Source organism: Canis aureus, chromosome 11 (assembly GCF_053574225.1).
Source record: "Canis aureus isolate CA01 chromosome 11, VMU_Caureus_v.1.0, whole genome shotgun sequence".
Lineage (NCBI taxonomy): Eukaryota > Metazoa > Chordata > Mammalia > Carnivora > Canidae > Canis > Canis aureus.
Genome location: NC_135621.1, coordinates 58511605 through 59013846, shown reverse-complemented (window position 1 = coordinate 59013846; position 502242 = coordinate 58511605). Strand labels below are relative to the sequence as shown.

Here is a 502242-nt window from a genome sequence, read left to right as displayed (position 1 = left end):
GGTATCCTGAGCTCTCTTGGCCCAGTAGCCTGCATGCTAGACCAGCGCTGCCACAGTCTGGCTTTGTGTCCTTTTCTTGAATTATTTTGATTAGATAATTCCTCTTGTCATGTTTAACTCAAAAATTCTGTAATTCTGCAAAGATACAAATGATTCCCCAGTACCTCCTGACCTGCCTCCATTTGAAATGCCAAGATTCAGCATCAGAATCAACAACACATACTGAGTACTTCTTTTTGTGGATGATCTCTGCTATCACGATTACAGCTTTAGTGGAAAGATACAGCGTGTTATTTATGTATTTTATTTTTTAAAAGATTTTATTTATTAGTGTGTGTGAGCACACACGAACAGGGGCAAGAGGCAGAGGGAGAAGCAGATTCCCTGCTGAGCAGGGAGCTGTCAGGGCTCCACGGCTCCATCCCAGGACTCTGAGACCATAACCTGAGCCAAGGGCAGATGCTTAATTGTTTGAGCCACTGAGGCACTCCAAGACACAGCATACTTTGAAAAATAATTAACAATAATTTCTTAGTACCATCTAATATCCAGTCCATATTCAAATTTCACCGGTTGCTTAAAAATGTCTTTTCATAGTTGAATTGTTCTAATAAGAATCTAAACAAGTTTCATGTGTTCTGTTTAGTTGTGTCTCCACAAATAGAGTTATGCCTCCTCCTCTCCCCCCACCTTTTTTTCCCCCTTTGCCATTGACTGGTTGGACTGGCCGGTTGTTACTAGGAATATTCCACATTCTAGATTTGTCTGATTGGTATTTGTCTTTATGGTATTACTTAATTTGTTCTTCTATTTCCCATATTTCCTATAAACGGAAGTTATTTCTAAAGACTTGACTAGATTAGGTTCAGCTATTTGGGTAAGGATACTTATAGGTATGTTGAGTACTTCACATTTTACTATATTGATATACTCAGTGGTTGTCTCACTGCTTTTTGAGATAAAGTTCAAAATCCCTAACATGGCCTGCATGATCAGATTCCTGCTGCCTCTCCAGCCTCTCTCCTACTGTACTCCTCACTTTCTTCCAACCCAATGTGTGCTTCTTTTTTGTTCCTCTTGTAAGGTGCGGTGACTAAATGTGGTATCTCCTGATTAGATGGGGACCCTCAAATATGGGGTGATTGTTGGGAAGAAGCTGGTGCTGCTGTCAGCGGTGAAAGGATTCAGCAGGAAATAGCAGTTTACTGAATACACTGCAAGGGAGCCACTGGCAGGACGATGGACTGTGCATGGTGGAGAGACTGTCTGCAACAAGGCAGTGGGTGGTGGCCTGTATTTAAAGCAGGAGGGTGAGGCGGTGTGGTGACCTATGGAATCTTCTCTTTTTTGGTAACTCTGCATGGTTGTAAATGGTCCATTGGTCAGTTATGGCCTATGGATATTTTGATGTGGGTCGCCGATGGGCCTTTCTGTGTTCAGCCAGGGGGTTGCTGTGGGCTCTTTCTACATTCCTCTGCTCAAGCCTGTTGTCTAAAAGTGGTAGGTGTGTGTGAGCAGGGAGAGGGGCAGAGGGAGAAGGAGAGATTGTCAAGCAGATTCCCCGCTGAGCACAGGGAGCCCTACCTGGGCTTGATCCCACGACCCTGAGATCATGATCTAAACTGAAAGCAAGAATCAGACGCTTAACCTACTAGCCACTCAGTAGCTATTCCTTTTACCCAGAGGCTAATCCCTTTGTTTTTACCTCTTCAATAATTTCTTTTACTTCAATTCTTAGCTTAGTTCAAACTTTCTCAGGGAAGGCTTTCACGACTTCCTTAATTGTGCTAAATTTCCCTTTTACAACCTGTCCTTTATTGCTATCATGGCTGTGGTTAGGGACAATATTTTTAATTGAGGGCAAGGACTTTATCTTTTGAGGGTGTGGGAAATGGGGGAGTTACTATATTAGTTTTCTGGGCTGCTAAAACAAAGTACACTGAGTGGTTTAACAGCTGGAAATGTATTGTCTCACAGTTCTGAAGGCTGTGAGTCTGAGAGCAAGATGTCCGTAGGGCTGGTTCCTTAGAAAGATTGTAAGGGAGGGATCTGTTGCAGGCCTCTGCCTCTCTCCTTGACTTATAGGTGGCCATCTTCTGTCCCTTGTATCATCTTTCCTTTATGCATGTCTGTGTCCAAATTTCCTCTTCTTATAAGGATACCAGTCATATGGGAGGAGGGCCCACCCTCATGACCGCTTTTTACTTGATGACTTCTGTAAAGACCCTATTTCTAAATAGGGGCACATAATGAGGACTGGGGGTTAGGGCTGCAACATGGGAATTTGGGGAGGACACGTTTCAACCTATAGCATTTACCATTGCATCACTAAAATCAAACACAGTACCAGGTACAAAGTGAATTTCAATAAATAATTGCAGGAATAAATGCCAAGTTAGGTATCTCCCATATTTTTTTTTTTGGCATCTCCCATATTTAATGTTCATGTTGTAAATTTACTGTTGCTTTATTGTTTTTGATAAATGTTATTGATATATAAACATACATGCACCCAATAAGAAATTCTGAAAAATGCCCAAATTATAACTGTAGACAGAGCTCAATAATTTTTCACAAAGTGAACATGTTTGTGTAACTAACTCCAAAGTGAAGAAACAATACCCCTAATCACAGAAGACCTGGTCCAGCCACTGTTATCCCATTCCCAAAGAGAGCTACTATTCGGACTTCTCACACCATAGATAAGTTTTGCCTGATTGGTGTTTGATTTGCCAACATATAGCATAACACCCAGTGTTCATCCTGTCAAGTGGCCCCCTCAGTGCCCGTCACTCAGTCACCCCAACCCCCCGCCCACCTCCCTTTCCACTACTCCTTGTTTCCCAGAGTTAGGAGTCTCTCATTTTCTGTCACCCTTTCTGATATTTCCCACTCATTTTCTCTTCTTTCCCCTTTATTCCCTTTCACTATTTTTTATATTCCCCAAATGAATGAGACCATATAATGTTTGTCCCTCTCCGATTGACTTCACTCAACATGATACCTCTAGTTCCATCCACGTCGAAGCAAATGGTGGGTATCTGTCATTTCTAAAGGCTGAGTAATATTCCATTGTATACAGAGACCACATCTTCTTTAACCATTCATCTTTCGATGGACACTGAGGCTCCTTCCACACTGTGGCTATTGTGGACATTGCTGCTATAAACATTGGGATACATGTGTCATGGTGTTTCACTGCATCTGTATCTTTGAGGTAAACCCCCAGCAGTGCAATTGCTGGGTCGTAGGGCAGATCTATTTTTAACTCCTTGAAGAACCTCCACACAGTTTTCCAGAGTAGCTGCACCAGTTCACATTCCCATCAACAGTGCAAGAGGGTTCCCCTTTCTCCACATCCTCTCCAACATTTGTTTCCTGTCTTGTTCATTTTCACCATTCTCATTAGTGTGAGGTGGTATCTCAATTGTGGTTTTGATTTGTACTTCCCTGATGGCAAGTGATGCGGAGCATTTTCTCATGTGCTTCTTGGCCATGTGTATGTCTTCTTTGCTGAAATTTCTGTTCATGTCTTTTGCCCATTTCATGATTGGATTGTTTCTTTGCTGTTGAGTTTAATAAGTTCTTTATAAATCTTGGATACTAGCCCTTTATCTGGTATGTAATTTGTAAATATCTGCTCCCATTCTGCAGGTTGTCTTAGTTTTGTTGAATGTTTCTTTTGCTGTGCAGAAGCTTCTTATCTTGATGAAGTCCCAATAATTCATTTTTAAAAATATTTTATTTATTTATCCATGAGAGACACAGAGATGCAGAGAGAGAGGCAGAGACACAAGCAGAGGGAGAAGCAGGCTCCATGCAGGGAGCCCAACGTGGGACTCAATCCCAGGTCTCCAGGATCCATCCTGGGCTGAAGGTAGAGCTAAACCACTGAGCCACCTGGGATACCCCCAATAATTCATTTTTGCTTTTGTTTCCCTTGCCTTCGTAGATGTATCTTACAAGAAGTTGCTATGGCCAAGTTCAAAAAGGGTGTTGCCTGTGTTCTTCTCCAGGATTTTGATGGATTATTGTCTCACATTTAGATCTTTCATCCATTTTGAGTTTATCTTTGTGTATGGTGTAAGAGAATGGTCCAGTTTCATATTCTGCATGTGGCTGTCCAATTTTCCCAAGCACCATTTATTGAAGAGACTGTCCTTTTTCCAGTGGATAGTCTTTCCTGCTTTGTCAAATATTAGTGGACCATAGAATTGAGGCCCTATTTCTGGGTTCTCTGTTCTGTTCTATTGATCTATGTGTCTGTTTTTGTGCCAGGACCACACTGTCTTGATGATCACAGCTTTGTAGTACAATTTGAGATCCGGCATTGTGATGCCCCCAGCTCTGGTTTTCTTTTTCAATATTCTGCTGGCTATTCAGGGTCTTTTCTGATTCCACACACATCTTAAGATGATTTGTTCCAACTCTCTGAAGAAAGTCCATGGTATTTTGATAGGGATTGCATTAAATGTGTACATTGCCCTGGGTAGCATTGACATTTTCACAGTATTAATTCTTCCAATCCATGAGCATGGAATATTTTTCCGTCTCTTTGTGTCTTCCTCAATTTCTTTCAGAAGTGTTCTGTAGTTTTTAGGGTATAGATCCTCTAACCTCTTTGGTTAGGTTTATTCCTAGGCATCTGATGTTTTTGGGTGCAATTGTAACTGGGATTGACTCCTTAATTTCTCTTTCTTCAGTCTCATTGTTAGTGTATAGAAATGCCACTGATTTCTGGGCATTGATTTTGTATCCTGCCACACGCCGAATTGCTGTATGAGTTCTAGCAATCTTGGGGTAGAGTCTTTTGGGTTTTCTATGTACAGTAGTATGTCATCTGCGAAGAGGGAGAGTTTGACTTCTTTTTTGCCAATTTGAATGCCTTTTATTTCTTTTTTGTTGCCTGATTGCTGAGGCTAGGACTTCTAGTACTATGTTGAATAGCAGTGGTGAGAGTGGACATCCCTGTCTTGTTTCTGATCTTAGGGGAAAGGCTTCCAGTGTTTCCCCATTGAGAATGATATTTGCTGTGGGCTTTTTGCAGATGGCTTTTAAGATACTGAGAAATGTTCCCTCTGTCTCTACACTCTGAAGACTTTTGATCAGGAATGGATGCTGTATTTTGTCAAATGCTTTCTCTGCATTTATTGAGAGGATCACATGGTTCTTGTTTTTCTTCTTGTTGATGTGATATCACATTGGTTGTTTCATGAATGTTGAACCAACCTTGCATCCCAGGGATAAATCCCACTTGCTCATGGTGAATAATCTTAATGTACTGTTGGATCCTATTGGCGAGTATCTTGTTGAGAATTTTTGCATCTGTGTTCATCAGGGATATTGGTCTATAATTCTCCTTTTTGGTGGGGTCTTTGTCTGGTTTTGGAATTAAGGTGATGCTGGCCTTATAGAACGAGTTTGGAAGTATTCCATCACTTTCTATCTTTCGGAAAAGCTTTAGTAGAATAGGTATTATTTCTTCTTTAAACGTTTGATAGAATTCCCCTGGGAAGTCATCTGGCCCTGGACTTTTGTGTCTTGGGAGGTTTTTGATGACTGCTTCAATTTCCTGCCTGGTCATTGACCTGTTCAGGTTTTCTATTTCTTCCTGTTTCACTTTTGGTAGTTTGTGATTTTCCAGAAATGTGTCCATTTCTTCTAGATTGCCTAATTTATTGGTGTATAGCTTCTCATAATACGTTTTTTAAATCGTTTGTATTTCTTTGGTATTGGTTGTGATCTTTCCTTTTTCATTCGTGATTTTATTAATTAGAGTCTTTTCTCTTTTGTTTTTAATAAGGCTGGCTAATGGTTTATCTATCTTATTAATTCTTTCAAAGAACCAACTCCTGGGATCCCTGGGTGGCTCACCAGTTTGGCGCCTGCCTTTGGTCCAGGGCACAGTCCTGGAGTCCTGGGATCGAGTCCCACGTCCGGCCCCGGCATGGAGCCTGCTTCTCCCTCCTCCTCTGTCTCTGCCTCTCTCTCTCTCTCTCTCTCTCTCTGTCTGTCTATGTCTATCATGAATAAATAAATAAATAAATCTTTAAAAAAAAAAAAGAACCAACTCCTGGTTTTGTTGATCTGTTCTACAGTTCTTCTGGTCTCTATTTCATTGAGTTCTGCATGAATCTTTATTAACTAACTCTCTTCTGATTGGTGTAGGTTTTATTTGCTGTTCTTTCTCCAGTTCCTTTAGGTGCAAGGTTAGCTTGTGTATTTGAGTTTTTTCCAATTTTTTGAGAGATGTTTGTATTGCGATGTATTTCCCTCTTAGGACTGCTTTTGCTGTATCCTAAAGATTTTGAACGGTTGTATCTTCATTCTCATTAGTTTCCATGAATCTTTTTAATTATTCTCTAATTTCCTGGTTGACCCTTTCATCTTTTAGCAAAATGCTCTTTAACCTCCATATGTTTGAGTTTTTTCCAAATTTCTTCTTATGATTGAGTTCAAGTTTCAAAGTATTATGGTCTAAAAATATGCAGAGGACAATCCCAATCTTTTGGTATCAGTTAAGACCTGATTTGTGACCCAGTATGTGGTCTATTCTGGAGAAAGTTCCATGTGCACTTGAGACGAATGTGTATTCAGTTGCATTTGGATGTAAAGTTCTGTAAATATCTGTGAAATCCATCTGGTCCAGTGTATCATTTAAAGCTCTTGTTTCTTTGGAGATATTGTGCTTAGAATATTTGTCATTTGCAGAAAGTGCCATGTTGAAATCTCCCAGTATTATTGTATTATTATCTAAGTATGTCTTTACTTTGGTTATTAATTGATTGATATACTTGGCAGCTCCCACATTAGGGGCATAAATATTCATGATTGTTAGGTCCTCTTGTTGGATAGATAGATTTAAGTATGATATAGTGTCCCTCTTCACCTCTTACTACAGTCTTTGGGATAAACTTTAATTTATCTGATATAAGGATGGCTACCCCTGCTTTCTTTTGAGGGCCATTTGAATGGTAAATGGTTCTTCAACCTTTCATTTTCAGGCTGTAGGTGTCCTTAGGTCTAAAATAAGTCTCTTATAGACAGCAAATAGATGGGTCTTGCTTTTTTATCCAGTCTGAAACCCTGCGCCTTTTGATGGGATCATTAAGCCCATTCACATTCAGAGTTACTATTGAAAGATATGAATTTAGTGTCATCATAATACCTATTCAGTCCCTGTTTTTGTGGATTATTTCTTTGGACTTCCTCTTTCTTTTACAGAGTCCCCCTTAATATTTCTTGCAGAGCTGGTTTGGTGGTCACATATTCTTTCAGTTTCTGCCTATCTTGGAAGCTCTTTATCTCTCCTTCTATTTTGAATGAGAGCCTTGCTGGATAAAGTATTCTTGGCTGCATGTTCTTCTCATTTAGGACCCTGACTATACTCTGCCAGCCCTTTCTGGCCTGCCAGGTCTCTGTGGAGAGGTCTGCTGTTAACCTAATACTTCTCCCCATATAGGTTAGGAATCTCTTGTCTCTTACTGCTTTAAGGATTTTCTATTTATCTTTGGAATTTGCAAGTTTCACTATTAAATGTTGAGGTGTTGAACAGTTTTTATTGATTTTAGGGGGGGGGGGGCGGGAATCTCTCTGTCTCCTGGATCTGAATGCCTGTTTCCCTCCCCAAGTTAGGGAAGTTCTCAGCTATGATTTGTTCAAATATGCTTTCTGGTCCTCTGTCTCTCTCGGCGCCCTCTGGAACCCCAATTAAATGTAGATTTTTATTTCTGAGGCTGTCATTTATTTCCCTTAACCTTTCCTCGTGGTCTTTTAATTGTTTTTCTCTTTTTTCCTCAGCTTCCTTCCTACCATCAACTTGTCTTCTATGTCGCTCACTCGTTCTTCTACCTCATTAGCCCTCGTTGTTAGGACCTCCAGTTTGGATTGCATCTCATTTAATTGATTTTTAATTTTGGCCTGATTGGATCTAAATTCTGCAGTCATGAAGTCTCTTGGATCCTTTATGCTTTTTTCCAGAGCCACCGGTAGCTTTATAATTGTGCTTCTGAATTGGCTTTCTGACATCGAATTATAATCCAAATTCTGTAACTCTGTGGCAGAGAGTACTGTTTCTGATTCTTTAGTGGTGAGTTCTTCTTTCTAGTCATTTTGCTCAGTGCAGAGTGGCTAAAAATGAGTTGTACCGGAAAAAGGAAGAAAAAAAAAAGAAGAAAAAAAACGAGGTGTATCCTCTGGTTCTATATACTGTAAATCCCTCGACTTCCTCTGGAGCTTTCCAGCCGCTGCTTGGTCAAGAACTTGCTCTTCCCCTGTCCTTCCAGCTGGTCTTCTGGGGGAGGGGCCTGCTGTGCTCTCTGAGGTGTCCACCTGGGGGAGCTGCGCCGCCCCCTGCCAGGTGCACGGCTCAGTGGAAGCTGTTTATCCCTTGAGGCCCCTGTTCCCTGGCGGCCCTGCTCCGTCCCAGGCACAGGGTGACACAAGGAATTACAGTAACAGTGGCGGCGGCCAGCTCTCCAGCCCTGGCGTCAGCTCCCGCAGTGACTACCGGAGCTCTCAGTCTGCAGGGGCCTGGATGCTCCGGGGGCGGGGGGTGCCCGGGGGCAGGAGTGTCCTCGCTGTCCTGTGTCCTCCCAGCCTCCGCCTGTCCCGGGGGCAGCGCAGGATCCTGGGCTGTGTCCCCGGCGCCTTGGGATCCGGGGGGCTGGAATCGCTCCGGGGCTGCGCAGCCCCCTCCGCCTGAGCGGCTCCCGAGGCCCTGCCGGGTTTGCTCCAGCTCTCCAGGGCACTCGGCCGGGGGTGGGCGCTCTCCCCCAGGGGACACCTCCCCTGTTAGTGACCCGGGGGCCTGGGGGCTCCACCGCCCCTCCTGGGGTCCTGCCCAAGGTCCCTGCTAAGCGCCTTTCCCTCCGGGAAGGATCCGGTGTGGATTTTTAAAGTTCCTGCTTCTCCGGGACTGGGGTTCCCTGTCCGGGGCTCTCGCCACCCCCTTAGCTCAGCTCCTCCTGGGGGTCCTCCCATCCTTGATTGTTTTTTTCCCCCGCCTTTCTACCTTGTTAGAAGCACAAACTCTTCTCTCTGTAGCGTTCAGGCTGTTCTCTCTTTAAATCTCAGGTCGAATTCGTAGGTTTTCAGGATGATTTGAAAGTTATCTAAGTAAGTTGGTGGGGACAGGTGACGTGGGGACCCTACCCCTCAGCCGTCTTGCCCCACCCCCAAAGTCAGTTTTGCCTGATTTTGAATTATATATAAATGAAATCATAATGAATTTTTGTGTTTGCTTCTTTGCTCCTTATTTTTGTGAGATTTTTCCATGCCGTATGTATTTGCCATTGTTCATGCTCTTTGCTATTTATTATTCCATTAGATAAGCACAGCAGTTATTGGAGGGATGGACATTTAAATTGTTTCCAGGGACCCCTGGGTGGCTCAGCGGTTGAGCACCTGCCTTCAGTCCAGGGCGTGACCCTGGAGGCCCGGGATCGAGTCCCACGTCGGGCTCCCTCCATGGAGCCTGCTTTTCCCTCTGCCTGTGTCTCTGCTTCTCTGTGTCTGTCATGAATAAATAAATAAAATCTTTAAAAATAATTAACAAATAAAAAAAATAGTTTCCAGTGCGGGGCTAATACACATAGTGCTTCTGTGAACATTCTTGTACTTACATGTGAATGTAACGGGTGCATTTCTGTTGGATTCCTGCTTTGTATTTTAGGTTATAAATTGATGGGTGTATATTAGGTCATACTAATAGCTATTATTTTCAGGGTCAGCACTGTATTAATGTTTGATTTGTAATATTATCCTCTGACAGCTATAATGAAATGGCTGTAATAGAAACTTTGCATTGGGTTAGAAACAGTCAAAATCAGTCATATTTTTCTACACCTGTGGCTCTAAAAAATAGATTTTATTTTTTTGAGCAGCTTAGGTTCACAGCAATATTGGGCAGAATGTACAGAGATTTCCCATAGATCTCCTGCCCCTACATATGCACAAACTCCCCATTATCAACATCCCCCACCAGAGTGATACATTTGGTACATTTGGTGAGCCTACAGCAACACATCAGTATTATCCAAAGTCATAGTTTACATTGGGGTGCACTCTTGGTGTACATTCTATGGGTTTGGACAAATTTATAATGACAAATATCCACTATTACAGTATCCAAATAGTTTCATTGCCCTAAGAATCCTCAGTGCTCTATACCTATTCATTTCCCATGGCTTTTTTCATTTTTCTGTGGGGAACCTCTGCCTCCCATGTACGAAAAGAACAGAAATATTTTTAAGTGTTTTCTGTGTGCCAGACACTGTGCTATTTTGATAAATACTCTTGTGAAAATCTTCACAATAATTTTGTGAAATAGGTATTAAGATCCCCGTTTTTATAGGTGAATGCAAGGGACCAGAAGGCAAAGCAATATGCTGAAGATCATAGTAAGGGTCATGATACACTAAATTTCTGACTTCAGATTAGCTGTTTTTTTCCTACCATACCAGTAAAAGAGAGGAAAATATTTTTTCTAGAGTCAGAAAGATTTAATTGTACTTACATGTATTTACATATCTATTTAATTAATGTAGTTAATCATTTATCAAAGTGAATTTCTATTAATTTCATTTGGAAAAGTTTAGAGATTTTCTGGAACAAAAATTTAATGAAAAGTTTTCTTAACACGTAGGGCTTTTTCTAAATCCTAGATTAGTTAAGAAATAACCATTATATCCAATCACTTTTTTAACCTTAACAGATGAAAATGTTACTTTTTAGTTGCCTTCAATTCTGTTACACTACTAAAGCATAGGTTAAAAATCAAAGTATAGGCTTCATGGATTATTTTTCTAACTTTCTCCATTTCATGGAAATTTCTTCCATTCTCATAAAAAAACAGCATTTTTTTTCCTTCACGTTTTTATATAAATTCCAATCAACATAGAGTGTAATATTAGTTTCAGGTGGAAAAAAAAAACAACAACATTTTAACACAGTTGTACCAGGCAGTACTACTGAACATATAAAGTTGTCAACTTGGTAGTAGCTGTAATTTGTTGTATTTTTGAGACACCTAATAAAGGTACTATTATTAATGTAGCAATTTCTTTTTGTTTCTTTTTTATTGTCAGTTATCTACAGGTACCCTATGTGTCTTGGAATCTGTGTCGATCTCTCCTTGATGTTCTTAAACTCCAAACTGAAGGTCACTCAAGTACCTATAGAAGCTGATACTACTATAAATTACTGAGGTATTTGACAATCAGGCATAGGGGGGTCTGGGGACTTTCCAAAGGGACAACTATAGTAAGTTCCAGCCAATTTCTGTCATGCAGGATTATGGATTCAGAATTACCCTATCAGAAGCTGGAGATGTTGATTTGGTGTGAATAGTTCTTTTTTTTTTTTTTTTTTTTTTTAAATTTTTTTTTTATTATTTATTTATGATAGTCACACACAGAGAGAGAGAGAGAGAGGCAGAGACACAGGCAGAGGGAGAAGCAGGCTCCATGTACCGGGAGCCCGATGTGGGATTCGATCCCGGGTCTCCAGGATCGCGCCCTGGGGCAAAGGCAGGCGCTAAACCGCTGCGCCACCCAGGGATCCCCGAATAGTTCTGATTGTCAGAGTATATATAGGCTGAACAAGACACATATATAGATCAAACTTGATTGATCTGTAGGTTTCCGATTTGAAACATTTCCTAAACTCAGGAGGCCAAATTGAATTTCTGGTCTCCATTAATTTTATTATTTTAAAATTTTATTTTATTTACAAAAAAAATTTTTTTAAAGATTTTATTTATGCATGAGAGAGACAGAGAGAGGCAGAGACATAGGCAGAAGGAGAAGCAGATTCCCTATGAGGAGCCTGATATGGGACTCGATCCCAGGACCCCTGGATCACTCCCCGAGCCAAAGGCAGACACTCAGCCACTGAGCCAGGCATCCCCACACATTTTTTTAAAAAATATTGTTTATTTGAGGAAGAGAGCGAGGGCTGGATGGAGGGAGAGGGAGAGAATCTCAAGCAGACTCCCTGTAGAACCCCACACAGGGCTCCATCTCATAATCCTGAAAACATGACCTGAGCCAAAATCCAGAATCAGCTGCTTAACCAACTGAGCCACCTAGGTACCCAATTGTTTCCATTAATTTTAAATGGTTTTTGCATGGATAAAGTAAATAGCCACTGTGTTTTCTTATTCAAGAAAAGCTGCTGCAGAATGCCCAATTTTTTTATGCCCTGGTAATAGAAGGCAGGGTTCTTTAAAACTTAGAGATATTATATCTATTACTGATCTAGAATGGAGGCCATTTCAATTTCTAATGTCGTGGAAATTAGAATGTAGAAATTGGAAAGTAGCACAGGTGCAATTTGCTTGTAAAAGGAGGGAAAGATAAATGCTCTTTAAGTAATTTTGAATCCCTTTTCTCTCATGCTAATTAATCTGTCAATATCCTTCCTCAATTGTATTGCCAGAGACTGGTAAAAAAAAAAAAAAAAAAGCAGCATTACAGTTTCTAAGAAGAAGTTATTAAGATACATTTTGAAGATTTTCCTAAATTGATCCTTGTTTCTATTTAGCGAGCTCTTTAGTAGAAATTCCATTATGGCTGTGGGGGGACACCATTATCATGTATTTTCGAACTGCCTACAGGAATAATTACCACTAAATGTTTTCAGTCCTCCATTGTGTTCATACTCTACTGTCAAGCTCCCACGTGTATTGATGTGTTAAAGCCACTGAGGAGGATCTACTTTTTTCATCTAAGGAACAAACAGTTGCATGAGTTAGATCCTGTTATCTTGTTTTCTTGCATCAGATCATGCAGGGCTGGCTTTAGCTGGATTTGTGCTTAACCTGAAGCACATGTTAACCTTGAACTCTTTGGTTACACACAGATCAACACGTCTAATAACAAACTCCCATCCATTTCCTCACCCCACACACATGCTCACACAGTTTGAAAGCACAAAGTTTTAGGGTTTTAGGGTACATTTGGGTACATTTCAAGCTCTCACCAATGGGACTGAATTATCAAAGATCTCTGCCAAGTTACTTGAAGATCTAGTCATTTATGGGTTAACAATCATGGGTTTTGAATTGCAAGCCTTTACCAGAGAGCAAACAATCTGCTTGTAAAGTCTGCGTGCTATTTCATTTTTTTCCCCAGCTTCTCTGGGTGGGGTGAGGACTTATACTGATTAGTTCTTGAACACATCACAGTCAGAAAGACAAGTATTATATGATTCCGTTTATATGAGGTACTTAGTCCAAAAACATAAAAACAGGGAGTGCCTGGCTGGCTCAGTCAGTGGAGCATGTGACTCTTGATCTCAGGGTTGTGAGTTCAAGCCCCATGTTCAGTGTAGAGATTACTTAAGAGAATAAATCATAAAAACAGGAAGTATGATGGCAGTTTCCAGAGGTTAAAGGGAGGAGGCTTTTCTTTTTTAAAGACTTTATTTATGAGAGAGAGAGAGAGAGAGAGAGAGAGAGAATGAGTTGGGGGAGAGGCAGAGGAAGAGGGAGAAGGAGACTCCATGCTGAGCTGAGAGCCCAATGTGGGGCTCAATCCGAGGACCCTTAGATCATGACCTGAGGCAAAGGCAGCTGCTTAACTGACCGAGCCCCACTGTCCCCCCAGGAATCATTGTTTAATGAGTACAGAATTTCAGTTTTATAAGATGAAAGAGTTATGGGGATGGATGGTGGTAATGGCAGCACATTATGCATGTATTTATTAGCACTGAATCAGACACTTAAAGACAGTTAAGATGGTAAATTTTGTTATGTGTATTTTACTAAATTAAAAAAAAAAGGCAGCTCTGTTCCTTTAACAGCTCTGTTCCCAACCCATGTAGTTGATGTCACAAAATTACATCTCTGAACACTGTGTGCCCAAAACCATAAATGAATTCTTGTAAGTGGATTAGTCTCTTAAATAAGGTAGAAAACAAAATTAGAGTTATAACTAAAGTTACAGAAATATTAGCTTTTAGACTAATACTTTTTTAAAAATATGTTTTTCTCTAAGTCACACAGATAACAAAAGGTGGAGTTACAAACGATCATTACAGTGATATTAGGTCTTCTAATTGGCTATGTGTTTAGCTTTATTGAGATCCTTCTTTTGTCATTGGGCTTCAAGTTACTGCCTTGTGTTCCTTTGTTTTACCCTGCAGTAGTCCCTGGAGCATTTCTTTCAGGGTAGGCTTTGTGGTAATGAACTCCCTCAGCTTTTGTTTATCTGGGAAAATCCTCATTTCTCCCTCAGTCTGGAAGGACAGCTCTGCTGGATCTAGGATTCTTGGTTGACAGTTTTCTTTTAGCACTTTCTTTTTTTTTTTTTTAAGATTTTTTTTTTTAATTTTTATTTATTTATGATACTCACTGAGAGAGAGAGAGAGGCAGAGACATAGGCAGAGGGAGAAGCAGGCTCCATGCACCGGGAGCCCGACATGGGATTCGATCCCGGGTTTCCAGGATCGCGCCCTGGGCCAAAGGCAGGCGCCAAACCGCTGCGCCACCCAGGGATCCCTCTTTTAGCACTTCCAATAGCACTGCCTTCTGCCCTCCAAAAATTTTTTTTAAAGATTTTATTTATTTATTCATGAGAGACACAGAGAGAGGCAGACACACAGACAGAGGGAGAAGCAGGCTCCCTGCAGGGAACCCCATGTGAGACTTGATCCAAGATCACGACCTGAGCCAAAGGCAGATGCTCAACCACTGAGCCACCCAGGCATTCTTTTCTTTTCTTTTTTTTTAAAATTGTTTTTGGGGTTTTGACTGTTGTAAGCTGTCTCCATGCCAAGGATCTGCCTGAGGTGTAAACGTCTTTTCAAGTCTTTTCTGAGCCTTCACCTTTAGACTTTCTAATCTTCCCTGCATATGGAGTTTCTTTTGTATGTCCTACTCTTTCATATCTGGTTCCCAAAAAGGGAAAACAAGAAAAATGGAGGTTGGAAACAAGAGAATACTGGCCCTTTAAATCCCCTGGAAGTCACTTCAGCTGGAAGGAGGAGAAGCTTGCAACAATGGAGGGAGGTGCAACAACAACAACCAACTTCCTCTTTGTTGGCATCTGTGCAACCAGAAGCCACCGACAGTGATCAGAGCACACATACCCTATATTTGGAAGATAGGCCCTTTATTATCCACCTGGCTCCTACAGTCCATGCCCAGTGCTCCAGGAGCAGGTGCACAGCTGCCTGCTATGGGGCTGGGGATGTGAGAGGTGGAGCTGCTACTGTACGGACAGCTGAAATTGACCTAAGTGAGCCACAGTTCACTGTCCAAGCCTTCCCCTGGAGATTACAAGCCTTCAAATAATTCATTAGAAAATAAAAATGTTGTTTAAAATAATTAATTTAACTGAATTATTGTTTTGGGGGTGTTGAGTTTGAGAAGTTCTTTATAGATCTTGGATACTAGACTCTAGAGTCTCCAAATAGTTAGACTGGCAAACATTCTGCCAAAGCAAGTGTTGTCTAGATGGAAAGACAGATTCCTGGTGCTTCTGATCCTTCCCAGAATCCTCGTTGAGAACTATTCTTGGGGGGGTTTGCATTCTTAGGAAGATGGTCCTTAAAAAAATTTTTTTTTTAAAGATTTTATTTATTTATTCATGAGACACACACACACACACAGGCAGAGACACAGCAGAGGGAGAAGCAAGTTCCATGCAGGGAGCCTGATGTGGGACTCAATCCCAGGTCTCCAGGGTCATGCCCTGGGCCGAAGGTTGGCACTCAACCCTTGGAGCCACCCGGGCATCCCAGAAGATGGTCCTTTAAAGAAAAACTCTACGTTAAAATGTTTTAGGGAAATCCCTGGGTGGCTCAGCATTTTAGCGCCTGCCTTCAGCCCAGAGCGTGATCCTGGAGTCCTGGGATTGAGTCCCACATCAGGCTCCCTGCAAGGAGCCTGCTTCTCCCTCTGCCTATGTCTCTGCCTCTCTCTGTGTGTGTCTTTCATGAATAAATAAATAAAATCTTTTAAAAAATGTTTTAAACTTCTAGCACCTTTTCTTTTTTCTTCAAGCTTTTCATTCAGTTGAAGCAGGGATAAGTGTGGGATGAGTGGGGTGAGTTGGGGCCTGGAAATGAGGGCTTTGTTTTCTAGACATAAGATTTCTTTTCAAGACATTTCAAAGGCCATATTGTTGGATCCTGTCAGTTATGCAGTGATCCCACACTGTTATATGCTTGACTGGGCCCTTGTGACTTGGCTGACTCTTCTGCTTATGCTACTCTAGGTTAAAGCATAGGCTGGCTGCAAAGCTCTTGCTTATATCATAATTTTAGCTTCAAAAAATTTTGACCAGTCTATTCTTCAGAAAAGAAATGTCTACACAAAAATAGCCCAGGCTGATCAATTTACTTCCAGATTGTGGGAAGTCTGTTTTCTTAAAATCATTGGGATGGTTTCAAAACCAGTTGAAGAGGGTACCTGGTTATTTTGCTTATATAGTGTTCAATCCTTGATTCAAAGTGGGGAAGATGAGATTAATATACAGTTGAGAGCAAGAAGCATCTCTTTGTCCCAGATTAAAACCTGACCTAGGAAGTAATTCTGAGAATTCTTGTTTTGTTCTCTATAGTAAAGAGTCTGTTTCCTCGTTTACCTCTTTTTCTCCCCCATGTTGATTTGTTTCTCAAATTCCATATGAGTGAAATCATATGGTATTTGTCTTGCTCTGACTTATTTTGCGTAGCATTATATTCTCTAGCTCCATTCACGTCACCGCAAATGTCAAGATTTCATTCTTTTTTATGGCTGAGTAATATTCCATTGTATGTATACAATGCATCTTCTTTATCCGTTCATCAGTAGATGGATATTTGGACTTTTTCCATAATGTGGCTATTGTTGATAATGCTACTATTAACATCAGGTGGGAGTGCATGAATCCCTTTGAATTAGTATTTTTGTATCTTTTGGGTAAATACCTAGTAGTGCAGTTGCTGGATTTTAGAGTAGTTCTATTCTTAACTTTTTGAGGAGCCTTGATACTGTCTTTCACAGTGGCTGAACCAGTTCTTCTTCCCACCAGCGGTGCAAGGAAGGTTCCCCTTTTTTCCATATTCTTGCCAGCACATGTTGTTTCTTGTGCTTTTGGTTTTAGCCATTCTGACAGGTGTGAGGTGATTAACTCACAGTTTTGATTGATATTTCTCTGATGATAAGTAATTTTGAGTATCTTTTAATGTGTCTGTTGGCCATCTGGATGTCTTCTTTGGAAAAGATTCAATTCATGTCTTCTCATTTAACTGAATTATTGTTTTGGGGGTGTTGAGTTTGAGAAGTTCTTTGTAGATCTTGGATACTAACCCCTTATCAGATATGTCATTTGCAAAAATCTTCTCCCATTCTGTAGATTGCCTTATAGTTTTGTTGATTGTTTCCTTTGTTGTGCAAAGCTTTTTATTTTGATGAAGTCCCAATAGTTGATTTTTGCTTTTGTTTCTCTTGCCTCAGGAGACATATTTAGTAAGAAGTTGCTATGGCCGATGTTGCTGCCTATGTTCTCCTCTAGGATTTTGATGGATTCCTTCCTGTCTTGTGTTTAGATCTTTCATCCATTTTGAATTTATTTGTGTGTATGTTGTAAGAAAGTGGTCCAGTTTCATTGTTCTGTGTGTTGCTGTCCAGTTTTCCCAACACCATTTGTCGAAGAGACTGTCGTTTTTTTTGTTGGACATTCTTTCCTGCTTTGTTGAAGATTAGTTGACTATATAGTTGGGGGTTCATTTTTGGGTTTTCTATCCTATTCTACTGATCTATGTGTCTATTTTTGTGCCAGGACCATACTGTTTTGATCATAATTCTGAAGGCCTGAATTGTAATGCCTCCAATGTTCCCTTTCTTTTTTCAGGGTTGCTTTGGCTATTTGGGATTTTTTGAGGTTCCATATAAATTTTAGGATTGTTTGTTCCAGCTCTGTGAAGAATGTTGGTGGTATTTTGATAGGGATTGCATTAAATGTGTAGATTGCTTTGGGTAATATAGACTTTTAAACAACATTTTTCTTTCAATCCATAAGCATAGAATATTTTTCCATTTCTTTGTGTCATTTTCAATTTCTTTCATCAGTGTTTTACAGTTTTCAGAATACAGATCTTTTACCTTTTTGGCTAGGTTTATTCCTAGGTATCTTATGGTTTTTAGTGAGAATTCCTTGTTATTTTCTGAGTTGGCCTGCCTGTTCACAGATACCCACATAACGTATACCTTTTGAAGGGAGTCCATGGGCCAGGATCAAGCTTGTTTTCACTTTGCAGTTGGGGTTTTACTTGTCTTTGTTCCACAGCTCTGACTCCATCACACACACACACACACACACACACAAAAAAAAAAAAAAAAAAAAAAAAGGAAAAGCTGTGAGCTTGTTGGTCAACAGCTTGTAACTTCCCCAAGGCCAGAAGAGGGGAAAGAGCAATGCCTGAAGCTTTCTGAATAAGTGAATACATTTTGGAGGTCTTATTTGGAATTATTTGTAAGCCAGGGTTTCTCAATCTCAGTACTAACATTTTGGACCAAATAATTCTTTGTTGTGGGAGGCGGTCCTGTGTGCTCTAGGATGGTTGGCGGCATTCTGGCCTGTATCCACTAGATGTCAGTGGCGTTCCCCGCTCCCCCTAAAACCCGTCATGACTAGCAGAAATGTCTGCAGGCCTTGACAAACGGTTGAAAATCATTGCTGTGGGTTTTCCTAATGAGCATAGAAACCCTATCAATCCACGGTTAAAACATAATAATTACTGGGTGGTTTTCCTGCAAAGAGGATAAAAAATATAGCAAAATAAGTAAATGTAGTCCTTTGTAAATTGTTATTCACCATGCAGATCCGGAAAGCATCCTGAGGTAAGCACAGGGAAACAAATAAAAAAGGGCTTGTCTCACTTTCAATTCACAACTCAGCAATCTAAATTATCTCAAGGATTCTCAGTAAGAAAGAAGTAACTAATGTGTTGAGAGGTCTCACATAGGCAGAAGCTCATTTCTCCCAAACATGAACGGCCTGCCCCTGGCCAAGCACTGCAGAGTCCCTCTTCCCTGCGGTTCTCTGGGACACAGTGGCTTCTCTGTTCCCAGGAACCGTGTGGTCTCAGGTTTAACCTTCTTCCCACTTCTTGATGCCTTCCTACTTCTTCAGCGAGGAGCCCTGTTAGGACCGCCAGGCTGTGGGAATGCCCGCGTTGGTGAGTGGTAACCGAGGAGAAGTGCCCTTGCTGGCTCGCAAGCAAGGTGCCTTGTGTACTGGGGTGCCATAGTTCACACAGGATGATCAAGTTGACCCTAACAGGTGAGAAATTGGCATGGCCCTTAAAATGACCAACATTCAAACCAAGATCTGAAAGAGAGTGTTTTGTGGCCTTCACAGAAAGCCACAGAGGTGATAATAAGACTGAAAGCAGGACCTTTTGTGGATAAACTAATGGAAATGGAATCATTTACCTTGATGAAAAGACTGGTGAGGAATCATAAAGGGTCACTAAGCGGAGAAGCTTCTAAATGTTTTCTACCTCTGCCTAAGGTCACAAAAAGAAATGGATACAGAGTGTGAAGAATTTAAATGTATTTCAGAATACTTCTGATAGTTAAGGGCTATCCGCTTTACAAGGGGTGCCAGCATCCGGGGTGGTTTGGGAGTCTTCTTTAAAGGGCTTTAAGAATTGCCTGGACTTGTTTCTGGCTGACTGGCTCAGGGTGTGGCCCTACCAGGAAAGGAATGGCCTCTTCAGTCTCACTGCTCTGGCACCTGAACCCATGTTGTAGTTGGCAGTGAGGTAACCTAGACAGAGCCTTGACTTTGCTCTCTAAATTAGGATGTGGGCCACGCTCTTCTATAGGGACGGGTTACTTGACCAGATTCAACGGATGGAGGTTTTCCCTCTGCCTTCCGTGGAGCTCTGTATATTTACTTCATGAGCTGTGTTGCCCTCTGGGTACCGCCCCCCACCCCCAATGCCAAGGCTGACTGAGCTGGGGATCCCTGTGCAGGCTGTTCCCTGGGGACTGTGCTCTTGCTACCCACACTGTGAAGGGAGGGGAGAAAGTAGGATGGGCCGGGGGTGGAGTTAAGCCCTGAAGCAAGCCCAACAAAGAAGTCAGCTGACCGGGAAAGCTCTGAAGCTGGGAAGCCATCTCCAGGTGGGGCTAGAGGGCCAGGTCTCTCACATGGAAGGGTCACTGGCTGGGGCTGCCACTGGAGGAGGGCATGACCTTGGGCGGGCTAGCTCCCTTTGGCCCAGGCACTCCCAAAGACGGCTGACAGCCTGGAGTCGTCTTCCAGCAGCCTTCCACACGCAGGGGGGTGGGAAATAAATCATTCAGGAAAGCGAATCTGGGCCCATATCCCTGCATTCACCACGGGCAGCTTTCCCTGTCTTCTACTCACACCTGAGACTTGCCTCAACCTTTATCTACGCAAGGAGCGTTTTCCCTTTTGCAGGGATGTACAGCCCTTACCCCATTCCCGGCCAACGCTTGCTACCCTAGAGCGCGGACTAAGTGCAGTCATAGATTCTGTTTGTTCTGAAATGTATTTTCCTCCCTCCCGCCCTCTCCCTCACTTCCCTCCTTCACTCCTCTTCGGGCAGGTTCACCTGCTTCCAATTTGAGCCTCATGACAGCCAGCCTCCATGGGTGGCAAACTAAGTATCAGCTGATTTCTTCCTCTTGGGAGTTTCTCCATTGCCTGCCCATCCTTCCGAGTGACCACTCACGCCCCTGGTGCCCTCGGCCCAAGCCTGGTGCAGGAATTCCCAGGGCAGCAGTGCTCGGGCAGGTGGCTGGCCAGGAACCCCAGGCAGCTCAGCCCCTGGCTCTGGGGACTCTGATTAGGCCTCTGTCCTCTGTTAGCTCTCCGACCCGAGGAGGGGCCATTGGCCTGAGCCATTTCCTGCTCCCTGCCTCTCCTCACTCCAACATTTGGTGACTTTGGGATTTGGAGGGTTTTCCCAAAAGGAAATGGGAACAGAAAGGGATGGCAGATTTTTGATTTAGTCTTCGCTTCCTGTCTCACGCACACTCCTGGAACCTCCTGTCCCAGAGGGATGCAAGATGTAGGGTGCCTCCCGGCCTAGTTGGAAGTGTTGGGGGGGTGAAGGCTTAGGATCCCCAGAACATTTTGGAAATCAGACGGAACTGAAATCCCCAAGTGCCCAGCAGCAGTGTCTCTGGCTGTGAGTTACGTGAAGGTGAATCCAGACTGGCCAGGGCTGCGCTGCAGAGAGCCGCCTCCCTCCTTTTCCTAATCTAAATGGATTGAGCTATGGCTGCTGGTACTTTCTGCAGGTTGGATTTTTGTTTTGTTTTTTGTTTTTTTGCAGGAGATTGGGCCAGGGTAAACACTGGCCTTTGAAAGGAACCCAGGCTGAGGGAGGCCAGATAAAGACCCTTCAAATTGTCCTTTCTTTTTCAGGCGTGTTGTCTCCTTAAGTCATGACAGATCATGATAAATGAGGGCCGCAGAGTCAAGACAGCACAGAGGGTGGAAACTGGACGGAAAAGGCTCATGGAAAAGTGAACCTGGCTGTTCCAAGAGCAGAGCTGAGCTTATTTGCATAGTAACTCAGGTGTGGTTACTTATTTATGAAGCACATGCTCTCAGGTGTGGAAAATAGGCTAGCTGTGGCCCTGATCCCGCCCTGGAACGCTCACGGTCTGAGGCAGAGCCAGGGGGAGCCCCCGTCCCCATTTGCTCCCTCTTCCCTGGGGGCTGTTAATTCCTTGAGCTTTTTCTTGCCTTCCCTTCTTGCTAGAGACTGTGAGGTCCTCCAGGACAGGACCTCCCGGGTTTGGTCACTAACGTTACCCGGGCCCTGAGTCTCACCTGGCACTTGGCAGGGCTTTAATAAATGAATGTGTAACGAATGAGCAGCACTTGGCAGTGAGGCTCACAGCTACTTGGAAGCTGGAGACCCGAGGGACAGAAGGAGCACCATTTGAAGAAGGGGTCAGCTGTGGACCTACTGCAGGAGAAGATCCCTGACAAATCTGACCTCCTTCCAAGTGCAAGGGAAAAAAACAATCTTTTCCCCCCCAAAACACCTACCTCAAACAGCAATTCCTCCCGACTCCTAGTGGTGCCCCAGTTACACAGCAGAAAGAACAAAGAAGTGATTTAAGCATCTTGACATCGAAATAGCTATTGCCAAACACCAGAGGATCAGCAGAATCATTAGATTCCAGAAAATGCAGAACCTCTGAGGCCTCTGTGTTCTTCCATCCTGATGTCAGACTGCTGGCCGCCCACGCCGAGCTGCTCTGTAAGAATGTGCAGCCAGAAAGACGGGAGGGGGGAGGAAGGGCAAGGTCGCTTTGCGTGGAATCTGGAAGCTCAGTGTTGAAGATAAGTTAAAAACCATCAGTGGACACCGGGGTTTCTCTGCTCCCAGTGATGTGGGAACACATTGGGGTGGCCCTGTCAGCCGATCGGACGCAGCTGTGGGGTGTCACTGAGTTTATCAGTCGGAGGCCCGACAGGAAAACAGAATTAATCCCAGGTGGCTCGAATGAAAGACTCTAAGAGATCAACCGAGAGGCAGGTTGGGTTAAGGGAACAAGGGAGATGCCCAGAGAGTTCCGTCAGCCTGGAGCCAGGACTTCCCTGAGGCTAAAGGGGAAGGAGGGAATTTTGGGGCGGGAACCCCTTTCCTGCCGGATGCCTCCCACTGGCCAACCTGGCAGTCCCGGCCCGGGTGCCCAGGAGGATGCCTTTCTCGGGGGTCAGCGTCCGGGGCTCAGAACACACGGAGGTGAGTGAACGGAGAACAACACGGACGGCTAACTTTGTTATCATATAGTGTACATATTTTATTTTATTTTATTTTTAAGTTTTTTATTTATTTATTTATGATAGTCACAGAGAGAGAGAGAGAGAGAGAGAGAGAGAGGCAGAGACATAGGCAGAGGGAGAAGCAGGCTCCATGCACCGGGAGCCTGACGTGGGATTCGATCCCGGGTCTCCAGGATCGCACCCTGGGCCAAAGACAGGCGCCAAACCGCTGCGCCACCCAGGGATCCCAGTGTACATATTTTAAAACACTATGTAGAGCTTCTTATGTGTAATCTCATTTAAACCTTGACACCAAAGCACGTCTGAGCCAGGGGCTCTTGAGAATATGGGGGGGTGGCCCGTGGGTACGGGTAGGCCCACACTCTTGCCACAGGCGCGCCCTGGCCCAGCCGAGGCCAGGGAAGGGCGGCCTGCGCCATCCTAGGGCCTGCGGCCGCGGGGCTCGGAGACCCCACCTAGCAGGGAAGTCACAGGGACAGTGACTGGGGGCAATCCCTGCGTTCTCTGCAGCCTTCATAGTTTCCTCCACGTCTGTGCATGGCTCCCAAGAGCAGGACGGTGGTCCTCCCTCCGCAGGCAGCCCCAGGGGACAGGGCCCTGTGGGCAAGAGGAGGCGGCCGCTCCCTGGTCAGGTCACTGAGGGAGGACAGGGAGGCAGCGAGGCCAGGAGGCCTGTGGATGGGCCCGGGGAAGGGGCCGGGGCTGGCGCTAGGCTTTCCCCCTGGCCCTTCTGCGTCCCTGCCCGAGGGGTTGGGGAGCCCTTCAGCCCTGGGGCAGCAGCACCGAGTTAGGGCCACGCTCTTGTAAGGCAATCGGGGCAGCAGCTGCGATCCGATCCCAAGGGCAAGGTCTTATCACCAAATAAATATTTCATCATTCGGGGAGCTGAGGCCCCGACAGGCCCCCTTGGGCCCCTGCGCCTCTCAGACGTCCGGTGCCAGGGAAGGGCAGGACAGCCTGTGGGCGGCAGGCCGGGGTGGGGGGTCGGAAGCCAGGGCCCAGGCCCCCTCCCACGGCCGCCACCGGGTCAGGCCGTCTCTGTGCAAGGTCTTGGTTTCCTCAGCTGCAAAGTGGAGACGATGGCGTAGCCCAGCTCCAGGGCCCTTTCTTGTTGCAAAGATCAGAAACGATAGCGCAGAGGGCGGCGAGCGACACCCCCAAGGTACCCACTGTGAGCGCGGGCCGTGCCTTTCCAGGAGCTGTTCCTCCAGAGGCCTAGATCACAGCTGAGTTGCTTTATTCACTTCTTCCTTTAACAGTTTAACAGCTATTTATTGAGCCCCTGCCCTGTGCCAGGGCCTTGTTTTCTGCCCTATGGATCAGCAGGGTTCTTTTTTTTTTTTTTTAAGATTCATTTATTCATGAGAGACAGAGAGGCAGAGACACAGGCAGAGGGAGAAGCAGGCTCCCTGCGGGGAGCCCCGTGTGGGACTCGATCCTGGGACTCTGGGATCAGGCCCTGAGCCAAAGGCAGACGCCCCACCTCTGAACCACCCAGGCGTCCCAGCAGGGTTGTCTATAGCCTGCAGTCACCAGTCCCGTCCTTGAAAGTTTTATTTTAGCCTCTGCTCTCTAGGGTTGACAGTAGGAAAGGAAGTCGAAGGCTCGATGAGGAACGTACGGGCCGGAGTGAGGTTTCGGTGCCCCTGCTCATTGACGGGGCCTGTGGAGCTGCTGCTGGGGAGCCGAGTGGCCCTGCAGGGCTCCATGGCAACCCCACAGGACTCCCACTGGGGAGTTGAGGGCAGGTGGCACCTTGCAGCTCATCAGCTGTGGGCTCCACAGAAAAGAAACCTTTTCCCGCTCTGGGAGGTGGAGGAAAGGGGAAGAGAGGCAGGTGTGGCGGATGCACCTCGCGGGTCACTCAGCAAGGCCCCATTCCTCACACTGGGCTTTTCGCTTGCAGCAGGACCTCTGCGCGGGAGGCCGGGCTCCAGCCTCCACCCTGGAGAGAGGCACAAATGCTCGGCTTGGGTTATCAAATACTGGGATGTCCTCGGGACATTAGTCTCAGGGCCAGAAGCATAGGCGTAGAGGGGCTCCCACGTGGTTGCACAGTTTAGGATTCCTCGCCTGTCCTGTAGGCCATCTCTCCCGAGTGGGTCCTAGATGAACCACACACTGCCCCCCATGACCCAGATCCATCGTCTGTGGGTAATTTTTGCTGCTGTTGTTCCTTTCTTTAGTTAATAAATCAACCCTCCTACAGGATTCATATATTTTTTTTAAAAAAAAGATTTAGAAAAAGAGCATGGTAGGGAGGGACAGAGGGAGAGAGTGAGAGTCTTAAGTAGACCCTGTGCTGAGCAGGGATCCCAAAGAGGGGCTGCATCTCACAACCCTGAGAAAATGCGCGATCTGAGCCAAAAACCAAGAGTCGGATGCTTAACTGACTGTGCCACCTAAGCACTTCCAGCATTCTTTTTTTTTTTTTTTTTTTTTTATGATAGTCACACACAGAGAGAGGCAGAGACATAGGCAGAGGGAGAAGCAGGCTCCATGCACCAGGAGCCCGATGTGGGATTCGATCCTGGGTGTCCAGGATCGCGCCCTCGGCCAAAGGCAGGCGCCAAACCGTTGCGCCACCCAGGGATCCCCCAGCGTTCATTTTTTAATAGGACATGTTGGTGGACACTGAGTAGATGCCTGGATTATCTGATAAAACCAGCCCTGGTCCAGAAGAAAATTATCTGTGAGGTGTCACTAAAGAAGCAAAAAAAAGGGCTGCCCTTGCTGAAATAGAACAGGAAAAGATGTGCGACAGGGTTTGGGGAACTTGGTGTCCCAAGGTAGTTTACAAATGTGCTCCAAGGATCTCAGGGAAGGGGGGTGCTAGTAGGGGAGCAGAGAGCAGCAAACACCTTGCATGGCTGCCGCCCCCCCCCCCCCCCAGCCACCTCCTGTCTCCTCGTGGAATCACTGGGGTCTCAAATGCTCGGTAGGAGGCCTTGTCTGCTAGGACTCTGTGCTTCTGCATCTCTTCTATCTTGCTTTCTTATCCCTGAACAAATCTAGCCTCCTTATTTACCTCATCAACCAGCAGGTAGGCCCAGAGCAGGAGGTGTGTCCCATGGGGAAGGGGAGCCATTGTTCTGTGAGGAGAGTGATGATGAGGTACCGCCACCTCCTTACTGCCACCTCCTGGCCCCTGTCATTAGGTAACAGGGGCCATTAGGATGATGACGGTTGACAGCCCTTCGGGGGATTTGTCTCATTTTAGCTTCTCTTTGTTTAGGTGCTTTAAGGCTTTATTAAAACCCCTCCCTGAGCTCTGGTGAGTTGTCTTTTATCATTTCTCAGACCCAGGATACTGGTTTGACTTAGAAAGATGGCTTGTTTGTGCTGTAGCTGGTTGTGGCCACCAGATCCTGAGGGGAGAGGACCCAATGGTTGTCTGTTTTCATAGGTGCTGGGCTGGCTGCCAGTTCAATATTGATTTTTAGGTTGCTTCCTGTAATCACACTGCATTATGCTGCACTGGCCCAGGGCCTGTGCAGAGATTTGAACCTGAAATGTCTTGCTTCATTCTCTGGAAGCTGCTGACACTGTCTCCTTTGGCTGTCCCCACCAGCTCTGCTGGGGCCCCCGGCTTGCCACTGATACCCTTCTTACTGTTGAGTTTGAAAAGGTCTAAGAGAGGATGTCCACACTCCCAATTTGCTAGGCACAGAAGTTTGGCTTCAGCTCTTGAGGTTGCTTGAGTCTCAGAACGTAGGGCGGCAGGGGCCACGCTGAGGAAAGTTCTCAAAGAAAGACCTTGCATTAACATCAGAAATCTGTGGATAAGAGGTCAAAAACCTCCTATAAGAAGGAAGACTGTATTTGGAAATTGAAGTAAGGGTTAGTATCCTACAGATTTGTACCTCATACATGCTGTTGAGACCTATGAGGGGCCAAGGCCCCAGGACCATCAGAACTGCTCCTGGGAGGAAGGGGCACATGACATTGGTTTGAGTGTCCACCATGTATTGGGTGCTTCACACACATTCCCTTATTTCTTTTTTATTATTTTTTAAAGATTTTTATTTATTTGAGAGAGAGCAAGAGAGAGTGAGCACGAGTGTGTGTGTGTGGTGGGGGGGGGGGGGCGGCAGTCAGAGGGAGGAGCAGACTCCTCACTGAGCAGGGAGCCCAATGAGGGGCTCCATCCCAGGACCCTGAGATCATGACCTGAGCCAAAGGCAGTTTGACTGACTGAGCCACCCAGGTGCCCCCACATTTTCTCATTTAATCACCATTGTATTCCATGAAGAAGGTGCTGCTGTGATTTTTGTACAGAAGAGGAAATCCCCAGGGGCACGGAGCTGCTGTAGGGGCCGCTTCTTCCTCTCTGAGGAGAAGATAGGAGTAGAAGGCTGGTTTGGGCCTGTTCTGTGGACACTTGGTAGGGGGCAGGAGGTGGGCCCAGCCGTGGGAAGGACGACCCTGCAGAGGTAGACTGGGCCAGGCCACCGCGGACGGGCTCTAGCAGGAGCCCAGAAGGCTGATCCCCCCACCCACACCCCCCTCCTGCCCACACACTGAGCCCTTGAGCCTTGGTGGGGACACGAGTTCGCAACAGCTGCCCTGACTCCTCACTCTTCCTCTCCCCAGGGCCTTGTTGGCCAAAGGCCCAGGCTCTGCTGATAGAGAACTGACAAATTTCCTAAAATAGGAAGCCGTGTCACCCACCCATTATCTCTCTTTGGCTGAGCTGGGTGGGGTCTCCTTGGTAGAAATCTCTCTGTATAGATTTGTTTTACCAGAGAAAGCTTTGGCCTGAAAGAGTGTGGCTGACCGGATGCCTTTGGTTCAAAGGCCAGGTTGTAGCCACTGAAAGTCTATTGAGCCCTGGAGGTTAACGGAAGTAATAGGGCAGGTTGGGGGTTGCACAGGAGTTGGAGCTCTCACTTCCTGTTTAGAAGGGATGAAAGAAGCCCAAGGGACCTCACAGACTACCCAGCTGAGTTCCTTCCTTTCCTGCAGAGGCCCGGGGCCTGGGGGATGGTGCAGGGAGCTCTAAGCTTGGCATGAGAGCGGCCAGGTTCAAGTTCTGGTGACCTGGAGCAAATCTTTCTGGAACTCAGTTTTCCCACCTGTATAATGGACGGATCAGTCCCCGGCCCACCTAGCCACGGGTTGCAGGTCAGCTCCAGGGGGAGCCTCCGTGTGGGTCAAGGCCTGGATCAGCACTGTCTGTGTGCTCCACCTGATAAGAGACAGGCTTTTGTTTGCTCCCAGATAACCCACCAGGCCTGGAACAGGAAAGGTGAGCCGAGGCCCGCCTGTCTGCCTGGCCAGAGAGATTGCTTCTCTGCAGTTCTGACTGGGTCAGCTCCTCTCCCATAGCCTCTCTCTGCCATTGATTGTAAAAATAAGCATACACCTCCTCCTCCCTTGTGCTCTCTGGATTTTGCATGGCCACTTTAATTCACTCTTGGGTCATGTGGGCTTTCCCCCCCTCCATCTACACTCATTGATCTGAAATCAGATTTCACCTAATGGAGCAGAATTTCTCATTCTTTTGTTGATAGGCACATGGGTTTTGTTTTTTAATCTTGTTTTGTTTTTACTGCTCAGAATTCCCCTGATGCACTTAGTTTTCCAATTTTGCATGTGATTAGAGGGAGAGGCCAGTGTAATAACAACAGTATGAGAGTAACTTTCCCTTTTCCTGGTGTGATTCTATCTGGAAAAATGGTAGAGAGGGAGACAGGGCGGGCCCATGGCGAGTCCAGGCGGTGCTCCTGCTGAGTCCATTCTTGGTGCACTTGGCCAGGACCCAGGCAGACCTGTGGTCATGGGAAGGGTCACGGGGGCACAGGGCACAGCCACCTGCATCCTCTGAATAGGCAGAGGCGGAGGGAAGACATTGGAGCAGGGAACTCTGGTTGGGAGTCAGGCAAGCGATAACTGCCGGAAACTATACAACGACAGAGCAGTGGAACCCACAGGGGTGTCCCAAGCACCCTCGCTTAACTGGAAGCAGACTCTTGCTCCAAGCTGCTTATGAGCTGTTTGTTGAGACCCTCCATGCCCATCTTGGAGCCCAGAACCAGTGACTGTTCCTCAGTGGTAGATACAGAAAAAGAGCAGATAAAGTCCTTGTGCTTGAGGAACTCAAGACCTACCAGAACGGTTAAAGCAGTCTCCAAATCGGAGCACGTAGCTAGCTCAGTCAGTAGAGCATGAGCCTCGTGATCTTCGGGTTGTGAGTTTGAGCCCCATGTCAGGCATAGAGATGTTAAAAAAGAAATGCATTAAAAAAAAAAAAAAAAAAGCAATGCCCAAATCATGAAAGATGTGGCAATTATTACAAAACACCTGAGTGTGTGGGGGAGCACAAGTGGGCGGGTGTGGGGATCACAGTTTACCTGGGCTCGCTTTGGCCTTCTGAACTAGCAGAGAGGAGTAGGCCAACAATCCACTTGTCTCCCTTCTTCCCTCTTTACTTCCCTTCCTTCCAATGGAAAACCTTGTTTTTTGTATAACCCTGTGCTAGGTTCTGCGGGTGGAGGGGAGGTGTTACAGTCAGGGATTCAACAGCTCCTAGGCAAGAGTGTCAGTGCCAGAGTTGGGGAGTGCTACTTCTCCTGCCTAAGGGGGCTGGGTCTGGACTTGAGCGTCAGGCCAAGTGAGCCTTGTCCAGGGGCGTCCTTCTGGACTGAGCACATCCTCCCCTCAGCTTCTGCACCTGTTCTGTTCCTTTGCTCCTGCCTCTGAGTCTAAATCATTCACACTGATTCTGGCACCACATGGGTGTCTTTCACTTGTTATCCCAGGGTCTGATTGGGAAAGCTCCCTGACCTCCTCCCGGAGATGAAGTTGTGGACTAGGTTCTCACCTTGAGCAGCCCACTGGCTGGGTTCCGGCAGCTGCTTCAGCCCAGATGGAGCCTCAGGTTAATTGAGGAGCTGGGACTAGAAACTAATGATAATAATAATAAAAAACAGTATGTTAATTGCCAAGAGAAGGGGGTTCCAGAAGATCTCAGAGGGCTCAGGGCTCGGTTTTGGTCGTGAGGGAGAGTGAAGATTTGCATAAATGGAAGGGAGCAAAGAACACATCTTGGGCAGGAGGCAGAGCTGCGGCCTGGGCCCGAGATGGGCTGTGCTTGGTGAGTCCAGGGAGCAGGGAGTAGACTGGTTTGCTACGAACATTGGTCGAGTGCCTCCCACTCGTGAGACCCAGAAGAGAGGAAGGAAGGGTAAGGAGGGATCTCAGTCCTGCAGGATTCCGTAGGGCTCTGAAGCCGAGTGGCCCCATCAGCACAGCAAGGCCTGGGCGAGTCTAAGGAGTAAAGCAGAGTCCAGGATGGAGGGTGTGCTCAGGACATTTGCAGGGAGGATTGGCGGGAGGAAGGTGCGGGGAGAGGGAGCGGTTCTGTGTTGCAGAGCTTCTGAATGGTGCAGTAGAATCAGCCAGCAAAAGAGGAAAGAAGAGAAGGGGGGGCCGGGGGGGGGTGGGGTCAGGCACAAATGTGTTCTGAAGCAGCCTCTCCAGCAGGGGCTGGTGCTAGTGATGTTTGTTATGTTGCTGTTGTCTTGGCGACCCGGCAGCAGAGTCTTGCAGGCCCCGGGGAGGCCTTTCTAGGTGGCTAGATTCTTTGGCTTTTTGAACTTGTCACAAGAAGTTGCTTTGGTTTCCTCTCGCTGTGCACAGAGGAATGCCTGTGGTCCCTGAAATAGATGACACTTAACAGATCTCTGCGTCACTTCAGCCGGAAGAATGACTGACGAGATCCATGATTTTTGGTTCTTGCAATTGTTCACCTGAGGGTGTCCTGAACATAGCTAAATCCTGATGGTTTGTCTAAAGGCATTTAAGCAGAATTTGCATTCACAAAAGCTGGGTATTATGACTTAAGATACAATGGAAAAGGGGATCCCTGGGTGGCTCAGCAGTTGGGTGCTTGCCTTTGGCCCAGGGCACGATCTTGGAGTCCCGGGATCGAGTCCCGTGTTGGGCTCCCTGCATGGAGCCCGCTTCTCCCTCTGCCTGTGTCTCTGCCTCTCTCTGTGTGTCTATCATGAATAAATAAATAAAATCTTTAAAATAAAAAAGGTGCAATAGAAAAGTAGCAAGACATGAAATAAGCATGCGTGAGTGCCGAGAAAATGAACATTCATTCAACGGATATTTTTGTTCCTATTACGTTCAAATCACTCTGCTAGGTGCAAACCCAAGTGCCTATTTATGAAAGTCTCACTTGTGCTCTTCTCCTAAATACACAATCAGAACAGTATCCAGCTAAAGGAGCAAGGAATTCCAGCCTCTGCTTCTTCCAGTGGAAGCATGAGCTGTCCACCTGATAGGAAGGACGTGGAGAGAAAGGATTTCTTCCATGGTCTCTGGCAGCCATCTGGCCACAGGCTTCAGCTTCATCCCTGGGGTGAGCGTACCAAGTTTTAGAAGAAAAGGTCTTGGTCCAGACGTGTGTATGCAGCAGGCATGGTTCTGAGAGAGGTGAGAAAATAATCTAACAAAGGGGGAAACAAAACCCAATGTGGAGTCCTGCAAAGCAGGCGCTCGCTTCTGAAGCAGCCAGGTCGCAGGGCCCCTCTGCGTGTTCCCACTCCAGGCTCGGTGAACCTAATTAGCCTACTGGGTGCAGAGGCAGATTCCCAAGAACTGGCAGGTGGGGTGTGAGTGCCAAGATTTGAGCTGGTTGATGCCCGGAGTCGACACCATCCCCTGTGAGGCAGCATGGCCACTGCTGGTTGAGCCCAGAAGGCCCAAGCGAGGAAGTGCGCTGTGGGGTTCAGTCTACTTGTGTTTCCTCCTGCCCCCTCTCTGGAGGAGCAGACACAACCAAGAGAGGGGCGATGGCCACAGGATGGTGCTGTGGAAGACCAGCTTCTGAAGGTTAGCTTCCTGGTTGCCAAAAACCTAGTGGCCTCTACTGTAGGACTGTTTTTTTTTTTTTTTTTCTCTCTTTTTTTAAATTGAGATATCTTTCAATATGAATCATTTGTTAGAACAGCTTGGATCCAGAAAGAGTGGAGACTGATTTCCCTGGGTTTACTTATGGGAGGTGCCTTTGACTCAGAATTTGATCTTTTGTACCTCAGTTTCTCCTACCCACAGAAACAAGACAAAACTTGCCCACTGCAGATCGCAGGGCTGTGGGAAACTGAAAGAGAATAAGGAATATTTATATACTCTTAATACCTTTGTGGGAAGCAGGATTTTGCCCTGGTAAACATTTTTTTTTTTTTTTAAGATTTTATTTATTGGGCAGCCCCGGTGGCGCAGCGGTTTGGCGCCGCCTGCAGCCTGGGGTATGATCCTGGAGACCCGGGATCGAGTCCCACATCGGGCTCCCTGCATGGAGCCTGCTTCTCTCTCTGTCTGTGTCTCTGCCTCTCTTTCTCTGTGTCTATGAATAATTAAAATCTTAAAAAAAATAAAGATTTTATTTATTTATTCATGAGAGACACCGAGAGAGGCAGAGACACAGCAGAGGGAGAAGCAGGCTCCATGCAGGGAGCCCGATGTGGGACTCGATCCCAGGTCTCCAAGGTCACACCCTGGGCTGCAGGCGGTGCTAAACTGCTGAGCCACCTGGGCTGCCCTCTTTTTTTTTTAAGATTATTTATTTGAGAGAGAGAGAGAGAGAGAGCGAGCGCACAAGTAGGTGGAGTGGCAGGCAGAGGGAGAGGGAGAAGCATACTCCCCACTGAGCAGAGAGCCCTCTGTGGGACTCCATCCCAGGACCCTGCTATCATGACCCCAGCTGAAGGCAGATGATTAACTAACTGAGCCACCCAGGCGCCCCTGGTGAACATTTTCTATAGGAGAGCTACAGGGTGGTCTGAAAAATCTTTCTTAATAAGTGAAGCCCATCTGCTTGTTTGTACCAAAACCTCTTCCTACTTTCCTTGTAATCATTCCCATGTAGTAATGAACCCCATATGATAATATTAGTAACTAATAATAAAAGCTATTATTTACCAGGCAACTTCTATGTGTCCGTCCTCTGCAGGATATTACATGATCCTTACTTCTTAAAACCGATATGAAAGAGAGGTATTATTAGTCTCCCTTTCTACTTGGGGAGACTGAGCCTCAGAGTGGCTAGTGGAAAAGGTAGAGGTGACCCACTATTAAGTAGGAGAGCCAGGATTGTAACTAAGGCCCACCTGGTGTCAAAGCCACATCCCTTCCACTACACACCACAGGCTCCTGGGCCACTCTTCTCAGATTTCTGAGGGCAAATCAGTGGAATCTGTCCAGAGAAAGCAGCTCCTGGCAAAAAAGGTGACTGCAGAGTGCTTGGTACTAAACACAATGCTGGCAGTGCCCACACTCAACCCAATGATGTGTGTGTAGGCTGGCTGTGCTGGGCACAACATAGTACCCTCCTTCCTTTTCTTGGCCTTTGGCTGAAATGCCATTTGAGACCAAACACAGCCTTTTTCGTATAAAAGCCTGCACATTCATAGTTTCCAGCTGTGGGGGATGACAGACCTCAGAAAAGGAAAGCATTTGTCTGGGGCAGACTGCTGTCCCGCCCAGGTCCCTCTCCCCTCTTGAGCTTTAGGGGAGTCCCCTCAATCCTACCTGACCACCTGTCCAGGTGTAAAGGCAGGTGGTTCCACTGGGCACTGACGACTGGGCCTCTGTCCCACTGCTTCCAGAAGGCCCGGTTTTCTGACGGCATAGCTTACCTGGAAGCTGTTAACTTTGCCCTAGTTCATTTGATTGCTTTCATGCTTATCCTTTCTGTGATGCTTTCAGACAATGGGTGTGGTGGCTGATGAGTTGAAACCTGTCTTAACTATGCACTGAAGCGGCTGTAGGAGTGTCATTAGTTGCTTAATGACAGCAGCTTGCAACACAGTTTCCATGGCTCTCAGCACAGCCAGGCTGCGTCCTCCTTGTCGTACATCTGCTCCTGAGCCAGGTTTGCCATTCAGAAATACAAGCGTTTGGCTTTGGCACATGGCGCCCTGACACAATCATTCTAGTGTTCAATGTCCTCTAAATGTCATTGTCGAGTAATCAATATTGATTTTTGGTGGTTCTTTCAGAGGCCAGGCTGTCGCTAACCCCTTTAGAGGGATCCTAGCCTTTCATACCTGGAGGGTAGCTGCTTGTTTTATTGATGGATTGCTAGGACCAGAATTGCCCAGGGGCCATCATTAGCTCCTTAGAAGAGCTTGTTTTTTGTTTTTTGTTTTTTGTTTTTTTTTGTTTTTTGTTTTTTAATCTACAACATACTTGTGAAATTTCCATATTATGTAACCCCCATCAATACTCTATATGTAGGACATTTTTTCCTTCCTCCCATTGGTGGTAATCACCACCTTGATGCCTAGTTGTTTAGGTGAGGATGCACAGTGAGGCAGCAATTTAGAGCCAGTTCTTATACATGGTAACGTTCTATTTTTCCACCTTTCTATAGATAGCCTTCTCAGAAAATGATGTATTCCAAACAGTATATTCCTTCTAGCATCTAAAGTTTACCTCTTGAAGTAAAAAATTTCAAGATTTTTTAACATGTGGAATATAGTCCTGGTTTCTTAACTATTACACATTTAAGGTAATGTCATTTTTGTTTCAGTGACATCGGGCCATCAATATCTGGGATCATATGACACAGCTGTAGCTCAGTGATCCTCCCTCAAGGCAGCTGAGATTCAGGGGTTGGCCCTCTGTCCCCCAGATAGCCAGACTGCTGCGTGCTTTTATTTCCCTGGATCTTTAGCACGTTCCACTTTTGTTCAGCACTCTCCCCGCTGCCCCATGTTCTGCTGCTTCTAATCCAAAGCCTAATTTCTCTCAGAGTAGGCTCTGGACTTGGAAGTGGCTTCTTCCTGGAGACGTTCAGCACATGGGTTTTGTGACTGCAGGCCCAAGGCTCAGAGGCCCTCTTGATTTACTCCAGAACTCACGGCTCTGCTGTAGGTGGTGAGGGTGCAGGAAGTCAGAGCCTCCAGCTCTCTAGGGTGTTACTGGCATTGAGGTTGAGTAGAGCCGCCCTATGGGAAAACGCATGTCAGCCTGAAGGAGGACATTAAGGGCTATGGATTCATCATCAGTGTGGTAAAGCCAGTGTCCTTTATTTCCCGTCCTCCCTTTAACAGAAGCCACCACTCTGATTTCTACTTGACTGGGGAGCAGATGGTTAGTGGAGCAACCTAAGCTTTCCTTCTTTAGTCTGTGGCGGGAAGTTGACCTGTTTTGCCCTCCATACCACCCCTTGGAGGGGCAGGAGATGCCAACACGATACCAAAGCAGGGGACTGGCCGCTCAATGTCTGAGCACTTCTGAGGATCCTCTGGTAACCCTCATCACACATGTGATTTCTTCTTTAGTGCCCATCTTCACCATGAGACTGGGAGCTCTGGGCTCCGACAAGTAGGGTCCCCGTGGCCCCAGCCCCTGCAGAGTGTCTGACACATAGTGGACACTCAGAGCCTAGTCTCCCGGTTAAGTTTGTGAGGCTCCTCAGGGGCTCTCCCATCTGTACAGCCCTATAAGGATTTTCAGGGGACAGAAATATTTCAGATATGGTGTTTACGGGTTTTTAGGTTGGCAAACTGTTCTCCCTGCAGGGCTGATGGGAAGTCTGTGCCATCTTCCTGGTTTTTGGTCTGGGATCGCAGTCCCATCACTCCGTGGCTACCCTGTGCTCAGTGCCCTTCTAGAGGCTGTGACACCAGCGGGCTCACTGTGTCACTTCACACCACACACACCAAAAACAGGTTTATATTCCAGATGGGGAGGCAGTGGCAACCCTGTGGGTGGAGTACGGTAAAAGCTCATAAGGCTTCTGGGATTCGGAGAGGACAGAGGTGGATGCAGACAGAGGACTCCCACAGTTGAGTCTTAGATATTTGGGTGACTCAGCATCTTACCTCTGTCTTTGTGGGACCATTATTTCTACAGCATTCCGTGTTGGTTTCTTGTTTATACTGACACTTCTCCATCCCGGTGTTCTCTGGAGAGATAGCTGCAGCTGGACCAAATAGGTATCTGGCATCTGCCTTGATTGCTTCTTTCCTGGTCTCATTTTGCCATGTCTTTGTAAGCCTCTTCCAGCCCCAATTTTCCAGCTTTCTCCACATGCCCTTTCCTGCCATCCCACTTCTCAGACCTCTAGCCTCCTTTTCCCTACACTCCTCCTGCCCATGGGGACCTGTACTACCTAGGTGGAAGTCTGGCCACCTCTTTTTCTATGTACTTTGTCCTACAAACTACCTTCATGACCCAAAACTTCTGGGCCAGACTGCATTTTCCAAGATGAGACTGAATTTTCTAGTATGTTTATCTGCTTGTCAAACATTTACCTTCCATAACCAACTGTAATAGGCTTCCTAGAGAACACAAATGAAGATTCACCTTCCTAGGAACTTAGAACATTCTGTTGCAAAATCTTAAAAAAAAAAAAAGGGGGTGGGTGGGAGTGTAGTGCCACCTATCTGGCTCAGTCAATAGAGCATGTGAGTCTTGATCTAGGCATTGTGAGTTCAAGCCCCATGTTGGGTGTAGAGATTACTTAAAAATAGAATCTTAAATGCCAACAGAATGTCATTTTTTCCCCCTGAGAATCTCTTAAGACTTTCTAATAAAAAAGATAAAAGAATTTGAGACTTCACTTGAGCCCTAGTACTGCTAAAAAATTATTTATATTCACAATTATAAAGAGGGGAGATAGTAGGTGATCCTACTGCATCATGTGGAGAAGGACCATATGGGGTAGGAAAAAATTTACATTCTTATCTATCCTGACCTTGGACACCTGCTCATGGTGAGTGGGAATAAGACATTGGGAGGATAGTCAGTGTCCTCTTGTGTAGCTCTGGGAATGCTTTGCTCACTTCAGACAGAGTTGTACATAGAGAATATCAGATTTCCAAGGGAGGTGGGAGGAGTCTCACTGTTAACACTGGTGGAGGAAGACCTTTCCCCTTCTGTCATTAGAGACAAGAGCAAAAACTGAGAGAGGACAGACACATGGAGAGCAATGGGTCCAACAGGGCAGAGCTCTGGTCTCCTGCTGCCAGTGGCAGTGAGCTCTGTGGAGCTTCTTCCACCAGGCGTAGCTGCCGAGAACTATCAACACTTCAGGCAGTGGAGTCAAGGGATATGTTTGGGAACGGTGGGAACTCCGTGGAGAGTTTGGACTTCCAGGAATGACTATGGTGGAGAATCAGGACTCAGAGGCATTATAGTTGTGCCCTAATTGTTTCCCCAGACTCGTTGGGTACAGAACACAAAGATCAGGTAAAGAAGAACAAACTGTGGCCCTTGTCCTCAGAGAGGATCACATTGTGATGGGGTGATTGGAGAAACAGATACATAAACACATGATAGAGCGGAATGAATAGAGTTGGGGTGATGGGTAGGGAGAGAAAGTGTTGAGTGTGAGCTAAGCATGGGAATGGCCAACCTTATTGATTCCAAAGGGGAAGAGTCCTGTTGAGACCTCCTTGGAAGTCAATTAAAATGACCAATGATATTTGTTTCTCTGGGTGGCATAAACGCTCTTAATAATGCTGATGAGAAAAAAAAATAATGCTGTTGAGGAGATGAACACTGAACTTTCTTCATTCATTCTGACCAGATAAGATCATTAATTTCCTAGATCATTTTCTTCCTGTTTATATGGAAACTCCTCCATTCTGGTCTTCTCTGGCCATCAGAGAGAAACCAGGGAATTAAACTTTGCTGAGTTCAAGTAAAATAAACTGTCCAAGAGGGATTGGTACCATGACCACTGCTCAGGACACTCTGATTCCATGAAGCTGGATTCGGCATATGAGGTACAGAATCCCTTAGGATCGGTGATGGCAGGATCATACAGATAAGCAGACACAACTTTGCTACTCCCCCACATGAGAAATCTGAGGTCTGGAGAAGATAAGATCTTACTCAAACGCAGAGTTGCAGAACCAGAAAAAGAATCCAGGTCCTCCAAATGCCAGGTCAGGGTGTTACCTCTTCCGCAATGTGGCCTCAAAATACAATGTTCTCCAGCTAGACTGGACTAAAGCACTTGACTCTAGAATAAAATAGAAAATAAAGTATGCATTAAGCTTGAATCACTAATAATTCTTTGGTGTGGATGGTCATAGCTTTTCCTATAATCAACGAGGCCAGTAGGAGAGGATTTAAAACTAACTTGTTCCCATCCCTACTCCCAGGGGAAAAAAAACCCACAAAAATCCTTCCCCTTCTTTCCTCCTCCCACTCTGCCCTAAAGCACATGTCCATCTTGGTCAGGGCAGCATCTTTGATGATTAGCCTAGAAGAATTCCATATTGACTTTACTATCTGAGCTGTGTCAGGACTTCCTATAGACAGGGCCAGTCCTTGGGCCCTTCCAGTGTTTTCCTAGTTGCTGTTTCTGTGCTGGCAGTGAAACTGAAGATGTTTCAGAATAAATCTCACAATCCTTCATTCCCTCTTCACATCTAGGAGATCAGGACTGGAGGAAGAAAAGCTATGAAAGACTCCTTCAGCAGGCTAATGGGGTCACTGACAACCAACGTGATAAATACTTTAGAAAAACTGACACTAAGAAAATATGTGTTCTGTATTTGAAAACTCCATTCTAGAGTTTTATGAGTGGCATGCTTTATCTGGTAATTTAAAAAACTTGTGAGGTTCTGTTGTTCTCCTTCTTTTACTTCTTCTTCCTCTTTTTCATTTATTTGAGAGAGAAGGGGAGAGAGAACGCATGAGGGCGGGGGGTCAGGGAGGAACAGAGGGAGAGGAAGAAGCCGACTCCCAGCTGAGCAAGGAGCCCGATTGTGGGCTCGATCTCAGGACCCATTATTTGAGCCAAAGGCAGACACTTGACCAACTGAGCCACCCAGGCACCCCTCCATTGTTCCTCTGTGAGGAACAGGAGTCCTGTGCCTTACTGCCAGCTGGGTGAGAAGTGAGAAGTTTTGGTCAGATCTCCCCACTGAACACAGACCCAGTGCCTGGGCTGAGTCTTTCTCTTTCTTTTCCTTCTATTATCTTATCATAGAATTATGGGCTCTTCAAACTGGTCAATTAAAGAGAGTAAACCTAAAGCTCTGATAGCCTTTCTTCCCTACTCAAAACAGTGCTGAGTGACTACAGAGGTGGTTGCCAAAACTGGTCTCTGGACCAGCAGCTTCGGCATCACCTTGGGGCTTGCTAGAAACCTAATTCTTGGACCCTACCCAGACCCACTGAATCAGACTCTGCAGGAGGGGCACCGCAAGCCCTATAGGTGATTTACCATCCCTGGACTATGGCATTAAGCATTCTCTAGAGCTTGCCATTGAGGGACTCGACAGTAGCCCCAAGCCACCTGTTCAGCCTCCCGGTGCTTCCCTGAGCACACTCTGTGCTCTGGTTACGCAACAGAGGCCCTTCATTTTCATGCCTTTCTGCCTTTGTTTAAATGCCTCCTCTGCCTGGAATGCTCTCCCCTACCTTCCTCCGTGTGTTGGTCTTCACTAAAAGTTTGCCTGTTGTAAATGCTGGCAGGCATGTTCCCAATGATGAATGTTTTGTTTTTGTTTTTTTAAGATTTTATGTATTAATTCATGAGAGACACACAGAGAGAGGCAGAGACACAGAGGAGAAGCAGGCTCCATGCAGGGAGCCCCATGCGGAACTCGATCACGGGATTCCAGAATCACGCCCCAGGCCGAAGGCAGGCGCCAAACCCCTGAGCCACCCAGGGATCCCCCCGATGATGAATGTTTTAATTTTAGAAGCATAGATGGCAGCCTCCAGTTACTCCAAGGTCTTTCTGATCATTCTAACAACCCCAGCAACACTGAAAGGCTTCTCCAGGTGACCGTTTGCAAGCATCCTCTAATCGGCCCATAGGTTAACTAACATTTGCACACTGTTTGCCTTCTGGGAGCCTCCAAAGGCAAGTGCTGTGACAGAAGAGGGGATGATTCAGTCCAGACCTGATGGGAAAACAGGCTATAAAATCCAGTAGCACTGATGGGAGCGATGAACAATAACCTATACTTACAGGGCATGAGCCTCGATAATTAGCACTTGCAGTATCTAGCCTCCCAGGCTGAATGCATCCTCAGGATGTGAAACTCATTCTAATAATTTAAGCGCTGGAAGATGCTGGTAGGTTTGTAGAAAGTGTATAGTGTAAGCGCGTGCTGTCCTGACAGTATATTCCCCTCTGCCACATTCCGTGTGCCTACATGACCACCTTCATTATGAAAACCACAAATTGTAACTAATAGTCCCCAACTCTCAGCTGGTGTCCATAGGGCATTGGTCAAAATGGTGTCTTCCAACGTGGCCCCTACCTCCTTTGAGGTGTCGCTCAGGTTTATGGCCGTGTGCATTTGCAGGGCAACTAGGCAACCTCTTAATACAAATGGATGACAAGGACTAACATGTCTTATTTCCTCTGCAGGCTGTTGGGAAGGCTAATTGGATCACAGATCCCCCCTGTAAGTAGCAAAGTTTAGTGTAAATATCAGTTAATATTATTTTGATCATCCCCTCTCTGGCTACCTACTCCAAAGCCAGCGACCTTCAGTTTGGCTTGACAAATGGAGAAATCCTTCTTCTTATAGTTAAGCCATGAATATTGGCTAGTCCTGGATTGGGAACGTAGGTGAGTGGGGCTTGGTCCAGCTTTTAGTGAGATGCTGGAATTAGGATGTGGGAGGAATTGGATAGAGCACCTTTGGTTCAAAGCACTCCTTTTCCCAGTGTGGTCCTTGGGCTGGTCTCTCTGTTCGCAGACTTGCCGGCTCTTTGAATTGGAGGGGCCTGTAGAGATGAGCTAGTCTAACCTTCCACACTTTTCAAAAGCCCATGCCACAGTATTCCTGACAGACGTCACCTAGCTCTTGCTTGGACATCTCCAGAGCTGGGCAGGCTCATCATCTCAACAGCTCGTTGCAGTGTTAGATATTTGCAGTTGTTGGAACATTCTTTCAGCTTTTGAGCCAAAATCTGCTTCCATTTTACTTCCAACTATTTATTGATCTTCATTCTCAACTCTGGCATAATGCGCAGAAGGCTGCTCTTCTCAATATGGCAGAGCTTCCTGAAGAAATCATGCACAGCCAGCATGCTTCCATCAGGGCTTCTCATATCTGAACTAAACAGCCCCTGGTCTTATAACTGTCCTTTGTTGAGGTAGTTTCCAGAACCACCTCGCAATCTTGGTTTTCTCCTTTGGATGAGGAGCATGAATGTTTATAATGTGATTGTTGGAGTGATAATAAGTTGGAGGCAACAGCTAGGTCTTCCAGAGTCTTCTCGTAAGGCAAACTTTGCTCTGAATAGTGGCCCTTCTTCCTTGCACCCCTACCGCAGCACATAACTATAAAAATTCAAAAAGGAACCCAGTGATAACCGGCTCTGCAAGGACCCAACTCGGTAGCATCAGGCTACGGGGGCAGGCTGATCCCATCTACCATATGGACTGAATTCACTTAGCATAGTTCCTACTGGTCATTTCTTTATCCAAAGCGATAGAACTTTCTTCCTGGTACTTGTATAGACCTGTTTAAACAGCAGACAGTATGGAAATTGTATGCAGTGATAAGATGTGCAGAGAAGCAGATCGAGGTTCACATAGGGCTTTGCCGGTTCCGCAATGTGCTTTCACATCTCTGAGACTTTGTCTTCTCATGTGTAAGAATGGGATCATTCCTGTCTTGCAACATTGGTGTGAGAGCTAAATGCCATATTTTCAAAACAGAGGCAGGCTCATGCTAGGTGCTTATGAGTGCCCTCTGATGTTCCTCATACAGGGACTTTGTTGGGTTTTGGCACCCCCCCCTCCTCTAAAGCAGCCCAGGTAAAGGGGTGGGAGACATTCCGGGGTGCTGATGAGAGCACTGGTGAACCTAAATCAAGGGGTGCAAGATTCTTTTGTAAAGGGCCACATGTAACTTCTTTACATTTAAATAGTCACATGCCTGGTGATGACCCTATTGAACATAATAACCTTGGAGCGTGTGAATTAGAATTGTGGCTAATAGGGGCACCTGGGTGGCTCAGTGGTTGAGCATCTGCCTTTGGCTCAGGTTGTGATCCCAGGGTTCTGGGATCAAGTCCCATATCGGGCTCCCCTCAGGGAGCCTGCTTCTCCCTCTGCCTGCCTCTCTGCCTCTCTCTGTGTCTCTCATGAATAAATAAAATCTTTATTAACCACAATTCTTTTTTTTTTTTTTTTAAGTTATTCCCAGTCCAGATGAGTGAAAGACTACTGGCAATAGGACACGTTTCAAGTTTTGTTTTTGTTTTTAAGATTTCATTTATTTGAGAGAGAGCACAAGTGGGGATAGCAGGAGAGGCAGAGGGAGAGAGAAAAGTAGACTCCCCTGCTGAGCAGGAAGCCTGATGCGGGGGCTCCATCCCAGGACCCCGGGATCATGACCCGAGCCAACTGAGCCACTCAGGAGCCCTACATTTCAAGTTTTGTAGTAGCAGAATATCAAGAATACCAAGAGGACCAACAGCTGACACTCTTGTGTAGGGTAGAAATTTGAGCTTTGTGGGTCATATTGTCTCCATCACAAGTACTCAGCTCTGCCCTTGTAGTGTGAAAGTAGCCATAAAATGTGTAAATGAATGCATGTGGCTGTGTTGTAATAAAGTTTTATGTATTTGCAAAAACAAGCAGCAGGCTGGATTTGACCTGTTGGCCCTAGTCAACCCCTGGTCTAAAGTCATCTTTTCCTTCCTTTCCTTGCCTTTCCTTGTCTTGTCTATTTCTTTCTTCTTGTGATAAGAACACTTAACATGAGATCTACCCTTTAACACATTTTGAAGGGTATTATATGCAGAATTGTTAACTATTGTCACACTGTTGTACAGTAGATCTCTAGAACATACTCAAATAACATAACTGAAATTTTATACCCATTGCACAGCGACTACCTGTTTCACCTCCTCTCAGCCCTTGGCAACTACCATTCTACTCTCTGCTTCAATGAGGCTATCTTAGGTATCTCTTTAGGTAAAACCGCGCAATATTTGCCTTTCCGTGGCTGGTTTATTTCACTTAGCATCATGTCCTCAAGACTAACCCATGTTGTTGCATATGGCAGGATTTCCTTCTTTAAAAAAAAAATTGAAAAATTCTCCATTGTATGTATATAAAACATTTTCTTTATCCTGTCATCCACTGATGAACATTTGAACATTTGGATTGTTTCCACAACTTGGCTATTGTGAATAATGCTGCAGTGAACATGGGAGTGCAAATACCTCTTTGAGATCTTGATTTCAATGTTTTTGCATAAATAGAAGTGGGATTGCTGGATCATATAGTAGTTTAGCTTTCAATTTTTGAAGAAACTTCCATACTTTTTTCTATAGCAGCTGTAGCATTTTATGTTCAATGTATAAGATTTTCAATTTCTCCACATCCTTGCAAAATATTCTTTCTTTTTTTGATATTAGCATTCTAACAACTGTGAGGTGGTTAGAGCCTTATTTTCTGATCTCAGCCTTGGGGACCCGCTTTTGTTGCTTTAACCTTCCAGAAGGATCTCTCCTACCCTGAGGGGCTCTAGGATCCTCTCATGGCTCAATGGGCATACGGCCCCAAGATGTGAATGAAGGTTTGCTTCAAATTGTTGTAGCTCCTGGAGGGGCAGGAAGCTCCATCCACTATACTGTAGAGAGAATATGTATAAAATCTTTAGAACAGACCCACTGGAGAGTTCATTATCATTAGGGACAAAATACTTATGTCCTGTGTTTTCATTTAAACCCTCTGTTAGGTGTGCAGAATGTCCCAATGTATGCCTCCATGACACCCCCATTACACCCATGACACCCCATAATGCTTTGTCGCATTATTTATGTGATGGTTAAGATCTCCCTTCTTCCCTCTCTGTGAAGGCAGGGCCGTGTTAGAATTGCTGTCCATGGCTATATCTCTAGCATCTAGCAGAGTGACCAACACAAGGTATATACGCAACAGACACCAAGTTCAGCTTCTCATCTATAGAATTTTTTCAGACAACATTTGCTAGACTTTGTCATCCTAACACAGTGGGCAAAAGTTCATGGACTCCAGGCCTGAAAAATAAGACCATATTATGGGCATGGTCTTGACCAAAGGCCTGCAATCTCAGGCCTCAGGACTTTTCTTCACTGACACAACTTCTGTTTACCCAATTGGCAGGCACTTCTTGGAGGGCGGTCACATTATTAATGTGACTTAAGGAAAGGTTCCTTTGAAACTTGGGATTCATTCAATATTTTCTTTCTTTCCTTTCTTGGAGAAAGGAGCTTTTAGAATTTTTGTATCCGGTGCCTTTTTCTGATCCTTAAATTGAATTTTGTTAACTAAGTTTTAGAAGGCTTTTCCTTTTGTAAATATTAACCGCAGCACAAGAAAGATAAGTGTTGAATCCTGTGTTCACAGATCAGTTGTGGAAGCGCAGGCTTTTGAGCAGTCCCAGTGTGGACAGAGCTGGCTGACCTCCATGAGACGGGCAGCTAATTGCCGGGCAGGCAGGCTGCTTCCTTGCTTACCCCCAGGAGGATACAAAGCTCTGGGTTATCCATAGGTCACCCAGCAGGGATGAGCTGGGAGGAAGGGTGTGGGGGAGTGGGGGGAGAAATTGATGAACTGACTTTCTTCTCTGACTTTGTCATTCCAGCCACCTAGTGACCTCAGTGGGTCTCAGTGGAGGGCAGATCTTAGGCTACTTCCCCTTCTTCCCTACTACAATCATCCTGGAGGCCCATTCAGTTACCATGGCCTTTGCTATCATAATTTGGCTGAGTAACTCCAGTACTCATCTTGCCCCATGAGGTCTTAGAGGTTTAAATAGGAGCTCAGTGTGGTTTCCTCCTCTTCTCCCTTCCCCTTTGGGTACTGTAGTGGTTGAATAGTGTTCCCTCAAAAAGATACGTTCAAGTCCTCACCCTTGGAATCTGCGAAGGTGACCTTATTTAGAAGAAAGATCTTTGCAGATGTTATGTAAGGACTTTGATATGGGATTGTCCTGGACATGGAGTAGGCCCTGGGTCCAATGATAAGTGTCCTTAAAAGAAGAGGAGAGGACACACAGACAGAAAAGAAAAAGTTATGAAGTTGGGGGCAGGAATTCTAGTAATACAACCATAAGCCACAGTGAAGGCATGGAATAGATTCTATGTCAGAGCCTCTAAAAGAAACCAACCCTGCCAACACCTTGATTTTGGACTTCTGGATTCCTCAAGTGTGCAAGAACAAATATGTCTTCCTGTTGTTTTGTTTTGTTTTGTTTTGTTTTGAAAGCGAAGTAGAGAGAGAATCCCAAGCAGGTTCCATGCCCAGCATGTGAACCCAACGTCAGACTCAGTTTCATAATCCTGAAATCATGATCCAAGCTGAAATCAAGAGTTAGAGGCTTAACTAACTGAGCCACCCAGATACCCCCAAATGCCTCTTGTTTTAAGCCACCCAGTTGTGGGATGCCAGTGGTGATGTGAGTGTGGTTTGGAAAAGACTTAAGACCCGAGCATTCCAACCCTCTATTGTTCTGTTTCCAACAGCATTGTTTAGGCTGACGCAGCCAGAGTTTGGAAGTGTCAAGGAAAACAGTGCTGGCTCATGTGCTATTAACCACCAGCGCTGGGGTTCTCCTCCCCTAAAGCTAGGGGCTGCCTGTGGCAGATAACGCCTCTTTTCTCCTTATCAGCTGGGAAGATAAGAGAATAACCATACAGCTTAGTGACCACTTAGCTCCTTGGGGAGGGATGGAAAGGGCAGTCTGCTCATAGGACTTTCATATCTCTTCCTTGTCTCTGTTCCTTATTTGCTTCTTGGTATATAAGCTGAAAAAGAACAGGACCACAATCCATCTTTGAAATAATGGCATCTTCCCTATATGGACAAAGTAAAGCAATAGTCAAAATTAGAGAAAAGCAACCTTCCCAACCTTACTACTCTCTTTGATCCTTCTTTCTGCTAGGCACCAGCCTTTGCACCTGATGCCAGCAGTGTGGCCGGAAGCATGAACTGGGGGAAGCAGAGTGTGAGGCATGCACTGGCAAGATGCTCCTGGAGAACCGCTAAGAAGCCAAGGCAAGAGATGGTTCATTTTGTTTTGGTTTCTATCATTTAAAAATACTGTAAGTTCATTTTAGTGTTAATGTGCAAGAATATTCATTTTTTCCTATTGCCTGGAACCCAGCCCCCCTCCCCACAACCAATTGCCTCATTTAACAATCGAGAGGTTTTTGGCAGGCACTAAAGGGTCCAGTGCTATAGCCTCAATGAAGACATTTCTGTTAATTATACGTATGCCACTTACAGTTGTTTTCACCTCCTCCATTTCATATTAGCTTTCCAATAGCCCATGAGATGCGTAGAGCAAGGATTATTACCCTATTTTATTTTTTTAAGATTTATTTATTTTATTTATCTTATCTATTTTAGAGAGAGAGGGAGAGAGAGCATGAGCAAGAGGGGCAGAGGGAGAGAGAATCTCAAGCAGACTCCACACAGAGCGTGGAGCACAACATGGGGCTCAATCTCATGACCTTGATTGAGATCATGACCTGAGCCAAAACCAAGAGTTGGCCACTTAACTGACTGCCACTCAGACACACCTACTCTAGTTTAAAATTATAAAACATTGGGCAGCCTGGGTGGCGCAGCGGTTTAGCGCCTGCCTTCAGCCCAGGGCATGATCCTGGAGACACGGGATCGCATCCCACATCGGGCTCCTGCATGGAGCCTGCTTCTCCCTCTGCCTGTGTCTCTGCCTCTCTCTCTCTCTCTCTCTCTCTCTCTCTCTCTCTCCCCCCTCTCTCTGTCTCTCTCTGTGTCTCTCATGAATAAAAAATCTTAAAAAAATAAAAATAAAAAAATGATAAAACACGAGGCTTGTTTGGCTGAGAGGGTTTTCACCGATAGCAGGGAAATAGTAGGGAATTCCAAGTTTGGAGAGGAGTGCAGGATGGACGATGAGTGTGAAGAAATCTGGAACAGTGAGGAGATCTTCATGGCTGGAGAGGAGGGCATGTGGGGTGAGGAGACAGCTGGAGGGCTGGGTCATTTGAAGAGGTTCCTGGAGTGGAGTAGGTGATTGGAAATGCTAGCCAAATGGGAAGACAATGAGGAGAAACCTGTGGAGGTTCCCTCCCGAAGCCTGAACGTTCAGAAGAAGATGGACATTGGTCAAACTGTCTCCTCACCCCAATGACTGCCCGCCACAACGATGCTTCATGGTAATACAATGAATGAACTCTGTCCCCTACAGTAAAGAGTAGAGGTCGCCATGGTAGTGAGTTGTTGCTTCGTGGGTCTGATCATTGAACAAGGTCCCCCTACACAGGGCAGCACTTTGGGAAGTTGACTCTATCGGGCACCGGGAGGCCTGGGCTGGTGGATGTGACCGTTGGGTTGTTACCATGCTGTGGTGAGCTTTGAGAAGAGGAACTTGGCACCTCCAGACTCCCCAGCAGGAGGCCTGTCCTCAGCTGGTCTGACACATCACATTTGCTTTTTGATTTGCACACACAAAACGAATCTCCCCAACGACCCTCTCCGCAGAGCCTCATCAATTAGAACTGCTTTTGTCCTTCGCCTCCTTTTGTTGACCAGCTTGGAAACTAGTTAGAAGGGAGAAGAAAGGGAAGTTGTCTTTGTGGGCAGTGGCACTGGAGCGCTGGCTGCTAATGAAGGAGCCCTGAATGGTGCGATTGTGCTGCTGTTTATATAGTTTTTATTTTAATTTGCATCCGTACCAGGCTCGGATCCCAAGAGTCATTCGGCTGTGTTTGGAGCTTTTATCTCCTCCATAGAGCCAGACCTGCCAGCTTATCATTTGCCTCTAGGAAATTAATGTGGGGCCCCCCTCCCCTCACTTTTATCATGTGCTGTCGAATTGTTTATACATTCGTGGAGAGGAAGAAAGACTCCACGGAACTGCAGAAGAAGGGTTCTTTCTCCTATAGCTAGATCATCTGGGACTTAGCTTTCTCCTGCTGCAAGGCTTCCAGAGCCCAGGACTCAGGGAGCGAGGCCTGGATTGCGGTGAGGGGCTGGAGGGTGAGGGGTGGGGGCATGGCGTCAGGGAGCCGAATGGAACCTCTTCAAGTACAAAGTGAGAGAAACCATACTCCAGTTCTCCTCCTCTTCTGCACGGGGACCTATTTCCCACTCTTCTGCTTGTCCTGAATGGATCAGCAAAATTGGACTCAAGAATCACCCCCAGCTCACTATTCCCATTTTTAATACATTGCGACTCCTCAGTGTGGCATTTAAGATGGCACATAACTTAGTCCCTTTTAGTTGTCACCACTGGCTGATGAGAACACGGTGGGGGCCCCGGCACACCCACTTCCTGTGTCTGCGTTTCTCACCACCTGCAAAGCTTCACTCTGCTCCGGGTCACTGCTTAGGCTGGCCCCACCTGAAAAGCTCCTCTTGCCTCATCCAGGCCCCCCTGCCCTCAGTCTCAGATTTCCTTGTGTATGGAGCTTTCCAGCTCACAAGGTTCTCTCCATTCACTAGGGTCCTTGCTACTCAAAATGGGTCCTGGACCAAAAGCCTTGGCCTTCTCTCAGAACATGTGAGAAATGCAGAAGATGCTCAAGAGCTCGAGAAATGCTCAGGAGCTCCACTCCAGAACCGCTGAACCAGAATCTGCATTTGACTAAGACCCTTTGGGTACATGATGTGCACAGTAAAGTTTGGAATCCCTTTTCTAGATCTCTATGACATTTACCAACATGTCCTCCCCACCTAGTAATACATTTATCCCCAGGTGTCTTCACGTCTATGCCTCTTGCTGCCACAGCAGGAGAGGTAGTGCCTGAAGACAAGAACAGTTGACTTAGGTTCACCTGTAGTATCTTCACTAGCTCGAGGACGATGCTGAGTACATTGAAGAACTCGGTAAATACTTGGTTAATCCCATGCAGATTTGCCCTGTAGATCACATTTATTTGTTGCTCCTTTAAAAAGATTGGCCAAAGCATTGTACATGCAATGTCTATTCTGTCTTCTTTATCTTAATTATTAAGATACCAAGGGCATAAAGCTCTGGCTATTTTTTTCTTATTTTCATATAGCTCTTTCTCCCTCTTGATAAAATAAACCTTCCCAGGACTTGTCAGTGTAGAGAATGGAGTAAGTACTCTGTCTGGAGAGATCACCTCTGGCCCTCTTTCCACACTGCATTGGGTCAGACATCCTGGTGCATGGCCAGACCATGGCCCTTGGGGCCCTGCCCTCATCCCTCTGCGCGCCCTCCTGACCCCAGCATTCCTAAGGCAGTTCCTGCCTATGTCAGTTCACCGTCCAATCTGTCTCCAGCACTCCAGTTCCAAACATGAAAGACGAAGACGTGAAGTTTAGTAGGAGTGAAGCAGGTTACAGAGGGCAATCCATGGGCAATCCACAATCCTGTGCCCCAGTATACAGGGGGCAAGCTCCTGGGTCTGAAGTCCTCAGGGGACGCTTCTGGAGAAGGAGCTTCAAGCCCTACCTGGAAGGAAAGGAGGGTATTTTGTGTTTGATCTGGGCCAAGTCCTGTGACAAGGCACAAAGAGCAAGGGAACATGGAGATGGAGAATCAGTGCATTATTGTACTGTGTGTGTGTGTGTGTGTGTGTGTGTGTGTGTGTGTGTGTGGTGGGCAGGGCGTACAGGGAGGGAGAGAAAGGAAGAACTGCCAAGTGCTCGGGTGGTAGAGCGAGGTGGCACAGGCCGGTGGGTAGGCTCAGCTCGCCAATCTCAGGGAAGTGACATTCCATTCTGTAGGTGGTGGAAAGTCACAGGGGAACCTGAGTTGGCAGGAGCCTGGGAGTTTAAGTCTCTCTGTGCCAACAGTGGGCTGGGTGGTCTGGGCAGAGTGAGACTGACACCTGCTGGGGAGGGGGTCACTGGAACTGAGGAAGGGAAGATGGAGACCACACAGGAGCACCAGCCAAAAGGGACACTGGAGTTGGCTCTTCTGTGTGCCTTGTATAGCATTGGTGATCCCTGTGCAATCCGCTATGGAACTCTCCAGAGCGTAGTCCCTGTTGTCCGTTCCCAGTGGCATCCTCCAAGTACTCCTCACTCCTGTTTTCTTACCCTGGGTGTTCTTCCAAAGTACCATCTGGCCTGGCTCTTATCCCTGGCTCTGTGCCTGCAGGACAAGGACCAACCCCTCACCAGGGTGTGGCAGGCCCTTCCTCTGGCCTGTCCTCCCCCTGCCCCCATCCCATGCTGTCCTCTCTGCTCACACTTCCCAGTTCCTAGAATCTGCCTTGCCCTGGGGAATTCCTGAGCTTTCCCCTGCACTTAGAAAGCCCTCCCCCAAACCTGCTTGGTAAATTCTACTCTTCCTCCAAGACCAGGTTCAAATATCATCCCCTGGGTAACCTCCCTGAGTTCCCCAGATGGATGTAAGTGCTTCCTCCTTTGTCACCAGAGCTTTTACGCATGTCTCTCTGGCTTCTCGTGTTGAATTTGAGGTGACTGTTTGTTCATCTGCCTCCTTCCCCTCCAGATGGCCGGTGCCTTGAGGCAGTTGCTGGAAAGGGCTGGTTTGGGGGGCACAGTGGGAATGTGTACCCAGTGTCTCTCTCTTCTTGGGCCCTTCACCTCTGTAACAACAGTGCCCCACTCTGCACCTGGCCTGGTTTCTTGAGTTAAACCCAGTTAAGCGGCAGCCAGGTTGAACAGGGAAGGTGGAGGGCCTAGCAGAGAATCTAGAGGTTACCGTTCTATAGAAATCCAATGTGAGCACATTTCAATATACCTGGCTGCCACAATAAAAAAGTAAGGGGCACCTGGGTGGCTCAGCGGTTGAGCATCTGCCTTCGGCCCAGGGCATGATCCCAGGGTCCCGGGATCGAGTCCCACATCAGGCTCCCTGCAAGGAGCCTGCTTCTCCCTCTGCCTGTGTCTCTGCCTCTCTCTTTTTGTGTCTCTCATGAATAAATAAATAAAATCTTAAAGTAAAATTAGATGGATGCTCATGGCTGCTTGATCCGTGATAGCCCCCAAATGGAAACAACCCCAATGTTTGTTAACAAGGGAATGGATACACAAACTGGACTATGTTCCTAACCTGGAATACTACCCCGCAATAAAAAGGAATGAGCTTCTGAGGCGTGGAACAGCATGGGTGATTCTCGCAATAGTTATGCTGAGCACAAGCAGTAAAGAGCCATATAATGGCCACATTAGAGGAAGAGTCGAAATAAGCTAACACCAAGGACAAGTTTAAATAACGTGTTACTGCTTAGCTGTTATGAGTTTTCTTATTGAAGTGTTTTTCTTTTTGACAAAGTTATAAGCTGTTTTGAAATAGAAAGGGTATTGTGTTGTTTTTTCTACCATTTGTAGAGACAATAGTACAATGAATATTGTTATCCTCATCGCCCATCTTAAGAATTCGTATAATATAAATATAAATTGAAGCCTCTTAAAAGGTTCCTCATCCACCTCTCTCCCCACAGGTGTTTATGTCTCTCCTGCATGACTTTTTTTTTTTTTTTTTTTTTTAGATTTTATTTAAGAGAGAGCAAGCATGAACAGGGGAGGGAGGCCTATAGCAGAAGGAGAAGCAGACTTCCTGCTGAGCAGGGAACCCTGAGATCAAGACCTGAGCTGAAGGTAGGAGCTTCACCAGCTGAACCACTCAGGAGCCCCTCTTCCGCATGTTTTTATGCTTATGCTAATTTGTTTCTATTAAAAAAAAATAATACAGGGGCAACTGGGTGACTCAGTGGTTGAGCATCTGCCTTTGGCCCGGGGCGTGATCCTGGAGTCCTGGGATCGAGTCCCACATTGGGGTCTCTGCATGGAGCCTGCTTCTCCCTCTGCCTGTCTGTGTCTCTCATGAATAAATAAATTAAAAAAATATTAATATTAAATAATAGGTAAGTACTTATAATAAATAGTAAATATATATTTGAAACATACTAAAAAGAGCATTATGTAATCTGTAGGGAATTAAATGCTTGATTTTCTTTGTACAGTGAGATAAATAGGAGGCCCAGGAATTTTGCATGGCTCTTGGATATCCCTGTTTCAACCTGCTATTCAGAAAAATCATAGTAATTATCTTCTTAATGCGTCTCCATTGTTGCTCTTATTTTTCCATGTCGTGTCTGACCTTGAGTCTAAGCCACCTCCCTCGTATCAGCCAGACCTGGCTGAAAGCCAGACTGAAAGCTTCCTATGTTACTTGTACCTCTGTGATCTCAGGCAGCTTACCTCTCTGAGCTTCAATTTCCTCACCTGTAAAACAAAAATATCAGTACTTGTAAAATAGCTAATATTATTAGCATGTGCCTCAGGGTGGTGAGGTTTCAAGAAGACCATGCTTGTCAGGGGCTTGGTCTGGACCTGCCAGGTAGCAAGAGTTTGACAAGTCAAAGATTTTCAGGGTGCAATGTCCTGAATTCTTCCTCCATTTTTTTGCAACCTGAGGTCTTTGAAGGCATCAGAGCCTTTTAATCTCCCCTCCCCCTCCCCCCAGTGATCTAGAACTGCCAAATACAAGCATAAGGTCCAAATCGGGCCATACAGGTTTCTTCAGAGTTTGTGGGGGAAAGAGCGACTATTTCCTTTGTGAATAGGAGTGACATAAGAATAAATGTCTCTGTGTTGGACCTGGGTCCTTACTGGGCTCAGCTTTTGAGCCTGATGGAAGCCCTTGACTCTACAGGAGGGTTTTCATGCATAAGACCACCAATGGGACAAGAAGGGGAGAGAGCCCCTGGACTTGATTCCAGACAGCCGGGATGTTAGCAGCACCCCATATGTGGTGTTCCTCTTCTCCTCTCTTTACTTTTCAAGCAACAGACTTGATTTGCTGTGAGTGAAGTTCTTTCTAGATATGGAAACTGAAGTGAAATCATTTCCAGGGCATTTAAACTCAAAGCATTATTCCCTATTTCTGCTCAGACCATTCCCCCGAGCCCCCTGCTGCAATCATGTAGATGTTTCCTCCCCCTTCGAACTGCACTTCGTGAATCCTAGAGAAGCATCTGATGCAGGTAAACCTTATAAGCAGTGGCTCGGCCTGGGCACCCAGTTCCACGCTTGCATTGTTGCCTGACTTCGAAGACAGAGCAGAAAACATACCAGGTGTTTCTCCCCCTGTAAAATGGAGATAAAAATGTGTGCCATTGGGGTGCCTGGTGGCTTCACCTCGAGTTATGATCCTAGGGTCATGGGATCAAGCCCCATGTGGGGCTCCCTGCTCAGTGGGGAGTCTGCTTCTCCCTCTCCTCCCCCTGTTTGTGCTCTCTCTCTCTCTATCTCAAATAAAATCTTAAAAACGTGTCCCCTTGCCTCATATCCTTCACCCTCACAGACGAATGGTTGCTCAGCTCCAAATTCCTCTGGGCATGGTGAACTTCCCAGCCTCCCCTTCAAGGCTGCGGTGCTCATTCCCCCAGCTGCTGCCCATGGCCGAGGTTGTCCCGGGACTCACCCTCAGCTGAGACAAGTGGTTTTGGCCAAGTGACATTCCTTTCCCAGGTCAGCCCACATCCAATGACTGATCCAGGTGGAGGTGGACAGGTCCAGCCCCTGTTCCTCATTTTGGAATAACTCCAAGTGTCCTGTCAGCTCCAGAGTTCCTTCTGGGTTCTGCCAAGGCCCTCGTTGTGCCTGCAGCACACCCCCCTTTTCCCTCTACTCAGTCCTGTCTTTGCTCCCCCAGAGCTGGTATTCCCAGGAGCATGTGTTGCCAGTAAGAGCTTCTCTTTGCTCTTCTCTTGCATGCAGATCTCAGAGGCTAGTTTCCAGGGAGCCTGACCTATGGCATTAGTGGAAAGTAGAATAACATCTGTCAATTCCTGGAATTTATGAAGAATTGTGGTAGGCTATGAAACTGGTGCATTGCTTTCCAAGTGTTATAAAAATCATAATATGAGGGAACACAAAACAGAAGAGAGAATGGCCTTACACCAGTAAACACAGTGGAATCAAATCAGGAAAGGGAGGGAAGAGACACCGAGGGGTTTCTAGGAAAGATCCTGGCTAGGGAGAGGGTCCGGGAGGAGAGGTACGGGCCTGTGGGTGGGTCTGGCACCGGGCAGGCGGTGGTTCCCTTTCTCTACCCTGGCCCCTTACCTCATGCCCCGGTCAGGCTGTGTTTCCCCAAGGAAAGGAAGACCTCACGGATTTTATAGATCTACTGTGAATAGCCCTGAGGCCATGGTAGTTCCTTTTTTCTTCTCGTTTTAAAATTGCACATGTAATGTATGAATACAGTCTTCTTTTTTTTTTAATTTTTAAAAATTTATGATAGTCACACAGAGAGAGAGAGGCAGAGACATAGGCAGAGGGAGAAGCAGGCTCCATGCACCGGGAGCCCGACCTGGGATTCGATCCCGGGTCTCCAGGATTGCGCCCTGGGCCAAAGGCAGGCGCTAAACCGCTGCGCCACCCAGGGATCCCTGAATATAGTCTTCTTGTAATAATGTCAATTCACAGAACAGTCATTGCAAAAGTTTCTCCACTGCTGCATCCACCCAGTCCACTTTGCTATCCAGAGAGAACAATTTTTTTCATGTTAGTATGTATTTTTTCAGATGTATTTCTATCCATTTACCTATATAGGTACATATAGAAATGTGTGGTTTTGTGGGTGTACATGTCTTAAAAAAATAAATGCTTTCTACAATGCATATTGAACAGTTCACCTTTTAAAATTTATGTCTTAGGAATATTTCCATTTGTGTGCTCAGCATAATTGCTTACTAACTGCTACATAGTGATCCCTGCTATGACTGTCCCATGTGTTATTAAGCCATGCTTTTACTAGAGGACTTTTTTTTTTTTTTTAAAGATTTTTATTTATGAGAGACAGAGAGAGAGGCAGAGACAAAGGAGGAAGCAGGCTCAATCCCTGGACCCTGGGATCATGAGCCGAGCCAAAGGCAGATGATTAACCAACTGAACCACCCAGGTGCCCTACTAGAGGGCATTTAAGTTTGTCCCCAGTGTTGAGCTTATATAAACAGTATTGTAATTAACATTGTTTTTTTTACATGATCCTTCATTTACAAGTTCAGGTGCTTCTCTAGGTTAGCTGTTGGGAGTAGAATGCTGTGTCACAGAGCATAGATGTTTTATTTTTATTTTTTTAAATATTGTATTTATTCATTTATGAGAGACACACAGAGAGAGGCAGAGACACAGAGGGAGAAGCAGGCTCCCTGTGGGGAGCCTGATGCAGAACTTGATCCCAGGACCCCGGGATTGTGACCTGAGCCGAAGGCAGATGCTCAATCACTGAGCCACCCAGGTGGCCCAGCATAGACATTTTAAAATTTGATGCAACCTACCTGCTGTCCTAACTCCCAACACTAGATACTTTTTTCTCTTCCAGCTTTATTGAGATATCATCATATCATATTAACATATAACATTCTTAACTTTCAAGAGCACGATGTAATGATGTGATACACACATATATTGTGAAATGATTGGCACCGTGAGGTTACCACATCCATCACCTTACATAATTACCATTTTTTGTTGCTGTTGTTAAGGTGAGAACACTTAAGAGATCTACTCTTTTAGGGGCTCTCAAATACACAATATCATAATAACTGTAGTTGCCTTGCTGAAGGTCAGATCCCCAGAACTTATCTCTCTTATAACTGGAAGTTTGTATTTTTTGACCAACATCACCTCATTTTCCCCATCCCCTAGGCCCTGGCAACCGCCAGTCTACTCTGTTTGTGTTTCTGTGAGTGTGGCTTTTTAGGTTCTGCATATAAATGAGACCATACAGTATTTGTTTAATCCCTGTCTTTTTGATAACAGCCATTCTAATAGGTGTCAGGTGATATCTCATTGTGGTTTTGATTTGCATTTCCCTGATGATGAGTGATGTTGAGTACATTTTCGTGTACTTGTTGGCCATTTGTATACCTTCTTTGGAAATCTATTCAGGTCAATTGTTTGGAAGAGTTTGAGAAGGATTGGCATTAATTCTTCTTTAAATGTTTGGTAGCATTCACCAGTGGAGTTAGCTAGCCCTGGGCTTTTCTTTGTTGGGAGTTTTTGCTTATTGACTTAATCTCCCTACTTGTTATTGGTCTGTTTATGTTTCCTAATTTTTCATGATTCAGTCTTGGTAGGTTATGTATTTCTAGGAATTTATGCATTTCTTTTAGGCTGTCCAATCTGTTGGCTTATAATTGTTCATAGTAGTCTCTTGCATTTCTGTGGCATCATCTGTAATGTCTCCTTTCATATATAATCTTATTTATTCGAGTCTTTGCTCTTTTTTTTTTCCTGGTAAGTCTAGCTAAAGGTCCAATACTGATTATTATTCGTCTCTTTAATGTTGGCTAATTTCATGAAAAAACAATTATATTTTAGTATTTTAATTGCATTTCTGTTTATAGCGAGATTTGGCATATTTTCCTTTGCTGTTTGCCATTTATATTTCTTTTACATTTTGTGCACCTTTTTAATTAAATTGTTCACCTTTTTTCTTATTGTAAGATTGTTGATACTTGTTGAAAACCAACCTCTGTGCTCCCGAGCCAAAAATATGTAATCCGAGGGCAGAGGTATAGCAGAGGAAGAAGCTGGTTTATTCCTTTGCCGGGCAAAGGAGGCTACAACAGGCTAAGGCCTTCAAAAACTGCAAGACCCCAGAGGAAGGGGCTGGGGGTTTATAGGGAAATATAGGATCTAGCCGGTTTCGACAGAAATTGTGCTGCCAGCCTCCTTCGTCGTGTCTTGAGGGCGGTACTGGGCTCCACTCGAGGGCGGCATGGCCTGGAAGAAGCATTAGTGCAGCCATTTTGTTTTTTGTTCACCTTTATGCTCTTAAGTGGTTTCATCTTGACTGTTAATCCTTTGTTCTAACTGCTGCAGATATTTTAATATACCACTTTCTCTTAACGTTGTGATATTGTTTATTGAATTATTACTCTGCCCAGGCTTTTAGTCATTTTCTTCTTCATGGCTTCTGTGTTTTTGTACCTTATGTAGGTCTTCCTTATTCCATGGTTATAAATATGTGAAAACCATTTATTAAAGTTGCAGTGAGTTGGGACTGTCCTGTTGGCCAGAATCTGCTGGGCCTTAGTCACTCAGAGAAGCCCTTGTGTGTGGGGGTAGGCGGGGGGATGGGGGGGGTGGGGGAAGCTGTGTTTTGGAGTCCTACACCTCTATGTTTCCCTAACCTATCAGGGCAAGAAACAGAACCAGAACCTATGGCTTGTGGATAGTCACTGCTGCCATGAAGCAAGTCTAGGCAGGGTGCCTTTAGCAAGCACTGTTGCTGCCCACTGTACCTCAGAAGAGTGCAGGAAGTGGGAGGCCACCTCGAAGACTCACATTTGGGAGAGGTCTATCCCCTCGAGCCCAAAGTCCTTGACATGCTCAGCAGTCCCAGAACCATGCAGGTGGGTGTAACAGGAGAGGTAGTCTCAGGATGCGCTGCCATGTAGTAGAAAACACAGTCACTGGGTTATGGTTCTGATGCTAAACGTGCAAACATCTGTCATCACAGGGTCTCATGAAATACCTGGCGTTGTAATATGCACTGTGCTCGGGGTGTGCCAAGAGAGTGATGCGTGCCCTTTTAAAGACACCTGCTCCACAAAGGTTTGGTCAGACGGAATGATCTCCTCTGTAAAAGGAGCATTACCTTGGCTTGGAGAGGTGTGCTGTGAGGGCTGACAAGTTAACGAATGGGAAGTGGGCTGTAAGTGTTCTAAGAACTATAGTATTGTCATCATGCTTGGAGTCTGGGTAACCCATGAAGAAGAAGATGTGGTCTCTGTCCTCCAGGAGCTTGTGATGTACGCACATGGAGACAGAAAACAGGACAAGGCAGGAAATGGTCAAGTCATCAAGTTGTACGGTAGTGGGAACTGGAGAAGGGTCTAGAGCTCAGGTGGCTCAAGGATAATCCCACTTGTGGTTGCGTTTTTTGTTTTTTTAAAGATTATTTATTTATTTATTTATTTATTTATTTATTTATTTATTTACAGAGAGGCAGAGACACAGGCAGAGGGAGAAGCAGGCTCCCTGCAGGGAGTCTGATATAGGACTAGATCCCAGTGACCCCAGGATCACACCCTGAGCCGAAGGCAGATGCTCAACCACTGAGCCACCCAGGTGTCTTTTGTGGTTGTGTTTTTATGAAAGTTGCCAAATGTGTTTTGTATGAAAGGAAATAAAAAGGAGATCACCTTGCCAGCAGAGTCTGTGCTCTGCCTTGTTCAGCAGAGGACAGCGGAGCATCAGCTTCTATCCCAACAGCTCCTCCCTGGAAGGTTGACTTTCTTTTTCTTCAATTGAGCCTGCAGTCCTACAGGGCTTTCATCCATTGCCAAGACTCTAGCTTTGGGGAATTGGCCCTGTGAGAGCTGCTTCTGGGTATCTGAACAGGAATCACCAAATAGTATTCAGAGGCAAAGGCTGAAAAACTGGCCATGGGCATCTGGATAACAAAAATGTAACCTATCATGCTGACGTCCGTCAATAGGAATACAGTTTTCTCTGTGCCATGTCCCCAAAGGAGTGCAGATGTTCATCAGAGAAGGAAAAGACACCGACAAAAGAGGGAGATTGGGATGATGCTCTCAGCCATAACTCACTGCAGAGTCCATGTGGCTGGGGGTGGGGTGTGTGTGTGTGTGTATGTGTGTGTGTGTGTGTGCTGGGAGTTCCACTGCAGTTGACAGAGGAGAGGCCTATGATTGGCCTGCACATTATTTTGCTTTTGCTCAGCTGTGGGCCAGTATGTAAGGACGCAAGATCCCCGGTCCTTCTCTGAATGGACCAGTTTACTTCCGAAGGCCAGCTGTCTAACAGATAGATGCCCAGCCTTCTTTACAGAGGGCGATGGTCACAGCTCTATCACCTCTGGAAAACAGTCCAGGTGGGGCTGACTGTGTCATTTGCAGGGCCCAGTGCAAAATAAAAATTTAGGGCCCTTGTTCAAAAAGCAGGAATGAAGTGCCATTAAAAGTTCTAAAAGAGGGGATCCCTGGGTGGCTCAGCAGTTTGGCGCCTGCCTTTGGCCCAGGGCATGATCCTGGAGCCCCGGGATCAAGTCCCACGTCAGTCTCCTGGCATGGAGCCTGCTTTTCCCTCCCTCTGCCCCTCTCTCTATGTCTATCATAAATAAATAAATAAATCTTTAAAAAAAAAAAAGTTCTAAAGGAGAAAACTTTTTCTTTTAAGAAGCTCTTATTATTTATAAACATAATAGGCATAATGGTATTACATGAATAATAGGATAAACTTACAAATGCAAATAGAGTAATACTTTTGGCATTGTATAATATTATGTGATCCAGTACTGATAGTATTTTATTAACACAGTATCTTGATCATAAGATTTTGCTGGTTTGCCTTTTTGCAAATTCATTTATTAGGTCATCAAAAGTTATACTTTCAGCAACTTTATTTTCAATTGATATAATTGGAAGTGAAATTAGTCATTCTTGGCAAATGCAAGATCTCAAATGATTTTTGATAATTGTTATTTTTGAGAAGGATCTCTCTGTTGGTGCAATGGTTCCTGGAAATGTTAGGTATATTTTAGGGGCTGAAACAACATTGGGGTAAATTTCTGGTAAAGTATTTCAAAATAAAAATGTTAGTACGTCTAGAGCTGATGATGAGCTTCATGTAAGTCTGAATTTAATTTTAAAAATAAATTTATCCAATGGCAGTTTAATGTTTCCTCTGGCATTTCCTGTAACTTGTAGAGATTGTACAAGAAATTGAAAGCAGTTTCATAATTAGTGTATAATTAAACATGCTTATGTATGCCTTTTGTTGCTTTATCTTCCATTATAAGAAAAATTAGTTTTAAATCATCTCTTATTAATAATTGATTTATCTCAAGCTTCAAAGGAAAATAATGTCCTTTCTGTTGAAAGTAATGGTCTTTAAAATTTATTTTCTATTTCTCAGCTTGTGGATATTTGCTTTGTGGCACTGTGAAAGTTTTTAAAACTAGAGCTTCTAAACTCTTTAAAGGATTCAAATAGCTCTCTGACAGGTTTTATTACAACGTCCATGCGCACCATTTCATTTTGTAGTAATTTACTGACAGTTTGCTGCCTGAGGCCTGGCAGCCCTGGTTCTCCAACTGGAGAGTCAGAATGTGTGCAGGTGCTGCAGGGATGGGCTCTGGGGATGGCTGGGCACACCGGCCCCCCACTGCTGCCCTGGCTCTGCTTCTGGCGGGGGGGCTCTCTGTCCTTGGGGGCTGCAGCTGCTACTGCTGCCGTGGGTGCTTCTTCCACGAGCACAGCTGGTTTCAGAGCTGGGCCTGGCTGTGCCTTCAGCACACGCCTGAAGCTCTGCTCACCGGCCTGAAGGCAATGTGTGTGCGCGCGGGGGCCAGCGTACCTCCTTTGCTCACGCGTGCTTTGTCGTCTCATCAGACTTTGCTTGCAAAACAGAAATTCAAAAAAAAAAAAATGTCATCTGAAATTTCAGGGTAGTGGCTACGGAGCATTAAACCAAATCTAGGGGATCCCTGGGTGGCTCAGTGGTTTAGTGCCGGCCTTCAGCCCAGGGCATGATCCTAGAGACCCGGGATCGACTCCCTGCATGGAGCCTGCTTCTCCCTCTGCCTGTGTCTCTGCCTCTCTCTCTGACTCTCATGAATAAATAAAGAAATAAAATCTTAAAAAAAAAAAAAAAAAAAAAAAGAATTTCTTATGAAAAGAAAAAAAAAAAAAAACAAATCTGGGAGTTGGACTCTGGGCCTGCACAGAGTGTACGCCTGTGGGGTCAGCCCCGATTTGGGGTGTGTGTGCAAACTTTGGCGGGGAGCAGTGGCATCTTTGCGCCGTGAGCCAGAAGCACTCTGAGCCAAGGGTCCCATAACAATCAGGACCGTGCTCTACGAAGGAAAACCCCGTGTGTCCCCAGTTGTAAAGTAGGTACATTACACTGATAAACAGCTTGAAGGGCTTATTTTTCCCAGGGTAGAGAGGAAGCCATTACTCAGTGCCTCGTGCTACTTACTTCCCCCACCTCGGCCACCAGTCTGGTGACCTGGGCCAGCGAGAGGTCAGCTGAGCACCGGGGGTGACCACTAGTGCTTCAAGGTCATCACAGCCCCTCATCCTCTCGTGGTGCTGGAGTGCGGGGAGATGGCCTCAGCTATGCCAGCCAAGAAGGAGAATGTTCCCTGGATGGAGAAACAGGAGACAGGGAAGCAGACCTGGTCTTTTGTCCAGGCCAGATGATTGGCCTTGTTACAGCCCTACCACAAGTGTTTTCTTCAGGGTGACACACGAATTCTCCGAGGATGATTTTTGGCTGGAGGCATGGTCTCCGGGTCATGGGATCTAGCTCCACATCAGGCTCGGTGCTGGGCATAGAGGCTGTTTGGGATCTCTCTTTCCCTCCCCCCAGCACTCTTCCACCCCCAACTCCCATGCACAGGGGCTCATGCTCTATCTCTAAAAAAAAAAAAAGTTTTAAGGTTTCACTTTTCATTTCTAGATGTTTAATCCATCTAGAATTTGCTTCGGTGTGTAGTAAAGTAGGAATTGAATTTATTTTCTATTTGGAACACCAAAAATCCTGACACCATATTTTTTTTTAAAAGATTGTATTTATTTATTCATGAGAGACACAGAAGGTGGGGGCAGAGACACAGGCAGAGGGAGAAGTAGGCTCTCTGCAGGGAGCCTGATATGGGACTCCATCCTAGGACCCAGGATCACACCCTGACCCAAAGGCAGGTGCTCAACTACTGAGCCACCCAGGTGCCCCTCAACACCATTTTTTGATGTTCTTCTTTTCCCAGCTAATTTATCATTCTATCATTTATTTACTGAATATTTATTGAGGTTATCCTATGTTCCAGGCACTGTTTTGGACATTGGAAAACAGAAAAAACAGGAAAAACAAAACAAAACACCTTTGTCCTCAAGAAGCAATGGATGGCAAAGAAAGTAGCCTGTGTGTCAGGTAGTGATAGCAATTATGAAGAAAAATAAAGCAGGTAAGGAGGACAAGGATTGTGGAGGGTGGCCAGGGAAGGTGTCGCTTACAAACAGGCAAGGTGACATTGGAGCAGAAACTCAAAGGAAGTGGGAGAGTGAGGATGTAGATATATGGGGAAGAAAGTTCTAGGAAGAGAGAATGCTCAATACAAAGGCCCTGAGGAGGGAGTGTGCTTGGCGTGTTCAAGAAAACCAGCGAGGAGACAAACGACTGAAGCAGAATGAGCCAGAAGAAGAAGAAGTCTGACAAATAATGAGGAGCTGGATCTTGTGGGCCATTGCTAGAATTTTGGCTTTTAGTCTTAGGGAGCTGGGGAAAGGGCAGGGTTTTGAAGAGAAGACATCATCTGACTTACGTTTTAAAAGCTTCACCCTGGCTGCTGTGCTCGGGAAGCCCATGAAACTTCTCATCTCTTCACTTTTTCTATCTTTGGGGTTGAAGGTGTCTACTTCATTCTCTTAGTTGATACGAGGCTGCTTATCTGATGCCATAAGGGGCTGGGCCTTCTTGGGGGAGAGGCCTGGGGTGATTATTGCTGTCAGGAGGAAGAGTAAGAATAATGGCAGATGATGATAGCATGCTGATTATAATGACTTCAGTGGATAAAGGGATCTGTCATGCTTCCCAGAGAAATCTGGGTTCTTTGGTTGGTGTTTCTATGATTATTATTATTTATTCCCAAAGCTTTATGTTCAAGAGGCTGATAATGAAATAGAACACACACCAGATGGGTAGATATTAGCTAAAAGTTTAATTAGCTGAAGAAAGAGAAAAAGTAGGGATGGCCATTGGGCTGACCTCCCTTGAGACCCCAATAGTTTGTCTCTTAGTAGTTTCCCTATTAAGGCGATTCCTGTGTTGAGTCCCCTACTATTATGCTCTGATTCCTTCAGCTATGTTACAACATTCATCACATAACAACCAGTTTAATAGCAGGTGATTTCTTCCAGACAGTCAACCCCATGGCGGCAGGGATTGGGACTGTCTCCTTCACTGCTCTATTCCCAGGTCCGTGCATCTGCCAGAGTAGGTGCTCAAGTAAGTATCTGGTGCTGAATAAAGAACATTCTCACATGGAGCTATCGTGTGGGATTCGCAGCCAGTTCTGGGTTCTTGGGTTCAGTCTGGTGGACAAGGCATTGGGTGCTGCAGTTTGCTATTGGGAGTCTCTGGTTGGTTAGGATTTTCCCAGCTGTCCTGGGGGAGGGGGGCTCCTGGGTTTCCTTGTGGGTTGAGTCCTCGCCGAGTGGAGACCCCGCGGACCTCCGCAGTTGGACGCAGGGTCTGGAGCCGCCGTTGCCTGCAGCTACGTGGGTGTGATGTGGGGCCCGAGTCTGTCTGCATCTCTGCGCCAGGCTGCTGACAATAAACAAGCTTCCTCCCGGCAGCTGTTGACAGTCGCCTCCCACACGGCCCAGTGCGCCCTGCCCGGAGGTGGCATGACTCCCTCCCAATTGCTCTAATAATAACACTATATTCTTAGCCAGAGCTCCAGGGCTTCACTCAGACGTTTTTCACTGGTTTTAGAACAGGAGTCAGAGGAGCATAGAAACACCGAAAAACTCATCTGGACATTTATTTAACCACCTCCAAGTTAGTCTGTTCAGGTCCCAGTTTTCAGATTTGCCCTGCTGCTGGTGGTCTGGCAGCTGGGGGGCGGAGGGGGGAGGGGGAGTGGAGGGGGCGTGGAAGGAATGGGGGAGGGGGAGTGGAGGGGGGTGGAAGGGATGGGGAGGGGTGGGGGGAGGGGGAGGGGGTGTGGAAGGAATGGGGGAGGGGGTGGAAGGGGATGGAAGGGATGGGGTGGGGGAGAGGAGGGGGTGGAAGGGATGGGGTGGGGGGAGAGGGAGTGGAGGAGAGTGGAAGGGATGGGGAGGGGGTAGAAGGGATGGGGAGGGGTGTAGGGGGAGGGGGAATGGGAGTGGAGGGGGTGTGGAAGGAATGGGGGAGGGGGTGGAAGGGGATGGAAGGGATGGGGTGGGGGAGAGGAGGGGGTGGAAGGGATGGGGTGGGGGGAGAGGGAGTGGAGGAGAGTGGAAGGGATGGGGAGGGGGTGGAAGGGATGGGGAGGGGTGTAGGGGGAGGGGGAATGGGAGTGGAGGGGGTGTGGAAGGAATGGGGGAGGGGGTGGAAGGGATGGGGTGGGGGAGGGGGAGTAGAGGGGAATGGAAGGGATGGGGTGGAGGGGTAGGGGAGAGGAAGGGGTAGAAGGGATGGGGTGGAAGGGATGGGGTGGGGGAGGGGGAGTAGAGGGGGTGGAAGGGATGGGGGTGGAGGGGTAGGGGAGAGGAGGGGGTAGAAGGGATGGGGTGGAAGGGATGGGGTGGGGGAGTAGAGGGGGGTGGAAGGGATGGGGTGGAGGGGTAGGGGAGAGGAAGGGGTAGAAGGGATGGGGTGGAAGGGATGGGGTGGGGGGTGGAGGGGGAGTGGAAGGGATAGGGTTGGGGGAGGTGGAGTGGAAGGAATGGGAGTGGGGGAGGGGGTGGAGAGGGGTGGAAGGGATGGGGGTGGGGTGGAGGGAGGTGGAAGGGATGGGAGCATGGGGTGGTGGGGGGTGGGCCGGCAGAGCGGCTGGATGGGGGGGCCCTCCGTCCCCTGGGTTTGCTACCCCCCAGCCTCGGGGCCTGTGCGGCTCCGCCCTCCGCAGGTGCAGTGGGAGCCCCTCCCACTGTGAGGACTGTGTGTGCCCCGGGGGCCCAGAGCCGGGGAGATGAGATGGGGCCATCCAGAGCCTGACCCCGCGCCCCTGCATCCTTAGGGGGCGTCCACCGGTCGGTCTCTGCTCAGCAGCGCAGTGAGGCGGGAGGCCCCGTGCTCGTGGCCTGCACCTCCTGGGAGGCCCCGGGGGACCTACCGACACTGACCCTCGTTGGTTGGGGTTTTCTGCTCCCCTAATACTCGCACAATCTTGACTCCCACTCGGCGGGGTTGTCGCTGCCCCGAGGACACGGCCTTATGCTGGAGCCAGGACTGCCCGAGGTGCCGGGCGAAGTGCCCCCTAAACCCGGGCGTTATAGGATGTCCTCGCGCCTTGAGGCCTGTGCCCCCGGCCCGCAGGCCTGTGTTCCTCTGTTCCCCAGCTCGGGGTGAGCCAGGCGGCGCGCGGGCATCCGCCCTCTGTTCTTAAATACACTCCAGGCTGTGCACGAAGCTATTCAGGTGGATTCATTGAAGCCTGCAGCTCTGGCCCACCCATGTGTGGAGTGTAAGAAATAGTGAAAAGGGCCATAAGGGAAGGAGGGGAAACTGAGAGGGGGGAAAATTAGAGACGAAGACAAACCACGAGAGACTCCTCACTCTGGGAAACAAAGGGTTGCAGAAGGGGAGGTGGGTGTGGGGATAGGGTGACTGGGTGACAGTTACTAAGGAGGGCGCTGGATGGGACGAGCACTGGGTGGTGTACTAGATGTTGGCACATTGAATTTGAATTTAAATTTAAATAAGAAACCTGCGGCTTCCCTGCCCTTAAGAAGTTTGTTGTGTCCACCATCAGCCTGGACCTGCTGGCTGTGTTACTGCTCTGCGGGGAGACACGGACGGTAGCCCCCAGCGTGGAAACTGAATCTTGTTATTGGAAAACTGCAGAAAACTTGACCATGACTCACCAAGAATGCATTTTGATAAATAAGTGAACAGCATTGCAAAAAATAGGTCACGGCTCTCTTAGGGAACCCAAAAAACCCACAAGGATTCTCTGCAGGTATTGTAAGTGGGGTGTCCGTCAGCCTCCTGCCTGCCCTCCCCTTCCTTTGTGTTTCTTTCCCCTGCTGCTGTGACAGCTCGGGAAGGAGCCCGGGGCAGCTCTCCCCTGAATCCTTCCCTGTGACATCTCCTCTCTGCCTCCTCCCTACACAGATCAGCCTCACTAGCACCTCAGCTTCTAATTTTAGCTTCTATTTTGCATTTTGTGTAGCATAAGGAAATATAATGCAGAATTTAGGCACGGAGCAGTCAGGCTGTTTTCTTGCTCATAAATTGGCAGCGATCCATATTTGATGGCTGAAGGCTGACAGCAGTCAGGAAAACAGGGAATAACAAAATGGTTGTGCCTCTATCTGCTTTGGAGAACATTGTCTTAAGGATCCCATGAGCTAGAACCTTTTCATCCTTTTACCTCTGCATGGATGGCTGGTTGCATGACTTCAGAAACCACAACACTAGCTCCTGGTTTTGTAAAAGATCAAAATGACACAGATAATTGATTATGTTCAAAGTGTGTGTGTGTGTGTGTGTGTGTGTGTGTATTTGGGGGGCAAGGAGGATTATTTCACATAAAAATACTTAAAGGGGTGTCTAGATGGTTCACTCGGTTAAGCTTTCAATTTTTGATTTCGGTTCAGGTCATCATCTCAGGGTTGTGAGATCGAGCTCCAAGTTGGGCTCCATGCTCAGCAGGGAGTCTGCTTGAGATTCTTACCCTCTGTCCTTCCCCCACTCATGCTTTCTCTCTTTTTCTCAAATATTTTTTAAGAATGCTTAAATTCAGTGATCTGTCAAGACTAAAAGGTAGATAGGTCTGAATTAGCCAACAGCTAGAGGACTGTTTCCTTGGCGTCTTTTAAAGGACAGGGCAAACTTTCAGGAACAGACAAGATCGGTGCTATTCTGAGAGCCCCTTAGGGATTCAGGATCTTGGGGCTCAGACTCTGTACCTACTGAATCCTAATCTCTGGAGGGTGGGGTCCAGGAATCTGTTTTGTCAGATTCTCTAGATGGCTATTATACATGTAAAACTTTAAAAATCACTGAGCTTGATGATACCTCAAAGTCTTGTTTATCCAATGAAGACTTATTTAGTTCCTAAAGCTTTTTAAATGTCTTCTCAAGTAGGGTTCCTGCAAATTCTTTTAGTGAAGCCAAACAAAACCCAAGCTTTGTTATTGTGAAGTATAGCACACAGAAAAGTGTGGAGATGAATTATATGAAGGGAACCCTAGAAAACGAAATGAATTATAATAAAAGTAAGCCTGTGTGATTTCCACCCAGGTCAAGAAATAGAACCTGCCAGAACCCTAGGAGCCCATTTCCCAAAGGAATTCCAACCCCTTTTTCTACCCAAAGGTAACCACTCTCGTGACTTTTGTGGTAATCACTACCTTTCTTTCCTTTACATTTTTACAATCTAAAAATACATCCCTAAATAGCACAAGGTAGTCTTGCCTGTTTTTGACCTTTATCTAAATGGAATCACAAAGTACACATTCCTGGTGTCTGGTTTCTTTTGCTCAACATTTTGTCTGCAAGATTTCATTAAGCTTTCAATACAACAATTCTTGTCCTTTGTACAGCCGCAATGCCCTTTCATTGTTTTGGATCCATAGTGACACTTCAGGGAAGCACAGATTTTCCTTCAAAAGTGCAGCAAATTAAAATTAATTTAGCTAATAAGAATTTCATGGTGCTCTTGAGCCAACCATTGATTCCCAGGACATGCTGAATGAAGACTCGGAATTGTCGCCACAGGGCTCCAACTGTGTTCTCTGTGGCAGGGAGGGGACTGAGGAGATGGTCGGGAGGTGGCATCTCACTAAAGGAAATGCTCAGATTCTGAGCTCCCAGGGGGCCTCAACACCCACTATTCAACCAGTGTGCGGTATTGGATCGGGTATGGGATGACCCAGGGCTGTTTCAAAGCAACACACATTTGTCCTCGTGGTAGTTCACTCAGGTTTTCTGATCTAGCACACAAATAGCAACTGTGCATAAAGCACATGCTAGAAAGTGTGGAAGAGACCTGACCTCTAAGGCACTGCTACTGTTCCCAGACTCTTGTCCCCCACAGAGGTTAGGAGCACAGCCTTCTGAGTCGCACCAAACTGGGTTCTGGCCTTGGCTCTGCTGTTTACCAACTATATGACCTGAAGCTTATTTCCTATCTTAAAAGTGAAGATTATAATAATAGTACATACCTCATGGTGTTTTTTCTCTTCTATCTTGATGATTAATTAAGAAATGCTTGAAAAATGCTTAACGTAGCATCTGGCTAATAATAATTTCAGCTAACAGCAAATGCTTTCAACGCGCCAAGTTCTGTAAGCCTGTATGATTGGTTCTGTTGTTACCCTCACTTTCGAATGAGGGAACAGAGGTGCAGAGAGGTTAAGGAACCTGCCCAGGATCCCATGGCTGGTATGTGGTGGAATTAGTCTGACACCAAAGTCTGTGTTCTAAACCACTCTGTGTATGGCTCTGTGTGTGTGTACATATTTTTTACCTTCGTTTTATGTCTCGGTTTTGGTATTATTGGTGTGTTTCTCTCATGATCTGTTTCACACCTCTCACGTGCCTTCTAGCACAGCCAGGGTCCTACCAGCTGCCCATCCCAGATCAGTCTGGGACAACAAGTGGGACTGGCTTTGGAATTTGAGGATGGTTCTGTCTGCTTGTTACATGATGCTCTTTTTCGTTCATCCTTTGCAACAGAAGCTGGTGACAACAATGGTAGTCATGTTAGATGCATACCAGAGGGTCTTAGCTGTCACTTTATGGAACACTGGCTTGCTCCAAAGTGTCATGCCTCACTGAATTAGGATTCTATAGCAGTGAGCAGTCAAAATGGTTCAAAGGTTGGAAAATGATCTAGAAAAGGCGGCTTAAAGGAATTGGCAGTCATTTGGCAGTGACGTATTAGGGACTGTAACTGAAGAGTTTCCTCAGCCCACATGTGGTAAAAGCAGCAGCATCACATAGAAAGGGAAGAGCTTGATGGGCTGTTTTCCTTCTATTGGTGACAAAGACTAAGCCCCCTGGAGTGAAATGTTGAGGGGCTATTGGGAAGAGACTCTGCTTTCTGGGCAGTAACCTCGGCAACTTTAGACTGGGGGGGGGGCACCTCCCTTCTTTTTTCTGCAGTTTTGTGATAAGGACATCTCCTTTTTATTCTCACGTTGTTAAAGACCTTCTGTAGGATGGTAAGCAGAATCACAGCCCCCCAAAGATGCCCACATCCCAACCCCTGGAACCTGCTGATGTAGGTGGGCCCGCAAGGGCTCTTCTAAGACAAGAGGGAGGTGGGAGGGTCCATTTCAGAGAGATGCCATGTGAGAAACACTGCCAGCCAGTGCTGGCTTTGAAGACGAAGGAAGAGGACCACGAATCAAGGAATGTGGGCGCCTCTGGAAGTTGGAAAAGACAAGTAAATTGGTTGTCCTCTAGAGCTCCAGAAAGAAAAGCAGGCCTGCTGACACCTCAAGATCTGTGCCAGACTTCTGACCTATAGAGCTATAAGGATAATTTATGTTGTTTTAAGCTACTTAGGATTGTTGTAATTTGTTACAGAAGCTGTAGAAAACTAATACACACGACTAACCTGTGTGGCGAGAATATAATGTGGTAGATTGAGCTGGGGAGGAGGGGAAATTTTAAATATCCCCCCGCCCCCCTGCCGGGCTTCTGTATCCCAAGTTCACGAGACTGGCAAGCCCAGATGTACGTGTTAGTGTGGCATGAACAGGAGTGACAGTGGACAAGTACCTCAGGTTGTGAAGCTGTCTTCAAAGCTGCTTGTCAGATACTGCACCCTAATGTCCCCTGGGATCGAGAGGAGGAGGTACACAGGGACTGTCAGCCCTCACACTGTCACCCCCTCACCCCCAGAGCCCCTGCAGCCAGAGAGGCTTCAGAGGAGAATGCAGCAGGACCACTTTTCAAAGGCAGCATGGGTGGGTAGGCCAACTTTCTATGCCTCTCTGGAGTCCCCTTAAGCAATTGTGACCTGGACTTTGGAGCCTCCTTGTCCCCTTCTAGCGCCAGCCCCTGCTTGGAGAAGTGTTTTTTTCCTTGTGCTGACTCATGTCTCAGACTGCAAAGCGGAGCTGCAGACTAATTCACAGAAGCAGGGGGAAGAACCAACCAGCATCATCACAAAAGAAGCACCAAGTCCCAGACGACCAAGTGACATCACAAAATGTTCTAACTGTGCCTGTCTTACTATAGATTGATGTAAAGACAGGTCATTCTAAACTGCAGGCTGGAAAAGTCTACATTTTTCTATAAACTTGTATATTTAACGTTTTAAACAACAACAACAACAACAAAAAGAAACTTTCAACCAGAACAGAGAAAATACGATTTCCCTGAGCAAGTTTGTGAGGCCATTTCAGGGGCCATGGGCTGAGCATAGACATGTGTCTTTTCCAACCTGGCTTAGCTCCTTAGGGCCTAGAATCAAAAGTACTTGATTTTCTAGTTTTGGCCGGAGAGCAATGGCCAAGAGCATTCCTAGGGGTTCGTCCATTTGGCTCCAGACTTAGGCCGGAGGCTCCTTGGCCATCTGATCCACCCACGTTCCCCAACCACTGTGGACTGGGGGTCCCCTCTCCTTCCCCTTCCAATGAAGGTAGTAGGTACTCCTACAACTCTCAGCTGGGGTAGGGGGCAGTATGGGTGATGAAGCAAGGCTGATGAGCCAGTTTACCTATGCTGGTTCCCGGGTCCTACAAGTTGGGGTGCAAAGTCACCTGCTGAAAGGAAACCCAAAATGCTGTCCAAGTGCAATAAGGGCCACAGAGCAGCTGCCACTGCCACCCTGTCTCCTCCCCCCTTTGTAGGCTGACGGGAGCTTCCCAAGGGAGGGCTGAATAGTCAGGGATGCTAAGGCGGGGGAAGGTCACCCTAGCCTCACCTGAGGTCTGAGTCTGTAGTCAGCACTGATGGGGCTTGAGTTCGGTTCCATAGTGTCCCCAGACTATAGGAACCATGTTACTGGAGCTCTGAGGGATCTTTTTCTGTAGCTAAGCAATACTCCCCTGCCAGAGAAGAGAATGTACTTTCCCCCCATTCCCGGTTGGGTCCAGGCTGCTTCCCCAACTTCTAGAAGAAGCAGGGGGTTCTTTTGCTCACGAGGCTTTTTATTGTTCTAGTGACAGCACAGGACAAAGCCTTTCTCTCCCTGTCAGGTCACTGTCTTCCCCCTCCTCATGCCAGCCTTCGGGTTGCATCCGGGTCCTGGAATCCTGGTGTGGCCGGGCCTACTGTCTACCACCTTCCCCTGAGTTCCTGGATGCCTGTGTTGTTCTGACCACGGTTTTTCATTCTACGGTTTGTTCTCCAGAAACCAATTTCCCCATCTTCGTAGGTGCCAGACTTCCCACTTTCCCTTTTTTTGCTTTTAGCTGTTTCATTGCTCCACAAGCTCCAGTGAGTGTTGGCAGAGTCATGAGCAGCTCTGCTGACTTCTCTGGCAGAGGAGAGCTTTGATTCATGGTTAAATGAGAGTTGGGGATTATCCTTGCTCCTTCAACCCATATTTACCCAGTTATAGAAATGCAGGCCCATCCCTGAAACTCCAGGGTTTATCCATTTGGAAATCTGTTTCCATGAGACAGCGCAAGCTGCAAGGCTGGGCCTGGAGCCAGTGGCAGTGTGGATGCAGTGAGCCACGGGGTCATGTTCCGGAAGAGCGTCCGAGGGCTGCTGCAGACACAGCCGAGGCAGCCTGGCTCCATGTTCACTGGGGCGGGGTGGGGGTGTGTGTGGGGGGTGGGCAGTGCCTGGGGAGAGGCTACTCTATGAAAAGCTCAGAGGTCAGTTGGGGGGCTTCCTATCCCTTCCCCCGCATGCTTAGATTTAGGACCACACGGGTGTGGATAGTGCAGCTTCTCCAAAGCCAGTGGTGTTGAAGTGGTTAGGAGTCTGGACTCCTGGCTCCCTGGGTCTGGGCTCAAATCCTGCTTCATCACCAGCTGGCTTTAGTGAGTCTGAGTTGCTTCATCTGTTGAGTGAGGATTTCACTCTCTACCTTGCGGGAGGGCTATGTCAAGCATTTAGCAAATAATAAATTGCTTTGATTAGCAACAGTGTTTGTTGTCCTCACTGTCAAACATCATCAATACAGCCCAGTAGAGGCTGGTAAGGGGGGCTGGGACAGTGCTAAGCAAGCTCACCTGGGGAGCCTCTCAGGCCCAGCCTCTGAGCTCTTTGCAAGGCCAGGTGCGCTGTTCCTTGATTTCAGTAGCACTCACTTGGAAGGTACTGCTCCAGTGTTCACTTTCTTTTGATTGTCATCACTGGAGCAGGGGCCCCAGAGGCCCATTGCAATCAGCTGCCTCGGGTGGTTAAAGCAGTTTTTAGAGCTGAGCCTGCCCACAAAGCCGGCCTTCACGCTGAGTCATACTGCAGAGTCTAAGCCAGTCACCAAGACAAAAGGCAGGCAGCGGTCGGCTAGATGAATGGCCACGGTGTACAGAATATTTTTCAAGGGGATTTTAGTGCATGTTTCTGTTTAATGTGTCTGGAAGAAAGAAGGGTGGGGATGGCTGTTAACATTTATTAAACACTTACCACCCACCTGGCCTGACAGTTGGGCTTTAATTTTTTTTGAGCCCCACCCAAACTACCCAGTGGGGACTCCCACCCCTCCAACAGCCCCAGACACCCTCCAGAATGGGCCCTTGCAGGGAGCCTCGGACACCCAGCAGAGGGTGGGAGGTGGCCATGAGGGGAAAGCTACTAGCGTGGTCCTGGATGGGGGGACAGTCCCCCGCTCCCTTCTCTCTACCCGCACACACACTCGAAGCAAAATGACGGGAACAAGAGGGAAAGCATTTATTTCTGCCTGAGATTGAGTGAGGTGTCACAAAAGGAAGTGACCCTGCAAAAGGACAATGCCAGGAGAACTGTTTTCCGTAGTTGCTATGGATATTGGTACCTGACTTCCACCATCCATTTGAGTCTAGGGTATGAGGATGCTGCTAAAAATGTCCTTCCCATTATCTCCCCCACTTACTTTTCTGTTTTAAAATCCTGGAAGGGTAAATTTAAGGTATAGTGACTTCCTGTGCACAAGTATTTCAATATTCTCTCAGAAATTATTGGAAAATAAAAAGCAACTTTGCAACTAGCAGATTTCCCATGGTTTGTAGGCAAGCCGGTAAAAAGAAAGGAAATGTACATATTAAAAATAATCTGTATTTTTTCTGATTTGAGGTTGACTCTCGATTTTATTGTGAACACATTTGGCATTTGTTTAAAGAATGAGGCAAATAAAGATCGAAATGGATATATATGTTTCTTAAGATGGATTAACATCGGTCTGCATTATTGATAAGCAATCAGGAAATGCTGTTTGGGGACACTTGCTTTCTTTATCAGCAAGAATTTTTTCGAGTCTTTATTGGCTCTGATATGTCATAAGGTGTCCGTGATGTTCTGCTTCTTTTGGTATTATTGTAACCTTGGGTAGATATCTATCATAAGAAAATGGGAGGTGGGAAGGGATTCTGAGGAGTCATCTGGACTATCCTACTTCATTTATAGCAGCAATTGTACTTTCTTTTGAAAAAGATTTTGTTTTTTTTTAAGTAATCTCTACCCCCAGCATGGGGCTTGAACTCACAGCCCTGAGATCAAGAGTCATGTGCTCAACCGACTGAGCCAGCCAGGTGCCCCCACAATTGTACTTTCTACTGATGAGAGAGACCCTCTGAAATTGAGATTCCAGATTTTTTTTTAAGATTTCATTTATTTATTCATGATAGACACACACAGAGAGAGAGAGGCAGAGACACAGGCAGAGGAAGAAGCAGACTCCATGCAGGGAGCCCGGCGTGGGATTCGATCCCGGGTCTCCAGGATCGCACCCTGGGCCGAAGGCAGGCGCTAAACTGCTGCGTCACCCAGGGATCCCCCCAGATTATTTTTTTTTTGATAATTTCCACAATTTAACATCCCTTCTTCACCCAAAGTTTTCTCCCACTGCTTATGAGCGTTAAGCCAAATGTCTTACTCTTCAGTCAAGAGGCAGATGGTCACCCCCTCAGGGAATAAAGACTACCCTTCCCCAGGTCTACAGTTTTATTTGGGTGCTCCTTCAGTCTCCTCTTTCCTTGACTGAATAATTTTCATTTTCAAATACTTAGGGGGATATCAACACACATGGTCTGAGTCACTAGCTGTGTGCTGCTTCTCCTCTGACAGGCCCCTAACATGAGGCCTACACTGTAACACCCTTTGCACTAGCAGAGTAGCCATCCTGCTCAAGCTCTCCCTTTTCTAGAAGGTGTTTTATTAGAACAGTTGGTGAATATCTGTAATAAAACATGTCAGAGGGCAGAAATTCCAGGGATGGACCTTCTTATGGAAGCTGATGCATACATTTTCTCTTTGGGGCCCACCTAGCTACGTGATGCCACACCTGTTGGTTCTTCTATAGCACGGGAGAAATGTGAGGAATGTGCAGTACCAGAAGCCATCAGAGGAGTAGAAGCTGTGTGTGTGTGAGTCACCCCGAGCAGCTTGTTATCAGCGATGACACTTCCCTACCGTTGTTATCTGTTATTGAAGGGCCCAGGCTGTTTAGCGACTTTCTCCCATGCAGGCATCCACTTGCTGGACTTCACATTATGACTTATGATTTTAGACATTTATCGCCTTTTGAAAGGAAGTCACCACTCTTTTGTAGATAGCTGGGCTTTTTTTTTTTTAATTTTTAATTTCAAGATTTTTAGGAGTTTATAGCTTATCGATCTTTTAAGAATCGTGGCTGAAACATTTCATAAGTGGGCAAATTTAAAAATAATAGTTCAATCTGTAGATGGGAAGCAACTTCATTTCTCATAATTAAGGAATGATACTTGGAGCAGAGCCTATTGTCACTAGAAAATACTATGGGCTTGAAAAAGCGTCTGGCCTTGGCCTTGTCTTTGCCATTTTCTTAGGAGCATTTTGAGCACAGAGCTCCTGGAGCTATTCTCTGAGGAATATAATTGTTCTTGTAGATCCTCTGTCCTTAGTATTTTCTGCAATTTTCATCATAGAAGTTGGCCCATTATTTACTTCTTTTGCAGGTCAGAGTAATAAGAGAGGAGAGATTGGTAAGGATAGAGACAAGGCCAAATGGTCGACTTTTATGAGCATTTCTTCCCCAATCCCTCCCCTGGAGATGCTCTCTCGGACTCTTCTACTCAAAGTACAACAAAAACAAAAAAGTAACAACAAGAACAAAAAAAAACAAAAACAAAAAAAACCACACACCCATGGCTAGCAAAGGACTTTCTGCCCCTAATAAATTTTTGTTCTCTCTCTATAATTCTCACACACACACACACACACACACACACACATACACACACACGTAGAATTCCAGGCTCATCCTTCACCCTGCTCCCTCTCCACAGTGGCAGGAAATAGGCATTCACGTTACTAAGTGCTCAACAGCTTAGAATTTGGAGAAAATAGGCCAATATTGTTAAATGCTTACACTTCCCTAAAACTGTGTGTGTGTGTGTGTGTGTGTGTGTGTGTATGCATACACGCATATGTAAGAAAGGGGCACCTGGGTGGCTCAGTGGTTGAGTGTCTGCCTTCAGCTCAGGGTGTGATCCCAGGGTGCTGGGATTGAATCCTGCATCGGGCTCCCCACAAGGAGCCTGCTTCTCCCTCTGCCTGTGTCTCTGCCTCTCTCTGTGTGTCTCTCATGAATAAATAAATAACTTTAAAAAATTGTAACATGATAAGAAAAGTGTGATTTATAGCTAAAACCTTGGCTCTCATAGTGGAAGTTGTCCAGAATCTGGTTCACTCCACTGTAGCCTTTTCTGACTCCAAAGTATCTCACAGTCTCTGGTTTTGTGATTATAATTGGTCAAGGGGGAGGAATCCTGCCTTGGGATCCGTGTTTGTCCAGGGAGTGGCCTCACCCTTCCTGCTGCTCACGGGTGCACGGGCTCTGCATGCCCAGAGTACCCTTTATCTACCCAGAGCCTGACTGACAGCTCTCTTCACTTCAGTATCTGTTCAGCCTGGAGTACATGACCTCGTTCTATAAATACCAGCCGTGTTTAAATAAGAGCTGCCTTGGACTTGTGGCTACTGCAAATCCCCCAGCTGCATGGGGCAGGCAGTCCCTTCCTCGCCTTGAGGTTTGATCTGCCCTCCCTCTGGGAGAGAGAGCGGAGGCATGGGGGTAGGGCCTGCCATCACTCACTCTTTCTTTCCACAAATGTATGAGGCCCTGGATAAGGGCTTTGGGGGATACAAAGATGAATAAAACTCAATGCCAGCTTTCAAGGAGCTTACAGTGTGGTACAATAGAGGAGATTGCACAGATAATTATGCTTTGAGAAAGAAAGAAGAGCCATGGGAGACCAAGGGCAGGAGGAACAGTTAGGAATTAAGAGGAGCGTGAGCCCGCTCCCAAGCTGGGCATCCCGAGAGCTTTTGTGGGGGACGTGCATGTGAGCTGAGAGCAAAGATTAGACAGGATTGGAACACAGGAAAATAGGTGAGCTATTTGAGAAAATATTACTGGGTCCTTAGTTTGTACACCAAACCGAATTCCAAATCCCAGCAGCTTAATATAAAAAAATGCAGTTCCCCAAATAGTAGAAAACATAATTGAATGTGTGATCTTGAAATGGGGAAGTTCATTTTAAGCATAAAGGAAAGAAAATGTAAAAGACAAGACTGTTTTGACAATAATAAGATGAACTATCATGAACCTCTTATACAAAATAAAAGAGCAGAGGAGATTAGGGAAATACCTGTTACATGTAGTAGGTAAAAGGTTAATAGCAATATAAAGAACTCACGATAAATTAGAAAAAATATCTTACTAGAAAAATGGGAAAAAGGCAATGAGCAATTAGCAAGAAATATAAATGGCTTATAAGCAGGAAAAAATTCCATATGAATAGTGATTAAATAAATGTACATGAAAGCAACAAGGAGGTGGTATTTCTCACCAATTAATTAAGGTAAAATTTCATTTTTGTTTTTATTTTTTATCGACTATTCCCCAAAGTCCAGCAAGAAAAAAATGGAGAGGAATGAACAGCTCTTTCATTCAGGACTGCCTTTTAAAACTCATTGTTTCTTTAAATGTTTTCAAAACTTGGTTTAAAAATGTCTGTTATGACAGTGACTTCTTAGGTTATTGAGGCTGCTTAAATTTGTCTTTGGAAAAGTAACACTATGATGTTTTGTTTCACAAATCTCTTGGATTCCTCCCTCTCCTCCCTGCCCCTCAATTCCAGGATTCAAGAGAAGCAACAGTTTCTGAGTACCAAGCGTTGGCCTAGAGCAGAGGCCCCCCCAACGTATGGCCATGGTCATCTGTCTACCGCCTGATTTGTGTAAGGCCTGCCAGCAAAGAATGAATTTTACATTTTTAAATGATTGGGGAGAAAAATCAAAAGAATGAGAATATTTCATGACATGTGAAAATTAAATAACATTCACATTTTAGTGTCCGTAAATCATGTTTTATTGAAAAATAGGCACGGCCATTTGTTTATGTATAGACTATGGCTGTGTGACAAGAGCAGAGTTATGTCATTTCAATGGTAGGGCAGGAAAAAGGTCTCTTTGACCCTCGTAGGGTGCCTGACTAGGTCTGAAAATTAAACTGACCTTTGTCAGGATTAACAGATTAACAGGAGAAGAGCCTACGAGGTTCATTGAATTTTTACATGGGAAATTTCATAAGAGAATGAAGACCAGAAGTGACCAGAGTGGGAAGCCTTTATAACTTTGAGGCAAATGGTAAATTTGTGAAGAATTGACAAGATAAAGATATTTGGGATGGAAGATGGTAGATAGGAAAGAAGTAATTCGGAAGATAAGAGTTAGTTTAACAAAGTTTGTTCATGCAGACCTCTTGGCCTTAAGTTCCCTGCCCTCTGGTGATAAGAATGTCTTGGTTGGGGCATCTGGGTGCCTCAGTCAGTGGAGGCTGGACTCTTGATTTGGGCTCGGATCATGACCTTGGGGTCATGAAATTAAGCCCAACTCTACTCTGCACTCGGATAGAAGTCTGCTTGAGATTCTCTCTCCCTCTGCCCCTGCCCCTGCTCCCTCTCTCTCTCTCTCCAATAAATACATATTAAGGAAAAAAAAAAAAAAAGAATGTCTTCTTTCCCCCTCTCACACGGGAATTTTATGATTGTTTCAGGGAAGAAATATAACTGAAGGGAACTCTGAGGGACCTTCTGCTTTTGCCATTTTTAAAAAAGGCCTTTAGCTTAAGATATCTAATATGCCAAGGTGCTGTATTTGGGGACACTGTGTCCTGAACCCCATCGTGACAGAGACTGCATGGCTCACAAGCTCAAAACATTACTGTCTGAGTCATTTACAGCAAAAATCTGCTGAGCCTTGGCTTGGAGTAATAGCAGATTATTTGTATTCAAGGAAGTCCAATTCTGCAACTATCAGTTCAGTTCTATTTTACTTGACATATTGATGTTGCCTTCTCTTGTCCCCTAAATCATCATCTGTTCGAAAGAAAGGCCTAATGAATGTGGGCATGGCAAATTGAACTCCAATAAACAAAATATACAAAAAAGAAAAAATAAAGAATGTGGGCATTATTGGAACTGTAGGATATGAAATAAAAGCTTTTTTTTTTTTTCCTTTTTTTTTAGAGGGAGGGACAGAGGGAGAGGGGGAATGTCAAGAGGACTCACCATTGAGCATGGAGCCAGTCTCATGACCCTGAGATCCTGACCTGAGCAGAAATCCAGAGTCTAGAAAAAAAAAAAAAAAAAGAATCTGGTGGTTAATCAACTGAGCTACTCAGGCTCTCCAAGCACATCTCATTTTTAAGAAAATTGGTGTTAATAATTTTTTAAAAGATTGACTCATTAATTTTGTAATTCAAAATAAGACCAGAGACTTTTAAAATATGTCCTTAGGGGAAAAAAAATGTCCTTTAGAATCCAGGAGTTAGATCTAGAACTGAAATACTAACAGGAAAGAAAAGAAGATAAGCTTTCTCATCTATTTATGTTCTTTTTTTTTTTTTTTTTTTAGAAGATTTTATTTATTTATTCATGAGAGACATAGAGGGAGGGAGAAGCAGGCTCCATGCAGGGAGCCTGACATGGGACTCGACCTCGGGTCTCCAAGATCCCACCCTGGGCTGAAGGCGGCGCTAAACCGCTGAGCCACTGGGATTGCCCCTATTTATGCTTTTTTTTAAAATTTGATTTACAAGTGTCAAAATATACACCCGTGATTGATGATTTTGTGAAATTTGAATATGCTGATGAAATACGCATTTTAGTTACTGAGCCCTTATTCAAAGGAAAAATTCACTTTAGCCATAAGAATCTGAGCAGAGGAACAGTTATTTGCTTATTGTTTATTCACATGCTGGAATTCTAGTTAATTTCTCATATGCTCCAAGATATGCATAGGGTTGGTTCATGCCATAACATGGCATGAAACATTATTTTTCTGTTTTTTGGAAGTATAGTTGACAGACAATATTACAGTAGTTTCAGGTGCACAGCACAGTGACTTGACATGTATATACATCATGAGATGCTCACCATGATCAGTGTAGTGACAGTCTGTCACCATAAAACATTACTACAACATTATTAGCTATATTCTGTATGTTGTACTTTACATTCCATGGTAATGCCGCAATAAGCTTAAGGGTGCGTATATATTTTTTCAAATTAGTGTTTCTGTTTTCTTCTGGTAAATACCCAAAAGTAGAATTGATGGATCATATGGTACTTCTATTTTTAATTTTTTGAGGAAGTGCTACTTCCATAAATGGCTGTACCAATTTATATTCATGATGTACAACAGTACTTGAAGTTTTCGTTTTCTCCACATACTCATCGCCACTTGTTATTCTTATCTTTTTGACACTAGCCATTCTGATTGGTATGAGGTAATATCTTATTATGGTTTTGATTTCCCTGATGCATTTCCCTGATGACTAGTGGCGTTGACCATCTTTCGGCCATCTGTATGTCTCTTTTGGAAAAATGTCTATCCAGATTCTCCACCTCTTTTTTTTTTTTTTTAAGATTCTATTTATTCATGAGAGACACAGGGAGAGAGAGACAGAGACACAGGCAGAGGGAGAAGGAGGCTCCATGCAGGGAGCCTAATGTGGGATTTGATCCTGGGACTCCAGGATCACGCTCTGGGCCAAAGGCAGGTGCTAAACCGCTGAGCCACCCACAGATCACCTCTCCACCTCTTTTAAATCAGATTGTTTGTTTTTTTGGGATGTTGACTTGTAGGAGTCCCTTATATAGTTTGGATATTAACCTTTTATTAGATATGTCATTTGCAAATATTTTCTTCCATTCAGTAGGCTGCCTTTTTACTTTGTGGATAGTTTCCTTTTCTTGCAAAAGCTTTTTAGTTTGAGCTAGACCCAATAGTTTATTTTTGCTTTTGTTGCCCTTGCATGAGGGGAGAGATCCAAAAAATAGTGGTAAAATCAATGTTCAAGAATTTATTGCCTATCTTTTCTTTTAGGAGTTCTATGGTTTCAGGTCTTATAGTTAGGTCTTTAATCCATTTTTAGTTTATTTGTGTATGTTGTGTTAGAAAGTGGTCGAGTTTCATTCTCTTGCATGTAGCTGTCCAGTTTGCCCAACACCAGTTATTGAAGAGACTACCTTATCCCCATTGTATATTAATACCTTAATTGTCATAGTGTGAGTTTATTTCTAGGTTCCCCATTCTGTTCCATTGATCTATTTTTAGTAGTACTATACTGTTTTGATTTGCTTTGTAGTACAGAAATATGTGATTGATACCTCTGGTTTTGTTCTTTGTCAAGATACGTCTTTGTGTGTGTATGTGTGGTTCCATACAAATTTTAGGAATTTTTGTTTTAGTTCTGTGCAAAATGTGAACAGTATTTTGATAGGGGTTACATTCAGTCTATAGATTGCTTTGGCTAGTATGGACATTTTAACAATATTAACTCTTCTAATCCATGAGCATGGTATATCTTTCCATTTGTGTTGTCTTCAATTTCTTTCATTAATGTCTTATAGTTTTTGTGGTACAGGTTTTTCATCTCTTTGGTTAAATTTATTCCTAGGTATTTTATTCTTTTTGATGCAATTGTAAGTGGGATTGCTTTCTTAATTTGTCTTTTTGATAGTTGATTATTAGTGTATAGAAACACAATGGCTTTCTGTATATTGATTTTGTATCCTGTGACTTTACTGAGTTTATTAGTTCTAATAGTTTTTTGGTAGAGTCATTAGGGTTTTCTGTATACAGTATCATGTCATTTGCAAATAGTGACAGTTTTATTTCTTCTTTACTTATTTGTATGACTTTTATTCCTTTTTCTTTTCTGATTGCTGTGGCTAGGACTTCCAAAACTATGTTGAATAAAAATGGTGGGAGTGGACATCCTTGTCTTGTTCCTGATCTTAAAGGATAACTTTTTGTTTTTCACTATTGAGTATAATGTTAGCTGTGGGTTTATCATATATGATCTTTATTATATTAAGATAAGTTCCCTCTATATCCACTTTGTTGAGAGTTTTTATCATGAATGGTTGAATTTTGTCAAATGCTTATTCTGCATCTATTGAGATAATCGTGATTTTTATCCTTTACTTTCTTATAATGGTGTATCATTTTGATCAACTGGTAGTTAGTGGACTATCCTTACATCCTGGAATAAATCCCACATGATTGTGGTGAATTATTCTTTTAATATCGGTTGAATTCAGTTTGCTAATATTTTGTTAAGTATTTTTGCATCTGTGTTCATCAGGGATATTTATACTGGCCTGCAATTTTCTCTTGCTCTTTCTCTCTTTTTTGTAGTGTCTGTCTGGTTTTGGTATCATTGTTGGCCACATAAAATGAATTTTGAAGTGTTTCTTCCTTTCCGTTTTTTGGGATAGTTTGAAAAGGATAGGTATTAACTCTAAGTGTTTGGTAGAATTCATCTGTGAAACCATATGGTCCTGGAATTTTGTTTGTTGGGAGTTTTTTGATTACTGATTCAACTTCATTACTAGCAATCAGTCTGTTCAGATTTTCTACTTCTTTTTTGTTAAGTCTTGAAAGATTTTGTTTATAGAAGGGGAGGAGGGCGGGGGGTGGGAGTGAATGGGTGACGGGCACTGGGTGTTATTCTGTATGTTAGTAAATTGAACACCAATAAAAAAAATAAATAAATAAAAAACAAAAACAAAAACAAAAACAAACAAACAAAAAGACTGCTAACTCTGGGAAACGAACTAGGGGTGGTGGAAGGGGAGAAGGGCGGGGGTGGGAGTGAATGGGTGACGGGCACTGGGGGCTATTCTGTATGTTAGTAAATTGAACACCAATAAAAAATAAATTAAAAAAAAAAGAAAGAAAAAAAATAAAATAAATTCCCGGTTTAAAAAAAAAAAAAAAAGAATTTGTCCATTTCCACTTTGTTACAAATTTTTATAGTAGTTTCTTATAATCTTTTTTTAATTTCTGTGGCATTGGTTTTATTTCTTTTTTATTTACGATTTTATTTTGTCCTCTCTTTTCCTTGGTGAGTCTTGCTAGGGGTTTATCAATTTTGTTGATCTTTTCAAAGAGCAAAGAAAGAGTTTTTTTCCTAGTTCTTTTAAGTATAAAATTATGTTGTTTATTTGAGGTAGATCTATATCACTGTAAACCTCTCTTAGAACTGCTTCTAATGTGTCCCAAAGATTTTGGAATGTTGTATTTCCATTTTCATTTGTCTCAAGGTATTTTGTTATTTACTGTCATTTCTTTATTGACCTACTGGTTGTTTAGTAGCATGTTGTTTAGCTTCCCCATGTTTGTTTTTTCCAGTCTTTTTGTCTTATATTTGATTTTTAATTTCATACTGTTGTGCTTGGAAAACTTGCTCTATATGATTTCAGTCTTCTTAAATTTATTGAGACTTGTTTTTTAGCATAACATGTGACCTAATCCTGGAGAATGTTCCACACACTTGAAAAGAATGTGTATTTTTCTCTTTTGGATATTTGAAATTTGCTTTATATATTTAGGTCCCCCTATATTGGGTACATAGATATTTACAATTGTTACATCCTCTTATCATTATGTAATGCCTTTCTTTATCTGTTGTTACAGTCGTCTTTATTTTAAATTCTGTTTTTATCTGATATAAGTATTGCTACCTCACTTAAAAAAAAAAAGTAGGCTTAGAATGCCTGGGTGGCTCAGTGGTTGAGCATCTATCTGCCTTTGGCTCAGGTCATGATCCCGGGATCCTGGGATTGATTCCCGCATCAGGCTTCCTGCAGGGAGTCTGCTTCTCCCTCTGCCTATGTCTCTGACTCTGTGTGTCTCTCATGAATAAATAAATAAAATCTTTAAAACAAAAAAAGTAGGCTCCATGCCCAGTTAGGAACCCAACGCAGGGATTGAACTGACAGCAATGCAATTAAGAACTGAAATGAGATCAAGAATTGGATGCTTAACCCGAACAACCAGGGGCCCCTGCCTTTAGGTCTTTAGTGTGTTTCTTATAGGCAGCATTTAGATGGGTCTTTTTTTTTTTTTTTTTTTTTAATCCTTTCAGTCACCCTATGTCTTTTGATTAGAGCATTTAGTCCATTTGTATGTAATTATCAATAGGTATGTACTGATTGTCATTTTGTTCATTATTTGCTGGTTTTTGTAGTCCTGTGTTCCTTTCTTCTCTTGCTACCTTCCCTGGTGATTTGATGACTTTCTTTAGCATTATGCTTGGATTCCTTCTTTACTTTTTATGCATATATTATAGGTTTTTGCTTTGCAGTTACCATGAGGATCACATTATAACATCCTATTATATAGCAGTCTATTTTAAGTTGGTGGTCATGTGATTTAAAGGCATTTTAAAGGAGCTACACACTTCCCACCACAACATTTTATGTATATGACATCATATTTTATATCTTTTTATTTTGAATATACCTTAATTAATTAATGTAGATACAGTTGATTTTACTACTTTTGATTTTTTAACCTTCATATTAGCTTTCTAAGTGATTGATCTACTGCCTTTACTGTATGTTTGCTCCTACCAGTGGACTTTTTTCTTTCATAATTTTCTTCCAGTTATAGTCTTTTCTTTTCTATTTAAAGAAATCCCTTTAGCACTTTTTATAAGGCTAGTTGAATGGTGGTAAACTTCCTTAACTTTTATTTGTCTGGAAAACTCTTTATCTCTCCTTCAATTCTGAATGAGAAACTTGCTCTGGGTATTCTTGGTTGTGGGTTTTTCCCTTTTAGCACTTTGAATATACCATGCCACTCTTTTCTGGCCTGCAAAATTTTTGCTGAAAAACCAGCTGATAGTTTTATGGGTGGTTTTTTCTGTATGTTACATTTTTCTTGCTGCTTTTAAGAATCTTTATTTTTTATTTTTGATATTTTAATTATTATGTGTCTTGGTGTGGACCTCTTTGGGTTCATCTTGTGTGGGGTTCTCTGTGCTTCCAGGACCCAGATACCTGTTTCCTTCCCCAAGTTAGGGAAGTTTTCAGCTATGATTTCTTCAAGTTTTCTGCCCCATTCTCTCTTCTCATTCTGGGACCCTGCAATGTGAATGGTAGTACACTTGATGTTATCCCAGAGATCCCTTAACTTATCCTCATTTCTAAAAATTCTTTTCTCTTTGTGATGGTCAACTTGAATGATTTCTACTACTCTCTTTTAGATCACTGATCTTTCTTCTGCATCCTCTAATCTGCTGTTGATTCCCTCTAGTATATTCTTCATTTCAGTTATTGTATCTTTCAGCTCTGGATGGTTCTTTTTTATATTTTCTCTCTGTTTAATATCTCACTGAATTCACGTACTCTTCTTCCAGGTTTAGTGAATATCTTTATGACCATTGCTTTGAACTCTCTATTGGGTAGATTGCTTATCTTGGTTTCATTTAGCTTTTTTTTTTTTTTTCCTCCTGAAGTTTGGTCCTGTTTTTTCATTTGGAACATTTTCTTCTGTTTCTTCATTTTGTCTGACTTGTATGTTTATTTCTATGAATCAGGTAGGTCAGCTATGTTTCCTGGTCTTGAAGGGAGTGGCCTTATATAGGAGTCTGATGGAGCCAGAAGCCCAATGCCCCCCAGTCACCAGAATGAAGCACTCCAGAGGTATCTCTTATGTGGGCTGCATGAGCCCTCCTGTTGTGGTGGGGCCATCATTGCTGCAGGCACACAGGTGGGCAGAGTTGGCCTTGGCCTAGATGGCTTAGAGGCCCAGCTGTGGCTGCTGCAGGCATAATGGTGGGTGGGGTTAGCCCTTGGTGTGGTCTGGCTACAAGGCCAGGTAATTAATGGTGCTCTTCCTCCCTGGAGAAGGTGTCACTTTTGAGGGGCACTGGTCCTTGCTGGGGCTTCCTGTTAGGTGTGACAGGATGGGAGCCTCCTTAGAGGGGTACCTGTGAGGTGGACATGTTGGGCAGGATGGGTCCATAGGGCAATGCCAGTGCAGGGTGAACAGCACTAGCAAGGTAGATGGAGAATGCTAGAACTGATGCCCACCAGTGTCTGGCAAGCAAGGCTGAATGAGTGTAAAAAAAAAAAGGTACCCGGGCAGCCCAGGTGGCTCGGCGGTTTAGCACCTGCCTTCTGCCCGGGGCATGATCCTGGAGACCCGGGATCGAGTCCCACATTGGGCTCCCTGCATGGAGCCTGCTTCTCCCTCTGCCTGTATCTCTGCCTCTCATTCTCTCTTGAATAAATAAATAATTTTTTTAAAAAAAGAAAGAAAAATGGTACCCATCAGTGCTTCCATTCCTACAGAAAGTTCCTACTCATCTCTGCCCTTCCGATGCATGTCCTATAGTTGGTCAATCTTCATATATGGGCCAGGCACTTTTAAAACTGCTGCCTCTGTGCTGGATCTTGGAGCAAGTGAGATTGTGTGTGGGCCTTTTAAGAGTGGCATCTTGGTTTGTGTAGCTCTCCAGCTACCCCAGAATTAAGCCCCACTGATGTTCAGAGCCAGATGTTATGGCAGCTAGTCTTCCCAGTACAAACTGCAGGGCAGGTGTGCCTGATGATCCTCCGGGAGGACCTCCATCTCTGTGATAGCCCTCAGGCTTGTGGGTTGTCATGCTAGGATGTTGTGTCTCTGCCCCTCCTACTTTTCTCAGTGTGGCTTTGTTTTTTTATCTTCAGCTGTGAAAAAGCTGTTCTTCAGGTTTCTTCTCAGAGCAAGTTGTTCTATATGAAGTTGTAGCCTTGGTATGTGCAAAGGAGGAGGTGGCGGCTCATGATCTTCCTCCTCTGCCATCTTCCCAACTGCCTTTACCTGATTGGAGCCTCTCTGCCATCCTGACTCTGGGAAACGCCCATAGAAGAATGGATCTACTGCAGAGGACACTATCTGGTACCCTATTGTCCAGACACCATCACCTGTGGACTCATGGCCAGGGTCACCATCACAGCCACCATCACCCCCCTCTCAGCCAGCGAGGCCTCCCTGGTGTACAGAGACCACCTCTATTCCCACTCCAACTTCAACCGCTTCAGCCACTATGTGGCTGCCGTGGACAAGGTGATGGGGAAGTTCCTGTTGGGGCTGCAGTGAGTCAGTCGCTGACAGACCTGGGCCAAGTACACGATGGCCAGTCTGTGGTCCAACTTCCTGGAGGTGTGTGACCCCCACTGGAGCCCCGGCAACTGCGCGAACTCTGTGCAGTTGGAGAAGGTGTGCAGGGGAAGCCTGGCTAGCTGACTGCCTTTCCACTGGGACACTCCCCCTTTGGGATGTACAGCATGCTGCTCCGGGAGCTCTGTGTGCAGGCCCAGCTCCGCTGGAAGTGGGCACGACTTCTGTGGCCCACAGAGCACTTCTTCCCGTTGGCCTTTGCACTCCATTGGCTTCCCCAGCACATCTGACCACAAGCACGGCTGGAGTGATGACCTCGCTGGCCCCCTGCAGGGGGCACTGGTGGCCGGCCTCACCATTTGCTTTCAAGTCCCAGCCATCGCAGGAGGAGGAGCTGGGAAGGGAAGCCTAAGCTGTCACTGGCGCTGACCCTGCTCGAGGCTGACTGCAACCACTATACTACCTGGCCTCCTCCTCCTGAGACAGGACCTGGTGGGACGACAGGACGTCCTGGTGGGACGACAGCTGAGTAGTAGTATAGTCAGAGTAGCTGGTTGCAATACTGTGATTTGGAGATATGGGGAGAGCGATGCACTCTTTTCCCTGGCCTCGCTCTGTGTCTCTTCATCTTGCTGTTGATTCATATTTATTACATCTTAAATAAATTGGTAAATTAAAAAAAAACAAAACCAAACACCCCTAAATAACAACAAAACCCTATACTAAATTGTTTTGGATTCAGTGAGGGCTAGTTATACTGTTTTATTACTATATCAGTTATTATAGTAATAATAGCTATTTTCACAGAAGCTTACTAATATGCTTCTTAACTGAGAAGCTACCATGAGAAATCTCACTAATATTATTATAATTAATAATAGATTCTTTTGATGTTTTGAACACATTATAATAACATTGATTTTCAAAAACATAATTTTTTTCCTAATTGAAAAAGCAGTACTCGGGGCATCTGAGTGGCTCAGTTGGCGGAGGGCCTGCTTTTGGTTCAGGTCATGATACTGGAATCCGTGGATTGAGCCCCATGTGGCTTCATAGAGTCTGCTTCTCCCTCTGCCCCTCACCCTGATTGTGCTCACTCTCTCTCTCAAATTCATAAAATCTTTTAAAAAGAAAAGAAAAAACAATACTTATTCATAAGAAATTCCAAGGAGTATAGAAATATATAGGAAAAATCAATTAATTTCATCCCTAAAAATAGCCCTATTTTTTTAAAAAATGATTTATTTATTTATTTAAGAGTGTGTGCGTGGGGGGAGGGGCAGAGGGAAAGAATCTCAAGCTGACTCCTCCCTGAGATTATGACCTGAGGGGAAATTAAGAGTGAGTGGCTTAACTTCTTAACTGAAGGAGCTAAAAATAGCCCCTATTAACAGTTTGGACTATCTTTCTTCAGATCTTTTTCTATGCATTTACCAACATATACAATAATTATTATTTTACTTAAACGTGATTCTACTATACATCCTGCTTTGAAATTTGCTTTTGTTCTTTTGATATCTAAAGATAACTGTCAATACTTAAACATCCACTTTATTTAGTGACAGGATAGTTTCTATTATATGAATCTACCATTATTTGTCTACACCCACCCACTTCCATTTGACAAATATATATGTTATATATATATATATTTTTTTTAGTTATAATTTTCAAGGTTCCTTAAATGTCATCTTAATGACAAACAGCTACTTTAAAAAGTGCAATAAGACACAAAAAGAGAAAAAAATTAAAACAAGTGAGTCAATGTTTGTTTAAGCAATGATAAATCTTGGTGTATCCTGGGAATTTCTGGCCAGAGCTCTATAGACAATTGGCCCAGCTGATGCAATTATAATGCAACCATATGTCAATGATGCAAGTGTGTAAAATTGCAAACAAATGTCTTTGTTTTAAGGAACTCATGGCATAACCACTTTAGAGACTGTTCATATTAGGGCTCTATCGGGTTTTCAAGTCTAGAGAGCTACCTAGAGGCCTTGTTGTGATCTCATGAACCAGCAAGGAAACAGCCCCCTGGGCTTCTGCTTCCCTTTCATTGTCTTTATTTTGACCAGTCAGTGGCAGCAGCCCTAGAATCTTTAATCTCTCAAACCTAAAGAAAGAGTTGTATTGCAAATCGCTAAATGGATCAAGATTTAATATAGATGAGGTTCCAGACAGAACAAGTGTTAAGATTTATGTGATCTGCAACATGTCTTGAAGCTCTACAAGTCTGATTAAAAAGGGAGCTAGAGGGCTTTGGGGGGAAGGCCACCTCTAATAGCTCCCTGTGCTCAACTAGGAAAGACCAAGCAAACATGGCTTGGCAATGCCCCCCGTGCAAAACTAGAACGTAAATCCATGGCTGGGCTGCTCCCAGCCAGGCTTTTACCAATTTACCCCTTTCCAAATGAGTATAAAAAGCAGGAAGTACGCTGGTACTTGGGAATTTCATGAATGCCATTAGCTTTGTTGAATTTGGATTCCTTTATAGGAAATGTTCTAATATGTTCTAACCATTGCCTCATTTAGAGCTACACATTAATGGGACGAATGCTACAGATGGGACTTTAGAATAATTTTTAAAAATCAGTATGTCACTAGATATGAATAAAATGTAAGTCCGTATTACATCCCAGATGACCCACAGTATGCGCAGGCAGTAATGACAAGGTTGCAAAGAAATTAGCAAGAAGAATATTAATAGCCAACTTTTACACAGCCTTCTGTGCCAGACTCTATTCTAGGCATTTTACATGAATTTCCTCATTTAAATCTCACAAGGATCTTATGAATTTAGGTGTGGTTCTTATTCATCTTTCATAGTTGAAGAAGCTAAAGCATGGAGAAGTTGATAAACTGGCCCAGAGTCACATACCCAATAAGGGTAGAGTGGTGATTCAAACCCAGGCAGTCTACCTCTGGAGTCTGCACAGTTAGCCACTAGTATGTCTGAGAAATTTAAAACTTCAAAGTCAAGATCAGATCAGCTGTGGTGCAGTGAGCACCCCCAGAGCCCTGATAAGGTCTTGCAATTCCATCTCCCATGAAAAGGAGCCAGGTCTGGGGCAGGAAATGAACAAGTGAAACTGGAAACATCTTGTTATATAGACAGTTGAGGAAGCTATCAAAGACTACTAGGATTGTTCCAAAAGAGCACAGAAGCCAACCTAACGAGGTTCCCACTGGCCAAAGATGGGACTTTTTGAAGGCAGTAAGTTGAAACATCAAATATGTTTAAGTCTATGAGTTCATAATAATGCTCAAAAAATTGGTCACATTTAGAAGATAACTGGTAGGTAATTATTGATTTGAAAACCGGTAAATGAATTCTATTGTTTTTCTAACCTTTTGATGTGAATCACATCCCTGAGTAACTGAGTAAAGCACGAGGTGAAGCTTCCCTTATAGAAGTATTCCAGCTGCTAAATGTCAAAGGAATGATGAAATTAGAGTATCACCTTTCTGTAACCCCTAAAGAACTAATGTGTCTAGACCTTGAATATCCCTGTTTATAAAACAAGAAAAAGACAACCAAACAATATTTACCCCTTCTTGGAAAAAGGAAGAACACACCAACACCCATAAAAAGTCCTACCCAAAAGTCCAAATTTCATAAAGATTCTCATTCTCTTAATTTAAGAGAAAGTATAGAGGACAGAGGAACATGTTACACTCTACCATGGGAATGCAAACAGCAAAAAAACAGACTGTGGGAAACTCTACAGGACAAAGGACCTGATTTCTTCAATAAATTATTTATGAGAAACAAGGAGGGAAGGGGAAACCTATAGATTAAAAGAGACTCAAAAGGCATATCAACCAATGGCAATGTGTGGGCCTTATTTAAATCTTAATATTTTTCCAGACTGTAAAGAAACTATATTTATGAAATTACATTTATGAGAGTTGGTAATTTGCCCAATGACTGAATATTTGATAATGTTCAAGAACTATCGGTAATATCTCCAGGTATAATGGTATGTGTGTGTGTGTGTGTGTATATATATATATATATTAATTTATTTTAAAGTCTTCTCTTTTACTGATGACATAGTAAGCTCTCTCTGGGATTTGCCTCCAGATAATATGCAATGAAGTTGGGGGTAGAGGTGAAACAGGATTGGCCATGAGTTGATAATTATTGAAGTAGGTTGGGTCATATAGGTTTATTAATGTTCTTTCTACCGTTGTATATGTTTGGAAAATTTAAATAAAATGTTGTCTTTAAATGTAGTAAGTAATTTTGGGGCTACTACACAAGGTACACACTATTTCTGATCAAAGAATACATGAACGATTCAGCCCCAAATACATTACGTATGAAGATGAAACAAACCTTACGCTCATGACTTTAATGTATACCTTTCCTGGGCTATGTAATGGAAAAAGATTAATTTTAGTAGCTATTGTTAAATTAAAGTGTGAAAACCCTCAGCTAGAAATAGAAAGATAAAAACCAGATGGTACTGTTTCATGAAATATCATCAGCAATAATTTATAATAGTTTGGTAGCTATTGTTTGAAGAGATTCATTTACCAATGAAATGCTTGAATTTTAAATCCAAGTTGATGAATTACCCTTAAGTCTTCACCACAATGTCACAAACCCTTGTTAGGGATCTACTCTGTGCTAGGTGCTGGGAATCCAGAACTGTTTCTGCCTCTCACAGGAGAAAGAGGAAAACAACACACCACTAATGAGAAATGGCTGGAGATATGACAGCGGGTGAAACGAGATATTGTAGCTCAGTGTTGAGGTTGGTGCCACCTGGAGTGGTGAGAGTTGTTGGAGACATAGCTCTTGAGGTTGTGTTAGGCAGAGAAAGGGACTGGGTGAAGGTCTCTCTTATGGAGGCAAGTCCTGAGATGGAAGGGATGATTCCCTGGGAATCTTATTTTTCATGCTCTAACTGATATGCTAATGACTAAAATTCTCATCACCCCTGACCCCTCTCCTGAGTTGCAAATGCCTATGCTTCATTATGGATTTCACTGCAAATTCACTGTGTGCAAAAACCCTACTCATTACGTTCCCCCCAAACCTACTCTTTTTCTCCTGTGGTCACTATCTATGCAGGCATCCAAGATACAGACCTTCAAGACCTAGGCACCTGTGTGCCCCTTCACGATCTGAGAGCCCACTTTCCAAAAATCTGCAGCCCCACCTCCTTCTCTGTCCACAGCTGTGGCCCAGGGACAAGCCTTGCTATCTCTCAGACAATAGCAGTGGCTTTTCCACCTCCAGTTCCTTCTCACTCCAATCTCTTTTCTACTCTGCCGTCAGAATAGCACTGTTTCCACGTTTCACTCATAAGAAACACATGGAGTGTTTATTAAAATGCAGATATCCAGGCTTCTGCTGGACTTCTGATGCTGTGAGTCTAGGTTGGGAATCTGGGAATCTGTGTTTTCAACAAGGGCCCTGAGTTACTATTACCCTCAGGGAAGTTTGAAAAATGCTGTTGGACACACATCCCTGCTATATGTCCTTGTGAGACCTCCATACAGCACTGCTTTTTAAAAAACTTACTTCTTAAAGCTCTACACCCAACATGGGGCTTGAACTCATGGCCCTTAGGTCAAGAGTCACATGCTCTACCAACGGAACCAGCCAACCACCCCCACATAACAGTGTTTTAAAACACTTACTTAAATGTGATTTCTAGTAAGAAATATAGTTTATGTGGCAAAGCAGGACATACAAATATTTATATGTGCAGTAACAAATACAATGTCCACAAACCAACTTTTCCTCCTGTTTTATTTCACTTTAAAGTAATGATAGTCAGAGACTCACTAAGTTGACTTCAGACCCACAGTTTAAAAACACTGTCCTGTGGGTTAAAATCCAAGTTCCTTAGCTTGTTTTGTCATATTTTAGTTCATAGTCATGTTTTGCAAATATTTCCATATTAAATTGCTTAATGGCCATGATTTATCCTGTGCATGATGTACACTCTGTTTAGACCTTCTCTCAGCTTCTCGTTCACTTGGTGAACTATTTTCTTTCTTCAAATCTTTGGTCAGATATCATGTCCCTTGTGTAATCTCCCCCTAAGTACCAGAGCCACCATGAAGGGATTTGGCCCAGATGCTCCCTTTGCAATTTACACATGGCCAAATTGGTATCTAGCACCTGCTTCCATACCCTGAAGTTACCTGTCTGTAATGCTTGTCACTTGAACGTCACCACACTCCTTGACTATAAGGAGCCTTTTGTTAGCAGTTTCTAGAAAAAAGGGCCAAGAAAGATTCAGGACCTAGAAAGATGACTGTTACATAATGGAAGTGTGGTAAACTGTAACCTGGTGGCCTGTGTGAAGGAACAAGCATCACGAAGTGCTAGTGTAGAGGTCAGACAGGAGACAAAACAGGAAAGTCACTTGTGATCAGGTTGAGAAAAAGGCCTAAATGTAATGCTGGAAGACTCGGACTTTATCTTCCAGTGAAAGCAACATTTTGTTCCTAAGTGGGGTTATTTGTCCAGAGCAAGAATATGAATGACGAGAGTTTTATTTTAGGAAGACAGCTTTGATAGTGTGGTGCTGGATGCTAAGAGGGAACTGAGAGCTTAGACTAGAGGCTGTTGAGATGATGCCCATGAGTAGGGTCTGGGGGAGACCCTGGAACCTGTATTAAGTGAGGCCCAGTGACTGGCAGGGTTCTAGGCATGAGAGGGTGAAGAATCAAAAATAACTTGGAAGTCAGCCGAGGGATCAAGGTCCACATCAATAGTGATAAGTCATGTTAATACTATGTACCCTTGATATGGTGTGCTGAAAATGGTGCTTGGCCTCTCTGGTCCTTTTTCCAATAACCCATGGCTGCAGTCTCATCATGAGAAAAACATCAGATAAATCCCATTTGAGAGACATTCTACAAAATATCTGGCTACTAGTCCTCAAAACTGCCAAGGTTGTCAAAACCAAGGAATTCCTAAGAAATTACAACCAAGAAGAGCCTGAGAAGACATCTTTAAGTGCAATGTGGTACTCTGGGTGGGATTGCAGAACAGAAAAAAAAAAAAAAAAAGACACTAGAAATTTGAATAAAGTGTTGACTTTAGTTAACATGTCAACATTGGTCTATTAATTGCAGCAAATGCACCCCACTGTCTAATAAACCTGACCTGGAAGCTATGTTATATGATGTCGTATAGATGTTTCATGTTATATGGATGATGGTGATGTGGAAAATGCAGAGACGGCCTTGTGCGGAGTATAAGGTCATTTTGAGACCACCATCATTTCATTGGTTTTCAAAATCTAAAGCTTCTTATTTGAATTTTCTTGCAATGTATCTCTTTCACTTCTGGATATTAATAACCAAGTCAATGTAAAGTCTATTCTTTCCCTGCCTGCCCTAACTCGGAGGTAACTGGCAGGTCTCACTGAGGCACAAATTAACACTATGACTACCCAGTGCCTGGAATGTTACTTCCCTACGTTATCTCTTAGTTGGCTCTTCTTGATCATTCGGCTCAAATGTTCCCTCCCCAGAAAGCCTTCTTGGATTACCAGATCTAAAGCAGCCCCTCCCATCACTCCCTGTTGCATCCCTTGTTGTGTTTTCTTCAAGGGATTTTATTATGATCTATAATTCACATGTTTGTTTACTTGCCTATTGTCTGTGGCTGACCTTCCCATCAGAATCAAAGTCCCACCATGAAGGTAAAACCTCATCTGCTTTATCGGTGCTTTAGTCTACAGCCCTGGGACAGTACCTGGTCAGGCTCAGGAAATCTCTGCTGAATGGATTCAGGTAAAACACTGTCTTTGCTAGCTCAGGTTGTTCTAACAAAATACCGTAAACTGGATGGTTTACACAGCAGACATTTACTTCTTACCATTCTGAAGGCTGGAAGGTCCAAGTGATGTAGATTTGGTTCTGAGTGAAAGCATTCTTCCTGGCTTGCAGATGGCTTTCTTCTTGCTATGTCCTTACACAGCAAGAGGAAGAGAGAGATAAAGAGACTACAACTCCATTCCTTGTGGCTCTGTCTCCTTTGCTACTCAGATGTAGTAGTGTAGGATTGCAGTCATTGCAGGAGAATGGACTTTTTTTTTAAAAGATTTTATTTATTCATGAGAGACAGAGAGAGAGAGAGAGGCAGAGACACAGGCAGATGGAGAAGCAGGCTCCATACAGGGAGCCCGACATGGGACTCGATCCCGGGAATCCGGGATCATGCCCTGAGCTGAAGACAGATGCTCAACCCCTGAGCCATCCAGGCGTCCTGAGAATGGACTCTTTTATAGTATTTATCTCTCATATTCCTTTAAAAAGATGAAAAGGAAGAATTTTTTTCCCCTTTATAACTGCTTTCTCCATTGCTTTCCCAATTCTCCTTAGATAAAGCAAACCATGCTGACCATAGACACCCATCTAAATGAAATTCATTTTTTCCTGGCAGATCTTAAAGAGGAGTTAGTTGAAGGACCCCCAGACTGTCTTCCTCTATCTGGAATCAGGGGAGGGAAGAATTGGCCACATTTACTCTTTTATCCTTTTCCTCTGACCAATTTTTCTTTCCCTGCTTCCCTTCTTTGCCTTTGACTCTCTCCTAATTCCCCTGGTCTCATGCAGGGAGAGCCATGAGTGTCCTGGCATACTCCAGATCTCAGGGGAGATGCAGGAAATGACGTGGGGCTTGCTCTAGGAGAAATATCACCCCTAAGCCATGCTGGAGGATCGCTTTGAGGTTACGAGAGCCAGGACCTCCCTCAACCACAATAAACACTTTTATGGCAAAGCAGGAGGATGAAGAACACTCTCTTGGGGGTCCAGGGAGGTTATTGCTTAATTTATTCAAGATGTGTGTGTGTGTGTGTATAAGTGTACGCATGTGTATAAGTACACACACATAAATAAAACAAGCAGGGACACGTATTTTTTACCGTTTTGAGTTCAATGGCATTTCAATTGTATTTTTGAGCACTTCAACTGGAGAATCTATTGAACCAATTTTTTTTTTTTTTTGAAAGATTTTTATTTATTTATTTGAGAGACAGCACAAGCTGGGGCTGGGGGGAGGCAGAGGGTGAGGTTGAGAAGCCCAAGCAGACTCCCTGCTGAGGGCAGAGCTGGCCCCAGGGCTCCCCATCCGAGAACCCTGAGACCACGACCTGAGCCGAAGTCAGACACTTAACTGACGAGCCACCCAGGCGCCCCTGAACTAAGCATTTACAGGTATTTACTAAGAACAAACACAAATTCTGTGTATATAAAAAACATGTGCAACATTCCTTTACTACAAGAGCTGTTACAGCAACTTGCAGACACACGAAATGCATCTCAGGCTGTCTGAGCGTGGTTTCAACCAACTGGAATAAGGTAAGGCCCTCCTTGGCTGCTGTTTATCCTGCCGTGCACGCACGCACACAGACACACACACACGCACACAGACACACACACACGCACACAGACACACACACACACACACGGTGTGTTAGCAGATGCAGTAAGCAACACTGAATTGATAACTGAAAAAGTACATTTTGTAGTCACTAATTGCGGTTAGTGACTAAAGGTCAACCAGAAAGGTTTTACCCTTTGGGAAAGAGTCTGAAGAGAAAAATGGCAAGAGCAGAAAATTTCAGGTTTGAAAAGGGACAGAATGGAATCCTTCAAAAGAAGGAAACTTCTTTAAAAAAAAAAAAAAAAAGAGGAAACTTCTGTCTCGTGTGAGTGTTCCCAGGGCCTCAGCCAGCCCTGGCGGGTCTGGCCTCTCCCAGGGGAGCCTGCAGGGCCCATCCGCACGTGTGCGTGCTCCATTTTACCTGATTTAGGGGCCACTGTCAAATGACCAAACTCTGATGCCTGAGGCTTGACCCGGATGCTGCAGTTCGGGGAGGCCTTTGGGAGGCAGAGAGCAGGAAACAAGCGAAGGTCAGGTGCGTTCATCCCACGGGTTTTATTGAGCAGTGTTCTGCACCGGGTACCGTCCCAGGTGCTCTCCCTTCCTGGAGCGCACATGCAGCGGGGCCTACCGTCTTGAAGGCTGTCCCCAACGTCCTGAAGGTACTTCCAGGTTGATATAAGGAAAATGTGGGATGAAGGTGAGTGGGTGCAGGGGGGTGGACAGTAAAGGTCAGGTCTGTCATTGTCTTGGAATCAGTCTTGGGTGGGGTCTTGCTGGCTCAGGGCCATTCTTATTTCTTGAGAAGATGCTTTGCCCACAGGGTTTTTTGCTGGAGTTGAGATAAACTGGAAAGAAGAACTCAATCAATTAGAAAGTTTCAGGTCAAAACAGAGGAAGTGGGAGTCCTTTTTCAAAATGTCCAGACTTGGGATACGTCTTGGTGGTGGGGCTGGTGAGGCCTGCTGCTGGGGGGTGGGGGGAAGAGAAAGAGGACACCAGGACGCCTTGTAGTTTGGGGCTTGAGCAACTACGTGGATGGGGGGCTGGTAATTGAGATGAGGAAGATGAAGGGAAGAGCGTGTTTGGAGATGGAGTCAGGTTTGGTTTGGGGTCATTTTAGACTCGAGTTATCTGTTAGGGATCTAAGAGGAGAAACTGGGGAGGCGATTGGCTCCAAGTTCAGGGCTGGAGAAGGGTCTTTGGGAATCATCAGCTGCAATCTCCTTGCCCCTTAGAATGGGTTCGGAGCCTTCCCCACTTTCGGGGAACTCAAAAGCCCTCAAGATGATTTGGGGGAATGATCTTGGTAGACAGGGAGGAGGAGGAGGCTTCATTTCTTGTCACGTCCAGCTCCAGCCTCTGCTTCTTTTGAATCCGTGCAGCTTATGGACTCTCTCTTCTTCCCCTGCAACACCCTTCCCTCACAGAAGGAATTCAGTCACTTCCTTGATTTCCATATTCAGTCAAGCTGTTGAGTGTGTCCGAAACGGCATTCAAGATTTGCTGGAGACAGAGGGGAGCGTGCATGTTTGGGGAGCCGGGGGTAATACTAGAATAACACAAATATCTTTTTAATAACTTGAATGATATTAAATGGAATACTGGTCTTCCTTGTTTTCAAAATGTCTTGGATTGCTGTACACAAGGCATATCTTAGGATATTTCTTTTTTAAAAAGATATTTCTATGCCCCGATAACATCTCATATTCCTGGACTTCTCCAGGCAGCGGAACCAAACTCTCCACCCGTGCCCCACCCTCCCCCCAAGGCAGCTCCAGATCTGTTTTTATATATTCAAATCAAAATACACTTAGAAAAAAACCGAGAGAACTCAGAAAAAAAAAAAAAAAACTTTCATTAAGCAAATCTCTCTTTAGGAAACATTTACTGTTTGCAAAAAGTAAGCCTGCCTCAACTTTAACAATCCCTGAAGCATCCTTGACCCTTTGTGCCTATTCTGACATCCAGACAGCTTCTCAGGGGTAGGGAGGAAGGGAGAGGGTTCATCTAGGTGCCCCTTCCCAGTCACTGATCACAGTAATGGGGAAAATAGTCCATGCCCCAGGGGTCCCAGGACACATCTTTTTGTTGTTTTTTTCTTTTTTAAAAGAATGTATTTATTTGAGAGAGAGCGAGCATGCAGGGGGAGGAACAGAGGGAAACTGCTGAGCACAGAGCCAGACATGGGGCTCAATCCCAGGACCCTGAGATCATGAACCTGAACCCAAATCAAGAGTCAGATGCTTAAGCAACTGAGCCCCCCAGACACCCTCCAGGAGGCATCTTTTTACCACATACCTGGACTAAGTCCCTTTGGCATCAGGACTACAGTGCTTTGCAGATGAGCGAGGGCCAGGAGAAGGCATTATGCTCCAGGAAATACTTGTACCTCTGCATTTACGGATTTAGGAAATGATAACTAAAAACAAATGACTGAAGCTCTAGACATGCCATTGATACTGTCTGCTTAGTTGGAGTAGAACGTCTCTGTTGTTTGAACCCTGAATTTTAAGCACATCCAGACAAGGAGACAGATACGCAATTGATGCAGGAAAGTGGCTGGGTTTATCAAAATGGGATGTGACCAGAAAGAACTGGAGAAGCAGAAAAGTCCCATTCCAGGTTCTGTGACTTCAGTGCCAAAGCAGAGACCCTCCTCTCACCCTGGAGTGTAGGGTTTAACAGCGTCGTCCTGGAAGGGGTCAGTATTTTAATACCATACTATTTTAGTGCTGGGTTTTAGTATTCATGCTGATACTTGAGTTACTGATAGATAACGTGCTATCGGTTGTTTTTTTTAAACCCTTTTGCTTTCTTTGTAGCATCCTGAGATAAAAGACCCTAAAGATAATCTTATTCTGGTGCTATCTCTGGCCAGAGGATGGGAACCAGATAAGGTTTTAAGGCTTCCCCTTAAAACCAAGTTGCCTAAGGAGGCTGCATCCCTGATGGGTGTTGTAGAACTCTGCCTTTTTAGCTCCCTCTCTCCTTTGCCCTGTTCCTCCTTCTGTCTCAGTTCCTCTGCTTTCAGATTGTCTTCTTTCTTACTTTCACCAAATCCAGCAGTGATTTTTAACCTACTTTGCTTCCCGGGTGTTTTGAGGAAAGGTATGGGCCCTCACCCAAGAAAAATGTATATACAGGAACATGCATCATGGGGCTGCTAAAATCTATCCATGGACCCCAGGTCAAGGACCCTGCCCGGAAGGACTACACCATGGTTGCAGGAAGTGAGGAGGGGGTTAGCAGCTCTGGATTGTAGCCACTAATGTGTGCTCCTTTGATGGAGCAAAGATGCTGCTGTGAGAAGATGAGATCTGGCTTCGCTGTGGGGCTGGGGCAACTCCCTGCTTCATCATCTGCAAACATGGCAAGTCTTCCTATTCCTTTTCTGTGAAATGAAGTGTTTGGATGAGATGATTTCTAAAGTACCCTCTAGCTGTGATTCCTTGTTTGTCCTTCCTGCTCAGCCCCACATATTGGTTATTAGATCCAGGGAGTGCCTTGCTCTGAACGTATTCCATATATAGTCCTCCTGAGAGAACATGTGAGAAAATAATATAAAACAAAAGGTTTTGATGGGACATTAGTGTAGTCTAAGCCAAAAAGAATTTAAAGAATATTGTCAGGGGCCCCTGGGTGGCTCAGTGGTTAAGCATCTGCCTTTGGCTTGGGTCATGATCCCAAGATCCTAGGATCGAGCCACTCCTCAGGCTCCCTGCTCAGCGGGGGAATCTGCTTTTCTCTCTCTCTCTCTCCCCCCTCCACTGCCCCTCTCTCCTATTCATTCATATTCTCTCTCTCTCTCCCTCCCCACTGCCCCTCCCCCTACTTATTCTCTCTCTCTCAAATAAGTTTTAAAAAAAATTACACCTTTAAAAAAATATTGCCAAATCACCTAAAAGCTAATCCAAAACAATGCATGTGTGGTTTGCATTTTCCAAAAGATAATCCTTATGCAGGCCAAGTAGGGAAAAGTCATCATTCCCACCCTTTGTTCCTTCCCTATGCCCTGGAATACTCACGGAGTCCCCTCTGTGGGCTGTGCCTAGTTTGTCTTGACCTGCCAGCTGCACGTGTCCTGGCTGGGAGAAGGCAGCTTAAAGCACTACACTCGAGAGAACCGCTCTAGCTGTATGTGCAAGGCATTGGGCAACACTGCCCAGTACACGATCTTCAAACATCACACACAGTCAAGCAGCTTCCTGAGCCACTTATGTGGAAAGCTCTGACGTTCTAGAGCAATGACTCTGTAGGAAGAGAGAAGGGCAATGAAGCTGTTTCCCTCCTTGCAAATAAATGCAAGTGTATGTATTTATAAATTATTTGGAAAAGCTAAGAGAGATAAGAATATTACACATTCAGCTGCTTGACAAACATTTAAAAAATCCTGACAATACAAATTATTGGCAAGAATCTGGAGCAGAGAGGGGCGTCTGGGTGCCTCAGTCTGTTAAGTGTCTGCCTTTGGCTCAGGTCATGATCCCAGGGTCCTGGGATCGAGCCCTGAGTCAAGCTCCCTGCTCAGTGGAGAGCCTGAATCTCTCTCTCCCTGTTTCTCTTCCTGCTCATGTGTGCATTCTCTCTCTTTCTCTCTCTCTCTCTCTCTCAAATAAATAAATAAAATCTTAAAAAAAAAATTCTGGAGCAGAGGATACCCTTGGAGGCTGCTTATAGCAGAAGTTGGCGTAACCATTTTGGAAAGCAAAATTGGCATTATCTAGTATAACTGAAGATATGCATTTACTGTCATTCAGCCATTGCCTTCTATAGAAATCCTCACATGTGAGTCTTTGCATCGTCATTGCTAATTGTACAAAAATGGCAACAACCTAAACGGGCATCAACAGTCTTCAGATTTGAAAAGTGGGATGTTGTAGTGCAGTAAAAGAGACTAAATTGGACTCGATGCATAAATATAAATAAATATCAAAAACAAATTGTAACTATTTTCAGCAGGATATCATTTATATGAAGTTTTTAAAAATGCAAACATATGTATATGCTCTTCTGGATAGATCCATATGCTATAAAATATATCCATAATATTGTAAATATAACAATTGCTAATGGTGCGTGGAACAGCTGGAAATCTCATCAACAGCTAGTGGTGTGTAAATTAGTACAACCACTTGGGAAGCTGTTGGCACTTTTCAGTAAAATTGAATTTAGGCATATATGCGACCAAGAGACTTCGCTTCTATGTGTATACCAAACCGAAATACGTACGTGGATGGACCATGACTCCTATACAAGCATGTTCATAGCAGCACTGTTCACAGTATCCCTAAGCTGGAAACAACCCAAAATGTTACCTGGATGACTGGAGAAACAAATGGTATCACTTTTTATACATAGGATGCTACACAAGAGTGACACACCTAAAAAAATAGTGGATTAATCTCACAGATCTCTTGTAAAACAAAGGAGGCCAGACACAAAAAAGCACATACAATAGAATTACATTTATGTAGCATGGAAATCCAGGCAAAACTGGTTGGTGGTGATAGACTTCTGGATGGTGGCAATCTTTATGGGAAAGGTGTTGGCTGAGGAGGGGGTCTTAAGGGGCTTCAGAGATGCGAGTCATGTTCCATTTCTGGCTCTCGTTAGCAGTTATGTAGTATTCATTTTGTGAAAATTCTTTGAGTTGTAAATGTATGATCTGAGTAGGATCCTGTACTTTAATCAAAGTTAAAAAACCAAACCAAACGCCTCCTGAACTTGTTACACAGATTTATATTCCTGGGCAATAAGCCAGAAATCTCCATCTTATGTGTTTTCAATGTAGATTAATTGGGAAATTGAATTAAATTAAAATAGCTGTTATCCTTGAGGACCTGTGGCGCTTCTGTCCATGGTATGTATATGTTTAATACAAGGGGTTTGATTTCAGAAGACCTGACTTTTCTTGGCTCTGATGCCTATTAACTCTACAGTCTTGGACATGTCCCAAGAATTCCCTGGCCTTGGAGCACCTCAGTCAGTTAGGTGTCTGACTCTTGATTTTGGCTCAGGTCGTGATCTCAGAGTTGTGAGATCAAGCCCCATGTCCAGCTCTGGGTCTCGCCAGGAGTCTACTTCAGTTTCTCTCTCCCTCTCCCTCGCCCCTTCCCCTGCTTGCACTCTCACTCTCAAGTAAACAAAATCTTAAAAGAAAAAGTGAATTCTCTGGCTTTAATTCTGGCCATATGAGGACGACAATAGTGAATTATTGTGAAGATCACACAGGATATATCCATGAACATATTTTGCCAACCTGAAGGAGCTACAAATTCAATTTATTATGACCCAACAAATGTATAGCAAGAGGATACTCGTGTCTTATAATATCTATTGCTAGAGGCTGGGGCCTTTACTAATGTGCATCAAAGGATGGCGTGAGCTTAGAAAGGCTCTGAAATACAAATTCCCTTTTTTTTTTTTTTTTTTCTGTGTAGATCAGAGAAGAATCTTGCGACAGTTTTATATGTCAACTTGCTTGACTCTGGTGCCTAGTTGTACAATCAAATATGTTTAGAAGTTGCTGTCAGGTGTTTTTTAGATGTGATTAACATTTAAATCAGTAGACTTTGAGTAAAGCAGATTACCCCTGGTAATGTGAGTGGACATGATCCAACCTAATCTTAAATTGAAAGTCTTAAGAAGAAATACTGGGATCCCACACAAGAGAGAAATTCTGCATCCAGACTGCCTTTGACTCAAGACAGCAGCATCCACTCGTCCCTGGGTCTCAAGCCTGCCACTCACCCTGCAGATTTCAGACTCGCCAGCTCCCACAACTGCATGAGGCATTTCCTTCCCATCAATCTATATATCTCTCTGTACCACCTATTGATTCTATTTCTACAAAGAACCCCAACTACCAGGTTAGGTCAAGGAAAGAGGAAAGGAGGGGGGAGATTTTGTATGGCTGTTACAAAAGAGAGAGGATCAAGTACCCTTCTTAAAAGTGAATTCTGCAGGCTTGGGTGAGCCGCTTTATCTGGATGACATATGGAAGCACAACTTTTCCTCTTACAATTTCCCTTAATTTTGTACTATTTACGTGAAAATATAGGTTTGCCTATTAAAAAAATGGTATTTTTCCTTCCTCTGTGTGTCTATTTTAAACATACTTTAGATCATTCTGCATGCAGAAATGCACATCCTGCTTTTGTTATTATGTTCACATGCAAGCATTTTTCTGTGTTTTGACAAACCGTCATAGACATCACTTTTAATGTCTACATATCCAACCTATCTATATTAATTTAAATACTCATCTCTTGATTGTTTACCTTTGGCAGTTGTCAATATGTTGATTGTTGTTACTGTTCTTTTAAATTGTAACGTAGCAAGTTTTAGTGGGTAAAGCACAAAATTTGGAGATCTGGGTTTGAATTTCAGAAATGCTACTTAGCTCTATGATTTAGGGAAGTTACTCAGCCACATCAGTGTGAGATGTGGGTGGCACTACTTTATAGGTTATAATGATTGATAAAACATAAAAATGCCTAGTAGAATGACTGGCACATATAGACGTTCTGTAAGCGGTAAAAATGCATTTCCAGTCAACTGCAAAGTCCCAAGGGCAAGCCATGATTTTATTAATTCCAACATCTAACCTGGTTTATGATGTGTAGTACTCAGTACAGTATGTATTTGCTGAACTGTTGACTGCTTTAGTGAGCTTTGCCAAAATTTAGGATTATTTTCTTAAGTGAAATTACTGGGTCAAAGGATAGAGACAGGCAAGACTCTTGGAACACGTTGTAAATTGGTCTCCTAAAAGGATTGTATCAATGTAAGTGGCTGTTACACCAACAGGGTGTGCACTTATGCATGAAAGAAGACCTCATCTGTCATAAATCATGATTGTCATAGCTAGTGGGTTTGGCTTTGAGTCCTGCTGGCACCAAAGCAGTCCTGTCTGATAGGGAAGGGAACAAACACCTGGCCACGAGTGTGTGAAATGGGGCTAGTCACCAAGATTGGGCTTGCTAAGGCAGCCCATCAGGGGACTGCCTATTTTAGGACCTTATTTGGGAGCGTGGTGGTTTAGTTTTTGGTGGTTGCTCCTAATATGGCTCTTCTTTTTCCTTGACTTTCAGGGAATAAATGTATCTCTAATAACCAATTTTAGTTGTGATGTAACTTTTGAGCATATGAAAACAGTTACAGAGACTATTTACTAGTGCTTTTATAGAAAGCCAGTGGAGACTGAGGCACTGGGCAAATAATACATCTTAGTTCCTGTATTAGCAATATATACAGCTCTGTCAGCCTGTACTCTGAACCAGAAAATGGTAGAGCCGATGAGAAATAATCTTCATAGTTTCAGAGATTACAGATACAATCATAATAGATACACATTTTTGCACATTTATGCTTAGTCATTATGTCAAGAATGAAATTCAATTTAGGCCTTGTGCCAAGTAAACTATCCATCTACTGAAGAGAATAACATGGCTGTTGTATTTAAAATCAGCATGAGGAAAAAAGGCAGAATTTAAGTGTGTTGAGGTCTCCTTTCCCCCATACTTGATGCATTGAAATAGCTCAAAGGCAAGGGGGCGTCCATCCATTTTTTTCTATCACTGGGATGAAACGAATAAACCCTCTGGATTCACAATTAGTACAATAATCAGAAATGTTAATATTCAAAATGTTTGTGCATTTACACACATACAATGCTATGTTGTATGGATGCCATTTAAATCCAACGAAGAATGAATTTGGGGTTCATTTTCTTGTGTGTAGTAGCTGAAAAAAAGAATAAAGCCAGTGCACCCTTTTGAAAGATCTGAATATAGAAAAAAGAAGTATAATGTCATTGCCTTCCAAAAGAAATTGTTTTCCTTTCTTTTTCCTTTTTTAAGACCAAGAGATTTCATTGAAAGATCAGAAAATCTGGCAGCACTGCCACAGTTCCCACTGGACAACTAACTGTTTTTATAATGCTCTTTACCCATCTAGGTTACCTGACAGACGCAGTAGATCAGGCTTGAGAAAGCAAAGGTCACCTATCCCTCCTCTGGGGCAAGGAAGGCTAGCTAGCCCTCCAGGACCCAAAGCCCTGCCTGTCCTCCCAAGAGATGGAAAGAGACTTGTTCCTTCATGATGAGTCAAGCACCCAGATGCAATCAATTTCTTGCTAGCACTGGTCTAACTTTCTGCTTCCATAGATTGGTTTGGGTTTCCCCATCACCTCCGCAGGCACTGAGATTTGAAGCCTTGGCGACCTTGTTTGGCTCTTCTCTTGTCTTTGCCTAATAGATCAATCAGCTTAATGTGGGTGGTGCCCCACACCTCATGTCAGGGACTGAGGCTCAGGCCCTGGTACTGCCACTTACCAGTTAGTAAGCTGGACACATTTATCAGTCTCTTTGCTTGTAGGTGAAGACAGTTGTTCCTTATTTCTAATGTTTTTTTTAGGTTCTCAGCACCTGTGAGTCAGCCTGTTAGATGAGAATTTTCAGTACATCGAAACAGCAAATGACCCCAGAAAGCCATTAATATGAGCAGTCTGAAGACAAAGGGGAATTCCGGAGGTTGTATTTTCAAGTGGCTCCTAAGAGATCCCTGGTATTTTTGCACATTGATATAATAAAGTAGCTTCAGAGTGAAATAAGTCAATTGGAGAAGGACAAACATTATATGGTCTCATTCATTTGGGGAATATAAATAATAGTGAAAGGATATAAAGGTTTCCCCTTTAAAAAAAATGAGTGGGAAATATCAGAAAGGGAGGCAGAACATGAGAGACTCCTAACTCTGGGAAACGAACAAGGGGTGGTAGAAAGGGAGGTGAGTGGGGGTTGGGGGTGACTGGGTGACAGGCACTGAGGGCGTACTTGATGGGATGAACACTGGGTGTTATTCTATATGTTGGCAATTTGAACACAAATAAAAAATAAGTTAAAAAAAATAATGTAGCTTCATACAAATGTCACATGTTAGAGTTCTGTTGTCGTTCTCAGAATTCTTCCTGGAAGATTCTGGGGCAGTTTTCAGCCATTTCCTTAAGTGGATCAACCAGCTTGCTGCCAAAGTCCCCTTTATCCTCCTGCTCTCAGCCTATGGACAACACAAGAAAACTGCTACCATTTCTTGTAATAGTCACAACCAAATGTTATGCTGTTGCATATTTATGTTTTCTATGAAGTTATTTGTAGACACTACTGCAAATAGTCTTATGATAAGATGCACATTGGAATATGGAATTAATGCTCTTGGCTGCTTGATATTTATGGAAAGAAGTAAATAATGAGATATAAAGTTTTTCCCTGGCAGGAAAGAGAAAGCTCATCTAAGTTTACAGGCGACAATAAACTCTATTTAAAAAATGGTTTCTGTAGAAAAGCTGGCTAGTTAGAATAGTCTTGTTTTTGTTGCTTAGTACATACAGCAAACCTTTGGTATAGAATTTATTTTAAAATATGTAAAATCCAGCCTAGCCTCTTGCTAGAATTGCATAATAAAATTGCAGAAATAAATAATTGAATGGGGGATGGGGTGGACATTAGAAGAGGCAATTCAAGAAAATGACAGAACAAGGAAGACCAACAACTGGCCAAGCTTGTTTGTGGGGGTAGAGCTACAGAAAGAACACTTGAATGCTTTCTCTTTTGATTTTCTGGAATAAATATGGCACGTTTAAAGAAGTACAAAGCGCAAATGGTAATCCTGAAAAAGAATGATTGTAGTTGTGATCTTTATATTTAGGGATTTTCCAAATTTGAAGATCATGTAAACATTCCTCTGGATAATTTCAAAATTAGAAGGTGTATCAAGTATCATTAGACATGTGCTCAAGTGCTAAGTGGTACAGCTATATCTAGGACAGCAAGATGGCACCATGATAATTAAAGAGAAGGAGCCTTCAAAAAAATTTATCAAAAATGAAATATTTTTTAAATGAAATCTTTAAAAATATGCCTCTTACCCAGAAACTCTGCAGCATCTAAGGAAACATATAAATACAGATAACAATTTTTTGATGGTGCTTACTCAGTTTTACTTACAACTAGAAAGAAAAGAAAGAAAGAAGAAAGAAAGAGAAAAAAGAAGAAAAGGAAGAAAATGGAAAGAAAGAAAAGCTAGAAACAATACATTTCCAATAAGGAATTGTTTACATAAGCTGTGCATGCCCATATAAAGGAAGAATATTTTAATCATATGGGGTAGTAATGGGAACCATTTAGTGCAGGAAGCAGGCGGAGGAAGATGGTGAACATTTCTACTTGTATTCTGGAAAGTTCTCAAGTAAATGCAGTTTATCTTAGCAATCTTCCAACTTTCTACTCTTCTCTCTTCTCTCGGATTCCTAAAATCCTCAAGCTGACTCAGTCACCACAGCACCTCTGTGTCACAAAGCTATTGAGAGTCATCTCTCCTAAACTATTTATGGCTTTTACAATTTTTTACCCCACCTTCACTAATAAATCCACAGAATCTCTCAAAAAATGCTGGGGTACATTGGAGGTTTTTTTTTCCTGTCACAACTGCAGCCTGGCTATGGTGAAGGGTCCGGTCTACTGTCTAGATTAGGAAGACCTAATCTATAAAGTGCCTGAAGTCAGTGACTGCCTGCAAAAATTGTCCTAGGATTGGATCACACTTGTCCTCTTCACTAGCAGTAGCAAGTAAGCGACTGGTATTTTCATGGCAAATGGTCCCACTTCTATACTGGCAAGCAAATCATGTAGAGTTAAAAGAAGGGAGCATCAAACACTTTCAAGTCATTTGTTAATGGGTTTCCGTTTTGAGGTTAATTATGTCTGATTACATTTTCTCCTAACTCTTCAAAGCACTTTCACAGCTCCTTTTATTGTATCCTTATAATTACCTGTCAGAAGGTCGGTGAGGTGCTATTGTACCCATTTAAGAAATGATGAAACTGAGGCCTAAGGAGTTAATAATTATAGAGCAGGAATAGAACCCTACATGACTGACTCTCAACTAGACATTTTGTCTTGTAGATCCCACGGGGGAGCCTCCTGGTAGCCCATCAATGATTACTGTAGGACCTGGCAGAATTTGAAAGTATTCCCCAAAACTCAACCTGAGCTTAGAGATTTAAAGTTACATTAAAGAAAAAAAAAAATCAGAGCAGCTGTTTGTACTTGAAAGGAATGGAGAGTTTTATATGCTGAGATAATAATACATCAAGACCAGTGGTTTTTAAGTAGGGGCATTTTTGCTCCCTCGCCTCACCGCTCTCGGCAAGGGCATCTGGCAATGTCTGGAGACCTTTTTGGCTGTCCCAACTGGGAGGGAGTATTACTGGCACCTTGTAGTTAGCAGCTAGGGATCCTGCTAAATATTGTACAATGCACAATATGGGGGCATAGCCCCCATAACAAAGAATTACCCGGCCCGTAATGTCACTAGTGCCAAAGCTCTAGTGTCTCTGCATGTCTCTCTGCCTTGGTGCATGGTGGTTGCCAGGCTCTCTATTTGTCACAGGTTCAGTCTCTGCCAGCATAATTACATAAACTAAATGGCAAAACTGTTAAATTAAGGAGAGTTTGCTCATGTGTTCCTTCTCCCCCGTATTTGGTGCTTTGTCTTCATTCGTCATTGCTTCTCTTTGTCCTTGCTCCTGAGTCATCATCCTCTCTATCTCCTTGGCTTCATTCATATTCCTATATCTTTCTCCAACCTCAGCCTTTTTGACGCACACTGATGTGGTTCCACTCCACTCTGGGCCCCTTTTTCTTGTTCATTAAGTAAGCATGAGTCTGGGCAGAGACTGGCTGGTGGGTGGAGCTGCGGGCCCTGAAGGCGCCACCAGGAATGTTGGTTGGCCCTCTCTTGGGGATTGCCTATCTCAAAACTTCAACTATTATTTTTGGAAGAATGGTTGGATAGAGGAAGCAGAAGTCTGCCCTGAGTGCCTTAAAACCCACAGGCTAGTTTTTCTAGAGGTAAATTTCTACTCTTCTCCCGAAAGGAGGGTAAATAATAATAGTCTACACTCTCCTATACATTGTAACTCTATCTGCTTAATGTTAATAAACTATGCATGGGTAGTCTTTGGCCATGCAGATATTTTCAGCTTGCTCTTAGACAATGGCAGAATTGAATGTACTTATTAAGAGGAGCACTTATTTTTTAAAATTTTTTTAAAGATTTTTTTTTTATTCCTCTGACAGAGACAACACAAATAGGGGGAGCAGGGGGAGTGGCAGGCAGAGGGAGAGGGAGAAGCAGGCTGAGTGGGGAGCCCGATGTGGGGCTCGATCCTAGGATCCTGGTTTCATGACCTGAGCTGAAGGCAGATGTTTACTGACTGAGCCACCCAGGCGCCCCTAAGAGGAGCACTTAAAGTATTATAGGGAGTTGCTGATTTTTTGTGAGGAGGGAGGTGCAGAGGGCCAAGTAATGTTAATTTTAATTTTTCAGAAGAATGCTGACAGGGATGAGAAATAGTGTTTGCATCTCAGTAATAAAGATTAGAACTACATATCCTAAATAATTGATTTCTTGAACATGATTGGAGTGGTCATAACTATTTTAATCAGCCTCATTAGGATCGGCTCTGAGCTAGGTAAAAGGCATCCATCATCTTCAGCTGGACTACCATCTTAGCTCAGCGGGTCTCAACATGTGACTCTCCCCGCCCTCCCCCACCCCAGTCCTTGGATGCTCCTGAGATTATATATATATTATTTAAGTTCAAATTAGTTAACATATAATGTGTAATTAGTTTCAGAGGTAGAGATCAGTGATTCACGAGTCTTATATAATACCCAGTGCTCATTACATCACATTCCCTCCTTAATGTCCATCACCCAGTTACCCCATCCCAACCCCCTATGCTTCTGAGATTCTTTCAGGGGGTCTTAAAGGTCCAAAATTTTTTTTCCTACTGCTCTTAAGATGTTATTTGCCTTTCTTTTGCCTGTGCCATTCTCCTCGGTGGTCATGCCCTGGTGACACACGTAATGAGCACTGCAGGTTCCCAGGCGAAATCTTACGTGATGGCTCTAAAGTGTCCTAGTTGTCGTTGAATTCTTCCCCTCTGCACTCTCACAGTAAAACAAAAAGGAAAAAAAAAAGATCAGTTTCACTTAAGAAGGCCCTTGTTGAACCATAAAAATTATTATATGTTGTTAAGTCTTGACCCTTGAAAATTTGTAGTTTTGATAATCTGGGTGACAGAGTGGCACGTACACGTAAGGTGCTGTGGCTGCAAACCAAAGTTGTGAAAGTGCAACGATTGTCTTGAAGAAAAGCAACTAGGCAGTTGTTGGAGTGCAAACTGAACCAGCCATTTTGTTTCCATGGAACAGCATGTTTACTTGAAAGAATCATTGAAATACAAACTATGGTTGTTTAAACTTGGGTGTTTGGCAGAAGTATTCAGAAAAACAAATGAAGTGAGCCTGTTATTTTTTAAAAAATATTTATTTATTTATTTGAGAGAGAGCACGTGCTCACTTGAGAAGGGGGAGGCAGAGGGAGAGAGAGAGGTGGAATCTCAAGCAGACACCTGCTGAGCCTGGAGCCATGGGCTCCATCTCACCACGCTGAGATCTTGACCCCAGTGGAAACCAAGAGTTGGGCATTTAACCTACTGAGCCACCTGGGAACCCTGAGCCTGTCATAAGGGTGAAAAGAATCTACTACAGTATTTTCTAACGTTAAAATTTGAGTTTTTAAGCAAAAATCAGAATTTTGGTAAAGTTGTATGTAACACCGTGAGTTTGACAGTCTCCCACTACTAAAAGACTTTTTTGATGAGTTGAGTAGTGATAACAATTAACGTGAATTTTTAGTATCATATAAGGAAATGTGTCAGGAAGACCTGAATAAGTCTATGTGCTGATATTTTTTGTATGGCCAATGAATAATGTTACCAAACTGTGGATGGGTGAAAGAGCCATTCAAAGTACAAGATAGACCAGGGGATTTTAATGTTGCAGAGGAGGAGTTCATTGATGAGAACTTTTTGTTCACAAAAAAAGCAATGAACCAAGTTCATTGGTTTTAGGTTCTTTGTAAATAACCTATAAGGAACTACCACTTTACTGGGTTTTGATATAGTATCAAATAGTTATATCAATAATTATCTGAAAAGGCTATTAAAATATTTCCTTTTCTAACTACTTACTGTGTAAGGTCAAATTTTCTTCATATACTTCAACCAAAACAGTATGTTACAACAGATAGAATGCAATAGAGATGAGAATCCACCTGTCTTGTGTTAAGCGAGGCTTCAAAAATTTTGCAAAAATGTAAAATGATGTTTCTCTTTGGCTCTAGAGAAAATAGCTATTTCTCATAAAAGTTATCTATGTAAACATGAATGGGTATATTAATATTATTTTAAGATAAATATTAAAAATGTTTAGTTTAAATTTATATTACAGTAAATATTAGTAACCAAAATCCACACGACAGAGTGTCTGAAGAGATCCTGAGATCAAAGACCTCTATAGAGAACTACCCATCTAGAAGATCATCAATTGCAATATGGGGGTAGTGAAAACTTGATCTCTTCAAAGCAAATATGGGCTATTTCCTTTCCATATTTAAAACAATAATGATTACATTTGGATAGTGCTTTATACTTTCCAAACAGCTTTTACATGCATCAATAAGTTAATCCTTTGTGTAATCTTATAGGTCAGGCATTATTGTCTCCATGCTATACTAAAGAAAATTAAAGTCCAGAGCAATCAAGCAGCTTATCCTAGGTCGGATAGCAGTGAAAGAACTGGAATCTGTCCCCAGATTTTCCATTTTCATTGTATTTCTGTAATATTATATATAGATTTAGAAACTATTAGAAATTATTGGTCTGTGAACAGTTCAAATTACAATCCATTTGAGAAGGGGTTATTAAGTTACATTTGGGCAATGAAGATTAAATTCAATATATAATCAAATCATATTGATTTTTGAGTTATATTCTTTATGTTGACATGCAATTATTTCAAAATCTGAGTTAGTAATGTCTAAAGGAATGTCTTTATATATTTTATTTATATCTGTTCATTGTATTGGATTGAACTATATGAAACTTAATATTCTCTCATTTTTTTTCAGTGTATACTTTATTTCATATGTCTTGAACTAATGCAATTTTAAAAACAGAAACGATTAAAGAAACCTTTTAAATTAAGTTAGAAATTTTATCAAAAGTATAAAAAAGTATAAACTGAAGAAAAACCAGTCTAGGAACAAATCCTAACCATTAGTCCCACATGCCAATAGTCTAAGGTAATTGCTATCAACAATTTCCTGTATATCCTTCCAGAAATTGTCCATACGTATACCCTCATACATATATTTATTAAAACACAAACACAGGCAAGTGGGATCATTGTAAACAAAGTACTCTGCAAATTGCTTTTTTTGCTTAATATGCTTGGATATCATTCCATTCAATTCATATAGTTCTATTCCTTTTTAAAATTCTATTGGTCATTTGAAAGATGTAATACAATTTACGGCTGAATTAAAAAAATGATCGAGGTATCTAGCCATATAGTAAAATGCACTAATCTTAAAGTTTATTTTCTACATATGTATATACATATGCATGCATGTGTATATATGTGTTTATATAACTGTGTAACTACCACTTAGATCAAAGTTATTGACTTCTCAGCCAATAACACCTCCTCAACCCAGCAACCATTGTTCTGGTTTTAATCCATAGATCAGTCTTGTCTTTTCTTAAACTTCATAGAAATGGAATTATACTGTATTATTGCATTTTGGTGTGTACATGTTTCTTTTGCTCAACAGCAGTTCTCTGAGTTTGACCCCTATCATGTGTAGCAGTAATTGCTAAGCAGTAATTGTTCTTTTTAATTGCTGTATAGTTTTCCATTGTATGAATTTATCCATTCTACTGTTGATGGATATTAGATTTTCTATTTTTAAAAGTTTTAGATATGAATAAAGATTTAATGCACGTTCTTTACATGTCTTTTGGTAGACATATCCATTTATTTTCTTTGGTATAGTCTTACCTGATTTCATTTTGGTTTAAATGTCAGAATATGCCTATAAAGGCAATGCTTTATGGAGTTAGTACAACACACCCGTCACACTAGCAAATAGTAGTAGAAGGCAGATGGGTGAAATACAGAAATTATGAGTGAGATTTTTTTTTTATGAGTGAGATTTAAGAAAATTTTTTAGCTGCAGAAATGTAAAGAAAATGTGATATAAATAAAAATAAATGTTTTAGTAAAATCTGTTTGTATGCGCTGGATGTATGATAGTGGATTCTGGTATGAAGAAGCTCTGCCAGTAGAATGCTAGATACAGAAGATATTCTGTAAAAGTAGGACCAGTGGCTTTTTTCAGGCTAAAGATATCAATCAGTAATATACCAGCTAAACTTATCTCTGTGATTTCATTTGCATTCTTTCCATTATATGCTTACTGGCTTATTTTGAGTGTACTATTTAAAAACCCATAGAACATAATATATGTGCTCCAAATGGAAAAACTAAAGCTGTTTATTTGTAATAGTAATCTAATTTGAGGGCATCTGGGTGGCTCAGTTGGTTAAGTGTCTGCCTTCTGCTCAGGTCATGATTCCAGAGTCCTGGGATCGAGCCCCACATAAGGCTCTCTGCTCAGCGGGAAGCCTGCATCTCCCTCTCCCTCTGCCCCTCTCCCCTCCGATGGTGCGCTCTCTCTCTCTCAAATAAGTGAATAAAATCCTAAAAAAACTAATTTGATATCAAACCACTTTCAGATAAGTGATTCTTCCTAAAGAAGGAAAGTTAAATTAAGACATAATTTATATGTTTACGGGGCAGCCCAGATGGCTCAGCAGTTTAGTGCCGCCTTCAGTCCAGGGCCTGATCCTGGAGACCCGAGATCGAGTCCCACGTCTGGCTCCCTGCGTAGAGCCTGCTTCTCCCTCTGCCTGTCTCTCTGCCTTTCTCTCTTTGTGTCTCTCATGAATAAATAAATAAAATCTTCTTTAAAAAAAGACATAATTTATATGTTTAGTGAAGCATAGAATTTAAAATGAGGAAAACTTCAATAACCTGGAATTTTGTTACACTTAATTTGGTTTCTGATGAACTGAAGATCAGAAAACTCTTTTATTTCTCACTGATGAGCATATCTTAAGTAAATAATCATACTTTCCCTGTCTTTGTATTTCGGTATAAAAATCCAATCTATTCTTTGATGATTTAAAAACTTTTGTGTTGTTGTTTTTAATATTAATGATTATTACAAGAGTGCTATAGATGATCTACACCTGAGATGCCTCTGGAAGTTTCTTTTAAAAATATATTTTACTGTCATGTGTTTTCTCACCATTTGAAAGTTCTAATTAATGGTTTATCTTTTTCATTCTTTTCTTTTTTTTATTTTTTAAATGATTTTATTTATTTATTCATGACAGAGAGAGAGAGGCAGAGACACAGGCAGAGGGAGAGGGAGTGAAGCAGGCTTCATGCAGGGAGCCCGACACAGGACTCAATCCCGCTTCTCCAGGATCACACTCCAGGCCGAAGGCGGCATCAAACCACTGGGCCACCGGGGCTACCCATCTTTCTTTTGTTTTAAATTCAATTTGCCAACATAGAGTATAATACCCAGTGCTCATCCCATCGAGTGCCCTCCATAATGCCCCTAACCTACTTACCCCATCCCCCCACTCAACCTCCACTTTTTCAACCCTTTGTTTCCCAGAGTCAGGAATCTCTTGTAGTTTGTCTTCCTCTCTAATTTTTCCCCACTCAGTTTCCCTCCTTCCCTTATGTTCTCTTTCACTATTCCTTATATTACACATATGAATGAAACCATATGATGATTGTCTTTCTCCAATTGCCTTATTTATTCAGCATAATACCCTCCAGTTGAACCACCCATGTTATGTAAGTGGTAGGCATTTATCCTTTCTAATGGCTAATATTCCATTATATATATATATATATATATATATATATATATATATATATATATATATCCCACAACTTTTTTTTAATAGAAAGGTAGTATGTTACATTACCATAACACACTAGAAACCCAAGGTGAGAATAAAAGTGCTATTTATCAACACACTGAGAGCTATGGTTCAATGGATTTTCATGTCTTCGGTGTTACTGAGTTTAGATAATTCCAGAATTTGATTCTTTATCTTAGCACTTCATTTTCAGAAAGCATTTTAGTAAAGCTCAGAAATAGACTCCAGAAGGTAGGAGCATGATGAGGAACAAAGATAAATGAGTGGACCATGTCAAGTATCTACACTCCAAATAGCAGCAGAAGGTGGGGAAAGGTTCAGATTCAAAGGGAATCCAGTGTCAAGATTCTTATCAACATCTTCTTTATCCATTCATCTGCTGAAGTACATCTCTGCCTCTTCCAGTTTCACTATTATGGACATGGCGGCTATGAACATTGGGGTGCAGGTGTCCCATCGTTTCACTACATCTGTATCCTAGGGGTAAACATCTAGTAGTGCAGTTGCTGGGTCATAGAGTAGCTCTATTTTTAACTTCTTGAGGAACCTCCACACTATTTTCCAGATTGGCTGCACCAGCTTGCATTCCCACCAACAGTGCAAGAGAGTTCCCTAATGATTTATCTTTAATTAATATTTTACCTAATTCAGATCTTTTAAATCAAGCATTAATATTTCATGTAGCATATCATAAGTCAAACAAAATTTGAAGGCACTCTCTCACATCATTTTATCAAAATGACAGCCAATAGTAATTAGCAAATTATGTTTTGGTTTCATTTCTAAGCAAACTACAACAGAACATGTTAACATCTAGAATGTTCTGACATCACGTTTCCAAACACAAACATGGTTCTGTTTATTCATTGCCCAAAACCATTATTAATATTATCATAAATAGATTAGTGTGGTTCCTTTCTTTTGATTATGAACTGAGAGACCAAAGTGTTGTCGTTGTTGTTGTTGCTTTAAAGCATCAACGATGGGGCAGCCGGGGTGGCTCAGCAGTTTAGCGTCTGCCTTCAGCCCAGGGCATGATCCCAGGGTCCTGGGATCGAGTACCCTGTCAGGCTCCCTGCATGGAGCCTAGTTCTCCCTCTGCCTGTGTCTCTGCCTCTCTCTGTCTCTCATGAATAAAATAAATAAAATCTTAAAAAAGTATCAACAGTGGTAATTTGTGGATGTGGAATTTTTAAAAACACTGGAAGCCACATATTACTGTCTTGCTCTGGATGTTTATATCAAATTGCTGGCTAGACACCCCTGCTTCAATGTCTTGAACTCAGCACATCTAAAATGGAACTCTGACTCCCCGAGGTCTCTGCTGTGCTACTTCCCACCTTGTCTTCACCAATCTCCTTTGCTTCAGAAAAAGCAAAGGAGACCCACTGTTTTGACCTACTCTTACCGTGACTCACTAATCCAGGATGATGTGGCATCTGCTCAGCTGTCCTACCATGTCTTGTGCCCTTAAGCTCTAGCCACATTGTCTCCTTTTAATTCCTTGAATATGTCAAGCAAGGCCTTTCACACCTCATCACTTTGCACCAAAGGTTTCCTCTGTTTAGGATATTCCCTGAAACCTCCATGGTTAACTCTTCCTCAGCATTCTACTCTCAGTTTAAATGTAACCTCCTTGGACTTCCTTGTCACCCGATCTAAGTAGTCCACTGTTTTCTATCCTTGTATTCTATTTTTTTGAATAGCATTTACCAAAATTGTAAACATATACTTGTCTTCTTGTTTATTGTCTTCTTTGTTGTATCAGTTAGGATTTGGTTCAACTTCTAAAACCCAAAGATACAATGGCTGGAAAAGATAGTAGTTCATTTTTTGCTTGTTTATACAAAGTTTAGACATAACCTAAAAAATTAATGTTAGTTTGATAGTTCTATGATCATAAGAGACCTAGGTTCATTCTAACCGCTCCACCAAGTTCAGCATGGTTTCCACCTCACAGTCCAAAATGGTTGCACAAGCTCCAGCCATCATGCTTCCATCCAGCAGGAATCAGACAGGTCAACGTGGTCTTTATTCAAGATGGAGGAGGTTATATACACAGTTAAAAATGATGAGTTACTTAATGAAATTATTGCTTGAGCACAGATTATCAGTTTGTGTTAAAACTATTAGGTAAATTTTAGGTGAATGGCTAAGGAGAAAAGAATCTTCATAAAAACACCCTCAAAAACTCCAAACAAATTACGTTTTGTCCACAGGAGAAAAAAAGTAGCTTTATAGTGGAGGAGTAGTCTGTCATCACCTTAATCCAGCAGTTAACTATGCTATTTCTTGGTGTGATGCAATATGACATACACGGTACCACCTATGGTGTAATCTTGCCAAAAATGGTTGAGTCTAGGGGCACCTGGGTGGCTCAGTCAGTTAAGTAATCAATTCTTTTTTTTTTTTTAAGATTTTATTTATTTATTCATGAGAGACACAGAAAGAGAGAGGCAGAGACCCAGGCAGAGGGAGGAGAAGCAGGCTCCATGCAAGGAGCCGGATGCAGGACTCGATCCCAGGAATCCAGGACCACACCCTGAGCCAAAGGCAGACACTCAACCGCTGAACCACCCAGGCATCTCAGTGACTGACTCTTAATCTTAGCTCAGGTCTTGACCTCAGAGTCGTGAGTTCAGGCCCTGCCTTGGGCTCCCTGCTAGGTGTGGAGCCTACTTAAAAAAAAAAAAATGTTTGAGTCGAATTGAGCCTTTTGGCATAGCTTCTAGGTTTATAGGAATTACAAGGAAAAGAGAAAATAATTGATACCCTGAGGAAGAAATCACACAGATTGAGAAATTGGGACATTCTGTAAGACAGTGGTTCCTGTCTAACATTTCAGTCTCATGAATATAAGGACTGATTTATTGTAAGGAGACTAAGGGGACATGACAACCAGATGTGATGTGTAATCCTCATCTGGATCCTGGTTGTGAAGAACATTGTGTGGATGGATACCTGGGAAAATGTCAAAATGGGTGGTTCTTAAGGCCTGAAAGGCGATCCAATATACAGAGCTGTTGAATCACTTTACTGTGCACCTGAAAGTACTATAGCACTGTATCTTAATTATACCTCAATTTAATATTTTTATATTTATTTATTGAGAGACACACACAGAGAGAGAGAGAGAGAGCGGCTGAGAGAGAAGCAGGCTCCATGCAGGGAGCCCGACGCGGGACTCGATCCCGGGTCTCCAGGATCAGGCCCTGGGCCGAAGGCAGCGCTAAACCGCTGAGCCACCTGGGCTGCCCATATACCTCAATTTTAAAAAGAAATTAAGGGTACCTGAGTGGCACAGTGTAAGAACCCTACTCTTGATTTCAGCTCAGGTCTTGATCTCAGGGTCATGAGATGGAGCCCCGCAATGGGCGAAAACCAACGAAGCCTAAACCATAGATCTCATTCTTGGGGAGTCAGGATCAACCCAGGTAAAACAAAAGTCAAAAATCCCAGCGATACTTTCTTTTTCTGCGCTGGTTTATATTTACAAACAGCTTTGACCACAACATTTCAGTTACTCTCAAAATAGTACCTGGCTGCAGGCTGGGTTAAAAAAAAAAAAAAAAAAAAAGGATTACTTGACTTGCTCAAGGTCATCTCCATAGCAAGAGATCAATCTGATATCAGAGCCCAGGCTCTCTGATGCCACATTGTTGACAGATGACACTACCATCCGAAAACCCCAACTTAACCCCAGGATTGACTTTTTGACCCTACGGTGTGCAACGAACCGAGCTACCCTAGGATTGGCTGAAGTGCACCTTGGCTGTAGGGGCGATTTCTACAACTTTCATTCTTATCCTCTTCACACCCCTTGCCCATTTTTCTCAGCAATGGGCAGCACCACTTTATTTTTCTTCTTTGCCCCAGCTCCAGCAGCAGCAGACCCACTGTGATCAAGAGGAAAGGAGAACCTCCAACCACCATGAGTCGTGCTTCACACAGTACGAGAATGTTTTGGATCCTACTACGAGAAGTTCATTTAAAATTTCATCTACACAGCAGAAGCTGTGAAAAGCATAGACAAGGCTGAAAGTGGCTGGTAGCTGGCACATATATCACAGAAATTCCTTACGAGTAAAAAAGGATCTGTGATTTTGTGTGGCACATTTCACATTCTCACCACCTACACATTCACTTAGAAGCTGCTGGTGGCAGAGGAGAAGCCCGCTTCCCTCCTACGTCACAGCTCAGCCTCATTTTGCTGCATGCTTTGGGGTGGCTTCCTTGAGAACATTTGTACCTTTGACCCAGAACAAACATTCCAAGAGGACAGCATTTCCAGAACCTATAAAAAATAGATTAATTTAGTACCATTTAATAAGTAAGAACAATACAAGAGATTTAAAAATATTTTCTCTCCCTAGTTCCTCTCTTTTATCCCCTGGATGTGACTAATCATTCCTCAAGGCCTCTCCATTTTTTTAGGTCCCCCCCAATATGTTGCTGATTTCCACCCTGCCATCCTTGTTTAAATACTAGTTACCTTTAGTCCTATAAAGCCCAATGAAATACTCCTACTCCCCAGTCTCTCTTCGCTTTCTCCGAGTCATTCTTTCTGTGTTCCAAATAGTTTGACTGAATCAAATTCTTTTCTTGTTTGAAAACATACAGTGACTTAACTACTCTGACATTCAAGGTCCTCTAGAATATGGTCTCCACTTACCTATATGACCCTATCTTGCACTTCTAATCGTAATAACAATAATAATTATTACAAATCGAGTACACAAATCCCAAATTCTGTGCTAGGTGCTGTCCACATCCAACACAAACTCCTGCTCTAGCTAGGCCAGTATCCTTATGGTTCCCACGCATGCTTTGCTCCTTTTGACACTACGCCTGGGCTATATTTTTTATGTCCTTTATGTCCCTACTAATCCTACCGATTTTTTGAGACTGAGATCATTTCTCAGCTCCTCCAAAAATCCCCTCGAATTATTCAAATCCAACGATCTTTTTTGTGTCTGACTTGTTAACACTCTTGCTGTGCCACACACTACGATATTTAGAACCACTATATAATTATTTAGTCCTTTCAGGTATGTAAATTCACTTCCCATTAAGTTGTCCTATGTTGGCATCCATGGAGGGGATTGAAAGCATGCACGAACCATTTGGAATTGCATGTTTTACGTTTGTGCATTTTCTCTAGGTCAGGAGTTTTCATGGCATCACAGAGAGATCCATGGAGAAGTTCGAGTTCCTCATTGGATACTAAGTCATACTTTTAGTTCAGGCCTCTTACTAAACATAGGAAATATGTATCTCATCGCATATCCTCTGATCCTCCATTAGAGAACTTCTAAGGGTTGTGGGAGTGAGTTTAAAATTCTGACCTGTTTTACTCTGCATTAAATGTGAGGTGCTCTGAATTTTGAGGCGAAAAACGTAAACCACTATATGCAGAACTTTTTCCAACAATAGTATTTAAATTAGGTAGTTTTTGAATAGGTAATACAGTTTCATAATTTGAAGGTCAAAACTACATAAGAAGGTTAACCAGGGAAGTCTCACCCCCATCTGCTTTTTACAGGTGACCATCAACAGAAAGATTTTAATTAGCAATAATCGTGCCTCAGATAAACCTCATTGGCTACAATGCTGTCGGCGCTCAAAGTTAACAAAAAGATTTTAATGCCATAGATAATACCATATATGTAGCTTCATTGGTCAAGGCTCTTTTTGTTGCAAGTAACAGAAATTTATTTTGAACCAGTATAAACAAAAAGGGAATTTATTTTAAGAATAGAGTATCACAAGGAAGGCAGAAAGTGCAGCCAGGTTTCAGGAAGGTTTGGAACGAGGACTTGGAATCCATCAAGGACACAAGCAGCTAATTTTTGTCTGACTAACTGCCCATTGGGTTCTGCTCTCTCTCTTTCTCTCATTCTCTCTGCAGACTGACTTTGTTGCTTTGGCATGCATAAGTCCAAACACAGCCATCCCTCTGCTCCTGAGTATACTCTTTCTCTGTTCAAGTGAGCAGCCCAGCTTCTTATCTCTCAGTGCAAATTTGGAGAGAGAGGGACAGGGAGAGAGAGAGAGCGACCCTATTTAGCCTGACGGGAGTCATGTGTGCATCCTTGGCTGATCAGCTCTGGACTAGAGAGGTGGGAAACAGTACAAACACGGATGCCAGAGAGTCAGCCTGTATAGGGCCAACCTAATATCCCCTGAGGTGCCTGCTCAAATGGTCTTGCTGACCATAGAAAACGAGCTTTTAATTGTCATGGGCCTGAGGCTCCTATTGGCCCAGATAGGTACCTAGTGCTAATTATCTCTTTTCCTACTGGCAGGAAATAACTCAGGAGAGCCACAGCACTTCTTGAGTAGCATTCTCTCCTGGGACATGAAGGATTGCTTATCCCTATTTTTATTTAAAGTTTTTGCAAGTTTCCCTGGGCCAATTCCCATTGGCTGCTTTCTGCTATCCTCTCTGTAGCCAGGGCTTGTGTTACCACCTCTGGTTGTCTCCTGGGTATTACTTCATCAGGAACAAGGTCCACTGCCAAATCACCGAAAATAATAGAGCACAGTGATATGTGGCTCCCACCAGATTCTTACAGCTCTTTTTGAAGAAGACAGGGGTGAATGGAGGTAAGAAAAATAAATATTGCCTAAGTTACAATATCTAATTTTCATACATAAAGAATATGGCTCTAATGTATTCACATGTCATGATGCTGCTAATGACATGAAATGAACTTCATGGATGTTATCTCCTATCAATATTTTTCTTATCTGTGAGTTGAGAATGGTGTTAGAAGAAGCTATATGAAATAAGCTAAAGGGATGTTATCTCTTTACGTGAGATTTTCCGGGCAGAACAAATATTAGCAATCCTTCCTCCCTTCCTTTCCATCCATCCATCCATCCATCCATCCATCCATCCATCCATCCATCCATCTATCCAAGTATAGCACTACCTTCTCAGAATGCCCCAGGACTTGTTTGTCTGAAATTCTTAATTTACTGAATGAAATATCCTCAATAATGTTTTTCCAAATCTAAATTTCATTAATTAACATATAGTGTATTATTGGTTTTAGAAGTAGAATTCAGTGATTCATCAGTCCTATATAATACCCAGTGCTCATTACATCACCCAGTTACCCCATACTCCCCCTCTCCAGCAATTCTCAGTTTGTCTCCTATGATTAGGAGTCTCATGGTCTGTCTCCTTCTCTGATTTCATCTTGTTTTTTTCCCCTCCCTCTCCCTATGATCCTCTGTTTTGTTTCTTAAATTCCACATGTGAGTGAGATCATATGATACTTGTCTTTCTCTGGCTGACTTATTTGCTTAGCATAATACCCTCTAGTTCCATCCATGTCATTGCAAATGGCAAGATTTCATCTTTTGGATGGCTGTGTAATATTCCACACACCATATCTTCTTTATCCATTCATCTGTCAATGGAAATCTGGGCTCTTTCCATAGTGTGCCTATTGTGGACATTACTGCTGTAAACATCGGGGTGCAGGTACTCCTTGGGATCATTACATTTTATCTTTGGGGTAAATACCCAGTATTGTAATTGCTGGGATATAGGGTAGCTCTATTTTCAATTTTTTGAGGAACCTCCATACTGTTTCCCAGAGTGGCTGCACCAGCTTGCATTCCCACTGATAGTGTAAGAATGTTCCCTTTTCTTTGCATGCTCACCAACATCTATTGTTTCCTGACTTCTTAATTTTAGCCATTCTGACAGGTGTGAGGTAGTATCTCATTGTGATTTTGATTTGTATTTCCCTGAAACTGACTGATGTGGAGCATTTTTTTCATGCATCTGTTGGCTGTTTATGTGTCTTCTTTGGAGAAATACTGGTTCTTGTCTTCTGCCCATTTCTTTTTTTTTTTTTTTTTAGATTTTATTTATTTATTCACGAGAGAGAGAGAGAGAGAGAGAGGCAGAGACACAGGCAGAGGGAGAAGCAGGCTCCATGTGGGGAGCCTGATGTGGGACTCGATCCGAGGTCTCTAGAATCAGGCCCTGGGCTGAAGGCGGTGCTAAACTGCTGAGCCACCCGGGGTGCCCCATTCTGCCCATTTCTTGATTGGATTATTTGTTTTTTGGGTGTTGAGTTTGACAAGTTCTTTATAGATTTTGGATACTGGCCTTTTGTCTGATAGGACATTTGCAAATATCTTCTCTCATTCTGTAGGTTGTCTTTTGGGTTTGTTGACTCTTTCCTGTGCTGTGTGCAAAAGCTTTTTATCTTGATGAAGTCCCAATAGTTCATTTTTGCCTTTGGAGACGTGTTTAGCAAGAAGTTGCTGTGGCTGAGGTCACAGAGGTTTCCTGCCTGTGTTCTCCTCTAGGATTTTGATGGATTCCTATCTCATATTCAGGTCCTTCATCCATTTTCAGTCTATTTTTGTGTATGCTGTAAGAAAATGGTCCAGTTTCATTCTTCTGCGTGTGGCTGTCCAATATTCTCAACACTATTCATTTGTTGAAGAGGCTTTTTTCCACTGATATTCTGAAGATTGCTGAAGATCAGTTGACCATAGAGGTGAGGGTCCATTTCTGGGTTTTCTATTCTATTTTATAGATCTACATGTTTGTTTTTGTGTCATTACCACATTGTCTTGATGATTACAGCTTGGTAATAGAGCTTGAAGTCTGGAAGTGTGATGCCACCAGCTTTGCTTTTCTTTTTCAATGTTTCTTTGACTATGCAGGGTCTTTTCCGGTTCCATACAAATTTTAGGATTATTTGTTCCAGCTCTGTGAAAAAAGTTGGTGGTATTTTGAGAGGGATTGCATTGAACGTATAGATTGCTCTAGGTAGCATAGACATTCTAACAATATTTGTTCTTCCAGTCCATGAACATGGAGCATTTTCCTATCTCTTTGTGTCTTCCTCAGTTTCTTTCATGAATGTTCTATAGCTTTCTTAGTACAGATCCTTTGGCTTTTTGCTTAGGTTTATTCCTACATATCTTATGGTTTTGGGTGCAGTTATAAATGGGATTGACTCCTTAATTTCTCTTTCTTCTGTCTCATTGTTAGGGTATAGAAATGCAACTGATTTCCATGCATTGATTTTGCATCCTGCTACTTTACTGAATTCCTATATGAGTTATAGCAATTTTAGGGTGGAGTATTTTGGGTTTTCCACATAGAGTTTCATATCACCTGCAAAGAGTGAGAGTTTGACTTCTTTCCCTGTTTGGATGCCTTTTATTTCTTTTTGTTGTCTGATGCTGAGGCTAGGATTATGTTGAACAACAGTGGTGAGAGTGGACATGTTCCTATCATGTTCCTGACCTTAGGGGAAAAGCTTTAAGTTTTTCCCCATTGAGAATGATAATTACTGGGGCTTTTCATAGGTGGCTTTTATGATATTGAGGTATTTTCCTTCTATAGCTACATGGTGGAGAGTTTTAATCGAGAAAGGATGATGTACTTTGTCAAATGCCTTTTCTACATCTATTGAGGGGATCATATGGTTCTTGTTCTTTCTTTTATTAATGTAGTGTATCACCCTAAATGATTTGTGGATGCTGAACCACTCTTGCAGCCCAGGAATAAATACCACTTGAGATAATCCCTTTAATGTACAGTTGGATCCTATTGGCTAGTATCTTGGTGAGAAATTTGGCATCCATGTTCATCAGGGATATTGGTCTATAATTATCCTTTTTGGTGGTCCTTGTCTGGTTAAGGTTCAAGATAATGCTTGCTTCATAGAAGACTTTGGAAGCTTTCTTTCCATTTCTATTTTTTGAAACAGCTTCAGAAGAATAGGTATTAGTACTTTAAATGTTTGATAGAATTCCTCTCAGAAGCCATCTGACATTGGACTCTTGTTTGTTGGAAGATTTTTGATTACTGCTTAAATGTCTTTGCTAGCTATGGGTCTGCTCAGGTTTCCTATTTCTTCCTGTTCCAATTTTGGTAGTTTATAAATATCTAGGAATGCATTCATTTCTTCCAGATTGCCCAATTTTTTGGCATTTATTTGCTCATACTATGTTCTTATAATTATATTTCATCAGTGTTGGTTGTGGTCTCTCCTTTTTCATTCATGATCTTACTCATTTGAGTCCTTTCTCTTTTCTTTTTGATAAGTCTGGCCAGGAGTTTACCCATCTTATTAATTCTTTCAAATAACTACTTCCTAGTTTCATTGATTTGTTTTACTGTTCTTTGCTTTCTATTTCATTGACTTCTGCTCTAATCTTTATTAATTCTCTTCTCCTGCTGGGTTTAGGCTTTATTTGCTATTCTTTCTCCAGCTCCTTTAGGTGTAAGGTTAGATTGTATATTTGAGAACTTTCTTATTTCTTGATAAAGGCTTGAATTGCTATATATGTCCCTCTTAGGACCACCTTTGCTGCATCCCAAAGGCTTTGAACAGTTGTGTTTTCATTTTCATGTGTTTCCATGAATTTTTAAAAATTCTTCAATTTCCTGGTTGGTCTATTTATTCTTTAGGATACTCTGTAGTCTCTGTGTATTTGAGTTCTTTCCAAATTCCCTCTTGTGATTGAGTTCAAGTTTTAAAGCATTGTGGTTTGAAAATATGCAGGGAATGATCCCAATCTTTTTGTATCAGTTCAGACTTGATTTGTGACCCAATATGTGATCTATTCCAGAGAATGTTCCATGTGCACTAAAGTAGAATGTATATTCTATTGCTTTGGATGGAATGCTCTGAATATATATATGTGAAGTCCTTCTGGCCCAGTGTGTCATTCAAAGACCTTGTTTCCTTGTTGATCTTCTGCTTAGATGATTTGTCCATTGTTATGAGTGGGGTGTTAAAGTCCCCTATTATTATTGTACATTATCAATGTGTTTCTTTAATTTTGTTATTAATTGGTTTATACAGTTGGCTGCTCCTGTGTTGGGGGATAAATATTTACAATTGTTAGATCTTCTTGATGGATAGAACCTTTAATTATGATATAGTGTCCCTCCTCATCTTTTATTACAGTCTTTGGTTTAAAATCTAATTTGTCTGGGGGATCCCTGGGTGGCTCAGTGGTTTAGCGCCTGCTTTTGGCCCAGGGCGCGATCCTGGAGTCCCGGGATTGAGTCCCACATCGGGCTCCCGGCATGGAGCCTGCTTCTCCCTCCTCTGGTATCTCTGCCTTTCTCTCTCTCTCTCTATGTCTATCATAAATAAATAAATCTTAAAAATAATAAAATAAAATCTAATTTGTCTGATGTAAGGATTGCTACTCCAGCTTTCTTTTGATGTCCATTAGCATGATAAATGGTTTTCCACTCCCTCACTTTTGATCTGAAGGTGTTTTTGGGTCTAACATGAGTCACTTTCAGAGAGTATATCAATGGGTCTTGCTTTTTCATCCAATCTGATACCCTTTTGATGTCTTTTGATGGGGGCATTTATCCCATTTACATTCAGATTAACTACTGAAAGATATGAATTTAGTGCCATTGTATTACTTGTAAAGTCACTCTTTCTATAGATTGTCCTTGTTCATTTCTGGTCTATGTTGTTTTGGGGCTCTTTCTTCACTTAAAGATTCCCCTTTAATATTTCTTGAAGGGCTGGTTTATAGATCACAAATTCCTCTAGTTTATGTTTGTCCTGGAAGCTTTTTATCTCTCCTAGTGTGAATGACATCCTAGTTGGATAAATATTCTTGGATGCATATTTTTCTCACTTACCATATAATGGTATATGATGAATATATGGTGCCAGTCCTTTCTGGCCTACCAGGTCTCTGTGGATAGGTCTGCTGCCAGTCTAATGTTTCTTCCCTTGTAGGTTATGGACGTCTTGTCCTGAGCTGCTTTCAGAATTTTCTTTTTGTTTTTGAGATTTGCAAGCTTCACTATTATATGCCAAGGTGTTGACCTTTTTTTATTGATTTTGAGGGGGATTCTCTGTGCCTCTTGGACTTGAATGCCTGTTTCCTTCTTCAGCTTAGGAAAGTTCTCAGCTATAATTTGCTCCAATATACCTTCTGCTCCCCTCTTTCCTCTTCTTCTGGGATCCCAATTATTCTAATATTGTTTTGCCATCTCTTAATAGCCTTTTTGATTTTTTAAAAAGAGATTTTATTTATTTATTTATGAGAGACACACACACACACACACACACAGAGGCAGAGACATAGGCAGAGGAAGAAGCAGGCTTCACGCAGGAAGCCCAATGTGGAGACTAGATCTCAGGACTCTAGGATCATGCTCTGAGCCAAAGGCAGGCGCTCAACTGCTGAACCACCAAGGCATCCCAGCCTTTTTTATTTTGACTTGATTAGATTTTATTTCTTTTATTTCTCCAGAAATAGATTCTCTAGTGTCTTCTATGCTTTTTCCAAGCCCGGCTAGTATCTTTATAATCATTATTTTGAACTCCTAACATCTTACTTATATCCATACTGGTTAGGTCCCTGGCAGTAGTATTGCCTGTTGTTCTCTTTTTTGAGGTGATTTTTTTTTTTTTTTTTGGTTTTGTCTTTCTTGCAGAAAACGGTTGGTTTTTCTATTTGTAGAATTGCAGCAATTCTTTTCTTAGATCTCTGGTTGAGTTTACAGTTGTTTAGAATGATTTGATAACTATCTAGTTAATTTCCTGGGGCCAGACAAAACTAAGGTCTCCTACTCCTCCACCATCTTGGAAAAGCCTATCCTCAATAATGTTTATAAATAAAAACTAACCTGTATACTGTACTTTTGTGTGCTAGGCTTCTTAAAAGTATTTTGTGATTTTTCAACTAATTCTTGAAACTACCCTATGGTGACCACAATTATGCTTCCCATTTTAGAGATGAGGAATTAGGCACAGAGACAATTGCTCAAAATCACAAACCTAGTAAGTGGTAGTGTCAGAATGGAAACCAAAGTAAATTTGACTCTAGAATCTTTGCTTTTTATCCCTACCTTATGATGAAGGCTGTATGCAAAACAGTGATTGCCAAATTGTTGAACATGTTTTAAAAATATACTTAACAAGATTGAAAATCTGCTGATGTAGTTCATTTGAGAGCCTGCAGAGCTAAGTGCATCTTAACTGGGCGGTGGGCCTGGTTGTCATGTACTTCTCCAGCTGTTTTTGGTAAATGCCACCTTTCTCAGAAGCTTTAGATTTGGAAGCTATGTATGAACTAAAAAATCCTTTAAGAGCATTGTAGCTCCAAATTAGTATAATATTTTCTCTTCTAATTTTTTATTATGAGTAGTAGTAGTATCATTCATTTGAATGCTGTCTTCCTAGGTTGTGGCCATCCACACTGGATGTAACAGCAGTGCTTTATTAGAAGTGACAAAAGAGGGGGATCCCTGGGTGGCTCAGCAGTTTAGTGCCTGCCTTTGGCCTAGGGCATGATCCTGGAGTCCCAGAATTGAGTCCCACGTCAGGCTCCTGGCATGGAGCCTGCTTCTCCCTCTTCCCGTGTCTCTGCCTCTCTCTTTCCTTCCCTATGTCTGAAATAAATAAATAAATAAATAAATAAATAAATAAATAAATAAATCTTTTTAAAAAAGTGACAAAAGAGATGAAAAGTCAAATTGATAACTAAGCTAGGATGAGACTTGAGAATGCAATAGAACAAATAGGTTATTGCTTTGGACAGGTTTTGATCTAAATATGGAGAATGATTATGAACTGTCTATAAGGCTTCAAAGAATCAGGATGACCCTGTAAAAATAATAGGCAAGAATGCCATACTTGAATCGTAATTTACCAGTTAAGACACAGAGGTGCTTGGGGTGCCTGGGTGGCTCAGTGAGTGACCATCTTTCTTTGGCTCAGGTCATGATCCCGGGGTCCTGGGATTGAGTCCCGCATTGGGTTCCCCACAGGGAGCCTGCTTCTCCCTCTGCCTATGTCTCTGCTTCCCTCTGTGTGTCTCTCATGAATAAATAGATAAAATCTAAAAAAAAAAAAGACCCAGAACTGCTTATGACTCCCTAAAAACTTTCTCAAGAACATTTCCAATAAAGTCACACACGTAGTGTGATTGACAGCATTAGAGTATACTTGAGATCAGTGATGATGAATCTGAATTCAGACTGGTTGGCATAGTTACATACTTTTCTCTAGCTACAATCAGCAATGATGATACAAAAATTAGAGAAGGAAGAGCTGGGTTTAACTGGGGTTGTTGTTTCACAGAGCCAGATAGAGAAAGGGAATTGAGGGGGTCTTTGGTATTCTCAACTATTCATTATATGTAAATTTTATAAACACCTTGTCTAATTTCATATAAAAATCTTGGGAATTTAGGGGTGCCTGGGTGGCTCAGTTGGTTAAATGTCTGCCTTCAGCTTAACTCATGATCCCAGAGTCCAGGGATTGAGCCCCACATTGAGCAGGGAGCCTGCTTCTCCCTTTGTCTCTCCTTCTGCCTCTCTCCCTACTTGTGCTCTCTTCCCTCCCCACCCCCCCTCCACGTTCTCTCTCTCTCTCAAAGAAATAAACAACAACAACAAAAGTCTTGGGAATTTGAACTCTGTTGACCATACTAATCAATTTGGGACTAATCATCTCCTAATTTATGACACTGAGTCTTACATCATTTTACATCTTTTAGGTCTCTATAATACTTTTCAATAAAGCTTTCAGTTTTTCTTCAAAAAATTAAATCATATACAGATACTAAATTTAGTATCAATGGACATGGAAAAATTGTGTATCACATCCTTGCTCATTGTTTTCATATTTAAAGTTGTGAAAATTGTCCAAGTTTCATCATGAAATTACAAAATTATTGTTGATGTCAAATTCTTATTTTGAGACTCAAATGGTCTAGTAATAACAAATATTGTAATGCAGCTGCCCATTTAGAAATAGTTCTTTTTAAAAAATTAAAAAAAAAAGAAATAGTTCTCTTATAGCTATTTTCCTTTTAATTTTTAATCCTTAGAGTAGGCTGTCTTGCCTCTCTCAAAGATGCTGTATTATTTCTCCTTTGTAAATATTTGTTTTTTTATTTTCACACAGTTCCCCTACAGTACAAAATATTTGAAAATGCGGTATCCTAAAAGATTGTGTAAATGTTGTATCATGCATAACTATAATTAATTTCTCAAGTTCACAGCCCCAAATTTTATCACTATACTAGATTTTTAGAAATCCAGTAATTTGGTTATAATGAGAGTTCTCTTTCTGTGTGTGTGTCTGTGTGTGTATGTTTGCATGAACACATGTGTAACATTGGGTATATATTTGGATTAATTTCCTGTGTCTGCAATAACAAAGTACCACAAAGTGAATGGTTTAAAACAATAGAAATTTATTTTGTCACACTCACACTTTTGGAGGCCAAATGTAGGAAATCAAGGTGTTGACAAGGCCATGCTCCCTCCAAATCTTCTAGGATCCACTCTTACCCCGTGTATTCTGTGGCTTGCGGTAGCACTACTGTAATTTCTGCCTCTGTCTTCACATGGCCATCTTCTCTATGTGGTTTGTCTTCTACTCTTCCTAGAAGGACACTAGTCATATTGGATTAAGTGCGCCCTGCTGGAGAATGACCTCATCCTACCAACTACATCTATAAGGACCCTATTTCCAAATGAGGTGATTCTAAAGTACCAGGAGTGAGGACTTCAAAATATCTTTTTTGAGGGGATACAGTTCCACTCATAACAACACCTAATTACTTATTAAGAGAACTCTTTTAGGAATATGTGCATATTCATTTAAAAATGTAACTTCTAGAAAATAAAAAATAAATAAAAATGGTCGTTGCGCAGTAGTGCTAGCGGCTTCCCTCTTCCACTCTCAGAGCCGGTGGCTCTCACCCGTGCTGAGCTGCTACGAAGCCCCTGCCATGGAGCTCGCAGGAGCTTGGAACAGTCGTCACCCCTTCGACTCTCACCAGGGGATAAAATGGTTGAAGCAGATCGCCCAGGAAAGCTTTTCATTGGTGGCCTCAATACGGAAACAAATGAAAAAGCCCTTGAAGCAGTATTTGGCAAATATGGACGAATAGTGGAAGTTCTATTGATGAAAGATGGTGAAACCAACAAATCAAGAGGATTTGCTTTTGTCACCTTTGAGAGCCCAGCAGACGCTAAGGATGCAGCCAGAGACATGAATGGAAAGTCCTTAGGTGGAAAAGCCATCAAGGTAGAACAAGCCACAAAACCATCATTTGAAAGTGGTAGACGTGGACCACCTCCACCTCCAAGAAACAGAGGCCCTCCAAGAGGTCTTAGAGGTGGAAGAGGAGGAAGTGGAGGAACCAGGAGACCTCCTTCACGTGGAGGGCACATGGCTGATGGTGGCTATTCCATGAATTTTAACATGAGTTCTTCCAGGGGACCACTTCCAGTAAGAAGAGGACCACCACCACTCCTCCTAAAGGATCTGCCCCTTCAGGACCAGTTCGCAGCAGCAGTGGCAGGGGAGGAAGAGCTCCTGTGTCACGCGGAAGAGCTAGTGATGGAGGCCCACCTCGAAGGGAACCCCTGCCCTCTCGTAGAGATGTGTATTTGTCCCCAAGAGATGATGGATATTCTACTAAAGACAGCCATTCAAGCAGAGATTACCCAAGTTCTCGTGATGCAAGAGAGATTATGCACCACCACCAAGAGATCATACTTACCGTGATTATGGGCATTCCAGTTCACGTGATGACTGCCCATCAAGAGGCTATCGTGATAGAGATGGCTATGGTCGTGACCGTGACTATTCAGATCATCCAAGTGGAGGTTCCCACAGAGATTCATCTGGGAGTTATGGTAACTCACGTAGTGCTCCGCCTACACGAGGGCGCCCGCCATCTTACGGTGCAAGCAGTCGCTGTGATGATTACAGCAGTCACGTGACGGATATGGCGGAAGTGGAGACACTCAAGCAGCGGAAGTGACCTCTACTCAAGGGGTCGTGACCCGGTTGGCAGACATGAAAGAGGGCTTCCCCCTTCTATGGAACGGGGGTACCCTCCTCCACGTGATTCCTACAGCAGTTCAAGCCGCGGAGCTCCAAGAGGCGGTGGCCGTGGAGGAAGCCGATCTGATAGAGGGGGAGGCAGAAGCAGATATTAAACACAAAACAAAACTTTGGACCAAAATCCCCGTTCAAAGAAAACAAACAAAAAAGTGGAACCTTTTCTGTCGTAACTACCCAAGGACTACTAAAAGGAAAAGTTGTGTTACCTTTTTAAGGTTTCCTGTTAAGTTCCCCTTCCATAATTTTTATGTTCTTGTGAGGGGAAAAAAAGTAAAACCTGTTTAATCTTATTTGACTTTATGACATGGCTATCAATAAGCAAATGTTAAATGTGTTAAGACTTGACTTGTGTACTAGTGTTGTGATTTTTCAAGTTAAAAGGGTCCCTAAAGGCCACTTCCTATATCTGATTTTTCCCAGTAAATGAGGCAAAGCAATTCTAAGACCTTCCACAAACATCTAGCCTTCTGAAATGGAGAGGTGAATCCTTCTGCCTATACAAACAAGCTAGCTATTAGAGGGTGGTCGGGGTATGCTACTCTTAGGATTCCAGAGTGTCTTCAAACTGAAATCTCAATGTTCTCAGTAATGAAAAACCTGAGATCAGATGCTTATATAAGGAAAGTGCTATTCACCCAGTAAATCCAAAAAAGCAAATGGATAATGCTGGCCATATTTTGCCTTTCTGACATTTCCTTGGGAATCTACAAGAACCTCTCCTATCCCCTCCCCCAATAAGACCATTTAAGTGTGTGTTAAGCAACTACAGAATACTAAATAAAAAGTTTGGCCAAAACCAAAAAAAAAAAAAAAAAAAAATTAAAATTAAAGAAATAAATAAATAAATAAATAAATAAATAAATATAACTTCAACTCTATTTGGAATAAAGAGATAAATGAAATAATATACTGTTAAAATCCACAGGAATAAAATATTGCACATTAACTAGACCTTAATTGGAACTCCTTCATTATTTCCCTATTTCCTAACAAAAGTTTTGTGGGCATTATTTTTTATATTTTTGATTAAGAAATTTGGCAGAATCATTGACTTCACCATGGTTTTCTTGAGTATATTTCCAAGTCTTTTCAGCTTTCTACATAATTTCATATTTGTTTCTAGAAATGAGAAAGATAAAGTTTGAGAAAAGCTCATCTAAGTTAAACACATTGCGTAACTCTCCTCTTTCTCTCTTTTCTTATTTTGAAATGTATAAAAGGAAACTTTCATCTTACAAAAAAGGCTCTAAAAGATCTCTTTATATTTCTAAAGTCTTCTGAATGCTGTAATAAGTCTGCCAGCACCATCTTTAGTTTAGATAATTGTTGAAAATGTCCTTCTGTAAAATACATCTTTCTGAGCTACTCATCCCAATATTTGGTGTTGACTCAAAAGAGAAATGAAGGGTGTTATTCTCTATGTTGGTAAATTGAACACCAATAAAAAAAAAAAAAGAGAAATGAAAAATTAACAATAAACAACAGTAAAAAAAAATCTTGAAGGTAGATCAGAGCTAGCAGTCATCTAGTTGAACTCCCTGATTTACAGTAGAGATAAGTAAGGCCCAGAGATTCCTGAAGGTCACTTTGCCAAAGTGTGGTAGAACTGGATCTAAAATTGTGGGGGTGCCTGGGTGTCTCCAATGGTTAATGGTTGACCTGCCTTCAGCTCAGGTCATGATCCAGGGGTCCTGGGATCGAGCCCCACTGAGTGGGGACTCTGCTTCTCCTTCTCCTTGTACTCTTCTCTCCTGCTCATGCTTGCTTTTTCTTTCTCTCTCTCACATTGTTTCCCTCTCTCAAATAAATAAATAAATAAAATCTTTAAAAAAATAATATTGTGCTCTACTGAATTGCATTGTCTTTTCTGTCATATCTTATTCATAACTTGTATAAAAAGTGAGTGGCTGGCACTGAATTATACAATTTTTTATTGCAGTATAGTCAGCAATGTTACATTAGTTTCAAGTGGGTCACATTGTGATTCAACAACTGTATATACATTGTATATCACAAGTGTGTCTACCATCTGTCATCATACAATGCTATTATAGTGCCATTGACTATATTCCCTATGCTGTAGTTTTCATCCCTGTGACTTATTCATTCCATAACTAGAAGACTACACTTCCTACTCCCCTTCACTCATCTTATCCATTCCCCTCTCCCCCTCCCCTGTGGCAACCATTCCAATTTGGATGCATTTTATTTTTTTCTTGCCTGATTGCTCTAAGACTTCCAATACTGTGTTAAATAAAAGTGGCTAGAGTGGCGTCCTTGTCTTGTTTCTGATTTTAGAGGAAAATCTTTCAGCTTTTCACTGTTGCCTATATTAGCTGAAGGCTTGTTAGATATGCCCTTTATCATGTTGAACTATGTTCCCTCTATGTCTACTTTGTTGAGTTTTATCATAAGTGAATGTTGAATTTTGTCAGATGCTTTTTAATGTGTCTATTGAGATGATCATATGACATTTATTCTTCATTTTGTGTTAAGCCATCCTTTTATCCCTGGTATAAGTCCCACTTGATCACAATGTATGATCCTTTTGATGTATTACTGACTTCAGTTTGCTAATTTCATTGAGGATTTTACATGTATGTTCATCAGAGATATTGACTTGTAATTCCCTTTTTATATGGCATCCTTGTTTGCTTTTGGTATCTAGGTAATGCTGGTCTTATAAAACGATTTTGGAAGAGTTCCCTCCTCTTCTATTTTTGGAGAGTTTAAAAAGGATTGCTATTAGTACTTTGAATGTTTGATAGTATTCACCAGTGAAACCATCTGGTTCTGGATTTTTGTTTGTTGGGAGATTTTTGATTACTGATTCAATCTCCTTACTAGTAATGATTCTGTTCAGGTTTTCTATTTCATTATGATTTAGTCTTGGTAAGTTGTGTTTTTAGGAATTTATCTATTTATTCTAGGTGGTCCAATTTGTTGACATATAATTATTCATATTAGTCTCATGATCCTTTGTAGTTTTGTGGTGTCAGTTGTAACACCTCCTCTGTTAATTTAGTTTCTCTTTTAAAATAACTAGCTCTTCATTTCATTGATCTTTTCTACTGTCTTTTTAGTCTCTATTACACTTATTTCTGCTATGATCTTTGTGTTTTCTCCTACTAACTTTTGAACTTTATTCGTTTTTCTTTTTCTAGTTCCTTGGGGCATAAAGATGGGTTGTTTAGGACTCTTTTTTCTTGAGGTAGACATTTATTGCTATTAATTTGTCATTTCAAAATGCTTTTGCTACATATCATGGGTTTTGTTATATTTCTCTTTTCATTTATCTCCAAGCATTTTTTAAATTTCCTCTTTAATTCATTGATTGTTCAATAGCATGTTATTTAATCTTCACATATTTATGAATTTCCTAGTTTCATACCACTGTTGTGGGAAAAGATGCTTGGTATAATTTCAGTTCTCTTAAAATTTACTAAGACTTGTTTTGTGGACTAACATATGATCTATCTTGGAAAATGTTCTTTGTGCACTTGAGAAGAAAGTGTATTCAGTTGCTTTGGGATGGGATGTTCTGCAAATATCTAAGTCCATCGTATCCAACATGTCATTTGAGGTTGATGATTCTTTATTGATTTTTTAAAAATTTTTATTTATTGATGATAGTCACACATACACACAGAGGCAGAGACACAGGCAGAGGGAGAAGCAGGCTCCATGCACTGGGAGCCCGACGTGGGACTCAATCCCGTGTCTCCAGGATCGCGCCCTGGGCCAAAGGCAGGCGCCAAACCGCTCTGCCACCCAGGGATCCCGATTCTTTATTGATTTTATCTGGGGATCTATCTTTTGATGTAAGTGGGGTACTACAGTTTCCTTCCATTATTGTATGATTATTTCTCCCTTTATGTATGGTAGTAAAATTTAGGTTTTTTTAATGTCTATTAATATTTGCTTTATATACCTTGGTACCCTATGTCAGGTACATAAATATTTACAATTGTTATATCCTCTTGTTGGATCAACCTCTTTATCATCATGTAATACCTACTTTGTTTCACTACAGTCTTTCTTCTGAAATCTATTATGTCTGCTGTAAGTATGATTACTCTAGCTTTCTTTTGTTTCCATTTACATGAAATATTTTTTTCCATCCCTTTACTTTCAGTTTCTGTATGTGTTCTTACATCTAAAGTAGTTTCTTGTAGGAAGCATATAGATGGAACTTGTTTTTTTTATCCATTCAACCACTGTCTTTCAATTGGAGAATTTATTCCTTTTACATTTAAATTAATTATTATTATTTTTTAAAATATTTTATTTATTTATTCATGAGAGACACAAAGAGAGAGAGGCAGAGACATAGGCAAAGGAAGAAGCAGGCTTCTGTGGGGAGCCTGATGCAGGGCTGAATCCCAGGACCCTGGGATCACAACCTGAACCAAAGGCAAATGCTCAACTGCTGAGCCGCCCATGTGCCCCAACTTTTGACATTTTAATTATAATATGTTTTGGTATGGGTCTCTTTGAGCATTACAGTCTCTTATTTTAAACTATTTATTTTATATTACAAAGCAATAGTAATTAAAACAGTATATAGGCATAAAAACAGACCCATAGATAACTAGAACAGAATAGAGACCCCAGAATTGAACCTACACATATATGCTCAATTAGTTTACAATAAAGGAGCCAAGAATATACAATGAAAGAAAGGATAGCCTCTTCCATAAATGGTGTTAGGAAAATTGGACAGCCATATGCAAAACAATGAAACTGGACTACCATTTTACACCATACATAAAACTTAATTCAAAATGGATTAAAGAAAAAAAATGGATTAAAGGTTTGCATGCAAGACCTGAAGCCATAAGACTCCTAGAAGAAACATAGGCGGTAAGCTCCTTGACACAGGTCTTAGCAATGATTTTTTTAATCTGACACCAATCTGTTTACTTACAGAAGTAAAGTAAACAAATACAAAGTACTATATTAACTATAAAGCTCTGTATAGCAAAGAAAGTCATCAAGAAAATGAAAAGATAATCTACCAAATGGGAGAAAATATTTGTAAATCATATACCTAATAAGGGGTTAATATAAAAAATATACTTAAAAACTCATACAACTCAAGAGCAAAAGAAAATCTGAATTAAAAATGTTTAGAAGATCTGAATAGGTATTTTCCTAAAGAAGACACATGAAAGACCAACAGGCACATGAAAAGATGCTCAATATCATTAATCGTCAGGAAAATGCAAGTTAAAACCACAATGAGATCTCACCTCAAACTAGTCAGAATGGCTAGTATCAAAAAGACAAGAAATAACAGGATGTGGAGAAAAAGGAATGGTTGGTAGGAATGCAAATTGGTATAGCCACTGTGGGAGACAGTATGGAGGTTCCTCAAAATATTAAAAATAGAAATACCATATGATCCAATATTCCACTACAGAGTATTTATCCAAAGAAACCAAAAACACTAACTAGAGAGATATATACACTCCTGTGTTTACTGTGGTATTATTTACAATGACTAAGATATGGAAACAATCTGATGGTTAATAGAATAGATAAATGGATAAAGAAAATGTGTTGTGTGTGTGTATACGCATGTTATATATACATATGCTATATATATATATATACACACAAATACACATATTATGGAATATTAGTCATAAAAAAGGATGAGATCTTGTCGTTTGAAGAACACGGATGGACCTACAAGGTATTTTTTTTTTACCTACAAGGTATTATGTTGAGTGAAATGAGTCAGATAGAGAAAGACAAATACCATATGACTTCACTTATATGTGTATCTAAAATACAAAACCCAAGCTCATAGATAATAGGGAACAGATTGGTAGCTGTCAAAGGTGGGGGGTGAGGAGTGGGAGAAATGGGTGAACTGTTTTTTTGTTTGTTTAGTTTAAATAAATTAAGTTTTTTGGGGGAAAACAGGAGAAAAACTAGATCTAAATAAAAAAGTTGCATAGTATATAGTCATCTGAAAATAACAAGCAACCCCAATTCTAAGATCTAAATAACAACTGAAGGTAGATTTGCATTTATAGCACTATCAATTTCATCACGAAAAAGGGAGGTTTAGAGAAGGAAAACTGTTTAAGAAATAGTCTTAAAACATTTCCTGACATTCAAAAGATCAGACATTTATAAGGTTAAGTTAAAATATAAACTTGAATAATGCTCTGTCATGGAGCATGAACTGCCATACTGCAAATTCACCTTTCTAGACGGCAAACTAGATTAATAGGAAACTTGGTGTTTTTTCTGTTCTTTCTTTGTGGATCTCTTGTTAGTGACTCATAAGTCTTTCAAATTAATCATTTAAGTTTCTTATCTCTTGTCTTATGTTTCTTTGTCTATTTTTTAAAATCCATCTTTGTTGAGATAAAAATTTTATCCAAGAAAGTCCACCCATTTTAATTGTACAGTTCAATGAGTTTGACAATGTATATAGTCATGTAGCCGTCACCACTATTACTCCAAAAACTTCCCTCATCCCCTCTGCAGTCACCCTCCTTCCTTTCCCTCTCCCCCCTGAGTTTCGCCTGTTTTAAAATATCACATAAACAGAATCAGAGAGTATATGGGCTTTTGTGTCTTGCTTTGTTCACTTAATAGAATTCATTGGAGTTTCTTTCATACTATGTACCTAAATAGCTTGTTTCTTTTTATTGCAGGTTGGGATTCCAAAGCCACAAATTGCAGGTCCTTTCACCAGTTAATGGACACGGGGGTTATTCCCAGTCTTCATTTCTTCGGAAAAAATACCTCGGTATGGAATATCTGGGTTTTAGGTATGTTTAACTTCCTAAGAAATTGCCAAATGATTTTCTAAAGTGATTGTACCATTTTATACTTGCAAAAGCGTATATCCTTGCCAAGATTTTATTCTATGTTTACTCTGAGAAATCTTACGGTTTTATAGTTTATAGCTGTTCTATTTAGGCCCATGATTCATTTTGAGTTAATGTTTTGCATATGATTTGAGATTAGAATAAAAATTCTTTTTATTGATTGACTTTCATTTATTTATTTTTTTTGCATATGGATGTCCATTTGTTCTGGCACTATTTGTTGAAAAGACTATCTTTTCCCCATTGAAATACCTTGGTACTTTTGTCAAAACTTAATTAGCTATATAGTATGGGTCTATTTCTGGACTCTATTCTATTCCATTGATCTATTTGTCTATCTTTATGCTAGTACCACACTGTCTTAATCATTGTAGCTTTATCATGAATCTTGAAATCAAGTTGAAGTCCTTCTAGTTATTAAAATTTCCTCTCAGCCATATTTGCAGTGTAATGGTAGTGGGCATATTTTATTTAATCCATCCTTAAATATTTCATGTTTTCTTGTGCTGTTGTAAATGATAACACTAAAAAAAACCCTATAATTTCTACTTGTTTGTTGCTGATATACCTTTTTGTTCTTTTTTTTCTATTTCTTGCAAGGTTTTTCAAGTTTATCTTCCAAAACTTCTATTAATTTTTTTAAATTGCAATTAAAAATTCTTAGTGTGGCAAAATATACATGACATAAAATTTACCATTTTAACCATTTTTAAGTGCACACAGTTCAGTGGCGTTTCATATATTTACATTGTTGTACAACCACCACCACCATCCATCTCCAGTACCTTTTCATCATCTTGTATTGAAACTGTCTACTCATTAAACACTAACTCCCCATTTCCCCTCCCTCTAGCCCCTGATACCCACTGTTCAATTCCTCACCTCTAGGTATTTGACTCTTCTAGGTACCTTATGCACAAATGACTTACATTTCTACTACTACTCGACAGGAAAGATTTCCATCCAGGACAATAAATAATACTAAGATAAGATGGAAATGCCAGATCACAGTGAGTTTGTAGCAATAAAAGGAAAGTGAGTTTTAAAAAAGACACTTGCAAGGCAATATACATCTCCAGTGATGAATGTATTCCTGAGTTTTCTGGAAAGTAGAAAACAAGTTGAATAATGAGCAAGATATATCTGTTGATTAAAAAAGAATCCTATACCTCATAAATACAAGTGGTATATGAAAGGATCATTTATTGTCTAATTTTTTAACTTAATGGAGCTTGCTTAATCTCTTATTGCTTTTCTTTCAACCATTTCCTTCTTTTCAGTATCTTCATTAGAGGATGGTTAGTATATGTAGAGGCAAAAGTTCACAAGGCAATTCTACTACTTGTTTTTGGCTGAGAGGTTAGAGTGACCAGCTTAATGAGAGTTTGAGGATTATCTGTGGTTTAAATTATTGGTGTTGTCCCTATTACTATAGACTACTTAGTGCTAAATATAATTGAGTACTTACTGGAAACCTATTTTGAGTTCCAAGTATAATATTTAAGGTGGATGGAAAAGATAAAATGATAACTGCAAACTAAAGAACTTGACTTAGGAAGAAAAGCAAAAGGGTGTTGTTATGTTGTTGTTGTTATTTTATTTTGCTTTTATTTATTTTAACTGGAAAAGGGAAAAGTAAAGGTTAAATATAAATAGCATTCATTGTTCAAGTATGTCCAGAGGTACTTCACCTTGTTGTTTCCCATGGCTCCTTTCTAGGCCTTTTTCTCTGAGGGCAGCAGACAGTATGCAATCAACCTGGTCCATTGTTTCCAGCCTAAAATTTTGCTCCAAACCTTTACCCATAAAACTTAACTTATGAGTTTAGGTACCTGGTCTCCAGACTAAATCTCCATCCTAAGCCCCAGCCCTGGCTTTGCAGCTGCTTCCTCATTGTTTCTACTCCAATATTTTACAGGCGACTCAAGTTCATTGTATCTAAAAACTAATGTCATTATATTGTCCCCAGCATTACTCACCAGTTTTGTGCTTTCTCTCCTGATTTTTTTTGCATTTGTACTGGTATAGCACCAATTTACCTTGCCACCTCAGCATTAAGCTTATTTCAGCCTTTTTTTTCTTCTTTTCCATCAGCCCCTCTATCCTATTAGTCTTCAAGTTCCTTCAGTGTTTTTCAAATTTATCTTCTCCTATTCCCTAAGCTATTGGTTCCTGCCCTCATCAATTGTTGCTTAAATTACAAGTAGTAATTATGTTCCACTTAAGCCACAGTAGCTATAACCAAGTTATTGGGCAAAGATTACATGTAATATTAGAATTGCATCTTAAATATTGTTTACTTTCTCTAGTGTCCACAACCCATCCCCGATCAGTGTTATTTTTATAAATTAGCTATCATGTCACCCCACTAGTTTTAAAAAGATTGATTGAAGAGAGAGAGTGAGTGATAGTGGGGGGCAGAGGGAGAGGGAGAGAGAGAATCTGAAGCAGACTTCTCGAGGAGCCCAATGTGGGGCTCGATCTCATGACTGCAAGATCACAATGTGAACTGAAACCAAGAGTCAGAAACTGACTGAGCCATCCAGGTTCCCTTTTTTCACCATGTTGCTTAAAGACTTTTAATAACTCTTTACTTAGAGAATACCACCTTCACTCTTTAGCATGGCATTCAAGACTCTTCACAGTCTGTATTTAGTTTATTTTTCTGGGTTTATCTTCAGTTAACCATCCCAGAGGTCTCTCTATGCCTTGAATCTGTGCTGGAGTTTCAGTCCTCCCTGCCTCTGCAGGTGCTATTCCCTCTTCATTGGATAACTTTCCTTCTTACTCTACCTTAAAAGATTAATTTCTTTTGTGAAGCCTTCCCCAAATCCTGCTGGAATATGTCTGTTTGTGCATCTGTCTCTCTCTCTCTAATATATATACACATATAGTATGAATTATATTGTATTAATTATGAGTATATGATATGTATATTGTACATTTATAGTATGAGTTACATTAGTATGTCTATTCTATATACACACATATATGCATACATATGAATATATTTACATTTACTTATATGTATATTCCTATATATTCTTATGTAAACTCAATTATATGTTCCTTAATGTTAATAAGTATGTTTTATTCATTCTATATCACCAGAACCTAGAAGCTCTATAGATTTTAGCTGAATAAATGAGTAATGTTTATTGTAAAGATAGTGATTACCTGGTTTCTATTTCCATAGAAGATAAAGCAGCAGAAATTACACTTCAGTCTTTAGGTATTAGGAAGAATAGGTGAGATGTTGGAACGAATTATTTATAACTCAGATAATTTTATGAACTTTTTTCTATAGTTCTTTTTTCTCATGAGGGTAAATTTTTGTTTGTCTAAGATGGTTTAGGAATTTCTCTGCTTAAATTTGTGCTGCTAGATCAAAATTAATTTTCTCCTGAATCAAAAATAGTTTTTCTGTTACATCACAATACATTTCACCAGAGAAATGGTACATATTGAACTTAGCCTAAGGGAATACAGTATTAATGCAGAGGACTCAAAAAGGTTAAAAGGTTCAATTTTAATTGTGACTTTCACTTTCACTATTACGTGATTTCTTTTTGGAACTTAAAAACTTGATTTTAAGTCCAGCACTAATTTTTATGCTTAACTATATGGCTGAAGATGTTGATCTCACTATATTTATATTTCAATTCTTATTACAGAATGAACTTAGTATAAGTCAAGATGTTAGCCAGAATGATGAGCTGCATTTCAGAAAAAGATGCATTTCATGCAAAATGGTAGGGACAATGACATAGCAAGCTGTTAGTTTTTCCCTTAGGAGTGCCAACATGATGTTTCAGTTTTTTTTTTTTTTAATTGAAAGGTTGAATGTAATTCAATGGTGCTCTTGAATATTGGCAAGTCATTTTCAGTAAACAAAAAAGTTGTGCACAGCTCTTGAAATAGATTTGTCAGGAATCTACCTCTCATCTTTCTCCTGTGGTTGCTGAACCAACTTGAGTCCACATCCTGCAATATGTAGACAAGAGTATAGCTATCCTATGCCTTTTAACTCTTTCAGGAGGCAAACATGATTACAAGGACAGTTAACTAACAAGTTAATGTCTACCAGATTAGGGATCAATTCAGCCTTCTGCAATAAGGTAGGATTCTATAGAAATTGAATGGGATATTTCCTGAAGTAGTGAGTCTCCCTGTACTGAAAATGTTCAAGCACATTTGTGCTGATATCTTCAATGCTGTATTCCCAAGTGCTTGGTGCAGAGTAAATACCCAATAAATATTTCATCTATGAATGAATAAAGCACAGAATAGATGATGTTTAAATTAGTTTTTGCTGTGTAATGACCATCCCCAAAAGGTAGTAGTTTAAAACAACAAAGATTCATTATTTTTCATGATTCTGTGAGTTGACTGCAGAGTCTGAGATGGCCTCACATTTCTGGGACCTCAGCTCTATGGTTGGGACAGCTAGGTCTGTCTCCCCGTGTATCTCACATTCAGCCTTCAGTGTGCTGAGAATGAGGAGGGAAACTGCAATGCCTCTGCTGGTCAGGCTTGGAACTCACTTCCAGGGCATTTTATGGGTCAAGAAAGTCACAATGCCAGCTCAGAATAGGTGGGAAAATTCACCCTATCTTGGATGGGAGTTGTTGCAAAGAGTTTGTGGCTGTTTTTAATATGCCATGGATGACCAATTAAAAAAAAAATCCTTCTATAAGGAATTCTTGTAATGGGAGAGAGATTGGTCAACCTGACTTCCTAGAGTCCTTCCAACTCTGAGATTCTAGAATTCCATCAAGCTGAATGGATATCTTGTAGTATTCTAAGAGAATAGTTACTAACTTGTGGTATCTGGAAACTTTAATCTAGTTCTGGTAAGATAATTTGAAAAATAATTGAGTAATTCTTTTTCTAATTATTATTATGATCAAGAATTTATATTCCTCTTTTAAGCATTTCAAATGCCCATCAGAATTTTCTTGTTAGTAAGAGTGATATTTACATGGAGTTACACTAACTAAGTTACATTATTTACATGGAGTAACTAACTCTCCTTTTAATTCTGGTGTATCAGTGACATTTCCTTTTTCTTATGCTTTGTTGACCATTCTATAAACACTAGGTAAACTCCTTACTCTTAATTCATCCATCAAAAATTACATTTTAGAAGTCATTGAGCTCAATAATATACACTTTTTATTTCTTTTCTGCTTCCGATTATTGCCTCAATATTTACTGCTATTTATTATAAAAGCTGTAAATCTACCACTTTTCTGTAATTATCCTTTTATGACAGTTTAAAAAAAAAGATTTTATTTATTTCTTTTAAGGATAGAGAGTGTGTACACAAGTGGGAGGAGGGGCAGAGGAAGAGGCAGAGAATCTCAAGCCAATTCTGCACTGAATGTGGAGCCTGATGTGGGGCTCAATCCCATGACTTCAAGATCATGATCTGAGCCAAAATTAAGAGTCAGAACCTTAACCAACTGAGCCACCCAGGTGCCCCGTTTTCTGCCACTTTTAATAAGTTAAAGATATTCTCTTGAGACCATTTTAGTAATAGTAGGCACACAGATATATGGATGCAGAGATCTCATATAAACAACTTACAAATAATGTATGTGAAAACTATAAAATCATTCCATTAGGGAGTTTCAGAACAATAATTGTGGGAAAAGCAGTATGAAGAAGACTGAACTACTGATAGCTAAATTGTTACTTATTAGAAAAAGTTTGTACCATAAAATTTTGCTAGTTTTTTTTGTATGTATATGCGGTTAAAAATAATATATATTTTTGATAATATTTGACAAATACTTGAAACATGATTATTTTAATTATCATTGTAGGAATCTGCTTTGCTTAAAATTTTTAGTATGACATTAAACTTCCATCCCCAAATTCTTTTTTTTTTTTAGATTTTATTTATTTAATCATGAAAGACAGAGAGAGAGAGAGAGAGAGAGAGGCAGAGGCACAGGCAGAGGGAGGAGCAGGCTCCATGCAGGGAGCCCGACATCGGACTCAATCCTGGGTCTCCAGGATCATGCCCTGGGCTGAAGGCAGCACCAAATCACTGAGCCACGGGTGCTGCCCCCATCCCCAAATTCTACATTAATATTTCTCTCTTCCTACTCTTTAAAAAAAACACAAGATAAAACCAAACAAATTCAAAGCACCTCACAGCCATTTTGTAGAAATAAAACCAGTTTGACTTTGTGGCATGGATATGCCAGGTCCTGAATATATTGCTGATAATTAACCTGGTCAGGTAACATTCCCAGGAAATCTTGCTTTCTCTTTCCCTTTTCTAAGAATTAATACATTTTATTTCTTAGAGCAGTTTTAGATTTACAGAAAAACTGAACAGAAAGTACAGAGAGTTCTCATACTCTCCCATGCCCCCTCTCCAACCAGTTTCCCTATTACTAACATATTACATTGGTATGGTATGTTTGTTGTAATGAATCAGTATTGATATATTATTAACTGACGTCCACAGCTTACATTAGGGTTCACTCTTTGTGATGTATAGTTCTGTGGGTTTTGCCAAATGTATGATGTGATATATCCACCATTATATTATTGTACAGAATAGTTTCGCTGCTCTAAAAATCTTGTTCCACCTATTCATCTCTCCTCCTTCCTTCCCCAACCACTGCCTCTCCTTTTTTATACCTAAATTAAGCCTAGAGTAATATTAATTAGTTTGAGCTAAGAATTTGTTTAAATAACCAATGATTCCCCATAGCAATCAAAATTTCTTAATCATTTAGACTAGCAGTGTCCAACAGAAATATGATGTGATCATATGTGTATTTAAACTATCCTAGAAGCTGCCTTTAAGAAGTAAAAAAAAAGTGACAATAATTTTAGTATACTTATTCCAATATATTGACAATATCAATGATAAAATGTCAGCATATAAAAATTGAGGTGTTTTCATTTTTTGCTGCTACCACTCAAAATCTCGTGTGCATTTTATTTTTTTAAAGATTTATTTACTTTGGGGGGTAGGGACAAAGGGAGAGGGAGAGGGAGAGAGAGAAAATTTCCAGCAGACTTTGGACTGATGGAGGAGCCTGACCCAGGCCTGGATCCCATCAGCCTGAGATCATGACCTGAGCTAAAATCAAGCAGGATGCTTAACCAACTGAGCCACTCAGGCACTCCTCTAGTATGCATTTTAAATTTACAGCATATCTCATTTCAGTCCAGTCACACTTAAAAGGCTCAATAGCCACAAGTGGCCTGATGACTAATATATTGGACAGTGAGGTCCTAGACTGTGAGCTATCTGAAAGCAAGTTATCTCTGTCTCCAGGGCCTCCAGAATAGGAATGCAGTGAATATTTTTGTAAGGTATACCAGAAACATAAAAGGGGTTCTCTAAACTTTTGCATGCTGATACTTTTATGTTTTTTCGACCACTTTCCTTTAAACTTCCTTTTCAGTCTTGGAAAAAGTGGAACGGGGGAGATTATGCTCTTTCCAGCATATCAAACAAATGAATACCGGGCTTCCTGACTCCCAGAAGGCCTGAATCATCTTAAATGTTGACTCATGAGCCTAAGGTGACTGAAATGTAATGTGAATCAAATTTGCCTTCCAAGGCATCATTATGTTTCCACTTTCCTCCTCTTTCTCTCTCTCTCTTTGGGTGACTCATCCTTCTACCACGTACGAGTCCAGCAGCAGGCAGATCCCCAAACCCTCCTGGATGAGCAGACTTTGAAATGGGCCCAGTCCTCCAGACGGTCCAAGCCCTGCTCTGTTTTGCCTACCTCATCCAGAGTCTGCCGTTTGGACAGAGAACGACCTTAAAGCTCTCCAAAAAAAATGAAAATAAAAAAAATAAATAAATTTTTTTTCCTTTTAAGGTGGTGAAAGTAGTAGTAACGAGGTGGTCCAGTCATTTAAGCTTTAAAAAAACAATCTTTTAATTTCAAAATCTTTTAATATTTAGCGTACACTCAAATCCTTAGGGCCTACACTTCATAGTACCTTTCAACCCCTCTGGGTTTTTTCCTTTCCTGGGAGGAAAGTTACCACCCCCAATCCCCCAGGATAACGCCCTTCCGGGGGCGCGGGCCAGGAACCCGCAAGTCCTGCGGCAGGTCGCCCGCCCCCGCGCAAGCCCACGCGGCACCCGAGCCGCCCGCTGCCCTCGGGCTCTGGGCAAAGCCGCGACCCCGGCCCACCCCGCATCTGACCCAAGGTGCAGGGTGGGGCTCTCAGCTCCAAGCCCCGCCCACCGGGCTCACCCCAGCCGGTAGGAGAGGGGAAGTCCAAATGGCCCCACCCACTTTTCTCTTTCCGTCTCTCCATTGGGCCGGCTGGTTGCCCGTCATCTCTATGCCGTAGGCGATTGGCTCCCTCCCTCCCGCGCCAGTCCCTGCCTCTCCCCGCGCGGGGAGGGTAAGTCACGCCAAACGGGGCGGAGAATCGGCTGGCCTCTCTCCTTCGCTCGCCTGGGCGGTGGCGGCAACTGGGGACGGGGCGGGTGGCGCATCACGGGCGCAGAGGCAGGAGGAGCAGTCTCATTGTTCCGGGAGCCGTCGCCACTGCAGGTCTCCGGGCTCTCTCGGCCCGGCCCCTGTCAGTCCTCCCCAACCCCCACAACCGCCCGCGGCCCCGGGGAGCAGCGTCCCGTGGAGACGAGCCGCTGCAGCAGCATCTCCGACCCGCCGGCCATGGAAGACATGGACCAGTCGCCTCTGGTCTCCTCGTCCTCGGACAGCCCGCCCCGGCCTCAGCCCCCGTTCAAGTACCAGTTCGTGAGGGACCCCGAGGACGAGGAGGAAGACGAGGAGGAGGAAGACGAGGAGGACGAGGACGAGGACTTGGAGGAGCTGGAGGTGCTGGAGAGGAAGCCCGCCGCCGGGCTGTCCGCGGCCCCGGTGCCCCCCGCCGCCGCCGCCGTCCCCGGCGCGCCCCTGCTGGACTTCGGCAGTGACTTCGTGCCCCCCGCGCCCCGCGGGCCGCTGCCGACCGCGCCCCCCGCCGCCCCGGAGCGGCCGCCGTCTTGGGACCCGAGCCCCACGTCGCCCGCGGGGCCCGCGCCCTCCCTGCCCTCCGCTGCCGCAGCCTCGCCCTCCAAGCTCCCCGAGGACGATGAGCCTCCGGCCCGGCCTCCCCCTCCTCCCCCGGCCGGCGTGAGCCCCCAGGCCGAGCCCGCGTGGACGCCCCCGGCCCCGGCCCCCGCCGCGCCCCCCTCCACGCCGGCCGCGCCCAAGCGCAGAGGCTCCTCAGGCTCAGTGGGTGAGTGCCGCGCCCTCCGCCCCGCGCAGCCCCGCGCAGCCCCGCGCTCCCCTCCGTCTTTTGTGTGCACCCCCCGCTGCCTCGGGCGGAGCCCCCTTCCCCGCCCCGAGGGGCTTTGTCCGTGGACCTCCGGGCGAAGGCGCCCCCCCTGGCAGGAGCCGTCAGGAGCAGGGTGGGGCGGCCGCGGAAACCCGGGCTTGTTCTTTATTGTCTGTCTGGGAGTCGGGGAGCACGTGCACCCCGCCTGCTCCCGGCCTCCTCCCTCTGGTCCCTATCCTGCTGCGTCCCGGAAGTTAGGCACCCGCCCGTCCCGGGAGCTCGGTTGGCCTCGAGGAGCTAGGGTTGTGGATACGGGGGGCTGGCCGGGCTCCCGGGTGAGGATGGAAAGGCCTTGGCGCCCGTAATCTTTTGTCTGCCAGTCTGGGTTGCTCCCAGGGAAAAGGCGCAGTTCTGCGGCTGGTCCGTCTGGCAGCCGTGAGCCCTGCGCTGCACCCCCACCCCCGCTCACCTTCTCCCTGGCCTGGGTGTCACCCCCCACCCCCACCCCCCCGCAGCGCCTCATTCCCCTCCCTCTCCACTCGCGCTGGCGGGGAGCTGGCCCAGTGGAAAACATGCACCCTGACCCAGCCGCCGCGACGGGAGAGCGCCTCCAGTGGTGTGGCGCGTGCGGATTTGGGAAGGCGAGAGTTCTGGCAAAGTCCTGCCACCGCCCAGTCTCCTCGGGCTGTGATGTGGCGACTCCCCAGCTAAACCGCGCCGGGGAAGTGGGATCTGAGCATCCGCGGTCCGAGGAGGCGCAGTTCTCCCACCGGGTCCTGGCTGCTGAGCCAGAGGATTTGCTGTCAGGGTGGTTTGGGCTCTTGAATCGGAGAGGAAAAGAGGCAAAATGGTTGACATTCTTAGGGAAGGGAAACCTGTGGGGTTTGTTTGTTTGTTTTCCTTTTTTCTTTTTTTTTTTTTCTTTTTTTTCTTTTTGGCCGCGAATAGGCCAATTGACTTTGTGGCGGATTAGCCAGCCAGGAGACTTAATGTTTTGAGAAAGATTTTTTTTTTTTTCACGTAGCGGTTAGAGATACTCTTTCTTAGTAGTTACATGTTTTAGGTCAAATCTGCAATAGTAGTCTGTAAACAGTTTCCAAATCTTTTTTTTTTTTTTTTTTTATTCGCTTTAGTACTTGCATGTATGTATATATTTAAAGGAACATTGTTTCCTTACCCTTTTCCTTTTTGGGAAGTTGTTTATTTTGGAAGAGAATAAAATCAAATTTGTTAGAGATGGAGAATCTTACAAGTTATGAGTTTATTAGCTTAAGTCTTGTTATTTTGGGGGGCAGAAAGTGTCCTACCAACAAGCAGTAGGACCTCTTTTTATGTATAAAAGAGCAAGAATCTGGTAGTGTGACTGCCTGCTGAGAGATCTTTATAGCTTTCCTTGTAGGATTTTACAAATGGTTCATTTTCCAGGAGAAAATGAAATTTTTTTCAGTTCATTCCTCCACAATGGGGAAGTAAGCCAATTGTGATGTTTCTGAATAACGTTTTGATAATGACATACCCCAAAGCGTTACTCAAAACACTTTACACAAGTAACTCAAAACACATTACACAAAATCATTACACTAAAGATATTAGAAGATGAAGAGCAACTCAGTGTTTCATTTTCTGAATTAAGTGTGTAAGAGAAACTAAGGTGAGGTAGAAAAATAAAAAGTGATAAATCTGCAAATGGAAAATCTAATGATTAACAAAGGAATACTGATTTGTCTCATCTTGTATTCCAGCATGGGAACAAAGAGGAATTCTGATCTTTGAACATTAGGGATTCAGGAGGTGACATTCTCTTGGAATTTTGACTTGTGGAATACTAAGTTTGGAAGACAAAGGAGAGAATATTGCTTACTCAGGGACTCTTATCTCTATAAAGTTCCCTAATTCTGTATTGATGATAGCTATTTGGAAACCTAAGTGCTTTAGTAAATCACTGAACATCCATGATTATAGTCATGGATAGTTAAGCCATCTCTGTGAGTCTCGGGTTCTTAGCAGTTTGTTCATTCATTCAATTGATGATTGATTGATTACCTACAAAGAGACAGGTTCTCTTCTGGGCTGTGAGGGTATAGCAATAAGCAAGACACATTTGTTCTCCATAAGGGGAGTACAGATAATAAACACATAAATAAGGAACTCAGAATAGTGATAAGGATGGTGGTATGGAAAATTATTGGGTTGTGTGTGGGGAGTGGTTTAAGTAGAGTGGCATTGAGAGATGCCTTTCTGAGGAGGTGAGATTGAGCTGCAGGTAAAAATTTCCAAGCAACCCATAGGGAGGCAAAAGCCTTGAGGCAGGAATTAGCTGTGTGTGTTGGCAAGTCTAGTAAGAAGACTAATGAGGTGGCTCAGTGGTTGAGTCCTTGCCTTTAGCCCAGGGCGTGATCCTGGAGTCCCGGGATCGGGATCAAGTCCCACATTGGGCTCTCTGCATGGAGCCTGCTTCTCCCTCTGCCTGTGTCCCTGCACTGCCCACCCCCCCCTCCCCGTGTCTCTCATGAATAAATAAATAAAATCTTTTTTTTTTTTTTTTTTTTTTAAAGAAGACTAATGAGAAAAACTTGTAAGACCGTGGTCAGGTGATGGTGGGGAGGTGGGGTAAACTTAGATCATTTGGGGTCTCTTACAGGTCATGGTAAAAAGTTTGGCTTTTTAAAGAAGTTTACTTTAGAAATGTGCTCTTTAATAATTATATTGTGATTTTGGAGCAAAACACAGTTTTGAAAATGTAGAGGAACTGCAAGGACTGATGTGAGTAAAGACAAAGTGAGAAATGTGCAGAGCATGGTTAAAGACATAGAGAAGCCCGATGGGAAGAGGCTTTTATTTACTGAGTTGGGCTGACTTCTGACACTTGGGCATTTAACATTGTTGTTTACATAATTTTTGAATAAGCTCCAATTCCCATCATGAGGAAAGTAGTAATTTTGCTGTTTGCTGTTGTGCTTGGATCTATTGTAATGCAGTAATGAAGTGAGACGGAAGCCTGTCACTTGACCATTTTTCATGGAGAAACCTTTGGCTTCACTTCGAAAAGGTAGTTGGTTAATAATGGGCTTTGAGTACACGTGAAGGAAATGCTGGATAGAAACTGTTGAGAGAAATGTAAACATTAACAATGACATTCATCTAGTCTTTGAAGCATGTTCTAAATCAGTATTAAGATGGAAAACGTGGTAGATCTGGATTCTGAGGGGGATTCGAAGAGTAAGGTATTAGGGTTTTATCATCCTGTCTTTCTCCATGCTCTGCCTTCTACAGTTGCTCTTGCTTTTGGTAATTTATATTATGAAACAAAAAATGTTTTTGTTGTTGTTGGCAAAATGTAAAGTTCTTTCATTATTTTTTACCTTTGTCCTGAATTATTGCTTTAGGCCTTGGGAGGCCATTGGAGATTATTGAACTGAGTCATAACATCATGAAAGCAGTGTTAGAAAATGAATTGATGACCATCTTCAAGATAGTTTGGAAAGAACAGGGGACCTATTTAGAACGCTTTTGCAGTAGTTCTGAAAGAGGTGACTAGAACCTGAATTAGTTCACTACTACCTCAGCCAGTGAAATGGGATAGAAGGAGGAATATGAGAAATTATAAGAAGCATGGTTTTTTGGCTACAAATCTCTGTTTTTATAGTTAGGTTTAAAAAGATGTTTTATTAAAGAAGAATTGATAGGACTTGGAGGCAAAGGATATAAATACAAAGAAAAATAATGGTGCTAAATCAGTTGCAGAGACTGTCCAAATTTGTTAATTGGAATGGAAATTTATATAGAATTGAATACTGATAAGTATAGCTTTTATGGCTTGGGATTAAAAATTATTAGTCTTTTATAAAGTCATTAATTATATGATTATGTACAGTGGCATAAAAGCACATAGTAGAAATGCTAAAAGATTTTGAGTGATGAGTGATGTATAGTTTAAAATCTTAAGTACCAGTTCTTAATCTAAAATTCAAATAAACAGTGATGTGACACTACCAGGAAGCAGTTGCTTCTAAAAGAGCTATCCTGCCTGTTCCATTCCCCATCCTCCTTCGAAAACGGTAACAAGGAAAGAACTCATGAATTTACAGATTCTAAATAATTTCTCTTGCTAAGCCATTTGTAATTTCTGACTGGGAATAAAAGTTGGGAACTGTTCTGCTCGTTATGGATAAGTTGAGTTACATTTTAGGTTGGTTCCGAGGATGTTCTGTGTCAAATTTATAGTCCTTTTTAGTAACTGGCAAGCACCCTCAAACCTTTTTAAAATGAAGTGGTGAATATATATTGAACCTTTGGTAAATCCCTCATTATGAGGAATAGTATTTAAAAACATGCTTTTTTTAGCACTATATCCCTGTAAAGTTGGAAGATTCACTAACTTATATAAGGAATTTTCTAAAAAGCATATTACCTATTGTCAAATAATTGGCTCTAGTTTATGTGTAGTTATTTCATAATCTACCTAAAAGCAATTTATTTGAAACACTGCTGATGCAAGGCCCCAAAATAAATGGCATATTTTGAAGGTACGTTGCTAGCCCAGGAAAAGTACCTACCAAGTGAATGATATTTCTTGATTCTTTCCTGAAACTTCTGATTAAGTAGAAGTAATGTTGTAGATACATTAGCCTTACAGTAAGTACATTAAGACTTCTAAATATAGACCCTAGAAGGTCCCTCTGGGGGTGACAGCACCAGGAATGGGAACTGTAAGGGCAGACCATAATTCATCATTGTTTAAATGAATGAATATGACTTTTGTGGCTGGTTCCTGTAGGACACAAACCTGCAAAATGGTGGGACCAAGCTTTACTGCTGCTAAGGTCTTCTCAAACTGATGGCCTCAAGATTCTTTTGAACTCTAAAGGAGGAGTGTTAATAATTTTACATTTAAGCTGTTGATTTTGGTTTTTGAATGATTGTTTTTAAGTTGCTTTGCTCATGTTTTCTCATAACATTCTATTCTTATCTTGTATATATTGTACTATATATGGTAATGGTATGTTTACTCATTTCTGTTCTCTGCCAGACTGTATGCTCCTTGAGCTAAGGGGCTAGCTATATTACTTTTTTCCCTTGAAGAAAAGGACTATGTGACATACCTTTATTGCTGAGCACAGTGCCTTAGATACGGTGTAGGTGCTCAGATTTGTTGAATGAATATGATAATATAGATGAAAACTGATCTTCAAATTCTGGATAGTCCTAGAATTAAAGTATTTTCTCCAATAAAAATCCCAAGTCCTATGAATGAAAGCATTTATTTATTTATACAAGGTGTATATGGATGTATCATTTTATTGATGAATCTCTTATGGATGGTTAATTAGGTTGTTTCTCAACATTTTCTGATATAAATAATGTTAGTGATAATACCTGTATACACTTCTTGGGAATACATGTTGTATGTGTTGTAGGATAAACTCTTGCAGGTAGAATAACTGGTTCAAAGGATATGTGCATTTAAAACTTTGATAGAGGGTTACCTGGGTGGCTCAGTGGTTAAGTGTCTACCTTTGGCTCAGGTCGTGATCCCAGGGTCGTGGGATCGAGTCCTGCATCAGGTTCCCCACAGGGAGCCTGCTTCTCCCTCTGCCTATGTTTCTACCTTTCTCTCTGTCTCTCATGAGTAAGTAAATAAAATCTAAAAAAAGATAAGTAAATAAAATAAAACTTTGATAGATGATGCTGAATTGTATAACAAAGAGTTAAAGTACCTTTTCCTAATACCTTTACCAACATGGTATATTGTGGTAAGACTGGTAAATGGCTTAGCAAATTTTCTTTTTCTTTTTCTTTTTCTTTTTCTTTTTCTTTTTCTTTTTCTTTTTCTTTCTTTCTTTCTTTTTTTTTTTAGTTTACAATTCAGAGGCTTTTTTTTTTTTGGGTTTAGGTGTCAATAGATTGTTTCTGATCACAGCTTTTGCTTATTTTGCTTTTGGGTTTTTGTTCTTATAGATGTAGGAACACTTGATCTGTTGTAAGGAAATTAGCTTTTTGTTGTGTCTTAAAAACTGTTCTTATGATTTGTTGCTTGTATTTTGACCTTTGGTATATTGTTTTGTGCAGAAATTTTATGTAGTCAGATTTATCATCTTCTATGCCCTGAGTCATATGTCATTGAGGTTTGTGTAGTTCTTAGGCCTTCTCTAACATTGTAAAAATTGTTCCCATGTTTCTCTTAGTAGTTCTATGATTTTTATGATTTCATTTTAATATTTAATTCTTTAATTCCCTGCATTTTATTTTGTTCTATAGAGTGAAGGAGTGATATAATTGTTCAACATGATTTCTCATTTGTTCCAAGATCATTTGTGTTGAATCATTCATTTTTACTATTTTAAAATGCCATTTTTGTCATGTACTTGTAGTATGGGTGAAATATTTCCCCTTCTGTTCCATGTCTGTGTGTTTTCATATATAGGTACCAAACTAATTTAATTGCTATACCTTACAAATGAAATATTAACTGAAAGGGCTTTTCCAGAATTACTTTTTCTGGCTTTCTATGCATGTATAGTTTTCTATATTATCTTTAAAATTTGTTTATTTAATCCTCTCTCCTTCCGTTAGAATTATAGTATGGTTACATTAAATTTATGCATTAATTTAGGGGAAAATTGATACATTTCTTTGATATTACATATTTTTCTACAAACATTTTTATTACCATGTATTTTTAATTTATTTTTTATTTTTTACTTTTTTATTTTTTTACCATGTATTTTTTAAAATTAGTTTATAATTATGTGAAATATAGGCTTTCAAAAGTAATAAGTATTCTAGCCTACTTTGTATGAAACACTTTGAAATGCTGAGTTATATAAGTATTTGGTCCCCTCTTCTCAGTTGATCGTAGATAGACTAAAGAGAAGGCATCTTACTTTTTTGTTTCTTAAAAAAAAAAAATTCTTGAGAAGGGAAGAAACATTCTGTATGCTCTTATAGTAAGAGCTGTAGCTACTAAATATTGGATTATTGTTTAAGCAGTCTTTGAATCCTTTACTTAAGTGGCCCTCTGGTTTAAAACAAAACAAAGCGTGATTTCTTTAATAGCTTGTTCTTCTCATTGATGGAATTGTTACCATAGGTGAAGAAGGCTTATAAAGTGTTGTTGTTCGTGGTCCCTTAAAAGTCCAATGCTACTTTAAAAATTAGCTCTTCTCTTCTTGTCTCCTCTCATCTCGTCTCTTCTCTTTTCCTTTCTTTACTTTAAAGCGAGACCCAGAGCTAAATGTGGGGACAAAGAGTTGAGTAGAGGTTGCACTTAGGAGAACTACATGCACCAGATTAAGGAAAAAATAGGAGTCTCTAGTTGTAAAGAATTTTCTGCTATCTTAAAACCAGAGGAGTCTTGTGATTGTACTGAAGAGCAATCATAAACTTACCTACTTTTCAGCAGCTTTTGTGAAAAGAGAAAAAAAGCTTTAATTGGGTTCTAGGTGTGCCTGCATATTTTTTCTCTCCAGTTTTACAGATTGACATATAAACTTGAGTATTTGGAAGGTGCCATTATTAAATTTATTTATCTCAGTGTTTTAGCAGTGCTAGGTAAAGCAGATCAAAAACATGAAAACATTTTTTTAAAGACTTACTTATCTTTAAAGTCAAGCGGACTCCTCACTGACCATAGAGCCTAGTGCAGAGGTGGATTCCCATGAACCATGAGATTTATTCCACCAGGCTTTCTTTTGATGTTCTTGCTAAAAATTTGTTAATGAAACATGTTCAAAAGTTTAGCATTGATAGACTCAAGCCTACGTATTTTAATTGTCTGCTAAAAGAGTTGTGGGTAAAACTGGTTAAAATTGCTTCATTATGATATAATTTTAGTATGTTTATATTGTCTTATCTCTTTTTTTTGAGGGATTTTAGAAATTATACTTTTTTATGGAAAATTTGAAACAAAGACAGAATAGTGAATGAAACTTGACTTTTTTAAAAAGATTTTATTTACTTATTTATGAAAGATACACAGAGAGGCAGAGACATAGGCAGAGGGAGAAGCAGGCTCCATGCAGGAAGCCCGATGTGGGACTTGATCACCTGACTCCAGGATCACGCCCTAAGCCAAAGGCAGACGGATGCTCAACCGCTGAGCCACCCAGGTGTCCCAAGAGAGTAGAATTGAGTAAGAGTAACTGAGCAGAATTGCTGAGTCATGGACTGTGTATATATTAAACTTTGTAAGAAATTGCCAAAATTCTCCAAAATGGTTCACTTCCAGCAATATAGGAGAGTTGTGGTGGCTTCTCATTCTCACCAACATTTGATATCAGTCTTTTTTATTTTAGCTATTTTAGTGGATATGTAATTGTTTTTCATTATAGTGTTAATTTAGATCTCCTTAATCATTAATGAATTAGAGGACTTTTACATGTCTATTGGCTATGTGTATGTTTTCTTTTGTGAATCTCCAGGTAATTTGCTTGTTGCTTATTGCTTTGTAGGTCTTTCTTACTGATTGTAGGGAGTTCTTTATATATTCTGGATACAAGTCTTTTGTCAGATATATACATTGTGAATATATTCTTTTTTTTTTTTCATTGTGAATATATTCTAATCTGTAGCTTGCCTGTTAATTTTTTTGATGGTTTCTTTTGATTAGTATGATTTTCTAAGTTTGAAGAAGTCTTATCTTCATTTTTTTTCTTTCTGTGTGCTGTCCAAGACATCTTTGCCTACTTCAAGATTGCCTACTTCAAGATAAAACTAGAAGCTTTATAGTTTTAGCTTTTGTGTTTAAATCTAAGATACATCTTGATTTAATGTTTTTCTGTGGAAGTGTTATAGATGGGGATTTATTTTTCATATAGGTATTCTGTTATCCCAGCAGATTTTTTGGGGAAATAATTTGTCTTGCTCTATTGCTTTGGTGCCCTTGTTGAAAATCAGTGGCCATAGAAGTATGTCTATATACATCTATTTTGTTCTGTTGATCTATTTTTTGTATCCTTATGCCAATACCAGACTGTTCTGATTGCTATAACTTTACAGTAATGTTAAAAATCAGGTAGTATGCCTACTCCAAGTTTTACTTTTTTTTTATCTAGTTTTGCTTTTTCTAAGTCCATTGTATGTACATATTACATTTTAGAATCAGCATGTTCATGTCTACAAAATGTCTGCTGGAATTTGGTTGTGATTGCTTTGAGTCTAGAGAAGCCCATATAGAGAATTGGCATTTTAGAGTTTCACACATTGGGTTTATCCTATAACAAGCTAATAAGATAGCCTGCCATAGTTTCTTGAATGCTTGCAGAAGACACAGATGTCTGGGTCAGAGACAAAAGACTTCATTACTTAAAGCAGTGATAATAGCAGTGATACTAAATATCAGCATTTTCTTGTGCAGGTTCCCTAAGCCCCATTTCCCATAGGGCAGCACTGAGTAAGTGACATTTACGCTTGGCATGGGCTGTCTTGCAGGAGAGGAGCTTAGGAAAACTGAATTTATACTACATAGTAAGTCTGCCTGCCTGTTCCACTTACATTGCATACAGTAATTATTTGAGATTCAAAGATCAATTATTCTTTAGAGAAATTAAGTGAGAATAATAATGTGTATCTACTCATATTTACCATAACTTTAAAGAAATTGTGAAATGAGAATATTTTGTATTCAGACATTTAACATTTTTGTTCTTTGTTTCTGAATATCCAGGTTACTACCTGGTATTGTGTTCCTTCAGTCTGAAGAACTTCATTGAACATTTATTGTAATATAGGCATCTTGGTGATAATTTCTTTCAGCTTTTGTTTTCATCTTTTATTTTTTATTCATCTTTCATCTTTTATTATCTGATAATATTTTTATTCATCTGTATTTTTGAAGCATATTTCTGATGAATACATTCAGTCTTGGTGTTCATGGTAGTTAAGTTCTATGAAGTCACAGAAAGCACTGAATTAGCAAATACTGAATCATTGCCTTTAAGAGAAATATAGGATTAGGTTCCTATGAACCTCTAGTCATACCATTGCTATTTAAAATGGTATTGTGCTATATAAAGTATAGCCATATACTTACACATATAAGTATATGTGTAAGTATACTTACTTATTTATTGTTAGCAATGCTAACAATAAATATATACTTTTGTTTTTCATGTGTTTCTATTTTAAAGATGCATTATTTAATGTATATTGTTGATTTATTAACATTAAACTCATGGCCAACAGAACTGTAACTCATGCTTGAATGAAGCTTAACTAACACATGGCATTTTCTCTGTAAGGCACATCATGGCCTTCTTGGGGTTAAGAACACTAGAGAGTACTAAAGCACTATTTTTAGAAGACATTTTAAATAGCAAAGTTACCAACGAAATCACACACACACACACACACACACACACACAAAACCCCCCAAAAATATGGCACTAAATAAACTGCAAAAAGTACACTTGTTTTTAGTATGACAAGGCATGGGGTTGGGTTGCCTTGTTTGACCTCACCTGGGGATGTATTTTGGGTGATTGGAATGTTTCACTGCTCTGCACACGTCCACTGCTTTAAGTATTGCTTTGGGGAATATCAATTTAGTGAGTACGCAATTGGCAAATAGTCAATCAGTGAATAATAATTAACTATATAATTATTTTTCATCATATAAAGATGTTATCTTTTGCATTCCATTATTTCTAGTGACGGTCAAGTCATTCTGATTGTTGTTTCCCTGCCTGTTTCCTTTGTTTTTAAGATTTTCTATGTCTTTGGTTTTCAGCAATTTGATCTCTACAATGTACTTCTTTGTGGTTTTATGTTTATTCTACTCAGTGTTTATTCATTAAGCTTCTTGGCTCTGTGGATTGGTATTTTCCATCACGCTTGTCAAATTTAAGGTCGTTCTATCTTTATTTTTCTGCTTCAGTCACCGTTGCCTTTTTTGGGGACTCCAGTTACATATAATTTAACTGCTTAATTGTTTCACAGGTTGCTGAGACTCTTCATTTACCCCCCCATGATGTGCTTCAGTTTGGATTGTTTCTATTGCTTGTTCTTTAAACTTATTGACCTTTACTTCTCTACTGCCCAGTCTTCTTTTAAGCCCATCTAGTGGAATTTTTCTTTCACTTAATATTATTTTCTGTCCTAGAATTTTCATTTGGTTCTCTGTTCTTGTCTGTATTTCTCTATCAAGATTCTCTGACCATTCACTCGTTATGCCCATCTTTTGCTGTACGTACTTAATAGCTATTTTAATTTTCTTTTTAATGTTTGCTAATGCGATGTTTACATTATTTCTTTGTTTATATTGGCTGTTTTTTCTTATTCTCGATTTACATATGTCTTTTCATGTCCAGCAATATTTTATTTTATACTGGTTGTCATGGATGTATTGTTAGTATTGTCCTGGAAGTCACTTAATTTGCTGGCAAATCATCTTGATCTTTTGAAGTCTTGATTTTAAAGTTAGGGTCTAGAGCAAGTGTTTGGGCTTTTTTTTCTTTTTTTTCTTTTTTTTTAAGAGTACAACAGTAAATATTTTAGGCTTGTGGGTCATACAGGTTCTTTCGTAACTACTTGTTTGCCCTTGCAAAGTAGCCATAGATAATACATCACATAAATGGACTTGGCTGTCTTCCAGTATAACTTCAGCCCACAAGCCATATTTTGCTGCTTTTGGTCCCAATTCTAGACCAAGTAACCTAGACTAGGTAACCTTTAGTTTAGAGTTAAAGTCGTCTTCCTCTTAAGGTATGCCTTTTCTGGGGTCTCATTTTTATACTTAGGGTGTTGAGCAGTATTTCTCCATGCTGGTTTGTTAAAGACTTTTGATCAAGTCTTCCAGTAGAGTCTGACCTCCAGAATATCTTCAGCTCACAGCTCTGAAATAGATTCTCTGCTTGGCCTTGGTGTAAGTCTTGTGCAGCCTAGTTCAGCCGAAGATTTAAAAGGATTCTCTGTCCAGGGGTTTCTGGAGCTCCTTTTCTATGAAGATTTCTTTTGTATGTTACCTTGCCCCACAAATTCCAGACACTCAGCAAGAATGTACTATTCTTGGGCTCCTTTTCCATGTGCTATAGGCAAAGGACTTTCAAGCAGAAAGCCAGGGCATCATTAAGTGTGCTTCCCACTTCTCAAGAATCACGCCCTGTATTTCCTGTTGTCTAGGGTCTCAATGTAGTTGCTTCATATATTTTGCCCAGTGTTATAATTATTTATGTTAGGTTAATCTGATAGAATTATTCTCATAGCAGAAATTCTCTATGATTTTAAAATGCAGCTTATTTCCTTGTGTTTTATAAATTAGTTATGATATTTATTGACCAGTTATACTTTGGGTTGATAAACAGGTTTTGAAATGAAGATGCCAAGAAAAATATTCAGTATAAGAATATGTGAACAGGGCAGCTCTGGTGGTGGCTCAGCTGTTTAGCGCCGCCTGCAGCCCAGGGCGTGATCCTGGAGACCCGGGATTGAGTCCCACGTTCAGGTTCCCTGTATGGAGCCTGCTTCTCTCTCTGCCTGTGTCTCTGCCTCTTTCTCTCTCGCTCTGTATCTCTCATGAATAAATAAAATAAAATATTAAAAAAAAGAGTATGTGAACATTAGTGAGATTGTGACAGCATATTTTGAATTGACCAGTAATAAGTTAAAAACTGATGTAACACTTTTACTTTTTTAAAAAATGACTGACTTAAAAATCTCTTCAGTGAACTTTAATTATGAAACTGATCCTTGTGTAATGGAAATAATTAGTATTCAAAGTATATATATAGTTTAGAAACAATCTAAATTTGCTCTCCAGATTTAAGCTTGAATAAGGAAATGAATCTAGCATTAGTGCCAACAATGAGGAATAGTTCATTTGGAAAAAGTGGTTTTATGAATGGTACTCATCCTTCATACTGTCAAAAGTATAGTGATTCTATTCATTTTACTGAGGGTAATAAGGAAATAAACATCTATCTGATTATAGTGATAGTTAAATTAAAATTTTTTAGCTTTGTCATTACTAGCTATGTGACTGAATAAGTTACTTAATTCTCTGAGCTTAGATAACTGGAAATGTGGTAGAAGATTAGCAAAAATAAGGATGAGTATGTTTGAAAAAGTAAGGCTCAATATGATGAATTTGTGTTTTATTGGATGTCAGCATTCTGATAGGCAGGAGGTGGAAGGAGGGGTTTGGTTAGGAATAGTTAGGTTATCATAGATGTCACATGAGAAGTTGTTGAAATAAGTTTAAATGGTTAAGTTGGGGCCATATGGTGCAGGGCTTTAAGGGTTTTCAGGTACAATTCAGTGGATAATTGGAAGCTTTTAAATAATGTTTTGTGCAAGAGAATATATAGAAATGCCTTTTTAGAAATATTAATTTGATGGCGATAGAGAGACTTAATAGAAAAGTTCGGGCTACCCTTTTGCATATTATTTAGTGAAAACGTATTTATTTAAATATGCCACTGTTTTTATTTAGTGTGGGTATATTTAAGTCCTTAATATTATTTTTTTCTGTTTGTTCAGAATAGCACAAATGAGGTTGATGATTAAAGTTTCAATTTTATCCAGTAGTTAGAATCTGACATAATCATGGAAAGAGGGGGAGTTGTTTACCTTTTTTTGTAAGCCCAGTATTATAAGTGTATATATAACATGTTTCAGTAATTCAAAATGTTACACTTTTAATATAGTGTCCCTGATTATAAAATAGTTTTCTCGTCTGTGAAAGTTAAGAACTTTTATGGAAAAAGGAAGACTAACCTAAAATCAGTAATCTTTTCCAAAACAAAGTAATTTGTAGGTGTTTTAGCTTTAGAATTTGGAAGCTTATGATATGTAAGTGTTGTCAATAAAAATTTTTCTTTAACGTCCTTAATTTTATTTTTAAAAATTTTAAAATTGTAATATAAAGTCTAGGAAAGGAAGTACTACAGAGTAGTTAAAGAAAAGCACATAGACCTGTATACTCTGAATTCAAATTTCTAATCCATCATTTTTTCAGTTCTGTGACTGGGGAAGTTACCTAACCTTTTATACCTGTTTGTTTATTTCTGAAATGATAACAGTAGAACTTACTTTGTAGGGTGGTTTAGTATTGAAAGAACCATCTGAAATAAATGTGCCTGGCTAGCATTATCATCTTTTTTTTTTTTTTTTTTTAAGATTTATTTATTTATTCATGAGAGACAGAGAGAGGCAGAGACACAGGCAGAGGGAAAGCAGGCTCCCTGCCGGAGCCTGATGTGGGACTTGATCCTGGAACTCCAGGATCATGCCCTGAGCCAAAGGCGGACGCTCAAACACTTAGCCACCCAGGTGTCTCATGGCATTATCTTTATAAATGTTATTATATTGTGAAGTAGAAGCAACTAACCAAATATTTCAGATAATTACAGGGTATTTGCTAGATGACAATATATCTTATCTCAGGAGATCAAACTTGAAAGGCTGATAAAGAAGAATTTACACCAGTTGCACTTAAACTCCTTCCTTCAAAAGATAAAGCACATGGACTTGAGTTAGACATGTTTAAATACTCACTCTTTGGCCTCCTAGCTCTATGACTTAGGGCAAGTTGTTTCTAAATCTTTCCCTTCCCTTCCTCACAACATTTTGAGGTAGGTACTATTATTATTCTTGTTTTACAAATAAGGAAATGAGGCACTGAAGGGATAGGTAATATTGTTTTCAGGGTCACACAGTTGTAAGATGAATCTGGGATTTGAACCCAGGCAGTTTGATCCCATGATCCATGATTGCTTTAGGAGGAATGAGAGCAACTCTCTTTTTTCTTGAGGGCCAGATGGTAGCAACTTATTCTGGATTTTTTTTCTAAGTGCTTTTAGAAATGCAGTACTTGTTTCATGGTTAATTTAGATAGACTCTCAATTTACAAGTTTTCTTTTTTCAAAATGTAGTAAATAATTGAAATACCAATTTGTAATCTTTCACATTTGGCCAAGTACCAGGAATGTAGTTTTCACTATAAGAGAGATTCTGGTATTAGGAATCAGGATACATTTTTTAAAGTACTTTAAATTTTTGGTATAATTTTAGTTGTAATTTGTTTTCCCTCTAATTTTAACAGTAACATGTTTTGAGTTCACTTTCCAAGAAGACTGGCCTCTGCATTATTGGCTTTTAATTATATTATCTAGCTGAAAAAGACAGCTTTTTTTTTTTTTTTTTTTTTTTTTTTAAGATTTTATGAGAGACACAGAAGTAGACACATAGACAGAGGGAGAAGCGGAACTCAGTCCCAGGACCCCGGGATCACGACCTGTGCCAAAGGCAGACACTCAAACACTGAGCCACACAGGTGCCCCAAGACAGCCATTTTGTTAAGGAGTTGCTACTTTTTATTTAGATGGAACAGCTGTGTAATTATTTGGTTTTGCTCTTTGATCTGCAAATCTCAGTTTTATGCAAGACTATATAATTATTTTAACTGAAAGGAATTCTCAAATTCCTTCATTTACAAATGAGAAACTGTATCAAAGAAGATCGATCAGATAGTAAGTCTTCTTGCAGAAGTGTGTACACACTGGGGCACTTGGGGGGCTCATTCAGTTGAGCCCCCAACTCTTTAATTACAGCTAAGAGTCCTGAGATCAAGCCCTACATTAGGCTCCAAGTTCATCACAGAGTCTGCTTGTCGCTCTTCCTCCCCTTGCTCACATATGCTCTCTCCCTGTCTCAAATAAAATATTTTTTAAAAGTGTACATATGTGTTTTATAAAATCTTATAAGTAGTATGGCTTACTGGTTTGGATGAGTTGCCCATCCAACCCATTATTCTAGGTTATGAGAGACCTTTTTAAATGGGTACCCTCATCACCCCATCTAAGAATCCTTAAGATACTGTATCATGCCCAAGATAGATTTATCTAAAATTTATATGACATTGTGAATTTAATTCTCTTACTCATCAAAAGGAATATCCTTGGAAGACTGGTCCATGTTCATGATAACCACATCTTTTTTTTCCTGTTGATCAACATTTCTCAGCTTGTCCTTCCATATAGAAATGTCCAGATTTATTGGATCCTCTCCATTAAAGGAATACCTGCCTGTCATTCCTCAGGCTATTTAAAATTATGTTTTGCTAGAGGCACTTTTTTAGTGTAAACTACCTAGACCTTTAGCCTAAGATCTTCCAATTGCAGATATAAAGTGACATTGTGCAAGTTAGTATGCCAATATGTAGTATATTAGTTGGCTCAGGCTGCCAGACCAAAGTACCATAGACTGGGTGACTTAAACAACAGAAATTTATTTCTCACAGTTCTGGAGGCTGGGAAGTCTAAGATCAAGGATTGGACAGGGTAGGTTTCATTCTGAGGCCTCTTTTCCTGCCTTACAGGTGGCTCACATGGCTTCTTAATGTTGCTCAGAGGGAGAGGAGGAGCGGGGAAGTGGAGGAAGTGTTGCCACAGAGGCATGAGCAAGCTCTCTGGTGTCTTTTCTTGAAAGGGCACTAACCCTATCAGACCATGGTCCCACCCTCATGACCTACCAGCGGGCCCCATTTCCAAACACTGTCACATTGGAGATTAAGGCTACAACATACGAATTTGGGGAAGGGATCGCAAGCATTCAGTCCATAACATAGTGTGTATTGGTTAAAAAAAACGAGCTCTGGAGCTGAATTACCCAGAGTCTCACTAGTTATGTATTGAGTGAATTACTCCTCTGTGACTTAGTTGTTTTGATTGATTTTTTTAAAATTTACCTATTAAATGGGGGATATTAACTCCACTTAAAACAATAGAGTTGTAAGGAGTAAAATGAGTTCCTGCATGTAAAGCACTTAGAATAACAAGTATTTCTTGGGATGTCTGGGTGGCTCAGTGGATTCAGCTTTGGACTCCTGATTTTGGCTCAGGTCATGATCTTAGGGTCGAGAGATCTACTTTGGTCTCTGCACTAAGCATGGAGCCTGCTTAAGATTCTCTCTCTCCATGTCCCTTGACCCCTCCCCCACTTGTGTGGGTTCTCTTTCTCTCTTAAAAAAAAAAAAAAAAAAGTATCCCTCAATGTTAATTTTAAACAAAACAAGATTGATAATAATTATTTTCCTAATGACAATTAGTGTTTTCTTTGCAATTTGGACAGTGGTACATAGGACTGATGTCCTCACAGAATACAGTGACTATTAGGATGTTTTTCTTTAAAGGTTAAAGGTAAACAACCTGGAATATAAGAAAATATGCATGATTCTCTAAAAGTGTTCTTCTGAACTGAACATGTGCAAAAAAAAAAAAAAAACCGGATTAAGCAAAAGTAATTATTTTATTCAAATGGATTTTTAAAATTTTTGGCTTTGATTAGGGCAAATAACTTACCTATCTGGAAATGCGAATAAAAGCTTTAGATGCCACGTGATAATTGGGAATAATATTTTAAAGGCACTTTGGTTTATGAAATTTCTTTAATAGAAACATTATTGCCTCTTGAGAAATGATAGGTTCTATGGATATCATTTAATCATCTTTATAATAAATATAATTTAATCTGAATTAATGTTACTACTGATAGTACTACTTTTTCTTTTCTCTCTTGGCTTTTTCTTTGTAAAAGTTTTGTGTTAACTCATTACAAACTGAACCCTTGCTTGCTCCTCTTACCTTTAGTCTCCTTCAAACTCTGTCTTTATTTCTGCTGAGGTTATATTCTATTTGTTTTTCAGATGAGACACTTTTTGCTCTTCCTGCTGCATCTGAGCCTGTGATACACTCCTCTGCAGGCAAGTTCTTCCTGCTAGCCTTTTATTCTCTGTGTATTCTAACTTTTTAGTTAGTTTTATTAACTGTACAGAGTGGTTTGAGTTTACTAAAAATTAGCATGGTTCCAAGAATGTTTGTCTATTGAAAAAAGTTGAAATTTACATTTTATAATGCTATGTCCAAGAGAGAAATGGGCAGAACCTGATTAATAATTGGAAAAATGTGAGGAATTCTTGGACCCTTGATTTACATTTATATACTGATTAGTCCTTTTTTCCAGATACAGTTTACTTATAGCTGAAAGGTTTTAGTAGAAATGAATACTACTCTTTGGCATTTAATTACTCAGTGTCTTTTCTTTACTGTCAAACTCTCTTCCCAAATTCTTTTGTCTTCCTCTAAAATTAGTTAGAAGTAGCATTTCTCCATTGATTACACTTGAGGTTTTTTCTCAGAGACTTGATTTATGCCTTTTCATAGCATGTACTTGCCTCTGTAGCCATGCACGTTTTATTGACAATAACTTTAATTTTTTTAGTAATGATTCAAGACTACTTGATTATTATTGTTATTAACATTTAATTTTAGTTAACATTAACTCCTTACTAACCGTATTTTGAATCTGTCATAAAACTTGCATTAACTCTGAGAACGCTGGCATTCTCTAACTTTCCTTTCTGTCCATGGTCACAGAAAAAATTATGGACTTGAAGGAGCAGCCAGGTAGCACTGTTTCCACTGGTCAAGAGGATTTTCCATCTGTCCTGCTTGAAACTGCTGCTTCTCTTCCTTCTCTGTCTCCCCTCTCAGCTGCTTCTTTTAAAGAACATGAATATCTTGGTAATTTACCAACAGTATTACCCACCGAAGGAACACTTCAAGAAACCTCAACTGAAGCTTCTAAAGAGTTCACAGAGAAGGCAAAAAATCCATTTGTAGACAGAGATTTAACAGAATTTTCACAATTGGAATACTCAGAAATGAGATTATCATTCAGTGGCTCTCCAAAAGCAGAATCTGCAATAGTAGCAAATCCTAGGGAAGAGAATAAAGATGAAAAAGAGGATTTAGTTAGTAATAACATCCTTTGTAATCAACAAGAATTACCCATAGCCCTTACTAATAAATCAGTTAAAGAAGAGGACAAAGTTATGTCTCCAGAAAAAATAAAGGACAGTTTCAATGAAAAAGGAATTGCAGCAGAAGCTCCTATGAAGGAAGAATATGCGGACTTCAAACCCTTTGAGCGAGTTTGGGATGTAAAAGATACTCATAAGCAAGATAGTGATGTGTTGGCTGCTGGAGGTAATATAGAGAGCAAGTTAGAGAGTAGAGTAGATAAGAAATGTTTTGCTGACAGCCTTGAGGAAACAAATCATGAAAAAGATAGTGAAAGCAGTAATGATGATACTTCTTTTCCCAGTACACCAGAAGCTATAAAAGATGGTTCAGGAGCGTATATCACATGTGCTCCCTTTAACCCAGCAGCAACTGAAAACCTTTCGACAAACATTTTTCCTTTGTTGGAGGATCATACTTCAGAAAATAAGACAGATGAAAAAAAGATAGAAGAAAAACAGGCCCAAATTGTAACAGAGAAGAATTTTAGTACCAAAACATCAAATCCTTTCCTTGTAGCAACACAGGATTCTGAGGCAGATTATGTCACAACAGATAATTTGTCAAAGGTGACTGAGGAAGTAGTGGCAAACATGGCTGAAGGTCTAACCCCAGATTTAGTACAGGAAGCATGTGAAAGTGAATTGAATGAAGCTACAGGTACAAAGATTGCTTTTGAAACAAAAATGGACTTGGTTCAGACATCAGAAGCTATGCAGGAGTCACTCTACCCTGTGGCGGCACAGCTTTGCCCGTCTTTTGAAGAATCTGAAGCAACTCCGTCACCAGTTTTGCCTGACATTGTTATGGAAGCACCATTAAATTCCATAGTTCCTAGTGTTGGTGCTTCTGCAGTGCAGCCCAGTTCATCACAATTAGAAGCTCCTCCTTCAGTTAATTATGAAAGCATAAAACTTGAGCCTGAAAATCCCCCACCATATGAAGAGGCCATGAATGTATCACTAAAAAATGTATCAGGAATAAAGGAAGAAATTAAAGAGCCTGAAAATATTAATGTAGCTGTTCAAGAAACAGAAGCTCCTTATATATCTATTGCATGTGATTTAATTAAAGAAACAAAGCTCTCTACTGAACCATCTTCAGATTTCTCTGATTACTCAGAAATAGCAAAAGTTGCACAGCCAGTGGCTGACCATTCTGAGTTAGTTGAAGATTCCTCACCTGATTCTGAACCAGTTGACTTATTTAGTGATGATTCAATACCTGAAGTTCCACAGAAACAAGATGAAGCTGTGATACTTGTGAATGAAAATCTCAAGGAAGCTTCATTTCAGTCAATGATAGAACATGAGAATAAGGAGAAACTCAGTGCTTCACTACCACCTGAAGGGGGGAAGCCGTATCTGGAATCTTTTCAGCCCAGTTTAGATACCACAAAAGATACCTTATCACCTGATGAAATTTCACCATTGACCCAAAAGGAGAAAATTCCTTTACAGATGAAGGAGCTCAATACTGCAGTTTATTCAGAGGGTGACTTATTTATTGCTAAGGAAGCAAAAGTAAGGGAGAGTGAAACATTCTCAGATTCATCTCCAATTGAGATTATAGATGAGTTTCCTACATTTGTCAGTTCTAAAACTGATTCTTCTCCTAAATTAACTGGGGAATACACTGATCTAGAAGTATCCCCAAAAAATGAGATTGTTAATGTCCAGGATGAAGCTGGATCATTACCTTGCTCAGAGTTACCCCATGACCTTTCTTTCAAGATTGTAAAACCTAAAGATGAAGATAAAGTCCATGTCCCAGATGAACTCTCCAAAGATAGGTCTGATATTTCAAAGGTGCCCTCACTGCCTCCAGATGTTTCTGCTTTGGCCACTGAAACAGAAATAGGCAGTATAATCAAACCCACAGTTCTTGTGAAAGAAGCTGAGAAAAAAACCCCTTCTGATACAGAACAAGAGAACAGATCACCATCTGCTATATTTTCAGCAGAGCTGAGTAAAACTTCAGGTAATCAGTCTATACATTGTTTTGTAGTTTCTTGCCACCTTTTGACTTATGATGGAACATTCTACTACATTTTCTGTAGTATTATAGTTTATAGTGTCTAATATATCATGTTGAAAAGAATTCTTTTGTCCCAGAAATTTTAATGCTTTTTTTTTAACCCTTCTTATACTCATTACTCGCCCTTGCTCTTAACTTTTTTCCACACAATTATTCATTGTTCCTTTTTATATTATACCAGCGATCTAGAACATTTTATCAGAATTGGCTTCATGTCTTTCTTTTCTTTTCCTTCAGTATTTACACATAGCATGAAGAGCAAGAGGTATTAGAGCAAAATATCTTCAGATGTATTTACTATTGTTTTCCCAGAAATTACTTTAAATTTTTATGAAAGCATATTTCTGTAATGTGTCTCCCAATATTTCAGTATACTGCTGTGTTTTCCAGTACTCGGTATAGAGTTAAGCGTATTGAGTAGCAGATATTTTGTTGCAAAGTATAAATTGAGGTATGCTGTAATGAATTCTTCAGAAAAGTAGGGGTTGTCATTTTTTCTTTTGACACTACATTTCCCTCACACTTGATTTGTGTAGTGTTTTGCACGTATGTTTTTTACTTAGCATTCTAATTTAGCTGAGTTTTCTATGAAGATGTGTAGTGATTATAGTTTATTTATTGAGTATACTTACATATTGGAGATGGGTAGTACTAGTGGCAGAGAGACCAGGTTAGAGATTGTTGCTATAATCTAAGAAATATAAATATTATATTATATAATATATAATATATATAATTATATATATTATTATATTATTATATTATAAATATAAATATTAAGGCAGTGGGATGAGCATGGAGACATTACTTGATGTTTGATTCGATATGGACATGAAGAAGAAGGGGAGAAGTTAAAGATGGCTCCAGGAACTGTGTTTTCAAATATACGTATGATAGTATGAGAAACTGAGTTAGGAAACATGAGAGAAAAAGTGGGTTTAAGAAGAGAAGAAATGCAGTTTTGAATATTGGTATTAAAGTAACCTACAAGACTTCTAAGAAGTTACACAAATGAAGCTTTTGAGAGAGACCTTGGCTATATGTGTATATTTATCCTGGGCTCAGAGACAGTAGTTAAAGCTATAGATATCAACTAGGGAGAGCCAAGAAATGCGGAAGCTTTAAAGGTGGAAGAATTGGTCAACGTTATTGAATGCAAGAGAGCTTGAATAAGATAAGGTTTGAGAATTTACCAAAAACTAGAGGAAGTATTGGCGTAACAATGGCAGGTGATGTGGGTGGGCAGAGTTAGGGATGAGGAATGAAGGAAACTTGTGTAAATGGATACTAAATTTTTTAAGATTTATTTTTAAGATTTTAAAGAAGTTTCAGATCATGGGGTGCCTGGGTGACTCGGTTGAGTGTCCGACCCTTGATTTCTGCTCACATCATGATCTCAGGGTGGTGAGATCAAGTCTTGTTCAGTGTGAGTCTTGCCTGCTTAAGAGTCTCTCTTTCTCCCTCTGCCCATCTCCTGCCATTCACTCTCTTGCTCTCTCTCCCCCCCCAAAAAAAAAAAAGTTTAAGATCATGGAGAAAGAGTGATAGCAAGAATGAGATAGAGGAGGGCAGCTCCGGTGGCCCATTGGTTTGGTGCTGTCTTCAGCCCAGGGCGTGATCCTGGAGACCCGGGATCGAGTCCCATGTTGGGCTCCTTGCAAGGAGCCTGCTTCTCCCTCTGCCTGTGTCTCTGCCTCTCTCTGTGCCTCTCATGAATAAATAAATAAAACCTTAATAAAAAAAAATAAAGGTGCTAGTAGAAAGTCAGGAGGAAATGGGATGGGATCCAGAATTCAGGTGGAGGAATTGACATATAAAAAAGGAACAGTTTTGGAAGACATTGATTGTAGTGAGTGGAAGGGAAAGTATGGTGTTGATACTGCTAGTTTTGTGGCTGGAAGTTGGGGGAAGTGTATGATGGTTGATGTTTATTCTTTAAAGCAACATGTTAGGTCATTTGCTGAGAATGAACTGGAACATACTTTGGTAGATGAGGTCTGACTAGGGAAACAAAGGCATTATATTAAGAGTCCAGTCAAGGTTGAAGGGTAGTCTGGTATGATAGGGTGATTTTTGTTTAATTGTTCCTAACATCCTGGATATTGGTTGGTTCAGGGAAGGCAAATGCTTGTATTGATTCAAGCTTGTGTTTTGCTAGAGGGGCCCAGTGAAAGGACAGTGAATCAAAGGAATGAGGATAACAGTAGTTTGACATGATAGACTGTGGCATCTAAGTTGAAGAATGTAAAGAAGAGAGCAGGGGGACTTGATAGGTGAGTAGGAGGTCACAGAACTTGTGGTCCATATTAAATCTAAGAACTACAAGAAAAAGAATAAAAATATGAACACTAGAATGATTGCAGGTTGTGGTCAGAGTAGAATTGTACATGTGTATTTGTTTGTTGGATGTTGAATTGAGAATTCCAGATGGATGATAATGGCCAAAATTTGGCCATGAGGCAAGAGCTGAAGTTGAGTGGGCTGAAGGTTGCTAGAGCTAAGATGATATAAACCATGAGTCTAAGAAGTTGGATTGCTCTCATGAAGTCACCTAGGATGATAGCAGGATGTGGGTTGGAGAGGACTAGAAACTAGGGACAAAAGACTTTGGTAAAAGGGCAAGTGGGGCAGCTGGCAGTGTGGTAGATGGAGGCAATTGGGAAAGATAGAGAATGCCGTAGCTGAATAACTAGGACTTTTGCCCAAGCCCTCTGAGATAGTAGTAGTCTAGAAGTAGTGTTGGTGAAGTAAGAAGGGTGCTGGCCTCCCTTCCTCTCCCTCAGGTATGCTGCTATAAGAAAATAGCCTCTATTAGAGTTACACAGGGAAATCAATAGCCTCAGGAAGAGCCAGGTTTTAGTGAGAGGAGGTAGTGGCAGGAATGTTCAGTAAAGAAGTTGAAGATTAGAGGAGATACTTCACAATGGGGAATGGATTTTTTTTTTTTTTTTTAAGACTTATTTGTTTGGAGAGAGAGAGAGAGAATGCAGGGGGAGGGGCAGATGGAGAGGGAAAGAGAGAATCTCAAGCAGACTCTGCACTGAGTGTGGAGCCTGTTGTGGGGCTCCATCTCATGATTCTGAGATAATGACCTGAGCCAAAACCAAGAGTCAGACCCTCAACCAGCTGAGCCACCCAGGCGCCCCTGGAATTTTTTTTTTTTTTTAAAGATTTCATTTATTTATTCATGAGAGACACTGAGAGAGAGAGAGAGAGAGAGAGAGAGAGAGAGAGAGAGGCAGAGACACAGGCAGAGGGAGAAGCAGGCTCCATGTAGGGAGCCCGATGTGGGACTTGATCCCGATCAAGTCTAGGATCACGCCTTGGGCCAAAGGCAGGCGCTGAGCCACCCAGGGATACCCTGGAATGGGTTTTTTTAAACAGCACTGTAAAAATGGTTTAGGAGACAGTAGTAGAAAGGAGAGTCTGAGAATCCCAGAGCAGCATGGTAATGATATAGTATGGGTAAAGATCACAGATAAGCAGTCATGTGAGCAATGGTTTATAACAGCCTGTGAAGTCCCACTTTCTCTATCCCAACATTTCCTCCCAAAACTTATTGCTAGCAATCCTCTAGTAGATTGGAACCCTCCAGAGTCAGCAGTTCCTTGGATTGATTTTTACTAAACCTAGGGATCTTGGTCTGTACTGATTGTAGCCTAATAGTTTAGAATTAAGTAAGGGAAGAGGGCGGTGTTTTTGAAGACTAAGTAGGGATGGTTGAAGAAGTATAAGGAGAGGTTGAGCATTCTCTTTAGAAAACTGTTACTCATGCTGCTTTTACTCAGCTTTTTTTTTTTTTAATTGTCATAGCAGCTGGCTAGTGAATAGAAAACTCCTTGAATGCACCCAATGTATGTATGCTACAGAAGTCCTACAAGGAAACCCACTGTGGTGTAATAAAAACACTGCAGGGGATGTGAGTTCTAGTCTCTGCTGTCCAACTGACAACCACTGTATCTGTCTAGAAATTAATTTCCTTCTCTGTAAGAGCAAAGAGATTGAATTAGATTCTTGCGACTTGCTGGTTTCTTTGACTTTAATTTTAATAGGCATCTGTTTTAAGCAGTGGATAGTTGCTTTAGGGTACTTTATAATACCACGCATTGTACTAGTTTTTTGGAAGTAGTGTGAAGGAAGATGAGGATTAAGACAAGGTCTTGCCCTTGTGCAACTTTCAGTCAGCTGGTGGAGGCAGACTGGTAAGGGCATAGCTAAACATTGTAACACGTTATAAGGGTACAAGTGCTTCCCCATCTTCCTAAAAGCATGGTTAAGTGTACTGAAATCGAATGTACCAAAGAGTAGCAAGAAACTACTAAGAAGGTTATTAGGTTGTATTCTCAGATGGCTAAAAATTTTATACCATCCCTAATTGTGATATACTTAGGTGTTTTAAAAAGAATATATTTACTGAATATGCACTTAAACATTAAGGCATTGATAAATTATCTGAGGAAATTAATATTTTATTTAATATTATGGAATTCTCCTTGTTTTCTTAAAATGACATTTGTTGGCAGAATTCAATTTTAATTTTGAGAAGAAAGGCTGATTTTGTAAGGAGGATGATCAAAATGTTATGATGTAGACTTTGATGCCTTACTGATATTTTTGGATACAATTTGTCATGAAAAAAAAATCAATGCTAGTCTCCCTTAATTAAGGAGTTTTATCAAACGATTTTTAATAATAAAATATGAGTATTGATTTCTCTCAGGCTGTAATTAAGAACATTTATTTTGCTTTTTTCTTTAGCTGTACTTCATTGTTTAGAGGCAGGTTTTGATGATCTGGGCTCAACACTTTATATATGTTTTTCTTAAAATTTGTGGCTAAAGATTATGGTTTCCATTTTTTAAAAAATTTTTATTTATTTACGATAGTCCCACAGAGAGAGAGAGGCAGAGACATAGGCAGAGGGAGAAGCAGGCTCCATGCACCGGGAGCCCAACGTGGGATTCGATCCCGGGTCTCCAGGACCGCGCCCTGGGCCAAAGGCAGGTGCTAAACCTCTGTGCCACCCAGGGATCCTTGGTTTCCATTTTTATTTAAAATATATTGTGATTATTGTCAGCACTTTAATTTTTCACTTTTCACTCATTTAAAAAATAAAACAACAGGTAGAAGATAAAATATTCTAATAATTGTATACATTTATACTACTGTGTATAGACCAAGATAGTGAAACTTCTGAAGAGAATAGTTAACTGATAGGCAGCACTACCACATGACAATTGAAATGCTTTCCTCAGATGATGGCATGGAAGTTTGGCTTAGGAATGTCAGGTTAGGGATAGAAGTGTAGAATGATGGGAAGTAGATCACCAGCGCATAGTAGGGGTGCAGAGAGGCCAGCTCTACCTTGGGATATTAGAGATGGCTTTGCAGAACGAAAGATCTATGGAAGTTAGAGGTAGCAAGCGTGAGTGGACACATGAGCCTGTTCATTTATATAAATACGGTAAAAAGTTTTTGAGATTCTGTTTTGATATCTTTGGGGCAGGTGTATGTATGTGGATGTTACAGTCAGTAGGTAGAACCTACTCACTTGCATCTAAGGACTTAGTGGATTTGCACACTGGCCATGGGTGACAAGATGAAAAGAAACATCTAGGTTTTTTTCAGAACTAAACTGAAAAACCAGTCTGTGCTAAAGAAAGGTTTATGATATGTTAGATGCTAAGTTTTCTGTGACTGGAATTAAGCAGAATTGAAATAAATGGTGGTATCATTAAGGAGAATTTTTTTTAAAGGATAGTTGCTTTTTAAAGAATTAACTTACTTGGGATCCCTGGGTGGCGCAGCGGTTTGGCGCCTGCCTTTGGCCCAGGGCGTGATCCTGGAGACCTGGGATCAAATCCCACATCGGGCTCCCGGTGCATGGAGCCTGCTTCTCCCTCTGCCTGTGTCTCTGCCTCTTTCTCTCTCTGTGACTATCATAAATAAATAAATTTAAAAAAAAAAAGGAATTAACTTACTTGGAAGTAACTTCAGACTTAGTTGCAAAAAGAAAAATAGTGCAAAGAATGTCTTACTATCTTCATCTAAGTTTATTAACATTTTCCTCATTTGCTTTATCAGTTATGATCTCCTTTTAAAGATAATAACTAAATATGGATACCTACATACATACTTATTTTTCCTGAACCAGTTGACAGTAAGTTATATGCATCTTGTTTTATCCTAAATTCTTCAAAAAGGGTCTTTTCTTATGTAACCTCAGTATCACTATGACTTCATAAATTTATATTGACAAAGTACTTTTTTCTAATCTACCATCTGTTTCTACAGTGACACTTAACCTAATGTGCCCTGTATAGTGTCCCTCTACTATAAGATTCAATTAGGGCCAAAATTTATTTTAGGTGTCATGTTTTTGTCTCTTTTTATCTCTTAAATTTCCACTATTTATCTCTTAGGACATAGGCCCTTCCCCCTCTCTCTTTTTAATAGAACATCCTAATTTGTGTTCGTTTCCAGTTTTTCAGTGATTAGATTGAGGTAATCGATTCATGGCCAAAATGAAGATATTGTGGTACCTCTTACCCTTCTTATGGTATCATATCTGAAGTTACCCATTATTCAGAAGTCCTTCTTTGATGAGGTTAATTTTCACCATCTGGTTAAGGTGGTCCCTCATTTTCTTACTATATAATTTCTTTCTTTTCTTCTTCCCTTACAGCTAATAAGCAGTCTAATGGATGACATTTCAAGACTATGCAAATATCTTGCTCCCCATCAAAATTCCCTCCTAGATTTAGTGTCTATTGATGAATCTTGCTCAATTCTATCTTCATATTAGGCTGCAAAATGATAAATGTGGAGGGAGTGTTGGAATTGAAAAGTTATCAGTCATCCATGTCATTCTACTGTTAACAAGAGTCCTCCTTTCCCATGATTTAATTTGTTAGTTAATTACCAATATGGATTGATGAATTTCTTTTCCCCCCTAATGGTTTATAATTTGTTGCTGTACTTAATTACGTTGGTTGTAAATTGTCCCAGATTTCGAAGGGCTCTGTTCAAGTTGGCTCAAATATATGCAGCTATCCTTTTTTGGCGGGGGAGGGATGGAGAGAGAAGCACTTCTTATTTTCTAGCATAACAAAACGTAGGCTCATCTTATGTCTACTCTGTCCCAGCCCTGGAATCAGTCTTTTCTCAAAGGATCCCTGATTCTTTTTTAGTTAGGAATAGTATTAGAGATCAAGAGTGGGACTCTAGTTGTGCTCCTTGCCTCCATGAGCTCTCCCCTTTTAGCCTTTCAGTGGACAGACTGGGAAATGCTTGTATACATACATACAAATAAACATAAGCACATACACATTCTTGTATTTGAAATCATGAGTTCACATAGATCCTTCCAATTCCAATCCATTCCCAGAGATTCTTTCTTTTCATATTTGTATGCTCCAGCTATAGTGAGAACCCTGGCTGCTAACACTGCTAATACATTTACTCGTTCTGTTAATCCTTTAATATTTCTAAAGTAGTTTTCCATATGTGGGGATATTAAAATGAAGGTAACATTTTGCTTTCATGTGGACACTGAATAAATAACTATTTTGTGAACAACTGCTATGTATGTTGTTGGTAGGCTGTTGGTAAAGAAAGGTGCTAATGTCTCATCCAAACCACTGAGATCTTGACTTATTGATAGTGATTGCTTAATATATGTTTGTTGGTTGCTTGGTTTGCTAATAATGCACAGAATATTTTCTGTTTATAAATGAGTATAGGTTGTGTTTTGCTGACTTTTTGGAACTACTGGTGAATGAAGTGGAAACCACCAACAACTTGTTTACTCACTGTACTTAAACTAAGTGATATCTAAGAATAAAATAGTGTTGCCATTTTAATAAAGGACTCACTTTAAAAGGGCCCATTTATCTAGGTAAAAAATTAAAAATTATTCTTTGCCAATTTATATATGCTTGTTAAATGTGTTCATGAATAAGAGCTTTCTTTAAATAGTGCTAATGACTTAAAACATTTTTGTTACATTAAGAATTTACTATATAGCCTTTGACATTTCTCAGTAAAGCATTATAAATATTAAGGTTTGGTATTTTGGTTAAAATACATTTTTAGTGAGCATATTTAGGACACTTTGATAATTCTTAGTTGGACTATGATTATGATGCTGAGTAGTTAATCTGATAAAAGTGAGAAATTTAAGTACCTTGAAAAATTAAAATGCTTAATTTAACAAATTGAATAGAAATAATCTTTAACTGGAAACTCTTAGTTTAAATTTAAATTTATAATATAGTTAAATTAGAGACAAAGAATAAAAGAATCGATTTTATTTACTTAAACATAACTTGAACAAATGTCAAAATAATGGGGATTTATTTAGTGCTTACTATGGGCTCAATACAGATTGAAAATAATTATGAAATATGTCCATAAAATATAAGGTTGAAAGAACTGCTTTTAGGGCATCTTATAGACCTGACGTAACACTGGCTTTATCAGTGATTAGCTGTATGACCTTGGGCAGGTGTTTTAATCTATTTGAGCTTCAGTACTTTCACTAGGCAGAATTTGTCTGAAGGACCTGCTGTCAGTAAAGCCAGACCAACAGTGCATGAAACAATCTGCAATAGTACATGTTCATTGTACAAATTTGAGAAGTAGAGAAAATTATTGAGATGAAAAATTTTGTAATCATATTGCCCAGACATAATAATTGTTGGAATATACTCTTCTGGCCTGTTTTCTATGCATATGGATACTTTATAATGAAGTGAAAAGAAAACAAGTGTTTTGCCACATTTGGATCATAGTCTATACATTGTTTATAGCTTTAAAAATATTAGCAGTATCTTATATAATGCTGTCATTTCCATGTCATCATTCTGCATGATTTTTTTAATGTCTAGTGTTCCTTGGTATTGTGTATAGCTAGCTTGCTATTGTTGAATTCCTAAATGGTTTCTGACTTCTTAATTTATAAATAATGCTGTTATTAACCTCCTTACATTTAAATATGTTTTACATATCTGAGTTATTCTTTTCCATAAATTACTAGAAATAAACCCTAGGTAAATGAGTGAACATTTTTAAGAATTTTGACAAAAATTGGCTATCAGAAAAGTTGTGCTAATTTTTCCCCCTCTAAAAGAGTAAGAAAACACCCATTTCTCTATCACCAACAATTGATACTATTTTTTGCTTAGGTAATACTTGCACATTATACAAAATTCAAAGAGCACAATTACAGTAAGTCTTCTGTCTCAACTAGTCACCTTATTCTCCCTCAGACTCCTGTTCTGACTTATTTCTTTGGTATTTTCCCAGACATTTTGTATTTGGCACTTAAAAACAAACAAAAAAGTTTGATAGGTTGAAGTGGTATCTTGCAGTTTTGATCTTTGCTTATTAGTGAAAGTTAACATGCATGTTCCATGTATCTTGACTATTTTTATTTCTTTTGTGAATTGCCTGTTCATACCCTTTGCCCATTTTTAAATTTAGATGTTCATCTGTTTCTGTGAGAATTCTTTATACAAGGATGCAACCTCCTCTTATGTTACAGTTTTCAGAACAATTTTAATTTACATTTTAGTGGACATTTTCAGTTTTCACATAGGAAGATATGTATAAACGTAGTATTTTATTTTTATACTTTATTCTTAGCTATTTAAAATTGATTTTTATTTCTGGTCAGAAATAACTTTATCCCACATGCTTTCTTGGTGGTGGAGTTGTTTTCCTATTGCCATCATTTTCTGATCTCTAGTTTCCTAGTATCAGGCAGAAAAAGCCAAAAAAATGAACACAGTTTTTGTGGAATTGCATGCCCAGAATTAGACAATCTACTGTATGGGTGTTGGTGCCATCTAGTGTTGTATGTAGAAAATAGGTCTGTGGCATGCTCTATAATTGACTATATGGAATAAATTCAGAAGACTAGAGAAACTTAGTGAATTGTAGATATTTGCTTTACATTAACAAATAACTTTAAAAATGACTTTATAAAAAGATTTTGACACATTGTACTGAGTCAAATGCTTGAATCATTTTATTTTAAACATTATATAATGACCTTAGAGATTCTCCCAAACTTGTGTATTTGGGTAAAGATTTACAGGTTTTAAAAGATCTGTTCAGAGCCTAGGGACTATTTAATTTTTTGATTCTGAATTTAAAAATGCTTTGGATCTTTTGGAATTTGTATATTTATTTTAGATTACAATACATGAAGGCAGCACTTATTTAGTTATTATTGAGTAGCATCACTTTCAATTTCTTTATGGATTTTAGTATTTGTTTTTAGTGACTTAATATGAAATTATTTATAGATTTTAAAATACTCATTTTTCTGCCATTTGAACTTGCATTTTCATTCATTTTCTAGACAAGTCTTTTTCCATGTTTTCAGATTCAATTTAATAGTTAATGTTGAAGTGCTATAATTTAGTCCATAGAGGGCATTATATTACAGCATATGGTATTGAACAGCTTTGTTAAGACTTCAGTAATGAGACATATGTTTAATTTTATATATTTGTATAGCCCAGAATAATTAAATTTTGAAATAAGTTTGAAACTCCTGTGTAACTATAATTGTTTCTTCATTAAAAAAAAAAAAAAGAATCGTGTTTTCTGTTTCCAGAAAGTAGAAATTTTTAACTATCAAGAGTTGCATACTAGCAATCCCCAAATTAGAGAGTAACACTTTAAATCTGTATGGCCTCTTATTCATTTATTTGCCTTGATTTCTAAACATTATAAGGAAAATAAAAACTTGAATTTTTCTGGGGTTCAGAAGTTAAGGAAGAAAAGAAATGGGAAAGGAGGAATATTAAATATCTTGGGGAGGCTGGCTGGAGTGGACTTACGTATTGCTGCTTGTTCCAAAATACAGTATTCAGTCTGAAATCCTGTCACTTAGACACACACACACACACACACACACACACACACACATGCACGCACTTACACTCTTCCTTTCTCTATAACCTCATAAATTTTTTTATTCTTCAGTAGGAATTGACTTAATTGTATGCTTTTCCTACTAAGGTTAAATAAGCTGAGAAATGAGTTTTGATTTGAGATATGAGGAAAAGAGAAATCTAGAGTATTTTAGAGCATTAACCCTTTGGAAAGGAGTTAGGGTTATGCTTGGGGAGGTTTTCTTTTTCTTTCTTTTTTTTTTGTCATGATTTGTGCACTGGGGATGTGGATATTGAGGAGTGGGACATTGCCAAACATGAACTTTGGAAAATTTATTTCAAAAGTTCTGTTTAAGGTAATTTTGTGTGTTTAAAAAGGGGATTGTCTTCCCACCCCTCCACCTCCTTTATACAGTAGAATTTAAAATTAAACTGTACTTTTATTTACTTGCATTGTAAATAAAGGAATCTTCTGTGGTCCCCTCCTTAGGAAGTCTTTACTTTTAATGGAAAATAGGTTCCTGTCCCAAATAATCAAAGTGCTGTTTTACAAGTTGAAATATTTCCATTTGAAAATTTTCCTTGAAAGCATTTAAAAAAATAAATAAATATTTGAAGGAAAACAAAATAAATGAAGGTAAGTTTTTAACAGATGTATATGTCCTTTATTTGTCTGTTATGTTGGGATTTAATGTGGAGTAGGACCTATAAACTATCCATATATAAATTTTCCTGAGCCTGGAGTATAATGGAACTGTGTAGTGCTACTGTGTACCAAAGCACAATCATTTGTCTGTGTGTGCACATGCATGCACATGCACATTTGCATGCATTTAGAGAGATATTGGGTTATTCCATAGAATTGAATGGCTTAATATGTGGGCTTTCTTAAATGTGTTTTATGTACCTTATCTCCTACTAGTTTGATTGTTACTCACAGCATAATAATAGTGTTAAATAGCTAGGACCTATATAGGGCTTACTTTTCTGTCAGGGGCTGTCTTAAGCCCTTTTGCTTAGCTAATTCATTTGATTCTCATTAAAAGCATGGCTCATATGGCTTTGTTTTTAACAGATTTGTATCAAGTTTAAAAATAAGTACTTTTTTTTTTTGCTCAGCTAGCCAAACTTAAAATAACCCTTTTAAAACTTTTTAGAAAGAAACGAGCAAAATGTCAACTGATTTATGAGTTAGTTTTTCCTGCAAACTTAATAATTGCAAAAACCCTAAAAATTAAAGAGTTAGGTATTAGGATGTAAAATAGGGCTCCTATTTTTACTTTTTAATCTGCCAGGGGAGCTTTTAAGTGTATTTAATGTTTAGATGAATGGTTATTATTATTGTGCATTCTTGCTCTCTGAGACTAGTTTTAAATGTTATGAATCAAAATCAAGTACCAGCAGATGTGAATAGTATAAATTGTAAATACCTTTGTCTCTAGAAGTCTTTTTCCCCCCTGTCCTTTTTTTTATAGTAATCTCTGACTTGAAAGCAGTGTTTTGGAGTGCTTTATTCTAATGCTAAAGTATTTACATGTCTTTAGTTTCGAGGGATTTTTTGTTACAGATAGTATTTTGGAAATATTTTATACTTAACTGGATAGTTTGAGGTTTTAAACTGTTGTTTGGAGAAGCCAGATTTTTTCATCCATGGTGTGACTTGGCAACAGGGTTCTCAAGTACCACATTATACGTGGGTCCAATGAATAAAATTTTAAGTTAGATATTAACTTTTGAGCTTAGTAGAATAGTAGACTTTCTTTAAAAATTGCTTCACTTGGGACCCCGAGGTGCTCAGCGGTTTAGCGCCTGCCTTCAGCCCAGGGCATGATCCCCGGGTCCTGGTATTGAGTCCTACATCGGGCTCGCCAGAGGGAGCCTGCTTCTCCCTCTGCCTATGTCTCTGCCTCTCTCTCTCTGTGTCTCTCATGAATAAATAAATGAAATCTTTTAAAAATAATAAAAATAAAAATTGCTTTACTTTATTTATGTATGGAGTTAAAAGGCAGATAGGTAAAGAACTGAGTCATTGACCAGGCCACTTCTGATTCTAAGGATTTTGCAGTTTTTTTGCAAGTTCCAGAAAATATTGTACCAATTTCAATGTAGCTATATCATCTTAAGAAGTATGTACTTTTGTACATGGGCCATTTATAATACATCATATTACACACCTCAGAATATTTTAATTGATTCGTCATTACATATTGCCTTGGTTAAATGCATCAGTTGAACCCGTTATGGTACATTAGTAAAGACCCAATATTCTGCACTGGAATGAATGCCAGTTTTAGGAAGTTGAACAAAAATTTTGGAAGTTCTGTACATAGATATGTTTTTGTATTTATCAGTAAAGTTTTGCTTTGGTCTTAAATCATTTTCCCAAGGCAAATGATATAATTAGCTCATGAATATTTCTCTTTCAGCTAAGAGTCTATTAATAGTTCCTGCAGTAATGTTTAATAGGTATTTTTTGAAAGATTCAGTTGTAGCAGGTGGTGATTAGGAATAAATGTATATTTTAATTTTAAGTCTCTGGATTTCCATAATTGTAACAGAAGAAGAAATAGCATTACCTTAGAAAGATGAGATTGCTGAGATTGAATAAAGCCTTTTTTTCTTTTGAAGTAGCATATATTCAGTAAATATTAATATAATAATTTGACTTCGTGATTCTCATACTCACAACTCATAAGGCTGCAAAATATTGAATGCTTTAAGCCTTAATGAACTCAGGAGAAAGTAAGAGATTCAGCATTTCCCAGGCTTGAAATTTAAGCTATTATCCTTCTTTGGATCAGTCCATTTTTATCTTATTAGGTAACTGTTGATTTTAGAGTTTTCAATGAAACTGAAAATCAGCAGCTTAATTCACTCATCTATGAAAAGAAAAAAAAATTACATATAGCTGTAAGTGCATTTCAAATATATTCAGTGGTTAACTCTGACAAAAGAACAGTCCTCTTTTCTTTCCTTTCTTTGGTTGCCTACCCCATCCCCCTGCAAAAGTGGCTCTCTTTGGTATGAGCAACAAGCAAAGGACTAGAACAATAAACACATAGGAGGAAGGCGGTAGTGCCTGAGTATTAGTAGCCTAGTTACAGATTGCACTGCGTCAGACTCTTCCACACCCAGAAGACGTCAGGTGACTTCAGTCCTGCTGCAGTTGTGCAGCAGGGACTGCAGACTTCGGTTGAGGAAACGGATATTTCATGTCTCACAGGGTAGATTTGTGCAGTTACAGCTTTTCTGTTGGTATGCATAATTGATAATTGCATCTGGAGGGCAGATCGTGACAAGAGATGGACTGTCAGAAGAAAAATTGGAAGGATAAGGGTATATCTGCTTTTTAATCTTCTATTCAGTTTTTTTATGTGACCAATAATCTATTTCTATGAATAAGCTTTGCAATTTTAGATATATCTTGGACTGAAAATGAAGCCTGAGAAAGCTTTGAAAGTAAAGATTAAAACAGCTATTTCATATGTTTTTATATTTGGTTGTGTACGAGAAAATGTCACGCTCTCTGTTTCACTGGCATTGGGTTTAGGCTTCGCAGTCCTATCCTTGATTAGGTACTGTTCTTTAATCTTGTATGTTGTAAACGGTATGGTTTTAACTTATTTTATCTGTTGGTCACTTTGGCGCAATAAATCCGCATAGCTATCTTTGTATTACATAATGGCATATTTTCTGTGACTAAGTTTTTTTTTTTTTTTAAAGCTGATTTGGTATAGTTGAAATTCTATCCAAGATTTGTAGGTAGCAGAATACTGCGTTTGCAGTTAAGCTTATTTCTTCTTGGAAATCTGATTGAACCTTTAAAGTCATTACCAGTCACCCTTTAAGTAGTTTATATTTTTGTATATCTTGAAATCATTAATGTATACATGGTCGTTTTAAATGCATGTCTATATTTAAGTCTCTAACCTTTGTCCTTGTAATAACCAATCAGTGATCTTGATCCCCTTTCCTCCCCCTTGATAGCCCAGCAGATCCTTTCAAGTCTCAGTGGGTCATTGTGTAAGAATTTAAGCCCATAAGTGCTAAAATGTTTACTGTAATGAATATTTTATGTAGATGGTTAAATGTGCTGTTTTTTTTTTTTTTTTTTTTTAAGAGAAGTTGGTAGGCTTCTATTTGGACCACTTGTAATAAATTGTCTTAAAAATTATTAGAGCTATTTTAAGTAGTCCAAGTAGATATTACAAGTTTTTTTTTCTGGGCACATTCAAGTTTTATAGTTTTTAAAAAATGTTATTTCCTTCTATAGTAGAGTTGTTAGCAGAATTTGTGATAATGTTTCTAAAAACAAGCTAATTATGTGAAGCTAATTATAATAATTTAAAAAATTGGTTCAATAAAGAAATGTGGGTAAAAGGTGAGTTTGAGATTGAGTTCCCATTGAGACAAAGATTTTTATAGTTATAATATAAAGAATAGAAAATAATACAGCTTTGGATTTTTACCCTTATGGTTTCTTTATATGTGAATTTGATGAAAAGAAGGATTTTTATTTTTTCATCCTTCTGACCATGAGTATTACAAAATGAAAGGTGAATTGATGCACTAGTTTTTGATAATTAAAATTGATAGTAGTGATAATAATACAAATAAAACAAGCTTTAAAAAATAGGTAAAAAAGTTACATCAGGGTCTACTCTGCAGATACTAAGGTTCTGTATTAATAATTTAAATCTTAGATTATTTAATAACATTTTAAATTATTTACTTGCTGAACTAATGTAGGGATATTTTGAGACAGAAGAAATTAAGATCCAGTATAGCCCATATTATGCCAGAGATTTATTTTGATTATTTTTAGGCACTAAGTATAAAATCACATTTACTCTTGGATATCTCTGGGGAGTTTCACATTGTATGTTAAATGGAGTGGCCTAATATTTTAGTGCTTGTCTTTGGTTTTTTTTGCTTGGTACCTATTTTTCTGATTCATTGGTGAAGTTATATTTTAGTATTTGTCAGCAGCTAATTTTAATGTTGTAGATTACAGATTATGACTTAAATGGAAATCACTGAGAAGGCAAAGCTACCATGGAGTGAGTTTTTCCCCATTTTATGAGGAAATGAGTTTTTTGTTGTTGTTTTTTTTTTCGTTTTATGAGAAGTGTGTGATGGTAGAGGAAAGAATCAAATCTAGGCTCTGGGTTTATAAAAAAAAAATACTTAGGCCCCTATTTTTTTTTCCTACTTTTCCTCCCTGCCTTAAATGCCATGGTTGAAACACAATCCATCATCTAATGATGGTGGAGTATAATAGTGTAACATAAGTGAGAACTATTCTGATTTCAGTGTTTTAAAAAGTTTGAGGTTTTGTTTTTTTGCTGATTAACTAGTGTTTAAGACATTTTATCTTTCAGGCTAAGACCAGGAATAATTTATATTCTTTTAGATGTTTTTTATCCTTGATTTTCCATTCTTAGCGTAATGAGAACAAGTGAAATCCACATATTACTGGAGTATTGGGGTTATATAGAAAGCATTTGAAGAGCTTAGAATAGGAAGGTTTGGAGGTTTGATATAACCTCTAAACAAGATATAAGTATATAACAAGGTTATAGTTTATAACCTATAAACAAGCTCTACAGTGAGTAGAGCTTTTTGGATAGAACCAGAGTATAAGGTAGCAGTTAAAAGATCAGATTGATATGGTCAGAGAATATAGAAGATTAGAAGATTTGTAAGATCTAGGTCAGGTTTTCTCTAACTTCCCTGAAGAGGAGAATCACCTAGGGCTTCTTAAATATGCAGATTCCCGTGAGCGGACTCAGACCTACCAAATCGGAATTTATAGCAGAAGGGCCTGGCAATCTGTGTATTAAAAATCTTGGTGTCATTCATGTTATTATCAGGCAAATTTAGGAAATACTGATGTAGGTTTTCAAGATTCCAGTCTGGTGACTTAATATTGGCCAGAGTAAGAAACTTACCTTTTTTGGTCTTCATTCAGTTTCCTCATTTGTGTGATTTTTAGGCTTCCAATTTTAAGCTTCTCTTAGTTTTATGAGAAGATTCCCTGGACCAGATTGCAGAGGACATTGACTTTTGGATTTTACCAGGAAGGAAATAAAGAGCTTTTGGAAGTTTTAAAGTCAGGAATGATAAAATGATAGGTTTGAGAGACTGGTTTGGGGTGCTTTATAAGATAAATTTGAGAAGAACTTAGAGGCAGAAGTTAGTATTTGTGCCCATACTTAAAGCAAATAATGCCTAAAGTTGGCCTGAAATAAGAATGAAAGGGAAGTGACAGATTTGAGAAACTCAAGTAAGTAGTACTTGACATTTGGCATAAATCTGTGGGACTAGAGTGAGGAGGGCCTCAAAGGACAACATGAAATTTCAGTCGGAGTGGAACACTGGCAGTGCTAGTGCTTTTTTTGTATCAGTAGAAATAGAAATGATGCCAAGTTCGGTTTAAGAAGCTTCAAATTTGAAGTGACTATATAGAACTTCTGTGAAGCTCAGAGAAATAAAGAATTGGGAATTGAATGGTTAAATAGTACAGAGGAGCTGTTTAATATTAAGATTGAGAAATGGTTGTGGACCCCGTGGAATTTTAGGAACCTGTGCAACACCGTCTATTATTACAGTGCTTTCTGAATTTGGCAGTTAACGTGCTGTACATGACCTTTGAGAGGAGTTTCTGTAGGATGGCGACAGAAATGTTTCTGGCATTAAAATTCAGTTTGATTATATCTTAAGACAAACTGCCTTTGGCCCATTTCTGGAGCATACTTTTTTGCAAAGATTCTTGTAGGCCCCTTGGTCTTTACTTTTGATAAGCCACCAGCAATTTCTTTGGAGGCTTAAGGTTACTGAATATGGATATAGTTATACATGCATACTGACATTCAGGTAGAGAGGAGCAGGGGTCTTGCTGCGTGAAATGCCTCATTTACTTCTTGGGAAAGCCCAAAAATACCTCGAGAAAGAACTTTGGCATTATTCAATTTTGAGCCCTGTTTGGAGGAAGGCCTTTACTTTCAGTTCTAGACTTAGTTGAAACGTGATGTTTAGGCATTCAGTGGATATTTCTTCTAGATCTTGGTTTAGCTGCACAACACTATATATACATACATACATACATACATAAATGTATATACATTTGTTGTAGGAAGTTGAGGCTTCTTGAAGACTAAAACTATTGCTTTACATGGAGTGGTTTTGTTTGGTTATATTAATTTTAGTGGTGTGTGTGTGTATATGTTGGGGGGGTCATATGGTACCTTTTGTTCTATAATCTTTCACTAAATGGGGAAATAGCCTTTTATTTTTAAATATTCTACATTGTTTTAATGATTAGTATTCTAAGTGTGTACAGTTAATCCCATCTAAATATTTGTTATTCCTAATGTTTTTGCAAGTATAAACGATGCTAAAATGACTATAGTGAATATAAATCTTTGTTTTTATCCATAATTATTTCCAAATTGTTGGGTTTTATAGTATTTAGGTTTTTGGTTCATGGTACAAAATTGCCTTCCAGAAGATGGTATAAATTATTTTTTTTTAAAGGTGGTACACAATATCATACAAATGTATGGAAGTGTCTTCTGAAACTTTGGCCAAGATTAAGTATTATGTATGCATTTTTGATGGTATTAACTCTAAAATTGTTATCTTACCAGTTTTAAGTAGTTAAATCACTTGATGAAAACCAGGTTTATATTAAAAAAGTAAATTTGCAAATGTTTTCTTTTATATACAGTTTAAAGTCTTGTATGGATATGTAGTGAGAGCAATGGTGGAAATATCTCCTTTGTTTTATTTATTTATCCAAGTCTGGGTATTCCCGATTCCTTACCAGAACTCTTAACTGGTTTTTCCACTAAATCCTATGTGTTGCAGCCAAGTTAATCTTCCTAAAGTGTGGCTGTAATCATAGCACTTAAGGGGTTTTTCTTTACTTACGAATTAAGTTCATACTGTCTATCCTGGACTTTGAACAGGCATTCCATGGCTTAGTCCCAATCTTTATAATCCCATGTCTCATTACTCCTGTCTCCAGCTCCATTGAAGGATTTGTTCCTAAATATGCTAGTTCTTTGCATTTCCTTGTGTTTTTTTCTGTCTGAAATGCCCCCTCTTCCCATTTCATTTTCCCCAAGTTGTACTTATCAGAGGCCCAGTCTTCCTTGAGATCTTTACTAATCCTCTCAGGTGGCGTTACTTCGCTTTCTGCAAGCCCTACAGAGTCATCGAGGAGATACAGTGATGAAGTCACCACTATTTCGGCCTTCCTGGAATTTAGAGGCTAGAAAAAGAGTCAAGATATCTATAGATCTTTTATAGATGTCTGTATAGATAAGTATCTGGTTATACATGTATATCTAGCCAGTGAATTCCAGGAAGGTCAAAATAGTGGTGGCTTCATCGTTGGGTCTCCTTGTTGGTTCTGTATACCTAGGTGAAGGGAGAGGCTGAGAGCTCTGATGTTCAGCGAGGTTTATTCTTGGCCTTGAACCCTAGACATACATCTTGAAAAATGCAGGCAAAGTGTCTTACTAGTTGTTTATTCTGACTTTCTCATTTTATGGGTAAGGAAACCAAGAAAATGAAAGAGATTAAATTATTTAGGACCACACAGCTAATGACATGGGCTTTTGTTTTTATTTTACAGTTTCTACTTGTACTTCAACAACTGAAGATTGAAAAATATAAAACCTAACTAAATTGACCCATGTTTTGATTTTTTTGTCATTTATAATCTGTGTCATTTTATTGAACATGGTATGTATTTTTGTGGTCTTCACTCTGCAATAAAATAGGCAGTAATCTTTCACACTAGCAGTGAAAGAAGGTAGGTGTGGTTAGTTGTTGAGTATTGTCAAAATACTCGTGGGGACTCTGAGCCAGAGAATAATTTTGTCCTTAGGGATTGGATGACAGGCTTAAATGTAGGAAGAATACTTAAGAAGTGAATAGAATTCTTATTTTGGTCTCAGGTATCCCCTAAGTTCCCTATTTTATTTGATTGATCTCATCTCTTGCTAGAATTTAGGCTCCTTAATGTTACTAAATTTAACCAGCACTTCTCTTTGCATCTTTGGAGCAGTATTCTGAGACCAAATTTTCTGTTTCTCTGCTTTATCACAGATGAAGCTGTGCTGACTTTTGTAACTTGTGTGTATGTGTATGTGTGTGTGTGTGTGTGTGTAAAAATGTATAGACATACGTTTTTTAAATCTTTAGAGCTTTCACATTTCAGTCCAGTCACCACTTAAGCATTTATGTAAGGTATTCATTGACACTAAAATACTGTTGTCTCCTCAAATACTGTATCACCACTATCGTATATTTATCCTATATAGCATTTACTTAAGGAGCTCAAAACAACTTAAAGATTAAAAATTATCAAATATTACTGATACCCCTGGAAGTCCACTGTTAAGAGTTGGGCATTGAGATAGATTTAGGAATTTCTCCTCTCAGACTACAGACTTGATAAAATTATGATTTTCATAAGAATAAGAGGAATTATAGCTGTTTTTTGTTGTATGCACCCATTTGTATATTTTTCCACTGAAATAACCTAAAATAATTTAAAATACGTTGTTTTGGTCTATTTCAGTATTCCAATATGAATATTACCTCATTTAATTGTCTATACTATCAGCTGTTTATTCTAGTGAGCATTTAATTTATATTCAGTGTAAATATAGTAGGTACAAATGGTTATAGAAGTACAGATCTTATTCAGCTTATGATGGGGTTACATCCTTATAAATGCATCATAAATGGAAAATATTATAAGTTGAAAATACATTTAAAAAACCTAACCATCATAACAGCCTAGCTTATTTTAAATGTGCTTAGAATATTTATATTAGCTTACAGTTGGGCAAAATAGTCTGACAGAAATCCTCGTATAATAAAGTGTTGAATATCTCATGTAATTAATTTTTTTAAAGATTTTATTGATTTATTCATGAGAGACAGAGAGAGGCAGAGACACAGGCAGAGGGAGAAGTAGGCTCCTTGCAAGAGCCCCGTGCAGGAACACTATCCCAGGACTGCAGGATCATGACCTGAGCCAAAGGCAGATGCTCAACCACTGAGCCACCCAGGTGCCCCCACATGTAATTTATTGAATATTATACTGAAAGTGAAAAACAGAATGGTTGTATAAGTTGTTTACTCTCATGATCGTGTGGCTGACTGGGAGCTGCAGCTTGCTGTCATGCAGCATCGTGAGAGTAGTGTACCGTGTACTGCTACCCCAGGAAAAGATCAAAATTCAAAGTATGATGTCCATTAAATATGTACCGCTTTCGCATCATCCTAAAGTCGAACCATCTAAGTTAGGGACCGTCTATATAAATAGAATTAGCTTACCTACTATTGAAGTTAATTCTCTTTCTTTGTACTAATAATTTGCTTTGAACCCCTTTTCCCATTCCAGTCTATTAAGCTTCTCAAGTTTCTAGAGTAGGGAACAGTGTGTTTTCCATTTAGTTTTTATTAGTAGAAAATAGGATTTTGAGCAGTGATTTTCTATTTCTAAAGTTTGGTTCCTATTTCTTGTCATGTTGTAATGCTTGGATGTCAACAAGAAATAAAATTTAAACCATAGTAAATTATGCATTGAACCAATGTCTGTTGTAATTTCATGTTTATATTTGTGTACATTTTGATCAGTTCTAGTAATTTAAAATAAATAATTAATTGCATGCTTACCAAAATTTAACAGAATAGGCTTTTTATAGGAAGTATCTTTATTTTGACATCCTTTACATTAAATGTTATTCAAGTTTGCACAGGTAGGGAGAATCATTGATTAGAAATATGTATGTTTTGAAAAAAAAAGAAATATGTATGTTTTGCACACTTAAAGATTTTGTTTAGCTTTACCTTAGAGAAAATGGAATTAGCTATATAAATTTTCCGGAGGAGGGAAAATTATCATGGTTTAGAGAAATTGGAAGTGGGAAGTTAGAATTTTTTTCTACTGTATTTTTTGCCTTCTAATAAAGCTATAAATAGAATGTGAGATTAAAGGAAATATTGAAAGCTACATGAACTTAATTAAGTAAATTGGTGAATTTAACTTATAAATGAGGCCTGTATGAATATTGACATACTCCTTTAAATAAAAATGTGGTATGGAGAAAGTGAGACTTTTGTGGTTAGACTTGAATTTCAGGCTATAGCCCTACATAATTTATTTAATAATATTTCCAAGCTCAGTATGCAAAAGACTCAGGACAGTTTCTTGCTCAGAATAGGGGACTACTGAATTATTATAGAAAAGACAAGTATAGAATTCATGCTGATTTTGCCTGAAATGTTTTTCCTTCAGATGTGTGGTGGTAGAAATTGGCCAGTGTGCTGTAATGTTGTTGGAAATAAAGCAGGAAAGATTTAGTGATAAGAGACAAGGACCCAAAATTGTGTGTGGTTTTTCAGAAACTCTAGTTACAGGAGGAGGAGATGGCCAAGGGAAATGCTGGTATTTTTGCCAACTGTTTGGTTGAGCTACTTTGTAGCAATAGTAGGTATCCATGAACCTGAACCTTGCTCACTGAAACCAAATTAGTTGTGCTTTCAGAGAAAGTTGAATTCACATTTTAAAAAATCTTGGCTTTGAGAGGCATTGCATTTAATATTGATTGCCCTACTTGACTTCGTCTCAGGATATTGCCTTTATTTATTGTGTTTAGTTCACCAAATATTTCCATGTGTGAAATCTCTTTTCAGCCTCACTACCTAACTGGGTATCTATTTTCTAATTTTATACTAGGGGGAAACTAGGTTAAGTGATCTAGTCTGGGTCATAACTGATAGTAAATCAAAGGAAGAAATAGGACTCATGCCCTTCTTACTGTCTTTGCTGAAAGAGTTAAGTTCCCACTCTGCACGATCTTTTTTGGACCTTCCACCTATCATTCATTAGCTTGGTGAGTGCTTACTGGGTGGAGGTAAAAGCTTACTATGTAGGGTTAAATGATCAACTCTTGAGTTCTAGTCACTTTTCCTAGCAATTGGGAAGAATCTGATTTAAGGATTGTGATTTTCTAATAGATACATAATTATTTAAAGATTATGGTTGTAAAATGACATTCTGTTATCATTCTAATATATATTTATTTATTTCCCATTTAACTGCCTGACTTTATGAAAGAAAACTTAATATTTGCTTTTGCTTAGGAAGTAGTTAGTCCTGCCAGCATTCTCTGTCCTACCAGTGTTTTTAGGACCAGCTAGTTCAACGTTTTTCCCCCTAGACAAAAGATTTTAAAATTGAAACCTGACTTCAGGCTATTCAAGGAAGAGCTTAGTAAGAATTTGATTTGAGGCAAAATGTAATTGGATGACTTTTGTATGTAAGGCATGCATGGTAGCACTATTTTTAGTTATGACAGATGACATTTTATGATTACCAAGTGTAGGCAACTCTTTTTACTCTGTATTGGGCCAAAAGTTTTTATTTTGAAGAAAAGATTGCAGTGTACAGAGTTTTTAAATTAAAATTTTACTTTGAAAAGGATGCTACTGCTCTGAGCACTGTACAAAACACAAAGTAAAAAATTTTAAGATTATTAATTTGAAAATAAAAATGGGCAAGCACTGCAGTAAGTCACTTTTTTCTAAACAACCAGAATTTATTTAAATTGGTCAGCATCATTTTAATATAGTAGTCCATAAGCATTTCCCACAGTTATGAGAGGACAGGCATTGTTCAATTAATCTCAGATCTTTAAAAGGATATTTCATGAATATTTCATAAAAGACTAAAGTTAAAGGCTCTGGTAGGTTACCCTGCATGATTAATGCTTTACTCTTCAGTATAGAAGGAGACTTGAGGAACCATGAAACGTTAGGCTTTTCTTGTACAAGCCCTTTGTCTTAATTTTGGTATCTCAAGAATAAAGAGGCCATTTAACTCTTTATTCATAAATAGCTAATAATCACAGAAGAACCCCAAATCAGCATTATAGTCACTTTCTATTTTATATTTAAAGATGTCCTTTATTTTAATTTGAAAATAGTATAGTTTTAAATTTAAATGTTTCTGTTGCTAAGAATAATCTGGCCACTATTCAGACGTTGCAGAAGATATTAATGAAGCAGGTAATGGGAGTATAAAGATGAAAGGCATTCATCAGTCCTTCAGGGTGTAGTAAGAAGAGATGAGCTTGTAAAGTAATATTTGCTGTTTTATAAGTTATCTGAAAGCATTGCTATTTGTTATTGAGTAAGTGTAGATATCTGAAAATAGTTTACATAAAACTGCAATCTAAAGCACAGAAAAAAGTTTTGAATTAGAATTAGTACATGCCTCAAACTGGCATAAAGTATGCATTCATTCTAATCAGTAATACTTATTGAAAGTTTAGTTGGTTTAGGTTTTGTGCTGAGCTCTGGGGATATGATAGATATTAAGGCAATGTGCTGTCTTGTGCAGTTTACAACCTACTAGAGAAACAGATGTTAAAACGATTTTTTTTTTTAGTTTTAAATTTTTTTAGGTGTACAATTCCTTGATTTTTCAATATATTCATAAAATTATGCAACCATCATCATTATCTAATTCCAGGACATTTTTACCCATACCCCCCAAAACTCCATACATATTAGCAGTCACTCCTCATCTCTGTTTCTCCCAGCCCCTGACAACCACTAATCTACTTTCTGTTTCTATAGAGTCACCTATTCTTAGACATCACATAAAAAGAGAACCATACAATATGTGACTTTGCCTGGTTTTGTTCACTTAGCATGATGTTTTCAAGGTTTGTCCATGTTGTAGCATGTATCAGTGCTTCATTCCTTTTTATGGACCTATAATATTTTATTGTATGGATATGCCATATTTTGTTTATCCATTCACCAATTTTTGAACTTTTGGGTTGTTTGCTCTTTTTTGGTTGTTAGGAATAATGCTGCTATGAATAGAAATTTTTTGTGGACGCAGGTTTTCTAGTCTTCTGACTAGAAATTCCTAAGAGTAGGATTGCTAGATTGTGTGGTAAATCTGTGTTAACTTTTTGAGAAATTGCCAAATTTGTTTTTCACAGTGGCTGAATTTTACATTTCTATCAGCAGTGTAAGAGGGTCCCAATCTTTGTTACTTCTTGTCAACACTTGCTGTTGTCCATCTTTTTAATATTAGCCATTCTAGTGGGTCTGAAGTGGTATCTGATTATGGTTTTGATTTACGTTTCTCTAATAACTAATAATGTTGAGCATCTTTTCATTGCTTATTGGCCATTTGTATATATTCTTTGGAGAAATGTCTGTTCAAATCCTTTGCCCATTTTTAATTGCCTTGTCTTTTTATTGTTGTTAGAGTTTTTTTTATATATATATACTATGAATAGAAGTCCCTTATCAGATGTTTGATTTGTGAATATTTTCTCCCATTCTGAGGGTTGTGTTTGTACTCTTTTGATAGTGTTTTTTGACGCACAAAATTTTTCATTTTATTTATTTATTTTATTTCAAAGATTATATTTATTTATTCATGAGAGAGAGAGAGAGAGAGAGAGGCAGAGACACAGGCTGAGGAAGAAGCAGGCTCCATGCAGGGAGCCCGATGTGGGACTCCAGGATCACGTCCTGGGCGGAAGGCAGGCGCTAAACCACTGAGCCACCCAGGGATCCTAGAGTTTTTCATTTTAATGAGGTCTAATTTTTTTCCATTACTGCATGTGCTTTTGGTGTCCCACCTAAGAAACTACAGCCTGACCTAACAGTCATGAAGATATGTGCCTGTTTTTTTCTTCAAAGAATTTTATAGTTTCAGCTTTACAGGTCTGTGATCCATCTTGATCCATAGTTTTGACATATGGTGTTAGATAGGAGTCCAACTTTTTCTTTTTTTTTTTTTTTTTGCAATTGAATATCTAGTTGTCCTAGCACCATTTGTTGAAAAATTTCCTCCTATTGAATTGTCTTGACATCCTTGTCAAAATCAACTGACTGTGCATGAAGGGATTATTTCTGTGCTGTTAATTTTATTCCGTTGATCTGTCATCCATCCTTGTGCAACTACCACACTGACTTGATTACTATAGTTTTGTAGGAAGTTTTGAAAAAAGGAAGTGTGAGTTCTCCATGTTTGTGATTCTTTCTCAAGATTGTTTTGACTGTTCTGGATACCTTGCCTTTTCCATACAAAGTCTACAGTTGGCTTGTCAATTTCTGTTAAAGACAGTTAGGATTTTGACAGAGATTGTACTCTATGTAGATTAGTTTAAGGAGTATTACCATCTTAATAATAATGCCTTTAATCCATAAACATATGTCTTTTCCATTTAAGTCTTCTTTAATTTCTTTCAACAGTATTTTGTAGTTTTCAATTTCTAAGTCTTGGGGATTTTTTTCACTTTGTTTTTAAATATTCTTTTTGATGTTATTATAAATGGAATTATTTTCTTAATTCATTTTCAGATTGTTCATTGCTGTTTAAAGAAATACAATTGAGGGGCGCCTGGGTGGCTCAGGTGGTTAAGCATCTGCCTTCGGCTCAGGTCATGATCCCAGGGTCCTGGGATCAAGCCCTGCATCAGCTCCCTGCTCAGAGGGGAGTCTGCTTCTCCCTCTCCCTCTGCCCATCCTCCCACCACCTTGTTCATGCTTGCTCTGTCGCTCTCTCAAATAAATAAATAAATAAATAAATAAATAAATAAATAAATAAATAAATAAATAAAATCTTTAAAAATAAAAGAAATACAATTGATTTTTGTATATTAATTTAATCTTATGTCCTGCGGGCTTTTATTCCAGTAGCTGTTTTCCTTAGGATTTTACATATACGATAACATGTTATCTGTAAGTAGAGATGGTTAAATTTCTTCCTTGATAGTCAGGATGTCTTTTATTTCTTTTTCTTGACTAATTACTTTACTTCATACCTCCAGGACAGTGTTGATTAGTGGAAAGATTGGGTATCTTTGTCTTGTTCCTGGTTTTGGGGGAAGGCTTTCAGTCTTTGACCATTAAGTATGATTTTATCTTTTTTTTTTTTTTTTTTTTTTTAATACCCTTTGTAGCCCAAACACATTCTTTATATTCCTAGTTTGTTGAGAGTTTTAATGAAAGGGTACTGAATTTTGTCAGATGCTTTTTCTGTGACTATTGTGATGATCATGCAGTTTTTGACCTTAATTCTATTAATATTGATTGGTTTTCATATGTTGAATGAGCTTTGTGTTTCTGAGATAAATACCACTTGGCCATGGTGTATAATGCTTTTTATGTGTTGCTGAATCTAGTTTGCTAGTATTTCGTTGAGGGTTATTGTTTCTGTATTAATAAGGAATATTGGTTTGTAGTTTTCTTGTGATGTCTGCCTGATTTTGACAGTTGGATTGAAAATCTAATTTTTTTAAATTTTTATTTATTTATGATAGTCACACAGAGAGAGAGAGAGAGAGAGGCAGAGACATAGGCAGAGGGAGAAGCAGACTCCATGCACCGAGAGCCTGACGTGGGATTCGATCCCGAGTCTCCAGGATGGCGCCCTGGGCCAAAGGCAGGTGCTAAACCGCTGCGCCACCCAGGGATCCCGAAAATCTAAATTAATTAACTGATATAAATCTCTTGATGAATATTAGAAGCAACAGCATATGAATATATTTCTCAGGATTTTATTAAAACTCTATGACTACTTCCCTCTAATTGAGAATAAACAATTTTGAAATCTTGCTAAATTTTTTCATTAAAACCAATTTAAAGAATCTGAAGGAATAGAAATATTGGACAATGCTTATGTATTTTTTTAAGATTTTATTTATTTATTCATGAGAGAGACAGAGAAAGAGGTAGAGACACAGGCAGAGGGAGAAGCAGGCTCCATGCAGGAAGCCTGACGTGGGACTCAATCCCAGGTCTCCAGGATCACACCCTGGGCCAAAGGCAGGTGCTAAACCGCTGAGCCACCAGGGCTGCCCAATGCTAATATTTTTATAATTTAATATTTTTGCATCCTTACAGCTTCATTAGCAGTCTTTTAGATTTCTTTACAGAAAAATACTGAAATCCTTCTATATTTTGCATAGTGACTTTGGTAAGAATGTAGACTGCTTCTCAGACCTTCCTGTTCTAGGATATATTAATTTTGTCTTATGTATGACTTCTTTACTTAGTTGTCTTATCTCTCTTGACTCTTCCCTTTATTCCTCCTCAGTGCTTTAAGAGTCTCTGGCTCCAGTAGGGCATTTCTAGGGCTTGTTTTAACAAAGCTTTCAAACATATCTGCTTTTAAGTATTCTTGTATGGCTATTTGCATATGTTTATGTAATAGACTTTGGCTTACACGTGAGATTTTCAGAGCTCTTCCATTTATTGAAAAGACTGTATTCTAGGAATCATACGATAGGAGAAAGAAAGTAGTAGGTTAGAGCTTACTGTACCCTTATGTAGTTATTTTAGGCTGTAATCACTGAATACTACTGGACATAATATATGGCTATTCCAGTATCATCAACTTTGGGGAAATTGAGTTGATTCAACCCAAAGCACCACAGTTACCAACTTAGTTATCTACTGTTAAAATTTTAACCATCACCTGGATCTAAATATTTATTAAGCTAGTGTACATTATATTCTCCTCCCCATAGGAAAACCTAGCCTCACTTGTGTGAGAAGGTTCTTTAGTGGTATTGAACAGGAATGGAAAGGGGTGAATTTTTTTGTTAAGTATAATAGTAATTCATGTTTGCCATGAGGAAGGGAGAGAGATGATTTCAAATGGCATAGAAAGAAATAAAGAAGCAATTTAACTTATCTATTAACCCTACTACCCAGAGGTGTACGAACTGTATTTACTAGATATCCTTTCAGACTTCATGGTTATCCTGTTTTTAAAATTTTATTATATGAATCTTTCTGTGACATTTTGTTTTTATCAATATGGACATGTTTCTTTGGTAATATAGATCTACATCACTGTCCTTACTAGCTACATAATTTGATGTACTTTTCCATAGATACAGTTTCTTATTTTACTTAATTAGATTCACATGGCTCTTTAAAGATGTTTTTTTCACAACTTGATTACAGTTTTCAACTCTGAGAAAGTACCTTCAGGTATATTGGAATAAGAGTTCTTTCCTCCTTTTTGGATTTAACTGTAGGTTAAGTAGTCACATTAAAATTTATGTCTCTTATTAATTAACCTATCTTATTGTTAGTTTTACCTTGACTTTCTTGGCCTTTGTGATTCATCTCACATATGGTGATTATCTGCCAACAGGTATATGTGACATTTTGAAGGACATTAATGTGCTGAACTTTCAATTTGGCATCTTACATGGGGCATATGAGTTTGATCAGTAGGAAGTCTGTGTTGAACTCCATGTTCTACCACTTACTAATTGAGTGATCTGAGTCCAATCATATAAGAGCTGGTTCTCACTTTCTTGGGTGAAAGCCGGCCTCTTAGGGTTTTAATAATTGAAAGAGATAATGTTATATAATGTATAAACAGTATTTGGCACAATGTAAACCTGGTAAATATTGACTCAGGCAATACAGGGGGTTGTGTGGAAAATGTAGATCAGCAACCTGGAAAAGATTTTTGAAACATCTCTCAGACTTAAAAGGTATGTAGCTTCTCAGTCTTTTTCTTTTTTTTTTTTTTTTTAAGCTTCTATCATATTGTGATCATAATGATATAGTTAAAAATAGATTGAAAAATCGTAGGAATATGAATTTTTGTCTTCCTAAAGTTTTAATAAGGTTTGATACTTAAAAAAGAAAGCATTTTTTTTTTTTTTTTTTTTTAGTAAAGTTCATTTCAAAGGACTGGTATGAATAAAAATATTTAAGCCCCTCTCAAGAAAATCAAAAACTAAAAAGGAAGGAGATATTTTAAGATTTATATTTGGCACAGATGATACAACAATAAAATCTCATTAATTCACATCCACTGATTGGGAATTTGAATGCAGGACTGATTGTGTATCGTTGTACTAACCGTGTGTTAGTTCTGAAGGGAAAAGAAAAATCTCTCTGATTCCCTGTTTACTGATGATAAAACTGAGGTTAACTGAGAAATTGGGAGTCTCATCCAGAGTTGTACAGTTGCAGAGCCAGTACTAGGTTGTGGGTCTTTTGAACCCCAGCTACTGGTAATTTCTTCTGCCATATGTATTAGAAATCATAGGCCAATTATAAATAATTTTTAGTTCATCATTGAAACTGTCAGTCAGTTACCTAGCTCTTACGTTAGGTAATTAGGTTAGTCATTTATGTCGTACATCTCAAGTTGGAAGTCATTTCTTTTATAATCAGGTCTTATTGAATAGTTTTTAATGATGGTAAGGAATAGTGAAGGTATCTGCATTTATTTTAACTTAAAACCAGTAATGATTTTGAAGGTTAATAAATGTTTTGGAGCACTTTGAGAACCATACTTTTTTAAAGGCGCATTTGTTCATTTAAAAATTTGAGTGTACTTGCTGATTATTCTGGGTTATCAACTTTCTGTTCTGTATTAGTGAAATCTTAAATGAGTTTGAAAATCCTTTTCCATGTGGCTTATAAAGTATGTTTATAACAGCAATATAATTTATTAACTTGGCTGAAATTTTCTTTTCTTTATGTTTAATACCTCTGTGAGAATAATGTGATAGTGACTGTGATGTTGTTCATAATAACAACAAATAACAATCCTGACATTTTTAAGAATTTATTATATGCCCTGTACTATATTAAGTGCATTATATTCATTGTCTTACTAATGAAAACTTTTGTTAATTCATTTTTTTACTTAATCCTCACAATATCTGAATAGAATCATTCCTATTTGCATACACATTCTGTAGATACAGAAACAGAGGTACAGAGAGATGTAGTGACTTGCTGAGGTCACATAGCTAATAAATTATGAAGCCAGTTGTTGAGTGTAGGTGATCCAACACCAGAATCTAAGTGCTTTGTTTGAGGCACAGGGAAGCCTCACAGGAAAGAATCATGTTACCAAGGGCAGTCTTTATCATTGTTTCCCCCACCCTCTCATTGTACCCCTTAAAAAAAACAAAAACAAAAATACATTAATTATGAGAACCGTTTGCAGCAGAGACTTACAATGAAGCCTGCATCTTTATGTTTTCAGGACTACCCATTCTTTAGGACCCACCTCAACTTTTTTCACAGTCTTGAAAAGTTTTCTCCAGGTTTTTTTCTTTTCTGAATTCTCATGGTGGTGCAACAGTTATTTTTTGTTTTTGTCATTATTTTTATGTGTCTTATTGTCTTACTAGAATTGGAGTGTTTTAGAGTTGGACAGGGCCTTAAAGAAAATCCCACATCCTCATTTTCAGATTCTTAATTCATTCTACTGGGTTGAGTTTCTTGAATAGAGTCAGCTCAATAAAGGTTTGCTGAATGTCACAAAACTATTAGCACTGCTTGCTCTCTCTTTATTCAATATGACATTATTCATGATATTTTAATAGCATAGATACACTACTTCAAGTTCTGGTGATTTCTCAGTTGTGCTGCTATATTATTTTTACAATAGTGGAAGCTAATTGAATAGAACAAAACTAAAGGAAAGTTACATACGTTAGAGAACCTCAAGACCAAAGCAGCCCCTAGAAATGTGATTTTTCTGTTACCTTCTTGATCTTAAAACTTAACAGGTACTTCAGATTGTACTGAAGAATATACCCATACTTATGTTACTATAAGAATATTAGCCTTTCCCTCCCCGGGTTCACAATCTAGAGAGAGACGAATTATGTTTAGCCTGTGCATTCAAGAAGAACCCTTTGGCACACTGCAGAATTCTTTGTGTGTTGTACATAACCCAACCTTAAGACCGCAGCAGGCCTATGGTTATTTGATCCCCACAATGGCTCTGACCATAAGCCAAGAGCAAACTTACTAAGTTTGGCTTTGTCTGACTCCTTTCTATTAATAAACATTATATAACAGTGTAACACATTTAGTTTTTCTTTTTTTCTTGGACACCTACATTTTTAGGCACTGTATTTACTCTCAAAGAGAAGTAGCTTTTCAGGTAATCTAAAGGCTGTTACCCTTTGTCTTTGGACTTTGTAGGAAATTTTTGTTTTAATGATAGCCAGGGTAGGAAACAATTTCATCATGTTTCTCAAAGAGAGCTCTCTTAAAAGCAAAGCTGTAGAACTCTTATGTGTAGTTTTTCATAGTTTTGTTTCTTAACATTTTTTGAATTAGTGATTTTTTTGCAAATAAATACATTTTTACATTAGTGAGTTAGGATTTTTTTTCTGTTATTTGTATTTATATCATGCAGTGAATGAAGTTGAAAACCCTCAAGATGATTTTTTCAGAAAACTTGTTTTGGATTAGAAGTCTGCTATACGGGGCTTGCAATATTGAACAGTCTTGCATAGCCAGAGTGATTTGGACATGAAGGAAACATATTTGCATGAGAAAAATTTATGGTAAACAGATGCAAGTATGATTTTAATTTACAAATTAGAAGAGGTTTAAAATGTAGCTTACAAAGTTAATTCTTTAGTACTTTAAGTTTTCGTTTTACTATAGAGACCTTTTAATTTCTGTAGGTGGAACAAATAGAAATGTGTGAAGTCGAGATGTAGATAAAATAATGTTCTAATTTCAGATTTCTTCTTTTTTAATTTTTAGTTGTTGACCTCCTCTACTGGAGAGACATTAAGAAGACTGGAGTAGTGTTTGGTGCCAGCTTATTCCTGCTGCTTTCATTGACAGTATTCAGCATTGTGAGTGTAACGGCCTACATTGTCTTGGCCCTGCTCTCTGTGACTATCAGCTTTAGGATATATAAGGGTGTGATCCAAGCTATCCAGAAATCAGATGAAGGCCACCCATTCAGGTGAGATGTCTGAAAAACAAGGCACACATTGGCAACACTATAAACAGGATTAATATTAAGACTCATTCTGTAGAGTTACAGGCATGCATTTTTTACTGCTCAAAGATCATTGCAGATGTTTGCTTAAAAAACTATACCTAAAGCATCTGCTTTTGAGATTTTTAAGGGTTAAAGGTAATTTATTTCATGGGCTCATGATGGAAAAAACTGAGTTTATATGTCATTAGCCTAATTCTATGTGTTAGTAATATTTATTAGAACTAGGTATTGATTATCTAATTTTGCTTTAATAGAAGCTATATCTTTTTAACATGATTAGGATTGGTGAAAGTTCTGTTTTCTTTATTGTTTTTTTATGCTATCTGATCTTTGAAATACCTTTCTTACCACTAGTATGTGCGTGTTTTTCTATAATGCTATCTTATTGTGCCTGTGTGTTCTCTTGCCCTTCTATTTCTGTCTGGTTTTCTTTTCTTATTCCGTAAAGCATACTTTTGTATTGTCCTGTTGTCCTTTGGTGTGTGTCTGTGTGGCCGTTTCTTGTCTTGAAATGATCATCTTCTGCCATTATTTTTATAAGTACACTCTTGCATCACATACCTAATTGGCCATTACCAATTAGGACATACCTCAGTTTGGATCTTCTGCTCTGACTTCAGACTCAGCATGTCTTTTTCCCCAGTCTTAAAAAATTAGGATATAATTCATGTATTTATAAAATTCAGTGGTTTTAATATGTTCCTAGAATTGTACAACCATTACCATCTAGTTCCAGACACTCTCAACACACCAAAAAGACATTTTCTACCCATCGGTAGTCATTTCCCACTCTGCCCTTAACAGCCACTAACTGATCATGTCTGTAAATGAATGTTTTTTCCCTCAAACTTGTCAATTTCTATCAGTAATATCACTGCTATCCTCATTTCAGGCTCCCAATTTTGATGTTATCTGTTTCCATCTCGAATAAAGAACTAAGTTGTGTTGTTTTCTCCTGCTTCCTCAGTGTAGAACACAAGTCCATAAACTATAGCCAGGGACCAAATCCTGCTTTTGTAAATAAAGTTTTATTTGAACATAGGCATACTCAATCATTTAGCTGTTTTCATCATGCTATAATAGCAGCAATTGTGCCAGAAGCCATGTGGACTTCAAAGCCTAAGTGCTCTTTCCTAGGCCTTTACAGAAGAAGTTTGTCTACTCTGGATGGGCTTCACTTGTTACCAAATTGGGTTCTGGTTACCTAGGTTTCAGCTTTTATAGCTGTTGTCAGATTTTCTTCAGATACTTTTATATTTTTAGGCAAACGGGCTTTCTGTTCACTACAGGATCAAGTCCAAATATCTTTATCTTGTCTCTCATTTGCCTCTTCTAGGATGTTATGCCCATTCATGCTGCCTTTTTAGCTTCTCAGATGACCTAAACTATTATACATTTTTTTTTTTTAAGATTTATTTATTCATTCAGAGAGAGCGAGAGAGAGGCAGAGACACAGGCAGAGGGAGAAGCAGGCTCCATGCAGGAAGCCCGATGTGGGACTCGATCCCGGGTCTCCAGGATCACTCCCCGGGCTGCAGGCGGCGCTAAACTGCTGCGCCACCGGGGCTGCCCAAACTATTTTACTTTTTATTGGGTTCTGTGTTTGATTTCAAGATGTAACTTTTTGAAGGCTTCCCTAATACTGGCTCCAAATGAGCTGAGAATTCGTTTCCTATTGGCTTTGAAATGATCTCTAATTGTTTTGTATTTAGACATCATTTTTTTTCTCAAATAGATTTTGAATATTTTAAAACTATTTTGGTAAGGCAGGTATCTGTGGGCATGAATGAGTATATAACTACCTAGAACATATATAGTTGATATTAAGGGGTAAATGTAAACCAATTTTCAAACTTTGTAATCTATATTATTTTGCTTATTGTAAAGATTGGTTATTTAGCTCTCTTCATATTGATGAAGTAACAATGCTATAAAAGTTTGGGAGAGAAAAAAAAGTTTGGGAGAGAGACCAACATTTATGAGTGGCTCATATGTCCCTGGCCTTTTATGCACAGACTTAATTTTCATAACAACTTAATGAGACAGATGGTATTCTTCTTTTCCACAGAGAGGGAAACATTTGAAGTTCAGTAACTTGAAATTGCAGCTTCAAAATGGTAGCCATATCATGCCAAAAATCATACAGGAATATGATTTTTAATTAGATATATTGAAATAATATAAAAATATTGTCAAGCCAAAACTTCTAAATTATCTACAATATCAATCTGAGACATCGTTTGATTTTAAAGAAGACTTTTGGGAAAAATCTGGTGGCTGTCTTATTCCCTATTTTTTTAGAAACACTTTATTCTTCAGAGGATTTTTTTAGAGTCATTATAAATTCAGCCAACATGCCAGACTAATCCTGTTGGACAGTTTTTCCAAGTTCTCCCAGTCACATTTCTAAAGGTGGTACCATCCTGTCTATATCTAATACCTTTGGTCTCTGGAAAAGAGTGATGTCAGTGCTGGCATTGCATTAATATTACATACATGCTAGTTGAATGAATGTAAATATCCATGGGATTTCACTGATGGAGAGTGCCACTCTGTGCCTGCTGGCCAGGCATCTTGTCTTCTGCAAGAACAAAAACTGTGGTACAAAGAAGCAGAATACGAACTCAAAGTTATATCAGCTTCTGTTCTGTGTCTCTCAAAGCTGCACAAATAAATTATTGCTGATTTAAGGGTAGATATGAATATTCGATCATTTTTAACTTGATAATAACAACTGGATACCTGCTGGTAATCAATAAGTTGTCTGAGTGCTATGCCATCATTGTAAATATATTTTCTTGGTCTTAAACAGTTTATACTTTAGTAGGAAAAATATACAAGTGTACACATGTCTGTATGTCAGGGCTGGATATGGCTAATGCTATAATAATACCACAAAAGAAAGCATTGTTAGAATTGCATAATAAGATCTTAGGGAAAGAGCCAAAGAGGCCTCATAGATGGGTGGGATTTGAGATGGACTAACTGACTGGATATGCTATTACTAGAGGTAAGAGGAGAGCATTGTGGATTAGGAAAACAGTATGATGAACAAAGGTAGTAGGATTAAAAAATAATTAATGGCTCATATTTGGCTGCAACATAGTGAGTAGTAAAAAATTAGGTTGAAAAGATTGAAGAGGGTTCTGGTTGAAAAGTTGGAATCATAGAATCACAGAAGGTTTGAGCCTGGATATTTAAGAAGGTCTGTTTCTCTAATTTTATAGAGTGGGAACCATGACCCTGAGAAGTCAAATGACTTTGCAAGGTTACATGGCTAGATAGTAGCAGGTCTTCTAACTCCTACCTGAGTTCAGTCTAAGTAGCACTACCTAAGAGAGCTAAAATAAAACTCACCTGGCATTGACTAAAGGAATGGATTAGTATGTAAACAGATGAGCGATTCATTTGGATACAGAATATTCCAGTTTTTAAATAATGAACACTTAAACTAGAGAGATAACATAGTGAGTAAAAATGAAGAGACATATTTGGGACATATTATAGGAGTAAACCATGGGACAGGGAATTATCAGATGACTGTTCTTTCCAGGATGAGTAACTAGTGTCCACCAGCTTCGGGGAGTGATGAAGAGAGACTGGGTTATAAGGAGCTGCTTCCAACGATAGAAGACAATGCTTAGCATTTCTGAATTGGTACTACTCTACCAAGATAAAATGACTTCTTTGAAATAATAACTAATAAAACAGTTCCTTGCATTCCTGCCGAAGATTCTTCTTCTTCATTACAGTTTGTCTTCCTAAATAGAACGATTCCAGGTATCTTAGTATAGAATGGGGTATCTACGTGGACAGTAACTATTATGTTTTACTAGCATTAACACCACACTTGTGGTAGCCATTTCACAATCTGGACCTTGACCTATTGGGCAGTTTCCTCTAAAAGTTATGCTGAGAGACTGTAGTATTTGGGAATGAATAGGATCTTTGTTAGGAAAACCCAATGAGACCGCATAATGTCGGCTTAAAGAGAAAAAACCCAAATCCCTCATAACAGCTACCATTTATTGAATGCTTCTTTATGCCTGCTTGCATTAAGCACTGTACTCACTGAATCCTCATGATAATTAATAACTGCAAAGTTACATAGACAAGTAAGTGGCAGAGTATAAGAATCAAGTCCAGAGCAGTCTGACTTGAAAGGAAATGATCTTTTTCTGTGCTCATCAGCTGCCCGTGTGCATGTCCGTGAAATATGCATCGATTGGTGAATTTTCACATTGTGCTTAATTTGGAATCCAGGTTTTATGGTAAAATATTTTAACTAATGTCTTCTTTTACAATTACATTACTGCTGATTGATAGACATCCAGGACAAATACTCTGATCAGTGACAGTTAGGACGTGTTTTGTTTTTCAGGGCATATTTGGAATCTGAAGTCGCTATATCTGAGGAGTTGGTTCAGAAATACAGTAATTCTGCTCTTGGTCATGTGAACTGCACGATAAAGGAATTGAGACGCCTCTTTTTAGTTGATGATTTAGTTGATTCTCTGAAGGTAAGTTTATTTGCCTTCCGTTTCTGACATACCCAGAATTTAATATCAAAAGAGTAGAGTATAAAATTCTGCTTTTCTTTTAAAGTAAATGACAGAGATGTAGTGAAATCATGTTACTATAAATCTATGTGTCAAAAATCAGAATCCTGTCAAATATTTAAGATGGAGGAAAGTACTGTTCCTTTTAAAGGAAAATGAGTTACAAATTCATACTTTTGGAGACCAGAAAGATTAGAAGTGAGAAGATTATACATTTATCATAATGAGCACTGAGTAAATGTATAGAATTGTTGAAACTGCATGGTACCCCTGAAACTGATATAACACTGTATGTTATCTATACTGGAATTAATATAAAAAACTAAATGAAGAAAATGCAATAAAAAAATGGTGAGAAAACTAAAGGAAATTTTCACTGTAGGAATAAAGATTATCTAATAGAGTTGATACCAGATGGGATTTAATCTGTTTGCCTTTATTTTAGAGTCTGGTACTTAATTTCTTAGCTTATGTTTCATTTATATACACACATAAGCTATTTCATATCTTGGACTCTTCTTTGGAATGTTTATTCTGGAAATGCTTTAATACTTGGAAATACAACTAATCTTCAGTTGGTAATTGTTGGAAGTCTTTAGTTTTTGGATCTTGCTATAGCAAGCTGTTAGGGTCTCACCTTGCAAATAAACTTTCCCGAAGCTCACTAACTCAAAGCAAGCCCCAAAACAACTTAAAACATGAGCTGCAAACACTGGGACTTTAGTTCTTTACATAGAACTTACCATTTGTGTTTTGTGTATTATTGCCTGTGACTCTGCTTAAGACAGATTCATTTCAGTCTAAGCCTAGGTAGAAACATACTATGGTAGTACGTAATGATTTTTCTTTCATGAGAGATATGTACTAGTTTGCAACTTATCGTGCAAACTAGGGATGTCCTAGCGATACGATGACAGGGCCTTAGACTCAGTGAAGCAATTTCTGAACTGATCAGAATAGGTTTAAATGCTCAATGCTTTTAACAAACAACTTTAATAAGCCAGTAGATAATTATTTTCAACTATGTCCTTCTCTCAGCTTACAACCTGGACTCTCAGTTACTTACAAATAACATCAATGGAAAATAATTTAGTTTCTTTTTGTTACTTAATATCTTTGTACAGAGTGCTTGCATTTAGTGCCATTCTGTAGTAGTGCTTTGAAATTATCTGATGTCTGTAAATAAAAGATAGCTATGTTATTTGGGATGTTTGATTAATTAGTTTCAAAGGGAACAAAAATACTTCGGAGTAAGTGAAATAGAACGTCCTACATAGGGGCGCTAGAAGAACCGGTTCCTATTCATTGAGGTCGTATTTGCTGTATCATAGCTTGATAGCTGGGGTAGACCGTGTGAAAAATCGAGAAGGTATTAGTACAGTTTAAGGTGAAGTGTTTGTGGCTGGGTATTGGTTGAGAAGAAGCAGTATAAATAGAGCTTCAAACAACAAAGGTCCATCTCTGAATTTAGTGATTAAACTGCTGGGCTGGGGGTGACTTCAAACAAAAGCATCATGAAGCTTGATAGAGGAGCGAGTCCTTGTTTTGATAGACTTAATAAAAGTTGCAGCAGATAGAAACAAAAAATCATCCTTCATTTTGCACAGTGTAGTCATGAAGGCAGCTCAGTATGTCTATAATATTGAGAGAAGAGGCGTTCTAAATCTGCTTAAAAACAAAAAAAAAAAATTGATCTGGGAATATTTATTATGTTCCAGATTTACTTAACAGGTTTTAGTTTAAAGTCTCCACATGTCTTTAGTAAAAAGAAAACTCCTTTGTTCTTTCAGATTTTATTATCCTCTATACAGTCCTGTGTGTACACAGTTCTGTGTTGAAATACTTGGCAAAGGCTAGCGGAGCATGGAAATGTTAGGTTTCTAAACACCTTTTAAATATTTTGCACAGATACTTGGAAAAAGGATGAGGAAATTTTATGAATAAATTGGTTCTCTAAGATGAAGAATTTCATTTTGCTGTTAAATCTCAGTTTTTAATTTCTTTTGAACATTACCGTAGATGTTTTTTTTTTTTTAATTTTTTTTTTTTATTTATTTATGATAGTCACAGAGAGAGAGAGAGAGAGAGAGAGGGACAGAGACACAGGCAGAGGGAGAAGCAGGCTCCATGCACCGGAAGCCCGACGTGGGATTCGATCTCGGGTCTCCGGGATCGCGCCCTGGGCCAAAAGCAGGCGCCAAACCGCTGCGCCACCCAGGGATCCCTAGATGTTTTTTTTAAAGCAGGTATATTATTCATGATGAAACTAGCATAAATGAGAGAAACTGAACTTGATAAATTTTTGCTTTGAGTGACTTTTATGTATGTGACTTTTGAGTAACAAAGTGGCACATAACATGGCAGATTTACTTCCTGAAATACTATTTTTATGAAGTTTTCTTCTTTAAAAATGTTTTTTCTTAATATTGGGGAAAAAAGAGTTGCACTAGAATTATATTCTAATACTTTTTCTTCTTATGAATCAGCAGTACTTTTGAAAAGAGAAAAAGAAAACTTATTTGGTTTTCTTGAGTAGTGTTTTTTGGCAAACCCAGAGCTGAAGGAAAGCTGCTCGGTGACTTCTCCACATGGTAATTCATTCAGGGCTCCAAATAAGTAACAGGTGCTTCAGCATACTAACACATAGAATGACCTTTGCATTAGGTCTCAAAATCTGTTGAAGCAAAAGAATAAGGCTGGGTATGTCTTGCCCTATGCAAAGGTTATGGTATGAAGCACTTGGTAATTCAGTTGTACATTCTGATGATATACACAGAGGGTCTTCCTTGTTAAACCTGGTGGTTGTATTACTTGGGAGACTTTAGTTAAACCTTTTCTTTTTTCTTTCTTTTTGTTTCCTGTCCTGGGGTACCTAGGGGGTACCTCCAAAGTCAATAAACTTTTTTTTACCTTTTGACCCCCCTTAAAATTAAAAATTTAAATAAAAATTGACCCCTTTTTATTAAAGTTAAATCTTTATGTCATTGTGTCTGAGTAGTACAGATTCTGTTTACTTCTACTGAATAAGGGTATTATAGAAACACAAGGTACTTGCTTAAAATGTCTCTTATTGAAAAAAGCTGACAAAAACCTTAACACTCTTGACTCTATAAAAATGACTTCGTATTCTCTCTCTATAGATAGTTCCTTAAGCATTTACCACTCTTATTCCCCTAGTTTTTTATAGAGTGTTTTCTTTTAAAAAGAAAATTATTTCCTTCTGATTTTATTACTTTTTGCCTTTAAGCCACAGCAGCCAGTAGAGTGATATTCTCCCTAAAGCAAGCAAAAAAAAAAAAAAAAAAAAAAAAGGTTTTTTCAGTTCTCATTCTTTTTTTTTTGTTGTTGTTTTTTTCAGGGTAAAGAAGAAATCAGTTTGCCCTATTAGACTGATTTATTTCCTAAAATTTGGAGTCTCAGTCTTTTGAATGTTTGCTAATAAATAGCCATTGTCTCTGCAGTTTCCAGACAAACTTGTGAAATAACACTGGATCTTTAAAAACTTAAGGAACCAGCTTCTAACTGGAACTACTTTGATTTTGTATGATTCATCATTAGGAAAATGAACATCACTCTAAATTTGAGAAAATGCAGTGGAGTCTCATAAGTTTATAATGTCGAAAATATACATGGTATCAAGCTCTGTGGCGTACTTTAAATAATAGCTTTTAAACAAAAATTTGAAAGAGGATTCTCTGTAACTCACTGTCTTCATAAATTTGATGCCCTCACATTTATATAATCTACATTTCTAAATTCTAGGTCACAATTACCACTACTTCTATTTGAAACTTTTCTTCTTCAGAAAGTGAAAATTATAAAGCCACTATTCTTAGTATGTAAAACTTTCTCTTCTTGCTCATGACTTTTTTTGACAATGATTTAAAAAAAACACACACATAATCAAGTGTGATTAAAAATAATGATAATAACCAAACTCCAAAGTTCATGAGGCATCAAGCCTCCTGCCTGCTGAAAAAGACTTGATATGACATGGTAGTTATCACTGTGCCTGGCCTAAGTATTGTCCAGATGACAACCTTTCAGTTGAGGTGGACAAATAAGACCTGTTTCACAGACTTCTCCTTTTAAATTAATCTGTAAGAGTTCCATTTGTGCGGTGCCTGGGTGGCTCAGTCAGTTAAGCATCTGCCTTTGACTCAGGTCATGATCCTGAGGTCCTGGGATTGAGCCTCCTGTGGGGCTCCTTGCTTGGTGAGGAGTCTCCTTCTCCCTCTGCCCCTCGCTCACTCTCTCTGAAATAAAACCTTAAAAAAAAAAAAAGGTTCCGTTTGTTTTGCTCCTTTGCCATTAACTACAAGCTTCTAAGCCCTAGAAAAGATTTCAAGTATCCACAGATGGAGCAACAATGCATTTATTTCCCAAAGGATTAATTTTAGTCAAATATTATGGGCAAAATCACTAACAAAATATTTCTAATTCCATTCAGTAGAACTTATTTCAAATATTAGTATAAAATTTCACTGCAGCCAAATGTTTTGTCCAATCCTCAGGATTTGTTTTAAAGGTTATATTTCTTAGAGTGGGTTTGTTCCACTGAGTGCCAGACATCAGGTCAGGGGAGGAGAATGAAGGAAAGGAAAGCCTTTTCTTGGAGAATCTGGTACTTTATTAGCCTCTGAGAAGTCAGAAAGGGGCAGGATAACTTTATGTAACCCAGTGATATCTGTTAACCTTGTTTTAAATAATACCCATGAGTACCAGAAAACTAGTATACAGTAGTTTACACCCCCTACTTTTAAGGGGTAAGAAAATTCTGTTTCTGTGATTGATCTTCCACGTAAGGGATCTTTGATAGGGTTCCTTTTAAAACAGTGGTTCTCAGTCTTGGCTGCACATTGGAACCACCTGAGGAGCTATAAAATTTACTGGTATCTGTGAAGGAAGAAAGAGAAGGAAGGGGAGTCCCTTCTCCTAAAATTGTGATTGAACTTTCCTGAGGATACTGCTTGGAGAATTACTGTTTTTAAAAGTAGTGGTATTAAGCTATAAACTCCAGGCTGTAGGTTTCCTCTCCCACTCCTACCCCCCACTCACCACCACCCCCACTGGAAAAGAGGCATAGGACAGTTCCTGCGGGGGTCAGCTTTGCAGCTTCTTGAATAAGGCTCCAAGTTTTCTTGGTTTTGTTTTTTAATTTATTTGAGAGAGACCCAGCAAGAGCCAGTGCTCACACAGGTAGGAGGGGCAGTGGGAGAGGGAGAAGCAGGTTCCGCGCTGAGCAGGGAGCCCAATGTGGGCCACAGTCCCAGGACCCCAGGGTCATGACCTGAGCTGAAGACAGATGTTTAATGGGCTGAACCACCCAGGCTCCCCCAGGCTCCCAGGTTTCATCAGAGGGATCCTGCCTTTTCAAACCTCAAATTTGAAGAAAAAAATCTAGTAATTTTATTTATGAGATATTAAGACCACATGATTTGGGCAAAGGTTCTTTTTTTTCTGTAATACAGCTTTTGGGTGATAAAGACTAGATTCTGTATGACTGTAGTTCTGTGATTTTCAGTGAAAATACATATTAAAATTGCAAGAAAATTTTTAGCTATAGTTGCCTGCACATAATGCTCCAGAATACAATCTTAAATCTGAAAGTGAGCTCAAAGAGGCCTGAACTCCAGAAATAGCTGACCCAAAAGAACATTAAAATCTAACATACACATTTTGACAGTTTCTGCTCTCTCCGGATCACAGAAAAATCAGAAGCATAATGAGCTAGGAAACATGTAGGCAATCAAAGTGATACTAATGGATGAGGCTGAAGATGTCATAAAAGGTCGAAGAACTTTCAGTTTAAGAATGCAGAAAAAGTTTGAAAACGTCAGAATTGCCAGAGTAATATCTGAAATTCTGTTGCACTGTCCTTCCTCCATTTTCCTTAACAAATGTTGCCTCTGAGTTGTTGAGACATCATCTAGTAAAGAGCTCTAGGGAGCTCTTGAATGAGGTTTTTGATACAGTTTAGTTTAATTCTCTCCTCCCCTGGGACAAAAGGTAAACAAGATCATGGCCTTTGCTCACTTTATATTAGACCTTCATTGTACTTTAGTCCTTTTTCCTCCCCTGTCGTTACTGCCCAAGGAGATGATCTGATTTCCCGGTTAATGTATGCATTGGCTATCATGGCACAGAATAGTTGCCATGAACTAGCATAGAATTTGTAGGTCCAAAATGCAAGTGGCCTGTTTTGTTTCTTTAAAATGCTTATGGACCTGTTCTTTGGCCCTTTATGATAGCATGCACATTCATGACAAATTCCCACTAATAATGGTTGCTCTGTAGGTGAATTTACAGTAGAGCAGAGCAGATTGATTCTGGAGTCAGATAAGCCTGAGATCACAGGGACCTCTGGTCTAGTATCTTGCTTAATTGTTCTGTCTTGGTTTGCTCTTCTATAGGGATAATAATAGCACTTCTGGCATTGTGATGAGATTCACTGACCTAATATATTTGCAAAAAAAAAAAAATGTTGCTTTTATTATATAACAGTTCCAGTGATTGAGCAGTTGCTAGATGCATGTCCTTAACTACTGTGTCTTTCTCTTCTGTTGTGTTTTACCTGGAAAATCTTACCTAGCATTTTTGTTTTGGGCCCCTGAAATGTTAAATTTTCTCCAGACTTAGTTGCAATATTTCAAAGTTCTATGATAACACATACAAATGTGAATCTCTGGTTTCTCTCTTAAAATGGGAAATTTTAATGGTAACATGGGCCTGGAATACTTGCATGGTTGACAGTCTGTGGAGCCTCCGTGAGAGGGCGAGTATGGATGTCTGTTTGCCTCAGTCCTTAGCCATGCTGCTTCTTTCATTTAGTGCACCTGCCAGGTCCCACAGACATTTAATCTTCCCCCAGTTCTTTTCTTTGCCTTTGGGTAGTGTGGCTTTTAGGAAGTGTCCCCCACGAGGCAAGTCCAGTGCCATTTGAGTCCCTTAGATAGCCTAGGTGTGAAATCTTGAGTGTCTCTCCTTGTGGATTTGGAGTACGACCTTGTGGGTGACTTAATGGCCAAATTAGGACTTCTTAGCTTGTGTGTTAGAGTATCTGAATCCTGTCTCGACACAGGTATCCTCATTGCTAAAGCAGTTTCTTCTAAAGCGTGGAAGGTTGATGCTTCTCTCTTTAGATTTGTGGATGGCAATGGATAAAAAACATGAAAATGTTCTGTAGCAAACTTGCTTAAGTGCAGAAGTTATAATTGGCTTCTGCAATAGGAGTCTGTAAAACTCTCCTGTGAGAAGGAAAAGGCTTGCTGACTGGAGTCATGATTCAAACCTTTCTACCACAGCAGTTGCTGAGATCAGGGCAGCATTTAATTTTTGATTTTCACCTGGCAGGAGTTAGGAATGCTTGACATCTGGTCACTTGAACGTTAGTTAAATTCAGTTGAAGGGGTAATCAGAGGTTGCTATGTGTAGAACCGATGGGGGAGGAATCCAAAACGTGTTCCCGAACTGCCGAAAATGTGCTTCTTAGAGTTTGAACACCCTCATTACGGCTTGGTACTCAGCTCTTAGTAGATAACCAGATTTTGTTGAACGAGTGAATATATGGAGGAATATATGCTTTAGTTCAAGGGTCTGCAAACTACTGCCTGGCCCATGGCCTGTTTGGGGATAGCCTGGGAGCTAAGAATGGCTTTTAAATTTTGTAAAGGATAGTACTCAAAAAAATTTCAGAGATAACATCCAAAGAATATCTGAGAGACTCCTTGTGGCCCGTAACACCAAACGTGGTTATCATCTGTCTTGATAGCAAAGGTTTGCCGATCCCTGCCTTAGGAGACGGAGGTACTGACTCCCCTCCCCTCTCCTTTTCACTTACACGGTGTCCGTACCTGACTGATCACTGTAGATGGTGGCATCCTATTGTGTTAACTACTAACTAGGGCAGAGCTGGTGCCAGACACATGAAGCCTTGTAATAGAAAGCAAAGGAATTACTGATTAAGAATAATAAAATCCAGACTGACTTTGTTTCTAAGTCTTCTAAGAACTGCTTTGTGCATGTCATCAAATCTGTCCTGTAAGAGGTGAACCAGATTTTAGAACTGGAAGAAAATTCTGAAATCCTCTTGTTCAGCCTTTCTTTTCTTAAATAAGGTATGCAGAGCAAATAAAGGACTTAACAAAATGAAATCCCTTTTTAGAACAGCCTTTCCCTAGCTGCTTTGATGATTTTTAAAAAATAAAAAATAAAACCATGATTTTAAGACCATGTGAAGTAGGAGAGTTGAGTTAGCTCAGTGCAGTTCTCCGCCCCTAGAGGGGACAGTGAAAGCTGACCGCAGGCAGGGTTGCAAACCTCTCTGTCCTTGAGCTGCCTGCATCTGCCACGGTAATAACAGCACCTGCCTCACCCAGTTGTTAAGAGGAATAAAGGAGTTAATATTTGTAAGACATTTAAAACCGTGCCTGGCAATATAGCGAGAACTATATTGGTGTTTGTTAAATACAGAAGTTAGTGGCTAAAAGAATATTAATGGTCAGATTTATTAACAGGTATACAAGTTTGAGGCATCCTCGTTTCCAGGATTCACTACCAAAACGTGTATCACTGTGCAGACAATGCCTCTGATCCTTAATACGATGCTGGAGGTGGTATTTTTGTTACCTGAACCCCCTTCTCTCTGATCATAACTATTCCCTGCCTCATTGTTGCTTATTCAGCTGAGGTGTTAATGCCTGAATCATTCAGCTCATGCAGATCTTGAAGTACTTGTTAGTGCTTTAAACTCAAGTTTAATCACAAATTCGCATACTTTTTCAGGCTTCCCATGCTGTAATAAGCTGAAGGGGTAACGTATACCTTTGGCATGTTTTCTGATTTCAGAGAAAACAATTAAGCTACTTGGTAGTGTAGTCCAAAGAAAATGAATCAAATCTGTTTTAATTATTACTAGGATTCTGAGATTTCGATTTCACTCAGAGGTGAAATACCGTATTACTTTGCCACTTCTCCAACGATTATGCCTCTGGTAGGTTGGCATTCAGATGGGATGCTTCTATTTGAAAGCTTCGACTTTGTGTGAATTGTTTTTAATAGGCTAATGTTATCTTCTTACAGTTTGCAGTGTTGATGTGGGTATTTACCTATGTTGGTGCCTTGTTCAATGGTCTGACACTACTGATTTTGGGTAAGTCTACAAAACGATTTGAAGGAAAAACTGTACAATATGAGAAGATTGTGTGCAGGAGCTTAGAAGCATTTTAGTGGAGACATTGTGAGCTCTTTAAATAAATTGCTGATACTGATATTGTATATGTGGGACTTGATCCCGGGACTCCAGGACCACGCCCTGGGCCGAAGGCAGATGCTTAACCGCTGAGCCATCCAGGGATCCCGATGCTACTTTTTTTTTAATCAGCTTTGCAAATGGAAAGCTGTAGTCAGTGCAAATAAGGTCATTGTCATAAGGCAAGTCAAGATTCTTACTGTATGATTGAGATTGAGAATGTCGCTAAATGACTTGTCCAAGGCACACAGTAAGTGGGTGGTCAATCCAGCGTTTGCGTAGTTAAGTTCCTAAAGAATGCTCCAGTTAACAGTGATAAACCAAGTGGGGGCTGGCCTTGCCTGAGGGTGCAGTCATCAATCAGACCAATGCGGGATGCCTGTATTTCATAAGGTCTGTGGGACATGATTTTAAGGGAGGAACGGTTCCTGCAGCATTCTTTGCTTCGTTCACTCCTTCATTCCTCTCGCGTGGCCCCCCACCAGCAGGCGCCTCCAGGAGAACCTCAAGTGCTTATTCATTCATTAGGAACACTGCCTGGCTGTCTGAGAAGTTTACTAGTTTGATGGCTTTTCAGGGTTTGTTCCCTAAATCATACCAGTCTATTTTTAAAGGTTGTGTCTTTCCTTTTTTCAGCTCTGATTTCACTCTTCAGCGTTCCTGTTATTTATGAACGGCATCAGGTAATTTCTTAACTGTAGATTTCAGAATACAAGTCTATCAGTGCTGGTTTCCAAAGCCTGATAAAAATGAAAAATGTGGTTCTGAAAGCCTTTATTAAGGCTTTACTTTGCTGAAACATAGTAACAGTTAATAAGATTCTTTAACAATGTTAATTTTCTAGTAACTCCTTTCATACCTCTCTTTCAGGCACAGATAGATCATTATCTAGGACTTGCAAATAAGAGTGTTAAAGATGCTATGGCTAAGTAAGTATTTAAAATCCATAACTTTAAAAAAAAATACATACTAAGGATAGGGTGTGCTGGGCTTAGAGAACCAAGTGTGGGATATTCACCTCACAGACCTTAATCAGTAGCAAATCTTAATCATACCTGAAAAGTGCGACAATTGCCGCAAGATCTTTCTCTTCATGTGCATCATTGATTTCTGTGTTTGCTAGGTGTTGTATTTAAGGTTTTATTTATTTTTTTTATTTATTTATTTTTTTATTTTATTTATGATAGTCACAGAGAGAGAGAGAGAGAGGCAGAGACACGGGCAGAGGGAGAAGCAGGCTCCATGCACCGGGAGCCTGACGTGGGATTCGATCCCGGGTCTCCAGGATCGCGCCCTGGGCCAAAGGCAGGCGCTAAACCACTGCGCCACCCAGGGATCCCAAAGCTAATTCATGAGGCAAGGTGGCAAAGTTACAGCTCATAGTTTAGTTTGACAGCCTTAGGATTTCATGTCTTGTAGAAGCTGATCAATATCCAAGCAGTTCTTGAAGGATAGCATTTTTAAATACTGAAAATTTAAGAATATTTCATTGACCTTTTTTTTTTTTTCAACCTTTTCATTTGTAGAATCCAAGCGAAAATCCCTGGATTGAAGCGCAAAGCTGAATGAAAAGCCAGAAATCATTAACAATAGGAGTTTATCTTTAAAGGGGATCTTCATTTGATTACATGGGGGAGGGTCAGGGAAGAAGGAAACCTTGACATTGCAGCTTCACAGATCTTTATTTTTAGCATTGCGGTGTCTGAGGAAAAATTACCTGTCTTGACTGCCATGTGTTCATCATCTTAAGTATTGTAAGCTGCTATGTATGGATTTAAACCGTAATCATATTTGTTTTTCCTATATGAGGCACTGGTGAATAAAAGATCTGAGAAAGCTGTATATTACACTTTGTTGCAGGTAGTCTTGCTGTTTTTTTGGGGAGGGGGGAGGGGAATCGCAGAGAAAGTGGAGCTGAAAAAAATAATCCTTTTCACAGTTTGTGCACTGTGTATGGTCTGTGTAGATTGATGCAGATTTTTTGAAATGATATGTTTAGACGAGATCATACCACTAAAGCAAGAGGAAAAAGCTTGCCTTTCTGGTATGTTCTAGGTGTATTGTGAATTTTACTGTTATATTAATTGCCAATATAAGTAAATATAGATTATATATATATCTATATATAGTGTTTCTCAAAGCTTAGACCTTTACCTTCCGGCTACCCCACAGTGCTTGATATTTCAGAGCGTCATTGGTTATATGTGTATAGTTCCAAAGCACATAAGCTAGAAAAAGAAAATCTATTTCTAGGAACACTACCATCTGTTTTCAACATGAAGCGATGCCATGCACATAGAACTCCTCAACATAAACTTCACTGCACAGACTTACTGTAGTTCATTTTGTCATAAACTCTGAATCTCCGGACTGAATCTAATGCTTCCAAAAACGTTGTTTGCAAATATCAAACCTTGTTATGCAAAAAATTATAAAATGAAGATTTATACATTTGTGGTTTAAGCTGTACTGAATCTGTGGAATGCATTGTGAACTGTAAAAGCAAAGTATCAATAAAGCTTATAGACTTAAAGTACGTTTGGTATTTTGGTTCCATGAAATGGCAGCAGCTGAAAAGTATACCCAAGGGGTAGGGTAGCCTTTGCTTCAACCAGGGAGTGGTGGCTCGTACTCTCAGAAAGCTTTCCAGTGCGTAGTGCAGCTGTGTTTACATAATCAAATTTATTTGACACGTACCAAAATGCTTTCAAATTCTGTATTTCTTATACTCTGCTAAGTGAAAATAAATCTCATGCACCAATATTTTAACATATAGAACACAGTGCATTATTTATGAACATACATAAAATCATACCATAGAAATGTTTACAAAGAAGATTTAAGAAGTTTCTTGACACAGACACTATTGCTCTTTAAATATAGTTGTACATATCCTCATTGATCAATTTAGTCTTCCACGTGGTTCTGTCAATGCAAGGTCTGATGACGAAGAAAGGTCGGTGGTACAGTATCTGCAGACACGGTTCTCGGCATCACCAGTCACACGGTTACAGAGGACAGAGCTAGGACTGCACAGGGGCTCTAACTGGGGACCCAACAGCCTATCAGGGGATTAATGTAAGGCATTCATAACCTGGCATATAAAAATAGCTTCATGAGTGATCTAATCCGTTTAGAACGCTGAAGCACTTCTGGGTAAATGTTAGTCTATTTAGTTGAAAATGCTTCATATTTCCCCTTTCTCTACACTGACAACTGCAAATGGCCAGTAACGCCAGACCCAGAATTTTGCCTCACTGACGGGGAGGACTGCTCGGTGTGTGTGCGCAGCGCCCCCAGCCCCTCACCAGCCTTCCCGGCGGCGTGTGCGGTCAGCCCCTCCTGGAGTCCGCGGCAGGCCGAGGGTGACGTGTGACCGAGGCAGGGTTCCGATTGTCCGGGTCACGTTCCGTCATCCTGCCAGCTCTAAGCTAGCTTATTTTGTTTTATAATCTTATCAAATATTGCTTGGGCTTAGGAATTTGTTTTGCAGAGATTTTTCTTTTCCTTTTCATCTGGACTTGACCTATATAGTTCACCTCAACAAATCCATGGGGTCAAGTCAGCCCCGCTCTGGGGGTGAGAGACCCCCTATGGCTTTGGGTCACCTCATTTATTACCATTTTAGGATTAAGAGTTCATCCTCCTAGACCCACGTGAGCTTCCCCCTCCCCCCTTCTATTTTATAGTACAGGGGTTTGTTTTGTACTTTTTTTTTTTTAACTTCTATTTGGATTTTGTAGGTTTGGCACTCGACAGTGGAAACCATTTCTACCCCTCCCTCCTGAATTTCCGTTTCTTTGCTGCTCACCTGCCACTATTTCCCAAGCAGGTAACCGATGTCTTGCATTTAGGAAGCCGTGACATAAACACATGACATGGGTGACAGACCAGGAATCTGTTAAGGGTCCTGTAGCCCTCCTCAGTTTTGAAGTTTTAGCACCATATGTAGAAAGGAGAATATTTGTGGGAGGTGAGACAGCAGCCCACACAACTGGAAACTTTCAAAGGCACTTAATGGATATAAAACTCTGCAAATGAAACGTTAAAAAATTAAGTTTCTCAACTTGTTTATACATGGCTCATTTGGTTTTGAAAGCTAAATGTGGAGAACTGAGGCTATTGATCGTTCTAGCGCTTAGGTGCATCTAACTGAAGCGGTCTTGTTCAACTTATTTGTAAAAATGAACATTTTTAAAGTATATAGAAACAGAATAGCAAAACGTCTTCTGTAAAAGTTTTGATGCAAATTAAAAGCTACATATTGGTTAGGGTAACTGAGGCTTCAAATTTTGTCAGTGGGCTACATGAGCAGATGGGGTTGTTGTCAGTGTGGTTAGTACGTCCTCTCAGGAGCCGAGGCAAGCCCTCCTCCCATCTGAGAACTGACCTTCTTGGCATCGCAGTTGCGCAGGCCGCAGAGGATGGGCGCAGTCACCCCGCTTCGCTGCGCCGCACTGGCGGCTCGGAGGGGCCTCGGGTGCCTCCGGGGTGGCTGGGGGGAGGGGAGCAGCAGCCGCAGCAAGAAAGAGCTTTCTGGCATTCACAGACATCGCCACACAAACACACTGAAAAAGCAGAAAAGACGTTCACCTTGCGCGGCTGGCTGGACACGCTCCCTGTGTCAAGAGACCAAAGGCCGGAGCCCTGCTCAGGTGATGCACTGGCCACTGATTTCAGTTTCTAAAGATGAACCAGGGATCTTGCCACCCATTAAAGACCTGCTTTTTTTTTTTTTTAAGTCTATTGTTTTTTGTTGGGTTTGGCTCTTTCAGCAGCCTAGTGCTGAAGGTGAGGACTGCCCGCGATCTCACTTCACACCGGCTCTCTTGTTGCTGCTGAAAAGGTTTTATCGAGTCCACTTGAGTAGAAGAGCCCTTTCTAGTGTGGAGCGCGGAGCCGGGGATCCGAGTACGCTCCCGGACTACAGAGGCCTAGGGCTCCTGCGTTTTAAAGGTTACTCCTAGGCCTTTTATAGTAAATCAAAAGTCACCTCGTATCTCCCGCACTGGGGTGACCAGGTCACTTGTGTCTCTTGTTCAGGGCCTGGCTCGGCTCTGAAGGGAGTTTGCCCTCCGCGGGCAGCGTTATCTCAAGGGTGTGAGTGCGGCTGTCGGCGGCTGCCTGGAGACACCCAACCCCCCCCACCTACCCCCACCCCCCACCCCCGCGGGCTGCCTGTCCGGAAGGCATCTTCTGGGGCCGTCCCCTGCACCTGTCCCCCGCACCGTCCTCTGGGCTGGGACCTGGGTTCCCCCCAGGTGCCTGTTCCACAACCTCTCAGGCCACTGAGATACCTGCGGTCTGTATTTCTTCGGCTGGGGCTGGAATGAGACCAGCGTTCCTGTTGCAGTAAAGCCCTCAAGGACTTGAGAGGCGGAGAATGAGGGGCTTGGGAGCCGCCTGGTCCTGCTGTCACGAGGGCCCTCGGAGGGACAGGGAAGCGGCCTCGGAAAGGCTCAGGAGGCCCATGTCGTCCTCCCGCGGCGCCCCAAGGCCAGCCACGCCGCAGCAGGACCCGGGCCTGTCTCCCGGCCGAGTCGCTGGCTGAGGCTCTGCTGCCAGCTAGCCCTGGCCCGACGCCCCTCCTCGCCTGATACCGTGTAAAATCAGGGGACACCCTTGTTTCTCAGGGGAACAGCCTTGCTATTATTTTTGGGCCTCTCCTGCCTGTGGATCAATCCTCTGTCCTCCGAGCTCTGGTGATGGGTTGGCAGCTAAGAGCCCAAAGGCCTACGGACTGAGGTGGTTTTAACCTGATTACAGGCAACGGTGCCCGTCGCTGATGACCTGACGCCCGCCCCCGGGCTCCAGCCGCTGCATGCCCTCCCCCCCCCCCCGCCAGGCCAGCACGGGGGGGACGTGGGCCCATCCTGGGGGGGGGGAGCCCTCAGACACTGAAGACCATACTCAAAGCCCTTGTGCTCATTAGGACGTCAGCTCTCCCGGGTCCCTGGGAAGGGGGGCTGACACTGGGGCACCGGCGCGGGGACCGGGAGAGGACGAGACCAGGCCCGGGCCAGCCAGGGTCGTACCTGCAGTCGTCTCCTCCGGTGCTGACCACGTACTTGTCGTCATGAGAGAAGCGGATGTTCGTCACATGAGCCGAGTGGCCAAAGTAACGCTTGTGTTTGGCCTGGGGGCAAAAGCGCAGGGCGCCGGCTGAGAGACCCAGGCCCCCCAGGTCCCCGGGCTCCCCTCTGGCAGCTCGGCACCCGCCCGCCCACGGGTGTGCACGCCCCGGTTACCCCCATTCTTGCCCGGGGCGCCCGGGGGCACCTGTGCGCCCCTTCCGGCCCCCTCCCCCGGCTTCCAGGACGGCCCCTTGGGCCAGAGGGAGACGGGAAGGCCAGGCGGGCCGGTTCCCCGGGGCTGAACGGGCGTCCCCTCGTCCTAGATCCCAGACCCCAGGTGGCCGGCAGCGTGCCCCCCCCCCCCCGTGTCTGCAGGAGGCAGGACAAGGACGGCAGGGCGCGGGGGGCCGGCGCCGACGCTCCCCCGACTCACAAATTTTTCGGTGCAGGGGAAATCAAAGAGCTTCACTAGCCCAAAGTCGTCCCCCGTGACAATGTTGAGGCCCGCGTGGGTCACACACGCGCAGTTGACATCAGCCTTGTCTGCGTTTCGTGGCCAGATGCCAATGACTTCGTCCCCCAGAATGCTGTTAGAACAAGAGGGGGCGTCAGAGACGCAGGACAAGGCTCCCACAGTGGGGGACCCTCGCCCCAGGACAAGGGGGGGGCGTTTCATCAATTGCTCTGACCACGTGGCTCTTCTGTCCCCTCCCACCCCCTGCGCTTACCCCCGGCCCTACTGCTCTGGCCCTCGCACCCCAAAGGAAAAGCTGCGCCCACCTTTGATTCTCTCCGCCCCTCCGCGGGCCATGTGAGTGTGCGCGCGGGTGGGCACCCTCAGGCTCACGGCTGGGTGCATCCTCCCCCAGAACGGGCAAGGCACCCCTCGTCCTGCTAAGCGGCAGGGCGGACCCCCGGGCCGCGCCTGTGGGTGACTGGCCCCCCGGGGCGCACCTGAGGGTGACTGCGCCCCCCCCCCGTGCCTGTGGGTGGCTGCGGGCCCCCCCCCCGTGCCTGTGGGTCCCCTGGGGCACACCTGTGGGTGACTGTGGGCCCCCTCGGGGGCGCACCTGTGGGTGACTGCAGGCCCCCGGGGCACACCTGTGAGTGACTGTTGCCCCCCTGGGGTGCACCTGGCTGAGCCAAGAGCTGGGAGGTCATTTCCCTCTGAACCTGCTGGATGAGGCTGGGCACAGTAGGATTTCACAAAAGGGGGGGTCTTTGCATTTCGAAAGCCCAGGTCGGATCAAAGCCAGCGGCCCAGACTGGTACCAAGAGGCCTGCTGGCTCCCCGCCCCCCGCCCCCCTCCACCCAAGGACGGACCGCCCTCTCTGAGCTTCTTCCCATCCCGGCCACACACAGAATCGGAGGCCGAGCCAGCCCGAGACTCCCTTGTGACCTTCCCTGCGGCCAGTCACCTTGTCCAGGAGGCCCAGGTGATCTTCTCGATGACCACGGCTTCGGTGACCTGCTTCCCCAGGGGCACCTCGTGCACCTGGCGCTTGTAGGCTCCTGTGGACACCTGCGGGGAGGCAACCAGGGCCGTGAGCTCCTCTCCGGCTCAGAGGGCTCCCCTTCTGGTACGCCGTTTCCCAGACCATGACCAGGCCTCTGGGTCCCCGGGCCTGGGACGTTTCCCCATTCATCTTCGGGCTCTTTTCCCAAGTCCTACGGCAGGGGTTCCCCAAATGTGCTTCCTGGGCAGCAGCAGCGGCAGCTGGGTGGCAACACGGACGGCCGGGCGCCGCCCCGCACCTAGCAGGGCAGACACCCTGAGGGTGGCCCGGCCATCTGCTCTGCCAAAGCCTCCAGGGTGTCAGATGCTCCTTCCAGTTTGGGGAGCCCTGTCCCCAGGGAAACAGGCCCTTGGGTACTGGGGTATGCCCGTTTTCTCAGGGACGGCAGCAGCCCCGGATGATTTCTGAAGCCTGGAGGCCCTGGCCCTTTCTTCTGTGGGAATATTCTAGGGGGAGAGAAGCATGTTCCAGGAAGCCTGCCCATGGGCCCCGCGGGCCCTCTAACCCTGTGCCCTAGCTTTTCCCGCCGCTCGGGAAGGGGAAGGCGCCAGGGCTCCCTACAGAGGCCCCTTCCCGCCTCTGCTCTGCGGCTGACTCCTCCACACCGTCCACCGCAGCCCAAATCCCACCGCGGGAGAGGAAGGGTCTCTAGCCCCGCGCCCCTAAGTGCTCCCGGGGCACCCTGCACTCCTCTGCAATCAGCTCTAGTGATCTCGTGATCAGCTGGCGAAGGCCTTCCCCATTACAGCGCGTGGCCGGCCGAGTCCCCATCGGTGGCCGATGACCGGGTCCCCGCTCCCTCCCGGCCCGCAGCCACCTCCAGGCCTGCTCCCTAGCGCCTAGTGGGGCGCACGCTGGAGACCACAGCGTCTTCTTTCCAGCTCTAAGTCCCAGCGGCGGGAGCCCTCGCCAGCCCTTCCCACCTGTCTGCTCCCCGGTGGACCCGGGGACGGTGGGGGCCTGGAGTCCAGGTCCCCGTGTGGACAGGCCACCCTCCCCCGACTTGGAGTTGAGAGGACTAAGTAGAAGGAGCCGCAGGGCGCAGGCACAGCCCCGGAGACGAGACGGGGTCAGGAAGCCTGGACGGGAGGGGCGGGGAGGGCGCCCGGGCCCGCCGCCAGCGCTTCTTACCCAAGGGCAGCTCTGCTTCTTAAAACTAGTGATTCGACGACTTTCGTAAATTCTCGAGGCCTCCGCCCTTTCATTTATAAAGTCAGAGGCAAGTGACAGGACTGAAAGTGTTCCTAGGACGAGGATGTTCATGCATAGCTCGGCCCAAGGCAAGCTCCCAGGTGCCATAAGCCGCCACTCTTGTGGCTACTGCTGGCATCATCGTCATCATCATCGTCACCATCATCGTCACCATCATCATCATCATCACTATTCTTGGTTGCCCGGGAGCGCCGCGAGCTGAAGCATACCTGGATGTACCTGCCATCCGCCGAAAAATCCATCTGAATGACAAAGCTTGGAATATCTTTGCAGTAGCCAATGCGATTCAGGCTCGTGCCCTGAGTGAGGTCGTAGAAGTCAACTGTGTGTTCAGAAGAACCGACGGCTAAGAATCTGCTGTCCGGGCTGATTCTAGAAAAAGCGATCCAAGAGCATGGCCCGTGAGAAGAAGGGCCGTTTGGACGGGCCGGGCAGGAGGTCCGCTCGGGGAGGGGTCTCCGAGGCGCAGCCCTCCCTCGGGGACTCCCTCCCTCGGGGACTCCGTGTGGATCCGTCCTCCTACGTTCCAGGGAACCCGGCCCTTTCCCGATGCCGTCCCGCAGCAGGAAGCAAGCGGGGACAAGCAGCCGCCAGACAAGGGCGCCGCAGGTGTGGCTGCTCCTCGGCGACACTGCCCAGGGACTCAGCGGACACGTGGCTGGGGCTCGAGCGACAGTCTCGGCGCCGCAGGCCCCTCACGGGTCCCGCTGTCCAGCCGCGACTTGGGGAAGGCAACCACCCTTCCCCGTGCAGACCACCTGCTCGCACCTGACGTCTTGGATGGCCGACCTCCGGTCTCGCTTCTTCCCCCACACCTTCAGGCTGTTCACCAGCAAGATGACGAACTCCCCATTCTTCATGCCAATGGCCACCATCTCCCCGTCAGGGCTGTAGGCCGCGCACCTGGCCGCGTGGCCCAGGTTCACCTTGTTGAGCAGCTTCTACGGGGATAGGGCGGGACACTAGCCGAGCCCCCAGCGCCCGCTGCCTCCAGCGGCGCCCCCGGAGCCAGGGGCCCGCACGCTGACCCAGAGCAGCGAGGGAGGCAGCAGCTATCGGGCCGAGGCCGGTGGGCCTTTCCTGTCGGGGTTCGGGCGTGATCGCGGGGCCCACGGGGGTCCACGTGGTCTCTGGCAACCAGTGCGCCCTGCCACACGAGCGAGGCTGGTTGACCGTAGAGACAGGCAGCAAACCGGACTGGACCCCCTTAGACCGGCCACCCCTTGCTCAGGGAAAAGGCCGGAGCTTCCGCACCTGTTGGCTGAAGCCCTGAATCCTGTCACTACCTGGGTGGGTCACCACCTCCCCGTTTTTCCGTTTGGAAAGAGGTGATATTAGTGCCACTTGGGCAAGGCGGCCGCAAGCAGTAGCGGGCGTGTATCGCGGAGCACCTGACTGGAGCAGGTATTCACTATATGACGGCCGTGGTTAATAACAAACACGGTAAGTAATTATGAAAATGAACGTGAATTGGACAACCCTACTTCAGCTCTTACCTGTCTGTTCTTTCATCCTCATACTAAAACTTTTACTTAAATATTTACTGGCTATTTGGTGATGCACCCAACTCTTTTAATTGTTAGAACTCAAGTACTCATTTTATTTATTTTTTAATTTTTACAGTTTTTTGAGAGAGAGAGAAAGAGCACGAGCAAGCTGGCAGGAGGGGGAGAGGGGCAGAGGGAGAAGGAAAGACTGCCGAGCAGAGTCCAGGCCCAGCACAGAGCCCAATGCAAGAGAGCGACCTCACGACCTTAGAAGAAAGCCACAGTAGGATGCTTAACCCACTGAGCCACCCAGGAGCCCCTGACTGCTTGCTTTAATATCAGGTAAGACTTGCTAACAATAATCTTTCCCCCATCCACTCTTTGCTATTTTTTACTCAAGATGGATTTTTTTTATTTTGAATTTTTTTTCTAGACTCCAAGAGGAACTTTGTTGGGATTTTGATTGAAATGTTCCATTAAAAAAAAAAAAATGAAATGTTCCATTTGGCAACATCTGACATTATAAATCATTTTTAGTCTTCCCATCCAAGGGAGATATATCTCTTTATTTTTAAGGTTTTGTGGACTCTTCTACAACAAGAGAAAAATCATTTCCAGATTATCCTTGTATTATAATTATAGCTGGATATGCAGCTAAAAGATAGATGGATTGGGTGTGTGTGAGTGGGACTTTCATTATTAGGCTTTCTAACTCAATTGCTCACCCATCACATCCCACATATCTCCAGCCTGATGTTGGCCGGACCTCTCCTAACTCCAGGCCCACCGGGGGCATCCGAGCCTGGACAGAGAGGCCCCTCACCTTGTCAGCCAGGTCCCAGATGCGGGCTGTGCCATCATTGCTGGCAGAGATGAAGATGTCCTTGGTGGGGTGAGTGGCCAGGCCCCAGATCTCCCCTTCCATGTGCCCATCGATCAGGATGTTGGAAGCAGCATTTTTTTCACCAACTTCAATTATTTCACCATCTTTGGTTCCTACTAAAATTTTTCCCTGTTGCAATAAAAACATTAGAAAATAAAGACAAATACTGTATGATCCCACTCATATGACATACCATGTCCAATTCACAGAGAAAAGTCAAACGGTGGAGCACTGGTGGGAAGGAGGAAGGGGAGTTAGTACTTCATAGGTACAGAGTTTCAGTTCTACAAGCTAAGAAATGTTCTGTGGGTGGATGGTGGTGATGGTTGCACAACAGTGTGAATGTACCACTAGACAGCACTCAAAAATGGTTAAAATGGTAAACTGTTACCTATATTTTGCCACAATTTAAAATGAAATAATTTTATCATCTACTAGATATCTAGTAGGTGAGAGACTGGTAGGCAAAGAGATGAAGATAAGTAAAAAAAAAAAAAAAAAAAAAAGCAGCAGATCTGTGTTTTAAATGAAACGTACAGAAAAACACAGAGCAAATTGGCAACGTGGCTCTGCTGGCAAAGGTACTAACACCAGAAGGGCCTAGAGGGGTTCTGTTGTTAATAACTAAATTGCCCATCCTTACGTGACCCTCTCACTTTTCCTTTTCTTCCTCAACCAAGGGTAAGAGCATCCGCACAAAGTTCTCCATCTGTCATCTGGTCTCTGCCAGGACATTCCTCTGATGGCCAGCTCCCGACAGAGCAGGGCGGCCGGGTTCTGCTCCTGGACGGCTCAGAGTCTTCCTAGGCTCCTCCTCACACGGAACAAAAGGCCGTCTCCTAATGACTTCCAGGTTCTGGTCCTAGCTCTGCCTCCACCTCCCAGAAGTCTCATTACCCTACCAGATGACTGCCATTTGTCTTTTTAAAAACAAAGCTCTCAATGTCTAATTATGGAGACTCCAAGACCTGTCTGTCCGAGTCATGTCTGCCTTTTTTTTATGGGGAACATCCAGAAGGCAAATTCTCAGGCTGATAATAATTCAATAATATAAACACAAGGTATGAAACAGAGGTTGAGATTTATTTTCAAGTATCTCTGAGTTTCTTGGGAAATTAAAAAAAAGAAAAGGGAGAAAAGGAACACACACATCAGAACTAAGATTCTGATTTGGCGGCTCTGGCCAAGAGCCTGGATGTCCATATTTAAACAAAACAAAACAACAAAAAGCTAACCCCACAAGTCGTTTTTGATTTTCAGCCCAGGTATGACTTGAATGCCCATGGCTCTGAGTCAGTTTGATGGCCCTTCAGTCCCCCCGCCTACTGACCATGTAACTGTAGGCTTGGGCGAATTTGCTGCACGGGCAAATCGTCGACTATCTCTGCACCCAATACGGCCGTGACAGCAGCAGCTACCATCCACTGGACGTGGCCACGGGCCAGGCAGGATGAAAGGCCCCGTGCGTTATAATGCACGCCATCCTCACAACGACCCGTGTGCTGGACACAGGGAGGTTAAGCGGCACACCAAGGTCACCAGCCAGGGCTACCTGGGTGTGCAGCCCACCGCTGTGCAAGTCACACCTTGGAGGCTTGTTTTCAGGATTCAAGGGCCCAGCGGCGGGCAAGTGGGTGGCTGCACTGACTCTCACTCGGGCCCTGGCCCGGCCCAGCCCCGGGGAAGGGGGGGGGGGACAGCTGGGGGAAGGCCGGCCCAGCCCACTCACTTTGCCGCGGCACACGGAGCGCACGCACTCCACCAGCTGGCCCGTCTCCAGCTGGAAGGCCCGGCAGCGCTTCATCTCCTGGTCCCACAATTTCACAGCACCTCCTTCTTTGGTCCTAAAAAAGGATCAAGAGGAACTTGGCACGGTGGCCCGCGTCCTAAGGCATGCCCATGGCACTCCAGGCTCCTCGGCCCTATCATCAAGGTCACAGCCCCTGGGGCCCAGCAGGGCACAGCCTCCGGGATGGCCTCTTTCTCCGCCCCACCAATGAGTGGTGACAACCCGCTGAACTGGCGAATTTCCTAGAATACTTTCAAATGCCACTACGGTAGAAGGAGAGAGGACTGCAGTCTAAAACATAATAATAAAACTTGAAATAAATAAATAAACAAATCAAACCATGTTATTATCAGATCAAACACGAAGAGCAATGCTTCTCTATTTTCCTGCTTCATTTTTAATCTCTGTCCCCACAGGAGCTTCCCTCTCGTCCTCTCCATCCTCCCGTCCCCCAAAAGGCTCCGGAGGGAGCACGGGGCTGTCCAAGAACACCTCTCTGGATTTTCAACTACCACAAAACCACCTCTCTCCCCCTGTGACTCGTCCTTCTGAAGGGTTTGGCCTGGGGTCCTCTGGGCGGGACAGTAGATTGAGGTCCCTGATGCAGACAAGGCGGGAGAATGAAACTCTGCATCTTCTCCCAGGGGGGCAATGCTTCTGTCACTGTCTCCCAAGCCAGTAAGGAAAGACCAGCTGTCCCCAGAGGAGTCTCAGCTTACGGCCGCTCTTTGCCGCCGGTCACTATGAGTCCGTCCCGAAGGGTCGTGTACATCGTGAAGACGGGGCCTGTGTGAGCCTTGGCCACCAGCCTGATGAGGAAGTGGTCCTTCCACACGTAGACGTCTCCATTGATGGCACCCGTGAAAGTGAGGTTGTTCTGGAAACAAAGGGACACCGTCCACACCAGGACCCTCACAGCAGCTCTCACGGGGGTCCCCTCCCAGCCGCCTGCTCCCCGGTTAGGGAACTAGAGCCGGAGAAGCAGAAGTGCACACTCCAGTTGACCTTCCGCGCCAAGGAAAGGCAAAAGACTTGGCAGGAAAATTTCCTGGCTCTGAAATGCGCTGAGTTGGTCTGGGAGCATTGGACTTCCCCACGGTGAGCACCTCTACACATAAATGAACCTCCATCCTGGGATCCAGCCCCAGCTGGCTGCAGTAAGAAGTAAGAGCCCAAACATTCCTGGGCTCTCGAACAAGGTGCACACGAATCCACACCAGCGGGACCCAGAGTCGGCTGGGTTTCAGAATGTCCCCAGATGAGCCTGTGCCGGCTAAGGGTGTCAGCTGGGGCATCTATGGCACAAGAAAGGAGGAACCGGGAGGCTGGCCAGGGTGGGAACTGGGCCCACACCCTCTGCACCTAACCCAAGCCTGACAGGCTTGCAAGCCAGTCTGCCTCTAGAACAATGAAGCTCCTGCCCTGAGTGGGGCTCCTACCTTTCCTAATGAGTATTTTGAGAGGAAAAATTGGGGAAAATGCAGTCAACTCACCTATCTATGCTAAGGAAAGGGAATAAATGGTTGCAAGTAAGCCAATAAAGGAGAAAATGTGGAAACCGCTTTCTTGTTTGCAGCTCTGTGGCTGTATGTGCCCCCCTCCCCATGCCCGTGCCCAGGGGTCAGGGCCCCTCTCAGGAAGCGTTGCTGGAACTCACAGCACCGAAGGCCACGGAGAGCATCGTCTGCATCTTGGCAGCCTCCATGGACCCGATGACCCCTTTCTTATAAAGCAGGGCGCTGCCCGCCAGGGTCCAGAACTTCATATGCTTGACACCGACGGACACAAACTGTGTGTCTGAGTCCGGGCGAAATTCAACCACAAATATGCGCTCCAGGTGACCCCCTCGGCTGGCGACCTTGGCGCCTGTGTGGGTGAGAGAGTCTGCTGAGGTGGGTCCTCCCTCACTGCAGCTCGGGATGGCTCTCCATCCCAGCCAGGCCCAGGGCACACTGCAGGTGTTCCTCCTTCCTCAACAGCACCCCTCCTGCCTCAGATGCGGCTCCCAAGGCAGAGAGGGGAGCGTCTGGGAGATTTCCAGAGTAGCAGTGCTGCTAAAATAACCCCCACCCCACTCCACCCCCACAAGACACATCCAGGCACCCATGAACACAGCAGGAAGGGACACCCCTGGAGATGGAAGCTTCCAGATATGAAAAAAGGGCAAAGGGCACCCTTCATTTCTCACCTGCGGTCTCTGACCTCACCAAGGGATATGGGGAGGGAAGCTGAACCCTCCCCTGGAATGTAACTGGAGATGCTCCTTCCTTGAAGGCCCTTCTTAATGTCTTTACAAGATTCTCCGCTTTTAAGTCCTCCAAAATAAAGTCCTTCACATTCCTTTATCTTTCATGGTTTTGGGCTTAAAAAATTCTACCTTTTGTATTTAATTGCCAGTTTATTCCTCAACACCATTTATTTATGTGTTTGACTCATCTGCAGAGCTTTAGTTTTCATCCTCAGCCAATCCCAGCACCACCAAGGTACAGCAACCTTGGGAAAGTTGCCTCAGTTGGCTCATCTGTAATTTGGGGATAATGAGAGTTCACATTTTATAAGGTGGTGTGAGGATTAAAAGGTCTGGGACAGGTGAAACCCCATGAGCTGAGCTGGGCACAGTGACTGGGGAGCGTCCGCTGGTGCCATGGCCACTCTCCCCGTCGGTTCTAGACCTGCAGGCTCACCTTTCAGCCTCCGTTTTGCACTCATCTGTTTTTACCTCATGATTTTCAGCCTTTAAGTTTTTAATTTTTATTTTAAATATCTTCCCATTTTCTTTGAACTTATTCTTAATGTTTTAGCTCCAATTTCCTCTTAATTATCTCCTCTCCCTATTTACTCATGGGGCCTTTTTTTTCTTCCCCTCCTCCTCATTTACATCTTTAAACAATTCCAGGATGGCTAACATCCGGCGTTATATTAGCGTCAGGTGTGCACTATATGGATTCCGCGCTTCTATACATTTCTCAGTGCTCATTGCAGTAAGTGTACTCTTAGTCTTCTTTATCTATTTCACTATTTATTATTATTATTTTTGCTTGTAAACGGCTTTCCAGCGGGGTGGCAGTGGTGGATTCTCACCCAGCTGAACCCGGGCCTTCAGATCTCATCCCAGAGCCCTTCCCTAAGGCGATAGAGACCCGCCCCTTACAGCTCAGGGCGGTCAGTCTCAAAAACAAACACCTCCCTACCTAGGGCTCAGAGGTTTGAAAACTCCCAGTTCCCAAGGATACCATAAACAAAGTTAAAAGACAAACACCACAAGGGGAACAACCTTGGCAATACTTACAGGAGACAAAGAGCTAACGTGAGCAATCAGTAAAAAAAAAAACAAAACTACACCTCGTAGGCAAAACATGAACAACTCTCTCTTCTCCAGCAGAAATGGCATTTGAACAGCTGGATTACAGGGGAAGCAATACAAGTGGCCACTAACGAGACAGGATCATTCTCCGTAGTCATGGGGGAAATGCTGCTTTATCCCACACTTTCTTTTAAGCTACTGTTGGTTTCTTCCTGGTCTTAATCCACAGACACTTCTAACTGTGGGGATTACTGTGTCCCTCCTTGCATTGGTTTCTATGTTGCTCAGAACAAGTTTCATTCAAGTATCCAGGACCTGACACCGTGCATTTTATATAATAAGCTCATTTTGTACTCACCTTTGTTTCTTAACTACACACACACACACACACACACACCTGGAGTGCCACAAAAACAGTCATTGGACAAATGAAGAATAAATAACATGCTCTCTAATGGTAACAAAAACGTAGATGGGCCTCCCTCAAAACTATCATTTGCCAGCGGGACTTGAAGTGAAGGGAAAACCACACACAATCGGCTCCGAAGAGCTGGTGGTTGGTGACACGACAGTAGACATTATTAATGGCTCAGAACCCTTCTGCAGACACCCAAGTGCTGGTTCCAGCAAAGACAAAGGGAGAAAGTTCCCAAACAGAAGGCTTCTCTTGGTCATGTTTAAAAGCTTAAGAGTCCTGGCAATTGATGGGATGAGCACTGGGTGTTATGCTCTATGTTGGCAAATTGAACTCCAATAAAAATAAATTAAAAAAAAAAAAAAAAGAGTCCTGGCTCTACCAGTCCTCCCTCTGGAGGTCGAAAGGCACCCCAGTGAGCCGGAGTCTGTGCTGCGGCAGGGCTGGAGCAGGTGCTGCCCAGAGGGGCAGGTGGCAGACATCAGGAGAGCAGGCCTGACCCGAAAGGCCAGGGTGTGCGTGGGGGCCCGGCAGGGTGACTCTCTTCCAAGGAACGAAGCAGACTTGGTGCAGACAGCAGAGTCAGCACCAGGGAGGAAAGGCGTATGGAAGCAGGTGAGGCCCTCATAAGATAGGGCTTTACAAGAGATTTCTAGTAGTGGGTGGGCTGCCTTGGAATGTGACCTGGGCCACCCTCCTGCAAGGATGCGACCGACGATGGGAGTCAGCCTGTCATGAGTGCACTTGCAGGAACTGTTATTCCTTGGGGTGGATCCGGACCAGGCAGGAGGACTTTCCAAGTCTTTCCAAAGCTATGAGGCTTTGAGTCTATCATTTAAGACCCTCAATGTCTCATCCGGGGCTGAATCTATTTAAGACCAACTCAACACGGCAGGAAATGAAGCTGCATCTCCAAAATAGATTATGGGGCCATTTGGACACAGTGCTCTGATGAGCAAGAAAATGAGAAATGGACTGAATAGGATGAACAAGTCTCATCATCAAAGTCTGCAGGTTCCCAACCTCTTTTTCTCAGGAGGGATTGGAACTTGGCTCCCAGCTCTCTAGAAGCCCTGATTTGGAGAAGCGCCACCTCTGTGTGTGCCTGGCTCGGCGTGCCCCAGATACGGGCTGCCGGGCTGGAGACAGACCTCATTAACGTCCTAACTAATTGGATCTGTTCTGCCAACCTGGGAATACACTCGAAAGATTGCACATCTCTGATTCTAACATGATCATAAATTTAGCAGCAGCCGTGTGTGTGTGTGTGTGTGTGTGTGTGTGTGTGTGTGTTGGGTGAGGCAAGAAAGAAATCCTGTTACATTAAACGTAAACCTTGATTATAAAAAAGTCAAAGAAGTTAAATTTAAAAAAAAAAAAAAGTGTTTCTGAGACAAAAGTGGTAAAGTCCTGTCCCAGCTCCCATAATAAGGTGACCAGGGTGGCAAGGCCACAGCAGGAACTAGAGGTCACAGAAGGAACGCCAAGGGCAAGGAAATTTGGGTAGGCAGGGGGTTAGGACCAAAATGCAGGAGCCCCAGGTCTTCTGTCTGAGGAGGAAGGCTGCAGCGCTCGGGCACTTTCCTCAAGCGCCCACAGACCCTTCCCTAAGCCAGCCTGGGACTCCCCAGGCCGTGGGGTCTGGGGGCTGATAAGTAGTTTCTCTGGGATCCAGATACCCCAGGTTCTGTGGACCCAGCAGCAGCAGCGCCCAGGGGGGGCTTCGGGGTGGGGCGCAGGGAGGCTCGAGCCCCACGCCGGCCTCAGGCAAGCCTCCCCGAGGGACCCCCCGCCTGGCTCCCCTACCTTCCTGCCAACGCCAGACGGTGATGGTGTGCTCGGGGTCCACTCCCACCGACACCAGGAGCTTCCCGGTCGCACTGAAGTTGATGTAATTGACCCCTTTCGAGTGGAAGCACCGCAGCATGGAGAGGGTGTGCTTGCTCATGGCGTCCCAGACGTGGATCGAAGGTGTGGTTCCTGCATGCGTGGGGCAGGACACAGCTGAGGCCGCAGCAACGCCCGGGGTCACCCCGCAGCCTCTCTAAGACCAGTGAGCAGGGGCCTAGGGGACCTACAGCCTGACCTGGCCAGGGCGAGGGACAACGAGACCCATCTGCCAGAGGCCCGGGGGCGTTCGCGTGCGGCCCACACCCTGGTGGAGGAGTCTACACCGAGGAAACTGGTGAGACCCGTGATTTGTATCTGCGGGTCAGCCAGGTACAGTCCGCACACGTGACGCGGCCGCATGGTTTTGCTGTGCGGACCCAAACTGCTCACGGGTGGGGCCGCCTTACCTTGGGTCTCCGTAATGTCAACTGCGGTGGGTGGACAATGGCAATGAGGAAGCGTCAAGGGAAGACAACAGCTAAAATGAGTCACGTTTCTACGAGTGAAGCACTTAACACCAGCATCAGGAAGCTCCAGATGAAAGTTAAAAATGGACATGGGTTCAATGCAAACAAGCAGAAGGACACGTTGTGGAAACTGCCTTCGAAGTGACGAAGTTCGAAAGACGACAACAACGACAACAAAAACCCAACAACACAACACGACTTCTCACAAATGTGAGCCGGTTCACATTTGTCACTGGCAGTTTCCTGGGGTGCAGAAGAGCCAGGCACACACACGACAAGCCACCCTTGCCGAGCACCATCCCAGGCCGCAGATGCGCGGCTCCTTAATCTGACGCCGGGCGTCTGGAGAATTATCCTCACAAGCCCACAGGGATGGGGCATCCGTTTATCTGGGTTATCGGGCTCTGGTCTGACTTTGCGACGCCTCCCAATCACCAATCACCGGGTATTGCAATTCGGGTGACACAGATATAGTCAAGGCTCAACCCGCCCACTCCCTTTCCGGATAATGGCCCGTCAGGGCGCCTGCTCAGCTGGGGGGAGCTCGCTGCAGGACCCTCCTACCTATCTGGCTGGTGGCCACCACATTTCTGTACTTGGGGTGCTGGTTCACCGTGAGGCAGAGGATGTCGTCCGTGTGCTCCAGGTAGAAGCTCTGGCTCCCTAGGGGGCAGACACGGGACAGTGAGCCTCGAGGTTGCCTCTTGGGGCAGCCTCGAAGCATTATGCAGGGTGTGCAAATGCCCTGTACACATGAGCCATGAAGGCCACGAGGTCTCAATTTTAGAACCATTAGATCTCTTAGGAGATCGGTTTTTACATTTACACATCCTGTTCCAGGCCGAGCAGAAGAGCTCCCCTTCTACCCCTCCCTCCCGCGGCCTGTGTGGGTCCAGAGCACAGTCCAAGGGCAAGGCTCCCCGGGGCCAAAACGGTGACAGAGTTACTACCCTAAATGAGCAAAACAACACCAGTTACTCGTCTGGAAGGGAAAGCTGTGAAATAGGAAAATACTTAGGGACTCTCTTCGAAATCCTCATTATTTCTCAAAGTGCCACTTGGGTGCCTGGATGGCACAGGTGAGGTCTTCACCCCCTCATGCCCTAACTCAATGTATATCACGGGAGGTAGGAGAAAGGACCAGAAATACATCATCGTCTACTGTGGCACATGGGTCTGCTGACTTCCTAGGAGGCCACTGTAAACCCAACCGGACGCCCAAGAACTGAGAGGTGAGTGATGGCACTGATGGACGAAGAAATAGCACGCTGCTACGAAAATGGTAAGTGGCTACTAAGAAAAGAGAACACATATAAAAAATGTCAAGGCCCTCCTCCTCCCCAAAACAATAATGTTTTGACAAATCATTATGTGCGCAGTGACTTCACTATCTAAAGATGAATGCATAGGGCAGCCCGGGTGGCTCAGCGGTTTGGTGCCGCTTTCAGACCAGGGCTTGATCCTGGAGCCCTGGGATCGAGTCCCACGTCGGGCTCCCTACATGGAGCCTGCGTCTCCCTCTGCCTGTGTCTCTGCCCCCCTCTCTCTCTGTGTATCTCTCATTAATAAACAAAAAAATAAATAAAAATATTTAAAAAATGAATGCATAAACTAGTGTGCAGAAATGGGAAGGAGCATACAGATGTGAGAAATGAAAGGGGGGGGTCTGTTTTAAGATACAAAGCAAGTAAGGCGAGAGGCACACACAGTTAAGTCCAGTGGCAAAGATACGGGTGTCAAATGAATTTCTGGATGCTTCTGTTGGCTTGCAGTGTTTCTCTTTAAACTCTTTGTTGCCTTTGAGTCATCCTACGGTTTAGGGACATTTGGGGTGTTTTTGCTTATGGTTTAAGAGTTCTCATTCTTGGGCCGCCTGGGTGGCTCGGGGGTTGAGCGTCTGCCTTCGGCTCGGGGTGTGATCCTGGGATCTGGGATCGAGTCCCGCATCGGGCCCTTGCGGGGAGCCTCCTTCTCCTGCTGCCCGTCTCTCTCTCTCTCTCTGTCTCATGAATGAATAAATAAAATCTTTAAAAAAAGGAAAAAAAAAAAAAGAGTTCTCATTCTTAGGGCTAACTAGTGAAAAGAAGCCAGACTTGAAATTCTGCGCTGCTAAAAAATTGGTCCCCATTAAAAATGAACGAGCGAGGTCCGCCGTGCGGGTGTTGGTCGCGGGCCACAGGAGTCTCCCCGCCGGGCCGCCTGTGGCTCCTGTCCCCCGCCCCCGGCCCCCAGGGTGTCCCCGGGGAGGGCGCCCCGACCTTGCAGCGCGGCCTCGACCCTTCCTAGGCCCAGGCGGGCGCGCGGGGGGCGGAGGGAGGGCCCGGGGCCCGTTACCCGTGGAGAGGTTCTGGAGCACCCCGGCCGCCGCCGTGTGGAAGATGATGTCGGCGCCGTCGTTCAGGTAATGCAGGTTGTTGCGACAGTCGAAGCCCCTGTAGCCAAACACGTGCTCGAGAGCCAGCTCCTGCATGCCACACAGATGACAGCGGCCTCAGGGGCAGGGCCGCCAACCCCCCCCCTCCTGCTGGAGGCCTCTCGCTTCTTGACCCATGAGGCTAAAGCGCAGCCCTTGCCTCAGTTTCCCCGAGAAGCTAGGGGGACCAGCTCCCACACAGCTGCACAGAGTTTTCTAGAGGCCTGATCCGCTCCCGGGCCTGCAGGGGAGTCCAGGAGGACTGACCGGGCGCCCTGTGCGGTCACCGAGAGGCTCTGTGACGGGGCCCTGGGGGGAGCCGGCCGGCCCCGCGCTTCCTGGGCTCCCCCCAACGCCAGCGGGACCGGCAGAGCCGAAGACAGGCAAATGCCACGCTCGTCCTGTTGCAGGTGCCTGCCCTACAGAGTGGCTACGTCATTTGCCTTTTTGTTTTTTTCCAACAGCCAGATACCGTCCCGGGCGTCCAGCCCTGCCCGTCTTCCCGTCTTGTCCTCCGTGACCCAGGGCAGCGGCCGATTAAGATCAGGCCCGTAATGAAGGCGACTGGACACACACGGGCCGTCGCAGCTCGTCTGTGCCAGGCGCTGTGCTGGCTGCTGCGACACAAGATTAAGAAGCTGGGGGTCCTCTCCTCTAGGTTCCTGATTCCAGGTTCCCTGGTTTCTCTCTCCGGAGCTCATCGGGTGCAAACATTCGATTGATTGTCCTAAAATATCACCACCCCTCCTCACTACAGAACATTCACTGACTTTCACCACCTATGGGATAAAGCCCAAACTCCTAAGCTGGCACAGTTACTCCTACTCACACGTGCCCTGTACCCCTCGGTCAAGCTCAACTGTCTATTTAGCCCACATATCGTGAGCTTTCCTATCTTTATAAGTTTGCTCTTTAAAATCTCTCTTGCAAAAAAAAAAAAATTAAAAAATAGAATCTCTCTTGCCTGGAAAACTCATCTCCTCCTTTCGCCTCAGACTTCCCCACCCCCACGTGTCTCCCAGAAGCTGCATGTGTAATGCGTGACCCCTCGCCCTGGTGGACAACTGAGTCAAATGGAGCCAGTCAGATGGTTTCTTCCAGGAATTTAGAATTGAAGACACTAGTAGGCTTGACTATCTAACTACGTGAGAGGACAGAAACTCAGGTGCAAGGTCATACCCATCATCTACCAAAATAGTTCAAGAAGTCTGCACAAAGAGAGAAGAATGCACCAGACCTACAGGGTCCTGAGGGCAGAGAGAAGCACCATCTTGGTTTATGATGGCTTTTCAGCTTCTGGATCCTGTCTTTTCCTAAAGCTCAGCTGCATCTTCGACCTGTGCTCTGTTCCATCATAAATCTCCCCAATTAGTCCTCCTTTTCCAATAAAATAAAATAAAATAAAATTTTTTCTTTTAAAGATGGATTCTTCTGAGTTCACAGGGTGGTAGGAGAGACAAGAAAGTGAGAAATAATGGTGGTAGCGTGGGTGACAAGGGCTGTGGATGAGGGGTGTGCGTAAGGGAGCGTAGGAGGCCTTAGGTTAAGGAGAATCGGGGAAGATTGCACGGGGAAGATGCCAGAGAAGAGCTTGGAAAGACCAGGGTGTGGGGAGGGAAGAGGAGGCGCCTTCTAAAACACAAGGGCCTGAAGGCCCACAGCAGTGTCAGAGAACATTAGGTACTGTGTCTGGGGGCTCGAGGTCTGTGGTGAATCACAGGTGCTGAGGCTGGGAGGTGGCTCCTGGGTAAGGTTTTGAAACCAGGCACTTGAATCTCCCAGGGCAGTGTGGGACTCTCCGGGGTCTTAGAGCTGTGGTGAAGTATGAAGAGTTATAGAGATCTGAGGGCAGCCAGACGTGGGTAAGGGGGCGGGGTGGGGGGGGCTCTGAGGGCAGGAACAGCAGCTCCAAGGCCCCGCTTAGCAAAGAGCAGGTCCCCAGAGTGGCAATCCTCCAGTACGAACAACCGAGTTCAAATCTGTCTCCACTTGCTGGGCGTTGGGAGATCTTGGGCTTGGGACCTCATCAGCCACTTAACTTCTCTGAGCTGGGGTCCTCCTCTGTAAAATGGAAACAGCAGAACTACCCTCCTCACGGGTATCTACGGGACGCGCGGATGGCGATGTCCACCAGGCAGGTCTTAGAACACGGATACCAGATTAAAAACAAAATAGTTTAACCTCCTCACCTCAACCAGTTTCTTTTTTTTGGTGATATTGTTCTTCTGGAGTTTCTCAGGCTGGGGAGCTGCTCTGCTAACGGGCGGTCTGGAACGGAGAGCGAGCAAAACGACAAAACAAAACACCAGAACAGTGTTGAAGGAAAGGCAGCAAGGTTACTCGTCCAGGGTGCTCAGCTAAGGACAGTGCCAGGTGCCTCGCTCTCCTCCCCTACTCAGCAGACCCTCCAACTCGGGTTTGTTCTGTTCGGCTCCCTCCCCACCAGCTCCCCAAGAAAAGATAGATTCTGACATCAAGGGTCCTGCATGATGGGGCCTGGGTTTAGGGGCGCTGGCGTGGGCTCCCCCACACCTAAAGCATCGCAGTCAGGGATCGGGCTCTCCACCTCCTGGGGGCCAGGAAGAATGGGGGGGGGGACTGATTTGTGAACTAAGGGGGAGCCTGAGAAGGAGAAGGAAGAGGCTGCACTTCCTAAACCCACTGGCCATTTCCCAGGCAGGGACATGCCTGTGTTGTTCAGAATCAGGTGGCTGGAGATCATGGCCCGGTGTGAAGTGGGACTTACAAGTCAGGCTTGGGAACGGGCCCCCGTGGCCTAGTGCCCGGGTCACTGTCCACACACAGAAGGGAAGGCGGGAGGGGGGAGATAGCAGATGGAATCCCCCCACTCTGCGCTGCGCCTCAGGATTACGATCTATGGCTACCAGCATCCCAAGGTTCGCCTTTCCCTTCTCAGTTCTGGATCTGGGCCTCCAGATTTAGCTAAGAGATTTTATGACAGGTGAGCTCCCCACTCCTTTTTTTTTTTTTGAGCTCCCCACTCTTACACGAGCTGGCCAACGTTTTGTAACGTGGGGTTCCCTTAAAATCCGACTTCTTGGGGTTTAGGAAATGGGGGGTGGGCACGGGAGACCTGCACTGGCTCCCGCTGCCTGTTCCAAATCCATTAGTTATTGCTCTCGGGCTATGCAAAGAGAAAGGATTACCTTGATCCCCTTGTAAGCAGCAAACAAAGCCAAGTGAGAAACTTAGTACAGTTTAGAGCCGCATTGGCAACCACCTCATTCATGCACAAGCATTATCCAAGTGAACAGACATTCCTGTGTGGCACAAACCATGCTTCCCGAGCATGCCAGCAAAGAACTAAAACAGAAATGAAAGAGTGCACCAGTCTACAAATTCAGAAAGCTCATACCCTGGCGTCTCTGGGCAAACTCTGCACTAAAGCGCCTACAGAATGGGGAGAAAAAAGGAAGCCTTGTCAATGCTTCCCGCACACTCTCCGTGACTTTGCGAATGCGCCTGGGGACTCTGCTTATTTGAGAGTGTGCTGGGGAAAAACTTGTCAGAGAAACAATAACATCCTCCTGGATGTCGCTGGGAGTTATGCACAATGGACGCTTTGTTTCCGAATCCAGTTCGACTCATAATTTAGCCTAATAATTCCCAGTGTTTCTTGGTAGGGCAGCTTGCCTGCTGGAACGGCCTGCATTTTTGTGCTGGGGAAAAACAAGTTACCTTTATTTTCTGAGAAACTCTTCAATCAAAACATGTTATGTAATCATAAGTGATAATTGGATCAAATGGTATTATTATCTGCACTGAAGAATAGGGAGTGAGCACATCTCTGCAAAAACGACACCCCCGGTTGATGTCATTGCTGCCAAATTGAGCAAAACCGGGAGGCTGGGGGCATGCCAGTTCTCGCAATTAGACACTTCCTTCACATTAATTATCACTTCCCAGGACATCTGCTCTTTCTTCTGTTTTAGTGGGACTTTCAAATGAAATCCGTGGGTTTCTTCTTTCACCTTAGAATGTTCAAGTGTGTGACAAAAGCAAGCCGAGGTCTGAGATGGGAGCAGGAGGCCGCTGGGGCTACAGCGTGGTTCAGAGGCGGAATTGGAGATTAAACACAGGGCTCGTTTTCAGGGTACACACAGGTTGTATAATATGTTCCATATTATACAGTGTATACAGAGTATGCATACAAGCACAGACACTGCGTACTTATATATACACGAGATTGTATATATATACACATTGAGGCAATCCGATGCTTTTTTTCACCTTGATTTTCAGTTAAAAACTGAAAAAGTAAAGCAATCTCAGAATGTTTCTTTCTTATTTCACAAGCATATGTTTATAGCTGTATTGCTTCAAAACTGAAGATGAGAGGGGCGAAAGGAAGAAACCTGCATGGTGGCAAATTCAGCGGATTGTAAGTATAGACCCTTCGCGGCTGTGGATTCTGCATGAACGCTTAGTACTGGATGCTCATCGAACACCTGGGCTTTTCCAGAGTGCTGTGAATACTTACTTGACAATTCCCTGCCTCCAAAGGAAAGCAAGTTAAAACACAATACAAGCATTAAAGGCTTCTTTCCAGGCATCTATAAACAGCGTTCGTAACATCAGACGTGGGAGGAACTGCCAAAAATCTCAAACACAGCCAAATGCTGGAGGTTTGGCATTTTTCAGCAGATCTAAATCCTTCCAGATTCAGATGCCATTGGAAATGTGACTCTGAAAAGCTTTGCTGAGGTGGGAAAGAGTAGGGTGCATGAGAACATTCACTCACTTTTCAGTCCAATAAACTTTTTATAGCTGGCTGTCCCCGCGGGCACTCAGGACGGGAGAGCCAGGGAGAGCCAGGACGGGAGTGAGCACAGCAGGGATTAGCGGGGAGACTGGGGAAGGTGGAGGAGAGCCTGGGAGGAGAGGAGCTGGGCATCCCGGAGGGGTGGAGCAGACACACAAAGGGGCCTCTGGGGGCAAGTGGAACTCTGAGGCCACTCAGGTAAACAAAGAAGAGAGTTTCCACTGGGCAAGAACCTTAAGGAGGGAGCCTGGCAAAGGAGCAAACAAATTGGATGAGCAGGAGCGAGGATGACGGATGGGCCTGAGCTCTGAGAGAGCAGAAGAGCGGTTTTGCAAGGAAGAGGGAGTAGAGGCAAGAAGCTGAGGGGAGGCCTGTGGCCTCGAGCATGTGACAGGCTTAAGTAAGGAGGCGGTAGTGTTCTCGTCCAGTGCTGGGGGTGCAGGCTGCAACAGCCACCCACGTCAGTGGGGAGAGTCCCTACGGGGCCGCCCCGTGTCCTCTGGAAATGGCACATTCTTGGGCAGGGAAGGACCATGAGAAGGTCAACTGGTGCTGCAATCCTGTGGTCCGGCAGCTGGGCTGCGGAAGAGAAAGTTTAGACTCCCTTGAAGGTGTGTGGGGTCTTACTGACACGGCCTCTCGCCCCACGGGGGCCCCCAGAGGTGGCCGGGCCCGGTGCTCACCCCTCTTTACCCCCTCCCCAGGGTGCTGGGGGGAGCGGAGCACATGATGACCTGAGATACACAGGAGAGGGCTCAGAGCCAAGGTTCTTAGGGAAGCGTCTGAGAGGACAGAAGACGGAAGCCGTGAGGAAAATCAGTCACACCCCCAGATGAGCGCAACATGACAGCCAACTGGGGAGGGAGGCTCAGAAAGCCGGTAAGAAACAAAGTTGTTGCAAACAGCTTCTATAAAGAGGGGTGTGGGTGTGGAGAAAATCAGCTACATTTAGTCAAGAAATGCAAGTTTGGAATTGTTTTCAGTGTTGTTAGTCAGACAACGTTAAAGGGTCCTTGGAGGAACCGTAGCTTTCTTAAGATCCTAAAATGTGCCATAAAATGCTCCAAGAATTTTCCAAAATGTCTCGGGAAACCAAGCTACCTTTGATCCTTTTTGGTGGGAGCCAGCAGATGATCTGAGCACTGTTTGAGCATTGTCCTCCGATGAGTCCTATCAACCCATGCTAAATTGTGTTTGTACTTGGGCATTTTTTCTGGGGACATGAGGCAGGTTTTAAGCAAATTTTCAAAGATGTATGTGATTTGAGAGTGAGAGGTTAAGGACCATTGCTCTTGGATAAATCCAGGTTGCAGAAAATTCTACAAAGCCAAGGGAGATCTGCAAAAATAGAAGGAGCTGGATTCTGTTAAATGTATTCCTAGGTCTTCCAGAACCACCTGTGGAAACTGCTCAGTGGTGAAATGGAGTGGAAGGGAGAGAGTCAGATAGGAGAATTATGGGATGCCCTGAGGGAAGTCCACCATCTTCAAAGTGCTTTGGACTGAAGCCTATAAGGCAGCCCCCTCCTTCGCCCCCCTTTTTTTAAAAAAAACAAAAATGGGGATACAGTCCCTGAGTTGGCCATTTTTGGTGAATATGGAAAGGAGGGAACTATGAGTAAGGTGAGCAGACTACTGAAGAGGCCACTCCAATAATCTAAGGGAAGAATGATGAAGATCTTGACTAAAGCAAAGGTTGCAAAAAAGGAAAAAAATGAATCTTTAAAGGGGTACTGGTAAAGGAGACTTCAAGAACTTTGTAACTGATTAGCTCTAGGGGTTGAAGGAAGGAGAGCAATCCAAGTGGAATACCAGTTTTCTGCCTGGGCACCTGGGTGGATGGTGGTACCAATGACTAAGACAGGAGGAGAAGAGTCATGACAAAAGATGATGAGCTGCATTGTGGCATGGTAAACTTTGGACATCAGTGGGCTGGAAGCTCAATTAAGAGGTGTGACTCAGATAACCATCAGCCAATGGGTGGAATATACAAGACTGATCAAGAAGAGAGTAGAAGCTTGAGGACCAACAGCATGTGAATGGCTAGAAGAGGGGGCAGACCAGGGACACTGAGAAGAAATGAGTGAAGAGGTAGTCAGAGGGCTAGGAAAGATGGTTTCTAAAAAGTAAGTGAGAGAAGAATGGATATAACTTCACTATCCAATGTGGTATCCACTGGCCACATGCAGCCAGTCCAAATTAAAGTGTGCTGTAACTGTAAAATAAACACTAGATTTTGAAGACCTAGTAAAAATAATTTTTAAAAAGGAATATAAAATGACTCAACAATTTTCACAATAAATTATATGTGGAAATAATATTTTTAATATATTGGGTTAAATAAAATACACTATTAAAATTAATTTCATCATCTCTTTTAACTTTTTTTTTAACTTTTTTAAATTATTATTATTCATGATAGTCACACAGAGAGAGAGAGAGAGAGAGAGAGAGAGAGAGGCAGAGACACAGGCAGAGGGAGAAGTAGGCTCCATGCACCGGGAGCCCGACATGGGATTCGATCCCGGGTCTCCAGGATCGCGCCCTGGGCCAAAGACAGGCGCTAAACTGCTGCGCCACCCAGGGATCCCCTCTTTTAACTTTTTAAATGTGATTATTAGAAAAAAAATAAAAAATAAAAATAAAATAAATGTGATTATTAGAAAATCACGTAATCGACTGATGGAATGGGCTAGAGAGTGAAGGAGAGACTTGGTACTGGTAAAGCCTGGGTGAGAAGGAGAAAGGGGAAGAAGGTGAGGGCAGGAATGTGTGTGTAAGGGTATAAGATCAGTCAAATGATTTACTTACTTCCTGAGCATAGTTTGATGGGGATGGGAAAGACTAGAACGCATTTCTTGGCTGAGGACAAGGATCCAGTTTGGGGCGAGTGAGATAAGGGACATAGGACAGAAAGGCGATGACTGGGGAGCAAGGATGGCTGGGAGGCTGAGGTCCAAGCACCAGATGAGGGACTAGCCTTGAATAGGAGTAGGGATTTCATTCCTCTAAGAAGAAAAGGAGTGAACGGTTAACATGGGTGAAGGATGGGAAGCAAGACAGAGAAGAGATAAAGAAATGCCAAGATGTGGTTCATGCCCAATAGCTTCTGTTTTCTCAATGACGTAGGGTAGAAAAGCCATGTACCTAGAGTGGAGGGGGTAGGGTTTGGGCAGGAGGATGAGGAAGGGACAGAATTGTCTTTGACTATCGAGTGACTAGCAGAGGGGGACAACCAAAGACAAGAATGAACATGAAGGAGCACTGGAGAGGGCTTCGGTGCAGCTGGCAGCGTGGACGCTGGTGAGGGCAATCTACACTAGTGCAATTTTCTAGTCAGAAGAACGGAGATATGTGCTGTAGGAGAAATACAGGGGTGAAGAGCCAACAGGACTGGAAAAGTGGCATTCAGGCAGACAAAAAGATAGTGAGGCCAGGAGAAACTGATGAATCTAGAAAAAATGGAGGCATCAAGGCGAAGATGCTTTCATGAGAATTAAGATCAGGATTACTGGGAATGAGAAATCTAGAGGAGAGAAGTTTAAGTCACTGATGGACAATGGTGATGATGTAACCCATGGCTGGCAGGAGCCAGGGTCAGTCAGTCAGTTGATCATTAGGGGAACTCCTCAGAGACAGGAAGTTGACAACTGACAAGAACAGGAAGGGAGAGAAGATGGCAGAGCATGACGGGAACTTCAAAGGAGTAGGGTAGGGGTGGCTAAAGAGCGAGCCAATATGCTTAACAAACACATAACACCCAGATTCCCCACACCTTATAGCCAGAGACGCTGTTTCAAGGGGTACATATCACGCACCCCAACAATTGTTTCTGCAAACATCTCCCCCCAGTTACCACAACATGACCACACAACAGTAGAAAAGGGGAGGGAAATGAACCTGATAGCACCCATTCCCTCCAAATGGAAATCTGAGAGATGTTCAGAGGCTCGATAAAAACAACTGCACCCAACCCTGTCACTGTCCTGAAAGAGATGCTTCCTCTCATCAGAAAATTGCTCACTTATGTGTGGTGTGCGGTCTCCGTGAGCCAGGGGGCTTGAGTTGACTGATTATACTGTAAGACTATGATTTCCTGGGTGTATTAATCTTTCAAAAAAAATCACTCCTCCTCTGCATTTACAAGCCCTGGCACACATTTTTTTGATGATAAAAAATGAACAAACTATGGTAGGTTTCATTCCTAAAATTATCAGTTACATAGAAGTCATTCTTTTGCTTCAAACAATACATAAAATCAAGAGAATTGAATAAGGGAAATCATTTATAAAGGCAGCATTACATTCCCTTAAAAAAACCCCAACTATTCTGCTTTCCACAGAGCTCCGTAGGCAAGCAATAGGCCTTTGGAATGGCTAATGGCAGCGTTTGGGGAGCATTTGGGGAGTTTAATGGATACCTAACTTCACTTCCTCCCACCTTGTTAAAGAACAGGAAACCTGCTACCTTATTCAGACCAGCTGGGAGAGCAGAACTAGACAAAGCCAAGGGACAGAATAAAGAACAACTCAGCCTAGAGAGAAACGCCCTGGAAGAGCAGGGACGCTGCTTGCCCTGCTTGCCCCGCACACGTGCAATCGCGGCCCCGGAGGCAGGTCTGAGCCTCGCTTCCACGCGACCGCCACGCAACGGCGGGTCCCCGAAGAGCCAATTCTTAGGCTCTAAGGTCAGTCCATCGGCACGAATGGGATGGAAACATAGAATTCGAGGCTCCTTCGCACTTATCAGACCAAACTTTGGGATAGGGTGTAGCGGGTCTGACAGCTCTCGACCTGGGAAATTTGAGGGTGAATTCAGAAGCACCTGTTAGCAAGATGGTGCGTTCTTAGCAGCTCTTACCATCTGAGCTCACAAAGCAGCTACTGATCAGTGATGACAAAGGGCCTCTGTGAGGCCAGTGGAGCGAGGAAAGGGGAAGTGCCAGGCTGTTTATTCATTTATTTCCCCGTGGAGGGGAGCACAGTCCTGATTTGTCAAGCTCATCATGCCTCAGGCAAACCTGAAATGGGCAGTGACTGATTAAATACAGCATTTATTTATTTTTATTACTTTTATTTTTTAGATTTTATTTATTAGAGAGAGAGAGAGAGAGCGTGCACAAGCGGGAGAGGGGTGGGGGAGAGGGAGAAGCAGACTCCCGCTGAGCAGGGAGCCCAATGTGGGGTTTGATCCCAGGACTCTGGGATCATGACCTGAGTGGAAGGCAGACATTTAACCGACTGTGCCACACAGGAGCCCCTAAATACAGCATTAAAAAAAAAAAAAAAGCCTTGGGAGAGGTTTCTCTCCCTAAACATAGCAGAAAAGGTTAGAAGAAAAATTTGGGATTACCTAGAGATGGCGGTTTCTTCCAATTCAGGCCAATCTAGTTAACCTTTGCAATATTTTTATACTTCACCACTTGTGAACATGTTGTTTCACTTTAAATCTGCTGACAAAGAAGCTTTGTATGTAAAATAGATGTGATGGCTACAATAACGCAGACTTTTCTTTTCAGGTCTTTTTTGCCTCAGGTTATTTAAATGGCTTCGGACCAAACAGTCATTTAATTCCTAACGGACAGATGGTATGAAGATAAAATTATTGAACCCAGAGCAGTCTCATGGCCAGATTCTACATGGATGGATGTGGCTGCTGACGACGAAGGGATTTGTAGGCCGTTTTGAGGACAGATGAATAGATTTAAATATTAAGAGAAGCAGGCTAAGTAAGTTCATCCATTCATCTACTCATTCAACAAATATTTATTTACTAGGTACTCTGAGCATGGCACCGTGTTAGGTACATGGCGGTAACCAGGACAGTCCGGTGCTGACCCTTGAGAAACTAAGAGACTCACACAATATTGACAATTCAGTGGAACTTTAAGTATCTTGACACCATGGACCAATATATTCAGGATCCAAGGATTAAAGGAGGCTCTTAATTTGGGGCTGAAACAAAACCAAAATACCCTAGTGTTTCTTTATAAACACATGGTGTATAGTTTTCCTTACAGGATTTTCTTTTTGCTTAAGTTCATAAATCCGTATAAACTGATTCAGAAGATATGTGATAAAATAGGAGAGGATAAATTTTAGGGCCTTCCCCATTCAGCCATAAGCACAATTTAGGAAAAGGTCTGCAAAACCCTAGTGCTAGAGTGCAGTCTTGCGGTCATTTGGTGCTGGGACCCAACTGTTCAGAGATGAGGAAACCAACATTTATAAAAGGCTCAGAATCTGTTTCTAATTGTGGATTGGTAAAAGCTTCTTGGTTTCCCAAGGAACATATGGTAGAGATTGATAGTTAAAAATGTAACAGAGGGACTAAAATATTAATGTAGGAGTATTCACAGACTCCTTCTTTATAATCCCCTGCTAAGAATAATTCCCGCAATGCCACCCCGGCATCTCCTCATACTGGGTAGCTGAGATGGATGGAGGGTGACATAATTTCATGCACCATGGAGGACTGGGGGAGGGATTCCATTGAGGACAAGCACCCCCCTCATGCATGTTTGGGGGTGCCCAAACTGCCCGCTTCATAGTTGAGCACTACTGAGATGAGGAGATGATGACCCTTCAGGGTCCTGATTTACCTGTAGGTCCACAAGTGGGGGTTATGGAGAGACACTGCGATATTGACAGCTGGGGTCACTCAAATGTGGATCCAGGGGGCCACCAGCAGGCCACTGGTGCCTAGGGACAAATCCCTGTGTGTGGGGACTACTGGAGGCACCATTCACCCATCCACCCGGAAGGAAGCTCACAGCACATATGAATGAGGGAGGAGGTGCCTGGTCCCCTGGATAATCCCTGATCATCTGTGTCACACACTCCTTGCCAGAAAAAGGAGATAGTTACTCTCAATGCCACAGAGACTAAGAGTAAGGGCTATTGTTTGGAATTGTCTGAAGGCAGAAGTCAGGGGGAGACTAACCTGAGAGCTGGAAAAATGGTCAGGGGTGCCAAATGCTTAGAGGAAGAAATTTCCAAACTGGATTATGGATATAAAGACAAGATGCCAACAAGAACTCAGACTCTGATACCTAGTGGGTATCAGTAACTAGAAATTAACCTAAATCTTGTTAAATTGTTAAGGAGTTTATTCACAATCAACAATCATTTACCGAGTCCTGGCACTGTTAGCGAATTTGGAGAAGAGGCACTGTATCAGAAATTTTGCTTTCACAGAGTTGACATCCTAGCTGCGGGAGAGGCGCTTCATGAGAATCTCTAAACCTAGCAAACAGCAGAGGCCTGTGATTGCTCAATTCTTAAGGCCTCCCACCAACAGGAGTAGAATAATAGAGCAAAGCCCAAAAAGGTCATCCTCCACAAAGCCAATCTCAGACTTGGCCACAAAGAACAAGAACAAACAAGGAAGATCTTGGCAGGCACAACAGGTAAGCAGAAGGATGACCAAGGACCCTATCCCACTGTGCTGGAGATAACCTCACACAACCTGAAACCAGGGCATGCTGAGGCAAGACTGGCAAAGCTGAAGTCAGTTCCCCTGATCTCATGCAAACATGGTGCAGTGTGTGAGAATTGTTTTAAAGTGGTTATGCCTCTTGAGCTTGCAGGCATGTAGTCAGACTATCCTGAACACTCAGGTATGTGTTTGGGGAGGAGATGGAATATTAAAACATATGAAATAAAACCCTGAAGAGAACAGTAAGGGGAGCCTCTTTTACTTGGAAAAAGTTCTCATAAGTATGCTGTTTCATTGGGGTCCTCTGGGGACTTGTGAAGCCTTGATATAACACTGGCGAGGGAGATGCTGTTAGTTCCTGCCTTATGTAACCATTTCTATGGTTTTCCAATGCTCCAAAATTAAAGAAACTTTACATCTCTAACTCTTGTATTGTCATCTTTCCATCACTGACATCACTGTCCTATTGTGATGACCAAGCAGATGGCTGTCAGAGTGGGATTAATGCCAAGGACTCCCTCAGGCCCTTGCCAGAATGCAGCCAGCCACTTTCCAGATAAACACTGGACATCTATTGAGGTTTTAGTTGTAAAAGAAAGCCCCAGGGGAGCTAAGTGTTGCTTTGACTTTCACTGAGTCAACTCTTTGTAAAAGTTAAAGACTCCAAAATCAAAAGACAAGGGGAATTTAGAGACACCGAAGGTTTCAAATGTTGGAGGCAATGGTAGTGATAACACAGTTGATAAAAAAAAAAAAAAAAAACTTTATTAACTAACTTAGCTTTGCTATAAAAAATGGCCACAAATGGAGAATGATTTCAAATAAAAAATTTTAACAGGAATACTTCTACTTTAAAATATGTAAATTATCCCAATGAAGAAAAGCCCAACATGAAGTAGATTTATTAGGGAAAAGTACCCAACATTGAAAGAAGAATTAACACCAATTTTTCTCCAACTCTTCCAATAAAAATCAAAAAGGAAGGAACACTCCCAAACGCATTTTACAAGGTCAGTATTATCCCAATACCAAATCAGAAAAGGACACTACTAGAAAATAAGAGGCCAATATCCCTGATGAATATAGATGCCAAAATTCTCAATAAGATACCAGTAAACTTCATTTAGTAGCACATTGAAAAGATCATTCACCATGACCAAGTGGGATTTATTCTGGGGATGCAAGGATGGTTCAAAATGAGCAAACTGTCAATGTGATACCTCATAATAGAGTTAAAGAAAAGAATCATGATCATTTCAATAGATGCAGAAAAAGCATTTGACAAAATTCAACATTGACTCATGAGAAAAAACTCTTAACAAATTAGGCAGAGAAGGAACATATCTCAGTGTGATACAGGTCATATAAAACAAGCTCACGGCTAACATCATGCTCAGTTGTGAAAGATTAAAAGCTTTTCCTCTGAAGCCGGGAACAAGCCAAGGGTAACAATTCTCACCCCTCCTATTCAACATAGTACAGAATGTCCTAGTGAGAAACAAGCAAAAAAAAAAAAAAAAAAAGAAATAAAAGCTATCAGAATTGGAAAGGAAGAAGTAAAACTGTTTCTCTATTTGTAGATTACATGATTTTATATATAGAAAATACTAAAGACTCCACCAAAAAACTGTTAGGGCTAAACAATGAATTGACTAAAGTTGCAAGATACAAAATTAACATACAAAAAAATCAGTAGCACGTCTAGATGCTAACAACTTTTCTGAAAAAACAGTGAAATTTATCTCATTTATAACAGCATCAAAAATAATAAAATAGGGGATCCCTGGGTGGCTCAGCAGTTTAGTGCCTGCCTTTGGCCCAGGGCGTGACCCTGGAGACCCGGGATCAAGTCCCACATCAGGCTCTCTGCATGGAACCTGCATCTCCTTCTGCCTGTGTCTCTGCCTCTCTTTCTTTCTCTGTGTCTCTCATGAATAAATAGAGATTTTTTTTTAATCTTTAAAAAATAATAAAATACCTAGGACTTAATTTAGCTAGAGGTGAAAATCTCTATGCTGAAAACTGTAAGATCTTGATGAAAAAAATTAAAGAAGACAGAAATATCCCATGTTTGTGGATTGGAAGAATTAATGTTGTTAAAATGCCACTACTACCAAAATCCATCTGTAGGCTCACTGCAATCCCCATTTTAGATTTCCAATGGCATTTTTCACAGAAGTATTCCTACTTCTATAATTTATTTGGAACCACAAAAGACACCTATAACCAAAGAAATCCTGAGAAAGAAGAACAAAGCAGGAAATATCATACTTCCTGATTTCAAACTGTACTATAAAGCTACAGTCATTAAAACGGTATGGTACCAGCATAAAAACATACAGACCAATGGGACAGATTCGTGAGCCCAGAAATAAACCCAAGCATACATGGTCAACCTAATATTTGACAAAGGAGCCAAGAATACTCAATGGAGAAAAGACAGTCTCTTCAATAAACGGTTCTGGGTTCACTGGATACTCACATGCAAAAGAATGAAACTGGACCCCTTTCTTATACCACTCTCAAAAATTAACTCAGTGGGTTAAAGACGTGAAAGTGAGACATGAAACCTGGAAACTCCTAGAAGAAAACATAGCAACAAAGCTCCATGACATGAATCTTGGTGATGATTTTTTGGATATGACACCTAAAGCACAAGCAACAAACTGAAAAATAAACAAGTGGGACTACATCAAACAAAAAGTTTCTGTGCAGCAAAAGAACCCATCAAAAAAGTGAAAAGACAATCTACATAATGGGAAATTTTTTTGCAAATCATGTATCTGAAAAGGGGTCAACATCATAAATATATATATATATATATATATATATATATATATATATTTAAACCTCATACAATCCAGTAGCAAAAGAAAAAAACAAAAACCTTAAAAAATGGGCTAAAGACCTCAAGAGAGGTCTTCTCCAAAAAAGATATAGGAAAGGCCAACAGGTACATGGAAAGATACTGAACATCACTAGCATAAGGCAAATGCAAATTAAAACCGCAATGAGACATCATCTCACATCTGTTCGGCCATCCTCAAGACAACAAGACAGATACCAGAGTGGATGTGTGGATGTGGAGAAAGGGAACTCTTGTGCACTGTTGGTAGGAAGGCAAACTGCTACAGCCACTGTGGAAGATAGTATGGAGGTTCCTCAAACAATTAAAAATACAACTACCATATGATCCAATAATCCCACATCTTAGAAATGCATCCAAAGGAAAGAAAAAAACTAACTCAAAAAGACACCTGCACCTCCATGTGCACAGCACCAGTATCTACAATAGCCAAGACATGGAAACAACCTAAGTGTCTCTCAAGGGATGAAGATAAAGAAGATGTGGAGACATAAACAATAGAATATTAGTCAGCCGTTAAAAACTGAGGAAATCGGGCCATTTGCCATATGCTGTAATTTACGTGTGGCATCTGAAACAAACAAGCCAAATTTATGGTTACCAGAGGCAGAAGGGAACAGGGAAGGGAATTGGAAGAAAGTGGTCAAAGGTACAAACTTCCAGTTATAAGGTAACTAAGTGCTGGGGATGTAATGTAGAGCATGAGGGCCATAGTTAACGCTGCTGTGTGATATATGGGACGGAGAGTAAATCCTAAGAGTTCTCATCACAAGGACAAGGTTTTTTTTTCCTTCTTTCTTTTTTACTGTATTTCTATGAGAGGATGGAGGGAGGCTCAATGAAGCTATTGTGGCAATATATTTCATACATAAATCATACCATTGTGCTGTAAGCCTTAAATTTATAGAGTGAGGTCAATCATTTCTCAATAAAACTGGGAAGAAAACAGAAAAAAAGGAGATATATTAATATTTACCTACTACTGGATAATAGGGAAATGAAAAAAAAAAATACACACGTGTACTAAATGTTTCTCCTGACAGCCACTCGGCCCTGTAATTCTGTATCATTTAGGACAGAAGCACTAAAGATGATATTCAAATTTAAAAGTGATTTTCTAATTATATTACAGATTTCCCTCTCTGGAAAACAAATGGTATTTAATGAAGACATAAGGCTTGCTAGATACAAGTGTATAAAAAACACTGCTTCTTAAAACTTCTTTTTACAACACGATTGGGTACATGTTCCAGAGCCAGGTCAGACAGCTGAACAGCTAGACCAAGTACATCTAATCGAGAGATGACGAAACCTATTAATGTCATCATTTCTACAGTTGTCTATAGTTCATAAGTAAACCACATTAACTTGGTGCCAAGACAATACAATTTAGGTGTCAAAAATGTACTTTTCCACCTCAGACATTTTTCTCAAGGGAGACACAACCTTCCCAGTCTGAGAAGGCAGGAGAAGTGGCCGCAAGCCCAGGGCCCGGCTGAGGACGGGGAAACATGCTCAAGCTGAGTGTGCGATTCTGACTGGTGGCCCTATGTGACACAGCTCCTGAAGTGAGAAGGCAGGAGGAAGGGTTTGAACCCCTCCTTCATCAAGTGAAAGGTGAAAAATATAAAGATAGAAACAGAAAGGGTCAATTCCCACATTCTTTTCCTCATCCCTGGACAGCCAGCCAAAAGCTGCAGGCCTCAGTGCCTGTTAATAAAGGACCTTGAGCAAATACAGCCTGCTGACCCAGGTGCCCTGAGAACGCAAGCCCTCGCTTAGAGGAACAGAAGTTACTGAATATTTATATGCCCATTTCCATAAAAGTAGTTCAGTCGGTATTTATTTTGTATTTCTCATCACAGAGTTAGGTTTTTGTCTGAACGCATGTCCCAACTAAATATATCAAATAAAAATCTCCATTATTCCTATTCCCTATGCAGACGGTTAATCTAAGCAGTTCGGGGAGGAGGAGATGGGGACAAGTGTGTCATACAGGAGACATTTCAAAACAAACAATGAACCACGGCCCAACCGTGTGAAACTTGAAAGACCAACGGCTGTTCAGCTCATGCGGATTTTAATAACAGACCACATGACACATTTGGAGATACTATGGATCCTGTCTATAAGTTATGAAAAAGATGACTTTGTGATCCACCTGTGTCGTGATCATGCACTTACCTCAGAATCCAAAATTGGGATTGCACGATAATTTAATCCATACAAAAAAAGCCCTGGGTATTGGCACTAGACATTTGTACAGCTCAAAGTTTCTAATTTGTTCTTTTTCTTAATGTGAAGATAAAAACCTCTGGAGATGGGCCAAAGATGTTTACACGTTATTTTTAAAGATATGTGAGAATGTAAAAATGTAACGTGAATAGAAAATACCAATTTTAGAAAGCAACCATTCTCAGTGTACTAATGCTTTCTATAGGTCAATTCTTCTGACACCCCTCGACAGCAGAGTAAAACTATGGCTCATCAAAACTGACTCATTTAAAGCTGGGTAGAGTTTTAAATGTCTGTAATGATTCTTGCTACTGATTTGGTTATATTTACTGGTATCTTTAATTGATTATATCTACTCAAAGACATTTATAAATGATAGGAATTACTGTTCAACATTAAAATGACCAGAGGCTCTCTTCTGTGATAATAATACTAGTTTCCATCAAGAAAAAAAAAAATGAAAGGAGCACGAGCGGGCTATTTTCCACCCCTCCATTCTACTCTCTACCCTTCTCTCCTCCTGCTCTGAGCCCTCCATCTGACTTTTGAGGCTTCCATCAACAGGCACTTTTGTCCTTCAGTTTCTGACTGGCCTCAGCTTGAGGGGAAAATCAGGGGAAGGTGAGAGGGTCAGAGGAGGATACACCTGGGGAATTTACTCCCCGGAGAGCTTCTTGCTGGGATTCAGGTAGGTTACCTTCAACTTTCTCCCCCAGGTCTCAGCTCCTGTCAGGCAGTCTGCTCCTACAGCTAATGCTCCCCAGGTCTGGCAACAGACCCAAGGGTGATGGAGGGGCTACCCCATCCCTGTCGTTTCTCTATATCCTGCCCACACCTTTGTTACTAGGCCTTTCATTTAACTCTCTCCAAATTACTTCCTTTTCAGAGGGCTCTTGCTTTCCTGTTGGAGCCAGAACTGACAGAGAGCTTAGGTCAAACCTGAAAGACTTAGGCTTTCTCTCTCATGGTCCCCTAATTCTAAGAAATTCTATATAATAGGCGCCCTATATTTTTATAGTCTTTGAAGCCAACTTTAGAGAGCTAGAGCCAAGAATCAAAACCAGAAAAGGAAAAGAAAGCCTTCTCATCTTTTAGATGATACTACCCAATATAATCTTTAGAAATGCAGTATATATAATATGGTGCACCAAAGCATGGCAAAGGTCCTATTAAAACAAGGCAAAAAAAAGAGTTAAAATATTAGTATACCTCATGACTTTAAAAAAAGTGTTGGTTTTTTTTTTAAGATTTTAAAAATTTATTTATTCATGAGAGATACCGAGAGAGAGGCAGAGACGTAGGCAGAGGGAGAAATAGGCTCCCCGCAGGGAGCCCGATGCTGGACTCAATCCCGGGACTCTGGGATTATGCCCTGAGCTGAAGGCAGACACTCAACCACTGAGCCACCCAGGCGTCCCTTTTTTTTCTTTCTATTTTAGGTCTATAACAATTTAAGCCACCTCCAGTAGTTATGAGAACTAAAGTGCCCTCACAGAAACTAGATTCCCCGCTGGGACAGGAAAACCAATGCTGAATATGGGATTGACCTCTTGTCAAAACCTAAGGACAATTTTGTTTGTTTGTTTGTTTGTTTGTTTGTTTGTTTGTTTTTGGACAATTTTGGAAGTACTTGATGGTATTGTGAAAAAGCCACATATACCAACCCAAAGAAAGGTCTGCTAAAGATCACAGCGACAGCTCAAACATTAAAAAGTGACAACAAAAACACCATCAGAATCAGCTGCACCTAAGAAGAGACAAATAAGAACTATGCTTTTGAAAAGGAATATATACCAACAGTATTCAATTAACTGGTGCTTAGTTTATCCTGAAAAAAGGAGAGCAGAAAGAATGAAAGTTGATTTAATTGATTAAAAAAAAAAAAGTAATGTGCTTCACTGATACGACTCACTTTGAGATTCCAAATCATTACCAATCTGAGATGTCAAAAGCCCTTTTCCTGCTAAGTTGCCATAAAATGCCAACCCTTAGGTCAGAGGGTAAATGATAAAAATGGAATTAGACGGATCTAAAGCTTGGGTCTTCTGGGAGATGTCTCTCAAAGTTGACCTTTCCTCCCTCTTACTGTGCACTGGTCATGGTCATCTGGGGAGTGGCCAAGCACAGAGCCAGGGTTTCTGGACGAGTCCAGGAGGAGTGTGGGGTGGGATGGGGGTGGGGTGGGGTGAGGATTCAGTTCTTATAAGAATGACCAGTCCTTTCTGGTGCCTCACAGAATCCCTAACCCACAGGTGCATCGTTTATATTCCAGCAGGAATCTGAAAGACTAGGGGAAGCTGGTCCTCAGAGAGGATATTGTGTTACCCCTACTCTGTGTTCACTTGGTGCGTGTATCTTTTGTTATGACAAACACAATCTTTACATCCTCTGCCTATTAACATCTTCTAACATCTGTATTACTACTGAGTCATGCATAACATGTCCATGGCAAGGGCAGGCGTCTGTGACTCAGCCAGCAGAGGATGAAACGGATATGGACTAGTCACCTCTATATACTGTATCTCACGCTCTCCCCTTCTAAGCGGCAGTTTAAAAGACTATCCTCCTTCTGTCCTCCCTTCACACTATTTGGCATGTAGTGGTGGTCAACATTATTGTTAGTCACAGGCCTATGAAGATCTTTATCTGGACCCTGCTGAGAAAACTTCATAGCTCCCCAAGATCCTGGATGTGAGGCTGGATACAGTAACTGGAAACTCTTTGGGGAAGGGTGACTGCGTTTTCAATCATTTATGTGGGATAGTTTAAGTTGGAGCATTTTAAGAGTGTGTATATGACAAGAAAAATGGGAGGGCAGAAGGCATGTCCTGCTTTGGGTTCATACGGAAATCAAATTTTGTTAACCACCTTGGACTTTTAGTTCTGATAAAGGTGATTACACTGCTAGTCTATGGGTGGCATATGGCTGCTTACTTAAAACAGTCAATAAAAGGCTCATATTTTATAGAGCAGCAGGGATTGGTTGAAGGGTGGTCGTGTGACCCACCAGAGCCAAAAGTACCTCATAAACCATTTGGAGGATTTGTCAGTCAGAGGCAGTTCTTTCCTGCTGGACTGTAAGGTCCAGGCACTGTAGTCATTTTGCTACTTGAACTGCAGTAACCAAAAGAAAGCAGAACTGAAATATGGAGAGAGAACAGGAAGATTTGAGTTTCTCTATCAAGTGACACTCGAAGTCACCCAATCTCTGGATTTTTGGATGTGTCAGACAATAGGTTTCTTTTGCTTAGGCCAGTTTGGGTTGGGTGACCTCCCTGAAACCAAGTTGTACCTTATAAATTAAAAAATGACATACAAACTTCGTGTAGCCTTGGTAATGTGGTGAAAGAAACTTCTTAATTTTTATAGGCAAGTCTAGGAATCTGGAGCTGAGCAAATTTCAGGGACTTTGTCACCTGATGAATTCAGAACTGTTTTTATTGAAGTGAGAACACAGTATTTTGGTATCATCCCTTGTGCTGATAGTAGGCGTTTTGTATCTTAAATTGCTCTGAAAACCATGCTTCCCTCTCCTGTTTTTTTCCTTTCTGAAAAAGAACTACCATTTAAAGTATTTATTAAGCAATACTTTTAAGTTTGCAGGTGGATGAAACAGGCATAATATTAAGAAAACAGGGCAAGGTAGGAATGAGGCCAAAAGTTGGAAGCAAGGGGGTGTGTCAAGGTGGAGGTGGGAGCTTGAGAGGCAGGAGAGCTTTGGAAAGGTTGCTTTAGACCAGAACTGGAGTCAGCAGAGGATGGCAGAGAGCATATGCAGTGGCCCTGAGTGTCCAGATGAGGTCTAAAAGCATAGGTTCCCCAAACTGGAAAAGATTTCATGACTTGCCTCAGCCACATGTCACACGTGGCAGGTGAGCAGCAGGATTACCCAAGAGTTCTGCCAAGGTTGGGTACTGGCTAGACAAGTGTGGCGAGGTGAAAGAGGCAAGGCACTCCAGTGTGCTAGAGCACAGTTCAAGGGGGTGACCAGGATACTTGATAACACACCTGTAAGGGATTACGTAATTGGTAGGTATAACTCTATGCTTTTGAGAGCAATTACCAATTTCTCTCCACTTTCCTACTTCTCAAAAGATTGGAACTAAAGATCGTGTGACTTCTGAAGAGTAAGAACTCAGGGTGAGTTAGAAATTGTACAAAGAAGCACAATCCAAAGCCTCATGCTCTTTTAAAATCAAATAACTGAGTCTAATTAGAACTGAGTCTAATTAGCACTATCTGAAATGTGAGGAATTAGAAACGCAGTTGCTTAAAAACTAACTGATGCATAATGTGCAGCTGTCTGCAAGGCAACTGTTTTCAGTGTGATGGATCCTGCGCTCATCTCACGGTTCTAAAGTGGGAAAGGATTTCAACCAGAAGCAGAACTTTCCGAAACACTGATAAAAAGCAAAAACAAGTCCTTGCACTGAGTGGTTGGTCCAGGCTCAAGCCTCTTGCAATTCTCCAATGTTTGTCTCCCGTTAGTCTTACTGGGGTGTGTCTTGGCCCAGGTATTTAGAAAAGGCACCCAGGTATCTGCAGGTATACACGGGAGGGAACAATGAAGGGCAGGTCAAGAAGAGCCTCTGCCTCTCCAATCAGGAAGGCTTGAAGGAGTGAAAGGGAAGAGTGTCAGGGCTGACAGTCCTGAATATTGGTAGGGAGAAGCCAGGTACTATCTGATCCCATGAGGTCCCCAGCATTTCTGTCTCTGCGCCTCTCTCTCTTCTTCTTGGGATGCTGGAGTCCACAGAGTCCATTTCTTTCTTTCTTTCTTTAAAAGATTTATTTATTTATTCATGAGAGACACAGAGTGAGAGAGAGAGGCAGAGACCTGGCAGAGGGAGAAGCAAGCTCCCCACTGGGGGCCCGATGTGGGACTCAATCCCGGATCCCAGGATCACGACCTGAGCCAAAGGCAGGCGCCCAACTGCTAAGCCACCCAGGCGTCCCCACAGAGTCCATTTCTTATCCCAGGCGAGGACTCAGGTGATGTATTTGCCTAGCTTATTGTCAAGAGTCCTCTCCACTCACCTTCCTTCTCTAATCCTGCTTTCTCACAAAGTCTCTGAACGTCCCACCTTGTCTGGCACCCCCTTCTCTCTTCTGCAGTTCAGGCGCTGTCCACCATCCTATCTCAGGTTCACATTCTGCTAACATTACTGACAAGGACTGGTGGAGACCGCTTGTTTTGGTTCTCATTATGATTTGCCCTCATGGAGGCTGTAGATTCAGACACCATTTGCTGCTCCTTCGTTGCTCACCCCCTCCTGCAGTGGTCGAGCTTTGCTCCCAGGATGCCTTGCAGCTGACATCCTGCTCTCTGGTTACAGCCCACTCTGGGAACTGAAGCTGTCAAGGCTTTTAGGTTACCAAGGATATTACTCTGTGTAAAAAAAGGCTTGATTATTCCTCCAGACCCTGTATTTATCTCAAAAATGTTTTGTTCACTACATGTCTTCTTCATTACACCCTGGTGTGAATTATTTTGAAAAGTCAACAGAGTACTGAAATGCCAACCCCTAGATCTCTTAATACTATGAAGCACTTTTTTTTCTTGTGTATATAAAAAAGTCAATCCTGTGGTTGCTAATTAATGTACATTATGACAAGTTCCCAAACTGATTTGGTGAGGCAGCTTCCAGATATTGGCATTCTTAAAGGTCCACTGTACCTGCAACTCTCACACTTTTTTCCCAAAGTGAACAAGGATGAAATTTTTACAGACCTACCCAAAGAGACATCGAGACAAGGAGAAGTTCAGATGAGCCTCAGTTCAGGTTAAAAACCAACTACAGGGTTTGGAATTGTGAATCTGCTTAGATTTCTAAATCTTAGTGGACAGTCTAAGTCTCGGCATGATGAAGCACTAGGGTTGTAGAAATCAGCCAGGACAACCTTGGAATAATAGCCAAGTCAACTCACTTCATAATATTATGTGACATTGGAGAGGCTCGGTAATTTTTTCCCAAAAGAATGTTTAATTTATGCCAAATGTTTTTAAGGGTGGATTATTTAAGAGCAAGGCTTATTTAGGCACTTCTGTGCAGATGGACTTTTTTTCTTTATTCTTAGTATTAGGCCCTTTAAAAGTATTTTCTTTCTGTGGCCTCTAGAAAAACCACGTGGCAAGCAAGATAAACTATAATTCATATACTACTGCAGAAAAATCTCTAACTTTTTTTAATCAAAAGAGAACTCTGAATCTTTATAGTAGACATCTAACAAAGATGCTGGGGATGGATTAGGGATTTTTGAATCAGATTCCATCAGTGGGCATATATTACCAAGCTAATTTTGACATCTAGCAATGGACTGAAGCGGGGGGGTGGGGATATTTTATTTCTTTATAACTACATTCCCATCTAATTGTAAGAAGTGATAAATCAAATTTTTGAAGTAGTTAATTTGCCTAATAGGCATAAAGCCACACTGAATGCAAAAAAGCAACTTGGTCTCATAGTGAAACCAGGGAACTTGTGAACATGGAATCCATGTCAATATCCACAGAGAATTCTTCAAACATCTTTGTCATCCATGAAATTCTCTTCTGATGTTAGAATTTTAGTGAGTGTTTATCCTGCCTACTATGAATGTGGTAAATTAGGTAACTGCAGTAGCTATGAGCTTTTTTTTTTTCCTAAAAAATGCCTAAGTATTTGGCTATTTCTCTTTTCAATACTTACAACAGCACATCAAAAAGGCCTAAAATAACATCCCAAACCCCCTTTCTATATAAGGATCCCGAGACGGCAAAAACAAATTGGTTAGGTCTAGAATCACGAAGCCCATCTGAACAATCTTGGGCAGGTGAAGACACAATGAGAGAAGGTACACCAAGTGATACAGTGTAATGCACAGACTCTGGTTAGAATAGGGGATTATTTTTCACAACCCACAAATATTCCTTCAGGACCTTAGAGGCCTTCCCACCCTCCCACCTCTCTAATCAGCATGTCTCCTATTAGCCATCACATTCCAGACAGTGTTTGGCTATCCTGACACCCTCTCTAGGCAAGGGGAAGCCTGGTTCAACCAAATCTCATGTCTATTCAAGTCATATTCCACAACCAGCTTCTGCTTTTGCCATATGTCAAGGGCCGTGGGCAATTTTCCCCAGTTTTAATCTGTATGCAGGTTAAGACTCTGTGCATATACACCACAGACTAGCTTAAGTAGCAACTCTGAGGGCAAAGAAAATGAACTCTTGTTGAAATCTTGTCATCAGATGTAATCAATGCAAACAAACCTGGCGACACCATACCTTTCTTCCACTGAAACTTCTTTCAGCTGCTGGTGTGGTTTGGTACCTTCCATCTCCCTGATGCTCACGGCATAGATCTTGGTGGTGTAATCAATGGCCTTCTCTCTAGCAACGTCACTGTCATAGCCTCAAACAATGGAAAGAAACGGGTGTGGAGTTGGTGGGCAGTGGGCCGGGGATGGGGTGGATGGGTGCTGTGCGGGAAGGGGCAGCCGGCTAGAGGCAGGTGGGGCTCACTCACCTCCATCCTCTTCCGCATCCGTGTCTGACTCCTCACTGTCCACTAGCTTGCTCTCTTGGGTCCCCACAAACTCCCTCGTCCAGATCATTAAGGCGGTGTCAGCACCACCGACCGTGAGCAGCACAGAGTCGTTGTGCAGCCACCTCACGTTGGTGACATGCGCGCTGTGCCCCACATACTTCTTGAATCTTGCATGCTGGCCCTGTGAAGCCAGAAACTGGTGATTACCCCATCTGGAGTCTTAGGAGTCCTGCCTTCAGACTAGTTCATCCATGTTATTTTCCCGAGTGGCTTCTGGTGGATACAAATTAAGCAGTTGATCTAAGCAGCCACTTCCCTCCGTTTCTTTAGACTGTAAGCTCTATGAGGGCAGGAACTAGGTCTCTTTTTACCGAAAACATTACCTGGCTCATCATGTCCTCAGTATGTGGTTTCTGAGGGAAGGAACAAAACGTTGGACTACAGAACCTCCTTGTGAGGGCCTAATTAAGTATTTGTTTCTCTCAAATATCAAATGTACATTCTCCACAGGTCTCTAGTGTAAACTCCTGATGGTGAATCTGGCTGACATTTGAGATCAGAAATGTTTTCCCTGTCATCCCCCATAGTGGCTTTTGTACCAAGGCCCAAGCTAGGAGAAGAGCAAGGGACTTCTTAGAATCCTGGGGCCCAAAGTAAGATTTAAAACAAACACAGCAGTTTCTGTCACGGATACTGGAAACAATTTTCACGGGAAACATTAAAACAATTGGTTTTAAAACAAAGTATGCTCCTTTTCAACAAGCATAACCAAATATAAGAGCCCAATTTATGAATAATTGTAGAAAGCTTTCCAGAGTTTCATACCCAGGCCATACAACATTTATCGCAGGTGGAGAAGGATGAGGGTGGAATATGAGTCAGCTGCTCACAGTCCTGACATGTGGAGGGGAGCTGAGGCTGCCACCAGAAACCAGCTTCCATTTTTGGCTCATGAGCCACAGCCTGGCAAAAACAGCTCCAGCGAGAGCCATTTTAAAGAGGGAGACTTTTTTTCCATCCTCTCAGCAACAATCAGAGAATACCTTAACCAATGTGGGAAGCTGCATGCTCTTCCTGAGGTTGTGAGAGGGCCATTGGTATCCCCCATGGAAACTGGACTCCATAATGGAAGAGACTTCCAGAGGGTTTTGGACCGGCATGCTAGGGAAACTGAAACCAGCACAGACACATGGCAGGAGACAGGTGCAGCAGAGTGTGTGACTCTGAAGTATGCTCGTTTAAGATCTCTGGGTATTTGGCGGACCCCTACCTGACAACGAGTGGAAATGCCCATCCCTCAGCAGAGTACTGTGTGTAGAAACATTAGGGAAGCAAACAGGCAGGCCATATTTCCAAGAAGCCTTCCAGAGCCACTAGTTTGCTAGAAAACAGGCAGAGCACAATAAGGATTTCCAAGGGAAACCACTACTCACATAGATCTATGTGAGATCCAGAAGACACGGAAGCAAGGAGGACAGGCATAGTGGTCACGTGTCCTGCTGGTCTTCCAGCTGGAAACAGCAACCTGCCCACTGTATCTACCACCAACACAAGCTTATTTCTTGAGGAGGACAAAGAAAAAGAGCCTGAGGAATGCCTCTCCATACTCCTACTTATACAATGGTATATAGGGTTTCTAGACAGGATGGAAGAAGAAATCCAAAAAGAAAGGTTCAGGAGAAAAATGATTATAACTTGATCATAATCAGGGTGCAGGGGGAAAGAAAGTGACAGGGGAGAAAGAGGAAAAAATTATGAGTCTCGGGGATCCCTGGGTGGCTCAGCGGTTTAGCACCTGCCTTTGGCCCAGAGCGCTATCCTGGAGTCCCGGGATCGAGTCCCGCGTCAGGCTCCAGGCATGGAGCCTGCTTCTCCCTCCTCCTGTGTCTCTGCCTCTCTCTCTCTCTATGTCTATCATAAATAAATAAATAAATAAATAAATAAACCTTTAAAAAAAATTATGAGTCTCTGACGTGATTTAACAAAACTGAGATTCTTGCAGCAGAAGGGGATTCAAGATTCTCAGAATACGAAACAGGATCACTGCTTCATGGAACAATAAAGGGAATTCACAGTTACTAGATATTTCCAGGAAACCAACTCCTCCCCCAGGAGGAAGAGGTCAGCAGGGATGTTTGGTGGCTCCCTTAGGGCCTATGGAAGGAGTCTCCTGAAGACCTGGCACAGCCAGTCTGATGAGCTGTCCTTCCAGGTCATCATGTCAAACCATGCATTTGTGTCACCCATCGGTACTCACTACCACTACTTTCCTCTTCCACTGAGTCATGAAAGAACAGAGAATCTGGAATATGTTTCTACAGGGCTGGGTGTTAACTGCTGTTAGGGGAGAAATTCCTGAGAGTTTGATGAAATAGATGTACCCTCTCCTCAGATTCACATTTCGCATAGAATTTCTCTGCCTTTAACACTTAATGGACAAGGTTCCTCTCAGAAGAGCCATTCTCTAGAGCCTTTGACTTTCTGAGAAGGAGACTTGAGACCTTGAGGGTGGGTTTGAGAGATGTAAATGACATCTCAATGACATGAGGTATTTTAACCTCGCTGGTATAGTGGAAGGGCACAGCTTGCAAGCGAATGGAATGGAGGCTATGGAAACAACTGGCTGGCTATATAGATGGTGTCCAAGGACAGAACTGAGTTTTCTGATACATGCTTTAAGGTACTAGAAAAATAGGTAGACTCTGGGAAAGGAGAGTTTATTCTATGGAGGTCGGAAATAATGTGATTATCAGGGGACAATACCTCATTGAGAAGATTTTAAACTGTGAAACTGTATATGTAAGAACACCTGTTAGTTATTGAAAGAAAACTGCCTGAAAGAGAGGCCAAGTAACTCCTAGGAAAGGAGAACAACAAAAAGTTCAAGAAGAAGACATGACATTATAGTCTGGAACTTGAATTTTGGGCAAAGAGGTTTAAGTGTAGTGATGAGATTTTATAGGTGTCATTATGACCTGATGACATGGAACTCAATGATAGATTACTGCGATGGGATGGTGTTTTAATGTGGTACAACTTTCCTTACAAAGTGCCACATGCTGGGGGCTTAAACAACAGAAATTCATTTCTCACAGTTCTGGGAAGAGACTGGAAACTTTAAGATCAAGGTGTCAATTTGGTTCCTGGTGAGAGCTCTCTTCCTGGTTTAGACACACCATCCATTTATGAGTACATACAAAGTGTGCATATGGCCTTTCCTCAGTGTGTACAGTGTGTGTGTGCATGGAGGGACAGGGGTAGAGAAGGGGGGGAGGGAGGGAAGGAGAGAGAGAGAAAGAGCATGTGCGCACCCGTGCAAGCTCTCTAGTGTCTCTTCTTACAAGTATGTTAATCCTATCAGATAAGAACTCCAGACTTATGATCTCACTTAACCTTAATTATTTTTGTAAATGCCCTCTCTCTATATATATAGTCACATTGGATGGCTGGGTTTTAACATATGAATTTTGGTGGGGAATCATTCAGTCCATAACAGATGGAGAACTTTGTCCAACATGCAGACTCAGAGCATTGGAGAAGTATGACAATACAGCTAGAAATATTCATCAGCTTGGGTCCACATATTTAGGAGTAAAAGTGTGCCAGAAAAATCAGATTAAGAACAAGAAGAGAAAGAGAAGTGATACTATCTTTTTTTTTTTTAAGATTTTATTTTTTCATGAGAGGCACACACAGTGAGAGAGAGAGAGAGAGAGAGACATAGGCAAAGGGAGAAGCAGGGTCCCTGTGGGGACCCAGATGTGGGACTCGATCCTGGGACCCCAGGATCAGGCCCTAAGCTGAAGGCAGGTGCTCAACCACTGAGCCACCCAGACGTCCCAGAAGTGATACTATCAAAGCAGTTTACACTGACCAGTGGTTTTCAAATGTTTTTAAATTACGAAACTGTTTCTTCAACCAAATCTTACATAGTAGAACTCAAGAATATAAAGAGATATCATCCAACTTAAAATAGTGGACAAAAGATTTGTACAAACACTTCATGAATGGTCAACGAGAAAAAAAAGAAGTGCTGAGCATCACTAGTCATCAGGGAAACAAAAATTACAAGTACAACGAGATCATGTTATCTGCTTCCCCAGGACAGCTAAATTTTGAGGTCCGACTGAATGTTGGCAACTGGGACTCTCTTACCTTCTCTATGAGAATGTAGAATGATACAACCACTTAGGAAAAAGGTCTGGCAGTTCCTTAAAAAGTTAAACATATATTTCCCCCTATGACCCAGAAATTCCACTTGTATGTGTATTTACATAAAAGGGAGAAAACATGTCCACAAAGATTTGTCCAAAAGATCTTGATAGAAACTTTATTACAACCAAACACTGGGAAAGCATGTGCCCGTTGATAGCCATGTGGATAAACAAACTCCGTTCTATCCATACAATCGAATTCCACTCAGCTATAAAAAGGAACAGACTATTATTACACAGAACAGCAAGGAGGAATTTCAGAAACATCCAAGTGAAAGAAGCCAGACACAAAACAGTACCTACTTGATCATTCCATTTATATGAAGTTCTGGAACAGGTGAAACTTATCTATGGGGAAAAACAATGGAATAGTCTTTTCATGTGAGAACAGAGGTGTAGGGGGTTGGAGACTGACCCGAAAGTTAGCATGAGGAAAATTCCTAGGATGATGATAGTGGTCTGTATCTTGATAGGTGTTTGGATCATGTACATTTGTCAGTGTTCATCAAAAGGAATCTCAAAAAATTTGTGTATTTCACCGATATACAATTTTACTTAAAAAACGTCATAAGCAAATGCTGGACTATAGGTAATGACAGGCATGTTGCAACATTTAGGGGTAAGTATCCTGATATCTACAGTTTACTTTGAATTATATGTAGGATCTAGGTGGTGGGGTTCCAGGGGTTCACTGTATCATTCTTTTGCCTTATCTGTATGTTTGAAAATTTTCATAACAAAATGTTAGAAGAAATCTTACACAGAAAATGTATAAAATACGAAACAGAGTGACTCTGGTTAAAACAGGGGTTGGGCCCCAGAGCCCCTTCAGTTGGTCCCTACCTTGTTTCCTAGGGTTGTCCCTGAGGAACCTCCTTGGAACTCGGGAATTGTAGTACCACAGCTTGAAATTTCTGCTATAAGCAGCCCATCTGGGTAGGCTGGGGATGCGGAGATGAATTCCCAAGACCAAGAGCAAATGTATGTAGCTCAGGAGCACGATACATGGGAAATTTAGCCATCTAAAGATCTGCCACAACCTGTCTAATAAAACCAGGTTTCACTAACTTTCTGACTTGTCCTGTGGGCAAGGTCATTTCAAAAAATGTAGAAGTAAAAAAAAAAGAAAAAAAGAAAAAGTAGAAGTAGGAAGGAAAAGTGCCAAAGAGAACTGAACTCTGAGAAAATAGGAAGCAGGGCTAGTAAGTGATGGTGAAGTGATCAATCACTGGGGGAAAGCTACTAGGTGGTTTTGGAATTTGGGATGGATAATGACAGGAACACTGGACATATTCAGAAGTGTATCTTAGGAAAAAACTACAAAAATAATAATCTGACAGGATATTAACAAGTGAAAAATCAAAGAGGAAGGCACTTAAAGAAATCCAAGTTGCTGCTGAGAGAACTGGTGTGTTCAGGTATGAAGTGTACATGTGATGCAGGAGCAGATAACCAAGGATGAATACAAAAGTCTCGCACAGACAACTTTAATATAGTTTCAGGAATGCTGAAGTAAAAAACTAAGACAACTGGAAAGGAATTTAAAGATATATTTAGGACTAGGGAAAAATAGACAAAAGTTAGGAACACTTCCTAGATTGATGATTTATTTAATAGCAGCAAAAAACAGATTTACTTATCTCCTCTATACAGAAAATGCTCTTCAAACCAGAAAGGGCAAAACAGAGGTATGGGCTTCCATACAGGTACTTCTGGTGTGACCTTAGAAGTAAGGTCAGTAACAGCTGGGGAGTTTAGAAACCAGGAGACCCGGCATCAAACATAAAAAGTTCCTGTATCCAAAAGGGAAACAAGTAGACTCTGGCAAATATTGATTCATGAGTTGATGCAATCCCTGGAAAATTCTAAGGTGAATTATTACACAAAAGGTCAATAAGCACTTGGAAAAGGAAGTAATGATCACTAGGCAATGACGGGGGTTCACTATGACCTACCTATCTTTTACTGATTGGTTTATTAGAAGGAGAGATGAAGGATACCAGAGATAGAGTCCATGTGGCTTTTAGCATGATATTTTCCAAGCCATTAATGATGTATCACTGGGCTAGAGCTAGAAATGTGAGCTCGGTGTTAGCACAATCAGGTGAATGTCAATGTCTGTTACTGACTGGAGAACTCTAACTCAATGTGTACATCAATAAACCAAATATCAAAATGAATGAGGCTCCTGGCAGTGGTTTGGTTGTGCTAGTCTCTCTTCTTTTCTTCCCATGATTTAAAACCTCCACTTGTGAAATGAGAAGATAATGTGATCTGGAAAGGAAAGTAAGTATTTTGAAAAGGTATTTAAAAGATGTTGACAGGTTGATAGGTTATCTTATTATGAGATGTAGTAAGATGAATCTTATTGGGTACAAGTAGAAAGTTCTGTAAGTTCAAATTTTAGAAAATCAGTGGTGTACATATAAGATGAGGGATAACCTGAACATTTTTTTTTGAAAGCGATCTGTGATTCAGTTGTATAGTGTGGCAGCTCAAAAAGTTGGTAACATTTTAGTTTGATTTAATCCAAATAGAAAATCCAAAGAAGGTAAGTGTCCCACTTGAGCCTGAGCTGGTCAACATCCCAAGTGGTGAATTCTATTTCAGAAGAAACAGTTTGGAAAGGAATTGATAACACAGAGCATGCTTGGAGGCAGGGGCAGCTGGAAACCATGTCCTGTGGGAGATGGCTGAAGAACCGGACACATTTAGGCTGAGGAAAATGAGGTTTTGGGGAGTTACATATTATTTTCCTCTATATGAAGGCCATTGGAGGACCATGGTTATGTGGTGATGGTTCAGAAGGCAGAACTTTGGCTAACGAGAAGAAATTTCAGCTCTGAGCTGAAAACAGAGCAGAATATTTTGACATATGAACTATTTAAAGATGAATTGGGCTACTTTGTGAGGTAGTGCATCCCTCCTCTCTGGGGTATGCTAGTATGTGCGGGAAGGGCACTGGCCCAAGACACTGTAGAGAAATTCCTCCTCCATGGTTGGTGAGATGTTGGATTTGATGGCCATTGAAGGCCTTTCCAGGAGGAATTCCAGACCATGAGGACAAGAGTCAGACCTCGACAGTAAACAAGTCATGAGGTGTTTAGACAGCAAACATAACAAGAGGGCTGCCGGTGACATTACTGACTGCTTATGCCTTCAATATTTGAAAATCCACTTAGAAAAACAAAAAACAAAAAACAAAAAAACAAAAACAATCTACTTAGATACAAAACATAGATTTTAGGTTATTAATGAGGTTGAGCAAGTATATATAATAAACATGCAGTATTACCTTGACAGGATAGGAGAAAAGCTTAACGAAACCAAAATCATCTCCAGTGGCTAGGAGGGAACAGTCTTTGGTCAGACTGGCGGCATTGACATCGGTCACATCACTATGCGCGGGCCAGATTCCCTCACAGGTGGGCCCTAGGACACACGTCCATGTGTCCCACTCTATCTTCTCAATCTGAAAAAGAAGGAAAGAAAATGAATATATTTTCACACAGCCTGGAAAATTTTTTAATTGAAGCACAGTTGGCACGCAATGTTACATTAGTTTCAGGTGTACAGCACAGTGAGTGGACAACTCCATGCGTTCTATGCTCAGCGCAAGTGTGGCTGCCATCTGCCACCATACAACTCTATGACAATACCACTGACTACGTTCCTTATGCCGTGTGATCTTTTTTTGAATTTTATTTTTTTTTAAAGAAGCGATATGAAGCTGAGTCATTCTAACTGATGACTTTACCAACCTCAAGCATTTGTGCTGTGATCTGAGGTGTGGAAGTGCTAAGCTGCATTTGTTTTGAGTGGCATAAGCATTATCTCAATGAACACTACAGTCAAGATAGCCATCTATTTTTCTACTGATAAAACCAACATTTTGGAATTGTGGAAATCTGATAAGAAGAAAGTTTTTTTCATTCTTCTCTAGGTATTTACCATCGTTGAAGCCATAAACTAGACCAGGGTTTCTCAGTGTCAGTGCTATTAACATCTCAGGCCCGGTGATTCTCTGGTGTCAGGGGCTGTCCTGTGCACGGTTGTACTTGAGCTCACTCCTCTCCTCTACCCACTGGATGCCAGTAGTTCTCCTCCCCAGGTTGTCTCCAGACATGGGCAAATGTCCCTGCAGGAGGGGGCAAAATTGCTCCCAAGTGAGAACCACTGAGCTACTTTGATCAGGGAGGCTAATCTGTGAGCAAAATATTTTTAAGTCACAGATACAACTTTTGTTTTGAAGAACTGCTTTCTAGAAGGAATGAGTAATAAGATTGTGCAGCTACCTTAATATCCTGTATGCTACAGAGAGATCATCTTAAACATCTGAAGAGCTGTTTATACTGCATTGCCATAAATATATATTTATCCTTGAAAAGTATTTTGTCTAAAATTCATGGACGGAAGATTTAAAATTCGTATTGGTTAAATCCTGTTATAATCTAGGCTTTCCTTTTTATTTATTTTTTATTTTATTTATTAATTTTTTTAGGCTTTCCTTTTTAAAATAAACAATAGTAACCTCCCTGCGTATTAGATTTTTCTGAGGGATGTGATCTGCTGGTACATCTTAGCATTACAGAGAAACGACAAGATAAAGACGCTGCTAGGGTTTCAGTGACAACATGGGGAGGCGTTAGGCATCTTTTAATGACTCAAATTTTTCCTCATTTAATGTTCTGTGTTCCTTCCTCGCCTGTGAAGAATTGGAACGAAAGAGCCGTGCTGGCCCTGGTGATTAGGGGTGCCTCAGGCAGGACCACAGACTGAGGTGACCTGAGGTGGCTTACACTGGCCTTGGCAGAAAGAGAAGAAGGAAACCGTTCCTGCTGGTTCCACAAGCAGGCTTTCTGGCCGCTGACTCCTCTCTAGGCTGCAGATCCCACTTCTGAGACCCCACCCCCACCCCCAGGGCCAGTGCCCTGTGTGGCACTCTCCCCAGCCTCGTGATCGAGGCACCAAAGGAGGGAGAGCTGTGGCTGATCACCCTGTGGTCACCCTAGCAGGTCACCCTCGGCCAGATCTGGACACTGTGGTCCCTAAGCAGGTACCTAAGTTGCTGTTTGCAATGGAAACTGCATTGAAAATGGAACACTAAGAAGGGCTCCTGTAACCCACGAAACCCCAAAGGGGTAAACTTGCTTAAAAGTCCTGGAACTGAGATGGGAGTAGGGTCTTTTCCACAGCACCTTGCCTTGGGCAGATATATCATTACCACCATGACTTTCAGGGGAAGGGACCGAAGCCCAGAGAGGTGAGCCATTTAAGTCACAGCCGGCTTAGGAGGCAGAGGGGAAGCGAGCTCGAGAGAGGTGGCCGCTTTAGTGTCGCTTTAACTGCCCTGAGCTGTGTCAGATGGGTTTAAACAGACATTTTAATATGTGTCATACCTAACAATTTGCTGAGTAAGCTTTGTATTAGTTTCCCCAGGACTGTTTAAAAAAATAAACTTTTTTGAAAAGAAGATTTCCCAAATCCTTCATATGCAGCAGAAGGGCCTGATAATACTGTTGATGGAAATGCTGAGCTGCCTCTCCAGTGCCCTCTCCAGTGCAAGACCAGGGGGACCCAGCCATGGAAACACCAGCTGGATGGCCTCCCCAGACAGCAGCAGCAGAGGTCGGCCTCCGGAATACCAACTGTGTACCACAGAGCAACAGAAGCCTTAGAACATGAATTTCCCTCTTGTGCATAGCCTTCTTATATAGCAATTGCTCACTGGTCCCCACTTGGCATTATTCCCCCTCCACCAATTGGTTAGACTGAATTTTATTTTAGGATACTTATTTTGGGACATCAGAACATGAAGGGAAAATACAGATGAAGTGATGTAAAATGATGCTTAAACACACAGGAGAAATCCAAGAGGCCCGGGGCTTAGGCTGCCGAGCTACACACAGACACCTGGCGACTGGGACCACACCATGGTTCTCTTATTCTCCTAGAGCCTTAGTCCCCCTATCTGTAAAACGGGACTGGCAACCATCACACGAGGCTGTTTTGAAGACAAAAGTATAGGCATATGAACTGCCCAGAACATTCACCAAGTATCCAGGGAACAAATGACATAATTTAAAATATTTATTACCCAAGGCTTCAGAAGTTTCTTTTAAAAAGTTAAAATGACAACTGATCAGAGATAAATAAATCAGAATCTGGGAGTGAGAGCAAATGATCAGGAAACAGTTTCCAGGACTATAATGCCATCGTCTATAACTTCTGTCTCTTATGTACTGCATAAATACTTCTTAGAAACCATGAAAACATGAATGGGCACATGTCCCAGTGTCCCTGGGAGCACTTTGCAATGATAAGGATGGTTTCTATTACCTGTGAACTGAAGTAGAGAGAGGGAGATGCTCATCCCTCAGCAATGTACCCGCCGACCCTTTCCCTGTCAGGAAGCAAGATTTCCTTTCCTCTCCTTTCATCAAAGGTTATGTAGCAAATAAAGGAGTTGGGTTGTCTCCTGGGGCTAAGAGGAGGTTCTTAGTGTTCAATCAGCCAATTACCTGATGGCCATCGTTCCCTCTGTGGAAGTACCCTGCAGACCCTGAAAGAGGCACTTGCACACAAGAGCAGCTGAACCTTTAGAAAGGTTCAAGGATTCAAAAATTGAATATAGGCTTTGCCTTCAACAATTAAAAAAAATGATGAAGGATATGACATGAGGAAAACAGGAAAAAGGCAAAGAGTTTGATATAAGTGGATGGTCAAGCTGTAGATGGGTTTGGTTTTGAAAAGTAATTTCTCTCACTGTTGTTGTGGAAGATATTGTTACAGTAAATAGTAAAGAGTGAGAAGGCAAGTTTCAAAACTTTCTGTTCCCAGAAAGCTTTGCACAAAAGGACAGGGCCTGTCCAATGGAAGAAGTAATATGTGGCATCCAGGCTGTTAGCTTTGTCACTGTCTTCCAACAGAGAAAAAGGAAGCAGCTGAAGGCTGAATGCATGATGCTGTATCAGCAGTGCTGGGAATCCACAGGTTCTCAGGATGTGGGGAACCAGACTAAGCAGTAAGAGTTAAGAAATAAGTAAGCTTAAAGGTACACTGAATATAACCCATACCGGTGGATAATGATTGACAGGTTTTTATTTAAAATGCACATATTAAATCTTCATGAAACACTTTTTTAAAAAGCTCTGTGCATGACTATTACCTCTGAAGGTCTGATTACATGCCGTTTGCCTCTTGGAGCTTCAAAAAAGAGTTGTTCTTTGGCACCCGAATTAACTTGCAGTAATTTTCCTGGGATGAGAGAATGGAGTAGAGAGACAATTTACATCTTCATTTATCTTCCTATTATAAAGAGATAAGCATGGTTGCAACTATTTTGATTCATTTTAATCAGTCTCATAAATTGAGCAACTAAATCATGAGTTTTCCTGAAGTTCACGTAAGGCAATTACATGGCATGGTATAAACCATGCAGGAGTTTGTTCATGCGGACCTCATCAGATCCGACCTTGGAGTTTGTTCATGCGGACCTCATCAGATCCGACCTTGCACATCCCTCATAGAATCGAGCCTGCTTGGGTGCCTGGGTGCTCAGTTGGTTAAGCATCTTTCTTTGGCTCAGGTCATGATCCCAGGGTCCTGGGATAGAGCCCCTCATTAGCTCCCTGCTCAGTGGGGAGTCTGCTTCTCCCTCTCCCTCTGCCGGATTCCTGCCCTCACCCCACCCCGACTCGTGCTCTGTCAGTCTCTCTGTTATAAATAAATAAAAATCTTTTTTAAAAGATTTTATTTATTCAGGAGAGACACAGAGAGAAAGGCAGAGACCTTAGGCAGAGGGAGAAGCAGACTCCCTGCAGGGAGCCCCATGTGGGACTCCATCCCAGGACCAGGATCATGCCCTGAGCCGAAGGCAGACGCTCAACCACTTGAGCCACCCAGGTGCCCCAAATAAATAAAATCTTTAAAAGCAACAACAACAAAAAGAATCAAGCCTGTTATGTTTTACTCTGTTGCAAGGAAGTACCTATTTTTCAAAAGCTTGACAAAATCTAGGTATTTTGCTCGTTTTCCTGGTTGCACAAGTGTGCAATAAAAGGAAACTGCATTGGCAAGAACTATGGCATCAGAAGTGAGAACGTTGTGGCAAGCATCCACACTTACCCAGGCCAAAATTCTCAATTTGTCCTTTAAAGTTTAGAAACTGGAAGATAAGGATGCATAAAACAACCTATAAATACTCCTCCTCCTCCCTTACCTGACTTGAAAATGTGTAAAGAAATCCAAGATTTTCCCAAAACAAAGTTTTAAGCAAAAATGGTCTTTCAGTCTGATATAAAATTAAAATGTTGGATTCAATTTGATTAATGTTGAAGAAGATTAGACACCCTGATTCTCCTCTTAACACCTCGCTAATCCTTTATGGCTTGAAATTTAAATGACTCAAAAGATACAGACTCTAGTAATTTTTCAGCATTTTAAAATCACAGAACATTTCAAACACATGTAGAAATAAGAAGAGTATAAAGAACCCCCACGTGCCCAAATGTTCAGCTTCAATAGTTATCAGCACATGGCCAACCCTGTTCTGTGAGCCTTCACTCAGGCCTTCACCAGATAATTCCAAAGCAAACCTCAAATGTCCTAATATCTCATCTGTAAATAATTCTGTGTATATTTACATCATACCATTTCTACACCTGCTTTTTCCCCATAACCCTGTACATCTAGTAGTCTTGAAATGTCTTTCCTGCAAATGTAATACCAAAATAAGAACTTTGTGGCTCCTATCATGCTCTTTAATGCTTAGGTGGCAACCACCTGGCTTGGCAATCTGGTTTGGCTAATCTTCTGGAGACTGTTTCTCAGTGATGAATTAAAAATAAGGCTCTCCAATTGTGTAACTGAAAAACCTTAATTGTTCCTAATTTGTTGGGTTATAATATGGTGATAAGAGGCCTTGGCCATGAGGAGCAAGTGAATTTGAAGAAGTTTCCTTTGAAAGGGGTACATTTCTCTGAACTTGTGGCTGAACATACATAAACGAGAAAAAAAAAAGGGTAGTTAAATTAGCTGAGGCTATTTGGTATTACAAGAAGGTGAATAATCAGTTTTTTCCAATGAATTAAACAGACCTATATTTTTTTAAGGATTTTTTTAGGATTCTCAAGAGGAAGTGCAAATAACAAATGATCTGGAAAAAGAATCAAAGGATTCAGTGAAAATCTCCTTTGATTCAGTGGCTAATTTTAGATGACTTCTGGCCATCTAAATAGCAAGAGAACTCCAAAAGAACTGTAATTTCCAGATAATCCTAACAATTTACACCATAGTTTCAAAGATAATATTTTACTTAAGGAACACCCCAAAATTATTAGAACAGTTTAGTGAAGCACTTCATGACTGCAGGGTTATTAGAAAAAATTTTTAATAATAAATTTATTTTTTATTGGTGTTCAATTTGCCAACATACAGAATAACACCCAGTGCACATCCCGTCAAGTGCCCACCTCAGTGTCCGCCACCCAGTCACCCCCACCCCCTAACCTCCTCCCCCCCTTTCACCTAAACACAGGAGACAAGCACCAGAAGTGCTGCAACTGCACATAATGCCTATGGGGTACCAACCTAGCTCATGTCCTTCCCTAAGAACCACTCCCCGCTGGGAGCTGGACTCCTGTGGTCGTGTTTGCCCTCTGGAGGAGGACACTGACCCAGGAGGGGCCAGGCTGGAGATGACATCCTCTCTCCTGGGAACTTAGAATCTAGGAGACCCAATCAGTGGGTGCCTTGCTGGGATGAGATGTGGACTTTGGAAGTGAGGGTGGCATTTGGGGGCAACTGAGTGGACCACAAACAAATAAATAAGGAAAGTTGCCTGGCAGGGGGAGGGGCCAAAAGCAGACACCAGAGTGATGACAGCAGTGGACAATGAAATGATCTGCCTTGGAGCAGGAGAGGAGAGAAGAGGGGAGAGGTGCTGGTTTGGTTTTCTGGTTCATTCCTAAAGCCAGTTCCTCAGGAGACACTGTTTCCTGCTTTTAGATTCTCCGAGCTATCCCCAAATCTTCCCAATAAGCTCATTCTTTATTATTGTTTAAAAAAATGTAAGCTGAGTGGGCCTGAGTTCCTTGCAGCCAAGGATATGAAGAAATTTTTTAAAAACTGCAACTATTCTTGTGTTAGGAAAGTGGAATTATGGGTGTGATTCCTCCCCCTACCCTATTCTTTACTGTGGTTATTACTCTTTTCTTTAAGCATAGAGGAAATATTTAGGTCACCACTCTTTTTTTCTGCTGCCTTCTGCTGTCATATAAGCTTGGAAAGAAGAGCAAAAAAACTGTATAATCCACGTATAGTTGCCCCTTAGTAACAATAACCCTGTGCTCTCAGAATCTGCACATTTTTATTCACTTAGAAACTCTACTCACAAGGAGGAAGAGAGCTGAAGAGCCAGACGTCCTTGCTACTAAGCAGGTATAGAGGAAACCACATGCCCTGCAGGTGTATAGAGCTATATAATCCACAAAATGATTCACATCCATCATCCCTGTTGCTAAATAATTTACAAGTTAGAAGAGTCCCACAGCTGGGTGGCTCAGTGGTTAAGCAACTGCCTTCAGTTCAGGGTCCTGGGATCGAGTCCTGCATCAGGTTCCCCACAGGGAGCCTGCTTCTCCCTCTACCTATGTCTCTGCCTCTCTCTGCATCTCTCAGGAATAAATAAAACAATCAAAAAGAAGAGTCCCGAAATTCATACTAAATGTACCAAATGTATCAGACCACTTGCAATGAAAATGACAAGGAGAGTTCTATTATGACCCAAACTGTTCACTGGTCAAAATCTTGCAATCCTGATGTTTCTTGAAACGAACTAGTATCAGCCAGAAAATACTCTTCCATATTTTCTCTCTCTCCACCTTTTTTTTTTTTTTCCCTTTCTTAAGCATTCTGTACAGGAGCTTTCATTCAGGGGTAGCTGATATTTCTGCAAAAGCCTGATGCGCTTTTTGGTTTCCTAGGACCGGTGGTTGCCATGGACACGAAAGGCTGCAGTGGCTGCTGACTGCGCATCCCCCGCCCCTGACAGGCCAGCTGGCTCTGGCAAATGTGTTCACTATTTTTGACAAGATCAAAGGAATGAAAAGGAACCCTGCTTCTGAATTCTGCTCTCTACCCTTGCCAGACCCTCGAGGCCCCACCGTGAAAAGCTAGGTTGGTTTTGAGGCAGTATGGCACATTCCTGAGGTCAGGCATTTGGGGAACTGGGGTATCACGAGCCCAAGCATACCAACGTGACACACATGTCACAGCAATCACCTTGGAGTCAGACCAGGGAAGATCCATGGGCCTACCTGCACTTATTCTCTGGATAGTAGAACCCCACCCTGAAAACACTCTATTCTCCTCTCTGTCCATAGAAAACGTTTGATCTGATGCTCTCAGCTAACCAAGGGGCCGCCTAGGACAAGAGACGAGGAGGCTTTTCAAAGACCTCAGCCTCCTTACTCCCAGGACCTCGTCTATCACCCTGAGCTCCAGCTGGATCACAGAGGCTGGCTTAGAGCAGAATTATGGAAGTGGTGTGATGGCTCCACACTGAGGGCCTTTATAAAGACTGTCACATAGGCATCTACGTGGTTGCGACCCACTGATCCGGGCCAAGTGCTCTTTCCATCTAAGACTTACACCTCTTTATATCCCCTAGCATTTTACACTGAGTCTACACATTTGCAGAATTAAAAGAAAACTTCCCAAAATGCAAATAAGAACCTATTACAATAAGATACCATCTCATACCTATAAGGATGGCTACTATAAAAAAGATCTGGGATCCCTGGGTGGTGCAGTGGTTTGGTGCCTGCCTTTGGCCCAGGGCGCGATCCTGGAGACGGGGGATCGAATCCCACGTCGGGCTCCCGGTGCATGGAGCCTGCTTCTCCCTCTGCCTATGTCTCTGCCTCTCTTTCTCTCTCTCTCTCTCTCTGTGACTATCATAAATAAATAAAAAAATTAAAAAAAAAAAGAAGATCTCCTCACTAAAAAAGCCCCCAGAAAATAACAAGTACTGGTGAGAATGTAGAGAAACTGGAACCCTTGTGCCCTGTTGGTAAGAATGTAAAGTGGTGCAGCTGCTGTGGAAAACAGTATGGTGGTTCTTCAAAAAATTAAAAATAGAATCACCATCTTACTGAGCAATTCCCCTTCTGGGTACAGACCCCCAAATAATTAAAAGCAGAGTCTAGTACACCCACGTTCATAGTAGCATTATTCATAATAACTAAAAGTTGGAAGCAACCCAGGTGTCCGTCGATGGATGACCGTATAGACAAAATGTAATCTATATATACAGTGGAGTATTATTCAGCTTTAAAAAGGAAGGAAATTCTGACCCATGCTACAATATGGATTAATCTTGAGGACATTATACTAGGTGAAATAAATTAGTTACCAAAAAAATACTGGGGGCACTGGGTGACTCAATTGGTTGAGCATCTGACTCGATTTCAGCTTGGGTCATGATCTCAGGGTCCTGAGATCTAGCTCTGCTTCGGGCTTTGTGTTCAGCAGTGTGTGTGGGGGGGTGTTAAGGTGGGTGAGGTGGGGGGGTTGGGGGGATCTGCTAGAGATTCTCCCCTGCTGCCTGCTCCTCACCTCACTCATGTTCTTTCCCTCTCTCTCTCTAAAATGAATGAAAAAAATCTTTTTTTAAAAACCCCAATACTATATGATTCCACTTACGTGAGATACCTAGAGTAGTCAAACTCAGAGACATAGAATAGAATGGAGGTTAGTGGGGGCTGGGAGAACAGGAAGAGGGGAGTTACTGTTTGATGGGTACAGAGTGTCGGTTCACAAGATGATTTACAGAGGAGGGTGGTGATGATGGTTGCACAACAATATGGTTGCAGCTAATGCCACTGAAGCGTACATTTAAACATGGGGAAAATTAGAGAGGGTGGCAAAACATGAGAGACTCCTAACTCTGGGAAACGAAAAAGGGGTAGTGGAAGGGGAGAAGGGTGGGGGGGTGGGGGTGATTGGGTGACAGGCACTGAGGGGGGCACTTGACGGGATGAGCATTGGGTGTTATACTATATGTTGGCAAATCGAACTTCAATAAATAAAATGGTTAAGTGGTAAATTTTGTGTGTGTTTACCACAATTGAAACTAGTATAAAAAATCTTCCCAACTGAAATTTATTCTTCCTATGTCCCATTTTCTCTCGGAAATAATTATAACATGTAAATAATAGTTGAATGTAGCCTACCCCCAATGGTCACTGTAATGTTGGGATTTCACATGTTGTGCCACATAGCCTGTGGGTGTTGGATTCCCAACAAAATGCTCCGCACTCTATTCTATGAATGCATAAGGCTGGCCCTGACTGTTCTAAACCCTCCTCCCACAATGGCATAAATAGGGATGTTAGCAAGAGATTACACAGGGGGAAAGCACTTTTTTTTTTTTTAAACAATAAAGCAGAGAACATCCAAAATGGGGAAGGGGGTGGTGCTGAGAAGCAAGTGTCTCCCTCTACCCCTCCGCCTCACTGCTTCCTAGAGGACTCTCAGACCACCAGCATCCTCCCTGCTCACAGATGCCAGCCGGGGCCCTCAGCCCTGTGTCTGGCAGGGCTCTGACATGAAAGTGAGAGGGACTTATCTGATCTCCCTTTGTCCTGGCTGGGAATTACACCTTACAATAAATGGCACACTTTCGTCCATTGTGCTACATAAAACGCCTACAGGTTGTAAGGCTCAGTTAAAGTCCAAATATTCTAGGGCAGCAAGTACAGTCATAAATGCATACCCACCTAGCAGAAGGATCTGTCTGTCTATGGCTAGCACTTCAAAAAACACTTGAAGCAAATTCTGGCAACTCTGAAATAATCTCTTTTTGGTTGAGGCCCTCAGCACCTCTTTCTCCTGGCTGATTTTAGTTGCTTCCCAACTCCAGGCTTATTCGTCCTCCCCAAGGTGGCAAGGAATGCCCCACTCTAGATCCCTTAGAGTTACCTAATACCTCCAGGATAAAGTTCAGGGCTCAGCTCCCTAGCATGACGTAAAGGTTCCTTTGCATTCTGTCCTGGTCTGTCTCTCCACATTCCTCTAGCTTTGTGCCCTCAGCCACTCAACATTACTCACTATTTCTTAATCTCCCCAGTTCTTCCCACCTCCTATCTTGACATGTCATATTCCTTCTGAGCCTGGAATGCTCATCCTAGAATTCACCGTCTGGTGAACTTCTACTTATCTTTCAAGATCCCTCTCAAAGGACATTGCTTCCATGAGGCTCCATGGATTCCCTTGTGAGCTCTTTCCTCCTCCATGGATTCCCTTGTGAGCTCTTTCCTCTGAACACCATTGGGCTTGGTGCTTTCCTATCACAGTCAACTAAAACTTTGAAAGCTGGGACGCTGCCCATTCCTAGATGCCTACTCCAAACTCTAACTTCAGCCAAGTTACTGGGATGAGATCTAAAAGTGACCCACCCTATAATAATCATGCTCCACACTGGGTGCTTAATGCTGACATGGCCCATTCAGAGGCCCTGCATGCCACTTCCCTGTGACTCACTGCTTCTCGTTCCCATGCCTTACCATTTGGATGCCTGTATTTCAATGAACTTATAAACTCTTGTGGAGAACTGTAGGAACTGTGTCTTACTTCTGAATCATCCAGATTTTCTGGCTTTAATACTTCAAACATGGTAGAAACTAGATTTGTTATGGGAGTGACTTGGAGGAAGTAGGGGGTCGGCCGGGAGTTTTGGAGAGCAGGGTAATTTCAGGTGAGCTGAATGTAGCTCTCTACCTCTGTCGGAAGGTGAAAATTGTGGTGACCTCTTGGGCAGTTCTCTGAGAGGTGGAACATTGATAGGAAAAGGGAAAATGGGGAGGAGGAGATGCAAGGCAAGGACACAGAGTGCTGAACCCAAAGGTGAAGGACTGGCTCGCTAGGGTAAGTGAAGGCATCCTGTATCTTCAAAGGTCTTAAAACTCAATGGCTTGAATTAATAGTAATAGCTGTAGTACTAGTAATAAGACAGAAAAACTACTCAAAATGTTAACAACAGGTACCCCTGGGTTGTAAAATTACGGTCATTTATATTTGTTGTAGGTTCTCCATTCTGTTTTTCTCTAAAACTCAACTATCCTATTTGGAAACAATATATGAATAGATATTGACGTTTTTAAAACAAAAATTATAATTTAAAAGCCACAATATACTTTACCTCTTGAGTCCCAGTCAATATGTGTAATGTAACTGGAAGCACCTTTACAGATGCCAACCCGTTTGCTTGTAAGTACGTTGTAAATATCCACAAAGTTATCGTGGGATGCCACAGCAAGGTATTTTCCTGTATCTATAAAGAAAATGGGCAGTTAACACCAAAATGTTTTATACAGAAATTTACTTCCAGGAGCTTAGTTCAAAATGGGGAAAAGGTCAAGGAAGTATTCAAATAGTCCACTCTTACAAATTTTTGTCCCAGCATATTCTAGAAAGTTTCTGCTGTAGTCTTCACCTTTTGAAAATTTAATATCAGAGATCATTTCTTTTCTGTGATGGAAGGAGACCATATCTTCAACAGTGTCAGCATTTACGACCAGGAAACTGCCATCATTTAAGCCAACTGCTAAGGCTTTCCCATCAGGGGAGAAGGCACAGCATCTTCCACCTACAAAAGAATCCACAAAGAACGGTTGTTACCATGATTCTATTATCAAACAAACTCAATGAAGAGAGGGAGATATTTGCACATGTGCATTATGCATAGGCACGGGACTGTGTCTTTAATATATTTGTGAGAAGAACTAAAACTTTGTAATTTAGAACATATCTTCCCTTCAAACCCAAGGATATTGATCAGAATGCTAAAACAATAACAACAACAACCCACTAAACAAAACGTTTTCTACTTCTTTAAGGTTTATCCTTTTATTTCTTAACTACTTGAATAGCTGGGATTTTCAAAAGACCATGAGAGTGAATGGGGGAAAGGAGTGAAAGATCAGTGAAACCAGCATCTTCATTCCCAAGAAAAGAGATGATACTTAAGAATGGGAATTCCGGAATTCACTTTCTAGAAACTGTGTTTTGGGTATCATGCCTTACACACAAAACTTGCTTTAGAGAATTAGTGAGACTGTTGTCACTCCAAGTCTTTGATCCATGGATCCTAATGCATAATTCTAGAAAGATTTCACCTTGCCTCTTCTGTCAAGGATGACACACTCTCAAAAGGTATCTACTAAACTAAACAGTATGGGCTGCCAGTGCCACATGAGCAGTATTTTCCACTGCTTTGCAGGGTCACAGGGAGACATTCTGAATGAGTGTGGACTCTATGTGTGTGGGTGTCCAGTAGGAATCCTGTTTAAGAATATTCCTCACCCTCCCCCGCCCCACCCTCTCTTCTTATTGTCAAGACTTTGGTGAGCACAGCCCCGGGGATGGGATAGTCACACAGCCTTGCGTTAAGGCATTCCAAACTCAGCTTCCGCACACGCCCCTCCATCACTGTTGATGATGTGCTGAAAGCTACCAGTAACTTCAAATTGCCTTATCTAAATTACATCTTCATTCATTCACTCAGCTAGCAACAAGTTATTTATGTACTGTGAGTCATCCATGGTGCTGGGGCCGAGAGAACAAAAGACAAGCCTGCCCTTGAGGAGAGTCATCAAGATTAGGTTAACTGTACACTTTGTTGTACAAACCAGGACATTTCTCAGAATGGAAGGGAGAGCTATTAATAATTACACCAGGACAACCGCTACAAACGGGGTTGAATGATCATTCCGTCTAAGATATGCGAGCAGTTGTTCTTTCAAACTAATTTTCAACCCGGTGGATAAAGTCCAATGTCTGATGTTGAAGTCACTCACAAGGAGGTCCTGGTATATAATTTTCCCGGTATAAATCAGTGGTCAAATGATTCAGTCTTGTGGTGGGTAAGAGTACGGGGCTTCGGAGTCAGACCTGGGTTTGAATCCCGGCCCCACTGCTTACTAAGGCCCCAAGTCCACTGTAAAGAAAGGCAAAAGGTGGAGAAAAGCAGCCTTAGGCAGTGCCACAGCTGTGCTCTCAGAAGCCACCCTGTTGGGGTTTGAGTTCAGTTTCAATCACCCACCAGCTGTGCAATTTCAGGCAAACAGCCTTAGTCCTCTGTGCCTCAGTCTCCTCATCTGTAAGTGGTAACAATAACGGCCTTACTCCTTAGGTCCCCATGAAGACCAAACGCAGACTGCTAGCAGTCACGGGCTCTACAGGACCAGCCACCATCTCCGTTCCTGTTGTCTTGACATCTTTTGTCATTTTATTCCCTGCCATAGAGTCTCCATGTCTCTCTCTGTGTAAAACTGCCTCATACAAATATCTGGGGGTCAGACCCCAATCTCATCCTTTCCTGCAAACTCTCACAAACGCCCTGAGCCTCAGTTCTCGGGTTTCTCCGCGCTGAAGCTGTCCCTGGCAGCAGGCCTTCTCTTGAGCCTCCACACAAGCGTGCTTGTGCCAGACATCTTTCATTTGTCTCTCCACAGCCGCTCTCCGCCCTGCTCTTTGCCTTCCGCTGGCCTGTGCGGATGGCACCCATGCCCTCCCTTGCCCTCTGGCTTCTGACTGCGTCTGGCCAAGGGGGATCACAAATGGGAGACTCAAGAGAGTGAGGAAGGAAGGGGGAACAGGGATTTGGGGTATGTACCCCCCTAGCTGCCTCCCTTGTGGGGTCACTGGGCACTGGCTGCATCCCTGGGCCAAGGGTTCCAGCTCTGGTCCGGCCTGTCATCTCACATGGCTCTCACTTTCAGGGTTCCAGCCCTGCTCTCTCCTCTTGCCCCTTCAGGCCCAGGGCGGATGAAGGTACCTGGTAGCTACCACCTGTGTGGTGCTGTACTGTCCCTGGTCATTCCTCAACACCCTCTCCGCCCCCTTTAACAAATGGTCCCAATTTTTAGACTCTTCTCAAATCGCCCTATTTGAACGGACCATCTGTTACTGGCACTCTGTTTGAATTTGTCCATCTCTGGGATCTTGGGAGCCCCGGTCCCTGACACACAGAAGCCACTCAATAAATGTTTGCTGAATTTGCACTTCTTTGTATACCTCTTTGTTCTAGTGGTGAAGGGCATTAAATACATATTTACTCAATTCCTGATACTATTTGTTGTTCTATAAAACTGACTTTTGATTTTCAATAATAAAATCAGTTGTAGAGACTGTTAGCATAAAGAGGAAACAGCGTTCCTTACAAGCTGCTAGGTTTCAACAGACTCCCACAGCTCTCCATGAGAAGAAGAAGGACATATTGCCCCCAGGTGGCAAATGTCTGTGCAGTGCAAGAAAAATGGAGGAAATAATAGACCAGGCCAGTTTTCTGGAATTTGTATCTGTAGCAACAAACACTGAATTCCCGTTACCCAGCGTACGTGGGGGCACGTAGCAGGCCCGCTCAGTAAACATTAGTCAGTGAATGAACACAACACATTCTGCTGTTGGCAAATATGTTTACAGATGTGTAAGGTGAGATCGTGTACCTTTTTTGAGTTTTCGTACCGCCAGCATCCTGTGCTGGGAAGATAATTCCCAGATCCGAAGCGTTTTATCATCGCTCACCGTTGCACAGATGGGCAGGAGAGGGTGGGCAGCCAGCCCCCATACTTCCCCTTCCATGTGTCCCTGCGGGAAGGGAAACAAGGCGATATCAACTCAGTTCACACTTCTTGGCTAGCCCTCCTGCCGCACGGTGCTGCACACCCAGCCGAGAGTATCCTAAACAGGTTCAAATATGAATAAACACACGGTGTAGCTTCCCTGAGCCACAATGAATGCACTGAATAATTATTTTCATCTGAACTTGAATCTAAGGCTGGACCTACATGATGCTAAAGCAAAACATGGACTCGCTGCTCATGTTTTGTATATATGATGTCAAATATCTTTCCTTTTAGAAACATCTGGGTGAATAATAAAATACCCGCATTTTATCCTCTGGCTTGATATCAAGCTAACATAGTATCTAAAGGGACACATACACTTGTAAAACAGCTTTATCATGACACAGAACACCTTTATGAATGAGCCCACGTTCTAAAAGATGTAGGTAGCACCTATCTCTGTCAGAGGAATTAGACAGTGATATTCTTGTTAATTTAATTCAATATTAGTTCTTTGACTGCATAGTATTTGGCAAACAAAAATAAAGAGAGCTCAGTTTTCATATCAAGTGTCCTAGGAATAACTCAGGTTTAGTGTTTGTTCACAAATTATCCTGTACAGTGAATACCAGGAAACTGAACAGTGCTTAATAGACATTGGACCAATTCCATATACCTGTATCTTACCACAAACACACCTAAACTGGCTTAGAAATTATGAGATGAAAGTGTTTTAAAAAAAATGAACAATTAGGGAGAAAATTACTCTAATTCCTACAATTTATCACTCAATAAAAAATGTAAAGGATAGATTAGTGCACAGAACAATAGAACAGACCAGACTGTTCACCGAATTTCTTTTGGTGGCTACTTAGAAAGAGGCTTTGCTTATAAAGCAAAAAGAAAGACTATACAAAGGCATCAGAAAGGTGTTTGTACTTGGAATGCTTGTGGGAACAGGTGGCTTTCTGATGAGAAACTGGATGATTCTGGTTGAACAGGGAAACTGAGCAAAACAGTAATTTGGCAGAAGATACAAAGTTCCAAATAGAGCTGACATTCAAATATCTGAGAAGGGCCAAGGATGGAGATACTGTCTTTGAATTTATTTATTTAACTACACTATTAAGTACATCCCCAGATTTCTACTTTTCTTTCTTTCAGAAGCCCCCCACCCCAAAGATTATGGTCAGAGAATGGGTCAGGTGTCAACTCTGATTTTTCCCCAGGGTGGATCTGCTTGGAGCCCTTTCCCAGACCAAGTCCCTTTTGCAGTTTGCCTGAGGACGGAGATGTGTGGCTCTGAGACCCTTTCAAACTGCTGCCTTGTATACTGACTTAAACATGGTATTTTCCTAATCTAACAGGATCAAATTTCTATATAATATAGGAATGGACAATGAGCAAGACAGGCTGGACGTATCTCGAGTGGTATAGGAAGGGGCTTGGAATCTTACCTTCCTTCTGACCACCCGTAAAGTTGGCAGTAAATAGCTGCATAACTGAGAGCTGATTATATTCAAAGAATATACAATGGGAATTTCAGAACTCAACTCGTCCCCCAACACACCCTTCCTTCTCTTAAAAAATAAGCAATTTATTCCAAATGACACTGAGTTGCCATGCTACCGGGCAAAGTGGTTCTCATATCTTCTCATAGCAGGACAGTGGATGGTCTTAATCACGCCACCTGTTCCTAAACTTTCTCTCTGCATCTATCCTCTCTTGGAGCAGGACCGTGAGCCCCAAAAGGACAGGAAGCCCTATTCCACTTGTGTACAGCATTTGACACAGGGCTGATCTCAGCAGGAGCCCAACAAACGCTGATTCAATTGAACTACTTAGTTCTGCTTAGGGGGAAATGGCAAATGAGTGATAGACAAGAAGAGGAAAGAGAGATGTTGACAGAGAAGAAAAAAATCAGTACAAGTATAAAGAGACAAGATGGCAGTAACCAACATTTTTTCTAAAGGTTCCAGGAGCTTTACTGCCTGCCCGTAGCCCAGGAGGCCATGCCTTCTATATGGCTCTCCGGCAGTCTCCATGCTAAGAGACATCTGGAGAACAGCCTGGTGGAGCGAAAGAGGAAAGGCTCTGTTATCTGACAAACCTTGGTCAGAGCCCCAGCTCGGCAGTTCTTAGCCTAGGGTGGTGGGCAATTTACTGGGCTTTGGGTCCCTCATCTAAAAAACAATTTCAACTGAGCAAATCTGTTGTGAAGAAATAAATTTTGTACAACAGTACTGCCTGACACACAGTAGGTGCTCAATAAACAGTACCTGTGGCTACTTTTATTAGAACAATTGAAAGAAATATGGGAAAGAACAGAATTATAGAGAATGAAAAGGTCAAAAGCTTTTATTTTCAAGTTTAAAACATATTGAAATGAACTAAGCTCAATTATAATATTTTTTTAATTAGAAAACTTAGAGCTTATATCTTATTCTATTATTTAAATCAGTGTATGGAACTGAAAAAATTTTTAGCAATATAACATGTATGCAAACAAGTTAAAATCTCAAACATTTGGGGATTAGAAAGAAATAAGCATTTTTCAATAAGATTAAATAGTCATGACCGGAAAGACAAAGAAATTCATTTAGAGGAAAACAACAAACTCAAGATCAGCTGGAGAATAGAGAAGTCCGACTGCATGGTCGTACCTGTAGAGTATTCTCAGTCCTGGCCACCTGGCACAATCAGCTATAGAGTTTTTGAGGTTTGTTTTTAACGAAGAATTCTTTTTTCTTTTTTTAACAAAGAATTATTTTTTAAACACATTCTTATGCAGGATATCCTGAGTGGAGCTTGGGCACATGCATTTTTAACACCTCATAGTGTTGTGAACCATGGTGGGTATACAGATCTGTTCCCAAGGATGTAGCAAATCAGACAGCCACTCTCAGTAGGATTTGGGGGTTCATCTCTAATATAGCAAGTTTGTAGGAGAAAGAGGTGAAGCTTCTCCATTGGACTCACAGGAGTCCTGAATCTTATATAATCAGTGTGTATTCTTTTTACTCCACCTTCTGAAATTGCACCCTCAACACTACCCGAGCCTCTTCCATGTATAAATAAGGTTTGTCCATCACCAAAATGGACGGGACTATCACCTCCACGGAGTCCCACCCCGGCAAGTGAGATTTTAATCACTTCATTGATCTTTGAGGATTCTGTTGATGTTTATTTTAGTGTGATTTTACTTGAATATAACTCTTGAGGGGAGAGGGAGGGTAAGAAGTAGTTCAGGTGTTTATATGCATCAAGGCTGAAACTAGAACAAGGCAAAAAAAACTTAGGAGACACTTGTATATTTGGTATGAGTCGAGAAAATAATTTGTCCTGATGGTTTTACAGATTGACAGATCAAGAAGAAATATACCTAAGGATCCTCCTCCACATCTGGACTTGATCGAGACATGGACTTTGAACAGATACTGTGATGGGATAACACTCTTGGGGACCCTCAGTGGGGAGGATGTACTCTGCATGTGGTAGGGACAGTAATAATTGTGGCCAAAGGGAAGACTAGTGGACACATTCGTGAAGTGACCCTCATGGTCGTCCTGGTTTTCACTCCTGTGTAATCACCTCCTTTTGAGTATAGCATGATCTATTTGCCAACCAATAAAATAGGGCAAAGAGGTGGGATGTTCATGATTACATGTATCTGATAAGATTATGTCACATAAGACTGTGGTGGCTTCAAGGAAGCAAGCAGCCATGCTGGGGAATCCCATGTGGCGAGGAACTGTGTGCAGCCTCTAGCAGCTGTAGGTGGCCTTTGGCCAATAGCCAGCAAGAAATGCAGCCCTCAGTCCTACAACCACAAGGACATGAATTTTGCCAACAACCTGAGTGATCCTGGAGGCAGATCCTTCCTTGGGTGAGCCTCAGATAAGAATGCAGCACTGACCTTACTGTAGTCTTGTAAAACTTTAAGCAGAGGACCTAGCTAAGCAATGCTCAGACTCCTGATGCAGAGGAACCTTAACATAATAAATGTGTATTGTTTTAAGCTCCTAAGTCCACTGGCAAATTGTTATAAGGCAATAGGTCATTAACACAGCAGTTATGTGATCCTGAGACTAAGTGCCTACTTCAACAACACACGCTAAACGGCCCCCTCGCCACACCCTAGTCCCAGCTCTGATGGGAACTGTGCGTTAGAATATGTACACAGTACCTGAACAAGTAGTGTCATTGGGCCGCTTTTATCAATTTCCAGGATCTCCCCATTTTTGGTTCCCACCAAAATATGTCCATGTCCCAAAGTGATGGCACGAATTGAAGGGTTATCTTCCAAAAGCAAGCCTGTGTGTTGGCGGGGGGGGGGGGGGAATATTGTATTTAATATTGCAAATATTGTATTTAGTAGAACAAGAACAACAAAAAACCTCATAATCATAATATATTCTGCCTCTGTAGTTCAAAAGTACTAGATAGTAGGCAATCATCCTTGATATTTCTACTAAGAGTGAGAGGTCTAAATGCAGAAGGAGAACTGATTTAGTAATGGCTGTCCAAGAATTTTGGTACCATCTTTTCCATTCCTATGAAAAGAAGGATTTCTATTACATATTCGTGGGTGGCACCTTTTGAGCTGGTTGACAATGCTGCTCTTTTAATGGCATAAGTCTTCAAGCATCTCTCAAACATATCATCCCAGAGTTCCACAATTCCATCCTTTCCACCTGTTACAAAACCCTGTGAAGGCACACATGGGAAGGATTAAATACACATCAAAATGACAAGTTACCCATCTGGCCTCAAAAGAGGACCCCCTTGGGAAAAGCAACTTTGTCTGTGTTTTTTTCCTAAGCATAGGAGACTGAAAACTTGATAATACAATATTAGTATATTTCCTAGAAGCATCTCTTCCCTACTTCTCTAGCAGATAAAGCACATTCTCAATGTGTGTTCTTTACACTCTCCTCAGACATTTGGTTGGCACTTGGCACCCTAGGTCATGGATGGCTGTTTCTGTACCCAATCCCTCACCTCAATGTGGATGCCTAAGGAACATGAAAGCCTTGCAGACTTTCTGGTATCTCAGCTATTTCTACTGAATGAACTGGAATTGACATCACAATTAAAAAGGATTATTAAGTATTTTAAAATGAGATATTTACTTCCAGGAGAAAACATCATTATTTTTTAAGAGCAACTTAGGCAATTCATGTAACAAAACTATCCTATTTTGTTCAATGGACATCAATGACCATAATAATTAAAATCCAAATTAATTTTTATAAAACCTGGAAAGTAAAATGTTTAACTTGTTTTTTGTTTGTTTGTTTTTCCTAAACGGCGATCCTTATTTTTATTCTGAGCTTATGATTTTCTGGCTTATCTAGTTTTCCTTCCAGGCACATTATATATACCAACTGCTCTTAGGAAAATCCTTTTTTTTTTTTTTTTTTAAATGAGAAATACTAAGTAATTCATTGTTTCCTTGGAGACTTTTAGTTTCCTTTATTTCAATGAAGTTCGTAAGGAAATAATATTTTGAAGTTTTTTTTACATTAAATACCTGTATTCTCATGACAGATTTGGAGGGGAGACTCAATCTCCAAATTAAATTCAAATCTGGTATATTACATTGTGACATCCTTGTATTTTCCATGATGTTTCAGGTTAACTTACCAAGCAATGAGAGAGTTTAAACTAGTTATAGTACATCAACTTCTAGGCCTACACAAATTTTGCTTTCTACGTTACTTTTGTCTAACGTACAGCTTAAGCCAAAACAAATTTGCCAGTAAAAAATAGCCTGACCACAAAAACAGCCATTGTAGTTGCACGTATAACAAGAATCTACTTCTGTAATGGGATCAGCATATTTCCCTGGGAACAGGTAAATGTAAAATGAGGCTTGACTGAGTTAGCTGTGTTGGGCAGCTTATACTTAAGTTCAAAAGTCAGAGAGTACAGACAAACTGGTGCCACCAGCAAGTTGGCAGTGAATAAAAAATGGATTTTTCTGGTAAAGTGGTTGAACAAGGTATTTTAATAAGTGTGATCTTTTTTTAGAAAACACCAACACCATAAGGCAGGAAGGTAGCTGGATGGAGCAGGACAAAGGAGAGCGTAAGTGGAAACACAGCAGGTGTGATGATTAATTTTGTGTCAACTTGATCACAGGGTGCTCTGATTAAATATTATTTCTGTATTTGTCTGTGAGGGTATTTCTAGACGAGATTCATATTTGAATTGATGGACTCAATAAAGTAGACTGCCCTCCCCATTGTGGGTGAGCATCATCCAATTCTTTGAGAGCCTAAATGGAACAAAAGGCAGAGGAAGGAGGAATTTATCCCTGTCTGTCCTGTCTCACTCACTGAGCTGGGACATCTCATATTTTCCCGCCCTCAGACTGAGATGTACACTAGTGGCATCCCTGTTCTCTGGCCTTTGGACTCTCACTCAACTACACCACCAGCTTTCCAGGGTCTACAAGCTTGCAGATGACACAGTGGGACTTTGTAGTCTCCATAACCACATGAATCAATTCCTTATAATCTCTTTTTTGTTTATGTGTATGCATATCCTATTGGTTTTGTTTCTCTGGAAAAAACTAATATTGGCAAAGAAAAGATTTCACTCTAACACTCTTGTTAAAGCTGAACCTGTCTACACTGGTTATCAGCTAAACCTCAACCATATTGAGTGGGACAATAATCGAACCATTTGGTACTTTAAGGTCTTTGCTTATTGTGTACAAAGGAGGAAGAGAACATTGAAGTATTTCTCAGGACTCGTCTGCTACTGGGTATGTACATTATCCCAACACTTCTTAAGGGACTTTCAGGGGTAAGAGCCGGGAAAAATGAATATGAAAAGAGAGGCTGCACGTAAATAATTATAAATGAAAGTAATTTTTAAAATATTTGTACTCTTCTCCATTCATGCCAATTACTTCCCAGTTTGGACAGGTTTTAGAGATAAGTAAGCATCCTGCTAGTGTGGGCCTTCCTCAGACTAATTTATAATCTTAGAAAACTAATGATGAAGATACACCATACCTTATCCAATGCATACATAGCAAACACAGGCCCGTCATGAGCTTTCACTGTCTTTAGTAGTAGAATATCTTTCCAAATAAAAATATCTCCAGTAGCTGCTCCTGAGAACACTAGATCTTCCATTCGCCCGTAAGAAACACACATCATTGTTTCCAATTTTCCAACACTTCCAAAAATTCCTCTTTTAGAGGTGAAGCCCCCACCTGAAGTGGACCAAGAGCATTTATTATTTTTTGAAAAACTGACACGTTCTATGAGCATTTGGAATGATGGTCTTCAATGAAAAATCCAGTGTGTCTATATTATATGTATATGGAAAGATGTATAAAGATGGCATGAAACATAAACAAAAATATTATACGAGGCTTTCTCATTTACACATTTATTAATTCAATGTTTACTGAATCCCTCTTTTGTGGTAGACACAGTAGGGTCAATGCTGGGGTATAAAACAAGGAGTTTCTTCATTCAGTGAACTTAGGTTCTGGTTGGAGAGGGGATGCCCTGATGGATCTCAGAACAAGACATGCATCTAACCAATGTTCAGTGCCAGTTCTGTGCCAGTCAGAGGAGGGGTGACTCAGTGCCTGGGGTAGCTAGGAAAGTATTCATGAATGTTGATCAAAGGAAATGAGAACAACACTAGCAGTAATAAAAATTGTAAACAAGTTAAGTATGTTTTTGTCTTCATTTTTACCATGGGAACTTTAGGGTGAGAAAATAAATCACTGTGTAGGAAAAGGTACATCAGATTTGTCCTTGAGACATCCACATTTCCCGGCACTTCCTAAGTAGCACTGACAAACCCAGACTTATTCCAGAAAACTATGCATATGCTGGTTCTCCAGTCATGTTGGATGCCATTGTCTTTTCTTTAAAAGCAGAAAGTACTGGACCTGTTGCATATTTACATTTTGTCCAGTGTAAGATTATGTGTGGTACCTAAGCCAATACTAGAATTCACAATCCTAATAATAGGTCTGGTTTATTAGTGAGAAAAATAAGATATCCTTGCATGTTTTGATATGCTAATTCACTTATCCTTATTACCAGTATTATAATGCACAAAAAAAACTTATTTGGATCACCTACTAAGTATCGTGTTGCAGTTTAAGTCATATCTAAATTCAGTGATGAATTAATAAAAGAACCCTCAAAATATTGAAAATATTATTCACCCAAAGTGATTATTTTATTTCCTGTTCAATGTTCCAACATAATTACAGCTTTCAGAACAGATGATTAAATATAAAAATAATTATTTTCACAGTAGAACATTTCCCAGAGCTTTCTAGATATTGATAAACATACATAGAATTATACAGAGTGTTTTGAGTTCTACAACTCAGACACATTAAGCAGCCCAAGGTGAATTTGGAAGAGAATGTCTGCTAGGTACATTTTAATTTTAAACTGCAGAGACCAGCTAGTTAGTGATGGTGGGCTTTTTTTTTCCAGCTGGGTTTTGTTTTTTTTAAGCGCTCAACCACATAAATGATAAATCCAAACAACAGTACCTGCTTGTTGCCAGAATTTGATGTGCTTCATCCCAACTGTAACCAGTTTGTCAACATGGTGTGGGTTACACTTAACCACAAATATCTTATCTTTATGTCCTCTGTAAGAGACAAACAAACAAACAAAATCTAGTTGTCCTGAAGCTTTGACATAGTTTCATTAAAAGCATACATTTGGTCTAACTTTCACTAAATACATCTAACAGGACAGGTAAATTAGAAAATAATTTAAAACACACACATAAGGTCTATATTAAAATCATGAGCTTAGACTTTCCTTTGCATGTGGCCATCTCTTCTTACCCTCATACTGCTACCAAAGTCTATTCAATTATGCTTTCAACAAATTAATGAAATACTTATAATGGATCAAAATGTCTCCATAAGGTAAAATTAAGTTCATAGCCCAAGATGTAGAAGGACAAATATAAAAATGATGACTGACTATAGATCTGAAGCTTTAGACCTGGTATTCCATAGTGCCAGGGAAATATTGTTTTGGAGTAGGTTCACATTAGAACCTAAGGATTTGCTGGACTTAGTAGATTTTATTGTATTTAATGGACTATTTGATAGTCTTCTCTAGTATATTAGGACATAACTTTCATTTTGTAAATAAAAGTGATTAACAAAAAGAACATAACTGACCAGTATCTCCTATGAACATGTATACTAATATCTTAAATAAAAATCTAAGAAAGAAAATCCAGTAACACATTAAAAAATACTTCATGACTGAATGCATGGGTGGTTTATTATTAAGGATTCAAATGGTATAATTCATTATTTTAGTATTCATAAGAAAAACTGTGTTATTTTCACAGATACTGAAAAGGTATTTGACAAAAATCTAATACTTGCGATTAAAAAACAATCAGCAATCAATAAATTAGGAATTAATGGAGACTTATCTCTTAGTCACTTATATTTCCCTGCAGATTCTCATTGAAAAACCCAGATTCATTCAAAAACAATTATAGACAGACAAGCTGGCTTTCCAGATGTTGTGTGCCATTATCCTTTAGAAACAGAAAGTGCTGAAACAGTAGCTTATTCATGATTTGTTTTGGTGTGTGTGAATTCAAAAGTCAGATTCTTACTTAATGTCATTCCCAGTGGAGTCAGGTACAAGATTATTACTACTGCCATTTAACCTTGTATTGAGCATATTAACAAGTGCAATTAGGTAAGATTTTAAAAATTAAAGGCATAAGAGTTGGAATGGAAGAGGTAAAACTATTTCTATTTGCAGATGATGCAATTATATATCTAGAAAATTCAAAAGAAAATAATGTAAAAACAACTACAAATATAATTTAGTCAAGCTACAGCTTACAAACTTAAGTGCAGAATCAACAACTTATCAACAACTTCAATATTTACAAAAACCAACTGAAAACTATAATGAAATAAATGACTCTATAAACAACAAAAAAAAAACAAGGCATAAATGTAACAGAACATTTGCACATAGATGTTTATAGCAGCTTTAATTCTAATTGGCAAAACTTGAAAGCAATCAAGATGTCCTTCATCAGGCAAATAAGTAAAAAAAAACAAACAAAAAAAAAGTGGTACACCCAGACAATAGAAAATAGAATACCATTCAGTGATAAACAGAAATGAGCTATCAAGCCAACGAGAAGACATAGAGGAACCTTTGGTGGAGTCTTTAAGATTTTCTATATAAGATCATGTCATATGCAAATAGTGACAGTCTTACTTTTTCCTTACCAATTTGGATGCCTTTTATTTCTTTTTCTTGTCTGATTGCTGCAGCTAGGACTTCCAGTACTATGTTGAATAAAAGTGGTAAGAGTGTACATCCTTGTCTTGTTCCTGATCTTAGAGGAAATGCTTTCAGTTTTTCACCATTCAGTATGATGTTAGCTGTGGGTTTTTCATATATGGCCTTACTATTAGAACTAATAAATGAGTTCAATAAAGTTGTAGGATATAAAATTAATACACAAAAATCTGTTGAATTTCTATACACCAATAACAAAGCAGTAAAAAGAGAAATTAAGAAAAGCAATCCCATTTATAATTGTACCAAAAACAATAAGTTACCTATAAAAACTTAACCAAGGAGGTTAAAGTCCTATACTCTAAAACCTATAAGACATTGATGAAAGAAACTGAAGATGACACAAACAAATGGAAAGATATACCATGCTCATGGTTTACAAGAATGTCCAAAGCACACTAAAGATTCAGAGCAATTCCTATCAAAAACTAATAGCATTTTTCAAGAATTAGAACAAATAATCCTACAATTTCTATGGAACCACAAAGACTTTGAATAGACAAAGGAAATCTAAAAAGAACAAAGCAGATTTCAAAATATACTACAAAGTATAGTAATCAAAACAAATCAATACTGGCACAAAAACAGACATATAAATCAATGGAGCAGTATAGGGAACCAGGAAATAAATCCATGCCTATATGGTCAATTAATTTACAACAAAGGAAGCAATAATTTATAACGGATAAAGACAGCCTTTTCAACAAATGGTGCTGAGGAAACTGGAGAGCTACATGCAAAAGAATGACACAGGACTGCCTTCGTGTACCATACACAAAAGTAAATTCAAATAGATTAAAGACCAAAATGTGACACCTGAAACCATAAAAGTCACAAAAGAAAACATGGGCAGCAATGTCTTTGACACTGACCTCAACAACATATTTATGGATGTGTCTCCTCAGGCAAGAGAAACAAAAGCAAAAATAAATTATCAGAACACTAAAATAAAAAAATTTTGGACAGCAAAGGAAATCATCCACAAAACAAAAAGGCAACCTAGTCAATGGGAGAAGATATTTGCAAATGATACATATTATAAGGGGTTTATATTCAAAATATATAAAGAACTCCTACAATTCAACACCATAAAAAATCCCATTAAAAATAGGTGTAAGACCTGAATAGACATTTTTCTAAAGAAGACATAGAGATGGCAAACAGACACATGAAAAGATGTTGAACATTGGTCATCATCAGAAAAGAGCAAATTAAAACCACAGTGAGATATTACCTGACACCAGTCAGAATGGTTACACTAAAAACATAAGAAACAAGTGTTGGCAAGGATGTGGAGAAAAAGGAACTCTCGGGCACTGTTGGTAGGAACACAAATTTGTGCAACCACTCTGGAAAACAGTATGGAGTTTCCTCAAAAAATTAAGAATAGAAATATTATAGGATCTAGTAATTCCATGACTAAGTATTTACTCAAAGAAAACAAAAACACTAATTCCAAAAGATCTATGCACCCATATGCTTATTTCAGCATAAATTACAAATAGTTAAGATATGGAAGCAACCCAAGTGTTCATCCCTAGATGAATGGACAAGGAAGATATGGTGTGTACACACACACATACACACACACACAGAGAAATATTACTCAGCCATTAAAAAGAAGGAAATCGTGCCATTTGTAACACGTGGATGGACCTAGAGAGTATTACACTAAGTGAACTGAGTCAGAGAATGACAAATGCCATAAGATTTCACTGACATGTGGAACCTAAAAAGCAAAACAAATGAACAAATGAAATAAAATAAAAAAAGACTAATAAATACAAAGAACAAACTGGAGGTTTCACAGGGGATGGGGCCTAGGGAATGGGAAAAATAGCTGAAGGGGATTAAGAAATACAGCCTTAGAGTTATGAAATAAATAAATTATGGATGAAAATTACAAAAGGGAATACAGTCAATATTTTAACAACTTTGGATGGTGACAGATGATAACTACATTTATGGTAAGCATTTTAAAAAGTATATAGGGCAGCCCAGGTGGCTCAGCGGTTTAGCGCAGCCTTCAGCCCATGGCCTGATCCTGGAACCCCGGGATCGAGTGCCACATCGGGCTCCCTGCATAGAGCCTGCTTCTCCCTCTGCCTGTGTCTCTGCCCCTCTCTCTCTCTCTGTCTCTCATGAATAAATAAAATCTTAAAAAAAAAAGTATATAAATGTCAAATGACTATCTTGTACACATGAGGCTAACGTATCAACTATACTTCAATTAAATAATAAGATAAGTTTTTAAAGTTAGAAATGCTTAATGAAGTATATACAGATCAAATGATGTGATGTCTCAAATTTTCTTTAAAATGTTCTAGCAAAGAAGTAAAAGAAACAAAGGAAGAGGGAAAGATTTGTGCCATCTGTAGGATGGTGCAGCTGGGTGAAAGGAAGTCCATTATGCTATTTCCTCCACTTCTGTGTAACTTTGAAACTTTCCATAACAAGTTAGAAGAACAGGACAGAGCATCTCTATGCCCACTACATGGGCACTAGAGTGACAGGCAGGGAAAGGAGTAGAAATTGATGTTTGAACTTTCATTTCTTTGAAAGTCCAAAGTGATGTGTGGACATTAGGGCCAAGATATATCACTGGAAATATCAGGAACAATTAGCACAGAGAGACAAAAGTTTAGATATGAAAAAAGAGAAAATATGTTTAACACCAAGAAGAGAAATAGACAAGATAACCATAAAAGACATTGAGTGTCTGAAGATTTCTTGATTGGAGGAAAATCCCCACAGATTTTAAATCATTACAAATTACATTTCCTACACAGAAAAAAAGGACTGTTTTGTGTTTTATTTAGATAGTTGGAAAAATGGTTTGAGAGCACTTTTTAGTTTTCATCTAATTTCTTGATGTCATAAAAACACCAGGATGTTTTCTGTTGTGGCTGAAGTTCTAAGGTGATGAATGATGGCAGGTAAATGTTAGTTAATGGCAACATCTAAATAAAGGACATTCATGGATATGTCAGCTATTTTTCCTTTAGACACTTATTAAATCTTTAGGGGAGTTGCCTACAACTGTGTCAGTAAAAAAATAAAATAAAATAAAACAGGAGTTTCAGGTCCTAAGCAGAAAGTAAGAATGCAGAAGATTGTCTCCCCCACCCCCTGCCATCTTAATAATGATTCCTCACACCAGAGTCATAAGTAATTGACCACATAGGGCCACATGTACCCTCTATTGGCAAGCACAGGGGGAGAGAGAAGGAATGTGCTCCTTCCAGAAGTCCAGGGCAGCTGCACACAGATGAGTTGGCTTCCAAATGTCCTATTCAGAACCCTTCATTGCTTAGAGGCCTAGTCCTGTGTGTGATTTGTGTGTGTGTGTGTGTGTTTTCCTGATGTAGCCCACAACTTAGAAGGGTGAAAGACTGTTTGGTTTATACCCCATCTTCAGAAAAGATTTAAAATAGCTTACAATATACCACCATAAGATACCTATGAATAATCCTAATTCAAGAAGTAAATGATCTGTACTCTGAAAAATACTGATAAAAGAAATCGAAGAGGACACCAAAAAATGGAAAAAAAATTCCATGCTCATGGATTGGAAGAACAAACGTGATTGAAAATGTCTATACTACCCAAAGTAATCTATACATTTAATGCAATCCCTATCAAAATACCACTGGCATTTTTCGCAGAAAATGCAGAAAAAGACAAAGAATCCTAAAATTTGTATGGAACCACAAAAGACTCGGAATAGCCAAAGCAAAAGTGAAAAAGAAAAGGAAAGCTAGAAGCGTCACAGTTCCAGACCTCAAGCTATATTGCAAAGCTGTAATCATCAAGACAATATGCTATTGGCACAAAAACAGACACAGATCAACAGAACAGAATAGAGAACCCAGTAATGGACCCACAACTATATGGTCAACCAGTATTTTTTTTTTTTTTAAAGAAGGGGCACCCAAGCATGGGGGAAGGGCAGACAGGTAGGAAGAGAGAGAACCTCAAGCAGACTCTGTGCCGACACAGAGTTCAATGCAGGGCTCAATCTCATGATTCTGAGATCATGACCTGAGCCAAAATCAAGAGTCAGATGCTTAATCAATTGAGCCAGCCAGGCATCCCATGGTCAACTAATCTTCAACAAAGCAGGAAAGAATATTCAATGGAAAAAAGACAGTCTCTTCAGCATGTGGTGTTGGGAAAACTGGACAACACTCAGAACAATTAAACTGGATCATTTTCTCACACCATACACAAAAATAAATTCAAAATGGGAACACCTGGGTGACTCAGTGGTTGAACATCTGCCTTGGACTCAGAGGATGGTCCTAGGGTCCTGGGATTGGGTCCCACATCAGGCTCCACAGAGAGCCTGCTTTTTCCTCTGCCTATGTCTCTGCCTCTCCCTCTGTGTCTCTCATGAAAAAATAACTAAAATCTAAAAAAATAAAAATAAACAAAGAAATAAATTCAAATGGATGAATGACCTAAATGTGAGGCAAGAAATCATCAAAATCCTAGAGGAAAGTGCAGGCAGCAACGTCTTTGATCTCGGCTGTAGCAACTTCTTACTAGACATGTTGCTGGAGGCAAGGGAAACAAAAGAAAAAATGAACTTTTGGGACTTCATAAAGATAAAAAGCTCTGCACAGCAAGGGAAACAGTCCACAAAACTAAAAGGCAACCTACAGAATGGGAGAAGATTTTTGAAAATGACATATCTGATAAAAGGTTAGCATCCAAAATCTATAGTGAACTCAAACTCAACATCCAATAAACAAGTAATCTAGTTAAGAAATAGAATAGACATTTTTCCAAAGACATCCAGATGGTTAACAGACACATGAAAAGATGCTCAACATCACTCATCATCAGGGAAATACAAATCGAAACCACAATAGATACCACCTCACACCTGTCATGATGGCTAAAATTAACAACACAGGAAACAGCAGGTGTTGGCAAGGATGTAGAGAAATGGGAACCCTCTTGTACTTTTGGTGGGAATGCAAATTGGTGCAGCCACTGTGGAAAACAGTATGGAGGTTCCTCAAAAAGTTAAAAATAGAGCTACCCTACAATCCAGCAATTGTACTACTAGGTATTTACCAAAAGAATACAAAAGTACAGATTTGAAGGGATACATGCACCCCAATGTTTATAGCAGCAATGTTCACAATAGCCAAACTATAGAAAGAACCCAAATGTCCATCGGCTGATGAATGAATAAAGAAGACGTGGCATACAGATACTAGGGAATATTACTCAGCCATCAAAAAGAATGAACGCTTGCCATTTGCAACACTTGGAATTAGAGAGTGCTTAGTGAAATAAGTCAGAGAAAGACAAATATCATATGATCTCAGTCATATGTGAAATTTAAGAAACAAAACAGATGAACATACAGAAGGGGAAAAAAGGGGAAGGCGGGGAACAAACCATTAAGAGACTCAAAACAAACTGAGGGCTGATGGAAGGAGGGTGTAAGGGGATGGGCTTAATGGGTGATAGGCACTTGTGATGAGCACTGGGTGTTGTATATAAGGGACGAATCACTGAATTTTATTCTTGAAACCAATATTGCACTATACGTTGACTAACTAGAATTTAAATAAAAATTAAAAAAAATAAAAATAAAAAAGGATAACATTTCCCCATAAAAAATAAACAAAACAGCTTACAATATCAAATAATAATACATAATAAGCCAAGTAATAGCAAAAGTAAAGTGAGAGGACATACTTGTGAGTGAAAAAAATAAGCCAGTTACAGAGCCGTATGTGGAAGATCCTACATATGAATAAAAATGGATAAAAATACTAGAACAATGTGTACTAAAGAATGTATGCTAAATTGTTGGCTAGGTCATGGGTAATGGAATTATGGATGCTTTTTATTTTTCTCTTAGTTTTTTTTGTGCTAACTTTTCTTTAATGATTACACATTATTTTGAAAACAGAAAAGAGTAATAAATGTTATTTTTAAAAAGAGATTGCACATTTTCATAAAGGAAAGTGAGAAAAGAAAAGTGCCAGTTTGGTATGCGGGAGACTTTATCATTTCACTAGATGCAGCATGGAAATACACAATCTGCACTTCTACATGCCTCCTCTTTCTGGGCCTACATTTTGTCCCTAAGCTTCCAGTAGCACAATTATGTCACACCGACTGTGCAAGTATTCTTATTAGGTACCTTGATAACTGTACCTTTTGCCTACTGTTCAAACCTCTGAGATGAAGCATGTCAAGAATAATTGGTCACTGTCCCCCACAGTCCTGTTACTGATGCATCAGAAATGCAGATAAAGGGACATAGAAGCACTTGATTAGGTCATTATTCTTCTCTGAGGGACAATAATATTAGGCGATTCAACTACTGCCCATACGAGATTGGCTTCAGTTATTAAATGGGTTACTTTTATAATACACTAAAATCTGAATGACTTTCAAAAGGGGAAAAAAAGTGAAAAAACTCATTTGTAATGGAGGTGACTGAAATCTTTCATTGAAATTAGCCAAGAGGCAGAAGAATTGTTCAGAGATGGGATTAAGTCTCAGAGAAATCTTGTAAGAAGATCTCTACATGCCAATCCTAAATTTCTCTAACGTCCCTGAGCTGATAAAAAAGGAGCTTCAGTTAAACATTTTCACAACTAGAGGTGTTTTTTTTTTAATTTATTTATTCATTCATGAGAGACACACTGAAAGAGGCAGAGACACGGGCAGAGGGAGAAGCAGGCTCCCTGCAAGGAGCCTGATTGTAGGACTTGAACCCAGGACCCTGGGATCATGACCTGAGCCAATGGCAGATGCTCAACCACTGAGCCACAGGTGTCCCTAGAGGTGGCTTTTGAGAATGCAGTGTCATGCAGGGGGCACACCTTAGCCCTGGGTGTCAGCAGCACTGCTGGTGACACCGTCATGGCTTCTAACTTGCCCATCCCTCCATGGGCAACTCTCCTGTCCTGGGGGATGGGGATTGTCATAGAACACCGTCAGGTCAGAGCAGGGCAGGTGGCCAGAAGGAGGTTCACTGATAAGCCTGGCTAGTGCCCAAAACAGGCATGACTGAGTAGAGAAGTACAAAGTGAGGGGTCACAGAGTTGACCATTCTGAGGGCAAATTAAGCCCACTCAGGAACTGTGAAGACTCCTTGAAGCCAGTAAGGTACCATTAGTAAAGAATCATCTGTTTTTGTCACTTCTTTCATGTCCCAGGTTTTTTTCTTTTTAAATGTAATCTCTACACCCAATGTGGGGCTCAGACTCACACCCCCCAAGAGTCGCATGCTCAGGACGCCGGGTGGCTCAGTGGTTGAGTGTCTGCCTTTGGCTCAGGGCATGATCCTGGAGTCCTGGGATCGAGTCCCACATCAATCTCCTTGCATGGAGGCTGCTTCTCCCTCTGCCTCTCTTTCTGCCTCTCTCTGTGTCTCTCATGAATAAGTAAATAAAATCTTAAAAGAAAAAAAAAAGTCTCATGCTCTGCTGACTGAGCCAGCCAGGCGTCCCTATGCCCCAGTTTTTAAAGTTTCTATCTGCTCAAGTATGTGACTTAAAACCAAAGAGTTTTTATTTATTTGTAAATTTATACTTATATAAATTTATATAAACATTATTATGTAAGCAGATGTTTATGTAAATATTTACTTATTTATTATTTTAAAACCTAGTAGTCTTCAAAGAACTTTAGCAATCCTTAACATTCCTTCTTGGAAAGAGCACTGGTTTATGTTACAATTGCAAAAATATTCTTGGAGGGCAATTTTGCAGGTGTCCTGTTTGGAGAATGTGACATTAGGCTTAGGAGCAATTCCAAAAATAAAGTGTGTACTAACATAATGGTGTTAAGTCACTTTGTAGTAATTAAATAGAAGCAACACTACCTCGTCTATAAATATATACCTCTAAAATATTAATAAGTATTTCTTCTGTTTCAGTGAATGTTTCTGGCATACAACAGGGGAGCCACAGAGGGTTACAGAGGGTTTTCTAGCAGGAAAATTGCTTTTCTGTTGCTTTTGAAGTGCAGACATGGGCTTTGCCTGAAATAATCTGCAATGCAGTTGGTATGTTATCAGAAATATTAAACTAAAATTTGGTATATTAGTCTAAATGGAGAGCAAGTTCTAATTAAGAGCTGAATCTGAGTATTGGCAGAGAATGATATAACAGTGAGGAATACTAGAAAGGGACCAAGAAAGCCCAGTTGGGCAGGCAGATTTATGAGCTGTCATTTGCTGCCAGGAATTTCGTCTCAATAGCACTTACGAGAAAATCTTCTGTTTTTCTCCTAAGATGGTCAGCAGGAGTCCTCAAGGATCCATCTCCTCCTGCTCTAGGCCCCAGCAATTTATAGATTTTCATTTACTAAATCCATTTGCCAAAATAACATCCTTCCTATTTAATACTGTGAAGGGAAATGTTAATTTACAAAGTGAATATTGAGATTCAAAGCCATTAACTTAAAAATGACTTTATACTGCAAGACAGAAAGGAAGTTAGATCATGCAGAGAAGAACTAGTGGAGAGGTAAGCTGATAACCTTTCTTGGGCAACAAATTGTATCACTGGGCCTTGGCTGCCAACTATGTTGACCTCTGACCACGGCCGGGCAAACAGCTAAGCCCAATGTAAGTAGGAGTAGAAAGCAGTGTTCAGACTTAGGGCTGATTCAGCATGGAAGGAGGCTGGGGTAAGGGAGGACAGGTGGTCTATAAACAGCAGTCGGTCTTGGAAAGTCTATTTATAAGATGGGGAGATTAGGGAAACAATTTGTCTGCTTTGAAAGCGAGTGGCAGATGCACACGATGGGGCCTCCTTTCCTGCATGCCACGGCCTCATGACAAATGGTACTTCTGACTCGAGTGACATTGACACTCCTTTACCAGATGCAAGACAGTCAAAAAACAAGGGGCGAGGCCCACGGCTGAGAAAAGCTACTCTTCTGCTCCTGGAGAAAGCTTTGATAAAGACAATGCATATATTACGAAAAGTGAAGTGATGAGTAACTCTATGGAAAGGGTTTCAGAATTTTCCAGGTCCCCGAAACAAATATTAGCCATGAAATATTGCAGTAAGTCTTCACATAGGTGTTAAGCTTTCCATGTGAATTCCATCTGAGTTTGAAGATGAAATCTCACCAGAAAATGAAAACCATTGACCTTTACTGAAGTGAGAGCATCAGCAGGATGCTGCATGACCCCAGCACCGCCTTACCTTGTGGTGGCTATCTTTTCTCCCTTTTTCCAGTCCCAAAACACAATACTGTGAAAATCGTCTAAACCAACCGACACCAGACATTTTCCATCAGCTGTATGAAAACAACACAAATGGCAAATGACTCATTTCTCCAATGAAAAACCAAAACATTTCATGTACTGTAAAGACAAATATGAAATGGGTCTTAAGAATATTATTTAGGCCACAAAACATTAGAAGTATCATATACTAGAGAGAGCTCACTGCATGAAATGCATAATTAGTAATTCGTTGAGCTTAATGCATCATAACTGGTTGATGAATTAAACCACTGACCTAACATTCCAGTCTGATACATGGAACTGGAGGAAGCCTCTCAGGTACATCACAAAAACACTGTGTATTTTATGACAAACAAATCTCATGACATTTACTCAAAGAGCCATTTGGCTTTGTGATTCAGTCTATTTCCAGCTTTAAAAAACCAAGTTCTATTTAAACCTCCGAGATAAGAGCATTATAGAAACTAAATTTAATTTCAAAAAGTCTTTCAAAAGATATTATAATTAAAAAATCTTAAACCCTTGGTTTCCCCATTTCAAATGTAGTATGCTTAGTATAGGACATTTGGAAAATATAAAGGAAATTTAAAAATCTTCCCAGTTTTTAGGCCTACCTTTGGAGTTTATCCCGTTTCTCCACACAAATGTGCTTATTTTAAAAAACAAAACCAGGATGATAATGAACATGCTATTATCTGATCTTTTTCATTTGTAATATGGTAGACCTTTTCCCTTAGTATGAAGTATTATTTATAATATCATCAATGACTACTATAATGTAGACACTTGGGTTGTTTTCCGAAAAAAAACAAAACAAAAAAAAAAAAACCTTAAAATACATTGTCAATGTAATTAAATTGAAAATCAAAATAGTTAATATGCTTTTTCCCTTCAAGACCAAGGAAAGCTATATAGTCAGTAAGTCTTTCCCTTCCTCCTTACAAGCCAGATTCACAGAAAGAAGGCCTGGGGCCAGCTATTTCACCCTAGCTCCATGCTGGCCAGACTCACTATCAGTTTAGTAGGTGTCTTCCCGGATGACAGAGGACCCACAGTGTGAGGGCAAAGAAAACTGTTTCTCATCCACTCAGGATCTTAACTGGTGTTTTCAAAGGCAGGTCTGGGGTAGATACCACATAAGAGTGGCCAGGAAGGAAGTCTAATTAAACTGGAATTTCAGATAATGGATAACTTCTTAGTATAAATAGGCGCAAAATACATAATTATTTAAAATTAGGTATTTATAATTACATTGCAAGGAACATATTTGCACTAAAAACTTAGTTGGCTTCCTGCATTTCTTATTTGCTAAATCTGGCAACCCTCCCCAAATGCTAACCAATGCCCAACCTGTGAGTGCCCTTACGTGTGCCAAACTGTCTCCTCAAGCTACCAAGCTTCCTTCTCCAGGGGCAGGAGCAGAATCAGAGAAAGAAGAGCCTGGCTTAAGGAACAAATCCTCCTAAATCCTGGACTCCTACTGAGTATGAGACAAGGATGTGAGAGTTACATTAACCCTTGCAAGCTCTTAGGCTCAGTACCAGACGAGACATTTATGCCTTCCAAGAGTGCTAAAGGATCACCAAGTGATAACTATAAACAAATGTGTCTTTTCAGTCACAGTGATTATGTCCTTAGGCTTAATCGTTATCAGGCTTTAATTTGTTTAGGCCTCTCTCTAAATGTTTGGGAGAGGGAATTGATAATGGCTTCCTATTCATTACCAACATTACTCTTTCTATACTTCTTGGGGTAGCCTGGCTCTGCTTCTGTATTAGTATGGCTCTGTATTTCGGTGATTTTACTTATTTATCAGAGTTTCCTCACTCCCTTTTCAGATTATAAGCTCTGTTAAGCTTACAGTAATCATATCACATTTCCTTTGTGATCTTCCTACTAAGCTAGTTTCCAGTGAACACTAAGGATACTGGCTGAAGAGGACAAGGGAGATAAAGATAGAATGTGTGTATGGGGGCACCCTGGCGGCTCAGTGGGTTAAGCCTCTGACTCTTGGTTAGGCTCAGGTCACGATTACAGGGTCCTGGGATCCAGCCCCACAGAGTCTGCTTCTCTCCTCTCTCTCTGCCCCTCCCTGCACTCGTACACACTCTCTCTAAAATAAATAAATCTAAAAAGAAGACAAGAATGTGTGGATGGGTGATACGAAGGTAAATACAATGTGCTGTATTATCTAGCTCTACAAATTTTGTTTTAATTATCATTTCTTTCAAAAACATGGCACTAATATTCAGTGTCTCTTTTTCCCATTTATTGAGTCTACATTTTGTGTTTTCTTTTATAACCAGTGTAGCTATATTAATATGTCCTTAGAAGACAAGCGTCTACACATTTAAAATGATGATTCAAGCTCTGTGTCTCTTGAGAAGGTCTCAGAGTAAAGTGTTTTTCTTTGGCGGGGGGGTCTTTTTATTAGCATTTCTGCAAGGCCCTACCAGCTTGTCTTCACGGTTATATACCTTTCTGCCCCAATTCGTGACTATGAGGGGAAATGAAGAAACAGTACAAATCCAGTCGCGCCTCAACAACCATACCTCTCCTTTAGGACAGTGACCTTTTCTTAAATTCTGCAGGTGTAGGCTATTTCTGCAAAGCACATGGTCTGGAAATATAATTCGCTACCTTTTTATTTTTTCCCAGTTTTTACCTTCCCCCACCTGCCCCCAAAGAGATTGGCCTTAGCTTTGAAAATCCATTGTTCCTTGACCAGTTGGAGTTTGTTTTTTTTTCCAGCCATATTTTTAGAGTCAAGGTAATGTCCTTTTAAATCTTTCCAGGCACAGTATGTATTAATTATGGATATTTTGTGACATAGTCCAGAAATAATTCTAAGGCACTTAATGTCAACAGTAAAGGGCACAGTAGAAAGAGTAAATTTCTACTCAATTACAACTTGGTGCCTGCATTCGGGGCTCATAAAAAATGCATAGATTTTCAGAACTGAACACATTGAAATCCAGTTAGTCTTAGAGGTGCCCTTGTGGAAATCAGTACTATTCAGTGAAGATTTTTAAAAATATGAGTAGGATTAACGTTGCCGAAACTTTCTGTTCCTAATGTGGTTTTCTATTCATGTGGAAGCACCTTTTGTCCTGTAAGCACAAAATCAAAGATGGCTCCATCTTCCCTAGACGGTGGTAATAAATTAACAAAGCTAAAAAGTTGCTCAATTAAGTGAGATAAATTCATTCCTTCTTGTTTACGTAGAGCTATGGTTTATGTAGTAAGAAATGCTTTTCATTAAAAATGTCTTTTCATTTGCTTTGGAACAATGGCAAGAATAATCTAAATCCCCATGTATGATTGCTTATTTGTTGTCTAGCTTTCACATCATTTGCCTGCTTTGTATTTCCACGACAATTTCTTTTCCTAATAAGAGACAAATGTACTACTATCAGATCTCCACACCGCCTCCCCAAATGAGCTGGCTTATAAGAGATGGATGGATACGGGGTCCTGAGGCACACAGATGGTGCCACTGGGTAGATAATGGCCAATGTTGGTGTCCTGTTTATGTGGTTCAGTAGAGAAATCTAAGTAATCTCTCTTGGCATTTTAACTTAAGCTACTCACTTTTCTACTACTTTTCAAAAAAAGAAAAAGGAATAGTTGTTTCCATTCCTATTCACATAAATGTGTGGTTCAGGGCTGTTCTAGGACAAGGCTCTCTTTTTACCAGGAACTGTTCTGTTCATGTGGCAGCCTCTATGCACCACTATGCCTCTTCCACCTTTATACTGGCAAGTGGGGGCAGGGCAGCTGGACATACTTGCCTTTGGGTCAAGGGAGTGACACTGAGCACTTCAGCTATGACTTTCATGCTACAAGTTCACCCTGTCTTGGCTCTGGTACAGGGCAGAGGCAGGAGTAGGCAAGACAACTCAGGGGAGAGGGCTCCTGGCATAGCTTTTGCCAGCTCAAAACCCCACGCTTGGTGGCCTTCTCACTGCACCGAGGCCAGGAGACCTGGGTTCTAGCTCAGGATCTGCCATCATTTGCTGTTTACCCTCACCATACCACCAAACTTTCTGGATCTCCATTCTTGATCTATCATGTGATACAGGGTTTTCTGTTTTATCATTATGACACAAAGTACTATCAATATAACTTAACTCAAAGAGACCTATGCTCACACCTTCAGAAGGTGCCAGAGAGAGCACAAAGATAAAAAAAAAAAAAAACCACCATAATTTACCTCATGTATGGGTTACACATTCACAGTGATGGATCAAACACAAGAGATACTAGTTGAAGGTCTTCCCGAATAATCCTTAACAGCAGTGCTTTCTAAAACTATCAATAAGCTTCCTTTCTGCCATTTATGTATCATCATTGTACTTGAACTCTGAGACAAATGTAATTTTCCACAATCAAAAAATAACATGTTTGCTGAACAAGCGTGGCTCCTCCCCAGTCATTGTTATCTGGGCAATAGAGAAGGTATTGTTGAAATGGAAATATCCTTTTTATGCAGAAAATATTTCATAACTTAATATTTATTTGCCCAAAATGGGAATTAGAAGCAGTGACAGGATCAGTTTCTCCACTTCTTTCTAAGGCATCTGGTTTCTCTCCCTGGGCAATTGATGTGAGGAGCTGCCTTACAAGGCGAAGATTTCTAAATGCACTTAATCTCTCCTTCTACAAAGGAAAGAGGAGAGAGGACTTCTCGAAAATGCAGAGGGCAAGTTACTGGGTACCAGCTTATCGCTAGAACTCATCTCTATTCAATGTCTTTGATCAACATTCCTCTAATCCCTTTCCTAAAGGTATGTAACAGACTTTAGATCTTTTGATGTATCTTAATTTAAAAACCAAGAAATTAATTCTACATTGAAAATATTCTAATGATTATTCAATTCTATTTCTATATTATTCTAAATTTCCTGCCACTCTGCTTATATGTTAATACACATATACACATTTTCAGTGGAAATCAGTGAAGAGATGCTATTGCGAGTTCTATTTTTTCTCTTTCACTAAACTTGATATATAAATATGTATGAAATACACATAATCCACATACTTGTCATTTTGAGTTATAGCTTTTATTATATGGTGCCAAATTATCTGCTGGAGTTAGAGGGTCAGTTTTTAATGTTGCCAAAAATATGAATCTATTCAATTCTCCATCTTTAATACACGTTTCTGTTTTAGTATTTTATTTATTTTTGTTAATGGGTATCTTACTACTTTTCTAGAACATATTAGTATAGTTTTTATATTAAGTATATACATATGCATTGGCTAGCACAATTAATTTTAGGAAAAGGGCAGTTTAGCTATTGAGGAGTAGAAGAATGAAAAAAAGCAGAAAAAATTCATTCACATCTTTGGAAGAGAAACATGTTTGAACTCAAATTATGGTTTCCTTTTAGATTTTACCATTTTATCAAGGACATACAATATTCCTATTATAAAACTGTAGGTCCATCAAACTTCTAGAAGTTTAGGACTTTACTTTGTATTTACTGTTACTAGCTATGTAATTCAGGCTTCCCATTGGCAGGTGTCATGCTGAACTGTTCTCTTTCCCTCAATACTCATGGCTTCTCAACCTCACATGCCTGCCAGCATGGAGTAGGGACTCTTTAGCCTGGAGTTTTACTACCTCAATAACCACAGAAAGTATTAAATAACTTCTAATAATGATATAACAATTTGGATTTGTGCTGTAGTTTGCAGTATGTGAAGATGTGCATGTCACAAAAAAATCCCCCCCCCAACTGCCCTGTATTACTATAGGTCAAAAAATAAAGAGAGGTAATTTTCACGCAAACACGGTTTACAATGTGAAGTTCTAGTAGTAGTAGTGAAAGGCAAGACAAAATGTATTAGGCAAAATTCTCATTCATTTCTTCACATTTTTGGAGTAGCTCCTGTGTTCGCAGCACTATAAAATGTGCAATGGGAAGCGGAGAGATGGGCTCTGCTGGCCAAGCAGCTTATTGTATGAGAAGGGCAATAACACAAATCACTGCTGTAGCACATGAACTCTGACAGGTCAGCACAAGAGCAATGACAACCATGGGCTAAGGGATACAGAACAAGGACAGGTTATTTCTCCCTAGAAACTTTCGGTTTGATCTTAAAGGATGGTAGGACTTGAACAGACACATGGCAGTAGAATGAGGAAAGGGGCAGAGGCAAAATGAAGAACAGTCATGCAGTTAGGTTCCACAGTTAGGGAGACATAAAGACACATGAATAGGTAAGTGGGTGGAAACACCCCAAAGGAAGGTTGAGGCCACATCATGGAAGGCCATGAATGTCCAACCAAAGGCTCAGCCCTGAGTCAGCCAGCCAAGAAGAGTCCACGTGGTGCCAGCTGAGTTTCCAGAAAGCTCTAGAACGGTAGAATGGACTAGAGAAAGTGGGAATGGAATCAGAGTCCAGCATGATCACCATGGCAGAGATGAGGAGGAGTTCAGACTTGAGCAAGGAAAGTAGAGAGAGAGAGGGACACAGGAAAGAGAATGGAGTTGTGGAGTCATTGAACATAATGATTAACATTACACACACTCCACATATTAAACATCTGATTGGAATTTAGAAAAAAAGAAATTATAGAACCAATTTTCAGGAGAAAGTTTCTAATTTTTTTCTACCAATCTAACTTCTACAATTGGGATTAAAAATTCCAGGTAGAAACACCTTTGGTGATAGGCCCTCATTCCCCACTGTAGCTTAAAGAAATGGCCTCACTCTAAAGGAAATTACATTCATCAGTTGGTATTCTAATAGCACTGTGTTCAAATCTTAAATTAAGGAGATGCAAAATCCAGTTTTGTTTTTTTCAATATGAAATTCATTTCTAAAACAGAAGTGTTGTAAAGTGGTCCTTTGCAGAGAATTTGTAGCCCTCCTACTAGTTCTTTATATTTTAAATTGCAAGCGCCCTGCTCCTACTTATTTGGAGAGATGAAATTGATGTTCTGAGTCGCTGCCAGACATTTGCAACTAAGATTTTCTACAGCAACAGCTGCTCTAGGTTTCAAACTGCTCAAGCAAATGCAGAGCACAGTGTGAGCTCTGGATAATGACTTGGGAGAGGGGAAATGAGAAGGTCCAGGAAAGGACGTGTAATCTAAAGGCCACATTTTTTGTGAGATATTCACATTTCTGATTCCCGGTCTGCAACCAGGTAGCTGACATACCAAGGGCTTACCCTATTACACAGAGAACTTGACTAAACAAGAGGTTGTAAAAACAAAACTCAAATAAAAAAACCCAGCCCTAAGTAAATGCAGAACTATCAAGGACTCCAATGGTGCTTACCTGAAAAATCGAGGGCACACACGCCTCTCTGGTGTTGTCCTTTCAATAGTGACAAACATTTTAGAGTTTGTGTGTCCCACACATGAATAGCAGCATCTCTTCCAACCTTAAATAACAAGATGAGTGTTATTAACTACTTAAAATTTTTTAACAGGAATGATTCCTAAGAGTCATTGTTAGAGTCTTAGAGTCAGGTGCTGCACAGAAATCCAAAACCACACATTTGGAGAGTAGGAGGCTTCTCAGAAATCATCTGGTCCAACTCCATTATTTTTCAGATGAGAAAACGGAGGTGCAAGGAGTTGAACAAGCTTGTCCTGGGCATCAAGTTGGGTGCCAGTCCAGTCTAACCTGGTGCATGGTTCCCAGGGAAGGTTCTTAAAACTCCAAATCAGATGTTCACTGTGCTTTCTCAGTTAGTTCAACATTTCTCTCTCCTGCCTTCTCAACTCCGATTCCATTTCTTGGTCAGGGAAGTGACCTGTATGTTGTTATGGAGCTGGCCTCAGAGTTCTTTTACCCATCTCAATTATTTTACCCATCCAAAGAAGACCTGGCCCTGCTTCTCGCCCAGGAAAATGATGGCTTCAGGGCTTACCTGTCTTAAGGTGGATTCTCCTCAAGGGGATACAAACTTCTCTCAAGCTAAGTCTCAACAACAGAAAAAGATTTAGTAGTAAAATGGATCTTCTCACTTAATTGTAAGGGAAAAAAGAACCCTGTTGGGTGTAATGACTATAAAAGGGAAAATGGGACATAGAAGATGCCCTTAACTAAGGATACTCTAGCCAATTCCTACACTGGTATATGGAGGCCCAGTTACCCCTGCGGTGGCTACTGGTGTACTTGTCACTGGTTTGCCTCTTGTCAATTACAGAATAGAATATGGCATCTCCTCAGGGATTTTTGCAAAGAACCAATCTGTTTCTTTTTTCAAAGGAAGGTTATTAAATACACATGAACCAACAAAAAGAACAACAAAAAATGAGAGGGAGGAGAGTGAAATGTAAAAATGCAAAGTAGTCATCATTTACTTCTATGAAACTTAACCATGTCAGCTAATTCAGAAGAAATAGTTGGTAGCAAACCAACATGTCAGTTAATGGCACTTTTCTTTTGAAGAACTGTAATCCTTTTATAAATAATATAAAAGCTATGGACTTTCCTCCCCCAACACTTACATATGTTTCTGGGGACCAACTCCCTTCCTGCCCTCAACCTCACCACTGATCTCATGAACACAAGGCTATGAACTCTGTGCAAAGACTTCTCTATTACCTGTACATGAGGCGTCAGAAATAGTTGTTTCATGTTAATCTCTGACCCTCATATCACATGTTTTTCCTTGAATTTGCCACTTACATGTTGAGAATCAGTTTAAGGCTTATCTGTAGTTAAAAGTCCATGATAAAACTGAACAAAACTGAAGCCCATACATTGGAAGAAAAGAGTACAAAACTGAAAATATGATTAACATTATTGCTTTGCCACAAGATAATAAATCTTAGTTTAATGGTTTTTCTGTTTATGAAGTTGATTTTCTGTTTATGAAGTTGATTTTCTCTCTCTCTACACACAAAATGATTGAATACAGGGCTCTGTTTTGAGTGGCATTTTAATTATAGATTCAATCCAAAGTTTAGGCATTCTAAAATGGTTCTGATAGAATTTTGGTTTTTGAAAGGTTAAAATATAAAATAATGGATTAGTCAAAATTCATGACTAAGTTTTACAAGAATAATTATTCACCAAATGTTATGCTTTTATTAAAAGATGGTTCATTCAATAAACATTGATTGATTACAAAGGATATACTAAGTACTGGGTATACAGTGATGAGGAAAATATATTGAGACTGCATTTATGGAATTTATTTTGGTTTTAGTTTATCTTGTTCACAGATATCATGTCAGGACGAAATCCATTAGAGGCTTCCCAGTAGTGCTCTAACATACGGAGTGATGCTCTCACCATCATGAAATGACTCAGCATTCATTGAATCTTCAGCTTTGTGCCTCATGTTTTTTTCTACCAAGTATTTCTTGGATTAGTATGCAAACTGGGTGCAAAACTAAACCCTCTCTCTCTTTGGCAGGCCCCCATCTCAGAGGATAGACATATACCTGCCCGGTAGCCACGAAGTCCTTTACTGGATGGATGGTCAGGCTGAGAATGTCATCATCATGCCCCAGGTACAGCCTCTGGGAGTGCTGCTGTCTGTTATACACAACAGCAACTGCAGCAATGTGATAGACCACTTCTCCAGTTTGCGTGTAGAACAGATTGTTTCTACAGTCGTAGCCTCTGTAACTGAAGCACAGGTCCAAGAAATGCACAGGGGTTGAATGGACAGTGAGTCAACAGAGAAGAAGAGGTCAGAAGGCAAAGCTAACAGGCTGATATGGACATGCACAAGTAGAACCACAGGTATCTGTAGTTGCTAAGGTCCGCAATCTTCAACAAGAGTACGTGGACCTCAGAGAGCACTGTCTTAAGGGCAAATGGGCACTCATAATTTTAAAAGAATTTGTTTCTAGATCCTTTCTTAAACTAACCTTTCTTACAACTGACCAGTCTGAGAACATGCCTATGTGAAGGTGCAGGTTTTCCCTTCCCACCTCCCCTCTATCCCCTTCCTCTAAGAAAGTCATTCCTTTTGTCCACCTAGAATCTTACTATGGCATATCACCCTGGAGTGTTGAGCCTTGGGACACCAAAACAAACTCAAGTGTGGATGTTGAAAGTGAATATTTCCAACAACTGGACATGAAGTTCGTTTGTAAATCAAGTGGTTTCCAGTTCTTTGCTTTTAGCAAAATTGAAGAGTGATTTAACTGAATTGTCAGGTAATAGATTATTAAACTTTATTTTTGTGTGATGTATCAAAATTATAAGATATACTTATCTGTGTTGCAAGAAGAGTTTAAAGAACTGAGGAAGGTTGCTATGATAAAATTGTTTCCATTCTCATCTACTTATTTATGTGAGTAAGCTTTCTCAGTGCTTATGACTATTAAAAATGAAAAATGGGAATAGAATCAACACTAAACCCTATTACATTCTAGCAAAATATGTGTGTGTATGTATATATCGGAACTCACTGAAAAAATGTTATTAAAATTGTTTTCCAATAAAATTGCTTATATTTAGTAAACACTTATTAGAATTTGTGCTATATTTATGTTGGTATGATAAGCTTGGTACTACTAAGAGTTGCAACAAAAATTCAATCCAAAAAAGAATGAACACTGAGAGCAGCAATGTCCAATAGAAATACTATGCAAAGCATGTAGGTAAGTGAAAATTTTCTACCTTAAAAAAGATTTAAAAATAGATGAAATTTATTTTAAGAACATTTAACCCATTATGTCTAAAATATTATCATATAATCAATATAAAATATTTTTTTTAAGTAGGCTCCATGCTAGGCATGGAGCCCCAACATAGGGCTTGAACTCATGACTCTGAGATCAGGACCTGAGCTGAGATCAAGAGTCTGATGCTTAACCGACTGAGTCACCCAGGCGCCCCTCAATATAAAACATTTTAATGAGATATATTACATTCTTTTTTTCATGCTAAGTCTTTGAAAGCCAGTGTGCATTTACATATGGCACATCTGAATTCAGACTAGCCATATTTCACATGCTCAGCAGCTTTAAGTGGATACCATACTAGATAACACAAGTTAGAGAGTTAGGATTAAAATTAAAATTGCGCTTATAAACATTTATTTCCTTGCAAAAAGTATGGTAAGGTGATCGATAAAAGCCTTTCAAGCATAAAAATACTACATTAGTATAAACTCTATGGGAGAAGTAGCATAGAAATATAGAAATATGAGCTTTTTTTAATTGATGGTGGTGGGAATCAAGTATCTATGACACTTAGGTTCCAATTGATCCCCTTAAATGATATATTTATAAAACACTAGATATTATATACTTCACAATCATTTAACCTAACATTGAAAAATTCTAGATGTCAATTTCAAATGTGAAAGATTGTACAGTATTTTTAAGAATCAAAATTATTTTGGGCATATGTGATCAAAATTGTTTGAAGAAAATATTGTCCTAGGTGGAGCCAGCTAAACAGAGCCAGAGATATGGGCGTCACAAGAGCAGGGTTGGGGGAGAGGATGGAAGGCAGTAACAATGAGCCGCAGAAACATAAGCATCATGGAAGTCAAGGAAGCATGAAAAATCTAAAGACACACGTTGTTATGGCTACAGAACATCAACTGACACAACTGAACAGAGAATCATGGTTAAGATATTAACTTCAGGTAAGTGCACACTGGAGAGAAGAGCCAGCCTGAAGTGGGACAGCACCAAGAAGAGGGGAACCCAGTGGTCTGCTGATAAGGCTGGTGACTAGCACCCACCCGTGTATGAACTGGAGTTTCAAGCTGTCCTCAGGAGCCTTTTCTCTTTTGAGGAAGGGCACTGCATGGTTTTTCTCTTTACTTTGTTGCTTTAGCTGAGGTAGATCTTCTTTGTAAACCTTAAAGCATAGCAGAAACATTTATTCGAGACTCTCCAGATTTCAAACATATTAATATCTTGGCATTTTCAGATCTTTAACTGTAGGAAACCAAGTTTTTGAGAAAATAAGTAGCTAAAATGGTCACCAGAGACAAAGTCAGTCATTATATAATGATAAAAGCGTGAATTCATCAAGAAGATAAAACAATTTTAAATACATACCCAACAGCAGAGCACCCAAATATATAAAGCACATACTAAAAGAACTAAAAGGAGAAATAAACATCAGTAGTGCAATAGTTGGGGGAAAATGTCTCTCTGAACAATGGATAGATGATCCAGACAGAGAATCGACATCAATGGAGAAACAGTAGATGAAGAACACTGCAGACCAAATAAACCCACTAGAGACATATACAGAACATCCCATCTGTCAGCAGCAGGATATGCATTATTCTCAGGATACATCATATGTTAGCCCACAAAACAAGTCTCAACAAATTCAAGAAGATTGAAACCACATCAAGTATGCTTTCTGGCCACTGCGGTATGAAAGTAGAAATCAAGAACAGGAAGAAAGCTGGAAAATTCTTAAGTATGTGGAAATTAAACCATACACTTCTGGACAACCAATGGACTAAAGAAGAAATCAAAAACTAAATTTTAAAAATATCTGAGACAAAAGACAATGGAAACACAACATTACTTATAGGATACAACAAAAACAATCCTAAGAGGAAAAGAGGAAAGTTTGTAGCTATAAACACATACACTTAGAAAAAGGAAAACTCTCAGATCAACAGCCTGACAATATACCTCAAGGAATAAGAAAGAGAACACACTAAGCCCAAAGTTAGCAGAAGGAAGGAAATAATAAAGATTAGAGCAGTGTTAAATGAAATCGAAAATAAGACAATAGAAAAGGTGAACAAACTAAGAGTTGGTTCTTTGAAAAGATAAACCAAATTGAGAACATAAGAAATGAGAATGAATTTTACTTTCTAACAAAACTGTCTTGAAATACCTTTCGAATCATTGGGATTCTAGATCATCTTGAGTTTAAGTAATGTATATTCAGAAAATATATTAATTTTCTGGTAAATAAGAAAGGATATTATTCAATAAAATTATCAATAAAAAATCAATAAAATGTTCTGCTAGATTTCCTCTAAGGCAAGAAATCTCTTGATGATTCTGACATTTGCAAAATGCAGACCCCATGAATCCTGGTGATCACTCTTTGGAATAATCTTCTTTTGTGATCTCATGTATCTTGACAAATCAGACTCTGAGATTTAGAGCAAAGCTCTTCGTCTAACCTAGGATCTAAAATGTGCAACTAACTCAGAGAGCATTTCCTACAATCGAATCTAAATGTAGATAAAAAGTAATCTGTTTTCTTATCATGTATTCATGCCCTACCATCAAGAGATAGCAATTTAACACATTCAAGATGAAGTAAATCTATTAATAATTGCTCACCCTCATAAAGGAAAAATTCATGTGATAGAGCTTTATTATGATATATTATTGTAATAAAGTCTCTGGTTTAGGATTTAACCAAAAATCTTTAAAATAAAAAAAAAGGAAATCAGAAGATACCTCATTACTGCTTTGTCTATTGCAGATGCAATGAACTAAGCTTATAAAAGCTAAAGTTAATTATCCATCTGAGCCCATGATGCTTTTCTTCAGCTCATCAACTACTCAAGAGAAATGAATTTTGGGCTTGGCATTTCTACTGCATATTTGAACAATTCTCATAACCTAACCTCTGTGGACCTAAAATTCCCATCTCTAGAACAGAATAAAACTTCCTGCTCAAGTAACACAGCAACAAAAAATAATGTAAATCAAATAATATAGATGAAAGATTTAGAAAATAAGATGGCAGGGGGAATACATAAATCCTAGGCATGGATTTCAGTATAGACAAATCTTTCCATTCTTAAACCAGCAGCTTTTTGCTAAATACAAAATTCCCAACAAAAGAAAATTGCCTTTTCCCCCCTAAATTTTATGTTCACTTTGCTTAAATTCCATTTCCCCTTGATATCAGGGTATAATAGTGTTTGGCGTGTGCATATTTCCACGTTAATAATTTCCTTTCAATCCTCACCTTTAGTTTTATTGCATAACACATTGTATTGATGCACAGTCAAGCTGATTTAGTCATGAACTTGACCCAAACCATCAGTTGGACTGCCTTTGTACTAATTTTTCAAACACCGAATCAGTGAGTGATGATTATGGGGTGAAAAAAAAGTCATCTGGAAAGGTTTCAGCGCTTATTGCTGAAGCAAAGCCAAGCAATACACAGAATGTGCACTTTGGAGGGAAGCCCAGATCCACATTCTTCTCTTAATACCCTGGGTGATGTGGACATGGGCAAAGTCCTTAACCTCTTGGGGTTATCGTGGGTTGGACTTGGTATATCTAAAGCACAGGATCTAGCCCTGTAGAGCCACATGACACATGGCAGCTGCCACAGGCCTGTATGGTTAATCTCCATGGGCAACACTGACAGTTGCTATGTCTGGAGCCTGAAATCTTATTCACTCCATGTTCATGTACAGAGTCTGCTTCACATACGTCTGTGAAATGACAAGGAAGAAAATAGAACACCTATGGTTATCAACCATAAAAAGTGACAAGTCCCCAGATTCCTGTGAAGGACTGCTCTGTTTAACACTCACTGTTTAGCATTAAAATGAAATGTCTGCTTTCAAAAACCTAGGACCCAATTTGATTATGATTGTGTAACTTTTCTACTAGAGGTGAATTCTGATGTGAGATCATGCGTATTGTATTTGGGCTTTTACTTTAATTAAATGGATAATGGTCTTCATAATGGTCTATGTAAGTTGAAAGAGGAAAGCAGGGTACCAGTTCCCTTCCAAATGACCATGGCTCTGAGGCTACCAATTCTGTAAAGAAAACATATGCTTTTATGATGTTAAGAAAATGAAAATTCCTGTAGCTTACTTGCATATTTTTCTGCAAAAAAATATTTTAAAGTTTTGGGTGCTAGAGAGGCAGAAAACCCTGCATGGGGTCAGTTTTAAAATTTGCTACTACCTCCCACATAAAAAGTTTTAATAATGTGAATGGGTAAAGGCCTTATTTTCAATCTGTACTTAAAGACAAGAAGTAAGTGATTTCCTTATTCTTGTCTTGATTCTCTTCTGCATAAGTACCGGCCATTTTTAGTGCAACATCCAAATCCAAGGAGATCGACATTCTGGGCTGTAAAGCATCTGTTTTGAGGCTCTCTGCTTACTGACCTGGCGATCATAATTGATTTGAGTTTCTTGCTCAATATCAGAGTCCAATTCTGGCACATCAGATAAATCCGAATCAGATTCTTCACTGTAGGAATCAGTGCCACCTTCTGTAGAAACACAACCCATGAGAAACAAGCAAAAGTTCTAAGACCCAAGACAGCTTATAATATTTTATTTATTTATTTATTTATTTATTTATTTATTTATTTATTTATTTTTTTTTTTATAGAGCAAGTTGCTTATAATATTTTAAAAAATATTTTCTTTACTTTAGCAAAGTCAATTTAAACATCATTATGCCATTGTTTTACTTTGATGTAGGTTCTTAAAACAACTCCCCCACCCCCCACCCATCTTTTGGTTAAGATCAGCACATTCCCTTTCAGGAGTGTTAACAGACCAGGACCACTACCTCCTCCTACCGCTCCCTGCAAGATGAACCCATTTCCACACTTCTATGAGATAACAAATCTTTGAGTTTTAAATCTTACTTTGAGGGGATCCCTGGATGGCTCAGCGGTTTAGCACCTGCCTTTGGCCCAGGGTGTGATCCTGGAGTCCCGGGATCGAGTCCCCCATCAGGCTCCCTGCATGGAGCCTGCTTTTCTCTCTGTGTCTCTAGAGCCTTTCTCTCTCTCTGTGTCTCTCATGAATAAGTAAATTAAAAAAAAAATCTTAAAAAAAATAAGATAAATCTTACTTTGAAAAGAGAAAAAAAAAAAAAGACAAAAGAAATAAAAGATCAGGGAAAGGTTCTACCAAAACGAAGCCTGGAGCAAAAGGAAATCCAACTGTTTAGTTCAATAAATATCCCCTTACTCTTTTGCCGCCATGTCTACCAAGTGGTGGTAATTGCCACCATCAAAATCTGCAGAAACTCTCCTGATGAAAATATTTCCTACCTGGTTTTAAATTGTATCGCCTGGCAATCACAGTAAATAGATGCCATCTATTTCTGCTGGTATCACAGTAAATAGAAAGACTACACATCCACTGAAATGGAACACATTCGTCCCAATTGCAGGCCAATCTTTGAACTTCATTATGAAGCCAACACCTACTCCCAAGGTTACTCTGTCTCCCTGCTGCCTCACCACGGAGACCTGCCACAGTTTCAGTTGTCCTAAAGAGGCTAAATTGTCTTTGTTCCTGTTATTCTCAAAGGCTAATTCTTCATGTAAGCCTTTGACCTTCAACTTGTATGGCATAAACAAAATCCTTTGAAGGAAGTTACCCAACCGACCCATATGTGTCTCAAAGGTTTTTTCTTTTTAATTTTAAATTTTATAATAGGAATGAATTTTTCAAAACTGCTTTAAGTCTTTATCTCCCGGAGAGATGTTAAGACATTCCTTGAAATTTTTATTGACAAAAAATGCTGAAAAAGTATAATTGGTTTTACCCTGGGGTGCTGTTTCCAACAGACCATTGCTGACACCTTCTGGAATAAATCTCCACTGGAAAACTGAGTGGTCAGCTCCTCCCGTGCTCAATACCCACTGAAAGTCATGGGACCAGCGGACATTTGTGACATGTGCAGAATGGCCCACATACTTTCTAAATTTGGCTCCTGAAAACATATTTTTGAGGAGAAGATTAGTAATGAAAAAAAATAAAATTCACTGGTTAAAAAATTCAACTCCTATTCATGTTGAAAAAATAAAATCTTTAAGTATATTAGAAAATATAATTTTCAATATTATGTATCATCACAAGCAAAGGCTTCCAAAATTCTCTCAATGATTCCAGTATGGATTAGTCTAAAAATGGCCTTAAAATTTTAGTCCTGTAGCTGAAGACACGTCTCAACCTGTTCCAGATAATGGCTACTGCTTCACTGATTCTGAACATAAAACACCTAAGAATGATTATCTTACATTCTTATTTAAATACAAGACAGGAAGTCTTTTGCAATAGGGAAACAGAGAATAATTCTGTGGGGAAAAAAAGTCAAATTATTGTTCAAGGTCATATGGATGTAGTGCTGGGAGAATGAAATTGTGTTCCCTTGCACTGATTGCTTTACTCAGTGAACACCATCCCCAGGCAATGAATGCAGAAGGAAAGCTCTCGGCACTTACTGGTTGTAGCTGTACTACTAAGGTCTCGAGTACAGGGTTGGTACAGGGCAGCACAAAGGCAGTCATTGAAACAAGCAGGGTCCATCCTATCATGTGGAAGCCTAGTACTCCAAAGGCTATGGGAGAGCTCAGGAGGCCAGCAAGCACCGCATCCCTCCTTCAGAAACAGGCCCTCTGAGGGAACCTCTTTAATGGGAGAGAAAGCCATCTGTTTGACTAAAACATGTTTCAAATTCAAATGCTCATTGGAGAGGTAATGCTTTAAGTGTATGTGAAGGTGAAAATGACCACACTATTCAAAATACCACCACCGAGCTGCCCCATCTGAGCACTCTACTGTCTAAACACGAGATGTGATTATATTTTGTTTATTGTTACTTCCTCAGAAGAACAAAAGTTCCATGAGGGCAGGGAATTGTGCTTGATTTGTTGATGGATCTCCAGCCTCTAGAACAGTACGTAACAAATGTTTATTGAATAAAGGGAGGCCACATCCATCTCTTCCCAGGCTTTGCTTAGGACACTGTCACTTTACAAGGCCTCCCTTTGTTCTCTGAAATACGAGGAAGTCTCAGGCCTCTGCCTTCATCTCCTCTCTGATGGCCATCACTCCCACGGCTGTAAGTACCGTTGATATGCCCTCCACTGCCAAACATTCATTTTCTGATGCTCAATTCTCCCTGGATTGCTGATGGCCCATGTGCTATGTCCACTTCGATGTCTAACGGGTGCCTCAAACTTATCGTGGACAATACAGTCTGAGGAGTTCCCCTTTTCCTTATCCCCTTCTCTCTCTCACACACACAGACACAGCCTTTTCCATGCTCATTTTCCCATCTTCATAAATGGTGCCACCAGCCACCCCCCTGCTCAAGCCAAAAACTTACGAGTCACCCTCAGTTCCTCTCTTTTCCCACATCCAATCCATCAGCAAGACCTTCAGCTCTATCTAAACACTGTTTCCTAACCTCAGGCATCTGTATTCACATCTATTTCTAATACTTTTGTCCAAGCCACATCGTCTCTTACCTAGATTTGTGCAAGAATCTACTTGAAGCCTCCCCTTCCCTAACCCAACCCACATGGTATCAAGGTGATCTTTTAAAAACTTAGATTGGTTATGTCACTCCTCCATTGTAAGCCCTCAATAGTTCCCCACCACACTTAGAATAAGACCCAAATTTCTAACAGTGGCTATAAGGCCCTTCATGACACGGTCCCCACTGCCCTCTCAAGCCTCTGATTACACAATGCTCCCCTCATTCATCACACTCCAGCCACGCTGACTTTTGTGTTTCTGTACTGCATCAAGCTCATCCACGCTCTACTAAAACCCAATACTTTTCTTCTCAAGGTCCAGAGCTTATGCAACCCATGTCTTACAACATCCAGGACACTTATTTTAGGAGGGAGTTCTTCAAGGACTGTGTGGGTACATATATGGCTGTGTTTGTGTCAAGGATTAATGGGGCAGCAGCACACAAGTCAGTCAAACAGGAGAGCCTTCCCTTGGAGAAGGAGTGGTGCCAAGGTGCTAAGACATGGCAAATGTCCGTGAGCAAGGCTTTGGATTTTTCTGTACAGTGATGGTCAAACAGAATGTAGTCTAAATGACATCAGGGAAAATTATCAGTATCGACACTAGTTATTTCAAAAGATTTAAACACTGTCAAAATGAAATGAAAAAAATCGGTTTGGCGATGTAAAAGTAAAAACCACTGTCAGCATTTTCATTAACTGCAGAACACTCATGTCCGCATACTGTGCAGCAGAAGCCTACACACATTAATTGCAAATGTGTCAATTAACTTGATTGTGAGTTTTATTTAATCACTGTGGAAAACTACAATGTTTGCTCAGCCTCCACACTTCTCATGGTCACCAGCCCTTGCTCATGGGGAATTCCTGCCACTGGTACCCTGGGCAACAAGTTCCACCAACGGTTACTGTTCCTGTCAACAGCACGCTTTTCTGAACTTCCCTGCCACAAAAGGGAAGTGTGTGTGAGTTCAGGCACACAAAGGCCACAAAAGTCTGAATGTCTCTGAGGCAAACTGCAAGATTTATAAACCGTGTGCCATGAAAAGTAGAACAAGTCAATTTGCTATGAAAATATGGATACTTCCGCAGACTGCTGAGGTGGGTTTTATTCCTCCCACCACACTGTCACTCAGCTGTCAACCTTCCCTTATTCTGCAATGTCTCCTGTACGCCAGCGTCCTCAGGGGTGTTTTACACATCAAGGTGTCTCACTTGGACAGACAGCACTGCTCAGTGCCTCCCTCGCCCTCCCTCATTCTCATCAACAAACCCACCATCTCTGTTTCCATTCCTGTTTCAAGGCCCAAGACCACCCTACAAGGCGGGGTGATACGCAGGAAACACCAATTCTTGGCGAGTTAACTTCTTCCCAAGTCCTGATCCTCGAGACCCACAGTATTGCTTCTGGCCCCGGTGATGTTTCTGGTCAGTTCCCTCATTCCTTCTGGTTGCCTAACTCAAGTTCCTCAAGTACATCGCTCAATCTGACAGGATAGGCCCTGTCTCAAAAGACCCATCAGGGAGAGAAGAGTGTGAATTAGGCATGTTGAGGTAATTTTGTGCCTCAAGCATTTTAAAGTGATGGCCATTTTGTCAAGTGTAAATGATGGCAGCTTTGCTGTGCATTTTATATTCAATTCTCAACTGTAACTGTTGCAGCTTCAAAACTGCCAGTTAGCCGAAAATGACCTTCTGATGACATTTTTCAATCCCTTTCCCTTCTTAATTTTAAAATCGTTCAAGTGAGCGAGTTTTTAGGCCACAGCACGTCCCCACTGATCACTTTCTGAAGATCAGGTTTTCAGGGTGCTGGTGGGCGGTCTCAGAAAAATCTGTGTAGGGGCTTTGGCTCAGCTTTGTAAGGAAGAAAAAGACAGGGTCATTACATGGCTATTCCAGTCACATCCTACAAAGTCTGAAGATGCCACAAAATTGACGTGACAAGATTTTAACAATAATAAAACAAAACAACAAAAGGCAAGGGGAGAATTTTCTTGAACCAAGCTTCCCTCTCAAAAATTTCACCAGTTATGTAAATTAGCTTTGCAAGATTAGTGCTACAAGGGGTCTGCGAACTGTGTTATCACCACAAAAATCACCTTTAGATTTTTATCTTAGATTTTTATCTTAAGTATGTCTAGAGGGACTTTGCTTGGCTTTCCATGTATAAGCACAATTAGCCGTGCAGCTTAAAGGATTTTAATTGCAATATTTTAATGTAATACATAATTTAAATTATGAGTGTTTATTTACATAAATAAAAACAAAACTAGGACTTGTTTAAAAAATGAAACATAAAGCTTACGAATCACAAACTGGCTAGAAATAACTCTAAACAAATTATGCCTTAAATTTGTAAAATTCTGTATTTTAGAACATCAAAAGTAAATAATATCAGCAACATATTTTATCTGAAAGTGTAAAAGAGTAAAAATGAATACAAAAATGAATAATCTGCAAGAAGAGACAAAAAGAAAATCAGTCTTAATTACACTGTGTACACATTCTAGATTAAATACTTATTCAGTGAAATCTCTCTTGTGGCCTTACCTTTCTTGAGACAAGGAAATTTAAACAATTTAACCAGTCCAAAATCATCGCCGGAAACCAGCACTGAGCTGTTGTAATTTGCATCCACGGAATTGATGTCAGTGACATCCGTATACTTTGGCCAAATTCCACTCACTTCAGGGCCTTTCACACACGTCCAGGAGGCCCAGGGAATCCCTTTGATTTCTTCTTTGCTTGTTAAAGGCTTCCCAGCTGGAAACAATCAACACACAGTAACATAATGTTTCATTTAAATAAAAAGCACATTCTAATTTACTTTATCCATTTTTCTTATAAAGGTTTAGAGAAGTTTAATAAACCAAGGAAACTCAAGATTTTAATCTCTTTTCCCAATTGGTGACTTTTTTTCTTCCAGCATGGTTTAGAGAGAGTGCATGATCAAAACTCAGATACGGAGAAAAGAAAGAAAATGATCATTGTATTTACTGTAATATTTGAAAGTACTATACAGATAGTATGCTTTGTATTATTGATGAAAAGATTTTTATGAAATCATATATTTAGTCACCAACATTTTGCTACGTGTTTAAAAATTTATTCTGGGGCAGCCCAGGTGGCTCAGTGGTTTAGCTCCACCTTCAGTCCAGGCAGGGTCTGATCCTGGAGACCCAGGATGGAATCCCACATCAGGCTCCCTGCATGGAGCCTGCTTCTCCCTCTGCCTGTGTCTCTGCCTCTCTCTCTCTATCTCATGAATAAATAAAATCTTTAAAAAAAAAAGCTTATTCTGAACTACTTTTCATAATTCAAAGAATCATAGAAGTGATTTTTTAAAAAAATTTAGGCTCCAATAATTAGTGTAAACATTTAATGGATATTATTTAAATTTAAAAGCATTAGACAATGAAAATCCACCATTTCTGATGAAGTAAATATAAGCAGTTAGGGAAAATAGTTCTGACAGTTGTGCCAAAAATGTTCTCAAGTGTATGGCACAACTCCCAGTGTGTACCAAAGGCTGCTGAGGGACATCACCCAGGTGCATGCAAAGGCAGAAACACACGATACACAAATGCTTGGGAAAATGTCTAACCATATACAATTTTAAAATTCAAAAATCAAGACAATTTAGTGTATTATCTCGTAGTTTCTTCTTCAAAAATAAATGTTTTCAAATAAAGAATCTGCGAGAACAGACACTCTTATACATTACTGGTACGATGTCAAATACTGGCATGCAGAAATTCTGGACTGTGACGGCATCCCATAAAAATTCATTCAGACGACCATAAAATCAGAGAGCTGACACACCATAGTTTTTAACCCAGCATTCCTCCTTTGGAAAATACAGTTCAAGGAAGTAACTCAGGAAAGAAAATATATCTTATACAAAGATATTTGGAGAGGCACCATCTGCACCAGCAAAGAAACCAGAAATGAGCCCAAATGCTCACTAACAGAAGGACAAGAAAGCAAATTATGCTATTATCACTGAGCAGGATGTTACTTTTTTATTGAAAATGATAAACATGTATTCCATGATTTTTCACATATGGAAAATATATATGAAAGAATTGCAAGCAAAGAAAGTAGACACACAGAAATATGTACCTAGTGATGGTGCGCTGATGAATTTGACAGAGCAGAGATTCTTTTAGAAGCTGAAATTACATTGGATGGTATATATTATTTCCTAGTAAATGATTTTTCAACAAAAAGATTAAGAAAATATTATTTGATGACAAGATTCATGATAAATACTAAAAATATCCCCTTCTATCAAAAAAAAATCATAGGCAAAGATTACAATACAGAAATTTGCCTTTTATGTCTGCCATTGTAGTGTAACAAACTAAATGTCACTAAATATTATAGAAGTCTGATGAACCTCTTCTAAAAAAGAGAGTGGAGGTGACAAGTAAAAATTGTGTTTTTTAGGGGCACCTGGGTGGTTCAGTCGGTTAAGCGTCTGCCTTCGGCTCAGGTCATAATCCCAGGGTCCTAGGATCGAGTCCTGCATTGGGCTCCCTGTTCAGCAGGAGCCTGCTTCTCCCTCCACCTCTGCCTCTCCTCTATCACTTGTGCTCTCTCCCTCTCGCTCGCTCTCTCTAACCTACTCTTTGTCTCACTCTCAAATAAATAAAAACTTTTTTAAAAATTGTGTTTTAAATCCCACTTAGCATATTTCAATAAATGATATCCTAAAGACTTCTATTTATGAAGAACACAGATTTCGGACTAAAACTATCATAGCAAATGAGGAACATGCATACTGGTACATTTAGCATTTTTCAGTATCTTTACATTTAGCATTTTTCAGTATCTTTCTAGGATCCTTTTCCTTTCACTTATCTTTAGGCGTTCTTTGTAACTTCTAGGTGTATATCCTTTGCCCATTATAACCATTGCAAGCATTTCCGTCCAGTCTGTGCCTTGTCTTGCTGTGACCCCTTTCATTGTGCCTTGAGTTTTTATTTTAATACGTTTCAATGTATTAATCTTTTCTTGGAGAGTTTGAGATGTGGGGGGTGGCGTCTCTGAAAATATTCCTTGCCCTGAGATCATGACGACAGTCATACATGTTTGCTGCATGTGGTTCAAGGTCTTGATTCTCTCCAACGCCCAACACCCACGTAACTTACACGGCATCTTGTAGAAGAGGCGTTCTCCGGCGCCATCATTGGTCTGCAGGTACTTGCTATCCAAAGACCAGTCAATGTGTGTGATGAAACTAAGGGACTTGCTGCATTCTCCAATTTTCTTGTATCGCTGGGCAACGGCATACACGTCCACTGGGCCGTCATTGGATCCCACCGCGAGGTAAGAGCCATCTGGAGAAAATTTCATTTCATGAATGACTTCTTTTCGATCTTTGATATGAACCACTTCTGTCATATCTCTATAAGAATAAAGAGCAGCAATAAAAGGGGATAAGCAGCAAATCTAGAAACAGGAACCCAAGCCACGTCTTAAAATGTGTATGTCAGAGAAAAGGCTGTTTCAAAAGGGAGAGGACACCTACAGGAACTCCGAGATTAACTGCTGAAGAAAGATAGAAGACACCATTTCATTTCTGGCCATTTTAGGCAACATCAACCAACATTTTAAATGATATTTTGGGTTTCCAAAGTAAAGACAACAAAACTTAATGAAATGCCTATTGGCTTTCATGGTCAATTATGTATTATTTTTCCCTAAAACTTTGTGCTTTGAGAAATTTGGGGTTTGTGAAAGTGTTTTAAAAACATGTCCCGGAGGAAGGTAAACTACATCAGGTTACTTTTTCTCAATGACTTTTTTTAAATGTTAAATTCTCATGTAATTATTTAATCTTCACCACGAAAGGTCAACAATGCATACATGTATCAGACACTGGAATATTTTGTGTCCCTTCTGATCAGGTTCTGGTAAGAACTGCTGCCCTCATTGGAAAGTTGCCACCATGAGACAGAATTGTGACTAGCAGGTCCCCTGTGCCAGTACCAACAACTTCTTCTATTCCCAACAAACTCAGTGCACAAATAATGGCAAATATCAGCTTCTACATGGTAATTGTCCTCACTTGCTATTTCTTATTAATCACATTAGAGTTTACTGTAATGTCATCAAATAGAGTTTTGGGGGATATTTTTGGCTGGGAAATCCAACAAAAAAGAAAAAAATCTGGTAATCGGCCATCTCTTCAGACCATCCGCTAAGCAGAGAAAGAAAATGTTGCCCACCTACTCAGTAATCACTTATGTGTGGCTGGTAATGAGAATTTAGTGTAATAAACTACGCCAAGATCATTTTTCAAAGCTTTATAGAATTTTCTATGTACAAAACATGCAGTGTCTAATTTACAGCTTCATTTTCTTTCTGTAATCACAAATTGTGTAAGCCAAAAAAACAACCAGTGTGCTTAGAGAAATTACAAGTGTGAGTCATAATTTTTGTCCAGTAAATACAGGATGTTAATAAATATGAGATACTCCATCTTCTTTTTCATTATAAGTGGAAGAAATCCTTTACTCAAGCTTACCTCTAAAAATCTGGCACTGCTGGAGACTGCTTTATCATTTCTTTCTCTTTTCTTGGCTTCCTACAAGCCCATAACCCCTTGGGACTAGCTGTGCTTGGAAGTTCATTATTCACTGGATTTTAGAAAGGCTCACATACAATATATTATGTAACATCCCCAGTATGAGTTAGGGCAGCACCCCATATTAACCACATTAATATTTTTGTAGCATATCGCATGATAATTATTCCTATTGAGAGATTAATAGGCATAAACAGTCTCAAATCAGTTCATTTGGTCAAGATGTGCTGTCAAATAAATTACCCAAGAACTTTGGATTTTTGGAATGTTTGGATTTAGGAATTACAGATAGGGCACTGTGAATCTAGAGTGTTCTATCTGAAAGAGTAAAAGCATTTTTCCTGAAGTCCTGGCATACATTATGGCCAGGAGAACTAGTTTCAACAAGAGAGCATTTCTGATATCATTTTCCATATCGGTACATGCCTGACTCGGAGCACAATGAAAGAGCCATCCTTCATGCCCAGGGCCAGCTGAGATCCATCAGGGCTGAAAGCCACACTGCGAACTGCTTCCTCCATGTTACAGCGGGCAATCAAGGCATGGTCGGCCAGGCTCCACAGCCTACGCACAGAACAAAGTAAAAACAAAACAAAATCATGGTCCAGATGGAGGCACGCTCCTGAAAATGGGGAGCTGCACAGTGAAGAGCTTACTGATCCCTGAGGCAGCCTGCACCATTGGGCCTAAACTCATGGTAGTCTTTCGATACCTCGTCCATTATTCATCATCTCACGCTGTTTTTAGCCTTGTACTATTTTAAGCAATGTAAGCTTTGCCTTACTAACATGCAGAAACTATCACTCCCCAGTAGACTGTGCCATCCTTATAAAATCCCTAAGCTGATCTTTCTCAAGAAATTAGGACTTAGACTCTTCTTAAATTTCAATATTCAGTGTAAAAGACTGTTTGTAATTTTAGCCAAATTCATAGTTAAGGGGAATATGACAAATTCTGACAAGGCTCCTTGGAGATGTTTGCAATTCTAAGACACATCAAAGTTGCCAAAATATAAAAGCCAAAGACTTTCCTTGAAATCATTTCTATCTGGATGTGTATAAATCGGGTATCTCAGGTGCTTGAGCAACATGGTGGCACCATTTTGCCTGTTGAGAGAAGGCTCAGAGTCAAGGAAGGTAAAGGAAGAAAATAGAGTAAGTTGAGTAAAGAAAAGCTTCAACCAAATAAGCACTTATGTCATGTGGAGACACAAGTGTGATCTTTTAGATTGAGGGGGCTTCAGAGCTTGGTAGAGATCACAAAATGGATTTACTTTTGGATTTATACCTCATTAGTGAGTACACTGTGCCTTGATCAGATTCACAGGCGTACAGTATGAACAAGAGCAGAGGAGAAGCAGGAACCTCCAGTCTAGTCTACAATGTTCTAATTCAGCTATTAGAGCCCAGAAGCAGTAATCAATCAACCAATCGACCCAGAAGCCTCTCCCTGCCACTGGCAGGCACTCTTTCTGGCCTACTTGTTGTTGGGCACATTTAAAGGTCAGCAGCAAATACAGAAATACTGAAGTCAGGGCACAGCCTTCCTCAAATACCTCCAAACCTATGATCAGCCTTTCAACAGTCACAGAGATACTGGAAGTGTGCTCGTTTTGCTCATTTTATGCAATGCTGTGCTCTCAAAAAATAACAAATGATCCACAGCAAGAATCCTTGAGGCCCTAATAAAATTGCCTGTTTTCTTAGGAACAAGCACTTTCCTTTGATTTGAGGACAATGTTCAAAATTCCATCTGAGAATATGCAAAGAAATACTTGTTTACTCACACACTGAAGAGAATCCTGAAAATCAGAAATTTAAGTCCTGATGAAGACAAACTCATGAATTCACCAATGGAGATGAATGTCTATAACAAAAGTGTGAAATGCCATGTGTAGCCCCCTACAGAGGACCCAACATACAAGGGAGAAATATAATCTTACCACAAATGAATGCACATCTTCAACTGAAAGAGAAATGGGAGCCTATCTAACTAGTAGCAGTGTATTTTCACTTCTCAGAGCATTTTCATGACTTAAGATGAAGCCAAAGAAAGATAGCAACAACAAAATGCTAAGAAGCCAAGTGTTGTTGAGCTAAATGTCTCAACATTCCTCTTGGAACTTGTGTGCTTCTGTACTATGGTTTATCCTTCTCTTAAATAACAAGCAAATTTGGGCACAATAAATCTGTAATCCCAAGGCAGTCAGGGAGATGACAACTGCCATTGCCCAGGCCTGACCTGACAGAGCGGTCGTCACTGCCTGTCACAGCCAGTGGCTTCTTGGGGTGCAGGGCCAGAGCCCAGAGCTCCCCCTCACAGTGGCCTTGCAGGATCAGCATTGGCTTGTCTCGTTCGCGCACGATCACTTCAAATATCTCACTGTCCTGGGTCCCTGCTAGAAGGCGGTCTGCTTTCCAGCACACGCTCCGGATAGAGAGGCCTGGTGAAAATAAAGAAATAAAATAAAAGCGTATATTCACACCATTTACAAATAAAGAGAAACACCTAAATATCGTTTCAGCAGGATAGCATCTAATGCCATGCATCTTAAAAACCCTGGAAGGGGAAATGTCAACTCCACACACCATTCTGTATTATTTACCATTTCCTTGCATGTGTTGGTCATTTACCCTGCTCCTTGTGATCTTGGTTTTACACACGAGTAATCACTCCCATCTGATGTAGGGTAACTATGTGTTTTTTACATCAGCATGTATTTTAAATACTACATCTTAAAACGAGTGTGAGGAGAAATTGGTCTTTAGGAAAACCGACCCCTTTTTGAAATAATGTACTTCTGATCTGCTGTGGAAAAGTTAAGAGTCACTTCAATCTTTAGGATGCTAACACTGTATTAAAATTACATGTGGGCGATACTACAGAATGGTTAATTGCCATATTGGGTAAGTTTACTATGTATTTGATCAGAACCTAGACTCATTTTGCTGGATAAACAGATGTACCATGTCCCAGAAATATGCAAATGAAACTAATTTCAGTCTCAAAATACCACCAAACATTTGTCAGTGAAGATGCTATTCTCTTCTGACTTAACATTTTATAGAATCCTCTCCAAAAGCACAGTACTCCTTTGAAATACATCCTCTCCACACAGGTCTTCATTTGCCTGCCTGATTTTCTATTTCTTGGGCTTCTTGTGGTCTATTTTGATCCTTTACTGGGTACGTTATTTATTTACTTAGTGCCTTTTCTCATGCTTGAATTAGAAATACAGATAGAATCCTGCTTTCATAACTACTTTAAATACAGCAGGAATGTGGTAAGCTTTGAGACCCGAGCTGTCCCTCCGGTGGGACTCGTGTCTCTGGTATAGAAAGTACCAGAACTCAGATCTCAAGGCTTTAGTCCTGCTCTACTCCTGATTGGCCAGACACACCAGGGAGTGTCCCTTTCTCTGTGGAAACCAGTTTTTCTCCGCATTAAATGCAGACTGTGATTATGGAGACCACATAATTTATCACCTATGTTGGGACCACTCTGAAAGGCAAATTAAACTTATGTACTTTAAAAATATTTACTTTTTAACCAAGAAAGCAGCTTTACCGTGTTGAAGTAAACATTTCTATCAAAATATTTTCAAATATGAAATTATAATTACGCTTGAGTACCAACTGATAAATCCAGAAGATGGAGAAGAGGCAGAGCACAGAGGATTTTCAGGCCGGTGAAACTATTCTGTACAACACTATAATGGTAGAGACGTGTCATCATACGTGTGCCAAAACCCACAGAATATGTAACACTGACAGCGAACTCTAACGTGACCTCTAGGCATTGAGCGATGATGTGTCAATGCAGCTTCCCCCACTGTAACAAATGTACCACTCTGCTGGGGGTGTGGATAGTCAGGAAGGCCGTGCATGTACACTGGCAGTGGGCCTAGGAGAAATTTCCATACCTTTCACTCAATTTTGCTGTGCACCTAAAACTGCTCTAAAAAAATTAAGTCTATAAAAAAAAATCCAGGGGGTGCCTGGGTGGCTCAGTCAGTTAAACGTCTTGTCTTCAAGACAAGATCAGGTCCTGATCCCAGGGTTCTGAGATTGAGCCCGATGTCAGACTCCCTGCTCAGCAGAGTGCCTGCTTCTCCCTCTCCCTCTGCCTGCTGCTCCTCCTGCTTGTGCTCTGTTTCTATCAAATAAATGAATAAAATCTTTTTAAAATGTCCAGGATAAGTGCTAAGCCAAATGGAATGCTGGGACAAAAGAAGGGTTAACTGGGGCTATATGGACATACTAACTATAATCCTCACCTTAATCAACTCACAGTGGTCTTAAAAGGAGCCAATGAGATGATGCATTTATTTATGAAAAAAAGTTTTTTTTTTTTTTAAGGCACAAGGCTATTTTTACATGCAGTAACTCTCTTTACCCCTTGCTCTGAATTCACTGTGTGTGCCTTGAAATGGAAGGAGACAGCACATAGGCAGATTTATTATTCCTGCTTTGAGTAGTAAGTAGAGATACCTTGGCAACGGCTAGTTCAGGGTCACTCAAAATCCTGCCAGCAAACATCATGATGGGCTTTCAAGGTTGGGAAGGACACATATGTGGTGAAAGCAGCCAGGCTAAGATTGCAGAATGACAGGGCAGGCAGCTCAGCGGTAGAGGAATCTCTGCCTTGTAGCAACCATCTTTTTGCCCGATCCTTTTTTTGTCCTTCTCTTTTTTTCACACTTTTCCAGAGGTTTAGTTACCATTTTCTAATTAACATATTCCCATTTCTTTCAGGACAAGAGTGAATTTGTTTGCCTCAGTTGGCTTTGGGTCACTTACAATTTCTTTTTACAGAAGAGGTTCATTTTATTCTTCAGAAACAAGAAGAGGAATAGTCTATTCCAACATCAGCAAAAAAATCAAATAATTTACTTTTTATTATATTTGTTATCCATTTCCTCTCACTAGTGTGTGTGAATATAAGAGTTTTCTCAGTTTTATTCACTGTTGTATCCTCAGTACCTAGCCCAGTGCCTGGCATGCAGCATATGTTCAATAAAAATGGTTGACTAAAATAAAACATGAGAATCACAGACATTTCTTGTGTCCTTGGAAATACCAACAAATAAAAGATAACATCCTCATCCTCGATGAAAACACTGAAAGGAAGGAAGGACATATTCATTCATTTATTCAAACGGTTTTTATTAAGTACCTACCATATACTCAAGACTACAGCTTGGACAGTGAACAAGCCAGGCTCATGCCCCAATGTTTAAGACTTGCATCTGGGAGATAAGCCTCCAAAATATTTAGCTTTGAAAGCCAATAGGGCTTCTATCCATGAGCTCAACAAGGCTATAGTAAACTAAAAAGTAATGGTTCATTGTGGCTCTCCTCCAGGGCCCTGTGCAGAGGAAACAGAAATACCCAGTCTTTCTGTGAAAGAGGACTATTTGCTTAAAGTTTCAGTCTGAAGGGGAGGCATTTAATATAATACACATCTAGAGGCCTACTGAAATCCTCTTCAAAGACTGGGGAGGCTAGGGGATGCTACATTTGCACTTTCCCTCTGCCTTGTTCCAGTTTGCTGCAATCTCTTGGAAATAAGCCTGTGCACACAAGGGCACCATGGATTTTGTAGCTACTGCCCAAGAGCCATCCTTGAGCTCCTGGCTCTGGAGGCCAGCAGTGCCTACAATCCTGGCTCCCAAAGCACCCTAACAAATGGAGAAACAGTTCTTAATCAGCTACCCCCCAAGGTAGCAGAGACAGAGCAGAATGAGAATCCCAGTCTTTCTATGGAAGAGACTCTTAAGTTATCTTCATAGCAGTGGCCTGAGGGGCCAATTGAGAAATACATACCTCTATCCTCTCCAGAGACCAGGGAAGCCAGTGGCTACCATCTTTGCACTCTCCCTCTGTCCTGCCCCAGGTCATCAGTGTCTCAAAGAAAGGAGCTTATGCTCAGGTGTGGCACCCCAGCTTTTTTGGCTGGCCCCCAGAGGATACGTCTCTTGAAAGCCTGGTTCTAAAGGCCACCAGAGCGTATGTTCACAGGTTCAACAGCATGGCAAGCAAACACACAAACAATTCTTAACTTAGCTATGACCCCAGGGCTCAGTGCAGAGAAAACAAACAGAAATGCCCATTTCCTGCTCTTTCCCTGAAAGAGGTATATGTACAAACTTTAAAAGCTGCTACCTGAGGTCTGGCCTCCAATTAGACTGAATATAGGTGCTAAGATCCTCCCCTTTGACACTGACAGGTCCTGGTACCCCCTCAACTACTAGGAAAGACAGAGGACCAAGTATGCTGTTTATACAATCATAAAGGGTTAAGGGACAACAAGACCTAGGGCAAATTTGAACAAGAAGATTCATCTACAGGAGGGCATCTCTTTAAGACCTGGAGAGGTAGCTGTTTTATCTAATGTAGAAAAATCAACAAAGAGAGTCAAGAAAAAACAAACAGAAGAATGTGTTCCAAATGAAAGAACAAAATAAAATCTCAGAAAAAGCCCCAATGAATTGGAAATAAGTCATTTACTTGATAAAGAGTTCAAAATAACAGTCACACAGATGCTCACTGAGCTCAGGGGAACAAAGATTAACAAAGTGAGAATTTCAACAAAGAAAGAAAAAATATAAGAAAGTACCAAACAGAAATCACAGAGATGAAAACAATAACTGAACTGAATAATACACTAAAGGGGTTTAAGAGCAAACTAGATGAAGGAAAAAGATCAGTAAACTCAAACAGAGGGCAGTGGAACTCACCCAATCAGAGCAGCAAAAAAGAAAAAAAAAGAATGAAAAAGCACAAAGACAGCTTTAGGAATTTATGAAACAACACCAAATAGACTAATATTGGCATTATAAGGGTCCCAGAAGGAGAAGAGAGAGACAATGGGGCAGGAAACTCATTTGCAGAAATAATGACTGAAAATTTCCCTAACATAGGGACGGAAACATACATTCCAGATCAAAGAAGTACAGAGAGCTCCACATAAGACAATCCAAAGAAAACCAAGACACATTATAATTAAAGTGTCCAAAGTTAAAGATAAGGAGAGAATCTTAAAAGTAGCAAGAGAAAAACAATGTGTTTTGTACGAGAGAAGTCCCATTAAGACTATAAGCTGATTTTTTAGCAGAAACTTTGCAGGCCAGAGAAAGTGGCACAATATATTTAACTTGCTGAAAAAAATAACTGCGAAGAAGAAAGAAGAAAGAAGAAAGAAGGGGGGAGTGGGGGAGGGGGGGAGGAGAAGGAGGAGGAGAAGAAGAAGAGGAAGAAGAAGAAATCTAAAACATCCCAGAGTACTGTCTATTGTTATGCATGCTTATATCTTATGTAAAAGTAAACAATAAAAGAAATGCATGGATGGAATAGATGCCAAATACAAGATGGTGTAAACTTCTAGAAGGAGGGAGAAAAGATTAAATGAGAGAGACAGATATATAGACTCCTACTATGTCTATGTTTCATTATAGTTTTTAAAAAGATTTAGAACAAATAAGGTAAAAATGATAAGATTTGCCAAACCTGGGTAGAGGGAATCTGGATCCTTGTTATATGATCATTCTTTTAATATGTTTGAAATATTTCATATCAGGTAAAATAAACTATCTTTTAATATATATATAAAAAGAAAAGAATTGACAACTAAAAATACTTTATCTGACAAAGTCATCCTTCAGAATTGAAGGAGAGAGACTTTTCCAGACAATTAAAAGCTAAAAGTCTTCATCTCCATTATAAGAGCCTGACAAGAAACGTTCTGGGGACTTCTTTGAGATAAAAAGGCACCAGTCAATAATAGGAAAACATATGAAATTATAAATCTCACTAGTAAAGGTAGATATAGAGTAAAATTCAGAATAATTTAATGTTGCACAGGTGGTGGGTTAATTACATATAAAAGGGAAAGTTAAAAGGCAAAAGTAAAAACAACTATAATGATTTGTTAATGGACAAAAGAAAAAGATGTAAGTTGGGACATCAAAAGCAAACCATGGGGGATGCCTGGGTAGCTCAGTGGTTGAGCATCTGCCTTTGACTCAGGGCATGATCCTGGGTTTGGGAATTGAGGCCTGCATCGGATTCCCTGTGGGGAGCATGCTTCACCCATGGTCTATGTCTCTGCGTCTGAGTAAATAAATTTTAAAAATTAAAAAAAAAAAAAAGCACGGGAGGGAGAAATAAAAATGCAGAACTTTAGAATGTATCCAAACTGAAACTATCATCAACTTAAAATAGACCGTTATAAGTTGTTTTAGGAAAGCCTCATGGTAACCACAAAGCAAAACTATAGTGGATAAAGGAATCTAAGCATACCACTACACTGCAGAAAATCATCAAATCACAAAGGAAGAGAGCAAGAGAAGAATGAAGGAATTACAAAATAGCCAGAAAACAATTGACAAAACAACAGGAAGTAATACCTGTGAGTAATTACTTTAAATGTAAATGGATAAATTCTGCAATCCAAAGATATAGGGTGGCTGATAGATTGAAAAAAAAATAAGTAAGACTTATCTATGTGTTGCCTACAACAGATTCACTTCAGATCTAAGGGCACACAAAGACTAAAAGTAAAGGAACAGAAAAAGGTATTCCATGCAAACAAAAACCAAAAGAAATCTGGGATACCTATACAAAATAGGCATGAAGACAGACTGTAGTAAGAGGCAAAGAAGGTCATTATACAACAATAAAGGCATCAATCCAACAAAAGAATATATTTGTAAATGGTTATACACATATCATAGGAGAATCCAAATATATAAAGCAAATACTGACAGACCTAAAGGGAGAAATGGATAGCAATACAATATAGTAGCAGAGTTTAATACCCTACTTTCATCAGTGGATAGATCATCCAGACATTAAATCAATAAGGAAACATTGACCTTAAATGACACATTAGACCAGATGGACTTAAAAGACATTTAAAGGACATCCCATCCAAAAGCCGCATAGTACACATTCTTCTCAAGTGCACATAGAATATTCTCTAGGACAGATCATATGTTAGGCCACAAAACAAGTCTTAATAAATTTAAGAAGATTGGAATCCTATCAGGCATCGTTTCTGACCACAGTGGTTTGAAACTAGAAATCATTGACAAGAACAAAACTGGAAAATTCACATATGTGTGAAGATTAAACATGTTAGTGAACAACCAATGGGTCATGAAGAAATCAAATGAGAAAAACATATAGAAATAGAAATCCAACATGCCAAAACCTAGGAGAGGCAGCAAGGGCAGTTCCAAGAGGGAAGTTCACAGCAATAAAAGCCTACATTAAATAACAAGAAAGATTATTAAGTTAACAACCTAAATCTATAGCTCAAGGAACCAGAAAAGAAGAACAAATGAAGCTCAAAGTTAGGAGAAAGAAGTAAAAGATCAGAGCAGAAATAAATGAGGTAAGAGACTAAAAAAATAATAGAAAATATCAGTGGAACTAAGAGCTGGGTTTTGTTTTGTTTTTTAACAGATAAGTAAAAGACAAACCTTAAGCTAGACTTACCAAGAAAAAAGAGAGGACCCAGAAAAAATGAGAAATGAAAGAGGGAAGGGGCAGCCGGGGTGGCTCAGTGGATTAGCGCCACCTTCAGCAGCAGGGAGTGATCCTGGAGGCCCTGGGGTCAAGTCCCACGTCAGGCTCCCTACATGGAGCCTGCTTCTCCCTCTGCCAATGTCTGTGCCTCTCTCTCTGTGTCTCTCATGAATAAATAAATAAAATCTTAAAAAAAAAAAAGAAATGAAATAGGAGGCATTACAACTGATATCACAGAAATACAAAGGATCCTTAAGAGCCTCTATGAAGAGATATATGCATACAAACTGGACAACCGAGAAGAAATGGAAAAATTCCTAAAAACATCCAATCTAAATTAAGTAGAAAATATGAACAGATCAGTAACAAGTAAGGAAATTGAATCAGTAATCAAAAACCTCCCAACAGAGAAAAGTCCAGTATCAGATGGCCTCACTGGTGAATTCTATGACACATTTAAAGAAAAATGAATATTAATCCTTCTAAGGTACTTCCAAAAAAATGTATGAGGAGGAAACCCTTCCAAACTGATTTTATGAGGTCAAGACAACCCTGATACCAAAACCAGACAAAGACACCGTAAGAAAATTATAGCCCAGTTTCCCTGATAAATATATATACAAAAATCCTCAAAAAAATATTAGCAAACCAGATTCAACAATACATTAAAAAGTTCATATATCATGATCAAGAGGGATTTATTCCACAGATGGAGGGATGGTACAGCATCTGCAAATGAGTCAATATGATACACCTCATTAACAAAATAAAAGATATAAGTTATATGATCATCTCATTATACAGAAAAAGCATCTAACAAAACTCAATATTCATTCGTGATAAAAATTCAACAAAGCATGTATGGAGGGAATGTACCTCAACATAACAAAGGCCACACATGAGAAGTCCACAGGTAACATTATACTCAATGGTGAAAAGCTGAAATCTTTTTTCTAAGATGAGGAACAATACAAGGATGCTCACTCTTCTCACTTTCTATTCACTTTTATTTGTAGTATTTGGAAGTCTTACCCAGAGCAACTGGCAAGAAAAAAAAAGACATCCAAATTGGAAAGGAAGAAGTAAAACGGTCGCTATTTGCAGATAACATTTGATATATAGAAAACCCTAAAGATCACAAAAAGACTTAGAACTAGTTATAAATTCAGTGAAGTTGCAGGATACAAAATCAACACCCCAAAATCTGCTGCATTTGTGCATGCTAAAAATGAACTATCAGATGCAAGAGAAATTAAGAAAAGAAACCCATCCACAATTGCGTCAAAAAAAAAAGTAGGAATAAATTTAAACAAGAAAGACCTGTAGACTGAAAATAAGACATTGATGAAAAAAGCCAAAGATGACACAAAACCATGGAAAAATACTCTGTTCACATGAATTGGAGGAAGATTGTTAAACTATGTAGGATGGCCATACTACACAAAGCAACCTACAGTTTTGATGCAATCCTTATCAAAATTCTAGTGGCATTTTTTTTTTGTGTAATAAACAATCCTGAAATTTGTTGTATGGAACTACAAGAGACCCTGAGTAGCCAAAACAATCTTAAGAACAAAACTGGAGGCAACATGCTTCCTGAGTTTGAATGCTATTACAAACCCATAGTAATCCAAACAGTATGGTATTGGCATAAGAAGAGACACAAAGATCCATGGAACAGAACAGAGAGTCCAGAAATAAACCCATTCATATATGATCAATTAATTTATGACAAAGGAGTCAAGAATACACAGCAGGAAAGGGACAGTCTTTTCAATAGTAGGTGTTGGGAAGACTGGATGGCCACATGGAACTGGACCACTATCTTACATCATACACAAGAGTTAACCTGAAATGGATTTAGGAACATAAGAGCTGAAACCATAAAACTCCTACAAGAAACAAAGACCATAAACTCTCTGAAGTCATTCCAGGCAATGATTTTTTTTGGCTCCGACACCAAAAGTAAAGGCAACAAAAGCAAAACTACACAAGTGGGAGTACATCAAACTAAAAAGCTTCTGCACAGCAAAGGAAAGTAAAAGCATAATGAAAAAAAAGGTAACCTACTGAATGGAGGAATATATTGGCAATCACGTATATGATAAAACATTAATATGTGGGGATCCCTGGGTGGCTCAGTGGTTTAGCCCCTGCCTTTGGCCCAGGGCATGATCCTGGAGACCCGGGATCAAGTCCCACATCAGGCTCCCTGCATGGAGCCTGCTTCTCCCTCTGCCTGGGTCTCTGCCTCTCTCTCTCCCTCTCTCTGTGTCTCCCATGAATAAATAAATAAAATCTTTTAAAGAAGGATTAATATCCAAAATATACAAATAACTCATACAGCTGGAGCAAACAAAACAAAACAAACAAACAAAAAAAAGACTCCAATTTAAAAATGGGCAGAGAATCTGAGTAGACATTTCCCCAAAGAAGACATACAGATAGCCAACAGGTACATGAAAAGGTGCTCAACATCCTTAATCACCAGGGAAACACAAATCATAACCACAATGAGGTATCACCACACAGTGGCTATCATTAAAAATGACAAGAAAGCGGGCACCTGGGTTGCTCACTGGTTGAACATCTGCCTTCAGCTCAGGGCATGATCCCAGGGTCCCGAGATCGAGTCCCACACCGGGCTCCCTGCAGGGTACATCTGCCCCTCTGCCTATGTCTCTGCCTGTCTCTCGTGAATAAATAAAATCTTTAAAAAAAAAAAAAAGACAAGAAAGAACATGCATTGGTGAGGACATGCAGAAAAGGGAACGCGTGTGCACTGCCGGTGGGAATGTAAATGGGTTCAGTCACTATGGTAAGCAACAGGTTTCTCAAAAGCTAAAAATACAACTAACATATGATCAAGCAATTTGACATAGATGTTTACCCAAAGGAAACAAAAACACTAATTCAAAAGGAAAATGAAACCCCATGTTCACTGCATTATTTATAATAGGCTGATTCTAGGTTCGTGCTACTTGTTTATCGATGGATGAATGCATAAAGAAAATGTGATATACACACAATGGAATATTATCCAGCCATAAAAATGGAAATCCTGCCATTTGGGACAACATGGGTAGACCTTGAGGGCATTATGCTAAGCCAGGTAAGTCAGATATAGAAATACAAATACTATTCCAATTCACTTATATGTGGAATCTAAAAAACAAACTAGTAAACAAAAGCCCCTGAATTCACTGATACAAGGAACAGATTGGTGGTTGCCCAGGTAGAGGGGCGGAAGGTAGGTGAAAGGGGGGAAGGTGGTCAAAGGACACAAACACAGAGTTATAAGGTAAGTCAGTCCTGGGAATGTAATGAACAACATGAAAATGATAGGTTTATAATACTGTAGTGTAGATTTGTAGGTTGCTGAGAGAGTAGATCTTAAAAGTCCTCATTAAAAGAAAAAAAAGTACCTATGTATTGTGATCATTTGCTACATATACAGATATGGAATCATTACGTACACAGGAAACGAATAGGTAATTGTATCTCAATAAAAATGATGTACACATACAGATAGTACACCCAGATCTCAGCAATGTGCTATACAGTTTCACTCTTACTAAATATTCAAACCACAGTCCCTCCATAATTCCACTGACTGTCTTCAAGACCGACTGACCCTTTCCCAGCAGGCCTGGCCCCTACGGCTGCCCTATAGCATGAGCATGCCTGTTCTTCCCCATGGCCTCCGACAGCATATCCTGCTCCATGAGGCTAAATGGCTTGAAAACTGAAATTTCTACCAAAGATCTGACATTGTATTTGGTCCAGCATACATTTTTTTTTCTCCCCACTACCCCAACTGTTTTTTACCCACTTATTTTGGGGAACAAATACAGAAAGGTTCAAGAATATTGGTACAAACAATCTGCCACCTGGAATCGCCAAATGTTAACATTTAAAAAATGTTTGCTTTGTCTTTTTAAAAGAGGGTTAGGAACAAAGAAAAACTCTCCAACTCAGTGAAAACTGATGAGCCAGTCAAGTTACACAGCACCCACTGTGCTTTCCGACTGCCTCCAGAGTTCTTGCATCCCTCCATGGGGCCTCAGGGGTTTGGCAAGGAGAGGGCCAGAAAACGAGAGACCAAGAGGCCGAGTTTGAGGACCCCACCCCTGGTTCCCCCAGTACCTTGCCGTGTGTGTTTCATAGCAGGTTGCCACCAAACTAGCCACCACATGGAGAGGCTTTATAGAGGGCAAGGGCAGTCGAGTAAAACTGATACGGATTCTTTCTGGCTAAAGATGGGCAGAGGGGGAAGGAGAAAGAAGGAGGGAAGGAGTCGTTACATTTTCATTGTTTACAACATAAACTTGATGAGATGTGAACAGTTTCCGCTCAGGGACCAACTCGGGCTCTCCACAAATACTCCCTTCTTCCAACAGATGAATTGTATTTTGTCACATGAGGAGTCACAGTATTTTTTAACCCCAGGAGTCTACCTAAAAGGATGGATAGGGCCACTCTGACTTCCAAGATAACCGTTGAAAACAGGAATCACGTCCCGAGAACACCGCAGTGGGTAACTGTATTCCAGTTTCCTAATAACATCTTGTTTTCATCATTTCTAAACCGAGCTGCTGTTCTGCATGCAAGACTGGCGAGAGAACGGCAGAGTCTCTCCTGGGTACGTCCTAGAGAGACCCTGGAGAGCGGCAGATCCCCAACAGTGTCCTCACACCATCGTCCTTCTATCTGTTGAGGCTTGGTTTTAACTTCTCTGACACAAATGCAGAGAATTGTGGTTTCCTAGCCCGACTGGCCAAGGTGGCCACTGCAGCAGGAAATTAAGAAGGTGTCTTTGCTCTTTTGCCTTCTGCTATGGGAATCCAAGAAAACAGAAGGGATTATTTGAAACATGGTTAGAAATTCACCAATGATAAAGACAGCACCAGGGAAAAAAAATTCCAATTATTTAAAACTACAGAAGTGCTCTTTTCTTCTGGATAAGTGCATGTTTCGGAGACTTTTGACAGTAGGAGCTGAAGGTATTTTGCGGACTTGGCGAGCTGGCCTTCCCTGCCACTGCTCTAGGGGAAATGTGGCGCTCTGGCCTGTGCTTGGTCCAGACGGCCAGCAGATGGCAGTAAAGAGCAACCACCCACTTAAAAAGTCCTCTGAGGCAAAGACCAAAATCTCACCAGCCCTTTGCAGGGTTTTAGATTCAGACCAGAGAGTAGTAAACAGCATTTTCCCAATCCTTTTGGCAAATGTTCTGAAACCAGGGCATGGGTAGATCTAGTCCATGAGTATCACGAACATCAACACAGACCTAAAGGACATTGCTTATTTTTCCATCAGTTCACTGAATGGTTAAGTACCTAGGCTGGTCTTCTATGCCATCCCTAGCCCCTCCCAGCTGTGACATGGCAAGCTGCTCAGGCTTTCAAATCTTTAGTTTCCCTGTCTGTAAAGTGGAGAGAATATTGGCACTCATACTTTACAGCACTGTTATGAAGAATCAATATAATCATATATTTACACTTGACCCAGGGTCTGGCACTTAGGAAATTAATAAATGAGTTGTTATTATCTTTTTTTTTTTTAAGATCTGACAGAGAAAGAGACAGTGAGTGGGTACATGTGCACACCAGAGAACACAAGCAAGGGGGGAATGGCAGAGGGAGAAAAAGAAGCAGGTTCTCTGCTGAGCAGGGAGCCTGACACGAGGCTCGATCCTACGACCCTGGGATCATGACCTGAGCAAAGGCAGGTGTTTAACCAATTGATCCACCAGGTGCCCCGAGTTGTTATTATCTTAACCACCAAGTTTTTATTAGTCTCAGTGTAGAGCACCCTGTTGTATATGCAGATTCCAGCTCCAGGCAGAGTTAACACCAGGAGCTATGAAGAAGTTACAGCATGCACCTTCCCCGGAGTTTCTTAGTTGCCCCCATGTGTTACAACTTAAGTGTTGTTGTTTGTTATTTTGATGTGCTAGCACCACTGACTCTTAGAAGGAAAAGTTATGGTCCAACCCACAAAGACAGGACAAACTATATGGGGAATAAAATGGTCTTTCCCTCCAATTATTTGGCCTGAGAAAGGAAGACTGTCTGTGCTGTCCAGGGCTGAGAACCACTTGTTGAGAACCACCACCAAGCTGTTCCCAAGCTAACATGTCTTTCGAGATCTCGTCACATTGTTGAAAATTCCGATTTCCAGGCTATACCACTAGCTGATTCTAATGCAATGGTTCTTTAGCCATAGGGTGGAAAATTCTGCCCTAGCAGATTAGAGATCCCAAGTTGATGAGCAGAAAGCAAAAAAGGCAGTGCTATACCGAGAAGTTAAATCCAAGTCACACAAGCTAGCTGTGGAAATGGGCAGGAATGATCATCATCGACATTACCCAGCCGTCGGCCCAGAACTTTACATACACTCTAGGAATGCTCACAATGGCTTGGAAGGAGGTCCCACGGACAGCACCAGGCCCTAACTGGGGACAGGAAATATCGAACAAATGAAGAAATGACAACATTGACTGTGTACAGTAATTGCCCCAAGTCCTATAATGGGCAAGCGACAAAGAACAAAAATAAGGATTCAGTTCAAGTCTGGAGCAAACACCGTTCCCCACAAAGGCAATGCTCTTCTCTGTGGATATGCTCCCAGGACCAATACCAAAAATTAAACAAGATATGGTGATGGCTTTTTCCTATAAACCCAACCTCATTAAAGATGCAATACTAAGGAGAACCCTCAGTAAAGAGATAAAAGAAAATAAAAAAGCACTCACAAAAGCGAGTTCACACAGAGGGAAGATGAGTATAGGGAGAGGATGTGGAAATGACAGCAGGGCCCTCTGAGGCTTCTTGACTCCCCTCTGGAGGGGGTGACTTAGGTCATGGAGGGAGGCTAGAGCAGGCCAGGGACTCCTGGCCCTCTCAGCGGTTGTTCTCGTGTCCTCAGGGTAACACTGAAGGTGGAGTTTGGGAACTTGAAGGAAACAAGAGGGAGGGAGTCTCTTCAGGGATTCGTGAGCACAGGTCACCTGTGATCACACAGCTCTCATACCTTGGGAGCTGCTATGCCTGGGACTCCCTGTTTAAGGATTAAATGGGACCCTGCATGCAGAGCACTTAGCACAAAGATCTCCACGGAGTGGGCACTGGGAGCTGCGACATGAGCCGCTGGGCCCCATCACAGGCCGGACAGGGGCTAGCCCTAAATTAGTCAGCAGGCTGCCTGTAGCATGAAAAGCCCACAGCCTGCTGCTGGTGTCTACATGGGCTCTCTGCCTGAGAATTCCAACAGCATTCATAATGAAAGTTACTCTTCACCATCCCTGGCTACTTCAAAATTCTTTCCGCAAGATCCCAAATCCTGTGGCCACAGGAAATCTAAAGCATCTACACAGCTTAACAGGTCCTCAGAAAATAGAAACACATGACCAATCTCACCCAGCAAAGAAACACCCAAGCTAGTTTTTATGTAAGATATGCTCAGAAAGAGTGTTTAGAGGGGAATTAGAATGAACCAGACAGTCAGCTTCTGCTTGTCTGACACCACATTCCACCCCGAGTCTGAATGAACAATGCCACACACATCTCTTGGCATCCTACTTTACCATCCCCACCTCCTGCTCGTGCTAGGTTCCCTGCAGCACCTCCATGTTCTCAGCAGAACAACAGTGAAGGAGATGCCATGGTCCCAAGGACAATGGTGGGCAGACAGAGAGAGAGGGGACAGAGGAAAGGAAGGAAGCCACCCAGAGAACCAGGAGAACAATAGGAGGCACTTGCTTTGCTTCTCTTGTAAACAAAAGAAGCAAAGCAAGGTGTTCTGAGATTTGAGAGTTAGTCTCTTGAATATTCTACACCAAGTTTGCTCAGCCACAGCACTGTTAACACTGAGTGCTGGATAATTCTTTCTTGTGCACTGATCATATAGCAAATGTCACTCTAAGATGTTCAGTAGTGTCCCTGGGATCTAGTCAGATATGCCAGTCACACTCCACAGCTGGGACAATCAAAAACATCTCCAAACAATGCCAGCTGTCCTCTAGTGGACAAAATAACCCATGATTGAGAACTCAACTCCATGATCCTCAATGTTTTCTGCGGCAGAAAAACAGTATTAAGAAGAATAAACAGTGGGGAAGAACAACCCGGATTCCCACCTTCAATCTTGCCCCCTGCTCCAGAACAGGGTGACTTATCCAAAGTGACAGCCATAAGTACCTCCCTAAATCTTTCTCTGACCTCCTATCATTTAGAGTTTAAGCTTGAACACCCAGGATGACACAAAGAAAGAAACCAAGCTGTGTGTCCTGTGTCCTTGTCACTTGTGCTCCTCCCCAAGGCTCTGTGCCCCAGTCACTCACATTCCTCTTCATGCACTCTTCATTGCTTCAGCAGTAGCAGCTGTTTCCAGGGCACCTGCAGGTGCCAGGCACTGTTTTAAGCCCTTGAGAAGCGTCAGTGAACAAAGAGATCACTGCTCTTGTGGAAACATACAACAGCCATAAGCATAATAAAAAGCAGATTATGTGGGTTGTTATAAGGTGAGAAGTAGTTCTGGCAAAGGGGAGGGGGAAAGCCTGGGGTAGTAAGAGGCAGAGTGGGCTTCAGTTTTACATGAGGCATCAGGACAGGTTCATCTGAGCAAAGTCCTGAAGAAGAGGGCAGTAGTCACGCAGATGCTGGGCAGAGCGTTACAGGAGAAGGGGCAGCCTGGGAGCGCAGAGATCACAGGTAGCAGTGGTAAGCAGAGCAGATGGGAGGGCAGAGGAGGAGGAGGAGGAGGAGGAGGAGGAAGAGGAAGGCATGAGGAGGGAGACATTGGTAGACCATCCTGAGGACTTTGATCCTTTGAGGAAAAGAATAATGCGATTTCGCTTGCGTAAATTTTGAATAATCCCTCTAACTGCTTGTCTGAGGATAATGTTTGAAGTAGGGACATGAGGTATAGAGCAACTACAGAAATCTATGGGAGAGATAGTGGCCCAGGCCAGCAATGGGGCCGCAGAAGTGGTAAAAAGTCTAAGGGGCATCTCCTATCCTGGGGAGTTTAGCTTCCTACTCTTGCTTAATGCTGCCTGCCCTAATAATACAAGATATCTCTGGATTCAGAGTTTAGAAAGTTCATTAGAGCCACAATTCAACAAGTATGTGTTGGAAGTTAAAGTAAATACACAAAAAAACTCCATTAAAATGCTTGAAATGGGGCAGCCCCGGTGGCTCAGCAGTTTAGCGCCACCTTCAGCCCAGGGTGGGATCTTGGAGACACAGGATCGAGTCCTATGTCAGGTTCCCTGTATGGAGCCTGCTTCTCCCTCTGCCTGTGTCTCTGCCTCTCTCTGTGTACGTGTCTCTCATGAATAAATAAATAAAATCTTTTTTAAAAAAAAATGCCTGAAATATGCTTTTTAGAAGAGCTTATCCAGTTCCTAGGAATGTATCTGACACTTAGGAGAAGCTTAATAAATGTTTATTGAATGAGTACAGCTTATACTATGTGAATAATTACTATGTTCCTTTAGACATAATCATTTACAACTGGTAACTCCAAGTATTTATTATCATTGATGTAATTCATTTTGGTTGCCTTGCTGTAAGAATTATTTTTGGCTTTCTTGTTATTGATGTAAGTCATTTAAGCTTCATTATCTTATGCAGATCATAAATTTGTTTTCAAAACGATCTGACTCCGGGATCCCTGGGTGGCTCAGCGGTTGAGCATCTGCCTTCCTGGAGTCCTGGGATCGAGTCCCACATCAGGCTCCCTGCATGGAGCCTGCTTCTCCCTCTGCCTGTGTCTCCGCTTCTCTCTTGCTCTGTCACAAATAAATAAATAAAACCTTTAAAAAAAAGATCTGACTCCAAATGCAAGAAGTTTGAAGTAAGATAGAAATTAGAGCCCAAATCCTACAATTAGCTGGATGCCCATGACCTGACTTTATTATATTCATTCATAGGGTGAGAGTTCTGTGTGCTCACATCCAATGTCTCTACCAGCTTGCAAATTCCAGTATTTTTCACTGAAAAATATGTTGAGCATTCCACCATCCCATATATCTGAGATTCCTTAGAAATACCATATGATCTAATTCCTTGGGGTTAGTTGCACTGTGGTAGAAGATTTTGGATTTTGGACTCATGTAATACATACGATGGGGTCTGGAACAGCACCTTGAAATCAAATACTTCTGCAGTGATGTGTAAGAATATTCACACACATGAAGATAAACAGCCTCATGTAAGTTCAGGTCAAGTTTCACCATCAAATAAGTTATTAAAAATATTATGGGGGAAAAACCCCCAATTAAGTTAGACCCTTACCCTATACCATATACAAAAATTAACTCAAAATGAATCAAAGACCTAAACAGAAAAGCTAAAGCTATAAAATCTTTAGGGGAAAACTTCATAATACAGTATTTTTGCTAATGATTCTTTTGGATATGATACCAAAAGCACAGGTAACAAAAAAATAAATTGAGCTGCATCAAAATTAAAAACTTCTATGCACCACAAGAAAATCAACATAGTAAAAAGGCAACTTATGGAATGGAAAAAATATGTGCAAACCACAAATATGATAAGGAGTTAATATTCAGAATATATAAAGAACTCTTAAGATGTGGCAACAAAAAACCAAACAACCTGATTTTATTTTTTAAAGATCTGACAGAGAGAGAGAGAGAGAGAGAGAGCACAAATAGGGGGCGCAGTAAAGAGACAGGGAGAAGCAATGCAGGGCTCGATCATGATCTGAGCCATGACCTGGGACCTGGGATCATGACCTGAGCCAAAGGCAGATGCTTACCTGACTGAGCCACCCAGGCACCCCAAAAACAACCTGATTTTAAAATAGGCAAAGAATTTGAATAGAAATCTCTCCAAAGAAGATACACAAATGACCAACAGGCTTATGAAAAATGCTCAGTATCACTAATCTTAAGGGAAATGCCAATCAAAACCATAACATACCACTTCACACCTATTAGAATAGCTGCTGTTAAAAAAAAAGACTTGGCAAGGATGTGGAGAAAATGGAACCCTGTGCAATGCTGGTAGGAATATAAAATAGTGCAGCTGCTATGGAAAACAGTATGGCAGTTTCTCAAGAAAATTAAAAATAGAAATACCATATGATCCAATAATTCCACTTCTAGATATATATTCAAAGGAATTGAATGCAGGGTCTCAGAGAGATATTTGTACAGCCATGTTCACTGCAGCATTATTCACAATAGCCAAAAGGTGGAAGCAACTCAAGTATTCATCACAGATGAGTGGATAAATAAAATGTGGCATATACAACGGAATATTATTCAGCCTTAAAAAGGAAGGAAATTCTGGCATATACCATGACATGGATGAATCCTGAAGACATCATGCCAAGAGAAATAAGCCAGTCATAGAAGAGCAAATCCTGTATGACTTCAGTTATATGAGGTAACTGAAATAGGTAAATTCATAGAAACAGCAAGTAGAATGGTAGCTTCCAGGGGCCAGAAGAGTAGAAAGGAGAGTTATTGTGTAATGGGTATGAAGTTTCGGTTTGGGAAAATGAAAAATGTTCTGGAGATGATGGTCCTGATAATTGTACAATACGAATGGACTTAACTGATGCCACAGATACGCCCACTTAGAAATAGTTAAAATGGAGGACTTCTAGGGAAGATGGAAGAATAGGAAGATCCTAAGCTCACCTTGACCTACAGATACAACTAGATAATACCCACATCAGTCTAAGTGTCCCAGAAACAGGACCCAAAGACTGGCAGAACAAATTCTCTACAGCTAAATATAGATAAGGCCACATCAAAGAGGAGAGGAAGGGTGGAGAAGCAGTTGGGAGTTAAATGGACCCACAGGACTTTCCATGGGAGGGAGAGATGCTGAGGGGACAGAGAAGAGAAAAACAGACTCTCACACCAGGGAGCCCACTCAGGGAAGATGAATCTCTTTAACATTTGACTTTGAAAAGCAGAGGGGCTGAATTTTGTGAGTTCTTAAAATCAGTGAGGACTAAAACCTGGAACTTTAAAAATCAGCAGGTTCAGCTCTGCAAGAGCCAGGAGAGTGAAAGGAAACTAAGTCCCCACTCTTAGAAGGCACAACAAACAGCTCTGTGGAGATGCAGCATAAAGGAAGCAGTTTGAAAAATGCCTAGAGTATAGAAAAAGTAAATTTGTTTATTAATCTCAAAGCATGCTGAAGGGGCAGGGGTCATTGGGAGACGTCTCCAGGAACACAGGAGCTGGCAAGCACCATTTCTCTCCCCCACCCCTACACTAAACACACAGACCTGCAGGAACCAGCACAGTAGCACCAACACTCCTACCTAACTTGCTAATACTATGCCTCACCTTTGTGTCCCCTTGTGGACATGCCCCTTCTAGATAGCCCCCAGCTCCAGGTCCCTTCCACTGCAGACCTATGCAAACCTTGCTAACGATATGCATTCCACTCTCATGTTCTCCTGCAGTTCAGTGCTACTGCATCTCTGGCAAATGCCTGTTCTGACTCAACTCAAGCCCAAGTTGGACTAAGGCCCACTGACAATACAAGGGACCAAACACTGTCTACAACAAGCAAGCAGAATCACTGCAGAGGACTCGACTAAAGGCAAAAGTGGCTCGGCCACAACAGTAGGACACATACAACACACATAGGAGACAACCTTGAAGTACCAGGTTCTGGTGAATAGGGGACATTGCACTATAGGGCATTATAGGACCTCTTTTTTTTTTATAAGGCCACCACTTTCAAGAACAGGAGACATAGCTGACTTTCCTAACACAGAGAAACAGATACAGAAAGTTAGACAAAATGAGAAGATGGAGGAATGTGTCCCAAATGAAAGAACGGGAAAAAAAAATCACTGCAAAAGAGTTAAATTAAATGGAGATAAGTAATATGCCTGATAGAGAATTTAAAGTAAATGTCACAAAGATACTCACTGGACTTGAGAAAAGAATGGAGTACCTCAGTGAGACCCTTAAAGAGATATATATATATAAAAAAAAGAACCAATCAGAGATGAAGAACTCAATAATTGAAATTAAAAATACACTAGATAGAATAAGCAGTAGACTGGAGGAAGCAGAAGAATGATCACTGGCCTGGAAGACCGAGTAATGAAAAGCAATCAAGCTAAACTGGAGAGAGAAAAAATAAAAATAAAAAAAAATGAAAATAGGCTTAGGGAACTCAGTGACACCATCAAGTGTAATAATAACATTTACATTATATAGATTCCAGAAGGAAAGGAGAGACAAAAAGGGGGCAGAAAATTTATTTTAAGAAGTAATAGCTGAAAAAGTCCTAAATTTGAGGAAAGAAACAGAAATCCAGATCCAAGAGGCATGTAGAGCCCCGGACAAAATCAACTCAAGGAGGCCCACACCAAGACATCTAGTAATTAGAGTGGTGAAAAGTAGTGATAAAAAGGGAATTTTAAGAGCAGCAAGAGAAAAGAAAACAGTTACCTACAAGGGAAACCTCATAAAACTATAAACTAATTTTTCAGCAGAAACTTTGCAGGTCAGAAGAGAGCGGCATGTCAGAAGAGAGTAGCATGATACAAAGTGTTGAAGGAAAAAAACCTACAGCCGAGAATATTCTATCCAATAAACTATTCTTCAGAATAGAAGGAAAGATAAAGAGGGATGCCTGGGTGGCTCAGTGGTTGGACACCTGCCTTTGGCTCAGTGGAGTCCCCGGATCGAGTCCCACAGCAAGCTCCCTATAGGAATCTGCTTCTAGGCATGTCAGAAGAGAGTAGCATGATACAAAGTGTTGAAGGAAAAAAACCTACAGCCGAGAATATTCTATCCAATAAATTATTCTTCAGAATAGAAGGAAAGATAAAGAGGGATGCCTGGGTGGCTCAGTGGTTGGACACCTGCCTTTGGCTCAGTGGAGTCCCAGGATCGAGTCCCACAGCAAGCTCCCTATAGGAATCTGCTTCTCCCTCTGCCTGTGTCTCTGCCTCTCTCCATGTGTCTCTCATGAATAAATAAAATATTTTTTAAAAAATATTTTATTATTTGTTTATTCATGAGAGACACGGGGGGCGGGGTGCAGAGACACAGTCAGAGGGAGAAGCAGGCTCCACGCAGGGAGCCCGATGCAGACCTTGATCCCAGGTCTCCAGGATCACATCCTGGGCTGAAGGCAGCACCAAACTACTGGGCCACCCGGGCTGCCCAAATAAATAAAATCTTTTAAAAGAATAGTTTCCCAGACAAATAAAACTTAAAGAAATTCATGACCACTAAACCAGACCTACAAAAAAAGTTAAAGGGAACTCTTTGAGGGGAAAAGAAAGACCATAAGTAGGAGTAAGAAAAATAAGAAACACAAAGCACAAAATAATAACTATATCTATAAAAATCAGTCAATGGATTCACAAAATTAAAAAAGGTAAAATATGAAACCATACACCTAAAACTTGGGGAGAGAAGAGGAGTAAAGAGTGGGTTTAAATTTAGATGAACATCAACTTAATATAGACTGCTCTATGCATAAGATTTTATATAAAACCTAATGGTAACCACAAATCAAAAACCAGTAATAGATATACAAAAAATAAAGAGAAAGGACTCTAAGTATATCATTAAAGAAAACCAACGAACTGTAAAAGAGAGCAAAAGAAAGGAACAGAGAAGAATTACAAAAACCACCATAAAACAAGTAACAAAATGGCAATAATTACATACTTATCAATAATAACTTTGAATGTAGATGAACTAAACACTAAAATCAAAAGGCATAAGATGACAGAATGGGTAAAAAAAAGCAAGAAACTTCTTTATACCTATAAGAGACTTGTTCCAAGCCTAAAGACACATACAGACTAAAAGTGAAGGGATAGAAAACCATTTATCATGCAAATAGAAATGAAGAGAAACCAGGGTAGCAAAGCTTATATTGGACAAAATAGACTTTAAAACAAAGGCTGTAACAAGAGAAGAAGGAGGACACTAGATAGTTATTAAGGAAACAATCCAATGAGAAGACATAACAACTGTAAATATTTCTGCACCCAACATGACATCACCTAAATACATAAAACAGCTAATAATAAACATCAAGGAAGCATCAATAGTTTACAATAACAGTATCAGACTTTAATGTCCCACTTACATCAATGATAGATCAAACAGAAAGTCAATAAGGAATCAGTGGCTTTTGAAAGACACATTGGACCAGATGGATCTAACAGATAATACTCAGAACATTCCATCCTAAGACAGCAGAACACATTCTTTTCAAATGCACATGGAACATCCTCTAGAATAGATCAACATTAGTCCACAAAACAAGTCTTAACAAACACAAAAAGATTGAAATCACACCATGCATCTTTTCTGACCACAACTCTATGAAACGAGAAATCAACCATAAGAAAAATATCTAGAAAGAACATAAATACATGGGGGTTAAATAACATGCTACTAAACAATTAACAAGTCAACCAAAACACCAACAGGAAATCAAAATCAAAACTTACATGGAGATGAATAAAAATGAAAACACAAATGATCCAAAACCTTTGGGATGCAGCAAAAGCTGTTCTAAGAGGGAAGTGTATAGCAATATAGAACTACCTCAAAAAAAAAAAAAAAAAACTCAAATACACAACTTAATCTTACATCTAAAGGACCTAGAAAAAGAACAATGAACCTTAAAACCAATAGAAGGAATAATATAGACTAAAGCAGAAATAAATGAAATAAAACAAAAAATAATAATAATAAAACAAATCAGTGAAACCAGGAGCTGGTTCCTTGACTAAAGCAACAAAATTGAAAGTTTTTATCAGGTCTTCCCTCCTGCCCCTCACCACCACAACCACAAAAAAGAGAGAGGATTCAAAATCAGAAATGAAAGAAGAGGGACACCTGGGTGGCTCAGTGGTTGAGGGTCTGCCTTTGGCTCAGGTCATGATCCCAGGGTCCTGAGATTGAGTCCTGTATCAGGCTCCCCACAGGGAGTCTGCTTTTCCCTCTGCCTGTGTCTCTGCCTCTCCCTGTGTCTTGAATAAATAAATAAAATCTTAAAAAAAGGAAGTGAAATAACAAATGACACCACAGAAATATAAAAAAAAAAAACCCTGGAAGAATATTATGATAAATTACATGCCAAAATAATTAGACAAATTGGACAACCTAGAAGAAATGGACAAATTCCTAGAAACATATAATGTCCCTAAACTGAATCATAAAGAAATAGAAAATTTGGGCAGATCTACTATGAGAAAGGAAATTGAATCAGTAATCAAAAAATTTCCATCAAAGGAAAGTCCAGGACCAGATGACTTCACATGCTAATCTACCAAACATATAAAGAATTAATACCTATTCTTCTCAAACTATTCAACCAAGTTTTTTTAAAAAATCATTCTATGAAGCCAGCATTACCTTAATACCAGAACCAGTAGCAACAACGAGACAAGAAAAAGAAATAAAAGGCATCCAAATTGGTAAGGAAGAAATAAACTTTCACTATTTGCAGATGACATGCTATAGAGAGAAAAACCCTAAAAATTCCACTGAAAGACTACTAAAGCTGATAAATGAATTCAGTAAGGCCACAAAGTACAAAATCAATATACAGAAACCCATTTCATTTCTGTACACTATTAATGAAGCAGCAGAAAGTGAAATTAAGAAAACAATCCTATTTACGATTGCACTAAAAGTAATAAAATATCTAGGAATACACTTAAGCAAGGAGGTGAATTAACTGTACTTTGAAACTATGAAACAAGAAAGAAATTAAAGATAATATAAACAAGTGGAAAAACATTCCACGCTCATTAATCAGAAGAATAGTTAAAATGTCCACACTACCCAAAGCAGCCTACAGATTTAATGTAATCCCTATAAAAAATACCAATAGCATGTTTCACAGAACTAGGACAAAAAATACTAAAATCTGTATGGAACCACTAAAGATCCTGAACAGCCAAGGCAATCTTGAAAAAGAACAAAATAGGTATTCTAATCCTAGATTTCAAGATACACTACAAAGCTGTAGTAATCAAAACAGTAACAGTAATGGCACAAAAATAGACACATGGATAAAAAGAAGAGAGAACCCAGAAATAAACCCATGATTATATGATCAATTTATTTGACAATGGAGGCAAGAATATGCAATGGGAAAGAGTCTCTTCAATAAATGCTGTTGGGAAAACTGGACAGCTACATGCAAAAGAATGAAACTGGACCACTTCCTTATATTGTACACAAAAATAAACTCAAAATGGATTAAGGACCTAAATGTGAGATCTAAAAGGCTAAAAATCCTAGAAGAGAACACAGGCAGTATTTTTCTGACATTGGCCATAGCAACATTTTTCTAGATATGTCTTTTAAGGCAAAGGAAACAAAAACAAAAACTATTGGGATTTCATCAAAATAAAAAGCTTCTGCACAGCAAAGGAAACAACCAACAAAACTAAAAGACAATCTAGTGGGTGGGAGAAGACATTTGCAAATGACATATCTGATAAAGGGTTAGCCAACAAAATAAATTTTAAAAATGTATACAATTCAACGCCAAATAAACAAATAGTCCACTTAAAAATGTGCAGAAAACATCAATAGACATTTCTCTAAAGACAGAGATGGCCAACAGACACATGAAAAGATGCTCAAAATCACTCATCATCAGGGAAATACAAATCAAAACCACAATGAGGTATTACCTCATATCTGTCGTAGTCGTTAAAACAAAAACAAAAAACAAGTGTCGGGGATCCCTGGGTGGCGCAGCGGTTTGGCGCCTGCCTTTGGCCCAGGGCGCGATCCTGGAGACCCGGGATCGAATCCCACGTCAGGCTCCTGGTGCATGGAGCCTGCTTCTCCCTCTGCCTATGTCTCTGCCTCTCTCTCTCTCTCTCTCTATGTGACTATCATAAATAAATAAAATTAAAAAAAAATTAAAAAAAAAAAAAAAAAAAAAAAACAAGTGTCGGGGAGAATGTGGAAGAAAGGGAAACTTCATGTGCTGTTAGTGGGAATGCAAACTGGGGCAGCCACTGTGGAAAAGAGTATGGAGGTTCCTCAAAAAATTAAAAATTGAACTACCACATGCTCTAGTAATTCCACTACTGGGTATTTATACAAAGAAAACAAAAACACCAATTCAAAAAGATATATGAAAAAAAAAGCTATATGGACCCCTGTGTTTGTTGCATTATTTAGAATAGCTAAATTATGGAAGCAGCCCAAGTGTCCAATGATAGATGAATGGATAAAGAAGAAGTGATATGTATATAATGTGGAATATTACTCAGCCATAAAAAAGAATGAAGTCTTGCCATTTGCAACAACATGAATGGAGCTAGAGAGTAAAACGCTAAGTGAAATAAGTCAAAGACAAATGCAGTATGATTTCACTCGTGTGGAATTTAAGAAACAAAGAAAAAATAATATAAACCAAAACCAGACTTAACTGTAGAGAACTAAAAAACAAAAAACAAAAACAAAACAAAACAAAAAAACTGTAGAGAACTGATGGTTACCAGAGGGCAGGTGGGGGGGATGGGTGAAATACGTGAAGAAAATTAAGAGTACAATTACAACAAGCACTGAGTAATGCATAGAATTGTTGAATCACTATATTGTACCCATGAAACTAATGTAATGCTGTATGTTAACCATAATGGAATTACAATTTTAAAAATGGTTATAATGTTTATCACAATAAAAAAAAGTTTATTGTTCTCAAAAAAATTTTTTTGGAATTCCTAGTGTTTTGTCTTTCAGAACTGTAGATAAGAGATCCCGGACAAATTAGGTTGTTGGTTTATATTATCATGCATTGTTTGCAAAAAATTTGTTTGCAGATTCATCACTCAGCAAAAATCTATTGACACTCACAAAAGTGTAAAATTCATTGGTGTAAATGAAGTATTACTATTTCTTTGATTGAGGAATGATCCTCCTGGCTTATTTTTTTTAAGATTTTATTTTTATTTATCCATGAGAGACACAGAGCGAGAGAGAGAAAGAGAGAGAGAGAGGCAGACACAGGCAGAGGGAGAAGCAGGCTCCATGCAGGGAGCCTGACTCAGGACTCAATCCCGGGTCTCCAGGATCATGCCCTGGGCTGCAGGCGGCGCTAAGCTGCTGCGCCACCGGGGCTGCCCCCTCCTGGCTTATGAAGCCCATTTTGTTTAAGACTTGGGGAGGGGCCAGAAAGCCCCAAGCATCAGCTCCAGCTCTGCACATTTCCTAAGGATGTGAGCATGACCCACCTCCAAAGCTGTTTCACCTTCAATCCATAGTGGGGTTCATTGTTTTCACTAGAAATCAAAGGTCTAAATTAGCTCAAGCTCAACACTAAAAAGAAGTAAGACAACTGATTGATACTGTCTCTCTATATAATCAACTGCTTTTTTCCCGAGTTTAGTGTTTATCTTAATGTAAACACTGTTTCATTTCTCTTGATGTTTAGCAATTAATAGCAAATACATGTATATCTTAAGACTGTTTACACAAAACAACTTGGAAATGGCCATTTTGTAGATTTTCTGGAAGTCTACAAGAGTGGCAAGAGCAGTCCTCACAAGCAGCAGACTAAATATGTATGCTTTATAAATGGCCCAAATGCTAGTGAAGAGCAATTTCTAAATTTTCACTTTTATGTTTAAGAAACACGGAATATCGGTACTACTTATGGAAATTGGGACATGGCCATGATTAATTCTCTTGCTAAATTTGTTTAGAAAGCTGTTTGGCTGTTTGAGTAAAACGAGAAATCACTCTATTTCCACTGAAGCGAATTCAAGAGTCATTGTTACACAAAGAGTGAAAATGCTGAAGGAGGCTCATTTACATCAAGAAATTCTTACAAGTATAAAGCCACCTGTACAGGTCGATTCACGTTCAAATCAACAGCAAAAATGTTCTAACATTGCTGTGCTTGAATCTGCTCCTTTCCAGTGTATTTTGTTTCCATTTTTGAGGCCAAGAGGCCGAAGGTGGAGGAGAAAGCCAAGACTTCTCTTGGGGGGGATGAGATGAGACAAAGTACACCCAAATGTCCTCTGTCAGCTCTTCTTCCTCCTGTTTCATCCTTTCCCCACACCCTTTCCTTTCCACTCCTGTTCCTTCATGCTGTTCCCCACATTCTAAGCAAATGCTCAGAGGACCAATGGTAAGGTATTGGCTAGTGAAGAAGCCGGATTAGAAATGGTTTACATTTCAATTACTTTTAATCCTCTCCTAATACCCTACATATTTTGATCCCTATCCTTGTGCTGGGTCCCTACCTCATGCTGGCCCCTCTCCTACCATCATGGAAACCAGAGGCCTGGGCAGCCGGCCTCTGAGACCACCACAGACAGGGCTACTCTGAGAACCTCTCCCCGTTCTGAGCTATGCAAAGGTGCTTCTGGACACAACAGCCTCCTTCCTGCCTCAGGGTGAGGATGTACTATGGCTGGGCAGAGGGCACAAGCACATCTAGGCTTCCCTGCTTGGCCCTGTCCACACAAACTGGAGGAACTTCAGCTGGACTTGGGGTTGTTACCAACACTTCAACCAGGCTTTCATTCTTCTGATGCTATACATTTACCGTTTTCCCACTGAGAGCTAGAATAAACATCAACATTTCTTCGGAAGTTTGTTAGTACATAGCGGACTTCTGTTACTGTGTTGTCAAAAATGTGACAGGCAAGGGCACCGCTGATGGGGGTGGAGGGGAGGATACTACGTGGACAATTTTTTTTATTTCAATAGTTAGTGCCTTAGTGGGTAAAAATACATATATATAAACAAACAATGTATTAAAGCCATGATTTCACAGATATTACTGCTTATACTGAGAAGCAGCAAAAAAAAAAAAAAAGCGAGGTAAAATCAAAGTAAGATATTAAGAAAATAAGAATATCGGTAGTGAGGAGTAATTGTAAAAATCAAGAGGGTGGGAAGAATATGGCTGCCATTTGAGGAATGGCACAAATTTTCAAGGCTCCCTTGGGCTCAAACTGCAGAAAGGTCTTCAAGATCCTTTAAAAAGCACAGTCCGTTACTCCCACAGAAATAGAGACTCTTGTCTCACTGGTCATCCATCTGTAGGTACATGCCAATCTCCATCCTGATAAACTAAGCCCAGGCACTACAGGCGGCATCTGGGAGGTGCAGGCATGCTTCCTGTATTCCATGCACCACCTGTATCTGCTTTGACCTTGGCAAGGGCGTGTGTGCGTGTGTGTGTTGTCTGTTGAGACTGACACAAAATGCAGGGTGTCCCTGACCATCTTCCTCTGACTCTGCGGGACAGGAGTTGGCCATGTAAACAATATAAAGCCCTGGTTACCTGGATGCTCATTCTGCACTGGCTCCTGAACTCTCCTTTGAAAGCCCAAAGTTAGGGACTCACCATCAGATAGAAAAGTACAGCAGGGTAAATATGGTTTCTGTTCTGATACCCACTCTTAAATCTATACCCTAGTTATGTGATACAGTTTTTGGATGAGCTGGATAAAGTGATGCCAAAAAGGAATCATCACTTATGGTTGATGCTGCCCAATATCCAGCCAGTTTATGGCCAATAATCCCGCCCAGTAAGTTAACTCATCTGTTACCAAAGTATATGATTTGCTCTCAGTTTACCTTAAAACATACAGCAAGAAGTTTCATGATTCAAGGTCAAACATTTTTGGTTGCTTTAATAACTTGTTTTACCTAGATCTTCAGGATGCTTACTTGCTTCTATCTGCTTGAAATATCTTTCTGGATAAAGTTATACTGGTTCATCTCTGTAGCAAAGACCTTAAGAGCCTTGGCTGTCTCCTTGTTGATCACTGAGGTGGACACTACATTTTACAACTCGGAATGTTGACCCATGTGCCTGATGTTCCGAAATGCATCCAAACCAAGATTCTGAGCTTCCATAAGAAGACAACAATCCAATCTCCAGATTGGCTGACTTTTCATATTTAATAGATATTTAAGGAAGCTGGACTCTGGATATGTGTAGGAAGTATGATATTCCGCTCACTTCCCTAATGCTTAATTTTTAAGCAAGGTTTGGTTGACAACAACATTATTTAAGGAGGATGGCCTAAAGAATAGGTACTGTTCTTCTCTCAGTCTTCTGGAATCTACCTCAGCCTAGCACAGAGCTCTGAGCACCACCAGGCAATTTGGCCTTTGGAGGAACCTCTGTGGCTACATGGCCATCAGCTTGCATCAAGGGGCTTCAAGAAAAAGAATCTGATGAGTAATAGCTCTCTCCATGCATTTTGAGGACTTTTGATCTCATGTCAGAGTCCTCTCTAGGAAGATTTTCAGGTAATTTTTCTCCCATCTCAGCAGTGAGAGAAATTCACCTTCACCTGAGCAATGAGTAAGTTTTCATCTTATGGATGGCATGACTCATGGTACTGAGCACCCCTCTCTCAGAGCTGGCTGCAGGAGCCATGAGCAAGATCTGGGGCCTCTTCCATTATTTAGTGTACTAACACTGCCTGTGACTTATCTTTTCTGTTCATATTTCCACTTTAAACTCTCTCAAGCCCAAATTCTTTATCTGTAAAAATGAGACTATAAGCCTATCATGAGAATTTAAAAAGATGTATACAAACTCCTTGTATTCCCTAGTACACATACTCAGTATACTGTACTAATAGCTAATATTTGTTGAGTGCTGACTGTACCATGACTTACTCTAAGCACTCTGTAAGTGTATTTAAGCCTCATACGACTCTATGAGGTTGTTGCTAGTGACATTCCCATTTTATAGATGAGGAAACTGAGGCCCACAGGTTTTTTAAAAAAAATCGACTCAAATCTATACAGGTGAAATCTGGATTTGAACCCAGGTCCCCAACTCTGATCCCACTACCATGGGCTACTACTTTAAAGCTATTTTTTGGTCTTGTTTTTCCCATCAATTATTTACTTATTTTTGGAAGCTAGGTGCAGTCTCATTTGGGGTCACCAATTTATCCAGAATTTCTGTTTTATAACTCAAAGTCCCATTTCCCAAGATACCACTCAGTAGTTTTCCATTATCTCCTTGATCCTTGTAGCAGGAATATCACTAATACATGCAGATACCTTCATGCAAATGAGGATGACGGGGTATCCATTTATTTTTAATACACTTTCGATTTTCTTTCTATCTATTTATGTAAACTGCCTTAAGTCCTTTCTGGAATAAGATGGGGTACAGAGAAACCAATATAAATACAGAACTTCATATTGTGCTTATCTCTTAAAGTTATGGGTATTAATACATATATTACCTTTATATCCTTGTTCTGTCTCCCTGAGATCAATTTTGGTTATTGGTTTGAAATCAGTGTCCCATAATCGAATACACCCATCTCGTCCACCAGTGGCAAAGCCTTCTTCACAAGCATACATGCTAAAAATTCCAGCCTGTTGAGTAAGCCAGATAATACTGCAATGATTCTGAATAGCCATTATAGTTGGTATTGACAATTTTAAAAAAGAGCAAAAACAAAACAAAAAAGTTTTAAATCTCTTGTTCTCTATTGAAATCCTGACAATAGACCAGGTAACCATTTATAATATCCTTCATTTTGTCTACATTAAAAATTGATCATAATTACTACCAAAGCAAATTAGTTCAAATGCTCCTTTAAACCATTACTGAACTGATGGCAAATTGAAAAAAATTCACTAATTCCTTGGTTAAAGTAGATATAAAGATCAAACTGTTTATGTGACACCTGATCTTTATAAAGAAAAGGCAACAATGGAGGTGTTTCATATAAATTGCCATTCAAAATAATCAAACAAAGATATGCCAGCTAGGAACATAAACACTTTCACTGGTAAGCAGGTGCCCAAAATGCATCTCAGTGAGCTTAAGAAGGCATCGCCTGATCCTAACTGAAGACAAATTACATTTGTGTCAGTTTGTTAAGCATTATATAAAGATGATTTTTTTTCACATCTGAAATAGTTACATAACTTAAAGATGCTTTTCCACAGGAAAATATTTACCTGGTATATTGAAAATTGTTACAAGTATATACTGTTCACATAAGATCCAGTGTGAAGAGAAATTAGGTCATTAAGGCAGCTGCTTTTATGCATGAAGACAACTATGGACCTCTGGATTGTTTATAAAACTGTTTAATAATTAGTGAAGCCAAGAAAACTGGTTCAACATACAAGACAATGAAAGGTATTTTGCTAAGATGCACTTCAATTTTTCTTTATATTACAAGTAATAGGGGGCCAATGTGGAGGCAATAAGCTATAGGTCTGGGGAGTTTCTAAAAATTTTTTACCCAATCTTCATTTACTACAATAGGCTTCAGCTTTCACATCTCCCCATTCTTCTGCGCATTTCTATCTTATCATCTATAGATACAGCAATGTAACCATTATCCTATGTTTCAAAAGAAAGCAGAATGGTCAGAAATAAAGTTTGCTCTTGTTATTACAGAGCAGACCATCAAAAGAGAGAATTTTATCAACAGTTCCTGTTTGTGTCTTAAGAGCTTATAATTGGGATATGGAGGTGATGCTCACTCCTTCAGAGTGAGGACAATCTACCCCTACCAGCCAATGTAGAAACAACAGCTATCCACATTCTTGCTATTCAATGCACGGGCCACAGGCTAGCAGCAGTGGCATCATCCCAGACTGAGACAGAATCTGCATTTTAACAAGATCCCCAGGAGATTCATAGGTACCTTAAAGTTTGAGAAGTATTAATCTATAAGATGAAAAGGATGATGAAATAGTTCTATTCGTCTAGATGTTAGTGAATAATAACACTAAGCAACTCAATCAATAATTGAGGTGAAGGCTAAATTATTACATTTTTGAAATATTTCTTTTAGGTGAACAGAATTAATTTGGGAAAGCTTTTATGAATGTTTTGAGAGTGTTCAGCAGAGTCTGCTGATTCTAAAGTAACAGGAGAAGAAACACATATTTGTGATGTCAACTTATTTCATAAACGACCACCAAATTTCCACATGGATACACTCACACTATGTGCTCCTTGGATAGTGCGGACTAAATTGAGCCCTTTCCAGACGTAGATGTCTCCATTTAAAGCACCAGAATAGGTGATGTCTTCTTTGGCACATGCAAGGCAAAGGATGGTCTGAAGATCCCCTGTTTTGCCAAATATCCCTCTTTTTGCAGTCAGGGCATTTCCACAGAGCATCCAAAACTGGAAAGCAATAAGATGAACAGATCCAAAAATAATGTACTCATTCTGATGCATCACATTATTGGTATTTGCTTCTATTTCAGTGCATTCTATATCATTGGCTATAGCCAAACGAGGCACACATAACTTGTTCTACTGCAACCTACAGAATTGCAAAAACCTTTTAGCCAACTACTAGCAGCATAAGAAAAACTTTTAATGGCATTTTTTAAACTTTCAAAGTAACAAAATTCCCAAAATTTGCTAAGTGTTTAATGGTCATTAAACACAAAACATCAGTGTTCTCAGAGTTGGAATAAAATGGAAGAATCATCAGGCCTTTAATTTTTAGTCAAATTACAGAGGCAGTATAGGTTCACAGTGAAGAAATTTTGAAATTCAGAAAATATAAAAAGGAAAATGGAGGTATCTAGAATGTCCCGTTTAACATGTTGATGTATCTTCTAGACATTTTTGGGTGTATATATATATATGTATGTATTTGGAAATAATGTCTAACTAAAAATGTGATAAAAATCTTCACTGTAGAAATGTTACTCAAAAAGTTTTCTAAATATGAGTTATCTTTCTATATAACTGAATAACTGATTAAGCTTTTCAGTTTTCATTGCATAATTTATCATGTGGAAGACCATCAAGCATAAAGCTTGAGCTACTATAGAAAGCAACAGCAAAACTTCCATGGTTATACAGCAATTAAGTATTTTGCTTTGACATGGTTTTTTAAATTTATGAACTGATATAACTTTCCTGCCATGTATATAGCCCTTTAGTTTATAAAGACTCCTTACGTTTATTTGATATTCATAATACCCCTGAGCACAGGCTAATGCAACTATTCCTATCATCCCCATTTGGAAGTGAGGGAAAAGTGAAGCCGACATGGTCTGCTGAAGGTGAGGGCTTAATGGGTGTTCTACATGAAAAAAATTTAAATCTTGATCTTTGCCTTGAGAACTTTAAATCTAATGAAGATACAATTAAAGCAAGAGACAATTTCAAGGTAGTGTATTCAGATTACATACAAGTGGCAAGAAAATTCAAAAATAGAGAACTGTGTTGAATTCTTTGGAAAGAACAAGGCTAGGATTTGGATCAGTGGAAGAAGAAGTTGCACAGGAGATCAAAAGAATAGGATTAGGCAAATCCAGGTAACAAGAAAAGTGTGAGGAAAAATCACTGACAAGCCAAATATTCTGTGCTTGTGGGAGAGGAAAAATGGCTGCCTCTTAAAATATTGAGGGAAGCAGTTCTGGGATGGTTGTACCACCCAGGAGGTCTGGGACTCTGGCAGCAATGGAGGAGGTGGTCCTTAGGGAGGAGGAGAGGCAGGTGTGCCACTACAGGATTCTTCTCTAATTAAGGAGGAAAGTGTCAACTCTAGTGATTTGTTTCTTTGGGTATTTATTACCTTTATGGAAAGTACACATGGAAGGAACAAAAGATCTGGGGACAAGATAATTAAGTATACGCTTTCAGAAAACATCTCCTATTTAAGTATTACCCTTGAACCTGAACAAACTACCAGGTATAAACACTTACTAGAAGTAGAAACATGCCAAAAACCAAAGAAGGTAGACATTTACTTTTTTCACCATGTCTCCGCTATGGGAAGATTAAAAGGAGAGTAATAATTTTGTAATCATTATCCCTAAAGAAGAGTAGTTATTTTGTAGTTATTATTTAACTTAGAATGTGCACCTCTGATCTGAGTTACTGAAATTTTAACAATTTTAATTTAAATTTTAGGTAGTTAACATACAGTGCAATATTGGTTTCTGAAGTAACATTCAGTGACTCATCATTAACATACAACGCCGAGTTATGGAAATATTCCTAACGGACAACCACAAAACATAGACCATTATCCTCAGACACAAAGGTTGTTCTGATTAATCACCCAGTAGGATAGAACAGTGCCAACATGAAACATTCCAAATAATCAAATGACTCTCTAAAAAGGCATATATAGATGTAATGCCTGGATAAGCAACTTTTTGTAGAAACGGCAAATTTCTGAATTATTTCTTGAGAAGGATTTCCTATTTGAAAAACAGTGACAATTTAAGGTAGCAACACATCAGTAAATCCACATCAAATGAACAGACATTGTTTATCTTCCCCAATCTCCATCCCCAGATTGGAATGCTAAATTTGTTAGAACTGGCAAGTACCTTGGAGTTCATCTGGCTCTAGATAAACTCCAATGTCCCTTCTGCTACTGTTTTTAAGCATTCATTTCAGATAATTGAAATTTACCTATCTGCCAAACACTGAGAATTTGTAAAACCAGAAAGGTTTTCACCCTAGCTGCAAAAATTTCACGTAAAAAAATATTTTCTTGGAGTGCATCAAAGATTTTTGCATTCAACTTGTCACTGGAATCATTCATTTGCCATCAGGTAGGATTGGGGGGAAAGGTGGGGATCTTCAAATTGGTTCTAGAAAATACAGATAGTGAAAGTATTTGCTAAAGCCTGCTAAAACTTGTTGTGGGTTCTTTCTAAACAAAATTGATAAAGATGGCTAGATGGGCATTTGCAGACTATTGCATTTGAGCTAAAAAATATTCAGTTTTGCTTAGAAAAAAATGTCTGCTAAAAAATAACAAATTTAATGGGATAAACAGCTCTTACTGTTTTTTTTTTTTTTTTAAGATTTTATTTATTCATGAGAGACACAGAGAGAGAGAGAGAGAGAGAGAGGCAGAGACACAGGCAGAGAGAGAAGCAGTCTCCATGCAGGGAACCCAATGTGGGACTCGATCCTGGGTCTCCAGGATCACTCCCTGGGCTGAAGGGAGGCACTCAGCTACTGAGCCACCCAGGCGTTCCACTCTTGGTGTTTTTAAGTGAAGTTCCAGGGTTTTGTGTATCTCTGTTTTTAGAATTAACGGATTAAAAGAGTTAACCAAGAATGGAAATAAATAGAGAAGAAGCTGGAGAATAATTCATGAATTAAGCAGCTAATCTATTATTTTTAATAATCTGTTTTTGGGAGTAAAGTCAGGCCAAGATAGATCATTGAAGAAATAATTTCCAAGTGGGACGAGTTCTACACAGAGAGCTAGAGACTGAGTTTAAATCTTCTCTGCCATCATTTTTGTGATCCCAGGAGAAGAGGAAAAAATTAACATTATTGTGCCCTCATTGGCTCCATACATTGTTTAATGTAATTCTTTATAAATTCAGAAGGTAGTGATCCACAACCCTCTGGTTTTGTTTTGTTTTGTTTTGTTTTGTTTTGAGAGAAATTCAGCATCCAGGAGATTAAATAGCTTTCCCAGAGTCAAGTAGGAGATAACAATGAGGATTCAAAGTCAAATAACCTCCTATGTCTTGACTTTCTCACTGTAAGATATGTGGGTGGATGATGGCTCTGGGGTCAGAACCCCAGACTTCTAGAGAGCCACCAAAGCCTAATGGAAATGAGGCTTATGATCTTATGATCTCACAAACTGTTCAATTGTGGGTAAAAGAACAGTTCAGTGCCTTTGCCATTTGTTAGATTGCAGATACATACACCTTTGATTAATAAATGTTTGCAGATACATACACCGTTGATTAATAAAAACTGTAAAGGGAGTTATTTATCAGTTATTTTCTGGCTAAAATTTTTTGAAATACTGGTTTCCTAGGAAAGTTAGGAAAGAGGATCTTTAGTGATGAAAACGTTGATAATCTTTGAACATATGATGGGCTAAGGACCTTTCTGCTCCCTAGTCCCATGATTCTACGGGTGACCAATGCCTACCCATTATAACTCCTGACTAAAGGGCAACGCCTCCCCTCTTCTGGTTCTGCTGCCTTCCAAGCTCTCCCTACCAAACACTCATCTTCCCAACAAGGCTCAGATACAATACCATTCCCTTCTTGGAACACCTAAAATTCCTCTAACCAGTTGGGATCTCCCCTTTATCGCTAGAGCATTTTGGGTTTGCCTCTCTTTCAGAATGTTCTGTTTTAATGTTTTAATTGCTATACATCAAGCAAATTGAGAGTAGGGTCAAGTTTTTAGTCTTTCACATGGTAGAAATGCAATTAATGTTTATCAAATTTAATGAGTCTTTCAGGTGGCCCATATAAGCCAATGTAGGACCCTCCAACTGCTACTTAAGCAAAAAGTGCCTGTATTTGAGCAAACACATTCTCAGGTTTCTGCACAAGGATAACAAAATGTTAATGAAATCCTAAGGTATTGGTAGGACACTTGACACCTTTGAATAATAGAACCTATAGGCTTATCTTTTTGTCTTCTGTTTTTTCATTACTTTTTTCTTATTTTGGAAATACATGTTATTGTAAGATAATTTTTAAAATAAAGAAAAAAATTAATCATCAACTCACTACCCAGGGTTAACTGTGTAACATTTTGGGATCTCTTTTCAATTTATTTCCTACATGAAAATATACTTTACTTCTAAAGTAAAAAGAAAAATGATCAAAGCAACAAATTTACCCCAACCAGTAGACTGTAAATGAATCTTGCATATTTCCTAATAACATCAAATAATCATCTAAATCATAACTTGTAATGGTTGCACAGCATTTCTTCCTATGGATATACTATATTTTATTTAACCACCTGAGGTCAGGTGGCTTCATGTCTTCTTTTGTCTAGTTTTATTTGCTATTGGTAAGTTATTCAACAATGAACCCATCCTAGGTTCATACTCCAAACAATTTCCTTGAGATAAATTCCAAGATATGCAATTATTGGCTGTGCTCTCTTTGGCACCACACATACTAACACTGAAAAGAAATTACTGGCTCAAAGGATATTAACATTTCTAAAGCTATTGATAGATATTACCAAATTTCTGAAATGAAAGACCAGGAACACTCATTTCTGGTACTCATTTACCTGTCCACCAGCAAGGTTTTAGAGTGTCCATTCACTAAATTTTGGCAAAAGTACATTTTAATGGATTAAAAATAAAAACATTGTTATTTTAAAATTTCTACTCCTGGTTTATGAGATTTAGACTTTCATATATCTATTAGATGACAATGTTTCTATTTTTGTCAATTACACATGTCCTTTGTCCATTTTACAGGTTTGTCAGAGGTCTTGACATTTCAAGGACAAACCAAAATTCTATCTAACATGCTTGTGGCTTACACTTTGCTTGTTTTTTGGTTTGCCTCCTTTGTTTCTTCGGGGTGAGGGTCAGGTAGACAGAATGTTTTAATGTTTATATAATTGAATCTATAATAGTTATTCTTTATGGTTTCTTACTTTGCTTTTACACTCAGAAAGGCCTTTCACACACTTAGGAGCAGTTAAACATTTACTTAGATATTCTTCTTGTTATTTTATAGTTTTTTAAACATTTAACTCTTTGATTCATAAAGACTTTATTCTAGTGTAGGGTATGAAATAATAATATACAACTTTTTCCCCAAAATAGATAACAAACTGTCCTAGGGCCCTCTGGTGTAGATACTATTCTTATATTCTAAATTTTTATATCTTTTAAAGTCTGTTTCTCAGCCTTGTTTTGTTATTTATCCTTATCCCAATCTGATATATTTTAATTATTTTAATTTCATAATATGTTTTAGTAAATAGTAATATAGTTTCCTCTTCACTATCCTTTTTTTTTTTAATCCAAGTTCTTGGTTATTCTCATTTTTTTATCTTTCCAGACTAACTTAGAATAAATGAAAAAGAATTGTCATGGGTAGCCCAGGTGGCTCAGCGGTTTAGCGCCACCTTCCGCCCAGGGCCTGATCCTGGGGACCCGGGATTGAGTCCCATGTCGGGCTCCCTGTATGAAGCCTGCTTTTCCCTCTGCCTGTGTCTCTGCCTCTCTCTCTCTCTCTCTCTCTCTCATGAATAAATAAAATCTTTAAAAAGAAAAGTCATATGACAATAACAAAACTTCTGGAGATGTTATTTGACCTTGTACTGAATATAATTGAAATGATATTCCTTGTAATTTTTAGACATCATGTCCAGAACCAAGGTTATCTCTCCACTTGCTCATGTCTCCCTTTATATTCCTCTGTAAAGGTTTGTAATATTCTTTAACTAAGTCTTGCATACCTCATTATATTTATTTCTGAGCATCTCATCATCTATTCTTTTCTAACCATGAAGTAGGAACAGTGGGGAGGATCATAGAAAGCTAGACTCGAAGAAGAACAAAAGAACTGGGAAACAGGAGGATTTGGTTGGGGGAATAATATAGATACCCACTCCATTTATACAAAAACTCAGTATTTTTTTACACCTGCAGAGATCTCCACTTGCTGGAGTCAAGCAAGTAATCCTTACACTCTTTCAGTTATGAACTTTAACCTCAATTAGCTACAAACCTGTAGAGAGAAGATCCTGGGGTATATCCCAGGGCCCAGCAGAAATTTTTGCTATATTGGAGCAAAGAAAGTTAATGATGTTGACTTTGCTACCTGTTTAACAAAATGGAATGAAGCAAATAGCCAAAGGTAGATCCTGGGCCACCTGTGATAATTCAGTCTGTGTAGTCTAGGGGAAGACAGAGGCATTTAAAAACCAATGACCTAGGTAGGTTTGTACTATGGATCCCTTTATTTCTATATCCAACCCAACATGGCACCTTCCTTCTAAAAGAATGTATCAACACGACCAAGTTTTGGTATGCAGTATGTGTAAAACATTCATCAAAATATAAGAGTTTAATTCACAGTATTAAAATCAGAACTGTTTTAAAACTTGCAATCCTAGAAGTACTATGAGTATTTAGTTTAGCATTTATTTAACAAAGTTTTCTTTTCAGCTGCCTGCTGGGACTCCACTTGATGGTCCTTTCATAGTAGTTCTGAAAGAGCCCCATCAGCTGATGTCAGCTTGCTTCAAGATTAAAGAAACAGGTAAAACAGCTCCAAATTTAAGATACACAAATAAAACTGAGCCACTTCTCAACATCAAATTATGTACATAAGCACGTTAAATTCTTCTCATTCAAGGTATCAAAAAAATGTTTTTTAAAAAACTACTTTACCTTTATATGTTTTACTCCACAGCTAACCACTCTGTTTGGCTGATATGGATCCCAGGAAATATCAAAAATCTGTTTAAAACAATTAAAAATTGCTATGTTGGTCATTTAGGCATTTTTGCCTTCTTTCAGGTATCAGTTCAACTGCCAAGACTCTATCCTAACACTTAGAACACAATGTTACCTACGTAGACTGAACAATGGGGGCATTTGGCTTGGCAATGGATCAGGAGTTGCTAACACACGTTTTGTTGCATCATATCTACTTACCTTAGGCCTGAATAAAGAAATAATAATTAACCACCATCATTGAAACAAGCTGGTGTCATATTTTAACTTGGTCCACCCAGGGTAAACAAATTGTAATGATTTAGAATAATTTTTTATCAAATTTTCTATACCTCTCCATAATGATAACAAAATGCCTTTGAGATAGCTTTGCAATAAAAATAAAAAGAATTATGAAGTGTTTAAGCAGGAAAATGTTTAATAGTCAACTGCAATTCAATGTGGCTGATACTTTCTCATAATCATAGAAGTTAACATTCATAAACATAAGGCAGAGGCATTTATTTGGCACCTAACTTAGCCCACCTGAAATAGTCCTTTAGCGTAGCATTTTAATCTGACTCAAAATACTATTATATTTTCAGTTTTCCAAGGAACTGAAAACATATCCACTAAAACTATTTATCATTCTTTAAGAAAAGCTACCAGACAGTTTGCAGGCAGTTTTCCATTTTGGGAACGAGGAAGAGAAGAACCGGTCAACCTTGAGGGTCAGATCATCTGTGGCAATTGTTCAAAGTGCATATTTTACCAGCCCAGCTGAAAGATTTTGATTTAGTGGGTATGAAATTGGGTCCAAGCAGCTGCATTCTTAAACAGACCCCAAGAGATTCTTATGCAGTCAGTCCATGGACCACATTCTGTGAAGCTCTAATAGAGAGAAGGAATAATTGTCAGGGCTGGAGTCTAAATCAGAGAAAGAGCTTAGGCTGCTAATTTCTCATCACATAGGAAGGAGAAATATGGACCAATCATCAGAGAGAAAAGGAGGACCTATAACCTTCAGTTAGGTAGACAGGAACAATTATAGACCACAGAAAGAGCACTGAAGAAAGAGCACTTGGTCCAAGTACCAAGTTCCAATGAGACTCGGAGCCTATTTTAGCTAGGCAATCTCAGGCTAGTTTTAGCATCTATAAAATAACCCCTCAGTTCTGAGATCAATTAAGATAATGTATGTACAATCATTTTATAGGCTATAAAGCACTCATTACACAAATGAGTGCTAGAGATTAAGTATTTTAGCCACTAAAATAATCTTGAAGATAATCATTTGCCCATAAGGAGCCAGTAATAATTCATATTGGCACCAGTAATAAAGAACAAAACTGTGTGATACAAATTATGGGGTCTTGGAGAACAGTGTTCTAAAAGAACAGTATTTCATTAAAACATTCTAGGCTCTCAAAATGATAGAGTTTGCACTAGAGTAGCATTATACTTTTCACAATTTACTTCTAAATGGAAGGTGTAAAATACATGAGCAAAACAGTAAGAAATTCACATATTGATATAGTCTAATCCAACTTACTTTATAAGATATGATGGGATTATCATAAGCAGAAACATATCCAAAATGTGAGCACCACAAATATTTTCAACCTGTTCATTAAGTACGAAGTTAATACCAATTAACTACCAATAAGTTAATAACCTGCAAGTAGAGCTTAATTAAGGATCACTACACTGAAAAGTCTCCATAGAGAATTCTTACAAGTGGCCAGGGGTAGAAACCATTGGGACCAGGAGGGTGCTGGGCCTCTTCCAACACCAAAGTTCCACTGCTGGTCATTCCTGGACTTTCTGAGAACTTGATCCTTGAGTACAATTTGCCCAAATGTGTAGCAACAACTATGGAGTCACCTTAAAATCATGATTCTCCATCAGTAGATGAAAAAAAATTTTAGAGTTCCCATAAAAGAAGAGACTGTGAATATCTAATTCAGGCCTCGTTCTGCATGAACACTTACACTGAGGGGAAATATAAAGCTAGCCATCAGTGTAAGATAGTCATGCAAATTCACTTTTTTTGAAATTAGAAAATTAATAAAGTGGTCAAATTATTTAAATTATGCAAGATAATACATGGAGAAATACATTTATGATCTGCCTCATAACCTCTCTTGCCTGCTGTGACTATATGGAATTATTTCTGATCACATGGACTCCATTATGATAAGCAGGCCACAGTTTAATGAACTGTCATTATATTCATTTAAAGTTAAAATGTATACACTTGTAAACACATTTTGTGAATATTTTCTAACTACTTCCATTTCTAAATGAATATATCTAAACTTTACATACAATTTCAAATTCAACCCTATTTTGATTCTATGAAGATGCTAAATGCCAGTATCAAAAACTTGTATTGCCTATGAAAAGTAGTAAAAATTTAAAGAAAGCAACCGATCAGCAGAAGAGATCATGCTGACATAATTATTGATCATGAATTGATTTTTTTAAAGTCAGTTTTTAGGTTGAACATGTAGGAAAAAATCTTATCATGGAAAATTTACTTTTAAAAACAGTACAACTCTGGAAGCTACTGCATAATTCCCTCACAGTTATGGAAACTGCATGGATCCATCCAACAAGCTCCTCTTACCCGGTCAGAGTGGCCAGTGGCGGAGGCCAGAAGTTTTCCCTTCCTCCAGTCCCAAATGCAGACTGTGTTTTTGGCATCCAATCCCACAGAGGCCAAACGCTAAGAATAAGAACAACAATTTAATAGCTGAAACAGATGGGCACATTTCTTATTATCCATGACTTCTTTCAACAAATGGTCACTGACTACCCCACCCAGGGCCAGAAACTGAACATAGGGAAAAAAATTATTTCTCAAAATCCATCTTAAGTACACAACTAACGATATCAGAGATGACTTCTATTAGCATATACTGAAACTTCAAAAACCTAGAAGTTGTAACTCATTTGTCTCAAAGCCTCTGATTTAACTGGTGAACATCAGAGGAACAAAACCTGAAGGCAAGGTTCAATTTTTTTTCTCAAATTGTTTAAATTTTTAAATTTAAAATCTTAACGTGAGATTTAAAACAGTCTAGGATTCTATGGTCTAAAAAAGCCTTGTCAAACTGCCAAAATTAAAGGGTTTGACAAACACATAGGGAAGAAAACCCATCAATGAACATTATGTTCATTCTTAATTTTCATAGTTCCACAAACATTTCAGGGGGCATGCTGGTAAAAGTAATCTAGTACTTCATCTCCTGGCATAAATTCTTTGGGCTTATAGCAGAACTTGTTCTCAAGGGAAAAGAAAATTTAACACATTTAAGTATGTACAAAATAGAGATCACCAAAACATGTATTAAGAGCTTCTAGCAAGACGCCTTGCTTAAGGAAACAGCACTGTGTAACGGACAGAGAGGCCTGGACTGGGTGTAAGTAGATCTGGCTTCTCTTTTGACTTGTGAGGAGCCAGACATACGACCTTGGAAAATTAACATTACGTTTTCTCGTTTGTAAAATGAATGCCAAATACTTGTTATGTCTGCCTTGTAGGATTATTGTGTGCACTGGTGAAATAATGTAAGTCAAAGGGTTTTGAAAACACAGTGGCACCCAAGTAATAAGAGTATCTGAGCTTATGTATTTCACTCAGTATGTTGAGTGTGTATGCATATATATAGAATGACACACAGTCACATCTAGCTAAATGCAAACGTGTCATTCTGCAGGGATTATTCCATTTTCTTCAGTAAAGATGGTTTACTGTAACTGTTACATCAGTAACATTTACTATAAAAAAATACTTGGTTGGAAGTTTTAAAAATGTGCCCTTAAGAAAGGGTGTCTTTGCAGGGTTTTTTTTCTCTGCTATAAGTTTTAATAGAGCCTTCCAGCAATGGAAATTATAATATGTGGTTGCATTTTTATCCATATAAGAAAAATTTGAAGTGTGTGGATTTCATTTAGCTTATTCTTTTTTTTTTCTTTTTTTAATCATGGGCACTAAGGTAAAACCCACATTTCTTGATTGAAAAAAAGCCAAAGTAATCTATTTCGTCCATTTGTAGTGACAGGCCCCAGAGCTACCTAAAAAGCATTTCTATTGCCTTTTGTTGTTTGAGAGGTGATGGGCCATTTGTCATTTTCTAAATATCACTCGATTCCAGTGAACTCTGTCCAGGGAATAAGGCAGACCTGAAGCAATAGGCACCAACAAGCTGGGAAATCCATCATGACAAGCAAATAGGTTATTTTTCTCAGCTGACAGTTGAGTACCATGCAGTCCACCCTAACCCTCACCCTTCCAAATGGAATCTAAAAGAGAACAGCTAAGATTTTAACACAAAATAACAACGAAGTCAATGTTAAAGCTGGATTTCCTTCTGCTGCATTACGTTTTTCTTGTAATGCTTCAGAACAAATTCTGAAGTTTGTTACAAAAACAAAATCAGAGAATGTGCTTATGAGTACACATCTAAGCCTACATTCACATTTGTACTTGTGTCTGCATGCTAACATTCATTGAATTTAGTCAGGAAGTCAACCACTGCCAATCTGAACAAATGGGACTTTTGGTGTTTTTTTAAAATAATACTCTCACACTTTTTTCAGTTGGCGAAATGTGTTAGCATGAAACAGTGTGAAGCCAAGTTAGAGGTTATTCAAACTGTCAGGCAGGGCATGGATTTGGAACCTAAAGGATGGTGGCAGAGAACTGGAAGGTGAAAATGCACTCAGAGGGACTGTAAAGATACTCAAATACACGTAACTCAGTGGCTGCTTGAATTGCAGGAGTGGATAGGGAGAAGCAGCAGTTAGAAGAGACCTTGAGGCAAAGAGTTAAAGAGAATCTTCTCAGTGAATTATTAGGAGGTGGTGCTATCCTCTAAAAGCAAAGGAGATGCTCAGGGCTTGAAGTCTATGAAAAAGGTTAGGTCCAACACTGATTTCAAATTTAGGAAGCTAAAATGGAAGATAGAGTGGAATTGCTGAGTCACAATAGGTCCAATCAACTCGAGTTCATGACTTGCTTCTGGAGGCTTTTCATCAGATGGTGAGACTAGGGGAAACAAAACTGGAACCTACCCAGAGCTGGGTATCAACGAGACAGCTGGAAAGGTTCTGACAGGAGAGGATTCTAGGAGGTGGACAAGGGGAAGCAGCAAGGGTCAGTGGGCCTTCTGAGCCTATAAGCTATGTGCACTGTAATTCTGGGTGACTTGTGAGAAGTCATTAAAGAAAACGGAAATGGAAAAAGACACACACCTGTCCATCTGAGTCGAAAGCCAGGCAGGCGACTCCATGTGTATGGACATCTTTAAGAATAGACACAGTCTGGACATTATAGGAATCCCATATACATATATATGGCTCCTTCCCAACTTGGCCAGTTGCAACGAGAGTTTTATCTGGGTGTAAGGCAAGGCTGAAAAAAGAAAAAAAAAAAAGGCCTCTTTTTCATATCCTCCTGAACAAAGTTAAGAAAAGCATTGATTTTCTTCTATCCACATTTCTTTCTCATTTCAATCATCTAACAAGACACTCTCAAGAGAAAACGTCTGTACTGTCCTCAAAGTGATAAATTACCTGACTTCTCTAATGGAAATGTTGAATGGCAAAGAGAGGCTTAGCACAGTTTAGCACTAATTTCATTTGATCTTACCTATTTGGTTACCTTAAAATTAGACACTATTATGATTATAATTCTATGATTAAAAAACCTAGATAGTTCTATAATTGCTTTATGTCAGGATATTTACTTACTTTGAAAATATTACTCAGCTTTTTCAAGTTAGCTTTTGACTTTAATTTGAAAAAAAAGATGCTGTTGCTAGGAGAAACTGCACTTCTCAGAATTAATTAAACCTGCTTGCACAAGCTCTGGATGCCATCCTCATTAGGATTTCAAAACATGGAGGGGTCTCAGAGTCAAGTGCTGCTTCTGTGTCGGTTGCCATAGATTATGTATTTTAAATGAAAATTTCTATTTTACATAAATCACTGTAACACCGAAAGAACCACAAATTACTATGCTTGTGGTTTGTGTAACATTTTTTCCTCTGTAGTCCAATCAAAACAAAACTTTGTCAAATACCAACTAGAATTTCAGAGTGTATAGCAGTCAAGAGGGAGAAATGTCATCATTATTATTCCTAGATGAGCAATTACTCTGTTTTTAAATCATTGTGTAAAGAAGTTGTACCTTTCTAAAAATAGGTGTTGAGAATTTTTTAAAAGGCACATCACCTATCTGAAAAACTAGCGGATGACTGTTTACACAAGTCTTTTTCTTTTTCAATTTCAACATCTATTTAGACAATTCTTTTTTTCAAACTTCGGCATGATTTTACTTTTTTTTTTCCTGTGTTTTGTTTTAGCTCTAGAGCTTAGGACGTCGCAAAGTCCCAGCATGATTTTCATACAGACATATGCTGTATAATCAGACCTGGATCTGCACGCTGCTGTCCCTACCCCTTCTGTCTTTTTGGGGGGACGTTCATCTCTTTGCCTCAGGTGTCTCGTCTATAATAATGGAGTTCCAACGTAAAAGTAGGCAAAATACAGAGCATTCAGCACAGCACCAGGCTCAGAACACCCGAAGCAAGTTTCATTATCATTTGTCTAACTGGCATCTAGATACAACCAACACGTGCATCGGTGTGTGGACACAGTGCGTCTTTCAAGCACAGGTGACTTCCTGCCTCTCTCGGGTCTCCAGGTGTGCTGCCCCCAGATTCTGCAGCACCAGGCTCCCTAGGCTGTCCCCGCGAGCTTGTCCTCGCCGCATTGAGCTCCCTTCCTGGCCTCCCACCAAACCCAGTGTGGTCTTCAGCGCAGGACCTAAGAGTACCTCCCCTTTCCTGAGCACCCCCCTCCCCCAGGCCCTTGCAGCTGGTGCCGTAGTGCCGCTCGCTGTCTTCCCAGGTGTTCCCTACGCCCCCACTGCCCACGTCCTACTGGCCCCCCTCGTCCTGGGTACTGCTCCCCACGCCGGAGGGCTGTCCCGCCTGCACCCTCCTGCTCAGGCTGGTGCTTCCTCCGGGTTTTGTTTTCTTCTTTTTTAAACAAAGAGGGTGCAGGTGGAGCCCGCACAGTGCGCAACGTTGCTGTAGGAGAGGAAGGTGTGAGGCCAGATGCAGGGGCAGGGAGAGGAGGGGCTGGCGGCCCAAGGACCCCGATCAGGCCCCAGGTGCTGCTGCAACACCTCTTGCCCGAAGCAGCGTGATCTAAGGGAGTAACACCTGCGTGCCCCAGGTGCCGGGGGCCCCTCCGGGAGACCCCTCTGCCAGAGGTCTGGCTTCGCGTCACCTGTCAAGCACGCGCCAACCCTCCGTGGTGCCTCGTGCCCCTTCCCCCGCCCTCAGTCACCACGTGGGGTACTTCCTCCCGGAGGCCAGGCCGGGCGGGGGGCCAGGTTCTGGCCCAAAGGCTACGCAGGGACGGTACCGCCCGAGGCCAGAGCCGGGGAGTCAAGGCACGTACCCCAGCCGCAAGCCTAGGACCTTCAGGGGGGAAGGAGGACTCGGACAGCCAAGGCCTTACGGGGCCCCCGGGGGCCCATCCGACGACCGCAAAGGTCCAAGGCCGCAGCGACCCGCAGGTCACGGCACATCCTCAGGGGTCCCGCCGGCGGCAGCCAGGGGCCCACCGTGCGAGGGTCCGCGGGCCTCTTCACCCGAGCCCCCTCGGTGCGCGAATGCTGCCTGCGGACAGGGTCGGGGAGGCCAGTGCACCTGCGCGGGGGGGGGGGGGGGGGGGGGGGCAGGGTGCGGGGTTTCCCAGGGCTCCCGGCTTCGGATGCGCCGGGGCTGAGCGCAGGTCCAGATGCAGGGGCGGCCAGGGGGCGCGCGGGAGGCCGGCACAGCGTGCAGGGGCGGCGCGGGGCGCGGGGCGCGGGGCGCGGGCATCGGCCCGGGGCTGCCGCCGCCACCACCCTCCCCAGAGGAAGCCCCGTCCCACGGGATCTAGGGAGTCCTGACGGCCTGCAGACGAGTCCCTGGGTGGCCCCGGATCTGAGTCTCCAACAAGTGCCTGCTGGAAAATATATCCTCGGGGGTCTTTATACGGAGCATCGGAAAAAGAGAACACATATAAAAGGTGCACAGGGCATCCGTGTGCAAAGACAATACTCAGAGCTAGTCTTGCAGAGAGTAGCAGAAAATGAGATGGGTCAGGTAGGCCAGGGCGGCCTTGTAAGCCCTTTAAAGCGGGCCGGGAAGTTAGGGCACCACTGCCAATTATTAGAGGACATGGCATGAATAGTTGCATTTTTTAATAAGGTAACTCTAGCAGCAGTGAGGCAGTGGGAAGGACAGATGGATGAGAAGTGTTAGGAGAGAAGGCAAGGAGGCCATTAAGGGAACAGGTGACAGATAATGAGATAAGGAGCGGTCGAGGGGATTGGAAAAAAAGGATGAGTCAAGAGATATTTAAGGGAAAGAGAAAAAGTTTTCGGATGCTGAAGGCTAAGGAAAAGCCTGAGCATGTCAAAGCTGACTGAAGTTTTTTGCATGGGCAACTTTTAAATTCACAGAATTTGCAGCCCTAGAGTTTAAAGCCTATGAGGCCTGACGATAGAAAAAAATGGCCTTAACCCAACTTTTAGTGAGGAAACCAAGGAGACGCCTTAGGTTAGCACCACCCCTGGAGTCCTAAGGGCTATGAAGAAGAGGATCTGACTGGATAGTATGATCCATGAGGGCAGGGGCTGCTTCCATCACTCTACACGCAGTCCCTGGAACATTATATGGCAGAGTAAGCAATAAAGTGCTTGCCGAAGAGGAAGCAAATAATGCCAGCAATCACGGTTGCTATATTGCCTCTCCACACTGACGTAGGCAGTAGGTTCTACACAGGAACTGGAAACTAAAGAGGAATGAGTGTTTTCCCCCTAGATGGTCAGAGACATTATCATGAGACATAAATGAAACATTTGCTAGATCACAGCTTCTGTTTAAAAATGTTTGAGATAGGGGCGTCTGGGTGGCCCAGTAGGTTAAGTGTCTGCCTTCAGCTCAGGTCATGATCTGGGCTCCTGGAATTGAGCCCCAAGTCGGACTCCATGCTCAGTGGGGAGTCTGCTTCTCCCTCTCCCTCTGCATCCTCCTAAAATAATAAAATCTTTTAAAAAAATATTTGAGATACTTGGTAGACTTCTAGGGTCCCGAAGCTCCCAGAATTTTAAAAAAATTGCTCTTCCAGGCAGTTGTTCTTACTATAATTTCAAAATCCCTAACCTTTCTCGCTTTGTTGAATGAGGTGGAGGGCAAAATAGGCAGCTTTCAAGAAATCTTGAAAAAGACCTTCAAAATAACTTCCCAGTCTAAATTACTCAATTAGTGGTATGACCCAAAAACATTTCATTATGGATTTCAAATATCTTTACTCTGGTTATTTTTGTTCTTTTCCTTTACATCAAGGGTCATGACATTATCACAGTCATTAAAAAGTTCACATTGGAAACTTTTACTTTTTAATCTTTTGTCAGAAGTTCTTTTAAGCGGTTCTTTACACCATCTCTTCCTGGCACATAATTGCCACTGATCCAGGTTCTTCCTTTGCTGTTCGAATACATTATCAGTTACCTGTTTCTCCTTTTGTAAGCTGAGACTCTCTGACCTCACCTCTCTGGCTTGCTTGCAACTTGATTGTTTAAAATGACTCATAATGTTTCTACTTATCCATGTCCTTGTCAAGAATAGAGAGAACAGAGAACAACCTTTATCCACTTTGCCAATTGTTACCTTCTCATCAGCTCCCTAGAAACGTCACTCCTTCTACCTGATAACAGAATGAAGGTATCTGTGTATCTTTTAGAGCACAGCCAAGTGGCACTTTACCTTTATTTTAAATTTGTCATATCATTTCAACAGCACTCTTTAAACCTCATCAGAGACCAGAGGGAAAACCAACAAACTTTAATCTCTGGATTTGCAAGAGCATAATATATAAGGTGTCAGTAATGGGACAGTTGCAGAAGCACTTCTATAATAAGCAGGTTGGAAGCTACCATCAAGGTATGTATTTATTTATTTGGTATGTATGTATTTATTTATTTATTTAAGATTTCACCCATTTATTCATGAGAGACACACACAGAGAGGTAGAGACACAGGCAGAGGGAGAAGCAGGCTCCATGCAGGGAGACCAAAGTGGGAATCGATCCTGGGTTTCCAGGATCACGCCCTGGCCCGAAGGTGACCCTAAACCGCTCAGCCACCCAGGTTGCCCCCATCAAGGTATTTATTCCCTTCTTCCCAAACCTCTCCATTTAGGAACTCAAGATATTCCAGAAAAGTCGTTTTGAGCGGGATCTGCTTTTGTCCAGTCCCAAAACATCTTTGGAATTTTAGTTAAGAAGCACTCATATGACAGATGTGTATATCTGTATGTATTTTCCTCACATAAAACCAAATCCAGGGCAGCCCGGGTGGCTCAGTGGTTTAGCACCGCCTTCAGGTTGGGGTGTGATCCTGGAGACCTGGGATTGAGTCCCTCGTCAGGCTCCCTGCATGGAAGAAGCCTGCTTCTCCCTCTGTCTGTGTCTCTGCCTCTCTCTGTGTGTCTCTCATGAATAAATAAATAAAATCTTAAAAAAACAACAACAAATCCAGCCCTGCTGCATATTTCAAAACTGTTCTTTGCTCCTTCCACAGAAGTGCCTGAGCCTAAAAAGCCACCCTACAGTAATGCCTTTAGATGAGCCAACAGATTAAAGGAGGTTGGGTCCCCTTATCTGATTGAGGGGCTGCCATGGAAAGAATAATACCTCCTGAATTCCTTCTGATAAGATTTCGTCCATGAAATGTCCAACTATTATGTACTTTCCAGGGAGGAAATTACAGAAGTGGAAAGCACCACCATTACACAAAATATCTGTTCTACTCTAAGTCTCTCATCATCTCCTTCACCATATCACACTGTTGTAAGTCTTCCTGTGACTGGAAGTATTGATACTACTTACTTATATTTTAAGTCTATCTGCCATTTGAGAGTTCATAAATCAAATCTCTTCTATGTTCTTCTAAGAAAACTTACCCTTTGCAAATTTTGCAAATCATTCTACTTATAATAGCAAAGCCACAATATTTAAAACTTTAAAAACTGACTCCCTTTCACTGAGGGTCTCGATACAATGGAGGTCTTACTCCACACCTATATGAAAAGGTTTGGTGTCATCCTATTTTTTCTTCGGTACTCAGCTTATTACATTGATAGTATGATACATGCAGCAACAAAAAAGGGATCAAGCTTTTAAAGAATGCCTTTCTCTGTGTATATAAAAATCTGGTTCCCTTGGGAAATCCCATCTTCTGTTACCATAGCAATAGAAAGCACTGCAGAGAAGGGCTTTCATCACCCTATCTGGGAGAAGGAATTGATTTGTTTCTCCAGCATGCCAAGAGGGCAAAAGCATGTCTTTCTGATGTCAAATGAAATCAGGAAGATTTCCAAATATGTTGTGTGAGGAGAAGATGAGAATTAATAGAGTAGTGGAAAGAGGGAGCCTTGCTTATAAAGGTTAAACAGAAAACACTAATCAGCACTAATTATTCTTGATTCCTGGAGGCAAAAAATTATATCTGAGTACTTGTTACAAGTGAAGCATTTAAAAAATGTTCATGCTTTTGACTTTACTTTTTTTAAGATTTTATTTTTTAGTAATCTTTACACCCAATGTGGAGCTTGAACCCACAACCCCAAGCTCAAGAGTTGCCTGCTGCATGGACTAAGCCAGTCAGGAGGCCCTGACTTGACTTTTAAAAAAATTTTTTTTTATATATTTATTTGAGGGGAGGAGGGGCAGAAGGAGGGAGAGCCCAACAGGGAACCTGGAGATCATGACCCAAGAAATCAGGAGTCTGGTGCCCAGCCCAACTGACTGAGCCACGCAGGCACCCCTCCCCGATTTTACTTTTTAAAGCCTCATTTCATTTTGCCCAGGCTGCTTCAGTGATTCTCTCAGTAATAAATTAATGTTATTGTCTCTTTTTTAAAGTAGTCTCACCAGGAAAGTGTGAAAGCTTTCTCCCTGCTTATCCTACAGATAACACTGAAAGAAACTTCCCAATGTTGGAGATATAAGTGCATCCAGGTGATTGGGCTGAACTGTCTGAGAGCAGTGGGAAGGCAGCTGCTTGCTGGGCTGGAGAGGGAGTGGCAGCCTCAGTGGATATGCACCAAAGGAAGGCTTTATTTGAATGCATTAGCCTGGAGATAGTGTGGCCACAGATGGAGGTGGCTGTGCTCAGGGCCTTATCCCCCAGGACACCCTTAGCACTAGAGTGCCATCACCAGTACTGGGACCTTATCTGATACCACCAAGGGGGAGGGCCCTGCCTTTCAGGTGGGCCTGGGGAGGATGAATGAAGTGATGGCAATGTGGACAGACCACCAATGGTCCATTGCCATGTTCCTGACCTGTGTGAGCCTGAGGGTACCTGTATGGTTGAGCATGGAGGTTCCTCAAGTTGGACTCCTTAACCTTGATGAGTGGTACATCTAATAGGAATTAATGTGATTTAGAAAAATGAAGAAATGCAATATATCTTACCTGCTTCATACCACCATACCTGTATTGGTATGGAAATATATTCTAGTAATACTTTAATACCACACTGAAGAATGGCTCAAGAGCATAGTGGTTTTGCTGCCTGGTATCAAAGCGTGCAGTGGCATGCTGAAGCCAGCTCAGACTGACCAGCAAGAACTGTTGAATTTTAGCAATTTTGAGAATCAATTGTTAAATGCAACCACTCTCAAATATTAAATTATATCAACTTACCACTAAAAAAGGCATACTAAAACTCATTACTTCCTAATGATTTTACTACATTTGACTATTATCTTGAGGTTATTTACCATTCTCCTCTCTCTATGGTAGAAGTACTATAGAATGATGTGCTACTGCACATCTTTTTTGAACTCTGTTTTCAATACTATCACATTAGTGGTTTGAAATCAGCCATTGTGGGAGTATTTACATCATGGAAATCAACCAACTACAAATAAAGGCTTGATGTATTGTTTTGTTGGTTGTCTACACTTAAGACATACAAGGATAAAATGTTAATAATGCAGAATAAACTTATTAAGGGTATCATGTCTATAGCTGTTATATTATGAATAACACAAAAAAATGAGAAAATATTCTTCCAATATACAAAAAATACCATTGAGGTCAGCAGAGAAATTGCTTACATCATTGGCAAATGATTAAAGTTCTAATATATATCTTTATTGTCTTGGTAATAAATCGAAAATACCAACATTCATGTCAAAACTACACTCATTTGTCAATGATGTGAGGGACTTCTTTTCTGAACCAGAGGGTAATCAAGCATTCATTCCTTGTCTGATTTTGTCAGATCATAGTTGAACTGCAACCAAAGTTTGGCCACAGATACATGAGTTCAACAAAAATCAATGAAAGCATTCTATGAGAATCGATTGGCTGTGTAGAATTTACAATAGAGTGTTATTTTTTTTATTATTTGTAAATTGTGTGCCACCCATCATTTATACCAATAAAATTTATCACAAACCTTTGAGGGTATATGTCGGTTATTAAACAGGCATCAGTACATCACTGAAGCATATCTCCTCTACTTACTGGCACAAAATAGTTTCTCACAAATCATTTCAGCAAATTACTCAATGTCTATGTGGCCCTGTTTCTCTCCCGTAGAAGAAGAAGAATAGTACCTACCTGAAAGAAGGTAGGTATAATTGTGAGGGTTTAATAAATCCTAAGGCAGCTATTAAAACAGTAATGCTTAAAACCTAGTGAGCATTATACAGGTGTCATCATTATTAATTAATTGCCACGTGATAGAATCTGCTCAAAACAAATATATATGAAACCCACCCACCCTTCACCCCTGAGGATTGACATTCTAAGCCAAGGAAACTCACCTCCACAGAGTTATTGTGAACTAAGCTTCAAAATTTTAAAATAAGACTACCCTCTGAGAATTAAACTGTTAAGAACCACATGAAATGGACAGGATTGGTTATCTAAAGAAGCTATGCTAAGGAGAAAATATCCTAGGCAAGAACAGGATTTGGAAATCTAACCCAGTCACGATTGATGGTGAGAGAATTTGGACTCCACTACTGGAATCAATACATCTGAGTAAAAATGTTAATAGAAGGGAGAGCTCTGTGTGAAGCCTTTATAGAAAAGAGTCAGATTGAAGACAGTATAGTATGGTATAAGGATAGACATATAGATTGATGGAACAGAATTGAGTCTAGAAACAGACCCGCACTTTTATGCTCCATTGATTTCCAACAAAGGTGTTAAGGTAAATCAAAGGGAGAAGGATAGTTTTTTCAACAATTAGACATCTGCATGGAGAAAATGAACCTCAACATCTACATCTCATCATCCACGGAAATTATCTCAAATGACCAGAGATCTTAGTATAAGAGCTAAAAGTATACAACTGGTAGAAAAAAAACACAATCAAACCTTTGTGACCTTTGAAAGACCATGTTTCTTAGAGAAGAAACAAAAAACACAAGTCATAAAAGAAAAAAAAAGTGGTAAACTGGACTTCAAAATTAGAACTGCTCTTTGAAAGATACCATTAGGAAAAAAAAAAGGCAAGCCATAGACTGGTAAAGAAAATTCACAAAGGATTTTTGCTCTCAATACATAAAGGATGCTTACAATTCAATAGTAAGAGAACAACCAAATTAAAAATATGGCCAAAAGACTTAAACATTGTCAAAGACAACTATAATTTTAAAAAGTGACATTCCAGGTGTTGCTGAGGATATAGAGCAATCACAATGTACATACCTTGCTGATGGGAAGGTAAAATGACATGTCACTCTGGAAAGTATTTGGCAGTTTCTTATAAAGTTAAATTATATACTTATTATGTGATCTAGCAATTCCATTCCTAGACACCCAAGAGAAAAAATATGTCTAACCTATATAACCTATATACAAATGTTCACAGCAGCTTTATTTATAAAGCAAAAAACTGAAAATAATGTAAACGGCCATTAACAGGTGAATGGATAAAGAAATTATTATGTATTCATACAGTGGAATTGTTCTCATGAATAAAAAGGAATGAACTACTGATACACACATCAACATGGATGACTCAAAAACATACTGAAGAAAGAATCCTAGAGAATTCGGTGGAATGTTCATGTCCAATACTTCACCATACAAATGTGGGAGTCATGAGATGCTGTCCAGAGTTGATGACTCCAAAAACAGAGGTATAAAAATATAACTTAGAGTGACAAAGGTAAATGTTAAGGGAATTACAAATAATGAAATAGCCCTTTGGGGAAGAGAAGGAAAGGAAAGGAAGAATGGCATATGTAAACTACATCCTTAAGTATCTTAGAAGGAAGTCAATCATGGATTGGATTCTAAAATGGATTAATCACAAAATAGCGATTAATCACAAAATAGCAATTAATCATACTGGTTTGAGATGTGAAGGTAACCACCTGGGGAAAAAAAAAAACAGTCCTAAGAATTAAAAGTGTTCCTTTGGAAAGTAGATTGGGAATGGGAAAAGGTGGAACAGAGGCAGTTTTTCATTATATAAAGCCTTCAGGAATCTTTGGTTTGTGTATCTATATTGCTTTGATACAAATATAAAAATTAAAGCAAATAAAAACAAAAAATAGTTACAGAGAAATAAAAATTGACTCAGTTATGCAAAAAAGAATGTATCTGGTGGTTTACATGTCTTCCACAGGCAGGAAGTAGGAAGGGATATCTGATGACTATATCAGATTTATCAACCCCCAGATGTTCTCATCAAGTACAATTGTTACTGATAAAATAAATTTGATCAGCATGGCTTGTCTTACAATTCATTCTTTGAAAAAGGAGAAATACTGCCTTAAGACTGTAACACAATTTGGTAATGAGAAGGTTCACTAATGAAAGGGGTCTATGTGAAACCCAGCTTTCTGAAGCTATTCATCTTGTTTTTTCCTCTTCAAACAAGGAGCATGACTCAAGCATTGAGGGCTATATTTGGCAGAAGTCCTGTTAATTTAGGATAATTAAATATGCCAGTCATGTGTTTCAGTAAGGTCTGATTAAATACTTTAGAGAAGTCATTAGTGAATCCATCTGGTCTAGTGGCTTTGCCAGATGGCAAAATGTTACTACCTCTATCTGTTCTGCTCTTGGAATATTCTAATTCTATTGTAAAATAGCATGCAGTTATTTTCAGGGTAAGTCTTATTTCCTGGTTTATATTCCCAAGGGATCTGGAAGGTGGAAGGCAAGCTTCACAACTATGTTAACACCATGCCAACGAGCCACAAGATCTCAAGGCAGTATTATATGGCCTCTTATCCCACTCCTGAATTCTAAGTGATTTTGTTATTTCCATTTCCTAAAAACGTTCTACATCAAACATTTCAGATGGTGCTCCATTTGTTACTGGAGAGTCAGAACCACAGGGAGAGGTAACCAGCTGTATTTCACACCTATGAGATTATAATACTCCATGATGTGAAAAACCCTAGAAGTACCTCCTCTGTGTGGATAGTCATCTAAATGGCAAAGTGGCCGGTTTTGATTTTTTTATATTACAGAGTTGCACAACTCTGTGGGAGTGCCATAAAATGACTATCTTAAAATTGTTCTGGTTCTTTGACCATGCAGAGTTAACCTGACTTGCTAATTCGCTAATCAGCTGGATCAAAATGCAAGGTATTCTCCAATGCATTGACAATGGCATACCAGTTGGTGTCTAAGGTAAACGCTTAAACCCAAGTCATCACTGAGGACTTGGAGCTGCTAGAGGAGGATTTGGGTGGCATGATGAAGATACAAAGCAAAGATAAAGCTAGAAAAGAGCCCCAAATTTTATTGCCACTCTCAACCTCAAGTCTATTCTAAGGCTAAGCATTAGGTTCAGCTGAAGCCCCACTCTCTCCTAATAAAGGCCAGATTTGTATATCTAATAACTTAGTTGACTGTGATCAGAATTTATATTTATGGAACTGCTGCTTCCAAACCACCCCCTGGGCATCTGGGAACTAGGGGTACCATCACTACAGCAACTCTTGCACTTAGAGCTTTGGTTTTATTTTATTTTGCTCTTGGTTGACAGCACCTCCCTTTTTGTTTTGTTTTGTTTTTTTCCTTTTCCTTCCCCTCTCTTCCTCCCTTTCAAGTTTTTCTCTGTCTTTACATTGGGGTGTTATATTTTTTCCAGCATTTCTGTGTGTTTGGAGAGGAGCAGGATGGGTGGGAAGGTATGCATCTGTCATCTCAGTCCCATATGTTTGCCAGAACTAGAAGTCAACACTTGACTCTTGACCACCACCCTCAATTCTGAACAGCTGGAATTCAATCATTGTAACAATAACACTGAACTCGGCATAATGACTAATTAAAATCTTTTTAAGATCCATACGTGCAAGGATATTTGTTTCTACCAAGATGGTTTACAAAGGAATGTCCCCTCCCACTACCATTATCTCTCATCACCACAGACACCTTCAATGCAACGTGGGCAATTTGGAAAGATCAAAATATGATGCAGGATCATCTGTCTTTGAATCACTTGTGTCCTATGGTAAAGCAAGAATATGTGATCCCAGAGGCCCAGGGAGAAGGGGCCAGAATAAGCAAACTGGCTTTTTCATGGGGGAATGAATTAGTATTTTTAAAAGGGTGATTACCATAAGAAACTGCTGAGCAAGTACCTGGCACCTGTGCCCTTAGTAGACCAGGTGCCAAAGAGTGCTATTAGACCTCCAGGCTCTAAGGGCAAAAACTAGTTATAACTTGGACTCTGCTATGCCAAAAGAGAGGAAGAGTGCTCTTCTCATGACTGGGCTTTCAAAAGACTGACAACAGCCAACCTCAGAAATATCTCTTGCGATGTCCCTTCCTTTACTGGTTGTTTTTGTTTTGCTTTTTTGTTTTTGTAGTTTTCTTGGACTGCTTGATCTAACAACCACAGAAAGGAGAGCCAGTATCTCCCACTGATTGTGAATGGATCAATTTCTCCAATTAAGTCTGTTGAGTTTGGCTTTTTATTTTTTAGGCTATGTTATTAGGTACAGACAAGCTTAGAACTTTTTATTTTCCTGGTAGGTAAACAACTTTATTATCATGTAGCTACTTTCTTTAGCCCTAGTATCTGGTTATGTTTTAAATTCTATTTTGTAAAATATTAATTGAGCTATATAGGCTTCCTTTTGGCTAGAATTTACCCAGTATATCTTTCTGATCTTCTTATTGTCCATCTTTCTGCACTCTTAACTGTTAGGGGTATCTCTAACAAAATGATGTAGCTGAGGGGTGCCTAGGGGGCTCAGTTGGTTAAGCATATCTGCCTTTGGCTCAGGGCATGATCTTGGATCCTGGGTTTGAGCCTCGAGTCAGGCTCCCTACTCAGTGGGGAGTCTGCTTCTCCATCACCCTTTGCCCACCTCCCAATGCTCGGTCGCTCGCTCTCAAATAAATAAATAAGTAAAATCTTTTTAAAAAAAATACATAGCTGGACTTTTTAAATCCCAAGTGAAAATCTGTAGCTATTAACTAGAGAGTACAATTTATTTATTCTTTATGTAACCACTGAGATATTTGGATTTATTTCTGCCATTTATTTCATGCATTATTCATCCTGTTTTTTGTTTTCTGGGTTTTGTTCTCTTTTTAATTCTTTTTTTCATTTCTTTTTTTTTTCATTCTTCTTTTCCATTTTTTAAAAATTATTGGGTCTTCTATTATTTTATTGCAGATTAATCTAGAAATGTTAACATGCATTCTTACAAAAATCTAAAGTTAAGAGTTATCTGTAACTTCTTCTTTAACCACATAAGAGCTTGAGAACACTTTTTAATTCCTATCTGTCCTGGCTCACATCACAGTCTAATTTTACCATTACTTTAGTATTTTTTTTAACTTACAAAGTTAGACATTATTATTATTATTTCATGCAGTTAATGTTTAGTTATCTATACATTTATCAATTATCTTACTCTCATTTCTCCTGCCTCACACATTTCAGTCTCAGATCATTCTTTCCATCTTAAGTATATCTCTTATATTCCTTTAGTGGAGGTCTGAAAAAGTTCTTGGATTACCTGAAAATGTCTTTTATTTTGTTCCTGTTCTTGAAATACAGTCTCATCTGATACATAATTCTAATATGATTCCTCACACTATTCTCCACATTTCTAAAACTTTCTGTCCTCGACCATTTATTCAGAAATACCTTCTTTTCTTCAGTTATGTTTATTTCAAAGCTCTAATCAATTCTTCTTCAAATCTTATTTTAAATAGTGTCTTGCTCTTAATCTGTATTTAATTTCTTATCTTAGTTCTTTAAACATATTAATCATACTCATTTTCAATATCCAAAGTCTTCATGGACCTGATTTTGTTCCGTACATTTTCCTGTCTCGGGAAAATTTTCTCATATATATTGTGATTTTTTTTTCTTTTTTTACTGAAGTCTCATGCTTCTTGGAATTTTATCTGTGGGAATTCTTTGAGACTCAGGAAAAAAGTATACATTCCTCTGTAGGACTTGTACTTGATTCTGTGCACACTTGGGCATACCATGTGCAAGGATCATTGTGTGAAGTCTTGTCAGACCACACAAGCAGAGTGAATCTGTGCTTGAAGCCTATATGAGAGCTGTTGTGTGATCATAAACTTTCAAAAAGGAGATTTTATTTCCCTCTTCCTTATTAATGTCTTATGTCTTATACAAGGGAGTCGCTTTGTTTTGTTTCTAGTTTACTGTTAAAATGTAGGTCCAGGGATCCCTGGGTGGCGCAGCGGTTTGGCGCCTGCCTTTGGCCCAGGGCGTGATCCTGGAGACCCGGGATCGAATCCCACATCAGGCTCCCGTTGCATGGAGCCTGCTTCTCCCTCTGCCTGTGTCTCTGCCTCTCTCTCTCTCTCTGTGACTATCATAAATAAATAAAAATAAAAAAAAATGTAGGTCCAGGTCTTTAGAGTTCTAGCTATACCAGCATCTACTATTAGACCATTTTTTACCTGTGTCACCAACACCCCATGAGGTCATCCAAATGGAAGGTCAGAAACAGCAGAGGTTAGTACATGCCCCAGAGCAAAAACCATCTTGAATACTGACTGATTTCTCTGGGTCTCAACCTTCACTGCATTTTTGGCTCTAAGCATTCCTTGACTTACCAGCTTATTCAGAAATACATTTTAAATTATATTTTAAATATTTTATCCAGCATTTCTAATTATTCTCAGTGGGAGAGTTGTTCAAGTTATCTGATCTTGCACATTTCTAAAAATATGAACTCTGTCCCTTCTTCTGCAGTCTCACTACTACTGCTTTGATTTAGCCCCCTTGCTAGTGTTTAGAAAGCACTTCATAATCCTTCATTGCACTTAACCACAGTCTATCTAGCATCATGATTGGGCTTGTTTTATTTTTTTATTTTTTTGATTGGGCTTGTTTTAAACATGCATCTCATGTTGTGAGCTATACAAGGATAGCCTGATTTAATGATTATTTCCCAATGCCACCATCTACCACACATACACAAGCACACAAACGCACACACATTAAACACACACACTCATCCACCTACCTTCATACACACCAGCCTTACATATTCTTATCCACACACACAATACATACCATTGTGCCTTGCACAGAAAACACTCACAATAGACTTAGGTGAATCACATTTTATTTTCATATTTTAAACTTTTGATGTCCAACTTATATCTAGATCATTGTTTTTGTATACTTTGTGATTTCTAGATTTGGTGATCATCTGAGTTCTCATTCTGAGTACATGTTGTGATTTCATTGATTTCTGCTCCTGATCTATGACCCTGGATGGAGGAAGTGTGTGTGATGGATAAAAACTCTAACTTTGGAATCCTAAAGACTTGCATTTGGTTTGAATCTCAACCTTATTTCAATTTACTGACTGTAGGAATGACAAAAGTTAAGTAATATCTCTGGGCCTCAAGTTTCTTATCTGTGGAATGGAGTAAATGTAAACATTTAGCACAAGGTCTCGGACTCAATGAGACCTCAACAAATAGAAGCTATAAGGCACAAGGCCTTTAGCATGACAACTAAAATTATTTATTACCAAGCGAACTAAATTTAAAACCTTAAACATATAAGTTACTTATTTTGATTTTTAGATATGGAAAATAAAACTGAAATGCTTATCTTTGTCTCATTCTTTCTCTTCTTGGGGTCACTAGTTACCATTCTACTGTATTTTCAAAGAATATTAGACTAAAATCCCTGCCCTCTTGTAGTTGTTTTCTCATCGGTGACACTAGATCAGCACAGTGCCTGGCACCTAAAGGATGCTTTATAAATAATTGTTGAATTGGTAAATAAGTCAACACACATAGCTCTGAATGTCTGAATAAGAGGAAGACAGGTGAAGGAACACATTGAATGATATAGGCAGCCTTCATGCATATAATTTCCATCACAAACTCTGTAGAGAAGAAAAATCATGAAAAATGCAGTTTGTACTCGACATTAATAGTTTCCCAAAAATATTTATCTAAAATTATCCAGAAGATTAAAATCCAATTCCACAAGTGCCATTCTGGCATAACATTTTAATTCATAGAGTCGCATGCTTTTCTAACTAAATTAGGTACAAAATTAAAAATAACCACGTTTGTGATATTGGTTTTGAAAAATTACACATTAGATTCCTTATAATAGTTTGTATAGCAAAAATGTTAAACAGAAATGAAGAAAGGGTCTTTAAAAGCCAAGAACACAGCAAACAAGCCTAATTCAAGGTCACTGATTTTCCTTTGTGTTTTAGTTCAGCACAAATGGTTCAGCAAGGAGAAAAAGAGCTTTACCTATATCCTATTATTTCATAAAAAGGACGAGCATGCCCTCCTCAGAGCAGAAGCATGACATCACACTGGGGAGTCAGGCATGAATAAATTCTCCCTTTAAAAGAAGGCTCCATCCAGAGACAGAAATTCATGCAAGCAGCATTTTAGTGTCCAGGCCAACCTAGCCCAATTGCATTACTTCACATTCTCAGACATGTCATAATAAATGATTTTCAACTCTAATGGGAAGTTTTTACAGAGCAAAAATTAATGTCTAGGGTTAAGTAAATCCAAGAAAACAAAGTATATGAAAGAAAACTATTTAGGCTTCATAACCTTTAATGCAATGGGAGTCACCTGTCAGCTCCTGTTTCAGAGTCTTTGCCCATGTGGTCAAATGTAACCCTCAAGAAGGGCCTCGCTAGTCTGGAACTGAGGGTCCTACACACATACTATGCAGACATAAATTAAACCCTCCACCTCCCCTCGCATTGCCCCATGTCTGATTTCACCCAATAAAGATAAAAAGTTTAAGAATTGCTTGAGGCCAAAAAATGTACCCTCTGTCCAGAATGGTGGTTCATCCATGTCCCCATCCAAGTATCTGATATGCTAGGGGGTGCAGTGAGAATGCACGTAATGCAGGCTGTGTCAATGGGCCCAGAAAAAAATTTACCATCTTGGAGGGCAGTGTGGTCCATGAGCCTCTAAGCCAATTTATACTAGTTTTAGGAATAATATAAAACATGCATGTAGTGGGGGTCTCTGAACACAGTGATAATTTTAGGACATGTTTGATGATAAGAAATGTCCATAGTTTTAAAACAGTTACTCCCCAAAAAATTCTGGCTAAAGTGTACTCCTTAACTTAAGCTTTTTTTTAATGGAATAGTAGGTGATACCTTTAACACCTAAGTCCTGAGCTATTTGATCTTTCTTGGCAGCTATCTGATCCTTCTTTTTTTAAAAAAATATTTTATTTATTTATTCATAGAGACACAGAGAAAGAGAGGCAGAGACACAGGCAGAGGGAGAATCAGGTTCCCTGTGGGGAACCCAATGTGGGGCTCAATCCCAGGACCCCGGGATTATGCCCTGAACCAAAGGCAGATGCTCAACCACTGAGTCACCCAGGCATCCCTGATCCTCCTTTAATCACAAAAATAATAAGGTACAGAGTGGCTAGGTGTTGTTCCCAGAATCTCCCAGTTAGTGGCAAAGCTCTACATCAGCTTGACCTCTAGATCGTTAGATCAGCTTCCTTGCTGGCCTAAAAAAAAAAAAAAAAAAAAAAATGCTGGATTTCAAATGAATAACAAGTTCTCTGGAGAAAGGTACCACACAAATAACCAGATTGTGAGCAAAGGACCTGACCCAGTAACAGTTAACAACCATTGTTTTTGTTAATCCTCAATTAATCCTTGGCTGATAGTTAATATGTTCTTACTTTGCAGATGGGGAAAGTAAGGCTCAAAATATGAAGTGATTTGTCTAAGCTCAGTCCATAAAGGCAAATTATCCAAACATGACTAATATAAGCTTGCAAAGAATCAAGAAAGTCTTACTCAGATCCTTTGGGCTAATGTAAGCCAGATTTTTATCTCAAAAGGAAAAAAACAATTAAGTCTTTAATGTGCGCCAGTAGTTTGCTGGGCATTTTGACATTGACTACCCTTGTAAAGAAGTTCTAGTAGATCCGAGAGCACCATTTAATAAGGACCTGCATGAAGATTCAAAGGAAGGTTTGCCTGATTCTGAAAATTTAAAGCCAATTAATTTTACCTCTCTAATACCAGTTTCCTTTCCACTATACCAGGAGCCAGTAGACTTTTTCTTTAGAGTAGTAATAAAGAGCTTAGTCTTTCAAGGCCATAGCATCTCTGTGGCAACTACTCGACTCTTCAACTCTGCCTTAGAAGTGCGAAAGCAGCCATGGACAACATGTAAATGAATGAATACATCTGTGTTCCGGTAAAACTATTTATGGACAGTAAAATTTTCATATGTATTGAAATATCATTCTTCCTCCTACCTGTCAGAATGGTTAAAATTAACAACACAGGAGGCAGTAGGTGTTGGTGAAGATGTGGAGAAAGGAGAATCCTCTTGCACTGTAGGTATAGCTACTCTGGAGAACAGTATGGCAGTTCCTCAAAATGCTAAAAATAGAACTACCCTATGATCCAGCAATTTCACTACTAGGTATTTACCCAAAGGATACAAAAATACACATTCAAAGGAGTACACGCACCCCAATGTTTATAGCAGCATTATCAATAATAGCCAAACTATGGAAAGAGCCCAAATGCCCATCCACTAACAAATGGATAAAGAAGGTGTGGTGTGGTGTGTGTGTGTGTGTGTGTGTGTGTGTGTGTACACCGGAATGGTACTCAGCTGTCAAAAAGAATGAAATCTTGTCATTTGCAATGATGTGGACACAGCTACAGTATATTATGCTAAGCAAAATAAGTCAGAGAAAGACAAATACCATAAGATTTCACTTATGTGAATTTAAGGAACAAAACAGATGAATATACAGGAAGGGGGAAAAGAGAGAGAGGGAAAAATAAATCACGAGAGACTTTTAACCCTAGAGAACAAACTGAGGGTTGATGGAGGGAAGTGGGGTGGGGGATGGGATATGAGTGTTGGGTGTTAGCTAAGGAGGGTACTTGTTATGATGAGCACTGTGTGTTATATGTAAATGATAAACCACTGAACTCTACTTCTGAAACCAATATTGAACCATATCATAACTAAGCAGGATTTAAATTTTTAAAAAATAAAGAAAGAAAAACAAAAGCAAAAAATAAAGTATACAAAATAAAAAGAACTTTAAAATGTAAAATCATTCTTAGCTCATGGGCCATACAAAAACAGGTAGCCAGCCAGATTTGGTCTGTGGGGTGTCATTTGCTAGTCTGTATTATACTATCCTTCTTTTAGTATCTACTGGATTCCAATAGCCAATTAAGAATCTAATTTGTCAAAAGATTAAAAATCCAGTTTTCAAAGGGTTATTTTACTTCTCAGCATCAAAATCCATAATTTTGATGTTGAGCATGTGGCTCACATGAGAAAATAACTTTTTTCTTTTTTATTACAAAATATTTCAAACATATATATATATATATATATATATATATATACTCATATGTATATATAAGGCATAGAAAATAAAATGAACACCATAGGCCCATTAGCAGTTTTAGAAATACATTACCAACAATGATGCTCCTAGTCACATTCTCCTCCCTTCCCAAGAAAATATCACTACCCTGAATTTTGTCTTTATCAAGCATTAGTCTTTTTAATATATAGTTTATTATGCATGTATGCAGGATTGCATTTGAATTTTATTTAAATGGTGTGTTATTATAGGTATTCTAGGACTTGCTTTCTTTAATCCAATATTACATTGTGAGATTACATCCACATTTGGTATAACTGTACCCAAAAAAAAAGAAGAAGAAGAAGAAGAAAAGAAAAATGAAAGAAAGAAAGCAATCAATATGTCTCCCCACAGGAGAATGGGTAACAACATCATGGTATACAAAGTATGATTCAGGAGTAAATTTAAACAAAATGAAGCCAATAGATTTCTAAAACCAAATGGCCAGGGGCCCCATAGAAAAACTTTTGCCACAGTCTTAAGGACTCGACCAGACTCCTCAGTTGAAAGCAGAGGATAGTACTCTCAGGCATGGGTTGTGAATGGATTCCAGGCAGAACCTTATTTCCAAAAAAAGAGCAAAGGTGTATAAATGGAAACAAAGAGGGAAAAAAAGTAAAAGGAAAAAAACAAAAACAATAGATTTCTAACTAAAAATATAAATAATCTAATGATATTTAAAAAGAAATGCCAAAATCCTTTAAATAAAAACAAATCTTCTGTGGAGTTACCAATCTCAAATATGATCTACATATATACAGTTCACTGATGAGGAGAGAAAGAGAGAGAGAGAGAGAGAGAGAGAAGCTACAAGTGAATTTGGAGAGTATAATGCTGGGGACAGCAGTTGTGGGTGGGGCAAATCTTCCCTCCTCTGGAAAAATGGACTTATAGAGTTATGCCATGAAGGCCCAAATTCAGCTGCTCAGAAGGTACATTTGTGAATCATAGACATAACTGATTGAAACTCAAGTGATGTAAACCATTAGTCTTTTTTTCGAGCCAGTAAAATGAATAGGCCTATTAATGCTATTGAAACTGTACATTTATCTAATTAGAATGATTCAGGTCCTTTGCCTTTCTTTATAAAAAAAATTATGTCTACAAATTAATGTTAAAGCAGACATCTCACTAATAAATCTGGGAAAAATATCAGTACAACAATGTTGCATTAATGCATACTAACAACTTTAAAATCACTGCAAATTACTGATTAACTTATAAATGAAAAAATGTACTTAGAAATAAAAAACAAGAGAATAAAATATGGCATGTACATCTTATAACTTCATGAAAAGCATGTTGGGATACATCCAAAACTTCAGGTGTCTTTCTAGAACCTGTCAGCCAATGTTAAAAAGCACAAAGCTGACACTCCCCAGTGACAGTATGGCATGACCCTGTGACAGACTTCATCTACTTCTATGGCTGCACCCTGGAGCTTTTCCCCTCTTTCCCAAATTTCTCTCCTTCTAAGATTCTGAAATAGGATATTTACCCCCAACATAATATTACACATATTCTAAATATAATATAATATCCTAAAATATCATTTACTCCCAGCTTTTCCCAAATCAGTGTCTTTCTCCAGGATTCTAGGAAGATTCAAGTAAAATTGTGTTGAGCACCTACTAGGTGCAGGGAAGTTAGAAGTGAACTCTCTACAGTGAGTTAGTTACAGAACCTCCCTTTTTTAGATTTTTTAAAAATTTATATATTCATGATAGACAGAGAGAGAAAGGAGGGGGGAGCAGAGACACAGGCAGAAGGAGAAGCAGGCCCCATGCCAGGAGCCCAACGCAGGACTCCATCCTGGGACTCCAGGATCACGCCCTAGGCCAACGGCAGGCGTTAAACCGCTGAGCCACCCAGGGATCCCTCAGAACCTGCCTTTAAGGCATTTATAACTCAGTAAGAAAGACATGCAGGTACGCAATGTATAAGATAGGGTAGGTTATGCTGCAGTAACCAAGAACCCTAAATTCTCAGTGGCTCAGTCCTTCCTCATGCCATACAGCTACTCTGAGCCTGCAGACGGGCTCTCCCAGGAGCCCAGACTGGTGGAGTGGTCACTATCTCGAACATGCTAGAGCAGAAAAAGCATGGTGAAGTACACACTGGCTTTTAAAGCTTACACAGGGATCCCTGGGCGGCGCAGCGGTTTGGCGCCTGCCTTTGGCCTGGGGCGCGATCCTGGAGACCCGGAATCGAATCCCACGTCGGGCTCCCGGTGCATGGAGCCTGCTTCTCCCTCTGCCTGTGTCTCTGCCTCTCTCTCTATCTCTCTCTCTCTCTCTCTGACTATCATGAATAAATAAATAAAATCTTTAAAAAATAAATAAATAAATAAATAAATAAATAAATAAATAAAGCTTACACAACACATTACCACCTCTACTCATATTTCATTGGCTAACTCAAGTCACATGGCCACACCTAACGCTAAGAGGGTGGGGACGTGCAATGGGACTTTGGGCTGGGAAGGAGAGACAGCTGGAATATCTGTGAATAGCATTAAGGACAACACAGGAACCCATGGCTGTATAATAAAAGGAAGAATAATCGAAGTGTCGAATGGTGCTGGAGAATAGAAGGATGATTAAATCTGACTGGGAGGGAGAGGTTTTTAAGACCCTTGGCACTTATGCTGGACCTAGGATGACTGTAGGTGTGGGAAGACAATTGAGGGTGAAAAGCAAGAAAAGCAAAAGTGCTGAGTTATGTACCTATAGGGGGTGTCCAGAGTGTCCAGGAAATGAGAACCAGGAAGTATCTAAAAAGTTCACATGAAAATAAAAAGTTCACATGGACGTAGGACAAAGAGGAACTGAAACAGTAGAACCATACTGAGCATAAATGCTATGCTGACAAATTTCAATTCAGAAAGCAGGAAACCACTGAAAAATATTTTGTGCATTAATAACAATATTTAAACAGCTTGATACGTTTTTAAGTGATATTATCTACCTTTATCCCTCACACCACCCCAGATAGATATACTCACTATAAATAAATATGAGGACAATGAGACCTAGATCACAGTACAGGTCAGGAGGAGGCTCAGATTCAAATCTCACGCTGTATTCATTAAATCACATTACCAAGACATGACTGAACTGTTTTTTACTCATTCATTCATTCAACAAGTATTTACTGAATGCCACTGTGGGAGGTGCTAGGGATATACTGATGACAGGATGGTCTGTAATTTCACATCATTTAAAGTATCCTTTAGGAGACAAACAAGCAAAAACAGTGAGTTATGAGCTGCATCAGAAGCACAGAACAGAGAAGCAAGAGAGGAGATGCTGAGGCCTTTCAGAAAGCTACTGAGAAATGAGTAGCATTTCAGCAACTCAGCTACTGAGCTGCTGTTCAACAGGTATACAGTTTCAGTTATGCACGATGAATAAATTCTAGAGATGTACTGGACAACACTGTGCCTACAATACTGTAATGTACACTTAAAAATGTGTGCAGGAGGGATGCCTGGGTGGCTAAGTTGGTTAAGGGTCCAATTCTTGATTTGGGCTCACGTCACAATCTCAGAGTCATGGGATCAAGCCCCACACGGGGCTCAGCACTCAGTGGGAAGTCTATTGGAGATTCTCGTCTCCCTCTCCCTCAGCCTCTGCCCCTCCCCCTAAAAATAAAATAAATAAAATCTCTAAAAATAAATCTTTTTTAAAAATCTTTTTTAAAAATAAATCTCTCAAAAAAAACCTTTTAAAAAATTGTTAAGGAGGTAGATCTCATGTAAGTGTCCTTTACCACAATTTTAAAAAATAATTTCTTTTAAAAAGCTATTTGGAAGCCACTGAACCAGGGCAGTATGAAAAGAGACACAAAAGAATCTACAGGTAGGGAGGCAAACCTTGGAGATGGGATCAGCAGGCTGACAAAATAGCAGGAGCAGTGCATGGGACAGGAGCATAGCTTTCCAGGTGAGACTGGGAAAGAACCCAGGAAGGAAGCCAATGGGGAGAGATAATGAACTGTAGGCAGGGACCATGCCTCGTGTGTTAACTGTGCCTGAAACACAGTGGGGTCTGATGAGAAACTGCTCAAGTACTAAATACTTCCATTTTGGATAGACTGAGCTCTGGGCAGCTTCAGATGGCCTAGTAAATGTAGGGAATCTCAGTCCGGTGCTCTGGAGAGAGGTGAAGGCTAAAGACATGGATTTGGAAGTTACACCAGTGCCAAAGCCAAAGGGTATGTCTTTGGTCTCACCCAGCCTTGCCTTCCCAGTTTTGGCATTCTTGGTGATGTCCACATTCCTGGGTTTGCTTCTCTCCTTTGTGGTTATCCTTAATATATCCTCATAAGTTATTCCACAACATATACTCTCTTTCTGACTACAGGAGACCTCAGATCACTGTTCTTTCAATCCACACACTTTTGCTACCCACTGAGGCATTCTGGTTCTGGAGCATGTTCTTTGTCATTAAGCCAGGAAGATGATGATATTGAAATGACAGTGGGTTTATTTTTTCTTCCAATAATGAACATATATGGATAATTCTCATCAATTAACAGGATTGTTATTATTAGTGCAAATATTATGAGCTTGTGTTTACTGAAATATATTTGATAAGACTAATATGTTGGGTTACACAATGCTTAGAGTATTTTATCATATTTTCACAAAATACTTAAAATGTTTTATGAAAAGGGATTTGTTATCCATTACAAATCCCTAAGAGACCTTTCTACCTCACATAATAAAGAAAACTAAAATAAACAATCTTTATTGATTACCTCTTTTGAGTAAAGGTATCAGATGCTTACATAACTGAATAAAGGCACAAAAATTAAATTTTCACGTGTGAAAAGATTATACAAAGTGAGCATAAATAATTTTAAATAGCAGACATACTACTTTAGTGTCACCACCAAAGAATACTATTAGATTTCAAAATTCTAAAGTTGTACAAACAGTTTGGAATGATCATTTCTCAGGATATGGCAAAGCACCACCATTTACTTGACGTGAAAAGGCCATAGACAGAAACTGTGTGAACCAGCCTGGGATTTCACTCAGGCTAGAAGCTGTGCAGACACCGGAGGGGCTCACAGTGGGAGACAGACAGGCAGGAACAGGAGAGGAAAACCAGGTTCCCTGGGAGCTTCAGTCTTACAGATGGGGAGGAAGATGAAGAACAGCTAAGCATGCTGGTTCAGAATCAACACAGGCCAGCAGGGCTGAGGAAGAAGAAGCTTCGCTTAGCAATGCCCTAGGTACCAGGTAAGGCTCAGGAGCAAGTACCCTCCCCTACTAGGGAAGATCACTAATACGAGCAGAGGTTAAGGCTAAAGACACAGATTTGGAAGTTACATGATGAAGATCATGCCAGCGGCCAGAGCCAAAGGATATGTCTTCAGTCTTACCAGCATCGCTTTCCTGGTTTTAACTTTCTGTTGAAGGTAAACTTGTTAGTTACCTAACTAACTTTAGGTTCCTTAAGGGAACCTAAAAATGGAGTACACAGTAGCAACCTCAATTCACATGTATGAAAGGGGGAACAATGCACAAGCCCATAGGCAAGGGGTTCAGGTAGCCAGGGAAGGGGCTAAAACTACCTCCATCAGAGTTGTCTCAGGAGCTAAGCCAGAAGAGTCTGCAGGTAGAGGATACAATGGACTTATCTGTGGGTTGGGACGTGGGTACTGCAAAGGCAAGGAGAAAAGATGGGCTGACAGGAACTTACAGAAGGATTATTAATTGAAGCTAAAGTTAACTCAATTTAGAAGTGAACTCAGATATTCTTTTAAACTCAAATCTAAGTATTAATGGTAATGGCAAAGATTAATCATTTATTATAGATTCACATAGAATTTTCATGACATCTAAAGTCTAATATTGGGTCAAGTGTCTTGTTCACTGCATTTCTCCAAAAGTGGCATTCTCTTTAATGATTCTTTTTGCAGCATGGAAAAAAGACATGTAGGAGTCCTACAGAATTATCAAATGGAAGTGGAAGTTTTTTTACTTGCAGAGGTTTTATATGAATTGCTAATTTAAATAGAAAAAAAGCCTACTTTGAAAAAAATCTAATCCATGTACATAGAGTAGATAATATCCTTTTAAGCAGGAATGAAAAAACCTATCAGAAAGCCAAAAAGCTTTCAAAAGTTATAAATTTTCAGAACTACCTAAATATTAAATCACAGCAAGTAAAAAGAATTGAAAAGATTAGAATATATTACCCTTAAATTAGCTGCTGCAAATTTCACCAAAAAGAAGTAGGAAGGGAGTAACAAAGGTAAGAGCAGAAATCAACGAAACAGAAAACTGAAAACAATACAGAAAATTAACATGCTCAAAGATTGATTCTTTTTTTTTATTATTCTTTTCAAAGATTAAGGTTAATAAAAAAGGTAAGCCACCAAAAGAACTGATTTAAGAGAGAGGGAGAGAAAGAGGGAGAACAGAAACTATCAGTATAAAGAATGAAAGAAGGGATTTCACTGCAGATCTTGCAGACATTAAAAAGAATAGGGGAATATTTAACACCATTACACACCATAGAAATACAAAGGATTGTAAGAGATGATTATTAAAAATTATATGCCAGCAAATTGGATAACATAGAAAATGCATAAATTCTTAGAAATAAAAATCTTGCAAAGCTGAATCAGGAAGAAATAGAAAACCTGAACAGAGCAATTACTAAGAATAAATTGAATCAGTAATAAAAAAAACTACAAATAAACAAAAGTCCAGAACCAGGTGGATTCACAGGCAAATTGTACCAAACATTTAAAGAGTTAATACTAATTCTCCTCAACTATTCAAAAAATAGAAAAAAAAGGGGAATCTTCCAAATACATTCTATGAGGCAGCATTACCCTGATACCAAAACCAAAGACACCACACACACACACACACACACACACACACACACACGACAGACCAATATCCTAGATGAACACAAATGCAAAAATCCTCAACAAAATATTAGCAAAACACATTCAACAATACACTAAAAGGACCATCCACCACAATCAAGTGAGATTTATTCCAGGGATACAAGGATGGTTCAATATTCACAGATAAATCAATATGATATACTATACATAATACAATGGACAAAAATAATATAATCATTTCAATTCAGAGAAAGCATTTCACAAAATTCAACGTTTGTTCATAATACAAACTCTTTTTTTTAATTTTTATTTATTTATGATAGTCACACACACACAGAGAGAGAGAGAGAGAGAGGCAGAGACACAGGCAGAGGGAGAAGCAGGGTCCATGCACCGGGAGCCCGACGTGGGATTCGATCCCGGGTCTCCAGGATCCCGCCCTGGGCCAAAGGCAGGCGCCAAACCGCTGCGCCACCCAGGGATCCCCATAATACAAACTCTTAACAAAGGTGATTTAGAGGGAACATACCTCAACATAATAAAGACCATATATGAAAAACCCATGGCTAACATCATCCTCAATGATGAAAAACTGAGGATTTTTTCTCAGATCAGGAACAAGACAAGAATATCCACTCTTAACACTTTTATTTAACATAGTACTGGAAGTCCCAGCCACATCAATGGGTCAAGAAAAAGAAATAGAAGGCATCTATATTGGGTAGGGAGAAGCTAAACTGTCCCTATTTGTGGATGACATGATACTATATATAGAAAATCCTAAGACTCCACCAAAAACTACAGAAATAATAAATGAATTGAGTAAACTCACAAGACACAAACTTAATAATGCAGAAAGCAGCTGTGTTTCTATACATTAATACCAGAGTACCAGAAAGAGAAATTAAGAAAACAATTCCATTGACAATTGAATCAAAATAATGAAAATATCTAGGAATAAGTTTAACCAAGGAGGTAAAAGATCTATACTCTGAAAACTATAAAACACTGATGAGAGAAATTGAAGATGACACAAAGAAATGGAAAGACATTCCATGCTCATGGAAAGACAAATATTGTTTAAATGTCCATGATATCCAAAGCAATCTATAGATTCAATGTAATCTCTATCAAAATACCAACATTTTTTCAGAGAACTAGAACAAAAAAAAAGTTGTATAGAACCACAAAAGATCCAGAATAGCCAAAGAATCTTGAGAAAGAAGAACAAAGCTGGAAGTATTACAATCCAGATTTCAAAATATACTACAAAGCTGTATTATTCAAAGCAGAATGGTACTGGCACAAAAATAGGCACATAGATCAATGGAACAGAACAGAAAGCCTGGAAATAAACCAACAATTATATGATCAATTAATCTATGACAAAGTGGATAAAAATATACAATGGGGTAAAATGCAGTCTTTTCTATAAATGATGCTGTGAAAATGAGACAGTTCTATGCAAATTAATGAAATTGGACCATTCTCTTATACCATATGCAAAAATTAACTCAAAATGGTTTAAGAACTAAATATGAGATCTGAAACTATAAAACTCCTGGAAGAAAACATAGGCAGTAATTTCTTTGACATCAGCCATAGCAACATTTTTCTACATATGTCTTTTAAGGCAAGGGAAACAAAAACAAAAATAAACTATTGGGACTACATACACCAAAATAAAAAGCTTCTGAACAGTGAAGGAAACCATCAACAAAATGAAAATGCAGCCTACTGAATAGGAAAAGGTGTTTGAAAATGATATGTCCAGTAAAGAATTAATATCTAAAATATATAAAGAACTTACACAACTCAACACCAAAAAAACCAAAGAATTGAATTTACAAATGGGCTAAGAACATGTTTTCCAAAGAAGATAAACAGATGGCAAACAGACACAGGAAATGATACTCTACATCACTAATAATCAGGGAAATGCAGATTAAAACCATAATGAGATATTACCTTACACTTGTCAGAATGGCTAGAATAAAAAAAGAAAAGAAATAACAAGTGTTGGTGAGGATATAGAGAAAAGGACCTCTCATGCACTGTTGGTGGGAATGTAAATTGTTCCAGCCACTGTGGAAAACAGGATAGTTTCCTCAATAAGTTAAAAATAGAAATATCCTATGACCCAGTGATTCTACTACTCAGTATTTACCCAAAGAAAACAAAATACTAATTCAAAAAGATAAATGCACCCCTATGCTTATTGCAGCATTATTTACAATAGCCAAGATAATAAGAAATCCACCCAAGTGTCTATTGATAGATGAATGGATAAAGAATGGATAAGAAAGATGTGATATACACAGACACACACAATGGGATATTACTCAGCCATAAAGAAAGAATGAGATCTTGCTATTTGCAACAACATGGGTGGACCTAGAGGGTATTATGCTAAGTGAAATAAGTCAGAGAAATATAAATACCAAATGTGCTTATATGTAGATTCTAAAGAACAAAATAATGAATAAACAAACAAAAAGCAGGAAAAAAACCATAAATACAGAGAACAAACTGATGGTAGCTGGGGGGCAGGAAATGGGCAAAACTGGTGAAAGAGAGTGAGAGGTGAGAAATGCAGGGGAGAAAAAACATAACATGTCAAATTTAACTACTTAAAGTGGGCAAATTCCTTGAAAGACACAAATTACCATATTTTCTCTCTCACACACACACAAATGCGTGTGCACACACACACACAATAGAGAAAATCTGGATATATTTCTATGTGCAAATTGAATTTATAATAAAAAAAAACTTTCCCACAAAGAAAACTCTAAGCCCAGATGGTTTCACTGGTAAACTAATCAACATTGATCAATTAAATACAATCTGAATCAAAATTCCAACAGGCTATTTTATAGGCTTGAGAAGCTAATTCAAACTTTTATATGGAAATATAAAGACCCTGGAACAGCCAAAATAATCTGAAATAATGCCAGTCTTATACAAACTCTAGTGGAAACAGAGGAAAAACTTTCCAACTTATTTTATATGGTCAGCAAAACTGACACCAAAATTTGGCAAACAATATCTAAGAAAATAAAATTATAGGGGCACCTGGGTGGCTCAGTTGGTTAAGCATCTGCCTTTGGCTCAGGTCATGATCCCACTATGGGATCCAGCCCCACGTTGGGATTCTAGCTCGGGGGTGCCTGCTTCTCCTTCTCCCCATACTTGTGCTCTATTGCTATCTCTCTCTCCCTTTCTCTCTCTCCTTCTCTCTTTCTCTCTCTCTCTCTCTGCCAAATAAATAAAATCTTTTTAAAAAGTAAAAAATAAAATTATAAATGAATGCTTTTTGTTAACAGAGATCCAAAATTTCCCTAACAAAAAATTAGCAAGTTGAATTTGTAGATGTATAACAGAGTAGAGTTTGTCTCAAAAATGCAAGGTTGATTTAACAGTCAAAAATCAATGTAAATACATACTAACAGAACAAAGCAAAAAACCATATGAATATCTCAATAGATGCAGAAAAAGGATTTAACAAAAGGGATTTAATAACACCCATACATGATTTTTTTAAATTCTCAGAATGTTTAAAATAGAATGAAAATTCCTAATCTGATAAATTATGAAACACCAGTAACTAAAATATTTAATGTTACAATAGTGAATGCATTCCTTTAAGATGAAAAACAAGGTATGTATGTCAATTTTATCACTTTACATTATTGGACTGCAGGTCCTAGCAATGAAATAAGCAAGAATAAAGAAAGAAAAAGTATAAAGGTTGGAAAAGAAGTAAAACTGTCCCCACTCCCAGAAGATACTTTTTATATAGAAAATATTAATAAATCTAAAATAACTACTATAAATAATAACTATAGCAAGGCCGCAAGATATAAGATCATGTGTAAAAATCAACTGTATTTTTATATACTGGCTGAGAAGTGGGGAAAAAATTTAAATGCCATTTACATAACATCAAAAATATAGAATACTTCAGGAAAAATTTAACAAAAGATGTGCAATTAAAAAAAAAGATGTGCAGTTCACTGAAAAACTACAAAATATTACAGAGAGAAATTACAAAGATTTAAATAAGTGAAGACATATACCATGTTCATGGATTGAAAAATTCAATATTAAGATGCCAATTCTCTCAAAATTGATTAATTTATTGCAATCCTTATTAAAATTTCAACAGGCTTTTTGATAGATATTGACAAGTTGATTCAAACTTTAATTTTTTAAAAATTTTTATTTATTTATTCATGAGAGACACAGAAAGAGAGAGAGGCAGAGACACAGGCAGAGGGAGAAGCAGGCTCCATGCAGGAAGCCCGACTTGGGACTCGATCCTGGGTCTCCAGGATCACATCCTGGGCTGAAGGCGGTGCTGCTTCACTGCTGAGCCACCCGGGCTGCCCTGATTCAAACTTTTAAACAGACGTGCCAAGATCCTGGAATAGCCAAAACAGTCTTATAAAACAACAAACTTAGACAACTTACATAATTGATTTCAGGATTTACTATAAAGTTATGGTAATTAAGAAAGTGTGGTATTGGTACAATAAACAAATGGACCAATGAAATAGAAGTCCAGAGAAATTAAGCAATTTTCCCAAAATCACAGAGCTGATAAATGGTAGCAGTGTGGTTCTAGAGCTTGTACTTATAACCACTACACAGACTATTTCTCCAAATAACAAGAACTCATTAGAATCAGTTGCTCCCCATAAACCCCTTACTACCAACACCAGTCTAAAAAAATATATGATATTAATAATAATAATAATTTGTTAAGCACCCACTACATGTCAGGCATTGTGTTAGACAATTTACTTATACTTAACCATCACAACAGTAACACACACACAAAACCACTGTTTTTATCCCAGTTACACAGATAAGAGAACTGAGGCTAAGAGAAGATAAGTGACTTGTCCAAGTCACAATGTATCAGTAGCAGGATTGGGATTTGAACCTACAACTGTTTGATTCCAGAACCAACTGTAATAAGCTGTTGTTAAATGAACCAAGTCATAGGATAATAAACCTATAGTCATAGGATAGGATAAACCTATAGTCATAGGATAATAAACCAAATAACCACAAAAATGTGTAAAGTATTTACAATTCACACATATGCAAATAAATTATTCCCAACAGGAATGTATTACTAGCTGTCTTTTTTAATATTCTCTTTTTAAAGATTTTATTTATTTATTTATTCATGAGAGACACGGAGAGAGAGAGAGAGAGAGGCAGAGACACAGGCAGAGGGAGAAGCAGGCTCCATGCAGGGAGCCTGACATGGGACTCGATCCCCAGTCTCTAGGATCATGCTCTGGACTGAAGGTGGCACTAAACTGCTGAGCCACTGGGGCTGCCCTTTTTTTTATATTCTTATTTTTGATACTTCGCCTACATTACTGTAAAGATCAGTGTATGTTTTGTTTTAAAGATTTGCTTATTTATTTATGATAGACAGAGAGAGAGAGAGAGAGAGAGAGAGGCAGAGACACAGGAGGAGGGAGAAGCAGGCTCCATGCAGGGAGCCCGACGCAGGACTCGATTCCGGGACTCCAGGATCGTGCCCTGGGCCAAAGGCAGGTGCCAAACCACTGAGCCACCCAGAGATCCCCATATGTTTTGTTTCAAAATGACAGGAAGATCTTCCCCACCCTAGCTCTCTCATAAATAAATAAGTAAGTAAGTAAGTGCTGGGGTGCCTCAGTGAGTTAAGCATCCTTCTGATTTTGGCTCAGGTCATGATCTCAGGGTTGTATTATTGAGTGTTGGGCTCTGTGTTGGGCATGGAACCTGCCTGAGATTCTCTCTCTCCCTCTGTACCTCCCTACTCGCGTTCTAAATAAATAAACAAACAAATAAAATGACAGGAAGATCACATTAGCTCAGTAAGCACTTGTAAGGACTTCTCAAAACAAGGAAAACAAGAACCCTAAGGAGTTTATAAAGGTGTGGGCCACTGCTGAGTGAGTCAAGAGCATCTCACCTGAACAAGTCCCAAGTTGAGTGAGGCTGTTTCACTTTTATTTAGAGTAAGCTAGTGTTGTTCAAACTTTTTGAAATATGACCTTTGGTGAAATGCCCATGGGGACTATTTAAATTGATTTCACTGGCAACTAATGGGTATCAACCAGTAGTTTGAAAAATACTCCCAGACGTGATGTGATGAGCACTGGGTGTTATATTATATGTTGACAAATTGAACAGAAAGAAAGAAAGAAAGAAAGAAAGAAAGAAAGAAAGAAAGAAAGAAAGAAAGAAAGAAAGAAAGAAAGAAAGATAGATTGTAGTAGTAGAAAAAGAAAATATTCCTAGGGGTTGTAAAAAATATGGTCTTGTCCAGAAAGCAGGTCTGACCTTGTTCTCTGTTATTGGGAATAATTTCTGGACCATTATAATGTACACCTTATAAGAATGGCTTTGTTTGGCCTTGGGTCATGCAAAAAGTCTAACAATACAACCAACAATGGGGCTCTAGGTCACACAGTTCATCTGGAGGCTGACATCAAACATAAGGGCAATCAATCATGGAGCCCCAATAAAAACCTCTGAATACGAAAGTCTGGGTGAAAAAAAAAAAAAAGAAAGTCTGGGTGAGCCTCCCTGGTTGGCAACACTCTGTGTACTGGGACACAGTTTTACCAGGACAGGAACATGCCCTCATGCCACCAGGAGAGAACAAGGGAAGATGTGCATTTGCAAACCTCCCGGACTCTACCCTCTGCACCTCTTCCTTTGGCTGATTTTCATTTGAATCTTTTCCTTGTAATAAATCATAACAGTGAGTGCAACAGCTTTTCAGTGCGTTCTCTGAATCTTTCTTGCTGGTCATCAAACTGAGTGGTTTTGGGAACCTCCGAACTTGCATTTGGTGTCAGAGTAAGGATGGTCTTCAGTGGAGCCTGGCCCTCTGATGGTACAGTTGGGTCTGAAACTCCATGAACTCCTCAAGACAACCCTTATCAAGAAAATCATCCAATGTGAACGTGACTCCACAGTCTTAAGATGGTCAGTAAAAACTTGAAAACACTGACAATTAGGCTGCAAAACAACTGCCAAGATAATTCTAAGTCATTAAATGATTTCTTAGAAACTTAAAGATCTCGATTCTGTTCTCATTAAATGAACAAGACACCCAAACCCATAATTACATTGTGTTATGTGGTGCACAAATGTGGGTTTAAAATGACAGACAAGGGGCAGCCCGGGTGGCTCAGTGGTTTAGCACTGCCTTTAGCCCACGGCGTGATCCTGGAGACCCGGGTTTGAGTCCCACGTCGGGCTCCCTGCATGGAGCCTGCTTCTCCCTCTGCCTGTGTCTCTTCCTCTGTGTGTGTGTGTGTGTTTGTCTCTTGTGAATAAATAAACAAAAAGTCTTAAAAATAAATAAATAAAATAAAATGATGGACAAAAGGATGTTTTTAAAAAATAGAGAAATCAGACAAACACTATTATTTTTCAAGAGGTCAACTGCAGCAGAAATGTAGAAAATTAACTCAGAATGCAAAATTCAGTACTTATTTTATTATACCTGCCTCAAATCTAAAAAGGAGTCCCTATTTTACATAGGTATTACTTTTTACTTTAGTAATATTTTTAAATGTTGCAGAAGTACTCCTTCAAAATTTGCCCCCACATTTCCATTTACTGAGTTACTCCTAAGAACCATCAAATGGAAGTGTATACATATATATATGCTATGGTCTGAATATTTCTGTCCCATCCAAAATTCGTATGTTGAAATCCTAACCTCCATGGAGATGGTATCAGAAGGTGAGGTCTTTAGGAGATGATTAAGCCATCCCTCCTGGATGAGATTAGTGCCCTTCTAAAAGACATCCAGGAAAGCTCTCTCACTCCTTCTGCCACTTGAGGACACAGTGAAAAGCCAGCAGTCTGCAACCTTGAAGTGGGCACTTACCAGACACTGCAGCTGCTGGCACAGGTCTTAGATTTCCTAACCTCCCAAACTGAGAGAAATAAATTTCTTTCATTTATAAGCCACCCAGTATTTTTTATATAGCAACTCAAACAGATTAAAACCATACTTTTATACATATATGTATATATACATATACATATAGTTATGATGCCTTGTCTGCTTAAATGTGTGTTTGTGTATCCTAAGCAGAAAAATTAAAATACGACTATTACTAAAGGTAGAGTTGGAAAGAGGTTTCCATGCCAGACCATATTAATTCTTCCTTCTTTGAACTCTCATGGTTGTTAATTGTTCTACACTAGCCCCTTGCTACTCAAAGTGTGGGTCTCAGGCCAGTAACGTTGACAACAGGTGAGGCTTATTATAAATGTAAAAGCCTGAGGTACCACCTCAGACCTACCAGATCAGAGTTTACTTTTTAAAAAGATCCCATCCACCTCACCCCACCCACCCCACCTCCCACCCACCTCCTGACTTGAGCTTCAGGTGAGAAGCATAGTAAGTCAAGAAGAGCTGGTCTGAATTACTTGCTTTTGCCCTGGATCTGTAGGGTCTGGTGCTGCTCCAAAGTGGTTTGTTCTATGCATTCACATCATGTCGCTACAACAGAACTGAAATTTCCTTCCAAGTAGGGCCTGTGTTAATCCCCAAAATTTTACTGTAGGCCTAGTATGATTAAGTATGCCTGCATGCACGTGTTCACGCATGTTTATTACATTCAATTTTCATTATAAAAGGATTAAGTTTTCCTTTAAAATAGTGAACTCTTCAAGCATATTTCAGATAGGATTCAATTTACCAAGAAATCTACCAAAACCAAAAACAAAACCCTGAATTTATTCAGTGCTCTTCAAAAAGGCACAAGTTACATAAATATGAATTTCAACTGAAGTGGTAATATCTCATTTCTCCTTTAAGAAATAGATTCTCTAAAGAAATAGGTCATTTAGCTTCTTTATGCCCCTATTATGTTATTCTGAGTGTAATAAGTAAAGACTGAATAGAATAGGAAATTCAGAAGGAGATGTTTTCTCTCTCATCAGTCATTTTTAGAATCCATTAATCAGACTGATTCCCGAGGGAACTTCTTTTGGTTAAAGTTAGATAGAGATATAGAGATGTCATATATAGATATGATACCCTGGAGGTTTTATTTATACTCGAGATGGGTTATGCATCATACTTTCCCTTCCTTCCTTTTTCAGAATCTTTTGAAATCTCTATCTCCTTAAACTTTCACACATAGAAAGACTGTAGTTTCATTCATTTATATAATTTTATCTAGTATCCATGTTTTTAATAAGTTAGATAATGAGAGTATATCTCATGTAGATTTTGGTGTTGGCTTTTTAAATGCTAACGATTGAAACCTGCTGAAAAGTTTGTCCATGAGATAGAAATTATGCAAATTCCACAGAACAGCTTCTTCTGAAGCCAAATGAGTACCATTTGTCTTAAACATTAAAAATATACCTCCCTAACCTGCTCCTCTGTTTTTCACTGTTTCTTCCAGGAACCAGGGAATTGGGCTCACTCAGTTATCAAGTATTGGATATGTGGAGTCACACCTGCTACAAGGAGTTGGATTCTATATTTTGCTCTTAGTCCCTTAGCTTACCATCAAGGACAGGGCACTGCACATGGCTGGTGTATGTGACTCTGTAAACAGTGCTGAGGCCCCTTGAAGAAACTAGACTATCCCTTGGGGTATACACTGCTTGCAGAGAGTAGCAGGAGGCCAGCCATGCTTTAACCCTACCCTCTCTCTTTCCAGGATACAGGAGCTAAATGTGTGTTTGATGAGACTTGCTATACTAATTTCATACAACCTTACAACCTGGTTGAAGAAGGAAAACCAGCCTACAGAAATAGTTGCCAAATAATACAATGGTATGACAAAATTCTAGGGTAAAGACTATTCAATGATGAAATAAAGAAGAGTAGGTCAGTGGTAGATTGTGTGGTCAAAGCAGAGTTAACAAATGAATCAGCATTCTGAAATGTTAGTTGCTGAGTGCCTGACTCTTGATTTTGGCTCAGGTCATGATCTCAGGATTGTGGGATCAAGCCCTGCATCAGAAAGGATTCTGCTTGAGATTCTCTCCCTCTGCTCTTCCCCTAATGCTCATGTGTGCTCTCTCTTTCTCTCTCAATAAATACATCTTTTTTTAAAAAGTCAAAAAAAAAATTTTAAAACGTCAGTCCCAGTACCAGAGCCTACTGATCCAGTGACCCCCTTTTAGGTATTTACAAAAAACAACAAATACAGCATTTGTTATGTAAGAATGCTCAGTACCTTTTTTTAAAAGAATTTATTTATTAATTTTATTATTTATTTTAGAGGGTGAGCGAGAGAGACTCCCAGGCAGACCTCGTACAGAGTGTGGAGCCCAGCAAGGGGCTTAATCTCCCAATCCTAAAATCACAACCTGAGCTGAAACCAAGAGTCAGGCACCCAAGTGACTGAGCCACCCAAGCACCCAACAACACTTAGTACATTTTATTATTAAAGTTAATTCCTGAGTTCACCAAACATTCATAGATGACCAAGACTTGACTCCACTTAAAAGAAAAGGGGGCTGGGCACTAAGAAGGTTTTATGGAGAAAGCAGGCAGACAAGATCCTTAGTGGAGCATCTGGACCAGTTTAAGGAACCAGAGGGGTGGAGTGGGAAGGGTCTGGATTAAAGATAACTGAACTGACTCTTGGCCTGTCCTCCCTCTCCCCTAAACATACCCTCTCAGATGTTTCTGCCAGAGAAGAGGATTGAGAATATTTTAATAATAAAATCATATAGCTGGCAAGTTGTCAAATTAAGACTCTTGCTACGACAAAATTGTATAATACAGCAAAGTGATATTCAGCGACAGAGAAAGAGGTGCTGCATGGACTCTGCGATGCTGAATTGGTGTCTCTAATGTATTTAAATGATCTCTAGTAACAAGAGTTTGAGTGAAGATGAATGGGCAGCATAGTGTTATGGCACAGTCTGGAAGCAGAGAGGCCTCAAGTGAAATCCCAGCTCCCATGCTGTGCGACCAAGCAGTGAGGCCAGCTAAGTAATCTATCCTGGACTTTTGATTTCTTTATTTGTGAAATGTGGGTACTAATAGGATTTACCTCCTAGGGATGTGAAAGTTATATGAGAAGATGTATGGAATGTGCTTAGTACACTGCTGGGAAAGTGGAAAATGCTCTGTAAAGGTCAGCTTTTTTTCATGTTTACTGGGCCAAGGCTGGTCAAGGGGGAGGACCACAAAGCCATTTCAAGTAAATTGTTCATCGAATGTTAAGTAAAGATTTTTTCTCTCAGTGGAGAGGGAGTGGTGTTCTAGGGGTTTATTGAGGGGGCAGAGGAGGGGAGATAAGAGAACTAAGCTGGAATTCCACTTGTTATGCCTGTATTCCAGGCAGCAGGAGTAGGGGAGGGACAGAGGTCCCATGGCCCCTACCACCCTAGTAAAGTCAACTCCCCCAGAGTGACTTTCTGGAAATCCACACACTATGCAGTCATCCAGCCATATCTGACTCCAATAAAGGCTGGTAAATGCCATTTTTTATGGATACATTGCTCCCCTGGAAAAAAAAATGGGGTTCTGTTGCTAAGGAGAGCAAGAAGAGATATTTGGTAGGCAACCAGCAGTCTCTTCCACAGTCTTGAAATGATAATTGCCCTTGCTGGGTATGTGTGAGGAAGTTCAATTGGATTTAGTGTTTACAGTAATCATTTGTTTTCCTTGAATTGCACAGAAAATTTAAACATACATAAATATGCTGCATAAGGTAAATGTTCCTTGAAATGAAGGTCATCAAAGATAGTTTTTATTATATGCTGGCACTAAAATAAATTCATAAATTCTTACCTGTAACTCCTCAGAAAAACAAGGTTAATCTGTGTTTTATTACTCATTTTATGACTTGGTTCTCCTCTCTTCTCCTGTCCCCCAAGGTTGAAAAATTAAAAAATTTCAAACCAACATACAAAAAAAACCCCAGACACTGTAATTAAAATGTAGTTTATATCTTCAGTAATTTTTTTATGATTGCAATTTCTATATTTACTTAGCTTTCTGGCAAGAACAACAATAAAAAGTGACTCCTTCCAATAATCTTTGTGTCCTAATAATACATCTTTTTTTTTTTTTTGAGGGGGGGAGCCACACGTGAAAGGGAGGGACAGAGGAGAGGGAGAGAGAGAACGTTAAACAGGCTCCACACCCAGCCCGAGCCTGATGTGGGGCTCGATCTCACGACCCTGAGATCATGACTAGAGCTCAAATCAAGAGTTGGACACTTAACTGACTGAGCCACATGGCACCCACCCTAATAATGTATCTTTTAAAAATTCTAAATTTTGATCTCCTTAAATAAAGTATAAGTAACTCCTTGTGAAGAACATGTTATATTTCTGTAACATCTAGATCTCTATTTTATCCCAAAGTGCCCAACAGAGCATTAAGCATAAGAAGTACTTCAATAATAAAAAAAAGTACTTCAATAAATATTTGAAATATACTTTTATTTCCAGATACTTTTTTAACAGTAATTTTTAATTAATTAAGCCACACTTTACATTTTTTTAAATTAAGATACACTTTACATAAAGAGAAACTCACCCTTTTTAGTATATACTTCTGTGAGTTTCAACAAGTACCTGTGGTCATATAACTACCTCCACTACAGTCAAGATATACAACAGTTTTGTCACCTTCCACAGTCCTGTCTTTGTCCCCCTTTAGTTGGCTCTTCCTCTTGTATTTGGCAATTGCAAATATACTTGCTATAAACTTTGTGTTACAGGTTTTTGTGTGAATGGAAGTCCTTATTTCACTTGGGTAAATATGTAGGCATAGTATTGCTGGGTCATCAGATTCTTACTCAAAGCCCCAAAGCAAGCATTAGCTTAGATACCAAGTTTTTATTAAGCATTTTGACAGTCATCCCCAAAGATCTGCATAATAACTTGCTAAAAAGAGAAATTGGCACCAATACTATAAGAGACAGCCCAAGGGACATTAACAAAGTAGGCTAGAAGTGAAGGGACAAAATGTATCGAGATCCATTTTTCATTGTGCCCAACACAACAGAAATAAGAGGAAATATTAGATGTTGAAAAGTGAAAAGGAAATACATGGTTTTAAGATTAATGTTTTCCCATCAGCGCTATAATTTAAACTCCTTTCTATTTCTCCTACAAATCACGTTTCTGAACTTTAAAAAGATTGCTGAAAAAATGGGGATGGCCTTGGAAGGTCCTAGTGCTTTCTGAGGTCTGCTTCTGTGGAAGCTTCTAAAGAACTTCCTGTAATAGACATTATGCTAATCCTTAAAGAGATCTGCTGGGATTTTTCTGGGTGAAACAAGATTTATTACTCCATAGAATCAAAACTAAAAGGAAACCCAAATATAATTTCATCCCACCCTCAGAGGTCACAGATTAGAAGAAAGCCAATGTCAGAGAAATGACTTGCCCAAGGGCACAAGCTACTCTGAGTTAGAATCCAGGGCTGGACATAACAAGGAGAAGGCAAACAGAGGTGTGGACAGTACAGACCTTCGAATATAATTCTGTTATATAAATCTTAAATTCTCAATTGCTCTAGCACATGGGCTAACATCACAGGCATAATGTTTGCTCTGCTTAGGTACATAAATAGAGAAAAACAAAAGGGGGACCTGTATGGCTTTTTGTCTAAGGTAAATATTTTATTATAGTCCCTCGGCAATTCTTCCTTCTAATTATAGAGTACACTGAGTGGGACTAGAAGTAAGGACAAATTGATCATCTGCAGGGTTTGGATCGCTAGAGAACTCTACCAATGCTGAATAATCTTGTATGACAAAAAGGGGTGGAGGGATACTGCTGGATTCCTTTCACGTTTGAAGGTGCATTGACTTATGTAAAAACAAAAGCAAGAACTGAGACTTGTTCTTATCTTAGCAAACTATCAATGAATTCCCTAAATAAACTGAATGTGAGCACCTTGCTGATAAAAGGGATGAAAGAGATGAGAAAAAAAAAAAACCCACATGAATGAGCATGCAGTGGGCTGTAGGTAGGACTATAAAGCACCAATCCCATTCATGATGGCTCCACCCTCATGACCTAATCACCTCCCAAAGGCCTCACACTGAGGACCAGGCTTCAATATATCAATTTGCAGGGGACACAAACATCAGCCTATAGCACTTCCTGACATCATCTCTGTTCCCAAACACAACTCCAGAGAAGCAGAAAATAAAGTTGAAAACTTCATATCCCACTCTGAATTAATTTCTATACCTATTTTATTGGTGGCAATGTAATAACTTAGGCTTGTCGCTAATATTTATGTTTTAAAGCTTAAAATTAAATTACAGATGTGTATCACACATTATGGGGTACTGATATTCACACTGGCATGACTGATCAAAGGTAGCAAAGCCTGGTGTTAAGTATTTTTAAAATATAACTAATTTTGATTTTGCTTCCAAGTATATTAGAACTATGCCTTTGGCTCCCAAATGTCCATATCTGAATGTTGTGACACAAGATAAGAACAGGCTTTTCAGCTTTAAAATGGGTGGTGACAATGAAGAACAATTGTGTGTGTAGTGCATACACCGATTAAGAGTGTATAACATTAAAAAAAAAAAAGAGAGAGAGAGTGTATAACATTTAAATATAATTTATGTTTCCCACTCCTTGGAAATTTATTCTATTATTCAGAGTACAAAGCGCAATGAAGATACTTCCCCCCAATCAGACTAAATCTGAAATTAACTATCTCTACATTCTCTTGGGTACGATATAAATTTTTTAGCCTAATTAACTCACTAATGTATCAATGAAAACAATATATACGTGTGTGGAAAGACAGTGGGAGATACAATATTATTATAAAATGGGTAAAGTGCCATTGTACACACAGAAAATAACCTGGTTTTTTAAACTGGCTTCTTAGAAATAACTGCCTATTATTCAACTTTACTGCTTAAGAGCACTAGCAATAAGTTTTAAGATATATAAATTAATATTATTATCTGCATAAAATTTGAGAAGACATTTTTCAAACAAATAATGTATAGGTTACCTTTACATTTTTCATCATTTAAAAATAATATAACACAAATATGAATATAGCTTTGCAAAGATGAGGTGAACATACACTCTGAAGCTTGTTCTAAATTAATGTTCAAGAGCCAGAGAAACCAAATGACCCTTGTAGATATTCTGTGTTTTAAAGCTTTTTTATACTAACTGACTGAGATGTATATTAAAAATGGTAGGGTTATTAAAACTTCAGGAGAGGGGCGCCTGCGTGGCTCAGTCAGTTAAGCATCTGCCTTCAGCTCAGGTCATGAGCCTGGGGTCCTGGGATCGAGCCCCACACTTGGGCTCCTGGCTCAGTGGGAAGCCTGCTTCTCCCTCTTCCTCTGCCCCCACTCCTCTCTCTCATTTTCTCTCTCTCTCTTTCTTTCTCTCTCTCTCTCTCTCTCTCTCATACATAAATAATCTTTAAAAAACTTCAGGAGAAATAAATTTTCAACTTCTGAAAGAATGTTTCAAAAAGTTTGGTCCTATTAGAAAAAGCCAATTAATGTTCATCCTCACAACCGAACAAGTACAGAAATAACACCTTTGAGAATTTCCAATACCACCACAGGTAATACCAGCCTGTCAGACTCTATGGAAGTGGTAAAACCAGCCAAATAACCAGTTATTTTTCTAATGAAAAATGTTGTTTGATCATTTTACTAAGTTTCAAAGACATGTGAACAGATTCCATTTAAACACACAAACTACCTTGGAATAGAGAAGGTAATGCAAACCTTCCATAAAATTTGAATTGAGGGACCTCAAGAAAGCCCCTCAAGCCAAAGACCTCTCCACACATGACTCTAAGTCCCTCATTAGCAAGTTGGTCTACTTTACAATTAAAACTGCATTCAATTCCATAAGCATTTATTAATCACTGAATGACTATTATCTACTATTTAAAGGGCACTTACTACATGCTACTTTACACAGCATCTCATTTAACTTCAAGAACAATCCACTGGGATACAGATGATATGAATACATAATCCCTCTTTACACTTAAGCATACTGAAATTCAGAAAGGTTAAGGAACTTGCCTAAGGTCACACAGCCTGTACATGGCAAAGCTAGGATTCAGATTCAAGTCTGTACGACTTTAAAGTCTTTTCACAATTCAATCTTCCTGATTCCCTTTTAAAATATAAATACTCTTGAAATTCTCATAAGTACCTGACATCTAGGTACAAATAAAGTTTTATTTTCTTTCATCTCTGATATTGACATGGACAAGACCAGGGAGAGCCAGATTTTTTTTCCCTAAGATTTTGTTTATTTTTTTTTTTTAAGATTTTATTTGCTTGAGAGGGCGGGGGATGTGGGGAGGGGCAGAGGGATAAGCAGACTTCCCACTGGGTGGAAGGGACCGGACTTGGGGATCAATTCTAGGACCCTGATATCATGACCTGGGCTGAAATCAGACACTTAACCAACTGAGCCACTCAGGTACCCTAGATTTTATGTATTTATTTTAGAGAGAGCACCAGGGGGAGTGGCAGAGGGAGAAGAGAATCTCAAGCAGACTCCCTGCTGACCAAGTTGCCCAACACTAGGCTCCATCTCACAACCCTAAGATCATGACCAGAGTTGAAACCAAGAGTTGGACACTTAACTGACTGTGCCACCCAGGCTCCCCAAGAGCCAAATTTTTATGTGAAAGTTAGGATACTGATGAGAAAATGTGAGCTTTTGGTCAACTTGAGCACTGCTAGCCTCTGGATGACCTCTCCAAAGCCCTCTCTACTGGATCCTCAAGCATGACTCCTTTGAGTCTTGCTGGATCTCCTTGGGCAGAATCTGTCTTGCTTGGAGACAAGATAAGAGTGCACCTGAGGCACTTATCCCTCAAAGGGAACCTGTCTTTTCCTGTCCCACCAGTGCCTGCATCATTATTTCCAGACCCATAATCACAGTCTGATATCAACTACACTAGGGGCCAAAGAAAAAATCAAATCTGGCAGGGGAAAAAAGGCTTACACAACCAAAATAATGGCAATATTTTATAAACTTGTAAAAGTTTAACAAGTTTCACTTGGCTGGTATAAATTTGGGAAATCTGTGTGGGAATGGATTCTAAGGGAAGAGAAGGACATGATTTTAACTTAGGCTTTACAGATTTGTTGTCTTAATGGAGCTTCAGGATCCAATATGGATCCAATCCCTCAAGCAACTGGGAGTAATTGCAATTGTTTGCTCTATTTCATCTATGGAATCTAGATTCAGTGGTGACCTATATTATTTGCCAGAAACTTCTTAGGAAGTTTCAAAGGAAGGAACCCAGAAACTTCTTAGGAAGTTTCAAAGGAAGGAATCCAAAGACTTTGATATGTGCGTGGTGGGTATTAGCTTGTGCAAACAGTCCACCTACCCTCTTTGTCCCCTGAAGAGGGCACAACAGACTCTTTGTTGTGCAGAGACAACTCACCACAGGGTCAGGAGGGGAGTTAGAGAGCGCGGTGTGGCTGGAGAGCTGTGTGGTCTCTGGCTCTTCTAGAGATTCTGTGAACATCCTGCTATTTGTTACTTTTCTGTTTATACCACCTAGAGTAAATTCTGTTTGTTGTCAAGAATTCTGAGACCTCAGCCCAGGGCATTCTGATTCTAGGATGGTTAAGACAAAAGCAGCTGAGGAGGGCTGGAATCAAAGACTCACAGAGGGAGCAGCCCTTCTAAAAGAAGTACAGAGAGAAATCTTTCAGGGGAAGCAGAGGAGCTGCTAGGTCCAGTCATCTCATCTTCTCTACTCCCAACCGTGGACATCTCAAATCGATGATATAAGGGAAAACAGAAGCTTTTCTACAATTGCTGCTCTCAGTTAACTCCTTGACTGCAGCACCCTGGACAGCCACTCCACCTTGTCACCTCTAATCATACCTGGCACTCGCCGTGCCTGCTGCACAGGCCCAACCAGCTCGTCTCTCCTGCTCACAACCACCCTGGCCTCTTCCTGGAAGCAACTGGCTAATGTGGGCTGACTATTTAGAAGACCAAGTCCCCTTGAATACTTATTATTGTTCTTTGTCACCTTCTTTAGTAAGTCAGGGATTTCATGAACCAGGAGTTTTGCGCTTGCTTCTCCTCAGAGAAAAGCAGGTAAACCTGGAAACCAGGCTGTACTTCCCAGGGGGCAACACCTGGGAAGCTTCGTGAGCAGAAAAGAGTTGCAGGGAAGAAGCAGAAACAAAGGAGGACAAAGGAGATGGGATGGAGAAAGTGAAGGGGAGGGAGGATATGATAGGAACAAACGTGAATGGTCAACCAAAAGGGGCAAGACTGGGGAAGAACTTTGGGCAGACAGATGAAGCAGGATGTTCTGCTTAATGGCATGCTGTGTAAAGCTCTGTACAGCCTTTTTAAGGAAAGCTATACCCAGGATTTACAAAACTCTGCAAGGCTTCTAGAGCTCCACTTCGTTTAGAAAGGATGGTGGTAGAGGGGAGGCTTCGACAGGCCAGGGAGTAGAGGCAGGTTTCAAATCCAGCAATCACTCTGTTTATACCTTCAATAGCTTTTCTTTTTTTCTTTTTTTTTTACAAATGACACAATTATGCAGTAATCCTACACAATAATTTAGTGATCTTCATCATGATAATACAAAGTATGCAAGTTGAGGTAAAATCATTGAAACCCTCCCAAAAAAGCTTACAATAGTTCATCCCTTTATGATCTTAGTTTTTAAAACGATATTAAAATAACATGATATAGCATTTATGTCTTACTTTGTAAAAAGTGAGGCACTTAAAAATTGAACTTGTCTTTGCAAACAACCCAAAATAACTTCGCCCAGCCCAAGGTCAATGTGTTACTGCTGGTGTAGTATTCCTTCAAAGGTCTGTTCTCATCCACATTTAAGACTCATTTGGAACAAGCAAGTCAATGTGGTAAGGGGTGTCCAGGCCACAGATGCCCTGTCCTTCACTCCCCACTTCTATTGAGGAAAGATGCCATCTTTGATGGAAAAGAGGTAACAGAATTTTGTATATATGATGCTAAACTATTCTGTTGTCTTCTGACTCAACAAATACTGCAGCAAAGTTAAAATAACAAAAAGGTCCAGGATTCTAATTCCCTGTGGCTCAGCAAAAGAGTCCCAAAAGCAATGATGAACTGTAAATTCACAAATTCATTATATTGACACGGTAGTCTACATGTGTCCAAATCAAAATCAATCACCAGAACAAAAAATAAATGATAAATACAGCAAGGGGAAAAAATGGACAGTTGAGAAATAACCCAAATATAGAGATAGAAATATATACATAGAAACTAATAGTTCATAAATTTTTATTTCTAAGACAAAGAATAAGGAAGGATTGTTTAAAATACTATGGGACGCCTGGGTGGCTCAGCAGTTGGGCATCTGCCTTCAGCTCAGAGCGTGACCTGGTCCAGGGATCGAGTCCCACATCAGGCTCCCTGCAAGGAGTCTGCTTACCCCTCTGCCTATGTCTCTGCCTCTCTGTGTGTCTCTCATGAATAAATAAATGAAATCTTTAAAAAAATTATGCTGGGTGGAGGAGTTAAAAAGCACCTAGTCACCAAAATAAACTGCAGAGGAATCACAAAAGCTTAAATAAATATAATAATTAAATTACTGGCAAAAAATGCAAATTAATTAATAATTTAAATTACTGGCAAAAAATGCCAGATCTGTTAAAGATAATAACTTTCTTAGCTTTGAAGCAACAGACACCATGAATAAGATCATATTTTCAAAAATAAACATATTTAAACAGTAGAATGAGAACCAAACCAAAAGTAAAAGGACAAAGACTGCTGGAAATACTTGCACTGAATGTAACCAATGTCAAAATCTGTACATAGAGAAGAAGGGTTTAGTTTTAATTTTGGAATCCTATGGCCTGAGTTCAAATCTCTGATTACTACTTATTTAGCTGGGTAACTTTTTTTTTAAGATTTTATTTATTTATTCATGAAAGACAGAGGGAGGGAGGGAGAGAGAGAGAGAGAGAGCGTGAGAGAGGCAGGCAGAGAGGCAGAGACACAGGCAGAGGGAGAAGCAGGCTCCATGCAGGGAGCCCGACGTGGGACTCGATCCCAGGTCTCCAGGATCAGGCCCTGGGCTGAAGGCGGCGCTAAACCGCTGAGCCACCCAGGCTGCCCTAGCTGGATAACTTCTAGCAAGTTATTTCTCCTCTTTCAGCCTGTTTCCTCACCCATAAAATGAGGACCTAAGAATTCCTAATTCATGAGGCTGTTGGGAGCACAATGCCTAGAACATGACAAAGTACTCAAGAAATGCTAGCTCTGAAGGCTGCTCGATAAACAATATACCCAAAAAGAGGTCAACAGAAAACTGAAGATGTTTTTATTCCCTATCAGCAAAATTAGAGTATTTTTATTTTTTGTTTTGTTTTTTTTCAAATTTATATTTAAATTCTAGTCAGCTAACATATGTGTAATATTGGTTTCAGGAGAAGAATTTATTGATTGAGCACTTACATATAATACCCAGTGCTCATCACAGGTGCCCTCCTTAATCCCCATTACCCGTTTAGCCCATCCTCCCACCCAACTCCCCTTCAATAATCCTCAGTTTGTTCTCTATAGTTAAGGGTCTCTTATGGTTTGCTTCCCTCTCTTTTTTCCCTTCCTTCCTCTGTTCATCTGTTTTGTTTCTTAAATTCCACATATGAGTGAAATCATACAGTAGTTGTCTTTCTCTGACTGACTTGTTTCACTTAGCATAATACACTCTAGTTCTATTCACATTGTTGCAAATGGCAAGACTTTGTTCTTTTTGATGGCTCAGTAATATTCCCATATATATTATATATATTTCTATACACACACACACACACACACACACAACCTCTTCTTTATCCATTCTAGTCAAAAGACATTTGGGACCTTTGAATAATTTGGCCATTGTAGATAATGCTGCTATAAAGATGAGGGTGTATGTGTCCCTTCAAATCTGTATTTTTGTATACTTTGGGTAAATACTTAGTAGTACAAATAGATCATAGGGTAGTTCTATTTTTAACTTTTGAGGAACCTCCATACTGTTCTCCAGAGTGGCTGCACCAGTTTGCATTCCCAGCAACAGTGCAAGAGGATTCCCCTTTCTCTGCATCCTCATCAACATCTGTTGTTTCCTGTGTTAATTTTAGCCATTCTGACAGGTGTGAGGTAGTATCTCATCATGGCTTTGGTTTGTATTTCCCTGATGATAAGTGATATTGAGCATCTTTTCATGTGTCTGTTGGCCATCTGGATGTCTTCTAGAGTATTTTTAAAAGCCATGTTATACTCCTAAGCTGCAAAAAATGTAACATCCAATGTTGGCAAAGCAGGGTTATACATATTCACTGTTGGTGGTACAGTAAAACATCACAACACTTTTAGAAATATGATAATATGTAGCAAAGCTTTATTAGTATTTATGCTTGTTCACATGGTAATTCATAAGTATTTATCCTAATTTAACATAAAAGAGGCACAATAGAGTTAATTGCTTGCTAACTGATTTAAAAGCTTCTAACTACATAAAGATCAAACATTAAGGAAACAGCTTAATAAATTATGGAACATGAACATGATACACCAGAATGCAAATATTTAAAATAACAATTAGGGACGCCTGGGTGGCTCAGTGGTTGAGCATCTACTTTGACTCAGGTAGTAATCCCAGAGTCCCAGAATCGAGTTCCACATCAGGCTCCCCATAGAGAGCCTACTTCTCCCTCTGCCTGTGTCTCTGCTTCTCTGAGTCTCTCATGAATAAATAAATAAAATCTTTAAAAAAAATAATAATTATGTTGTGATGTGAATTACTTATACTGATATCAAATAAAAATAACAGAATACAAAATAGCATCATGGTCTCATTACAAGTATATTATGATACATACAATAGAGAGAGTACTACACAAAATGAAAAATAGTTTTTTGTGGTGGTAAAAAAAGGAGTGATTTTAATCTCATATTTAAGAGCCGTGTCTTGGGGTGGCCTAGGTGGCTCAGTGGGTTAAGCGTCTGCTTTCAGCTCCGATCATGGTCTCAGGATCCTTGGATCAAGCCCCATATCGGGCTCCCTGCTCAACGGGGAGTCTGCTTCTCTGTCTCCCTCTGCCCCTCCTCCTGCTCATGATCTCCCTCTCTTTCTCTCTCAGATAAATGAATAAAATCTTTAAAAAATAAAAAATAAATGAATAAAAGCCTTATCTTCCCCAAATCTATTTTTTTTTAAGTCAAGCCTCAAAATTTTCAGTATATATAACTCTGTCATAGTTGGGTCAAGATAGCTTCAATTCACTATAAATTGCAACTAACTTTATGGACATTTTTCTGTGCAACATCAAATATCCACATTTAGCTACATTTTAAAAATTAGATGGAGGAGAGGTGTATGTCTCTATTTCCCCTCCTTATCTAGTTAGATAAGCTCAAAAATCAAATATAATTTTTTTCCAGATATGGAAAAGGATTTTACAAACTGGACACAAACTGACCATATGGTGATACAGAATATTTTTTGTGATGTTCTGAGGATTATTTATTTAAAAACATTAAGTAATTAAAGAGAAGATTTTAAAGTATAAATTTAAAATAAAGATTAAGCATGGTTTTTGCTTATAATACATTAGTGTTCCACTATATACTTATATAACATCCATAACAATAAAAAATAAATATGCATATATGTCAACTGCTATAGTATATGAATAATTTTTTGTTTCATGAAGACAAGATATGAGGTCAGTACGTGACATTTCTCAGGCATCGTAAAGAATGTATCATGTAGGATATCATGTAGTCTAAGACTTTTATCAGTTATTATTTTCTGATTGATATAATGTATGCCTGCCATACATACATACACTAACCTCCCCACCATATAGAACAATACACAGGGACAAAGCTAATGGTTACTGACAGCAATAAAAATTTCTACAATTTACTGGGCTTTCACTATGCACTGGAAAGGATGCTAAGCCCTTTACATGGATTATTTCACTTAATCATCCCAACAGCCCTAAGGCAGGTGCTACCCTCATCTTCTCTTTACAAATGAGACACCTGGGGCTTACCATGGGTTACACAATAGACAGATGGTGGTGAAGGTCCAAAACATAATACTGTTTGACCCTACAGATAGTAACCATTATACTTATATTCAGTAAATATATTGCTTGGGGAAGAATGTAAAAATGCAGATTAGAACAAATCTGGGTTTTTACAATAAGTGGTGTTTTTTTTTAAGATTTTATTTATTGGGGATCCCTGGGTGGCGCAGCGGTTTGGCGCCTGCCTTTGGCCCAGGGCGCGATCCTGGAGACCCGGGATCGAATCCCACGTCGGGCTCCCAGTGCATGGAGCCTGCTTCTCCAGTGCATGGAGCCTGCTTCTCCCTCTGCCTATGTTTCTGCCTCTCTCTCTTTCTCTCTCTGTGACTATCATAAATAAATAAAAATTAAAAAAAAAAGATTTTATTTATTTATTCATGAGAGACACAGGGAGAGAGAGGCAGAGACATAGGCAGAGGGAGCCTGATGCAGAACTTGATCCCAGGACCCCTGGATCACCACCTGAACCGAAGGCAGACGCTCAACCACTGAGCCACTCAGGTGCCCAAGTGTTTTTGTTGTTTTTTTTAATTGGCTCTCCATGAACTTAAAAGTTCAATTAATCAGAACTCCCTAATATCCCCTGCAAACATTATCAATAGCAGAGGTTAGAGCTTTTAATCAAGCTCTTACAAAATGGAGACGCAGTGGAGGGATGAGCAATGAACTGAAGGCAGGAATGCTGATTATCCAGAAGACCAAAGTAATTAACAGATGATTATTGCTTGTATCTTAGGTGGGCTGCAGAAGCAAGAACCAGGCCTTTGAAATGAAAAGCAAGACCCTGAATTTGATCAAGAAAAAGGAAATAATCCCAATATAGAAAAATCATGTCTTTTTCAATATCCCTAAGAAATCTTCCTAATATTTCAAACTACTATGTCAATTACTCTAAAATCTAATTCTTAGTATGCTTCCCAATATTTAAATTTGATTTCAAAAACAAGTGATACTTCATAAGAAATAAAATGACACTTTGTAAATGTTTTTAAAGGTTTTGTTTACTGGGGCACCTGGGTGGCATTCAATTCTTGATTTCAGCTCATCATCTCAGAGTCATGAGATCCGGCTTGGCATGGAGCCTGCTTGAGTCTCAAAATTCTCTCTCCCTTGCCTTCTGTCCCTCCCTCCTACCCACCCCCCCACCCCCCATCCCTGTCTTGCACTCATGCTCTCTCTCTCTCTCTAAAAAAAAAAAAAAAAAAAAAAAAAAAGGTTTACTAATAGGGAAATACCAAAAGAAACTAATCACCAAATAAAATTAGCAACAAAGGAAAACTTACTATTTGGGGTAAAATTTAACATAGGTACAGAAAGCACTTATTAGGTGGTACAGAAATTTAGAATATAACTAAATAACCCACATAAGACATAGACTTATTTTTAATGTTTTATTATTTTACGCCTAACTCCTATACAACATAGAATGCAATCTACTGGCATGAAAGACATAAACCTTTTGTTATGTGTAGTATTATTAAAAGAAGCAAAGAGCATTCATATTAACCAATTTTTAAATGTATTTATAAAATTTACACATGTATTTCACTATATTTGTGGGCTCTTTAGCATTGGATATAAGCTTTAAGACATACTTAGGACTCTCTAACCTTAATGATTTGTCACTACTGCTGTCTAGATACAATTATATTTCAAAATGTTCACCAGTAGAGGAAAACTGCTATAATTCGAAGAGTTTTAGACATTTAGATTAAGCATGGTGGTAATATTTTAATTTCTATGTGAGCCAATTATGAGAATGAAAATCCTTCCCATTCCACAGCCACAAGCTACATCTTCTTATTAAGAAACCACCCAGGGGAGGCCTGGGTGGCTCAGCTGTTTAGCACCGCCTTCAGCCCAGAGCATGATCCTGGAGTCCCGGGATCGAGTCCCATGTCAGGCTCCCTGCATGGAGCCTGCTTCTCCCTCTGCCTGTGTCTCTGTCTGTCTGTCTGTCTCTCTCTCATGAAAAATTAAAAAAAAAAAAAAAGAAACCACCCAGGCTAGCCCCGCCTGGGGCTAGCTAGCTCTGTGTGTGTCCTCCCATAAGATACTTCCCCTTTCTGTGCCATACATGCAAAATGAGCATAATAATAGGTATATCTAATAGGATTTGGGGAATGTTTAAGTGCTCAGAAAATGCAGGCACATAGTAGGCACTCAATTGCTTTTATTATTTGGGAGTATATCCTCATGTACAGAAAACTGTATCTAGTATTATCTTTCATTTATCTTTTTAAAGATTGACTGTCTGTAAGGATATACTCCCAACTATGAAGAGTAATGACCTTTGAAAAACAAGAGTAGCAGTTAGAGGGTACAGGGAAGTCTCTTTCCACATTGTGCATTTATTTGAAGGTTTACAATCATCTCATCTAACTTTTTCAACTTTTTAAAGATTTGGTTTTTTTAAAGGATATTTTAAAAGAACAAGGGAGTGTCATGTCAAACAGGGCTAAGAGAAACATGTCAAAAACTTGGTGTTAAGTTTTTTAGTAACTAGATGGAAATGAGACCGCCAAGGCAAGCGAGGGTCCAAGAACAGATTTTATTGCAGGCACCCTCGGGCAAGGTTCCACGACTCACGGGGGAAAGAGAGTGAGTCGAGGAAGTCGCGCCAAGACAAGGTGGTAGGGGGTTTACATAACGTTGTAAGGCAGAACGGTTTCCTATTGGTTGGCTCATATGCAAAGGAAGGATTGCAATCCAGCCAGTCAGAGTGACCCTCACTATGCAAAGGAAGGATTGCAATTCGACCAGTCAAAGGTGACTTCCTCCTCTGGGGTTTGAAGGGCATTGGGTTCGGTTGGGGAAGTCCAAAGGAGAGGTGTAAGGGTCTGCTCAAGCTGTCAGCAGGTCATTGGTCCATTGGCGTCCCAAGTGGAGGTGGTGACAGGAACCTCAGCCATTTTGGCGTATCCGCCATCTTGAGGAGTTTCCTTTCCCGCCTGGCCCCAACACTTGGATTCTTTTCTCAAGTCCTACCGCTCACAAGCTCATGAGACTGTGACCACAATGGTTTTCCTCTTTTGTTGGCTCTTTCATTTAAAACACCTACTAGGATTTTATTAAAACGATAAATTCTGAAGTTCTGTCATTTCTCAAGGAAAAGTATGAAGTAGTCACCATTTTTACCATTGCAATTACAAAGTGCATAAAGTAGGATCTTTTACATATTTAATAGATATATATACATTTTATTCTTTGCAATGTGCTTCTATTTATATTGCAGTTTTTTCTCTTCTTACCACAATAAAAGGAAACATGTGGGACCTGACTTAGTGCCTGGCTTCCACATCTCAAGCAGTGAAAACAGAGACTGTGATCATTGCCATCTTTTGGAAATGTAGCAGCTTTAGGGGTCAGAATTATGATTCAGCTCCAGTTTGAGAGGGGGTGTAGAACTTTCACAACATCCCAACAGAAAACTCTTCTCTCTCTCCTCACTCACTTCCGAACCTTCTTTAGTAATAAATTTTAGCACTTAATAAGCTTTAGTGGGATCTAATACAAATCCTTCACCTGCCATCTTAAACTGATTTCATCTCATTTTCTTTTGAGAATTAATTCTGGATTTGCACACTCTGACATAATCCCAAATAAACCAAACATTTCTGGATTCTCAGGTACATATAAATAGGAAAGAATTCTTACTCCATCCTGTCTAAATGATCCCAAACAGTTGAAGAGAAAACAGAAAGTCTGGTCAAGTTGAAATTTCCAATCTTTTGAATGATTACATGATAAACATCTGTAGATTATATTTTCATTTAAACATTAAAATCTTTTTCCTTTTTGTTATAATCTTACATTTGAAAATAGAACTCCTACTAGTATTTGTTCAGATAGTATTGATAGTACTATAGTTCAGATAGTTCAGATAGTATTTGTTCCTACTAGTATTGTTCAATAGGAATCTGGTGTAAAGGAATCAAATTATAAAATAATTATGAAAGAAAACGTGAGTACTTTCAAGTGAGCTTTCATTAGTTTAACATTCCATGCCAATTGCTCAAGCATGGAGAAGGCTCCTTCTGTCACTGGAATCACGGAGCAGAGGGCCATTGCCATTCTCAGAGTGAGGAAAGGATTCTAGCGCTGGATGGAGCCATGAGCTCCCAAATGGCCAATTACAACATACAGAAGTTAAGTGAGGCCCCTTAAGGACGCAACAAAACAACAATTATGTTTCTGATTTCCAGAGCTTTTTCTGCATTGTCAAGCTCACACTACAGTCTTGCTTCACTAAAAATTAAATACTGAGAAAGGGTGCTAACCAGCAGACTAAAACTTTTGAGTTATATCTGGAATACAGAAAGCAAAGGGCTCAAATTTACATGGAATCTGAAACAAAAATCTGCAAACTTGAAATGGACAAAAAAGTCCAAGCTCAGAGTCCAACAAATGTGAGAAGCAGGAGTGGTTCTGAAGTCATCAAAATACTCAATTAAGTGACTTTCCACAAAACAGCCTCCCTCCCACCCCCCAATAATTACCAGACAGTGAAAAGCATGCTAAAACCTTAAGATATGCACCAAATTCATCTTTGGGGCTGAGAACCCCGCCCCCCCACCCCCGAAGTGTTGAGATCCAAGAGAAGCAATTTAGAGACTCTGGTAAATGCCGGGGCTCTCCAGAGTAGGGATGGAGGTGGACAGCAAAGTTGTGTCTAGAAGTGCATGTATCCTTACTTTCACAATTGTGGTAGAATAAAAGGAGACCCCAACAAAACAGAGAACAAAACAACTATTACAACAACAACAAAGGTGACTTGATTAATAAAATCAAGGGAGGTTTTTTGAAATAACAAAGTAGATAAAACGTCAAGCTTGATTAAGACCACTGAAAGAAAACACAAATAAGCAATATTAGGAATGATAAAGGGGACATAATTATAGATACAAGAAGAATTAAGGAACCTATTATTTATAATATATTTGAAAATCTAGATGAAGTGAAATCTTTTCTGGAAAATAAAGTTAGAGAAATTTACTCAAGACAAGGAAACTAATTCAATAGGCCAAAATCATAAAAATTATAAAGATAATCAAACTTCTATCAAACACAAAGGTACCAAGCCGTTTTAGAGGCAAGTTTCACCAAACCTAGATTAAACAGGGATTCCTATGTTACTTAAACTGCTCCAGAAAACAGAAATAGATGGGTAGCATCCCAAGTCCTCCTTTGAAGTTGACATAACCATGACAATACTCATGATTATAAAAACTTAACAAAGACAGTAGAAAACTACAGAAAACCATCCTTACATGCCAATACTAAATAAAATACATAATAGCAAACTCAAGAAGAGCATTTTAAAAAGTTGTATATCATGACTAAGTAGGGTTGTCATAAGAATGCAAGGATAGTTCAACTTTAGAAGCTCTATTAAAATTATCTGCTACTATAATATATTAAAAGAGAAAATGCCATCATTTTCATTGCACCTTCTGTTGGAGTGAGCCTTGGCGGGCCTTTTTTGTAGACCATATCTCCCATGAAGGCAGAGTCCATGACTGTCCTAGTTATCACTGTATTCCCAGAAACCAGCGTACTCACTCCTTCACTCACAAAAATGTCTTAAGTGCCTGCTTGGTGACACTCTTCTGGGGATAGGGCAGTAAGAAAACCAAAAGTCTGCTCTCAGCTCCTACAATCTGGTAAGAGAGACAAACCATGAATGATAATCAAATAAATACACAATTTCAGGAAATCATAAGCACCATAAAGAAAAACAAAATGAGAGACATACCAGACAAATGGTACACCTTAGAGAACTCAGGAAAGCCCCTCTGGTAAGGCAGAAGGGCAAGGAAAGCTGAATGGAACAAGGGAGTGAGCCAAGCACAAATGGAGGAAAGAGCATTCCCACACAAGGAAGCACAAGGATGGGAGTCCTGGCTCAGGAACTTGCTTGGGTATCTGCAAAAGGACAGAGGCTCATGCAACTGGAGCAAACCAGCTGGGGCAGAAATGAGATTGGAGACATGGCCAAGATCCAGAGCTACAGGGCCTGGCAGGGGATGGCCAGGACTCGGAATTTCATTATAAATGCACCAGACAACTACTGTAGAGTTGAGAGAAAAGGGGGTGATAAGACTGATTTAAATATTGAAAGGATCACTCTGGCTGCTGCAAAGAACACTCTGCGGGGTGGGGAGAGTGATTGGGGGAGCGGAATGACACCAGGCAGGAGGGGACAGCAGAGCACAGGTGAAGCATGCTGTCTTGCACTGGGTGGCACAGACCCACCCAGGGGGCATGGTAAGTACTTGTTTAACCCATAATTTGTTTCATTTTTTAAAAAGATTATTTCTTTATTTGTTGATGAGAGCCACAGAAAGAGAGGCAGAGACATAGGCAGAGGGAGAAGAAGGCGCCTTGCAGGGAGCCCAGTGCATGACTCAATCCCAGGACCCTGGGATCAAGACCTGAGCCAAAGGCAGATGCTCAACCACTGGGCCACCCAGGCATCCATTTGTTTGTTTCATTTCTTAATCTTATTTTCAGGAAATAATATTTGCTGACAGAAACAATGAATATCAATAATACAGAATTTGAAATCTAGAAAAGCACTCTTTATATTTCCACTTACGTGAAAACCAAAGTCAAAAGCAATATAAATGCTCTTCTCTGATGCAACTCACAAGAAGAAGCCTCGACTCAACATTAGCCATCATGGGGTACAAACAAAAGGTTTCACAACCCAGTATTTCCTAAATTTGATCACTAGACTAGGGATGGCCAACTCCTTTAGTCCCACAGGATGCTGTGGGATGAAAATATCCTGTTAAGAAAGGAAGACAGAACATAAAGATTCCTAACTCTGAGAAACGAACTAGGGGTGGTAGAAGGGGAAGAGGGCGGGGGGTGGGGGTGAATGGGTGACGGGCACTGAGGGGGGCACTTGATGGGATGAGCACTGGGTGTTATTCTGTATGTTGGCAAATTGAACACCAATAAAAAATACATTTATTATTAAAAAATAAAAATAAATAAAAAGTTTAATCAAGAAAAAAAAAAAGAAAATATCCTGTTAAAATAACTTAGGGAAACACTGATCACGCAGCTAAGACTGACAGGATACTAACCTAAGTCCAGCCCTCTGCAAAAGCCCTCTACATTTTATTTGCTGCTCTCAGCCACTATGTGACATGATGTGGCAGATATGCTAGCTCCCCCTTCTCCCTGGGATGGAAGACGAAATGAGTCACCCACAATCCCCTTCCATAGAGGACCTGTGGGCCTGATTGCCGGTAGTGCTGCTGGCAGATGGCCTCCAGATGTCAGCCTCTTCAAGGGTCATTTTAACTGCCAAGAGTTGCCTATGCAAAGTCACACCTACTATCAGGCCTGCCCATACCTCATGACGGATCAATATAGGAATATAAAGGCCTGCACATCTCATCTCTAAAGCAACCTGTGAGGGCCCAATGAGGCTGTCAGGGGGCCTACAAGGTAGCTTGACATTTCCTTCTGCCTCTGCCTCCCTTTGATCACTATTGATCTGTGAAGCACTCCTTAATAAATATCCCTCAACCTAAGCTTTGTCTCAGAGTCTGCTCCCTGGGGAATTTAATCTATAATACTCCTCTTCTTTCTCAGAAATAGGGCATCCAAGTGTCCACTGGGCATATGAAATGATACCAAGACTAAAGCTACATCTCCTAGGTTCCCTAGGAATCAGTTAGAGCCTGCAAGAAGCTCTGACCAACAGGATGAAGATGGAAGTCATACAATTTCCAGGAGTGTTGTTAATGGGAGACGAAGGGCCCTGCACCATTCCTCCTTCCTGTCAGCTGGGATGCAGACATGAAGACTGGAGTGGAAGCAGCAACCTTCTTGAAGACAGCAAAGCAATAAGATAAAAAGAGGCTATGCCAGTCAGCAGGGGGGACCATTTTATACTTAGTCCTGTGAGGTAGGTAATATTGCCCCACCTTACAAATGAAGAAACTGACTCAGAGCTAAACAGTGTGGCCAAAGGCAAACCAATGGTAAGCAGCAGAGCTAGATTTGAATCCAGGTCTGACACCAACGTTTATGATCTTATACCACACTGAGCTGCCTCTCAGGGAAATTTTCCTTAGAGGAAGTACAAATTATGAATATCCATATCTTCCAAGTGAAGAATAAAGAGATATGAATGTTCAAATAAAGCATGCAGACGTTATCTGCAAGAAAGATGTTCCCAGTCACAAATATTGTAGGAGATTACAGAAGAGAGGACAGAGATATGGCTCCTTCCTTGGAGATCTGAGAAATTAGACAATGTAAATGGGAGGTAGTGATTTAATGATGTTTTGCCTACAGATAAAGATGTCGGCTAATAAATCTTCTAGGCCTATAGTTCCTTCTAAACTGAGCGTGCCTTTCCCTGTCTTGAGTAATGAGGGGTGGAAGAAAGCTTGCCCTGCAGGTGTGATCTGCTGGAATGGAGGAGGAAGGGAGTAGTAGTTAGTCATCCATCTCTATGGGCTGGGGAGAGGAAGACCAGGTTCAGTTATGGCTCTGAGATAAGCAATGTGATAGCCTGGCTGAGAATGCTGGCAGAGAGAGGTGGGCATACAAGAAGCACCAGGGAAAGCAGGTCTGAAGCCTCTCTGAAGTGGCTGGTCCTCCCAGCTTTGGGTTACATACTAGGTCTCGATGCTAAGTGGTGCCTTCAAATCCCTAAGGCCAATGGTTACTTACTGTAGCTCTGGCTCCTCCTGTGGAAAGAGGTTTCTCTTAGTATAGCCAGAGGCCTGCAGCATAAGCACCTAGTAAGACCCACAGCCTCTAGCTTGACAGTTAGCTCAAAGGCTGAGCCCTCCTGAAGCAGCTCATCTTGGATCACTGAGGGGCTCTTTTACTCTCTTGAGCATCTGAGCCTCACCTTTCATGAGTCAGTTACCCTCTTACAAGGGGATAGAGGAACAAGCCAATGTTTTCCTGTCCTGGGCCATTAGTACTTGAGCTCTTAGATCACTGAGCCAACAAAATATTGAAATGTGCCTGATTCCAAGACTTAGCCAAATGTAACATTTGGTTAAATTAATCCAGAATAGTACACATGGACTCTGCCTATATCATCACTTTCATCAATCAGCAGTCACACATGTAACAGTTGTGTGTAAAGGAGACAGGAATCAAGGGTGCATGGTCTCTGGAGTCAAATGGACTTAGGTATGAAGTCTTGCTCTGCTATTTACCAGCTGTCAGCCAGTCTCTTGACCTCTCCCATCCAAATTATATTAATAATATTACCTATACTGCAGAGCTGCTGTTGAGTACTATCTGGGACTGCATCCAGTACACTGTAGGCATAAGGCATCTATCATATGATAGGTATTCAATAAATGTTTGCTATTCTCATGAACAAAAAGGTAGCCGCAGTTCAGGGAAAATGTTTTCTTGGAATGAAATTCTTAAATCTCTATAAAAAAGGTACAAAACACAGTTAAAATTGGTCCCACAGCTTTTTATTTGACATGAAATGTTTTATAACTTCTACAGTCCTGGATGATCATTCTCTGTCTGGTGTTATCCATCAAAGTTCACATCTATTATTACCTAGGTCCAAACCAAGCAGATGGAATTATTCCCCTCTCCTTCGGTATTTGTATAGTACTTCTCTCACATCACGAATCAAGTCACTTGAGCTTGGCTTTAAGTATAGCTGCTTCTCCCATTAGATTGGAAGCCCTTTGATAATAAGAATCATGACTTGTGATCATCCTTAATTCTTATTGCCTAGCACAGTGCCTGGCGCAGAGGAGGAATTCCATAAATACTTGGCAACATGGCACCGACTTTAATAAATGCTATGGATTCTATGTATTTCATAAAAAGTGCTCTCAGTTCTATAAGGCTTATGGCAGCTGTGATCTTGGAGCATAACGCATTTCAGAAACTATTTAGTGCCAGTACATTTCGCTGGAGAAAATATCATTTTAATGAGAGACTGTTGATTTCGTTTGTATAGCCCACAGGGTCCTAGTTAACCCTGAGTAGGAGAGATCCCATTTTTCATTACAAATCTGAAATTAATTCAATTTTCAGCTTTGCTTGCCTAGTCAATTTAATTCTAATCCTCGTCTTGAAGAAGTAACACAAATGAAACTATTGGAGTAGAAAAACAGGCTGCAGTTTTGCTGCCCAGTGTATGGTCCTTTTATACATTAAGGAAACTATGGATGAGATATCAGTCAACAGATTATTGGACAACTGTGAGGAACTGTCTCAACCCCAACTATATATGTCCCTATGTGTGTGTAACACACACATTTATATAGACATGCACACACATACATACAACATACATATACATGATAGCTACCATTTCATAGAAGGCATTTTGTAATGACATTCTGAAAATGGTATTAAGAGAATTCATTTTCACAGAAGGCATCCTGCATCCAGAATTACCCACATTTGCATTTACTTATGTAATTAGCATATTTCTATTAGCAAAAGAAATGCAGTTGATAAACTCTTGATAAAGATTAATTGAGGCAGAAAAGCTATCTAATTTAAATATTGGCTTTTGAAAAACTGCAGACAGGGATGAAATGCCTACAACTAAGGTATCGACTCTGGCAGGAGTAAGAAATGGTGCCTGAGGCATTACAGGTGACATAGGGACTCAGAGGATGACAGAGAATGAGCATGTTGAAAAAAAGACCAGGATACCAGAATACCAAAGGACACTTAATCTAGCTAGCTTAAATTAAGGGTTTTAGGGATAATCTGATGAGAAGGTAGTGAACCCAAACTGTAATTAGAACTGCAAAGTCCATAGCATACCATGAGGATTAACTGCATAGTAAATTACATAGGTTGGATGACAGAGCTGTTTCTCTTGACTAATTCTTTTGCCATCTCCACAAAGTGCCGAGTTAATGCAATCTCTTTAGGAATAGGTAAGGGGAGTTAAAGAACCAATTTTCAGACTGACTACTTGGGTGCTTATATTAGCTTAACCTAGCAAACAGCCTAGATTTGTCTCTTAACAAGTGGGCCACTCTCCATGTTAATACCATAGGAAGGTAATGACTTGACCACAGAAAAAGCGTGTACATGGCTTACAAAGGCCTGCAGCAGGAAGACCATGCAGCACTGAATAAAAGAGGAGACAGAACAATAAACAGAGTTGGTTTTGAAATGAATAGGGGTCACTTAGGATGTTGAAGAGCTACCTGGGACACAAGTTATTCTGGATCAGAGTGACCATTGTTTATCCATTCAACGAGGATCAAGTGCCTAACTGGCACCAGGCATCGTTCTATGTGCTGAGACATGAAAGTAAACAAAACAGACAGCATCCCTGCTGGTAAGAATTGTACATTCCAGGAGGCAAAGGAGGTGAGAAATGACAATAAATACATACTCCATAGAGAGGGTACATAAAGTAATGGCATAAACGTTGATGTGGATATGGACTACTACTATCTAAAGTCGGGAAAGGCCTCATTAAGGAGATGAAATTAGGCTAAAACCTGAATGAGAAGAAACTAGTCATGCATTAAAACCCAGGCAGAAGGAATAGCAGGTGCAACGACCATGACATAGGGTGAGCTTGGTGGCTCTGGGGACCAACAAAGCCAGTGAGTTGTCAGTGCCCAGCAAATCAGAGGGGAGCAAGAGAAGAGGCTAAACAAAAAGCCAGATGGTCATGCAAGGAGTTTGGATTTTTTTTCTCTGTGCAATGTGATGTACCAAGCAGACTTGGAGAAGGAAAGTAACTTTTAAAAGCTCTCTGGTCACTGGGAAGGTAGGTTGGGGGAGACAGGTGAAATAGGTGAAGGGGATTAAGAGAACCCTTATGATGGGCACTGGTAATGTATAGAATAGTTGAATCACTGTATTTTACACCTGAAACTTATATAACACTGCATATTAACTATACTGGAATGATATAAATAATAAACAAGCAAGCTCTCTGGCCACTATGTAGAAAATGAGTTGCAGGGAGGCAAAAGAGAGTGAAGGGAGGATTGCTAGAAGGTTACTAAAAACATTCAGGGCATTGATGATAGCAACCTGCAGGGAAGGGCAGCAGTGGGAGGAACAGAATATTAGAGATAGAGTGGACAGAACTTGCAGGGAAGGAGAGGGTGGGATGGAAGGAAATCAAAGGTGATCCAAGGGTTTGGGGCCTGAGCAAGTGAGTGAATGGTGCCTTGTTCTGAGGTGGGAAGGTTGGAAGAGGATTAGGTTTAAGAGGGGCAGGGGCAGGAGGAGATCAAAGGCTTTGTTTGGGCCTGTCAGGTTTATATCCCCACATGAAGATGAAGTGGGCAGTTGGATACTTGATTCTTGAGCTCAGTAGAAGGATCGGGACTGCAGATACCAATATAGGCGTCACCCTAAAGATGCTAATTACAGGCACAAAACCGAGATAGTGGACAGGGAAGAGCCCTGTGGCACTTCAACACAGGGAAGTCAAGCAGAGAAGCATCCAGCCAAAGACACTTAGAAAGTGACACTGGAAATGGGGGAGAGGCCAGAAGAATGTGGGGTCACAGAAATAAGAGAAGAACATGTTCAAAGAAGTAAGAAATAATCAAGTGTATTGAATAAGAAGAGATGACTACCCCAGATTTGTGAACATGGACATCATCAATGATGTTAAGCAGGGCAGGTTTGGTGAAGTCGTGGCAAGAGACACCCAGCTGGAGCTGACTGAGGAGAGAACAGGAAGGGAGAAGTGGAAAAGAGGGATGCTGGACTATTCTTGCATTAATAATTAAGGAAATGTAACAGTCTGAGCTCTAAGTACTAGCAGGTTCTCCTAAGAATTCCTGCAGACTCTCTATTAGAAAAACCAAAGGACAAGAAAAGAAATCAGTCCTTTAGGGCCAGTGGCCAGATGCAGTAGAGTTCATGGCCACATAATTCAACAGGAACCAGGAACCATGGAACAGAACAGGAAAGCAAGTGGTCTCAAGTCAACCTTTAGAGAGTTAACCTTTAGTTTAGTGTCCACCACCATATGTGTGGACAGTTCCAGTTTACACCCATTATTCCAGTGTAATTATGAAGGACTCACAAAGTGCCCTGATTTGGATGATAAATTACATAGCTACCCTATTTATAGTTCACTGTCTCCTTACCCAACATTGGACAATCCCATCACTTAGATGAAGTCAAGATCACTACTTAAACTGCTCCTGACTGGTCCAGGGTGAGAAGCTAGGGCCAAATATCTGAGTAAATCAGTAGACTATCCATTTACTTGTGGAATATTAAAGGTTTCATCAGCCCACTTCATAGAATTCAAGATTATCTGTAAAGTACCAAATCTCAGATTTGATAACAGAATGTAACAGTTAATATTAAATCATGGTATATACAAAATGGTGGTGTGCTTAGAAAACGGCCTGGAAAAAACAAAATAAAATTGTTTGTAGTGGCTGCCCACAGGAGTGAGAGTTTGGGGGGGATGGAGGTAAGAAGTCTTACTTTTCATTTTATACACTTCAGTAGTTTTCACTGTTTTACTTCTACTGGGAACATATATTACTTTTGTGATTTAGATTTCTTACATTCATTTAAAGCCAATACTTGGGATGCCAGGGTTGCTCAGTGGTTAAGCGTTTGCCTTTGGCTCAGGGTGTGATCTTGGAGTCCCTGGATCGAGTCCCACATGGGGCTCCCTATATGGAGCCTGCTTCTCCCTCTGCCTCTCTCTCTCTTTCTCTCTCTGCATCTCTCATGAATAAGTAAATTTTTTTTAAATAGAGCCAATACTTAAGTATTTCTTTTTTTTTTAATTTTTTTTTTTATTTATTTATGATAGTCACAGAGAGAGAGAGAGGCAGAGACACAGGCAGAGGGAGAAGCAGGCTCCATGCACCGGGAGCCCGATGTGGGATTCGATCCCGGGTCTCCAGGATCGCGCCCTGGGCCAAAGGCAGGCGCCAAACCGCTGCGCCACCCAGGGATCCCAATATACTTAAGTATTTCCCAAGAATAAGAATTCATGATGAATCAGGTACATGGTATTAAAATCACTATCTTCAGGTCTAGTCCCATGGCTCCCGATGCTGTTGGCTCTGACAGATAAATTGAAGCAAAACCAGATGTCCTCTGCAGCATCCTCTATGGCAATATTTAAGGCTAGAATTATGGTGATCTCCTGACATCACTACTAATTCATTGAAGCTTCCTGACAACCCACCGGTGCACCATGCAGCCAGCCTGTCTCATCTAAATCTCTGCCAGTTTATTTACAAAGTTCCATCAGATGCTGATATCTCAACCAGCCTGTCTGTACACTGTATTTTGATTAATGAAAATAAGTCACTTCCCAGCTTCTTGGCTGGTGCGATTCTCAGATGCCCAGCTTTCAGCTGAAAGCTCAGACCCACAGAGCCAAAATCTTACACAGACAAGGTCCCTGCAGCTCTCACAGACACATAAGCTTGTCCCAACTCCAGCTCTGTGATGCAGGAATGGAGGGAGTTCCAGGGAAGCTATTTGAGCCTTGTCTACTACAGAAACCATCCCTCATTTGTCCAAGTCATGCTAAGATCCTAAGTCATCGTTACCACGTGTGCTGGCATTATGAGGATATAAATCTGACATATTTCAATTTCCACTATGCCACACATTTGGATTTAGAATTTTTTGCGTGATTTTCATCTGTAGAGAAGTCAACATCCCATTTACTTCGTGGGGGAAAAAGATAAAATTTTTAATATAACCAATTATTTACAAATAGTATACTGAACTAGAAAAGAGCTGTAAGAATCCTTAGGGGTGATCTAATCTATACTTTTACAAATGAGAAAACAGATCAAGAGGAGATGGGGGCTTGTCCAAGATCACACAGAAAGGTAACAGCAGATCCTGGACTAGAATCTGGGTCTATTGACTCTTAACATCTCTACCATGTTGTTTGCCATGAACAGGGTAAATTCTCATGGAAAACTTCATAGAGAGATATTTATACAAGTTGACAATAAATGATAAAATATAATCTACTTAATGTAAATAAACCATTGACAAGTGTTCTCATTACTGTTGCCTGCCACGCTGAAAATTCTTCAAGAGTCAATTCAGAATGCTTTCACTCACACTGACAAGAATAGCAGTGGGGACAAACCTAGAAAGGTCTTTGCATGTAATCCATGAGATGTCACATCCCTCAGTAGGTTCTAGCAATAAGAAGCCAAAACAATGCTAAATCGGTCAGATTTCTTGACAGTTGCTAAATCTTTTTTAATTAAAATATAAGTACCTAAATGAGTGGCATCTCTGGGATCAGCTAAAACTAAACAGAATGTTTTCAGTGTTCTTAAAGGCCAGTGAATTATCAAAAAAATTGTTTTTCTGATTTGTTTTGGAACTATGATGAGAACTGAAGCAAGATTATCACAAGTCAGGAAGAATCCTTCAAATATGATCTCATCTACAAGGTCACCTTTCAAGAGATCCATTCCTGAACCAATGTAAACAACTTACCTAGAAGTTCATTCCATAATATTGCAAGAATCTTTAACCAGAATGTGATATTATACAGATGTTTGTAAGGGAATTTAACATTAAATCAAAAGTATTTCAGTTTATTTTATTTTTTTTAGGAGTTTTATTTTTTTTATTTTTTATTTTTTTAATTTATTTTTTATTGGTGTTCAATTTACCAACATACAGAATAACCCCCAGTGCCCGTCACCCATTCACTCCCACCCCCCGCCCTCCTCCCCTTCTACCACCCTATACAATGGCATATTACTCAGCCCTCAAAAAGAATGAAATCTTGCCATTTGCAACAACATGGATGGAGCTAGAGCGTATTATGCTAAGCAAAATAGGTCGGTCAGAGAAAGACAAATACCATATGATTTCACTCATAATGTGGAATTTAAGAAACAAAATAGGTGAACATAGGGGAAGGGGAGGAGGAGAAAGAAAGGGAAGCAAACCATAATGGACTTTTTTTTTTAATATTTATTTATTTATTTGAGAGAGAGAGCATGGGTGGGAAGGGCAGAGGGATAGGGAGAAGCAGACTCCTGCTGAGCAGGAAGCCCGACTCTGGGCTTGATCCCAGGACCCTGGGATCGTGACCTGAGTGGAAGGCAGATGCTTAACTGACTGAGCCACCCAGGCACCCCTAAGGGACTCCTAATTATAGAGAACAAACTGAGTATTGCTGAAGGGGAAGTGGGCAGGGGGGATGGGTTAAATGGGTGATGGATATTAAGGAGGGCAGTTATTGTGACACTGAGTTACATGTAAGTGATGAATCACTAAATCCCACTTCTGAAACTAATATTACACCGCATGTTAACTAACTAGAAACAAAAAATAAAATAAATAAAATAAAATAAAAAGATCAAAAGTATTCCTTCCAACTTTTTTTGCAAGTTAAAACTATCACAATTGTATATGTTTATATATATATAAATATACATACCTGTGTATATACATATACATACCTACTTTTCACATTACTAATTATTGCATAGGCCCATGTAGGCTACTCAATAAATACGCATTACATAGAACTGAATTAAAATAGAAACAGTAGAAATAAAATCATCTGCATGTGAAATATCTTTTTAGACTACAGACAAAAAGTATAAGCTTGGGTACTTTTTTAGATCAAATAAAATATGCTTTCAAGTTCTGATAAAAATACATACATTTATTTATTTTTATCTAGCGGATTCTACTTTGTCACCATATAATAAAACTACAAAACTATCACTGTGTTGATTCCTGAGAATCTAGAATTTTTCCAGCTGCAGGTTCTTCTTCATTGGTATAGCATCCTGAACAGATTAGGGATTGTCAAACTGTCATGTGAAGACTAAATTAAACTGTGTTTATGCTGCACCAGCTAATACTTTGTCACAACAACCGTGTCAGGGAAGGATTCAAGATGCTGCAAAGAAACAGTGACAGCAAATAGATACTCTACAAAATCCTACTGTGATTACCTCACTCAAGGAGAGTAATTCTGACAAAATGATGTGAAAGCAGGCTATTCTGCTAGACATATTTAATATATTAGGTGCTACTTTCAGCTGCAATTGCAAATAAAGGGGAACAGATGATTCTATCATCAAAAAATGTATTAGTTATGAAGTTGTGGTCAACACCAGATAATGCACGAATAGAATAAGGCATAGTGCTAAGAGAACTATGAGAATTCTGAAGTTAAATAAAGGATATTTATGAGCAAAATAAAAAGCAGAATTTAATTAGAAACCACCTCTTGGTGACCATCATAGTAATGAATGATTAAAGCATGAATCATCAGTTGATGCTAAAATTCCTGAGTGAAAGTTTGATGAGAAACATATTTACATAGTACCAAAGTATCTTCCCACAAGATACTTCTTAATTACAAAGAAAAAATAGTAACTTTATAGTAGAGAAATCTGACAGATACCACCTAAGCAAGTGGCCACAGTTAACATCACCAGTAATAGTACAAGTCAACATTATATGCCTCTTGATAATATGTACAGAGAATATAACAATCACCTCTATGTTTCTGCCAAAAATGTATAACCCAAATTGTGAGGAAAATTGGACAAAGCCAAACTGAGACACATTCTACAAAATAAATGGCCTATAAACTTCAAAAACGTCAAGCTCATGGAAAACAAAGAAAGATGGAGCCAATGTTCTAGAATAAAGAACACAAAGGAAACTTGATATATAAATATAGCACATGATCTGGGATTTTCTTTTGCTCTTAAGAACATTATTGGGAAAACTGCCAAAATGTTAATCAGACTTGTAGCTCAGATAATAATGTTTAAATGTTAATTCACTTATCTTGAGAATTATATGTAGTTAGGTGGGGGGGAAAAGTCCTTGTTTTTAGGAACATTTAAGTATTCGGGGAAAAGAGTCATCAAATTAGTCTGCAACTTATTCTATGGTTCCAAATATGTATCCATATACATATACATGTTTGTATATATGCGTGTGCATATATATATATATATGGATGGACAGAGGGATAGATGGATGGATACATAGCTAAGTAGGTAGATAGGAAGATAGATAGATAGATAGATAGATAGATAGATAGATAGATAGATAAAGGAAGGAAGGAAAGGAAAGGAAAGGAAAGGAAAGGAAAGGAAAGGAAAGGAAAGGAAAGGAAAGGAAAGGAAAGGAAAGGAAAGGAAAGGAAAGGAGACAGGGAGGAATAAAGGATGAAAGGAGGAAGTGGATGAACAAGAGAGAAAGTATTGAAGAAATGTGCAAAAATATTAATATTTGGAGAATCTGGGTGAAGCATATATGGGTATTCATTGTATTAATCTTGGCACATTCCTCTAAGTCTGAAATTATTTCAAAATAAAATGTAAACTAAAAAAGAAGGTAGAATGTATGCACATAAAGAATGGCCAAGAATTAAAAATAATAATTAAGTACCTATCATGTGATAGAGATAGTCCTAGGTGTTGTAGGGACTACACTAAAATGGATGTATGAAATGTTTTTGCCCTTAAACTTATAGAGAAAGAAGAATTAACATAATAAAATAATCAGAGAACAGTTCAAAAGAGTAGATATTTAATTAAATGCTAAAGATTACAGGTGTGAGCCCCTGGGTGGCTCAGTCAGTTAATCATCTGTCTTCGGCTCAAGTCAAGTCTCAGGATCCTGGGATCTGAGCCCCACATCAGGCTCTCTGCTCAGTGGGGAGCCTGCTTCTCCCTCTCCCTCTGCCTCTCCCCACTGCTTGTATTCTCTCACTTGCACTCTCTCTCTCCCTCAAATTAAATAAATTAATGAATAAATAAGTAAATAAATATTACAGATGTGCATAATTGATTCATAACAAACTTGAGCCACTGTTTAAGAGTTAAAATTGTGACAAACCATACCAAAAAGATGAGATCTAACAGCATTTCTATTCTTATACATATGCTTGTAAATAATTTCTAAAGGTATGCTTATACATGCACATAATTATACATAAGAATTAAAGATTAAATAAAATATTTATTGCTTCTAAAACTTCTGTAATCACTTGGATTTGAAATACAGGTAATTTTTCCAAAGTAAGATATCCAGAAGATGTTATTATAATAAAATGGAAAATAGAATATTCTGACTGCAAAATGTGAAAGAAAAAAAGAGAAAACAAATAAACACTGCCAGCACATACATTGGCTAGCTATTCATACATGACACTTAACTCTTTCCGTGTAATCAAATATCAACAACCCCAGATGAAAAAAATCCTATAAAAGCTTTAATAGAAGTACTCCTGAATAAATTTTACCATAAGCGATTTTGTAAATAGAAGAGGTTAAACAGAAGAATCTGATGTCTTTTATATACATATACCGAATAGAAGCTAAAAACGCCACCTTGGGGATCCCTGGGTGGCGCAGCGGTTTGGCGCCTGCCTTTGGCCCAGGGCGCGATCCTGGAGACCCGGGATCAAATTCCACATCGGGCTCCCGGTGAATGGAGCCTGCTTCTCCCCCTGCCTGTGTCTCTGCCTCTCTCTCTCTCTCTCTGTGTGACTATCATAAATAAATAAAAATTAAAAAAAAAAACAAAAACGCCACCTTGGCCTTCTGTTGCCCCAGTTCTCCAAGGTGGGTTTGATTCTGCTATTGGCCGAATATTATTTAACTGGTCACTACACTGGTAAGACAGGTGATGTTCTTAAAAATAAGTTCACCCTTATATTTACTGACAAGGGCACAGTTCAAGTTTGTCTCTCAAAGTGAAAGTCAAAGGATATCACTTTAGCCACTGAATGACTAAGCATTAATGTAAGCGTTGCAAATAAGCCTATATATGCAGCAAGAGGCAAACAAGTGCAATTTAAGGATAATGCACCTCAGATTCCTTATACAAGTGGAGTACACAAGGTTTCACAGGCAGTAGGGATAATGAATTTATTTATGACGACTTTGGGGATCAGACATTGAGTTAATTACCAGTTCAACTTTTTTCCTCTTGGTCTAATCTCATTAATTCCATATTTACTTTAGTTGGCTCTCATTAGAATTTTCTGATTTCCTAATGTGTGACTAATATTTCCACCATGTCCACTTTGTGCCAGTTTGTTTTGTATTAGGAAATTATATGGAGTTGATCTAATTTTACATGCAGACAGGCACACGGTATGCATGGCTGTACTTTACAACATTACTCAAATGGCAGAATGAAAGATTTAGACAGCTTGAGGTTGAATTATGACCTTGGACAGGTTACTTAACTCGTAGCCATTCTTGCCAACCTAAACAAAATAAAATGTTGACTAAGAAAGCAAGAGATCAAAGAAGAGGGAACCGGAGGCCTGAGAATGACCCTAGCTCATAACTCCCACCCTACTCCTGGATCAAAAGTCTAACACAGAGCACAGAAGACAGCTGCGGGAGGTCTGCAGGGCTGGGGATGTTACATCTTATTTCCCAGACTCCGCCTGGCAGAGGAGGCCTGCGGGTGCATCTGAGCCAATGCGCCCCCTGGTGTCATACAGGGAAACAACGACATTTTTTCTGAGTCCCCTAATCTTTGAGTCTTTTTTTCCCCAATGAAATTAATATTACTCCCAATATGGATATTAACCATTTTTTAACTAAATTCAGTCTTTTAGACTCCTGGTATTAAACTTTTTTCTATGATTCAGAGAATAGATAACCAATATCCTCTACCCACATACCCACTGGAAAACAACACAGATACCTTCAGCTATATATATATACACTTGATTTTACATTATATATATATATTATATATATAATATATATATTACACTTGATTTTACATTATCAATATTCTTTAATAGCAGATTACTAACAAAAAAATAGGGATGCCTGGGTGGCTCAGTTGGTTAAGTATCTGCTTTTGGCTCAGGTCATGCTGCTCCCCCTGCTGTGCTCTCTTTTTCTCAAATAAATAAAATCTTTTTTAAAATTAAATTTAATTTAACAATGAAGAAGCTTGTAATAATTCTCTGAGCATATACTGTTTTTGTATACTTTTGAGTTTTAAAATCATCAACAAAGATGGTGGGGAGGATCCTAAAAATGAATACAAGTGAAAATAAATGATCCCAACATGAATAACATTACCATGCTGAATTTTTTTTAAAAAAACAGAGGTAATCCAAGTAATTTCTGAACTCTAGCTACTTTCAATGTAAAGAAAAAGAACTGCAAATAGCCTTGAACTTTTTTTTTGGTAGGCCTGTTTTTCAGACAGTGTATAGCAATCCTGAAACTATTTTATATGCATTGCAGGACTAATCAAAGGAGTAAATGTATTAATATTTTCTGTGAGCCAGGTTTTCGCTGTGGAAGGAGGAAGATACAAACAAGGAATGGGGGAGGACGAGGAAGAATTGGGGGTAGGAGCTATGTTGGAACTGAGAGTATCAGTATACACTCAGGATTTTTAAATATATCTCCATATTTTTGGCTCCACCTATGAGAATATGTAAGTATACATATTTCCCATCTCTGCTGAGAAGGTCAAGAAGCAATGGCATTGTAGTACAGCAATGGTCACAGACCTTGGGTTTTAAATACCAGTCCCTACTAAAAAAAGGGTCCTTGGAGAAATGGGTGATTGCAGTGCTGGAGGAGGGAGAGTACAAGATGGACCTCAACAACTAATTGTGTCAAAAAGCAATAAAGTATCAAAAAATTTTAAGAGCATGTGACAAGGATACAGGAAATAGCTACCTGGGGATAATCTGAACATCAAAATAACTAGAAGCAGGAAGTATTTCATTACAGCAGAATGCTGGTTAATAAAACATAGAAGGAATGACAGAGTTAAAAATTAGAAACTCAGACATAAATTAGTAGCAATGGATACTAAATTTGGGGGAGGGAGAAGCTTGAGGAGGAATAGTGGAGAATGGGTAACACTTTAGTGGTCTGTTGTAACATGATCAAATTTAACATCACCAATAACCAGCGAATAGACATCCTGAAGCTCCAGAAATGTTGCCCTGAGGAGGATATAATAATACTCCTGAGGTACTCCACCCAAAAATGCATACACGAAAAAAAAATGCATACTCGGAACCTAATCATAAGGAAATATCACAAACCCAATTAGAAGAATATTCTGTAAAATAACTGGCCTGTATTCTTCAAAAACATCAATGTCCTAAGAGACAAAAAAACAACCTGAGACACTTCTCCAGATGAAAGGAGACAAAAGAGACATGACAACTAAGTTCAATACATGATGTGGGCTGGAGCCTGTAGCAGGAAAAAAAAAACTGCCCTAAAGGCAATTACTGGGACAACTGACTAAATTAGAATATAGGCTGGATAATAGTATTATGTCAATATTAAATTTCCTGAATTTAATAACTGTACTGTGGTTATGTAAGAGAATATCCTTATTCTTGCAGTTCCCTGTTTTAGTATTAAGAGTGAAGGGCAATAATGTATGCAACCTACTTTCAAATGATTCAAGAAGAAAAGTAATAATATACATCTATAAAGAGGAAAACCGATAAGGCAAATATGTCAAAATAACTGAAAATAGATGAAATCTGTGGGCTACTCTTGCTATTTTTCCATAAGTTAGGAACCTTTTCAAAAGAAAAAATTGAAAAAGACTTTATATTTTAAAGTATAGGGACGACTGGATGGCTCAGGGGCTGAATGACAGCCTTTCGGCTCAGGGCATAATCCCAGGGACTTGGGATGGAGTCCCACATCAGGCTCCCTGCATGGAGCCTACTTATCCCTCTGCCTATGTCTCTGCCTCTCTCTCTGTGTGTCTCTCGTGAATAAATAAATAAAATCTAAATAAATAAATAAATAAATAAATAAATAAGTAAATTTAAAGTACCTATAGCTCACTTTTTTAAAAAACCATTTTAGGGCAGCCCTGGTGGCGCAGCAGTTTGGTGCTGCCTGCAGCCTGGGGTGTGATCCTGGAGACCCGGGATCGAGTCCTGCATCAGGCTCCCTGCATGGAGCCTGCTTCTCCCTCTCCCTGTGTCTCTGCCTCTCTCCCTCTGTGTCTCTGAATAAATAAATAAAACCTTTTAAAAAAAATAAGTAAAAATTAAAAAACCATTTTAAATGTTTCCATAATATAATTCAGACAAATTAAAGTCAAGCTATATCTACAGAGTTCATGATTTATGTTAGTGAAATAAGCACTTTCAATCAAATTACATATTATTCATAAATATCTCCTTTTATGCCATTGTGATTTTCAAAATGATTAAAGAAATATTTGGTATTTTAGTTATATTCATATGTTAAAGCATACTTTAGGTAAAACCAACACATTCTCTGAAAACGAAAAATACCTTATTTGACTTTCTTTTTAGTAATCATAAACGTAGAGACACCAAATTTTTTTAAATTCCTGATATTTCCCCAACGTTAGTGGAACTAGGCCTCTTGATTTACGCATTTTTTCAATTTAGCATTTATTTTAAAAATCAAAACATATTATTCACTGTTTACTCTCCAATCTACAAAATTATACAAAAGTCAAGTTTATAACATTGAGCAAGTTCACTCCACAAACTAGAACTGTCAAATGATCTTTGTAATCCCTTTAAAATTATATTCTCAGATGAAATTACTGTATGAAAAACAACTACTTCTCAATATCTCAACAATGTTATTCAGCTACACTACACAGGAGAATACACTAAGAATTTAAAATCATAAAGCTGAGAAGCTGGAAATCTTGTTTTTAAAATAACTCTGGATTAATTTCACTGGCATAAACCTCAAAGACACTGATTACTGAACTCAGAATTTTCCCGATTAATAAAAACAGCACTGATCACCATTCATCATGCCAAGCCTCAGCTCTTCTCTGTATTGAGGAAGTTTGCATTTCTTGGCTCCCCCAGATAAGGAGGGTACCTCCATTCTTTCCATTTGTCCCAGTAGATATATTCTATTTCTTTTTCTAGTAAATAGATTCCCTTCATTTAGCAGTAAAGAGAGTTTGGGGAGGGAGGGTACCATTTTTGAAGTCTTGTAAATTCTAGGGAACAAGGAGCAGTTAGCTGTCAAGGTTTGCTGGTAAGAGGAAAATATGGAACACTCATAAACTTACTTTTTCATAGGAAAGAACCCCCAATAGAGTTATGTTGGCAAAAAGAATTACATTTGATAGCATCATATACTGGAAAGGTATGTGGAAATGGGTCCTTTTCCACCACTGCTGCCTCTTGGTAGTACAATTCTGTAAAATATATTGCATCTGAAACAGGCATGGCTATGATTGACCAACTCCACCTTCAGAAACCTCCCTAGAAGTACATTCTCCCATGTGCACAAGTATTAACCAAAGGACTGCTTGAAAAGCGAAACAACCAAAACGCCTATCAGCATGGGAATTTATTTACAAAGAGAAGATAAATGCACACACAAAGAATACCGTGTAAATTCTTGGGTAGAAAAAAAAAATTCTTGGGTAGATATGTGAATATGAAGATCTAAAAAGATACACATCAAACTCATAGCAGTAGTTAACCTCTGGGGATTCTGGAGGGAGACCAGGAATGGAAAAAAAAAGTTTTATCTAGGATGTTCTAAAGTTTAAGAAAAATGTATTCATGTGTTAGCTAAGTAAATTAAAAATTAATTTTCCAAGATTAAAGAGATGGATCGAAATAAACACTAAGTGAATCTAAGACAGAGGTCTATTTGACTATAAAATGATAGAAACTGAGAAATACTGAAAATTAGGCTAACTTTGAATTACGAACATTTTTAATACATCAGAGCAATGGCCCAGAATCGTAGTCTGAATCTTGATCTTTTTGCATATAATGAGTCCTGCTGATTCCTAAAGAGAGTTAACTATCTTACATCCTCAGCTGTACTTAAAATTTTTAATAAACCCTTTCAGAAGAAAGGAAAGAAGGAACAAAGGAAGGAGGGAGGGAAGGACGTTTCCCCAAGTATTACATCTAATTTTGTTTGTCTGACTTCAAGCTTCAATCTTGGATCAGGTATAAGATTTGTGTGATGGAAAAAATAAAAAAAGATATGTGTGATGGGAAGAGGAATGCCAGCAGAAAGTTCTCTCGAAAAGCTTTGATTTAAAATGAAACAACAAAACAAGAGGGGAAGGGGACATTCTACTTTAGAGAGGTTGCTCTAAAAACACTAGACTCTAGAAAACATCAAGCTCTTTTTCAATAGGGGTTACACAAACAACTTGCAAAGTCTAGGGAAATACATTTAGGACACACAGGCAGTTAGCAAGATGAAGGAATCCATTTCTTTTAAATAATTTCCAGAAAGAAAATGGATACATTAATTTGCAGCTTGCTTTGAACTTACTTACTAAAATTTAAGGAACTATTCTCTCACATATGTAAATTTATTTCCTTAAATGCAAAAGAAAATAGCACTAGCAAGAGACAAGAAGGCTAGCTAGCCTCTTGTTGGCAAGAAGGCTGGCAAATTTTAGATCTTCTAGAAAAGATGAGAGGTTTATTATGACATTTATCTTATGCTCCATATTAATTTGTAATTGCAATTTTTCTGGTTGTTACTCCAGGAATTATAACATACACCCTTCACTACTAAAAGCCTAATGTTAATCCATACCTTCACCCTCCTTCCAGAAAGTATCTGGAGCACTTTAAGTCCATTTAGCCCCTTTCAACTTAAATGCTATTGTTGTTATGCATTTTTGAAATATTACATACATTCTTAGAACTTAACAAGATATTATTACCATTGTTTAATATAGTCAGTGTTAACTTATCCATATATTTACTACTAGTCTTTGTTATCTCTGACTTTCCAACCGGAATCACTCTCCCTCTGCCTAAAGAATATCCTTTAGAAATACAACTGAGAGGATTTGCCACCAGCAGACCCACATTAAAAGAAATTCTAAATGGAATTCTTCATTTAGTGTGGTCTCCAAAAGTCCAGGTTCTCAGACTCCTCTAGAGACGGGAGGAAAACCGCTCCCCTCTTGATTCTCAGCCTCTCTGAAATCTCAACCCAGGAATTATTCAGTCTTACTATCTTTTGGTGCTTTTTAGAAGATTTTATTTGTATATTTCATCTAACACTTATAATTGTCTTCATTGGGGTAATTGGCTCAAAGCACCGAGTCTACCATTACTGAGCATTACTAGAATACAGTCAAAGAATTACAGGCATGGTTATCACCTTAGCACAGCCTAACATTTGGATGTAATTACAATGTCCCAATTCCAAACAGATTCTGAATACTTTCCCCTGAGCATTCACATAACAGGCTGACGATGAAGATTTACTGCTATAAACCCAACTTTTCTTTGTATTTAAATAAGTTCACACATGTAAAGTTTTTACAAGAGCGCCTGGCACATGGTAAGCACTCAATAAGCATTAGCAAATGTTATTGGTACTTCCAAAATAAGTGGATCCTTACAGTGTTTTCCTACAATCTTACAAATTACCACTACTATTCTTCATTCTAGTGTTACCATAAGAAATACCCAGAAAACCAAAATCACTCATTCAGCTATTTTAAAAAACACCAAAAACTTTAGATGGTATTCCTAAACTCAAGTTTTGAGGAGTAGCTATTAGAAATACCAGTCAAAGCCATTGTAAACTGTGGGTCTAATTATCAGATATGCACATCATTATTTACCTATTTAGAATGTCTCTCTTGCAACCTAAAATGAGGGCACTATGGATTCAACAGGTTGTCACACAGCTGTTCTATAGTCACACATTTCACAAATGAGAGAGGACTTGAAAACATTCCCTTAATGGGAGCTGCCTCATTGTGCAGGAAAGTGAGATGCAGAGACCCCAGATCTACTCTTCCACATTCTCTAATCTGCTACTGATTCCCTCCAGGGCATTTTGTTTAAATTTCAGTTATTGAGTTCTTCCTCTCTGACTGGTTCCTTTTTACATTTTGTCTCTTTATCGAAGGTCTCACTGAGATAGTTCACTCCTTTCCCAAGTCCAGTGAGTATCTTTATGACTGTTACTTTGAATTCTTTATCAGGCATATTGCTTATCTGTGTTTCATTCAGCTCTTTTTCTGTGATTTTTGTCCTATTCTTTCATTTGGGACATATTTCCCTGTATTCTTCATTTTGTTTCTACGTATTAGGGAAGTTAGCTTATCTCCTGATCTTGATATAATGACCTTAGGAAGAAAAGGTCTCATGGTGCACAGCACCCCCCATCCACCAGAACCAGGCACTGCTAGAGAACATCCTATTTGGCTGCCACTGCCCTTGGGTTGTGGCAGAGCCACATCTGCCTTCAGTCCAGTCAGCTGCAATGCACACTTTGCCTGCTGTGGGCACGCCAGCAGGGTTTGGTTTCTGTGCACTCAGGGGGCCTAAGGCTGCAGCAGGCTTGCAGTGGGGCAGTGTCAGCGGTCTCCCCATCTCATGGGGCTGCAGTCGCACTGGTCGCACTGCAAGTGCTCCCCCTGTGATGCCCTCTAAGAGGTTTTGTTGGTGGGTGGGAAGAGTGAGCCACACAGGAAGCTGTACCATATGCTAAGTGCAAAGCATTCCACCACTCTATTTTTTTGTTCAAGCATACGATCCATTTACGTATTATTATACATAAGTGATGATGACAGGAAGAACGTCTATAACTCTAAAAGGCAACTTATGAGCCATGCACATTTTCTACTTGGACAGTAGCCTCCTTAAATCACCTTATGATGCTTTCTGAAAGACTGTTACCTGGAGTGCAGCAAAACCAGGACAAAGAACAGTGCTTCAGACCAACCTGTAATCTATCCCTACAAAGCCTCTTAAAATAAGATACAACATCATAGTCATTTAAGAATATTTACTGACACCTGGTTTCACCCAGCTATTTTGGTAGGAGCTGGGTATTTAATGATGAATAAGATAACATGATCTTGGCCTTCCAGAATTTAATCTAATCATGGGGATGAGAGAAAAATAAATGTGTGACTATACTACAGGATAATTAAAGTACTATAATGGAGGAAGTACAGGCTACTGGGGGAGAATATAGGGAATGGAGATTATGAAAATCATTTCCCAACTGAGACCTGTTGAATAAAAGCCAAGCAAAGATGAGAAGATAGAACATTCCAGAAACCACATGTATGGAGAGAGGCCCAGAAATAAGAGAAACCATGTAATACATTCTGGCCAAGCAGAAGCAAAAGCTAAGCCTGCTCTGTAGGGACATCTCCATAATCAGGGTAGGCAGGACTTCCACAAAAAACAATATCCCACCAAAAACTTACCATGAAGGAAAACAAACCACCATACAGAAGAGTCAGGAGAAAAAGCAAATAAGATAAGCATGCATGTGTGCACACACACTCAAAGACTTGGAAATAATAGAATTTGAAAGATTCTAAATATACTTAAAGTCAATAAGATAAAAAAAAAAGCTATAGATGCCACATGGCAAGAATAATGGAGAAGAAAAAACACAGAAAGCTGAAAATCAAATAGAACTTGTAGAAATGAAAAATACAGTCATTGGCATTTAAAATTCAGCACAAGATTCCCAGTTTTAAATCATTTATTTATCTATGCTTCTTTGTGAAACCAAACTAAGAAGATAGGTACTTGTTCTAAAAGACACAAATTCACAGAGAACAAAAAAGGAAAAAACATGCACAAGAAACTTTAAAAAAAAAAAAAAGAAAGAGGAGGCAAAAAGCAAATGATAAAGTGGTAACTGATTTGAGAGCCTTAAGAAAGTTGGAATCTAAGCCTCCCAGGGTGGGAAAGGAGGAGTGGGGAAGAAGCAAGAAATCTGGAAAGGCTCAGGGTTTAGCAGTGTGAGGTAACCCTGAAGGCAGGAGTGGAGGGTGACAGAGAGGGGGACTAGTTGACAGTTTGTACAGAGAGTGGTTAGTCCACTAAATCTCCTCCTCCCACCCAGCAGAAGTCTGGAGGTTTACTCCCTGGGCAGGCTGCCAAGCTGAGCAGAGGGTTGAAGCCTAACCAGGGAGTTAAACAAGTCTGCTTAACTGTAATCCCCTCCCCACTTAGCTATTGGAATTCTGGCAGAAGGCCTAGAGCCCACCTGTCCCACCCCCAGGGCAAGAGTTTCAGGGACTTTTCTAGGAAAACTGGCCAACACAAGAGAAAATACCTTTCAGTTCTAACATTTTATCATCCTTTCGATGAAAGCAACTGGCTCACCTCCTTAACACCCTATGGTGAAGCCACTCAACAAGCCCCACTCTCTCACATGGAGCTTCCCATCAGCTTTTCAGAGTCTTGTTCTTAAATACAAAAGGAACCAAAGGCTACCCAACTTGGGATGAAAGCCTCAAACCTAAAAAATAAACACCAATAGAATTATATAGGGAAAAAAGGAGAATGCTGAAATAATAGACATGAAAGGGACAGAAGGAAAAAAACATAATTACTCTCTCCATAGAAATAAGAGAAAATGCTTATAAAATACTGAAACAAGAGCAGGAAATTATTAAAAAAAGAAACATTCAGTAAATTTCAAAGAGCTTCTCAAAATATAAGATATGGTAATACAAATAAAAATTCAAAAGAAGTTCTGGAAGATAGGGGCACCCAGGGGGATCCCTGGGTGGCTCAGCGGTTTAGCGCCTGCCTTTGGCCCAGGGCGTGATCCTGGCGTCCCGGGATCGAGTCCCACGTCGGGCTCCCGGCATGGAGCCTGCTTCTCCCTCCTCCTGTGTCTCTGCCTCTCTCTCTATCTCTCTATCATAAATAAATAAATAAATCTTTAAAAAGAAAAAAAGATAGGGGCACCCACACGGGCTCAATTGGTCAGGCATCCGATTCTTGATTTCAGCATAGGTCATGATCTCAGGGCTGTGAGATCAGCATGGAATCTGCTTGAGATTCTCTCTCCCTCTTCCTCTGTCCAGCTCCCTGCTTGCTCCCACTCTCTCTCTTTCTGACATGTGAGTGCATGTGTGCACTCTATCAAATAAGATAAATTTTTTAAATCTTTTTAAAAAAATTTTTAACTAAATAAAATTTTTAAAAAGATGGTTTGTCAGACAGAATTCAAAAAATCTGCCAGAAAATAGGAAACATAATAATGATAAGGAAAATATGATTATAATTACAGATGAACCAAAAAAGTTCCAAAGTTACTAAAAAGGACTTTGGGGGTAAAAAATAGGGAGAATGGCAGACACTATCACAGTAACAATGCAAGAAAACATTCCAGAACTGAGACTCGTGAATGTACAGACTGGAAGGTCAAGAGAGGCTAGGACAATGGATGGAAAGAGACTCAAACATGAGCATATGATTATTAAATTTCAGCATGCAAGAAATAAAGAGAAGCTCCTAAAAGTTTCAGAGAAAATAACAACAAACAACAACAGCAATAAATGAGTAATTCTACTTTTGAAGAAAATAATCCCAAATCCAGAACAGGATTTTTATAGAAAAGTGGTCATCAGAGCATCATTTATGAAAAGAGAAAAGGAAACAATGTAATATCCAACTATAAGAGAAACAGTTAAGGAATTCATGTTGTAATCAATATAAAATCAGGAACTAAACTTGTATAAACAGGACACAGAAAGCATTAACCATAAAGTATGAGATTGGTAGATTAGACTTCATTAAATTAAGAATCTGTGGTGACCAAAAAGCATCCTTAAGAGTAAAAATGCAAGCTCCAGGCTGGAAGGAGATATTTGCAATACAATACAGACTTGACAAAGGACTCAGCTCCAGATTATACACATAATTCCCATATATCAATAAGAAAAAGAGAAGTCTGTTGTTTTAAATGGTTAAAAGACCTGAATAGGCACTTTACAAAAGAGGGCATTTAAATGGTCAAGCATATGAAAAGGTGTTTGAATGAGTTTCTTATTGCTGCTGTTAATAGCAAGTTACCACAAACTCAGTGACTTAGAACAACACAAATTTATTACCTCACAGTTCTGGAAGTCTAGAGTTCACAGTAGGCCTCAATGGGCAAAAATGGAGATATCCTTAGTGCTATGTTCTTTCTGGAGGCTCTAGAGAAGGATGCATTCCCGCTGTGTAGAGGCTGCCCACAGTCCTTGGCTAGCGGGTCCCTTCCATCTTCAAAGTCAGCAACAGCCTTTCAGACCCTGTCACACTGCACGGCTGCTTCCCCCATGATGTCTCCTTCCTGGACTCTACTGCCACCCTCTTTCACATATAAGGACTTTATGATTGCATTGGGCCCCCCGGGATAATTGAGGACAATCTCCTCAATTTAAGATTTTTCATTTAATCACATCTGGAAAATTCCTTCTGTGATGTAAGGTCACATATTCATAAGGTTCCAGGGATTAGAACATAGACATCTCTGGAGGGACATTATTCAGACAACAAGGTGCTCGATTTATTGATCATCAGAGAAAATCAAAGTAAAAATAAAATATGCTACTACCCACAAGGATGGCTAAAACTAAAAAAGATAGGCAATACTGAGCATTAGCAAAAATGTGTAGGACCGAGAGCTCTTATTTATGGCTCATGTATAAATTAACACAACTACATGGGCAACCTCTTTAGTAGTGTATCTATTAAAGCTAAACATGTAGGGTGCCTGGGTGGCTCAGTCAGTTATGCATCCAACTCTTGATTTTGGCTTTGGTCATGATCTCAGGGTCCTGGGATCAGGCCTTGTATCAGGCACCAAGCTCAGCAAGGAATCTGCTTGAGGATTTCCTCCCTTCCTTTCTCTCTGTCCCTCCCCACACTCACACTCTCTCTCTAAAATAAAAAATAAAATAAAATCTTTAAACAAAATAAAATAAAACTGAACATGTGTTTTCCCTAGAATCTAGGTACATACCAATAGCAAAGCACACATTCATCCTCCAAAAGACATGTGTATGATTGTCCAGAGAGGCATTATTTATAGTAATCCCAAACTGGAAACAACCCAGATGTCCACTAGTGAACACAGTAAATTACATCCAGATAACAGAATGCTACACAGCAATGAAAAAGTGTGAACTACCTCTACATGCAGCAACATGCACAAATGTCATAGATAAGCCGCTGAGCAAGTCAAACCCCACACAAAAGAACTCATATTGTATGACTCAATTTATATAAAATTCACCAACAAGTGAAACATTTCTATGTGAGATGTGAGAACAGCATTTATCTTCCAATAAGAATAATAGTTGGGAGGGGGCTAGTGAGAGGTTCTGTAGCATAGCAGTGCTATATTTCTTGATCTCCGTGGAAGTTACGTGGATATATTCATCTGACCAAGTTTCATCAAGCTGAACACTGACAATTCGTGTGCCTTTTATATGGGCATACTTGAATTTTAAAGTCTACAAAAATGAAAATAAAATAAAATAAAATAAAGTCTATAAAAATGTAAACAGAGACTGGAGTCCAGCTATGGACAATTTTCCCTTTCTTGTCTTATTTTCAATTTTTTTTGTTGTTGTTGTTTTATGAGCATATGTAGATATTATAATGGGAAAAGAGAGAAACTTTTTAAAAACAGCAGAACTGAGATTCTGTGAGGTTTCTGACAAATCCAAGTACAGTGTATAATTTAAACACAGTGTAACTGAAAACACTGGGTTGCTAGACATGCTGCAATGATGACCTAGAATGAACTCATCCTTCAGATGGGGAAGCAGGAAAAAAGTTTTGGAAGCCGAACTCACAAACAGAGGATGCTCAAATTTTCCTCCAAAGTAACTCACCATGGGATTTACAAACTTAAAGCATTTCAGATATTATTATAAAACCCAAAGTTCCACTGCTTTTATTTCTTGGAACTTGATTACAGAATTCACATTGCCTTACTTTTCAGAAAGCAAAGTGAAGGCACTTATTAGCCAAAAAGTAACAATCAATGGCACAAGTATGCTCTGCATAACAAACCTTGCACGATCAACTAGGAAAACGTTTAGGCTACTGTGTAGCCACATGGAATAACATTCTGTCTGAACTGCAAAATACATTTTAAATATAACCCTACAAAATAGCTTCAGTGATTTTAAGAAAATGAACCTAAAGTTTAACGAGGATATGGGGGACAGGGTGTGGGTACACTGTGTGCTGCAGAGCATTTGTCCTACCTTTTGTAAGTTTCTTTCTTTAAACCCAATCCTATTTTTTTTTCTAGAGGTAGAAGCTCTAATTTAATCCTCTCTGTTCCCTTGTGATTTGCATAAAATAACTGAAGTTCCTTGTGAATCTTCTATGCAGTATTGTAAAGGGAATTTTCTGTTAAGAAGCTTCCGTTTTGGGGCACCTGGGTGGCTCAGTCGGTTAAGCATCTGCCTCGGGCTCGGGTTATGATCCCAGGGTCCTGGGAATGAGCCCTGCATCGGCCTCCCTGCTTGGTGGAGAGCCTGTTTCTCCCTCTCCCTCTGCCCACCACTCCCCCTGCTTTCTGGCTCTCTCTCTCTGTCAAATAAATTAAATATTAAAAGAAGAAGCAGCAGCTTCCATTTTACTCCATCAGAGCCCTCCCAGATAAGAACAAGCTCCTGCCCAAACTCCCTCACACCTTGGTCTGTTCCTCAGGAGTGAAACCAAGCAAGTGAGCCCTGTTCTCCACACTAGTAGTTGGTTTCGTATTTGCTATTACACATGCCCATGTCACTTGCCCTTTGACTAAGAAAATTGTTTTTGTCACATAAAAATGGTTCTGATTCTCAACCTAAAAAGATGTTAGAGAGGCAACCCAACATTTCTTTTCCTTCTAGTCATAACACCTCTACCTTTCCCCAGCACGTATCTCTGGAGGACTGTTCATCACAATTCCCTACACTGCCTAGACAACCATTATACCTGATCTTAGATCCAAAGCACGGACACATGACTCATGCAAGGCAAATCAGAGTGTCTTCTCTGCAACGTTATAATCTGCCACTGGAAAAGCTCCCTGCTTCCTCTGAGGTCTCTAGCTGAGAGGCTGAAAACCTGCCAGCACTCCATGGCCATGGCATCACTATGCTGCTCACTTCCCTAGTTTGGAAGAAATCTGTCATCAAAAGGAGAATGAGGCCAATGGCCAGAGAGAAACAGCCAAGAGATGGAGACTACTGACAATGTCATTCGAGTCCCTGTAGGCCCTGATGTCAGCACCAATCTGGAACTTTCAAGTGACATAAGGCACTAAATTCCTTTATTTCCTCAGGCCAACTTAAACCATGTCTTGTTACCCTGATCCCAAAGTCTTAAAACACCAGAAACTTGTAGTGGTGGTGATGACAATCACTAACTGCTCTCATCAAATCTTTACGGTTTACAGGAGGAGCGAGTCTTTCAGGGTGTGGTCTGAGTGGTGAGTAAGTGATCATGGAGCCACTCTGAATGGCAGGTTTCTACTCCAGGCCATTCCAGGCCTAAAAAGCGAATCCAGTCCCAGCAGCCAAGGATTATTAATCTGCATTGCACCTGAGTGTCATCTAGAAGCCAGACGTCAGGCTTTCCAGCTAGGCTGCCAGGCCAGGGGATGAGGTGTGCAGGGGAACTTTGTAGTCTTAGAGCTCATGGAAGCAGGACCCTGCTTTGTGCTGAAGCACAGTGTTTCTGTCAAGCAATGTCTTTTTTTTGGAAAGTAACTGATCCCCCTGTTCAAGGGACATTTGATAGGGATTGTTACCTTTGCTTTCAGCAGAGCCATCAGGGAAAAGGTTCTCAGGACCTAGGGCCCAGCAGAAGTTCTTGGAAGAAGAGATATAGATTCTTCAACTGGGACCACTCTGACCACAAAGGGATATACTCTAATGGGTATTCGTATTAGACACATGCCAGTATTTTTCTCTGGATAATAGCCTTAGGGCACCTGGCTGACTCAGTCAGTACAGCAAGTGACTCTTGATCTCAGAGTTGCAGGTTCGAGCCCCATCCCATGTTGGGTGTAGAGATTACTTAAAGATAAAATCTTTAAAAAAAATTTTTTTTAATTAAAAAAAGAAAATCGGGATCCCTGGGTGGCGCAGCGGTTTGGCGCCTGCCTTTGGCCCAGGGCGCAATCCTGGAGACCCGGGATCGATTCCCACGTCGGGCTCCCGGTGCATGGAGCCTGCTTCTCCCTCTGCCTGTGTCTCTGCCTCTCTCTCTCTCTGTGACTATCATAAATAAATAAAAAAATTAAAAAAAAAAAATTTAAAAAAATAAAAAATAAAAAAAAGAAAAAAAGAAAATCCTTGATTCTCACCATCAGATGACAATAACTAAGTGACAAAAACAGGCCAGACAATTAGGTAAATGGTAAATTAGAGCCTGGGGTAACTGAAGCTAGGGGTAAAAGCCTCACTGAAGCTAGGGGTAAAAGCCTGGGGTAAGAGAGGCTAGGTTTAAATCCCACCTTAACAGTTTTACCTATTGTTCTTAGGCAAATTACTAAATTCTCTAGGCCTCAGGTTCTTCATCAGTAAAAGGGAAATAAAAGTAATTACCTTAAGGTCTTATTATATGCCTGTAGAGCATACAAATCTTGATCTCAGGGTTGTAAGTTTGAGCTCAGTTTTGGGTGTAGAGATTACTTAAAAATAAAATCTTTAAAATAAATGAATAAAAATAAAATGTCTGCATTTCTTCTGACTTCAGAGGAGTTAAAATGAATCTCATACCAGATCAGTAGAAGCTGCAGAGGAATGTCACTCTCCTACACGTACATTGGTACATCTCTTTTTGGAAAGTAGTTTGTCAGTATCTGTCGCAACATACAAAGTACACATTCTCTGATCCTGGTCTTTCTACTTCTAGAAATATCAGCTACAGAAATACTCCAGAGAGCAGATATAAGGATGTGTGCTACAGTATTGCTTGTAATAGTGGACAAAGTGCCATGCCAATCAAGAGGAATGCTGAGACACAATACAGAGACTGAATTGACAAATTAGAAGTCCAGGGGTTCTTCTGATAGCCATACACAGGGAGAGTCTGACCTCTGAGTCAATTCTAGTCAACAAAAATTTATTTAGTATCTGCCCCATGCCAGACGTTGTGCTGAGCATATGTGGACAAGGGTAAACAAGACAGACTCTGACCCTTTAGCCAGAAGAAGAAAACCCAAAATCAGATTCCCTATTCTCCCAATATGTGTCAGTTCTTATAAGATTGTTTTTATTAATACCTATAATTTTTATTTTATAATTTCAACTAAGGTTCCTTTACAAATTATGCCAACTGAAAGCACTGGGGCAAATTCTGTATGAAAAGGAAATAAATCTTTATTGAGTTTTTCTTTGGCACCACTAGAATCACAGTTTTGATCATTTCTTATGTCATCTTACTGTTTATTTCTCCTGAATTTTCTGTCAAATAGCTGTAATTTCCTTTTGGTGGCTTGCCAAAAGTCAATAAACAATTTGTTCTTTACCATTTTTGTAATAAACTGCACTAAAAGGAATCTGTTCCCTCTAGAATGACTGGCACACCTTACACATATTAAAATGAAATTTTCTTAATTTATACATTATAAAAAAATATAACCAGGCACAAAATTAGGATGAGTAATAGTGGCTCAGTTCCAAGTAGCAATATAAAGTAGTAATCCCAGATAAATTTCTACAACGTAGTTATGAATAAACAAGATTAAAACAGGGATAGTAATAGAAACAAGAACTCCTTGACATTCCTCCATATCGACTTCAAAGATTTTTTTCTCCACACATCCCAAGGATAAATAACATACAATAAAATCAATCATGCTAATTAGTAGTTGTGGTCAGGACCCTAATAAAATGAAACAAAGATCCTGAAATAAATTTACTAAGTTCTAACTCTCCTTACAATTACCATTTTTCATTGCCATTTTAGTCTTAAGTGAGAATTAAGTTCATTTTTATGTGGGCTTTCTAGTTTTCTCATAGCGTGGCAACAAGCAACATTATAGTAGAAATATATAGTTAACAATTTTGTCTTCTGTCATTTCACAAATATTTGTTTAGTACCTGTATCAGGGTTTTTAGAATCCCCAAGTAAAACTAATCTAATTTTCTTTTAATGGAGTTTTGATCTCATTATCTTCCACTGTTGTGAATTCCTGGGATTTTTTGTTTTGTGGTAGATTTTCTGGCTACCTCTTTTCATCTGCCACCACCCAAACACCAATCTAACCGATCTGTTGCCTTATTATCCAGAAAGGACACTTATGAAAAGAAGAGTGCCCTTTGCTGTTTGCTTTTTTAATAAGAAAAGTAAAGTGGCCAGCTCTGAACATCACTGTATAGGATGGTCTCATTATGAAAACAAGTGAAGCATTTATCCATGAACAGAGACATTTGGTGAAGTTCTGAAATTATTAATTATTATATATACTTTATACATATTTATCAAAATGTGTATCCCTTTGAAATTTCATTAAATTACTTTTCAAAATCCCAGTTATAATTCCCAAAAATGGTTAAGGGAAAAGATCAAGGATTTGTGTTCATTTCAAACAAGCATGGGCTACAGAAAATAGTCAGTGCTATACTGCAGTCTCTCTGAAATGCACACAGTGCAGGAGAAGAGTAACTGACTTCCAATAACTGACAACCTATAACCACTTCTGGAACGTCTCCCGAGTGATTGCCTCCTTGATATGGCACCTGTACAAGGTCATTTGTGGCATGCTACTGCTCAATACTTCCATTGATTTATTGCTAGAAATATGATTTTCACTTTTTTGTGGCGCCCAGAAGGAAAAAGCTAGCTGCTGAATTAGCTTCTGAGATTTGGATGAAACTAGGACATGTATGGAATTAAATATACCTATAAGCAGATAATCATTTTCCATCTGTAAAATAACAACACAAAAATCATTTAAAAAGCTACTCTAACTCAGAAAAAAAAAATAAGCTCTGAATTATGTGAAATTTGAGCCTATAATTTAATTTTACAGTGTAGACAGACTTAATAAGGGTAAGCAAGAACAGCAAAAAAACTGTTTTCTTTTCTTCTTCTTGTTTGTAAAGCATTTAAGCCAAATATTGTATGAGTCTTTAAAAAAAAAAAAGATTTTATTTATTTATTTGAGAGAGAGAAAGTGTGAGAGAGGACGAGTAGGGAGGATAGGGAGAAGCAGGCTCCCTGTGAGCAGAGAGCCTGATGCAGGGCTCAATCCTAGGACCTCGGGATCATGACCTGAGCTAAAGGCAGGCACTTAACCAACTGAGCCACCCAGGCACCCCGTGAATGCTATACAAGTCTTGAAATGACACATATCTCAGTGAAACCAGATGAAATCACAAGCCTGTCCTAAAGAAAACAATAAATGGATTTTCCATGATTTGTTGTTTCACTAAAGCAGACATGCCCGTTGGTTAAGGATAGTTTGGGAGGAAGAGATGTAGTTGATGGTCACTCACACCTTCATTCAGTATTCCCTACTGAAACAGATGGCATTTTGGGGGTGTTTAATCTCCCAGAATAGGTGCCTATGAGTAAGATGACTCTTATAATCTCCCAGGTACCAGGAAGTATCTGCCCAAGTATGTGGGAATGTAGCCCTAATTAGGCTACACTTTCCTACTGCCTCCACATGTTCATTCTTACTCATTGCTCTAACCATCTGGGTTCTGCCCCCATACTACTAGAATGAAAATGCTCTTCTCTTGACCTTTCTTTTGTGTTCCAGTGCTGGCCCATCTCTTTGCTGAGCTCCAAAGTGAACCCCTTCACCACCTCCTTGGCACCAGCCCCTCCACAACACACAGAGAGACGGGCATCGGCTCCTCCCCTGCCTTACCAGTCCCTGCACTCCCCACCTTCTCCTTGTCTGTCTACCCATTTGCATGCCCCTTCAGCACACCCCCTCCCAAATTAAAGGTAAGGGTGTCTCCTGGGTTCTATCTCAAGCCCTAATCCTTTTCACTTCACTTGCTGTCCTTTAATGTCACAAAGGCAATCACCACCAGTGTCTCCTGGCAGGCACTCAATCAGTGTATGTGAGATGACTCTCACCCTCATCCATTCTGGCAGCCACCCTTATGAAAGCCTGTCTACTCTGGGTCTCAATCCTACCTGCTCTGACCACCACCCACCCTCTCCCATGAAGGGGTGACTTGGAGACTTCGACTCTAACTTAACATTTTTCACATTGGGCTTCTTAGTTAAAGTCACTGTGGCTCTCTCTGTCTCTCCTTCCTGGTTTATAGTCTCTAAGCAACAGAAAGAGCATAGCTTTGGAGTCCAACAGAAATGGGTCCCAAACCAGGTCTGTTAATTTCTAGCTATGGGACTATACCTTTGAATTTTTGCAGGATTACAGAGAAAATGTATATATGTAAAATATTCATATGTATGGGTTTTTTAAAACTGACCTAGGGTCCAGTGAGCTTTCTTTTCTCTATTTCTCTTTAATTTACTTTCCAAAGTTCCTTACATGCTTTTACCTAATTGAGTTCTCATAGTAACCTATCAGGTAGGTCTGGAGGAAGAAGCTGAGGATGGCTGGGTGACAATCAGTAAGTGGTGGAAACACACCTAGGTCTGACTGGCTCTGAAGCCCTCACTCTTCCCACCATATAAAGGGACTCCAGGGCACAGAGAGGCCAGTAGGCTGGGCAAGTGAGGCAAGGAGACACACAAATGGAAATTTGCAACATAGTGTGAGAAGAGAGATACTATAAGAGAGGTGTGGAGAAAATGCTTAGGGGTAAAGAGGAAAGAGACATTGATTCTGTCTCAAGAAATCAGAGAGGTCTTCACAGAAATGGTGTGCTGGAGTTGCCTCTTGGATGAATCTGCCTCACCAACAGCTCAGGAAGGGCATTCTAAGCAGAGCCATGAGCAGTAACAGAGAGGAAGCCGTTTCAAGTCACTGCCAAGAGTAGGGTATGATGGCCATATGGGTGGGATAAGATGGGGGACAAAGTTGTGGTAGATGATGGCAAAAAGTTTGGGTGGGGCCATGCCCCAGGGTTTGAAGCCCATTCTGGAATCAATAGAGCCAGCAGGAATTTTGAAGCAGGGCAGGGACAGATCAGATCTGTGCTTTTGAAGGACAATCTCATTGCTAGTATTGTGCAGGAATTATGGAACCCAGAATTACTTGGGGAAGCTTGTCACCACCCCCGCCGGCTTTTTTTTTTTTTTTTTTTTTTTTAGTAACTTGGTTTATGTCTTTATTGTGATTGTTAACTTTAATCATCTGATTAAGGTGAGTGTCTGTCATGGTTCTCTAATGTAGTTACTGTTTGTCCTTTGTAATTAGTATCTTGTGGTGAAGGTCTATGTAAATACCATATTCCTCAACAAACTTTCATCACTGGTTGTAACATCTATTGATTTTATAACTCCATTATTCTAGCTATATTTTTTTAAAGATTTTATTTATTCGCGAGATACAGAGAGAGAGAGAGAGACAGACAGAGGCAGAGACACAGGCAGAGGGAGAAGCAGGCTCCATGCAGGGAGCCTGACATGGGACTCGATCCCAGGTCTCCAGGATCAGGCCCTGGGCTGAAGGCGGCGCTAAACCACTGAGCCACCCGGTATTCTAGCTATATTTAATAGCTGACATTCTATTCAAGAAAGAGTTTTCTCAAAAAGAGAGAAAGAAAGAAAGGAAGAAAGAGCTTTCTCTTCTCCCCATTAGTTATTTATATCACTACAAATGCATGCATGTTTATTTTATCCAATGGTTTATGATTTGTGCTTGAATCTTCCCACATGTGGCCAATGGAAGTCCCTTTAAGCTGGCTCTTATGTCATTTTAACATCTCACTTACTCTTTGAGCACTGCCATACTTTCTGGCATAAGAAGCTACTCCAAACTCATCTTTCCTACCCCAGGCCTTTTTTTGTAAGAAGTTCTGATTTTTTATTCTTTATTTATTTATTATTATTTTTTAGGAGAATAGTATTTAGAAACCAAGTTCTGGGTTCTAGGTGTGTTCCTGCTGTTGATATGTCATTGCTTGTCAATCCTCTCAATGGACAGAGCAAGAAAACTGCATGTGTACATGTGTGTACACATTTATATACACCTTCATCTGTATTTCTATGGGGAAATTCTTTAAAATTTCTTGGGCGACTCCTAACCAGACCTATTGAATCAGAATCTTTAGAAATGGGTTCATAAATCTCTGTTTTAAAAGTTTAATCAGAAAAAAATAAAATAAAAATAAAAAGTTTAATCAGGTTTTCAAACAGAGGATTGAGTAGGGGAGTGATAGCAGAGCCAGCAAGACCAGTCAGAAGGCTACTAGAACTGTCTAGACAAAAGTTAATAGGGGTATGAACTAGAGCAGAAGCAGCAAGACAGAGAGGACAGGATCAACCATATTTGGGACTGACTGGATAATGGAGATGAAAGAGGGAGGGAGCAAGAGGCACTCAATGTTTCCTGCTTAGATAACTGTCATGGCCGTGGCCCACACACTGTCATTTACACAGTCAGCACTGAACACATGTTTATTTAATTGAACATCCTCTCACTTTCCTCCTATAGATTATATAAAAATCCAAGTGACATTCTGGGAAGAAAATAATTATAAAACATTCTACAGTTTATATCTCTTCTATTGCATTTTATCATATGCACTAAAAACTGAATGTTACTCCAGGCAAAAAGGATGACTTGTGAATTCACTGTCAGCAGGGCAGGCTCTCACATAGATAAAAACGGCCTAGCCAAAGTGATTGTGTTCATGCCTACTATGCAGAATAATAGACTTGCGAGGCTTTTTACCAAGAAGCAATGTCTGTAACCATATCTCTTATAGTCCAAAAAAAAAAAAAAAGAGCTACAGTCTACATGAGATAGAAGTCATTAAGCAGAAATGACTGCTTACTATCACTGCAGCATAAAACTCACTGGAGCGTGAGCAAAATATATAAAGGAGATGTAAGAAGAAAAGTAAAGCTAAAAGCAAATGATCCTTGAATTCTAACTGCTGTCACAGAAAGCTTAAAACACAGATAAAAGTACAACCCAGAGAAAAATAATCATTCCCACTATTTTCGTAGTAAAAGCAATCCATCAATGACTTTCATTGTCAATTCACGGGGCCCTTTACCAGACTTATGTTGGGGTTCTTTATTGGGACCGCTGAGGCCTCCTTGACACCCTCTCTGCTCTTGGCCACCAGGATACTCCTCTTACCTGGTTTTCCTCCTACTCCTGTGACTGTTCCTGTCACACCCCTTTCTCTGAAAGTTGACCATCCTCAAAATCCTAACCCTGGCCTCATCTCTTTCCTCCATGTGGTCCCTAAGTGATCTCATCTACTCCTGCATGCTCACTGCAACTCCCACGGCTCTCTACTGAGCAACGGACCCATATGTATGTACAGTCACATCTTGGATGTCCCACAGACACCTCAATCTATGTTCAAAGCTGAACTCATTACTCATTGGCCTTGAATGTACTTCCCAATCTGTTTCAGTAAATGATAACCACCATCCTTCCAAGTGATTATGACAGAAACTTGACCATTTCCTCACACCTTCCTTTTTCCCCACTGCCTATCTCTAATTACCAAGAGTCTAGACTCTCCAGAATATATTCATTGCTTTCTTTGCATTACCACCATAATGACCTCACTCCTGAATAACTACAAGTGCCTCCACTCTGCAATAATCCATATTGACACTGTAACCAGAGTAACCAGACCAGAGCCTAAATATAATGATGCTCCTTCCTCCAGAAAGTCTTCTCTGATCACCACCCCCTCTCATGAATAAGTTAGGTATATGTCTTAAGGTTCTCAAATGCTTTGGGCTATCATAGAACTGGACACCCCAATCCATCTGTTCATTTATTTATGAGTATTGCCCTCGTGATCATAATTTCCTTGAGAGGAGATGCATAGTATTCACTTTTGGATACCCAGGACCTAGCACAGTGAATGACACATAGTAGACGCTCAAGAAATCTCTGTTGTAAATCACTCCTGTTCCTCTAAGCTAGGGGTTCTTAACCTGGAGCCTTAATAGAATTCAGGAAGATCTATGTACTTATATGGACTAAAAACTACTAAAAATCTTTACTTTTGCCAACTTGTAACAGACGTTAGTATTTCCTATCACTCAGAATGTAGGCAACAAATTGAAGTAGTATTAGCAGTACCTGTCACCTTGAGACCAATAATGTCACAGATATTTTCATATTACATTTCACTTGTAGCAGATTTCTCAAACATCATGTATACTCATCACTACTTTGAAATCATAATTATTAAAACATCTAGACCTTTCAAATGTATGAGTTAATAAAGCATATGTGATATATCACATTAAAATATTTTATATTTCAAAAACAGTTAATTTTCTTTACAATTCCATTTACGTATTTTATTTTATGCATTTGGAGACATTATTCTGTGATAGTGGGAGTATAAATTGCTATATGTACTCTGGAAAACTGTGTGGCAGTGCCTAGCAAACCGATCCTACGTGCAGCCTGTAGCCCCAGAAATACCACTCCTGCATGGAATTGCATGTATATGTTTACTCATACTAGAATGGTCATAATAGCCAAAAGAAAAAAGAAGCCACACAAATGCCAATCTTCAGTAGAATGGATCAATATATTATGGTATTGCTACACAATAAAAAATATGGAAGTGAGAATAATCATGTAGAAACACAGATGAATCTCATATATACAATGTTGATTGAAAGGAGCCAGACACAAAAGAATGCATACAATACTATTCTTTTTTTAAAGTACGTTAGGCAAAACCAATCTACACCGTTAGAAGTCAGAATAGAGGTGAACTTTGCAGTGGGGGTTGTGGCTGGAAGAGGGCACAAGGGGGTCTCTGTGGTGCTGGTAATGTTCTAGTTCTTGATGTGGATGAGGATTATAGGTGCATTGGTTTGTGAAGATTGATCCAAATGTGCACTTTTCAGTACCTATATTATACTTTGATGAAAGGATATAACAAAACAAACAAATCTATAACTCTGAGAAGGGATCCATAGGCTTCATAAGGTCAAAGGAGGTCTAAAAAAGAAATCCTACTTTTAAGTAGAAATTCCAAGGGAGTTATCCTAAAATGAACAAACACAAGTCATTTATTTATTCACTCAAAAATAGTTATTAAGCATCTTCTACAGACCAGGCACCATTCTGGGCATTGCAGGCAGGGCAGTGACCAAAATAGTCCTGCCCAAATAGATTTTATATCCCAGTGAAGAGAGACAACAAGGAACAAAATAAATAAGAGCTAAGGAGAAAAACAGAACAGGGATGGATAATAAAGAATGTGTTGGAGAGGGGTCTGAATGTTAAATAGGGTGGTCAGGGAAGTCCTCACTGGGAAGATGACATTTTGCAGGGAACTAAGGGAGGTGAATAAAGTCACATGGATGACTGGGGGAAGAAAGAGTCAGACAGAAAGAACAGTGAGTGCAAAGGCCCTGAGGCAGAAAAGTGCCTGGGTTTTCAAGCAGCAGATAGGAGGTCAGTGTGGCTGGAGTAACGCAAGGCATGGGAAGAAAATAGGTTAGATCACAGAGGTAACAGGAGGCCAAATTCCCCATAGAGGCTTAAAGGCCATTATAAGGACTTTGGCTTTTATTCTGAGGATTCTGAGCAGAGAACTGACATGACCTGACTTCTAATGCAACCAGATCAACTGGCTGCTGTGTTGAGAACAGAATGAGAGAGCAAGGACAGAAGCGGGGAGGAGGCAATGGATAAGAGGTCTTGAGGAAAAAACATGGAGTGAGAAGAGAGAACAGATGCCATGAGGAACACAAACACACATTCAAACAGACACACAGACACATTAGTGTTGTTGTATTTGCTGCTGCTGTTACTGAAATGGCTGAGGGCAATATACAGCCTTCATGACTCTTCACTCTTCAATAGTCCAGCACACATCTCCTAAGACACAGGTTTTCTCCTACATAAACACACTGCTACAACAGAATTCTGCTCTTAACCTAATATGTGGATATGTGGGCCCATATTAAAATTCCACCAAAAATAAAATAAAATAAAATAAAATTCCACCAAATGTCCCAATACCATCATTTATAACAATCCTCCCCACCTCCATGCAGGATCCCAGCTTGCACTTAGTTGAATCTTTTTAGTTCCCTTTAATCTAGAACCGTTCCTCAATCTCTTATCTTTTATAAGAATTACCTTTATTTTGCAAAGAACAGGCCAGCTGTGTTGAAGAAAGTCCCTTACTTTATATTGGTCTGTTTCCTCATAACTAGCCTCACAGTGTGAATTTGGGCAGGAAAACCTGATGAGCAATGTTGAAGGGCCCCTATATGTAAGAGTGGACTTAGAGAAGAAGAGACCAAGGTGAGTCAGGGAGGTAAGAGAAAACCAAGGGCTACCACCTCCAGGACAGAAAAGGAAGGGTACTGAGTAGAGGGTGGCCAACTGTACCCAATGCTGTGAAGAGGTTAAACTGGACACAGCCCATTTAGCAGTGGAGGTCACTGGAGTCACTTAGAAAATGATAGCAATGGCTAGTAGAGAGAGAAGCCAGTTCTTTATGTTAAGCAGTGAACAAGAAAAACAAAGGCAGTAAACTGAGACAATTCAGAATCACAGCACCTTGATTAGAAAGGATTTTAGAAGGGTCTTAGAGATCACACAGTCAGCTCACTTATTTTTAGATGAGGTCCACATTAAGCACCAGCCAAAGTCAGGCATCTGACTAGACACAGGGCCAGTGCAATGTTAAATCCCCCAGGACCTGATCCCATGCTTCTGCTACTGAGAAGTTTGGCACTGAGGGAAAAAAAAAAAAAAGCATGGGGAGGAATCTCAAAGAAAAGGTTAATATAAATAAAGTAGAAATCCTCTGCCTTTAATGATCTTCCTGAAATATAAATCAGCTTTGTCTCACCCTGTTTAAATCCTCCCACTGGTCCCCATAATTTGTAGGAGGAGCTGTAAATCCCTTTGTGATCCAGCCCCAGGCCACATACCCAGCCTCATCTCCCACAGTATCTTCCTCACTCCCAAAGTGCTCAACCACTTACTTTCGCTCCAGGAGATCTGGCTCCTAAGCCCCTGAGACTTTGCATAAGCTGTTCCCTCCTTAGTGTTCCTTCCTCCCCTATTCTTTCCACCTGACCTGCCAAACTGCTCTTCATCCTTCAAAAGTCACTTTCCCCAGGAGGCCTACCCTTGAACCCTACTTCTGTATCTTTGTGGGAAACTCTTCTGGGCCAGGAAAGACTTCACCTCATTTAGAGCTAGCAGATGTTACTTTACAATCTCTGCAAACATCCTTCTTAACAAACATCACCTCATATTTTCAAAAGTTGCTTAAAAGATTGCCATGTGGGATCCCTGGGTGGCGCAGCGGTTTGGCGCCTGCCTTTGGCCCAGGGCGCGATCCTGGAGACCCGGGATCGAATCCCACGTCGGGCTCCTGGTGCATGGAGCCTGCTTCTCCCTCTGCCTGTGTCTCTGCCTCTCTCTCTCTCTCTCTCTCTCTCTCTGTGTGTGACTATCGTAAATAAATAAAAATTTAAAAAAAAAAAAAAAAAAAGATTGCCATGTTTCCTAAATCTAAAAGGCTGTGAATCAAGATTTTCCTCATGACACAGTCAAAAAATCTTAAGCCGTTCAAAAAAAAAGTGTTTCATTCATTATAAGATCCACAGTCATACTTCAGTAGAAAAAGATTGTGTCTTTAATGGCTAGATTTCCCATGCAGACCAGGAAAATAGTAGAAAGGAAGGAGTCAAATAGGATTTGGGATCTGACTTAAGAGCAGTGCAGTAATTGGTCAGCACTGCCATCCAAGTATTTTTTTAAAACAAGATTCTGAATCCCGCCTTTATATGCCAGCTGACGATGTATTTTCAGGATTTTCTCTTCACAAAGTATGTACAAATGAGTTCTATAGAAATATCATCTCCATTTCACACCTCACTCCTTACAAATAACTTGAGATATGAAGAACAACAAATAAAACGACACTGAGCACTTACTAAGCTCACAATGTGTGCTGTTCAAGAGAACATACTCAGAACTCAAATCAGGTTGAGAGATGGTAAGTCAACAAATGTAATACAATGCAATGATTCCAGAAGGTGAGTACTTGTGTTGTGGCCTGGACATACAGAGAAAAAGGGCTTAAATAGGCCTTTGAGTTGTCAAGTGAGGCTTCACGGGGAGGTGACACCACACTGAGATTAAAGGCAGGACAAGATAGTATAAGCAGAGAAGTGAGGGGTCATTTCAGGCAACCTAAATGGCCTTTGCAAGGCTGAAGATACAAAATAGGAAGTTGGGTTCAGGGAACTGCAATGGGTTTGATGTGGCTGGAGGCTATTAGAAGGACAGAGAGGAACATCAAGCTAGGGGAGGGAGCCAGGAACCAGATCTTAAGCTGTGCAATAGGGAGCCTCAGGTGGATTCTAAGTCTGGCTTTAGGAAGATTCATTTTCAACACCTATAGGATGGCCAACCTCACAAAATCATCTAAGGGTCCATGCATGTCACTCATATCTAAGGCTGATGTTCAAGATGTGCACCAGTATCTGTGCCAGGTAAAATATGAAAATATTTCTTCACCAATCGGTAAAGAGCTGTGCCGAATGAGTCCCAGGAAGCCTCCCAAGAGTGCCATCTGACCACCTCCCTGGTGCCTGCAGCATCAGCCCCCATTCCCATATACTCCCCTCTCCCTCTCCCACCAGACCCCAGCAGAGAGAACACCCTCAATAGTAGCACTGACACCCCAGTAGGCAAAGGTGTGAGGTCCACTTCGCTCCCTGAGGCTATGGTCACCAGCCATTGGCCAGCATTCCCGAGACACCCTGGCATGGCCTCTTAGGAGAACTGAAAATTCCATGATGTGTCATATCTCCAGTATTTTGTAGTTGAGCCCTCTTAATATCCCGTTCCTTCCCTTTTCTTGCCCTCAACTCAGTATTTCTCACCACTGTCCTATTTTTCTCTATTAAGAAATCATTAAAAAAAAAAAAATCATTCACCTCCTCTTCTTATCTCCCTCATTAGAGCTGCCATTTGTTTCTTCTCAGCCCGTATCTCCCTTATTAGACAATCTTTCTTTTTTTAAATATTAATTACAGTGTAGTCAACATACAGTGTTATATTAGTTTCAGGTGTACAAAATAGTGATTCAACACTTGCATATAACACCCAGTGCTCATCAAGGTAAGCGTACTCTCAATCACGTTCACCTATTTTACCCATCCCCTCAACCAACCTCACCTCTGGTAACCATCAGTTTGGTCTCTACAGTTAAGAGTCTACTTTTGCTTTCTCTGTCTCTTTTTTTTACTTTACTTGCTGTTTTGTTTCTTAAATTCTACATATGAGTAAAATCATATGGTATTTGCCTTTCTTTGGCTTATTTCACTTACCATTATACCTTCTAGATCCACCTACATTGTTACAAATAGCAAGATTTCTTTTTTATAGCTGAATAATTTCCATTTTATATCTATACCACTTCTTCATCCATTCATCTATTGATGGACACTGGGCTGCTTTTATAGTTTACCTATTGCAAATAATGCTGCAACAAATATAGGAATACATATATCCCTTTAAATTAGTGTTTCATGTTCTTTGGGTAAATACCAGTAGCGCATTTACTGGATCAACCATTTTTAACTTTTTAGAAACCTCCATACTGTTTATCACAGTAGCTGTGGGGTTCACATTCCCACCAACAGTGCACGGGGTTCCTTTTGCTCCACATCCTTACCAACACTGCTTGTCTCTTGTGTTTTCTATTTTAGCCATTCTGACAAGTGTGAGATGACATCTCATTGTGGTTTTGATTTGCATCTCCCTGATGATGAGTGATGTTGAGCATCTTTTCATGTGTCTATTGGCTATCTGTATGTTTTCTTTGGAGAAATGTCTATTTACATCTTCTGCCCATTTCTTAATTGGATTATTTGGGCGTTTTTGGTGCTGGGTTTTGGTGCTTTATATATTTTGGATATTAACCCTTTAACAGATAGGTCTTTTACAAATCTCTCCCATTCATTGGTTGTCTTTTAGTTTTGTTGGTGGTTTTCTTTGCTGTGCAGAAGCTTTTTATTTTGATATAATCTCAATAAGTTTGTTTTTGCCTTTATTTCCCTTGCCTCAGGAGACATATCTAGAAAAATGTTGCTATGTCCGACATCAGATAAACCACTACTTATATTCTCTTCTAGGATTTTTATGGTTTCAGGTCTCACAGGTAGGCTTTAAACCATTTTGAGTTTACTTTTGTGTATAATGTTTCATTCTTTTGCATGCTGCTGTCTAGTTTTTACAACACCATTTTTGTTTCTTCATTGCATATTCTTGCTCCTTTATCAAAGATTAATTGACCAAAGAATTGTGAGTTTATTTCTGGCCTTGCTATTCTGTTCCACTGATCTATGTGTCTATTTTTTGTGCCAGTACCATACTATTTTGATTACTACAGTTTTATAATATAACTTGAAGTCTGGAATTGTGGTACCTCTAATTTTTTTCTTTTTCAAGATTGCTTTGGCTATTCAGGGTCTTTTGTGGTTCCATACAAATTTTAGAATTGTAAAGATAGATAGCTCTGTGAAAACTACTGTTCGTATTTTGATAGAGATTGCATCAAATCTGTAAATTGCTTCAGGTAATGTAGACATTTTAATAATATTTGTTCTTCCAATCCATGAGCATGGAATGTCTTTCCATTTCTTTGTGTCATGTTCAATTTCTTTCATCAATGTTTTAGTTTTCAAAGTATAGGTCTTTCACTTCTTTGGTAAGTTTATTCCTAGGTATTTTATTATTTTTGGTACAATTGTAAATGGAATTATTTTCTTAATTTCTCTTTCTAGTACTTTGTTATTAGTGTATAGAAACACAACCAATTTCCATGTATTAATTTTGTATCCTGTGACTTTCCTGAATTCATTTATCAGTTCTAGTAGTTCTTTAGTGGAGCCTTTAGGGTTTTCTATGTATAGTATCATGTCATCTGCAAAGAATGAAAGTTTTACTTCTTCCTTACCAATCTGAATACCTTTTATTTCTTTTTGTTGTTTGATTGCTATACCTAGGACTTCCAGTACTATGTTGAATAAAAGTGGTGAGAATGGACAGTCTTATCTTGTTCCTAACCTTCGGGGGAAAGCTCTGAGTTTTTCCCCATTGCATATAGTGTTATCTTAGATAAAATTTCTTTTTTTTTTAAGATTGTATTTATTCATGGGAGACACAAAGAGAGAGAGAGAGAGAGGCAGAGACACAGGCAGGGAGAGAAGCAGGCTCCATGCAGGGAGCCCAACGTGGGACTTGATCCCGGGTCTCCAGGATCACACCCTGGGCTGAAGGAAGGCGCTAAACCGCTGAGCCACCCGGGCTGCCCATTAGATAAAATTTCTTAACAGGGCAGCCCTCTGAAACATGGCCCCACCCTGGAGGCTACAGCTAATTGGATTGGGTGGACATTCTGTCCAGCGCTAAGCCAATTAGATTCTCTTTCCTGGAAATTTGGAATTAAGATGCAAAAGACTGATCGATTCAATTGGTGTTGTAGGACCAAGCTGGGTGGTCATGTGTACTGAGGAGTGAAGATGAATTCTGGAGAGGGGTGACTATGTGCAAAATGGATCTCTGAGTTAAGAAGCTAGTCTGCAGTCATAGACAATTAAGGCATATATTATTCAGAGAGAAAGAGAGATATGAATCTGTAAGAATCTATGATTCTTACAAGAGAAAGAACCAGGGAAAGAGAAAGAAATACCTGCCTGATAACTGTGCAATGCCTGAAAGGCCAGCCTACTCTATAATTGAGTTCCCAAAGATTCTCTTGTCATCTTATGATCCTCTCCTTAATTGTATTTCTTTGAAAAAGTTTCAATTTCTTGCAACTGATCTCTTATTTAGAAGGCATCCTGTGCTTTGCGGATCCTGTTCTATTCTTACCATAAAATATCAGTTCACAACAAACAGAAAATGTTTTAATGACAGTGTTACATAGCAGCTACACTTAACAATAATCCTCATGCCTTAAAATAATTCTCAATAACTTTATTTTTTTTAAATTTTTTTTTAATTTTTTTTTATTTATTTATGATAGTCACAGAGAGAGAGAGAGGCAGAGACACAGGCAGAGGGAGAAGCAGGCTCCATGCACCGGGAGCCCGACGTGGGATTCGATCCCGGGTCTCCAGGATCGCGCCCTGGGCCAAAGGCAGGCGCCAAACCGCTGCGCCACCCAGGGATCCCTCTCAATAACTTTAGAATAATTCTCTGACCAACCTATTTATGCACTACCAGTCCAGAAAAAGATTCTTTTATCTCAGGGAGTTATTGCTGGCCCGCCACACTCCCCTCTTTCATGCTAATAGGAAAAGGGGTGGCAAAAGAAACTAGTGTATAACTGTGGAATACTTCAACTTCTGGGTTGAGGTCGTCCAACTGGGGGACGAAAGGAATGAACCGAAAAAGAGGTAGAAGTCAAGGGGCATATTCTCTAATTACTCTCTCTGCTTTCCCTTTGGCTGCCTCAAGAGAACTGTCTCCAGCAGCAAGGCTGAAGGCTGGAAATTCTTTTTTTTTTTGTTTTTTGGTTTTTTTTTTTTTGGAAATTCATTTTTAAAAAGCAAGACTCTTTGGAAGTAAACAAAGCCAAAGTATTGACCATTGCTGGTCCCTAAACCAGCAGTTACCAAATACTGCACTGGTTCCTCAAAGTATAAATATGGTTATATTCTTTAAATATATAAAAATCTACACATCCTTATAGTTTCTAACACCATCTTTTCAAGTAGTATAGCAACCAAAGCCTCGGATTTCTATTACTTCTAAGTTATATTTTTAATGATTCAGTTTCTGGGTCTCCAAATGTTCAGTATCTTCTAAATGAAAAGAATGGACCCTCTGCTAGGGGAATTCAAAACTTATAGACATCCAAGACAATTCAAAGGGAAAATAACAGTTTTTTCAACAAATAGTGTTGGGACAACTAGATATCTACATGCAAAAGAATGATGTAGGACTCCCCCTACCTCACACCAAATATAAAAATTAACTCAGAATGGATCATCTGTCTAAATGTCAAAGGTGAAACTCTTAGAAGAAAATGTAGGCATAAATCTTCATGACTTAAATTAGGCAATGATGTCTTAGATTTAACACCAAAAGTATAAGGGATTGAAGAAAAAAAGAAATTGGAAATCAAAATTGAAAACTTTTGTGCTTCAAAGGACACCATTAAAAAAGTGAAAAAATAACTCACTGAATAGGAGAAAATATTTGCAAATAACAGATAAGGGACTTATTTCCAGAATATACAAAGAACTTTTACGACTTAAGAATAAAACAACAATTAAAAATGGGCAAAGGAGGGGTATCTGGGTGGCTCAGTGGTTGAGTATCTGCCTTTGGCTCAGGTCATGATCCTGGGGTCCTGGGATCAAGTCCCACATCGGGGTCCTAGCAGAGGGCCTGCTTCTCCCTCTGCCTATGTCTCTGCCCCTCTCTCTCTCTCTCTCTCTCTCTCTGTCTCTCATGAATAAATAAGTAAAATCTTTTTTAAAAATAGGAAAAAAATAGGCAAAGGATTTGAATAGACATTTTCTCCAAAGAGAATATACAGATCATCAATTATGAAACAATGATCAATATTCTTAATTATTAGGGAAATGCAAATCAGAATCACAACAAGACACCACTTCACATCCAGCAGGATGGCTATAATCAAAAAGACAGAACATAACAATTGTTGGCAAGGCCATGGAGGAGTTGGCACTCTCAGATATTGGTGGTGGGATTATACATTGCTTTGGAAAACAATTTGGCAGTACTTCAAAAAGTTAAACACAGAGTTGCCATATGATTCAGCAAGTCTACTCCTAGGTGTATACTCATAGGACTAGAAAACACATGTCTACACAAAGGCTGTGGACATCTCTTCCACTGCTCATCTCTTCCAAACTCAACATCTCCTTAACTGGTTCCAATCAACCCCTGCTTGGTTCTTTCTGGAGAATTTAGAACACAGGTCTAGGCACCATCCTAATAAAAAAATTAATTGTTAATTTAAGAATTTATTTCATTTATTTATTTTTAAGATTTTATTTATTTATTCATGAGAGACACAGAGAAGAGAGAGAGGCAGAGACATAGGCAGAGGGAGGAGCAAGCTCCCTGCAGGCAGCCCAATGTGGGACTCAATCACAGACTCCAGGATCATGCCCTGAGCCGAAGGCAGACACTTAACCACTGAGCCACCCAGGCATCTCATAATTTAAGAATTTAATAAATGTATGGATTATATATATTATTAAAATTCTATTTTGCTAGCTGACAGTATCATTTGGGTTGAAAAAAACACTGGTCTAGTGATCTCTAAAACATACCAGTGAGGTCCCTAAAATCTTAATTGGCCTGTGGACCAAAAGCATTGGCATCACTTGGGAGCTAGTTAGAAATGCAGACTATCAGGCCTCATACCAGACTTACTGACTGAAAGCTAGAGTTTAGCAAGTGCTCAGGTGATTCCTACAAAGAATGATATGTGAGAAGAAATGTCTGCTCTCAAACACTTTAATTATATTTGAGACCAATCCACATGTGACAAACTTGTGTCAAACCTACCAGGAAAGCCTGACTGCTGAAGATGTGTAGTCTTGTGAATTAAAGATGGCTTTCCATATAGCTTCAAGAAGAGTAAGTCCCAGAAGCAAAGCCAGCAAGTCAGCCTTCTCAGTAGCTTCCTTTTTTTAGGTGGCAAAAATGTCACCTACATTGCAAAACTGTTCAGATCCAAAACCCTGTGGGTAGGAGAGGTCTTAGGACAGCTCTGCTTACAGATGCTGCCACGGAACAGTTTGTCACTTGCCACAGTATAATCTACATTCTAATTGACTGTTGATTGTGAGGCCAATATCAGTCTTTATAAGAAAGTATATTCCTGTACAATGTTGGTCAAACAATGACTCGTTATACAGTATCCATTCTTCCTAAATAAAAACATGGTCATATATTCTGAATTAAAAATAGAGACCCACGATATGATAAGAACAAGTATATCTATAACAATAATTGAATGAAATATTTGTGACTGTCCAGGAAAATCTAGGACATATGGTATCAAGACCCTTGAGGCATTAATGACCTGGATGAGAATTACAATGACCTTGGTCTTTCTCTGGGTATCTACACCAGAATTCTGGGCACACCAAATTCCTTCTCACCCTGGTGCCTTTGCATATAACCTCTCCTCTGCCATGCCGTCTTCACTTATCTGCCCCTTCTCATCCTTCAGGTCTCAGCTTAATTTTTTTTTAATTTTTATTTATTTATGATAGTCACACAGAGAGAGAGAGAGAGAGAGAGGCAGAGACACAGGCAGAGGGAGAAGCAGAGGGAGAAGCAGGCTCCATGCACCGGGACCCCGATGTGGGATTCGATCCCGGGTCTCCAGGATCGCGCCCTGGGCCAAAGGCAGGCACTAAACCGCTGCGCCACCCAGGGATCCCCAGGTCTCAGCTTAAATGCCACCAGCCTAGAGAGCTGCTCTGGAATCCTATGGCAGGTAGCTCCCACCAACCCAGTTCCTCTCTATGATCATTCCCTTCTCAGTACTTTTTACAGTCTATAGTCACCATGTCTTCTTGCTCATTCATTGTTGGCCTCCACCACCAGAATCGAGGCAAGAATGTGGTCTTGTTCACTGCTACACTCCCTGCATCTGGTACCTTCTAGAGATTAAATGAGGTTTTGATGAATAAACAAAAAAATGTTCCCAATTTAGGGAAAAAATAAATCTTAATAAAAATCACCAAATAGACTGTAGCTTATTAATAAGAACAACAATAACAATATCACTTATGAACAGATCAAAAACCTCCATCAAAACCATTCACTTCAGGCTCTTGCAAATAAACGGGCTCCAACAAACGGTCAATGGTACTACTGAGTAACTTTGCTTAAATCTCTTTCCTTCTCAGAGCCTTTTCCCTCTCAGAGTCACTCTTGCACAGAGTGAAATAAGAAGACTACTTCTCAGAGATGGGAGAGAGAGAAATGTAATGAGATGACATAGATATACACATACATACATACATATATATATACACACACACACAGACCACACACACACATATATATATATATACACACACATACATATATATAAGTAACTGGCACAGAACAGGTACTCAACTCAATATGGTTTGGTTCTTTATAGTCACTCTCATGTTCCCCTTATTCTGGATGGCTCAGCTGTTGGGCATCAGCCTTCGGCTCAGGGCATGATCCCGGGCCAGGGATCGAGTCCCACATCAAGCTCCCTGCAGGGAGCCTGCTTTTCCCTCTGTCTATGTCTGCCTCTCTGTGTGTGTCTCTCATGAATGAATTAATAAAATATTTGGAAAGAAAAAAGATTATGAAATCACATTTCCAGGCCTTCGTGTGAACCTGTTTACTCCACACTCTAGACCCAGCCATGGCTGTTAGAGCCCTCTCTTCAAATTCAACAAGTTCAATTATATTTGCAGCACCCTGTTACTTTAGCCATGTCACAATTGAGACTTAATTTTTAAAATTATCTCTAGTAGGTCATTGTTTCAAAGCTGGTAATGTTCCTGAAATGAACTTGAACATAGTTCCACTTCTTGACTGAGTTCTACCAATCAGCTTCAAATATTCCTGATAAACTGAAAAGCACCAGACAGAAAATTAGAGTTACAAGAAGCAAAAAGCTCACTAAGTTCTGGTTAGAAATAAGACACAGTGGTAGGGACCACACTGACTTTTTTCTAAAAAAAAGTTTAGAAACAGTGAAGCAACAATTTTGGGCTTTGGAATCAGACAGACTTGGGTTTCAATTCCCATTCTATAGTCTGTTAAATAGTGACTATGGGCAAGATCCTTAACCCCACCGTGCCCTGGTTTCCCCACCAGTAAACTGAGGCTAACAATAGTACCAATGTCGAGAGGCTGTTAAGATGGATGAGATAAATCTGTACACACACTTAGTGCTGAGTCTGCACTCAAGAAATATTGGCTCTATTAAATTTATTCTCATCCTCAAAGATCTTATTATATATACTTACAAATGAAAATATTCAGAATGAAAGAAAGGTACTAAGTGCTACATATTAAGTGAGCAGCAGTGGTTACAAAAGACCCAAAACTTCAGGAGTGCAAAACACGCCTTCATCTAAGGATGGTATGAGGTCTCATGGGATTGGTGAAGCTGAAGCAGATGGGGCCACGCAGGGAATAGATACAAACAGGTTCCCTGTGGTGGGCACTTACTGTTTGCCAAACATTGGGGCACCCTGTACGTAATCTCCACAAACTATAAGGCAGATACCTTTAAATCTCCAATTTGTAGATAAGAAGCTGTTTTACTGATGATAGCTAAGGCTCACAGAGGTTTAGTAATTACCCCAAGTCGCCCAACTGGTGGTGGATCTAGGTTTAAAATCAGGTCTGAAAAAAATAAATAATAAAATAAATAAAATAAAATAAAATAAAATAAAATAAAATAAAATAAAATAAAATAAAATAAAATAAAATAAAATAAAATAAAATAAAATAAAATAAAATAAAATAAAATAAAATAAAATAAAATGAAATGAAATGAAATGAAATCAGGTCTGTCTGACAATTCATTGCTGTGCCATTGTTGTGGGGAAGTGTTGATGGGGAGATAAATCATTCCAGTATGATGCAGGAAAGATCAGAGTAAAGATCATCTTTTTATATGGCAAGTGGGAAGCAAACAATTTATACTTAAAAAAAAAAGGAAAATAAGGGTAGAAAGATGGGTTAGGGCCAGAGGGAATGGAAAGCTAAGGAGTTTGAGCTTCAGCTGGTGGACAATGAACAACCTGTTTTATTTGTGCTGTAAATGTGTGCTTTTAATTAAATACTACTAATACGACTACAAAGAGCAGTTATTGAATACCAGCTCATGATCAGGTCCCAGGCTAAATCATTTCTGTACATTACTACAAGTTGCATAATTTGCAACTCAGGCATTATTATCCCCATTTCACAAATAAACAAGGCCTTGAGTGGTCAAGCCACTCATTCAGATGACTCCAGTAAACAGCACAGTGGGGTTCATCACTGAGTGCGTGCAAGGTCAAAGTCAATGCAAAGTCCTTCCCCTGAGAAAGAGTACGAGGGCAGAAAAACTTACCTTGTGATAGAGAGTGAAAAAACAAGAAAAAGGAAAATGGAGACAGGGAACTAGTCAGAAACAATACACCAATCCAGAATCAGGAGATAAATGTCTTAGGTGGAGTCACTGAAAATGGAGGGGAGGTGACAGACAGCAAAATGTGTTCATGACCTTTTCTTTCATTTACTCCAGCTGTGTCATGATTTGCTACCTGAAGTAGAAACCCAGTTAGTAAATATTCCAGGCTCTATTACCAGCCTTGCCTTGAAGCCTGATTTGAGTCCTGTTGTTAGCCTGCGAGCACACGCTGCTCCTAGTGTGTACCTGCCCTGTCACAGGGCTAGCAGGGCTGAAACAGGCATCATCCTCTAATCTGTTATCTGTATTGAAGGGTAATCATTCAAAAGAATAAAACTAAGCCTCCACAGCCCATAAATCACATTATGCTTCACATATCAACATTTTAAAAAAATCTGACTTAAACACATAGTCTGTCAAATCAGGAAGGCACATATGCTAAGCTCTAGTGAGCTCTGACAAATCCTACGTTATTATTAAAGTTCATCGTGATCTCAGGGATCACACGGTTTTATAAAACAGAGTGTGGTATCAATATTTGTTTGGCTGCTTTCTAGTTAATATTCTGGGGAAAGTAGCACAACAAATAAAGCAGTAGGAAATATACACACTATGAATATAGCTTTCAAGCTAAGGCAAAAGCCAATAGGCAGTTACTTACATTATCTCCTTCGATGGAATCAAGGGTTAGAAGCTTGAATGTTCATGTAATGTTTCCAAAAACCCCAAACATTTTTGCACTGAAAGCTTAGCTACAGTCCTCCTCATTCAATAGCTAACTGCATTATGTTAAGTGGAAAATTAGTAGTGTAACAGGAACACGAGTGGAAATTCATAAAGATAAAAGACCATAATTCTCCTGTTCATATCACAGTTAATACATAAATATTCCCAACAATTTACAATATTAATTTTAAATATTCAATATGTTTCTGGGAATAAAATTATGAAAGAAATGGCAGTCAAGAATCCCACATACTAAGGCCAAAAACAAATGTGGTTTGCATACTATGTTCATCAGAAAATAATATATATACATATATGTATATGTATATATGTATATGTATATATGTATCTAATACATATATATGTATAATATATATTACATATATATATTATACATATATATGATAAAGAAAAATAACAGCATAAACAGTCGAACTTTATAGCCCTTAATTACATAATGATCTGTGATTTGGGTTTTTTTTATCGGTTGGACTTAACTTCATTCCTTTGTACAAAGACATATATGGATATTAAAGTATTCTGCTCACCTGTACATACTCAGACCCAACTAAATATCATGAAAAATTTAGCAGTAAAGTCCAGTCTCCCAAGGTAGGCTTGCCACTATTCTGTGTAATGATAGAACTACCTTCATAAAATACCAGAAGCTAAATCCTATGTTTTTTTCTTTTCATCACTTGAGGCTTTCTGCAGCCAGCCTTACAAACAACTTCATTCACCTTTTCTTCAAATCTGAGTGTTTAACTAAAGCCATATATCATCACAATCCCACTAGTCCAGCTGCCTGTCATCGCAGCAGTTTACTGCAACTCCACCCTTTTCCCATCATCAGTTTCAACAGTACATTTCTTTCTTTCTTTTTTCTCCTATTAGAGAAAAAAAAAAATGAAGATGAGGAGTTCAAACCCTCAAAGTAATTCAGTGAACTGTCACAACAATATTATTTAACCCCAGGGAATTTCCTGTTTAATTGCCACTCTCTCCCTTCTCCCAAAGGACCACATCTTATTTGGATGGTGTAATGGAAAGCACCACATTAAAAAGAGCAAAAACATAATAGGTTTAAATTTTTAAACATCTAACCTTTTCACAAGTCACTTTTAATCATTTGCACCTGTGACTTTAATAATCAGCCTGGCAATTAGAGAAGCAAAATCTCCAGGACAGAACCAAGTGGGATGCCCTAGCCACAACCATTATTATATTGGGGAGCAAAGAAAAAAGCTATTTTCTTATATGTGACATGAAGAAAGTTTTACATTATTAAGTTCCATCAAATCCTGGGAACAGTAGAGCTCCTAATACTTAAAATCTTCATTTTTCTAAAAGCCAAGATTTTAAAAAATATGTATCTTACTGTATTTTTTAAATATTAAGTGTTCATATTTTCTAACAGCTTTTCAACTTTAGGGCTCAGGAAGAAAAGGGGGATCCAGAATAAGCTCAACACTAGAAGGGGGGGATTAAGCGAGACTTTTAAATCATTCTCCCCAAGGAGAAATCAAAACCATTAACATTACACCATATAACCATTTATTTCATCATGAAAGGCAAACTTAGAGTACCAGTGGCAATATTCTGAAAATGCGATAGAAGTTGTTCTATACAGCAAGGAACATACAAGTTTGGAAGGCACGAATATGGTCTGTCAGTTGCAGTTCTAGCCTCAGCAAGTCATTTGCCCTGTGGGTGAGGCTCCCATACGGAAATCTTCCTTAACTGCCGAAGGCTGAATGGGATTTCCTGTGAGCAGCATCTGGACCACACCTTGTTGGGTCACAGAAGCAGCTAACAAGAGCCGGAGGAAAACGCGTCTGGTCCAGAGATGACAGGACAGGGCCAAGAATCAAAGTATGTCCCCCTACAGTTTAATGGGGGAAGGCCCCTTAAGATGGCTATTTATGCAGTTGTGTTTTTCTAATCAGTCTTGGCCACCCACTACCAGATGTTGGTCATTTGGTGAGCTGACTGGTAGGATTTTGTGGTCCAGCAGCTGCCAGCCTTTTATAACCTCAGTGATGTTGTGGGAGTCTCCATTTAGTTCATAAATATGTTTTTTTTTTTTTTGTCATTAAAACACTGCCAGCTGAAATATTGCAGAACAAACTCCCCACCCCGTTGCAGAAATTTTCCAGTTTCAAAGCATCTGGGATGAAGATTCCAGATTACCTGTAGCAAAATTTCTTCTAGATTTTTTTTTTTTAAATCCTCTTGCGTGTTGAGGAACCTACTGAGGAGCCTGCCACAGATGACACCCACCGTTCAGATCATTGGTCCTACATTTACCTAGTTAGGGCAGGAAGAAGTGTTAGATGGTTACCCTGGATTCTTCCACTTGTAGCAGGAAGGAACACCCAAAAAGCATCCGGACACTCAACTCCTTAGAGATGCAAAAGCCTTCCAGGGGAATAAAGAGGAAAGAGATCTCTCCCTCCCCACCTGCACACCCCCCTACCACCCCCCCTCCCCGTTTGTGCCCTAGCCTGAGCATCAGCAGCCCTTCTGTGATCCCATGCAGTTCCAGAGCGAGTCCCTTACTCCAGAGGGCTCCTGGATCGGACCCCAGGAGAGCCGGGCTGGTCGTCCTTCTCCCCCACCCCCACCCCCCCACTTCCAGTCTGCACACCCAACCCCTCCCCAGACCCCAGGCCAACCCTTCCTACCTGATGATGTCGTCGTTGTGTCCCAAGAAGAATTTTTGGCTGTGCTCTCGGGTGTTGTAAACCACCCCGACCCCAGCCACGAAGTAGACCACCTCCTTGCCGGCCGTGTAGTACAGGTTGTTGCGGCACTGGTGGCCCCGGTACCCGTACACCCACTCCAGCCGGAGCTGGCAGCTGGGAGCTGTCCGATCCGCCATGATAAGCCGACCCCACGCGCCCCCCGGGCCCCCCGCGCGGGTCCGCGGCCCCTGCGCGCCGGGTCTGTCCTCGCCGAGACTCGGGCTGCGGAGGACCTGCGAGGGCTCAGGGCGCAGCGCCGGGCGCTGATTTCCGCGGCGACGCACAGACACAGCCCAGGGCGCCGGCCGCCACCATCATCCGCCGCCGCCGCCGCCGCCGCCGCCGGAGACGAGCCGCCGGTGCGCGGCCGCCAGACCCCGCCGGGCGCCCCGGCTGCTCCGCCCGGGCAGGGCGTCCTCGCGGGCGCCAGCTCCCGCACGCGCACGCCTCACTGCACCTGCGGGCTTCGGGCGCCGCGAGCGGCTCGGCGGGGGGCCGCCCCGCCTTCCAAATCGGGGATCTGCATCGCCAAACACCGATTACCCAGTTCAACGCTCACTGAAGTTTGCGGGGCGGGGCGGGGCGGGGGGCGGGGGGGCTTCGCAGCAGGCAATGGGATTTATCCTGTGACAGCTCTGATGTGGCCGAGGGCCCGGGCAAGCTTTGCCATCACCACCGTCGGATCCGACACTGACAGTCTACACCCAGGATGCAAGAGAGAGGAAGAAAGAAACAGATTTTTTTTTTTTTCTTTTTGGTATAAGTCAGCAGCCCAAGAAAACGATCCCCAAACTAAACCAAGTGCTGGGTCTTTTTTTTTTTTTTTTTTTTAAATCAACTATTCTCCCTTTTCCCCCTCCAGACCTACCTCCTGAATGATATTAAATACGCCCTAACTGCTTCTGGCGGGTGGTTGCTGATACGATTTGAGAGAATACTTTCTGTTTCCCCCATTAAGCCGGGGCGAATATGCAGTGGTCATTTTTTTTTTTCTTTTGGATGCTCCAATTTAAAATCCATAGCTCTCGTGAACCCTCTCTTGGCCGGGGGGTGGGGGGGGACCATAAAGAACTTAGCAGTTCTCACAAATCAGCAACTCCAATGCAAGCGTCATAAAAGATTTTTCTGAATTAGAGGAAACGAGATACTAGTGCAATTGGAGGCAGGAAAGCGCTACCTACTAATGCACCTGGTCCAGAGGAAATTAAATAATTAACAAGTGGCAAAAATCGTGTACCACCACCCCCCCCCCCCTTCAGGAAGGTGGGAGCTGGCTACGGGCACCCCTGGGCTCCAGGGTTAGCCTCCAGCCCGGCGGGGGTTGGGGCCCAGGGGCGCCCCCCACCCCACCCCGCAGCGTGCGCACACACACCCCGGTCTTCGGCCGCCGCAGGTCCGAGGGATGCCAGCCCCCAGGGACAGCCCGCCCCGCGCGCACTGCCTCCCGGCCGGGGTCCCCGCTCCTTCCTCCCACACCCGAGGCAGCCTCGCCCGCAGAGCATCCCAGCTCTCTCTGCCTCTAACCTCTGCTCCGAGCGGGCGCCGCCAGCGCGTCCCGGATCTCGCACCGAGGAGCGAAATCCTCTGCCTGCCCTCCCTTCCCCGCCTCCCGCACCCGAAGACGGGCTTCGTCACTGGGGCGCCGCGGGAGACAGATTCTTCCTCCAGCCGGGGCTCCGGGGCGGGGCCACAGCGCCGCTTTCGGGAACCGCGGCGGCCGGTTACTAGGCGAGAGCACGGCGCTTGGAACCGCGACGCCCCAGAGCCCGGGGCCGCCCCCTCCCTCTCCCCGCCCAGGTTTCCCCCCCGCCCCGCGCTTCCCCGACGCATCCTGGGAATTGTAGTCCCTTCAATGCCAGTTCCGGCGGGGAGCGCGCGGAGCTGGACCACGAGTCCCAGGATTCCGCACGCCCGGAGGGGGCCGTGTGGAGAGGCCGTTGCCGGCGCCGGCGGTTCCTGCGGCTCTCCCGCCGAGCGGAGGCAGGCTCCCTGAGGGCGACCCCTCGTCAGCGCCCTGCGATCCCTAAGTGACCGAGGCGGCGGCCCGCCTGCGAGTGCATCTATGAAAGGCAGTGGAGTCGGAGTAGAGACAGTCTCTGTGGCCCACCCGGAGGACCCCCTCTGCACCAGCCCCTCAGGGCTCCTGTAGCTGACTGAAGCCCAAGTTTGGTTTGTTTCCTACTTCAGTTTTCCTGTTTGTTCAGGTGCGTTCCGGCGAGTTAAAGTGCGGCGCTGCCACGCGTAGGAAAAACGCTGGGGGGATGTGGTCTCACTCTGCCCTAAGAACCAGCGCCTTCCGGGGAGCCACCTCCCAAGTGACCTGAGGATACCCAGAGTTTGGAAATGGGCAGGGGCTCACACCACGAGCCACCAGCCGGGGCCTTCAGACGCGGATGCCCGTGGCATTCCTCCTAAAACTGCCCAGAGTGAACTGGGAATTCTGAAGTGGCCCATTTTCAAATTGCAACCACAATTTGTGGAATTGTGGGAAGAGATTTCAAGATCTCAGTGACTAAGGCTGTAAAAATACAAGGGATATTGGGGGCCTGTCCTGTCCTTTCCAAGCTCTAACTCTGCAACTACCTCAAGCTTTAATATAGCCCTGTGAGAGGTAGGAGAGTCTCCAGGAGGGTAGAAGTGCCCGAGTCTGGGTGAGCAGTTGCTGCCTGCAAAAAATCAAGATGGGAAGGGGTTTTATTATTTAAGGGAATAGGAATCTACAAATATGGCAGGTGGCACTGTGCATGCAGATAAAGGGCACTGCCAAAAACAAAAACAAATTCTCGAAAACGATTTGAGACATAAGCGAAAATATACACGACCGGTAATGCCCAGGCCGGAAAACAGTGCCAGTGAATCATACAGAGACAAATTCTACATAGGAATTCAAAAGACGAAGAGACTTTGCAGTTATAATTAAGTCAGGAAATACTTCATGGAGGAAATTGGAAGTATAGGTAGAATTGAGATAAAGATAAGTGAAAAGAACATTCTACATGGGTCTATGGAATAAAAAGATAGATGTAGGAAAACGTGGATTTAGAGACACTAAATAGAATCGGCGCAAGAGAGAAGAGTTCATGTGTGATGAAAAGGGGACGACATAAGCCTGAAAGGTTAGATTGTGGATGGAGCTGAACATGGAGGTTTGCACTATATCCTTAAAATAATGGAGAGTCGTTGATTTTTTTTTTTTTCCCTTGACAAGGAAAATAAAACAGTCTTTAGCAGAAGAAAAAAAAAAAGTTTCACCAGGACTTGCCATGATCAGGTCATTATTCCTGTGCAGAACTAAGAGAATAAGCCAAAATACACGGAACTGAGATACACCATTGGCTGCATGTAATGGGCTGTGTAACTAACTGGACATTTCATAGGATCTCAAGAAAGAGCTAAGGCCTGTTCCCTAGCAGAGGCTATACTGAATCTCAGTAGATCTCATCCTTTTCCCTACTCCACCCTTTTCCAATATTAGGCTATAGAGAAATGACAAAACAATGCACAACCACCAAGCTATACCTCTAAGAAGATCAACTTATTCCTAGATAAAGTGCAGAGAATGTCAAGAATCCATATACAATGTATCAGAACAATTTGGAAAGACTTGCCCCATCAAACAAGCAACAACAGCAGAAAGGAACATAGTCCAAGCAAACCAAAATCCTCAAATTTACATTAGGTGAGAAAGATAAATGAAGAACCCCATCTGGAAGAAAGTTTACATCAACGAAGCAGATTCTCTACCAAAGAAGAATTTAGTTACAATATGAATTCAAAATATCAAGAACTTAAAGATGGATAGCAAAAAGAAAATCCAAGCTAAAGACATAATCAAATGTAAACACAATTTCAAATCTAATGAATATATTTGAAACAACAGGAAAAAAAAAGCATGGAAATCAAATTACCAATATGGAAACAACACTGGAAATTATCACAAGAAATGCAGAAGAACAAGACAGGATATCAAAATAGATGACGAGAGAGCAAAGCTAACCCAACATACAGATCATTGTATTCCTAAATTGGAGAAGCCAACAAATGGAACAGAAAAAGTATTCAGAAATAAATTAATACATTAACTGAACCTGCATATTAAAAAGGTACACTGTATACCAGAAAAAAGATGATATAGAATAGTCTTCATGGAGGCATATCTTAACAAAATTATTTAACTTCAAGAATAATACCTCAAAATCCTTTGCAAACTTTAAAGAGGACTATTATACCATCTCTGCCAATTAGTAATTAAAGGGAATCGTAAGCATTTACTGTGTGTCTTGGGAGAAACTGATGTTTATCCTCCGTTGACGAAGGAAAGCTATTTACCCAAGAATACTAGCTAATATAAGAAAAATGATAGATTTAGAAAATTATTCAGTGACGTAATTGATGCAGTCAGAGGTCATAAATGTATACTAAAATTGATTAAAGAGTAATGCTAAAGAATCATCCCCACAGATTATCTACCTTTAAATAGATCTATGTAGAGGTCAACATCTTAATCAAATTATCACATTTTGTATCACCAAGGTGCCTGGCTGGTTCAGTCGGAACATGCAACTCTTGATCTCAGGGTTGTGGGTTTGAGTTCCACATTAGGTATGGAGGTTAGTTAAAAATCTTAAAAAAAAAAAAAAAAAATTAGTACACCATTACCAGAACAAACTGCCTCTTCCACTTCCTGATGTGATGCAGTATGAAAAGCTGCACAAAATGTTTTTGGCCAGGGACACCTGGATGGCTCAGCGGTTTAGCGCCTGCCTTCAGCCCAGGGCATGATCCTGGAGACCTGGGATCAAGTCCCATGTCAGGCTCCCTGCATGGAGCCTGCTTCTCCCTCTGCCTGTGTCTCCGCCTCTCTCTCTCTCTCTCTCTCTCTCTCTCTCTCTCTCCCCCTCCCTCATGAATAAATAAAATCTTTAAAAAATAAAAACTTAAACGACTAAAGAGATGCAAAAGCCAAATACAATGTAATTAGATCTTGGATCCTGTTTTTTTAGTTTTAGGTTGTTTTTTAAGTCTTCAAAAGGCAATGTGGGGAGCAGGAATAACTGGGGATATTTGAATACAAAATGGACACTAGAAAACATTAGGGAATTGCTATTATTTTTTAGAAAATCTTATTTTTGGGATGCCTGGGTGGTTCAGCGTTTAAGCATCTGCCTTCGGCTCAGGGCATGATCCTGGAGTCCCAGGATTGAGTCCCACATCAGGCTCCCTGCATGGAGCCTGCTTCTCCCTCTGCCTATGTCTCTGCCTCTCTCTCTGTCTCTTGTGAATAAATAACAATCTTTAAAAAAAAATCTTATTTTTAGGAAACATATCCTGATATTTAAGAGTAAAATGTCTGCAGCTTACCTTCAAATGACTCAGGAAGAAATGTGTTATTTATATACATACACATGCACATATGTATAAGAAAAAATAAAGCAAATAAGGCAAATATTAGCAATTGCTGAATCTAGGTGTTTTTAAAGTTTTTCTGCAGGGAGTCTGTTTCTCTCTCTGCCTCTCCCCTGCTCATGTTTCTCTCTCTCTCTCTCTCAAATCTTTATTTTTTTTTTTTTTAAATTTTTTTTTTTATTTATTTATGATAGGCACACAGTGAGAGAGAGAGAGGCAGAGACACAGGCAGAGGGAGAAGCAGGCTCCATGCACCGGGAGCCCGATGTGGGATTCGATCCTGGGTCTCCAGGATCGCGCCCTGGGCCAAAGGCAGGCGCCAAACCGCTGCGCCACCCAGGGATCCCTCTCTCAAATCTTTAAAAACAATAAAAATTTTTTAAAAAAGTTTTGTGGCTATATTGAAACACAAGTTATGCTTTCATCACAGCAGATCTATTGCAGTGGTGACAATGAGACTTGTAACATTTTCTGCTAGGCTCAGGAGTAGACTGGGAAATTAATAATTATATATTTTAGATCATTTGCCAAAATAGCAATTCATGTGCTTCTTTCAATTTGACTTCTAGGGCACTAAAGTAAATTGCTTGAAGAAATTGAATCCCAAAGATTACGGAGGGGGTGGGGCGGATTTTTGAAGCATGTCCATATTCGAGTGGAGATGAAGCCCAACCAAAACAGTTGTGGAATGACAGTGAACTGTGGTTTGAACAAAAGTTCTTAAAAGGGCTATTTTGAAGGTTATGATTCTGACTTTGGAGGGACTAAGGTAATTGGCAGTGGAAGGAATTAACATGTGGAATTCCTTAAAAATTGACTTTAAAAATAATAAAAATAAAGTTTCATATAAAGTCTGGAGGTGGGCAGCCCCGGTGGTGCATCGGTTTAGCGCCGCCTGCAGCCTGGGGTATGATCCTGGAGATCCAGGATCAAGTCCCAAATCGGGCTCCTTGCATGAAGCCTGCTTCTCCCTCTGCCTGTGTCTCTGTCTCTGTCTCTCTCTCTCTGTGTCTCTCATGAGTAAATAAATAAAATCTTAAAAAAAAAAAAAACTTTCCTAAAAAAATAAATAAATAAAGTCTGGAGGCATAGCAACTTGCATTTGCTAGCAGGAAGGAGAACAGATTATATGCACATCCCCCTCTAAAGTTATTTGCTGTAATTTTCATATAACACTTCTACTTACACCTCACCGGCCAGAACTTAGAGGGCATCTACCTGCAAAGGAAGCTAGGCTTATACACTCTATTCTTGGGAGCAGTGCGTACATCTAAAATTGGGAGTATTGGGATCCCTGGGTGGCGCAGCGGTTTAGCGCCTGCCTTTGGCCCAGGGCGCGATCCTGGAGACCCGGGATCGAATCCCACGTCAGGCTCCCAGTGCATGGAGCCTGCTTCTCCCTCTGCCTGTGTCTCTGCCTCTCTCTCTCTCTCTCTGTGTGACTATCATAAATAAATGAAAAAAAAATTTAAAAAAATAAAATAAAATTGGGAGTATTATACTAAAAAATGAAAAAGTAATGTTGGTTCACCAAAAGTTTCTATCACACTTATGGGGGTTCTTCTTGAAAAAACTTTAAAATTTTATTTATTCATGAGAGACAGAGGGAGGAAGGGATACAGAGGGAGAAGCAGACTTCATGTAGGGAGCCCGATGTGGGACTTGATCCCAGGTCTCCAGGATCACGCCCTGGGCAAGGCGGTGCTAAACTGCAGAGCCACCTGGGCTATCCTGAAAAAACTTTCTGATGATGATATTCAGCCATTCAAGACGTGAACAAAAAAAAATCAACTGGAGAAGTCATGGTAAACAAAATGGGTGGTGAGCTTTAAATCAATTTAATCATTCTTTGTTTCACTTAAGTATTTTTTTCTTTTTTTGTTAACTCAGGTAAAATTAATTGATACCTTTTTATTTTTAAGAAGCTGATCTAATATGATCCCATTCTCATGAAATTATTTCTATGCATTCAACCATCTGGCCCTAAATCTAACTGTATATGTTTAAAGATATTACAGTTCCCTAAAACCTAACTGGTTATTTCTAGAAAAGTGAGATTTAGAGCAATTTATTGCTTTCTTCTTTGTATCTTTTTGATGGTTCAGAAATGTTTGAAATGAGTAAATACCATTTTTAGTAAAATAATAAATCATTGCTCTTAAAAATATGTGTTGATAATAAATTGTATTTTTATTGGAATAATATTTGGAGTCATTAGGACATACTTTTTGGTTGATCCATCCACACCTTCTTAAGTGGCAAGATCAAGGGCCTGTCAAATCATTGAACAGACTTAGGACATATGAGTGTAGCTATTTAAACCACAATCTTCTCTATAAAAGCTAACCAATTCATTTAGAGCTAGATCGTGCAGCCTTGACCTCATTAGCAATGAACTACTAAAAACTGACAATAATATTTTACTAGCTATCACCTAATGGGGTTAAATTCCACATTATTAACCAAGTAAAAGATTTAAAAATAGAACATTAAAAGATGCTCAACATCATTAACCACCACAAAACTGCAAATCAAAACCACAACGAGATACTACTTTATACCCATGGAATGGCTATAATCAAAAAGACAATTCCAAGCTTCAGAGAGGATGTGAAGAAATTGGAACTCTCATACATTGCCAGTGAGGATGTAAATGGTGCAGCTGCTTTAGAAAACAATCTGGTAGTTCCTCAAAAAAGTTAAACAGTCGCCATGTGGCCTAGCAATTCTACTTCTAGATATATACCAAGAGTCGTAACATCCAACCACATAAAAACTTGTACATGAAAGTTCATGGCAGCATTACTCATAATAGCCAAAAAGTGGAATCCAAAAGTCCATCAACTGATGAATGAATAAATGTATTTAACCATATAATGGCATATTATTCCTCAATGAAAAGGAATGAAATGCTGATACAAGCTACAACATGGATCCTTAAAAAATATTCTAGAAAAGGGGCACCTGGGTAGCTCAGTCAGTTAAGCATCCAACTCCTGATTTCAACTCAGGTCATAATCTTAGGGTCGTGGGCTCAAGTCCTGAGTCAGGTTCTTCACTCATCAGGGAGTCTGCTTGAGATTCTCTTTCTCCCTCTCCCCCTCCTCCTCACTCTCTTTCTCTCTCTCTCTCTAGAATAAATCTTTTTTAAAAATATTCTAGATGAAAGAAACCAATCACAAAGGACCACACAAGGTATTTACAGATGGAATATTCAGAAGAGGCAAATCTATATAAAAAGAAAGTAGACTAGTGGCTTTCTAGAGCAGAGAATGGGTAGGTGGGGGAAATGTGTGTGACTACTAATGGGTATGGACTTTTTTGGGTGGGTGATAAAAATGTTCTAAAATTAGATTGTGATGCTAGTTGCACAACCCTGAATATACTAGAAACCACTGAACTGTATACTTTAAATGTGTGATTCCATAGTATGTAAATTCCAATAGGGCTAATAAAAATAAAATCAGTGTTTAACTTATTTTATGTGGTCGTTGCATGTTGATTTCCTGTATATTATACATAATAATGATTTTCATGTAATTCCTTAAGTATCATTCATTTTTAGAGAAGAAATTATTATTCATAGAGGAAAGATTGATTTTTAAATTTAAAGTTCATGGTTTTCATCTAGTATCCAGGACTTACCCTATGTTTAATGTTTTATAGAAATATTAAACATTTTGGATAAACTATACATCACATTAGAATGTACAGAATGTTGGGGCTAAAAGAAATGGGCAATTATCCATCATTTGTGGAGAAAGTAACTTTTCAAGTGTTTTTCCCCACACTTTTCATTTTTTTAACAAAGGTTAAAGAGGAAGGCTCTATTGAACTGTAATAGACACTACAGTCTAAGATCAAATCAATAGTTTCCACGATTTTTCATTAAAGGTAGAGTTTCTCTATATTCTCTATTCAATAAAGATAACATGAAAGAACTAGATCAGACAAGCAAGAAAAGACCTCTTTAATCCATGTTTGAAAAGAACTATTCTAAAAAGCATTCCCAGATATTCAGGGTCTGTCTTTCAAATGTAATTACCTACAGTTCTATGCAAAGTCTAACTTCCACTCTAATGTAATTGCAGAACAACTTGCAATGTATAAACAGCTATAATCTCAGCACACATTTGATATTTCTTAGCCCAAACATGGGCTCTGGTATAATTCCTTTTTTCTCCTCCTGGTAATAATTGTTATTGTGTTCCTTTCTAATAATGCCCCCATTGAAACTCCTACATGAGATCTCTAATCTCAAAGAGAAAATAATAAAAAAATTAGTCATATAACTAATAACATATGCCATAGTTTCAGTGCATTTTATTTTTTTAAAGGTTTTATTTTTAAGAGAGCACGAATAGTGGGGAGGAGTAGAGGGGAAGAGAGAGGCAGATTTCCTGCTAAGCAGGGAGGCCCGTGAGGGGCTTGATCCCAGGGCCCTGAGATCATGGCCTGACGCAAAGGCAGACACTTAAACAATTGAACCACCTAGGTGCCCTATTTCAGTACGTTTTAGGTTGGTAATAATAGGGGTCACATCTGGTTGTGAGATGTGGATTACTGCATCTGACATCATTACATATTCTTCCTAAGTGGACAATATAGGCTAATTAATGTTTCTTCTCCAAAATTTTTGCAGCATTTCCTAGTAAAAACAATGAGGGGTTCCTATGGGAGATGTTAATTTGTATTCCAAAACTTTAAAGATGTGTGGCAATCTCAATGGTAAGTAGGTTCCTATGATGATAATGTAATACTTATTATTACTAACTACTACTTGTAGTAGTAGTAATAGTAATAGTGATAGTAGTAGTAGTAGTAGTAGTAGTAGTAGTAGTAGTTTCGTGCTACCATTAGTACACTTTCTGGAACATTGTTCAAGCTTACAAGCTTACATGAAGGGGAAATTGCAATCATGTTTACCTAAGAAACACAGGATTCTGGAGCTGGAAAATATCTTAAAGATACCTTAATTTTATTTGTAAAGAAGGCTCAGGTGACGGTGAGCAATGAAGACTCCTTAACAACTATACTGAGTGTTTGTAGAGTCAAACAGATAACTCAGTACTGCTGTGGGGAGGAATTAATAAGGTTACACAGAAAGCATCAAGGAATAGTGTGATATGGAAATCCTTTCGGTTCAGAAGATAAGGCTCTGGAGCCAGATTGCCTAAATTGTAATCCCTACTCTGCACTTAGTAGGCTTTTCGCCTTGGGCAGTTTACCTAATCTCTCTAAACCTCAGTTTCCTCATTAGTAAAATGGACATAATAGTATCTACCTCATAGGATCACTGTAAGGATTGAATGAGTTAAATATGTATATGGCACCCTGGAGCCCTATATGGACTTTCCTTTTCCTTATGGAAAAAATATTTTGCAGGGTTATGGAGACATGCCCTCCTAGAATCCATCACCTCCCCCATCTCTCATAGGCCAGACTCCAGGTATCTGAGACACTGGAATTATTTACATAAATGGCCCTGAGGCCACTTGCAAGACTATTTTCTGGGACTGCTCTGCCAGAATGTACTGTCCCAGATCAGAAGATGACCTGGAGGGACAGCTATCTGGGGAGTGAGAGAGCGTGTACCTGAAGCTTGGATGCATGGACTGAGTACCCACAAACTTGTGTTCAAGACCTCTCATGGATGGAGTAGGAGGTGGGATGAGAAGAGAGGCAGCCTAGAGGCAGGGACAATTTCTCACACTGCCACATTCTGGCATGGGACTCTAGGGATTCTAAGAGCTTTGCATTTGAATCTGTCCTTCCAGGAGGTCAAATGTACCTTCATAAGGTACATTTGACAAGAGGAAAGAACATATTTGATAGGTTGCTTGATATCTAACTTTTAAGTGTGTAGACGTATGGAATGGACCCCTTTAGGATTCTTGCCTTGCTTGCCCTGATGAGTGTTAGGGGTAAGCCTGCTGCCTTGCTCACAGCAAGCATTCAATACATTTTAATTATTATTGTTGTTATTATTTTTAAAGATTTTATTTATTTACTCATTCATGAGAGACACACAGAGAGAGGGAGAGACACAGGCAGAGGGAGAAGCAGGCTCCCTGTGGGGAACCCAATGTGGGACTCGATCCCAGGACCCCGGGATCACGCCCTGAGCCAAAGGCAGATGCTCAACCACTGAGCCACCCAGGTGTCCCATGATAACATTATTATTGTAAGTGACCCTTCTCACAAAGGTAGCAAAATATTTCCTTTCCCCCACTGGCCAGAGAGAATATAGTCTGCCAAGAGAACACTGACGTTCAAGCACTCAGGTTAGAGAATTCTAAAGGCCCAAAGAGAAAAGCAAAACTACTTTTCAGGTTAGCAAGTACAACGGGGTGGTAAGCAAAGCCCTTTGCAAAGATCAACTGCCAGAAATTCCATACCAAACATGAACTCCGCATCAGCATTCGTACATGTGAGGAATAACTCCCAGGGAAGGTCTGTAAGACAAAGAAGCCACACTCCCAGCACAGAGCTGCACAGGGTGAGGGTCCTTAAGACAGGAGGGTGACCAGCAGACCTGAGAGAAGAGGAAGCTAGACCCAAGTAGAGCCAAGCCTGGAATATTCTCCTGGCCTCAGGCGCTAGGTGTGAGCACCAATTTCTCAATAAGGATGAGCTGGAAATAGAGCAAAAGGCTTCTTTTGTCCTTCACTATCTACTTCTATTATAGCAGAGAATGTGGGTCCAGGCATTTCAAACAGAGAGATCCCTTTGTTATTTTTATAAAGTCCTGAATTTTAAAAAATGTTCTCAAGAAGATAGAATTTGATCCAATCCATTCCTCCCACCTCACACCTGCATAAATTTCAAATGGATCAGAAATATAAATGTAAAAAAAAAAAATCAAAGTTCTGACTGAAAACATGAGTTAATTTATCTATAACCTGGAGAAGCATTTCTTTTTTCTTTTTTTTAAATTTATTTATTTGAGAGAGAGCAGAATGAGAACACAAGTGGGAGGGAAGGGCAGAGGGAGAGGTAGAAGCAGACCCCATGCTGAGCAGGGAGTCCGATGCAGGGTTCAATCCTAGGACTCTGGGATCATGACCTGAGCTGAAGGCAGATACTTAACCCACTGAGCCACCCAGGAGCCCCTGGGGAAACATTTCTAACCATGATGCAAAATCCAACACTAAAAAGGGCAAAGATGGATACATTCAATTACCAAAAAAACTTTAGATTTTTTTGCAAAGAATATCACAAGAAAGTGAGAAGAAGGGACACCTGGGTGGCTCAGTGGTAGGTAAATATCTCTAGTATTTTAGCTTGTTTCGATAAAAATAAGACCACTAACTCCATGGCAAAATGTGAGTAGGTAGTTCATAAGAAATAAAAGGGATTCTTAATCATGTGAAAAAAAGAAATGCTCAATATAAGAAAAAGGGAAATTAAAAACTACACAGATTTTAAAACACGTCAGATGATCAACTGCACAGTCTCAACAACATCTTAGGACAAAAAGAATAAAATGGACATATCCCAGAGGATAGACTCTATAAAGTCAAAAAAAATTTTTTAATGTTTTCAGTCATCATATTGGAGCATAATAAATAATGCTGTAGGGATACAATCAGCAAAATCCAGACTTCGGGCAATTCTCAAGGACAACCTGTTTTGATATTTTTAAAAAATCAATTACAAGAAATAAAAATGAGAGGTGAAGGGGAAACTGCTTATTTGAAGATAATTAAAAGAAATACCAATCTCATGGAGCTTATTTGGATCCTGATTTGAACAAACTATTAAAAAAAAAAAAACCAACCCACTATGAGATAACCATAGAAATGTGAGCACTGACTTAATATTTGATGACTTTTAAGATCTTGCTAACCTTTTGGGGTGTTTATAATGGCAGTGTGATTATGTTTTTTTAAAAGAATCTTATCTTTTAGAGATACATGCCGAAATATTTATGAATGTAATGTTTTGAGGTCAGAATTTGCCTAATTCAATAAAAATAATCTGGAGAGGGTCCAGATAATCCGGGCGTCCCTCAAACATATAAAATCGAAGAAGAAGAAGAAGAAGAAGAAGAAGAAGAAGAAGAAGAAGAAGAAGAAGGAGGAGGAGGAGGAGGAGGAGGAGGAGGAGGAGGAGGAGGAGGAGGAGGAGGAGGAGGAGGAGGAGGACGAGGACGAGGAGGAGGACGAGGAGGAGGAGGAGGAGGAGGAAGGAGGAGGAAGAAAGAAGAAGAAAAGGAGAAGGAGAAAAGAAAGAAAGAAAGAATGAAAGAAAGAAAAAAGAAAGAAAGAAAGAAAGAAAGAAAGAAAGAAAGAAAGAAAAGAAAAGAAAGAAAAGAAAAGAAAAGAAAAGAAAAGAAAAGAAAAGAAAAGAAAAGAAAAGAAAAGAAAAGAAAAGAAAAGAAAAGAAAAAAGAAAGAAAAGAAAAGAAAAGAAAAGAAAAGAAAAGAAAAGAAAAGAAAAGAAAAGAAAAAAGAAAAGGAAGGGATCCTGGGTGGCTCAGTGGTTTAGCGTTTGTCTTTGGTCCAGGGCGTGATCCTGGAGTCTTGGGATCAAGTCCTGCATCAGGCTCCTTGCATGGAGCCTGCTTCTCCCTCTGCCTGTGTCTCTGCCCCTCTCTGTGTGTCTCTCATGAATAAATAAATAAAATACTAAAAACAAAATACTATATTAAAAAAAAAGAAAGAAAAGGAAAGGGAAGACAAAAAGGAAAGAAAAAAGAAAGGAAAGGAAAAGGAAAAGAAAAAGAAAAAAGGAAACGAAAGGAAAGGAAAAGGAAAGAAAAAGAAAAGAAAAGGAAAAAAGAAAAGGAAAGGGAAAAGAAAAGAAACGAAACGAAAAAAGAAGAGAAGAGAAGAGAAAAAAACAAAGCAAAGCAGAGCCCAAGGAGTGGGCTGGCCGGTCCCAGCGCCCCCCGCCCCCCTCCTGCGCCCTCCCCGCAGGCCCTGCCCCCGTCTCGAGCCTCCCCTGCGGCCCGCAGCGCCCTCACGTGGGGCTCCCTGGGTCGCAGGCGCCCCCCAGCCCCTCAAGAGGAGGAAGACCTCCTGGGCGGCGATGGCCGAGGGGATGCAGGCCGAGGGTCCGGCCCGCGCCTTCCCCTTCCTCAGGGCGACTCCCAGGGCGGCCAGGAGTCCACCCGCCACCGCCAAGGCCCCGCAGAGCCCCCGGGTCGCCGAGCGCTGCGGCTGCAGGACACGGGCCGGGCCCGACGCCCCCCAGGACCCCAGGGAAGGGGAGCCGCCCAGTGGGGGGAGGGGAGGCCCCGTCCCCAGCCGGGCCCAGGAGAGCAGAGGGAGCCTGCGCAGGGGGGACGCAGCAGGCTGTCGCCCCTCTCCCCTGCCCAGAGCCTGGCCCCTCTGCTCGCTGCAGGATACCCCAGACCCCAGACCCCGGGCGACTGTCCAGTGAGGGTCACAGGGCCTCACTTCAGGGGCAGCTGCCCGCCTCCTACTTGCCCACCCACACTCCCAATGTGGTACTGCCCTTGACCCCAATCCCATCCCAGTGCCCACCTCCAACCAGCCCAGCCTCCTGGGGGGTGGCCCCTGAAACTCATGCCCCCGGCCCCCCACACACACTGCCACCAGGGCTGCTCCGGGATCTAGATGCCCTTTCCCAGGGGATGCCACCCAACCAGAGCCTCTATGATGTGTGGGTAAGCCACTCCTGGATCCAGCTGCCTCCATCCCCCCTGGCTACTCTCCTGGTGCAGCCTGCCAGGCTCCCCAGGAAGGGGCTGCTCTTCTCTCCTCCCTCTTCCTGCCACCACTGGCTTTTGGGGAACCAAGGCCAAGAGGACCAACGGGTGTATGTGGCCACAGCAGCCTTGAAACAGCAGGCACCAGTGTGCTGAGTATCCGCGATGGTCATTGGTCTATGCCACAGGGGTTGTGGTCTGCATAGACGGCCTGGCCCTGATGGTCACTCATGCTTGTCCTGCCCCCAAGAGGCAAGACTGCAAAGGGTGGGCACTTTGCTTGCAGTAGCCCCTTCAGGTCCCACTTTCTCCGTCCCTCTCTGTCTATCCTTCCCATCCATCCATCACCATGTGTCACTTCCCCTCCCTGGCTCTGGGCTCAGGAAGGGAGAACCTAATGGCAGCTCCAGCCAGAAGGTCTGGGAATGAAGTAGCACCTTTTGCGGGGAAGGAAATAATGACCTTAGTTGGTTTTGGGGATGGTAGTGGGGAAGATAACAGGAGTAGACAAGAAAAGGAGTGGACAATGACAAAATAATAATAATTTAAAAATAAAAAGACTGAGTTAACCTTGGGAATATATTTGAAATAATGTTGTCAAGACCGGCTGCATAATTTGCTTGGCCCAGGACAAAATGAAAATGCAAGGCCCCTGTGCCCAAATTGTGAAGAATTTCAGAGTACCTGGGTGGCTCAGGCAGGTAGGCACCTACCTTAGGGTCAGGTCATGACCTCAGCGTCCTGGGATGGAGCCCCACGTCAGGCTCCCCGCTCCCTGCTCCGGAGGAGTGTGCTTCTCCTCTCCCTCTGCCTCTCCTCCAACCTGCTCATGCTGTCTCTCTCTCTCTCTCTCAAGCAAATAAAATCTTTTTTATAAATTGTGAAGAATTTCAAGAGACTGATAGCAGAGCATTAAACCAAACTCATGACCGTCTGGACATGGGACCCTGTGTGACTGCACAGGTCACAGACCCACAAAACCAGCTGTATTTACTGAACTGTTAAAATCTTCAGGCCAAGGACAGAACACTTAACAGACAACTCTTCCAATTTTCACCACAGCCTTGCAAAAGTAATATTATTATCTTTATTTTGTGAGAGAGGAAATAAAGGCATCAAGGGTAAAGAATCGATCCAAGTTCCCACAGCCTGGAAATGACAGAGCTGAACTTCAGGCTGAGGCCTGACTGCAAAGATATGTCTTCACCTATGGCCTTCAAACTTATTAGTAAAAATTTTTGAGTGAATACATCAAGGTATGTGGAAACATAGAAAAATAAGTTATACGCATACTACTATATTTATAAATTATGTACCTTATAAAGCATGAAAAACAAAGACATTTAAAAGATGCCATAAATAGAAATTCTAATATTTTCTGGCCATACCTCAGCCAATTGCCTTTCACAGTTCCCTGTAGTTCCCAGGGGTTAAGGCTGCCCTTGACCCAGACTAAATTAGAGTTAATAGTACTCAAGATGTTAACTTTCCTATGAAGTGTGAACATTTTATTTTATTTTTTTAAAGATTTTATTTATTTATTCATGACAGACACACACACAGAGAGAGAGAGAGAGAGAGAGAGGCAGAGGGAGAAGCAGGCTCCATGCAGGGAGCCCAAAGTGGGACTCGATCCTGGGTCTCCAGATTACACCCCGGGCTGATGGCGGTGCTAAACCGCTGAGCCACTGGGGCTGCCCAAGTGTGAATATTTTAATAAAATATTCTTATTCTCAAAAAGGGGATTGCTGGGACACCTGGGTGTCTCAGCATTTGGGCACCTGCCTTCAGCTCAGGTCGTGACCCAGGGATCCGGAATCGAGTCCCG

The 502242-nt window shown here is 40.7% G+C and overlaps 2 protein-coding genes, 5 long non-coding RNA genes, 1 other non-coding gene and 3 pseudogenes across 20 annotated transcripts; 7 read left to right on the top strand and 4 right to left on the bottom strand.

Moving 5' to 3' along the window:
• Nucleotides 1-48609: 48609 nt before the first annotated feature.
• Nucleotides 48610-53438, bottom strand: LOC144323084 (uncharacterized). Its single transcript, XR_013388623.1, has 2 exons — nucleotides 53123-53438; nucleotides 48610-49174 (listed from the first exon to the last, which is right to left on the bottom strand). It is a non-coding gene; the product is annotated as an uncharacterized LOC144323084 (long non-coding RNA).
• A 6237-nt stretch (nucleotides 53439-59675) lies between these two features.
• LOC144323083 (uncharacterized) lies at nucleotides 59676-64687 on the bottom strand. Of its 2 annotated transcripts, none has more exons than XR_013388621.1 (4): nucleotides 64502-64687; nucleotides 62003-62182; nucleotides 60658-60823; nucleotides 59676-60074 (listed from the first exon to the last, which is right to left on the bottom strand). It is a non-coding gene; the product is annotated as an uncharacterized LOC144323083 (long non-coding RNA). The 2 variants fall into 2 exon arrangements; XR_013388622.1 differs by having other exon boundaries at nucleotides 64512-64687.
• A 20827-nt stretch (nucleotides 64688-85514) lies between these two features.
• Nucleotides 85515-90173, top strand: LOC144323082 (phospholipid phosphatase 2 pseudogene; annotated as a pseudogene).
• Nucleotides 90174-119710: 29537 nt separating this feature from the next.
• LOC144324443 (U4 spliceosomal RNA) lies at nucleotides 119711-119867 on the bottom strand (annotated as a pseudogene).
• A 10096-nt stretch (nucleotides 119868-129963) lies between these two features.
• LOC144324159 (RNA-binding motif protein, X chromosome-like) lies at nucleotides 129964-132639 on the top strand (annotated as a pseudogene).
• A 10117-nt stretch (nucleotides 132640-142756) lies between these two features.
• On the top strand, nucleotides 142757-145869 carry LOC144324156 (uncharacterized). Its single transcript, XR_013389569.1, has 4 exons — nucleotides 142757-142835; nucleotides 143292-143460; nucleotides 145416-145535; nucleotides 145654-145869. It is a non-coding gene; the product is annotated as an uncharacterized LOC144324156 (long non-coding RNA).
• Nucleotides 145870-146392: 523 nt separating this feature from the next.
• RTN4 (reticulon 4) lies at nucleotides 146393-217191 on the top strand. Of its 4 annotated transcripts, XM_077915412.1 has the most exons (9): nucleotides 146393-147222; nucleotides 164900-164956; nucleotides 165630-168035; nucleotides 200603-200810; nucleotides 205231-205369; nucleotides 214490-214559; nucleotides 215295-215341; nucleotides 215529-215587; nucleotides 216185-217191. In XM_077915412.1, the coding sequence occupies exons 1-9, from the start codon at nucleotides 146655-146657 to the stop codon at nucleotides 216225-216227; spliced, it is 3597 nt and encodes a 1198-aa protein (XP_077771538.1). In that variant the 5' UTR covers nucleotides 146393-146654; the 3' UTR covers nucleotides 216228-217191. The 4 variants fall into 4 exon arrangements, with proteins under 4 accessions (XP_077771538.1, XP_077771539.1, XP_077771540.1 ...); XM_077915413.1 differs by lacking the exon at nucleotides 165630-168035 and having other exon boundaries at nucleotides 146408-147222; XM_077915414.1 differs by lacking the exons at nucleotides 164900-164956; nucleotides 165630-168035 and having other exon boundaries at nucleotides 146409-147222.
• Nucleotides 216509-487130, bottom strand: EML6 (EMAP like 6). 8 transcript variants are annotated; one of them, XR_013389567.1, is made up of 44 exons: nucleotides 486858-487122; nucleotides 485274-486031; nucleotides 375138-375297; nucleotides 372508-372606; nucleotides 369834-369902; nucleotides 362663-362848; nucleotides 360936-361071; nucleotides 330409-330610; nucleotides 328594-328731; nucleotides 326729-326985; nucleotides 324126-324338; nucleotides 319856-320023; nucleotides 318454-318560; nucleotides 315070-315188; nucleotides 312806-312992; nucleotides 310683-310788; nucleotides 303343-303436; nucleotides 292345-292445; nucleotides 290828-291030; nucleotides 288398-288509; nucleotides 287989-288116; nucleotides 283683-283824; nucleotides 280670-280822; nucleotides 280376-280507; nucleotides 272342-272430; nucleotides 268469-268645; nucleotides 260939-261140; nucleotides 260698-260824; nucleotides 238300-238378; nucleotides 236032-236161; nucleotides 234262-234360; nucleotides 233638-233658; nucleotides 233147-233320; nucleotides 229279-229487; nucleotides 228341-228498; nucleotides 227562-227676; nucleotides 225773-225961; nucleotides 224231-224403; nucleotides 223672-223834; nucleotides 222152-222255; nucleotides 221166-221319; nucleotides 220694-220794; nucleotides 218470-219226; nucleotides 216509-217720 (listed from the first exon to the last, which is right to left on the bottom strand). XR_013389567.1 is itself a non-coding variant. In XM_077915406.1 (43 exons), the coding sequence occupies exons 2-43, from the start codon at nucleotides 485468-485470 to the stop codon at nucleotides 219202-219204; spliced, it is 5898 nt and encodes a 1965-aa protein (XP_077771532.1). In that variant the 5' UTR covers nucleotides 485471-486031; nucleotides 486858-487122; the 3' UTR covers nucleotides 216509-219201. The 8 variants fall into 8 exon arrangements, 5 of the variants coding, with proteins under 5 accessions (XP_077771532.1, XP_077771533.1, XP_077771535.1 ...); XR_013389566.1 differs by having other exon boundaries at nucleotides 216509-218689; nucleotides 219049-219226; XM_077915406.1 differs by having other exon boundaries at nucleotides 216509-219226.
• On the top strand, nucleotides 240940-248751 carry LOC144324157 (uncharacterized). 2 transcript variants are annotated; one of them, XR_013389571.1, is made up of 4 exons: nucleotides 240940-241504; nucleotides 241598-241772; nucleotides 245343-245579; nucleotides 246411-248751. It is a non-coding gene; the product is annotated as an uncharacterized LOC144324157 (long non-coding RNA). The 2 variants fall into 2 exon arrangements; XR_013389570.1 differs by having other exon boundaries at nucleotides 240940-241772.
• LOC144324158 (uncharacterized) lies at nucleotides 314869-333207 on the top strand. Its single transcript, XR_013389572.1, has 3 exons — nucleotides 314869-314970; nucleotides 327488-327634; nucleotides 332922-333207. It is a non-coding gene; the product is annotated as an uncharacterized LOC144324158 (long non-coding RNA).
• Nucleotides 487131-491082: 3952 nt separating the features above from the next.
• On the top strand, nucleotides 491083-491209 carry LOC144324421 (small nucleolar RNA SNORA1). Its single transcript, XR_013389938.1, has one exon. It is a non-coding gene; the product is annotated as a small nucleolar RNA SNORA1 (small nucleolar RNA).
• Nucleotides 491210-502242: the final 11033 nt, after the last annotated feature.

Bases quoted from the DNA above. Each gene is read 5' to 3' on its own strand.
- RTN4 (XM_077915412.1), top strand. From the start codon at position 146,655: ATGGAAGACATGGACCAGTCGCCTCTGGTCTCCTCGTCCTCGGACAGC. The intron at 164,957-165,629 runs GCAAGTTCTTCC...CCATGGTCACAG, and splicing joins TGTGATACACTCCTCTGCAG to AAAAAATTATGGACTTGAAG. The intron at 214,560-215,294 runs GTAAGTCTACAA...TCCTTTTTTCAG, and splicing joins TCTGACACTACTGATTTTGG to CTCTGATTTCACTCTTCAGC.
- EML6 (XM_077915406.1), bottom strand. From the start codon at position 485,470: ATGGCGGATCGGACAGCTCCCAGCTGCCAGCTCCGGCTGGAGTGGGTG. The intron at 375,298-485,273 runs GTAGGAAGGGTT...TTCTTTTTTCAG, and splicing joins CACAACGACGACATCATCAG to CCTTGCCTTACACCCAGATA. The intron at 233,659-234,261 runs GTAGGAGGGTCC...CACCCACCGCAG, and splicing joins GGTGGCCACCAGCCAGATAG to TTGACATTACGGAGACCCAA.